Genomic DNA, 576,716 nt, shown 5'->3' with positions numbered 1-576,716 from the left:
TGTTCAGCGGAGACACTTTACTTGAAAGTCGCTAGTCCGGTGTCGGCGATAAATACCGTAGTGCAGTGCTTGAATGTGAAGCAACATTACATCGTAATTCGGAATAGCATAGGCCCTGCGGTATCGTAGTCATGTTAGTATACGTGAGGAATATGTTCCAGTTCTGATATGGTACGTTACATTGTCAGAAAACTTACGTGTGAGCAAAAGAGACAACAATGCTGCAACGATTCAACACTGCATACTTCATACCATAAGATTTGGGAGTGATTTTTCAAGAGGGGAGAAAGGGCAAGGCCTATATGATGGTTCTGCCGTTGAATTACGTTAAAGATCAATGTAATTCTTGTAAAAAAAAGATCTGTGACTGGATAATAACTGAACACTAATGACGGGGTCAACGAATCGGTCAAATGCCGTTCCTGGTGGCATGTCGTATAGTTCCATAACGAACGAACCGTTATGAGCATTCATCACTCTTTGGTGTGGCCGTCTCAGAGGGATGTGCGGAAAACTAGCTGGGCGAAGTCTCACTCAAAGATGGGCGACTTCGTATTGCAGTTTGTCATTGATTTATAATAAAAAGAATCCTGATGCAAAGGAATGTTCTTAATACATTGTTCTGAATTGAATTTTTCAAATTAAAATTCCGTCTTACAATTATCTCAATATTCACCGCACCTAAACAGCTTTGAGCCAGCCAAAACACACACTACATTCTTTAGTTTTTTGGCCAGTCTGTATACCCTAACTTATAGGACAGCTATTTCCAGGCCTCCGTCAGCAAACTGACAAAGTGAGCCTTGTCGGATAAACTCTCCGCCATGTTAGCCCCGACACAGTTCTGGGCTCATTTGAGTAAGAGGTTTCTCGTGTAAATAACGCAGAAAGATTGTCCGGCAGCGGGTTACCTGGCCAAATTATCTTTCGCTGATCCATTCTAGCGAAATGAATAAAGTACTTGGTTTCCGAAAATGCAACCCTCTACAGCTCGGATTGTTAATAGACTGGAGTGCAAATTATACGAGGAAGGAATTTTTTTTTTTTTTTTTTGCTCGATCCACTTTAGAAACTCCTAATTTTACAACGAAAAACTGCGAATGGCAAAATCACCAACCCAGTTTCCTGTGCATGTTTGAAACAGAAGAAAGGAAAAAAACTAAATGTAGTTAACCGCACCTTTGAGGGAATCATATATACTAGCAAGAAAGAGAATACTAGCCTGAGAACTGGAGTATTCGTATTCCTTTTAAAATAGCGTTTTCAAATCTTCAGTGAGTACTTTCTTCAGCTGGATGTAAAATCAGCCACGTAATGCTAATAGCATTAAGTAGTAATTACCAAAAACACATTTCTCAGATTTTACGGTTTTGAATTCCCAACAGGACTAAATCTGTTACCCCTGTGTCGGAGCGGATGCGCTGTCTTCTGTTCAGTCACACTTTCTTCTTTTCCGGCAAAGTTCGCTTCCGTTCGACTCCATTACGGTAATGAAGAAGGCCTTTCTCATCTTTGTGGTGCCTTTCAAGCCTATCATTTTGCCCGAAATGCATCGTGTTTATAATCTGCTAACACTCTTAGTTTCTCAGAACACAGCTTTCGATCGTGGAGTCTATAAGAAGTTAATGCTTCCTCATCGAGATATTGTTATGACCTGCAAATTTACTGATTCTGTCAAAGTCACAGGTGCTTCTCGAATATTGGAAAATTTTCGTTGCAGTAATGTAGGAGATGGTCTATTATCTATTAATTTCAAATAATTGTACTGTAGGAGTAACTATCTATTTTTTTTTTTTTTTGTCCATTCAGTCACCATTCAATATATCAGTTCGAGTTCAGTATATTGTACATTTAGAACTCTCATACACCCTCAAGGTGAGAGTCGAACGGCCGCCTCGGCTTTAGGACACAAGGACGTGGAAAGTGAGACACGAAAGTATAAAGACACCAAAATAAAAATATGAGGAAAACGACAAGGTTATTAGAGATGGAGAACAAGCTCTGATTTCACAAAGATAGTGACAGAATAGGCCACTGCATTTTCAGAGTGATCTTCCCAACATCCCCGGTGACAGGTTTAAGGCGACCACAGAAAATATACATCCTGAGGACAGCCCATTGCGGTAACCGCGATAACACCTCGTTCAATAAAGACAAATATGACGAAATCCTCTTACGTTGTGTGATACAGTTTTAGCTTATCTTTACTACTGTGGTGTTTTCGTATTCGGCTGAGTCGTTGGATAATCGATGCCAGGTATCACACCCAAGTCTCTACTTTTTTTTTTTTTGTGTTATCTTTGTGCATATCACTTGCTTCAGACTTACTTCTCCGATTTCACATGTTTGTTTAGTTTGTAACTAAACTGTTTCGTGGAGAGGAAAGGTTATAAATAGTTCGCAATCATTAGTAACGATCTTTCTCTATAACAATGGTAAGGACAGAAATGTGCGGTCTCTGCAGTGACTTGGAGGACTTCGGAATCGGAGAGTGCTGAGATTAAAATATTAAATCTGGGGAAGGACAAAGTGCAGGCGCATTTGGAAAACTTGAATTCGTATGATGAGTAACTCTTTTAGTAAATAATATACGAAACTTATAACAAGATGAGTTGGTCGTGTGAGTACGACCTCGCAAGCAGAACTCGACTTGTCGTTTCTTTGCGACAGGCGTCGCCAGTGCAAAAGTAGTGTCATGTGTTCCTCAACGAAGTGTGACAAAACCGTTGCTATTCGTGGTCTTCTTCTTCTGCTTCTTATTTTCCCTCTTCATGTTGCTCATGGTGTCGACCATGGTATGTGGGTTGAAGTAATGTTAGTGGTATTTGGTCGCCGAATGCTCTACCTAACGACACCACTCCTCCCGGGACGGAATTCGTGTACCACGTTACCATTTCTTATTACGGCGGCGTATACATCCTCCTAGGACTTAGACCCCAGTTTTTACCACAGTCTCTTCTAAAGCGCATGGGAGCACCTTCTGCCTTAGTACTTCCTCAGTGTGTATATAATTAATGTCGAGAATGCATACAATTGAAAGTACACGATACTAGAAGCAAAAAATTCTCGGTAAACGTGAGCTCTAAAACGCATACCGTATGAGCTATCATCACTTTTCCATCTTCGATACTGTGAAACCAATCTCTTCTTCTACAAGCTCTTTGCTTTCCCTATTTTAGCAGAGGGTAGTATGAACGAAAATGAGAAAAAATTCTCTAGTAAACATGGGCTCTAAAATGCATACCTTAAGGGCTGTGAGCGCTTGTTCAGTAGAAGAGATGTGCTTTACAGGAGCGAAGGTGAGCAAGTGGTCATATCTGTTAAGGTATGCATTTAGAGCCCATGTTTACTTAGACATTTTTATCTTGTTTCGGTCAGTAAAAACCTTTCAAATTATGGAAATCAGAGAGCTTGCAGTACAAGAGATCTTTTTTCACAGTTTCGAATATGAAGAAGTGCTAATAACTCTTAAGCTATGTGTTTCATAGCCCACGTTCATTGAGCCATTTTAATCTAGTGTCGTGTACTGTCAACTGTAAGCGTTTACACCATTAATTATGACATATCACGTATTGTTTATGCCAGCGCCCAAGGTAGTTTCACATCCAGCATAATCTACTGGTAAAGTTTCGTTGTATAAGTTAAGTTTCCAGTACATGTCCTGGATATGCTTTCTCGTGAACGGTATTACAACAGTTTTCTTGAGATGGATCCTTAGACCCATTTTCCTACAGCAATTTTGATCGATGTCCAGAGTTCATGTTGTCATTGTTCTAAAGATACTTGCAATTTTCCCAAGCAGCGTGTTACGTAACCAAGGTCACGCGTTCCCTATATAAGCGGGCAGTGCACGCCAGCGGAACCATTCCGCTGTGAGCTCTATCTGCAACAGCATTGAAGCACTATGCCTCGTCGACGTGTGTATCGTCATCTCCGCCACCGCATGCCAGTGTATAAACACATAATCAGCCTAGAAAATAAACTCGGAGCAAATGGGACTGCGCAATCTGTTATTCTCAATGGACCATTTTTTTTCCGTGGATGTCGAGTTAATTTTTCACTTGATGTCGCAACTGGAGCAGCTGGCAGTGGGTGGTTTACACTCGCAATTGTCCGCTGTGAGAACGCATCGCTACCTGGACTAGAATCTTTTGCCGACCGAGATGTCATCGCTTACAAGACCTGGCACTGTGGAATCGACCCGAAGATCCAAAGTAGACCTAGTTTTGTTTATAGTAATATGCCTTTTACTTTGTGTACACGCTCACGTAGAAAAGTTTCTAATGATGAGAAAGCTCTAATGTGTAACTTTAATCAGTTCATCGGCTGTCCTGAACATCGTGTATCAAGTACGATGTAGCGGAAAAACTTGCAGGCCGCCAGTTTTGTGTGGTATGACATGTTTTAACATGAGGATTAACACATGCGGGTGAAAGGAAAGCAATAAGTTTCTGCAAACACAGGAACAGACGTAATGCTATTAATTACGGGACTGAACTACAATAAACAAAGCGTGAAACATTATTAGTGCCACTGGAGCAACTGGTGACATACTGATCATATGTCCCACGATCATAGGTCGCTCCTCATCGGCCAATCGGAAAGCGCCTAAGGCGTAATGCGCGAGTGGTGTTTACTATACGTTATCAGTATCAAGAGAGCGTGTTTAGAACCTGAATTGTCATTTTATAAATTACGAGTTAGTAACGTGGCTTATCTCAGAATGAAAGGTGAAAAGTGTTCAAGATTAAACACTGTGAACGTGTATCAAAAATTAATGTTGATTTCGATTGTGAATTCTATAAATGTGAGAACCTCAAGTTTCCTTTAAAAAGTCATTTTTAATGTATTACCGTGAACTGTCAACAGTAGGAGAAGGAGGGTCACAATAATATTCAACCAGATGTAACCTACAATTATTCGGTCTTTGCCTTCATGGAAGTTAGATGCCTGTTTTTTGATGGAAAAGTCAGTAAATCGGAAGGGAGGCTTGAAAGTTACTTGAGCTTTTGCACCAGCGCTTAACTTATACTTGGTTTTACATATATTCTTTAAAATATAGCATTTCTTCCCTTTCCGTCTCATTTTCTCAGCGAATGCGTAAAAAGCGCAACGGATCACACGTAAAAAATTCCAAATATGGGATCTAGGATGTATTCTATGATCATAATTAATGTGTAACGTAAAAAGGGTGCATACGATTTGGCGATATTCATTTGTGTTATTTTCTTACTACTACTATTGTGCTGTTTTGTTAATTAGTAATGCTCTCGCAGGACGTGTACACAACCAGGAGTTTATATTTCCCCACAACAGTCATTAGTAGGGTTGCTTACGCCTCCATTTCCGCTTCTGTCTACTTTGACGCATCAGTCGCGGAGTCGGACAAGCTGAAGTACTCTTAGCTTGGCTGCACGCTATCCGATACACCTGACGTCTGACCAAGCGGCTCTGGATGCTAGTGCGATAGATTCTGAGTTTTATCCCCTCAGAGCAGCACGAAAAGTCCAGAAAAAAAAGTTCTAACTCATGAGCAGCGCTGTCGAGTAGCATACATTAGTGCCAGTAGCAGGCGCACACATTCGTCAGTGCGAAAGGTGAAGACCCGGTTTTAAATTACACGTGACTTAAATTCGTGTTACATCACATGTAAAAGGTTTCAAGTTACTGAAACTGTGAGTAGGTGCTGTGTAAAGAATTCCCATTGCTATAAGTTCTTAGAGTCGTACTTAATAAAATATTTTTGAATCGATGATTGAGTTGGGTATGTCCATTGTAACTCTTTTTTTTCCGGCGGCTCTTTCCGCCCCGCCCCTCACCCCAGTTTCATCTCAGTAACTCTAAAAATATTGTTTGCGCCTCGCGTATCCTAAAAATGTAGAGAAATGTGATACCGACGGCACCCAGATACTCCAAGTTACTTTGCGCGCGTCTTGTAGTAGTCTCACTACATTCATCTTTCACATCTATTCGTCAATTTTTTCATCATCAGATAATATTACAGCCATACGATGATCGTGCTCTTTGATTTATTTCCGTGCATTAGATACTTAGGATGTAAATGCGAAGGGAAGGAGGTAGGATGTTGCTTCAATATGTGCTCCGTTTCATCTATCGCGAAGGGGCATAGCATTCTAGTAGCCCTAACAGTGAATGAAATATAATGTTTGTGCAGAATCGGCTTGGCGTAAAACTCTTGTTACTACGACAAGATTCACGTAGAAAATCGGAGAAACTGTGTCTCATATAGTGTCTTATCAACAACTTTTCCTCCCCTGCACCACTCATGAATCGAGCAGGGGGGGGGGGGAGGGGAGGGTCAAAACAACAGGAGTACGTGGTATATTCTCCGCCAAAGAGTTGTGACGTAAGTTGTGCACACCGAAAGTTTTTATTTTATTACGTGATATCTTCCCTTTATTTTTCGCAGGAAATGATAGTAAGTGTGATTATTACCGTCTTCGTTGCCGAGGCTACAACAAGTTGTTGTCGTAAGGTTTCTGCTCACCAAATTTTCATAAATATCGTGGGAAAAATTCCAGCCTCTCCGCAGTGTCTCTTGGAGTGGAGGTGCACCGGATACACGAGAACAGTCCCACTCTAGACGCAACATATGTCCCGCAAAGGAAAATTGACCAGCGGATGTGAATAAAGAAAATCTTTCCGATTGTATTCGAAGTTGAGCCCCCAGGGATTATCCCTGTGAAGAATATCGTACTACATTTACTTTTATAATGAGAGAATTGGAGCAGGAAGAATAAGCAATAGTGGAAAATAAAGCAGTGACTTTGGATAAGCAACTAAATGAAAAGTATGGTGAAATAATTCGTGAGGAATGTGCTTTTGTGGCTCCAACACTGAAACGCGAATACGCAGAGTGGCGTTAATACAGCGGATGTGAAAAGCTATCAGATGTTGAAAAAAATTGGCAGAGACACTGGGCATGGACAGATAGAAAACAGGATGGTTCACAAGTAACTGAATTGCCGGAAGATGAAACGACGGAGAAGAGGCATCAGAATAAATTAGCCATATTTCCAAACAGAAACGATGACAAGAGAAGAGAAAAAGTAGAGAATGCCGAGTTTGTACTGAAAGACTCACCCGTAAAAGAGAGTACATGATGCCAAAGATGAAATGTTTAATCTCACATGCAAAATCAAGTACGTAATGTATCGAACTGTTAACCGTTTGAACTGAAATGATTCAGAAGTAAAATTTTAAATCATTCTACGGTCGGTTGATTAGAATATCAGTATTAGCTGTTTTGTTGAAAAACGAATAACAGAACTATGCATCATTTCTGTTTTCTTCCCTCTTTTGTGTTTTCAGTGTGGATTTCGAATAATTCAACGGTTACACAGAATAAATACACCATTCAAAAGATGTTTTAACATAATGGATGACCTATATCTACAAATTATACTTCTTTCCCCCCTCTTAAACATTATTACCGTATCCATCATGTAATAACACGATAGCTTATTTATTAGCGACAGTCCGCCCCCTTATCTGGGTGACCAGCGCGTCTGATCGCCGTGCAGCGGGCCAGGGTTCGAGCCCCACTCGCGTCAGAGATTATTTCAGCTCGTGGACAGGGTGTTGTGTTGTCCTCGTCATCATTTAATCACCATCGACAGGCACGTCGCCCAGTGTCATGTCAACTGCAAAGACTTGCAGTCCAGCGGCCGAACTTCCCCAGGTGGCAATTCCCAGCCATCAATACCATTCGACAGTTTCATCAGTGACAAATTCAAGAAGTAAATGTCAAGAGCTCATAATTTCAATGACTATTCGATCATGTCCCAGATGCTTTTGTCCAGCGATTCAACGAAAGACGTCACTATCTACATTAGAGTGCAACTTCTCGCTGTAGGACTTCGCATTTTCTTTGCGGATGGTCAGAAAAAGATAGCTAAGTGCGTTCATCTACCATCGATACAGCTTGTACAGAAACATATCATGAACCCGTGACAGGATGAGGAGAAAATATTCTATGGTCTACAACGAAGAGAAAATTTGGAAATTGCAGTAAAGGATCAAGTTGAAAAAAGTTTTGCGCCCGCTCAGTCCGCTCAGTTTATCACAATAAAACTACTGAGTACAATATCACAGATACCCTGAAGCACCAATGAAACTGGTATAGGCATGCGTATTCAAATACAGAGACATGTAAACAGGCAGAATACGGCGCTGCGGTCGGCTACTACACTACTGGCCATTAAAATTGCTACACCACGAAGATGACGTGTTACAGACGCGAAATTTAACCGACAGGAAGAAGATGCTGTGATATGCAAATGATTAGCTTTTCAGAGCATTCACACAAGGCAGGCGCCGGTGGCGACACCTACAACGTGCTGACATGAGGAAAGTTTCCAACCGATTTCTCATACACAAACAGCAGTTAACCGTCGTTGCCTGGTGAAACGTTGTTGTGATGCCTCGTGTAAGGAGGAGAAATGCGTACCATCACGTTTCCGACTTTGATAAAGGTCGGATTGTAGCCTATCGCGATTGCGGTTTATCGTATCGCGACATTGCTGCTCGCGTTGGTCGAGATCCAATGACTGTTAGCAGAATATGGAATCCGTGGGTTCAGGAGGGTAACACTGAACGCTGTGCTGGACCCCAACGGCCTCGTATCACTAGCAGTCGAGATGACTGGCATCTTCTCAGCATGGCTGTAACGTATCGTGCAGCCACGTCTCAATCCCTGAGTCAACAGATTGGGACGTTTGCAAGACAACAACCATCTGCACGAACAGTTCGACGAAGTTTGCAGCAGCATGGACTATCAGCTCGGAGACCATGGCTGCGGTTACCCTTGACGCTGCATCACAGACAGGAGCGCCTACGATGGTGTATTCAACGACGAACCTGGGTGCACGAATGGCAAAACGTCATGTTTTCGGATGAATCCAGTTCTGTTTACAGCATCATGGTGCTCGCATCCGTGTTTGACGACATCGGGGTGAATGCACATTGGAAGCGTGTATTAGTCATTGCCATACTGGCGTATCACCCGGTGTGATGGTATGGGGTGCCACTGGTTACACGTCTCGGTCACCTCTTGTTCGCATTGACGGCACTTTGAACAGTGGACGTTACATTTCAGATGTGTTACGACCCGTGGCTCTACCCTTCATTCGATCCCTGCGAAACCCTAAATTTCCGCTACGGTCGCAGGTTCGAATCCTGCCTCGGGCATGGATGTTTGTGATGTCCTTAGGTTAGTTAGGTTTAACTAGTTCTAAGTTCTAGGGGACTAATGACCTCAGCAGTTGAGTCCCATAGTGCTCAGAGCCATTTGAACCATTTTGAACCCTAAATTTCAGCAGGATAATGCACGATCGCATGTTGCAGGTCCTGTACGGGCCTTTCTGGATACAGAAAATGTTCGACTGATGCCCTGGCCAGCACATTCCCCAGATCTCTCACCAATTGAAAACGACTGGTCAATGGTGGCCGAGCAACTGGCTCGTCACAATACGCCAGTCACTACTCTTGATGAACTGTGGTATCGTGTTGAAGCTGCACGGGGCTGCTGTACTTGTACAGGCCATCCAAGCTCTGTTTGACTCAATGCCCAGGCGTATCAAGGCCGTTATTACGGCCAGAGGTGGTTGTTCTGGGTACTGATTTCTCAGGATCTATGCACCCAAACTGCGTGAAAATGTAATCACAGGTCAGTTCTAGTATAATATATGTGTCCAATGAATACCCGTTTATCATCTGCATTTCTTCTTGGTATAGCAATTTTAATGGCCAGACAACAAGTGTCTGGCGCAGTTGTTACATCGGTTACTGTTGCTACAACGGCAGGTTATCAGATGGTTCAAATGACTCTGAGGACTATGGGACTCCCCTAGAACGTAGGACTACTTAAACCTAACTAACCTAAGGACAGCACACACATCGATGCCCGAGGCAGGATTCGAACCTGCGACGGTAGCGGTCGCGCGGTTCCAGACTGTAGCGCCTAGTACCGCTCGGTCTCCTAGGCCTGCCAGGTTATCAAGATTTAAGTGAGTTTAAACGTGGTGTTACGGTCGGCGCTGGGAACACAGCAACTCCGAGGTAGCGATAAAGTGGGGATTTTTCCGTACGACGATTTCATGAGTGTACCATGAATACCAGGAGTCGGGTAAAACTTCAAATCTCCGATATCGCTGCAGCCGGAAAAAGATCCTGCAAGAACCGGACCAACGACGACTGAAGAGAATCGTTCAACGTAACAGAAGTGCAACCCTTGCGCAAATTGCTGCAGATTTCAGTGCTGGACCATCAACAAGTGTCAGCGCGCGACCCATTCAACGAAACATCATCGATATGGGCTTTCGTATGACTCGAAACAAGTTGCCTGGTCGGACGAATCTCGTTTCAGATTGTATCGAGCGGATGGACGTGTACGGGCATGGTAATAACCTCATGAATCCATGGACCCTGCATGTCAGTAGGGGACTATTCAAAGTGGTGGAGGCTCTGTAATGGTGTGGGGCGTGTGCAGTTGTAGTGATATGGGACCCCATGTATGTCTAGATATGACTCTGACTGGTAACACTTACATAAGCATTCTGTCTGATCACCTGTATCAATTCATGTCCATTGTGTATTCCGACTGACTTGGCCAATTCCAGCAGGACAATGCGACACCCTACAAGTCCAGTATTTCTACAGAGTAGCTCCAGGAATACTATTTCAGTATAAGCATTTCCGCTGGCCTCCAAATTTTTCAGACATGAACGTTATTGAGTATATCTGGTATACCTAGCAACGTGCTGTTGTCCACCCTCTCTTACTCTTACGGCTTCATGGTGTCAGTTCCCTCCAGCACTGCTTCAGACAGTAGTCGTGTCCATGCCACGTCGTGTTGCGGCACTTCTGCGTGCTCGCAAGGCCTACATGATATTAGGCAGGTGTACCAGTATTTTTGGCTCTTCAGTGTAGTAGACTCGCAGAAGAGAGATCACTGTATAAGAAGCATAAAGGAGTAGCACCTTTACAGAAAAGGAAATAGTAAATGAATATGTCCTTAATGTCAAATATAGAGGCAAAATATACATAGAAATGACGTACAAAAAGGACATTCCATTGTGGCATCTGGTCACGGAAACATTTCGCTAACTTATATGCATCGATAAATAAAATTTAATTCCGTGTCAGAGAATGTATAGTATAGCAGAGAATTTGTATCCTTGTACGTCTATGTATGAATCTAAATATCTTGAATTTTACAGGCGTGTTTATTACCTGACAATCAATTCTGGGGAATGACGGCAAATCATTATATCGTCACATCTTCTCGATAGAAAGGCCAACACAGTTTTGAGGTATCCTTTTCTGGTGTTGTCTCTTGTGTTGTGAACTGGTATGTAACACTAGGGGGGCTTGTGGGCTGTGGCGATTTCACAGTTTTGGACATTTCCTTCTCTTGTGTTAACTCTGTATTGTAAGCCCATCTTAAATATGTCGAAGAAATGAAGAAGAATCATGGAGACGATTTCCCAAAGAATATTCAGCCACCCTATCGAATAGGTAACAGACGTCAGACTATGGAAAATTTAGAAGTCACAAAAGAAACGGAACAGTACTCAGCAAAGCGTCTGGCAAGAGTTTTGCAATACAGCATCCTTGTAGACGAACTGCATCTTCTCAGAATTCTTTTAAAGAATCTCTCCCTCCCGTTTTCTCTCTCTACCGCTGAATTAAATGGAATTTCAATCATCAGGCTCCATATCGCACAGTCTTAACTACTTGAATACAGTAAATGACTGGTAGCCAAACATCATCCAATCCTTTCACCTATTACTTCACATTGGTTTCTAATATTATTGTCAGCAACCAGGCATTATATTTTGAAGGGTTATGTGAAGAGGTCACCTCCTATGTATGCTGCAGACTCGCCCGTGAACTTTCTCGTAAAGGTACCGCCATTATATAATCAACAACTTGCGTCCGCCGTGAATAATAACAGACCGGCTCCGATAACAGAGCGCATTAACGCGTCACTTCTGAGATACGGGGATTCTAGCCTGCGTCGGATCGAATCCGCCTCGCGGATTGAACCATAATTGCCCAAGGATTCGAAAACGACCGTGGTGCTACCTGACAAGATGCTGACCCGCACAACAAATGTGCTAGTCGGGTTGCAGCGAGTATTGGGCAGGTATTCAGAAATATGGCAATGCTAAAACGCAGCCTGGGCCACAGCGGCAAACGGAAACATAAGAAGAAGATGTGCGCTTTGTCAAAATAAAACTGTCAAATCATGCCGCAAATGTACATATATTTGCATGACAAATGCTTTGCAGAGTTTCATGCACATTCATCTTATATTTTATGATTACTTAATAATTAAAAACTTGTAATAATAAAGCCTATCAAATTTCAGCTAATAAACATTTATTAGCGTGAAATATGTTTTGTTTTAATTAGTCCTGTTCCATAGTCGTGTGCGACCTTACGTGCCCCTGTGGTCATTGTTGGCCCACTGTAAAAACCTTCTTTCAAAACTGACAACTACAAATTATTGTTACAATTGTTGTCTGTAGTCCCTAGTGAATGATATATGTGAAAATCATACAACTCTGCGTCCGCAGCTCGTGGTCTAGTGGCTAGCGTTGCTGTCTCTGGATCACGTGGTCCCGGGTTCGATTACCGGCCGGGTTGGGAATTTTCTCTGCCCGGGGACTGGGTGTTGGTGTTGTCCTCATCATTCTTGACAGTTGCTAGGTTGCATTGAGTTAAAAATTGGACTGTGTAAAAATTGGGGCTTCGTACGGGCGCTGATGACCGCGCAGTTGAGCGCCACACAAACCAAACATCATCATCATCATCATCATACAACTCTGTGACAAAATTTCTGGGCGTATATGGGTTAACGACGAGGTATGGTGAGCTGTCCGGCCTGGATGTGATTTTTAGGCGGTTCCCCACATCAAACTATGTTAGTTCTGGACTGGTAAGCCAAGTCGCGCCTCAGTTACGCGCTACTCAATCATTTAGAACATGTTCTCACACTTGATCATGGAACTTACTCTAGAAGGTGGCTGCTAAGAATCTTGGGAAGGTGCAGAGATAGCCACAATAGGCGGAATTAGCAACACACGCACTACAGTATGGAGACCATGCTGTACATACCCCCACTACATCTTTGAACTACAATGGAGACAGTGGAAGTACATGAACGTTAAAAACTGGAAGAAACTGAATCTCACAGTTATGATAAACGTAGGAATGGTCGGAGAATGCTGGCAGGCTGTACAGTAGGTCTCAGTTATTTCAATAAGCCGATGTAACAACTTGGATCAGTGGAAGAATGAACCGCGACACCGTTCAGGAGACTTAGTCTGGTTTACTAACGGGTCCAAAACAAACGAAATACTGGTATCGGGTTATACGGAGCACAGCCTAGACTAGAGTGCAGTCTCTCTAGAAAAGCTAGCCACGGTATTCCAGACGAAGATATTTGCCATCAGAGTGTGCGTGGAAGAAAATCAACGTGGCATCGTGGCGCCTACTTTCATTCGGTGAGTTAAGCAACTGTGAAACCTCTACGAACCTCTGTAATGAGATGAAAAATCGTTGCAGAAAGCCATAAATCCCTTGAGGCTAGGGGAAAGCAGTAGCGTAAACCATCTGTAGGTCCCTGGTCACTCGGGGACTACTGGCAGTGACCAAACTGTTAGGCTGGCCAAGACAGAAGTCCAGTAGTTGAACCGAAATCTGTCCTAACCGTCAATCATGCAGTGGTATGACGAAAACTACGTAGATGGATCAGGGGGCAGCACATAGAATATTGATCTATGATCCAGAAACAAAAATATGGAAAGCTATTAATGCTAAAGAATGTTTTAAAAAAAGTCGTGCAATCCTGTGCTTTAAAAGGAAGCAGGTCACACTCATGGTAGGACTAATGACCGGCAATAGGAAACACCTGCACACGATGGGTACAGAAAAAGAAGCTCTTAAGTGCAAACTATGTTGTGTGGGAGATGAAACCGCACCGCACTTAACGTTTCATTGAGAAGCGCAGGAGGCCAAAAGACACAGTATATTTTGGTCGTTGATCTCTGAAGAACCGGCCTCTGTGGCCGAGCGGTTCTAGGCGCTTCAGTCCGGAACCGCGCTGCTGCTACGGTCGCAGGTTCGAATCCTGCCTAGGGCATGGATGTGTGTGATGTCCTGAGGTTAGTTAGATTTTAGTAGTTCTAAGTCTAGGGGACTGATGACCTCAGATATTAAGTCCCATATTGCTTAGAACCATTTTTGGTTTCTGAAGAAATTGTGGCTGATAAAGATCTAGTAAAGGGACTGCTACTACTCGTCAAGCGTACTGGTGAGAGAAACCGGACAATAAAATCAGTTTCAGTGTGGGGAACAGGGGCTAAGACCAGTGCTGTTTTGTCTCCCTACGTAGGGTCAGATGAAATCAAGGCAGATATATCAAAGGGAATTTCTGATGAGTGTATGTTGGAGGAAGTAATACTTTCTTTGACCCCTCTGGAAAAGTGGACTATAACAATTCTGAGAGTTGCCGAACACTTTTCTTACAGTGTCTCCCATTGGAGTTTTTGTTGGCTGTTTGTTATTTCAAGGATGTTCTCAGCCTATTGAAGACATCCACGACGAATCACACTCAGCTCTTCTTTGAAATCTCTCTCTTTCTCATCCCCTCTTTCTCTCTCTCTAAATCTCTCTCTCACTCTCTCTCTCTCTCTCTCTCTCTCTCTCTCTCTCTCTCTCTCTCTCTCTCTCTCTCTCCAGTTAATTCAACTTAATGAAGGTATGAAGGTCCCAGACTGACAAACAGCGCTCCTGAAGAAGAGTCCATCGTGGTTGAGTACTCTCTCAATGTGGCAGCTGCCTTCCCCGTGCCTAGATTTGTACAATCGTTCCACCATAAATAGCTCCTGATAGCTTTTACTTGATGATTGTTACTGATTCCAGTGACTGATCGGCAATCGTCTATTGTAAAGACATTGGATCGTTTGTCTTATTTACGCGCATTTCTGTACATTTATTAATAATTAAGGACAGCTGTCAGAGTTACCACGACTCGTTGATAGTCTGAAACAATTTCTGCACCTTTTAACAATTCTCTGACGACGTGATCTTCCTGTATACTACAGCGTCGTCTGCGAGCGATCTCCGAACACTAGAAACGTTATTTGTTAAGTTACTTAAGTTTACTGTACACGCACTCATTGTACAAATTTACACCGAAAACTTCCACTTACAACGGATCGGTCACGTCTCGCGAAGGACAGAAGCCAACACAGCAAGACAGAGAAAACCTCTGTACCGTGACGGCTGAACACCTCCAACGAGTTCGTTCTGCCTACAATGCCGCGCTGCTTCGTCTTGTGACACACAACACTCGCTTAATCTAGCTGGCACTGCAATTAAATCACCGCACAGCGCTGGGAGCAGCTATTTGTCATGAGATGCAACAGGTGACAGTGTGAATAGAGCCTCCAGCAAAACGAAACGTAAACGTTGATGTTTTTGTAGGCACCCAGTTCCTCCATTCACAAGGCCATCGTTACTTCTGAAAGCGATACTGCGTAAAAGAATGAAACAGCTCTTGTCTTTTATGAAACATCACAATAAAAAAAGCAATTAATTCGTATTCGGACACTGCAATGTAACTAATTGGCTTTTAAAATCATATAATTCCAATCATGTCAGTTTGAAAAAAACGGTAAGAAAATCATGTAAAAATTTCATTAGCTGAATATTAGGATAGTTCTCTTTATTAGAAAAAAAAGGTTTCACTGAGTGAGATCTGACATTCGTTATGACATTTCGTACTGTTGACCTGGGCAAGTCCTTGACTCGCACAGTTAGTATGATGTGTCAACTGCGGAGTCGTATTCCGTCACGCGTCTTGGAGTATTATACTAGATTTAAAAAGAATTGCGTCTTATTATAGAGTGTCATGATTTACAGTCTGTGATCACGACTGTTGCAAATGGTTTGTACTCCAAACAGCAACCGGCCAGCAGCAACTTCGGGGAAACAGTAAGCGGTCACAATTACCGATCCTTTGGCAAGCGGATCTCATTCTCAAATACAGGGTGATACAAAAAGAATACCACAACTTTAAAAATGTGTATTTAATGAAAGAAACATAATATAACCTTCTGTTATACATCATTACAAAGAGTATTTAAAAAGGTTTTTTTTTCACTCAAAAACAAGTTCAGAGATGTTCAATATGGCCCCCTCCAGACACCCGAGCAATATCAACCCGATACTCCAACTCGTTCCACACTCTCTGTAGCATATCAGGCGTAACAGTTTGGATAGCTGCTGTTATTTCTCGTTTCAAATCATCAATGGTGGCTGGGAGAGGTGGCCGAAACACCATATCCTTAACATACCCCCATAAGAAAAAATCGCAGGGGGTAAGATCAGGGCTTCTTGGAGGCCAGTGATGAAGTGCTCTGTCACGGGCTGCCTGGCGGCCGATCCATCGCCTCGGGTAGTTGACGTTCAGGTAGTTACGGACAGATAAGTGCCAATGTGGTGGCGCTCCATCCTGCTGAAATATGAATTGTTGTGCTTCTTGTTCGAGCTGAGGGAACAGCCAATTCTCTAACATCTGCAGATACTGTAGTCCAGTTACAGTAGCACCTTCGAAGAAAAAGGGACCAAAAACTTTATTGGCTGAAATGGCACAGAAAACGTTCACCTTAGGCGAGTCACGTTCATACTGAGTTGTTTCCCGCGGATTCTCAGTGCCCCATATACAGACATTGTGACGGTTGACTTTCCCGTTAGTGTGGAAAGTTGCTTCATCACTAAACACAATCTTTGAAATGAAAGATTCATCTGTTTCCATTTGAGCAAGGATAAAATCACAGCAATCGATTCTTTTAATCTTATCAGCTGCAGACAGTGCTTGAACCAATTGCAGACGATAAGGTTTCATAACTAACCTTTTTCGTAGGACTCTCCATACAGTTGATTGTGGAATTTGCAGCTCTCTGCTAGCTCTGCGAGTCGATTTTCCTGGGCTGCGAACAAATGCTTGCTGGATGCGTGCTACATTTTCATCACTCGTTCTCGGCCGTCCAGAACTTTTCCCTTTGCACAAACACCCATTCTCTGTAAACTGTTTATACCAACGTTTAATACACCACCTATCAGGAGGTTTAACACCATACTTCGTTCGAAATGCACGCTGAACAACTGCCGTCAATTCACTTCTGCCGTACTCAATAACACAAAAAGCTTTCTGTTGAGCGGTCGCCATCTTAGCATCAACTGACGCTGACGCCTAGTCAACAGCGCATCAAGCGAACAAATGTACAACTAAATGAAACTTAATAGCTCCCTTAATTCGCCGACAGATAGTGCTTAGCTCTGCCTTTTGTCGTTGCAGAGTTTTAAATTCCTAAAGTTGTGGTATTCTTTTTGAATCACCCTGTATAACGACTATCCATTCAGCGTGTCCTCATTTTTACAATGCAGCAGAAGACGCTTATTCGTCTGTTGTGTCATCGAGTACATATGTGCTCACGTGGTTATTAGAATGTAACTCTGCTCCAGCGTTATGTGCTCCTGAAATAATGACTTGTGGTGGGAAATAATATAGAACGACATAGGTTGTAGTTGATTCGATTTACGCGCAAAAACTATTTTTTCAGCTCATGGTATTTCAAGAAAATACTGGTTAGGTCGGCCGGGAAGAGGTACTATAGTTTTTAAACATAAATCATTTACTTACTCGATGTTGTGTTATTTGGGACTTCAGTCACGTTGTGTCTCAATGTCTTCTCCGTGCGATGTGAGTACAGCAACTGAACAGAGTTATGGAATACATAACTTAAGTATCCGATGTGTGCAGCCGGTCCGCTTCCAGTATGGTAAATGCTGCTCTCCGACACAGAGCGTCATTTTCATTGTATTTGCGATGACGAGGTGGACAGTGCATGTGTTCATTTCGAGCTCGTTGAGTGCAATTTCGAATAATGTTTTCGCTTGGATGTCGTCTGGGAAACGATCCGCATACAACTGCGCAGCTGTAGCGTAGTTGTTTTGGCATTCACCTAAAATTAACATCATATCAACAATCTCTATAGGAGGATAGTGAGCCATGTTTCGCTAAAGAATAACTTACTTTCGTCAGTTGGTGTTTACGTTTCACAATTTAAAAGTGAAGTGAAGTGAAGTCTGATTGCATTGCACCAGCCTTTATACTGAGCCATAGTTCGCAGTTTGGCCACGGTAGCGCCACAGTCGAGTGAGTAATGCAGTTGTGAAGAGTTCTCTAATGCCATTCTGCCTCCCTCCATCAAAAACTGCGTCAGTTATTTATTTACGGCTATGCGTTTCGCTGCAACAAATAGCAGTATGCAGCATTTTTTCGATTATAATTTGTTTCAAAAGACGAGTCATAACCTGCTTTGCACTTGGTCTGCTGCTGTTGTGAGTTTACAGGCTTGGTTTGGACGTGGATGGAGTAGAGTTGAACCACGACGAATTGAGACGGCTCAGCAAGGCATGTCCATCATGAGTGCAAAAGAAGTAGGCAACAAGAGACGGTAGCAAAACCCATTAGTTGGGGAAGAAGAGCACGCCTATGGCCATGTGACGCTTTTCAGCTGCTGAATATTACATGGAAATACATGAAGTATATTAAAATTCTATATTTTGAAGTCTCACAGAATTTGAGATATCAAATCGTGTACCTTGGTTTCTGGGTTGATTGCAGCATTGCACTTCGCCATATGGCCTCTAGTTCATGAGTAACACAGCTTTCCAACATGGTTCAAATGGTCCTAAGCACTATGGGACTTAACATCTGAGGTCATCAGTCCCCTAGATTCGGAAATACTTAAACCTAACTAACCTAAGGACATCACACAAATCCATGCCCGAGGCAGGATTCGAACCTGCGACCATAGCAGCAACGCGGTTCCGGACTAAAACGCCTAGAGCCGCCAGCTTTTTATAGATTATTATTTAACAATCATTTTAAATGAAACTACTAGCAAACCAATGTAGCTATACTCTTAATCGGTATGTCAGACTGAAGCATATGTTTACAGTAAACACATTCTAGCTTAGTTTGTCTGGAAGTTTAATGGTACCAGAGCAACGACGACTTCAATTAATATGATTCAATCAAATGAACCAGAGCTCAACGTAATCCATAGAAACTAGTAGCGTGTGTTCACTTATGCCTTTAACCTTTTCCTAAATATGTATAATATTATTTCTAAATAACATTTCTGCGCCGAAGTGTGTATTATGTAGGTAGATTGAACAGGTCGTCATATAAAGTGGCCATAATTTACACTGATCAGCCAGAACATGATGACCTCGTACCTAATAGCTGGTATTCCACCTTTGGCATGGATAACAGTGGCGTGGTATGGAAGAAATGAGGCCTTGGAAGCTCTTTGGAGGGAGTTGGAACAACATCTGCAGACACACAAGTCACCTAATTCCCGTACATTCCGGGGAGGGGGGCGAAGAGCTCTGATGCCACGTTCAATCACATCCCAGATGTGTTCAGTCGGGTTCGTATCTGGCGAGTTTGGAGGTCAGTACATCAATTGGAACTCGCCACTGTGTTCCGCGAAGCACTGCATCACACTTCTGGCCTTGTGACATGGCGCATTATCTTGCCTGAAAAACGCTACTGCCGTCTGGAAACATGATCGTTGTGAAGGGGTATACGTGGTCTACAACCAGTGTATGATACTCCTTGGCCGTCACGGTGCCTTGCACGAGATCTACTGGACTCTTCGATGCCCACGTGAATGCACCCCAGAGCATAATGAAGCCGCCGTCAGCTTGTCTTCGTCACGCCGTACAGATGTCAAGGAACTGTTCCCCTGGAAGACGACGGATTCGCGCCCTCCCATCGGCATTACGAAGAAGGTATCATCGCAATTCATCAACCTTGCAACGCTCTGTCACTGCGCCAACGTTCAGTGCCGATGATCACTTGCCCATTTCAGTCGTTGCTGCCGATGTCGTGGTGCTAACATTGGCTCATCTAAGGGTCATGTGCTGCGGAGGCCCATCGTTAGGAGTGTTTGATGCACTGTGTGTTCAGACACAATTGTACTCTGCCCAGTATTAGGTCTAATGTTAGTTCCACCACAGTTCGCTGACTGTCCTGTTTTACCAGCCCGCCCAGCCTACGACGTCCGATGTGAGAGGTGGCCGCCCAACCCCACGAAGTCTGGACGTGGTTTCACCTTGGTTTCGCCACGTGTTGAAGTCACTCACCACAGCACTCCTAGAGCACCCGACTAATCGTGCTGTTTCTGAAACGCACGTGCCGAACATCAGGGCCATCACAATTTGCCGTCGGTCAAACTCAGATAGATCGCGCGCCTTCGCCATTCTACATACGGACAGCACGCTCACTGATACTACATTCACCATGCGTGTGTCTGACCGACCAGTAGTCATTCCTTGACAGGTGACGCCGCTATCGCCTGGATGGGTTTATATCGATAGAAGGTCTACCTGGTGTGTGCTATCTATTAACAGAGTATCACAAGAAGGAACAGAAGATTTTGTACCTTTTTGATACTGCACAGCACAGTTATATATTTCTTTCTTCATTTCTTTTAAAGTAGGCCTAATGCAAGACGACATCGCTCAGTGTGTTTATTGGTAACTGCAACAATATCCATGATTTGGAATTTAGAAGAGTAATCAGCGTGAGAAGAAGCTCATTTTGATATGTTTTACTGTAATGAAATATATTTAATTGTTTATTATCGTCATTTTAACGAAAAGGCTGTAATACGTCATGAATTTGACTAACTTTACCTAGTTTGCGATGTTTGAAATATGCGGCGCTGGAGCGCTTCGTTGTCTTTTGTTGGTCGGCAGGCGATAGAGATTCTGAATAGCGTTTGGCAAGGAATTTGAGTTAGTTTTCTGAGCATCCGTTCAACACGTAGGAAATTGACGTTGATAGAATTTGTGCAGTTGCATGGACTTCGTCGTTGTCGCACTGCTATCGAGTGTTGTGTTTTCCTCTCGCAACTGAAGAACATTAGCTTGCCCTAAGTGATCGTATTTATTGGATTAACTTTTACGAAAAGTAATGCGGCTTAACTATGGAAACTCCACTGTACTATTTCGTCGGGATTTGGGCTTTGTTTTATTACCAGGTTAGCTGAATTTATTGCGGAGTGGGCCAAACAGTCCGCCATTTACGCTACTTAACTGCGTTCGCTGCAACTTTCATTATTTAGTTTGAGGCGGAACGGACAAATTTTTAATTAGATGAGATTATATGTAGTTTTCATTCGAGTGGATCCATAGTGAGAGATCCTCCAGATGTAGAACATGTAAGGAAAACAAGAACCCATAAGTATTATAAAATTCGACATATGAATGTGTGTATGTAGCACATCTCCTCCTAAACCGCTGGACCGATTTCAGCCAAGCCTGGTACACGTATCCCTTCCCGTCATGCAACACTGTGGGTTAAGAACCACCTACCATAGTTCAGGAGATATGACGTCATAAACACTGAGATGCGTGAAAAACTGCCGCATTATGAATGACGTTTAAATTTATTACTTCTTTGCTACTAACTGTGTTCGCAAGATATTTTGAAGACAGTATTCACATATGTCGCTGCATGTGCCTATAGAATTATATCATTGTATGACACACGTCATAAACACTGAGTTGCGTGTAAAAATTCTGCCCCTTGCATGAAGTTTTAATACATTTCTCCTTTACTACTGATAGACGTTCCTGCAGTCCAGTCAACTTAAGGAAATCCGTGACTCCTGGCAGCGCTTTGAACAGCTTTCAACTGCTGTAGGCGAAAACAATAGTCGTCTATAGACCTATGAAGAGGCGTCACCATACAGGCGTTTACAAAATTTCGTTGTAGACGCGCGAAGCAGCTGTACTTATACGTTAGTGCACTATGCATATTTCTTTCCTTCATGATTTCAAAGGTGTTTCCACGAATACATGGAAATGAAATATTTTCGATATTACACTACAAACACAGTTAATTTTTTGTTTCCGTTTCTAACTGAAAATTCGCAAAATGAGTACCCGGGCAGTGCTGGGTTTGTCTGCTAGTGCACACTAAATATTTACAAAGAGAAACAAATATGTTAATGTACCATCCACAGATCGGAAGCGAAATGGTCCTCAAGGATGTAAAATAAGTAAAAAAAATCTTAGACATTTTTTGTTCAAAAGGTAGTAAATAACTTGTTACAGAGCATGTAATTGTTATACATATGATAATCTCAGGCTATCGTAGCCATACATCATCAGATAGAAAAATCTTTTCATAGCACTTACTTACAATGATGGTATTACTGCACTGAATTTGTATCAAAGTCAGATTCACATTATTTGATGTTATTAGTAACATACACACATTAGATGGTTCTACCAAGGAATTCATGGATGGAGTAAAAGACGTTGGCCACCATTAAATCCTTTAGTCTCCTCTTACATTGAACTTTATTAGCTGTTATCCTTTTTTAGGCTACTGGCACTTTATTGAAAAAATGTTATCCTGAGTAATGGACATCTTTCTGGACAAAAGTAAATAACTTCAAAACTTTTTCGAAGATTATTCTTATTTCTGAAACTGATTCCATGAATTGAGCCGTTGGTTTGAAAAACGACTTATACTCGGAGTTTAACGACAAATTTAATTTAGGAACAATTATGTTGGGAAGCGGTAATTAGTACCCCTAGTTCCCTAAACAGGCCTCAGCAGGGTGTTATTGAGTTCACACCACAAATAATTCTTAGTACTCGTTTTTTGGACCCGGAAGACTTAAGCTTAACTTGATGAGTTATCCCATAAAATAATGGCATTATGGAATAAGTAAGCATTGTATGCCAGCCTTTTTAATGTTATATCGCTTGTGTCTGACAACATTCGCATTGAATATAGATTAATAACTTTTTGTAAGTCCATTGCCGTATTTGTGAGAGTTCCACTGAAAATATAGTATTCCATTTTGAATCAAACTCGTCATTCTGTTGACTATATTATTCAGCCATCAGTCTCTTATTTCCTCAAGTTTATTTAAAATGTTTTATCAATTACTTATTTTTATACATTATCCTCTGATTTTATTTATGTGTGATCGGTGCTTGCCTGTAAAACAAGTCGATGAAAGAGCAGCTGCTGTTACTCGGCTAAAAAGCGTAGCAGCATTCGCCTCACACCTGATACACAGAGCCAAACAAGCACCTGAGCAACCGCCTGCACTGTGAAATGCGGCTGTGCTCTGCACTAACGGCAGGAATGTAACAATACAATTGCGCATCTGGGGATGATGATGTGAACCATCGAAACTCTTTTTTGGGTATTAAATAATTCGCTGACAGCCTGTTTTACGTTTTGTTTATATCACATAATAAGTGTGTGTAATGTTATCTAAACAAACGAGAAAATCCATAGAAACTGTAACGAGAACGAGGGGCAGCGGAGGGGGGGAGGGGAGGCAATTATAAGACGTAAAATTATTCCCGCTGCCATACATGACATGTTCACGTAGAGAGTGTTAAGTGCCATAAACATATACAAAAAACATAAAAGCGCTCCTGTCACAGTAACTGTCATCTCCTGTACATTTTAAAGTATACAGAATGAATACTATATGAATATGAATCGTCTTTTTGGGTAACGTATCAGGCTGGTTGTTCTGGACATAAATTGTAAAACTTATAGTCGCACATCTGATCGGAAGGAGGAACACTATCAAGAAAAGTTTTTGTTCTTGGCGATTATCAACATGTTCTGCCAAGCACTAGCGGATAATTTAGCTCATATTATAAATGCTGCTACTCCATGGGGCAGATATCCAAACTTTACAGACAGAATGTGGAGAAAACTGGGAGAAATGAGACTCACTGATGAACTGTAGGCAAATATCACGTGTCAGGCACATATTTTGTGTCAGTATCTGTAAGATCTACTGTAATACAAATTATGTAGCGCCATATATAAGGTTTCCAAAAAAGATAATCCAAATTCATGTAATTCGGTGCTAAATCATCTTACTGTCTCAATGTCCAAACCGGACCAAATATTAAAAATAAGGCATGATAATACTAAATGTATTAAAACAAGGTTTTTTTATATGTATGTTTCAAATTATACTTTGATATTTAGTTCAACATAAATGTTGTATTTTAGAGAACAGCTAACAAATGTGAAACCAGTTTTTCATAAATATTTCGTTAACTGTGTACAATTTCAACCAACGATTTGTGCATGAGAAGAGTGTATGTAAAATTCGTACCAAAACTGCTAACAATGGAGCAGAAGTAACACCGTCTAGAAATCGCAAAGGACATGTTGGACATTGCAAACAGTAATCCCAAGCGTTTGTGGGCACTAACCAGAACGCAAGATACAGTCGTCAAAGTGGGAACATCAGACGCCCCCAAGGCTACAGAAAGCACGACCGATCCGCAGCCATATCAAGATCACACTGGTCATTTATTTGCACTTTGGGGGGGGGGGGGGGGGGGAGTTTTACATGAGTCCACACCTCAAGGCCAAACAATCACAAAGGAACACTACCAGAAGGTTCTTCGTCATCTTCGTGGTGCTTGCGCGCACCTGATGCGGTGCTCATCTGATTAAGACATTCCTCGTCAAATACAGCATCCCTCTGATTGGCCGGGTTCTCTAAACCCCCTGAAGTGGCTACATGTGACGTGTCCCAAGCTTAAAATGACCTTGAAACAACAGGATGTGCGTCGAGACAAGATCGTGCCAGATGCGAAGGCCTTGCTTATTAACATTTCAAAACATACGTTCCAGAAATGTTTCCAAAAATTGTAGGAGCGCTGGGAGAAGTGTGTGCATTACGAAGGAGACTACATTGAAAGGTATTAGAGTCGTGTACCTCTTATCAGTAGATGTATTTCTGCCAACCAAAGGTTCGACACCTTTTTAAAACGCCTCATGTATGTGCCTCAAACTCTGTAGCTGAGAAGTCAGCGCGACTGACTGCCATACGGAGGATCTAGATTCGATTCCCGGTACTACCAGGGATTTTCGCGGCTGCACATGAGTGTCCCACACCACATCTTCACCGAAGAAAGGTTGTTTACTCTGTGACGAAGATTGTTTAATAGTGATTGAACACACCGCGTACTTACAAGGTTTGGACAAAAATATGGAAACAGCGCGAGAAATGCATGCTTGAACATAAATGCAGATGGTAGCCAAACCTGCAAGTTGCGCTGCTATATTTCACCACGAACAGCACCTGGATAATGTCCTCAATATGTGGCAAGTGTCAGTCGTAATGGTTACAGTTGTGACTGCGTAACGTCGGAGCCAAGTGAATGCGAAAGTGGGCAGCATACGCTAAGTCATGCCGCGGACGAAAGCGTGTGTTAGTGATTGTTAAGAGACCGTCATTGAAGAGGATTGTGACGAAGAATAAGAGGACGACTGCTGCAAAAGTCACCACATAACTCGATGTCACACTCGCAAATCCTGTTAAAAGCAAAACAAACACAAAGGAAGTTCCAGAAGCAGGGAATTTCAGGGCGAGCTGGAATTCCAAAACCACTTATCAGTAGTGCAATTTCCCGTAACAGAAAACGTGGTGCAGATGTCACAAAACCTGGACTACGGAGCAATGGAAGGAAGTCATTTGATGTGATGAGTTTTATTTCAGACTGTTCCCAACTTCTGGCCGAGTTTACGTACCAAGAGTAAAACATGTCGGGTGTTCGGTGATGATTTAGGCAGCCATATCGTTGTGTTCCTCGCGCCTCGTGGTTACTCTGCAAGGTCATGTTACTGCCAACCATTATGTTACCACTTTGGCTGATCATTTAACATCGTCGAACCTTAATCGATATTTAATTATTTTACTTGCAATTAATGTGGAAGGCAATTTCGTGTTGTGAACCTACATTTATATTAAAATGAAAAGCAATGGCGGCAACGGTAAAAGAAACTGGGACCTCTTTCATTAAATGACTCAATTCTGAACTTTTGCGGGATGTAATGCAATTTCTTCTGAAAGTATCAATGGTCTACAGTTTTGTCTTGGAGAGCAAATATTTTGGTAGAATGTGTTACTAACCATGAATTTAAATATGTTTCCTTGCGGTAATTAGTAATAAATTGATTATCGGCCTTCGTAATGTTAAAATGATTGCCAGTTCCATCGTATTTCACAAACAAAAGACTACGTCGCACGAAATGAAGCATGCAAACTAAACACACACAAAAAAAGTTTTGCGTCACCTCGGTTCCGAGAGTTCCGGAACCTGTACAGAAAGTCGGAATAGAGATCAACATAAGCATCATTTCCGTCCTTTTTATTGCTCATGATAACCACACATTGCTTGTTGTACCACCATACAGCGAGACCTTCAGAGGTGATGGTCCACATTGCTGTACACACCGGCACCTGTAATACGCAGTAGCACGTCCTCTTGCATTGATGTTTGCCTGTATTCGTCGTGGCGTACAATCCACAAGTTCATCAAACCACTGTTGGTCCAGATTGTCCCACTCCTCAACGGAGGTTCGGCGTAGATCCCTCAGAGTGGTTGGTGGGTCACGTCGTCCATAAACAGCGCTTTTCGATCCATCTCAGTCATGTTCGATAGGGTTCATGTCTGAAGCGCGACAGCGGCGCACGTCGGCCCCACATAATGCCACCCCAAAACAGCAGGGAACCTCCATCTTGCTGCACTCGCTGGACAGCGTGTCTAAGGCGTTCAGCGCGACCGGGTTGCCTCCAAACATGTCTCCGACGATTGCCTGGTTGAAGGCATATGCGGCACTCATCGGTGAAGAGAACGTGATGCTAATCCTGAGCGGTCCATTCGGGATGTTGTTGGGCCCATCTGTACCGCGCTGCATGGTGTATTGGTCGCAAAGATGCATCTCGCCATGGACTTCAGGAGTGAAGTTGCGCATCATGCAGCCTATTGCGCACGGTTTGAGTCGTAAAACGACGTCCTGTGGCTGCACTAAAAGCATTATTCAACATGGTGGCGTTGCTGCCAGGGTTCCTCCGAGCCATAATCCGTAGGAAGCGGTCATCCATTGCAGTAGTAGCCCTTGGGCGGTTTACTTTGCACGCTGTGTACACCCGGTTCGTGGCAGAGCGAGTTCCATAGAACAGCTACTTGCGCTTTACGTAAGGGTTTCCACAGAGGATGCTCCACCTGCACACGTGATTGAACACTTCACTGAAGGTAAGCGTTAACGATTTTATGTACTTGCAACGCCAGTATGTTCACTGCCCTCACAGACTAGTTCCGTTGCACAGTTTTGCTTATTTGTACGTAAAGTTCACTTATTACAGCTTTCTCTGAAAGTACTGACTTTGGCTTTCATTTTGTTACTCATTTGTAATTACATACAGCCTTTTGAGTCAAATTAGGCTGATTTTGAAGGTATGTCTCTCATCTAACGTCCAAAATACACTACTGGCCATTAAAATTGCTACACCAAGAAGAAATGCAGATGATAAACGGGTATTCATTTGACAAATATATTATACTAGAACTGACCTGTGATTACATTTTCACGCAGTTTGGGTGCATAGATCCTGAGAAATCAGTACCCAGAACAACCACCTCTGGCCGTAATAACGGCCTTGATAGGCCTGGGCATTGAGTCAAACAGAGCTTGGATGGCGTGTACAGGTACAGCTGCCCATGCAGCTTCAACACGATACCACAGTTCATCAAGAGTAGTGACTGGCGTATTGTGACGAGCCAGTTGCTCGGCCACCATTGACCAGACGTTTTCAATTGGTGAGAGATCTGGAGAATGTGTTGGCCAGGGCAGCAGTCGAACATTTTCTGTATCCAGAAAGGCCCGTACAGGACCTGCAACATGCGATCGTGCATTATCCTGCTGAAATTTAGGGTTTCGCAGGGATCGAATGAAGGGTAGAGCCACGGGTCGTAACACATCTGAAATGTAACGTCCACTGTTCAAAGTGCCGTCAATGCGAACAAGAGGTGACCGAGACGTGTAATCAGTGGCACCCCATACCATCACGCCGGGTGATACGCTAGTATGGCGATGACGAACACACACTTCCAATGTGCGTTCACCGCTATGTCGCCAAACACGGATGCGACCATCATGATGCTGTAAACAGAACCTGGATTCATCCGAAAAAAATAACGTTTTGCCATTCGTGCGCCCAGGTTCGTCGTTGAGTACACCATCGCAGGCGATCCTGTCTGTGATGCAGTGTCAAGGCTAACCGCAGCCATGGTCTCCGAGCTGATAGTCCATGCTGCTGCAAACGTCGTCGAACTGTTCGTGCAGATGGTTGTTGTCTTGCAAACGTCCCCATCTTTTGACTCAGAGATCGAGACGTGGCTGCACGATCCGTTACAGCCATGCGGATAAGATGCCTGTCATCTCGACTGCTAGTGATACGAGGCCGTTGGGATCCAGCACGGCGTTCCGTATTACCCTCCTGAACCCACCGATTCCATATTCTGCTAACAGTCATTGGATCTCGACCAACGCGAGCAGCAATGTCGCGATACGATAAACCGCATTCGCGATAGGCTACAATCCGACCTTTATCAATGTCGGAATCGTGATGGTACGCATTTCTCCTCCTTACACGAGGCATCACAACATCGTTTCACCAGGCAACGCCGGTCAACTGCTGTTTGTGTATGAGAAATTGGTTGGAAACTTTCCTCATGTCAGCATGTTATAAGTGTCGCCACCGGCGCCAACCTTGTGTGAATGCTCTGAAAAGCTAATCATTTGCATATCACAGCATCCTCCTCCTGTTGGTTAAATTTCGCGTCTGTAGCACGTCATCTTCGTGGTGTAGCAATTTTAATGGCCAGTAGTGTAGCTTGTTTGTTCGCTGTGTGGATAATCGTTTGATGCATCACTTTACATTACTAGTTTAATATATACTTGGAGCATGGCTGTTCGTGAACGTTAATTATACCAGTTTTTGCAATTCCTTTGAAAATTCGCGATGCGAAACTGTGTGGGGCCAGTTGGCAACCACTTTATTTCTTTATTCCAGGGAAAACCCAGTTTGAAGACCATTGCCAATCTTGTACCATGCCGATAAAAAGTACGCAAAAAATAAGTTTAAAGTGCAAAACTAATGTGCAAGGACATCAATAAGTGCCAAAATAAGCATATCTTTCATATGCAAGATAGGTAACCTGAGCCCCTTGCTTGCAAGCTAAAGCACTGGCGCAGGACATCATCGTATAGAAAGTATGTCCTTTAGTATTTATGTACATGAGTACATATACCGTTATTCAAAACTTTCATCTTGAGCTTGTGAGACATGTACTACTGACATGAGTAGTGCATACTTATTTACAAGTATCCACATATTTTGGAGCCAAAGTATAAATGAATAATCTTAAACTTAATACACTATGTACAAATTCTGTTTAGGAAACTACACTACTATTTACAATTTATTACGTTAAATGTCGTCTACAGGTTTTGGCTTTACAAGTAGAATCGAGTTATGGCAAAGTCATTTTTAAGTGTCCTTTAAATGCATTTCAGCTTCTCTTTATAATACGAATATAATTGCTTTGAGACTTTTCTTCACACAAGTAGCTGTACTATGTACATGAAAATAGAATTGAAATATTTACACAGATATATAAAACACACACGTCATATTTATGAAATAAATTTCTTGAGATTATTATGTGGGCATAAACCTCTAATTTTATGGGATAGGATGTTTGCTAGTAAATAACTTTCTTCATGAGAAATGTTCACAGTTTTGTACGAACCAGTGTACTTCAACTGCCACTTCTTGTTCATCTTTTTCAACAAGGAGGGCTTAAAATGAGCTTTTAGTAACACTATGTTCCCTCTTCGGTACCTCTGTACCTAACCCAAAGTTTTATTATATTTATGTTTTCGAAGTTGGGCTTGGTGAGCTAACGAAGCTTCAGCACGGTTTAACTTTTTCGCCCACGCAATTTCTGTTCTAGACACTCGCGGAAGGGGTTTAATCCATTCATTATTTTCATGTGTCTTTAGTATTAGCTTCTGCAGGTTCGAAAGTTGTGTAGGAGTGTGACAACTTGTTAATAAACACACCAGCACTTACATTTAACCCAAAGGGTAGTAAATGAAACTGATAATATCTGCCGTTGAAAATTATTGCGGTATATTTTCTTGATTCCTCGGACAGCAAAATCTGCCAGTAGGAATTTCTTAAGTCTGTCGAAGGTAGATATTGCATACCATAAAGTTTCTGTATTTGTTGTTCTAGGTTTTCTTATCTTGTTTTGACAGGTATTATAATCTTGATTGATTGCTCGTGAATTGAGCACTAAGAACCGCCTGATTTTGCTACAGGTAATAGAGGAATACCATATGGAGATAAGGATGTTTCTGTCGTTCCCCATTCTAGCATTTTCTTGATTTCTTTGTTTACGTCTTCTCTCTTGGTCCAACTTATCGAGTAGGTTGTGTGCCAATACCTTTCATGAGGCTTAACTTGCATGTGATATTCGTATCCTTTTATTATCCCTGGTTTTTCTGAAAAGACTTGTAGATATCTGTACAAGAGATTGCGTAGCTCATTTCTCTGCTGCTCACTTAAATCTTGCCTGGTAATACTGCCTCGCGATCTTGCTTATTGTCAACATTGGCACACTTGGTTACATCAGCTAGAGCAGTGAACTGTCACCTGCCAGTGGAGGTTCTATACCTACTAACTTTATTTTCACTCTCTGGCAAATTTTGCCAATGCGAGTTTTTGTTTTTAGCAAATCCAGAATTATATTTTTTCCATTAACTGTAATATAGCATTTGCTTGCCGAGAAGATGAATTTTGCGTCCTTCTCTTGCAGAAATACTGCACCAATAATACAGTTGGCTGACAAATTCTCAAGCACCAGGAACCTACAATAAAATGGTCCATTTCCTGTCAATATTTCCAGCTGTGTATGCCAACTAATATTCTTCGACCTGGTGTCTATCGCACCAATAATTCTACAATTCTGGACTGGTAATGTGGGAGGTGTACCTTTCCCACATATTTGTTTAAATAAATTTTGAGAAATAACGTTCGCCGGTGCACTGGCGCCAATTATTACTACTGTAGGCACTTTACCTACTTCAGCTTCAAATGCAGCCTGTACCACTGTATTGTTTTCCTCTCTGCAGGAATTTTCCTCAGAAAACAATTCTTTATGTATACCATCACCGTTATTATAACAAATCAGATTGATCTGTTTTTTGCGTATGGCCCTCTACACTATCCCCGACCACTATTCGAGGGCTCGGTGTGATCGAAATTAATTTGTTAACAGGCTGTTTCAAGGTTGATTACTTTCAATCACTTCAATTAGCCTCACAGGTTGGTTTTGTAGCCACCAGTTCACAGTTTTATTACTGTTTTTCTGATTACATTGGTTTGGGTTGTTATTCTGCATCGAATGCTATTGTCCACTGTTTTGGGTGCAGTATTCGACTGTCTATTCGCTTGTTCGTTGTTTGGCCATGTTCGAGGAATTATGTTGTTACCCTGATTATTACTGTGGTTGTCATCCCGATATCCAGGATTAAAACGTTTATCATACCTTCTTTTCTTTCCGAAACGCTGTCGGTTGTTACCTTCCTGTGCATAGTTATTTCTATAATCTTGCTGGGGTGCATTTCGGTCATTTCCATTCCCATTTCCGTTGCCGTTTATGTTCCGGTTTCGGTTCTGACTCCCGTTGCTACTACTATTGTGGTACGCATTGACCTTACTATTAGCATGCCCGTTGTCTTGAGTCCGCGACTTTGTGTACTCATGTTACAAGTTATCGATTCAGCAACCGACATGAACTGCTAAATGTCATTTTCATAAACATGCAACAGCGTTCCCCTTAAATTTGAAGGTAATTTTGTCTTTAAAATTCGTATAACACCGTTTACTGATGTGGGATCATCCCAGAATCTTGTCTTATTGATATATTTCTCAAAGTATTTGCGTAGAGTACCGTGTTTACTGTTGTAAACTCCAAGTGAGTACACTTCTTTTCTTAATCTTTCTTGCTGGCCTGGAGACCAGTACTTCGATTAAAATGCTCTCTCGAATTGCTCATTAAGTTTCGCATTTCTCTATAATTTCTGATGCCCACAGCGCACATTCGCCTTGTACATGTGAGACAACAAATTGTATTCTTTGAGTGGCTGTCCAGGATCTGGGCAATATCCCTCTGAAACTCTTTATGAAAACAACGGGGTGTTGACCTCTTTTCTTGTCTGGAATGTACGTCTGAAATAGAGCAAACTCTCTTGCAACAAGATGTTCATCAAAGTATTTGCCGCCTTCGTATCACACGATGAATTCCCCTCATTCGTGTATGCGTTGTACGATATTTCTCTGTCTATTGCCCCTACTACTGTGCTTCCGCCTGTGCAATTTGCCTTCGTGTTCATCCACGTCATTCTTTCTCTTAGGAAGATCACTTTTTAGCATCGTTTTGGTTCAGTACTACAGTTTTTAATTCCGTTGTGTAATTCAATCATAAGCGCTTCGTTAATCTGTGAATCCTTTTTATGCAACCAGTTCACGGAGTCGCTGTTAATTCTGTCACTTTGTACTGTTAAGTACTCGGTAAACTGTTTGTCATGCAGCCAGGTAACAAATTCTCCATTCCTCTGATCACTTTTCAACGCGATCTGTTGTACAGTATTTTGCAATTCAGATTGCGTGTCTTTTAGTTCACTCACTTCAGAGTTCAACTGCCTTACCCACTCGGGTATGTCTTTGTATGCAAGTTGTAACTCAGAACTTTTTAGTAAAAGTTTCTGTCTTCGAATTTATTTTTCTTATTTCAGCAGACTGCTTTTCGGCTAGCCGCTGAAAGTCTGCACTTAACTTTTCCTCTAACAGTTCACTAATTCACACGGCTTGCTTATTAGCAAAGCATTTGAACTTAACATTGATCTGGTACTGAATTTCGCTGCTCGTTTGTTCGTTCTGTTGTTTCTAAATTGCTTAAAATTCTCATTCATTTTATCTTGAATACGCGCACTAATTTGTTCGGTCTGCTCTCGCGCAGTGTGTATAAAATTTTCATTCATTTGCGCGGTTTGTTTTTCCGCAAGTTGTTCGAAATTTTGCTTTATGAGACCTGTTAGCCTCTCATACAGTTCGGCAAAAGGACCAGGTACAAGAAAGAGTTTGTAACTCATTCTTGGTTTCTAAATCTGCCGGAATATCAGCGTTGCTTGCCGCAGAACTTCTAGCCTCTGGTTCAACATCCGGAGTTTGCTGATCGTCGGTATTTAATTCTGAATCTGTACATTCTGCTCATTCTCATCCTCGCCTGTCGAATTCTTTCCTATTTTTCCCCACATGCATGAGTTATGCTGACAGAAATCTTAAACACAAAACATACGCTTTCTACAAACACTTATCCTACACCCGAAAATCACTTTCAGATTTAATAATTACCAACAAAGCTAAACAATCTAACCACACGTAGCCATTACGCGAATCCAGTAATAAATTCCGCCATCTTGTTGCGCGTAACTTTCGTACACAAATATGTAAAAGTCACTCGAAATAATTTTACAAATTCACACAGGAAAAGAGTTCAGGCCCAAAGTACAATATTTAGTCTTGAACTGTTTTTCCTTCCCTTACAGTTGCGATTTCTTATCGAGTTATTGCTTTTCTTATTTTCCATTTCGTGGTTCACTCTGTTCATGTTTCTCAATTGCGGACTTTAGTTATGCGTTTCATACTTGGAGCAGAAAATATATATAATTACAATTACGAAATTGCAACAGTTATATACACAATAAAAATTTATTATTTATTCCTTGGCAGTCCTCGTCTGAGGTCGCCAATTTAACGTCACCACCCTTTAATTGGGATTTAATTATTTTACTTGCAATTAATGTGAAAGACAATTTCGGCTTTTTAACTGTTTTTATATTAAAATGAAAAGCAATGGCGGCAACGTTAAAAGAAACTGAGGTCTCTTTCATAAAATGAGTGACTTAATTCTGAACTTTTGCAGGATTTAATGCAATTTCTTCTGAAAGTAGCAACGGCCCACAGTTTTGGCTTGGAGAGCAAATCTCTTGGAAAAATTTGTTATTTACAGTGAATTTAAATATGTTTTCTTGTGGAAATTGGTATGAAATTGATTATCGGCCTTCGTAATAATAAAATTATTGCAGGTACTACCGTATTTCACAAACAAAAGACTACTCCGCATGAAATGGCGCACGAAAACTGTAATAACCAAAAGAGAGCTTCCGTATTGAAGAAAACACACAAAATTATGGATCTATAAGGAAGCGCAGGTTTGTAAATGAAATATGATTGCACTTTAACAATATATTTTAAGGAAATAAAAGTCAAGTTACACTATTTTACACAGCAAACATTTGGTGCCTAATATTTAAAACAAAACATTCTCTTCATGAAACGCACGATATTCAGATGTACGCACTTGATATCATGATGACTAATAACAGTTCCAGTTGCAAATACAGGGTGGCGCACGAAATGTGTTACCATTTTGTTGTTGAATATAAACTTTATTGTTAATACAATCTGAAAGGAACATATACTACAATGAAGAGCCGTCCATGGAGATTTGTTCTAACTCAGCACATGCTCAATATGTCCACCATTTCGTTTCCTAACTTCCTTCAAACGAACACTGAAGTTAGTGATTACCCTACGGCACATGTCTTCCGTAATTTCACTGTAAGCTTGAAGAATAAGTCTTCTGTGCTCCATTAAATCACGTGGACGTTTCGGGAAAATTTTCTCCTTTAGGTATCCCTAAAGAAAAAAGTCACATGGATTGAGGTCTGGACTATTGGGGCGGGGGGGGGGGGGGGGGGCAATTTTGTACGTCATTGAAGCGACCCTGGAAGCCTGAGTGAAATGATCCGCATGTCGAAATTCTCGTGTAAAAACTCCAACACAGTGTTTGCAGTATGTGGCCTTGCTCCATCTTACATGAACCACTGCGTGTTGAAGGGCAAGGCAGCAGCAAGAAGCTGTGGAATTTAATGGAACTCAGAAGACTTATTCTTCAAGCTTGCAGTGAAATTACGGAAGACATGTACCGTAGGGTAATCACTAACTTCATTGTTCGTTTGAAGGAAGTTAGGAAACGAAATGGTGGACATATTGAGCATGTGCTGATTTAGAACAAATCTCCATGGACGGCTCTTCATTGTAGTATATGTTCCTTTCAGATTGTATTGACAATAAAGTTTATATTCAGAAACAAAATGGTAACACATTTCGTGGGCCACCCTGTAATTAAGTAACACTCCAAGATCACCTATGATCATTTCATCAAATTCGCAAAATTAAGTGCGTAACATGAAACAAGCTAGCCGAGAGAACGAACACAGCGGTTCTAGGCGCTTGAGTCCGGCACCGCGCGGCTGCTACCGTCGCAAGTTCGAATACTGCTTCGGGCATGGATGTGTGTGATGTCCTTGTTCTAAGTTCTAGGGGATTGATGACCTCAGATGTTAAGTCCCATAGTGCTCAGAGCTATTTTAGAAACGAGCACAATTACAAGAAAGTAAAGAGCAAGCAGAAAAGAGCAGAGCAAAAGAGAGCGGTGCCCTTGTTTCACTGCTATTTGAACTAATTACACGTTATGGTCTTTGTATGATTATCGATATACTATCCAAAGGTGTCTGGCATAGTTATATTACTTGGGTAAATTTGGTATAAAAGTTTGTGACATTTATAATCAAATCCATCCCATGGGCCAACGTTTGTTCCCCAGTGGTGATGCTGTGTTCGAAGATGACATGTCCCCTATTCACACACCTCGCATCATGCAGGACTGCTTTTGCCAGCTCGAGGATGAATTGACGCATTTCACCTGGCCACGAGAGTCACCAGATCTGAATATTATTGAGCCTTTGTGTTCTTCTTTGGAGAGAGGGATGCTTGACCGCTGACCGCCTTCAGCATCGTTATCTGAACTGGCCCCTGTTTTGCCGGAAGAATGGTATAAGATTGATTCAAAAACCATATAGGATCTGTACTTATCCAACCCGAGACGACTGGAAGCTGTTTTCAATGCCAACGGTTTTGCTACTTCGGATTAGGCGTGGTAATGTATTGTGTTTTTGGAGTTTTCATATTTGTGGCCAACATCTGTAAAATGAAGAAAACATAAAAGAATTTTCTTGACAAAGTGCGAATATCTATGTACGAAAAGAAAACTTATAAAATATTTTGGTACACTGAAATGTTTTTAGCGTAATAAGTGTCATTAATAAGTTTTTCCTATTTATTATTTACATCTGCAGCTATTGGACGAGCAAATATAGCTAATTTTGATTTTTGTCAGTTTGTATCAAGCTACTTCATGAATTTCCACACATCATCTCCATAGCTAGTAGAAGTGATAAAAATACAAAAACAACAATTTTCTATGCTCTCACATGATTTTGTATTAATGCTAGTTTATTACAGAAGATTTATGTACGTGCAATTTCTCTCGTTTCTGTAGCTCATGATTCAGTACTGTAAAAAACAGTGAAACAGGAACACAGAAGTTAAAAATTGTGACACTTCGTACGCTGCTGGTCTAAAGGAGAAAGTGACATTGATAGAAGTAAGTATGGTCTTGTGCGCAGTGTTTATGACGTTATATTGTGAGTTGCTAGAACACGTAATTTTTTCTGCCGCCACGAATCGGACACGCTGGAATACTCGAGGGCAGACCAGATGAAGAGGACGACACAAATGCGGCCCTCGGGCTGTGGTTACACGTGTTTGTCGCACACAACGGAGCATCCGTTTCAGGCTTCACTGAGCACTGTATTTCGCCGCGTTTCCATCCGACAGAGAACGGGAGAGGGAAGACAACTGCAGCGCTGCCCGCCCCTACCAGCTACCCGTCTGCCGGCATTACGCCCAGCCGGCTTCCGATTGTCGTTCCAGTTCGGAGCAAACTTCCTAGCGACGCACTCCGCTAATTAAATTCAATATTCGTTAAAAACTGGGATAACTTTTTTACGGTCACTGGTCATCTTTGTGTAAAGTGTTGCTCATTCACACTAAGTACTCAGAGCTGACACTGCCTGTGGATTAACAGTTCACTGCCGCTAAAGAAACTTGCTGACAAAGGACATCCTCCGATTTCAACAAAGTAATCCGCGTAGAAACTCGTGCATCTGTCATCTGCGTTTCCGTGAATTAATGTCGATATTGAAATAGTGCACTTAGTCACTGATCGTATAATTTAAACATCGTAGAATAAATATTTCTCTTGTTTTCGGGCTTTTTCTTTTTTAAGTTTTGCCTTAGTTCTTAGGCTAGACTCCATTACGAATGTAAAATGTTATCAAATACTACCACACGTCTTTGAGTTTGTTTAATTTCCACGGAACTACTAATAGAATTTTGAAGAGTGAAACCCCGTTGAATTTATCTCTTTTACAACTATCACCATAAAGTATTACATCTCCATTTGAAATAGTGATGTTCATAACGTTTTCTTTGTAATTAACGTAGCTACGAAAAGAAACTGTACATCGTTGATGAAGACTTCCTCACGATTCATATGCCTGGGAACAGAATTTCGATATCTTAAACTTCCCGCAAATATATGAGGTGAACACTTCAGCTGAATCACCCTGTCTGTATACATGCTAGCTTATTTTGGGCCTCTCTTTCAGTATATCCTTTCTCGTCTGCTTCACTTCCTACGTGTACTGCGAACCAATCGATTTATGTGCGTTAGTGTTTTCTCCTTTTTTTTTGTATTACTGCTTTTGAGTATACTCCTTTCAGTTTCTGTATTGTATAGCTACTTGTAATCTCAGAACAGATTGCCGTATAGCTTATCTGAAATATATCATTGGTATGGTTAATAATATTGTCCAAAAGTATCTACTAGTATTCTTTCTGGTTTCAAGACCTGAATGTCAGCTGAAAGTCAAACTGTGTTTAGCAAAAGGTCAAAAGAAATGTTCAGTTAAACTGCATATAATCAGGACGAAAAATTCCCTTGAAGTGTAACTTTAATATACAAACGCAACTATAAAGAATTAGGATTCGAACCACCATCTAACGTCCAAGTGTTTTCGATTCTTGAGCTCACTGTTACAGTTAATATATATTGAATACTGAAATACGCATTACATTCTCAGCACATGCATATCAATAAATTCACTAAATACTCGGCTAATGAGTACCGCTCTCAGGAATGAAATTTTGATAAATGTCGATTACCTTATCTGCTTCTCGATGTTTCAGCTCGGGGTCTACGTTGACTTGCCAATATCTGCTGTTACAGGTGATGTGCGGTTGGCTTTTTACATTCCTTCATTTATTACAGAATGTGTGTGTAGTACATTGCTCTCTCTCGATGGTGATTCGTGATATGGTTTGGAATGATCGTGGAAGGAGGGCGATAAGCTAAAGCTGAAGTAGGGCTACGCAGAAGACACGCATGAGATACGGAGAGTCAAATTACAATTTTGGCGTAATTAGGTTTTTTTCACAACGTTCTGTGCCGAGTTGTCGTGACTTTGTGTGCTTCTACACTCCAAATGCATTAAGCAGACGTGTGTGTAATTGACTGTGGAACTGACTGGTATGTTTTCAAAACGAAGAAATAAAAAATGTCTTCAGATGTCAGTTGTTAATAGCGTCTACTTTTCCCGTTGACGTTGCACTGTCAACCATCCTTCCTGTTATCTCTTTTAAGGATGATGTCCATAGACCTTTTACGTTGTCTCGTTCTACTCCTAACCAATGCAACCAATTCGCTATCGAAGTTCATTTTAATTTCGAAAATAAATTGGATAGTGACTATAGGAATATATTTTGAGCTAGTGCCCGCATCTCGTGGTCGTGCGGTAGCATTCTCGCTTCCCACGCCCGGGTTCCCGGGTTCGATTCCCGGCGGGGTCAGGGATTTTCTCTGCCTCGTGATGGCTGGGTGTTGTGTGCTGTCCTTAGGTTAGTTAGGTTTAAGTAGTTCTAAGTTCCAGGGGACTTATGACCACAGCAGTTGAGTCCCATAGTGCTCAGAGCCATTTTGAGCTAGTGAAATTTATTATAATACAGGGTGATTCAAAAAGAATACCACAACTTTAAAAATGTGTATTTAATGAAAGAAACATAATATAACCTTCTGTTATACATCATTACAAAGAGTATTTAAAAAGGTTTTTTTTCACTCGAAAACAAGTTCAGAGATGTTCAATATGGCCCCCTCCAGACACACGAGCAATATCAACCCGATACTCCAACTCGTTCCACACTCTCTGTAGCATATCAGGCGTAACAGTTTGGATAGCTGCTGTTATTTCTCGTTTCAAATCATCAATGGTGGCTGGGAGAGGTGGCCGAAACACCATATCCTTAACATACCCCCATAAAAAAAAATCGCAGGGGGTAAGATCAGGGCTTCTTGGAGGCCAGTGATGAAGTGCTCTGTCACGGGCTGCCTGGCGGCCGATCCATCGCCTCGGGTAGTTGACGTTCAGGTAGTTACGGACAGATAAGTGCCAATGTGGTGGCGCTCCATCCTGCTGAAATATGAATTGTTGTGCTTCTTGTTCGAGCTGAGGGAACAGCCAATTCTCTAACATCTCCAGATACTGTAGTCCAGTTACAGTAGCACCTTCGAAGAAAAAGGGACCAAAAACTTTATTGGCTGAAATGGCACAGAAAACGTTCACCTTAGGTGAGTCACGTTCATACTGAGTTGTTTCCCGCGGATTTCGTTCGAAATGCACGCTGACCAACTGTCGTCGATTCACTTCTGCCGTACTCAGTAACACAAAAAGCTTTCTGTTGAGCGGTCGCCATCTTAGCATCAACTGACGCTGACGCCTAGTCAACAGCGCCTCAAGCAAACAAATGTACAACTAAATGAAACTTTATAGCTCCCTTAATTCGCCGACAGATAGTGCTTAGCTCTGCCTTTTGTCGTTGCAGAGTTTTAAATTCCTAAAGTTGTGGTATTCTTTTTGAATCACCCTGTATAGCGAAATATATGCAGTGTTTAATTTATGTGCTACGTATACGAGACTGACAGTGGTACTTCCGTGATGCAAGGTGCCGGAGTCTCGCAACCAATCGTGAAGCTGAGCCGTCTAGAACAGTGGTAGGCAAGATACACCTCCCAGCTATCATATCATGATGGGTGGTAGGCGGTAGGAGTTTAAAAACATTTTCATAAAATTCTGACAAAGTATCTGGTAAGTAATTATTGTTATATGCTTTAACTTGCTGTAACTCTGCGGCTAGAAAAATTTACTACTAACTGAGATACAAAAGTGGGCGGTAGGTAAAAAAGGTTGACTAGCCCTGGCCTAGAGAGCGTCCAGCGCAGCGGCTAAGAACACGGGACTGACGAGGCAGAGGTCAAACGCTTCATCGTGTGTCAACAAAAGGATAACAACTTTTTCATTGATATTGCTACGTAACATACTACAGGTACTGATTCTCCTCAAAGGATGACAGTCCAACCGTACTGTCAAATGTACGATTGATGATACGGTGCATAAGTTATGTACAAACAATTGCGTTTGTAGTTAATGGAAGTTATATTTATTTAATGCTTGTTGTGTTACTTGTAAAAGTTCACAAGATCGTTGATATAAGCAACGTGACTGCTCCGTGGCTTTTAAGTTAAGTCCCATAGTGCTCAGAGCCATTTGAACCATTTTTCATCTCTGATTATTAAGACTTACAGTGCGTTCACCCTTTGCTTCAGTCACCGAGTAACTTTTTGGGTCTTCCTTTCCTGCAGACGTGACTTAGTTTGTTCCAGCCTTTGACTATATTCATACACTTCATTTCTGTATTCTGAATTTGGCGCTGTCATTAACATCCAAGGATCAAATTTCGATCTCGTACAGAATTGATACGGCTGCCGTTATCTTGCGTAATTTGATACATATCTCCATGCTACAGTTAATATCTTAAATTTGCCACATGTCACTGAGAAAGAACGCAAGCGATTCATGACATCTCCCCCGCAGCCATGTGGGACAATTCATTCACGAGAATTAATATGATAGTGTGTTCAAAACAAAGTTCGTCTCGGAATAATTTTGCTCACACACCATTTCAGTTTTGCTCTCTGATAAATATATGTTGCACATCAGTCGTAATGAATCCTGTGACTGTATTTCAACAGAGGTGGTGACAACATTCTTTAGTTTGGTAAATCGGTATAATTTTAGGAACTGTCGTGTAGGTAAAAATTCAGTAAACCTACGAACAGTCTGGTTAGTGTGTAACACTTTGATTTGATCAGATTGGTTATAAACATTCTCAAATAAAACTGCAAGTGATCGTAATAATTGCTTTGTGAGCTTTAAAGGGAAGTGTTAATCGAATGCAGAAGCCTTAATACCCATACAAGATAAAGGTGATTTGAATTCTACGATTATAAGCCTACCCATGCGTTTATGCGTGTGTACGCGGATAATTTTACCGTCAAGGTAATTTCCGCGTTTGTAATCCTTAGTAAAATGTGCGAAGTTTCAGGAGTTATGCTCTGTTCGACATTATTATTGCGTGCTTTTGCTATTCCTCGGTCAAGTATCAATCTGTATATCATTGTGAGATACCTTAGTTTGGAACATTTGTGGCTGAGCAGTGAGGACATCTGACTGGAAACATGGAGGCATAGTTCTCTTAGTTCCCTAGGCGCAAGGAAGCTCACAGAATAAAATTTCATGTACACCTTAAAAGCCCACAGTACTCGCTGTGGCATACTTCAGACGGTGTAGACCGTAGATAGTGTGACCGTAAGAAGCTACACGGCTGGCGTAAGTCACGGCAGTGAAACGGCGAGTATGTGCCAGTCGGATGTATAGAATCATTAGTTTCACGCCTCGTCAGTCAGAATCATTTCAGACCTTACAAGAATTTCTCCTTTCAGAGAAGGAACATACTCAGTAGATCAAACAACACGGAAACTAGACAGCAGCTGACTGAACACGTTTGGTGTGTTCCGACGAGTCACAACTTTGCCCCAGTTCAATAGTTCAGGCTGGGGAGGGTTCTAGATGTGTTTTCGACTTGAATTCACCCATCCGAATTGCGGTTAATATGATCAAGAATGTTTATTCAAACAGTCTCTGTAGGCAAGTGTTCCCCTTCCTTTACGTATTCACGATAAGAATGCTATGGCCACACACCACTTTCCAAGAAAACAGCAATTTTTAGAAGGCTTCACGCATACGTTCCGGGTACAACGAACACTCAGGCATTCTAACGCAACTCGACCGGCCCGCTAAATCACCCAAATTAATCCCAGAGAACATAGAACTGTTTTGACAGAGGCTGTAGCGTAGCAATCAGTATTCCAGCGATCTGGTGGTATTCCCGCGGTTTGGTAGATCGACGGGATCTGATCATGAATGAGTGGCTTCTTTTGCATATGGCATTTCTGAAGGATTTGTGGACTCTCTTAATCGTTTATCTACGCTACGGGCAGTGTTAGACGGCAGTAGCGTGATGTGCTCTGGGACTGACTAATTTTTCGTGCTCGAAACCAGTCCGCTCAACATTTACCCGTCCTATAAGGTCTTAGGCGAAAGATCATATAGTCATCGACCGGCAAGCCCAAAGTCTTTGACTAACGGCGACTAACTGTTGGTGGCTATGGCCCTAGAGGGAAAGGGGGGGGGGGAGGGGGGGGGGCTTGGATTCCAGTCACGCAAACAGCCTCAACCAGTTCTTATTTCCTTGCATCCTTATCTGGAAGATGAATTAGTCTTACACTGTAGGTAAGTTACTCTCACTTGTGTTCTGTCCACAAGGCTACTCTTCTCTCGATAACAAAATTTCCGTGCGGCTTGGGGAATGAGACATCAGGTCGCGAAGCAAACATGGATATCAGAGCGTTGCGTACTGATTGTGAAGACTAGCCCGATTTAATGTGCAAAATGAAACTAGCAGTCACTTTTGTCGACTGTGAGTCTTCTTTGCAATTTACATAATGAAAGATAGACTATTTCACTGTTACACTAAACTGCTGTAATATGGAAATATCGAGAACTGTTGCCACTACTTGCGTTTCCGAATTGTAATACACAGCTGAACACCGATACGTATTAAACCTTAGCTTTCTCCAATCCTGTGGCTGTTGTTCGTAATTAACTGTAATCGGGGCTGGTTCAAGCCTGCGTTATTACTGCTTGTTACCAATAACGTAATAAACAAAATAATTACAAAAATCTACCCTTCCCAAAAAGAAATAATTATCTGTACATTTAAGCACTGAAAATCACTGTAGCACTTTTGTGGAAAACGTGATCACTAAGCACATGTCCTTGAAACGCGGATTTACAACGCCGTATATCATAAATTTAATCAATTCCACCTTCCAATACCGGCCGTCAGCCTTAATGGTGTGGCGCATAACTTCATACACGCGCAGGCGGAATGAGAACAGAATAGTGGTAATATTGTTGTGTCTTTTTGTATACAAGTTTTGGTGTCATTCTGATCTGTAGCGTAGTCCGTAGCCTAGGTTAGATTGAAGAGAGACTGTCTGGTTGTTAATTCGCAAAGCGCTATCGAAACCTTCAATTAATCCGAAATTCATCCCTCAAAATACAGTAATAAAGATAAAAAAGAAACGTACTTATTCACATGTTCGTGTCGGCTCGAACACACTTTAATTAGGCTTCACAGTCACACAAACCGATATACATCTTACAATAAGTGTAACATAACAATCTCGTAATTTAATTTCGACATTTAGCATTTTTCCCCTAGCAGTTACAGCAGTTAGAGCAAGGCCGCTTCCAAAAAAAATGTTAATTGCCTTAGTTCTGATAAGCACCGTATTGTGTTTTACAAAAGTAGATCAGTTCCTGGAGCTGCTGCACCACATTATAAGCTATATATGGTCGTCTTGTCGTGTTCCCTCCAAGGTAAAAATTTTGCTTATTCTGCTCTCTGTCCTTATTTAGCATTGCAGATCGGCATGACGTCAGACGTGCTCGTAAAAAAGTGTCTGAATTCTGCTCTGCATAACTGACAAGCTGCATTAAAATAAGCGTAGGCTGTTCACATAGCACAAATACGTCTCATCAGCTTTTTTAATACGCACTCTGCATCAGCACGAGCTGTAAAAATAAAATAAAATAAAATCTTCACAGAAATAGATAAAGTCAAACAATGTACATCGAAAAGAATCTACTCTGATCCACAAATATTGAAAGTGCTCATCACAGCACGAGATAATTACTAGTAGTGCATAATGGTACAGCCGCTCAGAGAGAACTCAGGGTTATTTGGCTTCTTTCCGCACTTGCAAATTGTATAGGTGCACTCATCCAGTTAGTTACAGTTTCACAGCCTACCTTCGTCATGACTAACTTTTTCCCATTATTTGCTTCTCACTTTTGCAAATGTGTGTTTCTTCATGGGCTTCCTTGTTATGGAAATGTATTCTACTGCATGTCATGTTAATCAGTGTATCGCCTGGTTTGCTTGTTTCTGCTAGTGCTGGTTCTTGGTCAAAATCTATTTTACGGCAGAATCAGAAGCTGAGTGAGAAATTCACGAACAACTCAGTGAAAGTTCTGCTTCCACACTGTAATTACTACATCAAGTGTTTCCGTTCTCATGATAGCACCCTTCATCCTCTGTTACGACTTTCCTAAACTCATAACAATTCTGTTATAATACACTCAGCAACTGGTCATCAATTAGTGTTTTCTTCTGCGCGCGCTTTTTTCCGTTTAGTATGGCCCGCTGACAGTAGTGCAGTCGCTATTTCAAAAAATGGGTATCACAAACTGCTACGGAAAAGAAAACTGAAAATGAGGAAAGTTACGCTAAGACACATATTGGCTCTGCCCAATTGCTGAAGGTTCAGTGTTGTTGCTGGAGACTTCGTTAGCTGCTTGTATAAGCACGTAAACATAGCTACAAGACTAGGCGGAAAGAAATACATCGTTCAGAAACTCAGTGTCCCCATTGTTAAGCGACAGCAGCGCGTGTTTGTAGCTAATACTGACCCTTATTGAATCTTATAAGCGTTATCTGCAGCGAAGGTTTTGATCACCATTATTTTAGGTTTTGCTTCTTTAGATATCAAGACGCTGTATGGTGAAGACACGTGACGTGCAGTTCTTTTCTCATATAAAGCTGTCTCGATCAGGAACTAAATTAGCTATCTCGACCAGGAACTAAATTCTTAAATTATAGCACACAACGCAAAAGCTGCTTGCATTAGATGCAATACCATCTGCAAGTTTTTGCTGCTTATAGCATCATCGTTATTCATTTCTGGCAGTTGATGATCCGTACCGATCTGCTTGTATGCCTAGACCAAGCTAAGAATGCACATGATGATGAGGGCAGCCCCGTAGCTTTTCGCACTTCAGAGTGAAATTGATGTACACTCCTGGAAATGGAAAAAAGAACACATTGACACCGGTGTGTCAGACCCACCATACTTGCTCCGGACACTGCGAGAGGGCTGTACAAGCAATGATCACACGCACGGCACAGCGGACACACCAGGAACCGCGGTGTTGGCCGTCGAATGGCGCTAGCTGCGCAGCATTTGTGCACCGCCGCCGTCAGTGTCAGCCAGTTTCCGTGGCATACGGAGCTCCATCGCAGTCTTTAACACTGGTAGCATGCTGCGACAGCGTGGACGTGAACCGTATGTGCAGTTGACGGACTTTGAGCAAGGGCGTATAGTGGGCATGCGGGAGGCCGGGTGGATGTACCGCCGAATTGCTCAACACGTGGGGCGTGAGGTCTCCACAGTACATCGATGTTGTCGCCAGTGGTCGGCGGAAGGTGCACGTGCCCGTCGACCTGGGACCGGACCGCAGCGACGCACGGATGCACGCCAAGACCGTAGGATCCTACGCAGTGCCGTAGGGGACCGCACCGCCACTTCCCAGCAAATTAGGGACACTGTTGCTCCTGGGGTATCGGCGAGGACCATTCGGAACCGTCTCCATGAAGCTGGGCTACGGTCCCGCACACCGTTAGGCCGTCTTCCGCTCACACCCCAACATCGTGCAGCCCGCCTCCAGTGGTGTCGCGACAGGCGTGAATGGAGAGACGAATGGAGACGTGTCGTCTTCAGTGATGAGAGTCGCTTCTGCCTTGGTGCCAATGATGGTCGTATGCGTGTTTGGCGCCGTGCAGGTGAGCGCCACAATCAGGACTGCATACGACCGAGGCACACAGGGCCAACACCCGGCATCATGGTGTGGGGAGCGATCTCCTACACTGGCCGTACACCACTGGTGATCGTCGAGGGGACACTGAATAGTGCACGGTACATCCAAACCGTCATCGAACCCATCGTTCTACCATTCCTAGACCGGCAAGGGAACTTGCTGTTCCAACAGGACAATGCACGTCCGCATGTATCCCGTGCCACCCAACGTGCTCTAGAAGGTGTAAGTCAACTACCCTGGCCAGCAAGATCTCCGGATCTGTCCCCCATTGAGCATGTTTGGGACTGGATGAAGCGTCGTCTCACGCGGTCTGTTCGTCCAGCATGAACGCTGGTCCAACTGAGGCGCCAGGTGGAAATGGCATGGCTAGCCGTTCCACAGGACTACATCCAGCATCTCTACGATCGTCTCCATGGGAGAATAGCAGCCTGCATTGCTGCGAAAGGTGGATATACACTGTACTAGTGCCGACATTGTGCATGCTCTGTTGCCTGTGTCTATGTGCCTGTGGTTCTGTCAGTGTGATCATGTGATGTATCTGACCCCAGGAATGTGTCAATAAAGTTTCCCCTTCCTGGGACAATGAATTCACGGTGTTCTTATTTCAATTTCCAGGAGTGTAGATTTTCTTTTACCTACAATGAATGAAAAATATTGAGAGTATAAAATGTTACATTCCCTGTTATTCTACTGTACTTTCTTGGGATCAGTGCTGTAAAAGATTCACCACAAAACCCAATAGATCGTCAAACTATCACTATTTCAGAAGCTGTTTTATAACACGCAGTATTCGTTGATTGACCACCTGTAACACTTTAATCTGTTATTTTACACATGCTATTTAAAGATTTATCCTCTAACTGTCGTTGTAGCGTAGAGGACCTGACATATTTTACAGCTATTGCCGCAGTTAGCAGTACAGTAATTCCTCAATGTTCGCATTACTACGCAGATGTACGTCGACTGTTCAGAGCGGATGCCAGTAGTTTCTGGCGCTGTCTACGGACTAGTGGTAGCTACGCTAAGACAGATACTGGCTCTGCCCGGTTGCTGAAGGTTCAGTGTTGTCATACAAGCTGTTTGAGCGCCAAGCCTCCGAATTAGGGAGAACAGGTAATCCTGCGCCACTGCGTGGCTTCAGCTAACATTCAGAGATAACGACCAAGAACTATATAAGAAATTCGCCATTTTAAGCATTTTCGACATTTGAACAAATGGAGAATGTGAAACTTACTCTGCCACTCCATTCGATAGTCCTCGACGTAGACAATCCCTTCGTGATACTAATTGGTTGGGGGAAATTAGTCTAACGGCATAAAATGATGGATTTAATTTCATGAATTGTTTATTGATAATCCGGCCGGTCTGTATTACTATCAATGGGTTCGGAAATTTGTAGGCAGGTAGAATCTGTGGCTGAAATTATCAAGTCCATTTTATTTTACTATCTTAGTTTGTGATGTGGACTGGCTGGTACAACCGTTGTAGCCGCGCTGTGAACATTTTAAGTCCTCAAAAAGTCTCTGCGTCACAACTTCACCGTAAGAAGGGTTACCAGTACAACAAATTGCCTGCCAAACTGGATTATACCACAGCGACGTCATTCGAACAGTCTGCCGCTATTATAGCACACAAAACATTCAATATCTGCTTCTAGCGGTCTCCCGTGGTAATACAGCACTATCTGATTACCTCTATTTGCAAATTATGAGTCGTCATTACCCCGAAGAGAATGCAACAGGACTGTGTGCCGCCTTTTTTGAGGCAGCTGGGAGCAGTGTGTCAACCGAGCAGGCCTCCTCACGCGAGGCCTGTGGTCACGTGACATCCATGGCGAACAGTACAACACCCTCTACGAAACAAACACACACACACACACAGCTCTGAGAGGACTGAAGACTATGGCCAAATAAACACCACACAAGAGCAACTTCTCGTCTGGCGTCTCTCAGTCCAATGCACCAGCCTGTAGGTGGTGCTAACAAACGCGGACCTCTTCCTGCTTCTGCGCCATTTCTTGCACACGTCGTGTATGTCCACCGATAATGTGGACAGCCATGCTGTCCACATAGGAGTCCTTTCGCCAACAAGCTCAAAACAGTACATGTTGCAAACACTCAAAGAGTTCTACACCAACAATTAGATAGTTATCCTTAGTGCCTCCAATTAGCCCTGTAATACAGTACTCTGCACACTACCTATTGATGTAGCAGTTGCTGCTTACCGAGAGCTACGGCCAGTACCAGAGTCTCTGTATAATTTCGAGGGGTGTGCAATAAGTAATGCAACACGTTTCTTTTCTCAGACAACTTCAGTAGAAAATATGCGGAATTGCTTGTGGGACAGCGTGGAATATTCCCTCTTGGGCCCCTATACTTTCATGAAGTACCGATAGGTGGCAGCGCTGTTTATAGTCCTCAAAATGGCATTTGTAGCGGAGGTGCATTCCAGGCAGAGAGCTGTCAGGTTTTTTTGCGGAAAATCAATAGGCGCCTGCAGAATGACTGTGAAGACCTGGCAGTGAACAAAAGCATGGTGATCCAGTGGTCGAGGCGACTGTCATCATTACAAGGTCGTACAAACCTGTCAGAAATCCCTTGTGCTGCCTGGCCGGACACAGTTATAGCTCCTGCAATGTTGGAACATGTGGACAGTCGCATTGGAGGTGATCGACGGATACACACGAACCTCTCCATAATAACGCAAGGCCTCACACAAGCCTGCACACCCGAGAGGAGCTCACAAAACCTCAGTGGACTGTTCTTCCTCATCCACCCTTCAGCTCGGATCTCGTACCTTTCGACTTCCATCTGTTTGACCCAATGAAGGATACACTCCACAGTCAGCAGTACGTGGATGATGGGAGGGTTATTAATGCAGCAGGACGTTGGCTCTGAAGTCGACCAGCAGATTGGGACCATGCAGCCATACAAGCCCTCGCAGTAAGGTGGCGAAAGGCAACCGTATTGAGCGGAGATTGTTTTGAAAAATAGGGTTTTGTAGCCAAAAGAGTGGGGAATAATATTGTGTATCGGAATCCTGAATAAAACCAAGCTGCTTTCAAATAAAAGTGTGTTGCTTTACTTACTGAACGGCTCTTGTACATTCAGTCGTAGTGACAATATATAAACTACCACGAAACAACGAAGTTAATTACATGTCATTGCATGAAGTTTTGGACATCATGTACCACACATCAGATTGTACCAAAGTTAAGTACATTTTGTAACATACTTTTAATAAATGTCATTTGTTATTTCTTATTGCGTTGCCAGATCTTTGTTGTAGTGTCACTCTCAAAAAAATGGTTCAAATGGCTCTGAGCACTATGGGACTCAACTGCTGTGGTCATAAGTCCCCTAGAACTTAGAACTACTTAAACCTAACTAACCTAAGGACAGCACACAACACCCAGCCATCACGAGGCAGAGAAAATCCCTGACCCCGCCGGGAATCGAACCCGGGAACCCGGGCGTGGGAAGCGAGAACGCTACCGCACGACCACGAGATGCGGGCAGTGTCACTCTATCAGAGTGTTCAGTAATCACAGTGTGCAACGATCACCGTAAAGAACAGTATGTAAAAATTTTCCTACTATCGTGGATATTTGGACTGAATAACGAGCAGCATTCAGATAGTAAATCCACAAGCGTTTTTGTGACGCTTTGTGATCGTCATACAATGGTCCAGCCCTAAAGTTTCTATTTCGGCGATGGGTTGTTCTGGATAGGGAGGCGCTACATTATTGGCGCACAGTGAGGGCTGTATTAATTTTGCCAATAACAAAAACCGATAATCCGATCCCAAACAAGCATACAGACTAGGCCACCATTGTCACAACAACATACACAGGTAAGTAACATTCACCTGACGTCTACCAGCAACACGTCCAGTCACCTGATTACCTATTTACGCACCGCGACTCCACAGTCTCTACTACTTTGTTCAGCTGCCCAAAAGTTCATTTACAGGATGTTTGCATCACTCTAAACGATCTCAGTGGCTTGCGGGCAGCCGAGTGCAGTATCATCTCAACGGATCCTTCTCCCACTGGCCTCTTGAGCCGAGCTCTGAAGCAACTTCTTTGCAATAACAGACAAGGATCCCTGACTGTATTATCGTACAGTAAACTTAACACTTTTGAAATAATAAACAGTTTACTTACTTTTTCCATCTGTTCTGTTTTCATTTGAGTGCCCCTTATAAATCGTGTTGCACTCGAGAACATCAATCTGTCTTCTTCAAGAGTCATTCGAGAATATTTTACGGTATCAATTTATAGAATGAAAGTAAGAAAAAATATCACTTTTTTATTTTTAACGTTCTTGTGCGTGACAGCATTAATAAATGAAATGAGTGTTCGGCGTCATTGGCCGGGATGCGCCTTGCGGGGAAGTCCGGCCGCCTTCGTGCAGGTCTTATTGCATTCGACGCCACATTGGGCGACCTGCGCGCCGGATGGGGATGAAATGATGATGAAGACAGCACAACACCCAGTCCCGGAGCGGAGAAAATCCCCGACCCAGCCATGATTCGAAGCCGGGCCCGTAGGACGGCAATCCGTCATGCTGACCACTCAGTAATCGGGGCGGACACAGCATTAATATTACAATTAAAGACTTCTTTAAGAATTTTCAGCGTTTTAATCGTACTTTGTATGGTGCACGCTGCTGCATCTCTTATAACGCCGCGAACCTGCTGTTAACGTTCTTGTAGGACAGGGGTCGATAAAATGGGAAATGATACACATATTCTAATTACTTAGCTTTATTTGCGTATCAGAAGTTAGACAGTTAACTATTTAAGGGAAAATGATGTTCAAATAGTCTCATTGTTAAATAATTCTTCTTACGGAATAATGGAAACCAGTTCCAATTTCTTAATAACATAAAATAATGGCAACCTGTGCGAACACAAACCTGATTAATATAACATGACGATCGCGGGAAAACTGAGAATAAATTGTGAAAGTACCGGGTGACTGTCGTGAAATTGGTTTGTACAGAATAGAACTATTTAAGGTAATTCTTAGATTTATTGACGGTAATATGTTAGAGCTATTGTGGATTTTGAAAGCGATTAAGCAGCGGGTTGACGGACGGCATCATTGTGTTGCAGATAAGGCCCGCCCACGCGCTGCTAAGACTGCTTAGGCTATGCAGCAAAACTTTCGCTAGGAAGCCCTTACACATCCTTCGTACAGTAACTTGAATATCATTATGCTTTAAATTCTTAGTTATCTAAATTTCATATGCAAATCAATCCAAGTAATTAGAATACGTGCACAAGTAAAATTATAAGTTGACTGAAATTTCCTAAGTCTCATGTGGCAGCGCCTCGGCCTCACCATAGGGTAGCTATCGGTTCACAGCCACTTGCAAAACTACATTTGATTTGCTGTTTGCGGTCCCATCGACGAAACGTCATTTATATACACGAGGGTAAGACAAGGACTTTAAGACTGAACCCTCGGTCACAGATGGTTCAAATGGCTCTAAGCACTATGGGACTTAACATCTGAGGTCATCAGTCCCGTGGACTTAGAACTACACTACTGGCCATTAAAATTGCTACACCAAGAGAAATGCAGATGATAAACGAGTATTCATTGGACAAATATATTATACTAGAACTGACATGTGATTACATTTTCACGCTATTTAGATGCATAGATCCTGAGAAATCAGTACCCAGAACAACCACCTCTGGCTGTAATAACGGACTTGATACACCTGGGCATTGAGTCAAACAGAGCTTGGATGGCCTGTACAGGTACAGCAGCCCATGCAGCTTGAACACGATATCACAGTTCATCAAGAGTAGTGACTGGCGTATTGTGACGAGTCAGTTGCTCGGCCACCATTGACATTTTCAATTGGTGAGAGATCTGGAGAATGTGCTGGCCAGGGCAGCAGTCGAACGTTTCTGTATCCAGAAAGGCCCGTACAGGACCTGCAACCTGCAGTCGTGCATTATCCTGCTGAAATTTAGGGTTTCGCAGGGATCAAATGAACGGTAGAGCCACGGGTCATAACACATCTGAAATGTAACGCCCACTGTTCAAAGTGCCGTCAATGCGAACAAGAGGTGACCGAGACGTGTAACCAATGGCACCCCGTACCATCACGCCGGGTGATACGTCAGTATGGCGATGACGAATACATAGTTCCAATGTGCGTTCATCGCGATGTCGCCAAACACCGATGCGAGCACCATGATGCTGTAAACAGAACCTGGATTCATCCGAAAAAATGACGTTTAGCCATTCGTTAACCCAGGTTCGTCGTTGAGTACACCATCGCAGGCGCTCCTGTGTGTGATCCAGCGTCAAGGGTAACCGCAGCCATGGTCTCCGATCTGATAGTCCATGCTGCTGCAAACGTCGTCGAACTGTTCGTGCAGATGCTTGTTGTCTTGCAAACGTCCCCATCTGTTGACTCAGGGATCGAGACGTGGCTGCACGATCCGTTACAGCCATGCGGATAAGATGCCTGTCATCTCGACTGCTAGTGATACGAGGCCGTTGGGATCCAGCACGGCGTTCCGTGTTACCCTCCTGAACCCACCGATTCCATATCCTGCTGACAGTCATTGGATCTCGACCAACGCGAGCAGCAATGTCGTGATATGGTAAACCGCAATCGCGATAGGCTACAATCCGACCTTTACCAAAGTCGGAAACGTGATGGTACACATTTCTGCTCCTTACACGAGGCATCACAAGAACGTTTCACCAGGCAACGCCGGTCAACTGCTGTTTGTGTATGAGAAATCGGTTGGAACCTTTCCTCATGTCAGCACGTTGTATGTGTCGGCACCGGCGCCAAGCTAGTGTGAATGCTCTGAAAAGCTAATCATTTGCATATCACACCATCTTCTCCTGTCGGTTAAATTTCGCGTCTGTAGCATGTCATGTTCGTGGTGTATCAATTTTAATGGCCAGTAGTGTACTTAAACCTAACCATCCTGAGGACATCACACACATCCATGCCCGAGGCAGGATTCGAACCCGCGACCATATCGATCGCGCGGTTCCAGACTGAAGTGCCTAGAACCGCACGGCCACTCCGGTCGGCTTTTCTAATAACTTTGTGTTTCCTTCCGTACTTTCCACACTTAGTTTAACAGGAAATTCGTCGATGGTGGGACGCGTTGCTCCCGCGCTTACACACTCTCGAATACGTAGCCGCACATCGCAAAGTGAGATGTCGGTGCGCGTCTGGGCAGCCACTAACTCGAGACGTGGTAACAGTGTAGTGGAGAGTGGCGCATCTTGCTGTCGGCTAGCGCAGCTATCGAAGGAGGAAATGTGGAGGAGGGCGGTCTCTGACCCGGCCCCGCCCCCGCGCGGAGCCGCTCCCGCGCCGGTAACCGGCGTGCGGCCGTCAGGTTGATCGATAGCGGAAGACGGGGAGGCGGCGGCGGCGGCGGCGGCGGCACAGTGGCTGGCGGCCAGCGGCCAGCGGCGCGGCTAAATATAGACGCAGCCAGCCAGCCAGCGCCGCCGCCTCCCACACCCGCCGGCCGCGCTCGACTCCCGCCAACGCCAGCACCACCTGCCGTTTGTTTCGTTCCCTCCTCTGTCGGTGTGCTGTCCCAAAGCGTTTATTGCCACATACTCGGAGAGTTGTGGCGCATTTAGTGAAACAGAGAATGGGCGGCGCTTGAAAGTTGTGTTTGAAATTTGTAATTGGTTTGTGTGTGGTTCGTGAATCACTAGAAAAGGCAGGAAACCTGTCCCAAAATCTTCTCTCTTCAGTATGTCACTTGACTCCTGGAACCTCATGACTAGACAAAGAAAAATTTTCCACCTCTATCTGTCGCAAAGAAATGGTGCTAAATCGGGGATCGCCGGCCGGAGTGGCCGTGCGGTTCTGGGCGCTACAGTCTGGAGCCGAGCGACCGCTACGGTCGCAGGTTCGCATCCTGCCTCGGGCATGGATGTGTGTGATGTCCTTAGGTTAGGTAGGTTTAATTAGTTCTAAGTCTAGGCGACTGATGACCTCAGAAGTTAAGTCGCATAGTGCTCAGAGCCATTTGAACCATTTTTTAAATCGGGGATCATATGCTCAAACAGCAGCCTAGACGGAATTTCCGCCAGATGTTTTATTGCCTCTCCGTGACTGTCGAACAATAGGTTTTTTTTTCTTTATTGAGTTTCGATTCCCCCCGAAGGGGGCGGACTGGCAGCAGCTTAGTATGCCGCTCTTCAGCCTACAGAATTTGTTTTAAAAAGATGAAGATAATAAATAATAAAAACAGGCGGTAAAATCGGAGGCTTAAATGGTAACATGGCGGAAAATCGTGGAACTTAAAACATAGAACAAAGGGTTGATAATGCTAATAAAATACATATGAAGCAGACAGGTAAAATAATAGCCAATTAAAAAACACGGTGACAGTCTGGTTTCTGTTCACAAGAGATATAAAATTCACACCCAGCGACAGCATGATTTCTGTTCTCAACACTTTGGAAAGACGAGCAACACTGAACATTCACGTGAACTCTGCACTAAAAAGTTGGCACAAATATGACATACCACAGACGAGGGCAGACAGGGGGAAAATAAAAGGGGGGGAAGGAGAGGAAAAACGAAGGGGTGGAGGGGGAAAGGAGCCGATGGAGGATGAGGACCCATAGGAGGTGGAGGGGGGGGGGGACGCTGGGCAGACGCGACAGGAAATGGGGAAAGGCAGAGGAGGGGAATGGGGAATACAAAGGGACTCGGGCGGGGGGGGGGGGAGGGGGGCAGAAGGGAGGCATGGAGAGGGTAGGCGGGGATAGAACATTAGGAAAGCCTCGGTTATTTTATATGACAAAATACATGTGCCTCTCAGCAGCAGATAAAATGAGACATTACGCGACGTAGACTGCACGACAGCTATTAAAATTGTTATTTTTCTGATTAGTAATAAATCATACAAGCTATGTTTTATAAAAATGATAGGCAAGATCGGTATACTGAATGTTCGGAAATTCCCGTTACTAATTTCTAGGGCTTGTACGAGGGGCGTTTGAAAAGTCCGTGCAAAGTCCGAGATGGCACCACCGGCGCGTATCGAGGTCATGTTTAGTTAGTAGCATCTTTGGAAAGAACGCACGCACACCAAGTTTCAGCGATATTGGTCTATTTATTTGTGTTTGGCATTCGTATGAATCAAGGAAGTCGAGTGATTGTCAAAAAATAGGCGAAAAATAATTTCGGTTGGTGATTAAACATTACTTTATGAAAGGCAAAGCGCCTCAGGAGACTAAAGAGAAGCTTGATAAACATTACGGTGACTCTGCACTTTCGATTAGAACAGTTTATAAGTGGTTTCAAAATTTTCGGAGTGGCCATATGGGCACAAGTGATGCTGAACGTTCTGGACGCCCTGTGGAGTTTACGACTCCAGAAATCATTGATAAAATCCGTGACATGGTGATGGATGACAGAAGAGTTGAGGTGCGTGAGATTGCTAGCGCTGTGGGAATCTCGAATGAACAGGTACATAATATTTTGCATAAACATTTGGACATGAGAAAGCCATGCGCAAGATGGGTTCCGCGACTGCTCACGCTTGACCAAAACCGGAATCGTGTGAAGTATTGCAAGAATGGTTTTCAGTTGTTCAGGAAGAATCCGCAGGACTTTAAGCGTCGTTTCATCTCTGCGGATGAAACATGGGTACATTACTATACTCCTGAGACCAAAGAACAATGTAAACAATAGATTACCAAGAGAGAATCTGCACCAAAAGAGGCGAAGACCATTCCTTCGGTCGGAAAGGTTTTGGCGACTGTCTTTTGGGATTCGCAAGGAATAATCCTCATCGACTATCTGGAAAAGGGTAAAACTATTACGGGTGTATATTATTCATCGTTATTGGACCGTTTGAAAACCGAGCTGCAAGAAAAACGCCGGCGATTGGACCGAAAAAGTTCATTTCCCTCACGACAATGCACCAGCACACACCTCAGCAGTTGTGGTCGCAAAATTAATGGAAACAGGATTCCAACTCGTTTCACATCCTCCCTATTCTCCAGACTTGGCATCCTCGGACTACTGTTTGTTCCCCAATTTGAAGAAATGGCTTGCGGGAAAAAGATTTTATTCAAACGAGGAGGTGATTGCAGCAACTAATAGCTATTTTGCAGACATGGACAATTCCTATTATTCGGAAGGGATTAACAAATTAGAACAGTGTTGGACAAAGTGTATAAGTCTACAAGGAGACCATGTCAAAAAAATGAAATAGGTTTACCCCAAACACGTAAGTAGTTTTTATTTTTGCACCGACTTTTCAAACGCCCCTCGTAGAGGGGAGTGAGTGCATAAAAGTTTGAACAGGAACCCATATCCGGAAACATCATTCAACGACGCTACAGAGCGTCAAAGTTAGAAGTGCCGGCGGCTGTAAATGTTCGTATAAAATAAAGTGTGATTAAGAAGGATAAATATTTCAGTTTGAGGTAATGGGTCTCTGTACCGAAAACGAACGAGTCGAAAGCTATAAACGAAAACCGCTTTGATACTCTGACAGTGGAATACATGTACCGGTACTGTTGTTGCTAAGATTGTAGGATAGGCAGCTTCCAGAGAAGATGTGTTCCTCAGTAGCGAAGATAAACAAGTGCTCATAGCTCCACAGGTGTGCATTTTAGACCTCACGTTTACTGGACATTTTTGCCTTGTTTTGGTCCACACTACCATCTTTGGCAATTGTATACCGTAAATTGTCAAAAATGGTTCAAATGGCTCTGAGCACTATGGGACTCAACTGCTGTGGTCATAAGTCCCCTAGAACTTAGAACTACTTAAACCTAACTAACCTAAGGACATCACACACATCCATGCCCGAGGCAGGATTCGAACCTGCGACCGTAGCAGTCGCACGGTTCCGGACTGCGCGCCTAGAACCGCGAGACCACCGCGGCCGGCCCGTAAATTGTCAGCAACAACAGTACCGGTACATGCATTCCACTGTCAGATATATCAGACCAATTTTCGCTTGTAACTTTCGACTCGTTCGTTTCCGAACCAGGGAACCTTACTTCATTTGTAACATCATCACGGAATCACTCTATATACACACATACATATATGAGTGTCGGCGCCTGTAACTTCGACGCTCTGTAGCATCTTTGCATGACGTTTCAGGGCATGGGTTCCTATTTCAGATATTATGTACTCACTACCCTCTACAAGCCTTAGAAGTTCGTAATGAAATTTCCGAACACTCTATATAAGATTAGATTAAATCAAAATTGTGTTGTAACAGCTATGTACGTTCGTGTAACTTGCGTGTGTTCCGCTACGCAGTGACGTCGTCTAGGCCTACGTGATGGCCCACACACGTGGTAGCGGATCCTAAAAAAGTAATTCGCGATAGGGAACTAATTGTCGGATATAAATATTTATTTTTTATTGGTATGTACAAAGTACATCTAACAGCAACGACTTATCCTCGTGTAACTGTTCGGAGTAACAATCGCCAGTCTCAGTGCATGCATTCGAACATTATCTATTGATGATAAACTGAATTTGAATAAATTCGCAAACAGCTGTTCATTGATTACTTATAACGTTCCTTAGTTCCTAGCTACAATGTTCAACTGTTAAGGCGCTCCCCGACCTTTGGACTTCGCGCCTATCACGTGTCGTCTTCTACCGTTCACTAGCGCCTCCGGTCGTATGGCGTTCCCCGCCAGTATAGTGTGCAGCGGATCGGCCTCCAGTGCTTTACCGTCGCAACAACCAACTACAGGGTATGTAATTGTCGTGTATTGTATATTTGGACATTTAAGTTAGATTAGGTGGTTTATTTATTTGTTCTTCTGGTTTCCTAGGTTTGCCATTATAAGTGGGGTCTCCCACTATCTGATATGTTCAATCTAGAATCGGACTAGCTTGTTATTGGTGAATAGCTTAAATACAGTGCATAACCTTATAAGGACTTTTAATAGTTTTACTTCATCTGAATTCAAGTTGCACACAGATTAAACTCCTCAATTAACTTCTCGCTTCCCGATGTTTAATCTTCCATAATTTTTTTCCTTCTGGGGGTTTTTATCTTCGTGTTAATGTGCTCTTTAATTTGTTACGTTTCTCAGACGCACGCACTGGTGATGGCATCTTATTTTATGTTTCTTGTATTACATTTTAATTATATTTATTGCATTTAACTACTGTTATTTGTCATAGTGCCTCATGACCTGCCCAATGCTCTGCCAAGTATTACTTGTTGACTACTTCCCCCTCTTCATAGGGTTGCATTCTGTGATTACGAACATTGCAGGCGTCTCCGTGTGCTAATTCATTTGCCACTACTGTAGGTAGTTTTCGTTCAGGTTTATTTTTATCGGCTGTTTATTTTTTGATCATGTAAATTGCAACGATGCTTCTGTACAGTATCACCTAAGGATGCTGCTTTAACGCACCAAAACCGCCTTGTGAATAAATCATCAATTAACAGCTGTTTGAGGTTTTATACAAGTTCAGTTAATCATGAGTTTCAACGGTTGTGGCTGCCCATGTTATAAAGTTTTATATTGCCTATTGAAACAACTCTGCGTTTAAAATTTGACCTGTTGACTGCACACTTATTTATAATAGGAGTGTAATTCCTGGTGGTTTTGAAAGGCGTTTGTAAGTTTGTGGGCAGTGATACAATCGGAAGACCTCCATAGTACCTATGCTTGGTGCAGAAATTGACAACTGACCCTCAGCATAAACAAATGTGTACTACTTAAAGAGACGCGAAGACCCGTTATTGTTTGAGTATACAATTGCTGAATAATTACAGGAGAGAATCACATCGAAGAAATATAAGCGAATGCCTATGGTTTGATTAAAAATGGATCGACTATATAAAAGTAATCGTTGTTGTTGTTGTGGTCTTCAGTCCTGAGACTGGTTTGATGCAGCTCTCCATGCTACTCTATCCTGTGCAAACTTCATCTCCCAGTACCTACTGCAACCTACATCCTTCTGAATCTGCTTAGTGTATGCATCTCTTGGTCTCCCCCTACGATTTTTACCCTCCACGCTGCCCTCCAACACTAAATTGGTGATCCCTTGATGCCTCAGAACATGTCCTACCAACCGATCCCTTCTTCTGGTCAAGTTGTGCCACAAACTCCTCTTCTCCCCAATCCTATTCAGTACCTCCTCATTAGTTATGTGATCTACCCATCTAATCTTCAGCATTCTTCTGTAGCACCACATTTCGAAAGCTTCTATTCTCTTCTTGTCCAAACTATTTATCGTCCATGTTTCACTTCCATACATGGCTACACTCCATACAAATACTTTCAGAAAAGACTTCCTGACACTTAAATCTATACTCGATGTTAACAAATTTCTCTTCTTCAGAAACGCTTTCCTTGCCATTGCCAGTCTACATTTTATATCCTCTCTACTTCGACCATCATCAGTTATTTTGCTCCCCAAATAGCAAAACTCCTTTACTACTCTAAGTGTCTCATTTCCTAATCTAATACCTTCAACATCACCCGACTTAATTCGACTACATTCCATTATCCTCGTTTTGCTTTTGTTGATGTTCATCTTATACCCTCCTTTCAAGACACTGTCCATTCCGTTCAACTGGTCTTCCAAGTCCTTTGCTGTCTCTGACAGAATTACAATGTCATCGGCGAACCTCAAAGTTTTTATTTCTTCTCCATGGATTTTAATACCTACTCCGAATTTTTCTTTTGTTTCCTTTACTGCTTGCTCAATATACAGATTGAATAACATCGGGGAGAGGCTACAACCCTGTCTTACTCCCTTCCCAACCACTGCTTCCCTTTCATGCCCCTCGACTCTTATAACTGCCATCTGGTTTCTGTACAAATTGTAAATAGCCTTTCGCTCCCTGTATTTTACCCCTGCCACCTTTAGAATTTGAAAGAGAGTATTCCAGTCAACATTGTCAAAAGCTTTCTCTAAGTCTACAAATGCTAGAAACGTAGGTTTGCCTTTCCTTAATCTTTCTTCTAAGATAAGTCGTAAGGTCAGTATTGCCTCACGTGTTCCAGTAATCGTAGGAAACTCAAATTCCAGACAGATTCATTGAGAGTCCTCAGGAAGCGCAGTCTTCCAGTGAAGTAGCAGCTTACAAAGCCCACGTTCAATCACTATTTTCTTTTACCTAGGTGCTAGTAAAGTGGTATTGTGACATGTAATGCTGCAAGTTTGTTGGATGGTAACTCACTCAAATGCACTGAAGATGGCTATTTATAACTGAAATATGGATATGTAAGAGTAATTAAAAAAAAACTGTGGGATTGCGACTGATTTCTGTGTTCCTATCTCTCCGCTATTTAAGTACTGCTCCTCACTCTGAAGCCCTTACCTGGGTTGAACTGATAAACTAGATCGTTTCATCACAGGATCGTTCAGTACGCTCGAAAGTGGCACGGAGATGCCCATCAAACTCCAGTGGCAAATGCTACAAGAGGCCATGTGCATCATGGTGCGATTTACTATTAGGATCCCGATGGCGTCGTCAAAAGACTGTGAAGATAAAATTAGTGTGATCAGAGTTCGCACGGAGGCCTCCCAACAGGCATTCTTCCCGCGTACTACTGGCGGTTGCAACAGGAAAGGGGGAACAAACGGTGTTACACGAACAACATTCCGCCGCCCACAGTAAGAATGCTTGCCAAAGCATAGATGTAAATTTACAAAAGGAACATAACATATTACAGGCTCTGCCTAAAAGTGCGACGGATCATCTCCAGAATAGATGAGGCACTAATTGTATACTAGACACTGGCTGATGTGCATGAGGGACTGACGAACTACTCGGCTCATATTTGCTCAGCTCTGGCCTACTAACAAAATACGGTGTCAAGTGGTTTCAATAACCTAGGATTACGACAAGGCCGTCGCAGAAGGAAGCTAAAAGTTGGCCCCCAGTATTCCATTGACTTAACGGTCGTTAGAGGTGGAGAGCAGATTCAACAAACATGACGTAGGAAATATGCCGAGGTCTTATTTAAGGGGCTCCGGAAAGGCTCAAAATCATGAAAAGTTCAATATTTACTTTTTTGCGTTTTCTGAATCTGCAGACTATTACCTTTTAATATATATATATAATTTATTCAATTCCGAAGACAACTATTTTTAAATTTTTTTTGAAATGTGTTCTACATGGGCGTGACCCACTGTGGCGCTGTTAAACTGCTGTCAAATGGTGTTATTATTAACGTCCGTGTTCATCAGGTACATTTTAGTGATGTGAGATAAAGTATGTGTTTTGGCTAACCTGTGATGGTTCAATATATATCGCTGGTGTGATTGTCGATTGTTTCATGTTTATTTACTCTGTCGTTATCTCGAAAATATTCGTAATTAATTCTGTTTCTTGAGTCTCTGTTTTGTTGAAGTATAATAATGAGTAAAAGTAAAGTTGTTAGAAATCCTCTGAAGGCTTTTAAGAAAAGGAGAAATGTTGGAAAGCCAAAGGTATGTGTTATTACTGTAAACAATAAAGACGATAACCAAGTGAGTGAACCTAACCTCTCAAGTACACCTGCCCATAGCAGTCAAAGTGGGAAAGAAAATACTTGCTAACTGGTGAAGTGTACACTCATAAGCATAGTCTGCCTCATGCAATAATGGAGGTGATAAAACCTATTTTCAGAGACTTAGCAGCACCTGAACTGTTGAAAAAGTGTATTCACGGAAAAACTCAAACCCCAATGAAAGTGTAAATAGTGTTATATGGTCGAGAATCCCCAAGACTGTATTTGTTGGAATAGAAACACTTCACTTTGGTGTGTATGATGCTGTTGCGACTTTCAATGATGGCAACATTGTAAGGTGCAAGGTATTTAGAAATATGGGAATGAAGATAGGTTCTAACATGGTACGAGCGATGCTTGCTTTAGACAAGGAACGCCTTCAGGCTGCAGACAGGGCTGTAAAGAGTCTAGAAATACAAGCAAGAGTAAACAGGAGGAGGAACAAGAGGAAGCTGGAGGAGGAGTTTGCAGAGGATGAAGATAATCCATCCTATGGACCTGGAATGCACTAAAAAGTTAATCCAATCTTTGTCGCTCGATTCCCAAAACTTTTATTTTCTCATACTAATTACATGTTTTCTAAGGATCTTCCGAACATATTTGTTTCAAACTTTCAGTAAATGTTACACAGTACCTTCTGCATAATTTAACACAGCCTTTTTCCAAAAATCTGTATATTTTTGAATATATAAATAAAAATTGCAAAAAAATGTTGTGAATTTTCATTACAATTGAAAAAAATCATCTTTAATAACTGAACTAAAATTTTGTAAAATCCCTGTGTTAAGTTGTAGCCCATATTCCAATAAATAATCTGTAAAAAGTTCAACTTCCTACCTCAAATACTTTGTGAGGAAAGATGTAATTTATAAGCGTTATTTTAACATTGCAAGTATAGGGCGTTCCGGAGCCCCTTAAAGAACCTACCCAGTACTTATGTAAACATGATTTGGGGAATCAATAGTTTGTCACGAAGGGTTAATTACAGCGGTCAAAAATTTCAACATCACATTATAACTGTCTCTGTATTCTTTTCTTACGTTATTTTACTTTCTTGCTAATGTTCTCCCGCTACTTAACTTTACTTCGGCGACAAGATTGTATTCACAACGCACTTTCTTAGTAACGGATGTGCACAACACTGGATACCTGTAAACGAAAATTCTAATATTGTATACCGATAGTTCATTACTGTTTCAACAATATTTTATATTTTAACGCACCGCTAGATACAAATTATCGTGCAGTTATGATTGAAACATTCTAAACACCTGTGCTCCAGAACAGTGGTTCCCAACTGGGGGAGGGCTGCGGGGAAATGAAATTTTCTGAGGGGTATAAATAGAAGGGCTGGATTGCCATATTATTTTATAAGATCATAACTATTATCACTATTTCATAAGGCTTTGATACTGACTACATATGTCATACATAATTAATTTTTTTGTATACTCTACCATTAACGCGTGACGCAATGCGGTGGTTACAGCCTGTGAAACGAATGTATGAACATCTTCCTCACGTAATCCACCCTCTGCACATACATTTACACCACGCATATATTACAGTAAAATAGACAAGTACGTCACATATGCTTAAGTATCTCAAGAAAATCCCCCCCCCCCCCTACCTGTAAGTAGTTCCCACAGTGGACCACAAACTTCTTTATTGATTTTGTAACAGATGAACGAATTGACAGCACAGTATAACAATAACTATGTAGTGGCTACTACTCTCAGGCGTACATTGTGTATTATGTTGCTGTTGTTATTACTTAGTGGCCGAGTTTGACGCAAAGTATTGGTAGCGTAAAGTCTTCAAATTTATGTCATTTCAGGAATTGCGATTGGCCTACAAACAATAGGTATAGTGTACGTATTTTAACTTCGTTGGGGTCCATGATGTGAGTGAAGCAAGTGTCGCTGAGGAGAGGAGTGGTGCACAGTAAGCATATGTTGTATCAAGTGTCTTTCCACAATATGGATACTTAGCTTTCTTTTCTGAGGAGCAGTACATAGCTCTGGTGATGCACTGAGAATCGCTTCATCTACGAGAGTTGGAACTTAAACAGTGGCCAGTATATTTTCACAACCGATACAAAAGAGTTACCTGTTTCCACCTCTTACTGTCCTTCAAAGTAGTCACCAGTGTTGCGTAGAACCCATTGCCAGCGATGTGGAAGGCGTAGTATACCATTAGAGCCTGTTCTGTTGATAGTGCAAATGGAGCGGTCTAAAGTTATGGTGATTCTCGTGTACGAGTGTGATGGTGTTATCCTAACGCATTACGCTCCTCCTCGGCAGACCGTCAATGCACAGTATTACTGTTCGGTTTTGGAGCATCACCAGCGACCAGCTTTGCGAAAGAAGCGACGACACTTTCCGCGCAACCCACCCATCATTTTGCACGACAATGCGCGGGCGCATAGAGCGCAAGCTGTGGCTGCTCTGTTCGGTCGCTGGGGCTGGGGAGTACTGCGGAATCTGAATCGGCCGAAAGTTTGTGAAACTACCCGTTCACAGTTTAAAAGCGTGCGAAATACTGTCATTGAAGCTACAATCCTCACAGATCCAGCAGCAGGAGAGGTCTCTCCAATGATCTCAACCGATTTACCCATTCATTTAAAACAACTTCAATTCCCAATCAACTTTTTCTTGTCAGCACAGGCATACATTAATGTTTTAAGCACCTTCTTGCTTCCCACTGTTGAAGAGCAATTCGGGGATAGCGATTGCATCTTTCAACACGATCGAGCACCTGTTCATAATGCACAGCCTGTGGCGGGGTGGTTACAAGACAATAACATCCCTGTAATGGACTGGCCTGCACAGAATCCTGACCTGAATCCTATAGAACACCTTTGGGATTTTTGGAATGCAGACTTCGTGCCAGGCCTCGCCGACTGACATCGATACCTCTCCTCAGTGCAGCACTCTGTGAAGAATGGGCTGCCCTTCCCCTAGAAACCTTCCAGCACCTGAATGAACATATGCCTGCGAGAGTGGTACCTGTCATCAAGGCTAAGAATGGGCCAGCTTCAAATTGAATTCCAGCATTACCGATGGAGGGCGCCTCAGCCAGGTGTCCGGATAGTTTTCATCACATGCTGTGTGTTTGACAGAAAACTGTGCTGGTCTTCTCACGATTCGTATCTTTCGGCTCGCTGTCTGCGATCCCTCTACAGCCACCGTGTTCTAGGCGGTACCTCCTGGGGAGCGGACCAAGTGGTCCTCCTCCGCCAATATCGCGCCTTAGTGCGCTGGAATTTGGACTGTGGAAGCATAGTTTATTCCTCAGCATGGCCATCTAATCTTCGGCGTCTAAATTATGTCCACCATCGTGGAATGCGTTTAGTGTTTGGACCTTTTTACACTAGCCCCATGTAGAGCCTTTACGCTGAGACTGCTGAACCTCTGCTGTCCAATCGGCGAGTTGTTCTTCTGAGTTGTTACGCTAGTCATCTGTCATCCATGCCTGCCCATCTGACCCATGCCCTTTTTCGACGCCTTCTTGGATTTGGGGTAGGCAGGCAACCCTTCCTCTCTACTACCACCAGGAGTCCGCTTCCGTCAACTGCTACATTCACTTTCCTTCAAGTTTCCTAAAACTTCCTCGACACTTGGGGGTACGGGGCTACTTTGGCTTCGACCCCGGACCTGCCTTCTCCGTGACCTTTGTCATCTTCCCAAGGATAGTACCCCCCCCTCCCCCCCTGTAGTTTATCGTCGGGCGTTTGGTGCTCTATGCGCACAAATTGAGGATACCATGTTTATTAACACTGACGGCTCCAAGACCACCTTTGCTGTCGGGAGTACCTGTATTATTGACGACACCCCTTTTAGATTTCGGCTTCCCGAGCAGTGTTCAGTTTTTACTGCGGTGCTTTACGCTGTTCTCCAGGCTTTCCAATACATCAGCCGCCATCAGCGGATACAGTGTATTATATGCTCGGATTCACTCAGCTCCCTTCTCAACCTCCAAGCTCTTTATCCCGCCCACCCTCTGGTCCACGAGATTCAGGACGGCCTCCACATGCTCTGCTGCTGGGGGGGAGGGGGGGAGGGAGTAGGAGTATCTCTGTGGCACTCCTCTGGATCTCAGTGCATGTTGGTATACGCGGAAACGAGGCAGCCGATATAGCGGCGCAAAAGCTGCTGTCTCTCTTCCTCGTCCCGCTGTTCACATGGTCCCCTTTGCCGATTTAGAGAGCGTTTTATGTCGTCGTGTTGCTCTTTTATGGCACACACATCGGTCTGCACTTCTGGGATAATAAATTGCCGTACATAAAACCTTTCCCTGGACTTGGACATCTTCCTCCCGGCCTCGTTGTCGGGAGGAGGTAATTTTAACTAGACTACGGATTGGGCACAATATTTTTAGTTATCGACATCTTTGTCCCCACTGCTCTCAATCGTGGATGGTGAGACATCTTTTACTTCAGTGTCCTTATTTTAATCCGGAACGCGCCCGTTCACAGCACTCGCGTAATGTATCTTCGCTTTTGGCATTTGACGCGCGCTCAGCCGATCGCGTCATTGAGTTTATAATTGTTAGTGAGATGACATCGGTCATCTGAAGCTCTTTTCGGGGAAAACATCCTCCCTTTAATAGCACTTTTCTAAGATTTCCTTCCGTTTTTAGTTTCCCTCCTCCTTGAGTGTCGCTCCCACTGCTACTGACTTCAATTCCTGTGTTTCCCCTTCACTAATCTACAGAATGAGCGCTAATGACGGTTGCTGTTTTGCGCCCTAAAAACATAATAAAAAACACACCACACTCTCATTTCTACGTAACCTGGGGCTTTCGCTAGGACAAGGGTCTTTTCGCACGTAGCATTCGTGCACAATAAGAGTTTCTTCTTGTCTAAGAGTATTGTACTGCGTGCTGTAGTATACGACGCGTGTTACTAGGAATTAGCTTTAATATGTTTTGAGAGGTTAAAAAAGGGTAAACATGGATAAAATAATGTTTAGTATATGTCCCTTATATGGTAACACCAAATGTATTTTTGAAAGAGAGAATAAATAAATGAATGAAATTGTCATTTGTCTGTTTTTCCGCTGCAATGATTTTGTATTCGGTGTCCACCCATAGAGATTTTGGTTCTAAGAACCTCTGTGGGAATGCCGCGATGATTTCCTGGAAAAAGCATGACCTTAGACAAGACTGTCAATCTTCATTAGCTAATGCTTTATAGACTGAAAGAGATATTTGGTCGATTGTGTCTTTTCAAGGAACACGACTAATTTACAATATTTACAAGATTGCAAATATCTATGATGTGCGTTAACCTTATTTTCAATAATTACATAATATCCAACGCTTGCGACGTTTCCTTCTTCACTGTAATTCCTCCGCAGACACCACACAAGTTTGAAATTAGTCTGCGTCTATTTGGAGTCTTCTATAAACCTTTGCAATAGTGTTCTCAGTTCAAATAAAGACTTCTTTTCTTCTTTTCCAGTCGGTATGTAAAATTCATCGGTCAAACTGGTGGTCTTTAAGATTTTTTTTCTAAAACATTTTGATGAACTTCCGATACACTTTTATCCGTTAGTTCGGTCTTTCAGTGACGACGTCAGTGCGATGGCGCCTTCCATTGCATTTCTACGTATCTCTTGGCATATGCCCGTTATCGAGCTACTGGTCCACTAGACCATGAAACTTTTGGTTTTCAGGCGTGTTCTCCTGAATACACAGCCAGCTATCGTCCATTGTTTGCAGGGGAAGATGTACTAGAGCTGAAAACATTCTTATGAGACTGTGTTCCTTCATTTTCTTTACAGGCGGGAACAAGGCCACAACACTGAACTTGTTTCCACGAACATTGTTAAAAATAATTACAACCTATGATCTCTGTTTCACGAAACAAACTTATAGCTGATTGGACGATACCATCTTCGAAGCCCATAATAAGACACGCAGGGTTCAAGCCAGGCACGTTGGTTTTAATAGCTTTTTGTTCGTTAGCAACTGGAATAGTGTTTGTTGCCACCAAAGAATTTGCTCCAAACTGCTTACTCCTAACGACCTTTCCTAATAATTCGTCGCTGGTAACGTCAGATAGATCCTTGTATTCTGCTTTTGGAACAACCTGTTTAGCGGTTCTCTACCTCAAGTGGCTTGGCTCCACAGAAATGTCAATACACTCCCTCTCCGCACAAGTGTCACTCTGTACAGTTGTGGCAGACCCCGCCAGGAGTATACCCTATACGTGCCGACAGCTGTTGGAAAAGTTTGTAATCTGCATACAATGAAATATTACTTGAGATACTGCAATTAACGTTTTGGTTTTTTACGAAATCGTTTACACATTTCGGAATAATTTTATAAATGAACTCGGTATCTCTATACAAAATTGTGTGATTACCAGAGCGTTGCCCAATCCACAGACGGCAAATGTGCAGCAGAGATGAGCAGAAGCGATTATGACGTATCCGAAGAAATCAGCTATAAAAACGTCGCTGCGACGCGTGTACTTAATGCACTGTACGTATTGCGCAGTGCTCGGGTCAGGGACTTCGCGATAGAAGTGTGGAGTGAATGGCTGCAGCAGGTGAGACAGAGCGGGCGTCATACGCTCGTACTACTGGCCGCGGACCTAATCACCTCCGTCCTGCACCAGAATCGCCTTCCCTTTCTCTGGGATCCTAGGCCGATGTTGCAGCCTGCAAACAGCTCTGCTGTTCACCAGTTTCTCATGGTAAACGCGACTTCTCCACTACGTCACTCTCTCCAGTTAAGTTACGCAGAGCAGTTAATTATCCTGCTGTCCTAAACGCAGAGATTCTTCAGAACTCATAGAGGCATTTTCCCCTGACAATAAGGTAACATCGATTAAAACTACATGTATTCTCAGTTTATTTGCTATGAAGTTGTTCTGTCTGTCCAGTCCTTCACATTATAGCCTGCAATTTTTACAGTCGGATTTGTCTCTCCATTCGGTTTGACTTACTTACAAAAAGGCCGACAAACAAATTTTGCACAACCGCATGGACAAGTACAGGAATAAAGCATGTAAGTGTGTATTTTAAATTCGAGGATTTGCTCTCAAAAACTAAAACTTTATCACTAAACGAGCCAGATGATATTTGCGTCAGTGTACTTCATCTAAATTACTTGAGTAAATAATATCGTTGCTACATTTTCACCTATCCACACCCACAATTATCCTCCCCCTGCGGGTCCGGGGTAAGAATAGGCCCGAGGTATTCCTGCCTGTCGTAAGAGGCGACTAAAAGGAGTTTAAACTGTTTCGGCCTCCTAGTAGTAGGTCCCCCTTGGGGTTTGACCTCCGTTTTTCAAAATTCTACAGAAGTACGAGCCTTTTGGGGAAGGACGCCTTACGTGGTGTATCACTGGTCCTCAGTGCACTAAGACCTTGGCACTCAGCATTGTAACGGCGTTGTAACCGCACCCACTATTCCTCAAATTGGGCCTAAACGCCTGATGGGTTGCACAAGTTACGCCCATAGTGCGTCCCCATCTGCACCTACGATCATGATGGACTTTCCATGGCACCCGAAATCCAGCACGGTAGCCAGCCCGTTGTGGTGGGGTCGTCATGTACCCTCTAGGTTGTAGCCCCCTGACAACACAGGGATCGTACTGCCGATACCTGAGCTGCACCCTCCCCACGTCGGCCAAGGAGTAGATGCCCGTCTCCTTGGGGCATCGGGACTCCGGGCAACGGTCATCCTGCCAGGTGGCCCTTGCTGAGGCTGGATGGCGCCCGTGGGGAGAGCCCCTGGTCGGAGTGGGTGGTATCGGGGCGGACGTTTCGCAGATGAAACGTCAACATGTATCAGGTCGCTCTGCGGCCGAGTCTTTTAAAAAGAAAGGTACTGTCTCTGGTTCTGGTTCTCCTGCCCTTTCCCCCTTGGCCACTCCCTGGGAGGAAGGACAGGCCCGCCGGCTTGGGGCGAAGTACTTTCCCCGCTATTTAGTCTGTTCTCGGACTGATGGGGGGACGTTCGCCACCTCCAAGCCCATGTTCTTTGTCCAGCACATCGAGGACATCTTCGGGGAAATCGAGGCTCTCAGTAAAATGCGTTCGGGGTCCGTTCTTATAAAGACCGCCTCCGCCACACAGTCGGTGGCGCTCCAGGCGTGCGACCGACTAGGGGACATCCCAGTGTCTCTTGTCCCGCATCTGGCACTGAATAGGACGCAGGGGGTTATTTTTCATCGGGACCTCCTGCTGCAATCTGATGAGGAGCTCAGGTCCAACCTGGAGCGCTGAGGCGTGCATTTCGTCCAGCGAGTTCAGCGCGGCCCCAAAGACCGTCGCATCGACACCGGAGCCTTTATCCTCGCCTTCGAGGGGGACGTTCTCCCGGAGAAGGTAAAGGTGATGTGCTACCGGTGCGACGTGCGACCTTACGTCCCGCCTCCTATGCGCTGCTTTCGGTGTTTGCGCTTTGGGCACATGTCGTCACGGTGTGAGGCTGAGCCCCTTTGTGGCGATTGCGGACGTCCTCTTCGTGAGGAACATACATGCACCCCACCACCTCAGTGCGTCAGTTGTCCTGGCATCCACTCGCCTAGATCTTTAGACTGCCCCGCGTATCAGAAGGAGAAGAAGATTCAAGAATTAAAAACTTTGGATCGTCTCTCTTATTCTGAGGCCAGGAAGAAGTATGACCGCCTCCATCCCGTGACGTTGACAACTTCGTTTGCCTCAGTCGTGTCCACTCCTTCCACAGTATCCTCACCCCTCTCCGGTCCCCCCTCCACCTCCTCACCCCATCCGCGGTCTATGCCTCCTCCTCCCAAATCCCTCCCTTCCAAATCCTCCTCCCTCGCGGCCCCTGCCCCCTCTGCCCCGGGGGCCACCCTTCCTGCTCCTCCCCCTCCCCGCCTGAGAAGCGATCCTCTTCTCAGGCGTCCATCGGGGAAACGTTCCGGACCCCAGCTTCCGAGGTCCGGCGTTCCAAAACGGACCCCGCGCGTGAGGACCTTCTTCGGGTCCAGCCCACCATCCCCGTGCCTCATCGGACTTCCAAGAACGCCTCCAAGAGGAACTCTTTATCCCCCTCTCCACCCCGGCGCGTTTCGTCTGACGCTCCATCCGTGAGTCGCTGCTCCCGGCCGTCCTCAGTTTCGCCGGGACGCTCTGCTGCCAGGCGCTCAGCTGGCCTCTCGTCGGCGAATGATGCTGCCCCTCCTACGCAACCGGGGAAAGCGGCCGCCGCTGGCGACGACTCGATGGAACAGGATGCGCCTCCCGCCGGTTGTAGCGTTGTTCCCTCGACACCTGGCCCTCCGCGGCCGTCGAGGTGACCAGCTCTTCACCCGTTTCGTTCCCCCTCTTTTCTGACTAGCGATGCCTTTGTTACATTGGAACATAAGAGGTATTCGATCTAATCGGGATGAATTACAACTGCTCCTCCGCCTGCACTGTCTGATCGTCCTTGGTCTCCAGGAAACCAAGTTGCGCCCAACTGACCGTATTGCTTTTACCCACTATACCTCGGAGCGGTCTGACCTCCCCCCTGTGGACCCCTGCGGCTCCCACACATTCTCCTCTGGGCGCTGCTCCCCCTCCCCAGCCGGAGAAGTGTCTCACTCCTTCGGCGTCTGCCGGTCAAGGGCGCCTCTCCCGGGATGCCCCTTCCCGGCACTTTCCAGGTCAAAGGTCTGCTGCCGCGCGGCGACCGCGAGAGCCGCGGTCTGTCGGCCCGCAGGTCGCCCGGTCTCTTTATGTTCCTGATCTTGCCGCAGCTGGATCCTTTATGCCACACAGCCCTCCTCGATCTCAGCCTGAAAAGAAGAAGAAACATATGTCCCGGGACAAAGAGCCTCTGGTGTCACCGGAGGTCCCTTCCCCGACTTCACAACCGGATTCTGACCTGTCGTTCATGGATGTCGCCCCCTCCTTGTCGGTGACGGGTGGGGACCCGGCGGTATGACTGGATTTAGTGTGTTCAGCCCTCATTTAAACCATCGTTCTGTGGTTCTCCAATGGAATTGTAATGGCTACTATCGTCACCTTCCGGAATTGAAATCCCTTCTTTCGTCCTACTCTGCAGCTTGTGTGGTTCTCCAGGAATCTCATTTTACTGATGCTCACTCACCGGCCCTCCGTGGGTTCCGTGTTTTCTGTCGAAATCGGGTCGGACCCTTGCGGGCTTCTGGTGGCGTTTGTACGTTGGTCCGTACAGACATTGCTAGCACGTGGATTCCTCTCCAAACTACATTGGAAGCGGTTGCTGTTAGGGTCCACTTAGACTCTGCAGTCACAGTTTGCAATCTTTATCTCCCTCCTGACAGGACTCTTACACCTGCTGCCTTAACCACCCTTCTTCAGCAGCTTCCTCCTCCCTTCCTCCTCCTTGGGGATTTTAATGCTCATCATCCTTTGTGGGGCAGTGCCTTTCCCTCTAGACGAGGTCTTGTTATAGACCAATTTATTGCAGACCACGACCTGTGCCTTCTTAATGATGGCTCCCCTACTCATTTCAGTGCCGGTCATGGTACCTTTTCTGCCATTGATCTTTCTCTTTCTTCTCCCTCTCTCCTCCCTTCATTACACTGGTCGCCACATGACGACCTTTGTGATAGCGACCATTTCCCGTTGATTATCACGCTCCCTTCCCGCTCCCCGATGGACAGGTTACCTCGTTGGTCTTTCCACCACGCCGATTGGCCTCTATACACTGCACAGGTCGAGTTTTCTCCCTCTTTGTCGGGTTGTATTGATGACGTCCTCCGTGACGTGTCTGACGCGATTGTTCGCGCTGCTAACCTTGCTGTCCCGCGCTCATCTGGACCACTTCGTCGCCGGCAAGTCCCGTGGTGGAGTACGGCCATTGCCATTGCCGTCCGTGATCGCCGTCGAGCTTTGCAACATTTTAAGAGGCACCCATCCGTCGCCAGCCTTACTACCTTTAAACGCCTTCGCGCTAAAGCCCGTTATTTAATCAAACAGAGCAAGCGGATATGTTGGGAACGATTCGTTTCTTCCCTTGGTTCCACTGTCCCTCTGTCACGGGTATGGGCTACACTTCGCTCTCTCCAAGGTTGCCATCGGCAGTCCACCCTCCCAGGCCTTCACCTCCCAGATGGCATTTGTACGGACCCATTAGTTCTCGCAGACCATCTTGCGACCCATTTTGCAGTGGCATCAGCGTCAGCCTCCTATCCAGCTGCTTTCCTTCATCAAAAACAGCAGGCTGAAGCTCTCACCTTATGTTTCACCACTTGTGAGTCAGAATCTTACAACGAACCTTTTACTGAATGGGAATTTCTTTCTGCTCTATCTTCTTCTCATGATACGGCCCCTGGCCCAGATTCCATTCATAACCAACTGCTTCAACATCTCAGTGCTCCACAACAGCAACATCTTCTTCGGGTGTTTAACCGTATCTGGCTCCAGGGTGACTTCCCTTCTCAGTGGAGGGATAGCATTGTGGTTCCTGTCCTTAAGCCCGGTAAGAACCCCCTATCTGTTGACAGCTATCGGCCAATTAGTTTGACCAATGTTGTTTGTAAGTACGGATGGTAGCCTGTCGGCTCACTTGGGTCCTCGAATCTCGGGATCTATTGTCCCCTTACCAGTGTGGCTTTCGAGAGGGACGATCTCCAATCGATCATTTACTTCGCTTGGAATCCGCAGTTCGGCAGGCTTTTTCCCAGCGCCGCCATTTGGTTGCAGTGTTTTTTTACCTTCGCAAGGCCTATGACACGGCCTGGCGCCATCACATCTTACTAACCCTTCATCAGTGGGGTCTTCGGGGGCCCACTCCCGATTTTTATCCGCCAGTTCCTGATCCATCGGTCATTCAGAGTTCGAGTTGGTACTGCTTTTAGTTCTCCACGGACCCAGGAGACGGGCATCCCACAGGGTTCTGTCTTGAGTGTCCTTCTTTTCCTCATTGCTATCGATGGACTTGTGGCCTCTGTCGGTCCCTTGGTCGCTCCTGCCCTGTATGTGGATGATTTCTGCATTTGGGTTAGTTCCTCCTCGATGGCATCTGCAGAACGGCAGCTCCAGGTGGCTATACGGCGTGCCTCTGCATGGACCCTCTCACACAGTTTTCAGTTCTCTCCTTTAAAATCGCGGGTGGTCCACTTCTGTCGCCGTACTACGGTCCACCCTGATCCAGAGCTCTATCTCGCTGCACAACGATTGCCTGTGGTTCCACAGTTTCGTTTCCTGGGTCTTCTTTTCGACAACAAGCTCACTTGGCTGCCCCATATCAGACTCCTGAAGGTAGGATGTTTCCGTAAACTCAATGTCCTTCGCTTCCTTGCCCACTCCTCTTGGGGTGCGGACCGTTCCCTCCTCCTCCGTCTTTATCGTGCTCTAGTTATGTCTCGTTTGGACTATGGTTGTCAAGTTTATGGTTCAGCTGCTCCTTCCACACTGCACATGCTGGATCCAGTCCACCATCGTGGTATCTGTATGGCCACCGGTGCCTTCCCTGCTAGCCCTGTTGATAGTCTCCTGGTTGAAGCTGGGATCCCCCCCCCCTTTCTGTTCGGCGGTCCAGCTTCTGGTGTCTTATGCCCTCACTATCCGTTCTTCTCCCACTCATCCTTCCTATTCTATCCTGTTCCCAGACCATGGACGTCGCCCACCCGACTCCCGCCCTCGGGCGGGTTTACCGGTTGGGCTGCGCCTTGCGTCTCTTTACCGTTATTTTCAGCTTCCTTCTTTGTCCTGTCTTCCTCGCTCCCTCCCCTCCACCCCTCCTTGGTTAGTTCCTCTGCCTCGAATTCGGATGGATCTCCGCCGCGGTCCGAAAGATTCCATCCCCCCGGTGATGTTCCGTTCCTTTTTCCGCCAAATGTTATGGGAGTTTCGGGATGTTGTTGTTTTTTACACTGTTGTTGTTGTGGTCTTCAGTCCTGAGACTGGTTTGATGCAGCTCTCCATGCTACTCTATCCTGTGCAAGCTTCTTCATCTCCCAGTACCTACTGCAACCTACATCCTTCTGAATCTGCTTAGTGTATGCATCTCTTGGTCTCCCCCTACGATTTTTACCCTCCACGCTGCCCTCCAATACTAAATTGGTGATCCCTTGATGCCTCAGAACATGTCCTACCAACCGATCCCTTCTTCTGGTCAAGTTGTGCCACAAACTCCTCTTCTCCCCAATCCTGTTCAGTACCTCCTCATTAGTTATGTGATCTACCCATCTAATCTTCAGCATTCTTCTGTAGCACCACATTTCGAAAGCTTCTATTCTCTTCTTGTCCAAACTATTTATCGTCCATGTTTCACTTCCATACATGGCTACACTCCATACAAATACTTTCAGAAAAGACTTCCTGACACTTAAATCTATACTCGATGTTAACAAATTTCTCTTCTTCAGAAACGCTTTCCTTGCCATTGCCAGTCTACATTTTATATCCTCTCTACTGCGACCATCATCAGTTATTTTGCTCCCCAAATAGCAAAACTCCTTTACTACTTTAAGTGTCTCATTTCCTAATCTAATACCCTCAACATCACCCGACTTAATTCGACTACATTCCATTATCCTCGTTTTGCTTTTGTTGATGTTCATCTTATATCCTCCCTTCAAGACACCATCCATTCCATTCAACTGCTCTTCCAAGTCCTTTGCTGTCTCTGACAGAATTACAATGTCATCGGCGAACCTCAAAGTTTTTATTTCTTCTCCATGGATTTTAATACCTACTCCGAATTTTTCTTTTGTTTCCTTTACTGCTTGCTCAATATACAGATTGAATAACATCGGGGAGAGGCTACAACCCTGTCTTACTCCCTTCCCAACCACTGCTTCCCTTTCATGTCCCTCGACTCTTATAACTGCCATCTGGTTTCTGTACAAATTGTAAATAGCCTTTCGCTCCCTGTATTTTACCCCTGCCACCTTTAGAATTTGAAAGAGAGTATTCCAGTCAACATTGTCAAAAGCTTTCTCTAAGTCTACAAATGCTAGAAACGTAGGTTTGCCTTTCCTTAATCTTTCTTCTAAGATAAGTCGAAAGGTCAGTATTGCCTCACGTGTCCCAGTATTTCTACGGAATCCAAACTGATCTTCCCCGAGGTCGGCTTCTACTAGTTTTTCCATTCGTCTGTAAAGAATTCGTGTTAGTATTTTGCAGCTGTGGCTTATTAAACTGATTGTTCGGTAATTTTCACATCTGTCAACACCTGCTTTCTTTGGGATTGGAATTATTATATTCTTCTTGAAGTCTGAGGGTATTTCGCCTGTTTCATACATCTTGCTCACCAGATGGTAGAGTTTTGTCAGGACTGGCTCTCCCAAGGCCGTCAGTAGTTCCAATGGAATGTTGTCTACTCCGGGGGCCTTGTTTCGACTCAGGTCTTTCAGTGCTCTGTCAAACTCTTCACGCAGTATCGTATCTCCCATTTCATCTTCATCTACATCCTCTTCCATTTCCATAATATTGTCCTCAAGTACATCGCCCTTGTATAGACCCTCTATATACTCCTTCCACCTTTCTGCTTTCCCTTCTTTGCTTAGAACTGGGTTTCCATCTGAGCTCTTGATGTTCATACAAGTGGTTCTCTTATCTCCAAAGGTCTCTTTAATTTTCCTGTAGGCAGTATCTATCTTACCCCTAGTAAGATAAGCCTCTACATCCTTACATTTGTCCTCTAGCTATCCCTGCTTAGCCATTTTGCACTTCCTGTCGATCTCATTTTTGAGACGTTTGTATTCCTTTTTGCCTGCTTCATTTACTGCATTTTTATATTTTCTCCTTTCATCAATTAAATTCAATATTTCTTCTGTTACCCAAGGATTTCTACTAGCCCTCGTCTTTTTACCTACTTGATACTCTGCTGCCTTCACTACTTCATCCCTCAAAGCTACCCATTCTTCTTCTACTGTATTTCTTTCCCCCATTCCTGTCAATTGTTCCCTTATGCTCTCCCTGAAACTCTGTACAACCTCTGGTTCTTTCAGTTTATCCAGGTCCCATCTCCTTAAATTCCCAGCTTTTTGCACTTTCTTCAGTTTTAATCTACAGGTCATAACCAATAGATTGTGGTCAGAGTCCACATCTGCCCCTGGAAATGTCTTACAATTTAAAACCTGGTTCCTAAATCTCTGTCTTACCATTATATAATCAATCTGATACCTTTTAGTATCTCCAGGGTTCTTCCATGTATACAACCTTCTATCATGATTCTTAAACCAAGTGTTAGCTATGATTAAATTGTACTCTGTGCAAAATTCTACCAGGCGGCTTCCTCTTTCATTTCTTAGCCCCAATCCATATTCACCTACTATGTTTCCTTCTCTCCCTTTTCCTACACTGGAATTCCAGTCACCCATAACTATTAAATTTTCGTCTCCCTTCACAATCTGAATAATTTCTTTTATTTCATCATACATTTCTTCAATTTCTTCGTCATCTGCAGAGCTAGTTGGCATATAAACTTGTACTACTGTAGTAGGTGTGGGCTTCGTATCTATCTTGGCCACAATAATGCGTTCACTAAGCTGTTTGTAGTAGCTTACCCGCGTTCCTATTTTCCTATTCATTATTAAACCTACTCCTGCATTACCCCTATTTGACTTTGTGTTTATAACCCTGTAGTCACCTGACCAGAAGTCTTGTTCCTCCTGCCACCGAACTTCACTAATTCCCACTATATCTAACTTTAACCTATCCATTTCCCTTTTCAAATTTTCTAACCTACCTGCCCGATTAAGGGACCTGACATTCCACGCTCCGATCCGTAGAACGCCAGTTTTCTTTCTCCTGATAACGACATCCTCTTGAGTAGTCCCCGCCCGGAGATCCGAATGGGGGACTATTTTACCTCCGGAATATTTTACCCAAGAGGACGCCATCATCATTTAATCATACAGTAAAGCTGCATGCCCTCGGGAAAAATTACGGCCGTAGTTTCCCCTTGCTTTCAGCCGTTCGCAGTACCAGCACAGCAAGGCCGTTTTGGTTATTGTTACAAGGCCAGATCAGTCAATCATCCAGACTGTTGCCCTTGCAGCTACTGAAAAGGCTGCTGCCCCTCTTCAGGAACCACACGTTTGTCTGGCCTCTCAACAGATACCCCTCCGTTGTGGTTGTACCTACGGTACGGCTATCTGTATCGATGAGGCATGCAAGCCTCCCCACCAACGGCAAGGTCCATGGTTCATGGGGGGGGGGGGGGTTTACACTGATGGCTCTAAATCTGCTGATCATGTTGGGTATGCCTTCACGTCCTCTGTTGGAACGGAAAATCATCTGCTGCCACCTACATGTGGGGTGTTTACTGCGGAATTGATGGCAATTTCCCGGGCCCTTACCTTTATTAAACAATCCCAACACAACCACGTTTTGTTATGTACGGACTCGATGAGTGGCCTTCTTGCTATTGACCGGTGTTTTTCGCGCCATCCCTTGGTCTCTGCCATCCATGACCATCTCGCTGATATTCACCGTGCTGCTTGTTCCATTGACTTCCTATGGGTCCCTGGCCATGTGGGTATCCCGGGAAATGAGCTCGCTGATCGTTTGGCTAGGGGAGCAGTTACTTACCCCCCGTTTTCTGTAACCCCTCCTGCAGCGGATTTACGGCTTCACATCAAATCTCACTTCTCACAGTCATGGGCCAATTCTTGGGAGGCTACTCCACTGTCTAATAAACTTCGTGCAATTAAGGTGACACCAGGCCCATGGCGTTCTTCCTTTCGCCTCTCCCGAAAGGACTCGACCACACTGTGTCGTCTCCGCATTGGCCATACCAGGCTGACCCATGGTTTTCTTTTGCGTGATGAGCCACCCCCGCTATGTGGTTGTGGAGCCTTCCAGTCAGTGGCCCACATTTTGGTTGAATGCCCCCTTCTTTTGGCTCTGCGTGCTAAGTACAGACTCCCCCACACTTTACCTTTGATGTTGGCTGACGATTCCCGGATGGTCTCTCTGGTTCTTGGTTTCCTCCTGGGGAGTGGTTTTTATTCTCAGTTTTAAGGTTTTTAATCTCTCTCTGGTGTTGGGGCAGGGCGGTGAGTTTTAGGTGTCTCCCACTGTAGGCAGTGTTCAGAGATTCCCGATTCACCTCCCTGACTGGAATCCTCTTTTCTTCCCCTTTTAATCTTTTTTAACCCTTTTTTTAAAGGCTTGGTTGGTCTTTCTATTCCCATACGTACTTTCTGTATTATAGCAGTTGTACCTTTTAAGTCACAGGTGGTCTTGCCTATGCTGCTTCAGCATAGTGTTGGGTTCGTTCTCTTGCCGACTTCCCTCATTTGTTTTTTACCAATGACAACGTGACTGCCCTTTTACGTTTTTCCCTTTTTCCGTTTTATTGTTCTGACTTTTCTGAGATGCCCCGTTAGCAGAATGGAGTATATTTGAAACAAGGGACTGATGACCTTGCTGTTTGGTCCCTTAAACCTCAAACAACCAACCCCCCTGTGGACGGTATTCCAGCTCATGGTGGGGTCATGTTGCTCGTTCGGGACGATGTCTATTACCATCCCCTCCCATTGACCACCCCACTCCAAGCAATAGCTGTCCGTATTACTCTTTCTGCCTTTACTTTTTCTGTTTGTACCGTCTACACTCCATCGTCATCCGCAGTTAGTCGGGCTGACATGATGCACCTGATTGTTCAGCTTCCTCCGCCGTTTTTATTGTTTGGCGACTTCAATGCCCATCATCCCCTTTGGGGCTCTCCTGCATCCTGTCAGAGAGGCTCCCTCTTGGCGGATGTCTTCAACCATCTCAATCTTGTCTGCCGGCCGAAGTGGCCACGCGGTTCTGGCGCTGCAGTCTGGAACCGCGAGACCGCTACGGTCGCAGGTTCGAATCCTGCCTCAGGCATGGATGTGTGTGATGTCCTTAGGTTAGTTAGGTTTAACTAGTTCTAAGTTCTAGGGGACTAATGACCTCAGCAGTTGAGTCCCATAGTGCTAAGAGCCAATCTTGTCTGCCTCAATACTGGCGCCCGGACTTTCCACTCGGACTCTACTCATACCTACTCCCACTTGGACCTCTCGATCTGTTCTACCACTCTTGCCCGTCGGTTCGAGTGGTATGTCCTTTCTGACACCTATTCGAGCGACCACTTGCCCTGTGTCGTTCGTCTTCTGCACCACACCCCATCCTCACGTCCTTTGAGCTGGAACATACCGAAAGCTGACTGGGGACTTTACTCCTCCCTGGCGACCTTTCCGGACCACGATTTTCTCAGTTGGGACAGTCAGGTCGAATACCTCACGGCTGTTATCATCAATGCTGCCGAACATTCCATTCCTCGTACTGCCTCTTCTTCACGTCGCGTTTCCGTCCCCTGGTGGAATGAGGCTTGTCGAGACGCTATCCGTGCTCGACGACGTGCTTTACGCACCTTTCGCCGCCATCCTACGTTGGCGAATTGTATTGGATACAAACGACTCCGAGCGCAATGCCGTAGAGTCATCAAAGACAGCAAAAAAGCTTGTTGGGCCTCTTTCACCAGCTCCTTTAACAGTTTTACTCCCTCTTCTGTCGTCAGGGGTGGCCTGCGCCGGCTGTCGGGCATTAAGGCCCACTCCTTGGTACCTGGCCTGACTTCAGGTGATGAGGTCCTTGTTGATCCTGTGGATATCTCCAACGCCTTCCCGCTTTTTCGCGGAGGTTTCAAGCTCCGCCCATTACCACCCTGCCTTCCTTCCCAGGAAAGAGTCAGAAGAGGCTCGGCGACCTTCCTTCCACTCGCTGAATCTGGAAAATTATAATGCCCCCTTTACTATGCGGGAACTCGAACGTGCACTTGCACTGTCCCGGTCCTCTGCTCTGGGGCCAGATGCCATTCACGTTCAGATGCTGGCACACCTTTCTCCGGCAGGCAAAAGCTTCCTTCTTCGTACCTACAATCGCGTCTGGACCGAAGGTCAAGTCCCCATGCGTTGGCGTGACGCCGTCGTTGTTCCTATACCCAAACCCGGGAAGGATAGACACCTTCCTTCTAGTTACCGCCCCATTTCTCTTACAAGCTGTGTCTGTAAGGTGAAGGAGCGCATGGTTAACGCTCGGTTAGTTTGGATTCTTGAACCTCGACGGCTACTTACCAATGTTCAATGCGGCTTTCGTCGCCACCGCTCCGCTGTTGACCACCTTGTGACCTTGTCAACATTCATCATGAACAAATTTTTGCGAAAGCGCCAAACGGTCGCCGTGTTCTTCGATTTGGAGAAGGCTTATGATACCTGTTGGAGAGGAGGTATCCTCCGCACTATGTACAGGTGGGGTCTACGCGGTCGCCTGCCCCTTTTTATTGATTCCTTTTTAACAGATCGACAGTTTAGGGTACGTGTGGGTTCCGTATTGTCCGACGTCTTCCTCCACGAGAACGGAGTGCCTCAGGGCTCCGTCTTGAGCGTAGGCCTTTTTGCCATAGCGATCAATCCAATTATGGATTGCATTCCACCTAATGTCTCAGGCTCTCTTTTTGTCGATGACTTCGCGATCTACTGCAGTGCCCAGCGAACATGCCTCCTGGAGCGCTGCCTTCAGCGTTGTCTAGACAGCCTATACTCATGGAGTGTGGCAAATGGCTTCCGGTTCTCTGAAGAGAAGATGGTTTGCATCAACTTTTGGCGATATAAAGCGTTCCTTCCGCCATCCTTACATCTCGGTCCCATTGTTCTCCCATTCGTGGAAACAACTAAGTTTCTAGGGCTCACACTGGACAGGAAACTTTGTTGGTCTCTGCACGTCTCTTATTTGGCTGCCCGTTGTACACGTTCCCTTTATGTCCTCAGAGTTCTTAGTGGTTCATCTTGGGGAGCGGATCGCACTGTCCTGCTTCGCTTGTATCGGTCCCTAGTCCGATCAAAGCTGGATTATGGGAGCCTCGTCTACCCGTCTGCTCGGCCATCCCTCTTACGCCGTCTCAACTCCATCCACCATAGGGGGTTACGTCTTGCGACCGGAGCTTTCTACACTAGTCCCGTCGAGAGTCTTTATGCTGAAGCTGCCGAATTACCATTGACCTACCGGCGCGACGTACTGTTTTGTCGGCATGCCTGTCGGCTGTTGTCAATGCCCGACCACCCCTCTTATCAGTCCTTCTTCGCCGATTCTCTCGACCGTCAGTATGGGTTGTATGTGTCTGCCCTGCTGCCCCTTGGAGTCCGCTTTCGTCGCCCGCTTCGACAATTGGATTTTGCCCTCCCTACCACCTTCAGAGAGGGTGAGAGCTCGACACCACCTTGGCTCCAGGCTCCGGTTCATGTTTATCTCGACCTCGTCTCGCTCCCGAAGGAGGGTACTCCGCCTGCAGTGTATTGCTCACGGTTTGTCGAACTTCGTGCGCGACTTGCCAGTCACACCTTTATTTACACTGATGGCTCCAAAACTGACGATGGTGTCGGCTGTGCCATTGTCGTCGGAGCCGTCACCTTTAAATACCGGCTCCTCGACCAGTGTTCCAGGTTTACGGACGAGCTTTTTGCTCTCCATCAGGCCGTTCAGTATACCCGCCGCCACCGCCATTCATCGTATGTACTCTGCTCTGATTCACTCAGTGCTCTTCAGAGCCTTGGAGCTCCATATCCGGTCCATCCCTTGGTGCAACGGATCCAGCAGTCCCTCCATTCTTTCGCTGAGGGTGGCTCTCCTGTCAGCTTTCTGTGGGTTCCCGGCCATGTAGGAGTGCCTAGGAATGAGGCTGCTGATGCTGCAGCCAAGGCTGCAGTCCTCCTGCCTCGGCCAGCCTCCCATTGTGTCCCGTCATCTGACGTTGGCGGGTTGTTTGTAAGAGGCTTGTGTCCTTGTGGTGGGATACTTGGTCCTCACTTCAAGGAAACAAGCTTCGGGCAGTAAAACCGTTCCCAACTGCTTGGACAACCTCCTCCCGACCATCTCGGCGAGAAGAGGTCCTTCTGACCAGGTTGCGGATTGGGCATTGCCGGTTTAGCCACCGCTACCTGCTCTCCGGTGACCCAGCCTCGCAGTGCCCTTGTGGTCATGCATTAACAGTGCGCCATGTTTTATTGTCGTGTCCCCGTTTTAGTCAATCTCGTGTTGTCCAGTCTCTGCCATCTACTTTACAGGATATTTTAGCGGATGACGCTCGAGCAGCTGCTCGTGTTCTTCGTTTCATTACTTTGACTGGATTGTCCAAAGACATCTAACTATTTCACTTATTTTATCTGCATCTTTGTAAGAACTTTCTGGTGTCCTCCCCCCCCCCCCCCCCCACCTTGAGTTTTACTAGATTCTATGTGCTCTAACAATTGTGACTGGGCGCTAATGACCTCAGTAGTTGAGCGCCCTTAAACCCCAAACAAAAAAAAAACAAAAAAAATTTATCTAAACTTAAAGATTAATGGTTTAAAGTGTTGATCACAACGAAATTAGATTGATTTCATTTCTGACTTCTTAATGAAAGATTCTCACCAGTATTTAACTAGATTGATTTCATTTCTGACTTCTTAATGAAAGATTCTCACCAGTATTTAACTGAATATTTGAAAACAGTCACGCAATTCATGAAAATGAAATTTTTGGAACGGTAACAAATTTCTATTGCAGATTCCATAGCAAAATGGAACGATAGCAGCTGAGTTGTAACACCTCTGATTATTCTGTTTTTTCCATCGAGATTTACTAACGCACATGCAGTCGATTTCGGTAGGCTAAGTCCTGTCCTCAGCCACGTTCCAGAGTCCACTAATCATCGAGCTCCCAACCACAGCACCAGCTAAGACCCCAAACCAGCATGGGTCACAGGACCACGACAATCGCCAACCAACAAACCGACCAAAACGTTATCCTCCCCCCTCCCTGACAATCTCTCACTAGAACTGGTGCAATCTCTCACTAGAACTGGTGCAATCTCTCACTAGAACTGGTGCAATCTCTCTGTAGGCCAAAACTTATGTGCGACAGAACGCGCTCCTCGGTTTACCGTTGAGCAAAACGCAACTGTGTAACCGACAAACGTTCCAACTGTTCTTCTGAAGACGAAGCGGTCTGCTATAATGACTCATGAGACATGAGATGCCAACATCTCAGACGAGAGACAACAGTTGGAACTTTTCCCCAGATGCAAAGGTGGTATCGCTGCGTTAACACTGTCGCTACCGACAAGGCCCAATTGGAACTTCCTGGCTACATCATTCACATAGTCAGCTTTAATGGCAAAACACACACTCGTGAACTTGCTTATACGTGTTCGGTGCTTACGTGTCCCGACTCTTCATTTTATTCACTTTTTTACTGGATTTCATTGTTAATAATTAACATGAAGTCAGTGAAGATGGCTGAGAAGCTTTTAGAGCATTTTACTTTTACTTGAAATAACTAGACTACACAGTAAGGACTAGTTGATTAACGTTAATAAATATTGTTCAGATATTAAATCTTCCTGCGATAGTTACACTCATAACAAGTATTGCTATTAATGCACGATTGAACGTGTCGGTTTAATTTAAACTTCTTGTTCTTTGATTGATATACATCTTAAACGGTTGTTGTATTGTATCTGCGTTGTTTCAGCTGCAATGTCTTTTCCAGCGATGTGACTGAAACAAAATTTCAATGATATTAAACTTTTTGAGCAATATTAAATTCAGGCTGAATATTCACTGGTCAGCCAGAACATTATGACCACCTACCTAACAGCCGGTATGTCCACCTTTCGCACGGATAACAGCGGCAACGCATCGTGGCATGGAAGCAATGATGCATTGGTAGTTCGCTGGAGGGAGTTAGCACCACATCTGCACACTCAGGTCACCTAATTCCCGTAAATTCCGGGGAGGAGGGCGATGAGCTCTGACGCCACGTTCAATCACATCCCAGATGTGTTTGATCGGTTTCATATATGGCGAGATGGAGTCCGTCGCATCAATTGGAAGCTCCACTGTGTTCCTCGAACCACTCCATCACACTCCTCGCCTTGTGACCTGACACACTCTCTTGTTGAAAGCGCCACTGCCCTCGTAAACATGATCGTTATGAAGGGGCGTACGTGGTCTGCAACCAGTGGACGATTCTCCTTGGCCTTCACGGTGCCGTGCACGAGCTCCACTGGACACATGGATGGCCACGTGAAGTTACCCAGAGAACAGTGGAGCCACGCCAACTTGTCTCCGTCTCGCAGAACAGATGTCAAGGTGCTGTTCCCATGGAAGACCATGGATTCGCGCTCTCCCATCGGTATGATGAAGAAGGTATCGGGATTCATCATACCATGTAACGCTCTGCCCCACTACGCCAACGTCCAGATGGTGACGTGCCCACTTCAATCGTAGTTGGCGATGTCGTGATGTTAACACTGACACATGCATGGGTCGTCGGCTGCGGAGGCCCATCGTTCGGTGCACTTCATGTTCAGACGCACTTGTACTCTGTCCATCATTAAAGTCGGATGTTAATTCCGCCACAGTTCGCAGCCTGTCCTGTTTTACCAGTCTACCCAGCCTACGACGTTAGACATTTGGTAAGGAGGGATCGCCACCCAACCCCACGACGTGTGGACTTGGTTTCACATTGGTTTCGCCACATGTTGAAGTCATTCATCACAGCACTCCTGGAACACCAGACAAGTCGTACAGTTTCCGAAATGTTCGTGCCGAGACTCCGGGCCATCACAGTCTGCCCTCGGTCAAACTCAGATCGCGCCCCCTTACCCATTCTACACACGGACAACACGCTCACTGACATCGCATGCACCGTGCGCGTGTCTGACTAGTAGCCATTCCTCGCCAGGTGACGCTGCTATCGCCTGGAAGGTTTATATATATATAATAGGCCGGTGGTCGTAATGTTCTGGCTGATCAGTGTATCTGGTGTCTGCTACCCATGAACAGAATATCGCAAGAACGGATAGTTTGTGTACCTTTTTGATATTGTACATTCTTATATATAATTTCTTTCTTTCATTTCTCTTAAAATAATGCGAGATGGCATCATTCATTGTTTTTATCGATAACTACAACAGTATGCGTATTAGAACGATTGGAATTTGGGAGGAGGTGGGAGTGTAGTCAGCGTGAGAAGTCATTCATTTTGGTATGTTTTATTGTAATGAAATCCATTTAATTGTTGATGAGTGTCATTTTAACGAAAAGTTTGTAACACGTCAAGAATTTCACTAACGTGGTCTGGTTTACAAGATTTGATATAGGTGGTGCTGCAGTGCTTCGTTGTCTTTTGTTGGTCGGCAGCCGATGGAGAGGGTCGACCGTGGAGGGTGAATAGCATTTGCCCGGGAGTTGCAGCTCGTTTTCTGAGCGCCCTTTCAACGCTTGGAAAATTCACGGCACTACATTCAACGTGCATGTGTCTGACTAGCAGTCATTCCTCACCAGGTGACAATGCTATCGCCTCAACAGGTTTATATATATATATATATATATATATATATATATATATATATATATATATATATATAGTAGGTCGGTGGTCGTAATGTTCTGGCTGATCAACGTATTTTATATGTTTATTGCTATCATGGCAGGTAAGGCACTGTTTGTCCACGATAACTTGGCGATTTTATTGGTATTCCCAGACGCGGAGAAAATCGGCTCTAGTTGGAAGATACTCATTTCATCTACATCTACATACATACTCCGCAATCCACCAAACTGTGCGTGGCGGAGGGTACCTCGTACCACAACTAGCATCTTCTCTCCCTGTTCCACTCCCAAACAGAACGAGGGAAAAATGACTGCCTATATGCCTCTGTACGAGCCCTAATCTCTCTTATCTTTGTGGTCTTCCCGCGAAGTATAAGTTGGCGGCAGTAAAATTGTACTGCAGTCAGCCTCAAATGCTGGTTCTCTAAATTTCCTCAGTAGCGATTCACGAAAAGAACGCCTGCTTTCCTCCAGAGACTCCCACCCGAGTTCCTGAAGCATTTCCGTAACACTCGCGTGATGAGCAAACCTACGAATGACAAATCTAGCAGCCCACCTCTGAATTGCTTCTATGTCCTCCCTCAATCCGACATGATAGGGATCCCAAACGCTCGAGCAGTACTCAAGAGTAGGTCGTGTTAGTGTTTTATAAGCGGTCTCCTTTACAGATGAACCACATCTTCCCAAAATTCTACCAATGAACCGAAGACGACTATCCGCCTTCCCCACAACTGCCATTACATGCTTGTCCCACTTCATATCGCTCTGCAATGTTACGCCCAAATATTTAATAGACGTGACTGTGTCAAGCGCTGCACTACTAATGGAGTATTCGAACATTACGGGATTCTTTTTCCTATTCATCTGCATTAATTTACATTTATCTATATTTGGAGTTAGCTGCCATTCTTTACACCAATCACAAATTCTGTCCAAGTCATCTTGTATCCTCCTACAGTCACTCAACGACGACACCTTCCGGTACACCACAGCATCATCAGCAAACAGCCACACATTGCTATCCACCCTATCCAAAAGATCATTTATGTAGATAGAAAACAACAGCGGACCTACCACACTTCCCTGGGGCACTCCAGATGATACCCTCACCTCCGATGAACACTCACCATCGAGGACAACGTACTGGGTTCTATTACTTAAGAAGTCTTCGAGCCACTCACATATTTGGTAACCAATCCCATATGCTCGTACCTTAGTTAGGAGTCTGCAGTGGGGCACCGAGTCAAACGCTTAACGGAAGTCAAGGGGTATGGCATCCGTCTATTTCATTTATCTCCGAGCGCTGCTAACCTTAAACTGCCCCTGGACGCGAAATATTAATGTGCACATTGTTAAGGGTAATGGTTCCAGGACTGCGGCAAGCTGATTTCCCCTCACCGCTCCTCTCCCTTCGGCAGTCGCAATGGCAATGCGGGGGCAAGCCATGCCTCCTGCCGTTCCCAACAGCCACTGTCCAAATCGGACCTGTTGTGGAGAAACAGTAGGTAATCTGGCAATAATGTTACAAATAGTCTCAGTGTAGTAGTCCAGGTGGCATTAGATTTATAACTTAGGCCTACCAAACAGAAAAATTTATAAATTTTACGTATCTCTGAATTATATTTTCCATGAAAGGAATAGTTTTTGCAGCCAATAGAGTACGCTCTAATTGGATAAAGTAAACGACGTGTATGATGCTGAGAGATCGCATGAATTGACTGAACGATTACTTCATTCTTTATTAATCATCTTTTTCAATATTTTTCGTTTTTAATTTTTGTGTTACTGAAATTAGGTAATGCTGTATATTAACTAAAAACAAGCATGATCGAGCCTCTGAGCCAGTATTTTTTACTTGGTAAAGGGGGTTTCTTACCCCAACAGACCACCATAATTTTAGTTTTTGTATATCCATCCTTTTGACCGGAGGTGTTGGGGACCATGGCCATTCACTGTTGTAAGAAAATCAAACGCCTACAACCGTCCTTATGATGTTATTTATTGAGTAGCTACCAGGTTCAGCGCTTCAGTGCGCCATCTTCAGACCTTTGTTGACACTGAAGGTGTTATCACGCTCCATATATACGCTGCACCAGTGGCCAACATAATTGGTTTACGCAGACTATCTGTAACTGTGATGTCAGCACTCCAACCATCAAGTTGTGCTGACACCACAGTTACTGATAGTATGCGTAAACCAATTCTGTTGGCCACTGATGATGCAGCGTATATATGGATCTTGAAAACTCCTCCAGCATTGCTAAGACCTGAAGATGGCGCACTGAAGCGCCGAAACTGGTAGCTACTCAATAAATATCATAAGGACGGTTGTAGGCGTTTGATTTTCTTACAACCATCATTTAAGTTTTGTACGGTTTCGCTTAGTCAGTTAAAGCGAATGGCTGAATAATTTCTTAAAAGGGGAGCTCTCCATTGCACCCTCCCTCCCCCCCCCCCTCAGATTTAGTAGTAACATAGCCCAGTGGATATCCCGTCAATAACTGAACAAAGATAAAGCATGAAACTAGGTGTTCTGAACTTTGAAAAAAAAAAAAAAAAGTAAAATCGAAACAGTGAACTGTCAAAGCTCAAGAGTGCAACATCGAGCAAATTTCGGTAGCCACCGCGCCATGGTTATGTGGTCCGATGTTGGAATGTGAAGGGGCAGATCCGTGTTCAGATCTCTCTTGTGCGCCGTCCTTCATTTTTTATTTTTTTCACAAAATTGTGAACTGTCGTCCAGTCATTGCAGTCATTGACGTGACTGTTCGCTGTATTCAAATTTGTGCGTGTCGTGGTGTACCGCCCGTTTGCAACAGCGAGGTGTAAGGAAGGGATATCCAAACGTGCGTACGTCGTATTTGCTCTACGCAAGTCGGCCATAGCAGTTCCGTTTTGGAAGTTTTGATCTTGACTTCCTTTGTTGTATTTCACACCCGTTTATTTGCTGTTTTCATTTCTGCGAGACGTCTATGCGGCATCACGTCTGCCCTGGTTGTTCATCACATTTACCTACGACGATAATATATTCTTACCACATGTTTCATATTCTGTGTTCTAAGCAATGTACAATATGACAGTTGCCAAGACTAAAAAATGAAAACAGACATGTCAATGAGAGGACGGAACGTTCATAATCTTGTGGAAAGAAATGGGTCACTAGGGAGCTTTGAACACGGATCTCCCGTTTGCAGTCCAACACCGTGAGAACACAGCCACTACGCCGTGGTTCTTGCAATTCGCACGATTTTACACATCTTGAGCTTGAACCCCTCACTGTTTCTATTTTGCTTCTTTTTCTCATTTTTACTGTTGTTTGTTGTCATGTTTGATTTGTGATCAGTTTTTGACTGGGTATCCATTGACCCACTTTACCACTTAATCTGAGGGGTGTGCGATGGGGAGTTCCCTTATTTGCAGACCAAATTCCGAACCTTTCCCTAGCGCGTGCAATGTGAATCAGCTCTAATAACCTAGCGTCTACGGGCCGTACGCCTCAGTAATGGCGCTCAAGTCCCCGACCAGCTGACCTGAAATACATTGTTCTTGGTCTCGTTAAACCACGAATATCACTGTAGTTCCCATTCTTGTGTAATCCAGAGTCTAAAGTGATGTCACTGACAGCGGGACGTTCAATTTTAACCTTCCTTCTGCGAGAACGAGGACTGCTGTAAGCTCACTAGACAAAATATTCAAACGTCTTCGCGGATTAAAACTGTGTGCCGGACCTAGACTCGAACTCGGGACCTTTGCCTTTCGTGGGCAAATGCTCTACTAACTGAATTACCGAAGCACAACTCGTGCCCCGGCCTCGCAACTTTACTTCCACCAGTAACACATCTCCTACCTTCAGAACTTCACGGATGTTCTGCTGCAAAACTTGCGGGCTACCACTCGTGGAAGAAAAGTTACTCTAGAGACATGACTTAGCCACAGCCTGGGGAATGTTTCCACAATGAGACTTTCACTCTGCAGCGAAGTCTGCTCTCTTCAGAAATTTCGCAGAAAAGTTTCTGTGAAGTTTGGAAGGTAGGAGATGAGGTACTGGCGGAAATAAGGATGTGAGACGATTCCGTGAGCCGTGTTTGGATAGCTCAGTTGGTAGAGCACTTGCCCGCGAAAGTTTTAGTACCGGCTCGGCACACAGTTTTGATCTGCCACGAAGTTTCATATCAGCACACAGTCCGTTGCAGAGTGGAAAACGTCATTGTAGACAAAATATTAACCACCATTTTAAAAGAAAACATCGGTGAAGTTGGAACGCTGTAGAAGGTGCAAATTGGTACCAGGCGGTGGGAGAGTCTCCATATCTGCCGTAACAATTGCCAGTGAAGCGGTTTGTATCTGCCTGTGAGTGCAGTAAGCTGGGTCAGCGTGGAGACGTGACTGACTGGCAGAAAGGAGGTGTCGTGTTTCGACGTGCTCATGGCCACAACGTGAATGAAGCTTCCCGATTCGTTGGTGCTTCAGTGCGGACTGTCCAACGTGTGCCCCCTGCGGGTTCGGGGGTAAGAATAGGCCCGCGGTATTCCTGCCTGTCGTAAGAGGCGACTAAAAGGAGTCTCAAATGTTTCGGCCTTATGTGTTGGTCCCCTCTCGGGTTTCACCTCCATCTTTCTAAATTATTCCGAAGAGCGAGCCAATTGGGGAAGGGCGCCTTACATGGTGCACTGTATCCGTCGTGCAATTAGACCTTTAGCCGTCTTTCTCGTCGTTGCAATGGTGTCCCGCTCGTTTTCGATCTCTTGGGCGATTACCATGCTGCACACTGCAGTGTTTCTTTTAACTGCGACGACGACCTTGGCAATTTTTGCACCTAAGATCCAGCACGGTAGCCAGTCCGTTGTGGTGGGACCGCCATGTACCCTCTTGGTTGTAGCCCCCTGACAACACAGGGATCGCTCTACTGATGCCTGCGCCGTTAACTCCCCACGTATGCCAAGGAGTAGATGCCCATCTCCTTGGGGCATCAGGACTCCCGGCAATGGCCGTCCTGCCAGGTGGCTATTGCTGCGGCTGGGTGGCGCCCGTGGGGAGGGCCCTTGGTCGGAGTAGGTGGCATCAGGGCGGATGACCCGCAATGAAGCGTGGTACATCATCTCTCGCTGGTGGGCCTCCACCAGCAGTCTCTCAGCGATCGAGGTCTAACCTCAACGGCAGGAAATACAAACCACGATCATTTCCCTCCATGGCCACTCCATGGGAGGAACGTATGGCAAAAGAATGCAGTGGAGACTATTCACCCCGGTTCCTTGTGTGTACGCGAGTTGATGGGGAATCGTTCATGTCGACCAAGCCCCAGTTTTTTGTGGAGCATTTAGAGGACAAGTTCGGGGAGGTGGAGGGCTTGTCCAAGATGCGCTCTGGTTCTGTGCTCATCAAAACGGCATCCTCTGCCCAGTCACGGAGGTTGCTCAATTGTGACAAGTTGGGGGATGTTTCCGTTAGCATCACGCCGCATAAGAGTCTCAACATGGTCCTGGGTATTATATTCCACAGGGATCTTCTTCTGCAGTCCGACGATGAATTACGCGCCAACCTCGAACGACGGGGTGTTCACTTCGTCCGGCGCGTCCATCGGGGTCCGAGGGATAATCAGGTAGCCACCGGTGCCTTCATCTTGGCCTTCGAAGGTGATATATTACCCGAAAAGGTCAAAGTGATGGTTTACCGTTGTGATGTGAAGCCATATATCCCTCCTCCGATGCGGTGTTTTAAATGCTGGAAGTTCGGGCACTTGTCATCTCGCTGTACTTCCAGCATCATGTGTCGGGATTGTGGACGTCCTTCACATCCCGATACTCCATGTGCCCTGCCTCCTATCTGTGTTAACTGCGGAGAACACCATTCCCCCTGCTCGCCGGACTGTCGGATCTTCCAGAAGGAAAGGAAGATAATGGAATATAAGACCCTGGACCGCCTGACCTACACCGAGGCACGGCGGAAGTTTGAACGGGCTACATCCTGTGCCCATGCCGTCCACCTATGCTGCTGCTGCAACACCTGTTCGAACCTCTTCAGTGTCGTCCCCAACAGTTCGGACTCAGCTCTGACAGAATTCACTGGCCCCCTTGGTTGTGGGGGGCACTTCACTCCCTGTTGCTCCTGCTCCATCTACTTCAGGAGCAACACCACTCCAACCACCGGGGACATCTGTTCCCCCTTCACAGCCGGAGAAGCGTGAGCCTTCTTCGGCTCCTCTCGCCCGGAAGGGGCCCCTTGGGGCCCTCCCATCCCAGGCTTTGCCCAGTGCCAAAGCGGACACCCGCAAGTTTGCCAAAAAAACACCGGTCGCTGGTCGTAGGGCGTCGCGGTCGTCTTCAGTCCCTGAGACTGACCCAGTGAGGCCCTCCCAGCCAGAACCACCAAAGGCACAGCGCGCAAAGCAGTCGAAGAAAAAGGCTCCCAAGAATCCTGAAATTGCGGTGGCACCTGTCCCACCGCAACCTTCTCCCTCTGCGTCCGAAGATGAGGTGGAGATTCTGGCATCCGCTGAGGACCTGGATCTCGCCAGTCCCTCGGAAGCAATGGATGGCTGTAGTACAGGTGGTGATTCAGTAGCAGCAGGGGCCCCGGAGGCGTAATCTGCCTCCCCAGTCCCTTCACGCCTTTCCCATCCATGGCCAATACCATCCTCCAGTGGAACTGCAGCGGTTTCTTCCACCATCTAGCTGAACTCCGCCAACTTATCAGCCTTCACCCTTTCTTCTGCATTGCTCTCCAGGAAACTTGGTTTCCAGCAATGCGAACCCCCGCCCTCCGTGGCTATCGGGGTTATTATAAGAACCGAGCAGCTTATGAAAGGGTGTCTGGTGGCGTCTGCATATATGTCCTTCACACTCTGCACAGCGAGTCTGTCCCTCTCCAGACGCCTTTAGAGGCTGTCGCTGTACGCGTGTGGACGCCACAGGCTGTTACCGTCTGCAGTCTTTACATTCCACCGGATAGTGATGTCTCGCAGCATGTCCTGGCTGCACTGGTCGCCCAATTGCCGCCACCTTTCTTGCTATTGGGCGACTTCAACGCCCATAACCCTCTGTGGGGTGGGTCAGTGGCAACAGGTCGAGGCGCCATCGTTGAGCATTTATTGTCGCAGCTCGATCTCTCGCTGTTAAATGATGGTGCCTTCACACACTTCAGTGTGGCGCATGGCACCTACTCCGCCATTGACCTTTCAATCTGTAGCCATAGCCTCTTACCGTCTGTCCAATGGAGTGTGCATGACGACCTGTGTGGTAGTGACCACTTTCCGATCTTTCTGTCACTACCACAGCGTCACTCTTCTGGGCGCCCTAGCAGATGGGCTCTGAATAAGGCTGACTGGGACTTGTTCTCCTCCACTGCCGCTTTTGAACCTCTCTCTACTGATGACATTGATGCGGTGGTTCAATCGGTCACCACCGGCATCGTTACTGCCGCCGAATCTGCCATTCCCCGTCCTTCTGGGTCCCCTCGGCGGAAGGCTGTGCCTTGGTGGTCGCCTGAGATCGCTGGAGCGATTAAAGATCGCCGGCGGGCGCTCCAGCGTCACAAGCGACATCCCTCCATAGACCACCTTATCGCCTTCAAACGGCTGCGTGCGCGGGCCCGCCTCCTTATCCGCCAAGGCAAGAAGGAGTGCTGGGAGCGGTATGTGTCCACCATTGGCCTACATGTCACTCCATCGCAGGTCTGGGCCAAGATTCGACGCGTCTACGGCTATCGGCCACCTGTCAGCGTCCCTGCGCTCTCACTGAATGGAGCAGTTTGTACTGACTCCGACGTCATTGCAAATCGCTTAGCAGAGCATTTTTCTATGAGTTCCGCTTCTGCGAATTACCCCCAGGCCTTCCGCTCCATTAAAGAGCGGATGGAACGTCGGAGCCTTTCGTTTCGCACCAACCACCCAGAATCTTACAATGCTTCATTTAGTGAGTGGGAATTTCGCAGTGCCCTAGCTGCTTGCCCTGATACCGCTCCTGGGCCAGATGGCATCCACTGTCAGATGCTGAAACACCTTTCAGTGGACTGCCAGCGGCGCCTTCTCGATCTTTACAACCGTCTTTGGGTCGAGGGGGAGTTTCCGTCGCAATGGCGGGAAGGCATTGTCATCCCCGTTTTGAAACCTGGAAAGAACCCTCTGGAGGTGGACAGCTACCGTCCCATTAGCCTCACCAACGTTCTTTGCAAGTTGCTTGAACGGATGGTGAGCCGGCGCTTGAATTGGGTACTGGAGTCTCGGGGCCTTCTGGCTCCGTCTCAGGGTGGGTTCCGTAAAGGCCGCTCCGCCACCGACAATCTGGTGAGCCTGGAGTCGGCCATCCGTACTGCCTTTGCCCGCCGTCAGCACCTAGTCGCTGTCTTTTTCGACATGCGGAAGGCGTACGATTCGACATGGCGTCATCACATCCTTTCTACGCTTCATGGATGGGGTCTTCGGGGTCCTCTGCCGATTTTTATCAGCAATTTTCTGTCGTGTCGTACCTTCCGCGTGCAAGTCGCGGCCTCGTATAGTTCGTCCCTCGTCCAGGAGAACGGTGTGCCACAGGGTTCTGTTTTAAGTGTCTGTTTTTAATAGCCATTAACGGGCTTGCTGCGGCCGTGGGAAATTCTGTCTCCGCTTCCCTGTATGCTGACGACTTTTGCCTTTACTACAGCTCTACTGGCATTGCAGCTGTTGAACGTCAGCTACAGGGCGCTATCCGTAAGGCGCAGTCTTGGGCTGTAGCGCATGGGTTTCAGTTTTCGGCAGCCAAGACCTGCGTTATGCATTTCTGCCGGCGACGTACTGTCCACCCGGAGCCGCAGCTTTCTCTTAACGGCGAACTTCTTTCGGTGGTGGAATCACACAGGTTTTTGGGTGTGGTTTTCGATGCCCGGTTGACTTGGCTGCCTCATATTCGGCAGCTCAAACAGGCGTGTTGGCGGCATCTCAATGCACTGCGATGTTTGAGCCACACCCGCTGGGGCGCCGACCGCTCTACCCTGTTGCGGCTCTACCAGGCGTTAATCCAGTCCCGTCTGGATTATGGGTGCCTGGCATATGGCTCAGCATCCCCGTCTGCGTTGCGGGTGCTGGACCCAATTCTCCACAGCGGGATACGCCTTGCCACTGGTGCTTTCCGCACCAGCCCTGTGGACAGCTTACTAGTGGAGGCAGGTGTCCCTCCACTGCGGTTCCGACGCCAACAATTACTGGCTGCTTATGCTGCCCATGTTTTTAGCTTGCCCGGGCATCCAAATTACCGTGTGCTGTTCCCGCAGTCGGTCGTCCATCTGCCAGAGCGTCGGCCCCGGTCGGGTTGTCCGATCGTCGTGCGCGTTAAGGTGCTTCTCTCCGGGCTTGGATTTTTCCCTGTTCCACCTCCTTTCCGGGCCACATTGCGTACACCCCCATGGTGTGTTCCTCACCCTTACCTTCGGCTCGACTTGGCACAGGGCCCGAAGGACTCAGTCCCTCCAGAGGCCTTCCGCCGCCGCTTTTATTCCATCCTGGCCACGTATCAGGGCTCTGGAATTGTTTACACTGACGGTTCGATGGTTGCTGGTCGTGTCGGTTATGCGCTCACTCTAGGGGACCATTCCGAACAACGTTCCTTGGCGGCTGGCTGCAGCGTTTACACTGCTGAGCTGGTCGCCATCTTTCGAGCACTAGAGTATATCCGCTCCTGCTCAGGTGAGTCCTTTGTTATCTGTAGCGACTCCCTGAGCAGTTTACGAGCTCTCGACCAGTGTTTCCCTCGTTCCCGTCTAGTGATGGCTATCCAGGAGTCCCTGTCTACTCTTGACCGTTGCGGCCGCTCTGTGGTCTTTGTTTGGACCCCAGGCCATGTTGGGATCCCCGGGAATGAGAATGTTGACCGCCTGGCGAAAGAGGCCACCAGTCAACCACCTCTGGAGATTGGCCTCCCGGCGACTGATTTGCGGGCACTATTACGCCGCAAAATTTTCGCTTTATGGGACGCTGAATGGCGCAACCTGCCCGTACCGAACAAACTCCGTTGTATCAAGGCGTCGACGACTGTGTGGCGGTCGTCCATTCGGGTCTCCCGCCAGGAGTCTGTTGCCCTCTGCCGGCTGCGCATTGGGCACACTCGGCTGACACACGGCCACTTATTGCGCCGTGAGGACCCACCTCTGTGTCGCTGCGGCTCCGTTTTATCTGTGGTGCACATTTTATTGGAGTGTCCGCTTTTAGCTGTGCTCAGGCAGACGTTCGCACTGCCTGACACGCTCCCTGCCCTTTTACTAGATGACTCTGCCATGGTGGACTTAGTTTTGCGTTTTATTCGGGCAGGGGTTTTTTATAGTTTAATCTGAGTGTTTGTTTTTTAGCGTTGATTCTGGCTTTTAGCCTCTGATTTTAAACTGAGTTTTTAATGTGTTCTTTGTGGTTGGCTTTTCCTCTTTTTTTTCTCTATGGTCGGCCAACCACCGTCACACTCTGTGTGTTTTACTTTGTTTTGCCTGATCTCTGTCGGAGTCTTTTTCGTCCTGTGTCGTCTGACGTCTTTCCTGCTGTTTGTTTTTTCTTCTCTTTGGGCGGTTTTAATTTTTTTTGGAAAAAGGGACCGATGACCATCGCAGTCTGGTCCCTTTAATCCCACAAACCAACCAACCAACCTGTCCAACGTGTGGTGTACCTCTCGCAGCCGTGTAACAAGGCCTAAGAACAGTGACCACCAAAAGATCCTAACCGACAGGGACCCGAGATCGTGACACTTTGTCCATGATAATCTGTTCCAAACCCAACAGGAAATGCTGCTATCATAGAATTCAGTTCCATCTCAACCGCATTCCGAGGGAATATTGTGAAAGGCAGCTGCATTCTTCGGACATCTGGAGTGATTTATCTTGCAAAAGGCGATTGCTCACGGCAGCAGATAGCACGTCTTGAGTGGACCAAACAACACAGAAGATGAACAGCAGCCGATTGGACGTATGTACTGTGGTCCGACAAGACCCGACTTTGCCTCTTTTTTAAATGTTGCAAGGTGCTGAGTGCACCGACGACCCTGTGAGGCGTTCGACTCACTGTGTGGAGGATGTAGTGCAGACCGAGCTCTCATGATTGTTGGGTGTTTCGTTTTTTATACCGTGACCTGGTTCCACTCTCCAGTTTCACAGTGGACATGAAGCGGGAGCTAATGATCAGTGAATTGCTTCAGCTGGATGTGACACACATGAAGAAAATTGTGGACGCTCTTTCCACGCTGTTCGGAGACCGTTACCAAAGCCAGAAGCAGCGTTACGTGGTATTACAGTGCAGTTGTCCTGCGGGGTGATTAATTTTTTTTTTTTTTTGCCAGGTGCGCTTATTAATGTCTGCACAAATCAATTTACTTTGAGGAGAATCTGAGGAAAAGTTCAAGAAGCTGTTACAGATTGAGCAATGCGCCCTTTTTATTCCAGTTTTAAAATTACTGCGGGGACAGCCAATGTAATATCCCTGCAAGGTACGAAAACAGTCAGTCAAGTTCGTTACCAACAATACTGCGCTAACTCTTTTTGTGTGGCTTTAAAAACCTCTGATCCTGTCCCGTCGTGATTAGGGAAATCTGACATATCACTCGGCATCGCCTACAGCATTGCCGATGCTAGACCCGTTACGCCATTGTGGGATCTGACTCGCAACTGCTGCTTTTCGGTATAGCCCTGTGAACAGCCTACTCCCGGAAGATGGGGTCCTTCCACCACAAATCAGGCGCCAATAACTGCCGCTCAGCTTTGTGATACACATTCGCTGCTCTCCTGATCATCCGAACAACCGCGTCCTTTTTCCTGTTAGGAAGATCCACCTGCCACAACAATGGCCAAGGATTGCAGTCTCAATGGCAGTTTACATAGTGTCTCTCTGTTCTGAGCTCCAGTTTCCCAGATTGTCAATTCTTGTCATGGAGCAATCACACTACCTCCCTGGTGTTCACCCTGTGCTTGGATCTATCTCGACATATCCTTTAGTCTGATAGATTCTGTTGACCCATGGTTTTCGCCCAGTTTCTGGCTGTCACTGAAGCATCTCTCAGGTCGGAAGTGGTTTATGCTGACTGCTCTACTGTCGACAGACGAACTGGTTTTGCATACACACATCCAAGGTACAGTGTACTGTGCTCCCTACTGAACAGATGCAGTGTATTCAGTGCAGAATTGAAGGCGGTGTATTTGTGTCACGACAAGATTTGCGTCACTTGATTCTGTATGTCTCCATTCGTTGGTACTATTTTGTAAGAGTCGCTCATGTAAAGGCATTTTTTGAATAATTACTTAATTGCATATAGATGTTTCACTTAGTAGACATGTTTCAAACACACATTTTTATACCTCCCCCAACTAATCAAAATTGTAAGTTATTTCACAGGAGGCCGATTTCAACAGGACTGAAATCGCAATAGTTCAATGACTAAACAATTTTAGTTTCGTGTTGGCTCTTTCGTTGAACATCTTCCCCAGTGAGCGATTTGTATTGAAATTTCACGGGCAAAAAGACAATGAACAATGACGGAAGAAATTCAGAAAGGCGATGGGAGAAAGGGAAGTCATTTAAGAGTCTAATAAATACAATGAGAATCAGTCCCATCGCTATTGGAATGGGCTTTCGTGGCGTGGCAAAATATCTAAGCGAAATTTTCAAACTACTCGTATCTCTAAATGTCGCATACCTGGAGAATTTTTCCTCTGATGCAATTTTACATTGACTTGAAGGCACATTTCAGCATGCAACTGCTTTCTGGATGGAGCAGCCCCTCCACCTTCACTCTTCCCCTCCCCTCACTTCTACTTGGTGCCTATTTCCTGATTTTATTGTTCTTCAACTACACTCTAATTCATCACTTGTCTACTGTGTCCTTTCTTTCTGAGGACTGTTCCCTGCTTGATGCATGTAGGATGAACGGATTGTCGATCTCATAATGTGGTCCCTTTAATCCCATCAGTCCCTATTTGCTATCGCGCATTGTGGTAGTAACCGTTGCCCTAGATCCGCTGGCGTTGAACTCCTTGCAGCTCACCGGATCTAGGTTGGGCTGGCCATCCTGATACACCAGGACTCGGTACAAGTACCGTGGTATCAAACCCAAAATTTTATTTCTCTCCCAGGCTGCGAAATCCTGTGGTTGCGGCTGCCGACGAAACGCACGCGCTACGCGACGGCAATGTAGCCTGGGTGAAGAGTGGACGTGGTTGTGGTGTGTTGCAGGCGGACGGGCGCACGCTGCGCGGCCGCTGCACGCAGAGCGGCGGCGGGGTGGGCCGCAACCTGGCGGACGCGCTCGCCCGCACGGGCCCGCCGCCGCTGCTCGTCTCCGCCGTCGGGGACGACCAGTTTGGACGCTTCCTCCTCGCCGAAACTCTCTCCCATGTTGTGAGTACAACTTATATTCCTCCTCCTGCTTTTTATGTCCGGGATTAGCTATATGTAACTCGATGTATAAATCGTGGATGAAACCATCAATGTACCCTGGAACAGTGTAAGTAGGCTGTTTATGTTTTTATATTGGTAACGCTACGTAGCGCTCTGTATGAACTGACTGTGCTGTGTGCAGTCTGTGGCTGGTTTGCATTGTTGTCTGCCATTGTAGTGTTGGGCAGCTGGATGTTAAAAGCGCGTAGCGTGGCGCAGTTGGAGGTGAGCCGCCAGCAGTGGTGGATGTGGGGAGAGAAATGGCGGAATTTTGAAATTTGTAAGACTGGATGTCATGAACTGCTATATATATTATGACTTTTGAACACTAGTAAGGTAAATACATTGTTTGTTCTTTATCAAAATCATTCATTTGCTAACTATGCCTATCAGTAGTTAGTGCCTTCAGTAGTTTGAATCTTTTATTTAGCTGGCAGTAGTGGCGCTCGTTGTATTGCAGTAGTTCGAGTAACGAAGATTTTTGGTGAGGTAAGTGATTTGTGAAACGTATAGGTTAATGTTAGTCAGGGCCATTCTTTTGTAGGGATTTTTGAAAGTCAGTTTGCGTTGCGCCAAAAAATATTGTGTGTCAGTAATTTTTCAAAGGGAACGTTTCAACAGGAAGATTTACATATTCCAAGAATTCCGGAAAGTGTATGACACAGTGCCATATTGCAAACTGATGGATATGATGAGCAGCGATATGAGACTGTTCGCTGATGAAGCCGTAGTATACTGGAAAGTGCCGTCGTTGCGTGGCTCTAGGACGATACATGATGACTTAGACACTATCTATTTCGTGTAATGAATGGCAGCTTGATCTAAATGTAGGAAAATATAAGTTAATATAGATGAGTACGGAAAACAATCGTGTAATGTTCGAATACTGCATTAATGGTGTGCTGCTTTACACAGTCACGTCAGTTAAATACATAGGAGTAACGTTGCAAAGCTATACGAAATTGAACGAGCACCGAAGGACGTTAATAGGTACGACGAATAGTCCATTTCGGTTTATTGGAAAAATTCCAGGAAAGATGGAGGAGACCGTATATAGAACACGAGTGCGGCCCATTCTTGAATACTACTATAGTGTTTGTGGTCCGCCGGCCGGAGTGGCCGTGCGGTTCTAGGCGCTTCAGTCTGGAGCCGAGCGACCGCTACGGTCGCAGGTTCGAATCCTGCCTTGGGCATGGATGTGAGTGATGTCCTTAGATTAGTTAGGTTTAATTAGTTCTTAGTTCTAGGCGACTGATGACCTCAGAAGTAAAATCGCATAGTGCTCAGAGCCATTTGAACCGTTTTTTTGTTTGTGGTCCCCATTAGGTCAGATTAAATGAAGACATCGAAGCAGTTCCCTGTCACCGGTAGGTTCGATCACCACGCGAGTGTTCGGGAGGTGCTTTGTGAACTCAGATGGGAATCACTGGAGGGAAGACGACATCATTTCCGTGAAACACTACCTGGAATTTTGTGTGTTTACTATCCTGTAAGCACACTGTTCCAAAACGGCACTGAAAAAGTTCGAGATACAAAAAGAATACGTACGGAGGAATAAATTAAGGGCAACATCGCTTCTCCGGAAACTTCACACAAAAACTTGATTACTTAGAACACCTATGCCTATACGTTGTTTTCGCTTTGAGCACCAACAATGAGAGCTTATTTTCCTAGATCACCTGACGACGTCTGAGACCACAGTGGAGTCACAGAATAACTAGGTTCGCATGATATACAGAGCGTGTTAAGGCCACACTTTGTCAGCTGTCTCTTAGCAAATGCATCAGTCGCTATAAATCAGGTGTCAAGTGTTCAATACTGGAACAAATCGAACACTTGCTCTGGTTTTGTTTATTCCCGTTTAGCGGTAGCTTGTATGACACTACGCATCTCTTCAAGCATTTACAGTGTTTCGTCGATTGCTGCAGACAAATCGAGGTGCTTTGAAGGTAGTTAAGTGCCATTTCCAAAAGTGTGGAGTTGAATGCAGCACATCATGCGTACGAGTATCCTCTGTTGAGAGAATAAGAGAGGTAAGTTTTGAAGTCGAGCAGATGCAAAGATCTAGTGGGATATAAACTGAAACGCCAAAGAAACTGGTAGGCATGCGTTTTCAAATACAGAAGTATGTTAACAGGCAGAATACGGCGCTGCGGTCGGCAACGCCTAAATAAGGCAAGTGTCTGGCGCAGTAGTTAGATCGATTACTGCTGCTACGATGGCAGGTTATCAAGATTTAAGTGAGTTTGAACGTGGTGCTATAGTCGGCTCATGAGCGGATGGGACACAGCATCTCCGAGGTAGCGACGAAGTGGGTATTTTCGCGTACGACCATTTCACGAGTGTACCGTGAATATCAGTAATCCGGAAAACATCAAATCTCCGACATCGCTGCGGCTGGAAAAAGATCCTGCAAGAACGGGACCAACAACGACTGAAAAGAATTGTGCAACGTGACAGAAGTGCAACCCTTCTGCAGATTGCTACAGATTTCAATGCTGGGCCATCAAAAAGTGTCAGCGTGCCAACCATTCAACGATACATCATCGATATGGGCTTTAGAAGCCGAAGGCCCACTCGCGTACGACTCGAAGCTTTATCGCCGCTGGAAGGAGGTTTTGCTTGCCAGACTGCGCATCGGGCACAGCCCTTTCATACATAGCTTGCTCCTCCGGGGGGAGGATCCACCTTTCTGTCAAGTTTGTGGCGTGCCGCTTTCAGTTCAGCATATTGTGGCTACGTGTGTCCTGTATACTGATAATAGGGCAGCCCTTGGTCTCGCTGGAAATCTGCCCACCGTCCTCGCAGATACCGATACCAGCAGGCCTCATCCCTAAACTGGTGGGGAAGGGCGGCAGACTTTAGTACGTTATAAACTGCTCTGCATGTGGGGATAGCCTTCGTCCCCTACCATGCGATTTCATGTCGATTTTTCGTCAGGGCGCTGATGACCGTGATGTCGAGCGCCCCCTCAACCCAACTCACCATCCATCATCATCATCATCATCATCATCATCATCATCATCGGAGCTTTACGCCTCGCCTGGGCTCGTCAACACTGAAATTGGACTGTTGATGACTGTAAACATGTTGCTTGGTTGGAAGAGCCTCGTTTCAGATTGTATCGAGCGTATAGACTTGTACTGGTATGGAGATAATCTCATAAATCCGTGGACCCTGCATGTCAGCAGGGGACTGTTCAAGCTGGTGAAGGCTCTATAATGATGTGGGACGAGTGCAGCTGGAGTGATATGGGACCCCTGATACGTCTAGGTCCGACTGTGACAGGTGACACGTACGTAAGCATCCTGTCTGATCACCTGCATCCATTCATGATCATTGTTTATTCCGACGGACTTGGGCAATTTCAGCTGGACTATGCGACACCCCACACGTCCAGAATTGCTACACAGTGGCTCCAGGTACACTCTTATGAGTTTAAAAACTTCCGCTGGCCACCAAACTCCCAAGAAAAGAACATTATTGAGTACATTCGGGATGCCGTGCAACGTCTTGTTCAGAAGAGATCTCCATCACCCTCGTACTGCTACGGATTTACGGACAGCCCTGCAGGATTCGTGGTGTCAGTTCCTCCAGCATCAGTTCCCTTCAGACATTAATAGAGTCTATGCCGCGTCGTGTTGCGGCCCATCTGCGTGCTCGCGGGGCCCTGCACGATATGAGGCAGGTGTATCAGTTTCTTTGGCTCTTCATTGTATAAGTACTGGGTCTGGTTTCAACTACAGTGTGTCCATAACTAAAGTTCCATTTTCAAAGCACTGTGGAAGACAGCCACTGCTCAGAATGAATTTGAACAGCATAATATTGACGCAGGGAGAACGTTATGGAATAAAAAAGTAAAATAACGATAATTTGACCAATAGTTCTCAGTGTAAGGGTCAGAATGTGCACACTAAAAGACACTCGACACCCAGGTGTTCCTCAGTTTCCATTCGAGACGCCCAACATCCTGTCTCCGTGAAGGATCGCGAGCTACTGGAGTAGCCAAGCACAAGTTCCGGACACTCAAGGCTATGAAACAAGACATTGGTCTGATGTCTGCTAAAGGTCTGGAGCAAATAAGAAAATTCGAAAACACAGGTTCTTTTGAAGTGCAGTGGTGCACAGCGAGTAAAGCAGTTGATCCGGCACCTGTCGAAGACGTGGCGACAGGATTACAGGAGGGGCAGAGCGGTGTTGTCCAAACATGCAGCGCAGGGGAGTTCCCCGAACGTTGGACATGACTGTCACCAAGGTGCATAAAATTCTACGAAAAATCCTGCACTGCTATTCGTACAAAATTACCCATCTTCATTAGTTACTCCCTATTGACTTACCAGAAAGATAAACGTTCTCTCTGACATGTCTTGCTGGCACGGAAGTGGACAGTGAATGACCATGGAAAATTCTGTGTCCAGATGAAGCCCATTTCCGTCTCCTGGGACATGTCAGTATGCATAATAGCAGAATATGGACAATGGAAAATTCGCATGCATATCAACCAGTACCGCTACATTCCGCAAATATGATGGTGTGATACGGATTGACGGAATCGTTTATCGTAAGGGCGTATTTTTTCAAGGAAATGAGTCCTATGGGTCCTGTAACCAGTACCGTCAGTGGAAAAGGCCATGAGAGTCTTTTGCACACCATCAGTATTCCAACCTCCAACAGCGTGCATGTGTGAACAGGATCATTTTTATGCAAGATGGCGCTCCTCCACAAATTGCAAAGCCAATTAGGCGGCTGCTGTAGAGGCATCTCGGAAGTGTTAGAATCATTAGCCATCCTTTCCCTACAGCCCGGCGGTCCAGGTCGCCTGATCTTAATCCGTACGACTTCTGGTTTCGGAGTTATATGAAATATGTGTTCAGTGCTCCAATTACGAACGTAGCTGAACTGATAGCACATATTGCGCAACGCGTTCTAAACGTGACCCCAGAGACACTCCGATCTGTTGTGGAACTTGCTGTTTCTTGATTCAACTTCTGGCATAAAACTGTGGGCAGCATACTGAACATGTCTTGCAGCAATCTCACGACAGTTAGAAACGGATGCCATCTTGCTTTTTATGCTGTTTTTGGCGTCAGGGCAGTTGAAGACAGATTTTTCCCATCCGATGTGGTACGACCTTGCCTTGGTGGATGGGCTTACCCAACTAACAGTATCACAATTATTGACTGCCGAGCTTGTGCAGTAACGTACATTGAACAGTACGGATGGTGTAATGTGCAGCTCAAACCATTGCCGTCCATCTGTCCTTTGTTGCATATCCCATTTACGTTAAGACGCTTATATTGCCATCTATTGGTCAAATTTTCGTTTTTTTTTCCTGATGTTCGAATTTGATGTTTTAATCTCTTTCTACAGCAGTTTTGAAACTGAAACTTTAATTATGTATATCCTGTGTATTACCTCTTGGCCAGGAAAGGAAACTCCAAAGTCAAATTGTTCTTAACTCTGGCAGTGCACTTTCATTCAGAGGTGATAAATATAGATTCAGACACAGACTGTGAACTTAAAAATGTTTTTCGATATAGGACTGTAAATAATAATTGTGGGAAAAATCGTAAACAAACTGCATTTAAATGGGGATTAAGAGGTCGAATGGTATTTATTGGTAATAGTTTAGAGATTAATTGCCCTGCCCTGCAATCGAGAAATTTTTGTCCCAGAACACGTGCAACAGATAGTTCTGAGGCTTCCAATAGGTTTACTGTCACAAGGATGGAAAGGCACACTTCAGAATTATTTAATCCAAACTGTTTTACAAGTAGTCAGTGAACAAGCTACTGGATTTTTAAGAACTAGATCTGTGACGAGCCATTGTCGAATTTGAGGCAAGTTGTAATTCTAGGCAACCTCCCTCGAAGCAACCTTAGTTGGAGGTAACGCACATGAAATACAAATAGTTATCTTTAGTGTGCTTTATCCCACCATTCTAGAATATATTTCACATAAAGCTCCCTTACGTAGAGAAGAGCCGAATTGCATCAACAACAGCAGTGCTAGCAGACCGAATGAGGACAGATACTTCACGGATGTGAGATTTTGTAATCTTGCATTTTTTTGTGAGAAATAAATGACTTTTGGATTTATTTTATTATTACCCTATTATGATTTAGAACACATAAGCGAAAAGAGAAAGTGCAACGACCTGCTACAGAGTCGCTGAACATTGACGAAGTAGCACATATTCAGTGTTTTTTAGGCTTTCATATAGATAATCAGCGCGTATGTAAATTGGAAACAGCATTACACATCAGAGTAAACGCAGCCAAAGAAAGTGCCACCTCCTCAAATTTGCACTTAACTTTGACAAAATGTAGTAAAGATCACTTACCTCCATTGACTTCTAGGCGCCTAACTTTTTTTTTCGTACAGTACTCCATTTGTTTTATTTTTATATTTGTTTCGTATCTTTTACAAAGATAGTCGAATTCTTAAGACCTCTATTCTCACTTTGGATCTCGATTAATTACCACAATGTCCAATGGTGAAGATGGCATGTAAGTGCTGTTCTGATGGCGAGCTGATGGTGGTTTTAACTATATTTTCGATGCGCTTAATATCACTTCGTGGGATTTTTGTCTTCAGCCTCTTTTCCCATGGATCTTCTATAATACTCGGGTTTTTAGGTATCAAAAACAGCGCACATTTTGCGGATTGAGGTCGGGGCAATGTGCAAGCCAGTGCGTCTCTAACACTGCGACTGAAATCTTGTAGAGCTCTACCATATGTAAACCATACGTTTCTTCTTATTTTCAGGAGCACCTCCTGTAATAGAGCTTGAAGGTTGTTCTGAATGAAGTCCCTGCAGACAGTTCCTATAATACGTGCTGGAAATGTATGGCCCTAACAGTCACTTGTAATTTGTAAAGGGCCCACGATCCCTTACCCAGAGATAAATACATTTTGCCTCACACAAGTCGATGGTAGGTAGAATGGGTTGTCAAGAGCTGCGAGCGCTGAGTGAGTGAATGTGATGATAGTCTGGGCGTGGCCGACAGGAAGGGAGAGTATACCGTTGTCGGAATCGCGGGAGAAAGTATCCGTGATGTATCGGCTGTGTGTGTTCCCATCGCCGCGCGGTCACCACATTACCAAATCGTGATTAGTGATATTACTGACGGAAGTTCAAGAAGTTTGTGGAGAGACGAAAATTCACGCACCCGCACCGGCCACGCATTGGAGTGCAGTGAAGATTGAGTATGCTAACTATTGTTATACAGTGTGACCAAATACAAAAGTCTGACATCTGTGTAGATTAACCGTAATTAGAAGTGTAAGACGAAAGTAGTGTCTGTCTCAGATTGCATCTACCACAATATCGCTCAAATAGTGTAATATATCTTGACATTGATTATTGCAAAAAACCCTTTCCATTGTGTTTAACATTGTTGAGCAGCAGCATTCTGATTAGAAACAACTCCCAGGATAGCTAAAACCGAGTAGCACTTATCAATTAGGTCCCGGTCACATAAAAATTAGAACTCATGCTGCTATTCGCGTATTAACAATCGATGGAATTTAACCGGGAGTAATTCAAATCCTAGCCTACACATTAATCTTAAACTAATGACTGTGGTGCAATCGGCCCATGTGTGTTGGTTGTGGAAATTGATTATTCCATCTCTTCAAAACGTTGCCTTGCCTGTGAACAAAATTGAAGAGTCAAACAATGGACTGGCAATTTGTGCAATAACTCATTGGTAAAAGTTCTCCCGTGGTGCGTGAGCGGCAGACGTAAGGTCGTGCACACGTTGAAAATTATACGGATACGTGAATTGCTCGTGAAGTATCCTTCGTGCTCAACTTGAAGATGAACCGCATACCAGGGCCACTCGTCTTGCGCTGTTGCCTGGCTCTTAGACACCCCGTAGAGCGTGCTCTTCCTAGTCACGTGTACGAGCAACACGTGATCTTGTCTCTACAACACGGCGATAGACAGCACGAAGGTTGGACAACTCAGCTGTGTTCGGCATGGAAACGCCATCTGATACAGCCGTGCGACTCGTGTCCCTTACCATTCGTGCGGCCGTATATGAAAGTAGTGTCTGCCTGCTCACGAAATGAATGTATTGCCATGTTTGAACGGAGCACTTTCAGTTAACTCACTACCTGTAAGACATACACACAATGGAGACGTTGAAGACGGACGAACGACGAATGTAACAAAAGTCTCCCTACTAACATAAAGCCATCTAGGTTACAATGAGTCGAACGGGTCCCTATATAAATAAAGTTGTTGTGCTGTACCTGGAAAGCTGTTGAGCGTCACCTTTCATTAATAACTCGAAAACGTAGGACATTCGTTTTTATTAACCTTTTCTGCTTGTTTTGGTGTAAGGAGCCATTTCCGAAGCCGGCCGCTGTAGCCGAACGGTTCTAGGTGCTTCAGTCCGGTACCGCGCTGCTGCTACGGTCACAAGTTCGAATCCTGCCTCGGGCATGGATGTGTGTGATGTCCTTTGGTTAGTTAGGTTTAAGTAGTTCTAAGTCTAGGGGACTGATGACCTCACATGTTAAGTCCCATACTGCTTAGAGCCATTTGAATCATTTCCGAAAGTCTGAAAAAGTAGTTAAGAGACATCTTGTGTGTGCAGGGTGTCCCACGTAAGAGTCCTCAGGCACATTTCCCCTCGTGTTTCAGCATAAATTTCCGATTTCATGTTCGCGTTGTGTATCCGGAGTCATCCCAACAATTAATTTACTGCTTGTTACGTCTTTATTGCGACGACCAGTGTTGACAGATAGCATCGGTTTGTTTTCCATTACAAACAAAATCATTTTTAAATCTTAATTTTACCGGTCCATTCGAAAGCGTTCCCAAATTAGTCTATGCGATGTTTGCTTTATCGATGTGTATTAATAAGGACAGCAAAACAGGAAGAATAAACAGCAACCCAACAGTGACTCAGTATCGCTGCGTGGTTGGCGGTAGCAGTCGGCGCCGGCCAGGCCAGCGGTGCCGCTGCTGGAGTACCGACTGTCCTTGGAGTTTTATCGTCTCTATTTATACATATTGATAAAAAGAATATCGGACTCGACTAATCTCTAACAGCTCTGTCGAATGGGAACGTCATTTTCTTTGTAACACGAGTCAAACGAACGCTTACCAACGGCTGCGATGTGACGAGCACACACACGTCACTTTCAGATAGCGTCACAGGGAACGGTGCGAAGCCTCGCCCGTGTAGCGCTTCCACCAGCAGCAACATGCAAGACAGCTGCTCACATGGTTGATGTACAGGATGTTTCACAATTCATGTTACAAACATCTAGGGCCTGTAGAGAGGACTAAGTATATCAAGTTTTTCAAAGGAACGCATGTCCGGAAACGGTTCGTTTCCGTGTTATAAGGAAAACAAAAGCTAATCAGTCGGACGGTAGATGGCTCTCACGTAGTTCGGCTGTTACGGTAGGCTACCCTCGTGATGTCTTCTGTTTCCATCTGTCATTTTTTCGTGCTTCCAGATGATGCGTCAGTTGACATTACGGTGACAATTACTGCAGTAACAGAATGCCTGAGTACAAGTTCGTAGAATATCGATATGTTGTCGATTAACTGTGAAACTCCTTGCAATGGAAGAGAAGCTCAATGTCTGTATCACGATTACTTTCAAAACCGTGTGACTACATCTTATCCCATGCTTGGCAGAGTAGAAAGGCTGCGGGAAAGTGGACAATTCACAAGCGATACAGCAAACTGTGGTGCACCAAGAAGGCGACGCACAGTGGTATTGGAAGAAGAGCTGCTCACCAGGTTGAAGAGAATCCATCGACGAGTATTCGAGCCATTGCACGTGGCTTGTATGCCTCTCACTCGTTTGCCTGGCGTGTTCTGCATGAACAGTAACTCCATCAATATCACGCTCACAAGGTAGGCGCCATGCTCCCGGCGGATTTTGTGTTGCTTCTCAGTTTCTGTACATGGTTTTTAGCCTGTTGTGTGGATTTTACTCGGTTTCCAATCAGAATTTGGTTCTACGACAAAGCGCATTTCAATAGGGAAGGTGTTTTGAACACTCGAAATAACCACATTTCGGATCAAGAAAACCACGGAGATTTCGTAACACCTTCGGCATCAATGACTGGGTATGTATCTGTGATGGTCGTTTGATTGGGCTGTACATCCTTCCTCCCTCCCCACTTACCGAGTACCAGGTACTTGATACTCCGGCAATAAGTGCCGGTGGAGTTTTTGTAATATGTGCCACTGCACGCCCAGCACAAATTGCGGTTCCAGCATGATAGCGCTGCAGTACATTTTGCAGTTCGCGTCTGAAACTGTCTGAACGTAGTCCACGTTGGCAGGCGGATCGTTCGAGGTGGACCACAAGCTTGGCCGCCAAGACCCCAGATTTAACCAGTTGGATCTTTTTTCTTGTGGTGGCCACATGAAGACTCTTGTTTACCGGACCCCTTTCCAGTCTGAGGAAGACCTGGTTGCGTGGATCATGGTGCGGCAGAAGTGATTAAGCACACACCACGCATTTTAGAGTTTATGCGAACTTACTGCGCAGATATACTGTGTGCACCGAACTGGGTGGTCGTCATATCAAACAGCTGTTCTAATATCACAGTAAAAAGGAGTGAAATCTGTACATATTGTTTTCCTTGTAACATGCAAACAAACCGTTTCGAGAGAAGAGTTCAGAGGGAAAACCTGACCCACCAAGTCCTTTCTACAGCATCTAGAAGTGTGTAACATGAATTGTGAAACATCCTGTACTGCGTCTCTGACTAGTCGCAAACAAAATTCCTCAGCAGACCCAGGGTATTTCTTTTCTTTTTAACATTTTGCACATAATACCTATTAAACATCATACACGGAAGAACAGGATGTCGGCAGGGATCTTGAAATACGCAGTGATTTGACTTGCAATGCCAGATTCCGTTCGTTGCTGTGCAAGTAGCTCACGTTCAAAGTGCCCAGTCGTTACTCTTTGAATCAGAGTTCTGTTCCGCCATAGGGCTATTTTTTGTCTCCGTCGCGCTAGGTGGCAACGGCCTTCGTGATACTTCCCTTGTCTTGATGATTACAACACTGACGCCTATTAATTGTAGTCCTTAAGAGAACAGTTGTAGTACGAGGCAACAAAAACTCACGAGCTAAAAAAATTCAAATTTTAAACAAAATTCATCCAAGTTATTTTAAGGGGCATCCGTTTCATAGGCGCGAGAGATTATTATTCCGAGGAGTAAGCGGTTTTAGACCAATCAGTAAATTATTACTATTAATTACAGGATTAATTAATACAAATATCTATTACTAACATTTTTCTGTAATCCTGTTATCTTCTCCCAAGCCTCTCTATTCAGGGCGTCTTCCTTAGCGTACACTGCGATGCTTCATTACTTTGTTCATGCGTTCTTTCAGGAACGATGTGATATGCTGTGTTTACGTCTGCCAGGTGGTTTCCATTAAAAAATTTGTTTGGCCATCGATGATCTGGCATTCTTGAAAAATGCTCATACCACTTCAATAATTTCCCGTCGATTCTATCTATCACTGTTTCATTTGCCCTCATTCTAGCTATTACTTCATTAGCTTTTTCTTGATTCTTGATATTCTAGCTCTCCTTCGTAAATAATCCGATTCCACAGTTATCAGTATTCTTTTGAAGTCAGTAGTTGAAATCCATAGGTTTTGTCCGTTGCATAATTTTTCTTTCAGAAAGTTCGTATTTCAAATACAAGAGAGAGTAAGTAATCGAATAATTTCTCAATTCTTTGGAACGAGTGAAACAGGTAACAAGACGGTTTGGTTTTGTTTTTGTTTTTTTCAAATTACGCATTCAAATGTAAGTGCCAAGCAACACACTAATCATTTTGCTTTTTATTCGAGAACATTAAAACTCACTATTGCTCTGTTTCGAAAACACAGGTCCAAATTAAGTTTAACTGTTCACAGAAGTTGCACACAGAACGGGAAATCAGGTGCAGCAGAAAAAAAAATCATTAAGATGAAACTGAGTAAGAGAGAATAAATGTCTAACGATGAGGTCATAAATTTTGGTCTGGAAGTAAAATTACTATTATGTTGGGAAAATAAGTTCAATTATTCAGCGTAATGGGCTGTAATAAGACGTGTCACAATATTTATTAAAATCCTTTTGTACTTGTGTAATGATCTCAAAGAGTCAAGGATGTATGAAATTACATATTCCAACATACAGGACAAACGAAGAATATCGGAAATCATGTTTCATTTCACCGTAATTTAAGTAAAATAGAACTCAATGCTTTCGGTGGTCTGTGGATAGGAAACTACAGACGCCAGCTACTGAGACGCACTACGCTTTGCTTTACTGCAATTAGAACTCTAAAAAATGTTGTGTCCTGAATTGATATTGTTTTTAATTTACTCAAACAAATGCAGAGAAAAGGTGCCTATTATGGGAGAGCTCGCTAATGTGACACACCTCAATACTGACTAAAGTGCTCAGCTCTATAGGGAAGTCTCAGAACTTAGTTCTCACAGCGCCTTAGGCGTAGAGCAGTGGCAATGAGACAATTACGGATCTGGATATTGTCGAGAATCCTTGATTTTGCAAATGTTGAATTTCAAGTTTTCTTTCTTAGTGTATTTGCTCGTAGAGCTTTAATATCTGAAGTTGAGTAGCTGTTGCAACCACATTCATTAGATTATATCCTTCACAAAGTACTCTTTCAAGCGCTATAATGTACTCGCATTCGAACCGAAGAGAGTAACTATGAGGCTATGTTTCTGGCGTCAAATGGCTTATACCCAATATTGGATACCACCGGTCTTCAAAAATTCGCCAGTGTCGCGTATTAGGAGACACTATCTCATATTAGATTATCTTCAACTTGCCGTCTTAGTAGATGGATTCAGATTCACATTTTTGCTAAGTGGTTTGACAATTTTGCGAACTTTGTGACGCCATCTGGTGATGATGCTGTTGTGCTAATACTTTATTAGTGCCACATCACATTTTTGTGGCAGACATAAGCAAGAGAAAAGCGTGTTCACATATCTGTTTATCATTCCATTCCAACCCCCCAGGGGGTCCACAACTCTTTTGTGGATACGTGCATGCCTTCCTTTTCCGCATCCTTCCCTATCCCCCATCTTCGCCCCCCCTCCCCTCACCTCTAGCTCTTTCCTTCCCTTTCTCCCCCTCTGGGAGTATGGTTTGTGCCTATGTCCGGAGACGGATGCTCGAAACTGTTGCAAATTCTTTGTTTTCTCCACTTGCAAGTCTTCGTCCTTCCTCTGTCCTTCTCTTTTCCTTACCTCTTCTCTTTGCCCTTTTCTCCGCTACGGCGTTTGAGACCCCCCTTCTTACCTTTCCCTTTCTCTTTTTTCCTCCCTGTGCGTGTCTGAAGGCCGACCCACGCATTTCCATGCGTAGCCGGTGACGGGGTAACGTGTAATTCCCCGCCCCGGGTAGACAGGTAGGACACGTACGTACCCCCTGGTAACGGCCAGGCCCAGGGAGGGGTGATTACCCGAGCTGATACCTTCCGAAAGTGCCGATTGGTCCCTCTGTCCGTTTATCGGAAGGTGTGACCTGAGGTGTGAACAATCACCTAAGGCGGGAGTGCCCTCGGAGAGGGCCCCCACAAGGGAGGAGCGCGCCATCGGAGACGCCGGTAATCACGGGGGATTCTTCCGCAATGGTTTCCTCACCTTCCACTATGTCTGCTCACAAACGTAAGTTCACTGAGTCTCAGCCACAGACAGTTCTTCCATCGTTGCCACAGTTCCTTGTTGTTTCTCGGTCTGACGAAGGTCACGACTTCTCCACGGTCAACCCTTTCATTATTCAGAAAGGTGTCGACGCAATTGCAGGTCCTGTAAAGTCTTGTTCCAGATTACGGAATGGCACCTTGTTGTTAGAAACAGTCAGTGCCCTCCAAGCACAAAAATTGCTGCATACTTCACTGCTCCACACCTTCCCTGTCTGGGTTGAACCGCACCGCACTTTAAATTCCTCGCGTGGAGTCGTTTATACACGCTCCCTCGATGGATTGTCTGACGAAGAAATTCAGCACTACCTGTCTGACCAGGGTGTAACGGCTGTTCATAGAGTTATGAAAAGGGTTGACACGAACATCATTCCAACCCGCACTGTCTTCTTGACATTTGACAAAGTTCAACTCCCATCGAAAATCAAAGCAGGCTACGAGATAATTTCCGTTCGCCCTTACCTCCCAAACCCTACGCGTTGCTATCGGTGTCAGCGGTTCAATCACACCAGCCAGTCCTGTTCCAATCCGGCCAAATGTGTTACGTGTGGCAAGAATGCCCATGATGGTGCTTGTCCACCTCCATCCCCTCGCTGCATCAACTGTATGGGTGACCACGCTGCTTCCTCTCGAGATTGCCCCATTTTTAAAGACGAAAAGCTCATCCAGGAAATCAGAGTGAAGGAAAAGGTGTCGACCTTTGTTGCTCGAAAATTATTCGCCAGTCGACAGCCCACCGTGCCTCAAACAAGAAAATACAGCACTGTCCTTGCTTCTCCTCGGCCAACAAAGGAGGCGGCCACGCAGACGTGCGACCTCACCTTTAGTACCACGGTCGTCAGATCGGCCAGCGCAAAGATCGCCCGTTCAACCTCACCACTTTCGCCTGCCCACTCTATGGCTCACCCTTCATCGGGATCTGCTAAATCTCGAGCCCAAAAGTCAGACACCAAGACTTCGAAAAAAGAGCTTACTCGTGAAGATGTTTTACATACCCCAACTTCACAACCATCGGTTCTTCCTTCATCTAAACATATTTCCAAGAAGGCTAATAAGAAACCTAGTTCATCTCCTTCTCCACCAAGGTGTGTCCCATCTACAGCACCACCTGGCGGAAATCGCCCTCGGCCGTCTTCTGTGTCGCCGAGGCGCACTGCTGGCGGCCGATCAACCGGCCGATCGCTGGTGGCAGGAGCTGCTCCTGACCAACCTATGGATCAGGATCTTCTGCCGTCGGCCGAATGCCATTCCATGCTGTCGGTCGCAAGTTCTGAGCAGTTGTTGAGTTGACGGCAACCTTGGTCACATTCCTCCATTTTCTGTTCACCCTATGTCCATTATCCACTGGAATATCCGCGGCATTCGAGCCAATCGGGATGAATTGTCGATCCTCTTACGATCCTACTCGCCGGTCATCTTCTGTCTTCAGGAAACAAAGCTGCGTCCCCATGACTGCTTTGTTCTCCCCCATTTTCAGTCCGTCCGATTTGATCTCCCCTCTGTTGAAGGCACTCCAGCCCATGGAGGACTCATGATTCTTCTCCATGATACTCTCCATTATCACCCAATCCACTTAAACACTTCCTTCCAAGCTGTCGCTGTCCGTCTTTCCCTTTCTGGATATACCTTTTCTCTTTGTACTGTATACATTCCATCGTCCACACCAATGGCACGAGCTGATCTCCTTCATCTTCTTGGTCAGCTTCCACCCCCCTATTTGCTGGTTGGGGACTTCAATGCCCACCACCCGCTTTAGGGATCTCCACATCCTTGTTCACGTGGCTCACTATTGCTAGACGTCTTCCACCAAGCGGATCTAGTTTGCCTCAACACTGGGGTCCCTACATTTTTGTCTGCCTCCACGACAAATTTCTCTCATTTGGACCTTCGGTCGGTACTGTTCCGCTAGCTCGGCGCTTCGAATGGTTCGCCCTTGATGATACACACTCGAGTGACCACTTTCCATGTGTCCTTAGACTGCAGCCTCAACTGCCATATATGCGCCCGCGACACTGGAAGTTTGCCCAAGCCGATTGGACACTTTTTTCGTCTCTAGCGACATTCGATGACAGTCACTTTCCTAACGTCGACGATGAGGTCACACAACTTACCGACGTTATTCTTACAGCTGCGGAACGTTCAATACCACGCACCTCCGAATTGCCCCGGCGTCCCCCAGTTCCTTGGTGAAACGAGGCATGCCGTGACGCAATACGCGAGCGGCGACGTGCTCTTCGCGTTTTCCGCCACCATCCTACTTTGGCCAACTGTATCCGCTATAAGCAGTTCCGTGCGCGATGCCGTCGCGTCATCCGCGATAGCAAGAAGGCAAGCTGGAAATTCTTTACTAGCTCATTTAACAACTTCACTCCCTCCTCGGAAGTTTGGAGTCGAATTCGACGGTTATCTGGCGCGCCTAGTTTCTCCCCGGTCTCTGGGCTCACTGTCGCGCGTGATACGTTAGTGGACCCCGTCGCAATTTCTAACTCCTTGGGTAAACACTTTGCAGCGATTTCGAGCTCTTCAAATTACCCGCCAGCGTTTCTCCCGAAGAAACGTGCAGCGGAAGTGAAACCTCTTGCTTTCTTTTCTCAAAATCGCGAAAGCTATAATACTGCTTTCTCCATGCGGGAACTCCAACATGCACTCTATTCTTCTCGCTCCTCCGCCCCAGGACCGGATGGTATCCACATCCAAATGTTGCTGCATTTATCAACCCATAGTCTGCGTTACCTCCTTCGCATTTATAATCGAATTTGGACCGACAGTACTTTTCCCAGACGATGGGGGGAAGCTATCGTCGTTCCTGTTCCGAAACCTGGAAAGGACAAACATCTCCCCTCTAGCTATCGCCCCATTTCTCTCACGAGTAGTGTATGTAAGGTTTTGGAGCGTATGGTGAATTGCCGTTTAGCTTGGTGGCTGGAGTCCCGCAGTCTTTTAACACCTGCCCAATGCGGTTTCCGAAAGCATCGCTCTGCAGTTGACCATCTTGTTGCTCTCTCCACTTATATCGTGAACAATTTTCTCCGGAAACGCCAAACAGTAGCAATATTTTTTGATCTGGAGAGAGCATATGATACCTGTTGGAGGACAGGCATCCTCCGCACACTGTTCTCTTGGGGCTTTCGAGGTCGGCTGCCCCTTTTTCTTCGCGAATTTATGGCAGAGCGCACATTTAGAGTGCGAGTGAACACTACTCTCTCCCGTACTTTCTCCCAAGAAAACGGGGTACCCCAGGGCTCCGTGCTGAGTGTTGTACTGTTTGCCATTGCCATAAATCCAATTATGGATTGTCTCCTTCCTGATGTCTCGGGCTCCCTCTTTGTGGACGATTTTGCGATCTACTACAGCTCTCAACGGACAAGCCTTCTTGAACGACGTCTTCAAGGATGTCTCGATCGCCTCCACTCTTGGAGCATCGAAACCGACTTCCGTTTTTCTCCCAGTACGACCGTTTGTGTTAATTTTTGGCGACGTAAGGAGTTTCTTCCACCCTCCTTAAATCTAGGACCTGTCAACCTTCCGTTTTCGGACGTCGCTAAATTCTTGGGTCTTATCGGACCGAGTGGTCCTTCTCCGCCTCTATCGCGCCTTAGTGCGCTCGAAATTGGACTATGGAAGCATAGTTTACTCCTCTGCTCGGCCGTCTATTCTTCGTCGTCTCGACTCTATCCACCACCGTGGATTACGTTTAGTGTCTGGAGCTTTTCACACCAGCCCTGTGGAAAGCCTTTATGCTGAGACTGCTGAACCTCCGCTGTCCAATCGGCGAGCAGTCCTTCTGAGTCGTTATGCTAGCCATCTGTCTTCCATGCCTGCTAATCCAGCCCATGACATTTCTTTCGACGCCTCCTTTGATGTAGGGTATGCAGGCCGCCCCTCCTCCCTACTACCACCGGGAGTCCGCTTCCGTCAACCGCTCCATTCTCTTTCCTTCCGCTTTCCTAAAACCTTCTTGACAACTTGGGGTACAGCACCGCCTTGGCTCCGTCCCCGGATCTGCCTGCTCCGTGACCTTTGTCAATTTCCCAAGGATGGTACCCCTTCACTTGTTTATCGTCGGGCATTTGCTGCTCTATGTGCACAAATGAAGGAAGCCACATTTATTTACACTGATGGCTCGAAAACATCGTTAGGTGTAGGGAGTGCCTATATTGTTGGCGACACCCCAAATCAATTTCGGCTTCCCGACCAGTGTTCGGTTTATACTGCGGAGCTTTACGCTGTTCTCCAGGCTGTCCACTACATCCGCCGCAATCAGCGGATACAGTATGTTATCTGTTCAGATTCTCTCAGCTCTCTCCTCAGTCTCCAAGCTCTTTACCCTGTCCACCCTCTGGTCCACCGGATTCAGGACTTTCTGCGCTTGCTCCACCTGGGGGGCGTCTCGGTGGCGTTCCTCTGGCTCCCGGGACACGTTGGTATCTGTGGAAATGAGGCGGCCGATATAGCGGCCAAGGCTGCAGTCTCTCTTCTTCGGCCAGCTATTCAATCGATTCCCTTCGCCGATCTACGGAGCGTTTTATGTCGTCGTGTTGTTCTTTTATGGCACACACATTGGTCGACACTTCCTCTTAATAAATTGCGGGACGTGAAAGCTCTTCCTTGTGCTTGGACCTCTTCCTCCCGAACGCGTCGTCGGGAGAAGGTAATTTTAACTAGACTCCGGATAGGGCACTGTCTTTTTAGCCATCGACATCTTTTAAGCGGCGATCCTCCCCCACTCTGTCCCCACTGCTCTCAGCTGTGGACGGTAAGACACCTTTTAATTGAGTGCCCCTATTTTACTCCGTTACGCGCCCTTCTACAGCTGTCGCCTGATAAATCGTCAATTTTAGCAGATGACACGCGCTCGGCCGATCGCGTTCTTGAGTTTATTAGTGCCAGTGAAATGACGTCAGTCATTTGAAGCTTTTTTGGGGACAACCAACCCCTTTCTGTAGTGGATTTTTAAGCCTTCCTCCTGCTTTTAGTTTCTCCAATTTTTTGAGTTTCGTTCCCATTGCTGCTGGTTTCCATTTTCGGTTTTTACTGTTTCCTAAGTCACTGACCGGGCGCTAATGACCATAGCAGTTTTGCGCCCTAAAACCAAAAACAAAAAAACAAAAAATCTCCATTCCAAGCATAGAGTGCAGCATCTTCTGTGTAATTCCTGGAACCCTTTAACGCATTGTCCCCAAGAAATGGAAACCTGGTAAGCATATAACTCAAGTCAAGTAGTAACCTCGTTTTTCATTACGAGGTAATTTGGAGAGGCCTACCTGAGAGCAGCAACAATGGAAAGTGCTATGAACAGCCTCTGGAAAACGGGACTCTTCCCGTCTAACTGCGTATACTAAAAGACAATGAGTGTACAATACGCCAGGAGTTTGACATGCAAGATGAAAACAACGGAGAAAATCTGAATCGAATGGTATCCGGTCAGCTCCCAAAATCAGAAAGCAACATCAAAAGCTGACAGCTACAGTAAAATTAGTACATTCCGGATCTGTTCAGTAGGTAAATTCGTCTCAATAGAGGGAATGTTTGAAACAATTCAAAGAGAAGAAAGTTACAGTTCAATCAAAGAAGCGTAGCGAAACTTTTGTTCTTGAAAAAGATAAAGAAAAACACAGGAAACAATCTTTCATTCCTTCAAAGTCTGATACAAATTTTAATGACAATGCTGCAGATGTAGGAACTGGAGAAGAAAACAATGAATGCATATTCTGCAGTGATCGTTTCTCTGAAGATTATTGTAGAGAAATTGGCACAGTGAATGGAATACTGTTCTTGGACTTCCCAAGAATATTTACTTGAGACAGAGCTTTTGTATGCGCTGATTGCACTTCTTTTCCATAATAAACGCAGAAAATTTTGGAGAGTTAATAAAGAAGACAATATTACCATTTTTGGGTTTAACTATTCTTATACTGGTTGAACCTGTTTTCTCTGACTGTCTCATATTAGGACACCATTTCTATTTCAATTCATATTGACGTCATCGTCCATTTTTTCAAATTCGGATGTACTAAGCATTAAGTAACACGAATTCTGTAAATAAAATTTAGTACAATGATTTCACGTAGTTTTCCAATTAAAACACACACACACACACACACACACACACACACACACACACACACACACACACACACACACACTTACAACAAATGTTGTAAAATAAAGTGAGACAAGGAAAGTTTCACATCAGACATGAGACTAGGAGGAGGAACACGCCAATGGGCATGGCCTCCTCCGATGAGGCATGGAAGCGGGCAGTCTTTGAAGATATGCCTGACCATTCGCGCAATTCTCCCATGTATCCAACACCCGGTCCCGCATCTTCTCAGGTGTGAGTGGGCTTGCGTCGATCAGTGTAAATTCGTGTGACATTAGTATGCCCACAAAATCCCAGGCGCTGGAACAGGCCAGTCGGTGAGGTCGACGTCAGACTGTTGCGAAAACCATTGCTGAACTATTCGACTTGTGTGAACCGGTGAGTGGTTCTGAATGAACTGGACCACTTCATTGGGATAGCGCATCATACTTGACTCCACAGCACGGTATGCAGATACTGATCCGCGGCGAGATGATCATAAGTTCGATGAAGTATTCCTGCCCCATTTGATGACATCCACCCCCAGCACGAGACACTGATGCGGCCAACACGCGAACGTGGCGACACTCTCTGTGGGTCGTAATGTCCAGTCTCTGACCTGTAGATCATCACCGGACCCTCAATCACTAAGTTAAATATTGACTCATCTGAAAAGCTGACGTAGTGCCAGTCACGATCTACGTTCAGTGCAGCGAAGACAAGCCTTTAAAGTTTGTGACCATCAGAGGACGGCGGCGGGTGGGCGGGTGGGTGGTTGGGGGGGAGGGGGGAGAGGGGGGGAGTCCTGCTGTAAGTCGGCACAGTGTTTCATCGAGTGCGGCGTACCTCGGCTACATTCGTTTTACGCTTTCAACATACATTAAGATGAAAATTCATGGGATAGGGATATGCACATACACAGCTGGCGGTGCACGAGGTATAAAAGGGCAATGCGTAGGCGGAGTAGTAATTTGTACTCAGATGATTCATGTGAGAAAGTTTCCGACGTGATTATGGCTGCACGACGGGTATTAACAGAGACTATGAGCGCGGGACTGTAGTTGGGGCAAGACGCATGGGTCATTTCATTTCGGAAATTGTTAGGAAATTTAGTACTCCGAGATCCACAGTGTCAAGAATGTGCCGAGCATACCGAATTTCAGGCGTTACCTCTCGCCACAGACAAAGCATTGGCTTACGGCCTTCACTTCACGATCGAGAGCAGCGGCGTTTGCGTAGAGTTGTCAGCGCTAACAGGCAAGCAACAATGCGTGAAATAACCACAGAAGTGAATGTAGGACGTACGACGATCGTATTCGTTACAATAGTGCGGCTAAATTTGATGTTAATGGGCTATGGCAGCAGACGGCCGATGAGAGTGCCTTTGCGCCTGCAGCGCATTTCTAGGGCTCGTGGCCATATCGGTTGGACCGTGAACGACTGAGAAAAAAACGTGGCCTGGTCAGATGAGTCCCGATTCCAGCTGGTGAGAGCTTATGGTAGGGTTAGTGTGTGCTGCAGATCCCACGAAGCCATGAACCCAAGTCGTCAACAAGGCACTGTGCAAGTTGTTGGTGACTCCATAATAATGTGGGCTGCGTTACATCGATTATACTGCGTCCTCTGTCCAACTGAACCAGCTGAGACCACTTGCAAGCCATTCTTGGACTTCATGTTCCCAAACGACGATAGAATCTTTATGGATGACAGTGCGCCATGTCACCGGGCCACAATTGTTTGATTAGTGTGAAGAACATTCTGGACAATACGAGCAAATGCTTTGGCCACCTAGATCGCACGACATGAATCCGATCGAACATTTATGGGACATAATCGGGAGGTCAGTTCGTGCACAAAATCCTGCACCGGCAACACTTTCGCAATTATGGACGACTATAGAGGCAGCATTGCTTAATATTTCTGCAGGGGACGTCCAGCGACTTGAGTCCATGCCACCTCTAGCTACAGCACTGCGCCAGGCAAAAGGAGGTCCGAAATGGTATTTGAAGGTATCCCATGAGTATTGTCGCACCAGTGTACCACACAGACAACACAGTGTAAGAAAAGCAAATGGTATCGCGGGAACGCGAGTCATTTATCACTGCAGTGAAACTCCAGAGCCTGAAACTTTTCAACGCTGTTACACTGCTACCCCGTAACTGCACAGATTCGCTTTTTTTTGTTTTTTTTTTTTTTTCAAACAGATAAAAGTAAGTGTTATAATGGATGTATAAAACACTGTGCTGTAATTATACGCAGACAAAAACCTAAAATGTCTGTAAGCAAAATCATTACAATATGAAGGGAACACACACACGTTGCTGTTGCCAGTGTGTATTGCATTACCACTGGTGCGAGCTGTACACAACCGAAGATACCAGAACTTATCAAGGCATGCGAATAGTTTGGTTTCGTCGACTGTACATGATTATCTTCCATGTAACTCTGGATTTGGGGCTATCGATAAAAGTTTCCTCCTCCCCCTCCTCCTCCTCCTCCTCCTCCTCCTCCTACTACTACTACTACTACTACTCCTCCTCCTCCTCCTCCTCCTCCTCCTCCTCCTCTAGAAGTCTCGAAACACTTTTATTTAAATGGACTCGCAACCACTTTATTTAATAAATGACATTTATTTTCTTCGCATGAATGTAAAATAAATTCCTCTATAACTTGACGGTGGACATTATGCGATCTACATAGTTCTCGGTCTATAGCCTTTCAGTTCCAAAAACAGAGCATCACCACTAACTTCTCACATTCTTAATAAACCAGCGATCAGGTTCCGCACTGCGTTATGCTATCCGCTTCTCAACCTCAAACCAAGTAAAATCTCTCCGCTTAAGCATATTTGAAAATATTCGCGCTGTTAGTTCGCAATTAGACACCTTACAGCATGTAAGCCACTGTATTTGGTCTTCGATCCTACAGTAATTTCTTGTTCGTGGAACGAATCTTTCTCGAGTCTAATACCACTGTTAGCAAAACACCTTATGAATAATAATAATCACGTGGCAAATTCCGTTCCAAAAAATTGTATTTGTTTTTTACGCCGCACCAATAAAAGTTAGACGCCTCAAAGAGCCGACGAGGCCTGAAATGTTTCGTATAATCTGAGCTGATACTACCTGAGCAATTACTAGATGTGCGTAATAATATAAAAAGAGACGAAAATAACGCGGTAACATTTTGATAACAGCTACACTAAAATTTGGTTTTAACGATGTTACTAGTCCTACGCCATAACATAGTGTTAGGTTTCCTCAACTGAAGACCAATGTCAAACTAACTGCGCATGTGCTGCGAGCGGAAGACAGTGAGGCAAGGATGTCTGAAATGGGACCACATCTTTCAGCAAACCCAAGCTATGCAGAGGTGTTACTGGAATTGCGAAATACGTTACAGACATACGACGACAAGAGAAGAAAGAGTTCGAAACTCGGCCAAAAAAAAGTAAAAAATTCATCAACTACGACACAAGAGCCGGCTCAGCAACCTACTAAACCGAAATCTGCTGAGAACTAAATTAAGGGTATGAATACGGGAGTTTCAAGAAATAGGATATTCTCTGCTTTTCCGTTATTGCCAGTTATGCCTCGCGGCCATTAAATTTTCAGCAACATAAACACCAACCACGAACGGCCCTACTAGTAAAAGATCCATGTTGTTTAACAATGCTGCAATAGCAGCTGGTACATGCCAATGCTTAAACCTCAGTTTCGCCCAGTAATAAGAGGAATGAAACACGTAAATGAAGCGTGATAACGTAAGTTATACAGGGTATTTCCAAATTAAATGTAAAAAAATGACAGGGTTTGTAGAGCGTGGGCGCTAGGCGTCATTTAACGACGTCGCATGCCGTTAGGAAGGTAGGCATACAACGCGGCACCAGAATCGAAATGGTAGCAGATTTTATGGGCGGGGCGACGACACGGCGTTTCTTCCAGCATTTGCCGGGACACGAACACGTTTCATTTGCCAGAGCAAATGGTGTGTGATAAGATGTCGCACAGTAAGCGGCGCCTGTACACACTGCAGAATCTGGTTCGCCCTGTGTCAGTGTGTCAAGAAACGGGGATTCTCTTGGGTCTTCTACTGTGCGGGGTGGCAGGAAATGGAGCGCTCTTTTTTTGGAGGAAGGGAGAAACATGCACTGTTCTTACGGGGCGGTGGACGGATATGCTCTCTCTGTGCAGTGGTTGCACGTTCATCGATTTTCAAATCGTAGAGCGCCAAATCCACGCACGTTCACCGCCATCCACAAGTCCCCGAGAGCAACACATGCACTTGAGGGAAGTTGTCCACTGACAAGGTATCATAAACAATCATTTTGTTATGTAGGTACGAATAGGCATGGTCGCCAATGAATAGTCCGTACACCACAGTCTGAAGAAGAGGCACTTCTGCAAAACACGCCCTGAACAAGCACGTGGAGTGTTGCACGAGAAATGGGTGTAAGCCATTCCACGGTTGGCGTGTGTGGAATGAAGTTGACTTGCACCCTTACCGCCTACAGGCAGTTCGAGCTCTTAACCCGTATCATATTCCGTGTCACGTTGACTTCTGCCATTGGTTTTTGCGCCTGAATTCCCCACTTTGTAGTTTTTGCGTATGAGGCATCCTTTACGGGTAAAGGTCTGTTAAACAGACACAATCAACGTGTGGGGGCAGGTCGCACTTGCTCATGGTCACCAAGAGCGCATCGCCGTCAACGTTTGGGCTGGTTTGGTAGGCGATAATCTGTTCGGTCTATACATGCTCCTCTGACTACTAAATGACAACAGATTTTTAATTTTCTTAAGGAAAACATTGTCAGAGTTATTGAAACATGTCACACTGAACATGCACCAGCGCATGTGGTACAAACATGATGGCGCATCGGCGCACTTCGCTCATACGCTCTGAAGTCATTTGGATGAGACCTCTGGTGCGAGCTGGATAGGGCGCTGTAACTTAAAAATTTTACATCGGGAAAACAAAGGTCAAATGTTAAATATCCTAAAAGAGGTAAAATTATGCGATCCATCAAGCGCCTTCCCTATCATACCCTACATGGACAAACTGAATTAAGGCACCGTAGCATCTTGGCAAATTTTGAGCGTCTCAGTAAAAGTTTTCACGATGCTCTGTTCTTTCTTTTTCCTCCTTAGCCTTTCCCATTTTCTCTCTCCACCCCCCACCCCTCCCCAATCCCCTCTCTTTCCTTAACCCCGTCACTCCACGCTCTTTTCTTCTCTTAATGCGTTATACGGTCCTCGGTGTTTACCAGGGACACATCTAGATTTCTTACGTCCATGCTTTCAACCACATTTTAAAAAAATTTTAAAAATTGTATATTCTGAGGTCATTAGATCTTTCTGAATCGTGAAAAAACATTGATTTTGGAAATAATTTTATAATTTATATATTAGATTTTAAGGTCGAGGATATTGTTATTAATTTCAGCTAGATCTATTTTTCTTTCCGTAATGTATGTCTCTAGTGGTCGTAATTCCAGTAATTAAACGCCTTTAGTTGATGTTTTTCTTAGGCTAACACCACTGAATAGGCGTTATTAGCGATACGTTTTAACACAGATTAACTGTCACTGTTATATTTTTCATATAAGTTTTAAGATATTGTATACGGACATCCTAACTTTACCTGTTTCATCAGCGCATGCCCGAGCCCTCAGCAGGTTAGCTGTTTACTTTCGCGGTGTTCCGAGAATACGCATATGCTGGAGATGTATTTGTTTCTTTTATGTATATGTTTCCTTTTCTGTTAATAATAAAAAATTAAAAAAAAACAAAAAATAAAAGTTATATTAACTTAATTATGTTGTTAAATTAACTTAATTATGTCATGTATTGAAAAATTTGACTCGTTCCACATCATTACGAAATATCGTATTAATGAGCCATGGAACTAGTATTAATCTAATCTTCCTTGATACACACCATACAGTTTATGGGCTATTGGGTCACTTCGCTGTAAGCTCCCCCGCTCTTCTTTAAAGTAGCCGCTCATTCGGTCTTTATATATGGTTTTCTTAACGTACCGATACTTCGCCTGGGAAGTAATCTGTTTAGGTTCTACTGACCATTTTGGACTAGGATTCCTACATATGACTGATTTTGATTCATTGACGTTACACCATGTAGCCGTTTATTAGTTTGGCCAGACAACGAATGTTGGATTCCATGTTCTGTGCTCTTAGTTCTTATGATTTAGTTACACGAGTACAATTTTCTCTCTTTAATTGTTCTTTATAAGTTCTTTAAATTTTTTCATATTGTGGATATTTTAAAGTCAGTTACTATTTCATGATTCATTGTTGTGCATATAACTCCTAAGTTTGTCGTTTTCAGTGCCAGGATACCGGTTGTGATTTGATAATAAAAAGATTAAACACAGCTGAAGCGGCACCTTAATCCCCAAGATGTTTATTTTAAAGTAATCACAGAAGGAAACTGTGCTACTAGTAGCTATGACGTGGAAAATGAGAACTTGTAATTAATATTTTAGTTTCCCTTAGGATAAACAAAGATTACAAAGACTGTAGCAGAAACTAGAAACGAACGAATTTCCTCCCTAAAAAATTTCGAAGGGTGATAAACAGCTAATTTGCTACAATTCATTGCTGCAAATTCAAATTCTTTCAGGCCGCTTTTGCTTATTAGGAAATGATTTCAAATGCCACTGCCGCATAATTTAATAAAACATACTCCGCAATACGATAAAGTGTAGCACAAAACTTAAAAAATAGTAGCGGCTATCCCTTCTTTTCCCATAGCAAGAAACTACGTCCGAACGATAACTGGATACCCATATACCACTGTTACTGAATGGCATCCACAGCTCAGATTCACGCTACCTTTTACATATAATCACTGAGTATTATCAGTGTTTCAGAGCCTGCACCCCTGTTGTAACTGTCAAAGCTCCCCACTCCCCGCAAAAAAAAAGAAAAAAAAAAGGAAAAAACTTTCTGGTGCACAACCTTCTGCAATTTTTCCTACACGGGTTTACTATTGTATGTAGTCTAATAACAATAAATAATTGAGAAATATTAGTAAATTGAAATATATTGAGGAAAATGTACAACAGAAATTGAATGTATCATTGCTGTAAATATACTCTTACTTTCCAAAGAAACTGAAAGTAAACAAGTATTTTTGTTCTCGTGAATGTGATTTGTAATAATGGTTCAATTGAGTGGGATCAAGATTTTCGTCTTTATTGCTTATTTATTTATTTATTTATTTATTTATTTCTGACCTGTTACTTTTGGTTTGTAGCGCGATTCCAATTCTTTTATCTTTGTTTTCGGTTTATTCTGCTGGAATGTGTCAGTAGTTTTCCGATTAAGTTGTTCTTTTTTGAGGGAAGGTCTGGCATCCCTGTCATCATTTCTAGCTATGTAATTCAAGCCAAAAAGCCAAATATTCGATTCCAGTTATTCTTTCCATCTTTTGTTCGCTTTATTCTAGAGGAAATCGTGTGTGCAATTTTTCGCATGTGTGGTTTTCTCTTGTGGTATGTCTGGTATTCTGTTTTCGTTGGAGCTATGTAAGTCAAACGAAAAATTCGATTCCAGTCTTGCGATTCATGTATTTCTTTGTTCGGTCTGTTCTGGAGAAATTCGTGTGTTTAATTTTTTGATTATCTTGTTGTTTTGTTGGGGAGGGGGGGGGGGCGGTCTGGTATCGCTATCTTCGTTTCCGATTTTGTTTTCTATATAATTTCGTTCCGATTATTCTAAAATAATTCATGTGCCTGAATTTTCGATTTTTTTGGTTGCCCTCGAATTATCTTGCCTTTATTAGCTTCTTTGTTTTAGTTTGTCTTCCCTCCTCTCCCCCCCCCCCCCCCTCGAAAGAAAACACTTAGTCCCGCGGTTGTCCCATAATTTGAGTTTATTATCAGACTGAAATATTCCGCGTGTTTTTTATGTTTTTCAACCGTAAAGACCTATAGTGTGGTCGCCGTTTTGAATGTCCTACTAAAGGTTGTCTTAGTAACTCGTGTAAGCTATGCTCTTTACTTCATATTTGACGCCATCGGACAAAATCAGACTTTGCTCTGTTCCCGACCTTGAATAATACTAAGACTATCCCAAGTGTGTAACTCGACACCGGAAGTCTTTGCCAGTGACCTTGGGATAAGATCGTCATCTTGGCTTGAACTCTCCATGTTTGCCTATTGTCCCTTTAAATCGCGCCCGTTTAAATCCTGTTGTGAGGTAAGTGTCCATTTAAATCAAAAACCAGAAATACGAGGGCTATCCACAAAGTACATTACGTTTTGGAATTAAAAATAAATAAAGTATTGGAATTTTTTTATTATATACAGATGAAAACCACACTTAAATACTACTTTTCTACGTGGTTGTCATTTAAATTAAGGCACTTATCGTAGCGATGGACGAGCTTGGAAATTCCTTCGTCGTAAAATTCGGCCGCCTGCGCCTTCAACCACGTGGTTACCTCTTATTGAAGCTGTGCGTCGTCATCAAAACGCTGCATAGCCAACCACGTCTTCATTGCTGGGAATAAGTGGAAGTCGCTCGGTGCCAGGTCGGGACTGTACGGCGGATGAGGAAACAACTCCCACTTAAATTATTCGAGAACTTCGCGAGTGGCATTTGCCGTGTGGGCCCGGGCGTTGTAGTGAATCAGCAAGATCTTTGAGCCCAACTTTCCCCTCCGCTTGTTTTGTATTGCTCTTCTGAGGTTGTGCAGAGTTTGGCAATACCTTTGAGAGTTTATTGTAGTGCCTCTTTCCAGGAAATCCACAAAAATCTCACCTTTTCTGTCCCAAAAGAAGAGGTAACCACGTGGTTGAAGGCGCAGGCGGTCGAATTTTACGACGAAGGAACTTCCAAGCTCGTCCATCGCTACGATAAGTGCCTTAATTTAAATGGCAACTATGTAGAAAAGTAGTATTTAAGTGTGGCTTTCATCTGTATATAATAAAAAAAATTCCAATACTTTATTTATTTTTAATTCCGAAACGTAATGTACTTTGTGGATAGCCCTCGTACTACCGTACTATCGACAACTAGAACTTTCTGTAGAGACCTGTAACTTCAGTGAGTCGGATAATGTTGAGACGTGCGTATTTCCTCTTTCCATGCTCACCATTTAGGATCAGAGTGAGACTCTTCCAGTTGCAATGAACATCGAGAAGACGACGGGGATCCAAACAACTTCATATTGCTATGTTGTAAATATGCATGTGAAATATTGAAATAAGAGTCATATGGAATTGTTGTATTATTTTCAGCAAAAGCCAAAAAACTGAATTTAAAAAATATGCAACGGTACCCTAATTAAATATACAAATGCGGAAGACTCGTGGGAACACTAAATTCTCAGATTTTGTTAGAGTATTCTTTGACTGCTGAGAATAATAATTATTCCGTGGTGTGCTGGCGGATGGGTCAGAATATCGGAACCATTGTACAAAGAGTCGGGAGTGCATTGGAATTAGACAGAACTATTGCAACCAAACAAGAGTATATTACATTATTTAACATTCAGCAGTAATAAGTGAAATAGTAACCTCACAGGAAGAAGAACCAGACGATCGACTGTCCACCATTTCGACGGATGCCAGGTAAATTAATGTCGTTGTTATTTTACCAATTTACGGACAATTCTGAATCGTACTGTTTAGTTGAATGGTTTCATTATGCTCAGCGGCTGACAGAATAATTCGTCCGCTTTTTATTCAAGAGCGAATTTATTAAACCACCTTTTTAATCCATTGTAGCCGCTGTAGTACTCTGAACAGATTTCCATGAAATTTCCAAGAATGAGTGCCTAACGAAGACGCGGGGTCCAAACGATACATATCGAACGTGCGATCGTAAATCGATCGTGCAACTCTGGTGGCGGGCGTTATGAGTATGTTTACGGTGGTCACTACAGCAATGACAAAAGGAAAGCTTTACAAAAATACTTGTAATTGCAAAGGAGACGAGATACCTCACTCGTCGTCTGTGTTGTACTCATATTAAAGTCCATTCCGGTGATCTGGATGGATAATTTGGAAGAGTCGAACCGTGTATTCTTCCTGATACTCGTTCGTTTTCTGCACTGTTCGTAATGAAATTGTAAAGCTATTTCAGCATCGAAACTGTTCTGACGAAGTTTTACACACTTCGCACCACCACAGTCTACACAGTCCCTTCATTCCTCGTCCGGTAGTACTCCATATTTGGGACAAAAAGTCAAACAATTTTCTATGCTGGATAAAAAAGGAATTAGATTTTTCCATGTGAGAGGATCCACCAAAGAAACATCAAGAACACCAGACGTCCCACTCACTATCGACATAAATCGTCTGGGTTTCCCTAGAAACTCACAAATAATTCGCGTAGGTATGTAATTTAGAGCAACTACGGGAACAACGGGAAACAGATAAATATGACGATCACAAATAATTGATCACAACGCCCGCCACCGGAGTCGCATGATCGATTTACGATCGCACGTTCGATATGTATCGTTTGGACTCCGCGACTTCGATAGGCAATCATTCTTGGAAATTACCGATTTCCAGAATGAATCTTCATCCTGTAGCGGAGCGTGAGCTGATTTGAAACTTCTTGGCAGATTAGAACTGTGTGCCAGATAGGGATTCAAATCCTGGTACCTTAGCCTTTCGCGGGTAAGTGGTATACGGACTGAGCCATCCAATCCTGGTCCAAGACTGGTGGTAAGTCGTGTTTTGGGTAGCTCACTCGGTATAGCACATCCTTTACAAAGGCAAAGGTCTTAAGTTGAGTCCCGGCCCGGCCCACTGTACAAATTGTAGATAATACGCCTCGTGTATTCTATCCGCGACAACTTCAGACTATCAAAAGGCATATTTCAGTCAACAGTGTAAAAAATTTTTTCTAGCTACAAATATTATTCCGTCTTAATATAGGTTGTGGGGTCTGCATTGCTTCGCGCGTCTATTTGTCACCGTAACGCAACTGATCTCTCTGCCCCCCCCTCCCCCCCCCCCCACACACACACCTCCTCCCATTCCGCTTACTGTCAGTCGTTCCATCCTTCAGTAGGTAATTCATGTTAATATTTTACAATCGTGACATACTAAATTGATGAATTATAAGGGGCTAATTTGAGGGCGTTGCTGCAGCGTGTATGCAAAGGAGTGCGACTCCGATGCCCATACATAAGCACCGACATATAGGCAAGAAGTTAGTGTGACGTTCATGTCTCTTCGGCGTGTGTGCATTAAATGTGGAAACCTAAACTATGGCGACGTTGTTAGCAAATGGGTCCAAACAGTACTATGTTCTGTTGTTCTTTTCTCGGCATCAGAAGGACAGCCACCGGTAGACATAGATCGGAGATGAAGAATGTCCGTCGAAAACCACCATCCGGGAAAATTGTGACAATCGATGATACTGCTACACCATAACGCACGTCCCCATATAGCAAATGACAAACGCAGAAGCTGCTCCAACTCCAATGGGGGATACTCGAACACCTGCCCTATAGTCCTGATCTCTCCCCATGCGATTGTCACGCTTTCGGTGCCTTAAAAAAAGGCCTTGAAGGGTTGAAGATTCCTTGTGGGACAAGGATGTGCAGCAGGCAGTTGCGGACGCAGCAGGACACAGTGTTTAGCTAAACTGGTATCTTCAACCTGCTGCTTCGGTGGGATGGTTGCCTTAGTGTTCACGGCAATTTTGCCTGATTGGCATATCGATTCCGGACTGTGCGGATTTCGAACGGAAACTTTCTGATCGTCCCCTTACAATAATACATCTGTTAGCAATTGCCCTCTTTGTTACTGAAATAATTACGTAAGTTAGTTCTTTAAGAATGTAAGAACAACTGATCTAAACAGCATAATATTACAACTTAATAGCTTTTTGGGTGGAGGAGAGGAGGGTAGGAGAATGAGGAGACGTGCAAAATAAAAAACTCGTGTATGATAGTAAAATATCTAAACCCAGACTTCTAAGACGAACATTTCAAACTCATTGTTCATCATATGCTGAAGCAAATACATGGCTGCCACTGTTACTACCCTTCACATGATCACAGCGAAATTCACTGCATAAGGAGTGTAAGCCGATGAAATGTATAGCGAACACTGATGTCTTCGGAGAGGAAACTGTAAAATGTACATTCCAAGACTACTACACGAAATGAATGAGGACAGCTCGGATCGATGCCTTCAGTCCTTCGACTGACTTGAACACATGATTCGCGATAACACGTAAGGAAAATGCATTTTCAGACGAGGCGCAGTTCATTCTGAACAGTAATGTAAATAGCTACAATTCTGCATACAAGATCGCTTGTACAAATGAGTGAGTGTGCCAGCGGTTAATGTGTTGAATGGTTAGCAATCACACGGTTTCATTGGTGCGCATTTGTTTGAGCGCTCCCTTACTAGGTATGACTATTTCGACATTAATTTTGTCTTCCATTATAAACTTGTTAGCAAATAATCAAGACAGGCAACACAGGTCTACTTGTATGTCTCTAGATGTCCGGTGGATTGGTCGAGGTGGTTATTATTAAATACCCTCCAATCTTCATATACCTAATACCTTTCGACTTCTACATGTAATGGAATCTTCAAGGAGAAGTTTATAGGAGGGTGGAATTTTAATAGTGGCAGCTATTTATTTACAGCTCGTACAAAACAAATACGTGTTTCAAAGTTTTACTGACCTTCAAAGTAGTCACCAGCATTGTGTATAACCCGTTTCCAACGATGAGGAAGTCGTAGGAGACTCTCAGCAGCGCCAGTTGTGTTGACAGTTCGAGCGACGCGGTCTGTTGCCCGAGGAATTTGTAGCAGTTCTGAAGCGAATGCCGTGAAGTGTTTCCTTCAGTTTAGAAATCGAGTTGAACTTAGGTGGGCTTAAGTCAGGGGAGTGCAGTAGGTGGTATAGCACTAAGCAGACCCACCAGTCAAACAAATCAGTGACAGCCTGCACTGTACGTGCTTGAGCATTATCCAGCAAAAATTTGGTCATGTCCTGCAGAAAGTGTCATCACTTCTGTCTCTAAGTTGGTAGTAGGTTGTGTCCCAAGAATGAACAGCACAAAGACAGAAGTGACACTTTATGCAGGACCTGACCATCATTTTGCAGGACAATGCTCAAGCGCGTACAGAGCAAGCTGTTACTGATTTGTTTGACTGACGGGACTGTTAAGTGCTTTGCCACCTACTGCACTCCCCTGACTTAAGCCCTCGTAAGTTCAACTCGATTTCTAAACTGAAGGAAACACTTCACGGCATTCGCTTCAGAACTGCTACAAATTCGTCGGGCAATAGACCGCGTCGCTCGAACTGTCAATACAACTGGCACTGATAAGATTATCCTACTACCTCCACATCGCTGGCAACGGGTTATACACAATACTGGTGACTACTTTGAAGGTCAGTAAAACTTTGAAACACGTATCTATTTTGTACGAGCTGTAAATAAGTAGTTGGCACTATTAAAGTTCCAACCCTCGCAAATACATTTGTAGGTGCTACGAGAAAGCGTCGACGTATAACGTTCGCCCATCACAGAGGATATTTTGATAATCGAGCAAGACAAGAATGGTATACACATGCTTTTATTTCAAACATTTTGTCTATCAAGACAAGAGCAAATTTAATTAGTTTTCGCTCTTTTTTTGCTACGTCATACTTAATAATTTCATCAAAATAAGAAGGGACGTTGAATAAGAGTGCTGTGGCTGCTCGTGATATTAAATGTTGCTTGATCGAAAACATTGGCGGTTGCTGATAAGACTCGCGATTGGAATTATACAGAAAAGAGGCGCAGGTAGGACTTAACGCTTCGTGAGTATCGCACGTTTGCTGTGGTACTGTTTTGTAACAGACCAAACAAACATGACGAAGGCAGTGTATTTGTTGCCATGGAACAACGCACTTCGTGATGAAATTTCTTATGAACATCGGCGCGAATTCCGCTGAAATTTGGAGAAAAATCTCATCATAGTTGGCCGTAGAAACGCTGTCAAGTGCAAAACCATAAGAATGGTATGAGATGTTTTGTGTGTATCTTTTTACAATTGTTATCGCCCCTGCAAATTTAGAGAGAGCACAACAATTGTTCTTGAAAACCTCAAATAAAAGTACAGTGTTGCATAGGTTTGTCAGTTGGGAAATGTTAAGACCATCGTTGTGCACGAGCATAGCATTTTTCACTATCTGTGATCTAGCTGGATACATTTCTATACCTTATACCCTGAACCTAAATGAAGCAACATAGCATGGTATCATGGACATTTCCTATCACCCAAGGAAGTTTCATCGGACCCATCTGATGGCAAGACATTGGAAACAGTCTGCTGGAACGTGAAAGGTACCTTAGATGCGGACATTTTCTTGACAAGACACTATATTAATACGGAATATTACTATACATTGCTTAAGGGTGCTTTAAAAGATGTCATTGGGAAGAAAAGGAGGGGAATTCTGCATCAGGATTTATCTCAAAGGTAATGCCTGTTTTTACGTTGCTCAGGTCGTACGGCTACAACAGCAAATGATAATTGTTGAAGCGGGAGCCTTTTCCCCATCCTCCTCACTGTTCAGACCTCCGCCCCCCCCCCCCCCTTAATGACTACTTGTTTGGAGCTCTTAAAAAGCACTAAGGAGAGAGAAATTTCGCAACCTGTAAAGCACAAGATTAGCTATTACCTGATGCATTATGGATATCTCGGTCGGTAACAGCATTGCTCGCGAAAGGCACAGCTATAATTTAATAGGATCTTCCTTCTCGAAATAATCTTACCTACTTACAACACTAACTACAAATATTTCTTAAGATAGTTTATTAACAATGTAAAACTAAAGTGCGCGTCATTTGTTGGCGGCCGAGTTTAGATTCGTTCTGCGCATCTGACGTCACAAAACACAGTCAGCCAATGAACAGAGAACGACGTTGCCAGAACTCGACTGCAGTGCAGAGTATGGACGAGTGTCTTCAGTTGTAGAAACGTTCAGTCATAAATAAAGTAATAGAACAAAAGCAGTGTCTTGATAGCAGACTTTTTTATAGAAAGTTTGGAAAAAGCATTCTTTATACCAATTGCTTCATATTCTATTAATTAATTAAACCAAACAAGCAATAAGACTCCTAATTCAGGCGATAGCAAGGAAATGTGTTTGTATCAATCTCACGAACTGCTTTTTCGCAATAAATAACAGCGGTAATTGTTTATTTCCTATTGTACTTCGACGAAGCGTGAGTAATTCATAGTCATACCAACAGTGTTTGTTAGTATTTTGCGTGATGTGTCCTCATAGCGTTTGCTAGCCAGACAAGCTGCGTTAGCGTAACGGTTAAGGCGTCGGGTTTCTGTGCGAAGGGTTATGAGTTCAAACTTTGTGAGGTGCTTAATATTTTCATTATTTAAAAACAATATCGAAGTGCCTTACTTCACGAATTATATTCGTTTGAATGCAATTTTTTGAAATTTCTGGTGCTTTGTCTCTTCGTTAACCCTTTCGCTGCTGCAGACACGTGCTCCCCGCATTCCGCGCTGTGCGGTGTTTTGTCATCACTGCACTGCTCGCCTGTGCAGACACATTGTGTTTCCACTGCTTTGACACACTTATCAATCGATTTCAGAAAAACTATTTGGCCCAAAAATTTGATTTTTACACGTCTTCTTGACTGATACCTGCCCCCATAAATGACTTAATTTTGTTTCGATGTTCAACGCAGTTATTATGCAGCATTAAATGCAGTAAACCATTGCACGAAATTTTGAAGAGTTTGCAGAGGTAGAAGTCCATAGCGTATACTTTGCGTATGGTCGATTTTAGTTTCCACAATGTTGAGGATGAAATGTGGACAAGATACCTAAATTGCATATAAAATTTACTATATAACAATATCTCATTTAATCTAAGTACCAGCCGGCCGAAGTGGCCGTGCGGTTAAAGGCGCTGCAGTCTGGAACCGCAAGACCGCTACGGTCGCAGGTTCGAATCCTGCCTCGGGCATGGATGTCTGTGATGTCCTTAGGTTAGTTAGGTTTAACTAGTTCTAAGTTCTAGGGGACTAATGACCTCAGCAGTTGAGTCCCATAGTGCTCAGAGCCATTTGAACCAATCTAAGTACCACATAGGTGTCGTATGTAATACTGAGAAATATTCCGTCTTTCGCGACTGTAATAAAAGTTTTATTTACACCGGACGCGTTTGGCTTTATTTTAAAGCACTTCAGTCAATGAAAGGTATGGCACATACACAATGGTACTCATGTTCTCTTTCTTGTTTTTGTTCCACAGTCGCAGTTTTACCAACTGTAATAAGCGACTTATTGAGACCAGACGCGTTTCTCTCTTTTGAAGCATCTTCAGTGGACAGTATTTTGTCTCCTCCATTGCCAAGTCACCTTTCGTAGTTTTGTGCTGCGGTAACGCAATATTCAACGTTTGTGTTGGCTGATCAGTGTTTTAGCAAATAAACGATGTTTGTGTGTGCCACACAAAAAAATTATATTTGACATAGCTCTGAGCACTTCACTGATAGACGGTATATTCAAGTCCTAATGTTTTTGTAAGTCCACAGTTTTGTTTAATGTATTTTGTCTACTTCCTTTTGGTTGATTGAAGTGCTTTAAAATAAAGCCAAACGTGCTCAGTGTAAATAAAACTTTTGTTACAGTCGCGAAAGACGGAATATTTCTCAATATTACATACGACACCTATGTGGTACTTAAATGAGATATTTTTATACAGTAAATTTTATATGAAATTTAGGTATCTTGTCCACATTTCATTCTCAACATTGTGGCAACTAAAATCGACCATACGGAAAGTATACTCTATGGACTTTTCCTCTGCAAACTCTTCAAAATTTCGTGCAATGGTTTACTATATTTAATGCTGCATAATAACTGCGTTGAACATCGAAACAAAACTAAGTCATTTATGGGGGGAAGGTATCAGTCAAGAAGATGTGTAAAAATCAAATTTTTGGGCAAAATAGTTTTTGTGGAATCGAATGATAAGAGTGTCAAAGCAGTCGGAACACGATGTGTCTGCACAGGCGAGCAGTGCTGTGACAAAATCGCGCACAGCGCGGAATGCAGGGAGCACGTCTTTGTAGCAGCGAAAGGGTTAATGCGGCCGTGGTGGCTTTACTTCATGAACTGCGCGCTCCCCCCTAAACGTAAGCTTGCCAACATGCTATACTATGGCGCTGCTTCTATTGGCGTGTGCGTCGTGTGCAACTGGCAACGCAGCAATCTTCCGCGTCTGGGCGGGCATGCGCGAGCCGCCAATATAAAAGAATTGAACTAGCGGGATCCAAACATCACAAGTCGCAGAGAAACAAACACGATTTTAACAGGATCTTCACAACTACTGTGAAAGTAGATTTTTGTGCGAGAACAAGATCAGCATTTAATAGAATTTATTAGGGTACGCTTTTCTGTCATGTGTCTCATATATTATAGGCGCTGAATTAGTTAAGTTCATATTTTTCTCGCAATGATTCTAAGGTTAAAATCTCTTCTCAGACAATTTTAGCACCGGAAAAGTCTATCATGTAGTCGCACTACTCGTTTTTGCAAATCAGTAGGTTCATTAGTGTTCAGAAAAACATTGCACAAAAACTCGTTTTTAATTTCAGAATATTAAGAGTTCTTGAAAACAGAACCGTTACCTTATGTATTTTACCATCAATAATATTAAACTTAGGTAGTCAAATCTAACAAAATGTCGTATGCAAAATATTGGAGAGTTTTGGTGAAGGACAATAATAGCCAACCGGTTGCACACATTTTATTGAATTCACCTAGTTTCGATGCCAACTAACGATATCTTCATCAGAATATGTAACAGTTACCTATAAAAATTTGTAATCAACATAGAAGAATAACAAACATATCAGAACACATCAGAATCCTTAAGTAGCCACTAGAAGTATTAAAAACAGAACAAGTATTACAAACGTAGGTTCACACTGCATGCAGAGATAAGACCATATGAGCTTGAAGTGCTCACATCAAACAAGTGAAATTTATCTTGTGAAACTAACGTTAAAACCGAGCCGCTAGGACTGATATTATGCGGGAAGTATATCGAGGCAGTCGACCGCCACCGTAACCAAACTATAGTTCAATTCTTTTATCTTGGCGGCTCGCGCATGCCCGCCTAGACGCGGGAGATTGCTGCGTTGCCAGTTGCACACGACGCACGCGCCAATAGAAGCAGCGCCATAGTATAGCATAGTTGGCAAGCTTACGTTTAGGGGGGAGCGCGCAGTTCATGAAGTAAAGCCACCACGGCCGCATTAACCCTTTCGCTGCTACAAAGACGTGCTCCCTGCATTCCGCGCTGTGCGCGATTTTGTCACAGCACTGCTCGCCTGTGCAGACACATCGTGTTCCGACTGCTTTGACACTCTTATCATTCGATTCCACAAAAACTATTTTGCCCAAAAATTTGATTTTTACACATCTTCTTGACTGATACCTTCCCCCCATAAATGACTTAGTTTTGTTTCGATGTTCAACGCAGTTATTATGCAGCATTAAATATAGTAAACCATTGCACGAAATTTTGAAGAGTTTGCAGAGGAAAAGTCCATAGAGTATACTTTCCGTATGGTCGATTTTAGTTGCCACAATGTTGAGAATGAAATGTGGACAAGATACCTAAATTTCATATAAAATTTACTGTATAAAAATATCTCGTTTAAGTACCACATAGGTGTCGTATGTAATATTGAGAAATATTCCGTCTTTCGCGACTGTAACAAAAGTTTTATTTACACTGAGCACGTTTGGCTTTATTTTCAAGCACTTCAATCAACCAAAAGGAAGTAGACAAAATACATTAAACAAAACTGTGGACTTACAAAAACATTAGGACTTGAATATACCGTCTATCAGTGAAGTGCTCAGAGCTATGTCAAATATAATTTTGTGTGTGGCACACACAAACAGCATTTATTTGCTAAAACACTGATGAGCCAACACAAACGTTGAATATTGTGCTACCGCAGCACAAAACTACGAAAGGTGACTTGGCAATGGAGGACACAAAATACAGTCCTCTTATGATGCTTCAAAAGAGAGAAACGCGTCTGGTCTAAATAAGTCGCTTATACTGTTGCAGAAGAGGGATATATTTCAATACCATTGGTAAAACTGCGACTGTGGAACAAAAACAAGAAATAGAACATGAATACCATTGTGTATGTGCCATACCTTTCACCGATGGAAGTGCTTTAAAATAAAGCCAAACGCGCCCTGTGTAAATAAAACTTTTATTACAGTCGCGAAAGACGGAATATTTCTCAATATTACATACGACACCTATGTGGTACTTAAATTAAATGAGATATTGTTATACAGTAAATATTATATGAAATTTAGGTATCTTGTCCACATTTCGTTCTCAACATTGTGGCAACTAAAATCGACCATACGGAAAGTATACACTATGGACTTTTACCTCTGCAAACTCTTCAAAATTTCGTGCAATGGTTTACTACATTTAATGCTGCACATCAAAACAAAATTAAGTCATTTATGGGGGGGAAGGTATCAGTCAAGAAGACGTGTAAAAATCAATTTTTTTGGCCAAATAGTTTTTGTGAAATCGAATGATAACTGTGTCAAAGCAGTGGGAACACCATGTGTCTGCACAGGCGAGAAGTGCAGTGATGACAAAATCGCGCACAGCGCGGAATACGGGGAGCACGTGTCTGCAGCAGCGAAAAAGTTAATGAAGAGGCAAAGCACTAGAAATTTCATTCAAACGAATAAAATTCGTGAAGTAAGGCACTCCAATATTGTTTTTAAATAAAGAAAATACGAAGCACCACAGAAGGTTTGAACTCATAACCTTTCACTTTGCAGCCCAACACCTTAACCGTTCCGCTACCTCAGCTCATCAAACAGTGTAACTCCATAACGACTCTAACACCTCACGCAACTACTTATAAACACTGTTGGTATGACTATGATTTACTCACGCTTCGTCAAAGTACAATAGGAAATAAACAATTACCACTGTTCTTTATTGCGAAAAAGCAGTTCGTGAGATGCAACAAACACCTTTCCTTGCTATTGCCTGAATTAGGAGTCTTATTGCTTGTTTGGTTTAATTAATTAGTAGAATATGAAGCAATTGGTATAAAGAATGCTTTTTCCAACTTTCTATAAAAGAAAGTCTGCTATCAAGACATTGCTTTTGTTCTATTACTTTCTTTATGACTGAACGTTTCTAAAACTGAAGACACTCGTCCGTGCTCTGCACTGCAGTCGAGATCTGGCAACGTCGTTCTCTGTTCATTGGCTGACTGTGTTTTGTGACGTCAGATGCGCAGAACGAACCTAAACTCGGCCGCCAAGATATATGACGCGCACTTTAGATCTGACGGCTGTCCGCGGAGTGAGGAACAGTGTGGGGGAATAAGCACCGCCTCCCTATCGAAGGGCTGCCATTCCTATGCTCGCGTTCTGTACTTTGACGAAAACAGAACTGACATAACGGTCAAGATGATCGCTGATTCCTTTTCTTATGGCGAGGTCTCCTTAGAGTCCCTTCATGCAAGAGGATTAGTCTCTTCACTTATTTCAAAATTAGAAAAAAAGCAGTCCACAAAGCAAAGCAAATTGAAGACACAAAGCATTTGGTAGTGGCTACAACAAAATTGTCCGCTGCAGTTAGCAGTGGTAGTTGAGGACCGAACACTACCGGTGTCTTACGTAACCATAGTTCAAAACATCCCCACCTAAAACTGCCCCGATAGTGCGTCCGTTTGTCAACTGCTTGCGCCGGTATGTGGAAACAGGAAACATTAAGCCAGTCATCGGGCTGTTCCAATATATTTACCACCTAAAAAACTTGGCTGATAGGAATAACTATACTGGTTAATTGTTATGTACCTTCCTTTGTTAACAATACCTTCAAGTTAAACACAACAGCAGAGTCACTGCTTTACGAATATTGCTAATAATGACAGTGACGAAATCAGTTTTTTTTTTCTTTCGGTACAATACATAGGTATCACTTCCTACAGAATTCGTCGTCTGCTACAATACAGATATTGATACAAAGTTGCCTTTTTCACTAATAATAATTTGCCAAAAAATCTAATTCACTGATTGACATCTTCGATTACTCTTTACGTAATTCAGGGGTCTGTGAAATCACCTGTGATGATTGCCCAGTTTATTACATAGGTCAGACTGGAAGAGCCATCAGTATCAGATATAAAGAGCATTTATTAGGAAGAGAGGGTACCAGTTAGCGTAATTCGTCCTTTGCGTATCATTTGCTTATTACAGGCCACAAACAGATGTCTAAGTTACTACGTAACATAAAGAAAAGAACTCGAAATTTTTGAGCATATGTCAGTCAATGACTAATACATTCTCAGTGAACAGCTACAGTTGCGAAATAATTTATTTAACGCCTCCAAACAGCCGTTCGCAGCTATTTGATAAACTGTCGTTCTTTGGCTGAACGTCTTTACACGTAGTTCTCAGTCATCATTTGACTCTTTTAATTGTTGCTATTGTAATTCATAGCTGTTGTTCCTACTATGTTAATACCGTTCATTTTGAGCCTTTAACCGTGTCTGCACTGGACAGATGGCATGTATCAATTGCTGTTTTAATTTGCATCATTTCCTGTTATATTTCATGTATTACATGTTTTTATGCTTGTCATTAAGCTTGGGCTCTAGTGCTGCTTAAGGATTTTAATGTGTATTTTATTCTCCTATGTTGATTAAAAATTGGTGATAAGTAATATATTCTGATGAAGATACCCTTAGATGGTATCTATACCATATCAATCCATTAAAATTTGTGCAGTTGGCTGGATGTTTTTAAGCTTCATTGAAACTTAAATTCGGTTGCTACACGTAAGCCATGTTCAAGATTGTAATATTCGATTGCGTTTCTTACGTAATACAGCATTATGGGGGCTAACAACAAATTTTTTCGTAGGACACCTCCGCCGTAGATGTTCGTAGAGATGGTCGAACAGCTTGCTACACTGCAGTTCTTGACAAGCACGGAGAGTGCCACATGGGAATCGGTGACATGAACATCCACGATTTAATTACCCCTTCTTTGGTAAGTACAAACATCCAAATACGTCTTTACTTGTGAAATAGCACACTAAATAAATGTACACCTGTACTCTGTAACTCACTGTTAAGTTCGCATTGGTGTGTGTTTTACTGTACTATGAATTTACAGATTGCTTCTCATTCCGTTCGCATAAGACGCGTGGGAGGAATATATATTCCTTATGGTCCCACCCTCACCCCCCCCCCCCTCGCAAAAAAAAGACCTTACTTGGTGTTGGTGGGGAGGCTTGCGTGCCTCAGCGATCCAGATAACCGTACCGTAGGTGCAACCACAGTGGAGAGGTATCTGTTGAGAGGCCAGACAAACGTGTGGTTCCTGAAAAAGGGCAGCAACCTTTTCAGTAGTTGCAGGGGCAGCAGTCTGGATGATGGACTGATCTGGCCTTGTAACACTAACCAAAACGGCCTTGCTGTGCTGGTACTGCGAACGGCTGAAAGCAACGGGAAACTACAGCCGTAATTTTTCCCGACGGCATGCAGCTTTACTGTATGATTAAATGATGATGGCGTCCTCTTGCGTAAATTATTCTGGAGGTAAAATAGTCCCCCATTCGAATCTCCGGGCGGGGACTACTCAGGAGGACGTTGTTATCAGGAGAAAGACAACTGGCGTTCTACGGATCGGAGCGTGGAATGTCAAATCCCTTAATCGGGCAGGTAGGTTAGAAAATTTAAAAAGGGAAATGGATAGGTTAAAGTTATAGTGGGAATTAGTGAAGTTCGGTTGCAGGAGGAACAAGACTTCTCTTCTGGTCAAGTGAATACAGGGTTAGAAATACAAAATCAAATAGGGGTAATCCAGGAGTAGGTTTAATAATGAATAAAAATTAGGGGTGCGAGTAAGTTACTACGAACAGCATAGTGAACTCATTATTGTAGCCAATATAAACACGAAGACCACGTCTACCACATTAGTACAAGTTTATATGCCAAATAGTTCAGCACATGACGAAGAGATTGAAGAAATGTATGAGAAATAAAGGAAATCATTTAGATAGTGAGGGGAGACGAAAATTAATAGTCATGAGGGACTGGAATTTGATAGTAGGAAAAGGAAGAGAAGGAAGAGTAGTAGATGAATATGGAATGGGGGTAAGGAATGAAAGAGGAAGCCACCTGGTAGAATTTTGCACAGAGCATAACATAATCATAGCTAATACTTTGTTCAAGATTCATGAAAGAAGGTTGTATACACGTAAGAGGCATGGAGATACTGGAAATTGTCAAATAGATTATATAATGGTTAGGCGGAAATTTGGGAGCCAGGTTTTAAATTGTAAGACATTTCCAGGGGCCACAATTTAAGGTTATGAGCAGTAGAGTAAAACTGAAGAATCAACAAAGAGGTAGGAATTTTTTGGAGATGGGACCTGTATAAACTGAAAGAACCACAGGTTATAGAGTGTTTCAGAGAGAGCATTAGGGAACGATTGACAAGAACGGGGGAAAGAAATACAGTAGAAGAATGGGTAGCTTTGAGAGATGAAATAGTGAAGGCAGCAAAGGAGCAAGTAGGTAAAAAGACGAGGGCTAGTAGAAATCCTTGGCTAACAGAAGAGATATTGAATTTAATTGGTGAAAGGAGAAAATATAAAAATGCAGTAAATGAAGTAGGCAAAAAGAAATACAAACGTCTCAAAAATGAGATAGACAGGAGGTTCAAAATGGGTAAGCAGGGATGGCTAGAGGACAAATGTAAGGATGTAGAGGCATATATCACTAGGGGTAAGACAGATACTGCCTACAGAAAAATTAAAGAGACCTTTGGAGAAAAGAGAACCACTTGTATGAATATCAAGAGCTCAGATGGAAACCCAGTTCTAAGCAAAGAAGGGAAAGCAGAAAGATGGAAGGAGTATATAGAGGGTTTATGCAAGGGCGATGTACTGGAGGGCAAAATTATGGAAATGGAAGAGGACATAGATGAAGATGAAATGGGAGACATGATGTTGTGTGATGAGCTTGTCAGAGCACTGAAAGACCTGAGTCGAAACAAGGCCTCGGGAGTAGACAACATTCCATAAGAACTACTGATAGTCTTGGGAAAGTCAGCACTGACAAAACTCAAGAATAATATAATAATTCTAGTTCCAAAGAAGGCAGGTGTTGACAGGTGTGAAAATTACCGAACTATCAATTTAATAAGTCACAGCTTCCAAATACTAACACGAATTCTTGACAGAGTAATGGAAAAACTGGTAGGAGCTGACCACGGGGAAGACCAGTTTGGATTCTGTAGAAATGGTGGAACACGTGAGACAATACTTGACCCTATGAGTTAGAAGATAGATTAAGGAAAGGCAAACATACATTTATAGCATTTGTGGACTTAGAGAAAGCGTTAGACAATATTGACTGGAATACTGTCTTCCAAATTCAAATTCTGAAGGTGACAGGGGTCAAATACAGGGAGCGAAAGGCTATTTACAATTTGTACGGAAACCAGACGGCAGTTGTAAGAGTCGAGGGGCATGAAAGGGAAGCAGTGGCTGGGAAGGGAGTGAGACAGGGATGTAGCCTATCCCCGATGTTACTCAATCCGTATATTGAGTAAGCAGTAAAGGAAACAAAAGAAAAATTTGCAGTAGGAATTAAAATACATGGAGAAGAAATAAAAACTTTGAGGTTTGCCAATGACTTTGTAATATTGTCAGAGACAGCAATGGACCTGAAGAGCAATTAACGGAATGGACAGTGCCTTGAAAGGAGGATATACGACGAACATCAACAAAAGCAAAATGAGAATAATGGAATGTAGTCGAATTAAGTCGGGTGATGCTGAGGGAATTAGATTAGGAAATGAGACACTTAAAGTAGTAAAGGACTTTTGCTATTTGGGGAGCAAAATAACTGATGATGGTCGAAGTAGAGAGGATATTAAAATGTAGACTGGCAATGGCAAGGAAATCGTTTCTGAAGAAGAGAAATTTGTTAACATCGAGTATAGGTTTAAGTGTCCAGAACTCGTTTCTGAAAGTATTTGTATGGAGTGTAGGAATGTATGGAAGTGAAACATGGACGATAAATAGTTCGGACAAAAAGAGAATAGTCTTCCGAAATGTGGTGCTACAGAAGAATGCTAAAGATTATATGGATAGATAACGTAACTAATGAGGTGGTACTGAATAGAATTGGGGAAAAGAGAGATTTGTGGCACAACTTGACTAGAAGAAGGGCTTGGTTGGTAGGACATGTTCTGAGGCATCAAGGGGTCACCAATTTAGTACTGGAGGGCAGCGTGGAGGGTAAAAATGGTAGAGGGAGACCAAGAGATGAATACACTAAGCAGATTCAGAAGGATGTAGGTTGCAATTGGTACTTGGAGATGAAGCAGCTTGCTCAGGATAGGGTAGCATGGAGAGCTGCGTCAAACCAGTCTCTGGACTGAAGACCACAACTAAACATGGTCCCTACGGGAACGAGTAATAGTAGGCTTCATACTATATAGTAAGAGCTGGTTTGTTCATATAGCACATGACGTTAGCAGGATTTAAATTTCACTGACGTAAATTGTAATTTTGGGCGTTTGAAGGATCAGTTCGTTGTTGTTCTACTTTATGAAAACAAATTTTACGTCTCATCTTCGGCACAATAGTTTTAATTAATGTATCCCTCCTCTCTGGGCTGCTGTGCATTATTAAGAAATGCACCATAATACTTTAAACAGACGTTTACTTCGCTAGAAAAGTCTTTCGATACTCCGTACTAAATGTCCCAGGCCACTAAACAAAGCAGTATGGCAACAAGAATATTACCACAGTGTGACAGCTATTTATTTGAAAGGATAGTGATGATAACGTTCACTCAGCGGTGGGTTTTTAAATTCTGTTTTACGTTCCTTCGACTGATTTAAAAGTTAAGCCACAGTGCGTCTTTACAGTGTATTTGCCTATCTTGTTTTAATGATTTCTGCAGAGTTTTCATACTTTAAAATTAAAACAATCCAGGTACACTGGTATTACAGCGATAGGTTTCAGACTGCTACTGCTAAGCACAATGTAGATCCACATTCGCGTTAACATACTGAAAATCGTTGTAAAGTACATGACAGAGTATTTTTACCAGTTATTAGGCCGCCTTCGCCTCCCGTTCACGTATGGAGTGCGGGAAGAATAATTGTTCAAACGCCTTTGTGCCGACAGTAATTACTTATCGCGCACTTCCATTTGGTGCCTGAGTGGAGGACGTTGGGAGTGGTGGCTTGCCGTCGGCAAGCATTGGCTTCTGAGGCCAGCCCCGCCTGCTTCTGCCAGAGTAGCCAGCTTATAGCTTAGAAAAGAAACGAACATGTAATGTATTACCGTGTCGCAGAAGTGACACAAAAGCTGATGACGAGTCACTAGAACGACCGGATACTGCCTCTTCACTCATTTCCGTGCATATTATTAACAATCACTACGCACAACAGCGCACACGGATCAACACTATACAGTATTCACAACGGTTGCTTATTGTTACGGCGCACAGTGCTGTTACAGGGTGTTTCAAAAATGACCGGTATATTTGAAACGGCAATAAAAACTAAACGAGCAGCGATAGAAATACACCGTTTGTTGCAATATGCTTGGGACAACAGTACATTTTCAGGCAGACAAACTTCCGAAATTACAGTAGTTACAAGTTTCAACAACAGATGGCGCTGCGGTCTGGGAAACTCTATAGTACGATATTTTCCACATATCCACCATGCGTAGCAATAATATGGCGTAGTCTCTGAATGAAATTACCCGAAACCTTTGACAACGTGTCTGGCGGAATGGCTTCACATGCAGATGAGATGTACTGCTTCAGCTGTTCAATTGTTTCTGGATTCTGGCGGTACACCTGGTTTTTCAAGTGTCCCCACAGAAAGAAGTCACAGGGGTTCATGTCTGGCGAATAGGGAGACCAATCCACGCCGCCTCAGGTATGTTTCGGATAGCCCAAAGCAATCACACGATCATCGAAATATTCATTCAGGAAATTAAAGACGTCGGCCGTGCGATGTGGCCGGGCACCATCTTGCATAAACCACGAGGTGTTCGCAGTGTCGTCTAAGGCAGTTTGTACCGCCACAAATTCAGGAAGAATGTCCAGATAGCGTGATGCAGTAATCGTTTCGGATCTGAAAAATGGGCCAATGATTCCTTTGGAAGAAATGGCGGCCCAGACCAGTACTTTTTGAGGATGCAGGGACGATGGGACTGCAACATGGGGCTTTTCGGTTCCCCATATGCGCCAGTTCTGTTTATTGACGAAGCCGTCCAGGTAAAAATAAGCTTCGTCAGTAAACCAAATGCTGCCCACATGCATATCGCCGTCATCAATCCTGTGCACTATATCGTTAGCGAATGTCTCTCGTGCAGCAATGGTAGCGGCGCTGAGGGGTTGCCGCGTTTGATTTTTGTATGGATAGAGGTGTAAACTCTGGCGCATGAGACGATACGTGGACGTTGGCGTCATTTGGACCGCAGCTGCAACACGGCGAACGGAAACCCGAGGCCGCTGTTGGGTCACCTGCTACACTAGCTGCGCGTTGCCCTCTGTGGTTGCCGTACGCGGTCGCCCTACCTTTCCAGCACGTTCATCCGTCACATTCCCAGTCCGTTGAAATTTTTCAAACAGATCCTTTATTGTATCGCTTTTCGGTCCTTTGGTTACATTAAACCTCCGTTGAAAACTTCGTCTTGTTGCAACAACACTGTGTTCTAGGCGGTGGAATTCCAACACCAGAAAAATCCTCTGTTCTAAGGAATAAACCATGTTGTCTACAGCACACTTGCACATTGTGAACAGCACACGCTTGCAGCAGAAAGACGACGTACAGAATGGAGCACCCACAGACTGCGTTGTCTTCTATATGTTTCACATCACGTGCAGCGCCATCTGTTGTTGAAAATTGTAACTACTGTAATTTCGAAAGTTTGTCCGCCTGAAAATGTACTGTTGTCCCAAGCATATTGCAACAAACGGTGTATTTCTATCGCTGCTCGTTTAGTTTTTATTGCCGTTTCAAATATACCGGTAATTTTTGAAACACCCTGTATGTAGCTAAAGTTAGTGACAAGGGTGAACATTCTCTGGCGGTACGAAGTCAACAGACTTCATTGATCACAAAGGAGCCAAGTAAAAGTGTGCGAACAGTAGTCTAACATTGGGTTGTGAAATATTCTCAGATTCATCATTTAAATATTTACTATTGAAAACAGTCTTGATCACGATTTATTTATCAAGGTGACCGGTTTCGACCACTACTGTGGTCATCTTCAGACCTACAAGTTGTATACAAAGCTCTAATTAGAGGGCTACATACATTAAAGAAAATACATAAAGTTATAAAGCTATAAAACGTTGAATTACCATTGAGTAGGAACCTCTTTCTGTTGGAGAATCACTACTGGAGAAACCAGTGCACGTCTTACTATATATAATGGAGGCTCCACCCACTTCTGACTGCATGATGTCATTACTAACCAATGAGTTATAAGTCGAATTAAAATTTAAAATTTCTTAGTTAAAAAAACATTGTCAAGAATTAGAAATAAATACACACTAAACTTAGCTTATTAAACAGCTATTGTCAATTAAGAAGCGATAAAAATATTTAAATATGTAGGAAAATGAACTTCAGTTTGGCAGTGCATGGGTTGCCGTCTCAAGGCCTGTCAGTGAACCATTTGGAACCACTGGTTGCCATGGTGAAGTTGGACGCCGTTTCAAAGATGAGGCAGCAGGCTTTTTTCACTGAAGTTGTTGTAAAGTCGATAGTCGAACTAATGGTTGCCATGGTGAGGACAAACGCCAGTGCAAAGATGTGGCAGCAGGCTTCTTTCCAACGAAGTTGTTACGAAGTGGAATGGCAAAGACTGTCGCGTTAGACAATGTATTATTGAGCAGCAACATGTCTTTATTGAAACGATTTTTAAAGAGTAAGCTACAACAATCTGTAGCTGACATGTATACTACATGCTGCACAAATACGATACAAAGTAGTTGTCCGTATATATGAAATATTATCTATGAAGTTGATATGTAGATTACATGTGCTTTTTTTTTTAAAGGTATTGCTATTCCTCAAGTTATATGCCAGTCTTATAAGCAAATAAAAATGAAAGAATTTAAAATTATAAAATTATGAGCCAGGGTCAAAAATAAAAGAATGTGAATTAGCAATATGCAGTCTAAAAGCATATAAGCAAAAATTCTAAAACAGATAGTCAGTCATAAAATGTTTAGTAAAATACAATTACAATGTAAAGATAAAATATTTGCTAAAAGTCTTAATAATTTTAAAAAAATTTAAAAAACCTTTTAAAACAAAGGACAGAATAGTAAACATTCTAAAGCAGATCATCGAATAGCTCAAATAAATGTTTGTCTTTGAACTGAAGTTGTTCGTTTAAAACAGATAATGGATTACTTTTGTGAAGTGAAAAAATTTCAATTTCTTCTAAGGTATTTAGCAGTGGTCCTTTTGGCACAGTATGTAATATTTTCAAATTGCTAGAAATGCAACCCTCAGAATGATTGTATCCATCAAGATGTTGACCAAATATTGATTTGGTACGTGCAGTACCAGTAGTATGTTCTTTGAAACGTGTTAAAAAGTTACAGCCAGTTTGGCCAAAGTACTGTTTCTCACAGTCATTACATATTATTTTGTAAATGCCTGACTTTTGGTATATATTTGAGTCTCCAATTGTGTGTTTCAGTTTCATCTGTAGGGGGTTATTAGTTTTAAATGCTATTGTCACGCTTGTGTTCTTAAATGATTTATTTATTTTATCTGAGATAGGTCCCATGTATGTCATTTGTGTAAATCTCTTCTTGGAATTTATAACGGCATCATTTGTTTCTTGTAATTTTTGATATAACAGATCAACCTTATGGGAATTATAATTGTTAGCAACTGCTATCTGTTTTAATGTATCAATTTCCTTTTGGACTGCATCATGTTGGAGAGGTAATTTCAGTATCCTATGTATCATAGTTTTAAAAAATGCCGTTTTGTATCTTGATGGATGGCAGGATGTAGCATTTATTATTACGTCGGTTGATGTGGGTTTTCTATAAATAGAAATATTATGTTTTCCATTCTGATTTGTAATTGTGAGGTCCAGGAAATTAATACTATTATTACTTTCGTGTTCTACTGTAAATACAAGTTTTGGGTGTAAATTATTTAAGTTGTTAGTGAAAGCATCAATTTCTTCCTTAGAGCCATTATATAATAGCAGTGTGTCATCAACATATCTTTTGTAGTATATACTTTTATTTGTTATTTCTGGATTATTTTTGAAAAATTGGATTTCAACGTAGTTGACGAAGATATCTGCTATAGTGCTAGTCAGGGAATTCCCCATTGCAAGCCCATCTTCCTGTATGTATATTTTATTATTAAATGAAAAATAATTAAAATCTAGATTAATTCTTAACAGTTCGATAAATTCTACTATTTCTTTGGGGCTCATGATTTTTGTGGTGCGTTAAGTTATCATTAATAATAGAGATAGTATATTCGTGTAAAGATTTGTGATGTCCAACGATGCGAACCTTGCGTTTTTTGGAATATCCACATCATAAATTAACTTAGTTAATTCGAAACTGTTTTTAATACTATAATTTTCTTCATAAACGTAGAAGGATTTTAAGATTTGATTAAGCTTTTTGTTCAGGTTGTAAGAGGGACTGTTTTTACAAGAAACAAATGATGCCGTTATAAATTCCAAGAAGAGATTTACACAAATGACGTACATGGGACCTATCTCAGATAAAATAAATAAATTATTTAAGTGCACAAGCGTGACAATAACATTTAAAACTAATAACCCCCTACAGATGAAACTGAAACACACAATTGGAGATTCAAATATATACCAAAAGTCAGGCGTTTACAAAATAATATGTAATGACTGTGAGAAACAGTATATTGGCCAAACTGGCCGTAACTTTTTAACGTGTTTCAAAGAACATACTACTGGTACTGCACGTACCAAATCAATATTTGGTCAACATCTTGATGGATACAATCATTCTGAGGGTTGCATTTCTAGCAATTTGAAAATATTACATACTGTGCCAAAAGGACCACTGCTAAATACCTTAGAAGAAATTGAAATTTTTTCACTTCACAAAAGTAATCCATTATCTGTTTTAAACGAACAACTTCAGTTCAAAGACAAACATTTATTTGAGCTATTCGATGATCTGCTTTAGAATGTTTACTATTCTGTCCTTTGTTTTAAAAGGTTTTTTAAATTTTTTTAAAATTATTAAGACTTTTAGCAAATATTTTATCTTTACATTGTAATTGTATTTTACTAAACATTATTTTATGATAGACTATCTGTTTTAGAATTTTTGCTTATATGCGTTTAGGCTGCATATTGCTAATTCACATTCTTTTATTTTTGACCCTGGCTCATAATTTTATAATTTTAAATTCTTTCATTTTTATTTGCTTATAAGACTGGCATATAACTTGAGGAACAGCAATGCCTTTAAAAAAATTGGCACATGTAATCTACATATCAACTTCATAGATAATATTTCATATATACGGGCAACTACTTTGTATCGTATTTGTGCAGCATGTAGTATACATGTCAGCTACAGATTATTGTAGCTTACTCTTTAATAATCGTTTCAATAAAGACATGTTGCTGCTCAATAATACGTCGTCTGACGCGACAGTCTTCGCCATTCCACTTCGCAACAACTTCGTTGGAAAGAAGCCTGCTGCCACATCTTTGCACTGGCGTTTGTCCTCACCATGGCAACCACTAGTTCGACTATCGACTTTACAACAACTTCAGTGAAAAAAGCCTGCTGCCTCATCTTTGAAACGGCGTCCAACTTCACCATGGTAACCAGTGGTTCCAAATGGTTCACTGACAGGCCTTGAGAGGGCAACCCATGCACTGCCAAACTGAAGTTCATTTTCCTACATATTTAAATATTTTTATCGCTTCTTAATTGACAGTAGCTGTTTAATAAGCTAAGTTTAGTGTGTATTTGTTTCTAATTCTTGACAATGTTTTTTTTAACTAAGAAATTTTAAATTGTAATTCGACTTATAAATCATTGGTTAGTAATGACATCATGCAGTCAGAAGTGGGTGGAGCCTCCATTATATATAGTAAGACGTGCACTGGTTTCTCCAGTAGTGATTGTCCAACAGAAAGAGGTTCCTACTCAATGGCAATTCAACGTTTTATAGCTTTATAACTTTATGTATTTTCTTTAATGTATGTAGCCCTCTAATTAGAGCTTTGTATACAACTTGTAGGTCTGAAGATGCCCACAGTAGTGGTCGAAACCGGTCACCTTGATAAATAAATCGTGATCAAGACTGTTTTTAATAGTAAATATTTATAAGACATTGATCACTGCTGTTCCCGTAATGCATTCAAAAGTAATTCATCATTTAAAGCTGCTTCTCGATACTTATTAAATTGACTTTCTGTGGATAGTTTGAGTCTACCTTAATAACAACGCTTTTCCAACCAGTGTGCCGCGATGTTTTCCGTATGTTTTCCGTATGTTTGGAAATTTTGTTCTATCCAGAGTATTAAAATTATTGAGATTATTATGTTACACATTTTACTTTTTAAAGTGGGCTGTAATAATTTATAATCAATTTAGAGACAATCTGTAAAAGCCGTTGTACACAACAGTGGGCAATAATAGTTCTGCTTTGCAATGAATTTTCGTAAAAACCTGTTACACTGACTTCCTTACTATTACCACATGACATACACTACTGGCCATTAAAATTGATACACCAAGAGGGAAAGCAGACGATAAACGGGTATTCATTCGACAAATACATTATACTAGAACTGACATGTGATCACTTTTTCACGCAATTTGGTTGCATAGATCCTGAGAAATCAGTACCCAGAACAACCACCTCTGGCCGTAATAACGGCCTTGATACGCCTGGGCATTGAGTCAAACAAAGCTTAGATGGCATGTACAGGTACAGCTGTTCATGCAGCTTCAACACGATACCACAGTTCATCAAGAGTAGTGACTGGCGTATTGTGACGAGCCAGTTGCTCGGCCACCATTGACCAGACGGTTTCAGTTGGTGATAGATCTGGAGAATGTGCTGGCCAGGGCAGCAGTCGAACATTTTCTGTATCCAGAAAGGCCCGTACAGGACCTGCAACATGCGGTCGTGCATTATCCTGCTGAAGTGTAGGGTTTCGCATGGATCGAATGAAGGTTAGAGCCACGGGTCGTAACACATCTGAAATGAAACGTCCACTGTCCAAAGTGCCGTCAATGCGAACAAGAGGTGACGAGGCGTGTAACCAATGGCACCCTGTTGTGTTAGCAGAAGAGCTAACACCGTGTTACGAATGGAGGCCGAAATGCACACGTTTTGGCTCACGCAGGCTGGCGTGAAGAGGGAAGAATTATACTGACATGAGGTCTGGAACATGACAAGGAATGAGAATTCAGAAAGCGGACATAATTAGTTTGATACTTAACTTTAATCCATTAATGATGAACGTCGCTCTTGATGGTACATGATTCACAATATTATCTGTTCAGATTACAGTAACTGAATATGGAGCCTTGCTAGGTCGTAGCAAATGACGTAGCTGAAGGCTATGCTAAACTGTCGCCTCGGCAAATGAGAGCGTATGTAGACAGTGAACCATCGCTAGCAAAGTCGGCTGTACAACTGGGGCGAGTGCTAGGGAGTCTCTAGACGAGACCTGCCATGTGGCGGCGCTCGGTCTGCAATCACTGATAGTGGCGATACGCGGGTCCGATGTATACTAACCCACCGCGGCCGATTTAAAGGCTACCACCTAGCAAGTGCGGTGACACCACACGCCCCATACCATCACGCCGGGTGATACGACAGTATGGCGATGACGAATACACGCTTCCAATGTGCGTTCACCGCGATGTCGCCAAACACGGATGCGACCATCATGATGCTGTAAACAGAACCTGGATTCATCCGAAAAAAAGACGTTTCGTGCACCCAGGTTCGTCGTTGAGTGCACCATAGCAGGCGCTCCTGTCTGTGATGCAGCGTCAAGGTTAACCGCAGCCATGGTCTCCGAGCTGATAGTCCATGCTGCTGCAAACGTCATCGAACTGTTCGTGCAGATGGTTGTTGTCTTGGAAACGCCCCCATCTGTTGACTCAGGGATCGAGACGTGGCTGCACGAAACGTTACAGCCATGCGGATAAGATGCTTGTCATCTCGACTGCTAGTGATACGAGGCCGTTGGGATCCAGCACGGCGTTCCGTATTACCCTCCTGAACCCACGGATTCCATATTCTGCTAACAGTCATTGGATCCCGACCAACGCGAGCAGTAATGTCGCGATACGATAAACCGCAATCGTGATAGGCTACAATCCGACCTTTATCAAAGTCGGAAACATGATGGTACGCATTTCTCCTCCTTACACGAGGCATCAGAACAACGTTTCACAAGGCAACGCCGGTCAACTGTTGTTTGTGTATGAGAAATTAGTTGGAAACTTTCCTCATGTCAGCACGTAGGTGTCGCCACCGGCGCCAACCTTGTGTGAATGCTCTGGAAAGCTAATCATTTGCATGTTACAGCATTTTCTTCCTGTCGGTTAAATTTCGCGTCGTAGCGCGTCGTCTTCGTGGTGTAGCAATTTTAATGACCAGTAGTGTATAATAAGTAAAAAGCAAGCTGAACAACCTTACGGACATGAGGCGACGCTAGTCCATGGCCTACAAATAATGTGAGCAAAAATAGTGATTCTCACAGCATTTAATAGAACACTAGTTGCGTCATAAATACAGTGGTGAATATTTCCAACATGTTTAGTCTATTCAGAGCCAGATCATCCGCTTTTCTCGATCGCTTGCATTTACAATTAGGGTAACTGAAATTGTCAATATTACATGTTTGCCTCAAACTTCCTCATCGTAAGGTCATCGTTAAAGAACTGCTTTCGTAAATTTCAACAGTACAGTTCGTCCTGACAGCGTTAAGCCATGTCCCACCATTCGTTCCCCCTGTAACGCTATTCCTACTTGACTGGAACATATAAGTGTTCGTTCGGAGAAATTGGAGGCAAACAACCGTGACATGTTTCAAGAAAAAGAATATTTGTTTATCAAGGATGACGAAAATTCGTAATGGGAAGCTCTTGCAAAAAATGGACGATCTAGGTTCATATTCCGCGTTTGGCACACATTGTTAGTTGTCATACTGGAATCATTGCATTGCATGTTCAGCCTAATAAACATTTGCAGTATCGTTTTAGATGGTATGGTTATGAGTATAAAGGAGAAGCTCATATGTTTCATACGTGGAGCTGTTTTATCAAATAAATTGCTGCTGCTGGCTGCTTGACCAACGACGTAGTTTGACAAGACGCTTCTTTTTGGAAGAATATGCCAACTTGTATGTTAATCCCGATCGGTTTACGTACCTTGTCTAAGAAACTGGATTGTGCCCCGGAGACAAGCAAATACCTAAGAGAGCGCTGAAACACGCAAATTGCAGAGATGTAGAATCTTACATCTTCCTCTATACACTTTTTACAAATGGCGTTCTGTGCGTGTTTTACGCTGACATGATGACTAATCGTTAAAGTATGAGTGGCGTAATAGCGCTGTAATGTAATTTTTTTTTTATTCCTGTTGTCAGAGTAAAGCGTAGCTGACGTGGAAACGATTATTAAGCCAACCCACGCGTAGATGGCTCTGGGTAACCATCTCCAAACCACGTTGAGACTTGACACTCTGAAAGACATGGACATGAAGCATTCGCCTCCATGATTTAATAGTCTTTACATGTTACTGCTTAGTCCTCTTAAAAAGTTTCCTTACTAGCCTCTGCTTGCGCTAACGTACGCTAACGTACGCTTGTGTGGGCGCGCCTTACTCAGAGGTAAGCTGATTCGAATCCTGGTGGTGGATGAAATTTTCACTGCCAATATTTAGCCGGCAATGGGAGGAGAGATAGTGGCGTAAAGCTCCTGATCACATAACTTTTCGCCAGTGCCCCCTCTGCTGTCTCTCACAAAGTGAGGGCATGTGATACTACTGATAATGATATGTCCATCTGCTTCCTTGGTGCTCCCGGAGAGTAGTAGGCCAAGTCCTGGCACTGGGTTTTCACCCTCTTCCTCCTATTGGTATCATCATCATCATCATCATCATCTGAGTAAAATAATATAACAAAAATAGTAGTTTGCAATGCTGAACAGTGCTCTGCAGTTCAGTGCCCGTCCCTATGCGACTTTATGTCAGCACTATGTCCAATACTTCGTTACCGCTCTATAAACAAATTCTTCGAGTTTTCTGAATAGGTTTTCATCTTACATTTAGCGTCCTTCTTCATTCGGTTGACGCTCGCGACTGTGAAATAAGCCACCAAAATTCAATTTCCCAGTATCCTGCCAGTGAATCGCAGCACGTGATGTACGTTACCCACAACTGACCCTATGTGATCATCCCACTTAATACAGTCACGTTTTGCTACTGACACCGACCTTAATTAATCAGTTGTATAATTAACTGCTATAGTAACTGTAGATACTCTATTGCTCATCATACTTATTCGGAACCCTGCCTTAGTTTTTGTTGGAATGCCGCCCTAAAATGTTCTAAATAAGCTGGAGAGTTTATATTGTCAGATAGCCAATGGTCTTGTGTTCTGCAAAGGCCCAAGAACCTGGACGTGAAGCTGCTCAGATGATACTGGACTTGAGCCTTAAGGTGGTCTTTGATCTTAATGAAGTCATTTCTGCCAGTTGGTGATGGTCACAGAGTACCCTGTGTCTGTCTAGCTTGAGAGGTACGTTGTTGATGGCCACCATGAGTGATAGCGAGCCCACAGAATGGGGAAGCACAGATTGGATGTAGGGTATGTCTGCAGAAACGTCTGCCCTATCATCTACCCCTGTCTATGTGTGCATAGTCGGCATTCATTTTGAGCGCTGCTTGGCACAGTTCATCCCTATGTCCAGATTCGCCACAAGATGTGCAGTTAACGCATCGGTAGTGACACTGGTGTCTCTGGTGGCTAATGAAACACTGGCTGCAGGAGGGAAATTGTTGAGGGCGGAGAGTGGCCGCTGAGGATTGGCCTGTATTTTGTGAATCTGACCTGGGTGGGGGGCGTGACTGCGACTGAGAACAGCACATTGGGTGAGTGGCAAACACATGGGAAGTGTCTTGCAGGGTATCACCTGTGATGCCATGAGCTAAGATCAAGCCTCTGGCCATCCTGATTTAGGTTTTCCATGATTTCCCTAAATCGCTTCAGGCAAATGCTGGGATGGTTCCTTTGACAGGGCACGGCCGACTTCCTTCCCTAATCCAATGAGACCGATGGCCTCGTTATTTGGTCTCTTCCCCCAAATCAATCCAATCCAATGAGCTAAGAAATCCTGTTCCATACATGCAACGTAATTCGCCCACAGCTCAACCTTTTTGCCGAATGGCCAGAACAGCAAGGGGCCGTCCAGAAACTCTTGACCATGGTGCTGATCCAGGATAGGTGGTTGGGGAGCTCCTGAATGATATAAAGATGGCCACCAATCAATTAATGAGGATTCTGTGGGTGCGCTGCGCCTGTTGATGCAGTAAAAATACATGGACAGAGATATGCACAAGTTCTGTCATGCTGGAAGCAATGTATCAGTAAGTGAATTCGAAAGTGGACTACCGCATTAGAAAACGTTGTCTACCTATTTTGGAGCGCACACATAACATACTCGAAAAAAGTATCTCGTCTCCTAGAGAAAAATATCCAGGTTTACAGTGGAGGTGAAGTTAATTGCACCACAAAAAAAAGTCTTCTACAATTGGAGTTAATTTAAACAGAAATAAAAATTGCAGAGAACACTTCTTGAATATGCAACAACAAAATATCTGAGGCAGAAGGGCCGTTAGTGTCACAGCCCACACACCAGTATTCCTGCACGAAGTATGCCACAGACTCTGGGAAGGATGCTCCAAAGCTGAAGTCCCAAGAGGATGAGTAAAAGTGGAAGCCCAGTGTATCTGATTACAAAAACTATACAAATGTTAGATTCCAGTCACTGGTCATGGTGTCAGGGACCGCGTCTCAGTAGAGGTCGTGCTGGCAGCTGCTGCATGTGGACTGAGACATCATCGTGATGGTGGCTCCTGAGTGAGCTCCTGATTGTTAGAATGCTTTTGCCATCGGCGTCTGGCCCAGGGAGCTCACTCAGAATGAACTAGATCACCGTGGCCCAAATGCCAGTCTAAATACTGCCCATGCTCCAGGAGACTGCTGGTACAATTTTTGGTTATTGAGTGCAGATCGCCATGGACGGCAAGATTCAGCATGTACAAGAGATATGCTCTGCGGATTTCCTCACGCAAAGAACTCCACACTCTGAGGCATGCGCTAAATGTGTGCCACAGAACCTGAGTTTAGTATTAAACTTTTTAAAATCTCCCATAGATAACTAGATGTCAATGAATCAAACGCCAGACTTTGAAGTTGGAGCACATCATTTAGTTAGCAAAGAACCTACAGACACAGCCTTCCATAGGAAAAGTAAAGTTAACTGTATTGTGGGATGCAGCAAAATCTTTACTGGAAGATTATCAATGATACTTCTTGCAGTGCTCAATACCGTGATGTTCTAGGCAAGAAGCTGAAGCCTGCAATTGGCATGGAACAAAGTGGCCTGTTGTTACAAAATAAGTTACTGTTACACAATAATGCGTTCCTACATATTGTATGCCATACCATTGTCACAGGTTTCGAGATATCAGAATGTCATTCCTACACAGCATTTTCTCTTTCCTCGTGGCACAGTCCTTCTCCTCTCATCTTCGTCCCTCCCTCTCTGACCCTCACCTTCTTCGTCCCCCCCCCCCCCCCCCTTCCCCACAAAGAGGACTCTAAACGCTTTTGCTAGTTGGGTAAATGTTTGGTGAACATGTAGCTCCTAACTCTTGCCCCCAAGGGGCTCGTCACTCTGTGGCGGGTTCGTGCTTGGCTGACTACGAAACGTAAACGTAATGAGGCTAACGGTTCAAAGGTCCTTCCCTCTGCACAACGTTTCCTTGTGGTTTCACATACTGAAGGAGGTCAGTCGCTCACCACGGTAAATCCGTTTATTATTCAGAAAGGTGTAGATGCAATTGCCGGCCCCGTGAAAGCCTGCTCTCATTTACGGAATGGCACTTTGCTTTTGGAGACTACTTCTGATTCTCAAGCACAAATTACTGCTAGCCCCCCTCGCTTCCCCATGGCTTCCCTGTTCGTTTCGAGGCCCATAGAACTTTGCATTCTTCCCGTGGTGTAATTTACACTAGACTACTCGACCGTCTAACCGAAGCCAAAACCCAATCTTACGTCTCTGATCAGGGTGTCATTTCCGTCAAACCGTGAGATGAAGAAGGCATATTCCTCCTTAGTGCTCAGTCGCACTCTTTTTCTCACCTTTGATAGAGTGGTGCTTCCATCCAAGATCAAAGCAGCCTATGAAATTATCACAGAAGAGGAATTCGTGGCACAACTTGACTAGAAGAAGGGCTCGGTTGATAGTACATGTTCTGAGGCATCAAGGGAGCACCAATATAGTATTGGAGGACAGCGTGGAGGGTAAAAATCGTAGAGGGAGACAAAGAGATGAATACACATAACAGATTCAGGAGGATGTAGGTTGCAGTAGGTACTTGGAGATGAAACAGCTTGCACAGGATAGGGTAGTATCGAGAACTGCGTCAAACCAGTCTCTGGACCTGAAGACCACTGCCACATGGTCCCTATGGGAACGATTAATAGTAGGCTTCATACTATATAGTAAGAGTTGGTTTATTCATATAGCCCGGCCAGCCTCCGTGTTGCTGGTGTGCACCACTAACCCTTTTTCAGCATTAGACTCCACAGACCGACAGCACAAACAAGCTGATGCTTCTGTGGACCCCATGGAGCAGGATCCTCCTGCTTCTGTGCCCTGTAGCAGCTGCCTAGGTGACACCCCTACATCTCTTCCTCATCATGACTCTCCTTCAATGGTAAGTTCGCGGCCTTCAGTGACACAAAAAGGATTTACAGCTGCTTTTAGCATCGCAGCATCCTATTGTACTCTGCCTTCAGGAAATGAAATTGTGTCCTCACGATCGTTTTGGGCTTTCACATTTCTTCCCGGTTCGTTTTGACCTTCCCCCTGAGATCGGCATTCCATCTCATGGGGGCGTCATGCTGCTCATATGGGATGACGTTCGTAGTCAACGCATCTCCCTGACTACCCATCTTCAAGCTATTGCAGGTCGCCTTTTCCTTCTCCACCTGACTTTTTCCCTCTGTACCATTTATATCCCTCCATTTGACGTCATCAGGGCAGACTTCCTTCAGCTTATTGGGCAGCTACCTATCCCATTTCTGCTACACGGTGACTTAACGGCACTTCATCCCCTTTGAAGTTCTCCCGGAACCTGTCAGAGAGGTGTCCTTCTGGCTGATCTTCGTAGTGAACTCAACCGCTTCTGCACTGGAGCACCCACTTTTCTTTCCAACTCCTCGCACACGTATTCCCATTTGTACCTATCCTCCTGAACTGCGCAGCTTGCCCATTGTCTTGAGTGGTCCGTTCATTGTGATGCCTACTCGAGTGACCATTTCCTACGTGCTATCCGTTTGCTCACCCCTACCCCACCTGTGTGCACACCAAAATGGCAGCTCACTAAGGCTGACTGGCGGCTTTACTCCTCCCTGGCGACCTTCGAAGAACAAGATTACGCCAGTTGCGATAACCAGGTAGAATATCTCACACACGTTATCCTTACTGCTGTAGAACGTTCCATTCCTCGCACTTTCCCTTTACCATGCTGCGTCCCAGTCCGTTGGTGGACTGAGGTGTACCGCAACGCAATTCGCACCTGGAGATGTGCTCTCCACGTTTTTAACCGTCATCCTACGATGGCAAACTGCATTCATTGTAAAAATATGCGTGCACAGTGTCGTCGTGTTCTTCGGGGTAGCAAAAAAGGTAGCTGGATTTCATTCACCAGTTCTTTCAACAGTTCCACCGTTTCCTCTGTCATGTGGTCCAACTTCCGACGGCTCTCTGTGACCAAGATCCATTCGCCAATTTCCGCCCTGACAGTACTAGACGATGTTATCAAGGACCCTATTGCTATCACCAACGCCTTAGGCCGTCATTCTGCGGAAGTTTCGAACTCTTCCCATTATCACCCTGCCTTCCTCCATTGTCAACGAGTGGAGGAGGCTCGGGTGCTACCCTTCTCTTCTCAGAATAGTGGTTGCTATAGTGCCGCATTTACTATGAGGGAGCTAGATCATGCTCTCAGTTCATCCTGATACTCCACCCCAGGGCCAGACGCTGTCCACATTCAGATGTTGCACCACCTTTGCCTTGCGGGCATACACTTTCTGCTTAACACATACAACCGCATCTGGGCAGAGGGTAGATTTCCCGAACATTGCCATGAAGCCACCGTCATACCCATACCTAATCCCTGTAAGGACAAAAATTTCCTTCTAGCTACTGCCCCATGTTTCTCACCAGCTTCGTTTGCAAAGTGATGGAACATATCATTCATGCCCAGCTGGTATGATGGCTCGAGTCTCGCAATTTACTAACGAATGCACAGTGTGGATTTCGAACACGGTGTTCTGCAATTGATCATCTCGTTGCTTTGTCCACCCATGTCATGAATGGTTTTCTGTGGAAATCCCAGACTGTGGCCGTGTTTTTCGATTTGAAGAAGGCCTATGACACCTACTGGAGAACTGGTATCCTCTGTACTCTTTACACGTGGTGCTTCTCTGGCCGCCTGCCCTGTTTCATTCAGAAATTTTTAAAAGACCGAGTTTTCAAGATGTGTGTGGGTTCTGCCTTGTCGGACACCTTTATCCAGGAAAACGGTTTGCCTCAGGGTTCCGTCCTGAGCGTTGTCCTCTTTGCCATCGCCATTAACCCTATAATGGTCTGTCTCCCGCCGGGCATCTCCAGCTCCCTTCTTGTTGACAATTTTGCATCTATTGCAGTTCTCCATGGTCCAGTCTCACTGACTGGCGTCTTCAGCGATGTCTTGATCGTCCTTACTCCTGGAGCATCGACAATGGCTTTCGTTTTTCCACTGACAAAACCATCTGTATGAATTTCTGGCGGCGCAAACGGTTTCTCCCACCATCTTTACATCTTGGGCCTGTTGCCCTTCCGTTCGTTGGAACTACGAAATTCCTGGGGCTCATGCTCGATATAAAAATCTCTTTGTCCCTCCCATGTGTCTTACCTAACAGCCCACTGTACATCGTTCCTCAATGTTCTTAGTGTCCTCAATGGTACTTCCTGGGGTGCGGATCGAATCACTGTCCCTTCATTTGTACTGGCCCCTTGTTCACTCGAAACTCGACTAAGGGTGCATTGGTTGTGTGTCTGCACATCCACCCCTCTTACGCTGTCTCAACACTACCCACCATCATGGTGCCCGTTTGGTCACTGCCACCTTTTACACTAGTCCGGTTGAGAATCTGTATGCTGAAGCTGCTGAACTACCACTGTCCTGCTGCTGTGACTTTCTCCTCAGCAGGTATGCATGCCATTTGCCTGCCATGCGTGGCCACCCATCTTATGCCACCTCCTTCAGTGATTCCTTTGATCACGATTAGGGAGTGCATCCCTCTTGTGTTACCTCCTGGAGTCTCCTTTCGGCACTTGCTACGGCAGCTTAACTTCACAGTACCTGCAAATTTCCCAGTGGGTGTGAACCCTTCACCACCTTGGCTTCATGTAGCAGACCATGTTAACCATGGCCTTCATTCGCTTCCTAAGGACAGTACTCCAGCCTCTCTCTATCGCCTTCAGTTTCATGATCTTCACAGGGAACTTCGTGATAGTACTTTTGTGTACACTGATGGCTGTTGGACTGACCATGGTGTTGGGTGTGCCTTTGTCATTGGTGCTCATGTCTTTCAATATCAGCTTCCGGCACACAGCTCAATATTTACAGCCAAGCTCTTTGCCCTATGTCAGACCACTGAGTACATCCGGTGACACAGACTTCTCAATTGTGTCCTCTGCTCAGACTCACTCAGTGCCCTTCAAAGTCTTATGTGCACTGTACACCTTAGTGCAACGGGTTCAGAAAAATTGTCACTTTCCCACTCTCAGTGGAGCCACTGTGATGTGTATGTGGGTTCCTGGTCATGTCGGTCTGCCAGGAAATGAGGCTGCTGACACTGCTGCCAATGTTACAGTGATTGTACCTTAGCCCGCCGGTACCTACATTCCCTCCAGTTATTTCTGTGTTGCTGTCTGTCATGAGGTGGTGTGCCTTTGACACCGCCAGTGGTCTTCCCTTCACAGGAATAAGCTCCGGCTTATTAGGCCTCTCCCAGCGGCTTGGACGACCACCTCTGGGCCCTCCTGTTGGGAGGAGGTCATTTTAACTAGGCTGCTTATAGTGTACTGCCTTTTAAGCCATAGTCATTTGATAAGTGGCGCTACCCCACCACTTTGTACACATTGTGCCCAAGTTCTGTCCACCACATCCTTACAGGATGCCCATTTTTTTAACCGTTTACATTCCCACTTGGGTTTGCCATCTGAGTTATCAGCTATTTTGGCAAATGACGCATGGGCTGTCGACCATGTTTTAGTTTTTATCCACCAAAGCAATATGGCAAAGGCCATTTAATTTTTAGCTTTGGACTTCCATTTCTGTATGGTCTCTTTTTTAGCCCTTTCTCCACATCCCTGGTTTTAGCTGTCTTCTCTTATGTCAATTGGGACTGACTTATAGTTGTTTTTTAACTCAACTGTCTTCGTGTTCTATAGTTTTGACTCGAGCTCGTATGACCCCAGTTGTTTTTCGTGTCATAAAGCAAAACAAAACCAAAACCATACCTAACTCTTACAATATTATTTTCACATCTATACTGCAAGGCTAATCTCTGACTGTCCAGTACCACTCCCCTGCAAGACCAGTGTTAGAATAGGATTATGGTAACTCCTGCCTGTTGTAATTGGTCATCAGTGTCTCAACTTAGGCAACGTTCAGTGTTGATGACACAACTACAATTTGGAAATTTCTTTTTGGTTTATACTGTGTAATAACTATCAAATTTTCTGGCTTTTTTCAGTCCTCTAATTCTTACAGCTGTATGACTCACCTTGGAAAGGGTTTCTTACATGGTGCTCACATAGTCCACAGTTCATGACAATCTTCTGTATACCGTATTCATCATGACATAATATATGCACCAAAATCCTATGTAGCAATCAGTGTGGCATGAAGGGCTTGTCATATACCCTCTGCCATGGCCTGCTGACAATGCAGGCATCATTCTGTTGATGCCTTCCATAGCATGGAGTAGACGTGCATCTTCCCTGGGGATGTTGTAGCATTGCTGTACATAGGAACATCCTACACTTTTGGAATAAACACAGGTCACTTCTTTCTGGGAACAAGCTTAGGGAGATTAACCCTCTACCTGTGACTTCAGTGACTTACTCATCCCTCACACTGCAAGGAGATAATTTAGACTGCTTACAGGGCACTGTCTTTTCCTTTATTGTCATCTGTTTGATGGTGAACCCACACCACTTTGCTGTCACTTAAATGACTGATGGTGTGTCACTTACCAACACAGTGTCAGTTTTTTTAACTCTTTACACTTCAATGTGTGTTTACCCAAAGTTTTGGCAGATACAGCACAGGCTGTAGTTTGTGTTCTGCTCTTCACTCATTATAGCAACATGGCAAAGGAGATCTAATTTTTGACTTTGGGCACCAATTGTCCTAGGAACCCTCAGTAAATGGCCTCTTAACAAAGAAGAATTAATGTAATGGTTCATTTCACCTTTTCACTGTGTTTCTTTGTAACTAGCATTCCAGGCTCACAGTCTTCATTCATTATAGTTTTACACACCTACTTTGCCATGTTGACTTCTGTGTGTCAACTTAGTTCAAAAACAAAGCAGTGCTTTCATTAGTAAACAGCCCATTTTAAATCATGATTGGACACTTATGGTCTCAGCTGTTTTGCATTGTAAAACCTCAACAAACAACTGACAACATTAATAACCAGGGACCACTCTGCCCCAGGTGACCAGGCTTGTGGCTTCGATGGTGCTTACGATGGGGGGGGGATAGCTTTCAAGCAGAGTGGCATCAGGGCAGGTTTGCAAATCAAACTCATTCAAACAAATGGCTGTACTGACCCAGCCATTTTAGCTGACAAAGGTAGCAGTAAAATCAAGAAATTTATAACACCACACCGTTCCATCCTCTCATCAACTGTGGGATGAGTAACAGCTGTAAAGAAAATGAACTAGATAGTTTACTCAGTATCCAGTATGCTCTAAAACTGATAAATAATCCTTTACAGCAACTAAATTGTTATTCTGTTGTTATTCATTGTGGAACATATTGAGGACAAGTTTGTAAAAGCCACTGTGTTTCAGTGATTAGTATTCTTTCCTCATATACATGCACATTCTGTCAGAATTTTCTTTACTGTATTTAAGCCTCAAGATTCATTTTTATTGATGGCACAAAGCACTTTCTTACCACTTATATGGAGAGCACATGTTAAATATTCTAGCCGGTCAGAATCATTTTCACATTGTCACACAGCAAAAACTAGAGGAATATCCCATCAGTAACTTATTTTCCTAGTACTTTCATCATATATTGCCTTCTGTTCCATATACAAATCATTATTGTTAAATTTCTGTCTTACAAGTGAACATCAGTAATATAGAAGATGGTTTACTATCTCTTTGTACATTATTAGAATTGTACATATTGATTTTTACGTACATTTTTTCATGTAAAATTTCAAATTTTACCATCAAATATTTGCATAAATAGATACTTTACATAGGTGTGATATTACAAACTATCATGTACTCTGTGTTTGACACTATTCTAGCAGCTAACCATTTAACAACAAGCATGCCTTAGGCATGTAAAGTCTGTGTTACATACTGCAATACTTTATACTAACAATGCATTTGACTCCTTTCAGAACTGACTTATAATCCAGACGTTACATATTTTTCTTTTTAAATAGTTTTGTGGATTGATATTTACAAGATGTCAACTACACCATGAAAGTCTACTTATAAAGTTTCCAGAATCAGTATTCAGTAGGAATCTAAGTATGTTCTATAGCCCCTGTGTATCACTTTCATAGGGACCTAAAAGACAAGGTTAGACTAATTGACTGACACACACACACACACACACACACACACACACACACACACACACACACACACACACACCCTGTGTGCATTGAAGCATTCATTCTTCCTGTTTTCCATACACAAACGGAATGTGAAGGGAACCCGATGTGTAGTACAATGGGATGTACCCTCTGCCATAAACTTTACAATGATTTGTGGAATGTGGCTGTAGATGTAGTTGGGGGACTCCTCAAGAATGCATGAATCTCTGCATCATAAATGTGAACTCCTTTGGAAAGTGAATATTGAGAACATCTTCATGGCAAATGACAGAGCCGCTAAGGCGTTACACAGATTAGACATGTCCACACAAACTGTAACATAGTTGTGATGCTCACATAGGATTTTATAAAAAGTTATTTTAAAAGCTGAATCAAGAGCACTCTGCCTCTTAATTGTAACAAATTGAGAAAAGTTCTAGACTTCTTGGTAATCCAGTGGGGGTTTGGCAAAGAACTGCAATGCTGTCCATTACAGATACTACTAAATCTGCTTTCACACAGGCTCATCACAGAAAGGATTTGATTTACTTGCCTTTGTGAGGCAACAATGTATAATCCATTTTATTGTTAACATGTATGGTCATGAGCAGAAGGTAATACTAAATCCAGTTGTTCCAAAAGAAGTAGCTGTTAGAATTCCTTCGTTGGAACAAAAGTGCCAATTGCCCTTATCAGTTATGGTTTTATACTGCAAGTAGGCTGCTTCCTGGGGTGGTATTGAGCTGCTGTCAGCCATGTTTCCTTGGTTGGTCTGTAGACTTCCATTGTATGTTAAATAAGTAACTGAGAACCTCATCCACAAATCCTTCCACACGAATAATGCCATATGCCGATGTGGAATTTTTCCCCTTAATCTTGAAGAATTGCTTTCCAATTACCACAATGTGTTTTTATGCTCTATAATCAGTTATGTCCTTACACATATTATTTTCTTTTATTTTCAAGACTATAATCACTGGTTTACTGGTACAATTAACAATTTTGGCTGTGATCTACAGCCATTCTCAGATTATTATTGTAGCACAAGAAGCCGCCTCATTCCGTCATGGCAATGCATACATCTCTTCTTTCAGGAAATACTAAGTTTATTCAAAAACAAAAGTACAAAATTCCTTACATTAACTTAAATACAGTTCCAAGGACAGTGCACCAAAGACCATCAGTGACCAGCAATTGCAGCACAGTGTGTTGTCCAAAACAGTTTAGACCAAGTAACTTCGATTGGAAGGTGTTTGTGTATTGTGCTGCATAAAATAAACGATATGTGTTGAGATTCTGTGTGTCTGTGTATCACTGAGTCATTCCTTGTCGATGCCACATATGAAACTATGCTCATTAGTGACCTCAACTGTGAAAATGCCACAATTGCAGTGAAAATCCATGTCTACTCCAGTTATATCAGGTATTAGAGATGTTCTGTACCCACAGTACTCTCAACAATAGAGGGTGTGCAGATCAATTCAGGATGCAAGTGCTAACATTGCTGTGCAGATCAAACTGACTGGGACACAACAATAGTTTGATTTAGGTGTGTACACCTTCCATGTCTTCTGTATCTACTGTGTTGCTACACAGACTTTTGAACAGCTGCTCCGTACTCAAAACCATTGTGAAACACAGACACCATGTGCAGCAAAACTACCAATTTAGTGTTTGTGAGGACAAATAACATTCTAACTGTGCATCCTGTACCTACTGCATCTACCGTGCCACAATTACAAGCTTTAGACACAACCATATCACAGCAACAACCCAGGCTAATAGTACGGCCACATTCGGTTAGACAACTACACCATGTCTCCTAACAAATGCTATGATAATGTGTTACTATGCTGCCATCAGAGGGCACACAGTGACTAGTAGCAGTGCAACCTAAAATCCATCTGTTCAGACCAAACCAAGTGACTATATGGTTCACAATGACAGAGTATGTTTTATGATGTCAGGAACTGTGGATCATAACTCCACATTTATCGTGCTAATACGTCATCTCACTGAGCATGCAAAGTTAACCAATAACCTAATACTCAGCCCACCCGCCAATAACAAATACAGCACAGTGAAGGCAGCACCCTGGCAATTCTTTTCTCACTCACCAGAGCAACAGTTGTGGCAAGTGATACATATGGAACATTTATCAGACAGCAAGCCCCCCCTCAACTGAAGAACTGCTATAATCATTAGTGGATACCACCCTGATGCCAGATCCCACCTTCTGGACGCTATGGATTGTGAAGCTCCCTCGGCAACTGCAGCTGACAATGTTCGCCCATGAAAATGATTCATTGGACCGGAAACGGGCCCAGAGCAAGCCCACCTCTCTCTTCCTATCCAACTAGCCAGTGTAGTGAATGAAGCTGACACAGTTAAACAATGAATGAAGCTGATGTCACGACCCTCAGCCCAAACACTGGCAGTTAGACTACACAGGGCATGAGACCACCAACTGATAACACCAGGCCAGCTGATATTACCATGTCACTGCCTCCTCACCGCTGTTACACATGTTTTGGTTGTGATACTGTAATATATCAACATCAGTGATCACCTCTTGTGAGCCGATATAAGCGCACCAGGCAACCCAGCACTGACAAGTCGTCTCTTCTCCACAATGACAATACACACTGGAGGCATTATGTACATGGGATATATTGATTAATACATATTTCCCAATCAACACAGGCTAAGGAGGACATGCACTACCATGACACACTCAAACCATGCTACAAGGCCTCAGGTTTACAACTCAGCAAACAAGACCAACGTCCACATGCAAGGCAAAGCAGAACATACCATACAAATTATGGACAAGTTGTGTTGTCCTTGAATGCTCCATGTGCTAACATGGCAGAGCGGGTCCTGATGGTGGATTTCCTCAAAGTTCCATCTCTCCCTTGATCTTGACTGGATCACACTGTTGTATCACATCACACATACTGCCAGCACAAAATCCAACAACTTTATGCAACTACTGATGAAACGTATCAAGATGTGCCATCTCCACCGTCTAGGCACATCTCTTTGCGTTCTGGAATAGCTCATGTCCCCTGCATTACAACGACGATGATAGATTACACCAGAAAATACACAAGAAGTTGCTCTCCCTTGTGTACATGTGCGAGCAGCTATGACACAACATATGTCACAGCTACTGTGAATGATGCATCCATGTCCCCAAAGGGCAAACATGACCCTCCACTAAAGGCTGAGGTTGCCGTGCAGCCTGACCCTCTCCAGTGCAACAAATACATGCTGCATGCTGCAGCAACAACTCCTGACCTGCTACAGCGACGACAAACACATGCTACAATGGCCACAAACGATGCAGCTGCACCTCCAACAGACATCCACACCCTTTGGCTACACACGGAGGTAGCCATGCCACCTTAATCACTACACAGGCAAATCTCTCTGATCAGTAAAGCATGTCTCATGCCTGTTGTGTCTTCCCAAGACCTTTCTGACCACAGTGATGCACTGTGAGTTCTACTTTATCAGTGGTGGTTAAACGTAATATGATTCACTCCATAAATATGACAACAGATCCCCCTGTTCAGCAAAAAACAAGCCACCTTACCCAGGCTCTCCTGCAAGCAGCTAAGGTGACAGTGAATAACATGTTGCACATGGGCATTGTACAGCCATCAGACAGTGCTTGGGAATCTCCAGTTAAATTAGTCACTAAGACAGTCAGTTCTGTCCAGCAATGTGGAGACTATAGAATAAAACACTTAACTCATGCAAGATTTGTGACGGTTACCCTGTACCAGACATACAGCACTTTACTCATGTGCTCACAGGGGCAAAGGTTTTTCCTGTGATTGATTGTACAAAGGCATACTACCAGATCCTTATGCATCCAGATGATGTTAAAATGGCCATTGTCATGCTATTTGGCTTATTTTAATTTCTGGTAATGCCGTACTGCCTCAAAAATGTGACCTAGGCCTGGCAATGGTTCATGGATGGGTATTGTTTAAACTGAGCTGCTGCTGTGCGTATTTATATGACATTCTGATTTTTTACCACGAGCATCAAAACAAAAAATTTCAATTCAGACACACATTCTCACAGCCCTCTAAGACTCAGGGGTGACCATAAACAAAGACAACTCACAATTATGTCAGTTTTTTCAGATATAAACTCAATGTGGAGGGGATTAAGCCCACATCAGACTGCACTCACTCAGCTCGACAGGTGCTGACACCTCACATGTATCATGACCTTAGAGACTTTAGATGACTCTTGGGAATCCTTAATTTTTATAGATGACACCTTCCACATGCTGCACGGGCTCAACTGCCAATGACAAATGCTTTGTCGGGCCCGCACATGCAAGGTAAATGTAAACTATTATGGTTGTCAGAAATGCAAGCAGATTTTTCCCATGCAAAGGAGTGCCTTTCAGATGCAGTTGCTATTTGACACCTGATACCAGACATACAGCTTACAATTATGACAGACGCAAGCAACACAACTGTAGGTGCTCTCCTTCAGCAGGAATTACCTGTGATCACAACATCTGTGATTTTTCTCCAGAAAACCTACAGCCTCACAGAAAAAAATGGTTGTCTTTTGTCTGCAAACTAATCGCAGTTTGAGGCTGTTTGCTTTTTTGTGAGGATATTGAGGGCTTTCACTTGATTAATAATCTATACATATCGTAAACTTCTAGGGGATGCCATTTGACATCATCATCTACAGTCAACCCAAGTCACTTTTGACACCTTGATCTTTTAGCACAGTGTCTACAGATGTCCACCTCCATGGGGCAGATACTATCATAGATTACTTGTCATGAGTCAGCACCATCTCCCTCACTCTCAACTTCAGCGAAGTTGCAGAACAACAGGAACATAATCAGATGATTGGTAAATTTCTCAATGATGCATCAACTAAACTCAGGGTTGAATGCAGACAGATCCCGGGGATAGATGGAACTGTCCTCTGTGATGTGTCACAACAATGTATTTGGCTTATTATACCTTTGTCAATGTGATGCACGATTTTTGACACACATCAAATCTCAGCCATCCAGGCATGTGGCTGACAACTTGGATGATGCTGAGTGTTTTGTTTGGCCAGATGTTGAGCACAGTTGTCCTGAATTGACAAGGGCATGCGTAGATTGTCAATGCAGGAAAGTGGGCCAGCACTCGCAGACTCACCTCTGCAGGTTCAAAAGTCCACATGGGGGGTTCATACATGTACACCTCACTCTAGTGTAGGCCATACAAACTGGAGCACTGCTTAAGTGCCCTGGTTCCATGCCAAGCGGCACTGGTGCTTTTCCACCCCCTCCCCTCATTCCTACCATGTAGTGGTTGTAACAGCACATGTGTGACACAGCACTCACTCTCACATCGTCTTCAGAGCAGTAAAGTATCCGTTGGGAATCATATCAAATTGGACACTGTTAATCTGCCTTGCGAGTGTTCAGCATGAGCAGAATAGGTTTGGATTTAGGTGTGCCATTTTTAATGCTCTGCAGGAAGGTTTGTATTTGTTTGTGAAGTGTGATGGGAAAGCACTGTGCTTAATATGCCACTCTACCATAGATATCACTATGAAAATAACAATTCCTTAACACACGAGGGGATTGTTGGAACAGATGTAAGTGAACTGATTACTAAATGAAAATCAGAACTCCCACAATCTGGAAAGGTAAACCTTGAAGAAAAATAAAAATATACCTTTGTGTAATTGTACTCATATCTATAGAAACTTCCAGTATTTCAATGTAGATAGTGTTGATAAACTAAATTATGAGACTGTTCTGTTTGGTAAGATTTTAAAGTTAATTATCGCTGTTGTCCCCCAGACATCTGAGATGAATTGCACATTGGAAAGCACAGTTGGAGCAAGCTACAGTGTTGCACTGAAAACTTCAAAAAGTGGAAGACCTTTTACAGATGGACAATTTGTAATAGAGTATTTTGTAGTGTGTTTGGAGGTAATATGCCCATCTGTAGTGGCCAAATTTGAGGCTTTATGCATGTCTGAACATACAATTTCTCGAAAAGAGTGCAAGAAATCCGTTCAGAATTAAAGGAGCAGTTACAGAATAAATTTTGTAACTTTGTAGAGTACTCAATTGCCCTAGATGAGATCACTGACAATCACAGGATAGCTCAACATGTGATTTTTGTAAGGGGTGTCGAAAAAGATTTCACTGTTACCAAGAAACTGTTGGATGTTATTTCTTTGAAAAGTACCACAGTGTGGAAGATATTTTCTTGCCTGTAAAGGTGGTTGTGAACTATATGCATTCGTTACTCGAGCACCTGTAGAGGACTGCAATTGGTGGGGCCCTTGCAATGTTGTCCAGAGGGGGTAGGTTTTATAGGGTCTATGAACAAAGTGTGCGAAAGTGAGCTTCCCCTAATTTTGACAATACACTGCCTTTTATATCATGAACAGCTATATGCAAAAGTTTTCCACAAATTAGGCCCATCATGGATAACTTCACAAAAAATGTGAATTTTTGTAGAAAGCAAGGATGGTATCGTCGAGAATTCAAAGGATTTATGGAGCATCTTGAATCAATCGACAAAGACATTCCTTTTTGTTATGCTGCATGATGGTTCAGTTGCTCAAAAGTACTCTAAATCGTTTTTGATCTGAGACAAGAAATAGCCCTGTGCACTGATGTGTAGTTTTCTCCACAGTCAGACTTGCATGATGAGCAATGTATTGCTGACTTCACTTTCATGAAAGACATCATGGTGTATTTACATGATTTACATATCTCATTGCAAGATAAAAATAAATCAGTTGGTACTATGTGTGACCTTATTGAAAGTTTCAAATTGAGCTTTTGCTTTTTAAAAGTCAGCTTCAAGGAGGAAATTTGGACAGTTTTCCCCTCCCCGAAGTTCTCGAATTTAGGTACTTCTAAACACTTCAGTGAGTTCGCAAAGGCCCTATGGTCATTGCATAAAGAACTTGAAGAAATAAAACCTGCTCTCAAAAGTTTTTATGATGCTTTTTCCGGTGCACCCAGGATTTGCCCCCATCATATCTCTGGCAAGTTTAGCTGATAAAACTACAATGTGACTCAATTTCAACAGACCACTATTACCATCACAGTGGTTTCATTTTCAATAACTTATGTCTTGACCACACTTTTATTTTTCAACAGCTTTACGCATTTCAACTTTCCATCATTTTCAAAGGCTACAAAATAAAACACGAAACTGATATCAGAAGATAAGAAAATATGATGCATTTTGCCATTGATAAGAGACATATTACAATGACTATAACATGACTTTCTAGCTTACCAATATTGTGTCAGTCATACAAAATCATTAGAATTGTTGGATCACGTCAACATGCCTGATCCTGAGACAGGTGCAAACTGCTACCAAAGGAAAATTTTGCAAGCCAAGTGGACTAAACTGCTAGGAGGCAGGGCTGGGTACATGGTACACACTGCAATTTGTTTCTGTTTACAGCTACAATTTTCAGTGTTGCAACGTATACCAAAGGTAGATAAAGAATGTTGTAAATTAGTGCAAAATGAGGAGTGCAATAAAACTATTCTTTCTGTCTATATACAAAATTGGCATTATTATTATTATTATTAATTTCAATACTGGTACTCTAATGCTTTCTTGGATGACAAGAGGCAGTGTGGTGTTGGGATGCAAGACTCGTGCCTCTCTTCCAGTTGACTTACACATTGTGCACATAGCTGGTCCTCTACGCTACGTCGCTCCCTTCATTTAATTCTTCTCTGAAGACTGTATCAGGTTAAGGGGAATATTATTAACCAGCTCTATATTCTTGCAATAAATTATGTACTCATTGGCTTTTGTCAGTTAAACAACAATATATTTTCGACTCTCATCCCAAAGTAATAATTATTATGTACAAACTTCAGCAAGCCAACTGGTTCCAAGATAAATGTTAGAATCTACTACTATTCATTCATACAGTTACATACGTTCTGCCACATGTAGAGCAAAGACATAAAGTAAGAATTTCGATATAACACTCTCTTCATCTGTCTCTTTAATGATCCTCATGACACCACACACCATGGAACTTATCCAGATACTCTTTGACATTTTGACATAACTTATAGGGCGCTGCTTGTAACCACTTGTCAGGGCCGCTCGTCAGACACAGCTCCTGGCTCATCGTGGCAGCTGTCTTCCTGCACACACACACAGACGTGTGGTGCAGTAAAAAGGCTCTCTCTCCCTTGCCATTAAAATATCAGGTATTCGAGATGGTGGAGAGCCAAGTGTTTCTAGAATTTACCCTGAAATTCTCGAGGCACTACAGTATGCCACATGATGCCCACTGATTTGCCCAGCCACATTCACCAAACAACATGACTCTTGCCTCACCAAGCACTGCCACAACACATTCCTGTCCTACCACTGCACAAAAGAGCTGAGTCTGCCTCCCTCACCTTCCCCCACCTCAACAGCACTACAGTGGAGTGCCAGTGCTTTTGCCGATGCCGGTCAGTTCTTGCGAAGCACCTGATTTGGCATGACCTACTCTAGTGAGACACTTACTAGAATCAAAATTATATAAGTGCATACTTTGATGATTGACCATATAACCCACTGATTGGAGGCTGTGCTGCTTTCTGATGTTGCAGTAGGATCTACATTCAGCACTTTCATGATGAACTGGATCACCCAGTTTGGCTGCCCTGACACCATTACGGCATATTAGGGACATTAATTCGATTCTTCTAGTCTTAACACATTACACAACATAAGCAGAATTGCTCACCATCAGTCCACAGCTTATCACCCTCCATCCCCCCCCCCCAACCCAAAGCAATGACCTGTTGGAATGGTGGCATCGAGCAATGGAAACTGAACTCATGTGCCATGGGGGTGAATGGAGGAAGTTTGTCCCGTTGGTGCTCCTTGGAGTCCACTCCGTATACAGTGATGCATCACTAGCAGAGATTCTATATATGGAGACAGTTACGCTGCCAGTGGCATTTGTGCTGCTTACATCCATACCCAGCTCATCAGACTCACCAGATATGGTACAAAGAGCATAATATTAGAGGTGATACTGTAATGACAGCACTGCAGCCACCTTATGATGGACCATTTCAAGTGCTGCAACTGCACAGCCACATGTTTGATATAAACTTAATGAAAAGATGATAACAATGTCTATCAACAGACAAAAGGCCACAAGAACCCTTGACTCCTTGGATGACACAAGTAATCTGCAGCAAGATGTCTCGGGTGACATGCCTGCCACTAGCGCTCTGATGGCACAACCAGGAGATATCACCACAGATGTTAGAGATGTTGCAGTGGCCAACAAGTCAGTGACTCTGGCAGATGAGGAACTGCCATTAGCCCCCCACAACATTGCACTACAGCTGCCCGTTATGCCTTCCACTGCAACGCACTTCCTCTTGCCTTAGCACTGTCTCCAATCAACAATCACCAACAAGATTCATCAGCACACTCTTACCGACACCATCTGCAGCACTCTGGACCATGAATGTGCCAGCCATGGTGAAGCCGGTCATGTGATCTCACACAGCAGCCCATTGAGAAGCAATCTGATCATGTTTCATGATAGTGCCAGTCATGCAAATGTGCACAGGACCTGCAGCTAGAAGTGCCACGCATTGGTTGTCGACAAAGCCTCCTCCCTACTTCAGCATTCTGCAGTCTGGGAGGAAGGCAGGCAGCACCCCAAACATTATCACTGACCATTGATGGCAGTGCAGAATGAAGTGTCTGCACCCAAACTGGATAGTTCAGACAGAGTGACTGTGATTGTAAAATGTTTGTGTATTGTGCTCTGAAGAATAAATGTTACTTGTTGAGATGTGACCAATGATTTGCACTCATATGACTAGTGCCTGATCTAGATACTCCTAACAGAAGAAGCAGTATCCATAAGGAAGCCAACAAAATAAATGCTCAGTAAGACTATCTAGACACACTACAGGCCGCGAGGTTCTCTCCAGCCAGTTAGCATTTGAACCCTCAAAGCCATATGCCTGTTCCTGATTTAAAATTCCACTCCTCACCCCATTGAGGGGGGGGGGGGGAGGTGGTCTTCATAGGTGGAGTGAAGACTTGAGAATGGATGTATCAGTGGATTGTTAGATTGTGTTCATAATTTTAATCCACTCTTCCTGGGAGCTCACTCAATGTTCAGTCAATCAGTGGGCTGTAGAGTGTCCAGATAGTCTTACTGAGTATTTATTTTGTTGGCTCCCTTACAGATGCTGCTGCTTCAGTTAGGTGTATCCAGATCAGGTATCAGTCACCTGACTGCAAATCATTGATCACTTTCTACTGAGCAGTGCTGGTGAGTGCTCAAGTGCCTACTGAGACAATGGTGGCTGAGACTCACCCAATAGCAATGTTGAATGCGCATGCTCTTCCATCTTCTTCAGAAGCTATATTTGTAGTTTTGTATGAAGTTCCCAACTGCTTTGCATAAGGTGCATGTGATAAGAGAGCACCAAGCAAATCCTGTGGATTAAACTTCCCATGAAAGAGTAATGGATGTCCAAACTCTGTGAAGGAGGGTGGGGGCCCCAGGTTTAGAAAACATATAGTCATCATTGATTAATACAACCACACTGATGTCATTTTTGTGGAAGATGTAGCCTCTCTTCACAGGAATTCCTGTGTTGAAAACCCCAATTCTCTCAGATAAAATGTGAACACATTTAGCTCCCACTGGAGTATGGTAGCCATGTAACACAGGAGTTTGATCCAACCTCTTTCTGATTTTACCACACGAGTGAGTTGGCTCTAATATTTTGAGGGATTGTTCCAGTACCTTTCCTTAAGAGTTCTACACCAATTTTATCTGTTAGTGTTCTGTTACTACTCTGACAAGACCAGATAATGAGGGGATAAGGATATCCGAAGGTCATACCAGGCCCATGCCCAGCCTGCGTTGAGGATGGGGAGTTGCACTTACCATCCAGCAGTAATTTATCAAGGTGGATCAGGTTTACAAGATCCTCACTGTTTCAAATTCACCAGCACATCATATTGCTACTAACTTCACTACAGAACAAATTTCCTCAAGAGCAAGAAGGCCATTTGACTTCCAAAACATGAGCTACAGTCACTTGGTATGAAGCAGGGTCAGTCACAACTCCAGGGCTGGAACTGACTGCCATACTACTTATTGAATTTAATAAGCATTTTATGACATTTTAAATGAGCACAACTACTACATAGCTGTATTCACAGATGGATCTAAACAGCAGGATTCCCTTCATTGCTCTGTTATTTCCCCCATGTTCAAAGATCCAGCTACCTAAAGAGTTCATTGTGTTCAGTGCAAAATTATATGCCATCTTGAGTGCATTGGAACAGATTAGATGTGTTGAGACTACACAGAATAGAAGAGGTCCTTCGCATATAATACAGTCTTATGATGAATGGCTTCTTGCTCCAGTGTGTTGCTTGTGGCATACATATCACATTACACCACATTTTGGAGGATTGTTTTATATTCAGACATGAGGGCGCAGCTAATTCATCTGCAGATTTTGCCCTTTCCTTTAGAAGGCAAAGAGTTGAAGATGGAATATATGATTTTGTTACGTAAGTCTTCAAGACTTTAATATTTGCACCAAAGATGAAATTGATTTGCTGTAATAAATGATTTCAAACCTCTTGTGACCAAGGTTGCCATTTTTCTTGATTGCAATATTAATGTTGCTGTTGTCAAACACATTGTTACCAGTGGAATCCAACCTCACGATTTACAATTTAATTTTCTTAGCTAACTCATTTTTTTAATACTCTTAAAACAACTTGACATCTATATATTATTCTCAACAAATATGTTACATTGTGTTTATTTTCAGATACTGAAGAGTGAACAGAAACTCAGAGAGAGTTGCATGATATTAATGGATGGTAACATTCCTCAGGAGACAGTTGATCTAATATTGAAGCTTGCTGAGGACGGTGACATACCAGGTACAGTTTTTTTATTACTTACAAATATTTTATTTGTGCTATAATATATAGAACAAATAACTTGCCACCCTCTTAATGACATAACAGTTTGAATTACAAATTACAGGTTTTTTTCTTAGGAAGTTTTAGTACCATGCAACTAACACATTATACAACAAACAGAGAATAGCGAGAAAAGTCTGAAACTCAAAATTAGAAGGCACTAAGAGTTTCCAACAAATGCATGAATTAGAATCATGTATGTGTTGGCTTGGATTCAAGGCATCAAAAAATAAACCTTATTAGCCTAAACATAATTCGATTACGAAATAGAAACAACACTCCCAACAAAATAAAGGCAGACTTACCAAAAGTGCACAATCAAAATCTACTTGCTGGCATGTTCTTTACAAGGTTGTCTAGACATCGCTGCCAACACCTATCCTGATATTGGATGGTGGTGCTCTTGAGGTCATTCAGTGCATAAGAAGGTTTGTGCAACAACGTACAGCAAGTTTCAACTAATCACAAGCATGTTCAATGGTGTTCATGTCGGGCCATTCCATTCAATTGATTCTTGCCTCCTGGAGGAAGGCATTTATAAGATGGGTTTAGATTAGACATCTGGCCTTATCTCTTTGAAAGATGAACTCTTGGCCAAAATGGTGATGTAGTGCTGGAAATAGGTTGGATGATCTGTCATAGTGCACAGTCCTCAAATTACCCTTAATAACAATGAGGGGCTTTCGACATCCTTACATGACCCTGGCCAAAACCATGACTGACCTGTCTCCCTGCTGAACCCATCGTGCTACATACCTGACACATGGATTAGTAAAGGTCCACCTCCACACTCTTCTACAGCCATCAAACACATCCTAGATTCATCAACGAAGAGAACCTGACACCAGTGATCCATGTCTTCCCTTGCACACTTTCTTAGTAAACCACAGAGTTGAAGGGTTTTTGTTTTATTATAATAAAATCTAGATGCCAAATTGATTGTCTGGGGATTGTTGCATACTGTCTGAGTCAACACAGCAGTCCAAAATGGCAGCATTAAATTCTGTTGCATTCTCCCTGAGGAACTTACAGGGTGACAAGTATATAGGTATACTTTAAAAAAAGGCAAATTAGTTACAAACCATGGCATGCACTCACTTTATTCAACTATTCCACTATAGATATTTGGATTTAGATTATGACATGTTTGATATACCTGCCATCATTGGCGATAATGTGGTGCAGATGAGCTGGGCTGGGTTGTTTGGGGGAAGGAGACCAGACAGCGAGGTCATCAGTCTCATCGGATTAGAGAAGGATGGGGAAGGAAGTCGGCCATGCCCTTTCAAAGGAACCATACCGGCATTTGCCTGGAGCGATTTAGGGACATCACGGAAAACCTAAATCAGGATGGCCAGATGCGGGATTGAACCATCGTCCTCCCGAATGAGAGTCCAGTGTCTAACCACTGCGCCACCTCAGTGCATATGAATAGCGAAATTCTGCATGACCCGCTGAAGTGGTGGAACATTGATCCTGTCGATAACCTCCTGAATGGCTGTTTTCAGCTCAGCAATGATTTTTGGGTTATCACTGTACACCTTGTCTTTGTACAGCCCCACAAAAAGGAGTTGCATGTGTTCAGATCTGGAGAATATGGGGGCCAATTGAGGCCATGCCGGTGGCCTCTGAGTGCCCCAGACCTAGGATACAGTCCCAAAAGTGTTCCTCCAGGACATCAAAAACTCTCATGTTTGGGGTCAAGCTCTATCTTGCATGAAACATGTCTTGTCAAAAAAAGGGTCACTTCGGATGACGGGGATGAAATCATTTTCCAAAACCTTCACATACTGCTCAGTAGTCACCATGCCGTCAAGGAATAACGCACTGATTACTCCGTGACTGGACATTGCACACCACATAGTCACCCACCGAGAATGAAGAGATCACAAAATGCACCAATTTTGCTTATTGACAAACCCACCCAAATGAAAGTGGGGTTCGTCGCTAAACCAAATAACAATGTACATATTGATTCCCATTGTGCCCCATGACCACCTGTGCAGTTTGAACATCTTAATGCAGACCAGACAGAAGTTAAAACGATTTTATTTCAAATAGTTCAATATTGTCACCCTGTATGAGGTACTTGTCATCAGTTGGTGTTAATGCACATACATGGCCACTGTGAGGAAGATGTTCTCTGTTTTCTCTCTCATGATAATGGCTGAATGTTCAAATGGCATTACTGTGGTGTGCACCAATTCAGCACGCCACTTCTGGCAACACTTGTTGTTCTAAAATGGAAACGTCCACAAGCTTGAAATAACTTCTAAGGTATGTTAACGGACTGCCAGTGTACACAAGCTGCATTGTCCATTTCTCGGTTGAACACATGGCATGTTCTATTGAACTGCACAGAGAATGCAGGTTTACTTTAGTTTATTTGCATGTTCTATTCTCAACAGTTCACCACAATGTGGAATATGTTAGTAGATTCGCAGATTAACACATGTTCCTCTGAGGAAACATGGCTGCTTGACTTTCATTTACATAACTAGACTGTTTGTTTAAGCTTAATCTATAACTAAATTTTATAAATGCAACCCAACCACATACATACCATCAGTTCAGAAATTCATGTATGGAGCAGGAGTAGTTTTAAAGCATAAAAATTTTAAATTTCTCTGTAAAATCTTCATTATCTGCCAGCATTTTTAAATCATATTGAAGGTGGTCAAATACTCCAAATGGCTCTGAGCACTATGGGACTTAACTTCTGAGGTCATCAGTCCCCTAGAACTTAGAACTACTTAAACCTAACTAACCTAAGGACATCACACACATCCATGCCCGACGTAGGATTCGAACCTGCGACCGTAGCAGTCCCGCGGTTCCGGACTGAAGCGCCTAGAACCTCACGGCCACCGCGGTCGGTCTCGAATACTCTTACGGTTACATACTTCATTGTTTCTGTGCAAAAGTAAGCTTAAATGGTTAATAGTGGATGGTATTTTTGTTCCTGTTATTGCTAGTGTGCTGCTATTGCTTTTCAAGTAGTGCCCGACTGTTCACACCAAACTTAATATGAGAGTAAATGTATTGTGAGGCTGTTGTTAGCATGCTAAATTTTTAAAAATTTGCCTACACGGAGTTAAAGGCTGGACACCAGATATTGTCATTACAGCATGTTACAGTGTAATTCTTTATCTTGGTATATAGAATTTCCCCTATATTTATTTTCTACATGCTGTAAAAGAATGGAAGTATTCAAAGTAAGCTAATTTTCTAAGGATTTCATTGCCATTCAGCAATTACACATAAAGTAAATGCTGCTGAACTCAAGTGTTTGAGGACATCCATAAAATGTGATTTCCAGTTTGTTTTGATAGCAAAGATCAGAGTGCTCCATCTTGCTGGAAAATTATCCATGGTTGATATTGTTCTAACTTTGGGGCTATGAACTGTTGCAATACGTTTAAGTAAGTGTTAGTGGTAATGGATTTTTCATGAAGAAAAATGGTGAAAAAAGCTTGTTATGCAGGAGGCTGCACCAAAAATTTACTTTTTCGCTGTCTTGCTGTAAATGTACAGTAGCATGTGGACACTCTGAACCCCATTTACAGACATTATGCCTATTTACCATTCCACTGACATGAAAGGTGAATTCATCGGTAAAGCATATGCAATTTAAATGATCGTTACACCATCAATCCTGTTGACAATCTCAGTTGCAAATTCAGCACGTGTTAGCAAATCGTTTGGTTGAAAGGCCTACACAACTTTCGCTTTGTAAGCATGCAACCTAAGCCTTTCATGATGAATCTTCACCACACTTGCTTGGGGTATTTGAAGTTCACGTGATGCTTGACAAGTTGATTTAGACGGACCCCGTTGAAATGATTGCTGAACATGATCAACAGTTGCATCACTCACACGAGGCATGCCACTTCGAGGACAATCTTCAACGCTGCCTATTTCGTTAAACTTTGCATACCAGCGCTTTATTGATTTAACGTCAGGAGGGCTGCACCCATAAGAAGCCCAAAATTCACACTGAACACTGATGGGTGATTTTGTCTCGTGAAACCAAAGCACACATTGTGCTTTCTCCTGCTTTGATTCCATTTTGCCAGCAACTAACGTGACCTAACAGACCACGTTGGTGTTATGGAGCACTAGCACCATCTATTGGTCACAACAACTAGCAATACTAACCTGTGTAATGACACCAAATATAGCTTATTATGTCAAACGGCTATTCTGTTATACATTTCTATAATCTGGGAAAGACTTCGTGCTCATTCTGTATATGGTTGAATGCAAGAGCGGCATTAAAACATGCTTTTAATATTTTGATTGAAATTAGAATTTATGCTTTTAAGAAAGTTAATTACTTTCTGATTTCACTTAAGTTGGAGTGAGCTCAAAATGACTAAATGCTTTTGGTGCTGACTGTTGCATAAACAGAAGTGCTTTTTCTTTTGAACTGACTGCACTAAGTTTATCAGTTACTTTCAGAAAGTGGTTGTTAAACAGATGGATTGTATATTTGATGCCATGAGCCATTTGGTCATATCTTTAATTGTTAGATTATTCTGTTCCCTGGTGAAATTTCTCAGTTCCCTCTAATCAGTCCATAACATTTTTTGAACAGTTTGTTATAATTGTGGTATAACTGATTTAAAGGCCTACTTTCAGGCTTTGCTCTGTCACATTATTTCACTTGTAGTTGACTGTATGTTCACTGGAGACTAGCAGTACAGTGTCATTTGCAAGCCAAAAGTTTATCAGATGTTCCATTGAACAGTGTTACTTCTTTGTTTTCCCAGTTTAAGGAGCAGAAACCTTTGTAGAACTGCTGGAGATGTGGTATATCCTTGCCTGACTTCTTTTCTAAATTCTTTATTTCTCCCTGTCTTCATGATGTTTGATGCAAGCTGCAGCATTTAAATACTCTGACGTGCCACAGAAACTGGTAGGCATGCATATTCAAATACAAAGATGTAAACAGGCAGAATATGGCACTGAGTCGGCAACACCTATATAACAGAACAGTGTCTAGTGCAGTTGTCAGATTGGTTATTGCTGCTACAATAGCAGGTTATCAAGATTTAAATGAGTCTGAACGTGGTGCTATAGTTGGTGCACGAGCGATGGGACACAGTATCTCCGAGGTAGTGATGAAGTGGGGATTTTCCAGTATGACCATTCCAGGAGTATACTGTGAATATCAGGAATTCAGTAAAACATCAAATCTCTGATTTCCCTGCAGCCGGAAAAAGACCCTGCAAGAACAGGACCAATGACAACTGAAGAGAATGTTCAATATGACTGAAGTGCAACCCTTCCACAAATTGCTGCAGATTTCAATGCTGGGCCATCAAAAAGTACTAGTGTGCAAATCATTCAATGAAACATAATCAATATGGGCTTTTGGAGCCAAAGGCCCACTAGTGTACCCTTGATGACTGCACGACACAAAGCTTTATGCCTTGTCTGGACCCATCAACACTGACATTGGACTGTTGATTGACTGGAACATGCTGCCCATTCAGGCGGGTCTCATTTCAGATTGTATCAAGCAGATGGACGTGTACAGCTATGGAGACAACCTCATGAATCCATTGACCCTGCATGTCAGCAGGGGACTGTTATAAGCTGGTGGAGGCTATGGAATGGTGTGGGGTGTGTTCAGTTGGAGTGATATGGGATTCCTGATACATCTAGATACGACTTTGACAGGTGACATGTACATGAGCATCCTGTCTGATCACCTACATCCATTCATGTCCATTGTGCATTCTGATGGACGTGGAAAATTCCAGGAGAACAATGCGACACCCCATATGTCCAGAATTGCTACAGAGTGGCTCCAGGAACACCCTTGTGAATTTAAACACTTCTGCTGGTCACCAAACTCCCCAGACATGAACATTATTGAGCATATCTGGGATGCCTTGCAACATGCTGTTCAGAAGAAACCTCCACCCCCTCGTACTCTTATAGATTTACGGACAGCCCTGCAGGATTAATGGTGTCAGTTCTCTCCAGAATTACTTCAGACATTAGTCAAGTCCATGCTTGCGGCACTTCTGTATGTTCCTGGGGGTCCTACATGATATTAGGCAGATATAGCAGTTTCTTTGGCTCTTCAATGTATGTTTCCTTCAGTATAAATAACATACTGATTTTTTGCCTTATTTCCCAGGGGGTTTTGGTAAAGATATTGTCAGAATTGATTGAAAAAATTTCCCTAAATCTAAGAAACTTGGTCCACATTATACCACCTGATAGCTGCTGTTATAATCTGTAATTTCATTTGTTAATCACAAGTAGTGAGTTACATTTATTTGCCTGTTCAAAATGTATTTTTTAAGCAGTTGTCGATTAAATTTGTGGACAACTTCCGAACTGTGGAGTGGAGAGTGATGGACTTCTTTTTGTCTTGTATGTCTCTCTTCTTGTGAAGAATAATTATAATTTTATATAACATGCTTCTTGGACGTAGGGATGACACTGTAGTGTATACAAAAGTGTCATCGTGTGGATGTAGGGGCATGCAGGATGATTTGGACAGAATTTCTATTTTCTGTGATGAATGGCAGCTTGCTCTAAATGTGGAAAAATGTACGTTAATGCAGCTGAGCAGGAAAAGCAGTCCAGTAATGTTCAAATATATTATCGGTGTGCTTCTTGACACAGTTAAGTTGATAATAAAGCAATGGTTTAAAGATGACGACGATATTGACAAACACAGATGAGCTTTATGTGGCACCTGGAAGAGCAAGGCATCCTATCCTGGGGGAAGTTAATAAAGAGGTTCCATTGCTCATGTAGTGTCACAAGAATTGTCCATCCCATAATCAACAGTATGGCAAGTTCTGCAGTCTGTATTACACTGGTACCTGTGCAGCATCCACATGGAGCAGCAACTGAAACCTCATGACCTGCGGCAATGTTCTGAATTCTCTCTTCAGATCTGACAGAGATCGAAGTTGATGGCAAGTGGCTGGGCAGTATTCTGTAGAGTGATGAGGCATATTTTACACAAAAGAGTGCAGTGAGTACACAGAACTGCTGAATTTGGGGTACTGTTAAACTTTCTGTTGTGCACAAGTGCCACTGCACTCATCATGTGTGACTGTGCACTGTGGATTCACAACAACCTTTATTCTCAGTCCATTCTTCATTGGAGAGAAGACACCTAGAGAGCTTGTCAGGTGTACCGCAATGTCTGCACGCTGTCAAAGCCTCCTTCTATATCATTTGATTCATGCTTCTGAAGAGTTCAACTGTGTGGAAACCACTGTTTTTGTGCAAGATGAGGCAACACCTCATGTCACTCACAGATCTGCTTAACACCACCTCCCATGAATGTGTTGTCTCCAGAGGTTTGCCAGATGCAAGGCCTGCAGAATTAGCTGATCTGAATCCTTGTGGCTTTTGACTCTGTGAATATCTAAAAAGAACATTTACCAGGGACACACTCGGTCGCTACCTGGCCTGAAGACCAGTACAGGAACAGGTTGGTCAGATGCTGCTGGAACTGCTTCAAGAAACTGTTGATCATGCCATTTTACAGATGCAGCATCTTGTCCATGTTCCAGTGTTCATATTGAACAAATTGTGGAAGTGACAGTTAATAATAAAATCAATATCATGCCTTTCCCACTTGTTTGATCTTTTCTGCCCACATCCCAAATCCAATGCAACTCAACGTATAGCATGTTACATCAGACAAAATGGCAGAAAGAATAAAAACTAGTGCAAATAACATAACAAAATAGAAATGAAAAACATATCTGAGAAATTTACTTATGCATATCATCCAATCAAAGAAAGATCCAGTGGCTCAACGATAAGTAACAGTCTTACCATTTTTTACTATTTGGAGTGAGTCACCCTTAAACATAGACAAAAAATATAAATGCATAATGTGTTCTACTTTCATATCCGCGTTACTTTTTTAAAAAAATGTTTCTATGTATATCGCAGTATCACCATTTGGTTTTAAAACATAGTTGTTGGGGTTTTATTTCTGCTCGTCTGTCATTTAGTCCAACTTCCCCAACCTCTAATGGAATCAACCACCTGACTGACCACCTGAAATCATAGTATTAATCCATCACACAGATACAAGCTAAGAAATAACTTCTGTTCCACCAGTGTGTCCTGGTCACTCTGGGTCCTAACATGATTCCTGGTGTGCAGGTTTTATATATTTCTGTGGATATACATTTCAATTACGACAAGTTACGCAACATTTCTCAAAATAGTAATATTTTAGGGAAAATTTGCAGTGAGTGTGTAAATTCCTAGGTATATGCATAGATAGCAAACCACTATGGACACAACAAATTGACAATGTATGTGCAAGGCTAGCATCTAGCCTATATGTTATAAGAAAAATAGCTCCATATGTCAATACCCAAACAATGAGGATGATGTATTTTGGTTTAATACATCCATTTATAGCATATGGTCTTTCATTGTGGGGTGGGGCTTCCACAACTCATGTAGACCAAGTATTTAAACTACAGAAAAGAGCCTTGAGAATATTAGGTAAAAAAGATGCTAGCACATCTTGTAAGGGATTGTTTATAGAATTTAAAATTCTGACCATCTATTCTATGTATATGTTTGAAGCAATAGTATTAACTGTAGAAGATAAGAAATATACATGTTGTAATGTAGAAATTCGTGATCACAATGCTAGACAAGTACAAAATTACCATATGATACACAGAAAACTGAAAAAAACTGCAAAGAGTCCATATATTAATGGAGCAAAATACTTCAATGCACTGCCAAATGAACTGAAGGTAATAACTGGAGAGACATTCAGAAAACATCTAAAATCGTGGCTCATTGAGCAGTGCTTCTATAGCCTACTGTAGAAACTAAAATCTAAAGTATTATTATGTCAAATAATTTGGACTACATTTACTGTTATAAAGTAAAATTAGATTGTAGACTATTGTATTGTACTACCAATTGCTATGCATGTAATTACATGTTTCATGCAAATAAATTACAAACATTATTCATAATTATACTACGTGAACTTAATGCATTTTTTAAGATGCTACTTTGTTTTTAAAGCACAAGTTTAAGGATTGTGTAAGCTACCTGCTTTGTGGGTAGTCTACAGTTTCTAAGGATTATTCCAGTGAATCTGTCGGTATTTTGTGGACTTGACTGTGTCCAGTGATTGTTTGGCAATTGTGTATTCAATAATACCCATTTATGTGCACTATGTTATACAGGATGAGTCAGGAGGAAAGGTACATGCTTTGAGGGGTGATAGTATTAGTGATTCTCAACAAAAACTTCATATGGACATATACCCTATTCCGAATGGTTTCTGAGATAGATCACATTTAATATCAGTTTTGTACGTTTTTCTTGAATAACTCGAAAACTGCACCCTTCAACAAAAATGTGTTGCAGTGCAAAATTAAACTATATTAAATTTCCTACAATAAAGGTCCTGTTCATTTTTTTCTCTAGAAGTAATGGTTTGTGTGAAGAGAGTGCGAGAATGTTGGAAAAACTTGCTCGACGTGCATGTGCTGTAGCTTACAAAGTTTTTGTAGGCCAATTTGAGGTAGTTTCCCAGCTTGATAGACCATAAGTGTCCCATATCAAATTGTCCTCTCAATTTTCTACCTCAAACTGGCATATGAAAACTACATAAGCTACAGTGCATGTGCATTGAGCAAGTTTTTCAACATTCTCGTGCTCTCTTCACACACACACACACACACACACACACACACACACACACACACACACACACACACACACACACACCATTAGTTCTAGAGAAAAAAATTAATAGGCCCTTTTTGTAGGAAATTTAATATAGCTTAATTTTGTACTGTGACACATTTCTGCTGGAGGATGCAGATTTCGAGTTATTCAAGAAAAATGTACAAAAGTGATATTAAATGTGTTCTATCTCAGAAGCCATTCGGAATAGGGCATACATCCATACGATGTTTTTTGTTCAGAGTCACTAATACCATCATCCCTCAAAGCATGTACCTCTCCTCCTGACTCACCCTGTATATTAGGGTGATTCGGCTAAGATGCTCACCTCCAATATTTCCAGGACTGCTTTTCCATGTGTGCTAATTCTGCTTTCACCCAGGTAAAGTGTGGGGAAGTCCTCACTAAATGGTATATAGTCTATTTTCGTAGTTATATAATTATAAAGATATTACTGTGAACTTCATTTTATCAAATGGAACTGTAATAAGTTCTGCTGTGAGGACCATTGTTCTAAAAGAAACTAATTCAACAGGTTCCATTCTTCAAAATCCAATTAGGAGTTTCAGAGAAATTACAATATTTAGAACTTTTACCTATTATGAACATGAAACTGATTGCTTTGTTACATGGAAGTTGGATTTCACAACCAATAAAGAAATATGTAATGTCAGATGAGGAGGAACAGTATTGTACCCTTGGCAATATCAGTACAGAAGGGGCACAGAGAAAATGAAGATTTCTTTCTGTCTGTACCATTCATGACTGTTGAGTCCTGGAAAAAATAAATGTCTTGCGCGAACCAAGAGAAACTAGAACTTCTACTTCCTGTGAAGACAGCAAAAGAAACATGAAGAGAACTGCTAATATGCATGCACAGTGATATTGCCAGAGATGGTGTTAAACAGCAATTACAACTCAGCAACTGAGCAAAAAAAAAAAAAAAAATTGCTACTGGAAGGACACTACAATGCTAAGTAGAGAGGACGAGTGAGTCTGCCACTCAGTCCTGATGCGACATCAGGATGATAGACACTTTCTTCAAAGAATTATCTACCCTCATGGAACTACCTTTCCAAATCGTGGGAATGCTGAATGTAAGGAATATGAGTTATTGGGTCACCTTCTTGGGTGTACCAGCTCTCGTACAGGAAGTTCTACTTGAAATACATAGATCTATGTGGTACCAGCATGATGGGTGCCTGGCTCATTACTCTTTGTCAACTATTTCCTGGTCACTGTACAGCAAACTCAGCACATTATCAGATGGTCTGCATGTTCACATGGTTTGATGGACTTTCTTCACTGTGATAAACTCAAAGATGAAGTCAATTCACAATTTCAGACCACTCAAAGGGGATTTGAAACATTGCATTGTTGCAGCATATGCAATGATATCAAAGGAATTTTTCAGTCTGTCCAGAGGTCCTTGTACCAGCAACTGCAAATATGTATTGCAGTAGATGGTGGGCATTTCGAAAAACTGATAAACTGAATCGAATTTTAAGTATTTATGTCTATGTCCTTCTGTGATTTCCATTTTTTTGTTGTTGATGATACAGTTTTGCTATGTAAAGGTGTGTTTACAACTGTGCACCTTGTGGCTAGCAGCCATGTGGCTGTGCTTGTTCTGCTCGCGATTAGAGGCCCATGTCTCCTCATCTAATATGGGGAAACTCCCATGTGCACAGTTCAGAGGGATGCACAGCTTTGCAACAGGTTGTGTGCCTCCTTGTTCTTCATGCTATGGCTGCATGTGCCTAGTGAACACAGGAAGTCACACTGGTGTAACTACAGCTTTAGTGTTTATCTTGACGAACTTTCTCAGGGTTCAGCATATAATAATGGCCTAGGGAACAAAATGAATACTGTGAATGTATACAGTATTTCAGCTGCAATAGGCTCCACAGGCAGATCAAATGTTGTGAATTATAACAATCTGCTGCACTGGCTGTAATGGATCAGATTAAAATATCAATGATCACCACTACGCGGCACAGTTCAAACTCTGTAGCCATTTTTGAGAGAGTCTGAAATATGTGCAAGGTGTATACAGTTAAAATACAGATCTGTCATTACTTGTTCAGTCAACTGTACAGCCAATGGTTGTTCTGATTTATGTATTTTAACTATGTCACATCTGTATGTATTTCAGACTTGCTTGAAATGGCTACAAAGCTGAAGCTGAAGCTGCACAGTACTGGTGGTCACAAAATAAAATGATATTTTAATTCACAGCACCCAGTGTGGCAAACTGTCATCATTCTGATTATACACACTTTATGCAACTGGAGCTGCTGTTTAGTAAAAAAAATAATCATTTGTTTCTTTTTATGTTACTTTCCCCCCAAGATTCAATCTTCATTATTGAAACACCATCTCCAGGTCCTTCCTCTCATTATATCTCAAAGGACTTCTTGTGGATTTCATTCTAGAATGTCATTATTTTCATCTCTCCAACTACACAAACATATAAAAAATAAATATTGGAAACCTTGTTTTAGTATCCCCACCAGCGGACATTGTCTGATGCAGTGAGCTGGCATGTTTAACAGACCGGCATAGTGCAGAACACTTTCATGGAGGGTACACACAAAGCATGGAACATGCGGGGCCACTGACTCAGGTGTTTAGCTGCTCGCAGCAATAGGTCTGACCCGGCAGTTCTTTCACTGGCTTCAACTACTCTAGAGCAGTCCCTCACCTCACACCATGCCCTGTTTTCTGCATGCTAATGAGATTTCTACATGTTTGTTTTTATCTCCATGCTTCATCTCTATGTGATGTTCAGACTCTGCTCCCATATAGTTTTGTTCCCTCTTGCAGGGTTCAGCTCCTAGCTTCTTGTCAAGCCACTGTCCATTTGTAAAATTTGCATTCAAGTCAACAGTGATGGTTTGCAGCATTGTCACACCATGTACAGATACTAAAGTGGTGATGGTGGACATTCTTACACATGTTCGAACACGGAAACAGCAGGTGCAGGAACTGCTCAAACAGAATTTCTCTGTACTCATTTTGACACCAGGCCAGGTGCTGGCAGAGGTGGTTTCTACATCGCTGTTGTTTGCTGGTTTCAGTGAGGCTACAGGAAGCTGGGAAAATTACCTATGCCAAATGCTTATCATTGATCTAGTTGATAATGCTGTCTTGTTATTGTCCAGCAGTGTGGAATTATATGGAGTTGTACAGGATTTGAAGCTAGCTATGTACCATGTGAAACTTAAGTTCATCAAGTTAATAGTTGATGCAGTATTTTTGCCATCAAACCCATGTGTTGGCCAAACGGTTACAGTTTAACCAGCACCACAAGTACCCCGGGCAGTTGTATGTGATGTGAATCACCAACCAGCAAGGTCTCTTACACAAGTGTTGGTTTGAGTGTTCCATTGTGCTACCTCGTATGTCAAACATTAATTAGAGATGTGATCATCCAATTAGACTGCTGAATGGCATTAACTTACAACAGCAGTAAGGGGTTCAGACAACTGGGAGGGGGGGGGGGGGGGGGGTACACCCATATGGTAAACAGCCCTCAGTGTCCCATTGGATGAGCCAGGCAGCCTTGCCGTTCACTGAGCCATGTGTTGATATGCCGTTCATAAGTCAAGTGCAGTGACAACATGATGCTGCCATTCACTGCTCTTACTGGGCTTTGCTGGAATGTGTCAACTGAACTGTTGTAATCCCTGCTCCTGACGTCGTTTAGATTCTGTGTGTTGTTCTCCTTCGGCAGAGACCATGTGTGGGGTCGCCACAAAACAGGCCATTTGGCAACAGTTTGTGACCATCGGCAAGTCACGGGATGGTCAACAGTGCTTTCAGTGAACTTGGAGGATGTCTCTGACACACTGAAAGCTTCACCCCAGTGTATTCTGCTGTTGCTGGTAATGGATGGTCAACTGATTTCATTTTAGGTAGACACGGGAGCAATAGTCAGTCTGTTTAACTTAGATAGCATTGCGCTAATCTGTGCTGCAGTGGCCGCTACATCATGCTGTGTCTTACACTAAACAGTGTATTTCTTTGATGGAGCAATTCTCCTTGACACCTTAACATGATGTGGAATGGCAGCTTAAATTGTTAGTGATAAATGCATGACTTGCGCAAAATATTTTTGGGTTACGTATCTCTTCTGATTTTGGCTTCCAGATAGTTGAAAAAGCACATTTAGTGTTTCAATCGGTTCTATTTCCAGATTAGGACTTTTTACTATGGTTGTATAACCAGCTTCTTAAGAATGCCTTGTTTTGGGCAGAAAATTTTGAGGCACATGTCTCACTTAAGCTGTCAGTGATACACAAATTTTGTCACCTCCACCCTATTCTCTTCACCATGTACAATAAAATCAAAGCTGAGCTGCAGCATTCACAGCATCTCTGCATCGTTTCCCCTGTTTCATCGAGTCAGTGGGCCTTTGGTGGTGATTCAGAAACCACCTGGTGCCTTGCCCCTAGGTGGTGGTTTTAAACAGTCAGTCAATGTGCAATGTATTGCAGACTTGTATCCAATTCCGTGTCTGGATGAGTTGCAGGCGAAGTTGTTGGGGGCAAGAATTTTTCACACATTAGCTTGCACAACATATATTTGCAGTTGCCATTGGATGCACCTTCTCAGAATTTCTTGATACTGAACATTCTCTTTTGGCATTCGCCTTTTGGAATCTCATCTGTGCTGGGAATTCATCAATGATTTGGAGCTGTTGGTTTAGGACATTCCATATTGTACAAACTATCTCGATGGCATCCTCGTAATGGACTCTTAGCATGAGGAACATTTATGAAATCTGTAGGCAGTTTTGAGCCATCTTCTGGGAAATGACCTTTGTTGCAAGCTGGAAAAATGCACCCTCGGAGGAGTTGTTGGCAAAGTTGCCAGGGGCAAGTATTTTTCGTGCATCAACTTGCGTGACTCGTACTTGTGGTTGCTATTGGACACAGCTTCTCAGAATTTCTTAGTGTTCAATATCACCTTTGGGCTTTGCCACTTTAATTGCTTACCTTTTGGACCCAATTTTTTTGAAAATAATGTCAGCCATCCAGATGGGTTGACCCAAGTGCAATTGCCTTCAGGTGGACATTACATTTCTTCTAATTTCACTAATAAAGTAGTAATACTGGTACTTTCCTTTATATGCTCTACTCTTCCTACTTTTTTGGTATTTTTATTCTTAGCTTAAAAAATAATGGTTTCATTTTTACATTTTAATTTTGCATTTCCTGTAATTTAAAAGTATGTGTAGTGTAGTACCCATTATTATTGTTAGAGGGCAACATCATTTACAGCTAACAAAACGTTGTGACTGTTGAACATACTGCGTAAATCTGTACGCCAGACACATTAGCACTCTTGCACATGGTGCCACCATGAGCCCACAGTTACCGTTAGATTTGTTTTGGTGGGCTACACACACACACACACACACACACACACACACACACACACACACACAGAGAGAGAGAGAGAGAGAGAGAGAGAGAGAGAGAGAGAGAGAGAGAGAGAGACAATGGTTGAACAGTTACATGACAATTGCATAGCAATTACAGAAATACATATTCACAGCCTTCCATATGCATAAATTGTATGCATTTGTGGTGTTAAAAAGAGTGAAGTAATTAATGTTTTCTATAAACTTTGAAGTCAAAACACGAAACACAATACTCATTGTTTTTTAGCATGAGAAACAAATGTTTTAGCATGTTTATTCTTAGCTTTTACATGAAGCATAAAACGCTAAAGAATCTAACCTCTTTTATTGAAGTTAAGTTGAAGGTTAAGGAGTACAATGGGCATTTTCTTTGGGCCTGGTGTGATACTTCTGATTCTGAATGTAGTGTGCTGTGCAAGAAAAATGTGGACTTCAGTTTCATAAGAGCCCCCAAAAGACTGACAGATCACAGAGATCTGATCACTTCATATATCACACATGCATGTGCAAATCGCAGCCATTGGTTGCTGATCACGGTTCCCATTGAAATCTCAGGCAATCTGATGGATTGCTTGTGACTCATACACACAATATGGCTGCCTGGGTAGTTAGCAGCAGTGTGTGGCAACATGGCACATGGCTGTGACTTTCTCTGTTTATTATGTGTGTTTGTGCAGTTTTGCTTAGTTTTGGCGTGCCTAAGTTAAGGAAGAAATTTACATTAAAATTTATAGTTATCGAGGGACCATCAACTACCCCAAGAAGTGACGTGGAAACTGAATTTGCCATTTATATTTAGAAGTAATACAAAATACACCTCAGATTTTGCAGTGATTAACATTTTGAAGCTTGGGCTATACAAATAGAATTGATGAAAGGTCATAGTAATAGTGCAATACAGTGGGCTCCATCTTATGGTCTTGAGTGATTCACGTAATTATTACACATTATTAAAGTTTTTAACTTCTAAACAGAATGCCATATGTACCTCCCATAATATTAAGAGAACGTTTAGGTCAGATCTTATACACAGTTACACTCAAGTCCTGTGTCATTTAATATAATCAAATTCTCTCATACAATTTATAACAAGAGTTCGGTAATCAGTAGCGTCGCTGTTGACATCTCCGTAGACACATTGAGTAAATTGTGTAAGTACTTGCAGTGAAACTATAAGACTAATGAGTAAAAGGAAACTGAGGTCTAATAAATGTAAAACAAATTGTATTGGCATGCTGGAAAGATGTACACAACCCAGTTAGCACCAGTGAAAAATATAATAAAATTTGTAAAGTAAACTACAGTTCCCAAGAAATTCCTTTATGGGCTCCACACGAGTGATGGATTTCAGTGACCTGTTGCATGCAATATTGCCTGCAATTGGTCACTCACCTTGACACACCAATTTCAATCGGTATTATGAATGCCACTGGGTTGAGAAATTCTGCTATGGAAAATGAACTGCTGTGTTTAGTGGTAGTTGCAGTTGATTTCTGTATCCTCATGAATACTTGAAACAATTAATTTGAAATAATGAGAAGTATAACTTACTGAACTAGTTTTGAAATGCTTGCCTTGGGAACTGTAGGTTACTTTACAGAATATATTACAGTATCCACTGGACACCAAGGAGGTTGTGTACATATTCCCAGTGTGCTAGAAAGTTCTCAATTCTTTTTTATTCATTACTGTAGTCTTATAGTTCTGTAGCAAGGATTCACATAACTCATTTGCGATAGTGACATGTTTGAGGGAGACTCAGATTATATGAAGTGACAAGGGACCCAAGTATAGCTGTGTAATATATTTGCTCTGAACATTTAAATTACAGTATCCTCTTAACCCATTATATCCCTACTCACAGGGGTTAATAATCACATAATGAATGTTAATTTATGTAATGAATGTTAATTTATGACGGTGGCCTTAAATTCATAACATTTTAACTGATGATATATCATACGATGGGCAGTAACGGGTAAAATTATTGAGGTGTGATATATTATACGATGGGCAGTTACACAAGTAATATGTTGAATTTTTTACGATAAACATTTATTACACGAATAAATGAAGAAAAGGTACAATGATAATTTCCAGGTATTTTAATGTTCATTTTATTTATATTTTAAGGTTACATTATTTATTTATACATAAAGTATGTATGGCAAATTCATATATATGAGTCAACAAAATAACCGTACTTTATTACGTGAATAAAGTAAGACATTGTAATAATAAAGGACAAATGACAAATTTCATGAGATATCCATTAGATGTAGCTAAACACCACCATTTGAAACCATAGCGAATTGGCTTGCCTCTTACAAACTGCTTCACAAAGTGGTGGCCATAATAAGGTTCTGTGGCCTGATCCAAGGAGAAGTTTCACACTAGAGGCTCTGTGATGTCTTGAAATTTCTTATTTACATGTGAAATTAATGGCTGAACCTTATAAACTTCTTTTTCAATGCTGTCATTATTATTGACATGGAAGAAACTATGAATTTTGTTAAGTGTTTCTGGAGATAGAATTCGAAACGACAACATTGTGTCAGGTCTGATCTCCCAGTATGTAGGTCTATGCATGACCTCACAATATCCAGATAACAGCAAAATAGCGACGTGTTTGTAGATGCCATTATGACTTATTTGTATTTTGTGACCCTTCTGAGCAGCATATTTTACTGTCTCTCTCATCAGAATGTCAACCAAATCAGCATCAAAAACTTTACGAAAAAGATCTATTGTGGTTTGATGTGCAGAGATGTTCTATTATATCAGATGTAGGCTCAGAAGATAGCTCAAATTTTTGTGAAGATCTAGTCTTTCTTGTATCCAGTGTCCTGCTTTCCTAACTCGGGGCTGCGATCATGATTTGGAACAGTAGGGATTTTCCTCTTGAGTGGATAAAGATGTAACATTTTCAACAAAGCCATCAGTATTTACTGATTTTATCTCTGTAGTTTGTCCCAGAGCCTTCTCTCTAAACCGGGAACAGTGGCAGGTTGTCCTTCTGCATCACTACCTGCATCATCTTTACCATGTCCTCACCATCATTTGACGGAACAAGTACAAATTCAGGCTCCTGACATGTATCAAATATGTCAGACAAAGTTTCATTATCTTCTTCTGTCAAGAACAGGAAATCCCTCTTCTTTTCCAAATTATATCTGAAATAAATCGGACCAACTGTGAGAGAATGGCCCCTTACTGACCACCGTATGATATTTCATACATAAAGATATAAGCCAGTACCACAACAAAGCAGATAAAGTACTATTTTCCAATGTGTGCTTATATATTGTAGTTAAGTATTCAAATTACTAATCTGTAATAATATGAGCGAAAATATGAACCTGCAACTCATAATTTTATAATTACTTACCGCCTGTCCATGACAAGAAGCAGCAGATTCAATAGCACTAGAACAAATGCTTTCCACCAGGAAATAAACAATCCTGATCTCCACTCCTGCTGTCAGTTTCAACAATGGACTTTCAAACTAACAGTAAAACATAAAAGAAATATATCAGTTGTTGACAAAGAGCTTCTGAAAACAAATATGCCTGAGAAGAGCAAGTGTATGATGGGGATATAATGGGTTGTCATTCTGTTTATACATAAAAAGTTTTAATAAGCATGCAATTACTTCATAAATAACTCATAAAGATCAGATAGAGCCCATTTTATCACAACTACTGCTACGAACTTCCCATCAATTCTACTTCTATAGCACAAGCTTAAAAATGCTTGTCACTGCAAAGTTGGAGAGTTACGTGTTACTTCTCATCATAAATGGCTACTCCAGTCTCCAATTAACTCTGCAGAATATTTCATGGTCTCTGAATAACTGTAAATTCTAATGTAAAGCTCTTATTCAGTGTAGGCAAAATGAAACATAACTGCACAACCATGCTTAATAACTAGAGAAAGGAGTCGCAGCCATATTGCCACAAATCACTGTTAATCATACACACAGCCATACTGCAAGCATGACTCACATGTGATCCATAAAGATGGCCATTCCCAGACAAATAAGATCTATGAAATGATCTGTCACCTTTCAACAGATAATTGTGATCTGCTGCTGGTGTGCAGGGGCTCTTCAATCGTTCTGAAATGGCAATGCATAAAAAGAATACTGAGGATGTAATGACAGGAAGTCAGCTTGTTAATAACAGCCTTGCTGGTCCAATAGGGGTAATGCAACAAAAGTTGAACTTCTTTGGACCATGAAAGTGATGTGCAATAACTTTAGCTTTAAGTCTGTTGACAACTCGAAGGAACTACTCATGGCAGTGTTCCCCGATAGCACCATTTCTGGAAAAATGTCATTATCTGCGTCAAAATTATCCTATTTGGTATTGGATACCATTGGGCCATGTTTCAATGGACTGTTGTTAGATGGCCAACAAAAATTAGGTCCTTACACTTTTGTACATGCTGAATTAATAAAAAGAGAAATAAAAAATAAGTTTGATATTACAGGAACTGGTGACTTATCAGTGAAGAACTTACAGTTTGTCACTCGAACATTTACCTGATGTCTCATGCTACAGCAAAATAAATTTCAAAGAATATTATGCAAACTGTTGATAGTCAATTGCTCATTAGAGATTTAATCATGTTGGGTAGTTATGGACCAAATTTAAATAAAGCACTTGGTAGAATTACTAGTTAGCAAAAGCAGCTTTTAAACTATACAGAACTAACTGATATTGGCACTTGCACTTTACATATTGATCATCATGATTTTGGGAAATGGATAGCAGTTTATTTTTTAAAAACTATTCTCTAATAAGAATAGACAAATTAAAGAAAATTCAGGATGATCTCCTGCTTCTAAAGCTGAAATTTCTCATATATGCAATGTAGATAGTTAACACTCATTCTGTGCATTGAAAGAATTTCGTCAGAGCTTCTTCAAAAATACTTGACTGAGACGTTAAAGAGAGGAATATAGAAGATAACTCAAGATTTTATAGAATTAATTGATGTATAAAAAGTAATTATGACAAAGTTTTACTTCAATTACACTTTCTTAAAGTTGTGGGGGAAGTTCTGCAACCATATCTTCTGTTTTTCAGTGTGAAGAATCTTTAATTACATAACAAGATGACATCATGGACAAAGATTCTTCTTGAGTGCTTTGTTCACATCAAAGAATTACAAAATAGGGATTGTTGCACAGAAACTCCTTGATAATAAAATTGAAATTACTGATGATGAAATGGATATTGTTAAGTGCAGAAGTCAGTTCTTCTCAGTGTGAGATAATTTTATGAAAAAATGACACACCATATTCTCCAAAAATTGCCAGTTAACAATGTAATCATGCAAGAGAGTAAAAGTTGTATCTGTTGGAATCATTTCTGAGGAGTGAGAAATACTTCACTGGCAAAAAACACTAGGTGATTTGTATATTATAAAGGAATTGATGATAACATGAAGTAGCTGAGGATTGATCATTATTGGCAAAAAAAAAAAAAATTTCCATAAAGGGTTCTGTATGTAGTGATATGTTCTCAAATCTGAAGAGATCAATGAAAGCAGCATTAGTATGATCACATAGTAATGCAGATCCAGAAAGAGGATTTTCTAATGTTAAGTTTTCCCACAGACACCAGAACACAACTTTCTTAGAATTGAATAGGTGCAATTGAATCTGTCAAAGATGGATTGAAACAATACAATTATGAAATATGCAAAGTTCCTATAATATAAGAATTTTTGAAAAAGAGGTCATACAGCTCATCATTGTTACTTAGTTAGACTGGAGGTAGAAAAACAACTGCACAAAGATAGTGTGAGGAGGGGATAGAAGAATATGAAAACAGGAAGAAAAAAGAAGAAATAAAAGCAAATATTTTAAAAAAATAAAAAGAAACATTCATGAACAAGAAAAAAATTGGAAGGGGAGGAAACACCAAATCGGAATTACATGCCTGCAACTTACCTTTATCTGAGGCAAATGAGAAAATTGAAAAACATGCCCTGAAAGTCAGTGATATGTATGGTGTGAGAATCGGACAGTGTTACAAGCAACACAAAATAAACTGACACAACAGTTGCTCCTGAAATTATATGTGAAAAACAGACACGAATTAAAATGGAGAAAAAAAATTAGGCAACTTTTGTAAAGGATCCACTGCCAAAAAGATAAAGGAATTGAATGCAAATGTTTTGTTTATTTGATGCTAGCAAAAAAAAGTTTATTCTGAAAGTTTTTAAGTTTCTCTCTCTCTATTTCTGTGTGCTTTTCAGTGATTCTTAATGATTTACATTCTACCAGAACTTTCCTATTGTATTACGACAAATTTATTTACAAAAAAATTATTGGGAAGAGGTAGTTTGTATAACCAGTTCCTTAAACAGGCGTATGTAGGATGTTCTTGAGTTAATGCCTCAGTTAATTCATATTGCACATTAATGGACTCTGAAAACTGTAGCTTGGCTTTCAGTTGCCCTAAAAAGATAATCCCGGGTGGCGTTACGGAATGAAAGTAGGCCAAGTTTTTTTTTTTTTTTTAAGTCACGATCATCTATTCTCACAGCAAGTAAGATTTTTTTAGGCTTGTCCGAAATGAATTTATTATCAAGTTGTAATCTCAAGTATCTGCTTTTCATGTTTTAGGCACATACAGGTGTTAAATGTTCTGGACTGCATATAGTGTGCCTTTTCAATGTCTTCAGGATAATAAATTGGCGAAAGACTATTTATTGACATCCACAAAAATTAAACTGACCTTTAAAGATTCTACTTGCTTTGTTGTTATTTACTGCAATATTTTAATCACCTGAAAACAAAACAAACTTTATATCTTGTAAAGTTACTGAAGACATGTCATTCATGGGAAAAAGTAAAGGGCTCAAAGTGTTACTGATATTTCAATACAGGAGTCTGCTTTATTGGTTGCCTTTGTTTCCTGTAACATAAACAATTTGAAACAATTTGTGACACTTCTTGTTACAAAGTAATAATCTAATTTTGTTAAATGGATATTGTTTTTTATAGTCACTTTCCTCTGACAGACCACAGAATATACCTGTAGTCTGTAATTTATCACTGAATTAACTACATTCTTGCAGTGTGTGTAAATAGCCTTCTTAATATCAAAATCCTTTCAATTCCTTTGTTACCATCTCTGAAATTTTTGAAAATCAGAAATTAGGATTCACTTTGGTGGCACTACTTTAATCTTCTTTCTTATAGAGAGGCTTAACTGAGCATACTTCAGCTAATCAGGAAATGTGCCAGTAATACATGACTGTTTACATAAATAACTTTGTTACCAAACTAGGGAATACATAATTTTTGTGCAATCAACACTTACTTCTGAGGAGAGGTATTCATGAGCAGAAATACGCAAGAGAATGAAAGATACTGAGCTTACCTGTTTCTGAAGCTCAGTGATGTTATCACCCACTTACATGGTGGTTGCTGTTCTTTGTGTTATACAGAATTGGGTAATAGGTGTAAATATCATCTCACAGATATGAGTCTGTCCATGTATTCTGTTACAATCTCAATTTTCTGTGCATACATGTGCGGTCTCACACACACACACACACACACACACACACACACACACACACAGAGAGAGAGAGAGAGAGAGAGAGAGAGAGAGAGAGAGAGAGAGATGTGACTGGTAAATCATAAGTGTTAAAGTGGATGTGCCAGATTGTGAATCACTTACTCATTTAATGGAAAATCTGCCCTTACATTCTCCAACAGGGTTTCAACTGCCTCTTGTGCCCTGAAATGAGAAATGTCCTACCCATTATATGTCCTACCCCTCTCACAGAGGTATCCCTACACAACCCCTGCTCCTAACCCCCTTGCCTCATGGTTCATATCCCTGTAATAGACCTAGATGCAGGACCTGTTCCGTACATCCTCCCACCACCACCACCACCACCACCACCACCACCACCACCTACTCCCATCGAAGACAGGGTTACCTATGAAACCAGTCACATCATCTGCAAGCTGCAACCACTGTGCTGCATTCTACATGGACATGACAACCAACAAGCTATCCGTCCGCATAAATGCCCAAGAAACAGCTGGACCGCCCTGTTGCTGTGAGCACACCAACCAACACAACATTCTTCATTTGAATGACTGCTCCACAGCCTGTGCCATCTGGATCCTTCTCACCAACACCAGCTTTTCTGAATTTCACAGGTGGGAACTCTCCCTGCAATATATCCTACGTTCCCATAACCATCCTGGCCTCAAAATTTGTTAGTCATAGTTCTTACCCATGCAACCCCTTCCCTGTTCCCATTCTAGCACTAAACAGCTCTCTATTCCACCATCAGACCCAGTCTTTTCCTTTTCATAATATTGTTACTTACTCATTTAAAATTGGTGGAAAATAGTGCTTTAGATTTAGATCTGTTCTATTAGCACAAAACATAATGTACATTGTTCAGATGCCCTTTACTGAAATATATATACAGTAAACTAACTCAGGAGTTCCTCACTACTCAATGAAAAAAGTACTGTGTTAAACGAAAATGTTTTAGACAGAAACAAATCAAGATCAGCAATCTCTCTTATTAGGAGATATAAAATGATGGGATAGTTAGTTTCAATTAGCACAATTTATTGGGCTCGAGATAGCCAAGTTATCCTCAACGTTAAGAGAAGCACTTGATACAGCTTTGATGTGCAAGTCTGCAGAGGAGTAGCAGATCATGTAAAACGTCTGCCTGGCTACTAGCCCAGCTAACCAATTTCATTGTATTCAGAGATTCCCTGCCTCATGGGATTTGCCTGTAGTATGTGCTATGCACGATTTCTCAGACGTATATGTGGGAACCTAAAGATTCATCAAACTTAATCAGACATTTTATCTCTTACACAATGATGACTGTTTTGACAAAGAATATAAGCTCCAAATTGGGTTACTTCAGGGATTAGATTCATATGTAATTGCAGGTATTGGTAAGGTAGTACAAAGTTTATATATCTCCACGAAATACATGGTTGTATTGAAAAATATACATTCTACACAGTAACAGTTAGAATTTGAGTTTTAAACTGTCAAAAAAATCTAGTTCCTTAATCATATACTAAATATTGAGTCAAATGCTAACTGAAAATACATGAACATATTAAAAACTTGCACTTTGTTTCTGTTTCTTGGTAATAATTGTGACTCCATAAAACTGAATTATTTAATGACAGCCGTAGGTAAAATGACAGAAGGAACAAAGAACACAATCTTTGTTTCTGACTGATTGTATTCAACTAACATTATACTTTTTATTTATATAAAACACACAAATTTAAAATACTTCATGTATAATTTATAATAGTCAGCCTCAACATTAAAAGAATAAAACATTTGGACGGATTGTTATGAAAGAAAATGGCATGTTCCAGTGGATATATACCATAGAATAAATGCACAATGTTTTCATTGTAGTGTACACAAAAATTGAAATCTTAGTAATGGAACAGTTTTTAACAAAATTTATAGTTCCCACAGTTTTGAATTAGCTAGAATATATACTGCATATATGTCATATTTTGTGCAACTGTGTAATATTTGCACAATTCCAGCAACCTGAACATTTAATTACTGGTTAAATGCAATCAAGCAATTCCTTATCATATTTTACAGTGCAGTAAAAGCTGTTAGCATACTTCGACCTCTAATGACATGGTCATCAGTTTCAAGCCAATTCCCAACATTTCTCTCATGTTAACATTCTACAAAATCATAACAGATGTAAGAATGCTGAACTGTCTGTTGCATATTGCATGAAACTTTTTATATGTTGATTAACTGGGGATATCCATGTCAGTCCAAGGAAATATGGGATTTCTTGCAATTACACATTTGGGATATTTAGGCCATTACATTTGCTCTTCAGTATGTTCAGTGGACTTTCGTATCTTAACTAGAGAAAATTAGCAACTCGCTTGCTACACGAAATCTCTGAAGCCCAAAAATAGAGGCATAAAATACCATAGTACCACCTAATATGTAAATAAAGGGAATAGGTTCATAAGAGCAGCAAAACAAAAAATCTTTTGGAGTTACATTGTAATGTAGGACGGCTAACAACACGCACATCTACCAAGTTCACTCTACATTAATTGGCAAATTTTGAGGTGCTAAGTTTTCCCCTGCACATGAACCTGTTTTCTGTGATAACTTTTAACAATTATGTGACCACTGGAAACATTGTCATATCTTTCAATAATATCTCTACAGAAAGTAGACTTTGGTACATTACCTTTTGACTTAAAAATACAATCATAATAATTCACTTTCCAACTATGACAACAATACAAGTAAAATCAGTACATTAATAGCAATGTATTCAAATTCTAACATTAAATCTAACTTGCACACAATATTAACAACAGTGCATTATTATTCAGCTCACTTTTGCCGTCTTTTTAACCATTCTCACTTTTTATTAGCACCTCGAGTACTGAAATTTAACATGAGATCCACCACCAGCAACGTATGTATGTGATAAATCCTGTGAATACTGCTGCCTTTTTAACATATTGTTGCAAATATCTCTCTCTACTCATTTTGCATTATTTGTGATAATTGATCAGATATTATCACACTTAATTGTTATTTTGTTGAGATACATGTCACAAAAAAGATTGCTTGTACTGCACTAGGCCAAAACTATTTTGTGTTGCACCTTATGCACAAATAGAAAAAGAAAGACACAAACAACATTCGTTTTCCTCTGCAGTTAGTGTTAATAAAATTTCTTATGCTAAAATGTGATATAAAATATAAGACTAAAGCTATGAATTACCTGTGTTTACATCTTGTTACTGCCTGTAAGCACATTAAAATGCAATATATAGTGAGATTCAACTTTATTCTTAAAACTAACTTACATATGGGAAGAAAAAAAAAGTAAATGTGCTCCCGTGTGCTACTTTGTGCGTAACAGATGATTATTCACAGGCAATTATACAGAAAAATACTTATTTGTTGTGTGTTCTAAAATTAAACGCAAATGTGATACTTAAAATATTGTTAAGATAATCAATCAGAATAACTGGAAGTGTAAGATATACCGAAGACATAAAATTCTGTAATTTTCACATACAGTTCATTAGATACCACATAAATTCCTCCTGGGAATATACAGATTGCACATCTAATGCTCAGTACTCTCTGCCACTGATTTCCAGCAAACATGGCAAGAAAGTACGACTGTCACTTTTCCATCTTGTTTTCATACAAAACCATTACGGCCAGGATTAGGGTGCATCTGTGCAACCAAATTCTGACTTTCTTTGCGCATTATCCAGTTCTTACGAGCATCCTGAAAAAAGAAGAAGAAGACACAAAATTTGAAAATTTTATGCCATTTCATTCAGAACATACAGGTAAAGACAGCCAAGTAAAAGGCTATTTAGAATATAATTATAGGATGGTGAAGGAATATTTTGTTACATACAAAAGAAAAATAAATGCCTTTTTTTTTTTTTTTTTTTTTTTTACAGACACAGAGATCAGATAGCATTTAATTACCTTCCTAAGATAGAGGTCCCAGTACAAAATTTAAAAAATAGTATTCTTCAACTTTTAGAACTGCTGTTTCCTTCTTTTGGTGAATAAAATGGAAATAGTTACCAATTATGTGTGGAACAGAACACTCCAAAGCCAGTTTTTAGGATGTAAGGAGGAAATACTTTATCTAGACTTCCCCGCAGTGTGCTGGGCCCACAGTTCTGATCGTCAAACAAATTGTATGTATGCATTTTTCAAACTGATTTCAAAACATACCTTCATTTTCAATGGAACAGAATTCACTTACAATTGTAAAATGAGCATAAACATGTCACATTACAGCCACATACTATTGACAAACATGAAAACAATAGAAGGCCCTCGAAAAATGGTAAAGTTGATCCCTTATACATAAATGAAAAATCACTGATGACCAAACAAAAACTCCAGAAGTGAGGCACAGTACAAGAATCACCCTTTCACTTCCTCTTAATTTGTCTTTACTTCTCCCTTTTCATCTCAGAACTGAAGTTAACACAGTACTTACCTTTAACCCCCTGCCCCCCCCCCCCTCCTCTCTCTCAAGACAACCCCCAACACACACACACACACACACACACACACACACACACACACACACACACACACACCTCCTGTCACTTATAACAGGTCCCTCTTATCCTGAAACTAGAGTCCTTCGGAAGTTTCTTCTGCTTTACTTGAAGACAAAAACAGGCCAACTGTTCTGTTTCCAGGCAATTTAAGGAGTTTTCTGTGCTGGTAACTGCATGAGAGATCCAACACGTGTTAGTTTCTTGAACACACAAAACATGGCAGCAGCAGATTTTCATTATCATATCTGTTATGTTTACGGATATTCTGTACTGAGTGAGTTGTGATAAGTAGAGATGAATGTTTACAACAGGAGGTGAGAATGTTCATAAAGTACAACAAAGCCAAAGTGGTGGAAGAGCTGGTGGAAAAGGTGACAGAAGAAACATTTTCCAGTTACAACATTTACAGTGCGATTTCAGATTAACAGTGTAAGTGTAGACCAGATATGGCTTGAATTGAAAATAGTAGTATTGACAGCAACTGAAAGATTTATACCAAATAAATCAGCAAATAATGGAGCTGATCCCCCTTTGTACACAAAACAGGTCAGAACACTGTTGCAGAAATAACAAAAACATGCATGCCAAATTTAATCGAATGCAAAATCCCCAAGGTTGCCGATCTTCTACAGCAGCTCAAAATTTAGCATGGACTTCAATGTGAGATGCTTATAATAGCTTCCACAACAAAAGTATAGACGCCTTCTCTGCACGATAGCAATGGAAACATTATCGATGACAGTGCGGCTAAAGCAGAGTTACTTAACACAGCCTTCCGACATTCTTCTACCAAAGAAGATGAAGTAAATATTCCAGAATTCAAATCGAGAACAGCTGCCAACATGAGAAACTTAGAAGTAGGTATCCTTGAAGTAGTGAAACAACTTAAATCACTTAATCAAGGCAAGTCTTCTGGTCCAAACTGTATACCAATTAGATTCCTTTCAGAGTATGCTCCATACTTAATCGTATGCAACCACTGTTTCACACCTTCTGCTGTTCCTTATCTATATAAATGATTTGGGAGAGAATCTTAGTAGCCGTCTTACGTTGCTTGCAGATAATGCTGTTTTTTATTGTCCAGTAAAGTCATAAGAAGATCAAAACCAATTCCAAAACAATTTAGATCAGATGGTGCAAAAATTGGCAACTGACTCTAAATGATGAAAAGTGTGAGTCATCTGCATCAGTGCTAAAAAGAATCTGTTGAATTTCAGTTACGCAATAAACCGACCAAATCTAAAAGCTGTAAATTCCACTAAATGCCAATGAATTACAAATATGAACTACATAAATTGCAAAGAAAACACAGAAAATATTGTGAGGGAGGTGAACCAAAGACTGCATTCCATTGGCGGAACACTTGGAAGATACAATGGATCTACCAAAGAGACTGCCTGCACTACACTTTTGTCAGTCATCTTCTGGAGTACTGCTGTGTGGTGTGCGACCCTTACCAGATAGGGTTAGGGGAATACACAGAGAAAGTAAAAAGAGCAGCGTGTTTTGTATTACAGAGAAATCAGGGAGAGTGTGTCATGGACAAAAAAAAGGATTTGGGGTGATCATTAAAACAAAGGCATTTTTCGTTGCAGCAAGATCTTCTCATGAAGTTTCACTCACCAACTTTCTCCTCTGAATGGGAAAATATTTTATTGATGCTGGCCCACATAGGAGGAAATAATCACCATAATAAAATAAGGGAAATCAGATCTCGCGTTTAAATATGTAGGTGTTCATTTTTTTCTGCATGCTGTTATTGTGTGGAATAATAGAGAATTATTGTGAAGGTGTTCTGTTGAACCCTCTGTTAGACACTTACATGTGATTTGCAGAGTATCCATGTACATGTAGGTGAACTTGACAAATTAATATACATGAAATTTTGGTGGTTGGTGGTGCTTATGAAGGAGAAAAAAAAAAAAGAGAGAGAGATGAAGAAAGAGACTGAAAGTGAGTAAAGCATGATACACCCTCCATCAACATCTCCACATGCCACAACAATGACAGTGAATTACTGAGCAATATCACCTCTGAGACATAGGTGTGGCATTCAGGCTGTGAAACCAAATGTAAAAGTCTAAAGTGAAGTTGAGTGAGACAACATTTTGGGATATATAAAACATACTGGGTGTTTTCAGACAGGCATGGAGTGTTGGCAGACAAATTTATGCCCCAGGCTCCACATTAAATGTGTGTTCTGTAACACACTGCAACGACTTTGTATGATAATCAACAATTAAGGAGATGATGTATAAAGATTGTTTTGCTATATAATAATGTGTGGCTACAGACTGTGACACATCAATCAATCAATCTTGCCTCGTGAACAATTATTTCATTTCCAACTATAACCCTGAATTCAGTGCCTGTGTCTTTCATGTCTTTCTAAATCTGGAACCTTATCTTGCTTGTGTTCCTTTAACAATAATAATATGAGAGGTACTGCCAACAGCTGGTCCCCATATTTTGTAGCGAATTCCTGGCTGCAAAAACATTCCATATTGTAAAATTGTCAAAAACGGAGGCAATTACATAGAAAATTTGTTGTCAGTACACATTTACATCTGCAACAAACATTACAATTATTTGTCTCTCTGTGTGTGTGTGTGGGGGGGGGGGGGGTGGGTTGTTTTCATGCACTTTGCACAGCACATGTTTTTCATGGTCACATGTCACACAACAATCTATGCATAATGTCAATGGCAGGCATTTTTTAATTTTATTTCTTAGTAAAGTATGGTTTCTGTATTACTTTGAGCAAGTGTGGTAAATTCATTACACACACAATGTTACTCAAAAACCATCTCTTGATGCCGGATGATAACTTAGAGTAGTAAGAAAGAATGAATGGTTACTAACAGAACCAATCAGTCCTGGTCTAATGTCTTTTGTAATATGTAATAAACATCTTTACATAGAATAATTAGTTTTTTACAGTGGTGCTTGCTACCATTAACACACAATCACAAAAGTGAGACAAGCTACTAACTATATTCGCGAAGGCTAAGGAAATAGGCCAACTATATATAGTCGTCAGGAAGAAAAACCTGAAAATTTCAGACATCATGGCCAAACACAAATCAGAATCTTTCCCCTCGGCTCTGAATGTGTGTGCAGTAAATTCACTTTAGTACTTTCTCAATGTAGAGAATGGTATATTGTACTTTTCCTATTTACCGTATTTACTCGAATCTAAGCCGCACTCGAATCTAAGCTGCACCTGAAAAATGAGACTCGAAATGAAAAAAAAATTTTCCCGAATCGAAGCCGCACCTGAAATTTGAGACTCGAAATTCAAGGGGAGAGAAGTTTTAGGCCGCACCTCCAAATTGAAGCAAAGTTGGTCCATTGTAATATGAGACACAATTTAGGTCGAATGAATGACAATACAGCTACAGTAGTTTGGTTCGAGTCGTAAGCTTAGCAGTTAAGCTTTACCAGGTAGCCATTGCTATGCGTCAGGTGCTCCGTCCGTTTTTATACGGGTACTCTTCCTTTTTCGCGTACTTCGTTTACGACCTGTCACCACTCGCGGCATGGATTGCTTTTGTGCACGCTACTGCCGCTTACAATTAAAAAAGAGAGAGAGAGGAATTGTCTCATTAGCGAAACAATGGCAAGAGACTGCTATTTGTTGTTACTTACACTGCTGCTTTCTTTGATAATGATCAACAAGAACCAAATAATAGACAGCGTATGATAAATGATGTTCTGAATGAGAGTTTAGCGAAAAATTTTCTCCGTTTGAAAATCTTTGCAGATACCTCTTTACTACATTACATTCTGCACTGAAATTAGAGTAATCTTAGATTTAAAAATCTAGTCAATTGCCGTGCTTCATTTCTGGCTGTATTGCTATTAGGCATAAGAATAATATGAATATAAACATGACACGATATGTATATTCTTCCGCGTTTGCTGTTGTCTCATCTAGTTTCGTAGTTTATTAGGCAGACAGGATTTAAATGAGTTAGCAGCAAACACAAAAGAATACATGGCAAAATCTTTATATTCGTATTATTCTTATGGTGGAGAGAATACTGCAAGCGATTAACAATTCATAAAAGTTCCTATAAGGAACCATGTCTTCTCACAGGTAGGAAAATTTCAGAACGTAGAGTTGGCCATATTGACAAACATCCCAAACAGTATTGTCAGTCGGATTTTCGTAGTACATTGAAATGCTGCTACATTCGAAGATGGACAATACGGAATTTGTATTTACTTCGTTGAATAATGTATGAATATGCAGTGGTCGAAACTCGAGGCGGAGAAAAAAAAAAAAAAAAGGTGAAGACGAGCTTTTATTTACTGACGCAGAGGGTTTGGCGCCAGTATTTATCTTTGTGCCTGCAAAGCATGCCTGTGTAGTGCTATATATATTTGACGGCAGAAGTTAGTTGTGGCGGCACCTACCAACATTTTTCAGAACTTCCGCTTACTTTGCACTCGATTCTAAGCTGCAGGGGGATTTTTGGATTACAAAAACCGGAAAAAAAGTGCGGCTTAGATTCGAGTAAGTACGGTAAATGCAGGATATTACTGGAAACTGGTCAGCTAAAACTGACAGTAATAGGGAAAGCACATTGAAAATACAGATTTTCCCCCGACCCTCTCACTCAAGATTGATGCACAGAAAGAAACTGTTTTAATGACCTCTCTGACTGACTGGCTGGCTGGCTGGCTGGCTGAATGAATGAATGTGGAGTTCTTTAATATTACTTGTTCAATACATGCACATTTAATTTTTAAGAGCTTGGCAGTTTACAGAAGTTTACCAGAAATGTAATGAGAAAATGAATTTAGCCAACTATAGAAATCTGCAAGGCAGTGCATTAAGTGAAAATACTATGTCATTCTGCATTTCCTTACAGCCGTCTAGCATAAAAGCATTTTCAGCGGACAACCAGAAGGCTGTAGGCCTTCTTTGATCAATCATTTTCGTACACTGAGAGTGAGTCACCCTGTAACACTGCTTTGAGATAGAGGCTGAGAAATTGGCCTACATGTCTTGAGATACTTAAGAACATCTCAGTTCATTTCTCATAAAACATGTTTCATGGGATACTCGAGAATGTTTCTGAAATCGCAATTCCATTGTATTCTGAGATTCTGAGGACAGATTGGGCTGAGTCATGTATAGAGGTGTGGCCTTCTACTCTCAGTGAATAGCATACAGGCAACCTGTTGGCCTGTAATGGAAAATATGCAATCAATATATAAGTCATTTGAGCAGTTTCACTTGTTTGACAGAAGTAGGAAAGAGCCATCTGAACACAGTGCAGTGTATATTGATGGCAATGAACTGGGAAACATTTCATGGATATTCTAGAAAATAAAGTGCAATGTCTTTTTACCATATGTGTTAGTTTAAATAAACAGAATATAATGGTCATCAGTCACATTCTGAAGGCAGTAAGGCATAGTACCTCTTCTTCATATTTAGTGTAGGAACCATAAACAACAGTATGCAACTCATCTTCATATTTTTGTGTGTATGTTAGAGATAAAACCATAACATTGTATTGCAGTAGCCCTATGTAATTACTTTCTCTGCTCTGTCTGCATGTGCACTAGTTGTAAAATATATTTAGGCTTCTAAATATTCCAGCTTTCGGACCTGTTCATGATAAGAATTAATGCGTAAACAATACTGTGCAGCACAAATGGTAAATCTTGCATTATTTATTTTACATATGATGTAATTAAAATAATTAGAAATGAAACCACATTTTAAAAGCACAAGTATCCTGACACTAAGAATATATCTGAAAAATTAGGAAATTTGGCATGAAAGCAATTTGATGTTGAAAGTTGTGCATGGATGATTTAATGCAACTGTAATGACATACAGAGAGGACTGGAAATTCAAAATCATCACAAAAATACACATAACACAGCATACATTGTTATTTTAAGCACAACTGTAAATGGGTGTTGGTCTTTTGTGCAAGTACTCTCTGGAACCATTATTATATAATTTGCCAGTTTCACTGTCTCCACTGCTGGTATTATGCCCTAGTTTCTGGAAATTGCTTCATTACATTGCTTTTATTTTGAATATGACTGCTTTTTGCACACGGTTCTAAGATGTTCAACAAACTGTCTCCAGCTTTGTGTTGGACTGTAGCACAGAACCAGAACTGCATAATTTTTTCAGCATAATACCACTCTCCTGTCTGAAGATGAAATTGTTTTCATCTACACTTAAACTTCACAAATTACCGTAAAGTACATGGCAGAGGTGCATTTCACACACTACTGTTTCCAATCTACAACTAATTTTTCATAAATGAACATATTTGCTTTCAGTGTATCAGTATGCCAGGTTACCCTTATTCCTTCAATGAAATTAATGTGCAATTCCAACCCACTATGTTACACAGCCCCAATCAAGTATTCACTCATGTTCGTACTTAGCAGTCTGAAATACTGTACATGTATGGGGTGCAGCTCTATTTGTTTTGGTGTAAAGTTAAAAACATATGGAAAATTAGCAAGCTGATTAAATACTTTTATTAAGAGTTGAGTAAACTATGTTCTTGTGTTACTCAAAATCAAGCAATGGAAAGTCCAGGATGGAATGACAGTATTATAAAAGTATAGATTGCTACTCTCCATATGGAGGACACATTGAGTTGCAGTGTGTGTGTGTGTGTGTGTGTGTGTGTGTGTGTGTGTGTGTGTGTGTGTGTGTGTGTTTTTTCTTTTTTTCTACATCACAAGAAAGCCTTTTGCCGGAAGCTAAAATGTCTCGCAGTCTTTTTGTTGTGTCTGTCTGCAACTCAGTATCTCTTCTACATGGTGAGTAGCCATCTATCCTTTTCGTAATATTGCTCTTCTTATTTACTTTATTCAATCTTATTGATGATAGATGGAAGAGGAAATACACTTTTATCCAACAGAATCTGTTTTGCTGTTCGAGGCTTTCCCAACACAATAAATTCGTGAAATGTTTATGGGCACTGTGTAGAATGGTATTAAAAAGAAAACGAGCTGGAGGCATAACCAGTACCTGTATGTTAGAAGTATTGACCCTGGCTATTGAGACACTTGCCACACTGTGACACAAGGCCATGAATAGCTGTCACATAAAATTCGCAGGGGTGTGATGTGAACTAGTTCTGCATATACAGCTGGACGTTGTCGTCTGGGTGAATCGTTTGCCCTTCACAGCCTTTTTAAGGGGACCACAAATGGCACAGTCACAGGGAGAGATTCACAAGAGTGAATGCCCAGCATTACTCGCAAACCTTGACCACCCTTCACCGAGCGATCAAATCAAAACGACCAGGCAATCTCACCCATATCGCGGCCCCAGGAATTTTATGACACAGCCATTCACTGTCTTATGTCACAGTGGGACAAGTGTTTCAACAGCCAGGGTCAATACTTCTAACATATAGGTACTGGTTTCTCTAATTATGCCTCTGGCTCGTTTCTTTTTGAACATCCCTTATATCTAAACTGCACATTAAAATAATAGAGGGAAACATTCCACATGGGAAAAATATATCTAAAACAAAGATGATGTGACTTACCAAACGAAAGCGCTGGCAGGTCGATACACACACAAACAAACACAAACGTACACACAAAATTCAAGCTTTCGTAACAAACTGTTACCTCATCAGGAAAGAGGGATCCTTCTTTCCTGATGAGGCAACAGTTTGTTGCAAAAGCTTGAATTTTGTGTGTATGTTTGTGTGTCTATCGACCTGCCAGCGCTTTCGTTTGGTAAACTGCACATTATTTTTAAAAGGCAATTGCTCCTCATATTCAGGTGTAACCTGTCAATTTATGTGCCGTTCACCAAAAAAGTGCAGTTGCCAAGGGGCAGGGCTAAAACATCTTCATAGGGGACATCCAAGAGCCCCACTACTGGAGAAACAGGCCACGGACTCACATGAACAGTACAGTACAGTAAAGCCGTGGCTACAAGCCACATACTCCCCAGTATACTTGTGCGGCCAAGACGTAGGTGCCCTGCTTAACTGTCCTGATTTTGATTCCCCATCTGTGTTAACACACTGCCTTAGTGCAGCCAGTGTTGGTTCCCGTGTTTCACTGAGTCGAAATCTGGTCTCTCTGTTAATTAAGTTGTTAGCTACATATATTTCAACTTCTTCTTCAATGACTGAGTCCCAGTACACGGAGGTGGATTACAGCATTTTTCTCTCTCAGTAGTTCATGCTGTGTCTTGTACTGAGGCAGTATTCAGCAACAGCAGATTTTTCTGGCTGATCCAATCTGGTATGACATCTATGTTCATCACATCTGTCTTTAATAGTGTGATACGTCTCACCAATGAAAGATTCATGTTTCTGATCTTAGATCTAGGTCTTCTTTAATGGTACTCAGCCTCATTTGCACTCAATATAAGGTAGAAAACCATCCTCATGGAGACTTCCGCTTCTTCTGGCTGCTCTTGAGGTTTAGTGTGTGCTGATCAAAATGCATTGTGAATTTGCTTGTCTGAACACATGTTCTGGAGGAGCTATGAGCAGAGATGGCTAAGCTCTACTGATACACTCTCAGGATCTGAGATAGTCCTAGTCCTGTGAATGCAAGCCCACACTGTTCTTTGCAGTGGTTTTTCACAGATCATAGCTCACAGTGTCAGTGTATGTTTACAAAACATACTGTGACCCAAAGAGCCCTCTCTTTTCTGCGAACCATGACATTTAGAAATGAGAGGTCTCTCCCTCCCTCCCTCCCTCTCTCCCCCTCCCTCCCTCTCTCCCCCTCCCTCCATCCCTCCCCCCATTTCTATGGTGAAACAGACGATCAAATGGGGGAGAGTTCAAATGTTCGTCCCATGCGGTCATACCGCAAGGGTATCATCTACACATCTCCAAAAAGCATTTATCTTCTGGATGTCCTGGTTTGTAGAAAAGAAGACAGCTTCCTGGATTACAGTGTTTCATAAAACGGCACTCACCATCCCATATCTATGACTTATAAGCTGTCACCATCCATTCCAACATGCCTTATTTCCTTTCACAAAAAAACTTAAAATGAAGCACAAATTTTTGATACCAAGCAACATTTACAAAATGAAGACAGAACGAAGACCTTTGGAATGGTAATCGGTTTTGGTTCTCCTTAAAATATAACAGGGACAAAATTGGCTATGTAAAGAACCTGTCTGTAAATCAAGCCATACTACTGTGTGATAAATCTCACAAGTATGTACAGGATAGTCACTAATAGAGTTGTGATTGACAACTGCTTCAGACTTCAGATAATTTATGTGATACCATATTTAAAAACTCACCAAGTACACAAACAATGCTGAAAATCCATGACAAAACATTGATAACACAGCAAATCCGTAAGACCAAGATAGGTAGTTGAAATTAGGGTACATTATCCAGTCACGGCGCCAACATTCCCCGCCAAATATAGTTACAGCCAAGAACAAGAAAGCAGCTGAAACGAAAAAGAAATATTCAAAAATGAGTAAGTTAATGTTAATAGAAAATTGGCATTTAGAATGTGTGCACAATGACACATTTATTAGATAAACCTATAGTGAATATCAAAGATAAAGTTAAGCATTTGAGTAACTGATAAGAGAAATGATTTAGCGGCAAAGAGAAGAGATTATACTGTAAAATAGCAACATCAAAATAATTCTCTCCAATTCAACATGCGCACTCACGTCATTCACTCATATAGTATATTCTGCACAGTGACTGAGAGATCACAGCATCACCACCTTTCAAATCACATAGTGAGTGGAAATGTCTGCCTCTGCCAGTAACTGTTACCTATTTCTAATCATCCTAAAAACAGGAGAACTCGTGTTACCAAGTTTCCTGTGAAATATTTACAATTAATAGTATTTCAGTGTAAAAGATATCTAAATCAAATGCTTTCAGCCACATCACATGAAGTGGTTAAAATGCCAAGAACTTTCAACCAAGCACTCCCTGGCCACTGTCAAGTGGAATGGTATTCCACAGGGAGTGGTAGGTTGAAAGCTTGTGGCATTTTAACCAGATGGAAACTGAGAAATTTTGATTCAGTGTTACTGCTGTCAGTTTAACAATAAATGATATCTCATAGAATAAACCAAGAAACCCTTATTTCACAACAGAAGAGCTACAGTTCTGCAAAAGAAATAAATTACCTGTGATAGCATTGCACAAGAAAGCAATTCCTGATAAAAACCACTCATATGTCAAGACAAATTCCAGTGGCCAACGGACAAGTTCCAGAGCAATGATGCTTTGAGATGTAAATGACAACATCAGTGCTAATGTTACGAAAGCCTGAACAACCATAAGCCAACCTGTAAATTGTTTCATATATCAGAAAAAATGGTGCAAAAGAAGCATCCACACTACTGATTTTGAAGTAAAGCCAAATGTTACCCACCTGGAAGCAGCCATTCTCTAATAACATAATATTCTTGACTGAATACGTAGTGGCATCCATCAAACAGTTTAGGAAACTGATAATACGGGTAACGGAATTGTTCAAAGCAGTACTCCCACAATCCCATGTGCTTAAAATTACTAAATGTTTCCTGATATGACTGTATCCAATATGGGCTGCAATCAGAAACAATCAAACGAGCATGATCAACAAATTTACAAAAAAGAGCAGTCACAAAAGTAATTAAATGAGCTTTCTCAAATAACGGAAGTGTTAAATGGCAATGTGACTTTTATATTATTGAAATGCCCCAAAATTAAAGTTGTGGATCAGTTCCATCAAACTCAAATTTCTAACTACATGACACAAACATTTTTTGAATAATGTATCTGACAGCTGTTGACAACCTTTAGTGTGAACCACTATTTATACTATCAGTTATTTACAAATCATGTTTTTATAGTTCCAGCATTAAGCATATGAACTGCTGATCAGGGGAGATTTTCACAACCTACAGTTGTAACAATTACATGTCTAAGTTTAATCTCTAACAATTTAGTGTGTTTTGTATAAACTCTATTTGGAATACAGTCAATTTTAGTATTAACAGTTTTAAAAAAATTGAGTACCTCAAATGTAATACAGAAACTACTACTTCAGTTCATGAAGCAACACAGTTATCTACTTGAAAGTATTAAAGAGCTAAATAAATAGTGCTAATAAGGGAAGTCACACAAACTGTAAGCAAGGTGTTATTGGAAATAACTCTGAACACAAATTGGAGATAAAAAATAAAGTGATCAGAACCTGTAAATAAGCCATCAAACTGGACACAATGATGTTAAATATCACAACTTGGGTGTTTCATCTTCAATTACGCTCTACTATGTCGAAAATCTTCATTAGTCGCTACTATCAGTAACTGATTTCAGACAACAGAAATTCAGTGACATCAGAATGGTTTGTTTAATTTTTTGTCTGATGAAGGTTTTTCTAAACTGAGGTTTCCAAGATGAGTGATACTATTAACCATTCAGTTTTAATCATCATTACATTCCTTAGAGCCCAAAACAAAACCCTTTTTAAACTCTGATCTTGAAGATTTGCATCGCTTTAAGATGGTTATGTTTATGGCTGTGCTCAGCTCAGTCTTTTTTTTTCCCCAATTTATTTATATGAAATGACACCATTATATATAAAAACTGATCCACATACTAAATTACAGACCACACTTTATTTGCAGTATACTATTTTCTTCTACATAAATTCCCAATGAACATTATAACATAAAAAGCCACCATAGAAAAAGGTACATTGTATCAGCATGATAAGACGCCCAATTATTGTATCTATAAACAAAAGGCCAAAAATGTCTTTATTAGCAATACGAGCTCAAAACGTAGAAACACAACAGCAATAATATAAAATGAAGAGCTTAAGAGCTACAATGAAATTAGCAGACAGCCACCTCTGACTGTATCAACTAATTACAGAGCTGCTACAGCACAAGAAGCACTAAACACACAAATCAGTGGTGGCGATGGCAACATTCATTTGCTCGAGACATGTGAATGTAATGACAACAGCCATCTATACCTATCTTATATGAAGATAGTAACTGTTCTTGAAAGAACAGATACCATTGATGACCGTGCAGCTTCTGTAGAATAAATGATAACTAACTGAAACCCTCAGCTGCCGACAGGTGTTGTTGATATACTTCGATGGGGACAGCTGAAAATGTGTGTCCCGGCCGGGACTTCAACCTGGGACAGGAATCGTCACCTTAGTGTGCACAAGCAATGTGTGGATGAGCAAATATCTATTAGAAACATTACGTATGTAGATTGTGGACAGTTGGGAATGTGGGTCTCACAACAAGCATGCAAGGGATAAGTTCCTGCAGTTGCGCTATTTATCTGTGTCCTCGGTGGCTCAGATGGACATAGCATCTGCCATGTAAGCGGGAGGTCCCAGTTTCGAGTCCCGGTTGGGGCACACATTTACAGCTGTCCCCATCGAGGTATATCAACAACACCTGTCGGCAGCTGAGGGTTTCAATTAGCTACCATATACCTATCTTAGTCAACAGCTTATACTGTGATACTGGCCCCAACAGTATTAACACAAAAAGATAACGTCACAAACACTCAGGAAAGGTTTTAGATAAAATGTGCTAACTCCCTCCTTACACACAATAAAATATTTTAACTCTTCTTTTTACAAGGACCTTGAGCAAACGAATGCATACGGTGAGTCAATGGGATCTAGGGAACAGAGGACGCACTCAAGACTGTGCCATAGTCATGCTTGAGGAAGATGCTTTCTGAACACAGTACAACTTAATACAAAACATACAATGGCACAGCAAGTAATATTCCCATACCAATACATTCAACATTCATGACTGAGCTGATGCACTGTAAAGATTATTCAGGGTTAAACATCTCACTGCTTACGCAATGATAAGCAACAATACTGAATTTAAAGCCGCTAGGCTGTCTCAACTTAACAATGAAAACGTGGCACAATGTCAGTTAGGCCTACAGTAATAAGAAATGTCATAAGAATGTCAAGATTTTACCAACTGAATACAAAGGGTTTTCTCTTATACCAGCTATGCTAAGCAATACCTCACATAGTAAAATTGTTTTAGACAGTTAACTGGCACGATATACAGTCTAAGGATTATAGGGAATGACAGGGAGCAGAAAATCACAAGCTATCAGACGTTAACCGATCCCTGAAATGGGAAACCAAATGGCAATATGTGTTGACGGAACACACATAAACCATCTTAGTTTGTCTAATAAATGTAAATGTCGTGTGACTAGGGCCTCCCGTCAGGTAGACTGTTCGTCGGGTGAAAGTCTTTCAATTTGATGCCACTTCGGCAAATTGTGCGTCAATGGGGATGAAATGATGATAATAGGACAGCACAACACCCAGTCCCCGAGCAGAGAAAATCTCCGACCCAGCCAGGAATAGAACCTGGGCCCTTAGGACTGACATTCTGTCGCGCAAACCACTCAGCTACTGGGGGCGGACAGTTTTGCTAGTGACTTTGTACTTCTCATATCAAATAAAATTTTACATTTCCAAAAGTCTGTAATATGAATTAATGACAAGTAATACGAATTCCAGAATTTCCTGTGGAAACTTGTTCAAAGAAGTAGGTATTCATATTTATCCTCGTGCCCATAAGTTTAGTTACTAATAAAAATGTACTTTCAGAAGACTCTAATAAATTTACTTGCAGCCAACTCCTCCTCAACTAGTCATGAATATCTTAACAGACCCAACTGGCTTATAAATTACACATTTATTCATTTATTAACGATGTCTTAGTACAGTAGTCTAATAATTCTTTTATGTATATACAGCCTTTTGCCCACAGCTGTGCCTATGTTTTTGACACACATACTGAACACACAACCTCACCCTCTCTGTGTTCACCCTTCCTCCCACTGTCTATTTGTTGACCTCGTCCCCTCTCTCTCTCTCTCTCTCTCTCTCTCTCTCTCTCTCTGCGCCCTCCCACCTGCCCCTCCCTCTCTCCCCCTCCCGGTCCCCCCCCCCCCCGGTCCATCTTTTCCATGCCCTCACTCTTTTCACCTACCTCAAAAATCTCCTCCTACTATGCCTTCTATGCCCATTTCCTCATCCCCCTTGCTTTGTCAATCACTTTCTCTCTCCATCTCAACAGTTCAATGATGCAGGCCAATACTACTCCCACAACAAATCTGTCACACGGGGAAGGCTGGAAAACAGTTCCTTGTCCCTGACATGTAGGCATCTCTGCAAATCAGGTTGATTTGGCAGGCTGATAAATATCCCACATAACATGCCTGTCATGCAATGCAGCCTTATGCAAGGAACCCGTGTCTTCATTGTTACTGGAGCTAGGAGGCTATGAAACCCACAGTGCTGATACTCATGAGGCCTGTTGTTTCTGTGGCAAATTTTGTTGAAACCAATCCAGGGGTTTGGAGAAGATCCCCCGACACACCACACCACACCACACCACACCACACCACACACACACACACACACACACACACACACATCAAAGTTGGTGTCGCCCCACTCCCCCAGACACCTTTGATGTTAGTTCAATAAGAATCTGCAAAATTAACACTAAATTTAAGCATCAAATTTTTGTGTAAAATATGTATGTTATGTAGTGTTTTGTCTTATTTTTTCCACACCCAGAAGGACAAACTCACTTTGTGCCAACCAAACAACATGATACCCAATGTAATCTGCAATTCCTTTAAAAATCACTGAATTATTCTTTCATGGATACTGTGTACCTTTTACCAATGGAAAATGTACATTTACTACGTTAAATTCTAAAGTCTTTCCTGACTGCACTGATATATACTTTATTGGTTTAGAATGGAAAAAAGATTCCTGTATACTAAATTTTAGTGTTACCATTCTGTATGCTGCCATGCCCAAGTTAATTCGATTAGAGAAAACCTTTGATATTTTGCAAAATCAGAAAATTTTTGCTTTCACTCCTTGTTTGGGAGATACTGTATATATTGGTAAAACTGCTAGTGCCCGGTATCTGTAAATTATCATATTTGCTCCATTTATGTTGGCTTTGGTGAAGTGTTATGTTCACGTCCGACTGAATATATGTTGCATAAGTGGTAAAGATTTTTATAGGTTTAGATATTCATTAATGTGCAACAAATGCTAACAGTGCCATACATCAAGAAATTCTATAAAAAAAATTCAGCAGGAACAAGTTAACAAACAGAACAGTTCATGTCGGATAGTAACACACATCAACTCTTCAGAGATTGCGACTTGGCCATATCCACTGTACATTGCTCATTATGGATGACTTAACAGCAAACATGAGAAAGATTACATTAAGATGCAATGTCAATAATTTTTGAAGCATTAATATTCTGCTAAGCAAATTCAGAAGCAGAAACATTAGCTGGCTCTAGCACTTATCTTTTTGTTACCAGTTACCAGGGCAGGAGACAGCTAGTGTGTGAAGCATGGGACAGAGAGACAGAGCACACTGGTGCTGCCGCAATGTGTTATCTGTCTCTCTGCATAAACACTTCGTGCTGCTGCCTTCTTACATGAACCTGGCTATAAACATTTCCCACTAATGTTGTTCAGTTGCTTCCAGCAAGTCTACTTTGTCACACTGTTTGCATTTTGTCACTTTCGTATAATCAATTATGAAACTATATCACAAAACACCCATAATTACACAAACAGTAATGAACTAAGCATAGAATCATATTGTTAGGCAGACAAAATTTCTTTCGTGTCATTATATATTCATTTATGTAAAACATATTTTATCTCCCTAGCAACATAATGGTACAAAAACGGGAAATACGGAAGCGTCCGATCCCGCCCATCTGCTTTGACCCATGACATCACAAATATGGCGGAAACAAAAACAAACACACACACTTTCCACAAGAAGCCTAATGACACTAACGGGACAAGCGCGGGAAATGGGGTGTTTTGGGTGGGGGGCAAACTAAATATAAACAAATTTAGACGCCTTGCATAGCTACAACGTGTAAGTGAAGACAGCCATGCATGAATACCCACCCACCTCCCCAGGGGTCGTAACCCCTGCAACCCATAGAAGATCAAGATGCTTCAGTAGCTGATTAGTGTTTTTTTGTCTTTTTAAAAAAAAAAATCTCACGGGGTAGAACGAACAGATCAGAAAGATAAATATAATAAACTAAAACAGAAATTGGAGGAAACAGATAATTAAAATAAGTAATAAGTATTTTTAAATTTAAAAAAAAAAATCTCACGAGATAGAACGAACAGATCAGAAAAGTAAATAAAATAAGATAAAACAGAACTGGAGACAGCCACACTCAAACCAAACTCCACGCCGTCATGACGTCACACACGACAACACCCTTACGTCACGGGTCAAAGCCAATGCGTGGGATCGGACGCTTCTGTCCACCCCAAAAACGAATTTAATACTTATTTTCGCAAACTATGTGGGCATAAATGTAATTAACATACCTTCACTAACAAAAGAGGATTGAAGTTGAAGGAATGCGGGAGGATGAATATAATATGCTTCAGGAACTTTCGGAGCACAATTTAATACAACTCAGGTCTTCATTCTCAATGTACTTATTACTCAACAATTGTCTTTAAAAAACTTGAAACTATACGTATCTAACACTTACATGTTATTGAAGTTTCAACAAAATTCTACAGAAGTAAAAATTTTAATAAGGGAAAATATTCTTAAAATGGAAAAACAATATTTTTTGATTAATATAATTAAGGTGCAGTGTTAATTATGTCCAGTAACTCAGCCACCATGCAATACTTAATGTAAAAATTTGGTGTCCTTAAAAGTCTGTTATGGGACTGTATGGTTCCAGAAAGTGAATTTTAGAAAGTCTTGTGCATCAATTTCTCATTTTTTTTAATCAATATCAGTACATCCCCAATCATTCAAAATACTTGCACATTGTTTAGAAAGTATTCTACATTAACTGAGATAAAAGGTGTAAACCATATACAAAAGAAATTGTGCATGAATGAAACACCATTCTTAAGTGCCAGCAAAACATATGTCTCTATACTGAAGAACCTACTTATGATCCACATCAGTTTTAACATCCTACCATTATTAGACTTCCACTTTGAATATATTTTTCTGAGCAATCCTTTTTAGAATTTCTCTTACCTTGCAAATGCCATAAGAAGCATCATACCAGCTATGAATGTCAGCATTCCACCAAACACCAGAGCATCTGAAACATAATATGCTTATTGTCAAAAGTACTGTCATATGTGGTATCAAGTGAAATATGTGACTCGATTGAGGACTTATTGGTAGGGAGGACACATCATGTTACCTTCGATGAAGAATCATTATCAGATGTAGAAGTTACTTCAGGTATGCCCCAGGGAAGTTTGTTGGGACCTTTGCTGTTCATATTGTATGTCAATGGTCTTGCAGACAATAATAATAGTTACCTCAGATTTTTTGCAGATAATGAATTTAGATATCATGAAGTACTGTGTGAAAGAGGCTTTATAAATATTCAGTCAGATCTTGATAGGATTTGAAAGTGGTGCAAAGATTGGCAAATTGTATATCTGGTTCTCGGGCGAGACGTCAGATGTCATAGTGAAAACTACGACATCCGACGTCTCGCCCGAGAACCATATATACAACATGTCCGGCGGGAAAGCCTCAAGCAACACATTGGCAAATTGCTTTAAATGTTCACAAATGTAAAATTGTGCACTTCACAAAACGAAGAAAAGTAGTATATTATTATTATAATAATATTATTATTAATGAGTCACTATTGGAATTGGCTGACTTGAACAAATTCCTGGATGTAACACTTTGTACGGGTATGAAATTGAATGATCACATGGGCTCGGTTGCGGGTAATGCAGGTTGTAGACTTCGGTTTATTGGTAGACTACTGGGGAAGTGCAATTAGTTTACAAAGGATATCCCTTACAAATAACTCATGCAAGTGGTTGTAGAATACTGCTCAAGTTTGTGGGACCTGTACCATATAGGACTAACAGGGATATTGAATGTATACAGCAAAAGGAGCATGAATGGTCAAAGGTTTGTTAAATCCATGGAAAAGTGTCACAGAGATGCTTATGGGACAGAACTGGAAGACTCTCAAAGAGAGATGTAAACTATCGTGAGAATGTCTATTAATAGTATTTCGAACACTGGCATTAACTGATGACCCCGGGAATATACCACAACCCCTACATAAGAATAATTACTGCACGCACAGAGGCATTCAATCAATCATTCTTTCCACGCTCCATATGCGAGTGGAACGGGAAGACACCCTAATAACTGGTACAGTGGAATGTACCCTCTGCCATGCACTTCCCTGTGGTTTACAAAATACCGACGCAGATACTGCTTGTCTGATAGTAAAAATCAGGAACATTTCACGCCACAACAATAAGGCAGGTGATTCTGTAACGCAATATCTGTCAGTCAGAAACTTCGACTGAAGAAAAAAAGAAATGTAATCGTTATTTCCGACTATAGGTAACCTTTGGCTAGTGAAAGTGTACCCATATTTTCCCAGAAATCCCAGGTATGGCACTTCAGTATCAAATCCTTTTACTTGTGTGTAACGAACTGAAGCTGCTATGTGACACTGCATAACATCAGAAATTACATGCATCCTGCATTTAATGATGTTGTGCATTAAGAAAATACAATGGGCCTATCTAACTTTTTAAAGGAACATTATGCATTACAACCAGATTTATCGATCGTATCCAGCTACTTTTCATTTCAATGGGAGCATTATCGGATGCTCCATAGTATCCTACAATTACATTGCTATAATTTCATACGAATAAAAATCGCGCATAATTACAACAAGATTGGAGAAGTAAACAAAGAATGTGGTTCAATTTCCCTTCGTTTTTCGCCTTGCCCAAAATTAACAGAATGGTCAGAAACAGAACATCATACTTACTTGATGCCTTTGGGTAATCTTGTTTTCCAGCTGTCATTTTTACAAATTTTCTTTAAGCTTTCAATCAAAACATTCGAAGTCCTGTTTTCTGTAAACACACTCGATATTGTTTTCAATCTACAGCGCTTGCGCCATTTTATCTTTGACGTCATACGTTTCTTAAGGATGACATTTGAAGACCACGCCTATTTTAAAACATTTTGTGCTAGGTGCAACGGCGGAATGAATGAATTTTTATTTGATAATAGTTAATTTATTACATGCATGCGATATGAGTTACGTGAAAGCTGTACAATATTATGTGACAATGTTGGTTCAATATACACATGTTGACCAATTAGTATATTTCCTTTGCGTTTGCAAATGCCAATGAACGCTTCACAGAATATTCGCCAATTTTCACTTATAATTTTGTTAACTGTGAATAGTGTCATTTTAGTTTTTACAAAAGAGTTCTTTAACATTTTCAGTAAATGAATCGCGTTGATGTATAGACTTACAACGTAAAGAAAATGAAAACAATTCCCAGGAACCATTTAGATTCCCAGTCGTAGCCAATAATTAAATTTTGCTTGGACGCCAAGAAAAGAAGGTTTTACTCATTTCACTCTGGCCGTGATGTCATGTCAAGTCGTTCCACAATGCATTTCAAACGACAGGATTCATAGGGGCCGTCACGTCACGGTTTCTCGGCAAGAAAGTCTCTACGGTGTCGTTGTCTGCTAATACTGGACTCTATCAAGTTGCGATAATGGAATTCGTGCTTTTATTTTATAGTTGCGCTTTGTTTCGTTGGAAAATTGCAAATGTTCCACAAGGAGTTCAGATATCTGAAAGCGAAACATTATTTGGGATTTACAAAACAGAACCGAGCTGATGCCACATCTGTATTTTATCGACGTAAACTGATAGAGCAATTTCAATTAATTAACATTTTAAGTGAAAGTCACCTCCAATGAAAGAGAAAAATACCGGTGTAGTTACCTTATATTTGCCATTTCCTTGTATTAAATTGCATTATATATACCAAATTCTAATACATTAGATTAAGCTGACGTGCTCTTTATTATAAGCTAAGTGGAAGTCGACATTGTCTGCATTGTAGTCAAATGGGACGAAATAAAGATAGGACAATGCCTTTGGTGATAACTGATGTATCAGATATCGATGGAAGTTCATCACGATTGCACCACTTTCTGCATAGTATTGCACAGAAAGAATATAAGAAACAGACCGCCACCCCCTTTACTCATAAAGTACCTGCACGTTGGTAGCCACCTGACCTGTCATGAAAACTCCCCATGCAAGCCATGGAGTATGTACTCGTCACTGCTGGCGCACAAGAACTCTGGGCAATGGTGTATTACAAGTACCCAACATCTCTCAATAGTTACCAGCTGATTAGGGTGACCAACGTATGATGTAAACTGCTTGAAAGGATGGTTCCCTGCATATTATGCTATAGTACCCTTGAATCTCGGGATCTTTCATCCACCTTTTGGGGTCGTTTCTGGAAGGGATGCTCCTTAACCAATCATCTACTTAGTTTAAAAACAGCATCTGACAGGATTTTTATTATCACCATCATCTTGTCAGTCTATTTTGACCTGCATGGTGTCATTACATTTTTCTCATCCTCCATTATTGGGGCTTTTAGGATAGGTACTTCACTTTGTTCCCCATGGATCCAAGAGAATAGCATCCCACAGTGCTCTGTGTTGGTTGTCACTCTTTTCCTCATCACCATTAATAGGTTAGTGACCTTTGTTGGGCCGCTGGTCACCCCTGCATTGTATGTTGACAATTTTTGTATTTGCTACTGCTCTCACTAGATAACCTTTGCTGACTGGCAGCCCCAATGTAGCACATAATGGGCCCCTGCAAGGGTTATGTCCTGTGGTCTATAACCCTATCCTACAAAAACACAGGTCATGCATTTCTTGTATCATATCACGATCCATCCCGACCCAGAACTCTACTTAGGTACCTAGCACTTGGCCTTTGTAGCATAGTTCTGTTTCTTGGACCTCCTTTGTGATAAAAATGTGACCTGGCTGCCCCAAATTCGTCACCTGAAGATTAGCTGCATGTGGACGCTAACTCTGCTTCCATGCCCCCACATCTTGGGGTGCAGATCATTCTACTCTTATCTGCGGTTACCAGACGCTGACTTAGTCCCAACTGGACTACCATTGCCAGGGTTATGACTCAACTGCTTCTTGAGCTTTAAAACTGTTGACCCAGTACACCACTGTGCCATGCATCTCACCACAAATACCTTCTGTGCTGGTCTCGTAAACTGTCTCTTTGCTGAAGCAATCTTCTCCCTTCAGATTCGATGGTACTAGATCTTGGTCTCCTATGCAATCACCATTCAACGATTCCCTGATGATGCACGTATCTCATTCTCTCTACATGCAAGGAGCGTCGTAGTCCTGATACGGGCCATTTTCTCTGCCAAGATCTCCATCTCCTCTCTCTGAATTATGCTCCCCATGTTCAGTTGCACACTTCCCCTTAGTTGATACCTAGGCTGTGAATTAGGATTGATCTATTTCAAGGTCCTAGTGTATTGGTCACCTCCATGACTTTTTAGCATCTGTTATGTCCAGTTCTTCAAGAGCTCCAGGGTGCTACCATCTTTTGCACTGATGGCACTGAAACTGTGGATCTGATGGGATATGCATTTACATCTTCTGCTGGTATGGAATTCCATTCACTGCCGGGAACATGTAGTGTGTTTGCAGCAGAGATGACAGCTGTTAGCAGAGCCCTCTATTTCATTAAACTGGCCTTTCTTGACTGTGTTTTAATATGCCTGACTCAATGAACAGTCTCCACACTAGTGATTGATGCCATTCTAGTCACTCTTTAGTCTCTGCTATTCACGAGTTTCTTGCACGTATCTCATTGTGATGCCTGCTCAGTTGTCTTTCCCTGGGTCCCAAGTCATGTGGGTATCTCGTGGAATGAAATGGTGAACTATTTGGCTCAAGGAGCACTTATTCACTCTCTGTTCACTTTGCCAACCCTAGGTACAGATTTGCAGATCCACACGAGATCTCTGCTCATTTGGGAATGGGGCATAATCTAGTGGTCTACTGCCCCAGCTACTAAACTCTGTACAATCAAAGAGATTACTGCAGCATGGTGCTCTCCTTCCACTTGTCCCAGAAGGAGTCCATAGTCATATGTCATCTCTACATTGGTCATACCAGGTTAACCCACAGTTTTCTTGTGTGTAATGAGCCTCCCACACATTGTGGTTGTGGAGTCTTGCAGACATCATATCTTGGTGGAGTGCCCCCTCCCTTTGACCCTCCATGCTAAGTATGGACTTCTGGACTCATTGCCTCTAATATTGGCGGTCAATTAACTGGTTCTGTTTTCTCCTTGAAAATGATTATTATTCTCAGTTGTACGGTTTTGATCTGCTTCTGGAACAGGGCTAGGTTGGTTCGGGATGGGAATTCTCCCGCTGTATGCTAAGTCTGGGGGCTCCCTGACCATCAGGCTACTCTTTCATCCCTGTTTAACTCTGTTTTAATCACTTTTAGATTTGATTTGGCCCCTTTGTGCCACACCCAATTTTCTATTCTGAGTATCAAACTTTGTTGATTAGTGGGCACTCTTGACTGTAATGGATCAGGGGTGAGGGTTGGGCAACTGTGGCTGGAACGTTTCTTGTCACATGCAGAGCCCAGAGGACACCTACCTGCTGACTTCCTTACTTCCCGTATCTTGTTTTTATTATGGATGGTCCAAAAGATGTCCATTACAATTTTAATCTTCTTGCAGTGGATGTCACTACTTCTGGGTGCACCAATCTTGGATGTAGGGATTCATGAAAATAGTCAATTACTGATAATATAATGTGAATGGACAGATAAGAAAAAAACTACTCACCAAGTAGTAGCAGGGGAACACGGACACAAAAGGATTTAACTTTTGCAAGCTTTCAGACCCAGCGGCTCCTTCTTCTGGTGGAAGAGTTGAAGTGGGAGGAAGAAGTGTGAAGGAAAATGACTGGAGAGGTTTAGGGAAAGGGGCACAGTCCAGAAAAGTCACCCAAAACCCCTGGTTTGGGATGATTTACCAGACGGGATGAGAAGAAAGACTGATCATTGGGGACTCCCCACTTACAGAATTCTGAGCTGCAGTACAGATACTTCTATGTACTGCAGTATATCTGTGGTGGTGGATGTTTTATATAAAAGTATAAAATGTGCTACTTGATGTATGTATTAATTATATGTATGACATCATATCATTGTTATAAATGCACAACAACATGACACTGTCCAAGGCTGTAAAGTTAATATGGACAAATAAAGATCTAATTTCAGTTTCACATGGGTGTGTCAACAGCCATTCCAGAGACTGATGCGACAATCATCCAACACAAAAAATCTTATTGCAGAGCATGTAAGATTAACTATTGCCTACTTACTTGGATGTAGGAATCTCCTGTTCCCATCCGTACAATTTCTGTTTTATCATGTAGGGAAGCATAAGTTTCCCTGAAAATTTTCCATTTCTGTCTGTCAATTTCCACAAATTTAGAATGGCCACTATTGGACATGGGTTCTGATGCATGTAGAGCTTCTGGAAAAGCAACTGTCTTAATACAGTACAATTTCATTTCATTTTGCATGAAATTCTTCTTTTGTTTTAATATTTCATTGTTATTTTATATATCTTTTGGAAATTTGTGGCCCCACTGTCCACTTCTAAGGACAGTGATCATTCCAACATAATCAGAGAGTGCCTGTGAAACAGTTCTACATTTCATCTCTCTTGGCAAATATTCTTGTATATTGTTTTGAGACCTCACTTTGACAATTTCTTATGAGCTTCATTACTGTCAGTAGTAACAATGGCTGCTATCTACGTGAAGGTTGAACACTTACCATCCATTACATATCCAGAATTTCCTTTGTTTATACCTTTGACATTTTTTCCTTATTGCTCAGTGATTTAATCCAAAATTAACTTAAAATTCTGAAATATGCCTTTTTCCCTCTTATGACAGAAAAACACATTATAAGACGAAGATTTCACTTTATATGATGTATTGTCTGGCAGATAAGTTATTTGGTCCACTGTTTAGTTGTTGTCACACACAGCCTTTCTGTCCACAGAAGTACATAATTTTTTAAAGATCACACATTTCATGATTGTGTTGGAACATCACTGAATCTTTAATGTCACAACCAGTTTCCATATTTTTTGCACACACTACACACTTCTTATAACCACCCTCGACACTCACCAAGTATTTGGTCTAGTTGCTGTCCTGATTAAATTAGGTCATATGAAAAATTAACCAGCACAAAAGAACTGAAACTTCCTGGCAGATTACAACTGTGTGCCGGACTGAGACTCGAACTTGGGACCTTTGCCTTTCGCGGGCAAGTGCTCTACCACCTGAGCTACCCAAGCACTACTCTCGCCCCGTCCTCACAGCTTTACTTCTGCCAGTATATCGTCTCCTACCTTCCAAACTTTACAGAAGCTCTCCTGCGAACCCTGCAGAACTAGCACTCCTGAAAGAAAGGATATTGCGGAGACATGGCTTAGCCACAGCCTGGTGGATGTCTCCAGAATGAGATTTTCACTCGGGGCGTGAGTCGTGCTTGGGTAGCTCAGTTGGTAGAGCACTTGCCCGCGAAAGGCAAAGGTGCCAAGTTTGAGTCTCGGTCCGGCACACAGTTTTAATCTGCCAGGAAGTTTCATATCAGCGCACACTCCTCAGCAGAGTGAAAATCTCATTCACAAAAGAAGCTAAATGGATCTGATTTATTTTTCTTATTCTGTGGTTGTGGTGTACCAATGTGTATTTCCTGTCTTGTACTGTCTTCATTTCTCAGATCTTTTTATGAGGTATCCCTGCAGTAATACAGTCCTCCACAACAGATTTGTTGTTTTTCAGTTATTGAATAGCTTTGAAGGGCTTTTTTATATAGTAAGTTTTGCAGTTATCTATGATGTTACTGTGAAAGGTTCCATTTTCTGTGGGAAGATGGCATTTAACAATTACATAAATTTTCATAGAGAGACTTCTATAACTTGCTTCCCTCTGTGTATTAGTTTGTAGATCTCCCATATTTCAAATATTCAAAGGTTGCTGCATTGACTGGGATGATTTGATTTGTTCCTCTGAAGCTGCATTCCATCATTTATGTTAGTATGTTCTCCATGTCTGCCTTCAAGTAATTGGATTACTGGAAATCTGAATTACTCCTGTTACCACTGCACTCACTCTGCACTTAAAGCACATTTCCTACTATGAACATGATGGCCTATGCAATCGTTTTTGTGGCCACAAAAGTATGTATATGTTCTTACCCAAAGAAAAAAAAATATGAATCCAATCAGTAATGGCACGGAAAACTTCTATAAAATGCTGTGTCACATAAGAATACATTTGCAAACAATAAGTGTGTAAGATAAGAACTCTCACAAAAGGCCTGATTTTCATGTTTTTGTTCTCTGCTTTTATACATCCTCCACTACAGTTTTTTCTTGGCTCTTACGTACTTTAAAATTGCACAGTGTTCTTGAGATATTGCTTGTAATCCCCTTTGAGTTCCCAGTAGTCTACAACTTCCTGCAGGTAATTTCGGTATAATCGTTTCTCTGACTTAATTTTGATAGGCCAGCTACCATTTCTTCCATGCTTAGTTATACGCTATCACTGGTTCACTGTTGGTAACACCCACAAGTTAGAATTTAGATTGTTGTTCCACCACATTATCCTTCACCTAATACTTTAGGTTTAGGACAGATTTTCAGCACTAACTCATGCTTCATCTGTTTCCAAAGTTTCTACTTGATTGAGAAGTAGCGGCTCTGGTCTCGCAAACTGGCATACGGCCAGGAGAGTGGTGTGCTGACCACATGCCTTTCCATATCGGCACCCAGTGACGCTTATGGGCTGAGGATGACACGGAAGCTGGTCGGTACCGTTCGGCCTTCCAAGGCCTGTTCAGACGGAGTTTAATTCAGTTTAGTCTCATCTTGTTTGCTGTTCGTTCCTAAAATCAACATGACTTGATGCTTTGGCAATCCATCTATACATCAACAGTCATATGGAGAAACACTGCTGCTGTTGAGTCTTTCAACAGCAGCAGCATCTCTCCTGAAGGTGGGATACTGATGTGTTATTGAAATATCAAGTGATGTTGATTTTAGGATTCAGCAATAAACCCAAGGAAACTACCAAAATTATTATGCTCAGAAAGCCTAAGAAATCACATTGTTTTATATTTTCTGTCAGTCTTGTCTCAGTTGCTGCAGTTGGCTATGTCAAATTGGTATTTAGGTCTCAAAATAGCTGGGCTATGTCAAATTGGTATTTAGGTCTCAAAAATAGCTGGGTCACTTAACTATTTTGGCAGAAGTGTATCCACACACATTTTTTCTTCCTTCATTATATTTTTTCATAAAATACAGATAAAGTCTTCATCAAGAATAGTTGTTGGTCGTGTTGCAGGCATTAAAAATGCAATAAAGTTATATTTGAGGAATTTGCCTTGACCTGAGCACAGTTTTCTTCTCTATTTCTCACAGATGCTACAATACTGTTGCAATCAGTGGATTGGATTGGTTTATCTTTATTTACAGAAAAGAAAGTAAAATTGTACAAATTAGGATCACACTCATGGTCACCAACATACCTTAGAAACACATTGAACTGCACGTTTTTTGCCTCCTTTATTACACATGATCTTTTAATACAGGTTGTCATCTGGAAATAAATTTGTTTTATTTTTAAATTGGGCTATTTTCTGTGAAATGCAAAAACTGAGGCCTAATGTCCATTATAGGCCAAAGCTTTTTCACTTCACTGAATGCGTGTTAATGAAAAACCCCTTATTATTTGCAGATACATGTTTTGTAACTTTCTTGCAGTAAAATTATGATAAACTCACTAAGAATGGTGCAACAACAACAAAACATGTTTGGAATATTCAAGTGGACATGGTGTTTTACTCAAGGTGGAATCTACAAATATATTTTTCATTGTTTAAACAAACACAGACTACTGAGCTACTTGAACACTTATTGACATCATGTTACTAATACTGTAAGTAAATATTATCAGTGCCTAGGTAACACTTCCCAATAACTGTTTCATTTCTCCAAACATCTGTCTGTCATTCAGAGAAAGGTGGAAAAGAGTTGAAACCAGGAAATCACATTGCTTAGGACTAATTTTTTTTTTTTTATTATTTCTATGTGAGGAATAGGGATGATGATCATCAAATTGTAAAAATAGTTTCCGTAACAATAACATGAGCTAATGGACTCGTCTCCTTTTACAGATGTAAAGATTAAATGTTGTGCAGAAAATATTAAGTAGTCCAGAAAAAGGTTGTATATGAACACATTTATTACATACAAAATACAGTTTATAAAATTGACATGATTACTTAAACTCAGTAGTGAAAGCATACTTACAAATTAAAATACTGGGAAAGATTTCTCTACAAAAATGGCTACGAGTGTGCATTTGTTGAGCACAAAGATCAGCATAAGTGTTGCATTAAGATCTTGATCTTGACAGTTTGTAACTGAAGTAGAAGTGAAAAATACCATGCATATTTGGTCTATACTATAATGCTCATAAGAATGAGGATTTTTTAAAATAATTAAACTGTCCACCACACTTGCAAGCAGCTTATAATGAAGTGTCTGCAACAGGCACAAATGAGGTGCAGTCAGGTCACCTCAGGTACACAAAAATGACATCGAAAAACCCATGATGGTATAATTGGTGATACATCTTGGATTTATAAAATATACATTATACAAAGACCGATCACATGGAATAGTCCTAATGGTTCAAACTTGTTACCTCACCGATTACCTGCAGCAGTAAATTCATAACTGTTCAGTACTTGAGGCACTTACTAACATGTCATACATTCTAAACATGTGAAGCATGAAGTGACAGGACCGATTACCTCACTGTTTGGTCCCCTCCCCCAAATAAACAACCAATCATGAAGTGCAATGTGAAGATGTGAAGAGATTCACAGTTGGCACTCTCATTAAAATTGTAAGGAAGTAGTATCTTAAATCCTTGAAAGTTATATCTCAAGATGGTCTCTTAATCCCTTAATACTGAGTGTTGTGAGTTCACGTCATACTAGTGTGATGCTAATAAATGCAAGGTTAACAGTTTCTCAGTGCTAGGTCTACAGCTAAAGCTACCAGGATTTATGACATATACTGCCACTTTGTGTGTGTCAAGAACTCCTGGAGTGACATGATTTATTTTTTTCCTTGCATACAAAAATTTCTTCAGGTAGTAAGGAATATAATGTCTGACTGTATAGTTTCTATGCAAAAGCCTTCTCCCCATTTCACAGCCAATGGTTGTATCAGAAGAACACATTAGCATTGTTGCCATCATGTTCGGAATGAAAATAGACTTTAAGGATAGGATATGATACTGATAAGATTATACAGAACCTTTTAAAATGGACTAATTGAAAATGGTATAATAGCCACTATGGAAGGGATGATATGCACCATGACAATAAATTAGTTCTTCCAGTTCAAAGAGTAGAAAATCCCCTCTTGGTTAGAACACAAAAGTTGTTGATTAAGCACACACAAATTGACACAGATCCACTGTCTAGAGAATCGGCAGTTCATTTCCTAGAAAGTTAAAGCAGTAAATGGGGTAGCAAGACAAAATACACAGGGAATCTTAAATTTAATTTAATTTAGTTTTGAGCCCACTGCAAACATGCTGAAAGTACTTTTTCTCCATTAATCACATTAGCTGAAAGTCTAGAACACTGATTTATTCCAACATTCCCTTCTTTGTTAAAGTTTTGTAATAAATTCTTCTAGATATTTAGTTCTTCAAATAATGGAAAATCCCGGACAGAATGTAACAACATTATGAAAAGGATAGTTGTAACCACCATACAGCGGATATACAGATAGGCACAACAAAAAGACTTGTCACAAATAAGGCTTTTAGCCAACAAGGCCTTTGTCAAAAATAGACACACACACACACACACACACACACACACACACACACACACACACACAAAAAAAAAAACATTTTTATTAAGACCAGTCGGTTAAGTAGGCTTCAAAATTATTATTGCATTAGGTGTTTGACATTATGAAAAGATCATCCTTACACAAAATTGTATTTCTTATATCACCTTGTAGACGAGAAATAATTTGAGATAAATTCACTAATGTGCGTTAGAGACTGATTAAATTTCAAACCAAGCAATATACCACAAAAGTTTAAATTTATGTACACCTGATACATGGAGAACCTATTACCATACAAATAATTCATGAAATTCTCCATACAGCAGCAAACTTTCAGTGCCATTTATTACAAATGAGATTTTGTTTATAAAGTTAATACTGTCAGGATACTGAGAATCATTATCTTCAGGGTTGATGAAACACACAGAGAATGCAGATCACTTTTAAAATTATAATTCTTTGTACTTGTTGGGACATATTCATAATTACCTTTGATAAGATGGCTCATCTGAAATGTAAAGTTAGTGGTCCCTTATATAACTTAACACTTTATATGAATACACAAAAACAACTAGTATATAATCTTTCATATATTTCACCAAAATAGAACTAATTAAAAATGGACGGAACTGCCTGAGATATTTTTCCCAATGTGATTACAAACTTTTAAGCCTTAGACTCGTGCTCCATTTCAAATCTTGACTGAGATTCCTGTATGTGTTTTCTCTTCTTGCGTTGAATGTTTGCCTCTACCAGAAATAAGGTTCCTGAGACAAAAGCTGCTACAACACCTACAACTGCCAGTCCAAATGCCCAACCAAGGAAATTATTTTCCTGACCAGGCATCCAATCATTACGATTACCAAGTGAAGCAAACACAATTACAGCTATTCCACCATTTATACCTGCAATTGTAAAAATAGCTAATATAGTGTACAATGATTCCATTCTAAGAGACAGTAATAAATATTTACACTACACTATATGACCAAAAACAATAAAATAATACTAACAAACTTTAATGTTAAAATAACAAACTAAAAACTCAGAAATTAAACAGCTTTAACTTACAGCTCTGTAAATGTTAATAAGAGTATGGATAACTGATTGCATAAACAAAAATTTTGAAATTTAATGACCCCTTGTTTTACCCAGTAGTTTCCCATGTCTTCTTTCAACATTTTGCCTCTTTGTACCATTATGATCACAAAATGGATAATGTTACTAAATTTCAATAGCAATAAGCTAGTTCTTTTTGCTGATGATACAAGTACAGTAATCACACCCAACAACAAAGAATCAGCCGAGGAAATTCTAAATAATCTTTACGAAAATTAATAGGCTAAGTGGTTCTCTGCAAATGGACTCTCACTAAGTTTTGAGAAAACACATTTTATACAATTCTGTACAGTAAATGGCATAACATCATTGATAAATATAAACTATGAACAGAAGTCTGTTGCTAAGGCAGATTATTCAAAATTTTTGGGTGTGTGCATTCATGGGAAATTGAATTGGAAGAAAGACATCGATTATCTGCTGAAATGGTTATGTTCAGCTACTTATGCTATTATGGTTATTGCAAATTTTGGAGATAGGCATAGTAGGCTAATTTACTGATATGTTTATTTTCATTCACTCCTTTCATATAGCATCATATTTTGGGGCAATTCGTCATTAAGAGAGAAAGTATTCATTGTACAAAAGCATGTAATCAGAATAATAGCTGGAGCCCACCCAAGATCACCTTCACAATACATATATTCACTTATGAAATTTGTAATTAATAACCTATCCCAATTCAAAAATAGCAGTGAAGTGCATAGCTACAACACTAGAAGAAAGGGTGATCTTCACTATTCTGGGTTAAATATCACTTTGGCAGAGAAAGGGGTGAATTATGCTGCCACAAAAATATTTGGTCACTTGCCAAATAGTACAGATGTAAAGTAGTGACTTTAAAAAGGAAAAATTAATTATTTTGTGTAAAGAAAACTTACACATTCCACATCATTATGAAATGTCGTATTCATGATCTATGGAACCAGGATTATGTACGTATGTATAGACTGCAAGCTGCACTGTAAGTTTACATACATCCATGTTCAATGAGATGATGAAAATTACAACATAATCAAAATATTCTTACCTGCTGCCATTAACAGTGCTCCTATGGCAATTATTAATAAAATATAACGTGTCTGCTCTGGTCCCCAACACAGGAAATAAAGTAACACCAAAAAGAAAGCAGCCAAAATACATAGGAAACAGAGTGTAAAGAAAAACTGTGTCGCGATCATGAAACCTGCAACAAAAATAAGCTCCATTACAAACATAATTTTAATTAACCTAGATGACAATCATTTTTTAGATGAGGCAGTTATACTTATGTATTAAATGGCGCAAGTATGTACGAGGGCAAATCAAATGAAAACCTTAAATTTGTAATAACAAATCAAAATTTCGCGCCATTATCCTGTAAGTTGGTAAGCATGCTACAAACAGCATGCACAATGGCGTGTAGGTGGCAGCATAGTGCAGATGCACACATACCATCGCAGTATCAGTATAAATATGGCCTCCCCACTTGTGACTTGCACCAGGGAAGAACAGTGTTCTGTTATTCGGTTTTTGTGTAGTGAAGGTGTGAAACCTATTGAAATTCATTGACAAATGAAGGCTGAGTACAGTGATTCATGTCTGTACCATTTGGCAGCAAGTCTATGAATGGAGTAGGAAGTTCGCAAATGGTGTGACTTCAGTGGAAGATGCTCCTCAGCCAGGTCAGGCACAAGGAGTTGTGACTCCACAGTGAAGCAAAACTGCCAAGTGACACTGAATGACATTGCAGCATGTTTACAGATTAGTCATGGGTCAGCACACCACATTGTGTATGATGTGCTCCAGTTTCACTAAGTGTCTGCAAGATGGGTGTCACAGCAGCAGACTCCTGAAATGAGAGAATGATGTGTTGATGCTTGTAAAGAACTTCTTCAGTGCTTTGAACGAGAAGCTGATGGCTTCCTTGCAAGAATTTTAACTGGGGACAAAACCTGGGTTCACTTCCACCAACAGGAAACTAAGAGAGCAAGCAAGGAATGGCGCCATTCCTCATCACCAAAACCAAAGCAGTTTCGAACAGAACCATCAGCAGAGGAGGTTATGCTGACACTCTTTCGGGACGGAAAAGGTGGCATTTTGGAGCATTACATGCCTAGAGGGACCACTGTCACTACTGCATCATACACAGATCTCCTAAAAATTATCTGCGGCCTGCAATCAAATCAAAGCGACATGGATTGCTGTCAGCAGGTGTCCTTTTGCAACATGACAATGCAAGGCCCCACACTGCCCGTACAACAGTTGCAACAATCACAGACCTGCATTTTGAGTGTCTTCCTCATCCACCATACTCACCAGACCTTGCCTCAAGTGATTTCCATATGTCTGGGCCATTCAAAGACACAATGGGAGAAAAGAAGTTCCGTTCTGATGAAGAGGTACGCCACGCTGTGCACGAGTGGTTGTGCGGACTACCAAAAGAATTTTTTTCTGAAGGAATTTATGCACTTTGTAGCGCTGGAGGACTTGCATTGAGTGTGGGGGAGATTGTTGAAAAGCGATACGGCTTTGTACCACTTCTGCACAATAAACAATATTTAAAAAAATATTTAAGGTTTTCATTTGACTCACCCTCGTACTTATGGAAAGTCCAGGTTGGAATATCAACAATATTAGGAAAAGGACAGATTGCTACTCACCAAGGAGATGAAATGCTGAGCTGCAGACACACACAATGAAAATATACTGTTACACACTTAACTTGCATTTAACTCTTCAGAAAACATATAATGTTCACATAAGCAAGCACACCTCATCACACATGACCGCTATTTCTGGCAGTTTGGACTGGCATTCCGGAATCAGAAAAGGATTGCAGGACTGTGGTAGCACGAAATGCTGTCAAGTGGCTTCTCCAGAACTGGAATCTGGGAACTGGACCCACACATTTTTCAGGATTCAGCAGTCTGTCCGAGCTGCTGGAGGTGTGCGCTTCTGGTGCGCTCGATTCTGTGAATGTGTTTTTTCTTTGATGAAGAAGACTAAATGTGTAACAGTCTTTCTGTTGTGCCTGTCTGCAGCTCAATGTACCATCTTCACATGAGTAGCGATCTATCCTTTTTCTAATATTGTTGTTCTTATGAAAATGACGAACTTAGATGTTACTAGACAATATTTTATTTCAGGCAAGTCAAAACTAGAAATCGCCATATTTTCTTAGCTAAACATTAAGCTTATTAGACAAGAAGCTGTCAGGCACAGTATTCATGACTAGTAATTGACAAACTTGCATTAACAAAATTAATGGAGGAAGAAACCTGTTCCATCAATTATATTAAATGCTTGCTTTTATATCTTATTGCTAGCTTAAATTTTTGAATTTAGATTATCAGATAATTAGCAGGAGGAGTGGTTACTACATTATGATTTCATTTAATTTTGAATTTACATGGACTTTAAATTTCTTGCTTTGTCTGATGGGAGCTGGCACGGTACCTTTGTACCGTAATACAGGCCACTTACTGTGAACCATTGATAAGAAGTTCAGATGACATGGAAATTATTTTTATAGTCTTACGGTTGTGCAGATTACATTTATTCTGAAGCTATAACTTAATAAAACAGTTAAGATTACAAATAATTGGGAGAATGAAATTATTCGCAATCTTGACTGTTTTATTAAGTGATAAATTGTAATATTAATTAAAATTAATAAATTATATGTAATTTTTAGTAGACTGATTTTTTATCTCCAACCAGATGGCTTTCAGTGGAAAAATTATCAGTATTGCTATGTAAATTTCTGAATACCTCTAACTTTGCCTTCACAGTCATTATGTCAGATGTAAATTTCAACAAATAAAACATCCGTTGATTCATGCTGGCACAAGGGCGGTTAGAATTTTGAAACAAAGGCTCTACATGATGCTCACTGCCCTTCTTGTAGCATCTCCCACTGGATTTTCAATGAAAATTTTATGCTGATTAAACAACCCATTACGATGTCCATAGCTTGACTTCGAATCTTAAAATTTTTTCCATTATTACAACAGTTGACAGTCACAGATCAAGAAGCAATATTCAAACAAGGTTTTTGCAAGTACCTCCTTTGTGTGCAAATTAAACTTCTTGAGTTTTCTTCCAATAAATTTCACTCTAGCAAAGGCATTCCCACAGCTAGATTATGTGGTTGTTTTCACCTTAAATTTCTCATCACAGACGCTCTTAGCTACTTTACAGTTGTAATGGATCAAATATGTAGTCAAACAACTCTGAGAATGACATATTGGGTGCTGCTAGTTAGGACATCTTCAATCTAAACACATGTCCCTCCTTACTGGCATACAAGTTAGTATAAAAGTGTGTGCAGTTTTGTAAAACATGCAACACTGTTCATCACTGAGCTTCACTAGCCCCTCAGTCCTTATTATGCACTCCCTCCCCTTGTTCTGACACCGTGTAAGGTAACTGTGTTATTCCAGCAACTCTTGCTGTCTACAATGTGTTGCTCTCTACTTTTACTTATATAGCCTGTGCTATTAAGAAATTTTTTCCCCTTTCCTCCTGTTTTGTTGGGCAGTGTGTTCACTACAGCAGCAGGTTTGGCCATCTGGTAGCCAGTGTCATCAGCCTGGGTGGTATGTGGTGAATATTGAACTGGCTGACTGCAGCAACTTTTTGTAGAACAGGTATGCCACGAATCTGTCCTGCATCCAAGGGACATCTGGTAGCTGATGGTGCTCTTCTGTGCCAAATTCACTGGGGAGATGCATTGCAAGCTTCATAACCCAATTCTGCATCCTCTCAAGGTGGTTCACATGACTCGGCAGCATTCCCCAAACTACATCCATGCACTGAGCACAGGCCCGATAAGGGCCACGTGCTCCATTGAGCTTTGTAGCAGTTTAGCTCACAGAGTAAATGTAAAATGTCTTAAAATCTGCGACCGATTTATAGATTCAGAGTTGTGTAGCCAAATTTTTTACCAGCCCTTCTACACAGGAGTAATATCTATGGTGTGAGCATGGCACACTGAGATTGCTCTTTCCCCTTAACTAATGAGATATTCTTCCAGAAGATTCCACATTTTGAAACATATGTACCACTACAACAGAGGACACCAAACAGTAAGATAATCATGACTGTATGCCAGTCATCAGATGCCTTTATGGAAATATTAACACAACTGCCTCTCAAATGTTAGGACACTTGGCAATTTGTGTTGAACTATTCCGAGTACAGTAAGGTGAACTCATCATATACTGGTTTTCCTCATTTTATGAGCAAAAATACTTTCACATTTGTCTAGTCTCTCACTAAGCACTGTTTTATGTAAATGAAGCCTTACTCTGAGAACTGATGCCAAGGTAATCTTACTGAACTGAATTTAACTAGTTGCTAGTATCTGCTCCTGGGTGGCCCACTGTAAACTTTAGCCTGTCCTACCTGACAAAACATTAGCTAAGAGCTTTAGAAGATATTTTCTTTGGTGTTGAATGGCTAATTATCCATCAAATCTTCATTTATCTTCTCAGTCTGCTGCTAATTTGAAACATTGAAAAAACTGTTGCATCTTGTGTTAGAATTTTTCCGTTAGCCTGGTAACTCAGTATGGCAAGATTGCTTGGGAGTCCCTCAAGAGACATTCAGCTGCCTATCTTCAAGTACTTTCAACTAGATACCACTCCAGCAGAAAGGTATACTGCAAAGCAAAAACGTTTCTCTCATCAAATTTTAGAACAATGATGGTTACTATTGTGATAGCGCCCCTGTAGAAAACTTTGTTGTAGTGATAGCTGATCCGCACCATGGTATAATGTCTAGATCAGGGCAGTGACTAATCTCCAACATACTGCCCATTGCAACAATACTAATCTTTAAAGTAGATCTACTGCTGTGCTGGGTTGGAAGGTGACAAACTACGAAAAATACAGGGGAGAGGGGGTGGTGGGGGTCCTCTGGCGCGAAATTACTTTGAAAGATCACCACAAACCTCGACACTTGTAACTGCTATCAAGCTGTATCCGACAAAAGTAAGCTCCATGAAATGGTAAATGTTTTCAAACATGTGACTCCTCAAACCGTGTTATTTCGTGCCATTATTCCTAAAGCTGATGTGGAAACTTAAAGTAAAATTACCTGGTACGAGGAATCCTTGTATCTCATCATAACCAGTTGTGAATGGGTCATATATCCATCTGCATCCAACAAAAAATCTTCTCATGAACTCATCATCTGGTTGCGGTAAGGAACGAAAACAGTGAGACCACAGCCCCAACTGGTTCAACTTCGCACCGGTTATTCTATAATCGCTAACAAGCCAACTTGGTGCACAAAATGCCACAGCAACACAGACAAGCGCAATTACAAAAACACCAATTGCACAAGAGCCTGATAGCGTACGCCTCATCTTGACGTTGTGATACACGGTACGCCTGTAAACAATTCAAAATATGTTTTGTTATTCGAATTACTTTGAAGACGCTTCGTTAAAGAAAAATGAGTCACAGTACATTTTTCCGTTTACTTAACACTTCTACAAAATAATGGCTTAATATCTCTACATTCAGGATCGGCATTCAATCAGCCCTCCACACTCACGCCCCAATGACTGTCAAAGATAACCTACTCTATTAACTATGTTAGTTTATTATCACCAGTACCTATGACGCGTTCCTCTACGATGATTATTTTTGCTACCTGCAGAGTACGAATTTTTTAATTTGTAGCCAGCCTATGAATAAGCGAAACCATAAATGTGAACTTGCAACATAAGCCTCGAAATATCATTCAGAAAGGCTGATGGCTTCTTTTCTCACAGTTTACATTACTTTCCTTGTACAGAACTGTCTCATGTATGCGCCTAAGTCTCATGTATGCAACTGACGACGCCCTGCATGTCAACAGGCTTGAAGAAAGTAGAAACGAAGTGCTGCTACTGACAACTTCTTGTCAACGGATATTCTTTTTTGTACACATATACACTTTCATACTAATACATTATGTATAATCCATTAAATTGTTGCAGATACTTATATTACTATATAAAAACGAGAATCTGCACAGATAAGCGTAGTAACTCTAATTTATCAGCCACAATGTACACGACTCGTCGAAATGTAAGTTGGCAACGCTGGCAATCTTAGAAAAGCTTGGAAGTTGTAAGGGGGTGTGGTGTTCGTGGGAATGGGAACTTTTAACAATTATTTTGAAACAGCTGTCCTTGCATTGTGTTCTTAACGAGGTAGAAGGGCAAAAAGACAAGTCGTTTGCGACACACGTTACCGTACCTCACAACTAACCTGTAAACACACTCGACTGAAAGAGAGGCAAATGAGACTCTGAAGCTTTAGTATTCGGTTTGTGTCACTCATACTGTAGATAACAATGCTTGATTAGCTTATATCCGAAAAATTACGCGATTTGCTAGCGGAATGTCTGTCTCGGGAAGTTGGCTCTTCATTTCTAGCAGTCGTTGCCCCTTTAATATCTAATTAACAAAACGCTGTGAAGTTATATCAGTGGCTGTTTTTGTTGTTCCTGGGTCATTCCATGTTAAAGGGACCAATATTAGAAAGTGTCCCCAATCGACCATCACCAAATCTAACTAATTTTGGTGTGAATACTCTATATGGTCTTCAAGGGTTATATACCAAATTTCAGTTCTAGCAAACATCAGGTCACTCGCCTTAACATTCACAGACAACTTTTTATGCTGAATCACACCACGGAAAAAATTTGGGATTTAGTCACATCTAACTATATATACAAGCTGGCAAAAAAATTCGTCTCGCTATTGTGAGAGGCAAAGTTTGACCGACCAATGCTACGTTTCATATGAATCAATCGCACCAAAACTTAGAGTGTTTTTCCTACCTATGATGTCTATGTATGGATCAAATTTAATTAATGTTGAATGACTAGATGAAAACATATGCATCTGCGAAGTTGGCCAAAATTTTTTATGTGCAAATGTTAGGGTATTTTTGGGTAACAACATCTCAACTGTTCCTTGTTCAATCCTTTTTTTCTTGCCACAGCTGTAAAGAGCATACTTTAAGCTTACAAAACTGTATTGTGTAATTTCTGGGTCTTGCATATTGATGAGTGAGAATACCTATCAAAAGTAGGGAAATGGATTATTGATAAATACATAAAATTAATACAACTTGAACTTGTAAATAAAAAATGTGTAATTATAGCCCCTTTTAATAGTATAAGATTAGATTGTAGTTTAGGGAATGCAACTATGCTAATAAGAAGTGTTCATACATTATTTTACAGTATAGAATATAAATATAATAAAACCTCAGAAAATGCTCTTAAGATTATAAAATCTACATGATCATACTGGAATGCTATGTTGCTTTAGAAAATTTTAACCCTACAATGCATGGTGGTGCATGTATGCATTGTCACTCAGTTTCTAACAACAGCATAAAGTAGCAATAGTTTTTTTTGAGGCTCTATCCTCGTAGCAGTGATATATTGGTGAATCACCACTTTGAATTGTCACTTTCATTATTAGCAATTTTCACAGTGTTAGTCTTCTGTGTGGGATAAAGTTTGATGTTGACATTGTACAATCTTAGTGTTGAGTATTGAGTTTTTGAATAATCAATAATCATTATTGTATAAGGGGCGTCCAGAAAGAAATGAGCCGGAGGCATAATTACAGAAACCGATACCTGTATGTTTGAAGTATTGACCCTGGCTGTTGAGATATTTGTCCTACTGAGACACAAGGTGATGAATGGCTGTCTCATAAAATTCCTGAGGCTACGATGTGAACCAGTTCTGCACACACAGCTGGACGCCGTCATCTGAGGTGAATCATTTGTCCGTCAGAGCCTTTTTAAGGGAACCAAAAATTGCTGGGAGAGAGGTCCGTACTGTATGGAGGGTGGCTGAGAACCTCCCATTTGACTTTCTGGACCCAACAGGTGGGATTATCTGGCAATTTTGATTTGATCGCTTGGCGAAGGATGGTCAAGGTTTGTGAGTAACACTAGGCATTCACTGTTGTCCCGTGCTGTAGGAAGTGAATCAGAAGGGGGCCATCTTGGTCAAAGAAGAACGTCAACATAACCTTTCCTGCACTCGTGAGGACAATGTCCAGCCATACGTGTGGAACTGGTTCACATTGCAGGCCTGGGAATTTTATGAGACAGCCATTCACCACCTTGTGTCACAGTGGGACAAGTGTCTCAACAGCCAGGGTCATTACGTCAAACATATAGGTACTGGTTTCTGTAATTATACCTCCAGCTCGTTTCTTTTTGAACACCCCTTATAGCTAAAGGTAAGCACTAAAACAGTATGTTTTGATGTCGAATTTGTATATTTTATATAAGAACAAGTCTGAATCTTCTATGCTTCAAACCTCGATATTCATGAGTTTTCAGAATTGCTTGTTATAGATTAATAAACTACTGTATTAAATGAATCAAGAAAGCCTTGCACCCAGCTACTTTGGTGCATCAAGTGGAGCTGATTGTCATTAAGTCATCACCATTCTATTATGACAAAAGTCAACTACAATCAGTTAAGGAAATGTCACCAATGTTCAAGGAGCTTCTACCTTGTAGGTCTGGGCTTGATTTTACTGAAGGTGCCCAAATTTATCCATACCATAATGCTTTGTTGACGACAAAATTTCAGTTCCTGAAGAAAACTTTCTGCAACCCATTTGGTAAAGAAATATGCATAACCACAAAGGCTTTTAACAACAGTAACCATTGCAATGTCTAATAGGTTGAAGTTACTGACGAAGTTTTTAAACATGCTCAGAAAATTTGTACAAAATGTAGATACAAAGTGGCCAAGAAAGAATCATCCAACCAAGATAAGCCCATCCACTGAAGACATGGATGTTGTTAATGCTTGCTTTATTGCTAATACTTCATTATCATTGCTTGGAGAGTCACCATTAGAGCTTCAATGGATCAGGAAAACAGATTCAATAGGATACATGAAGCACAAAGTTCTGAAGGACCAAGGCAGCATCGAGTTAGGGGGCGCAGTGGTTAACACAGTGGTCTTGCATTTGTAGGATGATGGTTCAAATCCGCATCCGGCCATTGTGGTTTAGGTTTTCCGTGATTTCCCTAAATCACTTGAGGCAAATGCTGAGATGTTTCCTCTGAAAGGGCATGGTTGACTCCCTTGCCTAATTCGATGGGACCGATGACCTCACTGTTTGGTCCCCTCCCCCAAATCAACCAACCCACCCAAGGCAGCATTACTAAGGTAATTGTCACAGCTGCTGTTGAGAGCCAAGTAAATATTGCTCAAATACGAATGGAAGAGAGCCAAAAATGTAAAGATATGGACATCTTAATTGAAAAACTTCAGGCTTCAAGAAATTGTAGTAAAGTTCAAATATGGCCCTGGCCCCAAATAGCTGAACTATTGAAAAAAATGGCTAAAGAATTTGCTGTTTCAACTAAAATGGTGAAGAAGTCTAAGAAACCATAGATGGAAGATCAGAATTTGGCAACACCCGCAAACCGAAAAAGAAGAAAGCTCAATGATGAAGTAAAACAAAATGTTCTCACTTTCTTTGGAGATGAGTTTTCTCATTTATGCCCAGGCTAAAAGGAAGGTGTTGCAGTAAGAATAAATGGGAAAAAGATTCACAAGCAGGAGCACCTGTTCCTTTTTAATCTGAAAGAAATGGTCATTGCTCATTGTAAGCAATATGGTTGAAGATGCTTTTAAAGATTGACCGTGAAAAAAACAATGTCATACAAGCAATGTGTCTGTACTTAAAGAGAGACATTGGAGACATGCCAGATAACTGTTGAAGCTGTCATGGAGGCACTGATTGTGGAACTTACCGGTTTATGAAGCCATCACTTTGTGACATAACACTGAAGTTTATACCTTAAGCAGCTAAAAAGAAATCTTGCAGAAAATGGATTAATTATATTGTCACATGGAAGAAGGTGTAATTAGGTGAATGATGAACACTAACTTCACTGAACGAAGGTTTATTCAGCACTTCCACATACAAGAGCACGGAGCGAATTGCCTCTGGCCAGAACACATACGGTATTTATACAGTTACAGAATATTCCAGTACAATGATTCTTGACATTTGTGGATACTTCTAGATTGTACTCAAACCTAATATAGGAATTAAAATTTTGCAGTTTCAGGTGAGTTTTGAACTCGCAACCCTCCGTGCAACAGTCTAGTCATAACCACTACACTACGGTGACTGTGCTACTTAGCTTTTTCTGTGACACTGCTCCCTCCTTAAGAGAACAGCTTCTCGGTATTACGTCGTCCTAGCCCGGGAATGAGTCGTGGGTTATGCATACTCAGACTCCCGATGACTGATGTTCGCCCTGGTGGTGATCTTCTTAGAACTTCCTTTGCTGCTACGCTCTTCGACACCTTTTCGTTGCCTGTCGCTGGAGCTTCGAATTTACCCTGGGTTGCAGGATCCTTATAGGGCTTCATTCGAAGGATGTGAACCGTATATCTGATCTTTCGTCGTCTTGTGTCGGGGTTGAAATGTTCAACTTCATAAGTAACATTGTCGCCTCATGCCCGTGCACCAGGAAAAATGGTGTAAATCCTGTGGTGTCTTGTTTGGCGGTGTTGTAGGCAAACGTCATGAAAGGTAGCACCTCATCCCAGTTGCTCTGTTCAACATTGACGAACACTGATAGCATGTCGGCCAAGGTCTTATTAAGGCGTTCAGTAAGCCCGTTTGCAGATGGTAGGCAGTCGTCATGTGATGAGTAATGTTGCACCGACGGTTTATCTCTATCACAAGATTCGACTGAAAAGCTTTCCCTCAATCCGTAATTAACGACCTTGGGGCACCGTGTTTTAATACAATGTTGTCCACGATGAATTTGGCTACCTCGAATGCTTCGGATGTTTTCATGGCTTTTGTAACGGCATACCATGTCAGATAATCAGTACAAACAATAATCCATTTATTGCCACTGGCAGATGTTGGAAACGTCGGAGGAGGTCAATGCCAACACGATGGAAAGGCGTTTTGGCTCGTGAAATTGGTATGAGTTGGCCAGGTGGTTTGTGAGGAACTGCCTTTCTCCTCTGGCACTCTCGACAGTGTGACACATAGTGACACACTCCTAAATAAACTTGGCCATAAGAATCTCTTGTGGATCCTGTCGTATGTCTTAATAAATCCTAAATGTCCGGCCTCAGGTGTATCATGGAATTTCTGTAGAGCATTGAAGCACACGTGTTTAGGAATCACTGGTAGCCACCTCTTCCCAAACAGATCAAACTTTTTCTTGCAAAGTAATCCATTAACTACCTTAAATTGCCCTTCGCATCCTCTGACCGATTTAAGGCAAGCATAATTTGAGATATCTTGGCATGCTTCTTCTGCTCAGCAGAGAGATCCTGAAGTGCAGTGAGACAGACACTATCTTCATCAAAGTCTTGATGGTCTTGCACAGGATTTCTTGAGAGCCAGTCGGCATCTTGGTGTTCTCTTCCACTTTTGTACACTGTGGTAATGTCATACTCTTGAAGGCTTATTGCCCATCTGGCGAGTCGTCCTGTTGGATCCTTAAGAACTGTCACCCAATTAAGTGAGTGATGGTCTGTAACAACTGTGAATGGCCTTCCATAGAGATACTATTGAAATTTGCACATGGCCCAGATCACAGCAAGACATTCTCTTTCTTTGAGTAGTTTCTCTCAGCTTTTGTAAGTGTCCTAGAAGCATAGCCTATACCCTGCTCTTTTCTATCTGAAATCTGCACCAGAACAGCCCTGATCCTATACCCACTGGCATCTGTGTGTAGTTCGTAGGTGCTCTCTCATCATACAGACCAAGTACAGGGTCAGTCGTCAGCTTTTCACAGCACATCGAGAGAATCTTGTTGAGGACCACCCCAGATAAATTTAGCATCGGCTTTTAACAACTCTTGGAGTGGCTTGGCTTTGATACAAAAGTCTTTGATAAAATGATGGTAATAAGAACATAATCTGAGGAAGCTTCTCACATCTCCAATATTTTTAGAAATGGGAAATTCCGTTATAGATTTCTAGGTCTGACCACATACATTCTTTTGACACAAAGTGTCCAAGTATTTTGATTTCTTTTGCTCCAAAGAGACACTTTCTTGGATTAAGTTTCAGTCCTCCTTGTTGGAGACACTTAAGAATGGCCCTCAGTCTTTTTATGTGTACATCAAATGTCTCTGAGAACACTATAATGTCATCTAAATAACAAAGACACATCATCCACTTCAGGTGATTTAGAAGATTATCCATAATCTGTTCATAAGTTGCTGGTGCATTACACAAACCAAACGGCATTCCCTTTAACTCACACAGGCCCTCAGGGGTGATGATTGCAGTTTTCTCATGATCAGCCTCATCTACTTCTATTTGCCAGTATCCCAAGTACATGTCCATGGTTGAGAAAAACGTAGCCCCCTTCAGACAATCGAGGGTATCGTCAGTTTGTGGAAGATGGTAAATGTCCTTTTTAGTTATCTTATTAAGCTTCCTCTAGTCAACACAAAAGCGCCAACTGCCGTCCTTCTGACGAGAACCACTGGTGTCGGCCATGGGCTCTGTGAAGGCTGAATGATATCATTAATCATCATTTTCTCTACCTCATCACTAATTATTCAGTGTTCCATTGCTGACACACGGTATGCTCTCTGGCTTATTGGTTGATGGTCTCTAGTGCTAATCCGGTGCTTCACCACCAATTTGTCTCATTTGCTCTTTGCCTGCGGATTGAAGCATACAGAGAACTCTTGAAGAATGGCAAGTAGCTTCTTCTGTTGTTCCTTAGTGAGATCTGGTGATAGTCAAGATAGAAGATCTTGTCTTGTAGTGGTATCGCTAATTTCGCCCACTGACTCGGTGTGGGAGGTTTCCATGATGCTCAGCTGTTCTGCAATTAACGGCTCTGCGTTTGCTATGCACATGCATCTTCGAAGGATCTGCGGTTCTCAGTAACAGTTAACTGTCCACAATTCACCAAATCCGTTCTTAAACGAGATGACCGAGGCTGGGATGGCCAAGTTATTTTTCAGTGGTATGCTTCTCTTACATTCCACTACAAGGTCCATGGGTTGGTGCATGGCTTGATACATGACAGTTACCTTTCTAGTACTGACTACAGGAATGATCACTTCATCCAGCACACATAGTCTCCATACACTCAGATGTGCATCTTCCTGTCCACAGTATTTCATCTCGTCTAGCATAATCTTTGAGCGAACACAATCTGTAATTGCCTGAGAAGCTTTCAAAAAGTCCCATCCAAGAATGACGTTATGACTACACTCTTGTAAGACAATGAATTCTAAGGGCTGTGTACGTCCACTTACACCCAAATCTTCCTGTAGGTTTTACCTACTTCCCATTAGCCACCTTCAGCAGGGATGTCTTGTTGTCAACGAGTACGGTTTTCCGCAACTGGCAACGATACTTCTCCGAAATGACCGAATATGATGCTCTAGAGTCCACAAGAGCTTGGGTTGGTCGGCCACCCACAAGGATATCGACAGTTTCCTATCATTTTTGTTGTGAACAACGGCGGAGGATTTTTCTCTTCGGCAGCCTCACCTCCAAGGAAGGTCGCACCCTTCAGTTTTCCAGGTTGCATCGGCTAGGTGATCGGCTGGAGCTTCTAAATGGCAATGGAGACCTTGATCAGCGTGTTGGGGAGCATCGTCTCCAGCGGCTAGCTTGCAGCGATGGTGACCTACGTCGCCTGACCCACATCTTCTTGTTCATCTTCATCGTCCTGGAGATGACGTCAGCTTAGATCAGTCTGCTGTGTTCTGATGCGGGCATCATCGAATATCCACCACCTTTCTTGACAATATCGCACCACATGTTGTGGTCGTCTGCAGTGGAAACATATTGGTTGGTTATCCTGGGTCCTCCAGACGTCAGTCTTCCTCGGTGCCCAAACAGGTTCCTCATGCACATGTAGGCATGTAACTTCACCTGGGTCTCGACTTTTTTACCATCTTAAAGGGAAATGAAGGAAGAGAGATAGGGTTCAATGTCTGTTCGACTTCCTCCCTTACGACCTCTTGGAGCATCTCAGTTTTTTACTCGCCGTGCAATCCAAGTGCCTTCTGAACTTCCTCTCTCACTATCTGATGAACACTTGTGAAATCAGATTCTTCCTCCATCAGAGACATCGATATGACTTTTGGAAGCTGTTCAAACTTCTTATGTGTAATTCTTTTTTAATGCATTGTCTCGATATACTGGCACCATTTTATGAAGTCTGCTGTCGAAACCTTCAGTAGTAGGGTTTGATACATGTCCTCAGCAACACCCTTCATGAGATGTGCAACCTTATATTCTTCCTTCATTCTAGGATCCACTATTTTACACAGCTCTAAGACGTCTTGAATGTAGGATGCTGTCGTTTCTCCTGGATGCTGTGCCCTGTACTTTAATTAATCTTCATCCTTGCTCTTCTGCCATTGCGTGTCACCAAAATACTTGCACAGTTCCACCTGGAATACTTCCCAGCTTGTGAACTTCTCCTCGTTATTCTCATACCATTGCTTGGCAGTGTCCTCCAAGTAGAAAAATACGTTAGCCAAACACATGGTGTCATCCCAATTGTTAAATTTAGCTATACACACCTTCAGCCACTTGTTGGGATCTTGGTCATCATCATCAGAGAACCCAGAAGGATGTCTCATGTAGTGGCACACAGTTGATGTCATCATAACATCCTCATCTTCTTCTGTCTTTGAGAGATTGTGATCTGTTGAGTATGGCTCAAACTCGGGTTTCTCCGCACGTCAATGGCAGCTCTGTCGTGGCCTGATGGGAGCCACTGTGCCGTTGATAATGTGTAATATCAAAAGTTCCAATACCCAGCGTCTCCTCCAGAATAATGTCATGTAGAAGAAGGTGTAAGTAGATGAATGACGATCACTAACTTCACTGAATGAAGGTTTATTCAGCGCTTGCACATACAAGATCGCAGAGCAAACTGCCTCCGGCCAGAACACATATGGCATATATACAGTTACAGAACATTTCAGTACAATGATTCTTGATATTTGTGGATACTTCTAAAATGTACTCGAACCAAATATAGAAATTAAAATTTTACAGTTCTGGTGAGTTTTAAACTCGCGACCCTCTATGCAATAGTGTAGTATCATAACCACTACATCACAGCTTCTTCTGCACCAATATTAATGGATTTTTCTGAGACTTATTCATTTGTTGTTCAGAATGCTGTGCAAGGATTTCATTGGGAGAGCGGGGTGTATACGACCAGGGACAACCGGGAGATTCAGGAAAAACCCGGGAATTTTTCCATCCGGGAGAAAACCGGGAAAAAACCCGGGAATTATTTAGAATTTCGGGAATTTTTCATTGTTTTAGTCTTCAGTTAAATTTTTGTGATTTTGATTGGTAAGAACCACTACTCTAACAAAGAATATTATTGTATCCTGCTACTGCAGAATGATACTGCAGCAACAAAACATGAGCGGGAGCAAAAAAAAAAAAAAAAAAAAAAACTTAAGTTGCAAAGGAAATGTGCCGTATACAACAACAAAACAGTGCTCATACAAGCGTCTGCCAAGAGTAAAGTGTGTCAAAGGCTTTAGGAACACTATGCAATGCTTTATAACAACAAATTGCCTCCGATGAGCTTGACGTGAAAACTGTTTAAATTAGATTCGTTTGAGCAGTTGCGGACGGGCTCTTGCGCATGCGCAGTTGAGTCCGTATGAGTAGTATCTTCTCCCGCTTCTGGTTACGGAAGTGTGGCTGGGCGCCACTATTTAATATTGCCCCGGTTCGGAAATATTGTAGATCCAGGGCTGGTGCACAGAGCAATCAGAGTTGTGGTGGGGGGTGGGTCTCCACGTGACCTGTGTTAACGTTCAGTGATTTTGTTGTTTCCTCTTCGTTTATTGCTCTCACGTTAAATGATAACAAAACGGATATTTGTGGCTGGGAGCTATCGAATGAATTAAAATACGTTCGCATAATTATGGCAGGCTAATACATGTTAATAGTTTCAGATTTTATTTCCACCCTTGACAGTCAAGCATTAATCGCCTTACAGAACAATGAAGTTATTTTTGCTGGTTTGCTAAAGAGATTTGGCTTTCATTAATCCTTTCTACTGAGGCAGTCAATTTATTTGAAACCAAGTGTTTAATTTCACACTATTGGCTAGTTTCAACTGTTCGCTGCATTTCAGGTGCACGTATGGCATTATGCTATAATAAAGAACCAAACATGAGTACTGGTACTCCAAGAAAATTTTCATACGGATGTGCATTTTAAGCCGAATTATGAACTTTAGTATGGTTCACGAAATCCCAATGCTCTTGAAGTATGCTTTGATGTCTTGTTTCTTTTATGACATAATGTAAGATCTTTTAATGTTTTACACGTACGAACATATGGGCTTCCTGCGTCATCATAGCTGCGCAAACGCGGTGACGCTTGTTATCTGGCACACTCTTGCAACTGCTGAAACGAACCTATTTCTAACAGGTCGCGGGGAAATATTGCGAATGGTGGTTTGAAAAGAGTTACATACAAAGGAGATTTCCTTTTACATAAGACGAGCTATGTGCGAGAATGTACGATGAATTTCTTAAATCACAAAGCGTTTGACTCTCATTTAAAAATCAATTCTTTGAGGATGACCATTTAGAAGTATTTCGAGTCCAGAAGATCAGACATTTGCGTCGTTATTAAAAATTTTACTGGCACATTTGTGTCTGTATCTTAAAGTGCAACAAGCGCAAAAAGATCAACATTATATGTGGAAACTTAGCTTCTCTTCAAACTTATTAATCTTCGAGACCAATATTATATGTGAATGCTAAGTATATTAATTTAAACCATTCACTTTTATTTGTGTATTCACGCTACTTAAGTGATCTTGCTATTGGCTGACTACATCACGTGTCCTGTCCTATTGCTGTCATCAGTTGGAGAGATCACGTGAATGAGCTATGACGCTTACGAAAGCGCATCGCAATCTCAATTTCAATGCTTCAGAAAGTGGCACGCGTTATTTGGTGGAATTAAAATTTATACCTTCGTAATGCGAAAATATAAAAATGCAGTAAATGAAGCAGGCAAAAAGGAATACAAACGTCTCAAAAACGAGATCGACAGGAAGTGCAAAATGGCTAAGCAGGGATGGCTAGAGGACAAATGTAAGGATGTAGAGGCTTATCTTACTAGGGGTAAGATAGATACTGCCTACAGGAAAATTAAAGAGACCTTTGGAGATAAGAGAACCACTTGTATGAACATCAAGAGCTCAGATGGAAACCCAGTTCTAAGCAAAGAAGGAAAAGCAGAAAGGTGGAAGGAGTATATAGAGGGTCTATACAAGGGCGATGTACTTGAGGACAATATTATGGAAATGGAAGAGGATGTAGATGAAGATGAAACGGGAGATACGATACTGCGTGAAGAGTTTGACAGAGCACTGAAAGACCTGAATCGAAACAAGGCCCCCGGAGTAGACAACATTCCATTAGAACTACTGGCGGCCTTGGGAGAGCCAGTCCTGACAAAACTCTACCATCTGGTGAGCAAGATGTATGAGACAGGCGAAATACCCACAGACTTCAAGAAGAATATAATAATTCCAATCCCAAAGAAAGCAGGTGTTGACAGATGTGAAAATTACCGAACTATCAGTTGAGAGGATATAAAATGTAGACTAGCAATGGCAAGGAAATCGTTTCTGAAGAAGAGAAATTTGTTAACATCGAGTATAGATTTAAGTGTCAGGAAGTCATTTCTGAAAGTATTTCTATGGAGTGTAGCCATGTATGGAAGTGAAACATGGACGGTAAATAGTTTGGACAAGAAGAGAATAGAAGCTTTCGAAATGTGGTGCTACAGAAGAATGCTGAAGATTAGATGGGTAGATCACATAACTAATGAGGAGGTACTAAATAGGATTGGGGAGAAAAGGAGTTTGTGGCACAACTTGACCAGAAGAAGGGATCGGTTGGTAGGACATGTTCTGAGGCATCAAGGGATCACCAATTTAGTATTGCAGGGCAATGTGGAGGGTAAAAATTATAGGGGGAGAAGAGATGAATACACTAAGCAGATTCAGAAGGATGTAGGTTGCAGTAGGTACTGGGAGATGAAGAAGCTTGCACAGGATAGAGTAGCATGGAGAGCTGCATCAAACCAGTCTCAGGACTGAAGACCACAACAACAACAACAATGCGAAAATATGCAGCGTACATGTTGCTGCACATCAATGGTCTTTCAAAACGTCTTTTTCCCCCTGAGTTTCGTTTTCTAAAGTGCCGGGAAATTCTACGTCGGTATATAAAACCATAAACACTCAAAGGATTGATGACTTTTACAGTGCCGAGGAAGAGTATAGTGTCACTTAACACGGAAAAAGTGTATTTTCATCTGGGAGAAAGTGTATTTTTTAACTGGGAAACCCGGGAAAAATCTGGGAATTTTTTTTGCTTGTCCACGTATACACCCTGGAGAATAGCCGGGCCACATTACATTCATTTCTTATCTATTTTGGTGGCAAAGGAAGTCAGAGTATTAGGTTTTGTATGATCAGTGACTGTCTCCATCATGATACCATCGCTGAACATTCCTTTCAAATAAAGTTAATAGCACATTTAAAGACAAAGATTAAAAAGATTAAGGATATCTATTTCTTTAGTGATGGTTCAACTGCTCAGTATAAGAATTTCAAAAATTTCATCAATTATGTCTGCATGAAAAGGATTTTAGAATCACTGTTGAATGGAATTTTGTTGGAACAAGCCACGGTAAAAGGCATAAAGTTTTTTTTTTTTTTTGTACCAAAAGAAGATTTTGAAAAAATTCAGCTTGATCAAGAAACAGGGTTTGCCATGAGACGTAAAATATTTGGAACAAGAGAAAATCATCAATTTAAGCCAATTAATTGTAATCAACTCAGAGTAAACAGTGTTTCCAATGATGCTACAGCTTTCACAGTTAATGCCTCCAAAGTAGATGAAGAAATTCCAGCAATCTCAATTGCAAGTTTACAACCAGGACCATATGTTGCATGAATGCATGACAATTTTTGTTGGGTTGGGAACATGTGAAGTTTCGCATGAACAAGAATATGTCCTCATCAGCTTTATGCACCCACATGGTTCTGTTCGTTCCTTGCACTGGTCAACTGTTAAAGACACCTGCTGGATTCCTGAACAACATTTAGAGATGGCCGAGGGGGACCCCTGGTCCCCTTGACATGAAATGACCCTCCTGTATTGTCAGATGCTCCCAAGTTCATTACCTGTTGCACATAGGAACAGTTTGTTATGTAATTCACAGTTTTGACTCCCAGTCTATCAAATGATCTTAGTAGTAGTTGATATGACAGTTACAGAACATTCCTAGTTTACTGTTGGTGTAAATAAATGCTACACAAAACTCTTCACGAAGCAGACCAGTCTATTTAGAGAAAAAGGAACAGTGTCATGCTCATGCTCTCCCAAATATTCCCAATTGAAATTCCAGTTGCCCCACTACCAACTCACCTGGTATTTGGCTGTGAAGTACCTGCCACCACAGTGGATCATTTACTTGAACAGCCCACTCCCAATTGAAGGTTAGGGAATGCAAAGTATAGCATTTCCATAGTTAAACTTCCAGTTTCAAAACACTGTACAAAGAGAACCACTGCTCAGAGCGTTTTCAGCACTAAACCAAAGCGTCAACACACAGATCCATTTCTAGGTGGAAAAGAAGTGGAAGAAGCAACTTAGCTAAGTTTTTAGACAATAGACAGTGGGCTAAACTGGAAGCAGCAGACTCAGGTATAAAGTTAAGTCAAGCATTGCCAAGAGACTCACAAAACCTCAAAACTGAGATAATGACACCTGCTCCACTGAAAAGTTTCTAATAGAAAAAAAAATTATACAGTGTGGCTGAGTATATGGGCAGACATGAGCAAAGTTCATCCTGTTAGTGATTAATGTTTTGTGTTGCATTAAGAGAAAATAAAATTACAAATTATTGTTAGAAAGTTAATTAAAATTAAAACTACTTATGTACAATATAAAATTCACAAAAATGTATTTTTTAACTCTGATGTTACTGTAAATCATTTAGCATTTTGTGTATATTGTGCAAGTTGTTATAAGCTTTTACTGTGTAACTTGTTATTTGTGTATTGTCTAGAGTGAAAAATAATACATATCCTATGTTACAAGTACATACCTGTACAAAAGGTAATTTCTAGGACCAATAAAAATTGTAATCACAATCGCAATTTTTAACAGTATATTATTAATCAGGGGAAACTTATGGAATGAAAAGAAATTTACAGAGAGATGGTGCTGAAAGCATCTTAAAGTAAATGAGGTTGGCTACATGTGGCAGATGAATTGCAATATGATGGCTATGGTTTGAGTTGCATGTTACACATCCATAATGTTCAATGTAACAAAAGAGTGACCTGCAATCTCTCCTTAAAACCTCAGGTCCCTCACAAGGACGAACACTTCAATACATAGAACAACTTACCCCACCCAAACCATGCCCCATCATCACCTTTTACCTTCTTCCTAAGATCCACAAACACAATCATCCTGGTCATCCTATAGTTTCTGGCTTCAAAGCACCCACCAAATGTGTATCTGCCATAGTTGATCAGCACCTGAAATCCATAGTACAAGTACTTCCCTCCTATGTTAAAGGCACCAAACATTTCCTAGATAATCTGAAATCCTTGCTCGTCGCCCTCCCACCACACACCTTGTTTGTCACCATTGATGCTGCCTCCCTCTATACCAACATACCTGACTTACATGGTCTGTCTGCTGCTGAACACTTCTACAGTCAGCACCCACCTGATTCCAAACCTATGACATACTTCCTGCTCATATTAATCAACTTTGTACATACCAAGTACTACTTCATGTTTGAGGGGCAGACATACAGACAGATCAAGGGTATGGACATGGGAATCAGGATGACTCCTTCCTACGCCAACATTTTCATGGGACACTTGGATGGGGCTTTTGTGGGATCCATAAGCATTCAGCCTCTGATTTGTTTGAATACATTGACGACAACTTGATGACAACTTTGCATTATCGACTCATTGTGAGGCTCACCTGTTAAAATTCCTGGAACCTCAGAATACATTCTCCCAATTAAATTTCACGTGGTCCTATTCTGAATCCCATGCCTTGATATTGATCCCATCCTCACCAAAGACCAACTACACCCTTCTATCTACATTAAACCTACTAACAACAACATGACTTAACAGTTTGACAGTTGCCATCCTTTCCATGTCCAATGTTGCCTCCCATACAGCCTTGGCATTCGAGGCAAACATATTCGTTCAGCTGCAGACTTTACAGAAAGACACCACAATTCTCACCTCAGCTATCACTGGGCGTAATTACCATGTCAGCCTAGTCATCACATCCAGTCACGGTACTGCTGATCCATTCAAAAAAACAACTTCAGAGCACACCACTTGTTGCTCAGTATTATCCTGGTCTTGGATGTATTAATCAGCTACTTGGACAAGGCCATGACGTCCTAAAAGCATGCTCTAAAGTGAGATCCATTCTGTTTGAGATTTTGCCCACCACATCTAGCATAACGTTTTGTCACCCTCCCAATCTTCACAATATCCTTATTCAGACCCTATGCTGCTCCTGCATACTATGGTTCCTACCCCTCTGACCATCCCTGCTGCAAGATTTGCCCATGAACTATCCTACCACCACCTATACTAGCCCTCAGAAAGTTAAAATATAAAGGGGGAGAGCAACCTTCGAAACAATACATCATATACCAGCTGTTATGTAAACACTGCTTGGCCTTTTACATTTTCAGTTGAGATGAATGAGCATAGGCAGAGGGTACACACCAGCAGCACACATTATTCTGTTGCAGAGCATGCTCTACAACATGACATTTGTGATCTCAGTGCCTGCTTCACCACATGGATCTGGATGCTTATCCCAGACACGAGTTTCTCAGAACTTGGCAGGTGGGAACTAGAGCTACAATATGTCCTGGGTTCCTGCCACCTACCCAGCCTTAATTTACGTTAATTTCTTCTGTCTTGGAATTTTTTCACAGTAACTACTCCTTTCTTCACTCCACTTTAGTTTTCTATTTCTTTCATTTTCTGACCTGTCTATTTTTTGCCATTCCCTCCCACCTATCTTACATACAATGCACTTAGCTTTTCACTCTTATTAGCTCGTGTATGATATTTTAGCAGTAATCCCTGTCTCGCATATTACCCTGCTTCCACCTTTAAGCTCTCAGGTTTTTAAATCTGTTCTGGTGCTGTCCCCAACAGTCTGTCTTTCCCCTCTCATCCTTTGTGGTCTTCCTGTTGGAATGCCCTTTTTTTAACAATGTACATTCCAGCTTGGGTTTTCCATCTGATTTATCAGCCGTTTTAGTGAATGACGTGCAGGCTGTTGACCACATTTTACTTGTTATCCGCTGAAGAATATGGCATAGGCCATTTAATTTTTGGTTTTGGACATCCATTTCTGCATGGTGTTTTTTTAGCCCTTTTTTTTCTATGTGCCTGTTTTTAGCTGTCTCCTATTCTGTCCATTGGGACTGACATATAGTTGTTTAACTCCTCTCTGTGTTTGTATTCTATAGTTTTGACTTGGGCGCAGATGACCTCAGTTTTGTTTTTGCACCCTAACGCAAAACAAGCCAAACCAGTCCCGTGCGGTAAGTCTCCCCTGACTTGCAGTCCTGGATGACTTTTCTGAAATCTACCCCTTCTCCTGAACCTCAGCAATCCTTTTCCTTCACCCCTTTTCCTTCTCCTTCGATCTTTCTTCCAGAAGAAGGCACTACTGGCTCCAAAAGCTTGTGTAAGTATAACCTCCTTTTATGTGTGTGTTTTCCTGCTGCCACTAGGTAAGCAGATTTTTATCTATCTGATTACAATGTACTGTTCATTGTGCATGACTGCACAAATTTGGTGGTAAACAATTGTGGCACTGTTAGTTAGGTAAGTCCATTCACTACGGCAAGGTCGTACCATATCATATGGGAAAAATCAGTTTTTAATTGTCCTGGGACCATTTCCGAAATGACTGTCCAGCATCTGCATCACTGAATGTACAATGTGCACAGGAACACCATCCTGCATAAAAGTGATCATACCCACATATCCATCCTGTTGAAGGATTGGAATGATGTTGGTGTGCAAAAGACTCAAAGCGTTTACCAGATCTTTGCACACGTCTTGGCCTAGGAGCGTGTGGCCTTGGTGTTCTTTGCAGCAGTCTTAGACTGTTCAGATTGTCTGACGGATGTAGGATTTGCCACAACTACATGGAATATTATATATGCCTGCTTTCTTGAGGCCAAATCCATCCAGACGTGTATAATATTCCACGTGGTTGCGGCAAATCCTACATTGGTCAAACAATCTGAACAGTCAAAGACTGCTGCAATGAACACCAATGCCACACTTACCTAGGCCAGCCCAACAATTCAGCACTGGCAGAACACTGCATGGAAACTGAACACTACATGAAATACGAAGAGACCAAAATTCTGGCCCTTACCAACTTCTACTGTGACAGCATCTTCAAGGAGGCCATTGAAGTTCATGTAATGGACAGTCTCATAAACCGAGACACGGTTTTTCAACTCAGCAACGCATGTAAACCATTACTTATCTCAATCAAGGAGTCATGCCTCAAGTGGACACAAGATCCTTCCACGATGGCTGCGGGGACACTCCACGGGATTCTGCATCTTCCACCACATGGCACGACACCGGGGATGGCGTAGACTTGGGTCGGCGGCCACAATCTAAGCACCGGTGCTCGCAATCGGAATGTCGGCGGCCGCAGTCGGACCATCGGTGCAGGGAATTGAAGCCCGACTGATGGACATAAATAACACTGACAATGAGCAGACAGACTATTCCATCAGAACCATCTGATGATAGTGGAAAGGTTATTCACCAAAATATTGTGGAACTTCAGTGATCGCATACGGCTGGACACCTGAGAGTCTTGGAAACAAAAACTATACCTTTCTTGTTTCTAACCTCTTTCAGACCTTCCTTATTTGTCCCGAGGCACTCTACACAATAGTGTCTGACATAAATCGATAAGCCAAAACATTAAGGCTGCCTGTTTAATAGCATATTAATAAACTTCTAATATGCAATACACCAGTGATTCTGCATGGCATGGATCCAACAAGCCCTTAGCAAGTTTCTGGATGTGTGTGGCATCAGATGGCTTATTACAGGTCACACAATTCCTCTTAATTACAGGTTGGTGGTCTACAGGCATGGAAATGACATCTGATAGTGTCCAAGATATGCCATTGGGTTCAGATCAAGCAAATTTGTTGGCCAACATATCAACATGAGTTGACTGTCATGCTCCTCAAACCTCATAGCATGATTCTGACCTTGTGACATGGACAGTTGTCTTGATGGAAGATGCCATCACCATTACAGAAGACATCACGTATGAAGGGATGTAAGTGACCGGTAATAATGTTTGCGTAATCCAAATTATCAAGATGTCTTAGATTATTCCACAGGTCCCATGTAAACCCAGGTGAATGTATCCCATAGCATAATACTGCTCCCAATGCCTACATCCATAATGTGGTGCATGATTATTTGCATGGATGAGGGTATATCCAAACAGGACCATCATCCTGGTGCATAAAAAAAAATGATTATCCTACCAGGCAAAATGTTTTCATTGATTCGTGGTCCAATCTTGATGATCCTGTGCCCATTGCAATTAAAATTGATGATGTCATTTGGTCAATATGGGGACATGTATGGGTCATCTGCTGCAGATCCCCATTTGAACAATGTGCACTGAACAGTGTAGTCTGAAACAGCTGTGCCTGCACTAGCATTGTACTCTATCATCAAATCTGCTGCAGATTGTTGTCTGTCCTGCTTTTCTGAGTGGGACAGCCTCCAACCTCCACATTCCATGATGATATGTGGGTGTCCACCACCATGTCGCCTACTCGAGGTTTCATTGTCCTTCAACCACTTTCTGTAGGTGCTCTCCTGACAGTAGCCCACTAACTGCTATTTTCTGTTTCTCAGATGCTCATTTCCACTTTGTCAAAGTCGCTTATTTCAGTACTAAACTAAACTCCATCCAAACAGGTTTTGGAAGGCCCAGGGGTACCGACTAGCCGCTGTGTCATCCTCAGCCCACAGGCATCACTGGTGTGGATATGGAGGGGCATGTGGTTAGCAAATCGGTCTCCCAGCCATATGTCAGTTTACGAGACTGGATCCGCTACTTCTCAATCAAGTAGCTCCTCAGTTTGCCTGACAAAGGCTGAGTGCACCCCACATGCCAACAGTGCTCAGCAGACCAGATGGTCACCCATCCAAGTGCTAGTGCAGCCCAACAGTACTTCAGTGATCTGAAGGGAACCAGCGTAACCACTGCGGCAATGCCGTTGGCACTTACATCAGTGGAGTTCCTCCTTTGTGGTCCATATCATCGCTAAAATGATTCCCCATTTGTAACTGCTCCATTTACATACTTTCCCTACTGCATCACAAGCCTGTAGTGCCACCAGGTGGAATTCAGGCTCATTGTGGGCAGGGGTCAAAATGTTTTGGTTCGTCAGTGTAGATTGTTTGTCATAAAGACCTCTAGTCAGGTTATTTGCCACTTCCATCTTGCTGATCCTAAATATAAAGACTTATGTGTGGTTCAGAACATCATTCTAGCTACATAAATATTTCTGCAGGTTTACTTTGTGTGTGATCTACTTCTAAGTCACTGCACTCTTACTTGATGTTAGTTATAAACTTTATTTTCTCCCAGGACTACTTTTGAGTTCAGCACTTTGTTTTGTGGTTGTTTCTTGGAACTGCAAAAGTTCACAAGAACATCTGCAAAGTGTATGCAGTCAATTCTCTTCTCTTTATGCTCCAGTACTCCCCAATGACCCCATTTGTAAGGCTACCACTATGTTGTTCTCTATGGCACCTGCAGAATACTTTCTCTGGCATATAGTTGGAAAATAAGGATGAGATCCTGCCTCTTGTGTAATACCCATCATGATCCTTATCAGATAGGATAGATGTAGGACACTGAAAAAGCTCATTTTGTATTATCCTGATGTGGAGGGGGGGGGGGGGGAGGAGGAGGAAAGTGTCATGGACATGATATGCAAGTTGGGGTGGCAATCATTAGAACAAAAGCATTTTTCATTGGAGTGAGATCTTTTCACAAAATTTCAGTCACTAACTTTCTCCTCTAAATGCAAAAATATTTTGATGATGACACCCCTACATAGGGAGAAATGATCATCATAATAAAATAATAGAAATCAGAGCTCACATGGCAAGATTTAAATGTTTATTTTTCCCCCACACTGTTTGCGAATGAAGTGACAGAGAAATACACTGCTGGCCACCGTAAATGCAAAACCAAGAAAGACAAGAGGTAGCACAACAAAATTTATTTTGTAGATAACATGTTGACCAAGTATCAAATGATTATGTTTACAGACGTCTGTGACATGTGGTTCCCGCCAGAATCAGTAGCCAGAGTAGCCGCCATTGTTGGAGATCACCGCTGCCACATGTCTCGGCATTGAGTCAAAGAGACGTTGGATGTGTTCCTGGGGTACAGCAGCCCAAGCAGCTTCCACACGTTGCCAAAGATCATCTGGTGTGGCAGCTGGGGATGTAATCTGGGTCACTCATTGAGCAACCATGGACCACATGTTTTCTATCGGTGAAAGATCCGGAGAGCGAGCCAGCCAGGGAAGCAATTCAATCTGGTTATTGACGAAGAACCTTTGGACAATGCGTACCACGTGTGGTCGTGCATTATCTTGTTGAAATATGGCTGTGGCCGAGCCCTGAAGGTAAGGAAGGACAACTGGCTCCAGCACCTCGGATATGTAGCGCCGGCTATTTAAAGTACCGGCAATGCGTACTAGAGGCGTGCGAGAGTAATATCCAATACCGCCCCATACCATAATACCCGGTGCAAGACCAGTGTGGCGGTGCATAATGCAGCCGTCCAGCATCCTCTCTCCACGGTGTCTCCACACTCGAATCCGACCATCGTGGTGCTGCAGACAGAAGCGTGCCTTGTCAGTAAAGACATCATTCCATTCTGCCGTCCACATCTGTCTGTTATCACACCATTGGCGACGGAGACGTCTGTGGTTCTGCGTCAATGGTAGACGAAGCAATGGACGTCTTGCGGATGGACCACTCTGCTGTAAACGGCGTCGAATGGTACGCGCAGACACTGGATGATGCGTTACAGACGCGATGTGCTGTGCTATGGTTCGGGATGTCACTGAGCGATCCGTCACTGCCATGCGCACAATTTGCCTATCAGCACATGCAGTGGTGCACCGAGGTGAATGCGATCGACCACATCGGTCCGTCGTACCCTCGTGCATCCAACGGTCACATATCCGCATTACAGTTGTTTGGTTTCATCCAACACGACTAGTGATTTCTCTGTATGATAATCCACAATCTCGGTAAGCCACTATCCTTCCTCTGTCGAACTCGGATACTTGATCAAAAGATGTTCGCTGTTGCCTACGAGGCATAACTGATCGTCTTTTGAAACAACCACAAGGTAAACACATGTGCCGAACATACACTCGTCAAAATCGCCAAGCCTTAAATGGCGCTATGAGGTGGCGCCACAGGCGCGCGTGATGTGCGTCTGCGCTGAAATTCTAATCAGTTGCATATCTCATCGCTGCAAACTCATGGTGTAAATTTCACTTGATTCGGATGCTTCCTTCAGGGTGTTGCATTTACGGTGGCCAGCAGTGTAGTTCGAAGGTGGTTGTGAATTGCTGAGTAATCGTGCAGATGTAGACGATTCTGAAGCCATCTAAAATCTCTATAAAGTTCACTTTGGAGATGATGTCAGTCTAAGTATGTTGTATAACATGGGGTATAACATGATTCTGCAGCATGGAATTTATTAATCAGTTTCACGTAATTTTGGTCTGCTGAATAATAATATTTTTGTTGAATTGGCTGTACTGTTTGAGATAAAGGCAATCCATTTATACCAGAAATTAAATTATAAAAAAAGAGGAGAACATTTTTTTAAAACATTTATTTTAAAGTTACCAGTTGATTTCAAACAAACAAACAAACAAACAAACAAAGTGCTATAAATGATAGAAAGAATAATAAAATTAATCATAACAACAAAACCATATTAATATGTTCTTATTAATAAGAATAAAGAAAACCATATTGTATGGGATTTTCTTCAGTGTTTTTCGTCGGACAGTCTCCCTGCGAGTTCCAGCAGTAGTCTGCCATCATATGGTGATCAAAATGGCCTTGATATCTTTCCTCCATAATCCCGATGTCCTTGTGGAACCATTACCCTTGTTCTTCACTGTAATTGCCCAAGTTGTCAAAAAAAGTCCTGACTAAATCTGGAATAAACTGTTTTGTAAGCCCAAGTATAATATGTAGTGGCGGAAGAATTATTTTTTCCCAACTGACCAATGATTCATGAACAATGTTGTGTTTTCCTATAGTCAGGTTCATTCTTGGTGGCCAGTCTTCCCTGCCTGCTCCAGTGTTCATTTTTCATGTGACTGTCCCACAGACAAAGAAAACATGGGTATTTAGTGTATCCACTTGGATGAGCCAATAAAAAATTCACCATTTGTAAATCTACACACACTGACCACTGATGACAAAATGAGTTTAACATTTTGATATTCTTCCTTAAGAGTAGTTGAATGAGCTATCATGATTCTAGCTAATTTATTCCTGTTATGGAGTAACACACATTTAAAACTTTTTTTGATCTATCTAGGAAAAGTCAGCAGTCGGTTGGTTGGTATACTGGAAGACCCATTAAATTTAAAAGCCCAGAAATATCACTACAATATATGATATCATTCATCTTGTTAAAATATGGAAGAATGTCATGCTCTCTGGCTTGATAGGATGTCACTGACATGCCAGGGTGAAGGCGATGTTTTTCTTTCAGTCTTGATGCTAGAAGCTCAGCAGATTTCTTAAATAAGTTTAAATCTTAAATCAAGTTGTTTAGCATGCCCTGAGAAAAGCCTACCAGTGTAAGACTGCATTCTTTGAATTCACTTTCACTATTGCTTGTACTCTGACTTCTAACATTTTGACATTATCACAGTGTATTGGCAAAAATTCACTGTACAAGATTGGTAGCTTAGCGCATTGTACATTTTGGGAAACCCAAGAGCACTTTTTGTATTGATTCATACCTCTTACATTCACAGTGCAAAAGTAGCAATCATAAAGGTGCTTTCTTGGCTCTGTCCAAGTCATCGGCATTCCAAACAGAAACCCTTTTCATCCTCCATGACTCCAATATTGAAGTGCCTCTACCCAAGTTTTACAAATGTTGTGTGGGGCCCAACATTTATCTTATTGTCCAAGTTGTTTTCCAAAGATTTCCTGATAGCTTTGTTTTACAAAATTGTTTATATTTCATCATTGCTTTTCTTGACAATATTTAGCACATATGTAGTGGGAATAGTCAAGACTTCTGTAAAGAACTCATACTTTCTTAAACAAGAATGTCCAAGTAGTATAGTTTGTTGAATGAAGTAACTGTCACAGTATGACATTTGTAGAAAAAAAATTAGTGAATGAGTAACACAAGAAGCTTACCTGCACAAAAATAATGACTGAATGGCAAACGGCAAAATTCACCTGTGAAATGTCTGATAGTCGTGGCACTCCCTGTGAGAAGCAGAGATAGTTAATGTAGTTTGCCAAATGTATATAAGGTGTCATTTGCCAGATTCCTGTCTTAGTTACAAAGAAAGAGGCACTAGACCCTCTGGAGTTACAGGTCATATTGAGTACAGTTACCTTACTTCAAAAACGACACGTTAATGAGGATAAATTAGCAAAAAACATCTATTTTTATAGAATGGTTTATCATGAGATCCAGGATCTATTCAAATAAAATAAATTATAGACTAATTACATCACCATACCTATCTAAATAGACTCCATAAACTTATGCAGCACAGTTTTTTTCCTCCCTGTGTGATTGCTCATTTGTTGTCTATGGCTATTTCTTTCAGTATTTGGAATAGCGTGTTTTGATCCATAGAGTTGTAGGCCCTCTTGAAATTAACAAAGGTTGTCAACAATTTCTTGTTACTGAGCTTCTGGTATTTCCTGAGATTCCGAAAAAGAATTAAATGTTAATAACTTGTGCAGTTCAAATGGTCTGAGTTGTGTTATTCTTCCACTTGGCTCTGAATGCCCAACAAGAAACTATCGTAAATTATCAGTGTGAGTGAGATGTCATGACATTTGCCCATATCAGATTTGTTACATTTTTGATGTAGTGGGTTACAAGCTGATCCTTAAATTGGTTATAGAATTCTATTGAAACTCTAGCTATGGCTGTGTAGTCTGTGAAATTATTATCAAAATTCTTATAATTTTGTTGGGTGTACTCATCCAACTGCTTTTTTTCTGCTTCTGCCACAAGCACAGTGTTCCTTCATGTCCACTTAACTTGGTGTTTACACCAAGAATGGCCAATACTAACATTATGTTTCAGAACCTTTATTCTATATCATGTCATAATTATTATGTTACATTGACATACCTCAAAAATACTGACATGCTTACAACACTGACGTACATCTTACTTAAGCAGTTACATGCTTCTTGCACAAACTCTCATAAGACATTGACATAAAATGCCAACGTGGATGCCCCTTTATATATGCTTCCAAGCAATCCATGGTATTGTTATAAAGGGTTTTTTAATAAAATTACTATTAAAACTGTTGCCTCAAAATTAATGACATATATCAACAGTAGCACTGGCTCTTACAGAGCAAATACATATATGGTTTTTCAGCATTTAACATTTTAGAAGTGTGCAAATACTCAAAATATGAAATATTAACAATACTTTCACCATTTTTATAAAATTCAAAAGGTACATGGTTCAGAAAATGTTCTTACCAATTACAGGACCTATACACTTAAATAAAATTATAATTTAGTAACCAGTTTCATTGTAATAATTCCACAAGCACAGATCCACCTTTTGTTTACATGAGTGATTCCTGTTTATTTGAAATTGGATTGAAAAATACATGTTTTAAATGGGTTTCAACAGACTGTTATGTCTCAACAACCCCCAAAAGGATCTGTGCAACTAAAAATTGAACAAAGCCTTTTCTGGCATATCTATGTAACAGTACTCATTTTACAATCAACTGGATGGATTAGCAATTTACGTATGATATGAGATCAGATTTCTACTTAATCTCCAAAATGAAGTGCACACACACATCACAATGAACTTTAAACTATGTTTTCTATTAAATATGTAAGATTATCATAAATTATTTTGTATCAATTACAAATATCAAAAACAATGAGTTTTTGTCATCTAAAAAGTAGGGATAAAATGTCTGCTGTATTTTAGTAAGTTTGGCAGCTTTTCTTTTGTTGTTATGCATTGTTTAAACCTAATGTTTTCTTGTCAATTTTTCTAATACATGTTTACTGTACTGTTAAAATAAAATAGTGTGTATGTACAGCAGTTTGCCGCAGTTTACTATACTTAGACTAACATTTTTCATGTTCACATTAACCGAATGTTCGGATTACCAGGACTCTGCTGTATAGTCATTGGACACTACATTTTTTCTTCTTTTTTTGTGAAGTGCACTGTTTCACGTTTGTGAACATTTAAAGTACATTGCCAATTTTTGCACCAGTTTGAAATCCTATCCTGAATACTTATGCAACTTCTTTCAGGCAGTACTTCTTCATAGATAACTAAATCATCTGCAAAAAAACCCGAATTTGCTATTAATATTGTCTGCAAGGTCATTGATATACAACATAAACAGCAAGGGTGCCAACACACTTCCCTGGAGCACACCTGAATTTACTTCTATATCTGACAGTGACTCTCCTTGGAAGAAAACATGCTGCAGTCTCCCAACCAAAACGTCCTCAAGGCAGTCACAAATTTCATTTTATAGCCAATACGAACGTACTTTAGATGACAAGTGTAGGTGTGGTACTGAGTTAAATGCTTTTTGGAAATCAAAAAATACAGAATCTATGTGAATGCTTTGATCCAAAGCTTTCAGTATGTTGTGTGAGAAATGTCTGAGTTGGGTTTAACATGATTGAGGTTTTTGGAATTCACACTTGTTGGCCTTGAGGAGGTTATTCTGGATAGTGCTCACAGGCTCTTCTCCCCAGCCAGTCAAAAACATGCTCAATATGATTGAAACCAGGGCTTCCAGCAGGCCAACCCATAGCATGAATCACTGTTTCATCCAAGAACTCTTGCACAATTTTTGCGACATGTGGACATGCATTGTCATGCACTAGTGTAAAATCATCAACAATAAATGAAGTGAAAGGCACACTCATGCTCCAGAAGGATTTCCTCCACATACCGATGTGTGGTAATGCTCACATGCTCCACAAAGACCAAATCTGTCCATTATATTAATTTCTGCTCTCACCATCACAGAACCATACTGAAAAGGCATCCTGGATCAGAATGTAAAAGAGGAATACATTTCCCCGGACCTTCTCCAGACCTTCTCACTTCCGTCAGGTGATCGGAGGCCAAATCACAATTCATCAATGAATGGCACTTGATCCCACTGTTGTTCTGTCTAGGCAAGATGTTCCCTTGCAAATAGTAGTAGAGCTGCGCTATGCTCTGTGGTGAGTTCTGGACCTGTAGCAGGTCTTCTGAATTGGATATTGGCTTCTTCCAGTCTTCTTCAAATGGTTCTCTTGCTAATATTGATCCCTAAAACCTGGTGGAGTTGATTTTGTGCTTCAATAGTGGTGGTGTGACAGTTGCAGAGAACTTGAACTTGTAAGACGCAGTCATCTGTCTCCAATGTTGCTCTTCTTGGGACTGTACCTGGTCTCCTTGCAAAGCCTCAAGTTTTGCTGTATCTTTGTACACTTCTGGAAATTGTGGAATCATGCTACAGCTGTCTTCCACCAAAGCAACAGCTTTCACAGCTTGTTCAGGGTATAACGGCATGTTTACTCCAGAAAGCTGATTATGACAATCACTGAAAGGCCCTACAAACACATGTGAATGAAAGGGGAACGATTCAGAGCACAACAATAAGTGCAACAACAGCGAGAAAACATTATTCCCTCACATTTGGTGATGGGTTTTCCAGTTTTTGCGAGAAACAACAATTGAGGCTAGTGCAATAAACAATCAACTCTTCGTTGTTTGCTCGCAAAGCAACGCCAATAGTGTACCCCATTTCAAGAAATTGGTTGAAGTGCCTCACCCTGATTAAATAGACATTTACACAATGATTACACATCATTTATTGGGTGTTGTGTTTTTCATGCCAGTCATTGTACTATAAACTTCCATCTCAAGATTATAACTTCATCAAGTTAAGCACTGACATGAGATTAACGTTGCCAACAACACTTCTTGCATACCCAAGAGTAACTTTTTGCTATCACCCATACTAAAAAATAGAGTTTCTGAGGTGGGAGACCCCCAATCATATAAACCTGTTCCCTGGTTTCACATACTCAGGTGACTATAATGTACAACATGATCAGTGCTTGGTGCACATACCGCATTTTTGAGTGTCAAATTCTAGGCGCAGCTCAAGACATAAAGTCATGCAGGAGACCTGCGACCATGATGTAAACTTGAGAGGACTTATGTCAGTAGGTCATTAGAAATCAACTGGTCACGTCTTGTTCAAAAAATTTAATGCTGACATGTCTGCCAAACAAAAGTACAGAGTCATAAGCAAAGCAATAATTCACAAAAGTCAATAAGAGAAAAGATACAGAATATTCAAATGTTCATGAAATGGTAACTCTTCTTGTATCACTTTCAGCCACTTTTCAGAGTACTTCCAGTGACAAAAGAACTGGAGTCAGTTGATTGGTAGATAATGAAGTCATGCATCTTTTTTAGCTATAAAATAATCGATTACTTTTGTACTGGCTGGCTTTGCTGCTGTTGCTCATTATTTTTTGCCCCTTCTGGGCTTAATTCCTCATTGTGGCTAGTACTTATCGAACTGCTACTTGGGATGTAGTTGTCTTAGGCTCAGTTTCAATTTCTTCTAACTCTGTAATCATTATTCCATTCTCTTTGTGTTCTGTGAGATGGGATGAACAATTAGTTCGCTTTCTGCTTCAAACTGTTTCAGAAGTGCCTTAGTCAAAGCTGGCATTCTTAGCATTTACAATTCTTGTGAGTTGGTTTGATAGGCCTGTATGCCTCCTTTCTCCACAGTATCCTGCTTGAACATGCTCAATACTTAGTCCCATTTTTCATCTGTTCATTCCTGCAATGTGAACATAAGCCTTGCTCCCAAATATTTAAAGATGATTAAGACCAGGTTTTTTTGTTTGTCCACTCTTCATCCAGAGACTGTTTTCGAGCGCCTTACTTGGAGATCAGTTAATCAGTAGACTGTAGTGGAGACTGCTCTGCTCAGAATTTATTCACTGCTCAGTCTTCATAGACTAGTTTTAGCTGGACTTATTTTGCATATGAACACACACTGCTGAATGGATGGAGATTGTCATTTTAGCACTAATTCTTTACATATGTAGTTAATTTGGGCCTACATGTAGTCTTTGTTCTCTCTGCTCATGTTTTTCTATTGCAGGCAAATTAGTATTTAGAAAAACCATTTTATCGGTATTTATACTGTTCTAAAGTGAAACATGCTGCTGCTAATATTCACTTGCAACTGATCTGCTTTTTTCTTTTTTTTATTTATATTCAGAGGAAATATGTATTTTGGCCACAGCAATTTACAGATAGTATCAGATTGGAAAGAGCACACTCATTAACAAAAATGATTAAAACATTAACTTCTAGTATGAGATACAATGTGGACTGGCCTTCCATAGCCACGCCATAGCAACACAAAACAAGTTTCAACAGGCAATACTTAGATTCTAAATTCCCACAACAGGTACCTGACATACCTATTTTGTAATCATTTTTCTCTCATTTGTAATATCATGGTAGCTTTAGCTACAGTTTCATTGACCACCTTCAGTGATATCATCCCAAGTCAAATCAGGAGTTAAGAATGGACAGTAGCAATGCAATACTATAGACAATATAACTTCTTGAGAACAAGCCTGCAGTTTCTAAGACTCAAAGGCCATGAAAGGGAGGTAGTAATTGAGAATAGAATGAGGTGGTGTTGTGACATACATCACATGTTATTCAGTCTGTACATAGGGTAAACTGAGAAGAAATAAAAACTCTAACAACACATGTTAATGATGCTGAAATTCAGTCAGAAATGACCAATCAGTTGGAAAAACCATTGGATGGAGTGGGTATAATCCAGTAAATGTTATAAGATGAACATCAACAAAAATAAAACAATGGTAATAGAGTGTAGTCAAATTACCTTACATGATGCTGAGCACATTAGATTAGGAAATGAGATGCTGAAAATAACTGACAAGTTTTGCTGCCTGGGCAGCAAAAGAACTGCAGATGGTAACAGTAAAGAGGATCTGAAATGTATAGTCTCAGGCATAAAACCTGGCCGCCACAGAGGCTAAGACAGAGTCTTTCACTTAAGGTGGCCAATACGTATGACTGCCCCTCAGAATTAAAAGTTCAGATATATGCATGATCTGGCAACACTGTAGAATCTGGAAGTGTTTTCTTCTTCTCAAGCTGTAACAGCACCGTGTTGCCTTGTGGTAAACATCACACAGTCCAGACACAATGGTGAGTTCAAGTCTACTCCTTCCTCTGTTTTTTAGTCTGCCATAGTAACAGAACAGTTACAGATCTGAACTGCAGAAAGATGAGAACTAAAAGCCAAAGCAGCCTTCGTTTTGCAACCAACTACATTGCCCCAGAGCTGAGGCATTCCTCTCTACCTTACTACACCATTGGTGGCAAGGACAGATAAACTGCAATGTAAATGTGAGATCAGTTGCAGTTTCCACTTGGAACAATGTTTCTGGACTCAAAACCGTAAACTGATAACCTCACAATGCACCTTAAGTGAACTCAGATTATTCAATGGAAATGACACAAAAAATAAAGTGAATTTAGGAGGATAATTCTGAGGCATCCAGGAAGTAACTTGTTGGTCACAGACTTGCCAAACATACTGTGTTGTTTATACTGGTAGCAGGAAGGATGCCAGCCAATGTGTTCCTTGAGCAGGCTGGGAAGTCACTACATCTTGTGTCTCAAGTAAGCAGCTCCCAAGGTCTGGAATACCCAAAGTAATATCAATGAGTCTTATTCGCATTTTTGCAGCTAGGTTTAGGGACTAGAGCATAGTTACTAATAACACTCAGACGCACAGACTGGAACTTAAATGTCATTAATCAATACCTGTCACAATTATTTGTGCTTTTCAGTCTTAAGTATACTGGAGACTAAAAAGCTTATTCACCAGACGTGATTGAAATTTTTGGAGCATCTCCAGTGGTCACACTGAAAACTTTGACTTGGCAATAGACTTTGAAAATATTTTTCTTGAGATCATTGTCATTGGCAGTATCCCCAAATGATAGGCACACAAATGAAGAGAGAACAATGCAGCATTGATTGTGAAACATCCACAGGAGACTTCTAAGCTCCAAATCGAGAAAGGCTACTGTGCAGGAGACCCCATTCAATGACAAACTGTGGGCTCAAAACACCATTGAAATTGAATGTGTGCAGTCGAGTTTGATGCCATCTACTGCTAACACCAAAGGAGAAGCAGTTGTTATCAGAATGTAGCACAAGGAACACTAACAGTAATGTCTAGAATAAGTCATCCTTAAGCAAAACTGTCATTCAGTCTATGAATGCTGAAAGAACAGGTTATCGTCTACTAATTATGATTATAATATATCTGTTGCTGATGCTTTGTCAAAGCAAACAGTGCCTATGTTGAACAGAACCCAAAGTAACAGGGTCACCAAGCTGACTTTGTTATTAATTTAGCCCCTGACATTTTCATATGAACGATGCCTCCAGGCTACCACAATATTCATATGAGAATTATCAAGCTGTACTGCAATGGCACACATGGACAGTCAGTTCTAGAATTTGCAGAGGCTATCCTAACACTGCAGACCATAATGCCAAACTACTACTATGTAGGATTATAGCCCAGACTTAATTTCTGCCTGTGAAAGAATTGCTCAACAGTGGATGAAAAGCATGAACCCCTCTGTCCCGCACACATAATGCAGACCCATTACATGCCAATTAATTGCAGCAAAATGCCCAATGCTTGCATCTTTCTGCAAACAACTTATTGCCAGAGGCTGCCACCCAGTTGTGGAGGCTATAAAGAAGTGTTACAGTCTACTACGATATCATTCTTGCCCAATCCCTAACCGTCACCAAAGCAGCACACCACAAATGTACATTTAATTATTCATAACAAAAATCAACACATTCCATTAACAATACCAAAATAATCATTAAATGGCAGTGTAGGAGAACTCATTAACATTGGTGGTAAATAGAACTGCCATTCGACATAAAGCAAGGAAAAAGACTACCCCATTTGAAAAGGAATAAGCGATGGCATACCATAGCTTACATTCAATTCATAATACTGTTAATATTAATAAAAATTTATTTGCAGCTTCACTCAGTTGTCAGTTTCCTCCTTTTCTGCAAGGGGTTTAGTGTTGCTCCACATATTGAGCAGCATATGTGCCTGCTTAGTGCTCATGAGATAGGTGTGTCATATATTAGATTGAGCTGATTTACAGGTGTTTCGCTTCAGATGTTAGAGGTTTTTGGTTTCATTCTCTGCTTGTTCTTTCTGGAAACTTGAGGTGGTGTAACAGGGCAGGTATTCCTCATCACGCATCAGTGCATAGTGTACACTAGCTTGTGGAGCAATATGAAATAGGTAGAGATTAATCAGAGTTGTCGCCTGTAAGAGGCAATGCCACCAACATACAGTCTGTACGAGATAGAGTTCGTCGTCACCAGTAACATTCAAACCATTTGGACAGCATAATGCCACCACATTACTGAGCACCTGTGCCATTTGTTCACACACTTGTTACTAGCTTGTACTCACTATGATTACAATAAAATTGCTGCTGATACTTTGCCAAGGGAAGTGAAGTGCCTTACAAATGAGAATTTCTACTTTCAGTATGCCCAAGACAGAGAAAATCCAAGATAAGAATAAGTGTTTAAGCAGACTGAGCGAGCAAATGGCACAGTGTCAATATATTTTCTCAAGTTCTTGCAGTTTGATCTTGATTACGTTCCTGATAGTTTTGCACTGACAGGATATTTTAGCTATCATAATATTTGTATGGGAATTATTGAAGTGTTAATTCCCATACCACAGTTAGTAAAATGACTTAAGACTCATTCTGCTGAAAAACATATCTCCAATTCCTTACACAGTAAACTGTGACTGGGAGGAATGCAAGAAAGGAAAAGCTGTTGGATGAAAGAATATAGAGTCACCTGCTTTATGAAACGTTTCCAGTATGGACTACAACATGAATCTGGCTATACTTCTAAACCTTAAAAGTTTTGTTTTCTCCCTTCATACTGACACAGGTGCTCTTATATGAGAGGAGGAAATTAATTATACACTTCTCAGAAAAATGATTTAGCAGGTTACTGCTATCAATTGCAGGAAAGCTCCTTAGTTACCTTTTGTGTAAGGTGTAAATTTTTGTTATCTGATACTACTACATGAGAAGGCTTTTTTGGATCAAAAGAGAATGGGCAGTCTATTACTGGGTAATATTTAGATGGCTAATGACATGATACAAGTTCCACTTGCTCCACTGGATCTGTGAATAAGTCAAGTTGACAACTGAAAGAACATGCAGATAATGATTTCTGCATACTGCATTAAGGGCCATGATATTGTCTTCCTGTTACAGTGTCAGTCGATCAGCCAATACAGCATACCATGGCAGCATTGTCACTGTTTACTGCTGTGTGTCATGAAGCCACTAAGAGGTCTGTCAGAAAATTCGGGAACTTTGACCACAAAATTTTTCATTGCTTACCTTTTATTTATGGTGCATGGTTTCCTTGGAAATACTCTCCTCCACAATTGATACATCGCTCCCAATGCCATGTCCACTTCTGGAAGCAGTCTTAGTACGCCTCATGCTGGATCATGCAAAGTGCCAGCTGTGAACTTTCTTTTATCTTGCCTGTCAATGCAGATCTTCATACTTTCAACTTAGGAAATAAAGTCAACAGGGGCCACATTTGGAGAGTATGAAGGATGAGGCAGCACAGTGATTTCATTTTTTGTGCAGTAGTCACACACCAACAGGGATGAATGTCAGGCGCGTTATTGTGATGCAAGAGACATGAATTGTCTCGCCACCACATTACAGTCCGTTTTCTTCTCTCATTTTCTCGCAAGCTTCCCAAAACCTCACAATAGTACTGTCTAATACCGTTTGTCCCTGTAGCACGAATTCGTGATGAACTAATGCTTCAAAGTCAAAGAAAACTATCAGCATGGCTTTGACATTTGACCTGACCTAACAAGCTTTTTTTTGGTCTTGGAGAACATATCCTGGCTCATTGCGAAGATTGAATCTTGGTCTCAACATCATAACTGTAGACCCACATCTCATCACCAGTTATGATTCTCATAAGGAACAGCTCATTCTCATTTGCGCAATCCAAAAGCTCTTCACAGATTGCGAGGCGATCTTTCTGGTCTTCACTCATGAGCCATGGTACAAACTTGATGGCAACACGATGCATTCCAAAATGCTGTGTCAGGATTTCATGACATGATCTGACTGCAATGTTACATTCTTCTGCAATCTCTCAGTCAGTCTGTCTTCAATTGGCATCCGCAATTTCACTGATGTTCCTGACAGGAGCATTGTGGGTAGACATTGAAGTGCCTCCTGAACAAGGGCTCTTTAACTTCCGTGTGACCATTTTTAAACCACATGAACCATTCATAACACTGAGTATGGCTAAAGCATTCATCACCGTAGGCTTCTTGTATCATTAGGTGTGTCTCTAAAAGTTTTCTTCATATTCACGTAAACTCCAATGCAGACGCGTTGATCCTCTAATTCTGCTATCCTGAAATTTGTAAACTGTGTGACATAATGTTCTACTCAATACAGCACTGAACTATAACTAACAGACATACAACAATGAAACTTTGGGCAGTTACACTTTGAGCAGAGGCATGTGCAGTGATGCCAACCACATTTCACTCCAACACACCACTGTCGCAAAATTATGAATGTTCTGGAATTTTCTGAACAAACGTTGTATGGCACTGATCATGCTTAGTGCCACGATTGTGTAGTGTCATGGTTTGTCATCCTTTTGATTTCTGTTGCATTGAATTAGAGCATGCTGTGCTCATACACAACTTCTGAGTCTTGCCTATTGAATATATATGTCACTTGTGGTTCATCACAATTATAAGTTGTCGATACTTATGAAAAATCATTCATGCCACAAATACCTTCTTGAAACAAAAAAATCCTTTTCTGACATGTTTCACCAAAAGCACACACACACACACACACACACACACACACACACACACACACACTACAAAGTCTTCGAACTGCCTCTGCACCCATCTTAAACCCAAAGTGAAAATAGGTCACAATTTTTCCACTACCCCAACTATTTTACAACATTTAAACAATGGTCATTAGTTTAAGTAAGCAAAATACAATATGTAACTACCAGATAAATACTGTACCAGAATTTAAAATAAGAAAATAACAATAGATGAAGGCCAGATTCACATGGTTCAACTGTGCCCAGTGACTGGTAGCAAACGGCGTGTAACCAGTGTAAGGCCAGGAAATCTTGAGAGTTAACTGTTCTAATCCTGACACAGCCACAAGCTGTTTTTGTAGAATTGTTTCTGGAAGTTTTTGTTATTACTGGAGCATTAGAAAGTGAAGAGAGTTATCTATGAGGTTCCATCGGACCAGTAACTTCCACAGACTGCCGTGTTCTAAAAAAAGCAGGAGAAGGAGTGATTGCATTGTGTGATGTTTACCACTAGACCACAAGCTGATACAGCACTGTTATAGCTCGAGAAGCAGACAACACTTCTTCCGGACACTTCTACACCCAAAGTGCTACTAGATTGTGCATACACCAGACTTTAAATTCTGAGGGGTGGCTGGTTTTATTGGCCACCTTAAGTGAATGACTTGAACTTAGTCTCCGCAGTGTCGCAAGTGGCCAGGTTTGATGCCTAAGACTGTACCATGACAAAGCAAGAAAAGTTTTTCTAAAAAAGAAAAATATGTTAACAGTGAACGAGATTTAAGTGTTGTGAACTCTTTCTTGAAAGTATTTGTTTAGGATGTACTTTCCTCTGGAAGTAAAACTTGCAAAATAAACACTATAGACAAAATGAGAACAGAAGCTTTTGAAATGTGGTGCTGCACAAGAACTCTGAAGATTAGATGGATAGATTGAGTAACTTATGGTGCAATTTGACTGACAGGCTGGATAAATTGATAGGACATATCCTAAAGCACCAAGAAATAATTAATTTAGGAATTTGGTGGTGGTGGCGGCAGTAAAAATTGTAGAGGGACACAAAGCATTCAATACAGAAAGCAGATTCAAATAGATATAGGGTGCAGTAATTATGCATATATGAAGAGATTTGCACAAGATACAATGGCATGGAGATCTGTTTCAAAGCAGTGTTCACATTGACACCTGCAACACAATAGCAAATGAACAGGCTGGAGATATAAGTAAGAAGAACTGAGGTACACAAAGAAAACGAAACAGACACAAATGCTTCAGAGTACTGCAAATGCAGAAACTGACAATCCAAGAAAGCCTCAGAAAAAAATCACTAGATAAAAGAGGAGGAAAGGAATCCTGAGAACTGCAAAGCCTCTCTCACAATGATCCAGGTTTACAAAAATCCAGAATGTACTTCTTTTCTTAAGACACGCTGCTTGGGCACAAATGTGTAACTACCATGCTGGTCAGTTTGAGAGATCTAGTCTGTATAACACTGCTGAACAGCTACATAAACTGCACCATTTAATAATCTAATTGTCATGGCCCACTTTTTGTTAATTTCATCTCGTGTAAAACTGCGAATAACCAGTACATAGAGAAGATTTAGGCAGGAAAACACAAGAATGAGAAATAAATTCCACTCAAATGTACCTGTATCACTACTACTGTGGCCTAATACATTCAGGTATTATAGTGCAGTGCTCTGATAGGGAATTAAAATAGTTATCAGTGATCACAAATCAATTTCATAAACAAACAATTTGTAATCTTTTCTCAACATACATATTTAATTTCAAATACAACAGTGGTATATACATGACAGTACAAAAATATCAAACAGTATTTTAAGATGTACATATGTGTACTATATAAAATAAAATATTAATTTACTCATTTAAGCAGTCAGCTGCTATCAGATCTAACATTTTTACAAATACGTGCAGCTGTTAAAAATAATGATTTGTCTGCTATGTGACACTACTTACTTTCAAACATGAAATTACAGTAAACATGCATGGAAAGCCTAGGACCCAATAATGGTAAAAATATGGAAGAGAATAACTATGAGCTGGCTTGTATATTCAGACTAAAGTAATAAATACAATAAGCTGCCCCGTGTTCATCATTTCACGGTCCAGAACTTAGTGGCGAAAGCATAATCAACATGTTTCCTGTGTGAATGGTGGGTGCAGTTACTGTGGATCTGAAAGAAGAGAAAAACTGTTGGAGTGGGAGAGAGCTAATACAGGGGTAGAAGAGGAAAGAAAAATGGCGCGAGGGAGGGGGGGGGGGGGAGGGTTCTAGCAATACTAACTTTCATCATTAGAGTGAAACATGTAGTTTTTCACAATGAGTGAACAGCAAATGGTTCTGCCATTATTTAAAGACAGTCTGCTACTACAGCTAGAGATTCTATCTGAATTTTTAACACTGAAAATCAGTATCCACTGCCAAAGTAAAAACGATGTACAAAATAAATGTATTAAACTTGTAAAAATCTTCGAAGTTATCTTTTACATAGACTTACTATATAAATTCTGTAAAAAAAGAATTGAGATTTATTAGAAGTAAATGATATATATCCTGTACATACCATCAATTTTCTGAACCATACAAAGACACATTGAACATTACTTGCACAAGACTGATAAAGCAATATTACTTTGCTGATTTTCTTTATTTCAAAGAGGGGATTGGATGAAAGTTAAGAAATGGGTAAAAGTGCACTTAGTGAGAACACTTCAACGTTTTTGCCCCTGTGTTTATATACAATTCACTTAATAATACTGTTACAAGAAAAAGCTTGCTTGAAGGCAATGCTATTACTGAAAAATATTATAGGAAAATGAGTACACAATTGTGTTGTACACATCTTTTATAGAAACTACAAATGTTTACCTTCTATACTTAACTGATACTGAAATGGACGGAATATGTTTCATACAAAGCTCAGACAACAACTTACGTCACAACATATATTCATTGCCCCCATTATTTTATACCAATCAAAGTGGAGAAGAGATTTCACACAGGGACTGTACTTCAATTTTATGTTAATATAAATGGCTGCTGCATTGTAATCTTCAAAACTGCATAAAATAAAAAATAATTGGTGTCTGTTTTCCAAAAAGCAGATTCATTAAAGAATAGAGTCACTATTTTTACAGAAGCTGCATTTATCAAAGTTTACAGACATTATACTTAACGGAACAGGCAGCAGCAAATTCATATTAATTACACTGAAATTAGTTTTTGATGAAATATACAATGGTGGTGAAGTATACTGAAACTGTGCTTACTCATTAAGGTCTTGTACTACTGGAAAATAAAAAAAAGGCATGCCAGTAAACTCAATGTGTTCTTCACAGAATTTATACACACATTGATGATGGCAACCTCATCTGCCACACTAAAACTTAAGACCTTCTCTGCAGCCATATTACTTTCTTTCACTCTTCGGTCTATATAATTCACTGCAGTCAAGTCATCAACTTTGTATATCACTTTGTTAGAAAATTTTGCAGTGATTTTAAGAAATTTTGCAGTGATTTTAAGTGCTAATGTAGTCTTCTTTTGTCAATTTGTTTTTGATCCCAAAAAATGTATGAACTAATCAGAGATCACTGTTATTACTTAGCTACCATTTCTTTCTTTCATACATGTACATTTATTCTATTTTTAGTATTTTAATACAAGTTAATCTGTTTAAAAGCTATCTTAATATGGACTTGTAGATCCAATCTCAACAGTAAGAAAAGTAGTTATATGTAAAATCTGAAACACTCCTGTTAAAAAGTCCTGCAAATATGATTCCCAAACACAAAAATTAAAATGAGATGTGCACCAACTTCTGAACAGTACCCTGAGTAGAATTCTTCTTATACAACTTTGACAATAAAGTGTACACAACAGCGTGTACATTACAGACATCATACATGTTTGTGCGTATGTAATATTATATAATATATGTATATTTTTTTTCTACTAGTGATGTATAATTATTAGACCACAAGTAGTGTAAATTACATAACCAATAGTGAACAAAATATTGGTTATGTTTTCTAGATCAACATAAAGCCCACTGCTGGTTTTGGTTTGACTGATGCCAGCTTTTTGATGATAAAAGAAAAAAAATTGTTTAAAAAATTTGCTGCTTAATGTAGTCCAGCTACATTAGTGTCATAGACATTTTATGCTTTGAGATGCTTTCAAATTACTGTGTGGGCAGCTTTCCTTGGTTCCATGTGATACGCAGACTGTGCAGCCTCTCGTTCCCGCTTCTGTCTTTTGCGATGGACACGTCCTTCTACAAGAAATAATATTCCTGATAAATATAGGAATACTACACCAAGCACAGCCAGAGCGTAAGACCATGAGATTTCATTGTGTTCCCAATTTGGTAACCAGTCACGACCATCTCCTCTTGCCCCAAATATTATTACTGCCAGTGTACCAGAGATAGCTGAAAATAATTAAGTTAACACTGTTAAAATGGTAACTGACAAACTGAAAATATTAGCATCTTTCTTAGATTACGTTTTAGAGTCACCAAGACCACTTATCACAGCTAATTCAGTACCTTAATGAATAACATTTGAAACTGTGTGAAAAGTGTGTATGGACCGTAACATATAGCTAATTACTATCTAATTTGAAACTATCTAAATTGAAATGAAAGATGCACAGTACATGACAGTTGTTTCTCTTCTTTTGAGCAAATGAAGGAAAAAAAGGAGAAATATATTGAAAGCAGTGAAACACTGCAGAAAATAACACAAATTAAAGGTACTATGCCTGAAGGAAGTGAGACTGCTGAGCAAAAAGTCAACTCTTCATATTCCACTGAACTATTCATGAACTAATTTCCTTTATTTATCAGTATGGTAATCATCCAGGTTTTGTTTTTCTCAGTTAACAGTGTTCCAGGATGTCATACACGAGGGGAGTAAACAATGTTCTGAATTGGAAGGAGAACCAATAAGTCAAAGCAACATCACATCCAGACAATACTGGATTTCCTTCAATAGAGCAGGGACTAAAGTAACTATGAAACAAATTTGCAAGTTTCTTTTGTAAATGGAAGTACTGGGTTTCACATACTACTCAGATTTGGTATGCCCACAGTGATAATGGACATTTCCAACACTATGAAGTGGCGGGAGTAAGTCTCATCTGCATTAACAACTACTTAAAAAATAGGACTTCCTGTACATGTACAAGATCATAGTCAGTTTATACAGCACAACAGAAATATTCACAGAAAATTATTTTGTTCATTCACATATAATACAAAAGTTTTTAAATTGGAACTACGATAAAGATGGAAGCTGAAGAATTAATTAAGTAACAATTGTATATTAATTAACATAAAATTCAATTTTATGTTTCTTGTTCAATTATTTTTACTTCAAATTAAAAAGCCCAAATATTCTAAACTTCAAGCTGGGGTAACAAAGCAAAAACTACTCAATACTCCATTACGTTAGTATTCACAGGAAGATTACATGAAAGATGAACTGATAATCAATGCAGGATGTCATTTATCATTAATTTCATTATGTACAGACTGCTACTCACTAGCAGTATAAATTTTTTAAAGCAAGTGCCCATGCTCTCATTAGTTGTGATTTAATTTTTGATGCATCTCCTGTACATCAATCTTATGATCCAGAAATGCATGTAAAGACACACATCAATAAATTTCAGATTAAAAATAAGGCACACAAAATGACTCATTTTTCTAAAATGATCTAAATAATGCCGAGGAATTTGTTAGTGCTTGCTTTTGGGCATCTTGCAAAAAAAGATTTCTAATAGTTCATCAAATTAAATATACAGTAGCATACTACTCCTCTTGGTATGGCTACAGCATTGGTGATTAGTCAATAGAACATTGTACACATTATTATTATTATTATTATTATTATTATTATTATTATTCTTTCCTTTCTCAGACGTTATGTCTGGTTAAAAATGGAAAGTGACGCGGACCATGATCAAGCGTGACTTCCTTTTAACTGTATGGTGTATGTTACATTGCATTTAGGAACTTTCGGGTAATTGAACATGTATCAATAATTACAGACTTCTGTAGTTGTATATATATGTTTGGATGTAGCTGTATTGCGTTGATGCACTGGTGGATATTGTGTGGTATGACTCCTGTAGTTGATAGTATAATTGGTATAATGTCAACTTTATCCTGATGCCACATGTCCTTGACTTCCTCAGCCAGTTGGATGTATTTTTCAATTTTTTCTCCTGTTTTCTTCTGCATGTTTGTTTTATTGGGTATGGATATTTCGATTAGTTGTGTTAATTTCTTCTTTTTATTGGTGAGTATGATGTCAGGTTTGTTATGTGGTGTTGTTTTATCTGTTATAATGGTTCTGTTCCAGTATAATTTGTATTCATCATTCTCCAGTACATTTTGTGGTGCATACTTGTATGTGGGAACGTGTTGTTTTATTAGTTTGTTGTATGGCAAGTTGTTGATGTATTATTTTTGCTACATTGTCATGTCTTCTGGTGTATTCTGTATTTGCTAGTATTGTACAACCGCTTGTGATGTGATCTACTGTTTCTATTTGTTGTTTGCAAAGTCTGCATTTATCTGCTGTGGCATTGGGATCTTTAATAATATGTTTGTTGTTGTGGTCTTCAGTCCTGAGACTGGTTTGATGCAGCTCTCCATGCTACTCTATCCTGTGCAAGCTTCTTCATCTCCCAGTACCTACTGCAACCTACATCCTTCTGAATCTGCTTAGTGTATTCATCTCTTGGTCTCCCTCTACGATTTTTACCCTCCACGCTGCCCTCCACTGCTACATTTGTGATCCCTTGATGCCTCAAAACATGTCCTACCAACCGATCCCTTCTTCTAGTCAAGTTGTGCCACAAACTCCTCTTCTCCCCAATCCTATTCAATACCTCCTCATTAGTTACGTGATCTACCCACCTTATCTTCAGCATTCTTCTGTAGCACCACGTTTCGAAAGCTTCTATTCTCTTCTTGTCCAAACTGGTTATCCTCCATGTTTCACTTCCATACATGGCTACACTCCATACAAACACTTTCAGAAACGACTTCCTGACACTTAAATCTATACTCGATGTTAACAAATTTCTCTTCTTCAGAAACGATTTCCTTGCCATTGCCAGTCTACATTTTATATCCTCTCTACTTCGACCATCATCAGTTATTTTACTCCCTAAATAGCAAACTCCTTTACTACTTTAAGTGTCTCATTTCCTAATCTAATCCCCTCAGCATCACCCAATTTAATTTGACTACATTCCATTATCCTCGTTTTGCTTTTGTTGATGTTCATCTTATATCCTCCTTTCAAGACACTGTCCATTCCGTTCAACTACTCTTCCAAGTCCTTTGCTGTCTCTGACAGAATTACAATGTCATCGGCGAACCTCAAAGTTTTTACTTCTTCTCCATGAATTTTAACACCTACTCCGAATTTTTCTTTTGTTTCCTTTACTGCTTGCTCAATATACAGATTGAATAACATCGGGGAGAGGCTACAACCCTGTCTCACTCCTTTCCCAACCACTGCTTCCCTTTCATGCCCCTCGACTCTTATAACTGCCATCTGGTTTCTGTACAAATTGTAAATAGCCTTTCGCTCCCTGTATTTTACCCCTGCCACCTTCAGAATTTGAAAGAGAGTATTCCAGTTAACGTTGTCAAAAGCTTTCTCTAAGTCTACAAATGCTAGAAACGTAGGTTTGCCTTTTCTTAATCTTTCTTCTAAGATAAGTCGTAAGGTTAGTATTGCCTCACGTGTTCCAACATTTCTACGGAATCCAAACTGATCTTCCCCAAGGTCCGCTTCTACCAGTTTTTCCATTCGTCTGTAAAGAATTCGCATTTGTTATTAATAATATGCTGGCTGTAATATCTGGTGTTTATTGTTTGATCCTGTATTGCAATCGTGAATCCTTCTGTCTCACTGTATATATTGCCTTTTCTTAGCCATGTGTTGGATGCGTCTTGATCGATATGTGGCTGTGTTAGATGATACGGGTGCTTTCCATGTAGTGTTTTCTTTCTCCAATTTACTTTCTTCGTATCTGTTGATGTTATGTGATCTAAAGGGTTGTAGAAAAGGTTATGAAATTGCAATTTGCTAGTTTCTGCTCGTTCTATAAAGAATTTCCTTAAATTGTCTACCTGTCCATAGTGTAGGTTTTTTATGTCGATAAATCCTCTCCCTCCTTCCTTTCTGGTTAATGTGAATCTTTCTGTTGCTGAATGTATGTGATGTATTCTGTATTTGTGGCATTGTGATCGTGTAAGTGTATTGAGTGCTTCTAGATCTGTGTTACTCCATTTCACTACTCCAAATGAGTAGGTCAATATTGGTATAGCATAAGTATTTATAGCTTTTGTCTTGTTTCTTGCTGTCAATTCTGTTTTCAGTATTTTTGTTAGTCTTTGTCTATATTTTTCTTTTAGTTCTTCTTTAATATTTGTATCCAATATGTAATCTTCTTGTTTAGTGTGTTTTCCCTTGACTATGCTATTTTTCTTACATTTTTCAGTTCCAAAAGCCATATTTATATCATTGCTGAATACTTCTGTTATCTTTAGTAATTGGTTGAGTTGTTGATTTGTTGTTGCCAGTAGTTTTAGATCATCCATTTATAGCAAATGTATGATTTTGTGTTGGTATGTTACAGTAATATTATATCAATAATTTGTACTATTTAGCATGTTGGATAGTGGATTCAGAGCAAGGCAGAACCAGGGTGAGTCTCCTTGGTATATTCCACGCTTAATCTGTATTGGCTGTGATGTGATATTATTTGAATTTGTTTGGATATTAAGTGTGGTTTTCCAATTTTTCATTACTATGTTTGGGAACTGTATCAATTTAGGAACTACTTTGTATATTTCCAATATTTGTAGTAACCATGAGTGGGGTACACTATCAAAAGCTTTTTGGTAATCAATGTATGCGTAGTGTAGCGACCTTTGTTTAGTTTTAGCTTGATATGTCTGTAATGGGCTGACAAGGCAGCCAGTCCACAGAGACGGATAGCCGAGAGGGCACACGTACACACATGCCGACTGGCGCGAAGTCTGGAACAGGATACGTGATGAATGTGATAAAGAAAAGAACGTAGCTACTAGAACACTTAACTTTTATATCGTCCTTTGGTATACAGCATTCTTGATGATACAAGTGAGACTCTTTAGATTCATGAAGTAACTAATGGCGCCTTGCTAGGTCGTAGCCATGGACTTAGCTGAAGGCTATTCTAACTGTCTCTCGCCAAATGAGAGAAAGGCTTCGTCAGTGTAGTCGCTAGCAACGTCGTCGTACAACTGGGGCGAGTGCTAGTCAGTCTCTCGAGACCTGCCTTGTGGTGGCGCTCGGTCTGCGATCCTGACAGTGGCGACACGCGGGTCCGACGTGTACTAATGGACCGCGGCCGATTTAAGCTACCACCTAGCAAGTGTGGTGTCTGGCGGTGACACCACAATGTCACCTCTGCATCTATTATCAGTTGCTCTTTACATCCTCGTGCTCCTTTGCAGCAGCCTTTTTGTTCTTCATTTATAATTTTGTTCTGTGTTGTATGTGTCATTAATTTCGGTATTAATATTTTGTATATTGTTGGGAGGCATGTTATGGGGTGATATTTTGCTGGGTTTGCTGTGTCTGCTTGATCTTTAGGTTTCAGATAAGTTATTCCTTGTGTAAGTGTATCAGGGAATGTGTATGGGTCTGCACTGTAACTGTTAAATAATTTAAGATATGAATATAACAGAGGGAAACAATCCACGTGGAAAAAATATATCTAAAAAGAAAGATGATGAGACTTACCAAACAAAAGCGCTGGCAGGTCGATAGACACACAAACAAACACAAATATACACACAAAATTCAAGCTTTCGCAACAAACTGTTGCCTCATCAGGAAAGAGGGAAGGAGAGGGAAAGACGAAAGGATGTGGGTTTTAAGGGAGAGGGTAAGGAGTCATTCCAATCCCGGGAGCGGAAAGACTTACCTTAGGGGGAAACATGTCTGCTTGTGTCTGTATGTGTGGATGGATACGTGTGTGTGTGCGAGTGTATACCTGTCCTTTTTTCCCCCTAAGGTAAGTCTTTCCGCTCCCGGGATTGGAATGACTCCTTACCCTCTCCCTTAAAACCCACATCCTTTCGTCTTTCCCTCTCCTTCCCTCTTTCCTGATGAGGCAACACTTTGTTGCGAAAGCTTGAATTTTGTGTGTATATTTGTGTTTGTTTGTGTGTCTATCGACCTGCCAGCGCTTTTGTTTGGTAAGTCTCATCATCTTTCTTTTTAGATATGTTAAATAATTTAGTTAGATGTGAATGTGTTGAGGTGAACTTCTTTAGCCAGAAATTTGCTATTTTATCTTTTCCAGGGGCTTTCCAATTGTGCGTAGAATTGATTGCTCGGGTGACTTCATGTTGCAAAATTATCACTTCAGGCATTTGTGGTCTCATCTTGTATGTGTCTGTTTCTGCTTGTATCCATCGTGCATGTCTATTATGTTGTACCGGGTTTGACCATATGTTGCTCCAGAAGTGTTCCATGTCTGTTACGTTTGGTGGATTGTCTATTGTAATGTGTGTGTTATCTATAGTCTGGTAAAATTTCTTTTGGTTTGTGTTGAATGTTTGGTTTTGTTTCCTTCTATTTTCACTTTTTTTGTATCTTCTAAGTCGTTTGGCCAATGCTTGTAATTTCTGCTTCTTTTCATCTAATTGCTCTATCGCTTCTTGTTGTGAGATTTTACATAACCTTTTTTCGTTTTTTGTCTGATATTTCATTTCTTATAAATTGTGTTAGCTGTCCAATGTCTTTTCTGTTTTTCTATTCTGATCTGTAGCCTGTGTTGCCATGCTGGTTTTGTGGTTTCTTCTGTGTGTTGGTTGGGTCTGATCTCTGCCTAGTGTGTATATTTAGTGTAGTGAGTGTTCCTATATAAACCAGTAGTTGTAACTCTTCCATAGTTGTATTTTCATTTATTTTGTTGTGTATGATTGGTTTGATAGTTGTTATTGTTGTTTCGACTTGTGGGTTATTTGGTGGTCTATGCAAGAATGGTCCAATGTCTGTATTTGTGTCTTTGTATTCTATATATGTCAGCTGAAATTTTTCTTCTATATCTAACAAGTGTGTCACTTCGTTTTCTATTTCTGCTTGTTCTGGTGGCTGTCTTAAGATTTCGTTTTCCTCTGATTGTTTAATTGATGCGTGTTGTTCTTTGTTTGTTTGCTCTGGGATGTTTGAGTCCATTACTGTATTTTCTTCTTTTTCTGATTGCACATTATTTTGTTCCAGTATTTGTTGTACTTGTTGTTTGATGTTTTCTATTTCTGACTGGGGTATCCTGTTATTTTTGATTATTGCACGGATCTGATCAGCTAGTCGTCGTTCTGTTAAAGAATTTAATTCTGGGTATCTGGTAATAAATGCTGTGTATACTTGTTATCTGTATCCAGTTGTGTTGGTTCCTAAATTTGTTGCTTGGTAATAACAGAATATGAGGTGTCTGTTAACTTCATCTGACCATCTCATCCTCTGTCTTTGTTTTTCTTCTTAAGTGGTTGCAGGAAGCATATCGTGCAAAACACCTCTATTTGAATTTAAATCATTTTCCATGTGGCTAGCAGTGTCATTACCATTGTGGACGGGCATAGGGTTCAAGCGTCATCCTCGACCAAGACAGCGCTTGTCCGAGGCTTCATTAGTTCTGTCCTGAACCAACTAATCGCACTGAAAGAGGGGTTAGCCCTATTAGTGGTTTGTTCTTTCCGTCGCCTTTTACGACTGGCAGAACATACTGTTATTATTATTATTATTATTATTTCTATTATTATTATTATTTTCATCTACGGTTGCAGGAATGGAGTACCCAATATGCAGATAATAGAGCCACATTTGAATTCAGATATGTTGTCCCCCCCCCCCCCCCCAAAAAAAAATATATATATATACAATGGCAACATATGCATTAAAACAATGGTTGTCACACCATCAGTTTAAACAACAGAGCTTGAGTGCTGGTTAAAGCTGCCATTTACTGTAGTTCTGTACTTAAAGAGGCTACTGAAAGCATCAATAACCTAAATGAGAAGGAAAAATCATTCAATATAGATGGTGATTGGGTGCTTCCTTTATGCTGATTTTTGCTGTGCAAGATAGACTAACAGTGCACTTATCTACGGCATTGGTACATCTGTTACATGAAAGTAAAGACCATAGTGTCCACCACTGCCACCAGTAAAATATTAGGAAAACAAAAGCATGCATGTCAGCATAAAACTTCAGAAAATCATCCTGTAAATTACTATCTGAGGCAACAAAAATTTTAAATCACTGCCTGGGCCTGTTTAAATACAAATTTTCTTTGCAGACTATGACTTAAATCAATGTAGAGAGAGTGACTGGCAGTTTGATTACAAGGAGGGAAAAAATTTAAAAAGTAATTATGGTTCCAGCTAAACTATTTACTATGCCATAATTTCCAATACTAAAATTATAGTTTAGGACTGTAGGAATGCAGTCTTTAGCAACACATGAACACTGATAACAAATAGTAAGAATCACTTACCTGCAAGAATCATGTCAGAACCAATCACAAACAGCAGCAGCACAAATCTGTCATGATCTTTGCTGCAACAAGTATAAAGGGCCACTAGGAAACTTGCAATAAGCAACAATGTAAAACTCAGTGTGAAGAAAAACTGTGTAGCAACAAAGAATCCTGTAAGCAAGAAAGAAACCAAAATTTCATGTGATGCCAACACATTTGATTCACACTTCAGTAACCTCAGTTTAGACACACTAAAAAAGATAGTTTTAAGCAGCAAAAGTAAACATTTTCCCTTACTAAGTTAGATTAAAATACATTTTGTAGTAAAAAGTTACATAAATAGAATTTAATGATTACATAAAATAAGTAAAGAACTAACCGTGATTTCCATTTAGGACATTAGCATTGTAAAGAAGTACTTTTCCCTTTAAGTGCACATGTGCATCAGAGCACCACATAGCTTTTATTTATTACTGCAGATGAATTCTTATATTGAGTAAAATTAGAAGCAAAGGAAGTACTTTTTAAATTTTAAATGACGAGAGTATTTATGCATTTGGTGTTATTAGATAGTGGTGTGAATATTTATGATCAGGGAGTATAAGAATGGACATTATGTATAACAAGTTGTTTGAAAAGATTATGGCACGAGGTTGAGGAGGAGATACAGATTAAGACTCTAGATTCTAATTGTTCTTTTCTGTGCAGTGAAGACATTTTTCATGTTGGTATGCATTACTGAATGAAAATAACTGAAATATGCAGACTTTCAGGTACTGCAAACACCAAAATGGGAGATCATTCTTAAAGCAAATGATACGCCTATCTACATGAAAACTCAACATTAGTAAGGAATACACTTGCATTATTATATGTTCATAATGGATAATAATTACCGTTTCTGCCTTCTTGTGGTTTGCATGGAAGTGAATGACACCTATATTTCTTAGATTAGCCATAAGTGAGCTGACTGCAAACAAGCCACAACTTACTCAAGTTAGCCATTTGCATCAGATTTTTATTTCATAACAGATGTATTATCTATTGCAATGACTGCATTGCCAGCAAACATTGTGAAATTACATTTTTTGCTAATGGGCAGTAATTTCTGAAAGCATTTCTTGTGGAGAAATATAGTGCTCTTGCTAAAACTGATTAAAAACAGTCTTTACCATAACAAAATAATGGTTATCTATTTCAGTCAGAATGTGACCATCTTCAGACCATTTATACCATGATGGTAGGTGGATAGTAGACGTTTGTGAAATCATAGCAGCTCATCATTCACTGCCACCGTCTACCATCATGGTATAAATGCTCTGAAGATGGTCACATTCCGGTAGCCAAGTTGTAAATAAATATTTTACTGTGGTCAGACTGTTTTAATCCATTTTTTAAAGATCATTTACAGGTTTTAGGAATAGCAAGGGTGAAAGTGCAGAACCATGATAGGCACAATGCTGTATTATGCCCCACTCAGAGGACACCACGTCTTGGGATGTGCCATTTGAGACGTTACTAACTTTTGCCTTCAAGGGATGACGCTAACCAATTATCTACAGGATCTCTGTCAGACCTTACTCAGAAATATTTTGTGATCTACACAATGAAACGGAATTTTAGAGCTCATGCAAGACACCAACTGGCAATTTCTTAGTGTTTACACTGTTTCGAGAGTCTAACACATCAATTATGAATGAGAAGATTGTTTGATTTACAGAATCCTGTTTGCCAAAACGAAACTGTCTTAGTGGATAATTTTTAGGTTTCTTAACTTTTTCAACAATTAAGACATGATGTTATTTAAAGCATGACTGGGTGATAGTTTGACACACTGCCAACATCATCAGTTTTGTAAAGAAGCCTAACAGCATTCTTTCCTGAACATCATCTTTTTGCAGGAGGATATTGCAAAGGGCCAAAGATTTACATATTTCATTTCAGTAGGCCTTCACCAGCTTTCTGAAAATATCTACACCAGTAGAGCTTTTACGTTTCAACACATGTATTTTGTCAACAGTTACAAGGATACATTTATATGATTGAATTGTTCATGGAAATTAAGTTTCAGCACATTTGTAGTGTTATCTGCAAAACCACTGCAACCTAACTGCAATGACAGTTAAAAAGTTGTTGTTGTTGTCTTCAGTCCTGACAATGGTTTGATGCAGCTCTCCATGCTACTCTATCCTGAGCAAGCTTTTTCATCTCCCAGTACTTACTGCAACCTAAATCCTTCTGAATCTGCTTAATGTATTCATCTCTTGGTCTCCCTCTACGATTTTTACCCTCCACACTGCCCTCCAATACTAAATTGGTGATCCCTTGATGCCTCAGAACATGTCCTACCAACTGGTCCCTTCTTCTTGTCAAGTTGTGCCACAAACTACTCTTCTCCCCAATCCTATTCAATACTTCCTCAATAGTTACGTGATCTACCCACCTTATCTTCAGCATTCTTCTGTAGCACCACATTTCAAAAGCTTCTATTCTCTTCTTGTACAAACTATTTATCGTCCATGTTTCACTTCCATACACGGCTACACTCCATACAAATACTTTCAGAAACGACTTTCTGACACTTAAATCTATACTAAATGTTAACAAATTCCTCTTCTTCAGAAACGCTTTCCTTGCCATTGCCAGTCTACATTTTATATCCTCTCTACTTCGACCATCATCAGTTATTTTGCTCCCCAAATAGCAAAACTCATCTACTACTTTAAGTGTCTCATTTCCTAATCTAATTCCCTCAGCATCACCCAACTTAATTACACTACATTCCATTATCCTCATTTTGCTTTTGTTGATGTTCATCTTATATCCTCCTTTCAAGACACTGTCCATTCCGTTCAACTGCTCTTCTAAGTCCTTTGCTGTCTCAGACAGAATTACAATGTCATCGGCGAACCTCAACGTTTTTATTTCTTCTCCACGGACTTTAATACCTACTCCGAATTTTTCTTTTGTTTCCTTTATTGCTTGCTCAATATACAGATTGAATAACATCGGGGATAGGCTACAACCCTGTCTCACTCCCTTCCCAACCACTGCTTCCCTTTCATGCCCCTCGACTCTTATAACTACCATATGGTTTCTGTACAAATTGTAAATAGCCTTTCGCTCCCTGTATTTTACCCCTGCCACCTTTAGAATTTGAAAGAGAGTATTCCAGTCAACATTGTCAAAAGCTTTCTCTAAGCCTACAAATGCTAGAAATGTAGGTTTGCCTTTCCTTAATCTATTTTCGAAGATAAGTCGTAGGGTCAGTATTGCCTCACGTGTTCCAACTTTTCTGCGGAATCCAAACTGATCTTCGCCAAGGTCGGCTTCTACCAGTTTCCATTCGACTGTAAAAAATTCGCTTTAGTATTTTGCAGCCGTGACTTATTAAACTGATAGTTCAGTGATTTTCACATCTGTCAACACCTGCTTTCTTTGGGATTGGGATGATTGTATTATTCTTGAAGTCTGAGGGAATTTCGCCTGCCTCATACATCTTGCTCACCAGATGGTAGAGTTTTGTCAGGACTGGCTCTCCCAAGGCCGTCAGTAGTTCCAATGGAATGTTGTCTACTCCCGGGGCCTTGTTTCGACTAAGGTCTTTCAGTGCTCTGTCAAACTCTTCACGCAGTATCATATCTCCCATTTCATCTTCATCCTCTTCCATAATATTGTCCTCAAGTATGTTGCCCTTGTATAGACCCTCTACATACTCCTTCCACCTTTCTGCTTTCCCTTCTTTGCTTAGAACTGGGTTTCCATTCGAGCTCTTGATATTCTTACAAGTGGCTCTCTTTTCTCCAAAGGTCCCTTTAATTTTCCTGTAGGCAGTATCTATCTTACCCCTAGTGAGATAAGCCTCTACATCCTTACATTTGTCCTCTAGCCATCCCTGCTCAGCCATTTTGCACTTCATGTCGATCTCATTTTTGAGACGTTTGTATTCCCTTTTGCCGCTTCATTTACTGCATTGTTGTATTTTCTCCTTTCATCAATTAAATTCTATATTTCTTCTGTTACCCAAGGATTTCTACTAGCCCTCGTCTTTTTACCTACTTGATCCTCTGTTGCCTTCACTACTTCATCCCTCAGAGCTACCTATTCTTCTTCTACTATATTTCTTTCCCCCATTCCTGTCAATTGTTCCCTTATGCTCTCCCTGAAACTCTGTACAACCCCTGGTTTAGTCAGTTTATCCAGGTTCCATCTCCTGAAACTCCCACCTTTTTGCAGTTTATTCAGTTTTAATCTACAGTTCATAACCAATAGATTGTGGTCAGAGTCCACATCTGCCCCTGGAAATGTCTTACAATTCAAAACCTGGTTCCTAAATCTCTGTCTTACCATTATATAATCTGATACCTTTTAGTACCTCCAGGGTTCTTCCATGTATACAACCCTCTTTCATGATTCTTCAACCAAGTGTTAGCTATGATTAATTTATGCTCTGTGCAAAATTCTACCAGACGGCTTCCTCTTTCATTTCTCTCCCCCAATCCATATTCACCCACTATGTTTCCTTCTCTCCCTTTTCCTTCTCTCGATTTCCAGTCACCCATGACCATTAAATTTCGTCTCCCTTCACTACCTGAATAATTTCTTTTATCTCATCATAAATTTCATCAATTTCTTCGTTATCTGCAGAGCTAGTTGGCATATAAACTTGTACTACTGTAGTAGGCATGGGCTTCGTGTCTATCTTGGCCACAATAATGCGTTCACTATGCTTTTGGTAGTAGCTTACCCGCACTCCTATTTTTTTATTCATTATTAAACCAACTTCTGCATTACCCCTATTTGATTTTGTATTTATAACCCTGTATTCGCCTGACCAAAAGTCTTGTTCCTCCTGCCACTGAACTTCAGTAATTCCCACTATATCTAACTTCAACCTATCCATTTCCCTTTTTAAATTTTCTAACCTAACTGCTCGATTAAGGGATCTGACATTCCACGCTCCGATCCATAGAACGCCAGTTTTCTTTCTCCTGATAACGCCATCATCATTAAATCATACAGTAAAGCTGCATGCCCTCGGGAAAAATTACGGCTGTAGTGTCCCCTTGCTTTCAGCCGTTTGCAGTACCAGCACAGCAAGGCCGTTTTGGTTAGTGTTGCAAGGCCAGATCAGTCAATCATCCAGACTGTTGCCCCTGCAACTACTGAAAAGGCTGCTGCCCCTCTTCAGGAACCACACATTTGTTTGGTTTCTCAACAGATACCCCTCCGTTGTGGTTGCACCTACGGTACAGCCATCTGTATCGCTGAGGCACGCAAGCCTCCCCTCTAACGGCAAGGTCCATGGTTCATGGGGGTAGGAGTTAAAAAGTACTCGATAAAAAATTCCCGCAACTTCTTTCTTGTCAGCTATTTCTGAATTGTTACTACTTGAGACAGTGTTTTTCACGTACCTGGAGGAAGTAGTCCCAGTTTCTCTCAATTTTCAGTATGACTTTCAAGTCTGCTGCTGGACTGCATTTTGTATTCCACAATTACTGCTGACAATTGCTACCTGCCAGCAGTAGCAAGCAGCAACCACTTAACAATGGCAATATTGTGGAATATACTAAATGTGATCCAGCAGCAGACTCAAGAAACAGATATTGAATATGTTGGGGAAATCGGAACAGTCGCATTTTCATTTCATTACCTGAATTCGTTGTTTCTGTTATGTATATAGTTCTAAAATTCTACTTAGTCTGGCTAGGATTCTGCAACACTACTCCAACAATTTTAGCTGTGCAAGTTTAGGAGAATTACAATTTTCATGTTTTTATTGTTTCTTCTATTATTAATATTATCATCATAATGTTCTGACGTAACAGTAAAAAAAAAAAAAAAAAAAAAAAAAAAAAAAAAAAAAAAAAAAAAAACTGTAATATTGTAACGTATCTGGAAGCATTAAGTGTCACCTTCACACCTCGTGTGTGTGTGTGTGTGTGTGTGTGTGTGTGTGAGAGAGAGAGAGAGAGAGAGTTGCGTTTGCATGAGCGTGTCTGTGTGTGCGTGTGTGCGTCGTCTATTGTTGACGAAGGCCTTACTCGCCAAAAGCTTTATTTGTGACAGTCTTTTTGTTGTGCCTATCTGCGACTCAGCATCTCTGTTATATGGTGAGTAGCAACTTTCCTTTTCATAATACTGTTAATTTCCATCCTGGATTTTCTATTGTTTGTTAATTATATTAAGACTGACAGAATGAACATGATTTATTGCTATAGTTGCCAAATTGGAATCAGTTTCTGATGTCTTCAAACACACATTTCAATGTGTAAGTGCATTCAAAATTTCTATGCATATGTTTTCTGCCCTCCCCCCCCCCATGAACCATGGACCTTGCCGTTGGTGGGGAGGCTTGCGTGCCTCAGCGATACAGATAGCCGTACCGTAGGTGCAACCACAACGGAGGGGTATCTGTTGAGAGGCCAGACAAACATGTGGTTCCTGAAGAGGGGCAGCAGCCTTTTCAGTAGTTGCAACGGTAACAGTCTGGATGATTGACTGATCTGGCCTTGTAACACTAACCAAAACGGCCTTGCTGTGCTGGTACTGCGAACGGCTGAAAGCAAGGGGAAATTACGGCCGTAATTTTTCCCGAGGACATGCAGCTTTACTGTATGGTTAAATGATGATGGCGTCCTCTTGGGTAAAATATTCTGGAGGTAAAATAGTCCCCCATTCAGATCTCCGGGCGGGGACTACTCAAGAGGACGTCGTTATCAGGAGAAAGAAAACTGGCGTTCTACGGATCGGGGCGTGGAATGTCAGATCCCTTAATTGGGCAGGTAGGTTAGAAAATTTAAAAAGGGAAATGGATAGGTTAAAGTTAGATATAGTGGGAATTAGTGAAGTTCGGTGAAAGGAGGAACAAGCCTTCGGGTCAGGTGACTAAAGGGTTATAAACGCAAAATCAAATAGGGGTAATGCAAGAGTAGGTTTAATAATGAATAGGAAAATAAGAATGCGGGTAAGCTACTACAAACAGCATAGTGAACGCATTATTGTGGCCAAGATAGATACGAAGCCCACGCCTACTACAGTAGTACAAGTTTATATGCCAACTAGCTCTGCAGATAACGAAGAAATTGAAGAAATAAAAGAAATTATTCAGATTGTGAAGGGAGACGTAAATTTAATAGTCATGGGTGACTGGAATTCGTCAGTAGGAAAAGGGAGAGAAGGAAACGTAGTAGGTGAATATGGATTGGGGGTAAGAAATGAAAGAGGAAGCCGCCTGGTAGAATTTTGCACAGAGCACAACTTAATCATAGCTAACACTTGGTTCAAGAATCATAAAAGAAGGTGGTATACATGGAAGAACCCTGGAGATACTGACACTGACAGGTTTCAGATAGATTTTATAATGGTAAGACAGAGATTTAGGAACCAGGTTTTAAATTGTAAGACATTTCCAGGGGCAGATGTGGAGTCTGACCACAATCTATTGGTTATGACCTGTAGATTAAAATTGAAGAAACTGCAAAAAGGTGGGAATTTAAGGAGATGGGACCTGGATAAACTGACTACACCAGAGGTTGTACAGAGTTTCAGGGAACAATTGACAGGAATGGGGGAAAGAAATACAGTAGAAGAAGAATGGGTAGCTTTGAGGGATGAAGCAGTGAAGGTAGCAGAGGATCAAGTAGGTAAAAAGATGAGGGCTAGTAGAAATCCTTGGGTAACAGAAGAAATATTGCATTTAATTGATGAAAGGAGAAAATATAAAAATGCAGTAAATGAAGCAGGCAAAAGGGCTAAGCAGGGATGGCTAGAGGACAAATGTAAGGATGTAGAGGCTTATCTCACTAGGGGTAAGATAGATACAGCCTACAGGAAAATTAAAGAGACCTTTGGAGAAAAGAGAGCCACTTGTATGAATATCAATAGCTCAGATGGAAACCCAGTTCTAAGCAAAGAAGTGAAAGCAGAAAGGTGGAAGGAGTATGTAGAGGGGTCTATACAAGGGCAACATACTTGAGGACATATTATGGAAGAGGATGTAAATGAAGATGAAATGGGAGATATGATACTGCGTGAAGAGTTTGACCAAGCACTGAAAGACCTGAGTCGAAACAAGGCCCCGGGAGTAGACAACATTCCATTAGAACTACTGACAGCCTTGGGAGAGTCAGTCCTGACGAAACTCTACCATCTGGTGAGCAAGATGTATGAAACAGGCGAAATACCCTCAGACTTCAAGAAGAATATAATAATTCCAATCCCAAAGAAAGCAGGTGTTGACAAATGTGAAAATTACTGAACTATCAGTTTAATAAGTCACGGCTGCAAAATACTAACGCGGGTTCTTTACAGACGAATGGAAAAACTAGTAGAAGCTGACCTCGGGGAAGATCAGTTTGGATTCCGTAGAAATGTTGGAACACGTGAGGCAATACTGACCCTACGACTTATCTTAGAAGCTAGATTAAATAAGGGCAAACCTACGTTTCTAGCATTTGTAGACTTAGAGAAAGCTTTTGACAATGTTGACTGGAACACTCACTTTCAAATTCTGAAGGTGGCAGGGGTGAAATACAGGGAGCGAAAAGCTATTTACAATTTGTACAGAAACCAGAGGGCAGTTATAAGAGTCGAGGGTCATGAAAGAGAAGCAGTGGTTGGGAAGGGAGTGAGACAGGGTTGTAGCCTATCCCCGATGTTATTCAATCTGTATATTGAGCAAGCAATAAAGGAAACAATAGAAAAATTCGGAGTACGTATTAAAATCCATGGAGAAGAAATAAAAACTTTGACAGAATTACAATGTCATCGGCTAACCTCAGAGACAGCAAAGGACTTGGAAGAGCAGTTGAACGGAATGGATAGTGTCTTTAAAGGAGGATATAAGATGAACATCAACAAAAGCAAAACGAGGATAATGGAATGTAGTCTAATTAAGTCTGGTGATGCTGAGGGAATTAGATCAGGAAATGAGACACTTAAAGTATTAGATGAGTTTTGCTATTTGGGGAGCAAAATAACTGATGATGGTCGAAGTAGAGAGGATATAAAATGTAGACTGGCAATGGCAAGGAAAGCGTTTCTGAAGAAGAGAAATTTGTTAACATCGAGTATAGATTTAAGTGTCAGGAAGTCATTTTTGAAAGTATTTGTATGGAGTGTAGCCACGTATGGAAGTGAAACATGGACGATAAATAGTTTGGACAAGAAGAGAATAGAAGCTTTTGAATTGTGGTGCTACAGAAGAATGCTGAAGATTAGATGGGTAGATCACATAACTAATGAGGAAGTATTGAATAGGATTGGGGAGAAGAGTAGTTTGTGGCACAACTTGACAAGAAGAAGGGACCGGTTGGTAGGACATGTTCTGAGGCATCAAGGGATCACCAATTTAGTATTGGAGGGCAGTGTGGAGGGTAAAAATCGTAGAGGGAGACCAAGAGATGAATACACTAAGCAGATTCAGAAGGATGTAGGTTGCAGTAGGTACTGGGATATGAAGAAGCTTGCACGGGATAGAGTAGCATGGAGAGCTGCATCAAACCAGTCTCAGGACTGAAGACCACAACAACAACAGGCCATAATATTGTGTCCCATTTCAGGTTACTGTTTTAAGTTTTGGCATGTCACGTGAAATCTCCAATGCAGTAGATAGTTATGACTTATTGTCTGTCCTTCAGTTCTCATATACTTCAAATTTGTAATATGTTACACTGTTCAAAACACAAATGAAAATAAACAAAAGAAGAAAGTATAAATTAAACCAATCTGCAAAAATAATGATGAATGCAAGTCAGAGATCGTCCTCAATGCATCCAATACTGACAACCTGCAGAGTTGTTATTCACTTACATTGAGGTGCCAATAGTCATGCAATACCTCCAAATATCATGTTGGGCCACCTTTTGTGTGGCATAGTGCAGCTACTCGACATGGCATGGACGCTACCTCTATAGCTATCCATAATTGCAGAAGTGTTGCCAGTGCAGGATTTTGGGCACTTAACTGAACTCGATTATGTCCCATAAATGATTTATGGGATTTATGTTGGCTGATCTGGATGGCAAATGTTTCTCTCAAACTGTCCAGAATGTTCCTCAAACCAACTGTGAACAACTGTGGCCTGGTGACACGGCACTGTCGTCCATAACAATCCCATTGTTGTCTGGGAACATAACATACATGAATGGCATTAAATTATCTCCAAGTAGCTGAACATCCAGAGTAACCAGTCCATTCCATGTAAACACAGCCTACACCATTATGCAGCCACCACCAATTTGCACAGTGCCTTGTTAAAAACTTGGGATGATGGGTTAGTGAGGTCTGCGCCACACTTGAACCATACATTATCTCATACCAACTAAAATCGGAACTCATCTAACCAGGACATGGTTTTGCAATAATCCAGGGTCCACCCAATATAATCATGAGCCCAGGCCAGGCACTGCAGGTGATGTCTTGCTGTTAGCAAAGGCACTCATATTGGTTGTCTGCTGTCATAGCCCCATTAATGCCTAATTTTGCCACACTCTCATAACAGTCACCGTACACCCAACATTGATTTCTGTGGTTACTTCATGCAGTGATGCTTGCCTGTTAGCACTAACAACTCTATGCAACACCAATGCTCTTGGTCATTAAGTGAAGGCTGTGGGCCACTGCACTGTCTGTGGTGAGAGGGAATACCTGAAATTTGGGATTCTCGACGCTCTGCGGAGCTCGGAATATTGAATCCCCCCCCCAATCTCCAAAATTGAAAGTTCCATGTGTCGCACTTCAACTACTATTCCACGTTCAAACTCGCCAATTCCTATCATATGGCCCAAATCAGGTGATAAACATTTTAACATTAATCACCTTATTACACGACAGCTCCTCCAATGCACTGCCCTTTTACACCTTGTGTACGCGATACTACCACCATCTGTATAGGTGCATATTGCTGTCTCGCCACTTTTGTAACTTCTGTGTATTGTAAACTTTCTTTGTCACATTGGATGCTTTGTTTTGAAAAGCAGCCTATTTAGTTTATCAAAAGCACTAAAGAATTAAAATTATCTATTCTTTATTTCTTTTGCTGCACAATAACTACCATGAATAGAAAAATTCATCACCTAATATTAAATTCTTCCATTCACTGTTGAAGTTTAGCTGTACTAGAAACTAACAGTATAATGACATCGTCAAAATGAAGATCTGTCGGAAATGTTCCGTTAACAGGTACAGTAAACTTAAGAATACCATATGTTTAAGAATCCGAAAACTTCCTCTAGTATTGCTGAGGATAATTTTGGTGATGTGAAATCTCCTTACCCAACTATATTTCATTTCTTAATTTTTCACTATGTTGTCGAAGTGTGTAGAAACTATTCATTACCATACAAAACTTTTGATCATGACTTCCTAACTGTACACCAGGCACTCTAGGTCATTTTGACTCTTGAACAAAGCTCCGGACTCCAAAGGAATCCCTGTCAGATTCTATACTGAATCTGTGACTGAGTTGGCACCTCTTCTCACTATGATCTATCATAGATCCATCTACCAAAAAACCGTGCCCAGTTCTCGGAAAAAGGAACAGGTCATACTCGCCTACTAGAAGATTAGTAGAAGTGATCCACGAAACTACCGCCCAATACCCTTGACATTGATTGGTTGTAGAATCCTAGAACATGTTCCGAGTTCAAACATAGTGAGATATCTTGAACAGAATGACCACCTCAATGTCAACCAGCATGGTTTTCGAAAACATCGATCATGTGAAACCCAACTCACACTTACCTCACGTGACATACTGAAAGCTTCGGATCAAGGCAAACAGGTAAATGCAGTGTTTCTTGATTTACAAAAAGCACTCGACTCAGTACCACACCTATGCTTATTGCCAAAAGTACAAAAATATGGGGTATCCAGTGAAATTTGTGACTGATTGATGACTTTTTGGTAGGGTGGACACAGCATGTTATCTTGGATGGAGAGTCATCACCAGATGCAGAAGTAACTTCGGGTGTGCCCCAGGGAAGTGTGTTGGGGTTCTCGCTGTTCATGCTGTATGTTAATTACCTGGCTGACATCATTAATAGTAAAATCAGGCTTTTTGTAGATGATGGCAGTTATCTATGAAGGAGTACTATCTGAGAGAAGCTGCATAAATATTCAGTTAGCTCTTGATAAGCTTTCAGCATGATGCACAGAACGGCAATTTGCTCTAAATGTTCAGAAATTTAAAATTTTGCACTTCAGAAAACAAAAAAAAAATGTATCTTATCACTATAATATCAATGAGTCACTGTTAAATCAGCCATCTCATAGAAGTACCTGGGTGTGAACCTTGTAGGGATAAGAAATGGAATGATCACATAGGTACAGTCGTGGGTAAAGCAGGTGGTAGTTTTCGTGTTTTATTATTATTATTATTTCTTTTTTTGAGAATACTGGGGAAGTGCAAGCAGTCTACAAAAGACACCGCTTACAAATCACTCATGCGATCCATCCTAGAATATTGCTCAAGCGTGTGGGACCTGTACCAGTTAAGACTAACATAGAGAGAAGGGCAGCACGAATGGGAGAGTGTTACAGAGATACTGAGGGAACTGAAATGACAGAGTCTTCAAGACAGAAATAAACTATCCCATGAAAGTCCATTAACAAAGTTTCAAGAACTGGCTTAAAATTGTTACTCACACAGCGATCATGAGGATAAGATTATAATAATTACTTCATGCACAGAGTGATTCAAACAAACATTCTTCTCATGCTCCATACGTGAATGGAACTGGAAGAAACTCTAATAACTGGTACAATGGGATGTACCCTCTGCCATGCTCCTCATAGTGGTTCGTTGAGTATAGATGTAGATGCTACATTATCAACAGCCAAGTTCTTCCTTTGCTTGATTAAAATCCAATATTTTTCCTACAAGTTAGTGATAATACTTGTGAATTACATTATGTACCCTTCTGTCTCCTTTCGTGTGTGTAAAAGAGGTTACAGTATTGTTCCAATTCTCAGACATTTCTTTCCCTCCACAGATATCCTGTAAACAATTTTGCAAGTTCCTTTGCATTACCATGCCTCCACCTTTAACTATTTCTACTGCAACACCATTATATACAGGCAACTTTCATTTTTTTTTTTTTTCATACCTTGGCAGTATTTGTACAACATACCTGGTTTTCATTATTAACTACCAGTGTTTCTTGTTATTCTCTTAAACTATATAAACACTTTAAAAAATCATGGAATGATTGCACAATTCTATCTATATTGTTAGTTATATCTAAAAACAAAGATGATGAGACTTACCAAACAAAAGCGCTGGCAGGTCGATAGACACACAAGCAAACACAAACATACACACAAAATTCTGGCTTTCGCAACCAACGGTTGCTTCGTTAGGAAAGAGGGAAGGAGAGGGAAAGACGAAAGGATGTGGGTTTTAAGGGAGAGGGTAAGGAGTCATTCCAATCCCGGGAGCGGAAAGACTTGGTTTGCTGGAAAGGTTGTGAAGGGTGAGTGAGTTGCCTTTCCGGAGGTGGGAAACCAGGAGATTGGATAGTTTTTTAAGGTGGAGGGTGGCATGCTGTTCTAATTTGCGGTTGGCCTGTAGGAAGATGCTCTGAACAGCCGGTGTGGATGTGGGAGAGGAAAGATTGAGGACTTTTATTAAGGATAGGAGTTGACGGGTGCGCTCATTGGCTGAGTTGATGTGTAGGTGAAGGATTAGGTGAGTGAGGGCAATGGATTGTTCAGTTTGGAACTGGTATAGGGACTGATGGAAAGAAGGGTTGCAGCCAGAAATGGGAACTTTAAGTGTGAGGCCTTTGGGGGTAATGCCAAATGTCAGACAAGCCTGAGAAAATAAAATATGGGAGTGCAATCTGGCTCGGGCGAAGGCATGTTTGTGGAGGGAATGTAAATAAAACTTAATGGGGTCGTTGTGGGGGTGTTGTGAGGGTGACATGGTATTAGAAGGTGGAAAGTGTAACATGAGGCTGAAATGAAAATTAAAATAAAAGTATTGGGGAGAGATAAAGGTGAACTAGAAAGCAACTGGAGATCTGGTGTGAAAAAAGGCGAAAAAGTGTTGGTTAAAGCTGGGCTATGTTGATCCTGTGGTGAACTTGGGTTGGTAGACAACGATGTGCATAAAGGTTAGGTGGTTGTGTTGCCGCTAAAACACGTTAAAGGGTGGAGAAATTCGGGAAAAGTTCGAAAAAACTACGTATAAATGTATTAAAAGGAGTGGTTTTGTGGTGTGTGCGCGAGTGTATACCCGTCCTTTTTTCCCCCTAAGGTAAGTCTTTCCGCTCCCGGGATTGGAATGACTCCTTACCCTCTCCCTTAAAACCCACATCCTTTCGTCTTTCCCTCTCCTTCCCTCTTTCCTGACGAAGCAACCGTTGGTTGCGAAAGCTAGAATTTTGTGTGTATGTTTGTGTGTCTATCGACCTGCCAGCGCTTTTGTTTGGTAAGTCTGATCATATTTGTTTCTAGATATATTTTTCCCACGTGGAATGTTTCCCTCTATTATATTTATATTGTTAGTTACTGTGCCACCTGCCATCTCACAGCTGAAATGTGATGTCTGCCATAAATGAACTTATGTTTTCAATTGGTTCTCTTATTAAATTTTTGTAGTATCATCTCTCATAGTCTTCAAGATCCTTCCAAATAGTTTTGTTTAATTCAATACATTCTATCATGTTCCTGTAGTTTTTTCCTCGATACTATGCCTTCTCTTTAATAACTGCCTACTCCATTTGATAGTTTATTTTTTAAAAAGTGCAATTGTTTTTGGTTTTTGTTAAATAACTGCGGTTTTTGGCCATGCCTATATAACATTTGTTTTTGAGATGTTGAACTTTTTGAATAACTTGGTCTAGCATGTTAAATTACCATTATAAGCAACCAAAATAAGTAATCATATGGCACTGTCACCTGGAAATTTGTACTTCGTTTCTGAGCATCTCTGGCACTTCTCAATCCCAAAGGACGAGTGTTTTGTCATTAGGGCAACTGTTCATTGCCAATCACTGTGGGGAGTGCATGTAACTTGTATTGTAGTATTATGTTTATGAGTATCAGACAAGAGCACATCTGAGTAAATGTCCTCAACCAATGGACATATGATGTTGCATGCCCTACTTACATGAGACAAGATATGTTTGGGGTTTTATTAATGACACTGATACACAGCCTGATGTAATGGCAAGGTATCAACTCTCCTCTCACTGTTGGCCAGTTCTGGTGATAGAAGTTTCTTTCACCATCAAGACTGAAGTAAGATACATCTAGGTTGATCATCATCACAGTAATGTCTATCTGTGATCTAAATAAAGAGAGTACATACCAAAAAATTTTGGCCAGAAGATGCACAGTACATAACAGTGGCTCTAACAACAAGAATTCAAACTTCAAATCATGTTGTACTGGTGAAGGTGTCTGCAGACACACTTTCAGAAACATGTCACCAATTTAATTTAAAAAAATCTTACCAGTACTACAAACAAAATTTCCATATCTTAACATAAAATAGTACTTGTAGGCTTGATTGCAAAGTTAAAGTACCTGGCAAAAGCAGGTCATGAATAATGTAGTACTCTTCTTCAAAGACCCACCAACAGCCATAAAATTTTGGGTCATACCAATGATGTATTTCTTCTAAGCCATTGAAGCATACTTGCCAAAGCCCTGCAACAAAGAATGAATGGTATCTGATTTAGAATCAAATTATAATGACATGCTTCACAAGTATGGCACATATAAAAATTGAAATTAATACCACAAAACCTTACATTGAAGGAAATCAACTTTTTACTATATTCCTTATGTTATCCTGAAGCCTCCCCCCCCCCCCCCCCCCCAAATTATATTGTAACTCTTTTGCTGAATCACTACTGTATAAGCCATATAAAACTTACATTCCAATGTACAAAGTATAGCTTAACATTAAGAAATATCAATATTTTGTTGTTGTAACAACTGGATTGCTAAATGTTGATTACCAGCCATACAGCTTATATGCAGTTGAAAATTCTTCTTCTTAGTCTCTGAAAATAAACCAGAAAGATGAGTAAGTTTGAAGAACTACTCCAGACTAATGGTTAGACTCAAGAAAGGGAAAAAAATATATGATGGAAGAAGAAACCTCAGGGCTCATGTTATCCATAGGTGCCATGCTGATCAGGATGTTTTCTCTACTGCACATAGATTAGCATTTTATCAGTTCAGTTAGTTAAATTGAAAACGCTTGATATTGTGGAGAGTTTATTACATGTTTTCTACCATTTAAGAGAAAAAGTATTCGTTGCACAAAAGTGTGCAATCACAATAAAACTGGAGCCCACTTATTTGTCTTCACGAATTACCTTATACATAAATTGTATGCACAGCAATCGGGTGGATTATTCTGTTTCTCACGGTTAGTGCTCAACGGAGGAACAAGAAGTTTCATTTGTGGCTAACTTTGTAGTCGTGAATTTTTAAATTTTCCCGGCGAATTGACTGTTCAAACAAGTTTTGGGCTTGAAGATCACCTTGTGGACATTTATTTAAGGAACTCGGGCTATTCACAGCACCTTCACAATACATATATTCAGTTATGAAATTTGTTGTTATTAAGTCATCCCAATTCAAAAATAATACCAAAGTGCCCAGCTACAACACCAGAAGAAAACATGATCCTCACTACTCAAGGTTAAATCTGACTTTGGAAAAGAAAGGGGTGAATTATGCTGCCACAAAAAGCTTTGATCATTTACCAAATACCATTAAAAGTCTGACATAGCCAACCAGCATTTAAAAGCAAATGAAAAGAACTTCTCTAATGGCAACGCCAACAACTCAATAGATGAATTTTTAGATATGTAGTAGTGTAAAGAAAACTTATGTTAAACTGACAAATTCCACATAATTACAAAATGTCCTATTCATGATCTATGGAACAATTATTAATGTCATGTCATGTATATAGTGCAAATTATAGTTACATTGAAATACGAGAGCTTAGTTTAAACTGCCACCACCAAAGTGATTATGTTCATAATTCTGAAGCAGCTGCCACATGTCAGTTTTTCAAATACACTGGACGTCCCAGAGTGTTGGTTAGGTTGAGATATTATGGAGCTACCTTCGAGTGTTGCCTCCTCAGTCACTATGCCTCATTAACTTTTCTACAGCAGTTTTCACATGTTCCTGACTACAACATTTATTTCTTAAAAATAAAATAAAATGGCATCCTGATGTTAACCAGCAAGCAGGTCATAAAAGGCTATCTTCAGTTCATAGGTACTAGTCATGTCATCTGCTTACCATTCTCTCATTGATTACTTTCCTTCCAACCATCATCCCCCCCCACCGTGTATGGTTGCTGTCAACATTACTACACAAAACATGTAACAACATTGCCCATATCATAAACTTTTACAAAGGCCTTAGCACAGAAACCATCATAGATATAGAGTGGGTAAATAAAACATCTTTGGCTGTCAGGAGGGCTTTGCATGAAGTCTTAAGTGATTATCACAGGAGAATCTTTTCAAAAGACCTCCCACAATAACAGAAGAAATTGCAATTGTATGTAAAGGATGTGAGTGGTGTCAACATTACTGTCCAGGTGCTCATGGAAGATACACGAACTGAAACTGGGAGTGGCAAAGCCACAGCAGAAATGCGGCCAAGATGCTAAACAGAATTTACAACTGAGTTAGCCAGTCACTGCTTGTTACTGATATCCTCATCATCTGCAAAAAGTCTGAAATTGTAAAGCTAATTTCATAAATAATGCAGAGGTTGCAACACTGCGGAGTGAATGATCTGTTGATTTGTTGGTTATGTGAGCTGTAGGGCACAGCTTGGGGAAAAAAGTTTTGTTTCCGCCACCATTATTGTGTGTGTGTGTGTGTGGGGGGGGGGGGGGGGGGGGGGGGTGACGACGATGAAGGCCTTAATGGGCCGAAAGCTATATTGTGAGGGTCTTTCCGTTGTGTTTACATGTGACTCAGCATCTCTGCCAAATGGTAAATAGCAACTTTTCTTCTCATAATATTGTTAAAATTACAATCTGATTTAGAAGGTTAAGCTTTTTTTTCATTAATAACTATTGATGAAACTGGGATTAAAGAGTTTGAGTTGGAGCTGAAACGAAAGTCGAATGAATGGTGGGCTCAGTCTCCCAACAACTACAAAATTTTTTGTTGAGATCTATCATCAACAGGTGATCTTCCTTTATGTTATTATGGAAACATGATATCAAAGGGTCACAGGAGAGTATTATCTAGATTCCATTTAAAAACTGAAAAGAAAAATGCACATCTAATTCAACCTCAGTTGCTGGAGGATGGGCTGCTCACTCTCCATGACAATGCTCATCTACTTGTCTCTAATGTAGTAACTGCAATGAGTCTACCAAATTCTGACATGACCAAAGGTGAAACAATCCACTGAGGATGCCATTATTCATCACAGGATGAGTTTACTGCTGCCACTGCCCACGCCATTCATCTGATGAACAAAGATGGCTTTTTAAATAGAGTTCTGAAACTTCGTCAACCTTGGGACATGGACACTGACAAGCAGGGAGACAATACAGAAGGATGTAATGAAATCTTACAAAAATAAGAAAATGTGGAAATGAAAAGTTAGTTACATTATTTATGAAATGAGCTTTTTATTATTAGTATTACTCCAAAAACAATACATTATGATATACAGGGAGGCTGATAGATTTGCAATTCTGTATAGCATCTGACAAAGATTCCACTGGTCCATGAAGTTTTGTTTAAATTTAGCGAGTTAGCTATTTCCTAGTGCCAGTAGCAGCAATATCTGTATCATTCATCTCGGCACTGCTGTGAGAGTTAAATAACGCCATTTCTCCTAGATCTTCCTTTGTTAAGTAACATTTGATATAGCTTAGCAGCATTTCTACTGTTACTGTTCTACAATAATTTCAGTTCATGTGTCAGTTACCAGTGTCTGGGTATTATCTGTGGTGCAAATGACAGCCTTTACAAATGACCAGATTATGCTACTCTAGTTACCAAGGGTTGCATACACTGTCCTTTTGACAGCTAATTATGTTTCATTCATTATCTCTCTATCTATAGACCTACACATCACCTTACACCTGTCACACAATTGCCATTGTTTCTGTAGAAGTTTTTTCATTGTGACTGTGTATAATGGACGATGTTTACTATCGTGAACTGTTCTACTCAGTACATACATATCCAGTGCTTTGTCAACAACCTTCTAAACTTGAGCCACAGTTCCTTTACATGCCCCTGCCATGAGCTAAATGTTTAGAGCTTCTTTTCTAGAAACAACTCGTCTGCCTCTTCATCTAGTTTATTAAACATGTAAATCTTACTACTATTTTTATTTTCCCCCTATGCCTTGGTAATCACTGTTGCTAGAACTGCCTTACTGTTACTGATAGCAGTTTCACTGTGGATATCCTCCAATGGGTCAGGGCCATTTGTTGCCATTATAGCTCATGTATTTTCGTTGCCTCATCTGCCAGTTACAAACTCTAATTCTCCCAATTGGTTGTGAAATGATTAGTCATCCAATGTCGATAGTGTGATTGGGGAACATTAAACTTTTGTAGCAACCAGTTTTGAGCAGAAGCCACTTCTTATCAAAGATAGGCACATACAGAGAACATGCACCAGGCTCCAGTGCTAATTTACTTATTACACCAAATTATGTACTTCCTGCGAAACTTTTTTCCGCACTGTCATATCCCAAAGTATTTTCAAGTTAATTAATTAATTAATTTTCATTCAGTGGAATGTTATTTCTAAAATAGGAACAGAGATGTTTTACCCGTCCGATGAGGCTTACTGTCTGCCAAGGCAGACAATAATTGTTCTCAATCTGAGAAAGGATAGAATCACTGCTTGGCAAGACTGAGGATCATGAAAGTTGTTTATAACTGAAAGTACGCTGCACAATTAATTCATCAAACATGTCAATACCTCTGTAATACAGGTGCCTTTTGGGGCATATATAATACAAAATATTTTTGTTTATGACATATCACAGCAATACAGTCAAGTAGTCTTTAACGAAAAAAATATGTAATTCACCTGCTAATACAAAACTTAACGATTTCTCCACTGGCAAAGAATTTGGCGATTTCAACTGAGTTAAAACACATGTATCTCGAGCTGAATTTACGAAAGTACGTGCACCTGGTAACTTAAAGCGAAGCATCCTCCATACAACTGTATATCACATCGCTTAAGTTACAGAAGGGCATGGTTTAAAATACATTTACGGTTCAAAATTGCTGTCAGTCTAGCATAAATCCGCTTGACTGCACCAAATGGCTAAGATATTGTTGAAACTAATAAACGAAAAAAGGGTTATTCTCCGCGGCTGACACAATATTCCATGCATTATTAACGATATGAAATAACAAGACTAAATGTATTTTAATTTACACCAGACATGCAGCCACGCCTAAGTGTAGTGTAATTGTCCTCTGTTTACCTATTCTTATGAACTTCGGGTTTTGCAATTTTCCGTCCGTTTCCAGCCAATAAGGAGTCACAAATGATATGAATATAAACAAAAATGCAAGAATACTGAACGCCACTGCTGTTTTTCCTGTCTTCGTCTTCCCCATGACTGTTATTGTTTGCAACTAGACTGTTGATTCATAAATTCGAGACGGCAGCTCCGCCATCTACTGGTGAATTTCCAGAGTTCTGAAATAGCGGGACTTTCGAAAGATTGCTGCACACGCCGCACCCTATTCATAGCACTGCCAAAGCATAGAAAAAGCATAGGCAGCCATTTTTAAAGCGAGAAATTAATTTGGGACAGCATATTAGCAACGGGTTAGACGAAATTTTTTTTTTACATACCTGCAGCCGAGTGAGAAAAGCGCATTCCTTTCCAATTTCTATCGTTTCTTAGTTGCTTAAAAATTTGTGGAGATATTTCCTGTCCATGCAATTAAATGAAAGGCAGTTTGCTTTTCGCCATACGCGTTTCGTTTCCTTTATTTATGAAGCATCTTGAGTAGCGATTTCTAGTGTTACTAGCCCATGTGTGTGGTCCTGGAGATGTGTTTACTCGGTTCCCATACTACAGATTAGAGATGGGTCAACACGAGTTACCAAGCCGGACTGAGGGGATTTAAAGTCAACCCGAGTTAGGTTGTTGTTCAGTGGTCCCAACGCACCCTCCAAACTCTCTTTGTCCAGTTCACCACTTGGTGTAACCAGTGGTTCCTTCGTCTCAACCCCTCCAAGAACCAGGCAATCATCATAGGCCACACTGCCCACTGCTTCCATCTCCATGATTTCTACCTAACCATTTATAGTCATCCCATCCAGCTCACCCCCACCCTGAGATACCTTGGCCTCAACCTTGGCCGTCACCTCACCTGGACCCCTCATCTCCTGACCATCCGGCAGAAAGTCCATACCCGCTCATGCCACCCGAAACTCCTGTCCGACTGGACATGGGGACTGCGTCCTTCCTCTATCCTCCACGCCTACAAATCCCTCATCTGTCCTGTACTCTATTATGCCAGCTTTTCCTGGATCTCCGCCACCCCCCCCCCCTCCCCCGCTTTTATAAGGTCATTCAAATCTTTGAATGCCATGTGCTCCACCTTGACTTCTGTGTCCACTTCTGCCCCCACACAGCTCCTGTACGACCTCATCCCCTTCCCCCACTTCCTCCTTTTCCTCCAGCATATTCTGCATCCTTTACACTGCCCGTGGGGTTGATCCCCCCACCCCCTGGTGTCGTCCTTCATCTCCCCCCGCTGGTTGCCATGCCTCTATCACTGTGTCCTCCTCCTCTCTCCATCTCAACACCCTCCATGTCTTTCGTCAGGGCAATTTGCAGCACATCACCCTCCCGGATGATGAATTTCGCCATGACGTCTACCCTTCCTACCAACCACAGCCTGGCGTTATTCACCCCCCCCCCCTCACCAGGGCCTCCCCTTCCCCCTCCCCTCCTTCCCCCAGAGCGGTTTTTCCTTCCCCCCACCCTCCCTCCCCTCTGCGCTCTCTCCTTGGCTGCTTTCCTCTCCCGTCCTTTCCTCTCCAGTCCCCTTTGGCACGCCCATACCCCATCTCCCCTTCTCTCCTCCCGCTCTAGCACTGCCCCTTCCCCCCCTTTCTTCCCTTCTTCCTCATATCCCTGCCCCTGGCAGATCCTCCCAGTTTATTTTTCGTCGTCATTGTGCTACGTCAGTGTTGTGTTCAGTGCCATTCTACAGTGATGTCGAGTGCTGTGGTTTTAATCGTGTGCTGGACAATACATAGTTTTGCTGTCTGTGATTGTTCTGGGCTACTCTGCCCATCACGTGACTGTGTTATTCATTGTGCAACTTTTGTGTTTCAGTCATACTTTGCCCTCTGTCTTTTTAATCCTTACATTGTGTGGTTTTTCATGAACAATACTTTTCTTAAATTTTTATCTCCATTTTTAAAGTCACACCCTTTTGTATGCTCTCTTCCATTATGTTCCCCATTTTTATGTGTCTGTTCCTCCATATGTCCTCCTTTATGTTGTTTTAAACACCTTCCTGTTACATCAGCACCTATGCTGCTGCCAGCCCACCCCAGATGGGGAACTGAAATCCAATTTAATAAAAAAGAAATAAAATTTTTTGCTAACTCCAGTTCTGTAAACACGATGCGCGGCACCAATGACATTTCCTTGAAAGGCTGGTGTTCCCACTGTCGCTGCGATCAGACCCAAATTGATGCTATGCCTACAGAATGGGATGTCACTCACTGTGATGTTTAAAAGTGCAGTATCCTGTTATGATTTGTTTGGTCGAAATTTGTGAAGCGTTTGATGAGTTATTTTCAAGGGAGTTAAGATCACCAGATTGCCATCTAGATCTCATGGGAAATTCAAAGTGGCTCATGCGTGTATTCAAATTTCAACCCATACTGTGGCAGTCATTAATCTTAGCAATACCAATGCATTTTCCATAAAGAGGATTACCAGGGGCTTTATGTCCAACTTAAAAAAAGTTATAAAAAATCGTGAATTGTCTTGACTTATAGTAACAACATAAAATGGCTGTGTGTGTGTGTGTTTTTTTTTATTTATTTATTTTTTTTTAACCTCCGATTGGCTGTAAATAAAACAAAAATGTACAGAAAATAATAATTTTATTACCAAAAGTACAGTAAAGTCTTAACTTATTTTTCTACATAATCACCAAAGTGATGAGGCACTTGTCATACCGTGACACAAGCTTTTCGATGCCTTCCTCGAAGAATGTTGCCACCAGTGAGGACAGGTAAGTCTTGACAGCACCCTGAAGTTCTTCGTTAGTAGTGAAGCGCTGCCCACCTAACCATGACTTCAGTTCTCGGAACAGGTGGTAATCACTTGGTGCTAGGTCCAGGCTGTACGGTGGATGTTCAAAAACTTCCCATTTAAACTTTTTGAGGAGGTCTTTTGTCATGTTGGCACTGTGTGGTCGGGCTTGTCATGGATCAAAACAACGCCAGACAAAAGCATTCCTCTGCATTTGTTTTGAATCGCTCTGTGGTTTGTTACTTTAATTGTGGACACCAGTGTAGGTTCAAGTGGACAGTAGTAGAATCAAATAGGAATGGCAGAATTACAGCTCATAGTATATTGAAGATACCAGCACTTCGACATGATCTCAGAGGACAATCACAGGTTGACCAGTTCACCACTTGTAGCTATATTTTCAGTGCTGATATGCTGAACAAAACACTCACATGGACAAATGAAAAGCTTGAAAAGATTTGGGGAAGATACACAAATACAGAGAGAACAGAAGTCACCTTGTACAATGTGTGAAATGAAGAGTTTTGTCAGCCTTTTAAACTGCACTGGTGTATTCCAATTGAACAACAAAGACAAAAGTTCTCTCTTTTGTACTGATGGGACTGGTTGCGATATTTTCCATACCACTATGCCATCAGCAAGATTCGCTGCAATTCTCAACTGCTGGTGATTTGACAACCCTGATTACAGAAAGTTGTGTAAGATTCCTGATTCAACAGCTGCTATAATGAACATTCTACATAAATTCAATGAAAATTCATAGTGGTCCTATATTCTTGGAGCTATTGCTACAGTTGATGAAATGCTAGTCAGCTTTATAGGATGCTGCAAGTTCAAAATGTACACTCCTGGAAATGGAAAAAAGAACACATTGACACCGGTGTGTCAGACCCACCATACTTGCTCTGGACACTGCGAGAGGGCTGTACAAGCAATGATCACACGCACGGCACAGCGGACACACCAGGAACCGCGGTGTTGGCCGTCGAATGGCGCTAGCTGCGCAGCATTTGTGCACCGCCGCCGTCAGTGTCAGCCAGTTTGCCGTGGCATACGGAGCTCCATCGCAGTCTTTAACACTGGTAGCATGCCGCGACAGCGTGGACGTGAACCGTATGTGCAGTTGACGGACTTTGAGCGAGGGCGTATAGTGGGCATGCGGGAGGCCGGGTGGACGTACCGCCGAATTGCTCAACACGTGGGGCGTGAGGTCTCCACAGTACATCGATGTTGTCGCCAGTGGTCGGCGGAAGGTGCACGTGCCCGTCGACCTGGGACCGGACCGCAGCGACGCACGGATGCACGCCAAGACCGTAGGATCCTACGCAGTGCCGTAGGGGACCGCACCGCCACTTCCCAGCAAATTAGGGACACTGTTGCTCCTGGGGTATCGGCGAGGACCATTCGCAACCGTCTCCATGAAGCTGGGCTACGGTCCCGCACACTGTTAGGCCGTCTTCCGCTCACGCCCCAACATCGTGCAGCCCGCCTCCAGTGGTGTCATGACAGGCGTGAATGGAGGGACGAATGGAGACGTGTCGTCTTCAGCGATGAGAGTCGCTTCTGCCTTGGTGCCAATGATGGTCGTATGCGTGTTTGGCGCCGTGCAGGTGAGCGCCACAATCAGGACTGCATACGACCGAGGCACACAGGGCCAACACCCGGCATCATGGTGTGGGGAGCGATCTCCTACACTGGCCGTACACCACTGGTGATTGTCGAGGGGACACTGAATAGTGCACGGTACATCCAAACCGTCATCGAACCCATCGTTCTACCATTCCTAGACCGGCAAGGGAACTTGCTGTTCCAACAGGACAATGCACGTCCGCATGTATCCCGTGCCACCCAACGTGCTCTAGAAGGTGTAAGTCAACTACCCTGGCCAGCAAGATCTCCAGATCTGTCCCCCATTGAGCATGTTTGGGACTGGATGAAGCGTCGTCTCACGCGGTCTGCACGTCCAGCACGAACGCTGGTCCAACTGAGGCGCCAGGTGGAAATGGCATGGCAAGCCGTTCCACAGGACTACATCCAGCATCTCTACGATTGTCTCCATGGGAGAATAGCAGCCTGCATTGCTGCGAAAGGTGGATATACACTGTACTAGTGCCGACATTGTGCATGCTCTGTTGCCTGTGTCTATGTGCCTGTGGTTCTGTCAGTGTGATCATGTGATGTATCTGACCCCAGGAATGTGTCAATAAAGTTTCCCCTTCCTGGGACAATGAATTCACGGTGTTCTTATTTCAATTTCCAGGAGTGTATATTCAATCTAAACTGGCGAAATATGGCCTGAAACTGCAATGCCTTGCAGATTCCAGAAGTAATTATGTCTTCAACACCTATCTCTACTGTGGAAAAGATGCCGATGAGGCAGGACTTTCTGCAGATGAGAAGAAATATGCTGTTCCCACCCAAGGTATCTTCAGATTGTGCAAGCCAATAGCACATAGCAACCAAAAAATTACTACTGATAGTTGGGATGTGTCAGTTGAACTTGCAGATTTACTGTGGAAAAATGCTTTGATTATAGTGGGAACAATGAGAAAGAACTGAAAGGAAATTCTGGCCTTCCTGTGGGTGTAAATTTGGAACAATGGTGTATGCATTTTACTCACACTGATTTCCCACATGCCTAAGAAAGAGCAGTAATTCTTTTATCAACAATGCATCACCTCCATAAAAGATGATGTGGAAAATGAAAAATCTGTAATTATAGCCCACTATAACAACACAAAGAATGTTGTTGATACTGTAGAGGAAAAGAGTGCTAAATATTGTTTAAGGCGCTGTACACAGTGCTGGCCCATGTCCATTTTCCATATTCTTGATAGGAGTGTTACCAGTTCATTGTACTTGGTGGAATGAACTTCACAAGAGCTTTTGCGAAAGAATCGATCAAACCTTCATTGGGCAGAGCAGTACAAGAATTGAGACTTTCTATTGGTCAAGTTCTAGAAGCTGAGGTACATCTCCCTGAAGACCTGAAAAAGAAGGACAAACTACATAGGGATGGAAAGAAGACATGTTGCATTTGTCAACCAAAAAGAAGAGGAATATCAGCTATTTATGTTGCAAGTGCAAGGTCCGAATTTGTTTGGAATCCACAAGTGTGTCCACAGTGCACGTTAGGTGACACGAAATGTGGCCACTTTCGGTAATGCAGATTTTTTTTGTGAGTAATTTACTGTCAAGAATTTTAACACTGATGGCACTTGTTGAACATTAACATGCAACAACCAAGTTTGAAGTTGGGAACTACACTTAAATATTTTGATGTGTCCACCACTGTAAATTTTGAAGAGAATTTAGATTGCGATATGAATAGGTCTTTTCCACAACATCAAAACAATATTTTGTAAATATGTTATCGTTTATGTATAATCAAAGAATAAATATATAGCACTAAATGTAGAAAAGTAGCTGTAGACAGTGGTTTTTATTCATTTCTCCCCACCACCTGAATGCAGTCCATGGGACCAGACAATTGTAGTAGCATGAGATGTACTCACAACTGTGATTAAGAGTTAAATGGATAATTGATCATACACTGAATAGATTAAGTTAGCTCCCATTTTAACCATAATATATCATAGGTCCCCTGAACATAATGAGACATCTTGAACAAAAATGACCTCCATGCCAACCAGCATGGGTTTTGAAAACATTCATCATGCAAAGCCCAACTTGTGCTTTTTTCACATGACATTGAAGGATCAAGGCAGTCAGGTTGATGCAGTATCTACTGACATCTGGAAAGCATGTGACTTGTTACCATAGCTATGCTTCTTATAGAATATGAGGTTGTTTGGGGTATCAAGCAAAATTTTTGACTGGGTTGAGAATTTTTTGGCAAGGAGGATACAAAATGTTGCCTTGGGTAGGAGATTCAATGACAGATGTCAAAGTAACTAGAGACCTGCCCCCAGGGAAGTGTGTTGGACTCTTGCTTATTATGTTGTATTTCAATGACCTTACAGATAACATTAATAGTAACTACAGACTTTTCACAAATTTTGCAGCTGTCTGATAAAAGCTGGACAAATATTCAGTGAGATCTTGGTCAGATTTCAAAGTGGTGAAATAATTGGCTGCTTTAAGTGTCCAGAAATGTAAAATTATGTATTTCAGAAAATTAAATATAGTATTATTTGATTAAATGGTTTCCTGTGACTACAATATCAGTAATTGAAAATCAGAATCAGTCAACTTACACAAATACCATGCTTTCTTGGGATATGGAATGGAATGACCACATAGGCTCAGTCATAGAGAAGACAGGTGTCAGACTTTGGTTCATTGTCAGGATAATGGTAAAACGCAGTCAGTATATAAATGAAACTACTTACAAATTTCTTGTTGCCCCAGCTTAGAATATTGCTCAATTTGTGGAACTCATACCCGATAGGACTAACAGGGGATATTGAATCTATGCTAAGAAGGAACTCGTAATTGGTCACAGATTTTTTTGCTTCACGAAAGAGCATCATGGAAATGTTGAAAACCTGAATTGACATACTTCTGAAAATAGACACAAACTATCTCACAAAATCCTACTTACAAAATTCCAGGAATGTGTATTAAAAGAAGAATGGTGACAATGTTCCATACACTGGCCCCGGGCCATAAGAATTGTTTAACCAGTATAAACTTTGCTACAGCAACATGCAATCATGTATGGTGCTCACCATGCTTCCTTTGTCTTAAATTGTGACCAAGGAGTGCCCTATATGTGGCTGGCAGATGGAACCACGTCTTACTGTTAAAGCTTTTTAAAATTCTCCATGTTTTGGAGGATACACTCCCAGCATAGAGAAGAAAATCAACTGATTTACATCAGCCTTGGTTCAAATGGCTCTGAGCACTATGGGAATTAAACTTCTGAGGTCATCAGTCCCCTAGAACTTAGAACTACGTAAGCCTAACTAACCTAAGGACATCACACACATCCATGCCCGAGGCAGGATTCGAACCTGCGACCGTAGCGGTTGCGCGTTTCCAGACTGTAGCGCCTAGAGCCGCTCGGCCACTTTGGCCGGCACATCAGCCTTCCTGTGCCTCTTGTGATGGTCCACAGTTCAGGCCACAGCATATCTTCTTATCATGGTAATCATTCTACTTCAACATAGATTTCAAGTATTCACTTTCTTCTGACAAAATCTCAGGACCAGAGATTGCATACACTTCTCATGCCAATCTCCTAAGGGACCCCCTGCAGTGATGCTCTTAATGGCAGCTCATTTCATGCAGATACAGGTTCATGGGCTTACAGTAAATGCTGTGTCCTGTAGTACCATCATTACTTTTATAAACTAAAACAACCAAGAAAGGGAGCATTCCACTTCTTTCCACTTCTGTCATAAACTTAATGGTGGGATGAAGAGTACTAAAGTGTTCCAGAAAGTGATTAAAGGCTGGCCAGACAGAATCCGACCTGCCGCTGAGATGGACGGCGCAGCGGGAGGCCGGGCCAGTCAGCAGCCAGGGACGCCACACAGGCAATGGCTGGCCGCACCGACTCTTGATGCGTCAGCTGTTAACACTGTGGAAAGGGCCAAACCCTATTAGTAAGCTTGATTGTGTAACGAGATTGTCTTGGCGTTAGATGATTTGGAAGCTTCACGCAAGACACAATATCTTTGTGTGTGCAGAAATGAGTAGCTCGCAGTAGCGATACGAAATGGCACCAAGAAGAGGAAATGTTGGATGCATGACATTAATAGCAAGAGAGAAAGCTTAGGAGAATACTGTCTGTGTATTGATCTAGAGTCTGACGAATATAGGTTCTTCAAATATTTTCTTATGTCGCGAGAATGTTTCAAGGAACTGCATCGCCTGATAAAAAGGTAGCACCGAGAAGTACACAACGAACTGAAGAAAGCCAATTGATACAAGGCACAGACTAGCCATTTGTTTGAGGTACGTTTTACCATTTGTGGCCTCTTTGTGCTTCAAACAGAAGTCGTATAATTTATTCCATTTCAATTTTGCTGTATCATGTGAAAGGTTTGGCGGAGTAAAATGCTATCCCACAACGTAGTTATCAGTGGAGTGATAAATTTATCTGAAGTGTTTACGATAGTAACATCTAGTTCTGTATGTCCCTCTAGAGAGAACTTTCTACTTAATATATTGTTTTGTTTCATTGTATTCATAACATTGTCATTGAATTTAAACAAACATATCTTTGGTCGTTAGCTTACCTATTCATTCTGTCAGCATAATTTATTTTAATCTTTTCCAAATACTTGACTCCAGGCGAGAGTCACCAGACCATAGCTTTTTCATTTCGGTTAGGACGTTCAACAGTCTCAGAAATTGTGAAACAAGTGTGCCAGGCAATATGGACTGTTCTACAACCCAAGTATTTACCTACTCCTACAACAGAGATGTGGAATAAATCTGAAGAAGGATTTCTAGAACTTTGGGGGTTTCCGAACTGCCTTGTAAGCATAGACGGGAAGCATATCAGGTTAAAATGCCCGAAGGATAGTGGATCCCAGTTCTTCTGTTACAAACAATTCTTTTCGCTGGTTCTCCTGGCGATCGTTGATCCATACTACGAGTTTACAGTAGTTGATATTGGAAATTGTGGACGTCACAGTGACAACAATATTCTGAGAATTCAGCTTTCTGTCATGAGTATATTGAGGGCAAAAGTATTCTACCTCCAAATCAGGATCACGTGTATCATACAAAAAGTTGTATTGTCTCACCTCCTCTATAAGTCTTTCTGTGTTCATGATGCATGCACTACGAGCTGCAAGACAAAAACCACCTCACGCCGCTGCTTCCAGTGTGACCACAGAGCAGTTGAATGCGCCAATAGAGGCAGGCAGCCACTCCGGCTTGCGGCGAATCTGTAATCTGTGACAACCCGGCGGTGGCCAGTGCGGCAGGCCGTATGCCTGTGCATCAGAGCCGCACTCTGTGAGACCGCCGCCATACAATAACGAAAGATTCAACAGTGCGGCCTGCCGGCTGCGGTTCAAGGCCACAGGCCAGACGGTCAGGCCGCATTCTGTCTGGCCAGGCCTTAAGAGCAACCACTCCATGGAGCCAACCATTAAAATTTAATTAATATAACTATAAATACAGGTTGGTTTCAAAACTGCCATTTTCAGATCTCTGTCGTCAAAATCTTCCATAATTAAGTTCTTAGTAATGGGTGATAGTTGTTCCCATGACCTGTGCTTAGTGCTGAAATTCTAAAATTTTAGCCATGCAAGAGCCCCCCCCCCCCCCCCCCCCCCCCCTTCAGAGCCATAAAAAATAGTGTCTCAGTTTTTACAAAATACTGTTCTTAAAAAAAAATTGTTATTTAGTACTAGCTGCTCCCAGCCAAAGATTCCTGTGGCTCAGTCTGGTTAAACAGAAAAGAAAGAAAAGAGAAAGCACACATTTATAATATACAGGGTGGTCCATTGATCGTGACTGGGCCAAATATCTCACTAAATAAGCTTCAAATGAAAAAACTACAAAGAATGAAACTTGTCTAGCTTGAAGGGGGAAACCAGATGGCGCTGCCATAGGTCAAACAGATATCAACTGCGTTTTTTTAAATAGGAACCCCCATTTTTTTATTAGATATTCGTGTAGTACGTAAATAAATGTGAATGTTTTAGTTGGATCACTTTTTTCGCTTTGTGATAGATGGCGCTATAATAGTCACAAAAATATGGCTCACAATTTTAGACGAACCGCTGGTAACAGATTTTTTAAATTAAAATACAGAACATAGGTACGTTTGAACCACCTGTCATGAAATGTGCTATACAATACCGCTTCAACCGCACACAAGCTGTGTGCCAGACATCCATCACGTTGGAAGTACATCGCCATTCTGTCATGCAGTGAAACATCTCGTAGTAACATCGGCAGAACATTACGTAGGAAATCAGAATAAATTGCACCATTTACATTGCCGTAGATAAAATGGGAGCCAATTATCCTTCCTCCCATAATGCCGCACTGTACATTAACCTGCCAAGGTCGCTGATGTTCCACTTGTCGCAGCCATCGTGGAATTTCCGTTGCCCGGGTGCAATCAATGTTGATGTAGTATTCTCAACACTGACATTTTTGAGATTCCTGATTCTCACGCAGTTTGTCTGCTACTGATGTGCAGATTAGCCATGACAGCAACTAAAACACTTACTTGGGCATCATCATTTGTTGCAGGTCATGGTTGACGCTTCACATGAGGCTGAACACTTCCTGTTTCCTTAAATAACATAACTATCCAGCGAACAGTCCAGACACTTGGATGATGTCATTCAGGATACCGAGCAGCATACATAGCACATGCCCGTTGGGCATTTTGATCACAATAGCCATACATCAACACGATATCGACCTTTTCTGCAATTGGTAAACGGTCCATTTTAACACGGGTAATGTATCGCAAAGCAAATACCGTCCACACTGGCAGAATGTTACGTGATACCATGTACTTATACATTTGTGACTATTACAGCGCCATCTATCACAAAGCGAAAAAAGTGGTCCGACTAAAACATTCATATTTCTTTACATACTACATGAATATGTAATAAAAAATGGGGGTTCCTATTTCAAAAAAATGCAATTGATATCCGTTTGAGCTATGGTAGTGCCATCTAGCAGGCCAACCATAGCGCCATCTGGTTTCCCCCTTCAAGCTAGACACGTTTCGTGCTTTGTAGTTCTTTCATTTGACGCTTATTTCGTGAGATATTTGGCCCGGTCATGATCAATGGACCACCCTGTATATGGAAATTGGATATATATCCAATATATATCCTAACCACCTTCCCATCCCTGTCTCTGTCTATCACCTTGAATGCAACATTGTTTTGGAGATACCATATGGTGCTCCAATAGGGATGTAAGAACACACTTGTACTTCAGTACAATACATGGACAGGATCCAAAAAACAAGCAGTATATCATTTCCAAGGCTGGTATATTCAGGAAACCAATGGACTCCATGACAGCATCAATTCAGCTGCACATCAGGTGTCTACCAGTGTCTTCCAGAGACACAAGTCAGGACCCAACAACAGTATTTGACCAAGTTGCTAAAAACAAGTGGGATAACATATTATGTGTTTGCAAAAGTGTACTTTTACATAGATGGCACAGCCCAGCAGTGTTTCAAGAACAATGGAGAAAAGCTCAATATCAGGGACAAATTCTTGGATGAACTGAAGAAATGATTTAGTGATAGTCAGCGGAAAATCTGCTTAATAGAATAACAACTGAAGAACATGGCTGAGCGTCATGAGGGAATGACTTTGACTTAAATACAGAATGTTTTGGTCCTATGCCAAATTGTGAATATGTTCAGGACAAAAGCCAACAAAATCTCACAATTCATGAAAGGGATTCTGGAAGACGTACTAAGCTCTTCTTGTAAATAATGCCACAACAACCCAGGAACTAAGTGATACCAGTACCTCCAGGAAATGTAACAGAAAAAGAGGCAGACAAAAGAAGTATGACCAACTCCCTTGCAGCTGCGCGGGGTAGCCGTGCAGTCTGAGGCATCTTGCCATGGGTCATGCAGCTGCCCCCATCAGAGGTTCGAGTCTTCCCTCAGGCTAGGGAGTGTGTGTTTTCCTTAGCTTTAGTTAGTTTAAGTTAGATTAAGTAGTGTGGAAGCCTAGGGACCGCTGACCTCAGCAGTTTGGTTCCGTAGGAACTTACCACAAATTTTCCAACTCCCTTGTGGCAGTTGGGGAAGACCACCATGACTTCATCTGTCTCATATGCCAGGTAATAAGAAAAGAGATACAGCAGTTGGTTGCAGCCAGAAATGCCAGACCACGTAAGCAAGAGATAGCAGCCATAATTATAATCACATATGTCAGGAAGTAATAGGGAATGTTTGAGAAGATTTGTATTGCTGTTTAGCACAATCTTCCCCACCAGTCTAACACAACCTTAATAATGAACTTGGGAATTATGCCACAGCTGTCAAAAAACACCCAGCATCACACCAATGTAGGTACAACCAATTCCTCCACCAAGTATAACATTCCACTGAAGGATAGAGGACAGAGGGCAACATGCTCGTAGTCTCTACTGTGGATGCCTTAGACACATTGCACTCTACAGTCAAGAAAGATGATGTTTCTGATGACTATTACTCCCATGATGTCAACCGTAACAACTGTTTTATTCATGCCAGTCAACTGCAGACAGTTACAATCTACCTGTGGGGTGAAGCCAATAGCTGTATCCTGGATTAGGTCACTCCCAAACATTCTGAAGACACTCCACATTGGAATACAGAGGTAACAGCCATTCACCTAACTGCAACAATTATGAAAAATAAATGAGTTGACCATTTATGGAAGTGATGTTGCCACAGATGAAAAATCTTCCAAGGACAACTGACAAAGATGTCAGGAAATCTCATTAACATCAACATCAGCAGCCAGCCTGTCCAGTCATTTGTCATTTTGTGCTTCTTTTCTGTAATGCCAATAGTTATTGTCATGAGGTAAAGGAGATTACATTCTGTGACACAAAAGCAGTTATGCTGAGATCCTGAAACTACAGCTGTAAGCAAATTGGCCTTGAAGGCCCAACAGTACCGATCAACCGAGTCCACAGGCATCACTGGATGCCAATACGGAGGGGCATGTGGTCAGCACACTGCTCTCCTGGCTGTTTTCAGTTTTTATTACTCGAGTCATTACTTTCCAATGAATAGGTCCTCAGTTGGCCTCACAAGGGCTGAGTGCACCCCGCTTGCGAACAGCACTTGGCAGGCCAGATGGTCACCCATCAGAGTGCTAGCCAAGCCCAATAGTACTTAACTTTGGTGATGTTAATTTAACAGAATGTAGTCATAATGCTACTTTTTGATGGGACTTCTTGCAGGCATCACAGGTGGATCCCACTGTTATCGAGATGAGTTCTTGTCGTCAATCTAGATGTTCATTCAAACTATGAAACTTTTGTTAACTGTGAAAATTTATTCAGACTTACAAAAGAAATCTATGTATCAGTGATGATTATGAGCACTGCAGGAGGACAAGAAGAACTTTGAATCACTAATTGTCACAGACAGGCACAACATGTCCCTTAGTACATGTGTAGGAACAGCCCAACTAGCCCAGCAAGCGTAGCTTAGGGCCACTGATGAAGAATCATGCTCCATTACCACTTAGACAAAACAGTGGAGGCATCTACTATCACACTACCAATAGGATTTGGCACGACCAGGGAATGATGACTATTAGTGTTAGCCATTCTGCGTCAATTTTTGAATAATTTTAGATCCGGGGGAAGGGGGGTGGGGAGAAAAGACAGATCAAAAAGCCCTTGGTAAAATACTGTATCAACACGGGGGATCATCCCCCAATTAGCCAGTGCTTGTGTAGGGGGTTGCTGGTTGAATGACAAATAATCAGAAGGAAGTGGAACAGATGCTTCAAGATGAATCACTGAATCTTCAATGTGTCCTTGGACCTCTCCTTTATTCCTTGAGGAGGAAAACACATGGACATTCTGTTTTGACTAACAACAACTGAACAGAAAATTAAAAAAGATGTCTGCCCATTGTTGGGCATTGACAACACCCCAATCTGCTTGAAAGGAGCAAAGTATTTCTCAAACTTGGGCTGCTGTCAAATTGAACTTGATGAGGCTAACTGGGTAAAGGCTGCCTTCATAACATCAGACAGCCTCTATGTACTGAAAATTATGCCATTTTGACTATGCAGTGCTCCAGCCAGCTTCAAACATATGATGGCCAACTTGGTTTAATATCTTAAAAGGATAACATGTCTCTGCTATCTGCATGACATTTGAAAAAATGAGAAAGTTTCTGAAGGACATCTAAGCTACCTGACAACTATGCTGAAGTGTGTTCAGACTACAGGCCTCCAACTGAATCTGTAAAAGCACCTCTTTGTCATCCAGAAATAAACCTCTTGTGGCACATATTTAACAACGATGGAATCTGGCTCGATCCAGAGAAGAGAAGAGCAGTCACAGATTTTCCAACTCCTCAACACATTTGTGATGTGAGAAATTTCTCAGGATGTCCTTGTACTGCTGCCTTTTCATAAAGGACTTCTGTACCAAGGAACATCCCTTGCAATAATGTCTGTAGGGAAACTCCAAATTATCATGGAACTCTCTCTCTCTCTCTCTCTCTCTCTCTCTCTCTCTCTCTCTCTCTCTCTCTCTCTGTCAGCTGTCAGCCTACCCTCACTCCAGCCCCATCCCCCGTCCCGTACCATCTTCTCTGACATATTTCTCCATACAAAATATCTCTTCCCAGCTGGACTGCAGTGCTGGGACTATATATCTTGTCATGTATGTTTTTGTTGGCTAGATTTGAAGAGCAACATGAACTGAAAGCTCAGCAAAGCTGTCAGTCTCATTTATCTGCCTGTTGATCCCTCAACATCTTGAATATAAAGTGAGTGCTTATCTTTATTCCTATTATTTATATTCCACTCAGGACTTCACAGGACTTTGTAGTTCCATATTTAAAATTTCTGTATAAGTTCATGAACTTCAACTCTGAACTGTAGCATTGTGTTCAAAGACTTGTGAAATTTAAGCATGGGTTCATGACATTTGAGAAGTTACCCTCAGGCAGTGTGTTGTACAGGGTCCTTGATCTGTGATGTGGTGGTCCACCTTGCACAAGATCTGGAGGTCCACACTGTGTGGTGCTTTCCCCCTCACTCCCAGGTGGATTTTCCAAATTGTGAGGTCCTGCACACTTCATGGCAAAGGAGGACATCTTTGATCAGTGTGTCACAGCTGTATGACCCTCTCCCATCATTTCCCATGAAGAGTATCAGGACACTGTATGTGCACTGCAGTTTGTAATTGCACTGGATGACCCTCTAATGCAGAAGTTAGTTCTCACACTCCACATTTATGATGAGGACATCAGTTTTCAGGTGGACACCAGGGTCACCATATCTTTGATCAATCTGACAATGTATTCACAACTGGGCTCAACTGAATTGTCTCCTCCGTCATGGCATTTTGTGGTGTATTGGGTTAGTTCTGACCCCCTTTGTGGGCAGTTCTTTCTCATGGCAGCATACAAACATGTTACATGGCTCATTACATTCATTCGTTCTCAACCACTCATCGGCTATTAATATTTTTGGCTTCAATGTTTTACATTGTCTGGGTTTTCTACCTCCAATGAAGTCAAGGTTTTACCCACTGCAGTTCCTTTCCAGGATCTGGACAATTTGTGTACTATTTAAGCCAGATCTGGAGTGTGCCTTCCATTGTCAGGCACACATCAGCCTTCTGCGGGATGCCATACCTCATTTTTACCATGTTGGACATATCCCAGTAGCCTTAAACACTGTGGTGAAGCAGGAGCTGAACTGTCTCTAGGCTGCTGGAGTATCAAGCCTGTGCTACCTACTGCATGGGTCACCTTCCTCCTCATACTCAGGAAGGCCAATGGTTCTCTTTGATCATGTGGGGATTTCAAGGCTACAATCAAGGCTCAATCACTGATTAAAACTTATCCTATACCCTGGACAGAAGATCTCCTTACCAGATTTGTTGGTCTGGAATACTACTCAAATATTGACCTTGCTGATGCTTACCTTCAGTTGCCTTTAGATGAGGAATCACAGAAACTGTTTTCTTCAACATGCCCTTTGAATTATGTAATACCTGTAACACCTGATAAAGCACATTCTAGCCTGTGTGGGTTGTCTTGATGATTTAATTATTAAAGGACTATCCCATCAAGAGCATTTTCAAAATATCCAAATCCTCTTTACCATCCTGCAGGACACAAGTCTGTGTTGTCGTCTGGAGAAGTGTAAATTTTTTCAACTAAAAATAAAGTATTTGGGGCACTGGTTCACCATAGATGGAATCAGGCCTACTGATCAAAATGTTGTCACTGTCAGTTCTCTGAAGAACCTAATCAAACTACAGATGTTTTTGGGCAAAGTCAACTATCACTCCAAGTCCTACCCCCTGGCAGCCAACATTTCACAACCCTTCAATCACTCTGGTAAGAAAAGAGTGCCTCATGACTGGACCCCTAATTGTGACCAGGATTTTACAATTTTAAAAACTATGCTGAAATCTGCCCCTTGTCTCAGGGCACCACCTCCTGGACATCTGTTAGTTGTGGTGGCCATGCACCTGCCTATGGCACCAAGGCAGTTGTGCTACACAGGAATGAGGATGACCCTGAACAGCTAACTGCTTATGCATCTAAGATGTTGGCCCCTGCAAAACGCAACTACTTGCAGACCAAAAAGTAGGCATTGGTGACAGCGTTCTCTTAAAACATTTCATATTTACTTTTCTGGGGTAAATTATTCTTTCATTGTGGATCACAAGACCCTTGGTTACATTATTCAGGCCTTGTTCAAACCTCCCAGAGTGAACAGTTCAACTCTTACAGTGCTGTTACTGTTCCTAAGTGCTAACAATTATATCATCTGGGTTAAGCCTACAGCACAACATTCTAATGCCGACAAGTTCATTTACTTGTTGGATCAGACTCTGATTTTGAACAACAGGAGATCCTCTGCTTCCACATACATACTGTGTGGTAATATGCATTGGATGGTTTCCCCACTACAGTCACCGCAACCCCACACAGCAGCAGGTTCTCCAATACATGACCCATGGCTGCTCAACCTACCCTGTCTGCCTGCTGGTGACAGCTAAAACCCTGGAAACTAATTTCTCACAGGCTCTCCAATGTCAGTGCTGCTTTTCTGTTGGATACTGAGACTGACATGCTTCAGTTGATCATTCCTGATGAAATCCAAATTGCAGCAATGGGTCCTGTGCTTGCTCCACCAGGGCCATTGGGGGATTTCCTACATGAAGGCTTTAGCTCACTGCCATGTATGTTGGCAGGGTATCAGTAGTGATGTCAAGCAAAAGGTCCATGGCTGCATGGTGTGGGCCTGGCACCAAGTAGCACCCCCTTAGTTATCTGCACCCTCACCTACACCCCGTTGTTTACGGACTGCATCCACTTTGATTTTGTAGGCTTATTTCTGGGATCGATGTGGTTGCTCATTATGGATGACTGTTCCAAATACCCACATATCGTGCGCATGACATCCACCATAACTGATGCCACTCTCACTGCCTTGGCCTAGGTTTTGGCCATAAAAGGGTTACCACACACTTTGGTTTCGGATAATGCCCCCCCCCCCCCCCCCCCCCAATTCCCAGCATCTGCTTTCAAACAGCTCTGTGAGGCTAAAGGCACAGGACATATTCTTGGCCCTCTTTTCCATCCTTCCTCAACTGGTGAAGCAGAATATCTCACTTGGACCTTTAAGCAATAAATGAAGAAAGCTGTTGAATCCTCCACCAGCACCTCATCCCTCACCCTGTTTTTGAGCACCTATCACACCACACAGACTCAGTTGTAGAGTTGCTGAGCTGTTTCATGGCAGCAATGACAGATATTGCTTCATCTTCTCATGCTGCCCCTCCTGCACTCCACTCTCAGCCCGCCCGGCATTACACACATGGCACAACTATTTGGTCCCACTCTTATGGCCGGCCTGTGGCTTGGATGTTGGCAACCACAACCAGCTCTGGCCTCAAGCACAAACAGAACACCCACCACTGCCCCTTCCCCCACCCTCTCCACCTTCCAGTGACCATGAGGTCCCTAGGGCCAGCACCACTGGCAACTGTTGGCAACCCCCCATAGGCACTCCAGCACTGCATTCTGCTTCAATGGGAATTGGAGGAAACCTCTGATGCCCTCAACTCCAATGACATCACCGTGGACACAAGCGACCACCATACCTTTCACCCTCTGGCAATTGATAGGTCCATACCTTCTTTCTGCCTCCTGTGGCACTGTCTGGTGCACTTCCATCCGCACTTGACTGTTTCAGGGAGGGGGGAAGAGATCTGGTATTGGACTCCATAGAAATTGAACGCCTGTCAGAGAAGATAGACCTCAATAGCCATTAGAGGGCACAGCAGCTGTGCTGGGCTCACACGGCAAGTGCATCACCATCTCACCTTGTGAGTGCACTGGCCAATACCATTCCATATAGTTGGTATTTAGGCAGCCGCACAGTGCACAGCCAATCAGTTCAGTGCTCGCCCTTGATACCTATGGGTCAGTCTTTGCTGTACTAGAACTGTTGGATAATTACCTTGCATGTTAGCCGGTGGTTGCATCCTGGATTTGTCTTTTTGCTGCTCTTCATCTTGTTGTCATCATTGTGGCCACTTCTTTGCATAGCACTTCATTGTCATAGGATGGTTTGTCCTTATCCTGGTCTGTTTTGTTCTTAGTCAGTCTGTTACATTTCATTCTCTGTGCCATTGGTTTGGGTTACTTTTCCACAGGTGGCACCCCTTCCTTGTGGCTCCCTCCATTCCTGCATTCACTGATGTGCACACCAATATCCGGCTAACACAAGTTTTGTAATTGAATCCTTACTTAATACTGTGAATGTAATGACAGATTGAGTCATAAGCTTGATCATTAATCCACTAAGTTCAGCATACCACATTACCGTTCAAAGTTTCATTGCAGTGTTGACTGGCACAAATGTAATCGCATTTGCGGTTGAGATCTTACAAGTCAGTGACCAAAGTGAAGTCGGACTCTCCCAGCTATTTATGATTTTGATGGAACTCAAGCCTGGAGGCAACCACATGGTCTCACTGTCAATAGTAATTAGTCAGCAGCAGAGTACAGATCTCCAGAAATGAGAGTGCAGCAGAGTCTGACAGAGCTGCAACTTTCAGAGCAGAACGAACATTTCTAATGACGTCCACGATGAAAACAATGATCACTGCAATGAATCAGCTGTGACTTGAAAGGCCAATTAATGCTGTCTCAGTTGATGCATTTGATCGAAGATGTATGGAGGTGTCAGAACAAAGAGGTGCTGAGGCCTGGTGTAACTGGGCCTTGGGTGCTCTTAGTTTGTTCACCAGAAGTTGAAGCAATTTGTGTAACAAGTCTAACTGGAGCTGCTACTGCTTAACTGTTGCTGTTGTCCGAGCAATGAGACAATTACACACCCTAATACTAAGAAACTTCCTTTTTCATTGTTGCCAGTTCTACATCCACTGTGGCTGGATATCGGTGCACACATCAGTGACTGGAGGAATGGAAGGAGCCACCAGATGGGAGAGCCACCTATGGAAGAGTAACCCAAACCAGTGGTACAGAGAGTGAAATGCAACAGACTACAGACAAGACAACAGACAAGGACATGGACAATCAACCTTATGACAACAAGGCACTATGCAAAGCAGTCACCACAGTGATGATGGCAACATCAAGAACAGTGGAAAGACAAATCTAAGATTTAACCAGAGAGAGTAGGTAGATGACAAGCAAGATAGTTATCCATTAATTCTAGTACAGCGAAGATCAGTCCATAGTATCAAGTGCGAGCACTGAACTGACTAACTTTGTGGAAAGATATTGGCAGGCACATTCATGTATCAAGATGGTGGCACACTTGCCATGTGAGCGCAGTATGGTTTTGGTGACCTCTATCAGCTATCCAGGTCAATCTTCTTTGGTGGACATTCAACCTCTGAAGCACACGATACCCAATCAATAAAAAATTTTAGTTATTGAACAGTATTCAGTTTATGTTAAGGACATTTGTTCATTCACCAACCATACTCCTGCCTGTAATTTAAAAAAGATTAACAATAATAACAGAGTATTGCAACAAGCATGTGACCATCCCTAGATACATACAAAACTAACAAACTTTAAAAATTAGTCACATGCTTATTTAAGCCCTTGAATAGACACAGTGTGCAAAACGGGATATGCAATGTAGAACATACAAGAGTTATCCACCCAACATATACATGAAATATGAAAAGAATGCTGATGAATATTTGTCAGTCAGTTTGCAGAGAACATAGATTCAGTAAAAAGTATGCAGATTTTGAATGGCAAGATTTTAACACTAAATTGCTGAAGTATTTGTAACAAAGTACCTGAACCTCTGATGCTATTGGAAAGCTGTTGCACTCATGTTATACTTGGAACAAAGAGCTGGACGAAATCCAAAGTAGGAAGCTCCAAAATATTTAATCAAGCATGAAACATATTGTTTTTATGTGAATCAAATGCACCAACAAAAGTAATAATACCTGAATTTTAGAAATTAAAATCATGAAGAACAACAATGGATGTATGGTATACATGAACTGTCAAGAGAACAATAGTTTTTAAGCAAACCACTGTTACGTGACATAGTATTATTAAAAAAGAATGCCTAGTTTTATTACCTACACAACATGCAAACATGTTGTAAAATATAGGTGTTACTCATTTTATTCACACCAAGAAAGATGGCACAGTGGTTTACACACTGGACTCACAGTTGTCTGGCCATCCTGATTTAGGTTTTCCATAATTTCCCTAAATTGCTCCAGCCATGTGCCAGGATGGTTTCTTTGAAAGGGCACAGCTGATTTCCTTACCCCTCCTTACCACAATCTGAGCTTCTGCTCTGTCTCCAATGACCTCGATGTCGATGAGACATTAAACCAAATCTTCCTTCCTTCATCATTACTCACTAATGTCATTATTACTGCTATCCTCAGAGGAATCTACATCAGAAACAGATTCAGTTCTACTTCCCCATCATTCTCTATGTTGTTCCAGAGTACATCACCTTCACTTGCATCTGGAGTATTTTAAATACAGCATATCTTGAATGATTTTACGATCACTGGTGCTTCAGTGCTTTTCCAGGCAGTCTCAACCCAGTGTGCAGTAATGTGGGGTGCAGCATGCTTAATTTTTCCTGTTGGAGCCAGTTAACAGTTTGGTTTGCAAAACCATTTTCTGTTTTGTTCCTAGACATAATCTTTAAAAGGCTGATTTATACCAATGCCCTAGGGTTGTAATACAAAAGTCATTGCTCCAGAAATAACAAAAAGGTCACTGACTAGTCTGTGGTTCTTCTTTTTTATGCTGTCAGTGAGATGACCATGAAATGCATCAAGACAAAGCATTGATGATAGTTTGGAATGCCCACCAGGACAGAGTTCCCATATGTTCAGAGCCAGTCAAGCATTAGAGTTTGTCACCCAACCCTTCTCTTGATTTTAAACAATGACTTCATCTGGAAACAGCTTTTCATTTTTACTAGGCTTGACACTTGTTTTCTGCTTGAAGATTAAGAAAGGGTGAAGTTTGCACCCATCTGCAGTGACTGATAGCATTATAGTTATGTGTTTTTTTCATACCCTGATGTTTTGATGGTAACTTCTTTTGCCCCATTCTCATCAGTTGTGTAATTAGATGGCATATCAAGCCAAACTGGCATCTCATCACCATTGCCTGTCTGGTCTTTCAAAAAATTCTTCTCTTTCCAAAGTGTGTTGGCATACCGCTGAAATTCTTGGAAGTTTTTTCTCAAAATCATGTGGAAGCTTTTGGCATACTGTTGCATGGTGTTGTAGAGATAAACCTATCCATTTCATAAAGTGATCAATCCATCCATGGCTAACATTAAACTCCTGCCTCAGTATGTTAATAACTGCATCCACCTCATTTGCTTTGTTTCTTATGGTATCACTAGTTAAAGGTTGTCCATTCTTCCTCCTCTCATGAATGAATTCCCAAATCTTTACTTCAACATCAGGATGTCTTCCTGTGTGGGGGTCACTGAATTTATTTTAGTAGTCGTGGTTGCAAATGTCAACTTCTGTTTCTTCCACAAGTGATTGTTACTCTGAGCTCACTGAACTCTTGTCCCACCCTCCTGTTACCATATTTTTCAATGTAAAAAATTATTTTACACTTGAAAGTAGCATCATACGTTGTTGTTGGTGTTGTTGTTGGTTATTTTTTTTTTTTTTTTTTTTTTTTCCCCCTTGCCTTCCATTTTGTGACTACCTGATGCAAACACACTATGCAGTAATTGGCCAACAATAATGTAACAGAGCTGAGAATTACGACAGTGCATTGTGACATAAGGAACAATACTTAAGTTTCAATGATGTTGGTAGTGAACAACAGATTCTAAAGTGAGCAACAGATTCAAGTGTACTCAAACATAATACATCACTGAACCGATATGCACCCCAATTTTCGATAATGCATATGGATTAAAAAAAGAGTGCTTTAGATTTACATGAATATGGATCAGGAAGAAGGGTTAGGCTGCAAAGGAGGGAGAGTATTAATTGCAATTGACAAAAATGTTATGTTATGAAGGTCAAAATTGAGCCTGTTGGTGAAGTTATATGGACTTGAGGAACAAGCCCAAGTGAATTCAAATTAATCATTGGGTGTATTTACTGGCCACCTAATTCTGCTGCAACGGTTGTAGAATCATTCAAAGTAAGTCTTCACTCATTATCCCAGAAATACCCTGATCATGCAATGTTAGTTGGAGGTAACTTTAACAGTCAAGATGTCCTTGTAGCCACAATGGCTACTAAAGTTATTTAATCCATCACAAAAGCAAGGAGAATTTTTATGCTGGAAAGAGCAGATAAACAGTTATTAAAATCCTGCTTAAATAATGCATGAATATCATTTAGTTCCAGTGTGATGAATGTAGAGGGACTATTGGCAAACTATAAATTCCAGAATGAGATTTTCACTCTGAAGCAGTGTGTGTGCTGAGATGAAACTTCCTGACAGATTAAAACTGTGTGCCAGACCGAGACTTGAACTCGGGACCTTTGCCTTTCACGGGCAAGTGCTCTACCAACTGAGTTCAATTTTAATTTGTCAGGAAGTTTCAAACATAAATTGATTGTAAATCACACTGGGGAGAAGTATGTGCTGAGTAAGCAGTTAAGGACAGAAAAAGCCCGCTGTGCTTTAATAACAAAATTAAGAAAATATTGAGAAAATGGAGATTGTTGCATCCTTGTTTTGAAATGTCAACAGGTGAAAGTTACCAGAAATTATTGCATCTATAAAAAGATCAATGTGTTACAGCATTTAACTTATACTGTCATTAATTAGCAAAAGATATTGCTGAGAAATCTAGATAGCTGTGGTCCTATATAAAATCATTGAGTGTGTCAAAGGCATCTACATCTATTAAGTCACTTGTAAACCAATCTGGTGTCACAATAGAAGGCAGCAAAAAGAAAACTGAAATTCTAATTTTGCATTTAGAAAAATTCTTCACACAGGAAGATCGTATAGGCCGACCATCATTTGACCAATGTTCAGGCTTCTATGTGGAGTGCATAGAAACAGGCATCTATGATGTTTAGAAGCAACTGAAAAAGCTGAAAACAAATCACCCAATCTGAATGGAATCTCAAATCTGTTTTACAGAGAAAATTAACCCCTCTCCATACTTAGCTTGCATTTATTGTGAATCTCTGTCCCAGCAGAAAGTTCCAGATGACTGGACGAAATGCGTGGGGTGGGGGGTTGTTGTTTGGGGGAGGACACCAAACAGCGAGGTCATTGGTCTCATCGGATTAGGGAAGGATGGGGAAGGAAATCAGCCATGCCCTTTCAAAGGAACCGTCCCGGCATTTGCCTGGAGTGATTTAGGGAAATCACGGAAAACCTAAATCAGGATGGCCGGGCACGGGATTGAACTGTCGTCCTCCCGAGAAATGCATGTAACTCCCCTATATATAAGGGGCAAAAGAACAGATGCAAAATTACAGTCCAACATCCTTAACATCAGTTTGCTGCTGAGTTCTTGTGCTTATTCAAATTTTGAATATAATAAATTTTCTTGAGAGAGAAAAGCTTCTATCTTCAAATTAACACAGATTTAGAAAGCATCACTTGGGCAAAACTCAACTTGCCCTTTTCTCGCGCACTGTCATACTGTAGACTGTTAACAATGGTCCAGCATATTAGATCCTCATATACAGGGTGTACATTATACATATGTCATTTTGAAGAGAAACCATGAACGTTTTTTTTTTCATGTATACCACTACAGTGTAGTTGGTAATTTGCCGATAGTCAGCGCTAGTCACAAACATGGTGAGTTCAGGTGCGGAACGAGCTTTCTGTGTGTTGGAGTTCGACAAAAACAAGTGTTCTACAGTTGTTCAACGAATGTTTAGAATCAAGTATGGTAAGAAGCCACCAACAAGGAAGGCCATTTACCACTGGCACAACAAATTCATTACGATGGGTTGCTTGTGCTCGGCAAAGAGAAGTGGATGTCCCAGTGTGAGTGAAGTGAATGTGGAGCACGTACAAGAAACATTCATAAAGAGTCCAAAGAAATTGGTGTGTCGTCCATCCCATGAACTCAAAATGGCTCCAATGACATTGTGGAAAGTCTTAAGACAGAATGTGTCTATGAAACTATTCAAATTGGAGCTAGTGCAGAACCTCAATGATGGTGACAAAGACAAGCATTTTGAGTTTTGTTCACAGTTGATGCAATTTAATGAGGGTGGGGATGGCCTTGTTGATCCCTTAATCTTTAGTGACAAAGCCACTTTTCACACTAATGGGAAAGTGATCAGGCATAATTGTCGAATCTGGGGTACAAAGCATCCACATGAATGCATTGAATTTGAGCATGATTCCCCAAAAGTAAATGTTTTTTGTGCCTTGTCATGTCAAAAACTGTAAGGGCCATTCTTCTTTGCCGAGAGCACTGTCAATGGATATTCCTATTTGGACATGTTGCAGCAATTGCTGATGCCTCAAATGCAATCGGACACACTGTTCATCTTTCAGCAGGATGGGGCTCCATTGCATTTTCATCGTGAAGTTCATGGGTAACTGAGCATGGAGCTGCCGCGTTGATGGATCAGCCATGCTACAGAAGGGAACAGCTGTTTCTTGTAATGGCCTCCCGATCACCAGATCTCCCTCTGTGTGATGTTTTTCTGTGGAGACACCTTAAAGATCTGGTGTATGTACCGCCTCTACTGTGTGATGTAGCTGAGCTCTGAGAGAGAATATGGGAAGTGACTGCCACAGTCAACAATGCCATGCTGGGATGGGTATGGCAAGAATTTGATTACCGTATTAACATCTGCCAGGTCACTCATGGTTCGCATATTGAATGTGTGTACAAAAAACTTTCAGAGTTTCTCTTAAAAATGCAATATGTATGACATCTGCACATCTGCACAATATTTAGTTCTTGTGTAATAAATAATTGAAAGTGTTTTCGGACTTTATGTACACCCTGTATGTGAGTGGAATTAAGAACACACCAGGGAAGTGTGACAGGACCATATTTGATCTCTATATACATAAACAATGAGATGGATAGGGTGAGCAGTGATCTGTGACTGTCAACATCCAAAACTTTTTTGTATAAACTGGTGATGTTTTCTTCCATTTTTTCTGCTAAGGCTTTCTGTTCAACTCTGACATCATTAACATTCTTCGATTGTCCTCCTGATTCACTTACTAGCTCATTTTCCAAAACAATTAATTTATTTTCTAAAACATCAGCTCATACATTCACACTTCAACCCCTCTGACAACCCATTTTTTAGCTCTGAAACTTGATTAATAAATTGGTCCATTTGATATTGTACCCTAAACATTTTACTATTGTTTTCAGTTTTCAGGTCATTTAATTGTCCTTGTAGTGAAGTAAATTTGCTATCATTATCTGATTTCAATTAACTTGTCATTAACTGCATTAAATTTGCTATTATTATCTGTTCTTATTTCAGTTAACTGATCATTGTCTGCACTAAATTTGCTATTGTTATCCATCTTCATTTCCTCTAGTTTTGGCAGAATTATCTGCAAAATAAAAGTTTTTATGTTTCTTTACTGACTACGATTTCACTCACCTCAGACATGTCATGGCTGGGTCCTACAGCTTTCACTTCTGCATCACTCCCAGCCTCATCTCTATTCATTATGGTGACAAGTCCTCAAGTCCACAAACAACTTAACTTCACAAATAGTTTGTACTTATCTTTCTTTTTTGATGTTTCTTGTTGTAGTTGTAAAGTCCTCTTTCATTCGATCCTTGCCATTATTGTTGGTAGTACCTAGTCACTGTTGATAGTGTTTACTTTGTTGGGGAGCCCTCGGTCTTCTTTCTTCATGTGATCAGAATTACATTCGTACATAAACTGCAAACACCACTTGTAATCTACCCCTCACTTACATCATTTGTTGCTTGTCACTGTCTTTATGGTTAAGTCTTTTAATAAGTTTTGAGAGGTGTAAGATTTATAATAAACTTTTTACTTACCTTCTTTTCTCATAGTTGGTTCCAGTTCTTCACATCTAGTGGCTGATTCTTGAAGCTGAAATTTTTGACGTTATAGGTTCTCATGGTTCCAAGTGACATAATAAGTTTTGAAGTAAACCTTTTCTCACATTTTTCTGTATCTCACTGTCTTTTGAATTTTCACATTAACAAAGCTAAAATTACATTGTTATTTCAAATTACAAAAACATGTCCGATCACATCATCTACTACTTCACTCTGCAGTAATAATATTCCAAAGGATTTACAAATTTTCTTGACAAATTAATTTCTGTTAATTTATAGTATTACTTTATAAATGATTCCAGAATTATAAATAATAATCAGTGCCAAATTGCATAGTTAAAAACAGAAATTTTAAGTGTGCCAGATATTTTGTAATTTCCAATATTTCTAAAAAAATAATGTCAACTGTACATTCAGAGCTAGTGCATATTGATTGTAACAGAGAAAACAAAGCAATTTCTTTTTACAGAGTTTAGGCTGAAATATAATACATCATGTACAAAATCATATGAAATTCTTTTTAGAAAAACAGCAGAAAGAATATTAATTTATTCAAAATTCTAAGGTATTTCTGGTACTGATTACTTCTGTTGAGAAAAAGTAACGCTAGAGGAGGGTGTCCCTTTACAATTGACAACCCACGTAGGTTGAGTCATTTTCTCCAATACTACTGTCAATGACATATTCCATTGTCCTCAGCAGCAACTGTAGCCTGAAATGGACCAGTCAGCAAATGAACAAGATGCCACAGGGATGATAAACCTGGAACTTAAGATGCTGTTGAAGCCACTGTCAGGGCAACCTGTATGATGCTCCCCATTGCTCCCAACAGTAAAAATGCAGGTCTGGTCATTTCTAATTTAGTATTGTTACTGGATTTGGACATCAGTACTGAGATGAATGAACCAGCATTGATTGTTCAGAGTTGTATGGTTTCACAGCTGTAATGAGGATGGTGAGGACACCTAATCCACTGCAAGACCATCTGACAGCTTAGGCAATGAGGATAGTGCACATGTGTTCCTTTACCAGTCGTGCTGATGTATCTGAAGCTTTCTAGTTGCTGACATTGCTATTTACACACAGTAACTGATTTGTTCTAGGTTATTTTTCATAGTTTCATATTCTGCTTTTGTTTGCATGCTGTTGGCAATTCTTGGCTTCATGTTTGAATTCCTCTTGGTTTTTGCTTTCATATTTGTGTATGGTTAATTGCCATCCACTCAATCTTTCTGGCCAGTTGCCGTTTTCCAGAGAAAATACCTGGTGATACTTCTTCATCTTGGTATGTGTTACAAAATCATCAAAGCAATTCAGATGTGTGCTGCTAGGCTTGTTACTAGTAAGTTCAATCAAGATGTGGAGTGTTACTCAACTTAAATGGGAATCCCTGGGAGCAAGGTGATGGTCTTTTCCTGAATCGTTATTGAGAAAGTTTCAAGAACTGGTATTTGGAACAGACTGCATTCTACTGCCGCCAACACACACATCTTGTGAGGACCATGAACACAAAATAGGAGAAATCAGGGCTTGTATAGAGGCACATAAATAGTCATTTTTCCCTCACTACATTTGTGAGTGGAACAGGAAAGGAATGGGCACAGTGGTACAAGGTACCCACTGCCTTACACCACTGTCCTGCTGAGTATATATGTAGATGAATATACAGAAGAAGTTGAGAATGCTAAATCTTGGCGTTGTAATGTTAATGATAAATATGGTTGAGAACAACATGCAACAGACCTACTGAAATGACTGAGCTGGGTAGCGCAGTGGTTAGCCCACTGGACTCGCATTTGGGAGGACAATGGTTCAAACCTGTCTCTGGCCATCCTGATTTAGGTTTTACTTGATTTCCCTAAATCATTTCAGGCAAATTCTGGGATGGTTGCTTTGAAAGGGCATGGCCAATTTCCTTCCCAATCCTTCCCTAATGTGAGCTTGTGCTCAGTCTCTAATGACCTTGTTGTCAATGGGACATTAAGCACTAATCTCCTCCTCCTCCACGTACTGAAACACTGCAATAAATTTTTATTCATAATGTGAATGTAGTCAGTGAAATGGTAAGGAGCTATGTTGGCAAGTGTTTAAGTACCGGATCAAATAATTTGATACAGTTTTGATAAGTTTATTTAACAACAAGATCAAACATAAAAACAATAAAAGTTTTAGTTCTCTTAATGTTCCAGGCGGACACTTCAGTAAAGCAATTTACACCCTATTAACTTTCCTGCTCATGTAAATACTCAGAATAAAATATGAAAAAGAAGTGCAATGATTAGCCTCCTTAAACACAACATGATAAAGAAACACAGAAGTGCCCTCACAGTGACCATGTGTTAAAATACAATTTTAAAACTATTACAATTGGTAGCTCATATTAGTTAGCAACCATCATAAGCCAAATTAAAATAGCTTTTGACAACTAGTCATGACAGCAGTCAGATTAAATTACCAAAACAGAGAATATCAGAATTTCATTATGTGCTTCAGGTAGCCAACTACGTTTCAAATGTGTTGCCAAAACTTAGCAAGAAACTTTTGAACAGAAACCTTCAGGAAACAAGCCTCTCTGCTGAGTTACCTTTAAGATTCCTTACATTTTTAAGGCTCATAAACAGTAAGAGGCTGCCTGAAACAAACCAAAAGTCTTTAAGCTTTTAAATACTGTTTTGACAAGCACACAGAATTAAAACTGAATCTAAACACACAAAGCAGATCAAATATTTATTCAGCCAGTAAAACAGAAAATAAGAAGTAGACCAAAAATAGATTACATAAGGACAATGTCTGTTCACCAAACTATAGGATGCATACAGACGAAGCAATCCTCTGCCATATTTGAGGCACAACTTTATAAAAATCTAATGAGAAGAAATCTCTTGCTTATTAGAGGCCACCCACACAACACTACAGCAAAACTTGTCTGAATAACTAGGATGGCAGAACCTTATGGCAGAACACAGGTATTTTCCTAAAATCCCCTCCCTGGCATCTAACCGGTGTAAAGCAGATTCTCGCTGCAGTTTCCACATTGTTTCTCACTGCAGTTTCCACATTGTTTCTTGATGATACTAAAACTGCCATAGGTCTTCTGCCGACTAGGCAGGGACTCAGATTCCAGCCTGTGACATGCTGCTGCCCAAGAAGGAAGAAACAGCCACTCCAACAGTGAGGCTGCACTGTTAATGGTCAACCCATCCCACTCGATTCTCCAAACTGACCCAGCTGAAGCCAGTACTTTGGTCAGTACATGGAGCCATCAGCAAAACGTTGGCTGCAACTCCCAGTACTGCATTGGATGCTCAACCAACCTCCTTGCCATAGCTCATGCACAGGCCTTCATCCTTGTGAAGCACTATGTTGCTGTCCCTTAGTGGTATACCAATGCCTCCTCTTATAGTCATCTTCTTGTTTGTTCTTGTTTGTCCCAGCTTCTTGAGATCTCTTGATGAAGAGACACGATATGCTAAGTTCTGTAGTGATACAATGAAGTTACGCAACAGTTGGTGATTAAACCTTTGGAACCGCTAATTTATTGGCATTTATGGAAAGAAAAACGCTCTCATACTCTCATGCAGTCAAACGTAACATTTTGTGTGTGTAATGGGACTTACTGCATCGCAAATCATTCTGATAAATTAAGATGCATTAAAGTGTTGCTAGGCAATGTAATCAACATGGTGATCTGTGTGTCAATTGAATCTGAACCTCAATATTTTAAATAAACTTTTTTTTTGGTCAAAATCAGTACTTGTCTCAAAATTAACTTCCAACTCAGTGCATTAAGTCCAAGTGCATTTGTAACTATTGTGTGTGATTTATAGGACAGCTCAATTACCCACTGGCATGCAATGTATTTTAAATCCGGCGTGCAAGTTTCAGTTTTCCTTAATGGGCTAAATGACTCTTCTGCAATAACATGATCTCACGTAAAGTCTAACTGGATTTGTGTCCAGATGAGGCAAAATCATAAAAAATAAAATTCGTCACACAGGTCAACGAACTGTACATGCGCACTTTTGCATTTTGTCCCAGAATAAAAGCCGCACATAAATTCATACATTTTTCATGCATACAAAAATCAAAACACCTTTATATGAAGCAAATAAATCATGGCATGCAATTACTAATGAAACATTTCCAATTCAGAATAAACTTCAAGGACTTGTATTTCATAATCAATAAAATTTATCGCTTGAGAGAAACTATTAGTTTGCTAAAATGGATTCAAATTACAGTCAGCTCATGTAGTTACCAGGCAAGGGAACAAAGACATCACTCTAGAACAGTATGTATTGATAAAGGATCTCATGTGGCTTAGTCAGATCTAAGAGATGTTACAATAAAAACAGCTGGTATATTTTTATTTATTTAATTCCATTACGTTGTGCTGAAGCTTATTCTTATGAGTTACCATAAAATATGATAACATTATCCAAATATATTTAATACAAACTATTTGTGATGTTAATTCAAGAGTGTGCTGCAGAAGTATATTAAAAAGAACTCTGTGTGTTAACTATTGCCTCTCAGCATATTTACCACTGTTGAAACTAAAAGAATGGTGTGTACCATGGTGTAATTTACTGTTGCAAGAATGTTCATTACTAGAAATCAACTAACATATTGTTTCCTGTTACATACATCTCACAAGAACACAATGAAGATGAAATTGGAAAGATTGCCATTCATATGGAGGCTTACCAGCAGTTGTTCTTCCTGCACCCCATTTGTAGCTGAATATGAAAGAGGCTAAATAACAGTGGTACATGAAATACACTTTGCCACATCCATAAGATGGAGTATGGGTGTAAACGTAAATGTAAAACTAAAAACTCTGGCGAAGTGATTACCAAGTGCGTCCAACAGGAGAAACGAGGTCTCATTCTGTTCTTAAAAACCAAACTCCCGAACAGGCCATGAAGGCCCAAAGGGACTGACTGTTCACCGTGGTGTCCTCAGCTCATAGGTGTCACTGGATGCAGATACAGAGGGGCATGTGGTAAGCACACCGCTCTCCCAGCCATATGTCTGTTTACGAGACTGGAACTGCTACTTCTCGATCAGATAGCGCCTCAGTTTGCCTCACAAGGGCTGAGTGCACCCCACTTGCCAACAGGACTCAGCAGACCGTATGGTCACTCATCCAAGTGCTAGCCCAGCCCTACTGTTCTTAACTTAGGTGAACTGATGGGAATCACTATTACCACTGTGGCGAGGCCGTTGGCAGACGTAAATATACTGAATAAAATTCGTCATATTCTCATTTTGCAGACCAACAGTGCCATGTTGTTGAATAAGAGAAACAAACATTTTCAGTAGCTTCCTTCCAATCACAAAACATTTAGCTACTTATTTATTTATTCAAATGAATTTACACACATTGAAATAAATAAGTTAAGAACCAGGTGATGACTGTTTGCTCTTCAGCTTCAAAACCATTGCATATTGCGGGGAGGGCGGGGGGGGGGGGAGGGGGGGGGGAGTTATTCATAGCTCAACACTGAGTTAGGCTCTTAGTGTAGATACCATGGTTTGTGCGATTCTTGTTGATATTGCACCATTGTCTTCTGGGAGAAAGAAAATCCTGGCTCTGTCATGAGATTGGAGTTTGTGGCATTTTGATCTTGCCAAAGTGAGGTCTAGTGATCATTCAAGTTGAATTCATTGAGTTGGTTGGTGACTGCTACAGGTGGATGTGTTGACTTCATCTCAGTCACGGCCATTTAAGAAAATCTTAACATAAATGGGAAGGGATGGGCAGCATTACATTTCTTAAACTCCAGTTTGAGAGCTGCCAGTCACCTAGTCTGAGGAGGTTCAGTATTACCTAGTAATGGTAGCCACTGTAACAGAGGTGTTCTATGTAACAGTTCCAGTTATGGTTCACATTGCCTGGTTGAGCTGTGTGTTAACAAGCTTAGTATGGAAGCTATTGATCCAGACAGCAGCAAAGTGTTCTGTCGTTGAGTGTATGAGGGCTATTGTGCCAATTCTTCAAGTTTCAGCAGTAACACCCCATGACGTATTGGCCAGCTTCTGAATCCAGCTGGGTCTAGTTTTGACTTTTGCTGATAATTTTCCCAGGTGGTGTTTGAAGCTGAGTGTTCTGTTGAGAGTTTCAACAAGGTATGTAGGGTGTGGATTATGTTTCAATTTGACTTTATCATAGTGAACTAAATGTGCTCTTTGAGCTTCTCTGTTGTCAAGATGAAATGATTTGATTTCATTTTTCTTTACAATCAGCTGGAGCCCCCATTGTTTGAAATGTTTACTAAATATGCAAAGGTCTTCTGCCAGTACACCCTCAGTTTGAGCAAATCTTGAATGTCAGGTACTGACGGCAGGGCAGTATCATATGCATATGAATTTCTGAGATTTTTTTGATGGTATATCTGAGATGTGTATATTAAACATTAGAGGAGCTAGTACTGATCCAAGTGGTAGACCACTTTGTGGGCTAAGATAAATACTTGACTTCTCACTGAGGTGTACTGTCACTGAGCATCTAACTGAGTAGATGAAGGAATAAGGTAGTAACCTCTTTCTAAACTCTGTCATAGGCTGGACTAAATAAATGCAGCAGATGTTTTGAGTTGTTGTTGGAATCCTCTCTCTATGTAGGTTGTTAACGAGGTCCAGATTGCAACAGCATCTTCCTGGTATCAAACCAGCTTGGTCTATTAATCTGCTATTGTTTACAAATATGTTATTCAAACAAAATATTCTTTCAAGAATCTTTTAGCAAGTGCTTAAAAGTGCAGTTGGTTTGGTCTATAGCTTCCTGATAATGTAATGTATTTCCCAGGCTTAGGGATAGCACCAACCCCGCTTCTTGTGAAAGCTTTTGGTGACTTGTATATTCATAGGCTATCATTGCACAGATTTAAAAACCAATGTCACATGTCTGGAAACACCCAGTGACATGCAACAGCTGTAAGACCTCCCACTGCAAACTCCCAGGAATGACCACCCTGGGGGCTGAACCACCCTTGAAGAGGAGGAGGATCCTGTCTAATACCAATGGACAATGGTACAAGCCAAAGTAGTTATAAGCATATTGGAAGCACAGCCCAGAGGATGAGACGACCAACCTTTCTGCACAAGGCAGATGATCTGCTGGAGGATGGGGTCAGTCGCAGTGTCCTTGAAGAGGTGGGTACTAATGATTAGAAAGATGTCTACTGCTTGGTGGGAGGTGACATCCAAACGAAAATACACAAGCTCCTTCAAATCAATCTTGGGGTCCGTACCAATGGGCAGCCTGGATAAGGTGTCTGCATTGGCATGACACCCACTGGGGCAAAAATGGATGTCATGATAGTATTTGGAGAGGAAAAAAGCCTGCTGCTGCAACCTGTGAGCCACCTTGATGGACCGACTGAATGTTGTTGTAGTGGTCTTCAGTCCTGAGACTGGTTTGATGCAGCTCTCCATGCTACTCTATCCTGTGCAAGCTTCTTCATCTCCCAGTTCCTACTGCAGCCTACATCCTTTTGAATCTGCTTAGTGCATTCATTTCTTGGTCTGCCTCTACGATTTTTACCCTCCATGCTGCCCTCCAATACTAAATTGGTGATCCCTTGATGTCTCAGAACATGTCCTACCAACCAATCCCTTCTTCTAGTCAAGTTGTGCCACAAGCTCCTCTTCTCCCCAATTCTGTTCAATACCTCCTCATTAGTTAAGTGATCTACCCATCTAATCTTCAGCATTCTTCTGTAGCACCACATTTCGAAAGCTTCTATTCTCTTCTTGTCTAAACTATTTATCATCCACGTTTCACTTCCATACATGGCTACACTCCATACAAATACTTTCAGAAATGACTTCCTGACACTTAAATCTATACTCGATGTTAACAAATTTCTCTTCTTCAGAAACGCTTTTCCTAATCTAATTCTCTCAGCATCACCCGACTTAATTCGACTACATTCCATTATCCTCGTTTTGCTTTTGTTGATGTTCATCTTATACCCTCCATTCAAGACACTGTCCATTCCATTCAACTGCTCTTCCAGGTCCTTTGCTGTCTCTGACAGAATTACAATGTCATCAGCGAACCTCAATGTTTTTATTTCTTCTCCATGGATTTTAATACCTACCCTGAACTTTTCTTTTGTTTCCTTTATTGCTTGCTCAATATACAGATTAAATATCATCGGGGACAGGCTACAACCCTGTCTCACTCCCTTCCCAACCACTGCTTCCCTTTCATACCCCTCGACTCTTATAACTGCCATCTGCTTTCTGTACATATTGTAAATAGCCTTTTGCTCCCTGTATTTTACCCCTGCCACCTTCAGAATTTGAAAGAGAGTATTCCAATCAACATTGTCAAAAGCTTTCTTTAAATGTACAAATGCTAGAAACGTAGGTTTGCCCTTCTTTAATCTAGCTTCTAAGATAAGTTGTAGGGTCAGTATTGCCTCACGTGTTCCAACATTTCTACGGAATCCAAACTGATCTTCCCCGAGGTCGGCTTCTACTAGTTTTTCCATTCGTCTGTAAAGAATTCGCGTTAGTACTTTGCAGCTGTGACTTATTAAACTGATAGTTCGGTAATTTTCACATTTGTCAACACCTGCTTTCTTTGGGATTGGAATTATTATATTCTTCTTGAAGTCTGAGGGTATTTCGCCTGTTTCATACATCTTGCTCACCAGATTGTAGAGTTTCGTCAGGACTGTCTCTCCCAAGGCTGTCAGTAGTTCTAATGGAATGTTGTCTACTCCCGGGGCCTTGTTTCGACTCGGGTCTTTCAGTGCTTGGTCAAACTCTTCACGCAGTATCATATCTCCCATTTCATCTTCATCTACATCCTCTTCATTTCCATAATTTTGCCCTCCAGTACATTGCTCTTGTATAAACCCTCTACATACTCCTTCCACCTTCCTGCTTTCCCTTCTTTGCTTAGAACTGTATTTCCATCAAAGGTCTTGATATTCATGCAAGTGGTTCTCCTTTCTCCAAAGGTCTCTTTAATTTTCCTGTAGGAAGTATCTATCTTACCCCTAGTGAGATAAGCCTCTACATCTTACATTTGTCCTCTAACCATCCCTGCTTAGCCATTTTGCACTTCCTGTCGATATCATTTTTGAGGCGTTTGTAGTCCTTTTTTCGTGCTTCATTTACTGCATTTTTATATTTCTCCTTTCATCAATTAAATTCAATATTTCTTCTGTTATCCAAGGGTTTCTACTAGCTCTCATCTTTTTACCTATTTGACCCTCTGCTGCCTTCACCATTTCATCCCTCAAAGCTACCCATTCTTGTTCTACTGTATTTCTTTCCCCCATTCCTGTCAATTGTTCCCTTATGCTCTCCCTGAAACTCTGTACAACCTCTGTTTTTTTCAGTTTATTCAGGTCCCATCTCCTTAAATTCCCACCTTTTTGCAGTTTATTCAGTTTTAATCTACAGTTCATAACCAATAGATTGTGGTCAGAGTCCACATCTGCCCCTGGAAATGTCTTACAATTCAAAACCTGGTTCCTAAATCTCTGTCTTACCATTATATAATCTGATACCTTTTAGTTTCTTCAGGGTTCTTCCATGTATACAACCTTCTTTCATGATTCTTTAACCAAGTGTTAGCTGTGATTAACTTATGCCCTGTGCAAAATTCTGCCAGGAGGCTTCCTCTTTCATTTCTTATCCCCAATCCATATTCACCTACTATGTTTCCTTCTCTCCCTTTTCCTACTCTCGAATTCCAGTCACCCATGACTATTAAATTTTTGTCTCCCTTCACTACCTGAATAATTTCTTTTATCTCATCATACAGTTCATCAATTTCTTCGTCATCTGCAGAGCTAGTAAGCATATAAACTTGTACTACTGTAGTAGGCGTGGGCTTCGTGTCTATCTTTGTCACAATAATGCGTTCATTAAGCTGTTTGTAGTAGCTTACCCACATTCCTATTTACCTATTCATTATTAAACCTACTCCTGCATTACCCCTATTTGATTTTGTGTTTATAACGCTGTAGTCACCTGACCAGAAGTCTTGTTCCTCCTGCCATCGAACTTCACTAATTCCCACTATATCTAAATTTAACCTATCCATTCAAGATCCGAATGGGGGACTATTTTACCTCTGAAATATTTTACCCAAGAGGACGCCATTATCATTAAATCATACAGTAAAGCTGCAGGCCCTCGGGAAAAATTACGGCTGTAGTTTCCCCTTGCTTTCAGCCGTTTGCAGTACCAGAACAGCAAGGCCACTTTGGTTAGTGTTACAAGGCCAGATCAGTCAATCATCCTGACTGTTGCCCCTGCAACTACTGAAATGGCTGCTGCCCCTCTTCAGGAACCTGTCACGAACCCGCTCTACTGTGCAGGAAAAGTTATCTCCATAAGGACACCGTTATGATGTGGCTAACGGCTGTATAGTACTTTAGTAGAGCTGGCCATGATGTCTCCATTGTTGATGCTGCTGAATCTGCGTTGTCCATGTGGCTTCTCGTTCTCTAGGCGATGATTCCTTTGCTGCTCTGGGTCCAAGAAAAGGTGCGGGTTTTTTAATTATTACTGGACTATCGAAAAATGACGCAGTATTCCACAGTTTCTTTGTATCAAGAACACATTTATTGCCAAAACTATATACACAACAATACTCAACCGCGGCCAACACTCAAGTGGCCGAATACCCGTTGTAGATCACAGTCATAATCTACAAAGAACATACAATTCCAATATCGATTATTGATCGCAACACCTAACTTAGTATTATCTTAAGCAAAAGCTTTTTTAACATGACTTTATTGTATAATAAAATAAAATGATGTCTATTTGTCAGTTCCATTACAATAGCCCCCCCAAGAATTTTGTAAGTATGAAAATGCGAACAAAATTCTGACACCAGAATAATGGAACTGCCAAGAATATGATTTTAAATAAATTAAAATTTTTAATAGGACTGTTTCCTTTTAATTATGCTAATACTGAAATTGTTATATTAAGTAAAGGAAAACATACAATTTTTAACCTTAGAGTAAATGAAATACAAAAGAAGATTCACAATTTTCACTTAGAAGAGTCCATAATGTTGTAGCACTTCACATGAAACCATTGAAAGACTGTAACTTTTAACTGCAGGCTTCTTTTATTTTCTTTTGTTGCCCACTTTTCACACTACTCACAGTCTGTCCCACATTGTCCATCTGCACATAGGTGATGTCCGTTAAAAGGTCTGATTTCTGCTTGTCCTGCAGTGCGTCTGTTTCTAAAGCTTAGCTGTTTGTATCGCTTCATTGACTATAATGCCATGTTATCTAAAAATCACATACAGAGATCACCTTTTGGTTACATAATGTTTATATGTAAGTACATGGTTAGGATACATAGTTACCCTTCTGGTAATGTTTATCTAGTGGGAGAAGTTTACAGTATTTGTCTGAGTAATACTACACAGATATGAACTGGTCCAAAAAAAAAGATTCTTTAAATACTAATAAATTCAATAAACATGTAATACAAATGCATTAACATATTGGGTGTAAAATATCTTATCACAAAGACATTACTCCAAGGATAAAAAATTAAATTGTTTTCAAAAGTAAAGTTACAGGCAGTTTGTTACAAGGGTTCATATTCACAGTAAAAGCGCAAAGGTAGAATCATGGATGAAAGTTTTGGATGGTATGTATCTATCAAAATTAAAAAATATTACTATGTGTTTGCAGTGGTTGAGAGAGAAATATACAGTAATTCATGTGGTTTACTGAAAATGATTGTCTCCTTGTAGAGTTGGATATTTCAAGCACTTAAGTGTGTAGTAATTAGGACTCTGCCTTTAAGATTAAAAAAATTTAATTGTTGCAAGACAGATTTAGTGCTGATTAGTGGTTTGCATTTTAAATGATGTCTCAACAAGTGTGGTGTGAGATTCACACAAACTAAAATTACACAAATTGTCAAACATCAATCAAATTGCATAAACATACAGAAATATCAAAAACTAACATGGGTAGCACATTACACAGAAAATTCATTGCAAACACTTCATACAGTGAATACATATTAAACAAATAAACTTTTTCAAGGGCACAAAACTGTATCAAATCCAGACACTTTTTTATATACACAATTTCAAAATTTCCAGTGAAAAACTTTTGTTGAGTCACCTTTTAACTTTCTCAGACTAGTCTTATCCCTTCTGTTTATACAATTTCAATGAAACAATATTCCCTAGCCCGAGAACTTTCCTGGATTTAGGATACACCAACCGGTATGCATTTGGGTGTGGATGCTCTACAATCTCGAATGGACCTCCTCATGTGATTTTACTAAAACATCATCTCCTACTTTAAACTTGGTTGCTTTGATCTTGCCATCATGTCGTCTTTTTCTAATTTCCCCCCGTTTTATCATTGTTTCTTTGACTATGGCTTCACGTTCATGCATAGTCATCATTGTGCATGGTGGAAATTCTACAAGTTCAGTGATAATGTTGTCTGGTTTTAGATGAAACATAATTTCATAAGGTGAAAATCCTGTTCATAACATCTTCAAAGTCTCGTACATGGTCGTACCATGTAGGATGTTTATGACTGCAATATGTACGACATAAAAGTCCAATCTCGTGCATATACCACTCAGCTGGGTTTGACGATGGATTATATACAGATATTTGAACATGTTTGATTCCCGACTTATCAACAAAGGCTTTCCAAACTTTTGACAAAAACTGAGAACCGTTATCTGACTAGATTGCTTTTGGTTTCCCAACATTTAAGAAATAGTCTTTTTCAACTTTTGTAACTATCTCTTTACCTGTGGCTTTTCTGACAGGATACAACTTGATTAGTTTAGAAAATACATCCACCATGACAAAAATGTAGCAGTGGCCACTCCTACTCCTTGGAAGCGGCCCATAGAAATCAACAGCAACTAAGTCTAGAGGTTGTGCAGGAATAATGTTTTGCATTTCACCTTGACATTTTCTGTTACTTACTTTGACTCGTTGGCACTTATCACAAGATGACAATTCTTTTCTAACTTTCTTGGCCATATTGTAGACGTACATGTTTTCTTGTAATTTCTGCATACACTTCTGTATGCCACAATGACCATAGCTCTCATGAGTATACCTAATTAACCTCTCAGCTTCCTCCTCAGGCCAGTATAGTTTCCAATTGTCTGAGTCTTCATCAGTTCTCCTAAACAGAGTACCTTTAAACACCTTATAGTACTTGTCTAATTTTTCATAGTTCTTTTTCCCTAAACAGCTCTTTACTAATTTCCAGTTTGCATCATGGTTCTGGCTCCTCCTGATTTTATCACACAATGATCTAACAACTTTTTCATCTGTGACCCCTTTAATATACCTCATTTTAAACTGTTTTTCTTCATTCTGATCAAAAATTTCTGTTTCCCCTCCTACTGGTAGCCTTGATAGAGCATCCGCAACTATGTTGTCAGTGCCTTTAATATACTTAATTTCAAAGTTGAATTGTTGTAAATACAACGCCCATCTTGTAAGCCTATCATGATAGAGCTTGCATTCCTGTATATAGCTTAAGGCTTTATGGTCAGAGTACACTATTACCTTATGTCCAAGTAAATAGGTCCTGAATTTTGAAAATGACCACTGTATGGCTAATAGCTCTTTTTCTGTTACTGTATAGTTCTTTTCATGCTTCAGTAACATTCTGCTTGCAAATGCAATTATAGCATGAAATGTCTCCCCATTGGCTTCTTTTACTTGAAATAATTCAGCACCTATCCCGTAATCACTGCTGTCAGTATGTAAACAGAAAGGTAAATTGAAATCTGGTCTGTGTAACAGGTTCTGGTTATTCAGTTCCTTTTTTATTATGTCGAAAGCCTCTTGACAATCTTTACTCCATATCCAAACAGTGTCCTTCTTTAACTAGTTACTTAGACAGGGTGTGTTTAAGCTTTGTTTACTTACAAATTTTCTGTAGAAGCCACATAGCCCATAAAATGATTTCAGTTGTTTTCTGTTACGGGGTATAGGAAACTCTGCAATAGCTTTAATTTTGTCTGGATCAGCCAAAATTCCTTTTTCTGTTATGACATGTCCCAAAAATTTTAACTCTAGCACTGCAAATTTGCATTTTTCCAGTTTCAGTGTCATTCCCCATCTTCTAAGTTTCTCACATGCCTGTCTTAAAAGCCCAACATGCTCATTCCAATCTTGTCCAGTTACTAAAATGTCATCTACATAAATCACTAATTTGGATACAAGTTCCTGCCCAAGCACATGGTCTAAAGCTCTAATGAATTCTGCTACCAATGAGTTCAAGCCAAAAGGGACTACACAATACTGATAGCAACGACCATTGTAAAGAAAAGCAGTGTATTTCCTAGATTTGGGTGCCAGGGGTACTTGGTGAAAGCCTGAGGTTAAGTCTAGACTTGACATTAATTTTATGTCCTTGAACTTGTGCAACAGCTCGTCAATGCTTTCAGGGTGGTCTGTTTCCCTGTATAAGATCTTGTTTAAAGGCCTGGAGTCAAGAACTATTCTCACTCCCCCATCCCTCTTTGACACAACTACCAGTGGGTTATTATAAGCACTGATACTCCTTTCAATAATGCCACACACTTCCATCTTATGTAATTCTTTCTCAACTGCTGTACGTTTTGCTATGGGCGCACCATATGGTTTTATGAAAAATGGGTCATATGGTCTTACTAGCAAAGTACATTCGTAACCCCTAACTTTCCCAGGAATGTTGCTAAAGACGTCACTGTATTCCCATAACAAAGACTCTAGTTCCTGTTTTTGCTCATCATTTAGACCGCTAGCTTCTGAAATCTTAGTGTTTACCAGAGGGTTGAAATCTACTTCACTTAAATCTAGCTCTGTTATGTGTTCGTCAACATATCTTTTCTCCTTTACAAGATTTATAGTGTTAAATTTATCATTACACAAAACTGTATTTGATCTGACAAACTTGGTGGAGATACACATTTGGTATTGTTATGATAAGTTTTTGTCCTCCCCAGTCAAATCTTGCATCTACACTCCGAATCCATGACATCCCGAGAATACAGTCCTCACTGAGGCCTGGTATAATTAGACATCTATGTGTAAATGTGACTCCCTCAATAGTAAAAGATAACAAAGTTTGTCTTTTCACAGTTTTACTATGTTTTCCTGTAGCCCCTCTTATTTTCACCCCAATGACTGGCATTTCAATGTAATCTTTCTCGCACTTCAGCTTTTGGCTTAGAATTTCAGATATTCCTGACACCTGACTCTCTGTGTCTATAAGGCACTTTCCTTCCCAGGTACCAACTTTTGCTCTAATGCTCTATATCATCACCTTTTTCAGGCAGAACATATTCATACAATAAATCATTTTGAATTTGACTGAAACAATGAATTTCTGACTTACAAATACCTATATTACTGTCACCTTTATTATCTACGGTCATTACATTAACACACACATCATTAGCACTGTCGCTTGCATTGATAATTTCATTGATCCAAATATTTTCACCCATATAACATTGTTCAACAATAATATGTTTAGTGTTTTGCCACCAATCAGGATATAATATTTGACACATATTAAGAACTATTTTTCTAAAATTGCTATCATTTTTAATTGCAACACTATTTAGCCACATATTATAAAGAAATAATTCACCTTTGTTCATTGCAAATGGTAGCCTACTTGCACAGTCAGTTTTACTGTTCAGGGAATCTTTATCAACTGCCCAGGTTCCTTCATAAGATGTTGGATTACAGAGCCTTTTGGCTGTGACACTGGCATTAACACCACTTAAACTGTTAATAACATCCTTGGGTACATCTAAAACATGCATATCAATTTCTCACACAACACCTAATGCCTCCATTTCCTCTTTCACCCAAACAAAATATTTTTCACCATCATCACGTTCATTAAATCTTCATTTTCCCAAATACTACAATCATCAACCTCTCTCTCCCGAAAACTTAAAACGTTGCTTTCACACCCAAGTGTACTTAATTCTTTGCTCGTTAAATCAGTGTCAACAATTTGCTCACCTGGTTCCTTCATCAGTGCATCAATTCCTAAATCATTTAAATAATTAACCTGCTGGTCCTCTGACAAACTAAAAGCTTCTGCCCATTCATAAAATTCAACTAAGTCAATTATTTTCTCTGGCTCTTTATTACAACCAATGTGTTTATTGTTAATAGGTATTGTGTTTAGAGGGTAGTACACATTCATAAGATAACTACTCATTACTTGAGACGTATCTCTTGGTGCAACATAGTCACTGTTATTGGCCCATCTATTATCTATGCTTTTCGCCCCTACCTTGTGGACCGACAATGGAGCGCATGCTAGTTTTTTACTTCATGACTTCCCATAGCATTTTGACTCCTGGTGTCGCTATGTTCACGCCAATTCCTGTTTTCAAAATCCCTGTAATTACTTCTGTTCCAATTGTTCCCAGATTGTCCTCTTGAATGGAAATTATAGTTTTCCCTTGAATGGAAATTATTATTAATATTGTGACTATTTTGTTCCCTATGATGAAAACTATGGTTGTTGGGCCTACTGTTTTCCCTCCTGTTTGAATTAGTGTTTCCCCAACTATGATCTCCACCTCTTTGTGCGTGATTGAAATAGTTTTTTGGTTTCCCCACTTTATCTATAATCCTGTCAAGCTTGTCCACATAGTTTAGAAATTGTTCAATGTTGACATCTGGTCCATACACTAGGTCCCATTGCCCATCTGTTGGCAACCTTCTCTTTAAAGCATCTATCTGTGTGAGCTCATCAAAGGGTTTACTCAATTGTACAAGTTTCTTCAGTTGATTCTTACAAAACTGTTTCATAGTCCCCTGTGTTTCTCTATAATTTGGCCCATTCAGGAACTCGCTCTTTATACTGGCTTGTTCAGTTTCAGACCAGAACCGTTTTAAGAACTCCATTTCAAATTCTGCATAAGACAAAATTTTGATTGGCCCATGACAAAGATTCCCCCTCCAAAATTTTTTTAACAAACTTAATTTTGAAACTTTCACTCATATTGGGCAAAAAATTCTCTCTACAACTCTGCAGAAAGTCAACAGGATGCAAACTACACTCATTAGAAAAGTTTTTAACTGGAATATTGAATAATAAGGTAAATGTGTTCATAGAAAATTTTTTGCTAGCTACATCATTGCTAAATATTTCAAACTTTTGGTTTAACTCTGATACTGTACTTTTTAATTCACTAACATCTGTCTTAGTTTCAATCTCGTGGAGTTTTACTGTGTTACTGACTGTTTCCACTGTATCATTCACAACATTTAGTTTCAAGTCTACTCTACTTTCAAGATCTACTGCCATAGCTTTTACATTTACACAAACTGTATCTATTTGACTATTAACATTAACAAAACACTTTGCATTTTTCTCTCTGTCTGTGACCAGTTCATTTTTTACAGACTGAATTTTGTTACTCAGACTAGATTTTACTTCTCCCACTTTAGATTCTACCGCCAAAATCTTTGTTTCTGCCTTGCTAAGTTTCTTGTCTATCTTTGATATACCGTTGCAAAGTTTATTACCCCAAAGTAAGACATTATCAAATTTTTTGTTCATAGCTCCTTCTAGACGCGACACTTTCTGATTTATAACCCGAAAACTGTCCGCGACCGTCCGATTCATGTTTTGCAATTGATCTTCATTAGCTTTTAAGCGGGCTGTAACAGTTTGATTTAAAGCTAACGATTGTTCCATCATTTTTAACAGTGATTTAATGTCCGATGTCTCACGTTCTGATGAATTAAGACTTTGATCCGCTTCTTTGACTGACTCATCTTCCGTTTTTATCGGCGTGTCTACGTGCCCAAAGACTAACAAATTTTCACAATCCTGCTCGGATTCAGCACCACTTTCCTCTTTCACAATGGTCATTTTCATGAAATTTCACACACAAAATAATAAAAGGAATAAACAGCACTACACAAATGTACTTATCTTTTCAGTCTGGGTCCTCACTCGTGTGGTCAGTCCACTTTACTGCTTTGTTTCGTCTCCCTTGACTTCCATGTATAGCACTTCTTCGTACCATGTGGTCATTAGACTTCTGCAAAACAGATTTCGTCAATCCAGTACATATAAATGTCCTAATCCCGGACGAGCCCCCAGTTGTCACGAACCCGCTCTACTGTGCAGGAAAAGTTATCTCCATAAGGACACCATTACGGTGTGGCTAATGGCTGTATAGTACTTTAGTAGAGCTGGCCATGATGTCTCCTTTGTTGATGCTGCTGAGTCTGCGTTGTCCATGTGGCTTCTTGTTGTCTAGGCGATGATTCCTTTGCTGCTCTGGGTCCAAGAAAAGGTGCAGGTTTTTTAATTATTACTGGACTATCGAAAAATGACGCAGTATTCCACAGTTTCTTTGTATCAAAAACACATTTATTGCCAAAACTATATACACAACTACACTCAACCGCAGCCAACACTCAAGTGGCCGAAAACCCGTTGTAGACCAAAGATCACGGTCATAAGCTACAAAGAACATACAATTCCAATATCGATTATTGATCGCAACACCTAACTTAGTATTATCTTAAGCAAAAGCTTTTTTAACACGACTTTAGTGTATAATAAAATAAAATGTCTATTTGTCAGTTACATTACAAACCACATGTTTGTCTGGCCTCTCAACAGATACCCCTCTGTTGTGGTGGCACCTACGGTACGGCTATCTGTATCGTTCAGGCACGCAAGCCTCCCCACCAATGGCACCATGGCTATCTGTATCGTTGAGGCACGCAAGCCTCCTCACCAACGGCAAGGTCCATGGTTCATGGGGGGACAGACTGAATAATGATGCTAATAGCTTGTGGTCCACAGTGAGTTGGAATTTTCTGTCGTACAAGAAAATGTGAAATTTAGTGACCACATACACAATGGCCAGAGCTTCCTTCTCAGCATGAGAGTAATGGACTTGTGTGGACTGAGAGTTTTGGATGCAAATGCAAGTGGATGCTCCAAACCCTCTGCATTCCAATGCAGGGAGTGTTCCCACATCATACTGTGGGGCATATGTAGCCAAAACCAGTGGTTTATTAGGATCAAAAGTAGCAAGACACGGTGCTGACCTGAGGTGGTACTGCAGCGTAGAAAATAGCTGGTCACATGCAAAAGGCCAGACAAAGGAAGCACCCTTACAGAGAAGGTAGAAAGAGTGCTCAATTATGGATGCCTCAGGAATGAACTGATGCTGAGAGACAGTTTTACCCAAGAAAGCCTGCAGTTTATGCGATGACAAGGGATGCAGCAGGTCTGTAATGGCCTTGACCAGACTCTTCATGGGTTGGACACCCTGCCATGATACTGTGTCACCCAGGTACTCGAGAGGGTTGAAAAAATTTATTTCTGTAGATTGCAATGCCCGAAGTTTTCCAAAAAGCGCCCAGAGATCGTGCAAGTGGTCACTCATAGTATGTCTGGTGATGACAATGTCACCCAGGTAGTGGAAACAGTGCAGAATAGTGGATGTGGCCTGTCCCAGTTAGTGTTGAAAAGTTATAGGAGCACTTACCTTGCCAAACATTAATCATTGGTAATGATTTAGACTGAAAGGTGTACTAGGAACCATGATGTGCTTGGGCTCCTTATCCAAAGCTAACTGGCGATATTCCTCAAAAAGATCAACTTTGGAGAAGAATTGACCCCCTGCTAAGCATGTGGACAATTCTTCCAGATGTGGCAATGGGTATGTGAAATTTGAAATGGTTTTATTCATCTCATAACATACACAATTTCAGATTACATGTCTGATGTACAGGAGACATGTCAAGGTTACTATTTGCTTATTTAAAATTTTGTCACTCTTACACTAATACTTTGTGGAGAATTTACTTACTTAAAATTTGTCAAACTTACAGTATTTACATCTGCTATAACTATCATAAATTTTTATTCCATTTTAGGGATCCAGCTCAAAGTATCACTTTGTCCTTCATGAAATCTTCCACAGAGTAGTAGCATTGTTCAATTAGAAAATCATGTAACTGGCTTTTTAAGATATTTATCTTCATATTCGTTATGCCACACCCTTTTATTGTGTTGAGAATTTTCATGTGTTAACTACAGACTATGAATTCATGGTGCCCTTAAAATCAATGCAAAGTTGAAGTTTACCAGAGAGTTTTTTGTGATAACAAGGGGTATGGCTCATTAACTAGAGAAAATGGGAACCACAACCCCAAGATATGTGAGGTGGTCCAGCTCCGCCTTGATTGTATGTGGAGGGCTATGAAAATCTGCAAAGCTTTAAAGTCTGTGGTGCTCCCTGAGCATTTTGCAAAAATATTCTGAAATTTGGAGCACAGAGATTCCACTAATTGATAAGGATATTGGCAGACACCAACTGTATGTAGTCCATGGCTCAAAAGCCAAAGGCCTGAAAGGCATCAGACTGAAAAGGTTTACTGAACTAGCAATGTGAACAACAATAAAGGTAATAGGCTGAGTTACTGATCTATAAAAGGTAGAGCCAGCTGTGAACTGACCAAGCAAAGGGATTTACTGTTTACCATATCTCCATACGAGTCCGTTTACCAGAAGAGCAGAGGTCCGAATATGTTTAGGCATTGAGCAGGGAATCTGCCACACCAGTATCCATGCGCAGGCACAGCTTTCATGAGAGAACCAAAACCATGATAAAAAGCTTGCTGCACCTGATTAAGAATTGGTCCTGATGACATTTCCTAGGTATCCATATCCATGTTCTCTGATACTCCATCCTATGCCATTGAGTGGCTGACTACCACAATGTGAGCTTTTTTTTTTTACTTACAATGGCCCAATGCTGGGGGCACACTGATGTGTCATACTGCGAATAACAAGATGCTCATGATGGTAATGGGGAGCAGCAGCTGGAATGCAGGAGCCACCAGATGAGCCAGCTTGCGCTGGCACATCATCCTCCCTGGATGCAATGGATGCAGCTGGTCTACCCTGCACTTCTGTGACATCGCTCCATGCTTCCAGCTGCCAACCAGCAGCATGTGAGAGGCAATGGGCAACAACTCATCAAGAGAAGGGTTTTCTAATTGGAGTACCCACTGCTGGTCTTTCTTATTCAGGGAGCAGTGGATTGTAACATCGTGAACCATGTCATCCACATTCAGCTCTTTTTGACTTGGATATGATTAAGTGAAACTTGCAGTTAGGCCATGGAGAGTCACATTACAGGCACAATAAGACTGATGGGGTGTTTCTTGCATTGTTGGAATTCACCCCTTGAGGCCATGATGTGCATATGGCAGTAATAATAGAAAGACGACAATGAGCATAAATTGTGAAAAGACAAAGAAGAAGATTCCCGTAATGAGGCCAACTGCTACAACATGTGATACAAGATGGGAGAAGTCCATGACAAAAACAGTTCACAACATACCTCCACATCTGTAATGTGAAAGGCATGGAAATGTTACTGTAAGCAGTGATTGTACATTTTCCAATCTGCTGCCACCTCCTCAAACAGTGGAAATGGATGGGAAGCCTAGCCAGTGAGGAAGGGGGAGGGGGGAAGCAATGTTGGTATGACCTGTTGCATGACCATAAGAAGTTCCATCTGTTGTTGTACCAACGTTTGAAGCAGAGCTTCAATGTCACAATGAGAAAAATGTCACAAAACAATGCAAAAAGCAACTGCACTCCAAAATACTGAACGTGAAAAATGGTCCTACTCATTGCCATTGTGTTCTGACTACAGGAACACACAGTTCATAACAATCACAACACTTTATTACTTCAAGAATACTGGTAGAGGAAAACACTTGCTGTGGAGTGGCTGCACTACTATTCCGAGACACACTTGCTGAATGTCAACATATGACTGAGAGTGAGACTGGCCAGGCCCAACTCATTGAGCCATCAGCTGGCCAGTAGAGTGTACTATGGAGAGGCTGTGTGCACATCTGAGACTGGAGACCTCTGCTGGTGCTAGCATCTTATGACTTCTGTGGCACACCGTACAGTTGTGTGCCTGGATCATAGGTGTGCAATCCTACACAGGTCACTACAAACTCCATGCTGTTCGGCTTTCTTGTTTAAAGTGTAGTCTCTCCAGTGTTTCTTTCCATGTAATTTTTCTTGAATTATTAAGGACTTATAGCAGTTGTTTGTCCAGTTCCTGGTCCCTTGCACTTCATAAGAATGATACAGTTTTTAGTACTGTTCATTCTAACAAGGAATATAAGATTATTTTACTGCCTGGGGGGATATGTTATTTGATGAGCCAATTGCTAAGGTGGGAAATATTTTGTAGCCCTCTATATTTGGTCAAATCCATCTGATGTCATTTTCCAGTTCCAGTTAGCCTTTCTAAAACTCTGGGTAGGGGAAGGGAACAGCTGATGGGAATGGTTATACCTAGTGTGATAACAACTGGTCAGTGTTGAGGTTTGTGAAGTTGTCCTCTATATCTCTACTAGCAGTATTTACTTGAGTTCCTATGCTTAACATAAAAAAGAAATTGTAGTTTATTACTCTCTGCCCAGTCTACTAAGGTTACACCTTGTCTGTTGTTCTTGCTGTTGTTGTTGTTGTTGTTGTTTACACGGAGTTGGTGCATAGGTCAAAATCTCTTATACATATACAATATTTGTGGAAAATGGGAAATTGGACCACTGTGCATTTAGGGTTTATGAATATTAACAATTACCATTTATTCAACTGTTACAGCAAGAACAAAAATATCTTGTGCAGAAGATGAACGTATTATTGAGACATTATCAATGCCTTTTCTAGTGCAAGCCACTTATAAAATATTGTTCTAAGAAGATTAAAAAGGATTTATTGGTGGTTCACTCCTATCCCAACTCCTGTAACACTGACAAATTGATTGAAAAGCAATTGTTGTAAATAATGATAATATCACACAAAATGAGTTCTGTGGAATATCTGACTTCTGCACATTATCAGAAACTTAATACTATTTGTGTGAGGAAGCACAATAAAAGTGTTTCAACATTGCTTGCCCACAGTAGCCTATGAATTGTCTGACAAATTACATTTACATGTTTGTGATAAGTTTTTATTAGTTTATACATGGAAAATGTGTTTCCAATTTTTTAAGTATTCCACATCCTTTAGGACCATTTCACTTAGGCTCTGTGGTACCTAGCTGAATGTATTGGTAGACTGAATGTGAAACATACAGGAATAAAGATCCACCACATTCAGAATCAGTCTTAGAAAACTATAAAGGTGTTTTTAAGCTGTGTTTTTAGGATTCAGAATATGGCCACAACAGTGATGTGCAAGCATTTCAGAATAGTATCTTTTAACAATATTTGCAGCAGGGACACCTTAATTTTCCAATATGTAAGTTTCCTTTGTATATCATCGTAGATGAGGCATTCAACTTTCTTCAAAAATGCCTTGAAACTATTTTCACAGAATCAGATGACACGAAGTCAAGAATACTGCACACCTTTTCGTCAAACTGATGAAAATCAGTAGACTGCACATTTAGTATGTTAGCATCTCAATCCAGAGCTACAAATATGGCAATGTGTTGCAACTCTTCCAAAGCTGATGTTATTAAAGCTATTTGTGTTTTACACAATGTTGTCTGAACATGTTATGGAACATTTTCAGGATCTAAGTGTACGAATACAAGATGAAAATTAAATTACAACCAAAAGAGACAACTACACAATATACTAAATATTTTTGCATGTTTTCATTTAATGGTGTTCCATCCCATCACATATAGGTACTGCATTCACCTAACACTTTCAAACATGAATTATGGTGCAAAAACCTGTAGTAGCAACTATTTCACAAGACAATGATTTAGGTACTTCACCTGCTACTAATATTATAAAATCTGTTACTGTGAAAAAAAAAAAATTGAAACGTTAAACTCTAAATCACCTTGCATTCCAATAGTTAAAATAAATGGCAACAGTAGTGCCACTCGTAGCTACAGACAGACATGATGCAGACCAAGAAGGGGCATGAAACAGAACCTCATCTCTTAATTATTTAGGAATAAAGGATACGACTCCCTGAAAGGCAGAAATGCTACTTCTTTGAAGGTACACAAACAAGTACATGTGTGTGTGTGTGTGTGTGTGTGTGTGTGTGTGTGTGGGGGGGGGGGGGGGGGGGTGTCATGTGCGCATGTTTTTCCTACAAGCTTGGAAAAGGAAATACATTCTGAAAGCTAGCCAAGCTCTGTACCTTCTGTTTGTGTACCTATCAACAACACATCACTCAACCAGAACTTTCTGTATGTTAACAGCACCGCATCTCTCCAACTCATACCTGCCACATCATGCCATGCCACTTATGTCAGCAATGTGCCTGAAGCTTAGTGGGAGAAACATTAACATGTTCTATTTCACTCTTCCTCCTTAGGAGAAGAGGCATAAGCTTGTGGGGATGTAACTCGATGGAGTTGCCCAGAACAGTATCACTGCCCTGAGGTAGCTCATCTAACCTCTCTGGACCTGCAGTTAGTTCTCTTTGATCGATGTTTGTGACAGCATTCTTTGTACCTTGCAGGACAATAAAATATACTGTATGATACCCTAAAATGTGAGGAAATCAATGGAAAATATATTTACATAAAAAATTCTGCAACACTCTTCCATTTTATTTAGTTCAAACAAACTGTGAGGACCTGATGTTAGATTTTCAGCTTCAAGAATCACACCCCTAGACAAGAGGAACTGGATCCATCTCAACATGACAAACTAAGTAAACTTTGAAGTTTATTGAAATCTTTGCTCCACACAAATCGTGATAAGAGACTTAAGCTAAGTTACTTGAAAAGGGTATTGTTTAATATGGACAATAAATGGAAGGAGGAAGGAGGGGAGAGATTACAAGTGGGGGCATTGACCATGATTAATTGGCTAATAATGAAGTTTTGTATGTTGCAGAAATTGTTGTATTTTGTTGATTTTTGAAATTTATGTACAAATAAATTTTTGACCACTGGGATCAAAACTGAAGGTTGCCCAACAAGGAATTTTTTTTTTTATACAAACAGTGATGACGTATTGCCAATAAAGATGGAATGGATCTAATGAAAGTGAGGATGACTTGACAAATACAACATCAAAAAGGAAAGATAGTACGAACTATTTGTGAAGTTAAGTTGTGTTGTGGACTCATGTGCTTGTTAATTAATGAACAGGGAAGAAAGCAAAAGTGAGGTAGAAATGGAAGCTGCAGGATCCAGTAAGGACATGTTTGAGCCGAGTAAAATTGTAGACAGTAAAGAAACAGTAAAGACTGATGTTTTTCAGGTAATTTTGGCAAAACTAGAGGAAATGAAGACGGATAACAATATCAAATTTAGTGCAGTTAATGAAATGCTAAATGATTTGCAGACTACTTCGGGGAGATTACAAAGCTCTTAGGGAGCACTCTTATACACATTATGCAGCACTGGTGATTTTGTTATTCTGTTGAGTCTCTGTTTATTATGAAACTTCAGAAGAACTGTTTATTTATTTATAGTAAGTGTTATGTACTTTTTTTGACACATTCTTCATTCCCATGAGTCGCCTACCTTATGGGCATAAAAATTTACATGGTACCTAATGTAATATGACATGAAAAAGAAAGAGAAGGAATTAAATACATAGCTGCTGAATAGGGAGGGAAAATGTTGTGTAGCATATTTTAAGATGATAATCAGTTATTTCAAGGTCCATATTGAAATATCATTTGTCAGTATCTAGTGTGGTGGAAATGTTATATTGGTCTCCTAATCAATGGGTGCAAAGACTGGCCTCTTTTTATTTCTGTTTCATACTGGGCATGATTTGTTTGTAGATCAAATAAATACTTATGAATCATGAACATATTTCTTTTAGATCTATAATCAACACTGAAGGAAATGAAATGAGTATCTGTTTTAGGTGATCTGTGAGATATGATGAGCGACTGACTGAATGAATGAATGAATGAATGGAATCACTCTGCTAATTTTGTGTTAACAGTATTGAACTGAGGCATGTTACATGAATTTCTCTTGTTCTGATTTTCTCACTTCTTCAGAGTAGATTCTGTGTTGGAATAATAATTATTTGAAGTAGATTACATGTCATGTGTGATATGTGTGTGCCTATAAAAATGCCAGCTTTTGTGGTTCCAAAACAGTTAACACCTTCACCATAAAAGTTGTATTTTTATATGAGTGTTCATCAGCATAAGTATCTGAAATTATTATGAAGAGTGTACTTTCTGCATTTGTTTGCTATGTCATTGACATAATCACCCTCACTGTGACTGTTGTGGAACCAACAAATAACTTTCAGACATCACCCATACAGCCAGTTGTGTACTGATTTTTTAACCTTTAAATGGGCAATAGCATGAAACTGTTAAAAAAATTATTATCAGTTACATTCAGTTAACCTGAAATTAAGTCCATGATCTAAGAAAATTAAAATACATTCATCAGTATGAAAGGAGAGTTGATAACACACATAATATTTATTCATGTACTACATTGTAATGTAAACAATAAAAAATCATGTTTCCTATTCTCATTTGTCCTTCTGCTATAAAATTATATGGGAGCTTAAATACTTTTCTGTCTTCTGTTGCTCAAAGAGTTTCAGTATTTGTGCTAAAAGAGTTTCAGTATTTGTTGGTGATGCATTGCCCTTGGTCACTAATATCTTGGTTAATGTATGTACTTTTATATGTGCCTATTAACATTTCTAAAATTTCATCTTCAGAATTTACATTACTAGTCACCAATTCTGTGTTGTCATTGTACAGTTTCCAAAAGGGAATTTTCCTTTTTATACAATTAGCCATCATTCAATTGTTTATTGGATTTACTTGTCTAATAATGTACTTGACTTTTTGAGTAATTTTTACAGTTCTGTCGCCTAACTGAAATGGGAACATCTTTTTTTCCAGTTTGGTTTGAACCTACAGATGTCTCAAAGTCCATAAAACCATTCAGAAGCAGCTTATGGAAGTCACTATATGCATTTTCACCCAACTTAAATGAGCTGAAAATGATGGCTAGAGAAGCAGGTATGATCTCTCCGTCCCTCCCTCCCTCCCTCTCCCTCCCCCCTCCCTCTCTAAATTACTTTTGTTACTAGAATATTCCCAGATACTAATGGATGTGACTGTTTCCAGTAATTTTCAGAGTACTGCGTAATCAAATGGTATGTCATTTACACCTATTTATGCACAATATGTTGTATTTCATCATGTTGGGCATGAACTGCCAATCCCATTATCAAGCACTGATCCTTTGTAAGTTTTCCTACTTTTTGTTATATTTTTCTTGAGGTTTTTGTATACATGTTTCATATAATTATTGGTGGAATTTAAAAATTTGCTACTGGGACTGTGCACTGTTTTAGCCATTTAGTAGTGTATATCGCATGAATTCCTGTCCCTACTACCTACTCTTACCTTTTGGACCCTCCAGGCTACAGCTGATAAGCTGAAATATCTCCCTAACACAACTACATCTTTTGGACCCTCCAGGCTACAGCTGATAAGCTGAAATCTCTCCCTAACACAACTACATCAGATAATTTATTCATGACTGTCTTCAATAACTTTCTGATATGTTGCATCACTGTGGTTCCTGAGATTGGTAGGAGGGGAGGGGGGGGGGGGGTCTGTAGAATCACCTAGTTACCTTGGTTGAACCATCTTTCACATTATTTACCTTGTTTCATATCCAGAATATGTACTAACTGTACAAGAGTTATTGTATTATTTACAGATATAAACATGCATCCACCATCAGTGTCCAACCTATCTTTATTACATTCCACTCAGAATTTAAAGGTTTGGAGAGCACTTATACTAGGAATAGATTTACAAAGCAGACACTGCAAAAGGAAAAAGTAACAGTTTTGTAAACACCTTCCTATAGTCCTTCAATCCAGTTTCCCCTAGAAAAATATATAAATGTGGAATTTTCATTTCTCATTTGATAGATCAGTCTCTCATTAATTTCGTATGACATTGAGTGTGGCAGCTGCAGATAGACAGTGCTGTGGTAACCAGCACTTGAGATGGGGGCAAGATGGGTAAGGAATATGTAGTGAAGAAATGTATAGAAGTCACATGATCTGGGTGGATCATTCTGTATATAGTTCAGGTGCCCACTAGGAAATGATTTTTCAACATCCAGTCCCTAAGTGTGTGAAATGAGTAGTCAACAATTATTTATTTAGGGTACTGATATGCAGAATTATTTCTCCAATTCTGTGTGGAATTACTACACAATGAGTGTGCTATGCAGCTTGTATCATGGCTGGTATGTAGAATTAACAATGTCTTTGGAAGGTATAATTATGAAGTATGAATGTACACCATTGTACTTTAGAAACTAGAAGTATGTACAACATACAGCTTCACAAAAACGTGGGATAAAATTTTGCAAATGAAAGAAACTTTCTCTGTTGCTATCTTTGTAGTGAACTTGAAAATGTTCCATCTTTGTCTCTCACATTGTAAATTTTTTGTTCACAACATATACAAGATGATGGCATTGTAAACCAAAACTGATTGCTGATGAGGTATTCTTATAAAACTAAAATATTGTTATCAAAATTTAAATCATATTTTTTATGATGCAGCAAACTGTTGTGCTTTTTATGAGAACAGAGCTTGCCTGTTTTGGTCACTTTCTTGTTTTATATTCTACACATATAATATCAGTTTGTGTGAATGGATTAGGATCTGTCATAAATTTTAATTTTGTTGGCTTCATGGCCAAATGTTGGATATCTGTATCTGCTAAGAATAATTTGTTCTTTATTTTGAAATTCTGAGACTGAAGCCCATCAAGTAAAGTAAAAGAATTTAATTTAAATTGTATGTTTCACATATAACTGCGCAACAATGTTTCACCATACAGAATGCCTGTTCCTTATTTCTGCTTTACATTGTAGGATTTCCAGTGAACATGAGCCTGAGCATTCAAAAATCTTCCCCAGAGGAAGTTCTTGAAGAAGTGACAAGACTTGGTAACTATTTAGTGAATGAAAGTATCAGCGCCACTGCTGTTGTCACTCTGGGAAATATTGGACTAGCTGTAAGTACCCTCCTTATTGATACTTAATTAGGTTATTGGATGGATGATCTTGTTTTACATCAGTCTGCTACCTTCATGTTTCCTGTTGCCTGTACTTTTCAGGCCATAACAACTTGTTTGGTCAGCCTGATGCATATCTGGTATTTCTTGTGGTTTTTCCTTCATGATTCAAGCCTGTGACTTCTGCAGCACACATAAGTTCTGAATCATGAAAAATGTTACAATATTTCAAGAATTTTAATATTGTAACATTTCTTGTTTCATTGACAAGTGCGTATTTCTTTGACATCATTGATCACAAAATATTGCTTATAAAAACTGAACAGTATGGACTTAAAAAAAAAATTGAATCCTTCCCAAGCAGCTGTATACAGAAGGTCAATGTGACATACGCCTTAGTTAAATAACTGAAATCCTATTTGATAGTAAACCTGTTAAGCAAGATGTGCCTCAGGGCTCAATACTGGGACCTCTGCAATTTGTCCTGCATATCACTGACTTGAGCCAGAATGTAGATGCCCACAGAACCATCATGTTTGCAGATGACACAACTGTAATTCTCAAAGAGGACAACACAGGGGCACCACAGAGAATAGTGAACTTGGCTACTGAATAATTCAGTGACTGGCGTACATAAGACGTACCATTAATGCTAAGGAGACGGTGTAACGATTCATTGATGAATGAATGCAAAATTTTCATGCTTCAGAAAATTTATTCACATTAATTGACAATAATTAACATCCGAACTGCACACTCGTCATGTAAACAAAACGCAGAGAGACTTCACTGATCACTTAGACTTCCAAAAGTAACTTTAAAAACTGACTGTTGCAGCATCACTGCATTGCTTTAAGTAGAATTTTAACAATAGCTTCCGAAATAAAGCATTATTAATTTTGTACAATTTTGATGTTACAATTAAAATTTACAAAATGTGAAGAAACTGATGTTACAGCCAAATAAGGTATAAAATACAATATTGAATGACAAACTTTTATAGTAATATCTTTAGTTTTCCATAAGAAAATCATTCTGATCTTTAGTTACTCTAATGTTTCTCATATTGTTTTAGTTATATAATTAATTACAGTTTGGATTTGGTTACTGAAATGTAATGGTAGTACATAGCTAGTGCTTTACCCAATTAAATACATAGAATGCACAAATAAGGCCTCAAATTCTGGAAATTGGAAAACTGTGAGATGTAAACAATTGGAGAGTTAATTAGAAATGTAATTACAAACAAAGAATATTAATTACAGAGGAAGACATAAAAATAAATAGCAAATGAAAATACATCGCTTGGTAATAACTTTTAAGCTGTTTCTCAAGTTAGTCAGGTCTAAGGTTACTGAATTTTTAGATTACCAAATGGTTAATTAGAAGCGTTGATTTTTTATGTTTAAGATCTGTGCAGTCTCCAGCTATTTATTTCTGAGGACTTATTACTTCAATTTCTTGATTAGTTACTTAATTTAGTATATGTACATAATTTTATCAATGACAACGATCCACCGATAATTACGACAACACACGTCCTTCCAGAACATTCCACACACCTTTGCAATAAGTATCAATTTTTTTATCAAATAGGACAAAATGATATACATAAAGACACACATACAAGGCCTTAGGAAGCACTGAATTGTCTGATAGCTATCCGGACGCATATAAAAAAAGGTGGTACCGAACATTTCATATGAGTCCTGGGGGAGGCTGTATCGTTATACATCTCTCCAGCCATTCTTACAAGTATTACTTGTATGAATGACTTAAATACATACACATAGTCCAAAAGAAATCAAAAAAGTTTTCTGTTCTTAGATGTTACTCCAGTCACTGGTTCACATTGCATCTCTTAAGGAATTGGCAGCTCACAATCATCAGTTCTTTTGTGCTGTCCATCTTGTGCCTGCAACCCCTCTTTTTCAGTATGTCTTTACGCTGCAATAGCACAGTCCACTATCAGTTTCACAGTTTTTTTACATTTTCACTTCCAGGTCAGGTAAGGATCTTGGATACAGTTCTCTAGGTAGGAACAGGGATGAACTCATTACTCAATGCACTCATGTAGGTTACAATTAAAGTCAATTAAGCACCTTTAAACTGTAAAGATTTAGCTATATACAAATTAAAGTCAATGAACCAAAATTAATTATACATGTATCCTTTCTTTTTGATTAATATTTCAGTATATTCTACTATACAGTAGATTATTTGACCCATCACCCCTTCCAGATCTCATTTAACTCTTTATCATATCAAACAAACTCACAGACTGCTCCTCATCACACCATCTTGTAATAACAAACTTTTCACAAAATGTCTTTTGTCACAGTTCAACTTGTCCATTTAGTAACACATGTACATCTTTACCATTGTCCATTTGTTCATCTCATTAGCAAATTCATAAAATCGTGATAATGCCTGTAATTCTCAAAGAAGCACCCACAATTCAAATATATGCTCTACAGAGTATAACTACAATCACTGTAATTGAAAGGTGCAATAGTGCATACAATAACCCGTTGGTGGTAGTTTCCAAATGTGATGGTGGAGTAAGACTTGTGCTCGATTCAAGACATTTAAACAAATACCTTGAGAGGGAAACTGATCAACCTGAGAACATAGATGAGTTATTACATAAGGTTGAACATATGAAGTACATGTCTAGTTTAGACTTAAAGCTGGTTTCCATCAGCTACCACTGGAGATTCAGTCTAGAAATATACAGCATTTTTGTAAGGAGTCGGTTGGTAGGACATGTTCTGAGGCATCTAGGGATCACCAATTTAGTATTGGAGGGCATCGTGGAGGGTAAAAATCGTAGAGGGAGACAAAAAGATGAAGACACTAACCAGATTCAGAAGGATGTAGGCTGCAGTACGTACTGGGATATGAAGAAGCTTGCACAGGATAGAGTAGCATGGAGAGCTGCATCAAACCAGTCTCAGGACTGAAGACCACAACAACAACAACCCATCTCAAAAAGAAAAGCTGTGAAGGAAGAACTACAAAAGACGGAAGAGTGGGAAGTATTCACATTTCTAATTTGTCAATCACTATATTCCCATTCCCATTTCTATAGTTGATCCATCTATTATCACTTCTATTGCAACCACTACTATTATTCTGAATTTCATTGTCACTCCTTCCTTGATTCATGCTTTGATTCCACCCCCCAGATGGTTGATCACCAAATCTGCCATTACTTAACCTCCCATTTCTCTCAAAGGCTCTATCCAACTTATGGACATACCGCAAGAACTGATCTACTGAATCATCTGGTCTATAAATCAACTCCTACTGTACTCTTTTCGATAATCTCCTATTTAAGGCACTATTTGTATTAGTTCATCAAAAGATTTATCTAAGTGTACTAATTTCCTCAATTGGTATTCACAAAAACCCTTCAAGCTACCTTCACCTTCCCTGCACATTCGACCATTCAGAAACTCACTCTTAATGTCATCATATGACATGGTACAATTAACATTCTGATTGGTCCATGAGATTGCTTCTCCATCCAAAAATCGCTTAATGAATTTAATTCTAACATTGTCTGTCATGTCATAACTAAAAATATTTTTGACAATTCTGTAAAAAATCAACAGGATGCAATTTACCCTCTCCTAGAAAGCATTTTAAAGGTATGTCACCCCTACACAATTAATATTGCTAACAAAATTTCTTTGAGCTACACCCTCTTGTAGATCTACAACATTACTTTTACACAAATCTATTTTTTCATCATACTTAGTTCTACATTACTTATTTGATTGGAAATGTCTAAGTTTTAGCTCAGAGTTCCTTTTGTAAGCTTCTACTTTCTCTTCCAACAGTCTCCTAGTCTGAACAACCTCTACTTTAAGTTGAGAATTTTCTACTTCTACATGTTTATCTAGTTTTCAATCTCTCCTCATTTTTGGACAACTCTTCTGTGAAATTAGTTTTTAATATCTCTAACCTTCCTTCTACTGCTCCTACACAAGTATTTAGTTCACCCTGTTCTGTCTCAACAGTAATTCTTAGTGCTGCCACACCCTCCTGGATTTCCCTAATCTATTTAGTGATTTCAGTAACAGTATTCTTTAATTCCACCATTTGTTCACTGAACTGCTAACTTAACTGTAGACCATGTTGACCAATATCCTTAATCTGTCCCATTTGCTCCTTTGCTTCTTGCCTAATCTGTCCCATGTGTTCCTTCACTTCTTTCATATGCTGCATTAATAACATTAACAAATCAGCTCCGCCTACTCTTCCCTGTGCAATTGGAGTACTTGTGGCGACATTTTCACTGGAACCCTCTCCACCAAAGCTTCAATCTACACTTTAATTACTATTGGAAAATAGTTCACTGATACTTGCTCCTAGATCCGAAGTGTTTTTTACAGATTCACTACTAACTCCTTTTTTCTCACTCACTTTTACATAGTCTTTATCAGCCATAGTAAATTATAAAATATAAAACTTCCCACAGAAATGTTTGTCACTTTCACAAAACACTAATTAAGAAAATAAACTGTTACTCATCTGATGAATGATGGTGCTGTCTAAGAATTTGGTCCTTTTATTATTATTATTTATTTCTTTTCTCAGACGTTATGTCTGGTCAAAAATGGAAAGTGACGCAGACCTTCATCAAGCGTAACTTCCTTTTAACTGTATGGTATATGTTACATTGCATTTACGAACTTTCGGGTAATTGAACATGTATCAATAATTACAGACTTCTGTAGTTGTATATATATGTTTGGATGTAGCTGTATTGCGTTGATGCACTGGTGGATATTGTGTGGTATGACTCCTGTAGTTGATAGTATAATTGGTATAATGTCAACTTTATCCTGATGCCACATGTCCTTGACTTCCTCAGCCAGATGGATGTATTTTTCAATTTTTTCTCCTGTTTTCTTCTGCATGTTTGTTTTATTGGGTATGGATATTTCGATTAGTTGTGTTAATTTCTTCTTTTTATTGGTGAGTATGATGTCAGGTTTGTTATGTGGTGGTGTTTTATCTGTTATAATGGTTCTGTTCCAGTATAATTTGTATTCATCATTCTCCAATACATTTTGTGGTGCATACTTGTGTGTGAAGGAGAAAATATAAAAATGCAGTAAATGAAGCAGGCAAAAAGGAATACAAACGTCTCAAAAATGAGATCGACAGGAAGTGCAAAATGGCTAAGCAGGGATGGCTAGAGGACAAATGTAAGGATGTAGAGGCTTGTCTCACTAGGGGTAAGATAGATATTGCCTACAGGAAAATTAAAGAGACCTTTGGAGAGAAGAGAACCACTTGTATGAATATCAAGAGCTCAGATGGAAACCCAGTTCTAAGCAAAGAAGGGAAAGCAGAAAGGTGGAAGGAGTATATAGAGGGTTTATACAAGGGCGATGTACTTGAGGACAATATTATGGAAATGGAAGAGGATGTAGATGAAGATGAAATGGGAGATAAGACACTGCGTGAAGAGTTTGACAGAGCACTGAAAGACCTGAATCGAAACAAGGCCCCGGGAGCAGACAATATTCCATTAGAAATACTGATGGCCTTGGAAGAGCCAGTCATGACAAAACTCTACCATCTGGTGAGCAAGATGTATGAGACAGGCAAAATACCCTCAGACTTCAAGAAGAATATAATAATTCCAATCCCAAAGAAAGCAGGTGTTGACAAATGTGAAAATTACCGAACTATCAGTTTAATAAGTCACAGCTGCAAAATACTAACGTGAATTCTTTACAGACGAATGGAAAAACTGGTAGAAGCGGACCTCGGGGAAGATCAGTTTGGATTCCGTAGAAATGTTGGAACACGTGAGGCAATACTAATCTTACAACTTATCTTAGAAGAAAGATTAAGAAAAGGAAAATCTACGTTTCTAGCATTTGTAGACTTAGAGAAAGCTTTTGACAACGTTAACTGGAATACTCTCTTTCAAATTCTGAAGGTGGCAGGGGTAAAATACAAGGAGCGAAAGGCTATTTACAATTTGTACAGAAACCAGATGGCAGTTATAAGAGTCGAGGGGCATGAAAGGGAAGCAGTGGTTGGGAAAGGAGTGAGACAGGGTTGTAGCCTCTCCCTGATGTTATTAAATCTGTAAATTGAGCAAGCAGTAAAGGAAACAAAAGAAAATTCGGAGTAGGTATTAAAATTCATGGAGAAGAAATAAAAACTTTGAGGTTTGCCGATGACATTGTAATTCTGTCAGAGACAGCAAAGGACTTGGAAGAGCAGTTGAACGGAATGGGCAGTGTCTTGAAAGGAGGATATAAGATGAACATCAACAAAAGCAAAACGAAGATAATGGATTGTAGTCAAATTAAATCAGGTGATGCTGAGGGGATTAGATTAGGAAATGAGACACTTAAAGTAGTAAAGGAGTTTTGCTATTTAGGGAGTAAAATAACTGATGATGGTCGAAGTAGAGAGGATATAAAATGTAGACTGGCAATGGAAAGGAAATCGTTTCTGAAGAAGAGAAATTTGTTAACATCTAGTATAGATTTAAGTGTCAGGAAGTCGTTTCTGAAAGTATTTGTATGGAGTGTAGCCATGTATGGAAGTGAAACATGGACGATAACCAGTTTGGACAAGAAGAGAATAGAATCTTTCGAAATGTGGTGCTACAGAAGAATGCTGAAGATAAGGTGGGTAGATCACATAACTAATGAGGAGGTATTGAATAGGATTGGGGAGAAGAGAAGTTTGTGGCACAACTTGACTAGAAGAAGGGATCGGTTGGTAGGACATGTTTTGAGGCATCAAGGTATCACAAATTTAGCATTGGAGGGCAGGGTGGAGGGTAAAAATCATAGAGGGAGACCAAGAGATGAATACACTAAGCAGATTCAGAAGGATGTAGGTTGCAGTAGGTACTAGGAGATGATGAAGCTTGCACAGGATAGAGTAGCATGGAGAGCTGCATCAAACCAGTCTCAGGACTGAAGACCACAACAAAAACAACAACTACTTGTGTGTGGGAACGTGTTGTTTTATAAGTTTATGTTGTAAGGCAAGCTGTTGATGTATTATTTATGCTACATTGTCATGTCTTCTGGGGTATTCTGTATTTGCCAGTATTGTACATCTGCTTGTGATGTGATCTATTGTTTATATTTGTTGTTTGCAAAGTCTGCATTTATCTGTTGTGGTATTGGGATCTTTAATAATATGCTTGTTGTAATATCTGGTGTTTATTGTTTGATCCTGTATTGCAATCATGAATCCTTCCTTCTCACTGTATATATTGCCTTTTCTTAGCCATGTGTTGGATGCATCTTGATCGATGTGTGGCTGTGTTAGATGATAGAGGTGCTTGCCATGTAGTGTTTTCTTTGTTTTCTTTTTCCAATTTACTTTCTTCGTATCTGTTGATGTTATGTGATCTAAAGGGTTGTAGGGGTGGTTATGAAATTACAGTGGTGTAGCCGATGTATTTATATGAGTGATTGCTTTGTGTATTTTGCTAGTTTCTGCTCGTTCTAGAAAGAATTTTCTTAAATTGTCTACCTGTCCATAGGGGGTTGGGTTGTTTGGGAAGGGGACCAGACAGCGAGGTCATCGGTCTCATCAGATTAGGGAAGGACTGGGAAGGAAGTCGGCCGTGCCCTTTCAAAGGAACCATCCCGGCATTTGCCTGGAGCGATTTAGGGAAATTACGGAAAACCTAAATCAGGATGGCCGGACACGGGATTGAACCATCGTCCTCCCGAATGCGAGTCCAGTGTTTAACCACTATGCCACCTCGCTCGGTACCTGTCCATAATGTAGGTTTTTTTATGTCGATAAATCCCCTTCCTCCTTCCTTTCTGCTTAATGTGAATCTTTCTGTTGCTGAATGTATGTGATGTATTCTGTATTTGTGGCATTGTGATCGTGTAAGTGTATTGAGTGCTTCTAGGTCTGTGTTACTCCATTTCACTACTCCAAATGAGTAGGTCAATATTGGTATAGCATAAGTATTTATAGCTTTTGTCCTGTTTCTTGCTGTCAATTCTGTTTTCAGTATTATTGTTAGTCTTTGTCTATATTTTTCTTTCAGTTCTTCTTTAATATTTGTATTATCTATTCCTATTTTTTTGTCTATATCCTAGATATTTATAGGCATCTGTTTTTTCCATCGCTTCTATGCAGTCGCTGTGGTTATCCAGTATGTAATCTTCTTCTTTAGTGTGTTTTCCCTTGACTATACTATTTTTCTTACATTTGTCTGTTCCAAAAGCCATATTTATCATTGGTGAATACTCCTGTTATCTTTAGTAATTGGTTGAGTTGTTGATTTGTTGCTGCCAGTAATATTACATTATCCATGTATAGCAAATGTGTAATTTTGTGTGGGTATGTTCCAGTGATATTGTATCCATAATTTGTATTATTTAGCATGTTGGATAGTGGGTTCAGAGCAAGGCAGAACCAGAAAGGACTTAATGAGTCTCCTTGGTATATTCCACGCTTAATCTGTTTTGGCTGTGATGTGATATTATTTGAATTTGTTTGGATATTAAGTGTGTTTTTCCAATTTTTCATTACTATGTTTAGGAACTGTATCAATTTAGGATCTACTTTGTATATTTCCAATATTTGTAGTAACCATGATGTATGCGTAGTGTAGCGACCTTTGTTTAGTTTTAGCTTGATATGTCACCTCTGCATCTATTATCAGTTGCTCTTTACGTCCTCGTGCTCCTTTGCAACAGCCTTTTTGTTCTTCATTTATAATTTTGTTCTGTGTTGTATGTGTCATTAGTTTCGGTGTAATGACTGAAGTTAATATTTTGTATATTGTTGGTAGGCATGTTATGGGGTGATATTTACCTGGGTTTGCTGTGTCTGCTTGATCTTTAGGTTTCAGATAAGTTATTCCTTGTGTAAGTGTATCAGGGAATGTGTATGGGTCTGCACTGTAACTGTTAAATAATTTAGTTAGATGTGAATGTGTTGAGGTGAACTTCTTTAGCCAGAAATTTGCTATTTTATCTTTTCCAGGGGCTTTCCAGTTGTGCGTAGAATTAATTGCTTGGGTGACTTCATGTTGCAAAATGATCACTTCAGGCATTTGTGGTATCATATTGTATGTGTCTGTTTCTGCTTGTATCCACCGTGCATGCCTGTTATGTTGTACCGGGTTTGACCATATGTTGCTCCAGAAGTGTTCCATGTCTGTTACGTTTGGTGGATTGTCTATTTTAATGTGTGTGTTATTGTCTGGTAAAATTTCTTTTGGTTTGTGTTGAATGTTTGGTTTTGTTTCCTTCTATTTTCACTTTTTTCATATCTTCTAAGTCGTTTGGCCAATGCTTGTAATTTCTGCTTCTTTTCATCTAATTGCTCTATCGCTTCTTGTTGTGAGATTTTACCTAACCTTTTTCGTTTTTTTCTGACATTTCGTTTCTTATAAATTGTGTTAGCTGTCCGATGTCTTTTCTCAGTTTTTCTATTCTGATCTGTAGCCTGTGTTGCCATGCTGGTTTTGTGGGTTTCTTCTGTGTGTTGGTTGGTTGTGATCTCTGCCTAGTGTGTATATTTAGTGTAGTGAGTGCTCCTATATAAACCAGTAGTTGTAACTCTTCCATAGTTGTGTTTTCATTTATTTTGTTGTGTATGATTGTGTTGATAGTTTTTATTGTTGTTTCGACTTGTGGGTTATTTGGTGGTCTATGCAAGAATGGTCTAATGTCTGTATTAGTGTCTTTGTATTCTATATATGTCAGCTGAAATTTTTCTTCTATATCTACAATATGTGTCACTTCGTGTTCTATTTGTGCTTGTTCTGGTGGAAGTCTTAAGATTTCGTTTTCCTCTGATTGTTTAATTGATGCGTGTTGTTCTTTGTTTGTTTGCTCTGGGATGTTTGAGTCCATTACTGTATTTTCTTCTTCTTCTGATTGCACATTATTTTGTTCCAGTATTTGTTGTACTTGTTGTTTGATGTTTTATAATTCTGACTGGGGTATCCTGTTATTTTTGATTATTACACGGATCTGATCAGCTAGTCGTTGTTCTGTTAAAAATTTTAATTCTGGGTATCTGGTAATAAATGTTGTGTGTACTTGTGATCTGTATCCAGTTGTGTTGGTTCCTAGGTTTGTTGCTTGGTAATAACAGAACATTAGGTGTCGATTAACTTCATCTGACCATCTCATCTTCTGTCTTTGTTTTCCTTCTAGGGTGGTTGCAGGAAGCATATCCTGCAAAACACCTCTATTTGGATTTAAATCATTTTCCAGTTGGCTAGCTGTGTCGTTATCATTGTGGGCGGGCATAGGGTTCAAGCGTCGTCCCCGACCATGACGGCGCTTGTCCGAGGCTTCTTTAGTTCTGTCCTGAACCAACTAATCACACTAAAAGGGGGGTTAGCCCTATTAGTGATTTTTCTTTTCGTCGCCTTTTACGACTGGCAGAACATACCGGAGACCTATTCTTTTCCCGGGCCTCCATGAGGTTTATTATTATTATTATTATTATTATTATTATTATTATTATTATTATTATTACTATCATCATCCACACCAACACTTCCCATGTAGCAACATCCATTTGTTCTGTGTGTCGATAACACAAAATTTTTTCAAGACAATTTATGTTTGGCATTTGTCTTATGTTTACCTGGAGCAGTCACTTGTTAAACATATTTCCACATTTCAAACATTGATCCCAGCTCAACTCCACCAAATGTAACGATTCACGTAGAATTTTACTTAACTTAGGTTTCTTCTGCCTGGTCCATTGATGAATGGATGCAAAATTTTCATACTTCACAAAATTTATTCACATTAATTGACATCTGAACTGAGCTCTCTTCATGTAAGCAAAACACAGACTGACTTCACTGATCTCTTTGGCTTCCAAAAGTAACTTCAAAAACTCACTTGTTGCAACATCGCTGTATATAGAATTTTACAATAGCTTCCGAAATAAAGCATTATTAATTTTGTACAATTTTGATGTTACAATTAAAATTTACAAAATGTGAAGAAACTGATGTTACAGCCAAATAAGGTATAAAATACAATATTGAATGACAAACTTTTATAGTAATATCTTTAGTTTTCCATAAGAAAATCATTCTGATCTTTAGTTACTCTAATGTTTCTCATATTGTTTTAGTTATATAATTAATTACAGTTTGGATTTGGTTACTATAATGTAATGGTAGTGCATAGCCCGTGCTTTATCTGATTAAATACATAGAATGCACAAATAAGGCCTCAAATTCTGGAAATTGGAAAACTGTGAGGTGTAAACAATTGAGAAGTTAATTAGAAATGTAATCAGAAAAATATTAATTACAGAGGAAGACATAAAAATAAATAACAAATGAAAATACATTACTTGGTAATAACTTTTAAGCTGTTTCTCAAGATAGTCAGGTCTAAGGTTACTGGATTTTTAGATTACCATTTTGTTAATTAGAAGCATTGATTTTTTTATGCTAACATCTCTGCAGTATCTAGTTATTTATTTCTAAGGACTTATTACTTCAATTTCTTGATTAGTTACTTAATTTAGCATATGTACATAATTTTATCAATGACAACAATCCACCCATAATTGCAACAACACACATCTTTCCAGAACATTCCACATGCCTTTGCAATGAGTATCAAGTTTTTTTTTATCAAATAGGAGAGAATGATACACCTTCTATATTTGGATCAATTTTCAGTGGGTGCAGGCTGAGTATTATTGTTAGGCTTTTTACTGTTAGCTGCGTGCATCTCAATGAAGATTCTGTGTCCTTCGACAAGGACATGCATCACTTTTGGGACTTGGAATTGATAGGGGTAAAAGAACAAGAAGAACAATGACTCTCATCAAAACATGACACCAATTTGCAGAACTTCCATGATATGTTCCAGATGGTGGAAGGCAGAAGGGTAATTTCATTACTAAGAAAGAAAGATATGATCCCTTCTTCAAATCATTGCAATGCAGAAAGACATTTTACATCATTACAAAGAAAATTTTCAAGTAATGTTCATTTTCCTGAGTCACAGATGTTAATTTATACTGAGTATGAGTATGCAGAAAGGATCAGTATGATTCTACCTTCTTCATCATGCACTGAATAGTGAAAGACTGGAAATTACAAAATGGAAAATTGTATTTCATGTTTCATTATGAGGAAATGATTTTCATCACTTAATGACACTATATTCAGGACTGAATTTTGTACCTGAAATACTGTCAACTTTAATTCATTTCAGGATATATCAAAAAACCATTGCTGGAGATGGCACTCAAGCTTTCTTACAACTGCCATTGAATGAAAAGGATAGAGATTCAAAGTGTTTGTTTGGTTTCATGTCAAGAAGAGAGATAAGATGCAATTTGGCAAACTTCAAATGATGCCATTTATATATTTACACATGTACCATTTGTTCTCACATGCAGCCCTTTTCTCCTATTTGCAGTGAATTGGCTACATAGTTTAAAGGTTCTGATTCTATTGCAGAAGAACTTACAGATAAAAGCACTTTCATGGATGACTTTGCCGCCAGCTGTGAGGATGACAATATGGTCACAACTGTATACTATCAGGTGATAGGTGTGTTGCAAAAATTAAAACTTCCAATGAAAAAATGGTCTACAAATTCTAACATACTAAAAAGTGTATGGAAAACAGAAGGGCAATCAGTTAAAGAACATACCACAGTCTTGGCATTGACTGAGATATGGTATCAGATTCAATCCTCTTCAGTCACCATCTTGTTACCAATAAATTACATGATGGACCCACAACTAAATGTCACTTACTGCACAGGAAAGCAAAATATTGTGATCCTCTTGGCTCCTTTTCACAGATATCCATAATGGGAGAAATCCTCTTTCAAGATAATGGAAATTTTGGGCATCACAGTTCATTCATCTGCAGTCATTCAGAGTACTCAGATGGATAGGCTTGCACTGTCAAAAACCACTAATTCACATTTTTCTGATACCTCAGAAAGGACATACAGAGCAATGCTGTACATTTGCACATTCTACATCAAAAATGTAGTTGTCTGTTTGTTTGTGAGTAGAAACAGTTTCTCCTATCAAAAGGGTAATGCTTTAATGGCTTGAATGACTACTTGCCCTACTGGGTTCATGCCTTCTGACATATTTCTGTCAGGCTACTGGGTTTGATATCACAAACACAGTAACGTGGAGTGATTCCTGGGTGGCACTTGGCTGGATATGAAGCAAATCCAAATCGCTGGAATACGTTTGTTGGCAGTAGAGTATCTGAAATCCATGAAATTTTAACACCATTGCAGTGGAGACACTACCCTACCACAACAATCTGGCAGATTTGCCATCACATGGAACTTGAATAGGTAGATTACAATCTTCCATGCTATGGCAATATGGGCCTTCATAGCTAACTCAGAAACATGAAACTTGGCCTCAACAACAAATCTCGTGTGACCCATTACCAGAGACATGAAAGATATACAAACAAGCCTTAGCTATTAATGCATGGGCATATCCCATTGACACATCAAAATACAGTTCTTATTGGAAACTGTTGCACATAATAGCATGGATTCTCAGTTGCATCCGTAATGTTACATTTCCAGAAAAGATAGAGTAAATTCTCTATCCATAATGTAGAATCAGCAAAACAAAGTTGGATACAGATGGCCCAACAGGAAAGCTTTCCACCAGAATACCACACACTTAAAAACAAGACCAAGTTTCCATCGAAATCAAAAATAGAATTTTACAACCTGTTTCTTCAGGGTGGACTCATGTGGCTTGGAGGATGACTTTACTTTGTGGACTTGAATACTCTACTCTTACAAGACTCTAATCCTTTACGAAGTTAACTTATTCAAAAACTACACATACGCTTACATCACCTAGGAACTGCTGTAGTATTAGCTGAATTATGGAATGAACTTTGGATTTTAAGGGGAAAACAAAAAGTAAAAGGAGTCATACAGATGTGTCTCCTTCGTAAGATAGCCAGGAGGCAAGAGAGAACCTCCTCTACCATCTGACTGCATTAAATTCACTAAGCCATTTGCAGCAACAGGCTTAGATTTTGCACACTCCTCATCAAACTTGGCAACTTCTCACAAAAATGTTGTGTGTTACTATTTACATGTGCTATAACAATAGCTCTCCACCTTGAACTTGCATCAGATATGAGCGCAAATAAATTTTTGATTGCCTTCAGGAGATTTACTGCAAGACGAGGACTACCAAATACTATTTATTTGGATAACACAAAAATGTTTCAAGCAGCAAACACAGAACTGAAACACAACAATCATTTCTTTGAAGACACAAGGGTCAGCCAGCACTTGATTCACTGAGGTGTTTCTTGGATGTTTATTTTGACATGGGCAGCTTGGTGAGGAGACTGGAGGGAATGCATGGCAAGGACTGCAAAATGTTACCTCCAGAAGATTCTAGGAAAATCCTTAGTAGATAAAGAAACACTTAGGACTTTATTACTAGAAATAGAAGCTGTCATCAACTCATGATCAATCATACGTGGGGAATCAGATGCACTGACACCATGACATTTCTTAACAGGAGAACAGTTAACTACAGTACCCACAGGTCCTGAGCCAAGTATACAAAAGGATCTGCAAAGAGAAGCAAAGCTATGAGAAAAATTGCAAAGTGATTTTATGAAAAGATGGGAGAAAGAATATTTGTCAGAATTAAGAAACTTTCATGAAGTACAGTGCCCTAGCAAGAAACTGGTTAAATGTAGATTGGGAGGCATTGTTCTCTTATAGGAGCATAAGCAGCCAACTAACCTCGTCTGCACAGTGGGGCCTGCTGTTTCTCTTCAGCTAAGTAATGTAGATTTATGACTGGGTACTACGGTGCTATAGTTTTATACTTGACACGGCCAAATTTTGGCATGCAAAAGTTTAGTGTCAATAGCTTCTGAAGGAGGTCAATTTATTTTGGCTGGAACCTAGGTAAAGATTGGTTTTTATTTGCAACTGAGGCTGGCATATTATATGTTTGAAAAACAGTTTGTTAAGAACAGATTGATTTGTACTTACAGTGATTTTTCGGCTTATTTCTTGCATACATCGGGAAATGCTGTCTGCTTGCACATAGCTGGATTATTTAATTTTTGTGCTAGCTGAAGGTGAATTTCATATAATTCTTCATTTAATGTGTGTTTCTTTGTGTATAGTGATTTAATTTCGTATTTCAGCCAGGCATTTGTAGCTGCCTGTCTGGAAAGTTTGCTGCTTTCGAACTGTTAAATAATCCGGCAGTGTGGTAGCAGATGGCATTTCTCGATTTAAGTAAGAAATCAGCCAAAAAATCACCATAAGTAGAAATCAACCTATTCTTAATGAACTGTTTTTCAATCTAAAAAGCAAATCAAAATGCAAATAACTTACAGACGACTGATGATGCTTTACCTCAACAAAGCGAAATGCATCTGGTGAAAAATTACACATTTTTGTAGTTTAAACAAGAGAACAAAAATACCCACAAGAATTATAAAGCAACTAGAGACACTATGGCCACACAAATGAAGAATTTAGGGTAGATTTGATGTAACTACTATAGGCAGCTGTGGAGCAGCAATGAATTTAAGGGGGGGGGGGGGGGGGGAGTGATAATTATTCTTGCCGCTAGGTGAGGTGTAAAGGAGAGGTGAGGTGTAAAGGATATGAGACAATGTGGTTCATAATGGTACTACTAATCTTCATTGGGGTGAAAGCATTATGGAACCAGTACCCAGAAGGGAGTTCTGTTTGCCAAGCAAGAGGACGTAATAATCACCGATCATCACTGGATGATACAAGTGGTATTCATCACATGGGAGATGTGTAAGAAGGCATGAAAATTGGAAGAAGTGTTTGACAAATTTTGTCAGGGAAAAGGTACAGGATACTCAGAGGATGTGTTGGGGTATGTGAGAAAGTACATGGAGTGGGTGAGAAATTAAGAAGTGAGATGACCCGGGTACTGGGGGTTATTCCTTATATGCGAAGGAAGAGGGGTTGGATGGATGCTGGAGGTCACCTTATGAAAACAATATTTGGCACTGCTGATGAGGAGGACATTCAAAGCGTGAATGACACAGTAAAAGAGGTTATGCAGTGGGCAACAGGGAAAAAAGTCATGAGTGATTGTCATCCTATGCAGACTGCAAGTTTAGAGGAGGACATATTGAATAACACCCGACTCCTATGACAACTGATTGGAGAAGTAATGTGGAATGCCAAAGCTACAGAAAGGCATTTAATCAAAATACCATGGAACTACAAACCAAAGTAAAATTCTTAGATAGGGAAGTAATAATGACAAAATGATTGCAGTGCATAGAGGATAGTGTTTTGGAAACATGAGGGAAAGTAACAACTACAGGAGGCTATGCAACAGGCTGTTAAGAGATCATCTAGGGGTAGGCTTGTTACCAGAGCAGTATTTAGAGGGTCTAAGGAAGGTACAGAAGGAACTAACACTGGAGTTGGGGTTGGTTTTAGAAACCAAGCCCAAAAACTTACCTTTTTATTTCAAGGCACCCACAGGATCAGTGAGAACTAATGGAGTGAAAATTTACGTCTCCATTTCTATACAAGCAGCAGGGAAACAAGTACATTACGAGTGATACATAGTTCATGTAAATCCTGTCAAGTGGGGTATACTGAAGAAATCTGTTAGAGTAAAAACACAGCAGCTATTATTAATTGCAGAAGACAAGTCCAGATATGTAGGAAGTAGTTACAAAAATGCTACTGAGGGGAAACTGTGGTCTGTCTGAATACAGTAGTTAGAGAGGGGCAGGATTCCTGTGCAGTGAAATTGCTAGTGGGGCAGAAGGAGGTAAGAGAATGCAATAAAGAAGTGATTGAGCCAGAATTGTACTTTCAGCAGGTTAAGGCACATCAGTTGTACTCTACCTTTGACAAGATAGTAGTAGTGGCTAGTTGTTTTGAGCAGGGGAAGCTCACAAAGAGGCTAGAATTAAATGGGATTGGTTTGTTATTAAATGGAACAGCATGCGAGATAATGGGTCTTACTTTCCATCTGCCCACACTGATGTCAGGGATAACTTATTTGAATATTTCGCAACCTCATCTGTGTTGGCCAGAGGGACCCACAGAAGTGTTACCTGCTTCAAATCTAATTAGTTTAAATCAAACTCTGGGATGGACTTAATGCAGTCTATGACCATGCTTCTGAACCAGCAGGAGTGATGAGTCTCCCTGGAAGCCTTCTTGCAGCATGAAAATTTATATCAGGAAAATCAGTACCAGAAAGAGATAATATTGGCTATTGTCACACCAACCATCACAGTGGCACTTGTTCTGCTGAACATAGTCATTGTTTTGGTACTAGAAGACAAAGAAAAAGACTGGGTTTGGACTCGGCCATCATTCAGATTCCAGTTGCTTGGATGCACTGAGCATAAAAGCAGCAGGACGACGAACACACAAGGGGGTAGTATTAAGGATAATTGGTTCATTACAGCTTGTAAGTTTTGAATTAAAAGTTACTAGTCATCATACAAGAAGACTAGTAATGAAATAAGTTCCATAGTGTTTGAGTTAAGGACCAGGGCAAGGGGCCCTTTAGAAAAGTGTAAGATTAAGTGATAGGGTTAAGGAAACCAATTGTTAGAATATTTCTTGAGAGGCAAAACGGGCACAGAAGCTTTCTTCCCTCCTGGGCTGCAATTCCTTCACCACACCCCTCCTTCTCCATCCTCACTTCTTCCCCAATGTCACCTCCTTTCCCTCTTTGTGTTCTGATTGATGTCAACCTGGCTATCCACCTAGTACCCTCCATTCCTTGCAGTTTTGTTCCTCTTGCCTGTTCTCTTTCATCCTTTTTGGTGTTTTGGTTCCTCCTTGGGGTTTGACCTCCACATTTAAATTTTATGTCCTTTGTGTGAGCCATTTGGGGAAGAACTCCCTCCCTAGAGCCTATGTCATGGATTTCTTTCCCCACTTCCTTCACCTCTTCCTTCCCTACATAGGCCCCCTCCATCCTTCTTGGTCGCCAACACCTGTAGCCAGTCCATGTGGCATGGCTGTCATGTGGGCACAAGTTGAGCATATGTGCAAACTGTCGCTTCATGGCAGATTGCTTGAAGGTTCTTCGGGTTGGCAGGTAGGTAAATTTCAATCCAGAAATGTTAGAACTGTTCAAGAATTTGGTCGATGAAAGATAATTGCAGATTTGATATCAGAGGAGAAAGCCATTCCCATGGTCGCAGACAGTGAGCCTACTGTCGAGATGCAGGTTGGAGGAGTGCCCCCACCCCCTCCCCACTGTGCTGATAACTACAGATCACACTACTGATACCTGAGATGTTGCCCCCATTGTATGCCAAGGAGTGGTTGGTTGTCATCCTGGAACATTGGAACACCTGACTACAGCTGCCGTGCCAGACAGTCCTTGCTGTGGGTGGGTGGCATCCAAGGGGGGAGTCACTAATCAAAGTGGATGGTATCAGCGACGATGCTTGGCACATGAAGTGTATCAAGCTGCAAAAGTCTGGCAATTCTCAAGCAGCCATCTCCTCAATGGGTAAAGGTTCATTGAATGGTGCTTTGTATGGCCCTGAAGCCTTTCCTCCCCTGGCTACACCCAGGTAGGAGGGTCAGGCTCACTGTATTGGGATGAAACACTTTACCTGCTACCTGGTCTGTACTAGGATGGATGAGAGCACAGTCACTGCCACAAAACCATTGTTTTTTGTGGAGAATATTAAGGACACATTTGGTGAAGTGGAGTCTCTCAGTAAGTTTCTTTTGCCACTCAATCTACAGCGCTTCATGCTTGTGATTGTCTTGGTGATGTCCCAGTCTATTACCCCCTCACCAGTCTCTCAATGTGGTCCAGGGAGTGTTTTTTCATAGGGACCTTAATCATGCAAACTGATGAGGAACTCTGAACAAATCTGGAGTGCAGTGTTCATTTTGTTCAATGTATGAAGAAAGGTCGTAAAGACAACCACACTGATACTGGCACCATTATTCTGGTTTTTGAGGGAGGTAACCTTTCAGAGTACGTCAAAATTATGGCTTACCGATGTGATATGACTCCATACATCCTGCCACCCATGAAGCGCTTTTGGTGTTTGTGTTTTGGACATAGGTCTTCCCGCTGTATGCCAGACCCTCTGTATGGTGACTGTGGACACCACTCCATGAGGGAAGCTCCTATAGTCCACCATCTGTGTGTGTACTTTTTAAGACGACCATTCTCCATGCTCTCCAGCTTACCCAGGTTACAAGAGAGAAAAGAAGACCCAAGAATGCAAGTCTCTGGATCATATGTCTTATTCTGAGGCTCGCTAAAAATGCGATTCACTCCACCCAGTGTCGATATCATCTACTTTTGCCTCTGTGACATCCTATCCCCCTCCTACCTCTTCCTTATCCCAGCTCCAACCCCCTCTCCCCTCCCCCACTCCTGCAGTTCCCACTCCCTTTCCTCCATGTGCTGCTCTCCCTCTCCTTCCACAGAAGTGGCCCCCCTTTTCAGTGCCTGCCAGTGATGGGGCTCCCTCTTTGGACCCTTTCCCCCTGGCGTTTCTCAGGTCAGAAGCCTGATACCACAACTCAGCACCACAAGGTTGCCTGCTCTATTTTGGTTTCAGATCTTTCAGAAGGCTCCTATCTCTTTGTGCCCTGCCCTCCTTAACCTTTAAAAGAAAAAAACATAAGTGGCAGGACAAGGTCCCCATAGTGTTCCTGAAGGTGCCATCTCCCCCCTCACAACCTGAATCTGACATCTTATTTAAGGATGTCTTCCTCCTTGTTGGTGACAACCACTGACCTGGTGATGTGACCTTACCTTGGCTTCTTTATGTCTAGCCTGGACTCTCGTCGCATGATAATGCTGTGGAATTGCAGTGGATAGTACTGTCACCTACCAGAAATACAACAACTTGTTTCCTCTTATTCTGCAACCTGTCTTGCTCTTCAAGAAATACACTTCTGTGATGACCACCCTCCAACATTTCGTGGCTATTGGATGTTCTGTCAGAACTGTGCTGGCTCCAGGATAGCATCTGGAGGGGGGGGGGGGGGGGGGGAGACTGCATTTTGGTTGACACTTATGTCATTAGTGACTGCATCCCACTTCATACCAACCTGGCAGCAATAGCAGTATGAGTGCAAACGAGCCCACCAATCGCCATTTGCAGTGTCTGCCTCCCTCCAGGTAGGCCACTTCCTTATGCTGAACTGCCTACCTTCATACAGCAATTCTCGCCACTGTATCTCCTCTTCAGGGACTTCACTGCACACCACCCCCCTGTGGTGGAGTGCCACTTTGATGGGTAGGGGCCTTCTAATTGACCAACGTATTACAGACTTTGATTTGTGTCTCATCAATGACAGTTCCCCTACCCACTTCAGTGACACTCATGGTACCTTTTCTGCCATTGATCTCACCACCCCCAGCCCTGCTGTTATGGCTTCCCTACAGTGGTCACCCCATAACAATCTTTGTGACTTCAACCACTTTCTAGTGACTCTTATCATTTCCCTGCCACTCCCAGGCAGATAGGCCCCCATGTTGGGAATTCTGCAGAGCCAGTTGGCCCTTATATATATGCCTGCTGTGCACTTCGATCTCTCTGACTGCATTGATGTAGTTGTGCGAGGCATCTGTGCCACTATTCTTCATGCTGCTGGCTCTGCTATGCACCTATCCATAGACCCCCCTCATTGTCGACCAGTACCATGGTGAAACAAGGACATAGAAGTCACTATCCAGGACTGCCAATGGGTGCTGCAATGATTTAAATGACACCCTTCACAGACTAACATTATCACTTTTAAGCATCTCTATGCAAAGGTTTGCCAGCTTATTTGGCAGAGTAAAAGGAATTCTGGGATCAATGTATTTGGGACATATGCCTCTTCACATGTTTGGTCCAAGCTGCATAGCCTTCTGGATGGTCAGTGACAATGAACAGTCCAGGGTCCTACCCTAAAGGGTGTTCTGTGTGCTGATCAATTGGTCCTTACAGAACACCTTATGACACACTTTGCAACATCAGCTTCCTCTTCCTATCCTGCTATCTTTCTGTGACAGAACCAGGCCTGGACTCCATCCACAACCAGATGATCCAACACTTGGATATTACCCAGAGGCAACATCTACTCAGGGTCTTCATTTACATTGGTCTCATGGATATCTTCCCATCACAATGGTGAGACAGCATAATTATCCCCTTTCTTATGCCTGGGAAGAACCCAGCATCTCTTGAAAGCTACCTACTGATTAGCCTGACCAACATTCTTTGTAAACTGCTCAAGAGGATGGTTTGCTTCCAATTAGGTTCAGTACTCTGATCTTGGGGCCTTTTGTCTCCTTATCAGTGTTGCTTCTGGGGAGGACAATCTACAACTGACCATTTTCTAAGATTGGAAACAGCAATCTGACAGCCTTTTACTAACTGCCCTCACCTTGTCACAGTCTCTTCTTTGACCTACGTAAGGCATATGATGCGGCTTGGCACAGTCACATTTTAGTTACTCTTAAGATTTTTGTCCATGAGTTTTTATCCAACTGGCTCTTCCGGGTTAGAGTTGGCACTTCATTCAGCACTCCTCGACTCCAGGAGAAACAGTATCCCACAGGGTTCTGTATTAAGTGTCACACTCTACCTCATTGCTGTTAGTGGGCTTGTAGCCTCTGTTGGGCCTCTGGTTACCCTGGCACTGTATGTCAACAATTTTTGCATGTGGTGCAGCTCCCAATCAGTATCATCTGCTGAACACTAGCTCTAAGGTACCATTTGATGGTCCTCTGCATGGTCCCTTTCCCATGGCTTCCAGTTTCCTCCCTCCAAAACCTGGGTTGTACGTTTTAGCCGTTGACCCACTGTACACCCTGATCCATAACTTTATTTAGGTGACCAGCACATGGATATTGTAGTGAAATCCTATTTCTTGGGCCTTCTTTATGATAAAAAGCTGCTGTGGCTGCCCCATATTCGCTACATGAAGACTACACGCATGAGGAAGCTTAATGCCCTCTGCTTCCTGGCCTACACATCTTGGGGTGTAGACTGTGTTACTCTTCTCCATTTGTACCATGATCTGGTTTTGCCTACACTAGATTATTGTTGTCAGGACTATGGCTCAGTGGGTACTTCCACTCTGGAACTACTTGACCTTCTTCATCATTATTCGATGCTTCTAGCAAATTGTGCCTTTCGCACTAGTCCTGTTGACAGTCTCATTGCAGAAGTGGGGACTCCCCCTCTACAAATACGATGGAGCAAAGAGTTCCAGGTTCTAAAATGATAGATCAGGCTGGATATGCTTTTACATCTTCTATTGGCATCTTCTATTGGCATGGACCCCCCCAATGACCCATGGACCTTGCCGTTGGTGGGGAGGCTTGCGTGCGTCAGCGATACAGATGGCCGTACTGTAGATGCAACCACAACGGAGGGGTATCTGTTGAGAGGCAAGACAAACGTGTGGTTCCTGAAGAGGGGCAGCAGCCTTTTCAGTAGTTACAGGGGCAACAGTCTGGATGATTGACTGATCTGGCCTTGTAACACTAACCAAAATGGCCTTGCTGTGCTGGAACTGCGAATGGCTGAAAGCAAGGAGAAACTACGGCCATAATTTTTCCCGAGGGCATGCAGCCTTACTGTATGGTTAAATGATGATGGCATCCTTTTGGGTAAAATATTCCGGAGGTAAAATAGTCCCCCATTTGGATGTCCGGGCGGGGACTACTCAGGAGGACGTCGTTATCAGGAGAAAGAAAACTGGCATTCTACGGATTGGAGCGTGGAATGTCAGATCCCTTAATCAGGCAGGTAGGTTAGAAAATTTAAAAAGGGAAATGAATAGGTTAAATTTAGATATAGTGGGAATTAGTGAAGTTCGGTGGCAGGAGGAACAAGACTTCTGGTCAGTTGAATACAGGGTTATAAATACAAAATCAAATAGGCGTAATGCAAGAGTAGGTTTAAGAATGAATAAAAAAAATAGGAGTTTGGGTAAGCTACTACAAACAGCATAGTGAATGCATTATTGTGGCCAAGATAGACACGAAGCCCATGCCTACTACTGTAGTACAAGTTTATATGCTTACTAGCTCTGCAGATGATGAAGAAATTGATGAAATGTATGATGAGATAAAAGAAATTATTCAGGTAGTGAAGGGAGACGAAAATTTAATAGTCATGGGTGACTGGAATTCGAGAGTAGGAAAAGGGAGAGAAGGAAACATAGTAGGTGAATATGGATTGGGGGGTAAGAAATGAAAGAGGAAGCCGTCTGGTAGAATTTTGCACAGAGCATAAATTAATCATAGCTAACACTTGGTTGAAGAATCAAGAAAGAAGGTTGTATACATGCAAGAACCCTGGAGATACTAAAAGGTATCAGATTATATAATGGTAAGACAGAGATTTAGGAACCAGGTTTTAAATTGTAAGACATTTCCAGGGGCAGTTGTGGACTCTGACCACAATCTATTGGTTACGAACTGTAAATTGAAACTGAAGAAACTGCAAAAAGGTGGGAATTTAAGGAGATGGGACCTTGATAAACTGACTAAACCAGAGGTTGTTCAGAGTTTCAGGGAGAGCATAAGGGAACAACTGACAGCAATGGGGGAAAGAAATACAGTAGAACAAGAATGGGTAGCTTTGAGGGATGAAATGGTGAAGGCAGAAGAGGGTCAAATAGGTAAAAAGATGAGAGCTAGTAGAAATCCTTGGGTAACAGAAGAAATATTGAATTTAATTGATGAAAGGAGAAAATATAAAAATGCAGTAATTGAAGCAGGCAAAAAGGAATACAAACGCCTAAAAAATGAGATCAACAGGAAGTGCAAAACTGCTAAGCAGGGATGGCTAGAGGACAAATGTAAGGATGTAGAGGCTTATCTCACTAGGGATAAGATAGATACAGCCTACAGGAAAATTAAAGAGACCTTTGGAGAAAAGAGAACCACTTGTACGAATATCAAGAGCTCAGGTGTAAACACAGTTCTAAGCAAAGAAGGGAAAGCAGAAAGGTGGAAGGAGTATATTGAGGGTCTATACAAGGGCAACGTACTTGAGGACAATATTATGGAAATGGAAGAGGATGTAGATGAAGATGAAATGGGAGATACGATACTGCATGAAGAGTGCGACAGAACACTGAAAGACCTGAGTTGAAACAAGGCCCCAGGAGTCGACAACATTCCATTAGAACTACTGACAGCCTTGGGAGAGCCAGCCCTGACAAAACTCTACCATCTGAGAAAGCAAGATGTGTGAGACAGGCAAAATACCCTCAGACTTCAAGAAGAATATAATAATTCCAATCCCAAAGAAAGCAGGTGTTGACAGATGTGAAAATTACTGAACTATCAGTTATTAAGTCACAGCTGCAAACTACTAACACAAATTCTTTACAGACGAATGGAAAAACTGGTAGAAGTCGATCTCGGGGAAGATCAGTTTGGATTCCGTAGAAATGTTAGAACACGTGAGGCAATACTGACCTTATGACTTATCTTAGAAGAAAGATTAAGGAAAGGCAAACCTACATTTCTAGCATTTGTAGACTTAGAGAAAGCTTTGACAATGTTGACTGGAATACTCTCTTTCAAATTCTGAAGGTGGCAGGGATAAAATACATGGAGGCTATTTACAATTTGTACAGAAACCAGATGGCAGTTATAAGAGTCAAGGGGTATGAAAGGGAAGCAGTGGTTGGGAAGGGAGTGAGACAGGGTTGTAGCCTGTCCCCGATGATATTTAATCTGTATATTGATCAAGCAATAAAGGAAACAAAAGAAAAGTTCAGAGTAGGTATTAAAATCCATGGAGAAGAAATAAAAATGTTGAGGTTTGACGATGACATTGTAATTCTGTCAGAGACAGCAAAGGACCTGGAAGAGCAGTTGAATGGAATGGACAGTGTCTTGAATGGAGGGTATAAGATGAACATCAACAAAAGCAAAACGAGGATAATGGAATGTAGTCGAATTAAGTCGCGTGATGCTGAGGGAATTAGATTAGGAAATGAGACACTTAAAGTAGTAAAGGAGTTTTGCTATTTGAGGAGCAAAATAATTGATGATTGTCGAAGTAGAGAGGATATAAAATGTAGACTGGCAATGGCAAGGAAATCGTTTCTGAAGAAGAGAAATTTGTTAACATCGAGTATAGATTTAAGTGTCAGGAAGTCGTTTCTGAAAGTATTTGTATGGAGTGTAGCCATGTATGGAAGTGAAACATGAACGATAACCAGTTTGGACAAGAAGAGAATAGAAGCTTTCGAAATGTGGTGCTACAGAAGAATGCTGAAGATAAGGTGGGTAGATTACGTAACTAATGAGGAGGTATTGAATAGAATAGGGGAGAAGAGGATTTTGTGGCACAACTTGACAAGGAGGGAGGACCGGTTGGTTGGGCATGATCTGAGGCATCAAGGGATCACAAATTTAGCATTGGAGGGCAGCGTGGAGGGTAAAAATCGTAGAGGGAGACCAAGAGATGAATACACTAAGCAGATTCAGAAGGATGTAGGTTTCAGTAAGTACTGGGAGATGAAGCAGCTTACACAGAATAGAGTAGCATGGAGAGCTGCATCAAACCAGTCTCAGAACTGAAGACCACAACAACAACAACATTGGCATAGAACACCATTTAATGCCACAATCATGTAGTATGTTCGCAGCACAAGTGCTAACCATTAAGAGGGGCCTCCATTTTGTTATTCAGACTTTGCTCTACATTGTTATAACATGTATCAACTCAATGAGCTGCATTCAAGCTATAGAGCAATGCTACTCTCATCACCCTTTGGTCTCTGCTATCCATGACCTCTCTGCCCTTTTCACAATGCTGCCTACACAGTTGCCTTTCTCTTGGTCCCAAGTTACATGGGAATCCCAGGGAATAAACTGGCTGACCATTTGGATAAGAGGCAGACCATTTGGATAAGAGGCAGATACGTACCCCACATGGTTCCAGGTGCAGATATGTGGATCCACATTAAATATCTCTTCACCCAAATGTGGACTGACATCTGATGCACTACTGTACTCATTAATAAACTTAATGAACACTGCACAATCACTATTTAGTGTTCTTCTTTCCACTCCTCCTGGAAGGAGACCATTGCCTTATGCTGTCTACACATCAGTCACTGTAGGCTTGCTCATTGTTTTGTCTTTCATAACGAACCACCCCAACAATGTAGTTGTGGAGCCAGACTGATAGTATCCCATATATTGTTGGAATGTCTCCTCCTTTTGTCCCTTCATACTAAGTATAGTATTCCAGATTCCTTGTCTTTAATATTAGCAGACAATTCACAGGTGGTTGAATTGTTCCTCAGTTTCTTCATGAAAGTGGTTTTTATTTTAAGTTATAAGGTTTTGCTTTCCTCCTGGAACAGGTACAGGGTGGTTGTGGTTGGGAACTGGCTTTGTGTTTTCTGGGTCTGGGAACCATGATAACTCCTCTTTACAAAGACCACACTTTGCTATCTATGTTTTATCCCGTTTTTAGATTTGACCTCCCCTTTTGTGCTTTGTATTGTGTGTGATTTTAGTTTCCTCACTTTATAGTTTGATCCCTCTGACTGGATGTGCCCACTTTTAGCGGACATCTCTATCTTACACACACTATTTTTGAAATGTGGGACTGATGACCTTGCTGTTTGGGCCCATGACACCATCAATAAACCAGTCAATCAATCAATCAATCAATCAATTCTGCATTCCGAAGCAAAACATGGCCAATGGGCATTGTGAAGCAGAGCCAGCTGGGTATGGTACAATAGTCAACACTGCAATGTTATAGCAGGAGGATGGAAGACTTCCTCACTTGCCACCACAGAACTGTTTAGAGTACATGCCTTAAGCCCTATATGAACATAGATTAGATTAGATTAGATTAATACTTGTTCCATGGATCATGAATACAACACTTCGTAATGATGTGGAACGTGTCAGGTTAATAAAAGATGTCTGTACAAGATATTACATTACTCAAATATTGCATGACACTAATGTTTAAGGTTTTTTTCCTTAATTTATATCTAAAAATTCAGCCAATGAGTAGAAGGAGTTGTCATCTAGAAATCCTTTTAATTCATTTTTAAATGTTGGTTGGCTATCTGTCAGACTTTTGATGCTGTTTGGTAGGTGACCAAAGACTTTTGTGGCAGCATAATTTACCCCTTTCTGTGCCAAAGTCAGATTTAACCCTGCATAGTGAAGATCATCCTTTCTCCTGGTGTTATAGCTATGCACACTGCTATTACTTTTGAACTGGGTTGGATTATTAACAACAAATTTCATAAGTGAATATATATTCTGTGAGGTTACTGTGAGGATCCCTAGATCCTTAAATAGATGTCTGCAGGATGTCCGTGGGTGGGCTCCAGCTATTACTCTGATAACACATTTTTGAGCAATGAATACTTTTCTACTCAACGATGAATTACCCCAGAATATGATGCCATACGAAAGCAGTGAATGAAAGTAGGCATAGTAAGCTAATTTACTGAGATTCTTATCACCAAAATTTGCAATAACCCTAATAGCATACGTAGCTGAACTCAGATGTTTCAGCAGACCATCAATGTGTTGCTTCCAGTTTAACCTCTCATCAATGGACACACCTAAAAATTTTGAAAATTCTACCTTAGCTACAGACTTCTGTTCAAAGTCTATATTTATTACTGGAGTTGTGCCATTTACTGTACGGAACTGTATATACTGTGTTTTATCAAAATTTAAAGAGTGTCAGTTTGCTGAGAACCACTTAATAATTTTGTGAAAAACGTCATTTACAATTACATCACTTAGTTCTTGGTTTTTGGATGTTATTACTATACTTGTATCATCAGCAAAAAGAACTAACTTTGCATCTTCATCAATGTAGAATGGTAAGTCATTAATGTAAATCAAGAACAGTAAAGGACCTAAGACCAAACCCTGTGGGACCCCGTACTTGATAGCCCCCCAGTTTGAGGAATCAGCTGTTGTTTTAACATTACATGAACCACTTATTTCAACTATCTGCATTCTTCCAGTTAAGTATGAATTAAACCATTTGTGCACTGCCCCCCTCAAACCATAATGATTTAGCTTATCTAAAAGAATTCCATGATTTACACAATCAAAGGCCTTTGAGAGATCACAAAAAATACCAGTGGGTCATGTCCGGTTATTCAGAGCATTTAATATTTGATCAGTGAAAGCGTATATAGCATTTTCTATTGAAAAGCCTTTCTGAAAACCAAACTGACATTTTGTTAGTACTTTATTTTTACAAATATGGGAGGCTACTCTTGAATACATTACTTTCTCAAAAATTTTTGATAGAGCTGAAGAGAGATTGGGCGATAGTTGTTGACATCCGACTTATCCCCCTTTTTATGCAATGGTTTTACAATGGCATATTTCAGTCTATCGGGGAATTTGCATGCCAATACCACAAGTGGACATCCACTGAGGGGGAGGAATGTTCTCAGGTGTAACTAAAGGAAAAGAGGTAAAACAAACCCCAAAATGTAATTTTTCAATTTAGGTGTAGAAAAAATACCTTTGAAATCACAATATACAAAAAAAAAGTGATTCATGTAAAATATGAAATGTAATTGACGTTCTTGAAAACTGTGTAATCAACTTTTACAATAATTTGAAATTTTGCATAACTGAAAAATGAAAAGTTTGTTGAACATAAATTACAGAAGGTTTCATGCCACATCCATTCATGTGTAATAAAGTTTTTTAGAAAAGTAAGCTGTCTACACAATGTGCTGTCATAATACGTTCAACATACCTAATTAAATTTTCTAAACATTCATTATTAACATTATAATCATTTGGTTTGCTTATTTTTGTTTTATATTTTAAACTGTTATTTTGCATTTTAAATCCCTTTTTACATGATTTGTTTATTAGTTTAACATTTCACATATGTGTATTTTGTTAAATGAAAATAATACACAACTCATTTTTAAGACACAAAATCTGTACAACAGTGATTATCTAGAGAAATAAATGAAACTTCTTCATGTAATACACACTATGGACAACACAATATAAAACAAAATTCAGTAGGATTCACAGATTGTGGCAGGTGATCCTCTAAATATCCTGGTTTGTATTATGCATATTCCAGGACACAGGAAAACCTTGGCAAATAGAAGTGGTTACATACTATTGACTGCAGTTTGATTACAATTTTCAGATTTTGTTCTGCTGATGATTGGGTATGATACCAGTCTCTACTTGAGAAACAATATAATCAAACTGCAATCAGTAGTATATAATTGATTCTCTTCGCAAAGGTTCTCCAATGTATTGAAATATGACTGATACAAGTCAGCATATTTAGAAGATCTCCTGTCAAATTTCAAATCCTGCTGAATTTTGTAATATATTGTGTTGTTCGTCATGTGTATCACGTTAAGAAGTTTTGTTTATTTTATTTCATGGTGTTACATTTTAAGCATTTCTTTCCAGATAATCATTATTGTACTGGTCCTGTATCATAATAATGAGTTATTGTTATTTTCTATTAACAAAATACATGTGTGTAAAATGGTAAACTAAAAACGAAAAACATCAATTTAAACTAAAAAACATATAAAGCTGTAGTAGCCACCAGAAAGATCACAGGAGGCGCACATTGGCACGGCGCGTCATGGGCGGTAGTTGCCGCAAGTAGAGTCCCGTCCACCAGAGGGCACGCGAGAATTCGGACGCGACCTCTGCCGGCGTAACAACAAGAACAACAACAACAACTCCGGCAGCATGGGCCGTGCCCAGTCAGTCAACATCGGGCATGCCTAGGACACAGTCCCGGTCTACGCTAAGTGAAGTGCGACGTAAACGTGAACGGTGTTACTACAAAAGCAATTTAAAATGTAAAATAACAGTTGAAAACATACAACAATAATATGTAAGCAAAGAATTGGAATCATAATAAACATTTAGATATTTTGAATAATCAGGTTAAAAATGGTGTTTCAGAAACCAGTTTTATTGCACATGGATGGATGTAACATGAAAGCTTCTTTAACTTATTTTAAACCAAAAGGTTTTATTTTTCAAAATTGATTAATAGTGGTGAGGTATTTTGCAAAATTTCATAGTATTACATAACTTGATTATATAGTTTCCAAGATATTAATTACAATTCAGTTTTTATATGAAACATACTTCTTATATGTTGATGAAGGTTTCTCGGGGTCTCCAGCCGGGTGGTAGCATTGATATCTTGCGACATTTCGGGAAGTGTCATACTTGCACAGTTCCACCTGGAATACTTCTCACCTTGTGAACTTCTCCTTGTTATTCTCATACCATTGCTTGGCAGTGCCCTCCAAGTAGAAAAATACATTAGCCAAACACACGGTGTCATCCCAATTGTTAAATTTGGCTGTATGCTCATATACCTTCAGCCACTTGTTTGGACCTTCACCATCGTCACCAGAGAACCCAGAAGGATGTCTCATGTAGTGGCACACAGTTGATGTCATCATAACGCCCTCTTCTTCTTCTTCTTCTTCTTCTTCTTCTTCTGTCTTTGATAGATTGTGATCTGTTGAATATGGCTCGAAGTCGGGCTTCTCGCCACATAAATGGCGACTCTGTTATGACATGATGGGAGCCACTGTGTCATTGATAATGTGTGGTATCAAGAGTTCCATACCCAGCATCTCCACCAGAATAATGTTGTCATGTAGAAGAAGGTGTAAGTAGATGAATGATGAACACTAACTTCACTTAACGAAGGTTTATTCAGCACTTACAAGAGAGCAGAGTGAACTCCCTCCAGCTAGAACATATGCAGTATATATACAGCTGCAGAACATTTGAGTACAATGATTCTTGCCGTTTGTGGATACTTCTAGAATGTACTCGAACCAAATAAAGAAATTAAAATTCAGGTGAGTTTTGAACTCACAACCCTCAATGCCACAGTCTAATATCATAAGCACTACTCTATGGTAACTGTGCTACTCAGCTTCTTCTGTGAGAATATCATAGCTTCATTGGGATCATTTTGTTTCCTTGTGAATGGTGACTGTTGTCTTTTCTGATGAATCACATTATATGCTCCAGCAGACAGATTGCCGATGGTGTATATGATGTGAAATGTCTGAAAGCAAGAAAGAAGGGAGTTTTAAGGTCTGGGAAATGTTTTTGTTGCATTAGCTAGGTGATCTCATCATTCTGGAAAGCACAGTGGATCAACATAAGCATGCCTCTATGGGAGTCAGCATGGCCCCACATCCCTGTTGGTACCTTTCAGAACATCACGGACTGTTTTTCCTGCACATATCACTGTGGTCCATGTTGCTAAATGTGGCTATTTAGGATTTTGACAAGTGGTCACCTTAATGTGATCCAACAGTGTAATAAGAATGTGAACTCCTTTGCCAAATGTAAAAGATGATAACTTTGTGTACATTTATGTGCAGTCACAATTCTATATTTTTAATAACAAGGTAATGAGAGGTGCCTGTTCCATGTTAAATGGTTGGATTAAAAGTGCTTCATTTATCATGGGGAGTTCTTCCCCTCTGGAACTGTAGTTCAGTATTGCTTCATGTGATGTTTTGTCATGCTTGCTGCATACAAAACTATCCGAATCCATTTTTGGACAATTAAAGTCTCTCCAATAATGATAACACATTTGGGAATTGCATGTCCCAGCAATCTGGGTTTTGTCTAATGTTTCAAGTTACCGTTTTTTGGGGAGGCGGGGTTGCGGGGGGGGGGGGGGGGGGGGGGGGGGGAAGTGATAGAAGGATAGAAGTTTATACTCACACTTCATACTGAATATTGGCGTAATAATTTTGCATATGGCTTCAGTTTCAGTCTAAGTGCATTCTAGGTTCTTGTCACTTCCATTTCCCATCACCCTATCTTATCAAAATTCTGTTAAATATACCCCAACAATCTCACTGCTGCCAAATTAGGGTGTTAGCCAGCTTTATGTACCTAATATTAAATGCAAGGTTCACTGTCTTTCATGAATGCTTAAAACTCTGGAACTTCGTTGTGAATGCCCTGGCAGTTCGTTACTAGGATTTTAATAGTTTCACCCGTAAATGGTCATGGTGCAGAGGGGGTTCTTACAGTAACATTCTGGGTTCTCCTATGGCTCTTGTCATGTAGACCTGATGGAGTGTTCTGAACCCTGTGGCACAAGTGTAAGAAATAGCACCCTGGCTTGTCACAGAACCATCAAAATTTCTGGCTGAAGCCTTTCACATGGTTCAAAACTACAGACTGAGAGTTCAGTTGAAATTCTGTGACCAAATGAAAGGTTATCCAATTTTGTTTGACTACAGTACCATCTATAAGGGCATTGAAAAAGAGTTCAGATAAAACTTGCCTAGGTTTTAGCATTGCTGATAATATGCAACTGAAAGAAGGGATTTTTCACTTAAATAACTGAAGGTGATTATATTTTCACTCGCACTGCAGTTCCTTTTCATATGAAACTATTATTGTCACATTGTGGACTCCATTGTCTGCACAAAGTTTTAATTGAAACACTTTTTTTGTGGAATGGACACTTCTTGTGATATTATTTTGCAAAGATTAGAGTGGGACACCCTATGTATGGTTTATTTATGTTAAGAAATTTACCACCAAGTGCAGATAAAGACACTCTGTTGCAGATAATTCGTAGAGGTACGCCAGATGAACCGTTTTATGCACAAGGAAAATGGCTGAAACAAACTGGTGACATCAGTGCCCGCCTCTACCCAGCAAAAAAAGTAACAAACTTGGTGAATGTCATGGGAGCTGGTGACTGGTAAGCATCATCTCAAAAATAAAAGTGAAATAACCTACTATGTGCTATTTATGTTGTGACAAGTGTTATTAATTATATGGTAAGCAGTAGCATTGATTGTGAAGCCACGTGACAAGTAGTAATATACTGTAAACATTAAGCTACCCAGTAGGAGATAACAGCTTTTAGTGTAATATAGGAGATGGCAGCTTTTTTCATAGTTCAAGCATGACTAGCATGAAGTTGTAAAGTGATAGTTGATACAGTCAAAACAAGGCACTGACTATTACGTACTGCTGATTGGACCCTAAGCACATAACAAACTGATATCTTTTTTTTCCATTGTCTTAGGGTGTTTAATCCATGTCAATGGAAACTGGTATTCACCATTTTAAAGTTTATAGATTATTTCTAGTTGATGATGTAGAGTTGTTTTCCCTCTTTAAACTGGAACTTTGAGCTATTTTTAGGATTCCATAACTCAATAAGTAAAAACTGAACACTTAGAGGAACGTTTTGTTGTCTGTCTGACAGTTACGACATTTTTTCCCAGGAACAGGTAGAGGTATCAAGTTAAATTTATATCACATACTAAGGTCTATGGTCCCTTGGTTGCATGAAAAATTTAAGCTTCTATGGCAATGCAATCAAGAGATAAGCCACTCACAAACTCATTCATCGAAACCTATATGGGACTTCCTGTTGACCTATAACATTTGACAAGAAGCAAGGTTTCACTGTACAAGTGAAGGAAAAAATCCAAAATTGTTACTTCATTATTGTATCAAATAAAAATAATACTTTATTGCCATTTGTTGTCTGCCTTTCTATCTGTCCGTCTGTTAAGACCGCTTTTCCTCAGGAATGGGTAGAAGGCCAGCCGCGGTGGTCTCACGGTTAAGTCGCTCAGTCCGGAACCGCGCGCCTGCTACAGTCGCGGGTTCGAATCCTGCCTCGGGCATGGATGTGTGTGATGTCCTTAGGTTAGTTAGGTTTAAGTAGTTCTAAGTTCTAGGGGACTGATGACCACAGATGTTAAGTCCCATAGTGCTCAGAGCCAATGGGTAGAGGTATCAAGTTGAAATTCATCTCAAATACTAATGTCTATGACCCCTTGGCAGTGCAAAAAATTTAAGCTTCTAAGTCAAGGCAATCAAAAGGTATGACCTCATATGTCACATATTTTGATACAAACTCACTATTCAAAAACTATAGGTGTACTTTCTCTTTCCTTTCTCTTCTTCCCTGTGTTTATTCACCACCTTCCAGACCGCATCACTTCCAAGCCACACTGTGTCAATGATTGTCTGCACACAACACAGACGTTGTGACCATGTGGATTGTTCATGCAGCATTTGAAGTCTCAGATTCTTTCCTCTGATAGTTATATTTATTCCTATTGATACCATCCTGATGTGCTTTAGTGTTTTGTTTCCCACACATGCCCATGTCACACCAGCTGTTGATCCTAGACCTAACCCATACACTCTTCCTCTCTTCACTTATCACAACACACACACACACTCCCATACCTTGTTGTTCCTTTTCTCCCATGTTTCTGTACGTTTTTACTGGATGTGTGCATATTTTTACATGGTTTCACATGTTTGTGCATATTTTTGCTTATCTGTGGGTGTTTCTGCATGTCTTTTTGTATTATTTATGCATTTTTATGTTTCACTTATCCAGCTCCTCTCACAACCATCAATACCTATTTTGCTCATTTCTGCATCATTCCCATTTCTTTTACACCATTCATGCCACAATGGACCCTTGCTCCAACTTTCTGCACCAGTTCAGAAAAGTATTCCTTTCCCTGTCTAAAATTCAGCCCCACATCCTATTTCTCAAATGCTGCCTATACCATGGAATCCCCTCAGACAGTGTAACTGTTCAGATTCCTTTCTTTGCACACCGCCCCCCCCTCCCACCCCCCCACCCCCCACCCCGCCCCCCCCCCCTCCTTTCACACAAACCTATGCATTTCCGATTCCAAAAATCCTTGGTCCTGGTGTTGCTAAAACACATCTCAATGGCACAAGCATCCCAGAACCACTTCTGGTTCCTCCACAACACAAGATACTACTACTCTGCAAACTCTACTCCATACATCAAATCTCTGAAATTGAGTCCCTTGCTCTTCAGCATATGAAGTAGCATTCCAGACACTGCTTCCATAAGTTATCCAACCTGCTGACATCCAACTGCCACCTTGGGGTACCACTATCCAACCCCTATCAGTTTTCCTCCTCATTGACTCCTCATAGCAGCTAAACTCTACCAAGCTAAGCTTTTCAAATTGCTGTATCCCCCAAAACTCCCTACCAACCCTCCACCAAATCCAGAGCCAAAACATTACTGTAACACTGTTGTTAACCTTTCCATGAAAACCCTCAGTTCCACAGAAGTTTCAGTCCTATCCAAAGGCCTCACCTTTAGCCCTACACTCGAATTTAACCATGGTGGACTTGTCCAAGACCTACTCTCTTCCTCCCACTCCCTACAATGGAAGCACTTCTGTGCCACCAATCCCTCCAACCAAAACTACCCTAATTCCAAAATTATGCCCTGCCTCTTCCAGTTCATACCACCATCCAAATATGTTCCTCCCCCACTCCCACGTAACAAGTCCTAGTCACCTTCTAGGAATTCCTTACTTCCAACTTAGACTCACCATTCTTCCCCAGTTCCCCAAGACACCAACCTCTCAGTAGAAGAAAGAACAGCCATGCACAGCCTCAGAACAAATCCTGATCTAATCATCCTATCTGCAGACAAATGTTGCACCACTGTTATGTAGCACAGTGACTACCGGCCAGAAGGCCTCTGCCAATTATCTGACTCTTCTACCTATAAACTCTGCCAGAGTGGTCCCATCCCAGAAGTCCAACACAACCTTCAATCTCTGCTTAAGGCCCTTACCAGAACATCTCTACTGAATCTATTTCTCTTCTCACACCTACGACACCCCACACTCCCATCTTTTTACATGCTCCCCAAAATCCACAGACACAACAATCCTGAACACTCCATTGTGGCTGGTTATTGCACTGAAAGAATTTTGGCCCTCATTGAACACCACCTCTGACCAATTGCCCATAATCTAACAGCCCATGTCGAAGACACCAACCACTTCCTTCACTGACTCTCTGCCATTCCCACCCATTTACCTCCTGGATCCTTACTCTCACTGTTGACGTCATCTCTCTATACACCAACATCCCTCATGCCCATGGTCTTACCACTATTGAACACTACCTTACCTGACATCCTACACACCAAACCCAATAACTCATTCCTCATACTCCTTACTCACTTTATTCTAACCCACAACTATTTCTCCTTTAAAAGGAAGGCATATAAACAAATCCATGGCACAGCCATGGGCACCTGCATGGTACTCAGCTATGTTAACCTTGTTATGGTCCATCTAGAGGAGGCCTTCCTAGCCTCCCAAAACACCAAACCCCTCGTCTGGTTCAGCTTCATTGATGATATGTTCATGATTTGAACTCAGGGCCAAGACACCCAGCTCTGTTCCTCCAAAACCGCAACACCTTCTCTCCCATTCACTTCACATGATCCTCCTCAATCCAGTGTGCTGCCTTCCTAGATGTTGACCTCTTCCTCTCTGATGACTTCATCCACACCTCTGTCCACATTAAAACTACCAACAGTACCTGCATTGTGACAGCTGTCATCCCTTTCATACCAAACAATCTCTCCAATACAGCCTGGCCATCTGTGGACAGTGTACCTGCAGTGACAAAAACTCCCTTGCTCAGTATGCTGAGCTCACCAAGTTCTTAACAGAACAGCACTATCCCCCAGACCTAGTCAGCAAACAGGTCTCCCATGCCATGCCTCTCACACCCGCAAGAACCAGCCACAAAGGAGTGTCCCCTTCATCACCCAGTACCATCCCAGACTGGAACAATTGAACCACACCGTTCGCCAGGGCTCTGATTACCCATCATCATGTCCTGAAATAAGGGACATCCTACCAAAGACACTTCCCACTCCTCCTAAAGTGGTGTCCTGTCACCCAGACATTCTCCACATCATCGTAGTCCATTCCTATACCAATCCCAATATCAACCCTTGGCACAAGGGTCATATCTCTGTGGAAGACCAAGTTGCAAAATCTGCCAAATCCACACACCAAGCACTTTCTGTTCCATTCCAGTCAGGTTTATTCTATCCTGTCAGGGACTGGGCCACCTGTGAAAGCAGCCATGTGACTCTCTGCTGCAATCACTGCACAGCTTTTTATATTTGTATGACTACCAGCCAGTTGTCCACCAGGATGGATGGCCACCACCAAACTGTGGCCAAGAGCAAAGTAGACCACCCTGTGGCACAAAATTCAGCTGAACATAACATACTAGATTTTAGTGGCCGCTTTGCTACCCAAACCATCTGGATCCTTCCCTCCTCCACCATCATTTCTGAATTGTGTAAACACCATATTCTCCAGTCCCGTAATTGTCCTGGCTCAACCTATGGTAACGGACTGTATCCACACCCTCCACCTGACAGTTTCTTCCCTTTGTCCTATCATGTCCTCCCCATTCTCATCTCCCACCCTGTTTATTTGCCGCCCTCTGCTTATACACCCTCCCATCTTTCCCTGCTCCCTTTCTCCCCATCCCCCTGACCCACAACCTCCTGATGCTGAACATGTTGGCATTCTAGTTCCTGCACACTCCACCACACAGTGTTTGTCTGTCTCCCCACCCATACATTACTTTCCCTTCCCCTTTCCCTTCCCCTTCCCCTTCCCCTTCCCCTTCCCCTTCCCCTTCCCCAGCTCCTCCAGATTGCTCAGATTGCTGCTTGCATCCCACATGATAGTTGGATTCTGGCTGGAGATGCTAGCGTTGATGGTCGTGTGTGTGTGTGTGTGTGTGTGTGTGTGTGTGTGTGTGTGTGTGTGCTCTGTCAAACTGTGGATATTTCAGTCTTTGTTTAACTTTGCTTTCACCTTTAAACGATGTGAGGAGTTGCCAGATACATCGCATGGTTCAGATTCCATGCTAAACTGTAGGTCTCCTTTCACTGGTTGGACATCTGGGGTAGGTTGGAGACATGCAAGTTGCTGAAGTGGTGTCCAATAGAAAGACTTGCTCCAGACCACTGCGCCACATGAGATAATAATTGTTGTTGTTGGTATTACTATTATTATTATCTCTATACATAATTACTTTTGTGTAGAAACCTCAGAGCACAAGCTCTACTTGCACTTGTTTTTTGTTATATTCAGTGTTAAATTATTACATCTACATAATTGTGAGGATACTTGAGCATTTCATTTCCCAGCTCAGCTGTATTCTGGAGGTTGTATATGTAAGTATAATGTTGCTGTCATCAACTAAACAAATGTTTTCTCAGATTTTGTCTGAAAAAAATCTAACGAGATAGGCAAGCACAACTGATGTTTTGATTTTCATTACTGCAGTATTTTTCTGATTTATTTCTTGAAACATATTATCCTGTGTTTGCAGGTGACAAAATGCTTGGATCAGAATTTGTAGGACAATCCTTTAATGCTTGTCACTGTTATCATCTCCATACCATATAGTCATTTTGATCAGCACAATTTTAAATTGTTTTAAGAAGATAAAAGCACTGTTAAATCTAGAGCTGAATACAACATATTGAAAATTTGAAGTAACCTGTACTATTTTTAAGATTCATTTTATTTCTTTTACTTAAACTTACCCTCATTTTAAGAGCTACTGTGATCTTGAAATGTTCTGCAATAAAATTTATCAGGTGAGAATACTTTTAACCCTATACTTTGACTAATATATTAATTCAGTGCCTCAGTTATGCTCCACTTAATTCAGTGGATAAGCACAGTAATAGACTATGACTAGTGTAGTACTTCACTGCTTCAGTTTTTCCAACAGGACTTTATAGGTTAGTTCAGATTAATCTTGAACTTTGGCCAATGTAATAATCCTACTCCCCAGTTTCATAGAGTAGTGATAGACTTCCCACATAGTCTTGTGTAACATGTTTTCATTGTCTGTGATATTGTTGCACTCATTTACAGCTTGGCTGCTGGTTTCATCAGAGGCATGTTGCTAGGGCTGTCAGAGGAGAGGTGTGCTGCTGTGGGACTAGCATGTGCCTCTGCTGCCCTTAATTATGACTGTGCTGTGCCAGTTCGCCTTCTTTCTGAGAATGCTATCAGACAGACCACTGCTGCCGAATTTCTATCACTGTATTAAGTATAATGTGTAGATAGTGTTTACCAAGTTGGAATTATCATGAATGTGAGAATGATGGCAGAGGGATGGAATTGGTGATATTTTTATCTGGTTTGCAATTTAACTGTAAATAAATCTACATTTTTTTATATTCTCTTAATTGGGAGGCAGAACTTTGTCATATTCATATCCTTAAAACACAGAATTGTAAGTGCTATAATTTATTGCTGTATGGTTTTCCTGTAAAACATGAAATGACTACAGCAGTATGTGTGTATGATTGTAACAATGTAGCAGTTTAACTGCACAAGATACCCAAGCCACAAAATGTGATGATGGTTTTTGGAGAGAACTGAAACCAGTCATAATAAATAGAAGAAAATCTTTATGATGCAGACAATGAATAAAGTGTTTTAAATTATTAGGCTTATGGATCCTAAGGCAGTATATCAAAGATTAAAACTTATAAAAAGTAATTTAGAAGTAATTCCCAGAATTATCAATATGAATAGTTTATTAAACAATGGAAAATCCAGGATGGAATGTAACAATATTATGGAAAGGAAAGTTGCTACTAACCATATAGCGGAGATGCTGAGTCACACACACACACACACACACACACACTCTCTCTCTCTCTCTCTCTCTCTCTCTCTCTCTCTCTGTGTCTGTGTCTGGCTTCTATTGTTGATAAAGACTTTAATGGCCAAAACCTTTATTTGTGACAGTCTTTTTGTTGTTCCTATCATGACTCAACATCACTATATGGTGAATAGTTTATTAGCATTACTCATTATTTGTTAGTGTATTTTGCAGAGAGCCTATAATGACTGAACCTGCTTGTTATTAACTTGACTTATTCCACATCCCAGAGTGGTCTCCTTCACAATGGAGTTTACAAAATATGTATGAATTAGTGAATTAATGTGGCATGCACACACTAATAAGTATACTGCTACTCTTTTGCCATTGTGCCATTTTATGCTAGGCCATTTTGGCACACAGTTACAAAAACAGCAGTGAGATGCTTTTAGCTTACAGTGACATAAACTGCTCCAAAAATGCAGAATTTTATTTTAACATCTCCATACGCAGACGCAATATTTGTGATTGCAAGGATTCTCATATTTTAACTAGTTTTTACATGGAAAAGAGAAGCAAAAATGAGATACCACACCAGCTTTATGTATAAAAGTAAAAAAAAATTTTCCAAAAAGAAAAAAGTAACAGGTTACTAACTTGCATTGCTGACTAATGACTATTAAAGCAGAGTGGATTAAGTCTAAATATGATCCACCTTTATGTCAAAAGCTAATGCTCAAGGTCTTCATAAATTTCTTTGTGTGAGTTGTTTGAGAGTGTTTACTTTCCTGTCCTGCTAAAACTATATCATTGATTTAAATCAAAACACAGTTATTACTTTTGACCATTACATTATTGTTGTACAGATAGCTGAATACAAATTCTGTAAAACTAATGCCGTTTCTAGCATCGCCTTATTCATAATTTTCCGCAAATATGAAGCATATCACATGAACAGAAAAATGTATTAAGTATTCCAGTCTTAAGTGAGGGGCATTGGAATAATGTACAGAACTATCTCATCAATGAACGAATTTTGTTGTTGTATGTGATAACTTTATTATTTATCAGAAAACTCCACAGGCATCAGCACAAACTCCACAAACACTCATCATATAATCTTATCTTGCTCTGTTTGTTCATGAGATTGTGAAGGCTGTATATAGTGAAGCTGAAATTGATACCAGGTTTCTTGAATCTGCACTATCATAATCAAAGAAAATACATTCTTGCTGAATACTGAGAGTTATGCAACTGATGACATCCTAGCCAATGTAATTCAGTATGTTGTCTTTCATGGGAAGATATTTACAGAAGTGAAAGTAGCATCTAGCATAAAAGGGGATCCATTAGTGGTACCTAGATTTCCTTTGCTACAAGTGGAAGAATGGTAGTGATTGATTATCTTGCTAGGTGCCTCAGCTACACACTACTTTCATTTATTTGATCTACTGTCAAGAAAGCATCATTTATCCCAGAAAGATGTTTGCTTGCATACATTGTTTTACATGTTCAGCACTTTCTGCAGTTGTGAAATGACAACAACATGCCAACATCAAATTTTGTCAAAAACTGTTCGGTGGGAACTGATGTGGTGTTATGAGTCTGATGCAGAATGAAGCGCACTTGAACTAATGGAAGATTACTTCAGCACCAGAAATGAAGTAAGCAAAACAGGTGAAAACCAACATGAAAGCAACATTGGTTTATTTTTGCAATGTATAAGGAATAATTTACCATTAATTTGTTCACAAAAGAAACCACAGTTAACCAGAATTACCATCCCCAATTGAAAAATTAATTGTGTGAAGAACTGAAGGAAAAAAAACAGCCAGCTTTGTGACAATCTGAGGATTGAATCCTCAACCAATTTGCCCCCAGTCACACAACATTATCAACAAGTTTTAAGACAAAAACAAAATACAAAGATTTTGCACCCAAGTTGCTAACTGTATCTGATCCTGTGGCTCTTTCTCGATTACTAGATAGGAAAGGGACATGCAAGGGAAGTGTTCACAAAAAACTGGAACATAATGCATGAGAACTAGAACTCCAGCTGACAGCTACAGGCTCCCAATATAAAATGATCTAAATTTCATTAGCTAATTAGAGAGAGTACATATAATACTTAGTAGAAATAACTGGTCAGTGGCTGTATGTGGACATTTCAGTGTTCTGTCTTGGACACCTCTCATCAAGAACTCCTAGAATTACTCATGTCCAACTTCAGTTTGATACCCACAGTAACAACAAGAGTGGGGCATAGTACAACAGCAATTGATAATTTGTTTCTAAATCTAATGTATTTCATGAAATAGATGTGAGCCACATCATAAAAGGCTTATATGAAATTGATGATCAAATGACAGCAATAAAGCAGCCTATCAGTCAGGTTTAACTAAGGCTTTTTTATCTGCACAGGTAGGACAATGCTGCAAAGCCATCATGTCCACACAAACATCACTATTCTAGCCAGTAGTGGTGCTCAACACAGAAGCCAGTGAGCTTGACACCAGAAGAGAAGCAGGGGAGAAGAGAGTCCAAACACTGTGTAGAGACTGGCACAGAGAAAAGCACAAAACACGACCAGTGTGAATGACTGAAATAACTAGCACGCAGGACCAAGAACATGGTGCGATGTGAAAGTGATGGCATAAGAATTGACACATTCAGCCTATCACCACTGGCAAACAAACACATGGGAGAGTGGTTCTGCCCATACAATGCTCTGCACATTCCATCCATGATAGCTTTCCTTACTACTCTGCTGCAAGACTCACACCAGCTTATCTGCATCAATATGTACATCCGCTCATGAGGATACTAAATTTCTCCCACTGAAAAGTCCACATAGGACCAAAAATGGCCTGGTTTTTGCTCTGACTTCTGCTGCAAAACTAGAAAGGGTGTGAGATTCCCTGGCAGCAGATCTACAGTTGAAGTAGGCAGTGCTATCGCAGCTGACTCCACCAAAATAGTGGAAGACTGCAGAGGCTGGTGTGATGGCTGGTCCCACCTGCATTATTGGGGATGACGACTCATACATGTGTCAGTGGAGAAAGGAGGGTGCAGATTCAAAATCTATGGCATCAGTATCAGGAGCCGTAGGATAGGTTGCAGCCTATTCCATGGATGAAAGCAGTATGGGAGAGAGCATTGTGATAGCCTCCAATAAGGAAAATGCCATGACTGACCCTGTCGACCACCTCGCACAGGAGGTTACATTGTGGGTCCAAAGGTCATAGATGCATCTGATATGAATGATGGGCCAGCTGCTCCAGACTAACATCCACCACAAACAAAAGCCAACCATCAAAACACAAAATAGGTGAAGCTTTTGCGGCCAGTTGTTGACTAATTGCCTGCTGGTGAAACATGAGGAAAATTATTAAACATTGGTTGAAGATCTTGAGACAAAGGCCAACAGATAGTATGTAACCTTCCAGATATCAAACACGTAAGGAAATAAAATCTGTTGAAAAAAGGCTGTAGTTATTTCTGATGAACTCCCTAGAAAACGAAGTAAAATATTTAAAATTAAAATACAAGTTCTCTTACCTTACTTTGCAGTTTTATAAAAGTCTCATAATGACAACTGATTTTATATGTGAAGTACACTGTTGTTAGTATTTGCCATTTGATAAATACAAATAATTATATATTGTGGAACATCTAAAATAACAAACATGTATGATACTTCATATTAATGTTGTGATATCTACATCTACATCTACATTTATACTCCGCAAGCCACCCAACAGTGTGTGGCGGAGGGCACTTTACGTGCCACTGTCATTACCTCCCTTTCCTGTTCCAGTCGCGTATGGTTCGCGGGAAGAACGACTGTCTGAAAGCCTCCGTGGGCGCTCTAATCTCTCTAATTTTACATTCGTGATCTCCTCGGGAGGTATAAGTAGGGGGAAGCAATATATTCGATACCTCATCCAGAAACACACCCTCTCGAAACCTATTGAGCAAGCTACACCGCGATGCAGACCACCTCTCTTGCAGAGTCTGCCACATGAGTTTGTTAAACATCTCCGTAACGCTATCACGGTTACCAAATAACCCTGTGACGAAATGTACCGCTCTTCTTTGGGTCTTCTCTATCTCCTCCGTCAACCCGATCTGGTACGGATCCCACACTGATGAGCAATACTCAAGTATAGGTCGAACGAGTGTTTTGTAAGCCACCTCCTTTGTTGATGGACTACATTTTCTAAGGACTTTCCCAATGAATCTCAACCTGGTACCCACCTTACCAACAATTAATTTTATATGATCATTCCACTTCAAATCGTTCCGCACGCATACTCCCAGATATTTTACAGAAGTAACTGCTACCAGTGTTTGTTCCGCTATCATATAATCATACAATAAAGGATCCTTCTTTCTATGTATTCGCAATACATTACATTTGTCTATGTTAAGGGTCAGTTGCCACTCCCTGCACCAAGTGCCTATCCGCTGCAGATCTTCCTGCATTTCGCTACAATTTTCTAATGCTGCAACTTCTCTGTATACTACAGCATCATCCGCAAAAAGCCACATGGAACTTCAGACACTATCTACTAGGTCATTTATATATATTGTGAAAAGCAATGGTCCCATAACACTCCCCTGTGGCACGCCAGAGGTTACTTTAACGTCTGTAGACGTCTCTCCATTGATAACAACATGCTGTGTTCTGTTTGCTAAAAACTCTTCAATCCAGCCACACAGCTGGTCTGATATTCCGTAGGCTCTTACTTTGTTTATCAGGCGACAGTGCGGAACTGTATCGAATGCCTTCCGGAAGTCAGGAAAAATAGCATCTACCTGGGAGCCTGTATCTAATATTTTCTGGGTCTCATGAACAAATAAAGCGAGTTGGGTCTCCAATCAAAAGAAAGCAGGTGTTGACAGATGTGAAAATTACCGAATTATCAGTTTAATAAGTCATGGCTGCAAAATATTAACGTGAATTCCTTACAGACAAATGGAAAAACTAGTAGAAGCTGACCTCGCCGAAGATCAGTTTGGATTCCATAGAAATATTGGAACACATGAGACAATACTGACCCTACGACTTATCTTAGAAGCTAGATTAAGGAAAGGCAAACCTACGTTTATAGCATTTGTAGACCTAAAGAAAGCTTTTGACAATGTTGACTGGAATACTCTCTTTCAAATTCTGAAGGTGGCAGGGGTAAAATACAGGGAGCGAAAGGCTATTTACAATTTGTACAGAAACCAGATGGCAGTTATAAGAGTCGAGGGGCATGAAAGGGAAGCAGTGGTTGTAGCCTATCCCCAATGTTATTCAATCTGTATATTGAGCAAGCAGTAAAGGAAAGAAAAGAAAAATTCAGAGTATACATTAAAATCCATGGAGAAGAAATAAAAACTTTGAGGTTCACCAATGACATTGTAATTCTGTCAGAGACAGCAAAGGACTTGGAAGAGCAGTTGAACGGAATGGATAGTGTCTTGAAAGGAGGTTATAAGATGAACATCAACAAAAGCAAAACAAGGATAATGGAATGTAGTCGAATTAAGTCAGTTGATGCTGAGGGAATTAGATTAGGAAATGAGACACTTAAAGTAGTAGATGAGTTTTGCTATTTGGGGAGCAAAATAACTGATAATGGTCGAAGTAGAGAGGATATAAAATGTAGACTGGCAATGGCAAGGAAAGCATTTCTGAAGAAGAGAAATTTGTTAACATCGAGTATAAATTTAAGTGTCAGGAAGTCATTTCTGAAAGTATTTGTATGGAGTGTAGCCATGTATGGAAGTGAAACATGGATGATAAATAGTTTGGACAAGAATAGAATAGAAGCTTTCGAAATGTGGTGCTACAGAATAATGCTGAAGATTAGATGGGTAGATCACATAACTAATGTGGAGGTATTGAATAGGATTGGGGAGAAGAGGAGTTTGTGGCACAACTTGACTAGAAGAAGGGATCGGTTGGTAGGACATGTTCTGAGGCATCAAGGGATCACCAATTTAGTATTGGAGGGCACCGTGGAGGGTAAAAATCGTAGAGGGAGACCAAGAGATGAATACACTAAGCACATTCAGAGGGATGTAGGTTTCAGTAGGTACTGGGAGATGAGAAGCTTGCACAGGATAGAGTAGCATGGAGAGCTGCATCAAACCAGTCCCAGGACTGAAGACCACAACAACAACAACAACATGTATTTTATGTTTAAATTTTACATTGTATGTAGTAACCACATTCCATTCTTTACATATAATCCTTAATTCTATATTGTACATAGATTTTTCCTGTATTTGCGTATGTAACAGGCTCAAAATAGCACTGTCGCACATCATCTAGTATATCAGAGATGTTTGCACTATACAGTTTGCCTATTACCAATGCAGCATAAGAGGGGCATTACAAGACTACAAGATTGGCATTGCTCCTGACTGACAGAACAAGATAAATGCCAGTGGCATGCATCAGACAGAAATTCATTTCATCTTACACCCCCAAACTTGTGCCATACTACTACAGAGGAGAGCAGCTATGAAGGCAGGTCAAGGTTGGTTGCACAGAAGCATGCAAAGTGTACCATGTGACTCACATCCATTCGTGCATCAGAGATGTTGTGTTCATAAAGCTTACTGTTTATTTCAGTCATAATGTTCCATACTGAGTGGTTATTTTGCCATATAGTGTTAATTATGAGTGATGGAAAGTAATTGCACCAAGCACTGCACAAGGAGGCAAGAGGAATAGTGTTTCATATGAATCAGTACTTTAAGAGACACTCTCCCACTGTATCCACGCTGGCACAAGGCACGTGTCATGCCACTGTCAAATGCCAGGAGCAGGCAGCTGAGGCATGTGGTACTGGTCTGAGGCTTGTTAAGAGGATATCCAATGAAGGTAGAGCATTTATGCAAACCTGCAGCTGAGTTGTTTTCAAATCACCAGGCAAGCAACACAACCACAAATAAGTGGGTGAGGTAGAAAATTTTGCAAAAACGTTTTGTGGCACATAGTATTTAGCACAAATGTTGAAGGTGAATATCGGATAGCAGAAAAATTTGTTTTACATATGAAAAAGCCAAAGCAAATGGGCCATGTTGAAAATACTGAAAGACATGGGGTTCAGATACCACAAAATGAACAAAGGGGGGAAACTAATAATGGAATGAAGAGATACTGTAGAGAACAGAGCAGGAGATGAGACAAGTTGGCATGTTTCAAATTTATTATGTAGATGAACTTTTCATCAATCAAAACTATGCTAGGGCTATGTGCTGGAAGATGAGCACTGGATACAATAGTTTAATAGTTCTAATTGGTAAGAGCAATGCAATTAGAGTGCTTAATGTTGGATCAGCAGAAATTGACTTTATCGCCAGAGTAAACTGATTTTTAAGGTGTTAAAGGCTAAGAATTCTGAAGATTACCATTCTGAAATAATGTACAGTGTCCTCAAATGGTGGTTTAAAGAACAATTGTTGCCAAACATCCTTGTGTGCTTGATTATTGTCATGGATAATACAAACATCCACTTTGTGCAAGCGAACAACGCTCCAACTAAGTGTTCAAAAAAGCTGACATTATTTCATCGTTGTCATCTATGGAATACCTTATAGTTCATCACATACCATAGTGGCATTGCTGGTTCTTCTAAATGCCCACTAGCCTGCATACAGAACTTGGGTCAGAAAAAACTGCAAAGCATTATGGAGATCGTATTGTTGTATTACCCCCATGCCATTGCCATTACAACCACACAGAGCTGGTATGGGCTCAGGTGAAAGCAAATATTGTACAAAATAACAGTGCATTTAAAACTGCAGATACTGAGAGATTTACACGAATGAGGAAACAGACAGCAAGCATCTCGACATCTGCATAGGCAGCTTGTGTAAAACATGCAGTAAAACTGCAGGGTGAAGAAATTACTACAGAGAAATTGCCTGGAACACTAGTATGAGATCTTTCATTAAAAATATTGCTGAAAGTGAGTCATCTGTGGTAGACAGCAGAGACGGTGATATGGCTTTCTTATTGTGGAATAAGTAAAGTATTAATTACTGCAGCTTATGACTTGGTTTGTATGACTCCAGCTGCATTTCAAATTATTAATAGTTCAAGTATTCATCTTTTGCCTCATAATAATGCAGTTTTCTTCATAAAGCATATTTTATTCAATTAAAAACATATATCATAACACTGTAGTAGGTTGTACAATGAAATAAAATTATCTTTTAGTTACCTGTTAAAAGATTTCTTTCTGATATCCAAAAGATCACACATTTCTAAAGCTTTAAATATACTCAATCTCTGTAGATGCCTAATATAAGCAAAACAAAAATTAATTTTATTAACAAAACAAAACGTTATTTCATTATCGTTCAAAAGACAAAACATTGAACATTGACAGTATTTAGAAACATTGCACACTGACAGTATTCAATACTCTAGTATACGATGATCCTACTTTGTTATTAATAGATTCCCTTGTTGGATGATTTGGTTGATCACAGTACATGAAGGATTATGCTTTGTACTTCACTTGTATTTATTTTAGTTTTCATTTCTGTGATTTTATGTGCATACAATGAATTTATATAAATGGATTGCTTTTGTGGTCATGGCTGAGCCTACTCTAATTTCTGTTAAAGGTGTATGACAGAAAAGTGGGAGAATGTTATTCATTTTGTGGTAACTTCTTTATAGCCATAGATTCTAAGTACAAACCATAGCAGCAGAGGTTGATGTTGCAACAGCAGCAGTCTGATCAGCTGCAACAACAGTAAAACAGATTTTTGGGGGCCAACAGTTACATGAGCAATTCCAATAATTATTCCAACAACCAGAGAAACAGCATGGAGAGATGTTGCAACACTTACAACAGCAAAACACAACAGTTTCAGCCTCAATTCCACTACTGTATCTCACTTGTCTTGGTGAGGTCAATGAGATTTGGGAGGTCCATTTCTGGCATTTTGTTCTTCACTAAGGTACGTCTCATTTTGCTATCTCTCAACAGTGAACTACAACAAGTGAAGCAGAAACTGTACCTACTTTTAGACTTCTGTCTGTCAAATTCTGATGGACCCTGCTGTTTACTGACTGAAAAGTACAGTCACCAAATGCATGTTGTAATAGCTAAATTGAACTTCAAACAAACAGAATTGCTTATTGTCAAGACCACTGTGGTTTTTGTTACAAGCAGTGTACTGTTTCCTCCTCAGACTCTTTTAATTCATGATGACTTATATTGGCTTTGGGATATCTTGATTCTAGCCTTGACATATATTGAAAATTGCAAAATCATTTGAAGCAGTGTCACCTGTACAGCAACCAGAATGAACTGAACTTGGTAAAACGGCTTGTAATCAAGGTAGCCAGCTAACAGTTCTCAGTAATCATATGCTTCAGCCATGTGCATTTAGGGAACTTGTGATACAGTGGTTAGAAACTGGTGACACATCCACCATCACAATAGTAGACACAGTATCTACTAGCTCCACCCCATCACTGGATTCTAATTCCCACAATTCTAAGGTGTGATAATCACATCCACACTATGACAGCAGACATGGATGATGTTACTGTTCCATTGTGAAGCCACTTGTTTCTCCTACAGTAACAAAGTACTTGTGTGCAACACTACAGTATGGCATCACCCCACTTCACGCCAATATGCACTTTCTCCCAGCAGTTGACAGAATTCTGAGTAAGCTGATGGCTAACCCGAACATCAACTGCAATAGATTTAAAGTAGATACAGGCATCACCATGTCTCCAATGAACACATATGCCTACAGACAGCTTTGCTCTCCACTGATTCAGAGTCTCAGCAGTGGGTGCTCTCTGAAGTCAGCAGACGATTACACTATAGAACAAGTCAGATTGCAACTCCCAAAGTTTCCCCCTAAGGTAAGTCTTTCTGCTCCCAGGATTGGAATGACTCCTTACCCTCTCCCTTAAAACCAACATCCTTTCGTCTTTCCCTCTCCTTCCCTCTTCCCTGATGAGGCAACAGTTTGTTGTGAAAGCTTGAATTTTGTGTGTATGTTTGTGTTTGTTTGTGTGTGTATCGACCTGCCAGTGCTTTCGTTTGGTAAGTCACAACACCTTTGTGTTTTGGATATATTTTTCCCACGTGGAATGTCTCTCTCTCTCTCTCTCTCTCTCTCTCTCTCTCTATATATATATATATATATATATATATATATATATATATATATATATATATATATATATATATATATATATATATATATAATAGAGGGAAACATTCCACATGGGAAAAATATATACACCCTGCACCCCTACCTTCTTCCTAAAATTCACAAACCCAATCATCCCGGCCGTCCCATTGTAGCTGGCTACCAAGCCCCCACAGAACGTATCTCTGCCTACATAGATCAACACCTTCAACCCATCACATGCAGTCTCCCATCCTTCATCAAAGACACCAACCACTTTCTCAAACGCCTGGAATCCCTACCCAGTCTGTTACCCCCGGAAACCATCCTTGTAACCATTGATGCCACTTCCTTATACACAAATATTCCGCACGTCCAGGGCCTCGCTGCGATGAAGCACTTCCTTTCACGCCGATCACCTGCCACCCTACCAAAAACCTCTTTCCTCATTACCTTAGCCAACTTCACCCTGACCCACAACTTCTTCACTTTCGAAGGCCAGACATACCAACAATTAAAGGGAACAGCCATGGGCACCAGGATGGCCCCCTCGTACGCCAACCTATTCATGGGTCGCTTAGAGGAAGCCTTCCTGGTTACCAAGGCCTGCCAACCCAAAGTTTGGTACAGATTTATTGATGACATCTTCATGATCTGGACTCACAGTGAAGAAGAACTCCAGAATTTCCTCTCCAACCTCAACTCCTTTGGTTCCATCAGATTCACCTCATCCTACTCTAAATCCACTTTCCTTGACATTGACCTCCATATGTCCAATGGCCAGCTTCACACGTCCGTCCACATCAAACCCACCAACAAGCAACAGTACCTCCATTATGGCAGCTGCCACCCATTCCACATCAAACGGTTCCTTCCCTACAGCCTAGGTCTTCGTGGCAAATGAATCTGCTCCAGTCCGGAATCCCTGAACCATTACACCAACAACCTGAAAACAGCTTTCGCATCCCGCAACTACCCTACCGACCTGGTACAGAAGCAAATAACCAGAGCCACTTCCTCATCCCTTCAAACCCAGAACTTCCCACAGAAGAACCCCAAAAGTGCCCCACTTTTGACAGGATACTTTCCGGGACTGGATCAGCCTCTGAATGTGGCTCTCCAGCAGGGATACGACTTCCTCAAATCCTGCCCTAAAATGAGATCCATCCTTCATGAAATCCTCCCCACTCCACCAAGAGTGTCTTTCCGCCGTCCACCTAACCTTCGTAACCTCTTAGTTCATCCCTATGAAATCCCCAAACCACCTTCCCTACCCTCTGGCTCCTACCCTTGTAACTGCCCCCGGTGTAAAACCTGTCCCATGCACCCTCCCACCACCACCTACTCCAGTCCTGTAACCTGGAAGGTGTACACGATCAAAGGCAGAGCCGCGTGTGAAAGCACCCACGTGATTTACCAACTGACCTGCCTACACTGTGAAGCTTTCGATGTGAGAATGACCAGCAACAAACTGTCCATTCACATGAATGGACACAGGCAGACAGTGTTTGTTGGTAAATGAGGATCACCCTGTGGCTAAACATGCCTTGGTGCACGGCCAGCACATCTTGGCACAGTGTTACACCGTCCGGGTTATCTGGATACTTCCCACTAACACCAACCTGTCAGAACTGCGGAGAAGGGAACTTACCCTTCAGTATATCCTCTCTTCTCGTTATCCGCCAGGCCTCAACCTCCGCTAATTTCAAGTTGCCGCCGCTCATACCTCACCTGTCTTTCAACAACATCTTTGCCTCTTTACTTCTGCCTTGACTGACATCTCTGCCCAAACTCTTTGCCTTTACAAATGTCTGCTTGTGTCTGTGTATGTGCGGATGGATATGTGTGTGTGTGTGTGTGTGAGTGTATACCTGTCCTTTTTTCCCCCTAAGGTAAGTCTTTCCACTCCCGGGATTGGAATGACTCCTTACCCTCTCCCTTATAACCCACATCCTTTCGTCTTTCCATCTCCTTCCCTCTTTCCTGATGAAGCAACCGTTTGTTGCGAAAGCTTGAATTTATTGTGTGTGTTTGTGTTTGTTTGCGTGTCTATCGACCTGCCAGCACTTTTGTTTGGTAAGTCTCATTATATATATATATATATATATATATATATATATATATATATATATATATATATATATATATATACAACATCTTTGCCTCTTTACTTCTGCCTTGACTGACATCTCTGCCCAAACTCTTTGCTTTTACAAATGTCTGCTTGTGTCTGTGTATGTGCGGATGGATGTGTGTGTGTGTGTGTGTGTGTGTGTGTGTGTGTGTGTGTGTGTGTGTGTGTGTGTGTGTGAGTGTATACCTGTCCTTTTTTCCCCCTATATATATATATATATATATATATATATATATATATATATATAGAAAGATGATGAGACTTACCAAACAAAAGCACTGGCAGGTCGATAGACACACAAACAAACACAAATATACACACAAAATTCAAGCTTTCGCAACAAACTGTTGCCTCATCAGGAAAGATGTTGCCTGATGAGGCAACAGTTTGTTGCGAAAGCTTGAATTTTGTGTGTATATTTGTGTTTGTTTGTGTGTCTATCGACCTGCCAGCGCTTTTGTTTGGTAAGTCTCATCATCTTTCTTTTTAGATATATTGTTTCCACGTGGAATGTTTCCCTCTGTTATATATATATATATATATATATATATATATATAGAGAGAGAGAGAGAGAGAGAGAGAGAGAGAGAGAGAGAGAGTGAGAGACTTACATAAAACCTCCTTCTCTCTTGAATTGCAGACATCATGTTCATGGTCCATGGGTTGGTTCATCAGTGGCGCTAATACTCTGGCATCATGGGTGACAGAGGCAGCAGCTCTAATATTTAAAATATTTATAAAAATAGGGTTCAAATGGGATAGTAATGTGTGGAACATGACTTTAAACAATATAGGTGCATAGCCTATCCTACCAAATCTCTTCTCTAATCCCCTATTGGTGAATCCTGGAACCTGGGAAACCCTGTGCAACACTGGGTACTATATATATAAGGTTATGAGTAGACCATTGGTTGAATATCAGTGTAAAACATGGATGCTAATCAGGACTGAAGAACAACAACTCATAATATTTGCTGAACGAAGAACACTATAGAAAATTTTGGAGGGATCCAATATAATGATGATACTCTGATACTAAGGACCAGAAGTGAGTTGGATTGTCTTATACAAGAGCTGATATCGTAAGGCGAATTAAAAGTAAAAGAATAGCCTGGCTGGGGCATTTGCTAAGGATGGAGGACACAAGAACTACAATGATGGTTATCCAGTGGAAGCTAACAGGAGGAAGATTTAAATGAAGACTGCCATAGGAATCAGAGGATTGAGAAGGAAAGTAAATGAAAGGGCAGAATGAAAAGAAACTGGTGAGGAGGCAAATCCATCATGTAGGGTTGCAAAGCCACACCAAAGCCACAAGGGGGTGGGGGTGGGGGAACCACACACACACACACACACACACACACACACACACACACACACACACGTGAAAGAGAGATGGAGCAATGTGTAAAAACAAAACTTGGCCTCTCCTAATCATCATTATTAGTGTCTGAGCTAGTGTCACCAATTCTATACATCTATTAATATTTTGGCACCAATGTTCAATGATGGTGAAGTTGAGAATGGTATGGGTGGCACAACATTAATCAGTCCTATAACAATAATGACACTGGATAAATGCATACAAACACACACTAACACAGACATGTATGTAAAATTCTGCACCCAAGATGGTGTAGCCAAATGTCTATGCATGTATTAATGTTTGGATGCCAGTGTTACAATGCCAGCAAAGCCAAGAATGACATTGGCATAACAATATTAACATTAACTGATCCTGAGGCAGAAAGGGTGATTAGGGGGAACTGAAATGTGAAAAATATGCACACACATGTATATTGTATAGAGAAAGAGACATACCATTATCTTCAGGATTGTGGGATGGTGTGGTTAAACCAACCACATATCAGACTCCAGAGATGGTCCATCCAAACACACAGCAGTTGCCTCACATCATCATTCCTCAGTCCAATACAAGGGAGTGGTGGTGGGGGAGATTTCAAATAGCAGTGGTGCATCTTCTACTATGTATCCTAGTCAGTAACTGTTATGTTCCAAGAAGCCAAATATTTCATCCTTGCTGCTAATGATAAATGAATGGAAGATAGCCAAAGGATCTGTGACCATAGGAACCTGGACAGGCAAGCAAGAGATCAGGTGACACAAGTGCACTTAAATGTAATTTACTCAACTTCTGCAAAAGTAATAAACGCTATAGAGCACTGATGTATAACTGTCATTTTATAGTACACTATACACACAGATGAGAAACACTAAACAGACAAAACAGCTGGCTCAAACACATTCCATGCACCAGGTTTGCAGCAATTTCCTGTCGACATACTCCAGCTTGTCTGCTTGGATGTGATTCAAACCCACAGATTTGAGCAATATTTCACTCAAACCTCCAAGTTCAACTTCCAGGTTTGTGCACATCTCATCTATGTAGAAATCTTGTGTTCACATGCAGTGAGCTGTTTGCCCAGATGTGATATGTGCAGACATTTGTGCAGAGAGACCGTTGTGTGGATGGGCCTCTAGGAAAGTGGGCTACGTCTGTCATCTTGCTTTATAGGATAATAGCTGTAAAACAAAGTGTAGAGCTACAAATAAAGAGATGATGAATGAAATGCATTTGCCTGTCAAGAGAACAATAGGTGATGCCCTCAGTGACTACTGTAGCAGAATATTGGCAAGTGATCTTTCAAAGAACACAAATTCTGATCATATGTAAAGGCTGTTAGTGACACCAAAATTAGTGTTCAGTCCATAATGAATGAGACAGGAACTGAAATTGAAGGGAGCAAATCAAAAGCTGAAACACTTAACTCCATTTTCAAATGTTCCTTTACAAAGGAGAATTGCCCAAATTTAATCATCATACCACTGAAAATATTAATGAAATATGTATTAGTGATGTTGGTGTTGAGAAACAGCTGAAACCATTAAAATTGAATGAAGCTCCAGGCCTGTATGGAATTCCTGTCAGATTCTATACTGAATTTAGGGCCAAGTTAGCCCCCTCTTCTCACTATAATCTATCATAGATCCCTCCAACGAAGAAAACCATGCCCAGTTCTTGTAAAAAGGCACAGTTCACACCCATCTACATGAAGGGTTGTAGAAGTGGCCCACAAAAATACTGTACAATTTCTTTGACATTGATTTGTTGTAGAAACGTAGAACATATTCTGAACTCACACATAGTGAGGTAACTTGAACAGAATGACTTCCTCAACACCAAGCAGCATGGTTTTCGAAAACATCAATCACGTGAAACCCGACTTGCACTTTTCTCACACAACATACTGGAAGCTTTGGATCAAGGCAACCAGGTAGATGCAGTGTTTCTTGAATCCCAAAAAGCATTTGACTCAGTACCACACCTATGCTTATTATCAAAAGTATGATAATATACAGTCTCAAGTGAGCTTTATAACTGGATTGAGGACTTTTTGTTAGGGAGGACTCAGCATGTTATCTAGGATGAAGAGTCATCATCAGATGTAGAAGTAACTTCAGGTGTTCCCCAGGAAAGTGTGTTGGGACCCTTGCTGTTCATATTGTATATTAATGACCTTGCAGACAATTTTAATAGTAAAATCAGGCTTTTGGCAGATGATGCAGTAGTATAAAATGAAGTGCTATCTGACAGAAGCTGCATAAATATTCAGTCAGATTTTGATAAGATTTCGACATCGTGTAGAGATTGGCAGCTTGTTCTAAATGTTCAGAAATGTAAAATTTTGCACTTCCCATAACTAAAAAAAAGGTACTGCCCTGTGACTATAATATCAATGAGTCACTGTTGGAATCAGCCAACTCATACAAATATCTGGGTGTAACATTTTGTAGGGATATGAAATGGAATGATCACATGGGTTCAGTTGTGGGTAAAGCAGGTGGTAGACTTCAGTTTATTGGTAGAATACTGGGGAAGTGCAAGCAGTCTGCAAAAGAGATTGCTTACAAATCACTTGTGCAACCAGTTCTAGAATATTGTTCAAGTTGGTGGGACCTATACCAGGTAGGACTAACAGGGGCTATTGAACGTATACAGAAAAGGACAGCACAAATGGTCACAGATTTTTTTAATATGTGGGAGTGTTACAGAGATACAGAAGGAACTGAACTGGAAGACTCTTGAAGACAAATGTAAACTATCCCATAAAAGTTATTAACAAAGTTTCAAGAACTGGCTTTAAATGATTACTGTAGTGATATACTACAACCCCCTACATATCACTCACACAGGAATCATGAGGATAAGATTAGAATAATTACTGCATGCACAGAGGAATTCAAACAATCATTCTTCCCACACTCGTGGGAATGGAGCAGGAAGAAACCCTAATAACTGGTACAGTGGGATGTACCCTCTGCCATTCACATCATGATGGTTTGCAGAGTATAGATGTAGATGACTGTGTTATTTTATATATAGAGACAGTGACCTATATTTGAATTTTCTGCCATGAATTCCCCATCAATTTTTGAATGTCCCATCCTTCTATATACATAGGGCAATTGCCCTGTTTCTTAAGGGTTGGGGAAGGGGTAGGTGAAAAACGGGCAGGAGGTCCTGTGGTAGTGATGGGAGAGCAACAATGCAGGCTGTGCCAGAACTTCCTAGCTGTACTACTCAGGTATATAGGAAATTTCATAGACACAAATTACAGAATACCTACTTCACACAAATCATCATCATGCTTGGAAGTAATATTTATTCTAAAGACTGAAATTGGTCTTCATCCAAAATTGGAACAAATTTTAATTATAGCTGTAATACAATATTAACAACATAAAAAAATGCACTAGACTATTGTAACAGGTGTTAAAAGAAAAGTCTTCACAATGTTTACTTGTACTCATTATAATACAACACAAATTGTAAGTAAAAGTTGATACAGCCTGTAAATTCATGGATGAGAAGCAGGAATTGGCTGCCAATGAATCTCTTAGGCTCCTTTCAACTTACACAGGGTGTTTCAAAAATACCTCTACAAACTTTGAGGACAGGTTATAAAGGCACATTTGCATGCCGAGCGTGAGTTTCCGCGGAAACGCGAAATATTAATTAAATAAATAATCAGTGACTAATAAATAAAGCCTATGGCACACAACTGCAGCGCTGTGTCGCTGATAAAGACAAAAGAATAATTACGTTACTCTTATGTCTGTTTAAGAGAAGAGAGAGCTCAGGTAGAAGTGGTGCGAGAAGCACGTATTTTATTTTATTGTCTGGCACACCGCCATATTTTCATGTTATAGAAGAATACTGCGAGTTGCAACCACACTAGGCACTCGATTCTGTAATGAATTTATATTTATAAAAGTAAGTAGGATTATGAACTGTAGGCTATTTCATTGAATATATCTGATTTAACTAACTGTGTAACTTTTTATGTTTAGTAGACAATCACCTCTGTACGACGTATTGGCATGGCTGGCAAATCATTGTAATATTGAGATTAGACCATGAGTCTGTACCTACCGCAGCAGTCTTTAGAAACGATTTAATTACGAAGTCCAATTATTTCAGTTTTCTTTCACGGTCAACTACGAGTTACATTGCCTTTTCCAAATAGCCATTGTCAAGCGTCTCATACCGAATAATTAAATGTCCACGTTCCAGATAAGCAAATACCAATTACAACCAATCATCTTACATACAGAATAATTAATCATTAATATTTAATTCCATTTTATTTTTATTTATTTTATAAGGTTCCACACACCAAAAGAAGAAACAAAAGTTCAAGTATAGTCATATGCCGAAAAACCCTTCATTTTCAAGTTGGTAATGAAAGCTGACATTCAACAACTCTCCAGGTACAACCCAACAAGCTTCACCTATCTGTGCACCCATTTGACTCACTGTATCCTAGATAGTGTAGCTGGCAGGGAGAGTTGTTCACATTTGTCATTCATCTGTCTTAAACATGTCCACTGCATACCTGCGCTACAGGTAGTGAATTAACTGAAAGTGTTCTGTTTGAACATGGCAAGATATTTATTTTGTGAGCAGCCAGATTTGATTTTTATGTATGGTCATGTGAATGATAATAGACATGAGGCTGCATGGCTGTATCAGATTGTGTTTCCAGACTGAAGATTGTGAAGTTGCCCTATCTTAATCATGTGTATCATGTTACTGAGACAGGATTCATAGCAGTGCAGACTATTGATCAAGGAAGGTCACATGTTGCTTGTAGGCCTGAACTCAAAAAGAGCATTATATGGGCTGTTGAAGAGGAGGCAGATGTCAGCCCAAGACAAGTGGCCCTGGCATGTGGTACATCTGTGAGTCCAGCATGTGGATATTCTCAAGCAACTCGTGTATCTACATGATCTTCAGCATGTGCAGAGCATTTTGCCTACTGATCACCACCATGGGAGAATGTTTGCTAATGATTTGTTGCGCAAACTGCCAATTCATTGTTTCTCTCTTCAGCTCTGTTGACAGATGAAGCAAAGTTTGGAAAACCTGCAAACACAAATTTCTGCAACCAACACATTTCACCTGATTGCAGTCCTCATCTTTGAAACCTATCATTACGGATAAAGGGATGTAAGGTGAAATGTGAGGGACCATGTACCGTCATGTGTCATTTCCTGTTACTATCTTATTGACATAAATACCTTTGAAAAAGGTAGGCCTTTGGCAACCACAATTTCAGTTAATTACAACACAGATTGAGTAAGATATCAGATCTCAATAACAGGGCAATAAAGACAGGAAGGCCTTGATTAATAAGAGTTTCAGGTAACCCAAATTGTGAAACAAATCTTAATTTAATGAAAAGGGGACAGACAGGCCTTCAATTAAAATTAAAATCAAATTATCAAATGGAAAACAGGGAGGCGGCCTATAATAACAGCTTCAGTTAAGTGAAATCACCAAATAGAAAACAGGGAGGCCTTCTTTAATAACAGCTTCAGTTTAGTAAAATTTTCAAATAGAAAACAGGCAGGCCCCCTTTAATAACAGTTCAGTTAAGTAAACAAGAGTTTGAATTGCCTCTTCACAAGGGGTGCACAAGAAGGCTTATATGCAAGGAGCATAAGACTACATCAAATAGGAAGGCTAAGAAAGGTTACAACAAGACAGGCCTTCCAAGGCTATTTTTGTTAGGTACAAACTGGAAAAAGAAATATTAAAATGGCAAGGTTAATTACATGCAAATGGCAATAACTAGCCAAACAGTATACCCTGTTCACTGCAAGACAACAACAGCGACAGCAAAATGCCCGAAAGAAAACTAGGTTACCAAACCCAATTACATATCCTCAGAAATTGCAAATTTGAGACACAGGCACCTCCAAAGTCAATATAATTAACAGGGTGATGATGTCTGCAATACCTAAAGGTATCTTGAAACTGGCACCCATTCATATTACAAGAGAAGGGTACTTATCTGGTATTCAAAAATGTTGGCAGGGAGGTCAGCTAAAACCTAACCATCTAGGTACAACCTCAAGCAAAGATGTTAGTGGCCTCTAACCAGAGTGACATCACACCACACATTGAGCCAGTGGCACCAGGAGTTCAAAAGGTGATGCCGGCAACCCAGCCAAGGCTCAATCCTACAGTACAGGCAAGACATAAGCATCAGTTTAAGATTAATGTGTAAACTGGAGTTGTAGTCTGGTGGGGCCATACATTCTTCCAGCACATCTTATAGAAGCTGTCTACAGGAGCTGCATTCAGAAGAAACATGTTATCAGTCCGGCTCAGGAAACACCATTGGCTCACACAGTTTAAGATAGCCTGTTAACAAACAAGCAAGGCCAGTGTCAACTCAGGAAAGGCAAACAGCCACAATTCAAGGAAATAGATCAGCTATGAAACCAGTGATCGCAACACACCTGTAGGTATCAATAAGAAAATAACAGTTCAGAATTCACAATACAAAACTGAACTGAAGTTCATGAATCAAAGCTGAAGCTTGCTGGTTCCAAAGGGGACCAAAATTCAACACAGTGCAACTGGCTTCAACTCTCTCATTAGTGTGCCACATCCCAGAGCTGGTTGGCCAGGCTACGCATGAAGGTGGCATTCAAAGTCAACAACTGATTCAAACTGGCCCACAAATATGCCCATCAACCACTTGCTGGACTCCATGCCCAAGACGCTTGTGCAAGTGCTCACATACTGGCTGGATGGACCTCTCACACTGTCCTCACTCCATTACCACTTGACACTGCACAACACGCCCAGTCCCGACAACAACCTCAAGCAAAGATGTTAGTGGCCTCTAACCAGAGTGACATCACACAACACATCGAGCCAGTGGCACCAGGAGTTCAAAAGGTGATGCGGCAACCCAGCCAAGGCTCAATCCTACAGTACAGGCAAGACATAAGCATCACTTTAAGATTAATGTGTAAACTGGAGTTGTAGTCTGGTGGGGCCATACATTCTTCCAGCACATCTTATAGAAGCTGTCTACAGGGGCTGCATTCAGAACCCCTTCCAAGATCTGCTAGAAGATGTGCTCCCTGCAAATAACAAGAAACTTGTGGTTTACGCTTGTTTCAGTCTCACATGTCTGAGATTCTTTGGCCAAGGTCTACCATGATGGATGGATAGGTAGAGGAGGACCATTTTCATGACCTCCATGTTTCACCGACGTTACTCCTTGGTATTATATCATTGGAGGCACCCTGATTAACTGGTTTAGGCATCGGATGACCAGGTGCAGAAGTTCATCAAAATGTCATGAAAATCTGTGAAACCATTTGAATTCATCAGGGCGTCTTTTCAGGGGTGTGACAGTCCGTGACTTGGTGAGTTATGTGTTCAGAAGCAAGAGATCTAATGAGTTTGTGTGATGATGAGCTCCAAACACTAAGAGAGAGAGAGAGAGAGAGAGAGAGAGAGAGAGAGAGAGAGAGAGAGTGTGTGTGTGTGTGTGTGTGTGTGTGTGTGTGTGTGTGTGTGTGTGTGTGTGTGTGTGTCACAGTCACGCCAGCATAGCTCCTGGATTGGTGAGAAGCAGAATACCACTGTGCTAGGGGTGGGGAGATAAGTGCGTAGGATATTCATTTCAGGTCATGACGAGATGTAGTTGAAATCCCTGTGGAGAATGTGAGGGAGTTGCTTCAGTCCTGGGTGGCACTGAGTCTTGAGAGGAGTGCTCCTTTGATGTTGGACAATGGGTATGCAAGAGGTGGCAGGCAACTGGAGAGACAAGGCATGGGACACTGTTTATGGGCAAGGTTATAATTCCAGTCTGTGGAGACCTCAGTGTGACCCTTGGCATATTTGGAGAGGGACTACATATCACTGCAGATACAATGATCATGAGTGGGTAGGCTGTATGGAAGGGTCTTCGTGTTATGTGGAGGTATTGTTGGGGTTGGCAAGTTTGATGTGGACAGAGGTCCTGATCTATCAAACATTGAGATGGCCGTCAACATTGAGAAGGTGGCTTGTTTGGTTGAAGAGGACCTTGTGAAGCGAATGGGGGAGAAGTAGTAGTTCTGGAGGAATGTCGATAGTGTGTCCTCACCCTTGATCCAGATCATGATGATGTCGTCAGTGAATCTGATCCAGGTGAGGGGTCTGCAATTCTGGGTGGTTATGAAGAATTCCTGTAGATGGCCCTTGAGAAGGTTGGTGTAGAATATTGCCATAAAGGTGTCCATTGCTGTACCTGGATTTTTTGTAGGTAATGGCTTCAAAGGAGAAGTAATTGTGGATGAGGATATAGTTGGTCGTGGTGACCAGGAAAGAAGTTGTATGTTTGAAGTCAGTCATTGGGAAAATCAGTGTTTCACAATGGAAAACAAAGGGTATTAGGGATATTAGTATAGAGGAAGATTGTATTGACAGTAATGAGCAGTGTGCCAGCTGGTAAAGAAACAGTAACTGTGGAGGGTTGGCAGAGGAAATAGTTGGTGCCTACATATAAGAGGGTAAGAGGGGAAGTTAACAATAGGTGTTGGTCCACAAGAGCAGGAAGTGTCTCACTGTCACTGGGGGCACAGTAACCAACAACACTGGGACATCCTCGGTGGTTGAATTTATGGACTTAATGAAGCAAGTAGGAGGTAGGAGCGTGGGGAATGATAGGGGTAGAGAGAGAGAGAGAGAGAGAGAGATGCAGGGGAAAGGTTGCTTGATGGACATAAAAATTGAAGGAGGGATTAAGGTCCTAATGGATTTCTGGAATGGGGTCACTGTGGCAGGGTCTGTAGATGGATCTCTCAGATAGGGTCCCTGTGCCTGGTAATCCCTGCAGTTAATAACCACAGTGGTGGTGTCTTTGTTGGCAGATGGGGTATAAGATTGGGATCAGATTGTAGTGTGTGGAGTGCAGTTCTTTCTGTAGATGTAAGGTTTGTTTCCATGTTGAGGGATTTGGGGAATGATTCTGAGGCAGGGTTCAAGGTTATGATATTCTGAAAATTTAACAAGGGGTGATTTGGTGGCAGTGGGGATTGGTCATAGTTGGATGGAGGAGTGAACTAAGTCAGGCAGGGTTCAGTATTCGTTTTGGTTTGAATCAGTGTGATAGGGTTGGTGACAAAAAAGTTCTTCCACTGTAGGATCTTGGAGGAGAGGAGGTCTTTAACAAGTCCAGCATGACTGTATTTGGGAGTGAGGCAAAAGGTAAGGCCTTTGGAAAGGACTGGAATTCTGTGGGACTGAGGTTTTTGGAGGAGATGATCTGGGTTCTGTGTACTGGTGGGGTGGGAGCTTCTGATGGTGTGGTAAATGTAGAAGGGCTGGATGGCGGAGTCTTTTGGCTATAAGTGGATGTGGGCAAAGTTTCATGTAGGTTCTTATAAAGGAGTTGGATAGTGGTAGTCCAAGGCAGAAATAGGAGGTGAACTAGGCAGAGAGTTTTTTGAGGTGGTATTGCACTTGCTGCTCTAGTTCCTGATGGGAAAGAATTTCAGCCTAGGAAATGAGATACAGGAATTTGAGACTGCAGAAGAAGAGAATTTTATGGCTGGAGAGAAGGTATTGCATGGGTGTTTGGGCCTGATTATTTGGTGGGGGCTATGTACTGATGAAATTTGTACAGATAAAAGTCATTATGGAAGGAGGGGTTGCAGCCAGATATGGGTAATTTCATGGTCATGCAATGAGTTAGGCAGGAACATCCTCTAGCATTACTTTTCATCAACAATAGTTGTCAATACCAGTTTTATTTTTCGAGTTTTGGACAGGTCAGTATTATCTCAGCTGCTTTTCTGAAAACTTTCATGTAATTTTATACACAATATGTTGTATTTCAAGCTAAAATTTATGAAAAGGAATTACTTTATTTTCGATGTTTCAGTCAATAAATACTATCTCTGAATGTACAATCACAATTATTTTTTCTACAAACATTTGAAATTACAAATTATTTGGCACACTTAGTTTCTATTATTAATTACCACAATCTAGTACTAGTTACTATGTTTAGTTCTGGATTCATGTATGAAATAATAATTGAAATGAATAGAAATTCATTTGTAAAGAAAAATTGTAAACCCTTTGGAATATTATTTCTGCTGAGTGAAGCAATAGTATGCATGCCTCTGATGTGATTGGATGTACACTCCTGGAAATGGAAAAAAGAACACATTGACACCGGTGTGTCAGACCCACCATACTTGCTCCGGACACTGCGAGAGGGCTGTACAAGCAATGATCACACGCACGGCACAGCGGACACACCAGGAACCGCGGTGTTGGCCGTCGAATGGCGCTAGCTGCGCAGCATTTGTGCACCGCCGCCGTCAGTGTCAGCCAGTTTGCCGTGGCATACGGAGCTCCCTCGCAATCTTTAACACTGGTAGCATGCCGTGACAGCGTGGACGTGAACCGTATGTGCAGTTGACGGACTTTGAGCGAGGGCGTATAGTGGGCATGCGGGAGGCTGGGTGGATGTACCGCCGAATTGCTCACCACGTGGGGCGTGAGGTCTCCACAGTACATCGATGTTGTCGCCAGTGGTCGGCGGAAGGTGCACGTGCCCGTCGACCTGGGACCGGACCGCAGCGACGCACGGATGCACGCCAAGACCGTAGGATCCTACGCAGTGCCGTAGGGGACCGCACCGCAACTTCCCAGCAAATTAGGGACACTGTTGCTCCTGGGGTATCGGCGAGGACCATTCGCAACCGTCTCCATGAAGCTGGGCTACGGTCCCGCACACCGTTAGGCCGTCTTCCGCTCACGCCCCAACATCGTGCAGCCCGCCTCCAGTGGTGTCGCGACAGGCGTGAATGGAGGGACGAATGGAGACGTGTCGTCTTCAGCGATGAGAGTCGCTTCTGCCTTGGTGTCAATGATGGTCGTATGCGTGTTTGGCGCCGTGCAGGTGAGCGCCACAATCAGGACTGCATACGACCTAGGCACACAGGGCCAACACCCGGCATCATGGTGTGGGGAGCGATCTCCTACACTGGCCGTACACCACTGGTGATTGTCGAGGGGACACTGAATAGTGCACGGTACATCCAAACCGTCATCGAACCCATCGTTCTACCATTCCTAGACCGGCAAGGGAACTTGCTGTTCCAACAGGACAATGCACGTCCGCATGTATCCCGTGCCACCCAACGTGCTCTAGAAGGTGTAAGTCAACTACCCTGGCCAGCAAGATCTCCGGATCTGTCCCCCATTGAGCATGTTTGGGACTGGATGAAGCGTTGTCTCACGCGGTCTGCACGTCCAGCACGAACGCTGGTCCAACTGAGGCGCCAGGTGGAAATGGCATGGCAAGCCGTTCCACAGGACTACATCCAGCATCTCTACGATCGTCTCCATGGGAGAATAGCAGCCTGCATTGCTGCGAAAGGTGGATATACACTGTACTAGTGCCGACATTGTGCATGCTCTGTTGCCTGTGTCTTTGTGCCTGTGGTTCTGTCAGTGTGATCATGTGATGTATCTGACCCCAGGAATGTGTCAATAAAGTTTCCCCTTCCTGGGACAATGAATTCACGGTGTTCTTATTTCGATTTCCAGGAGTGTATTTTTGTATTTTGGGCAAACAGTGTAATTTCAGCTTTGTTAGTGTGAAAATTCAAAAGACTGTATGATATTCTGAAATGTGACAAAATATATTAACATAACAACAACAATTCTGCAACAACAATCTTCAAATTTATTTAGATCAATTCAACTGCGAGGACCTAAAATGTGAGAATTTCTGACCCCTAGACAAGAAGAACTGGTGCCAACTCTACACGAAAAGCTAAGTAAACTAGAAAGATTATTGTAATCTTCACTCCTTTCAAATTTTTCATAAAAGACTTTGCTTATTGTGGACAATAGCTGGAATTAGGAAGAAGGGGGGGAGGGGGGGGGAGATTACAAGTGATACTGGGTTTGGCTAGGTATTAGGAAAGTTTTCTGTATTGGTGCAGATGGAAGGAGCAGGGATCCATAGTGGAGAATAAATACCATGCAAAAATACACAGGAAAACTCACAAAGTGATGAAATTGATGAAGTTGAGGAGAAAATGTAAAACCTCATGGAGTAGGAGTGATATTGCAAGATAAAAATAAACTAAAAATGTCACAAAAACACAGTGGGATCAAAGAGAAAAATAAATAAAAAGATGATAATAGTGAGATGCATGTTGGTGGTTGGTTATGTTTGAAGAAAGGAGGTAGCATGTATAATTGGACTAGGTGAGGTCAGTATGTGCCATTCTAAAATTGGGAAATGGGAGGGGATTTGGGGTTTGGATAGGTGTGCAGTTCGCCAAGTAAGTGTTGCACAGTAAGGTACATAAAATAACATGAGAAAATATATGAGGGTGAAAGTGGAAGTGCTGTCAATTTGGTCTCTGCAACTCAATGCCTCTTCTATGTAGTGAGTAGCAATCTACAGTATTGTTTTAATTTTATTGTTATTTCCACTGTTCTATTCCTGTTTTGGTGTAAGGAACCTGTCCCCAATGCTTGTAAAAGAAATTTTAAAACATTTTGTATGTGGTCAGCACACATTTTTTTTTAAACTGCTTGCCTTTTACTGAACACATTTCTTACTGAACAATGGACACCATTTTGGACCAATACTGGCTGTCTTTACTCTGAATATCCATTTTGTGAACTCAGATGGCTTGTGTAAAGGGGTACACTAGAGTAGGTTAGCAGGATGAATGTGAACACAGATAAACAACAGGCGATGCATCACTTCTGGTGAGCATGCTTAGCGAAACATCTAGACAGGCATTGAGAAAAGTTGCAGGATGTTGGTGGTTTGCTGTCATGTCATCAATACAGGCTTGTGATCTGATAAGACTGCAACTGATAACCAGTAGGTTACCGAAGTTAGTTTCACATGACCTTGGTTGTGAGCATCGGTTTACACATCCAGTTTCAAGTTACACAATTGGGCCCTTTAGCACCCTCACTTCCTTCCCCCCCCTCCCCCCACCCCCCACCCCCCCACCCCACCCACCCCCCCCGGAACTTATCAAAGTCACCCATCACCCAGGGGAATCCCCACACTTCTTAGGCAGCTATCATGTGACATAAAATTGGCAGGAAATACCTCCCTACCTCTCCCAGGCAGTGGGAGCACAATAAAATGGTGGGGAACCCAATGGACCAATAGGAATCAAGCTTCCCTCATCATCATCCTTTATAATTAACTCAACAGTGTGCAGGCTCTTCTTTTCATGTCTGCACATCATGAGGAGAGGTTCAAGTTTGCTATAAACAAAAATACTGTTGTGAAAAACAATGATTTAACAAATTAACTTTATGGTTTATTATCAACTACTTACTTATTTTTGCAATACAGTTTTTACAATAATTTTTGTTGTTGAGCAATACATATTTCTTTCTTTTATTTTCGAATCTGTTTCTGATGACACACCCCTCAGTGGAATTTTTGCAAAGCTATTTTTTCTTACATACAATAATTTGCAAAGCTCACTGTAAACAATTTTTTGTTTATGTGTTTTACACAGCCATTTTTCTCTTACATATATGCACAGTGGTTTTACTTGCAAAGTTACTTTTTTCTGATGTCTTATGACTATCAGGTACACTTATTTACACTAAAGCTAGTATAGAGAAGAGGAACTCAGGTACTAAATTTCCCATTTTCTTTCTATTTGTACGCTGCTGGAAAAAGTTAGAACACCTGGAAAGATGATGTCAATTTTGATCCAATGATGCCATGCCATATGCCACCTGGAAGGGGCGGGGGGAGGGGGGGGGGGAATTACTGTACTGATAAAGGTTTCATGTCATCTGCCAACATGCGTCATAGTAGCATGGCTACCAGATTGCCATCACTATGTATCCTTCAATGGGAATGCTCACAGTCAGAAGGCTTAGTGTGGTTTAAATGTGTGAAGCAAGCAGGCAACCATGACACGGAGATGCACTCATGCTTCCAACAGCCAACTTATTGAGTTTTGAAGGGAGTCAAATTGTGGCCTTCTGAGTGGTAGGATGGCCTTTTTGGAGAATTGCTATAAAAGTCGGACATGTTACATCAGTTTTGCAACAAAATCGTATTAGTTGGCACGTCTTACACCCATAGACGAGGTTCAGGACATCCATGCACCACAGATGCCTACCAGGATTGTCACATTGTAAGGACAGTAGTGGTAGATCACACAACTACCACAGTGGAGATAAAAGGGCTTTTGAGCCCAGGCAGGTCAAAATGAACCATCAGCAATGGGACTAAGGGCACACAATCCTTTTTATCCTGTCTTTCACTCATACCACAAGATCAATATGCACAAGTCAACTGGTACCATCAGATAACCACTTGGAAGATGTACGGGCACGCTGTGGTCTTCAGTGATGAAAGATACTGCCTGCACACAAGTGAAGGTCATTTGTGCATACAATGTATACCTGATGAGTGCTGCCTTGTAGAGTGCATTTGTCTAAGACAAAGTGATTGCATATTAGGTGTTATGGTCTGGGGTGCAATAAGCTACAATTCTCATTCACTTTTGGCATTTCTGGAGGGGATGCTTAAAGTGCTTGGTATGTGCAGAATCGTGATACACCCATTCTTTTGCTGTTATTGTAAGAGGGAAATGATGATGTTCCAACAGGATTATGCTTGCCCACTCACTGCCCATGAAACTCAACATGCTCTTCAACATATACAGCAACTGCCCTGGCCACCATGATCTCAAGACTTGTCTCCAATCGAGCACGTGTGGGATCTATTGGGATGAGAACTGATTTGTGCGACTCATCAACCAACAACTCTTACAGAACTAGGTGCACTGGTTGAGCAGGTGTGGCACAACACATCCCAGGGCAGCATTCACCATTGTATGATTGGGATACCAGAGTCAGTACCTGCATTGACCCCCCCCCCTCCCCCCCTCCCCCCCCCTCCCCCCCTGCCGTGGAGGCTACACCACATTTTGATTTGATTTGATTTTGGCAGGTATGCTAAAACAGCTTTGGCCTAACCTGACACTGCCCACACCAAAACCGCGTTTATTCTGTAGTATTGATCCCTACATATCCAACCAATGCCCTTAAATAGTGCAAGGAGTCCCTTTACCAGTTTTTTGTTAGACACAATTTCTTCAGGTCTAGTTATCCCAAAAATTCTGTGTCTCTTGCTCTCCAATGCCATGCATTCAAAGATTAGGTGTGCTGAAGTTTCTTCACTCTCATCACAGATCCTATATTTAGGGTTCTGTTATACTCACTCTATGTAGGTGTTTTTTTGAAATTCCCATGGCCAATCATCAGTCCAACCATGAGTTTTATCTCTTTCCTGTTCAAGCCCAGGATTACAGAGCTTCTTTTAAAACACAGCTTTGGCATCATTACCTTACCATGTATTTGTTTATAGATCTTGGTCCAGTATTCTATGTGCTGTCTTCTAAGTCAGTTCCATAGTTCTAGTTTGATCATAGCCTTGGTGATTGTCAGGACAGATTCAGGTTCAATGAATGGAGTCTTTGCCCCCATCCCGACCAATGTATCAGCTTGTTCGTTGCCACTGATCCCTGAGTGGCCACTAGGTTTACCCTATTGCTCCCCTCTAGCTCCACCAGAGCCCTGTGACATTCTGCAACAATCTTAGATCTTGTTGCAGGAGCTGCCAATGATTTTAGGGCTTCCTGGTTGTCTGAATAGATGTTGATGCTATGGTCCTTGTAGCACCTATACATATACTCCTCCACACATGCTCCAACTGCAGTAATTTCAGCTTGGAATACTAAGGCCAGTTTTCCTAGATAGATGATGCCCTCCAGTCTTGGCTGAACCCCTTACACCCCACCCCCAGCACCTTGGCCTGATTTTGACCCATCACTGAACCAGATACAGTGTCAAACTGTTTTTTCCCACTGCTCCCTAATACCAATTATTATATTGTAAGGCTTGTTGAAGCAGTTGGGAGTTATTGTCAGAATTTCCCCAGCCATTCCCATATTTACCTCACTCACTATTTTAGTGTGTGATTCTGGAGATCCCAATGAGATCCAGTTGCTACACCACATACTAACGTGGGTGTTTCAGCATGGGTCTATACCTGGTACCTCAGAACCATTCATGCTATTGGTCTGTAAATGTTAATTTTTCATGTACTCCATATGCACAGCAGCAACAGTAAATCTGAATGAACTGGAAACCTCTTCTGGCAGTGTATACACACAGTTACCACTCTTTCATACAATATTTATATTTTCTTTCTGATCATTCTACAGACAGTACTTACATTTTCTTTCCAGTCATTCTATGTACAGTACTTACATTTCTTTCAGTATATAATTTAATCAACACTTTTCTCTATATACAGTACACATATGAGAAATGGGGACTAGCAGCAGCAGTTTAATAAACCTGCCCAACACCCCCCCCCCCCCCAACCCGCCAGTCCCAGCTCTCTCACACACACACACACACACACTAACTAGGACAGCTATGACAGGTGGTTAATTCAACTTTCTGCGCACACTCAAACATACTCACACCAACTATTTAAAATTATGTACACAGCCACAGGCTCAATCACTCTAGTGAATAGTGTGAGTATGGAAGGGTGCTGATCCTGTCCCTGCAAATGAACATTTGTTACTGTGTTGGGACAGACCTACTCTCAGCTTCGGTGCTATAGTTACCTCATGGCCTCTCAACTGAAAAACTACTTGATGCACCAAATCTGGAGTAGCACCAATTCTCTCAGTCAGGTAGCTCTTGTAACCCTGAATTTGAGGCAGCATGATGCACACCCTTAGTTTGCCTTTTGGTGGCACCCGCATCTACACAGTATATGTACATTTTCATCCTGAGCCCTACAAACTCCACAGTCTGTAAAACATTCACCTCATCTTTCATCAGGCCAATAATCATCTTGTTTCATGATATTATTCCAAAAAGGTTTATCAGCCGCATATCCAGACTTGTTGAATTCTTTGTCACTGTGTCTAATTACTTCACATGGACTGCACTGCACCCTTTCACCCACAAGGTGAGACTAGCTGTATCCATATAACGTAACTTGGGATCAGTGAAGTTTGGCTTTGCAAACTCATAGTGAAAGTGGTACATGTGGTGTTTGGAGAGGTCTAGGACACACATACCAAAATAGACAGGCTTTGCAAACTCACCAAAACCTTCGCCATCCACATAGCAACTAGTCCTTCATTGAAGATGGTGATCTGTTTAAAATTCAGTCTAGTGATATAATCTCTTTCACCATAACGCCCATCCAAACAGTAAACTAAATGAATTTTGTGGCATACTCTAATATTTCCAATTGTTTTTCTGAAAACTGAATCGTTCATTAACTTGTAAATTTTTTTTCCTTCAAAATCACACCTCAACAAGGGCCTTAAGTTAGGTTTTAACATCAATGTATCCCTTCAGCCAGCAAGCTTCCTGAAGGAGAATCTGCAGTGGCAATAACAAGTTCCATCCTCTACCTGACACATTGCTGGAGGTTTCTGTAGTGGAGAATATATCACTGTTTGTTCCCCAGCACTTTCAACAGATTTGAGATTGAACCATTTCACAGGACTAGGTGCTCTGGACACACAGATGCTGTGTGCATCACACAAATGGGTGGGATATTCAAGTTCTCCCTCCAGAAAATATCCCTCACTGGCATCCTCAGACACATCTTGGATCTATTCGTTCAGTCTGGCTACTTCCCTTCTGGACATCCATCGGAACCTTCCAAATGGTAGACTTTGTTTCATGGTGTAACTATAGAGATTATTTATGTGCAGGTAAAGGATGCAACTTAAATTGTCAGATGGCCTATACTGCCCCTCACTCATTCATGGGTTGCTTGTCTTCCCACACCTGTTCATGCTCTGGCAAAGCTGTCATGAACTCTGCATTTGAAGAAGAGCAGCATGTCAACATCAGAAAGGTTCCGTACTGACACATGTTCTTCTTAACACAGCATCCCATAAAATTCCTCGTGCGGTGAAGTAGAAGACAGGACCCAGAGAGTTTGTGCCCGGGCATACAGCGCAGAACTTACTAAATGTGTGTGAGCAGATGTACATTACTTTTAATGTGTAATCTAGCATATTCACCTTAATTGGGGATGTCAAACTCTTATCAAACATTCAAGATGTGTTCATACTTTGAATGTGTTATGGCAGTGATAGTTATTTTACTGGTGAGTGTGGTTATGTCAGGTAATGTGGTTGCATGGAGTCCGTAAGATAACAGGTGGCAGTGTTGCATCGTAACACATTATCATACCTGTGACACTGTCTGTAGAATATGTATCCTGAGGGGAATTTTACTGAGAATTTTCTGACACATGGAGAGAAAACTGATTTGGAAATAAAGAGCCAAGACAAGTCAGCCCATGAAGAAACAGTTAAGGTTCTGCATTAATCCCTATAAAATTTGACTGAATGCTTTGAATGAAAAATTGAAAATTATTATTAAAAAAAAAGACATCTACGCTATACTCTGCAAACCATCATGATGTGCAAGGCAGAGGATGTGTCCCACTGTAGCAGCTATTATGGTTTCTTCTTGTTCCATTCACATATAGAGTGTGGTTAGAAAGATTGACTGAATGCCTCTGTGTGTACAGCAATTATTCTAATCTTATCCTGATGCTCCCTAAGTGAGTGGTACATAGAGGCTTGTAGTACATTCCTAGAGTAATCATTTAAAGCCAGTTTTTAAAACTTTGATAATAGATTTTCTCAAGATAGTTTACATCTCTCTTCAAGAGTCTTTCAGTTCAGTTCCTTCTATATCTTTGTAACACACTCCCATAGATTAAAAAAAATCTGTGACCATTTGTGCTGTCCTTTTCTGTATACGTTCAATAACCCCTGTTAGTCCTACCTGGTATAGGTAGGTTGTAAGCAATCTCTTTTGCAGACTGCTTGCACTTCCCCAGTATTCTACCAATAAACTGAAGTCTACCACCTGCTTTACCCACAACTGAACCCATGTGATCATCCCATTTCATATCCCTACAAAATGTTACACCCAGATATTTGTATGAGTTGGCTGATTCCAACAGTGACTCATTGATACTATAGTTACAGGATAGTACCTTTTTTTTAGTTATGGGAAGTGCAAAATTTTACATTTCTGAACATTTAGAACAAGTTGCCAATCTCTACACCATGTCGAAATCTTATCAAAATCTGACTGAATATTTATGCAGCTCCTGTCAGATAGTACTTCATTTTAGACAACTGCATCATCTGCAAAAGGCCTGACTTTACTATTAAAATTGTCTGCAAGGTCATTAATATACAACATGAACAGCAAGGGTCCCAACACACTTCTCTGGGGCACACACAAAATTACTTCTACATCTGAAGATGACTCTCCAGCCAAGATAACATACTGTGTCATCCCTACTAAAAAGTCACAAATTTCATTTGATACCCCATATGTTCATACTTTTGACAACATGCATAGGTGCAGTACTGAGTCAAATGCTTTTAGGAAGTGAAGAAACACTGTATCTGCGTAGTTGCCTCGATATAAAGCCTTCAGTATGTCATGTGAGAAAAGTGTGGGTTGGATTTCACATGATCAGCGTTTTTGAGAACTGTGTTTAAGGGCATCACCCATTGCTGAAAGCAAGGGGAAACTACGGCCGTAATTTTTCCCGAGGGCATGCAACTTTACTGTATGGTTAAATAATGATGGCGTTCTCTTGGGTAAAATATTCTGGAGGTAAAATAGTCCCCCATTCGGATCTCCGGGTGGGGACTACTCGAGAGGATGTCATTATCAGGAGAAAGAAAACTGGCGTTCTACAGATCGGAGCGTGGAATGTCAGATCCCTTAATCGGGCAGGTAGGTTAGAAAATTTAAAAAGGGAAATGGATAGGTTAAAGTTAGATATAGTGGGAATTAGTGAAGTTCGGTGGCAGGAGGAACAAGACTTCTGGTTAGGTGACTACAGGGTTATAAACACAAAATCAAATAGGGGTAATGCAGGAGTAGGTTTAATAATGAATAGGAAAATAGGAATGTGGGTAAGCTACTACAAACAGCATAGTGAACGCATTATTGTGGCCAAGATAGATACGAAGCCCACGCTACCACAGTAGTACAAGTTTATATGCCAACTAGCTCTGCAGATGATGAAGAAATTGAAAAAATGTATGATGAAATAAAAGAAATTATTCAGGTAGTGAAGGGAGATGAAAATTTAATAGTTATGGGTGACTGGAATTCGTCAGTAGGAAAAGGGAGAGAAGGAAACGTAGTAGGTGAAGAAGCCTGGAGATACTGACAGGTTTCAGATAGATTATACAATGGTAAGACAGAGATTTAGGAACCAGGTTTTAAATTGTAAGACATTTCCAGGGGCTGATGTGGACTCTGACCACAATCTATTGGTTATGTACTGTAGATTAAAACTGAAGAAACTGCAAAAATGTGGGAATTTAAGGAGATGGGACCCAGATAAACTGAAAGAACCAGAGGTTGTACAGTGTTTCAGGGAGAGCATGAGGGAACAATTGACAGGAATGGGGGAAAGAAATACAGTAGAAGAAGAATGGGTAGCTTTGAGGGATGAAGTGGTGAAGGCAGCAGAGGAGCAAGTAGGTAAAAAGATGAGGGCTAGTAGAAATCCTTGGGTAACAGAAGAAATATTGAATTTAATTGATGAAAGGAGAAAATATAAAAATGCAGTAAATGAAGCAGGCAAAAAGGAATACAAACGTCTCAAAAATGAGATCGACAGGAAGTGCAAAATGGCTAAGCAGGGATGGCTAGAGGACAAATGTAAGGATGTAGAGGCTTATCTCACAAGGGGTAAGATAGATACTGCCTGCAGGGAAATTAAAGAGACCTTTGGAGAAAAGAGAGCCACTTGTATGAATATCAAGAGCTCAGATGTAAACACAGATCTAAGCAAAGAAGGGAAAGCAGAAAGGTGGAAGGAGTATATAGAGGGTCTATACAAGGGCAATGTTCTTGAGGACAATATAATACAAATGGAAGAGGATGTAGATGAAGATGAAATGGGAGGTATGATACTGTGTGAAGAGTTTGACAGAGCACTGAAAGACCTGAGTCGCAACAAAGCTCTGGGAGCAGACAACATTCCATTAGAACTACTGACAGCCTTGGGAGAGCCAGTCCAGACAAAACTCTACCATCTGGTGAGCATGATGTATGAGACAGGCGAAATACCCTCAGACTTCAAGAAGGATATAATAATTCCAATCCCAAAGAAAGTATGTGTTGACAGATGTGAAAATTACCAAACTATCAGTTTAATAAGCCACAGCTGCAAAATACTAACACGAATTCTTTACAGACGAATGGAAAAACTAGTAGAAGCCGACCTCAGGGAAGATCAGTTTGGATTCCGTAGAAATATTGGAACACGTGAGGCAATACTGACCCTACGACATATCTTAGAAGCTAGATTAAGGAAAGGCAAACCTATGTACCTAGCATTTGTAGACTTAGAGAAAGCTTTTGACAATGTTGACTGGAATACTCTCTTTCAAATTTTGAAGGTGGCAGGGGTAAAATACAGGGAGCGAAAAGCTATTTACAATTTGTACAGAAACCAGATGGCAGTTATAAGAGTCGAGGGGTATGAAAGGGAAGCAGTGGTTGGGAAGGGAGTGAGACAGGGTTGTAGCCTCTCCCCGATGTTGTTCAATCCGTATATTGAGCAAGTAGTAAAGGAAACAAAAGATAAATTCGAAACAAAAGAAAAATTCGGGATCCATGGAGAAGAAATAAAAACTTTGAGGTTCGCCGATGACATTGTAATTCTGTCAGAGACGGCAAAGACCTTGGAAGAGTAGTTGAACGGAATGGATAGTGTCTTGAAAGGAGGATATAAGATGAATATCAACAAAAACAAAACGAGGATAATGGAATGTAGTTGAATTAAGTCGGGTGATGCTGAGGGTATTAGATTAGGAAATGAGACGCTTAAAGTAGTAAAGGAGTTTTGCTACTTGGGGAGCAAAATAACTAATGATGGTCGAAGTAGAGAGGATATAAAATGTAGGCTGGCAATGGCAAGGAAAGCGTTTCTGAAGATGAGAAATTTGTTAACATCGAGTATAGATTTAAGTGTCAGGAAGTCGTTTCTGAGAGTATTTGTATGGAGTGTAGCCATGTATGGAAGTGAAACATGGACGATAAATAGTTTGGACAAGAAGAGAATAGAAGCTTTCGAAATGTGGTGCTACAGAAGAATGCTGAAGATTAGATGGATAGATCACATAACTAATGTGGAGGTATTGAATAGATTTGGGGAGAAGAGTAGTTTGTGGCACAACTTGACTAGAAGAAGGGATCGGTTGGTAGGGAATGTTCTAAGGCATCAAATGATCACCAGTTTAGTATTGGAGGACAGAGTGGAGGGTAAAAATCGTAGAGGGAGACCAAGAGATGAATACACTAAACAGATACAGAAGGATGTAGGTTGCAGTAGGTACTGGGAGATGAAGAAGCTTGCACAGGATGGAGTAGCATGGAGAGCTGCATCAAACCAGTCTCAGGACTGAAGACCACAGCAACAACAACCCATTGCTCTCTTGACAGTGAAACATTTTCATTCCGCATCTCTCTATCTAAAGCCCTATGCTTTGTTTTACACCTATTATGCAGTAATCTCCATTTTTTAGAAGTTACTTTACAGTGACCGTACATGTTCATCCAGTGCATGGTCAACTATTCGTTAAAACTTGAGCCAGAGTTCTTCTACATGCTCCGGCCTGTGCTGAAAACTTCAAGTTCCTCAATTGTTGCCATTAGGTTGTTTTCAGAGAATGCATTTAGTAAAGATCCACATGATGTCTTATCACGCCCACCACTAACAAAGCTGTAATTTTCCCAATAATTGTTGGATGATTAAAGTCTCCACCGATGACTACAGTGTGATTAGGGAACTTACATACAAGTGAACTGAGGTTGTCTCTAAAGTTTTCTGTTACATCTGGAGATGAGTCTGGTGGACAATAGAAGGATCCAGTTATCATTTTATGCCCACCTTTGATACTGCACCATGCCCAAACACTCTCACACGCAGCTTCAATTTCTACCTCAGTGGATTTGAGTTTTTCGTCTACTGCAACAAATACTCCACCTCAATTTCCCATTTGCCTATCCTTTCAATATACACTTAAATTTTCCCCAAAACTTTCACCGCTATTAATTTCAGGTTTCAACCAGCTTTCTTTACCTAGTATTATGTAAGCTTCGCTGCCTTTCATGAGTGCTTCAAACTCTTGCACTTTGTTACGAATGCTTCGGCAGTTTTCCATTAGGATTTTAATGCTGAAACCTGTGGGACGCATTTCTTTCGATCTTACACTGATATTTCTGGGTTTCCTACTGCTATCATTATCTGAACTAGGTGGACAGTCACCTAATCTAAAGAAAAAACAAAAAACAAAAAACAAAAAACCTTGTATTCACCCCACACAGTCAGCTATCTGAGTAGCAGCCTCTTATATGTCGTGCACACCTGAACTATTTAGGGAAACCCTACGGTTTTCAACCCTATGGTGCAAGTCCAGGAAGTCACAGCCTTGCTTGTCACAGAACCTTAGAAGTCTCAGGTTCAGTTCATCCACTGGACTCATAACCAAAGGGCCATGATCAGTTCTGGGGACTGCAGCGATTTGTGAACTTCATTGAAACTCCACATGCAAGGCTGTTCTTCTCAACCTTCTCCGTCAGTTGCTGGAATGGCCTAAGAATGACCTCGGAGCGCAGTCAACAGGCATCATATGTTCCAATGAGTGCCACTATCTGCGTTTCGTTGCACTCTGTTCCCTCACTGGCTGCTGGAATAGCCTCTTCAAGATGCTGAATGGAGCCCCCAGGCATACACAATAAGAGCACCTGGTGTCCTTTCCTGTCCTTTGCTGCTGTTTCCCTAAGGGATACTATAATTCGCTGTACGTTTCAACTGCCAACAATTAATAGACCCCTATCCATTTGTGTTGGGTTCCCAAAAAACAGGTGAAGGGATCCCAGTGGCTCAGTTTCAGTTTCAGTGAAAGACAGCACCATAAACATGTTGTTTAGGGAGATTGGTACAACACCCGGAGTCCTCCCTGGTTCCCGTCCACTTTGTACAGGATGCCTCGAACTATGCTTGACATGACACTCACAGTCAAATGGAGTGGTAATGACAGACTTTGTACTTTCTGCTGAGCAGGCAGTATCCACAGGAGAGGATAGTACCTGAGATACTCTCTGGTATAGGTATCACAGGTTCATGACTCTTGGGAGCTCTTCCATCACACTGATTCACAGCACCTGCCAATTGTTTGACAGTAGTGAGGATGATTTCCAATGAACATCAACCAACTCGTCCTGTGTTTGAGAACAGCATTCGCAGTGGGGCTGCATTTTGGCTGGCGCAGTGTACAAACATTAGAAAAAGTTTTGCAACGCCTCAGTTCCAAGAGTTCCAGAACCTGTACAGAAAATTGTAATAGAGATCAACATAAACATCATTTCTGCCCTTTTTATTGCTCATGAAAACCACACATTGCATGTTCTAGAGCGAGACCTTCAGATATGGTGGTCCAGATTGCTGTACACACCATTTCCTCTAATACCCAGTAGCACATCCTCTTTCATTGATGCTTGCCTGTATTGACCATGGGATACTATCCACAAGTTCATCAAGGCATTGTTGATCCAGATTGTCCCACTCCCCAATGATGATTCGGCATAGATCCCTCAGAGCGGTTGGTGGATCACATCGTCCATAAACAGCCCTTTTTAATCTATTCCAGGCATGTTCAATAGATTTCATGTCTGGGGAACATGCGGCCACTCTAGTCGAGCGATGTCATTATCCTGAAGGAAGTCATTCACAAGATGTGCACTATGTGGGTGTGAATTGTTGTCCAGGAATGTGTATGCCTCGTTAGTATGCTGCTGATATGGTTGCACTATTGGTTGGAGTATGGCATTCATGTATCGTACAGCCATTACGGCGCCTTTCATGACGACTAGCAGCATACATTGGCCCCACATAATGCCACCCCAAAACAGCAGGGAACCTCCACCTTGCTGCACTCGCTGGACAGTGTATCTAAGGCGTTCAGCATGACTCGGTTGCCTCCAAACACATCTCTGATGACTGTCTAGTTGAATACACATGCAACACTCTTCAGTAAAGAGAAAGTGATGCCAACCCTGAGATGGTCCATTCGGCAATATGGCGCCGGTCAGTAAGGACATAGTTCATTCAGCTCCGCTAAAAATTAGAATTTTATTAAACATTAAGTGTGTGAAATGCAAGAAAACTGTGCGAAACGGCATCCTTTGTGATAAATGTGATCTGTGGAACCATTTTAAATGTGCTAACGTCGACGAACAGAGCCTGCCCAAAGGTAATACTGAGTGGTTCTGTCCTCCATGCTGCAACGACGCTAGCTTGGACAATGTTGCAACAAAAGACTACGATTCATGTGATGCTATTCTTCAGCAATTGAAAGAAGAAAACGAATTACTGTGTGAAGAAATTAGACGACTCAAAGAATGCTGTGAGCAGAGTGACCAGGAACTATGTAAAAGGTTGGTTAATAGTGTGTCATTAGAAATAGGTTATAGGCCTAATATCGACGCCAACTGGCCGCCGCTTAGAAACAGGCCTGATACTATAGTTCAATTCTTTTATCTTGGCGGTTCGCGCATGCCCGTCCAGACGCGGGAGATTGCTGCGTTGCCAGTTGTATGCGCCAAGAGAAGCAGCACCATAGTATAGTTCGCAAACTGACGTTTAGGGGGGAGCCCGCAGTTTATGAAGTAAAGCCACCACAGCCGCATTAACCCTTTCGCTGCTACAGAGATGTGCTCCCCGCATTCCGCGATGTGCGCGATTTTGTCATCATTGCACTGTTCACCTGTGCAGACACATGATGTTTCGACTGCTTTGACACGCTTTATCATTCGATTTCACAAATACTATTTGGCCCAAAAATTTGATTTTTACACATCTTTTTGACTGATACCCCAGATCACGTAAGAAACAGATTGCCCGATCGCATTGTATGGCAGGCAATCCTTTTCAGGGAACGGCCACCAGGCGGCAACAGCGTCACACCCTTACTTGTGGAATCAACCACTAGATGGCACTCCGTTCTGTGAAATATGTGGCAACATCGGCCGCACGCGTGCAGCTTTCCACTATTTGGCGTCTGTGAAGTACAGCTGTTTCTGACATACCGGTGGTTGTGGATTGAGTCGTCATGCTGAGGGCCTGCGAGTATATCAACTGTGGAAGGAGTAGACGAACAAATCCTGAACTAAAAATGTTCAGATTTCCCGTCAAAGATAAAGAAAGGTTACGCGAGTGGATTTTAAATTCAAGTAAATCAATAAATTAGTTACGAGTAAGAATTGATAAAGAACCCTAAGCATTCGATCCTATCCAAATTTTGTCGATCTTATATTCTGATATAACGTGGCAGCCCATCCTGTACAATAATCATATCACATAATTTTTAAATGAAATCTTTGCTGCGATTTGGACTTTTTTAAACTGTTTATTCACTTCACTATCGTAATTTTGGCTGTAGAGACATTTTTGTGTGCAATGTGAAAACTGAAACCAATATAAGATATGGATAACAAAATGCAAAGCGTAGTGTGGTAACATTTGGTAAACAATTTAAGAAGCATTACCTTACAAGACCTTTCCCTTGGTACTTTAAATGGCTCTAGAGCTGAAATCGCAACAGTGGAATAAATGAACAATAGCCATCATCTGACTGCTAGGTCATCGGTCCCTCTAAATCCTGGTATATACTAGAGCGAACGAAGTGAACGAGTGTAAAACCTCGTTTACACTGCTGCAAATAAGTATTCATAGATAATTCACCAATGTTCACTGCCATTCGTTTATACGTGTGAACAAGCGTTTATACTGGAATGAAGGGAAGAGAATAGAAGAGAACGAGCATATAATGCAAACTATAGAAGCTGTCTATTTTAATTTTTTTTTATCTGTGCGATAATAATTCTCACACAGCTTTCACTCGAAAACAACACTACTTATAGGAACAGGTCTGCTCGAGTGCGGATATCCCTAGTAGTAACTGCGTTGCAAATAAAAGCGTACATCTGTTGCGAATATTTGCGGGTTATCTTTAAACTGTACAAAGTAAATTTTTAACATAATTATGGTTTGCCGTCTGTGGCACTTCAAAGTTGACACTGCCAAAATATGCTCCAAAAACACGCTTTCATTTGTATATTACCGCGTTTGCAGCCCCCTTTCAACAACAATCCAAAAGTCATCGTTTTGTGCCACTCTTATATCATTTACGGTAAGTTATATGCAAAGTAAAAGAATTTAAATTTGAAATGACTGTCACTGAAATATGTCAAGCCTTAATTCGCATCACAACCGAGTGTGGAAATAAGCAAACAAAAATTCAGGCCAGGCACAAGTCTCTGTGGATGCGGTGCACATACGGACGGCGGCATTTTTCCTGTCCGCGCAGACTTCTAGTTACAGCTACAATGTAAATCTTTGATATTGATATAAGATTATTTTGCTCGCTGGTTTTGACAAAGCAAACAAATGGCGTAGTAAAATAATTATGTCGGTAATGTCAGGACGCGAAACCCACTGCTCAGTGCAATATTTGTCAGTAAATTAACGGATTATACTTCAAAGACGTTGAGAAGATTTTGAAAATTTTCTAATGTTAACCTGCACGTGGAGATCTTTTTTACCGCCTTAATCCGTATCGGAAGAGCTGTATAACAAAGAGGAAATAGACGGCATGGAAAGCGAGTGTAAAACCTATGCGACTGCAATACAGTCTGCATTTAAACAGAGAAATATTTGTGTGTTACTTTACATTTATTTCATTTAGCTTATGATTGTGAGAAGTATCCCTACAGTAGAAATAAACTTGGTTTGTAGAATTACAGGAGCTAATCTACATTCTTCGATTGAAAATTCGGGAAAAACCATAGCCGATCGTAGTCTACAGTCAGCTGTGTGACGAATGCAATTCGCGCGCAGCGCTCTAGCTGAACACAAATCAGCGTCATTCACGACACCGAAGATACAACGTTGCCAATTCCGCGACATGGACAGGTCAGTTAGCATTGTAGCGTCGCCTGCGACATCTGTTGACCGACGGGAAAACTATTTTTACGGTTGCCTGTTCCGCCGTAAGGACGGTCAATCTGTTTCTTATGTGATCTGGGCTGATACCTTCTCCCCATAAATGACTTAATTTTGTTTCGAAGTTCAACGCAGTTATTGTGCAGCATTAGATGTAGTAAACCATTGCACGAAATTTTGAAGAGTTTGCAGAGGTAAGAGTCCATAGCGTATAGTTGCCATTAGAAATTTCAAAAAATTACATACAAACGAATAAAATTCATGAAGTGAGACAATTCGATATTGTTTTTAAATAAAGAAAATATTAAGCACTGAATAAGGCTTGAACTCATAACCTTTCACTTTGCGGCCATACACTTTAATCATTACACTAACGCAGCTCGACATTCAATCCTCTTCCAGAGAATTTTAAAATGTAACGCAAAATACCGACAAACACTGTTGGTATGAGTATGAATTACTCACGTTTCGTCGAAGTACAATAGGAAATAAATAATTACCGCTGTTCTTTATTGCGAAAAAGCGGTTGGTGAGAATGATACAAATACCTTTCCTTGCTATTGCTTGAATTAGGATGCTTATTGATTGTTTGCTTTAATTAATTAATAGAATATGAAGCAATTGGTATAAAGAATGCTTTTTCCAAACTTTCTATAAAATAAAGTCTGCTATCAAGACACTGCTTTTGTTCAATTACTTTATTTATTACTGAACGTTTCTAAAACTGAAGACACTCGTCCGTGGTCTGCACTGCCGTCGAGTTCTGGCAACATCCTTCTCTGTTCATTGGCTGACTGTGTTTTGTGACGTCAGATGCGCAGAACTAAACTAAACTCGGCCACCGTCATAAATGACGCGCACTTTAGTCAGGTAGAACAGTGGAATATTGTGCCTTTAAAAAACAGCACAAAATCTGTTAATATCCAGACAAACCCGAAACGTGATCTAACCCTTTCAAATAAATATGGTATTTTGGAAGGTATCGATGGGGCAGAGAGTATAACCTTAGTCTGCATCCAAACCAATTCAAGGTATAAACTACAATTGAAGCCAACATCAAAGACTACTAAACAAGTCCCCAGAAAGTTTGTACCTAGGCCTAGAAGATCCGTAAACATTCAAATTCACGCTGATAGTCAAGGTAGAAATGTGTACTCTGGAATAAGGGAGAAAAGCAGGGGCATCCTTCAAAGAAGCCACCCAAAGTGCTGAGGGAAATGTCAAGTCAGACCTCGATGTTTCTGTCCTACTGGCGGGAACAAACTACAGGCTGCAAGATCTTGGGAGGGCCAAACTTATCTGTGTTTTTTCTGTTCCAACACGGTATGATCTACCTTTATGGTCAGCCATCAATCAAGAGGTGAAGCAGACTAACCAGGAAATGTTTAAGATGTGTAAATGCTTTAGGAATGTCACTTTCTTTGATCTCAGCAACATTGGTAGGAGGTTTCATACATCTCATGGCTTTCACCTAAATAGGTTAGGTAAAAGATTTGTCTCAGATGTTATTGTAGACATAGTAGAAAAGTTTTGTCTGAATCAAGCTAAGTACCATGATGCAATAGCCTTAGAATACAATGTTAACCACTCTGTACACTCTGATAATACTTTTTTAGTCTAACCAAGCCCATTGATTTAGCAATGAATAGTAATATCACTGCTGATTCTCATTCCTCACATAATAACCACAGTCTCAGAATTTGCTGTCTCAATGTGCAAGGGCTGAGTAATAAATCTCTAATATTGAATGAATTTGCCTTAGAAAATCAGTTTGATGTGATTTGTGTTAATGAGCATTGGTGTAAGTATGATTAAATTTGCTTTATTCAATTTGATGACTTTAAGCTGATTAGTAACTTCTGCAGGGATAAGTGTATACACGGTGGTACTGCAGCCTACGTTAAAAACTCTTTGCTGGGTTATAGTAGCAAGCTAGATGTGAGTTTTCTGTGTAAGGAATTTGATTTTGAGGTGTCAGGAATATGTATAAATGACATAAAGTTAGTAGTTTTATCTGTGTACAGATCCCCACATGGTGATCCCTCTTTGTTTGTTGAAAAATTGGAGGAATTATTAAAGTTTTTTAATGGTAACAAGTGGAAAAATTATGAGATACTAATTGAGGGGGGGGGGGGACCTAAATGCTGACTTTGATGTCACAGAAGATAAACCCAGTGTACGAAAATTTAAAAATTTACTTAGGCAATTTAACTTTGTCTACCACAATACCAAACCAACCAGAGGCTTGGCCTGTCTTGATAACATCCTAACAAACTACTTATGATCAACTTTTTCAAGTGGTGTTGTCAACTTTCCCTTTTCTGATCATGATGGTGTATTTCTCACTTTTGAAAATTCTTTTGTAACTCACAATACATCTCATATGTCCAAATTAGTTGTAACAAGACCTGTAGATGACACAAAATTGTTTAATTTTAGATCCCAGCTTAGTTCCTTCAATTGGTTTGATATGTTTGCTAAAATAGAACATTTGTCAGCTGATTATGTTTTTGAGAAATTTTTTTCAATATTCAATAATTTGTTTGAAATGACTATTCCGCAAAGAACTTGTAAAATTAAAGTGACCGCCAGTGAGTCTAACATCAAAAAGAGAAATAAAGAGTGGTTTACTCCCGAATTAGCCAATTCAAAGAATAAAGTTATGTTGTTTTTCGATCTAAATAAAAAGATGAATACTCAGCAACCCAAATTTTTCTTTACAGAAACTAAGAAAAAATATAGGGCAGCTATTATTGAAACAAAAAAAAAACATAACACTATAAGTACCGAGGCATCAAAAAATAAATGTAAAAAAGCTTGGACTATAATAAACTCAGTCACCAAAAATAACAAACGAAAAGAGGTAGCTGTCTCAACAAATGATTTTAACAATTTCTGTATACTGGTACAGTCAGTTAGGGATATTCAGAAAAATATCATTAAACCCACGGAAACTGCTGCTCAAATAATGGAAAATTGTAATTTGGGGTTTTAGGCATGACAGACATAATTTTGTGTTCTCTGAAGTGACACAGCAGGAGGTTTTAAATATTGTAAATAAGTTTAAGTCTTCGAGCAGTGCCAATATATATGGCATATCCTCTAAGATATTCAAAAATGTTATTGAATGCATTGTCGGCCCTCTAACTTATGTTATAAACAAGTGTCTGACACAGGGAATTTTCCCCAATGTACTAAAGTTATGTAGAGTTGTTCCTATGTATAAGAATGGAGATGGAAAATGTCCATCTAGTTACTGCCCCATATCCCTCACTCCTATTTTTCTAAAGTATTAGAAACTGTTATGTATAACTAAATGTGTAACTTTCTAGATAATAATTGTATTATTTCCAATGAGCAATTTGGTTTTAGGAAAAATAGATCGACTACTCATGCTATTGATTCGCTCGTTAAAAAGGTTCTCCAGGTATTCAAAGATAAGGAGTTTGCTCTGGTCACCTTTTGTGATCTGAGTAAAGCATTTGATTGTGTGAACCGCAAGTTACTTCTGCATAAATTAGAGATTTTAGGTTTTCAAAACAGTGGCTTGGGTATTCTTAGGTCTTTTTTGGAGAACCGTAAACAGATTGTTTGTATTAATGAAGATAGATCCAATGTAGCCGATGTCCTTTGTGGTGTGCCTCGGGGCTCTGTGCTTTTTCTGATTATGATTAATGATTTACCATTTAATGTAAGTTCCCATTCAGTCTTATATGCTGACGATACAACCTTTATCAACAATGACTCTGACATTCAAGTACTATCAGTGAAGGATCAAAATGGTTCAGAGCAAACGGTTTTTTATTAAATGAAAATAAAACACAAGTCATGTTTTTCAGCTTAAGAGATACATTATTTTTGAATGTTTCAAATAATGTTAAATTTCTTGGTATATATTTAGAAAGTAAACTTAATTGGAATTACCATATTAACTATATATCTGCTAGGCTTCTAGAGTAATCTATTTGTTGAGAAGGCTAAAAGGTTGTGTATCAGATCAGTATATTAGATCAGCATATTTTGCCTTCTTTCAGAGCATTATTTCTTATGGTTACTATTATGGGGAAACTGTAGCCATGTACATGATATTCTTCTATTGCAAAAAAAAAATTGTAAGAATTATCACTGATTCCGGTAGACTAGATTCCTGCAAGCCATTGTTTGTGAAACTTAAAGTTATGACTGTTGTTAATATATATATATATATATATATATATATATATATATATATACTGTTGTTCTACATACCACTAACAATTCACCAAACCAGCAATTAAGAGAAAATATACATTCGTATAATACGAGAAACAGGAAACACATTGATGTACCTTTTCAACATGTAATAGGTTCCAAATGTTGCAATAAATTTTCTCTTTGTAAATTCGATTGTCCTATTGAAAAGATCAAGCCAAAACTGTATGAGTGGCTGTTCGAGCATCCTTTTTATTCCCTTGATGAATTTCTTGTTTGCAGTCAAAAACAAATAACATTATAAACTTTGGCTGCTCCCGATATACTATATTATTTCATTAGCAGTTCTGGTTACCTATTTGTTAGTAGCTAGTAATAATATTAATTATTTCATTAGCAGTTCTACTTACCTATTTGTTAGTAGCTAGTAATAAGCATTAATCTGTTTTTCTCTGCACAGATGCAAATGGCAGTTATTATACTCTGATGTAATATTTCTTTGTATATAATATGTTTTCCTGTCTTGGTATTATGTATTCTGACTTTTTCCTGTGTTTTGTAATGGTACACTCTGATTGATTTGGTTGTACTACCTCACTTTATATGTTGTATCTACTGTCTATTGACTATTTATAAAATTATTGTAATATTGTACTTACAACTTCTGCATATAATTTTGTTTACACTTTGTAATTTGACGTTGTCTATTGCTTCTGTAAGCTTAACGACAATAAAATATTATTATTATTATTATTATTATTATTATATCATGTTGTTGGGCCCATTTGTACTGCACTGCATGGTGTTGTGGTTGCAAAGATGGACCTCGCCATGGACATCAGGAGTGAAGTTGTGCATCATGCAGCCTAATGCACACAGTTTGAGTTGTAACACGACATCCTGTGACTGCACGAAAAGTATTATTCAACATGGTGGCATTGCTGTCAGGGGTCCTCTGACCCATGAACTGTAGGTAGCGGTCATCTACTGCAGTAGTAGCCCTTGGACAGCTGAGCGAGGTATGTCATCGACAGTTCCTGTCTCTCTGTATTTCCTCCATGTCCGAACTACATTGCTTTGGTTCACTCCGAGAAGCCTGGACACTTCTCTTGTTGAGAGCCCTTCTGCCACAAAATAACAATGCGGACACGATCAAACTGCAGTATTGACCGCCTAGGCATGGTTGAACTATAGGCAACATGAGTCCTGTACCTCCTTCCTGGTGGAATGACTGGAACTGATCGGCTGTCAGTCCCCCTCCATCTAATAGGTCCTGCTCATGCATGGTTGTTTACATCTTTGGGCAGGTTTAATGACATCTCTGAACAGTCAATGGGACTGTGACTGTGATACAATTTCCACTGTCAACGTCTCTCCTCAGGGGTCCTGGGAAATGGAGTGATGCAAAACTTTTTTTGATCTGTGTATTACAAGGCAGTGAACAATTAAGCCCGCTGATTATCTTTTGATATGTTGTGCTAAAAAGTTGCTTATTCCCTATAAGAACTGAAGCCAGTATGCAGAAAGAGTTTTCTATTAAGGCAACACAAAAACCTGTTGTAAAAATTACTATTTTCCTAAAACGTTTGGTGTTAGTTACAGTTATTAGCAATCTGGAAAACAGAGGTAATTTACGATAAATGCAGATACGGCTACTTCTCGTAAAAGGATAACTAGTTGTAACACGATATGTTTTAAAAAATCTGCTACGGGTAACTAAATCACAACGCCGATTTGCTACAGATTGCTCATAGATTAGGCAAAGGACAATAATAGATTCCAAAAAGTCTAAAAAACGGGCATTTATTTGCGTTGATATACAATGAAATTCGCAGGTGAAGTATTCTTTGGCTGAACAGTAAACCAAAAACACTGATTTGCCACGAAATAAATACATATCCAAAACACTCGAACCAGTAACTTACGACAATACAGTTGTATCCCTCCGCACTCTACCAATGCTATTTCTGTGACTTCTGCGATTTCTGCTGCTTCTACTACTTCTGCGATTTCTGTGACTCCTGCACCACATAAAAAAGTTACACTTGCCCGCATAGAGAATTGCATCTCAACAAAACTGTCGTTAGTAACTGTTTTATATTTGTTCTTCCATTGGCTTTAATTTTTTACTAAAGAAACAATTGTGAAAATATTAATAGTTTATTAAATATGTAAGTACCGTAATAGTTCATGTTTAGAAAACGAATGCTAACATATTGTTATGTTGACAGGTACCCGAACTACATTTCAGTTATTTAGTATAGCGATAATTCAAAATACCATTTTCAACAGATCTGGAGAAATTGCCACTGCATCTTTAGACCATCTTCGTCAGACGAGAGGTTAGTTTCTAAGTATTTCAATAAACGTAATTACTTACGTGAGATAGTTCTTGCAAATGTGAAACATCCCCCGTTGAGTGGATTTCGTTACAGGAAATACTAGCAATACTACTCTGTTAATTATATTGCTTGTAATTAGTGACAGCAAAAATGTTTAATAATCCTTGTGATTTTGCAGACGCGGTTCCGACTCTGATTACTGGTTGCTTTACGTATCGATCCATATCAAGGCTCTTGAGAGAGAATCGTGAAGATTCAAGACAACTCTTAGAGGATTTGCAGTTTAAAAGTGCCATAATTATGAAATAAGTGTGCAGAATGAGTGATTGAACTGTGTTTCATTGAAGTTATTATGCGTTTTTAAAGGAACGATAAATAAATGTTTAATAAGGTGAGTGAATAATGAAAATCTCTTTTTCACCATGATAAGTCGTCCGTTACTCGCAAATTTTCCGCCATTTAACTATTGGTAAAGACTTGCTGGAGAGTGACATGTCCCCCCCCCCCCCACACACACACACACACAAACACAAACACATACACTTTCCTCGCAACCTTGGTGTGGTGACGCTGACCTGTAACATAACCTGAGGTCTAGAGTATGCGTTTTGAGGCTGTCGATATGAAAGCAGGAAATACGGATCTTCCAGGTACATCAGGAATAGTTTAAGTGCAGTACTTGAAGGTAACACAGGAAAAGTTTACTTGTGTAGGTGGTTGTAGTGTCGACAAAGAGTTCTTGTGTGTGCCGTTGGCAAGTAGAACACCAGGTGTAAATTTTTTTTCCAGAGTCTTGAAATGTGGTGGAACAAAAGTGTGGCTTTCATATGACTCAATAATATTGTTTTCATTTCATTATACTCATACAGATGTCTGAGTTCTGCTGTGTTAACATTGTAATGTCCTGTAGGAATGTGGAGTGTTAACCACAACTGTTAATGTTGAAAGCAGAAGCAAACTCATTTTTTAGGTTACTTGTCTCTAAATGATATTTTCAGGAGAAAAAGGCATTGTTGCTTCTTATTGATATAATACATTCAGAGTCACAACTTTGTTTGACCAACCATAACTGGTGCTGTATGTGGATGTCATCATATAATACGCACACACAGTACATCGATCTCGTGTATGGCTCTGAGCACTATGGGACTTAACATCGGAGGTCATCAGTCCCCTAGAACTTAGAACTACTTCAGGCGCTCCGGAAAGGCTCAAAATCATGAAAAGTTCAATTTTTACTTTTTTGCGTTTTCTGAATCTGCAGACTATTACCTTTTAATAGATATATAATTTATTCAATTCCGAAGACTACAACTATTTTTAAATTTTTTTTAAAAAATGTGTTATACATGGGCGTGACCTACTGTGGCGCTGTTAAACTGCTGTCAAATGGTGTTACTATTAACGTCCGTGTTCATCAGGTACATTTTAGTGATGCGAGATAAAGTATGTGTTGTGGCTATCTCGAAAATATTCGTAATTAATTCTGTTTCTTGAGTCTCTGTTTTGTTGAAGTATAATAATGAGTAAAAGTAAAGTTATTAGAAATCCTCTGAAGGCTTTTAAGAAAAGGAGAAATGTTGGAAAGCCAAAGGTATGTGTTATTACTGTAAACAATAAAGACGATGAAAATCCCCAACGTAGCTTGTGTCCCAAAGAAGAAGACAGTTGGTGTAAATACGTATAACAAAGGATTGCTAACTGGTGAAGTGTACACTCATAAGCATAGACTGCCTCATGCAATAATGGAGGTGATAAAACCTATTTTCAGAGACTTAGCAGCACCTGAACTGTTGAAAAAGTGTATTCACGGAAAAACTCAAAACCCCAATGAAAGTGTAAATAGTGTTATATGGTCGAGAATCCTCAAGACTGTATTTGTTGGAATAGAAACACTTCACTTTGGTGTGTATGATGCTGTTGCGACTTTCAATGATGGCAACATTGTAAGGTGCAAGGTATTTCGAAATATGGGAATGAAGATAGGTTCTAACATGGTACGAGCGATGCTTGCTTTAGACAAGGAACGCCTTCGGGCTGCAGACAGGGCTATAAAGAGTCTAGAAATACAAGCAAGAGTAAACAGGAGGAGGAACAAGAGGAAGCTGGAGGAGGAGTTTGCAGAGGATGAAGATAATCCATCCTATGGAACTGGAAAGCACTAAAAAGTTAATCCAATCTTTGTCGCTCGATTCCCAAATCGTTTCTCATACCAATTACATGTTTTCTAAGGATCTTCCAAACATATTTGTTTCAAACTTTCAGTAAATGTTACACAGTACCTTCTGCATAATTTAACACAGCCTTTTTCCAAAAAACTGTATATTTTTGAATATATAAATAAAAAATTGCAAAAAAATGTTGTGAATTTTCATTACAATTGAAAAAAAATCATCTTTAATAACTGAACAAAATTTTGTAAAATCCCTGTGTTAAGTTGTAGCCCATATTCCAATAAATAATCTGTAAAAAGTTCAACTTCCTACCTCAAATACTTTGTGAGGAAAGATGTAATTTATAAGCGTTATTTTAACATTGCAAGTATAGGGCGTTCCGGAGCCCCTTAAACCTAACTAACCTAAGGACATCACACACATCCATGCCCGAGGCAGGATTCGAACCTGCGACCGTAGGGGTCACGTGGTTCCGGAGTGTAGCGCCTAGAACCGCTCGGCCACTCCGGCCGGCCGATCTCGTGAAGCACAAGGTTTTATAACGAAGTACGAACGTCGGTTAACAGATGGCACTAGGCAAAGAATGTTAACTGCGCTTTTTAGTTGCTACTTGCGACAGACGTGCGTCTCGCTGCCCCCGGGGAATCGCTTCGTGACGTCATCAGAAAGGCTACAAGCATGACAGCGCTGCCTGGTGACTAGACCTATAAACTCTGTTGACGTAAGTGACGTCACACGTTGGCCACAGCGTTTATACAGACTTGCCTTCAGCTGTTGTTTTGGATTTTGGAATGTCAAATCAATCCAGATTGTTTGCATGAAGCTTCCGTTAACTGAATTAAATGTAGAAAGAAGGTTTAAATGCGAATAATCTGGATTATGGTGACATAATAATCCACAGTGTAGTCAAAGTTACATATTAGAGTCATACATGATTTATTGAAGCCAACTGATTACAAATTATTGGTCGAAAGGCAGAGTGATTTATAGCACAACACATATTACACATTGAGGACACTGTGTCTAAATGTTTTTAACGTGTGAACTGCAGCTTACTAATGTAGGCTAACTACCACAGACGTTTGCAGCACGAATTTGTCTTTGAACCCATACCAGCAGTAGCAAATGCGAAAAACGAATCAAATATGGTAAAGGGTGCGTAGTGGAACGCCCATTGCATTTTCCCAGTTTGTGTACGATATCTGTACGTAATATGCATCAAAACACGTCGGATGCTTGTTCATTTTCTAATATACGTGTTATGGGGACGACCTAGTAGTTTTATTTTTTTATTATTATGAGAAATGCGTTAAATGTGGAAAGTGCATTTAAATATGCCGCAAACAAATATTAGGCAAAGTCACATGTCTGTCTGTTACCCCACAACCTTTATTTCTCATTCGCTGTGTTCCACAACTGTCAACGAAATTATCTCTTTTCAACCTAATGTAGACCTCAGACTATGCTACAAATAAACTTATTACTCCAGCCAAGGTTTCTAGGGAAAAGAGAGGGGGCGAAATCCAGTATAGTGCTCTAGCCCAGATATGTGCTCTTGTCCAGTGTGTGTTACCGATATGCTTAAATTTTGATCGTTGTTTTTTTGTAAACAAACAGCTACACGCCAATCACATCTTCCTGTATGTAGTTTCTCAAAAATCCAGTCTATGTGATCTTTCGATATGGTTGGACCGCTAGATGACGCTGCCGTAGGTCAAACGGATATCAACTGCGTTTTTTAAAATAAGAATCCCCATATTTTATTACATATTCGTGCAGTACATAAAGAAATATGAATGTTTTAGTTGGACCATTTTTTTCACTTTGTGATAGATGGCGCTGTAATAGTCACAAACATATGGCTCACAATTTTAGACGAACAGTTGCTAACAGGTAGGTTTTTTTTTGTTAAATTAAAATACAGAACATAGGTACGTTTGAACATTTTATTGCGGTTGTTCCAATGTGAACTTATCATTTCTGAGAACACATGCTGTTACAGCTTGATTACCTGTAAATACCACATTAATGCAATAAATGCTTAAAATGACGTACGTCAACCTCAATGCATTTGGCAATAGGTGTAACGACATTCCTCTCAACAGCGAGTAGTTCGCCTTCCGCAATGTTCGCACGTGCATTGACAATGCGCAAACGCGTGTTGTCAGGCGTTGTTGGTGGATCAACATAGCAAATATCCTTCAACTTTCCCCATAGAAAGAAATCCAGGGACGTCAGATCATGTGAACGTGCGGGCTAATGTATGCTGCTTCGACGACCAATCCACCTGTCATAAAATATGCTATTCAATACCGCTTCAACCACACATGAGCTATGTGCCGGACATCCATCATGTTGTAAGTACATCACCATTCTGTCATGCAGTGAAACATCTTGTAGTAACATCGGTAGAACATTACGTAGGGAATCAGCATACAGCGCACCATTTAGATTGCCATCGATAAAATGGGGGCCAGTTATCCATCCTCCCACAATGCTGCACCATACATTAACCCGCCCAGGTCGCTAATGTTCCACTTGTCGCAGCCATATTGCATTTTCCGTTGCCCAATAGTGCATATTATGCCGGTTTATGCTACCGCTGTTGGTGAATGACGCTTCATCGCTAAATAGAACGTGTGCAAAAAATCTGTCATCGTCCCGTAATTTCTCTTGTGCCCAGTGGCAGAACTGTACACAATGTTCAAGTCGCCACCTATAATTCCTGCCGCATAGAAATATGGTACGGATGCAATTGATGTTGATGTAGCATTCTCAACATCGACGTTTTTGAGATTCCCCATTATCGCGCAATTTGTCTGCTACTGATGTGCGGATTAGCAGTGACAGCAGCTAAAACACCTACTTGGGTATCATCATTTGTTGCAGGTCGTGGTTGACGTTTCACATGTGGCTAAACACTTCCTGTTTCCTTAAATAACGTAATTATCCGGCAAACGGTCCGGGCACTTGGATGATGTCGTCCAGGACACATATATATATATATATATATATATATATATATATATATATATATAATGTGCCTGAAAAGTGTTTTGGAGACATGTGCCCAAGAGATATGCAGACACTTTGATCTAATGCTTAAAACACAAAAAATTTTGCGAACTTCCTAGGTAAGAATACAGATATCCTGTATGAAAATATTATATCTGGATTTTCACAAGTTTTTGTGTTTTTACATTTTTTTCAATAGATTTTCATATTCCAAATGTAAACGTAAAAGTGTATGTATGATCTTATTGCTTACACAACCAGGTGTAGCTTGCTATTTTTTTCATGCCATCCAGCTTTGATACAAAGCCCCAACCAGAAATACTATACTTATTCCTCCAAATTTCCACACCAAATGCCAAAAACTATACTAAAATACATACATATGTACATGGATTGCCGTGGATGTAGGGTGTTGACATTATACTGTTGTAAACCACAGAAGTCGCTACTCCCTCACCCCACCGAAACTGGAGGTATGTTTGGGCAGTGTCATACCTAATGCTGGAGGACCCAAGTTTCCCATGCTAGCCTTCATCATACATTGGTGTATCCATAAAAAACACATCTGGAAATTATTTCACAGATGGATCCACTCAGTCACTACCCTGCACTTTGTGCAGCTGGATCAAGCCCAAACAATACTTCCAGACATAGTTTGAGTGGAGCCACCTTTCAGACGCTGCCCCAGAACATACGTGGGTAGATCCACACCTAACATTATCTCAGCTTTTTTTGTGCAGATGAATCCATTCCAAACATTATACCAGACTTGGATCCAGCCAGAACAGTAACCACAGATGATGCGCATTGTGGGTCCACTATTAACAATATCCCAAATCTAATGCAGTCAGATCCACCTTTTGCAGCTCTCACCCATTCTGTGAGGTTTGGAAGTTGGGTAAGGGATAGTGGTGAGGTACTGTTCATGCTTTTGGAGCCCAGTAACACCCACAGGCCTTCCACATGCCATATTTCCTCCTAACAAGGTGCAGTAGCAAAGCATATGATATATAAGATCATCTTATAAAGCCTGCTTGCATCATCTTGCCAAATTCTGTTTTTGCTTCTGCAAACCACTCAGGCATTATCCTTCTCAGTCACTGGGAAAGTATTTGGTGCGTGACAGTCTTGATGTGGTGCAGTACGGTATACAATTGTTCTGCCCTCTACTTGTAACCTCTTTCCTTGTTTCAGTTTCAACTGAATGATCATGCAGTGCTTACATTTCTGCCAATGGCGCCTGTTATGTCATCCCTACACCTAACTTGTGCTGTTCTCAGCTATAACCCCAATCTGTGGCGGTGGATGAAATCTGCACCTAGAGTTGGCTCATGCACATCATCCAGTACAAACCTCCATTGGAAAACCTTGTTGAAATCTATGCTCACTGTCACCTCCTATTCACCGCACCATATGTGACAATGGTCAAGTTGTTAGTGGCAATTAGGTGGAGTTTTGCGCACTGAACCTCCTTCCAGTTTTGATCACATGGAAGAGTGCTAATATCTGTGCCAGAGTCAACCAGCTAACATCGATTTACCTTTCTGTCTGCCATGTACTAGTTGCATGACAACAGTAGTGAGCAATCTTGTTTGGATGTGGACTTAATGGCCTTCTCTTTTTACATACTCTGGTGCTCTTGTGAAGCTATACAGCCTGCTACAAGCTGTTGGAGAGATTTGGGAATGTGCAAGGAAATGTGCATCTCGTGGTTCGCATGCTCAACCTTCAGTGATACCAAAATACTCGACCATCTAGCCCATCTGGTCCTTGCTTCTGCTGGCCAGACAAATGACCCTCCACTTCCTCTCTCTGCAATTTTCTTGTTTATTCGATTCTGGTTCCAATAATTGTTTTTGTATCATGTCCAACTGTAAATGTTGTGTGTAGACTGTGGAGCTGCTCAACAGTGGACTTCCTTGGCTCCTATTGTATTGCCACAGATTCCTCTGTGTTTCAGTTGTCAGCTACCTGTATTATCGCTGAGGTGCTTGCCTGCTCCACAATCATGTCCATCTTGTCAGCGACTGACATTACAGAACTAATGTTGCAGACACAACAAGTGACTACCGCCATTTTCACTGACTGCAGCAGCTGCATGAACCACACATGCTGAAACATCTTATTTGACATTGCTGCCCCCTCTACAATACTCTGTAGATGCCACCAGAATTAAGAAAGCATCCTTTCAGCAATATATTCGAACCATAGGCCCTGTGGCATCCATCAGACTAAAGATCTGACCATGTGCTGAACCAACATGTCCCACAAGTGCTGATATAAATCGTCTGTAGGTGCTGCGTGGGGTAGCCACGCAGTCTAGGGACCTTGCCACGGTTCACGTGTGCCCCCATCGGATGTTCGAGTCCTTTTTAGGGCATGGGTGTGTGCTGTCCTTAGCGTAAGCTAATTTAGATTAAACAGTATGTAAGCCTAGGACTGATGACCTGAGCAGTTTGGTGCCATAGTAACTTACTACAAATTTCCAAAATTTCCATTCATACCTGCTCTGTCACCCAGGCTATTAACTGCCACAGCAAACTTTGTGTACTCGATTGTGACATTGTACTGCATAAAACCTCACTCTAACATTGCAAACGACAGTTTGAGTTTTTTTGGTAGGAACTACGGCACCTGTGTTTCCATCATTGGACTGACAGCTATGTTCAGTGTCACAGTTCCTTCATCTTCCATCTGCTTTCTGATGCAGCTTCCGATCATTACATGATGTGTTTTGTGTATCCAGGTCCATAAACTGCCTCTCTAGTTCTTCTTGAAAGTGTGAAAGTTATTTTTCCATCTGGTCTAGTCCAAACTCATAACGCAAGGTCATCATCATGCTCTACGCTGTGCTTGAATTTACTGTTTCCTTGTGTGCTTTGGGGGTCGCCATTATATAAATATTGCTCATGGTGTAGTCGGCAGATAGGGAAACTCCGCAGAATCCCGAGCAATAACTATTTATTTTCTTGATTATGTGAAAACTGCCACTTAACGACCGATAAACACAGAACTGTAAACACAAAACTGACAAAAATATTAAAGCAACGAAAAGACAGGGAAACACAACTCAGTTGGTTGGCCTGAGAATAACTAAGTTTCTTAATTCACGCTCTGGAGCTGCTGCTTCCCACAAGGTTAAGGTTGCAGTGTATGACACCCCACAGTACAAAACTGCACTTTCAGCTTGAATACATACATCACAGTGATAGCCACAACATAATAATTGTAAATTTAAGATTTTTTTGGCAGCCCTGTATAAAAAGTTTGTGGATTTAATAGCTGTAGTGACTGACCGCACTCAGAAAACTCCAACAGATTACGACTGGGCACTTTTATTATATTTTACATAATTACACCAGACACAGGAAAAACATTCCAGACGACAACAACTCAAATGTCACACCAGAGTCAAAAGCACACACTGTCCCAAAGAACACTGAGTCCAAAGACAATTTACTCTACACTTGGCAGGCGGCAGTTATTGGTGGTCAATGGTCCAATGGTCGCCACAGAGCCTCCCCCCCCCCCCCAATCCCAGGAGTGCGGAGCACTGGAAGGTGGACATGGGTGTCTTCCTGTGTAGTGGTGTTGTGGGACATCAGTTGATAGAGGTGTATGCAAAGTGTCCATGCTGGCTGTGCAGGGTGGACTTCAGATGGTATAGTCTGCCATCCAATGGGGAGGACAGAGTGGTTGACCTGCACATGTGACTTGGACTGGCACGGAAGATGTCGGTTTTGTGGTACAGGTGGAGAGGGGGATGCAAATCTTGAGTGTCCCATCGATGCTGCAGGTTTCAACTATGACAGCCATATCCACCCTGTTTGGGATAGGGACTGTGCACGGAATGGTGATCTGTGATGTGGGTGCAGACTCAAGTGAAGTGTCCCCTACACAGAGGACGAAATTGAATCCCTTGCGGAGATGCGAGGAAAGCTTGTTGCATGAACACCCAGAGGCATTGATTGAGATGCAAATTTCATCGACAGTGGATGTAGGCGGGACAGAGGGAGGAATAATGTAGTTCAGGGGAAGCACTGGAACACTTTGTGGGGGCATTGGGTGCCAACACTTGCAATAGGGTAATGTCACACGCAGCATGTGATTGTGCCTGAGGTTGTGGATCATCACACGCAGTGCCTGAGTGAAGCAAGCGTACAATTTCGTCACATGCAACTACTGAGATGCCCAAAGGTGTAGGCTTGGTGCACATGCAATCAGGGTGGGGTGCAAGTGAATGGACGGTATGTATGAGATCGGGGCCATCACATGACGGTGAAGCACTCGACTCAAAAGGCTGCGGTAGAGGTTCCTTGATCATCCAGGCCGGTTTCACACACTGAAGAGAGACTGTTTGCCAATGGCCATTGATGAGAATGTCCAAAGTATTGTCCGTGCAAGCCAATACTCGGTGTGGCCCAGAGTAAGGTGGCTGTAATTCCGATTTGACTGTGTCATCCCGTAACATAACGAACTCACAAGAGTCCACAGCTGAATGCAGAAAAAACCCAAGGACACGTGTGTGGTCATGGAGGGGGCATGCAGATCGTGGCTATGTGTGATCAGACTCGCTCGACTAGAGCAGGAAGATCAGATAGGTCAACAGTTGCTTTGTCATTGAAGAACTCTGTGGGGAGAACTAGGGTCTCGCCATACAGGAGCGCTGCAAGTGAAGCCTGGAGGTCTGTCCTATAAGCCATCCATATTCCTAACATAACCCATGGAAGGGTGTCAGACCACTCACCCCTGTGGCACATGAGGGCTGCTTTCAGAGCCCTGTGCCCATGCTCGACCAGTCCGTTGCTCTGTGGTGGCAAGCTGTAATGTGGAATCTATCCACCCCACTGAGCAAAAAATGTTTTTTAAACAGCAGGGATTCAAACTGCCTACCCTGGTCAGTGGTGATGGATGTAGGGCAGACAAATAAAGCTATCCAGGAGGATATAAATGCTCATGCTACGGAATCCACTGTAATGTCCTGCAGGGGTATCGCCTGCACCCACTGGGTGACACAGACAATGACAGCAGGATGTACCTGAAACCACCAGACACGGGTAACAGTCCTACAAGGTCCAGATGCACAGGTCGGAAGCAGTGTACAGGGATGTCAAATTTACCTAGAGGGGTTAGTGTGTGCCTGCCGACTTTTCTGTGTTGGCACTGTATATAAGCAAGAGCCAAAGTACGCAATCCCTCTTCACACTCGGCCACACAAAGCTTTCTGTAACAAGGCACATAATAGCCTTAGCACTAGTATGTGAAAGGTTATGTAACAAAGTGAATACTTGGCAATGCAGCGTGGACAGAACAATAGGTGGGGCGATGCCCATGGACGTGTCACACCATAGTGGCCTGACTGAGCCCGCTAGGTTGCAGGTATGATCTGGAGGGATGTAGAGGGTCCTGTCAGAGGTTGTGCAATTCGATATCATTGTCCTGTAAGCGGGACAGTTCATTGCAATTAATGGGGTTCGAAATTGCGTTGATGTGTTTAATTGGCCACCACATTTCCTGAACCTTGGATGTAATTAATATCTGTTGTGTATTGGCAAAATCCATCTGCTGAAACCTACATGGAGGATGATGAACAGCGAGGTTACATTTACATCAACATATATACTCCGCTAGCCACCAAGTGGTGTGTGGCAGAGGGCACAATTCGCGCCAAAGTCATATTTCCCCCTCCCCACCTCCATTCCACTCGCGGATGGCACGAGGGATAAACGACTGTCTGAACGCCTCAGTACGAGATCTAATTTCCCTTATCTTTGAATGGTGATCATTGCGCGATTTGAAAGTTGGTGGCAATAATATATGCTCTACATCCTCGGCGAAGATAGAATGTCGGAATTTAATGAGTAGCCCCTTCCGTTTAGCGCGTCGTCTATCTGCAAGTGTATCCCACGTAAGACTTTCTACGAGATTTGTAATGCTCTCGCGATGGCTAAATGTATCAGTCACGAATGTTGCCGCTCTTCTTTGGACCTTCTCAATCTCTTGAATCAGACCCAACTGGTAAGGGTGCCATACGGACGAACAATACTCTAAGACTGGACGAACTAACGTATTGTAAGCAATTTCCTTTGTTGAAGGACTGCATTGCTTCAGGATTCTACCGGTAAACAGCAATCTAGAGTTCGCCTTACATGTTACTTGTGTAATCTGATCATTGCATTTGAGATCATTTCAAATATTCACACCCAGATACTTGACGGATGTTACCATTTCCAAAGACTGGGCATTTATTTTGTAGTCGCACATTAATGGGGATTTTCGCCTTGTTATATGCAGTAGGTTACACTTAGTAACATTGAGAGATAACTGCCAGTCATTACACCACACATTTATTTTTTGCAAATCCTCATTGATTTGTTCACAACTTCGTGTGATACTACTTTCCTGTGGACTACAGCATCATCAGAAAACAGTCTAATGCAGCTGTCAATACCATCAACCAGATCGTTTATGTAAATCGTAAAAAGCAGCGGACCCATCACACTGCCCTGGGGCACACCTGAAGTTATGCTTCTTTCTGCTGAAGTTACCCCATTCAGGCTACATACTGCTCTCTGTCTGTTAGAAAACTTTCTGTCCAACCTCATATGTCATCGGATAGACCGTAAGCGCGCACTTTTTGGAGCAAGCGACAGTGCGGAACTGAGTCGAGCGCCTTTCGAAAGTCGAGAAATATGGCATCAACCTGGGAGCCGGTATGTAGATCCTGTTGTTTGTCATGCACAAAGAGGGCCAGCTGTGTCTTGCATGACCGCTGTTTCCTAAAACCGTGCTGGTTTCTGCGGATGAGCTTCTTAGACTATAGAAAGGTCATTATGTCTGAACACAAAATATGTTCCATGATTCTACAACAAATCGATGTCAGTGAAACTGGCTGGTTATTATGTGCATCCGATTTTCTACCCTTTTTCTGTTGTTCCAATGATCTCTGACAAATGATGGATAAGAATGGTGCTATATTTGTTGCATAGTCAACATATAACCTTACAGGGATACCGTCTGGGCCAGATGCCTTCCTGGCGTTTAAGGATCTTAATTGGTTTACAATCACAGATACACTCAACACTATGTCAGCCATCCTTGCGTTTTTTCGATAGTTGAAAGGGGGAATGGTGCTGCAGTTCTCTACAGATCACATCTGCGAGGGGGCCATGATCTGTGAAAACTGTTATGTTCCTTCCTTTGATGTCTGTGCAGAAATATTGTACAGCTTCATACAACATTAGCAACTCTCTGTCAAATTCTGACCATTTATGTTGAGCCGTAGATAGTTTTTTGGGAAAAAACTGAAGTGGCTGAGGCGTGTCACCAACTTGCTGTTGGAGGATTACACTGATTGCAAAATTGCTTGCATCCACTGTAATAGAAATGCGGGTGTCTGGCAAAGGGTGGGCAAGAGTGACAGCATGTGCAAACGCTGATTTAAGAGCTTCAAAAGCTCTCACCATATTGTCAGACTAATGTACCCAGCAGTTTCTAGAGGTTTGTTTACTGGCCAATGCGTCAGCCATAGGGGCTTGAATGGCTGCCACCATCATTAGGTTACAACGGTAGAAATTGGTGGTTCCTGAAAACTGGTGTAATTCGCGAAACTACACTGAGAGATGTAGATCACGAATGCAGTCAACCCACTCCCGAGGAGACAGCAGAAAATTAGTCATGCATCGAAGTTGTGATTTATTGTTATCGATCTTGACTCCGTTGCATGTCAGTAGGTCCTTTACCATGGCGAGGTGGAGTTTGTGTTCTCTGTCAGAGGAGGAAAAAATGAGTATATCATCAAGGTATGTATAACAATATGAACAGGTAAACCTTAGTTAGTCTATAAAATGGGCCGCATTTTTGAGACCATAAGGCATGTAACAAAATTCATAGAGGCCGAAGGCTGTGATCAGTGTTGTCGTTGGTATCTCACTTTGTTCCATGGGTATCTGTAAATATGCCTTGCAGCAATCCAAGACACTGAAGATACATGCTCTGGTAAGTACCATTCACTGATGAGAGCTCGGATTGAAACTGGGTGAATGAACCTGCAAGGCTGTCTACCAGCGAAGAGCACTAAATGAGAGCCGTGTTGAAATCGTTGGGAAGGTGGAGCCAAGAAGGCGGCTGAACAAACAATATGAGTAGACGAGACATGGTGCAATAATGTGGTCGACTGGGATCTAGAGACAGACCGAAGTGAAAAAGGAAGTCAGTGCCTAATACTAGGTCTTCTACATCAGCCACGTAAAAGGACCAAGTGAAACATTTGCCAGGTATGAGTTCGACAGGTAGCTCGACAAAATCATCAACACGAAGTGGCGATTTATTTGCTGCTTCAAGAAACAGTTTGGCTGGTGTCATGTCTGTTGCAGTTAATGATGGAGGAATGACACTAACCTCTGCTCCGTTGTCGACGTGTGAACCTAAATCCAAGGTGTACAGACGACCTCATGAGGTGGAGGATCTGACAGAATGCAACATCTGTGGACGCCCTTCCATATGCCCGCGAGCAGTGGTGCCTACTGCAGCCAAGTGTGGCATTTCAGATGTGCAGGGTGGGTGGAAGTTGTGAGCGACATCCCCGTGAGTGGAGTGGAACCAGCCTATGCATGTGTCAGATGTACTCATTCTGCCAGCTGAAGTGCCAAGTGATAGGAAGGCGGGAAGAGTGGGCACTAGCCCAGTTGCGGTTGGGAGAGGCTGAACCACTGGTGACTTCCGGTTTTGGCCACTAGGACGCAGCTGTTCTGTGTGTTGTCTGCGATACGCATGTGCCCAGCTTCTACCACCTGATGGTGGAAGTACAGTCACAATATTACCAACCTCGGCAGTATTAGGTGCTGTGCTACGCAAAGGGAGGTGGCGGCACTGGATGATGGTGTGTGTCTGGTCTGCCAGCCGTAGTTTATTCTCGAGTGACATTGCGGTATGGGGAAGCAAATGTAATTGTAGTTCCTGTGGCAGCTTCACCAACCACAATGCCCAGGGCACTAAGTTCGGCAAGATCTTGGTAGTGACCTGCGCATGCAAGCGTCGCCACAGTTGGTACGGTGTTCCGTTACCTAAAGTCTCATAATAAATAATGTTGTGAATAGTATCAACTGGTGGACGAGAAAGGCGTTCGATGAGTAGTGCATGTGCAGAGGCACATTTGTTGCTCTTGGGTGGGTTCAGCAACAAGTCACTGATAATAACAGGGTGGTAATGCAGGTGGATCACTAAACTTGAGTGCTGTCATCCATAATGCTATGTATGTCCCACATGTTGTCCAACAAGGTAACCACGTCATTGGGTTGTCCGGTTCTAATGACGGCAGCTTCAGAAAATGACCTAGGGCCAGTGCTTGCAGGGGTGTGGGAAATGCACGAATCATGTGGGGATTCTGCACAGTGTTCACTGAATGCGAACTGTGCCTCAGTATGGTATGTTGAACGTCTGGTAGCTGTGCAGGCGAGATGTGGTGTCCAGTCCTTGTAGGAAGGAAATCAGTATGGCCACCCAATGAGCACGGCGCGGCAGGCATCGAAGGATCGACGATCGATGCAGACGAAATATGGAGCAGAGGCGCGAAATTGCGATTGAGCGCAGAGTGACAGGGCGGAACCATGGCAGGCGTGTCGCCTGAGGTGGGCGTGGGGTAGCCGGATAGGCGTATATGTGGCCTGGCAAGGTTGACACAAGTGTCCCTTCAACTGGCGTGCAAGGGGACACATTAAATAGCGGACTGCTCTGAAGAGAGGGCAGCCATACATGGGGACCCTGAAACTGGACATCCACGTGATCCATGTTGGAGAGCAGTAGAAACTTGGGTGGGGGAATGCGGAATCTTGTGCTGGAGAAGCATCCTGTCGACTGAAGAACGCCGTAGAAGGCATCTACACTGGTATGTACAGCGCCTGGTGTGGAGTGTCGGTGGAGGTTAGGGTTGTCTGGCCTGTAAAAAGCAAACCTGGAGACATGAACATAGCTGGTGTAAAGCGCTGCGCTTCACAGTGGGAGGTCCATTCCCAGTCACGGTGTCTCGCACTACCGTAAAAACTGAAGGTTGCGTCTGTGTCTATTGGAGCAAAACCGGTGATACACAGTGAGCATATGCAACGTATTTTCACGACTCAGGGCTCAGCAACGTGGTTTTTCTAGCTATAGCGACTGACCATGCTCAGAAAACTCCAACAGATTAAGATCAGGCACTTTTATTACAGCTTGTATAATTACACCAGACACAGGAAAAACATTCTGATCAATAACAACTCAAACATCTACACCAGAGTCAAAAACACACAACATTCCAAAGAATACTGAGTCCAAAGAGAAGTTACTCTGCACTTGGCAGGCAGCAGTTACTGGCAGACGGTGGTCGCCACAGGTTAATTTGGTATCATCACAAACTAACAACACAGCATACTATTCAATGATTGTAACTACAGTTAGCAAGAGTTACATCTTGGATCCCATCTGCATTTTTTGTAGTTTATCTATGATATATGTAGTCTACATAAAATGCATCAAAATACTTCTCAAAGACTTATCCAAAATCTGATTTATATTTTCTGAATTAACCTTGTGGTCTTAGATTTTATAGTGAATACACATTTGTTGATTGCTGCAAGTCACAGCTAAATTATCACTTTTCACCCTAACCTAGACCTCAGGCTAGACTTAAGTCTGTCACGAAAATCATGATTTTTGAGGTGGGGTTGGAATTTCACTCTTAGGCCACAGAAATCATGGACGTCAGTTCCTTACACACAACAGCATAAATTCCAATAAACACGTTCATTTTGTGAAAAATGTGGCCAAAGGAAAACTGGAAAACATTCATCCTCTCTCTTCATTTCGAAATGAGAGTCTTCAAAGTGAAGCTTAAATAAATCGTATTTTTTATATCCTATAGAAAAATACAATATTCTAACTGCAATCATTTTAACCGATCAACTTACTTATCTCACAGAACTTGAAATGTATAGCATGTTTTCACTTCCCTCTCCAACAACTGAGTAACCTTTTCACATTCTGATTTTAGTCTCTTAGAAATCAGAATAGCGTGGTACCTTTTGCTGAGTTACTATTATAGTTTGGTACAGTGCACTGAAATCTTAATGAGAACAACAAACAGAAATGTCGCTACCTTCATAAATACTACTCACAACTCCTTCAAATGAGTGTGCTAACTTCCGTGAACTGCGTCACTTCTTGTGTTTTGCTGCAGCAACAGTCTTGTAGATGTAGAAAAAATTTGGGTGGGGCCCAAGGAAGTGTGCCCCAGGGAAGAATTTCGGGCCCTTGCTGTCAATGTTGCATATTAATGGCCTTGCAGACAAACTAGTAGTAACTTCAAACTTTTCCCAAATGATGTAGTTATCTATGATGAAGTAGGGATACTTACTGACTAATGGAAGCTATTTATGTATTTTATTGGACCTTGATAAGATTTCAAAGTGACACAAACATTGGTAACTTGCTTTAAATGTTCAGAAATGTATTTAAAAAGAAAAGAAGTGTCCTGTGACTTTAATTTCATTGTCATGGAAAGGATAGATTACTACTCACATTGTATTGGAGATGCTGAGTAGCAGACAGGCATAAAAAAGGGACTGCTCTGTTTGCGACTCAACATCTCCACTATATGGTAAGTAGCATTCTATCCTTTTCATAATCTCATTATTCCATTCTGGATTTTCCATTGGTTAATTTCATTGAGTTGCTGGTGGAATCCGTCATCCCATACAAGTACCTGTTTGTAACAGTTTAAAGGCATATAAAATGGAATGATCACATGGTCTCAGTTCTCAGTCATAAGTAAAGCAGGTGGCAGATTGTGATTCATTGGTAGAATATTAGGGAAACGCGATCATTTGACAAAGGACATACAAAACATTTGTGTAACCCATCCTGGAATATTGCTCAGGTGTGTAGTATCCAGATCGATTAGGACTATCAGGGAATATTGAAAGGATATACAGAAGGGCAGCACGAATGGTTAAAGATTTGTTCAACCAATGAGAGAGTGTCATGAAGAATTGGACTGACAGAAACTTGACGACAGACACAATGAAAAACTTATTTAAAATGTTTCTGGAACCTGAGTGATCTAGAAATATATTACAAACTCCTATGTATCGCTTCCATAGGGATCACAAAAACAAAATTGGACGTGTTAAGTCAGATCAGGGTAATTGTAAAAACTTTCAACTTATCTTGGACGTATTTTAATCCATACTGTCGCCAACAGCAGTCATCATCAAATGTGAAAATTAGCCTTATTTATATATCTTTCTTTAGAAGGGTTTACAGTACACATTTTTTACTAATTTCAGCCTTTCACTGGTGTTTTAAATTTCCTCTACATGTTTATATTTACGCCCACTCAGAAACGGTAATTGTAAACACCAAAATTAATTGTAAGGCTTAGCTGTAAAATTGAAATATTTATTACTAAACAATATGGGACTAGACTTCGTTAAACTGTTTTTTCATCAATTTAAATACATGTTTACAATCACCCCAATGTTCACTTTCTGTAGGCTCAAAAAATGGCTCTGAGCACTGTGGGACTTAACTGCTGAGGTCATCAGTCCCCTAGAACTCAGAACTACTTAAACCTAACTAACCTAATGACATCACGCACATCCATGCCCGAGGCAGGATTCGAACCTGCGACTGTAGTGGTCTTGCGGTTCTGGACTGTAGCGTCTAGAACCGCTCGGCCACCCCGGCCGGCTCACTTTCTGTAGGATGACAACTGAAAAAAAAAACATGAAGAAATTAGGTAAAGTGTAGTATTGGAGCGTATTGATACTGTGTGAGCTGGTACCTCGAAGATTCCTGCTGATGCTGCTAGCAACAATTTGAACATAACCATGAAGAAGCTTCAGGCCACCAACCAATAAAAACTACCAGGATGGTGTTACAAGCAATGGTCACCTGGGCACAAGTCTTCTAGTAAAGATTACTTCTGGTAACAATCTGCAAATTATCAATAGTTGGCCGGCCGGTGTGGCCGAGCGGTTCTAGGAGTTTCAGTCTTGAACCACGTGACCGCTACGGTCGCAGGTTCGAATCCTGCTTCGGGCATGGATGTGTGTGATGTCCTTAGGTTAGTTAGGTTTAAGTAGTTCTAAGTTCTAGGGGACTGATGATGGTTGGTTGGTTGTTTCAGGGAAGGAGACCAGACAGCGAGGGCATCGGTCTCATCGGTTTAGGGAAGGACGGGGAAGGAAGTCGGCCATGCCCTTTGAAAGGAACCATCCCGGCATTTGCCTGGAGCGATTTAGGGAAATCACGGAAAACCTAAATCAGGATGGCCGGACGCGGGATTGAACCATCGTCCTCCCGAATGCGAGTCCAGTGTCTAACTACTGCGCCACCTCGCTAGGGACTGATGACCTAAGATGTTAAGTCCCATAGTGCTCAGAGCCATTTCAACCATTTTTGTCAATAGTTAGCTCTAATGGCAAACATTCAGTGTACTTAGACATACACTACAGTCATGCCTCTGCTTATAGCTAAGCACAGCTGCCACAGTGGTGCATTTCTTCACCCACAAGTAGAGTGCAATATACACTGACCAGCATGAGAAATGCAACACTCAATGAATGATGTGTAATTACCTATTTAACCAAAGTGAAGCATTTCAAACAATTTTTGCAAACAAAAATGAAGTGTTGATTGTTTATTGCACTAGCGGCAATTGTTGTTTCCCCCGCAACCTGGAAAATGCATAACTGAATGTGAGTGAATAATGTTTTCCCACTCTTGTAGCGCTTATTGTTGTACCCTGAATTATTCTCCTTACAGTCACATGTGTTTGTAGGATGTTTCTGTGATTGTCATTATCAGCTTTCTGAGGTAAACATGCCATTAAGTCTGAACAAGCTGCAAAAGCTGTTGCTCTGTTGGAAGACAGCTGCAGCATGCATTATGTTGCAGAAGTCTTGACTACAAAAATTGGTTCAAATGGCTCTGAGCACTATGGGACTCAACATCTGAGGTCATCAGTCCCCTAGAACTTAGAACTACTTGAACCTAGCTAACCTAAGAACATCACACACATCCATGCCCGAGGCAGGATTCGAACCTGCGACCTGTGAAGACATCATTATTTTGCGTTAGATATGTATATTTATCTTGTTTTTTTCCCCCCATCTGTTCATATATCTTTGATGTTGTAGCACATTTTTTTTTCTTTTGTCCTGTAATATAGAGATAAAAGTTGTTTTCAGGATGTAATATGTAACTGGAAATTATTTCTTTTTTGTAAGTAGATAAATATGTTTAGAGTTTATTGATTGTGGAAAGCTTTAATTTTTTTGTGTTTATCGTTTACTGTAATAAGTTTGGTAGAAAATAGTTGTGTGAAGATATATGTAATTTACTTGATGTTGTATAAACTGTGGGCGAGAGTATTGAGAAAGAGAGAGAGAGCAATATCGATAGTCGATCCAACAAAGTGGTGTGCGTTATTGGGTAGCTAGAGAGGCGGACACATGTTTTACTGTGGGAGTTGTGACTTTTACGAACTGGTGAAGATTGAGTTTAGTGGCAAGTGATGTACATTTTGAATGACTGTTTTATACCAGTACGTGATATGATAAACTGGGCGAAGTAAATACTGAGACTGTGCCATGAGACGAAGTAACTATGACAATGCAACCGAGAATAGGCGGTATTGTAGCTCTGTGTCTGTGAATTGAACTGCACTTGTATTTTGACTGTGTTTTCGTACACTCAAGTACTGTGAACTTACATATTTATTCACGTTTCGATGAACTGTCGGACGCCTATAATCAGTGTCAGTCGTTCTGAACTTCATGCAAACTGTCTATTGTGTGTGAGTACATTCCCGCCCAGGATGGTTTTTCGCGATCGCGGCAGTCATAATACGAATTGACTTTCTATAGAATTCGCCGTCGGCAAGTTTTATAAACTGTGTGTGACATAAGTAAACTTAAATTGTGTGTGCCAGACACATTAATACTGTGCACATACGGACATCTGTAACAACAATTACATCGACCAACCTGTGGCCTGCAAAACGCCACTGTAATCAGATTTGCAGCTTAATGAATACCACCGCCCGCCCGGTTATGACGAAGAATCATCAGCTGCAATCAAACGACCGTGGGAGCAGATCTCAGCGTTTCACCAGGACCAACCAGCTGCCGCCGATATCGCGACCATCGTCACAACACACAAGATAAGATTTAAAAGCAGCGCTCTCCTCTCAAAGACTCAAAATTGTTGCAAACAATTTTAATTTCCTTTTGGCTGACATACAGGTAACATTTGTCTTCTTTAGAATAAAAGTGTTCCCCACGAAGTGGTGTGTTCTATGTAGACATTGTTGACTTTCATTAGCAGTAGCCATTTCCCTTTTAATTATTTCCATTTTTATTTATTTTTACATTTTAAATCCGCTGCCGCCGGATGTGTATTTTTTTATAGCTTTTGGAGGGTATGTGTCTAAATTCGCGTGCCGTAGCATTTACCAGAAGTATTGTAATGCTTTGCTACTTGGACAAGGGCGCCCGCCATTAATTTCTTAAACGTCGACCAATGACAGTGAAGCTCGCTTGCTATTGGTGCTAACATTCTATTGTGGGTAATTCAAAGGTGGGTAGCTGTCAAACCACACGGGTTGTGATTACTTTGAATGAGAGTCGTGTAAAATTGTGGGTTCATCACTCAACTTTGGTATTCTTTTGTTTATTGATGTTAGAAACCAATGTTTTTGACAATGTCCTTAAATCTTATTTAATGTGGTTATTCTATGCTAAACTGGGATAAATGCACGGTCAGATATTGTGTTGGGAAGTAAAATTTGGAGAAACGTCTATTTAGATACGACTTGATTTGGACTGCATTAGTTAACACGGTACTTTTCGGGTATTTTGGCGATACTTAGTGACAGGGTAGAATCGCAGTCGTCACATATGGCGACCGAGGAGTGACAGGATAGGGTGTTTTGAAGCTGTCTTAAAGAATTGCAATCTTCGGATCTCAGTTTCAAAAATTTTGATAATTGGTGGGAGTGGTTTGTTGGTGTTAGTATCAGAAAATATACAAGATGACTATTAAAGAGGATGAGCGTGTAGCCAGTTTTAAAGTGTGGGATGACGAGCAAGGGGAAAATAAAGAACATGAAATTGCTATGGAAAAGGTGGAAAAGGATACAGAATTAAGACAGAACCAGAGGTTGATAAAGATGTAGATGGAACAGGAGGGGTAAAAAGTATGTTTGCTTTACTGTTAGCAGAAATGAGAGGAATGAAAGAGGGCCATATAGGTTTAAGAGAAGATATAGAGGGTATAAATAAGAAAATGGAAGCTGTTAGCAAATCACAAAAGGATATGGGAGAAGAACTAAAGAATTTAGATAGGAAATTTTAACAAAGGTTTGAGGATTTTAAAAGGGAACTAGATGATGGGATAGAAAAGAGGATTTCAAATATAAAGTTGGATATAGGCAAAGATTTTAACAAATTTAAAGATGATGTTAAAGAAACATTTAAAGAAACTGAATTCGAGCTGATGGAAAAGCAAAAGAGTTTTAGGGAGGAGGTAAATGGAAGGGTAGATTGCTTGGATAAGAATATTGTAGCACAGGCTGAAGTGTGTGATAAAAGACAGACAGAAGTGAAAGAATATTGTGACAGAATTTTACAGGAACATAGTAAGAAAGCTCAAGTAGAAGTGGGAAGAATCAGGGAGTCCACTTCTGTGATGGAGAAAAGAGTAGGAACTTGGGAAAGAAAAATAGAAGATATGAATTGTACAGCTCCATCTGTGGTAGTACATATGAGAGATGGTAGTACTTTTAATAATATAGTATTTGATCCTAAAGGCAACGTCCATCCAGTGGCTTTTGTGAATAGTTTATGAAGTCGGTTTACTGTAGAGTGGATTGAGAAAGATAAATTAAGGAGGGCAAGTGCATGTTTAAAGGGTGAAAGTTTAGATTAGGGAGCAGATGCACCAGATAGATATGAAACTTTTGAGGATTTTGTGTCAGCTTTTCTAGCAGAGTACTGGTCTAAAGAAAAACAGAGTGATGTAATTGAGGCTTTTAAGAAGGCACTATGGTATGATAACTGAAATAGGGAGAGCATGAGAGAATATTGTGAAAGATGGATCAATAGGTTGAAGCATTTGGACAGTACTTGGAGAGATTGAGATACAACAGAAGTATTGATGGGGAAGTTACCTCCTAATAGGAGATGTGGATTAATAGGGCATAATAATAATCTAAAAGATTTTCTGAATAGGGTGCGAGATGTGGATAGATGGCAGACAAATTGTTCTTTTAATGTAAATAGAGATTCTTGGAGGTACCAAGAAAACAGGGAACAGACCAGTAGAGTGAATCAGGTAAATGTGAGAGGTAGGGGAGAAAGAGGTTGAGGGAATTTTAGGGGTAATGGTAGAGGTTATGATAGGAGAGGAAGTTTTAATACGGGAAACGGTACACCGCAACAGTAAGGGCCCATGCTGGGGCGGGTCAAGTATCAGGGCCTACCAATGATGCCAGTTGCCACAATGATGTCAGATGTTTTGTGATGTGCAGCAATAATAACAGTAATCATGGTGATAGGGGGTGTGAAAGTCAGAACTTAGTAATTGAAGAGGTAGGGCCCAAAATTAAGGGTGGGAATAATATAGAATCGGGGGGTTCATGTATGGAGATATTTTCTCATATGTATGATAGTGTTACAGAATATGAAAAGGAGCAAATAGACAGGGAGAAGGAGAATGAAGTGATACAAATGGAAAGTATTGAAAGTGAGGAGGAAGAGACAAGTAATGGTAGTAGTGACAGTGAAGGGGGAGAAGAAGAGGTACCAGAGGATATGTTTCTTTTCCAGAGTAATTTGCATAGGAGTAAAGGGGAAGAGAACGGGCTAGTTTCTGAAGCTATTGAGGGAGAGATTTCTACCGATTCCTTGAACCATGGTGTAGATGCTGGGAGGAAAAAATTAATGTGTTTATTATTGGCAAGGATAAGGATGTGGCAAGGAGGGAGAGAGTTTATGTGCAATTAGAAGGGAGTCAAGAGAAGAGGTAAGCTCAGAGATAGGTTGTAGAAAATGGGAATATGATAATATTGAAAGAGTTTTGTTACATGAAGGTCAATCTAAGGGGGATATTAAAGCTGGACAACCTTTTGTGAAAATGAAAACCTATGGTAGGGAACAAAAGACTCTTTTGGATACAGGTAGTGAATAAGTGCTGTATCAGAGGAAGTCTATAACTGTATAGGGGAAGGTAATGAGGTAATGGACATACCTGTGTTGGGGTTAAAAATAATGGGTGCTGCGGGCAAGTTGAGCAAAGCGGTCAAGTGACAGATCATCTTAGAATTTGAACTTGGCGGCATAAGCTTAGTACATAATTTTTTTTTGTTCCTGGGCTCAGTTTGGAAATTATCCTGGGCTTAGACTGGTTGACAGAGTGTAAAGCAGGAGTAAATTGTGGGGACGGTTTTGTCACTTTTTATAATGAAGGATTAGAAACAAGTGTGAAATTTGATGGAATGATAGTGGGTAGCATGATTTAGTTGCTCAGTTGAAAAAGAGAGTGATGACAGTAGGAGTCAATATGAGAGATTTAGAGTTGAACATGGATTATAGGGGTAGCAGAGAGGAGAGAGATAATAGAAGAATTGAAGAACCAGATCGACAAGGTAGAAGGGTTAAGTAAACAACAGAAAGAAGAGTTAAGGGAAGTATTATGGATAAATAGAGAGGTATTTTCAGACAGATCTGGTAAAGTTAAGAACTTTGGGTGTAAATTAGATGTGAAACCGCATGAACCCTTTGCAAGAATGCCGTTTTCTATGCCATTTGCGTTGAGGGAAACTGTACATATAGAGATTGAGAGAATGGTAGACTGAGGAGTTATAGAAAGAAGCAAGAGTGAATACAATAGTCCCATAATAGTGGTGGGCAAGAAAGATGGTAGTGTAAGAGTGGTTATTGATGCTAGAGCTTTGAACGACATAGTGAGTAGAGAGACCGATCGCCCCGAAAATATGGACGGGTTTATTACAGAAGTATTATAATATGAATGACATGACTAGCCTCAATCACACGGCCGGGTACTGGCAGGTTCCACTTGCGGAGGAGTATGGGAAATATACGGCCTTTTTGGTAAATGGGAGATGTTACCAATATACTGCAGTACCCTTCGGTTTGAATATTAGTGTGTCCGTATTCATTCGAACATTAGACCAAGTCTTGGGACCAGAGTTGAGTTCTAGAATAACTGTGTACGTAGATGATTTGTTGATTGCCACCGAGTCATGGGAGGAACATTGTAGTTTATTGGATGATGTGTTTCAGGCTTTGAGAAAAGGGGGCATGACCCTTAGACTTAAGAAATATGAGTTTGTGAGAAAGGTAATAAAATTTTTAGGTAGAATCTTGTCCACTACGGGTATCAAAGTTGACCCTGAGAAGATCAAAGCTGTTAAAGAATGCCCATCTCCGAAGAATCGAAAACAATTGAAGTCCTTTCTCGGTTAATGTAACTTTTATAGAAATTTTGTATCAGGACAAGTATTTAAACAATCCAAGTTTAAATAAGTTATTGAGTCCTTAAGTGCCATTTGTTTGGACCAGTAAGTGAGTGTCAGGAAGCTTTTACGCAGCTTAAGGGAGCTCTAAAAGAGGATAGAATTTTGCATCATCCTGACCTTACTAGACCTTTTTGTTTGGGGACTGATTCTAGTGGATATGGTATTGGAGTAGAATTATTTCAGGATTTTGGAGAAGGTGGGAAGGAAGATCATAGAACAATTGCATTTGCGAGCAGGTCATTAACTAAGTATGAAAAGAATTATAGTGTGACAGAAAAAGAAGCTTTGGGAATAATCTGGGGATTTAGAAAATTTAGGGATTATCTGTGGGGAAATAAAACCATCATATATGCTGATAATAGGGCTTTGATATTTTTCAAGAAATTTAGGTTGATGCATACTAGGTTGACAAGATGGGTAGTGTTCATGCAACAGTTTGAATTTGAAATGAAGTATGTTAAGGGTACTCAAAATAAAGTTGCAGATGCATTATCCAGATTACCTTTCGGGGAAATGGGGAAATAGGACAGGATATAGATGAAGAGCATGTGAAATTATTCTATATTAAGGGAGTTCAATAGGAAAATAAAATAGGAAATATATGTAAATACAAGAGAAGGTATCAAAACCATGATGAAATATGGAAAATGATTAAGAGAGAGTTAGATATGCCAAATGGTAATGATAAACTGCCGAAATACTATAAAGTGCATGGTGGAATCTTGTTCAGGCGAACTAATGAAAGTTCAGAGGATTGGAAGGTGTGTTGGCCTAGTGACTGCATTGATGAAATAATTGACTACATTCATTTGAGTTTTGGGCATATAGGTACAAGGAAATGTATACAGAAATTAAGAGAATGTGTGGCCTTTGACAACATGGTAAAAATAATAAATAACAGGATTAGGACATGTGATAAGTGTCAGAGAGCCAAGTTTACAAATCAGACATGCCGGCTTCCTATGCAGAATGTGAAACCTAATGATTTGATGGAGTTATTAGCTGTCGATTTCTATGGCCCTTTGCCAAAGAAAAAGGAGGTTTTGCATACATTTTTGTGTTATTGGAAGTATTTTCTACATTTATTAGGTTGTACCCTTTGTGTAAAGCCACTGGTAGGGCGATTCTGACTAAACTTGAAAAGGACTATTTTGTAAAATTTGGTAAGCCAAAAGCAATACTTTCTGACAACAGATCCCAGTTTACTAGTAAGCATTGGAAGGCAGGTCTTACTGACCAGGGAATAGCGGTAATATATACGTCAACTTACCAACCAGCCGGAAACCCGGCGGAGTGCTATATGAGGGAAATAGGAAGGTTAAGCCGTACGGTACATATTGTAGTAATAATCACAGTTCCTGGGGAGATGTTGTGGAAAATATTGAGGATGTAATGAACACAGTGCCTCATGATGTAACTGGGTTTACTCCATATGAGATTATGAAGGGAGAAAGATCCTTGAGTTTTGTAGAGGAGAAGTTGTCGTTTCCACTGAGGGATGAGTTAAGTTGGGATGAGAAGAAGAAAAGACTGCGAGAATTAGTGGAAAAGAGGTTAGAGGATAGAAGGAGATGGAATGATAAAAAATTAAAGAAGGTTGAAATTAAGGTGGGATACTTGGTATTGGTGAAGACTTATGAAAAATCTAAGGAGATTAACAATGAGATGTCAAAGTTTTTTGATGTGTTTAAAGGTCCGTTTAAGATAATGGGTGTACCGCATCCGAATGCTTATTATCTGGTGTATCCAAACTCAGAAAAGAAGTTTGGTCTGAAGAATATAGTAGATTTGAAACCATATAAACCCAGGGCATGAGGTTTGGGTGATGAACCCCTTTCCCCCTTTTCTTTTTTTTTAATCTGAACTAGAATTTAATGAACTGAGGGACATGTCTAAGGAGTATAGGATTATATTAGTCGCTATAGGCAATCGAATTTGAGTTGTAGAATCAATTATTTGAGTACATTAAAATACACAACATAATGACAGACTCGATAATTTAGAGCCATAAATTTTGTATGGAAACATGACTTGTTACAAAGACTCAAAAGTATGTGATAAAAAGTGATGTATACAGGGAGGAATGGACTAACGAGATTAGTCTTCAGTTATATTGTATAAGTTTGTAGTAATTATTTGTTTATATGAGATTTTTTAAAAATTGTTACTACTCATACATTTCTTAGTGCTGGATTAAGAATATAAAATTATCATTCATTTAATTGGTTTGCTTAATTGAAATCATTATTCTGTAGGAATTTTGTTGAATATTGTTTTCATGACTGTCAGGTAGATTATATGTTATTAAATAATATAAGAAATTACTGAGGTAATATTTGCAAATAGAAGCTTTGGATAAGTCAAGTAAACATATACCAGAATATTATCTAGTTTTATGAGGTCAGTTGTCTCATATTTGTCATGGACATTTTATCTTGAGAGGTTTACGGGAACATCTCATGATAAAATGGGAGGCACTTGTGAAGACATCGTTATTTTGCGATAGATATATATATTCATCTTGTTTCCCCCCCCCCCCATCTGTTCATATATCTTTGATATTGTAGCGCATTTTTTTTCTTTTGTCCTGTAATATAGAGATAAAAGTTGTTTTCTAGATGTAATACGTAACTGGAAATTATTTCTTTTTTGTAAGTAGATAAATATGTTTAAAGTTTATTGATTGTGGAAAGCTTTAATTTTTTTGTGTTTATCGTTTACTGTAATAAGTTTGGTAGAAAATAGTTGTGTGAAGATATATGTAATTTACTTGATGTTGTATAAACTGTGGGCGAGAGTATTGAGAAAGAGAGAGAGAGCAATATCGATAGTTGATCCAACAAAGTGGTGTGTATTGTTGGGTAGCTAGAGAGGCGGACACATATTTTACTGTGGGAGTTGTGACTTTCATGAACTGGTGAAGATTGAGTTTAGTGGCAAGTGATGTACGTTTTGAATGACTGTTTTATACCAATACGTGATATGATAATAGTGAGTGTAGAAACTGGGCGAGGTAAAAACTGAGACTGTGCCATGAGACGAAGTAACTATGACAATGCAACCGAGAATAGGCGGTATTGTAGCTCTATGTCTGTGAATTGAACTGCACTTGTATTTTGACTGTGTTTTCGTACACTCAAGTACTGTGAACTTACATATTTATTCGCGTTTCGATGAACTGTCAGACGCCTATAATCTGTAACAGTCGTTCTGAACTTCATGCGAACTGTCTATTGTGTGTGAGTACATTCCCGCCCAGGATGGTTTTTCGCGATTGCGGCAGTCATAATACGAATTGACTTTCTATAGAATTCGCCGTTGGCAAGTTTAATAAACTGTGTGTGGCATAAGTAAACTTAAATTGTGTGTGCCAGACACATTAATACTGTGCACATACGGACATCTGTAACAACAATTACATCGACCAACCTGTGGCCTGCAAAACGCCACTGTAATCAGATTTGCAGCTTAATGACGAAAAATCATCAGCTGCAATCAAACGACCGTGGGAGCAGATCTCAGCGTTTCACCAGGACCAGCCAGCTGCCGCCGATATCGCGACCATCGTCACAACACACAAGATAAGATTTAAAAACAGCGCTCTCCTCTCAAAGACTCAAAACTGTTGCAAACAATTTTAATTTCCTTTTGGCTGACATACAGGTAACATTTGTCTTCTTTAGAATAAAAGTGTTCCCCACGAAGTGGTGTGTTCTATGTAGACCTTGTTGACTTTCATTAGCAGTATCCATTTCCCTTTTAATTATTTCCATTTTTATTTATTTTTACATTTTAAATCCGCTGCCGCTGCATGTGTATTTTATTTTATAACTTTTGGACCAATGACAGTGAAGCTCGCTTCCTATTGGTGCTAACATTCTACAGTGGGTAATTCAAAGATGGGTAGCTGTCAAACCACATGGGTTGTGATTACTTTGAATGAGAGTCGTTTAAAATTGTGGGTTCATCACTCAACTTTGGTATTCTTTTGTTTATTGACGTTAGAAACAAATTTTTTTGTCAATGTCCTTAAATCTTATTTAATATGGTTATTCTATGCTAAACTGGGATAAATGCACGGTCAGATATTGTGTTGGGAAGTAAAATTTGGAGAAACGTCTATTTAGATACGACTTGATTTGGACTGCATTAGTTAACACGGTACTTTTCGGGTATTTTGGCGATACTTAGTGACAGGGTAGAATCGCAGTCGTCACAGACTGTAGCGGTCTCGCAGTTCCAGACTGAAGCACCTAGAACCACTCGGCCACACCAGCCTGCTGAGGACTACACTTTGCACAATTTCTGGAACTTTACAAAGGCACAGGGAAACTGGAGACTTTGCAAGGAAATTACATACAGGCCCAGGAAGAGCAACATCAAAGAGAGATGACCGCTTCTTGCAACTTCAAGCTCTCTGCAACCATCGCACCATGTCTATTGAAGCACGAATTTGACTCCACCAGGTTTGAGATGTCAATGTTAGTGTGAGAACCATCTGAAGAAGGCTGGAAGAAGCCAATATTCAGTCCACAAGACCTGCTACTGGTGCAGAACTCATCAGAGAGCATTACACAGCTCGAACCCTCACAAGGGAACATCTTGGCTGGATAGTACAACAATAATCAAGTATTTTTCGCCAGTGAGTCGCGGTTTGGCTTGCAATCACCTGACTGAAGAGAGAGGGTCTGCAGAAGGCCAGAGGAAAGGTATCCCCCTTTCACATTCTCATCCAGGTCAACTTTTGATAGCAGTTCCGTAATGGTGTGGACAGGAATCAATACAGCTGCAAGGATGGATTTGGAGCTTTACTGGACATTGGTATGTGGAGGAAATCCATCTGGATCATTTTGTTCCTTTTGATCCATTTGTTGGAGATGATTTTACACTAATGCACGACAATGTGTACCCACATGTTGCGAGAATTGTGAAAGATTTCTTGGATGAGCAGATATTCATTCTCTGTATTGGCCTTCTTGAAGCCCTGATTTGAAACCTATTGAGCACGTTTGGCACCAGTTGGGGAGAAGAGCCTGTCAGCACTATCCAGAGACCCTACAGAACCTATCAAATGTCCTCCTAGAAGAATGGGATATGATTCATCAACAAGACATTATCACAATAATCAGGAACATGCCTGAAATGTTGAACGCCATCATTTGTGCAAGAGGTGGCAATACACACTTTTGAAGATGTGAACAGAGGTATTCTCAATCCTCTCCATGGTCTGTGAAGTAAAGTATGAAGTGTATATATAACATGAAAATGAACAGACATTACCTTTATGAGCTTACTCAAAACTTCCTTGAACATCTGTATCTCTGGCTTAATTTGTTAAATTTGTTTATAATGGTCTTTCTTTTCTCATCGTTGGACACTCGTATGGGACTGTGTTACAATATTCCATCATAAGATAATGGACTAGTATCAGCAAAGTGTCACAAATTTAAAATAACGTTCAGTTTTTTGTTATAAATTGAAGTGTTGCGTTTTTCATGCTGGTCAGTGTATTTATTTAAAGTGCATTTGTGTCAATTAATCTTTTGCCTGCATGACCAGGTTCCTAGGGTGACAAATCCTTTAGCCATCTTCCACCCATTTATCTTTAGCCATGAGGACACAACATTTGGCTCATCGGAACATGACTGTTATCAAGTCATACCGTAACATAAGGTTTATTATTAAATGCTTTTACGAAGTCGAAAATATCTGAGGAAATATAGAGTTGTCATAAAAACCCTAAATTTCGTAATAACACATGTGAAAATTTTAACTGTATCAATAAATATTCTTGTAAAAACGCACAGTTTGTGTTTTTCAGGGAAATGTATAAACCTCTAGGTCCTTACTCATCTTAAAAAAAATTCTGTTGTAATGGGAAATTTTATTTTGAAGTTATGAGATTGACAGCAAGAATTACTGCAGTTTCTCTTTTCATAGAAAGTTGTCCACAGCATGTATTTCATCCAGTGCTACCACTGGTGCTGCAGAAAACTATATCCTTTTTTTCATTACTTGGAATTTGACTAGAACCTGGTCTCCTAACTTTTTAACATAAGAAGTATAAAAGAGGGAGTCTTTTCTCTTTCTTTGTTTTTAAGCGATATAGCTCTTTTTCAGTTCTGAACATCCTGTCTGCATGAAATCCCTACATCTGTGGTAAAAGGCTTTTGCTATATATTTTTTTGTTTCTGAATTGTCTTTGGAACTTCAACTAAATAAATTTGTCTGTCAGGAACAAACTTCGGCCTGTTGTTGAGGATCAGTGTCAATCACTCTATTGGTTATGATGTACTGCTAGTCCAAGAAGCCATGCAACAAATCATTGTACCCTTCTTTCATATTTTCATGTAAGACAATAACTGCAATTTTATCACCCTGGAAATATTTATTTAAATCTGTGACTATCTGTAAAATATAGGCCAAAAATAAATGAAATAATTTTAAAAAATTGTCGTTGAGGGATCGGTGATTTTTTCTTTTATTTTTCCTGTAGGTATTTGGAATCAAAATAGAGACAGAAAGTATTCCATTGTTCTAAAATTCTCACTATAACGGCCCAGAAACATAGCCATCTTGTCTGTGAAAGATGCAATGATTTATGAATTTTGATATAAAAAGTTTTGAAATTGATATTGTTGTGCTTGTCTCTCAGCACTAGCTTTAAAATTGTTATGAATGTCCTAGCTACGTCTTTACAATGTCTGGGAAGATATTTACAAACTTCACTGGCACAAATGTGAAGTCAGTGACATATACATATTAGAGTAATTAGTCTAGGTTACTTTTCAGTTAACTGAGTAGCACAGAGTTTCTTGACCCCATCACAGAATTACAACCATGAGAATCGAATCCTATAATATTGTTTTCAGAAACATTGTAATCATAAAATGAAAGCATTAGATCAGACTAAACGTTTCTACTTGTTGAACCTTTGTTTACCTTATAATATTCACACTGCCTAAAAATTTCACAAAGATTCCAAAATTTACTTTCAATTTTATTTTCGTCTTCATTTCATTATCTAACAATGACATGCAACATTTTAACAGATCCTATCTCTGTTGGCTCATCAACACTGCATTTTGTATTTCTCAAGTTTTCTGTGAGATTCTTCTTATGGCTCTCTCCTATGCCATATTTTACAAAAAAATGGCTCTGAGCACTATGGGACTTAACATCTGAGGTCACCAGTCCCCTAGACTTAGAACTACATAAACCTAACTAACCTAAGGACATCACACACATCCATGCCCGAGGTAGGATTCGAACCTGCGACAGTAGCGGTCGCGCGGTTCCAGACTGAAGCGCCTAGAACCGCTCAGTCACTCCGGCCGGCACATACTTTAAAATCTGTGATATTTTGTACAACGCAAATGTATACCACCGACGATTTTAGAATCAGCAAAGCACTCTTAACTACACCCTACAGGTGACTACAACACTGAAAGGAAGATTGTGTTCTGCCAGGAATCTTGCAAATTTAATTTCAGCAATGTGAGCCTCACTATTTGAAGACGCATCAGTTGTTGTTGATTTCACAAATGCACTTAAAATTGCCTGGCTTTTAGATGATACCACCTGCTCTTTCTTGGCATAATTTACACTTTTATAATGTTCTTAACATATTCCAATCCAGACAAAAAAGTTACATTATGGATTCTACATTTAGCCCCATCAGAGTTCGATTCATCAGCGTACAAGCAACCGTTAAATTTAGGATTAGTTTCCCAGACTTTTCTATACTTTTGTTTTCGCCTCTTACATTTAAATACGTCAGCTGTAGATTTCTTGGGAGTACTAGGACCGCTATCATTGTCGTCTGTTCCCATTCCCACAACTTTGCGCTTAACACCTGATAAATCGCTGAGTCATCGTCTGAGCCAACAAGTGGACTGTAACCCTTTTTGAATCTACAGTGCGTTTAAAATTAGTTGCGACTTGTGACGTTTAGTTGAAAAGAGCGGGACGTGACGCCGTTGCCTTGGTAACACCAATGGCGAGTTGGCTTTCCCTACCACGCCGCCAGCGGTTCTGCTGGTAAAGCGCCGCTGTTGCCGCACCATGAACAAACAGTACCTCGTGATGTCACACATTAGATGCATCAATTTTTGTCAGCTCGCATCAAGAGTCATCTTTTCTGGTGTTAAAGTGTTCTGTAGTTGTCAGGTATTGTGAATAAGTGTTTTGCTTTGGCGTTGCATTAATGACACAGTGCAGTACATTTGGATTCGTGATTTGCAATAAGACTGTCGTTCAAGAATGCTTTCATCGGCTGGGAAGATAAAGTTCTGCTGCCAAACGTTTCTCGGAATTCGACAATAATAATGGACGAAACGCCATGCCAGTCTGTTATGGTGCATAAACCTGCAGCAATGCAGTGGGGGAAAGCGGATATTTTTCTCTGGGTACAAAGAAATGTCATACGAGATAAAGTCAAACTTAGCATGTATAAAGTGAAGTTAATGGAACTTGTACTACTGTTGTTGTTGTTGTGGTCTTCAGTCCTGAAACTGGTTTGATGCAGCTCTCCATGCTACTCTATCCTGTGCAAGCTTCTTCATCTCCCAGTACCTACTGCTACCTAAATCCTTTTGAATCTCCTCAGTGTATTCATCTCTTGGTCTCCCTCTACGATTTTCAGTCTTCACGCTGCCCTCCAATACTAAATTGGTGATCCCTTGCTGTCTCAGAACATGTCCTACCAACCGATCCCTTCTTCTAGTCAAGTTGTACCACAAATTCCTCTTTTCCCCAATTCTATTCAGTACCTCCTCATTAGTTATGTGATCTACTACTATACAAGCCCAAATTTCACGCTACCAGGTCGACGAACATACTAAAGGTAAAGTGCATAGTTTAATCAGGCCTTCTCCTTATTATGCTCATTTACATCCGACTGAGAATATATGGGCCTAGGCGAAAAGTAATGTGGTGGTGTGCTGACAAAAGGAACCACTTCAAATTTTACACAACAGGACTTGATTTGAGTTGTCAATCATACCAAGAACGTAGCTGAGGAGACTCTGATTCAGAAACTGTGACGCGGTTTGAGGAATACGTAGCTTCTGTTGTTGCCATGTTAAAAACGGCTTCTTTTGTCGAAACACAGCAGAGTTTAGAAAAATTCATCTCACTAACATTCTAATGAAGCTGAGCTTGAGACAGAATCCTTAAATAGTGTATTATTAAACTAGCAACTGCATGTGATTGGGTCAACAATTTATGAAATGGCCCATTCTCAGTAGTATAAAAATAAACGTGTAACTTCTTCGCTTATATTGCTACAAAACCCAATGTAGTTCTCGTTTCACTGGCCATCGATTGTCCTCAATAATTACATTATTTCATTCAGAAAATCTGTAGTCGCTTTAACATCTCAGTAGATACGAAAATTTCGCAAATTAATCATATGGAAAAACACTCTCATCTTTGCGCGCCATCTCGTTTCGATATCTCACACCATGTACGAGATACGAAATGACATTATGAATATTTCATTCTATCTTTTTTTTTTAATATCACGAGTTCATGAGGGAGATAGCATACATTCCATTTTCTCGAGATTGGAAACTGACAATGATATCTCTCCAAGTTTAAAGAACGATTCAATATTTAATATGCAGTAACATGTAACCTAACATGCACCAAACACATATTCATAGCGACACCCATTTTTAACTTCACACTAAGCATTAACTTCTATTAAATGAAATGATAGGCTTCTCATCATGAAGCTGACAATCATTAAACATTAAGATGTGCGAGAATGAGAGTTTATTACCGATTGGTTTCTTTAAAAAGCGTTCGAGAAAGATCGTATCACGCAATCAATCGAATCTGCCATTATATTCTGGTCACCTGCTGATATGCCTAGCACATGCTGTCAATTATGCTTCATTCCACTCGCTCCGCACTTAACTGTCCTAAGTCGCAACTAATTGTAAACGCACAATATGTGTGAGCGTTGCGCAGGATGCAAAGCAGTCAATACGCTGAATTATCCATGAGATTCATCTCGGGGAATAACTTATGTTGACATATGCAGCGTAACGAAATTGGGGAATCCCAAGGCTAGACAGATTGGCATGTGGGCTGGTGAAAATCATGTTTGTGAAATAAATTGTCAAAAATTAAATAAACCATGAAAATTAAAATAATGAAAACGATAAAATCTCAACAATAAAAGGGTTTCAAAAGATCGTACAATAGGCGCGCGATCCGAAGGGTGCATCGTATGTTCGTCCACTATCATTTAACCTACATGTACAGTCCAGATCGTACGGTTGGCAACGCTGATGTCAGCCAACATACACACGCTAATTTTTCTTCAATCCAAGTCTTTCTGCCGGCAGTATTAAATTTGTGTTTACATTTACCCTCGGTTTACAATTAACCTGTTATACCCTACAGCACAGACAGAGGCATTTAAGCTATCGTTATTGTCGGGATCTCTATGTGAATGGAAAAGGAGAAAGCTCTAATAATTGGTATAATGGAACGTACAACATGACATGCACCTCACAGTGGATTTTAGAGTATAAATGTAGATGTTGACGTAGACGTGGATGTAGAAGTATTTGCAATTTTTGCTGCCTGTGGAAACACTGTGTGCTTTCTGTACAATATGATCATGTTGTGTTCTATCGACGACTTGGGTATGCCGATATCTCGATACAATGCATCGACATTTTCTAACCTCAACTTGCAAGAGTTGTATTAAGATATTCATCCCTAATATGGGAAAGAGGACAGAGATAGAACGTTTGTTGAATACATAATTAGGGCTTTTCTTGAAGGTGGTGATTGTATGCATGTGTGGATATAAATTTTGTGGACAGTTTTCAGGAGTGATCAGCCGCTCGCAAAAAAGTAACTGCGAGGCTTGCGGCAGACGACAGTATTATGGCAGATAGTGGCAAGGGACCTCACAGCAAAGAAGAACTTAAAAAGCGTTTGACACCAATGCAGTATTATGTTACTCAAGAAAAAGGAACTGAAAGGTATAGCTGCAACAGTTGTGACGAGATATGCACTACGCTCAGGCAGTTTAACGTTGCCCGCAACCTATTTTGTTCATATTACTCCATAAAATGTAATTAAAATTTGAATCCACATTCACATTATTCGTAGTATACTAACACTTTGTGTTGTTTATATTATACGAGCGTACTGTAGAGTCGGTGAATGTCATTGTTGTAACCACACAACACCAGCGTTATTTTCTTTAGTCTGACATTTTTAATAATAGAGAGAAACTAGAAACTTGTTTATACCAACGCTGAGAATGAAATTGGCTTTTTAAAGTCGGTTGCGTACTACGAATGCAATGAAACCTCTTGAAAGTAAAGACGCGCTGCTTGCTGTGAAATGGGAGTGACACAAGGGCGCCTTACATAATGAAATTCTGGAGATTACTTTTCACATTTAGACTTGTGTTGGTGCAATGGTAACCTCAAATTCAACGCCCATATTTCGTGCCACGGAAGTGTCTGAGGCTATGAGTAAGAACTGCTTATAGTCAATACTGAGCAGCCTACATTGTTTTGCTAAATAAGAAAAAAATGTTGTGGAAGTCAGCAAAACGACGTACAGTATGAGTTAGGGCACTATATCAACAATGGACTTCAAATTGGTAAGATTGTTGCATTCATCATTAGATAGTGTCATGGCAAAGGAATTTTAATCGATTTTCCATCATCAAATACAGAACACGGCTTACATGTAATGGAAAGATAGCTGTAGGCTACGAAAATAGTGTTGAGGAAATAGTTGTTGTACGGTGATTAGTTTATGAAGTTAATAAGAATGTGTAGCAGTGGACTACAAGGGATACCGCAAAGGAATGTCTGTTGCTTTGTGAATTTGTAACTGTACCTCCTGTCAGAGAAATTTTCTCATTAGTGTTTCCCTATTTGCTAGCAAACTGTGAGTTGCAGTGATTTTAATTAACAGCAAAATATATAGAAGCTTAATATTAATCATTTTTACAGCACTAAAGCTATTTGGTTTGAGTATTGTAATGTTTTCCAAACCTTGTCTTGTGGTCGTGGATTATGATACCCTTAGGCCTATGTGTTGGTTGAAGTATTACAGGAGACCAAAGGGAATAGACTTACAAATGGATGCAGTGTTATTGCCTACAAATAATGCTCCTTACTTTTGTCTTTTAAACTTTTTTGTTTCACTGGGAAAATAATATTTGTGTTTCGAAAATATTTTATGATTTTTAAATTTGAGTCCATAGCCTATGTTATTGTGATTACAGATGTTCTGTTTTTTCTCATCATTTTACTGATTTCACAATTTCTCATTGAACAGTCAGGTTGCAGTGTGCTAGTGACAGTATTTTCTTCAACATCCTAATGCATTTTAGTGCCTCATAGTATGCGATTATGCATCTGTTGATAACGAGTCACGTTGTTGAAATGTAATCCTATATAGACACTGCTACCTGGCAGTATAATCGAGAAGTCATCAATTATGGATGGTTGGTGAGGTTACAAATTTTTGTACTAACTGAAACTCCTTACAGGGCATTTACTGGCAAGTACAATAAAACTACAGATGCTGGAACATACAGCTGTGTTGTTTGCAATGAGGACCTATTTTCATCAGATACAAAATTTGAATCTGGCTGTGGGTGGCCAGCATTTAATGATGTTATAAACCAAGGCAAAGTTAAGCTTACTAAGGACACATCTCATGGTATGTTTGTGTTATATGTTTACTTCTTGTGCAGTGTATGAATTAACAGTATATTAATTTTATAGCTGAATTAATCATAATAATATACAGTGCTTATCAAAAAGATGCTCACAAAAACATAATTTGTGAATTACTCTTGACATATGATATATGACTTCTGATGCTTTTCTGCCTTGATCAGGTACTCAAGAAAAGTGGTAAACAGAAGGGGAAGAACTTTTTTCTTTGCCTTAAAACAGAGTTTTAGGATACAGATTTTATTAATGTTTTAGTATGGGCTATGTAAAAGTAATAAAAAGCTAGTTTTAGGAACTTTGGTCTCCAGTTGCATAAAATGGATCAAAATCCCAGTCAGTATTAAATTGTAACCAACCAGTGGTCTTTGATAGCATTGTTCCTATATGTGGCTATGTTATCATACTTGTGTAATTTCAATGACAAGTGGGGTCTGAGTGGAATGGACGTGAATGAAAACACAGTTACATCATAGTTGACTAAAAACAAGTGACATGATCAAGCACAGCTACATAAATAAGGGTCTGTCAACTACAGAACGCTCAGTAGCTGCCACTTGGTGATGACTGGGAAACACTTGGTTGACAGTTCATGAAGTTTGAACCATTTGAGCTGCTTGTAAGCTAGTGATTTTTCAAAAAATTCCCTTGCCGCAAGGCTGTACTTGAGGGAAGAAAAGGCTGCCTTTTGTACACAGAAACAGTCAATTTCGTTAAGTAAGCAAAAGATGGTTTTGAATTAATTTTACATGGAACAGTTCATTATGTAGAATGATTGTCAAGTTGTAGAGACTCTTACACCAGTCAGATAATTCTTTACATGTAGTCAGATTTTTTAAGTTCCATCGAAGTTTTCACTTGTCTGTCAGTTTGCTGACACTATAGTGATATTTCGCATATGGAACAGCATTGATTATCTAATACTGATAAACTGGAATATTGGTTAAGTAGTAGTATTCCGATTAGGAAATTCAAATTGCACAATGTGCCATGTGCAAGTTCTGCTGGTGCTGGTCTGGCCGTTTCAGCAGTCCCCTCCCTCCCTTGTCCTTTCCTCCTCCAACCACCGTTGTAGCTGTTCTGTGTTGATGTCTGAACCTTTGCTTGTAACAGAGTGAGCTGCTGTTGTTGACTAATGGTAAACAGGTTGACTGGTGTGTTAGAAACATATAGATGAGTTGAAGAAAGGTATTAGTGGACCAAGCTTAGCTTGACAGTAGGTTGTCGTAAATGGAATAATAACTAGGCCTATATTAAAAAGAGTAGCGATGCCATTACAAAATTTGTGAACATACTTGGCAATGAAGATTTAAGTGTACACAAAAAATCTATGGAAGTGATAGAAGAGCACAATTTACACACAGAACTAAGTTAGTAATTGGTTTGTTCTGGTGAGTCCATCATTAGAACTGCAGAGCAACGCCAGACAGGTGCTTTGTATCTAAACTGGCTGGGCTGATTAAATCGTCTTTAGGACTTGAAGAATGAGACCAGGAAATTCTTCAAGACTGTCTTGAATGAATATAACGTTTTGGACCCCAGCTGTTGAGTATCAACAAGTGATGAAATAATTGCTCTTGTCTGTGCCAATTGCTCCCTTTAAAATGTTTGATATTTGGTGGCAAAAACCTCAAATCTGATGCAGAAACAAATTTTCGACTTTTAGGTGACTGTAAGCCTAATGTAATGGCCATTTTGGACTTTTCAAACTGGGCTGTGTAGTCCACTGTGTTTCTTCTGAGAGGTGTGATACAAAATACAAATGTACAGTTTTGTGTTTGATTGTTACTTTTTGTTTCATGCTCCTATGAACACCAGTAATTTACTCATAAAATCAGTTATCCTAGTATCCCCATCCCCAGCTGCTTGAGGCAACCAGTGCTTTACTGTATTGTAATTAACAGACTGTCTTGTTAGCGGACATAGTCAGCTAATTAAAGCCAATGGCTAAATTGGAGTGCTAACAGAAGATAATGACTGCAGTAGCTCTCTAGCCTATGGAAATTACTTACTAACATTGCTAAAATATCAGACACCAAAGAGAAGAACCCTAAACAAAAAACTTGAAAAATTTTCCTTCAGGTAATCGTTTAGTAAAGTCATTACTTGAAATTATTGTGTTAAGGTATTTGGAAAAGTGTAGCTAAAAATGAGATGAAAGGGGTATGAAAACTCGAGTTAACTTTATCTACATCTGTATTCCATCACACGTTGTGTAGAGTGTGGTTGAAGGTACATTCTGAACCAGTATCTTTCTCTGTCCTTTCTATTAGACTTACATACAGAGGTTATGTGGGAACTACATTGTAATATAATGTTATTGTTGTTATGTGCAGTGGAGGAGATAATATTTACTGTGGGCTCTTATGATATGCCCACAGTCAATGTTTTGAGAATAAGCCTGTCTGTAATACCACATTATCTTTACCAAAGTGTCCCTCTGGAATTTGTGGAGCATATCCTTTACACTTTCGTTCTGACGAAACAAACTATTAATAAATGACACATTTCATCACTATTTCTTTGTGATGTTCCTAGCTAGACTGACAGGACTGTATTAAGGAATTGGTTGAATAAGTTTTGTTAAATTGATAGCGGTCAGATCAGATATTTGTGAAACATGTTGAAGAAACAAGAAGTAAAGTCCTCCATTGTGCACTGGTGGCTTATGGACTGCAATTTTTCTCTTGGGAAGAAGACACAATGACTAATAAAAAAAGGCTTCAACATTTTCACGGTATTCTGCTTTACTGTCATGAAGGTTTAATAATAAAAAAAAGAACCAAGCTGCATTGCATCTTCCAGTAGTTGAAATTTGGCACCTAAGTTTCTTAATAGTTCCAGTACATGTTTGATAAATCAGTGTGGTCATATGAAATTGGTGTTTCAGTTGTATCCAAGCTATTTTTAGGCCCTAAAGTTGTGCAAAATATTGGATTGAATACATTCAATACCTTGAGAAAAGATGACTCAGCATGTAGAAAATTGCTGATCAAACAGACAAGAAATTTTTTAACAACTGTAGCTTAGATTTCGAAGTTAGCTTAACCACAGCGCCATATTATAGTTAACTGTTCAGTATTTTATTGTGCCACTTACAAATGTTTTTGTTGTTGGACTTCACAACACATATGTATAGCTAGTACATCACTTTATCGGGAATAATTGCACTACAGGCTTGGAATAGATAGTTGTTGGGATGCAAACAGCATCTGGAATTCCAAATTACTTACTTAAATCTTTTACGTACATCATTGCTTTCATTCTCACACACAAACCTTTTCATCTGGTTCATCTGATGATTGAGAAGCTCCAATATAATGCATTAATGTAAAAAATCCAGAAAAATTTACCCATACATTCTACCGTTTTTTTTCTTCTTTTTTTTTCTTTTTAGATAGTTCTAAAAATATCAGTCATTTTTCTGTATCCACAGTCATTCCATGGAAAGGTACCACACACTTCTCTTGACATCCATGTGGGGTGGGGGTGTGTCATATTGCATGGTGTTACTTGAAAACTTTTGTGAACATGGATAAAGTATCCTAACCTGAAATCTTGCTCCCTCACATAGCATAGATCATTATTTGAAGAATGATGTAAAAGTAAAGATAACAACTTGCCAAATCGAAGAGGAGTTGAGTAATTGACATGCACGTAAACAAGACTGGAAATTTTGCTTGTTTTTGAGCAAATCGTATTTTGAGTTGTGCTTGTGTATGTACCCACATACATATGCACCCACACACACTTGTGTAGCTGCATCATGCCGGCAGTGTGTGTACACATTACCTTCACTCATAAGTTATTTACATTCTGCCACAAGTTTCTGTGACCATATTTAAAAAATGAGAATCTCTTGCATGCAAGGCAAGTGATGTGTGCTCTTGTAAGTAAATGACTTTCTTTTGCTATTGTTTGTTGTAACGTAACAGCAGCTCAATCTTTGTGAATGACAGAATGATTGTGGCTTTTTTGAAGAAACTGTGCTGATATTGGTGGACTGCCAAGCATATGGAAAACATACGGACAGCTGTGCTCAAACCAGGCGACAGTAGTGATATGGAGATTTACCATAATGTAACCTTAGGAAGTTAATTGTTTGGAGACCATTGACAGTGCTGCTTATATTGAGACCATGGACGTGCATTGCTGCTCTAATCTCAATGGGAATATTTTCAGCAAGATAATATGCCAGCTCGTAAGTCTCGTACGCTAGTGAAATTATATGCATATTATACTTTGAATTGAGGATATTTGTAATAGAGTTGGAATAAAATTCACAGGTGAAGTGGTCTAAAAGTAACAGAAATTGCATAATGCTGAAACATTGTAGGTTTATCCTAGTGGGTTCATTAATTACTTGATTCCCAGAGGACAGTCATTATTTTTCTAAGACATTTCTGATTAACATAAAAGAATTGACATGTAGTTCCCTTTCATTGATGTACATACTGTTTTCATAAGCACTGTATGTGATATGCACCTTTTTGCCAGTATATATATCTTAAAGTAGTACAATTAGATTATTTTTAACACTGTTATGACAACTATTATGATTATGTATGGTCATAGTCCTGCATGTTCCTTGCTATGTAAACAAATTTTATTATAACTTACTGGTGTGCAAGAACCTTTTTAGTGGTTATATTTGTGGTGTTGACATAACTGATCAGTATACCATAGAACTGCCAAGTAATTCTTCACACTTATTGCCACAGTTGACAAACAACTTGCTTTGTGATGCTACTGACCAAAGTTGGTAAAGAGTGTATACACATGAGAATGTTTTAATACTTGTCACTTCACAGATGGGATTCTTAATGGGTGCTGGCATAGAAGCTGTATGTGATTATAGAATTGGAGGAGAAAATGCATGTTAGAGAGGAATGTAAACTGAAGATATTGGAGGTGGTGGTTTCTTATTTTGTCTTTTTTCAGATTTCATGGTCTGTTACGCACTTAACTTTCCCTGGGTTGTTTTTGTACATCTGCGGGCTGTAAGGTATTGAAAGGGTGACATTTAATTGAAGAACTGTGACTATTTGGTATTTTTCATCTTTCCATTGTTTTAGTTCTGTCAAGGACCTGAAAGGAACTCCTGAGCTACTTACCTGGATACTCATCTAAATTAGAAGAAATTTTTTGTCCATACTTTTGAAACTGCATACTGTCAAATTACACCCTAGTCATTTTGTGATACTCTGAAAATCTAATTCCATCAAACAATAGAAAATCCAGGATCTAATAGATGCAAGAAGCAGCATGACACATCACCACTACATGTCCACTGGCTTAAATTGAAGTAGATCTTAGGTTGATTTTGTTTTGAATGAAATGCATTTTTTTCCACATTGCTTCATTTTTAGAAATCATCAAAAGAACCTGAGTTTTAGATTTTGTGTAAAATATGCTGTTTGTTCAGCATTTTGTGTTGTTTCATTTGAAGCTGTAATTGTACTATCTTTTGATCGATGTTATGTATGTCATACTTAATGTCATCTTGCGGAATTTTCTGGAGCTGTTAACACGAAACAATACTTACAGATTCCTCTGGTTGGTGCAGACTGAGCAGATGTTCTAAGTGTGATTAGAAACATTCAGACTGCTCTTTCCACAGTTATTGTTGATGCATCATTATTATCCTTCATTCTGTACTTTTTTTATTCCGTAGCGTAAAAGACCATTATGCCTTAGTGTGGGTAAATAAGATTTTGTATTGTGTTTGCAAAAATGAACATGGGAACAAAGGCAGATGTTATCTGTATTTTGGTACATAGCCTGTTTTTTTTTTTTTTTTTTTTTTGAAGAATGCTCTAGGACCTTGTAGATCAGACACCCTCAGCCTTTGTCATAACCTTCTAGACTTAAGTTTATAAAAAATATGGAACGCCCCCCAGGATATTGGCACATGAACTATTTATCAGTAAATGCATTGTGAATTACACAGCTTTGCATGGACAGTCACGTTCCTCTCTCTGTACATGGAAAAAAAAAGAAAAATGACAAATTTGGTAATACAGGGATTGGAAGGAATATACATCAACTAATAGAAAAGTGAATACTTTTACTAATATCTTGATTCCTATTCATTATTGAGTTTAATGTTTCTGCACATCATGTATGGAAACAAAACGCTGTGTCCCTCTCCTCGCTTCCCCTTTTCACTATCTGCCCTCTCCACCCTTCTCAGCCGCATATTCTGTACAACCTTGATTAATGTGCTTTAATATCAATTTGGATGGACGATGATATTACTGACAAGGTTGAAGAAATATTGGTAATGTTTATCAGATTTTCACATATTTATGAAAAAATTGTTAGAAAATATTTCAATATCGAGCATCAAATTGTGGAAAAAATAAATTTACTCTTAGGATTCCTACAGGAGATGTACAATAGTCACAGCACAATAGTCACACTTTCTGCATCAATACACTTTCTCTAAAGTTACCTAACAGAACTTTCACTGTTCTTCCTAGAACTCCTATTTAAGTTACTTGAGCATCTCTGTTACACTTCTGTATGGGCTATATATACCTGTTAAGATTCTAGCAGCACTTCTCTGAATTGGTTTGATGTTTGTTGTCTACCTAGTTCATGACTCCAAATGCTGGAACTGTACACTAGAACTGGTAGCACGAGCGTCTTTTATACAGTTTCCTTGCAGATGTGTTCATTTTCCCAGAATATTTCCAAGAAATCTGTTGTCTCCAGAATGAAATTTTCTCTCTGCAGGAGAATGTTCACTGATATGGAACTTCCTGGCAGATTAAAACTGTATGCTAGACCAAGGCTGAACTTGGGACCTTGCCTTGTGTGGGCAAGTGCTCTACCAACTGAGTGACTCAAGTGCAACTTGCGACCCATATTCACAGCTTTACTTCCTCCAGATTCAGAATTCTAGTCTCAATCCAGGACTCAGTTTTCATCTTTCAGGAGGTTTCAAATCTGTCTTTATTGACGTTTACTAATACTGAATTTCACATGCTAGTCAAATGTCATATTGCTTCTGAGTATTACTCCTAAATACTTGTACAATACGATGTGCTCAAGACTTTGATCACTAATCTAGTAATCAGGTATCAGGTTCTTTCTCTTTATTGTAGACATTACCGTACATTTTTTGTCAATGAGAGCTTTAGTTTTGTGTTTTTTAATACTCCGCCAGATTTTTAAAAATTTGTTGTTAGTGTTAATCTGTAAATTGGGGTTCAGATGTACCACTCAGCCCTAAATCATCCTTTCCTTATTGAGAAGAAAAAAGAGCTTTCTTCAAACTTCAGAGCCAAAAAATTCTTTGGATGGTGTAAGCCACACAAGTCTTCGTAAATCAGAAATACCTGAAAGATTTAGTTACTATTGATAATTGGAGGATTGATGTAGCTGTGTATGTAGTGAAAAAATTCTAAAAGCTGAGCATAGTGGAGAATTACCACGTTCTGTTGGGCACAATATATGCAAAGTGTCATACTCATTCTACATTCACCTGCATTCTGCAATATTTCTTGGGTCTTATGGCATGGAATTTCAGTAATTTTGTGTCAACAGCACAGGCATGCAGAACGGATGCTGATTAATCAGTGTTATCAAGTAAAGTGGACTGGACCTCCAAGAGACCTTTTCAACCAAATTCATTTTAGCCTATTGTATAATATTTATTACAGTTCAATATTGAGCAGCACACTTATGAAATAGTTTTTGTACCATGATGATCCTAGAAATTTCTGTTTGGCTGCTCATTTATCTTTGTTTTGGTTGGGATTATTTTCAGTACTCCATGTATTTTTAAGTTTTCTACATTGTACACTTAGTTTCAATAGGTGAGATTTATGCTGCAAATGATGATCCTATTATTATTACTGTTAATGCAATGCTGTAAAAGTTATCAGCAGGCACTACAATAACAAATGTACAGGATCCCTGTGTCTTATCTGCAGTGGCTGATACAGAGATCACAGCAGCGTACAACTTGAAACACAATTCTTAAACACCTGTCCATGAAATTTTTTTACTTCATTTTGTGAGGGTGAGGACAGAGGTGTGTGTGTGTGTGTGTGTGTGTGTGTGTGTGTGTGTGTGTGTGTGCAACTTTTAACCCCTGCGGAGTCATAAGTGCTACAGTAATGTAGTAGAATGAATTGGAATCCATATTTAGTTTCCTTTATTGAGTGCTCACACTGTTATACTGCAAGAGATGGTGCAGTAGTACAAGTGATAGACTTGGGGGTTTCAGATATCTGTCCACTCTTCTTGGTACATATCCCCTTAAAACTCATCAGGCAAAAGCTTGGATCAATCCTTCGACAAAGTTCTGATAATTGTTCTCCCTTGTTCTTTTCCAACTGAGCATCTCTATTGACTGTATACAGCTAAGAAATGAATAAATGTTTTTTATAATTTATTGGAACTGAAACTGCTTATTTACGGAGGACTTGAAATTACTCCATTAGTCAATTTTGCCTAAGTATCATGTTACTTACTATAAATGAAACAGTTTCAGTGTCACCGGGGCTGCTGATTGACAGTTAAATATTACAGAGAAAAATACATAACTGGCTGATCAGACACAACAAAGTTTTGTTTTCAAAACAGGCAGTGTTGCTAATCTTTGTTGGCAATTGGTCTTCAGCAATGTTTGTCTAATTAGAACGCATGTTTGTGGTTTACCCTGCGTGTCCCCTTTAAATGTGTGTGTTTTAAATGATGCCTCACCTTTGTGCATAACCTGGTGCATGCATTTTCCTTTTGTTTCTTTTTAGTTACTGAAACAAACCACTAGTTGCAAGTTGACTTACTTCCCTATAACTGAGATTTCATGCCACTACACTTATCAAAATAACATGGAGTATCTTTCTGTATAATAGCACACAGAATAAACTGCATGTGCAACTAACTTAACATGCAATCAAAATTTCAGTGCCAAATATTTATTGACCAGATACATATTAAATTCTGCTGAGAAATACTGTATAATATTACTCCCATGTAAAATCTTTATCTTTTTGAAAATTGCATCCTGGTCAGATTGGTTATTACCGAAAGAAAAGTAATTTTACTTACAGTCTGTGTAATGTCTTCCCAGTTTTGGTTGCCCTTTGAGCAAACTGTAACTGGTGGTTGGGTTTTCTAACCTTCTTCTGTCTGTGCTTGTTTTCTGCCTGCCTGCCTATACCTCCCTCCGAACTGCAAACCACTACAGTTGGGGGCAACCTTCTGTTATTGGTCGCAAACCCAGGCATGGTGCGTACTGAGGTGACCTGTGCCAACTGTGGAGCTCATCTGGGCCATGTGTTCAACGATGGACCAAAGCCCACGGGAAGAAGATTCTGCATCAACAGTGCTGCACTTAATTTTCGACCACTGCATCAACCAGAGCAGTGAGCTTTGTCTTTCAGCATAGGACAGAAGATGTTTAAAAACCTTATTTCAGAATTTGAGTGATAAGAAAATGAATTTTGATTATGTCTGTGCAGGCACTAGTATGCTTTTGAAATTGATTTCATTGGTTTCACTGTTGACATAAATTGATGTAAATGTAACTGAAACAGTGAATATTCTTTATAGTAAATTATTGGTAATGTGAATCTCTAACCTACCATTCATTTGACATTTATTTTGTATGGCATTTGACACAAGCTTTGGTGTTGTGAATGTTTTACAGTATTTTTGGAGCATATATTTTGGATGTCGTATTACATATGCAATGGATGTTTTAAGTGCCTGGCGCTTTGTTACCTGTGACTTTGCGGAAAGTGCACATTTTTTATTCAAAGGTTGGTTGCAGAAAATCTTGTATTGTGCAGGAAAGTCTTTTTCCAAAACCTATTGCCTTTGTACTGGAGTACTGCAAATAAGTACAAACAGACATAACCTTATTGAGATATTGCAAACACCTTTCTCAAAGTAAAATGTTAATCTTGGAACAGTTATTTTCAATGCCTTATGTGTCTGTTACTATATTTTATGAAGGAATTAATGTTATTTTTATTATGATTTTTCCTGAAATCAGATACTTGACACTGTACTGATCAAACTGTTTTTCACTGTGATATAACCAGAGTTAAGAGGCCTATTTTAGATAGCTCACAGTAAGCAAATGATTCCATTTTCGTTTTTGAATAAAATTGCTCTCAAAGATAAATGGTTTGACTGCCGTTGATATAAAGAAAGAAATATATATACATGGTTCTTACACTATAACTGTTAACTCCGTTAACTGTGTTGTTAATACACCATTAATTAAAAAGTGTGCATTACGTATGGAAAAGGTTGTTCTGTGATCTTACTCAGTTGTGACTAGTGTGAACCATAATAAACTTAGAGACTTTTTCTTTGTTGTATGTGTTACTAGCTGATCTCTTACTGGGCATGCTCAGTGTTTGATATGATAATGTGTAACTGCATAGCCCCTAACCCTTACGTAAATACACACACTGCTCCATCAGTGTTCTACTAACCTCAGTTTAGCGTAATTTTTGTTGTTTTGCTTGATTTGCTTCATTTTCCCAGCATTTGCTATGCTTTGTATTTATATTGTGCAGAATTTTTGACTCAATATTTGATTCTTTTTTTGCTTCATCTAAAATATTCTTGACACTTTCTTACACAGTTTAATTCCTGCATTGTGTGATAATATCATATTTGTATGTACTGTTTGGTTACTTTTTATAAGCTTGACAGTACGGTATTATTTTCTTGTCTAACATCCTCTTTTCATCTCTGTTTTTGTATGTCATTTCTGTCCAGTTTCTTAAGAAAATCTTAATAGTGCAGTGAACTTCAAGAGAAATGTAAACAGAAATTAGTAGTGCATTCTGTTAGAATTGTGTTGACTGTATTTATTAATTATATCTTTTTTTACATGAGGTGTTTGACAAGCACATGCTGTAATACATTAAGGGAGCAAACACTGTTTTTCCCTTCCCCTACCAGTATGGTTAACCAGTCTGTGATCTAAGTGTCTTTCCATCAGATATTTTATTTGCTGCACTTTTTCTTGCAATTCCTAAGTGAAATGTTAAGTGCTTCGCTCTTCATAAACTATTATATAATTTTTCACGTTTCCTTTATTTATGAGCATCATAACACAATTTTTTCATGTATGTTTTATTGGCTACCATTCTACATATCAATCAGTCAGCAATGGGTACAACTCCTATTTCTCCCAGAAGTGAAACATGCTGGATATTTTCATGGCTATAATTTTTTTTTTTGGAAATGGGCATTAAATGTAATTGCCATGTATGCTCTTGTGTGAAATCACTGCCATGTGACACTTCAATGTAGTGAATATCAAAGTAAATCTGACTGAGCTTTGCAGCTTTACAGGGGAGTAATTATGCTTAGTACCTGCAAAAACTGTTTTATGTATGGCTATAAACCATTATGCTAGATTCACAATTACTGAGTGTATATATTTGGATAATGTAAAGAAATGATGTATTTTGAAGCCTCTATTGTCAAATGAAGGGAAATGTTTGCATTGCTACAGCAGTTGAGCATATACAAGCACATGGTTGAATTGTCTGGAGTTAATATTGTCATTTTTATGTGGAGATTACTTAGTTCTTTTTAAAAAAAGTCTCTTGCAGCAAACTTAGTGTTTTTGCTATATAATATATGGATGGTTAACAGCTGTTGGGGCATAATCCACATTTATATGGAGATATTTACTTCCAAAGTTTCAGCCTTACAGAAAAATCAATATGGGTGATAATAAACATTCTTTCTTGTATTGCAAAAATAAAAGAATCTCAAATGTTCCACTATTTTTGTTTTTAGATAAATGAACTACTTAAACCATTTTAATAATAACTGCAAAAGGTTAGATATGTTTCGTCCTATAAAACTTCTTGAACAACATTTTTTTGCAGTTGGTAAGTCACTAAAACACTTTACAGGAAACAAAATTGATTTATTCAGATCCATCTGTGTGCTCACCATAATGTTGTTTTCAGCTATAAGTTTTTATAAATCAATCATGGTGTATTGGAGGTATACACTGAAGAGATATCGAATATCATCTTTTCTTTCACAGTAACTCTGCTTTCTCAGTAAAGCAATGGTATAGAATCCGTTTTGAGTGCTTGGTGGTTTTTCTTTACTAGACTTCACAAATTTACACCTATGAATGGAGAAATTTCCTCCAAAATATATGCAGTAAAAAGGCTCTTTAGTTAATCCTTTTACAGTTTTAGTCAACCAATACCGAGACGGTTCATTTTGTCTGTATTTACTCATGTATTCTTTCTGTTTCTAATAAGTGCTCTACTCACTTTGTTGAGCACAAAATGTGGTTTCTGTGTCATAGATATGCAGTCATGTGGATTGCATACATGTTGGTTGTGAATATTTTCTCTTCATATTACACCAAAATCTGTTACATAAGTTGACATACCATGACTAGGAGGCAAATGATAGTAGCAATGACACTTTCCTCTTATATTCCCTCCACACGAATTGCTGTACAAATTATTGTGTGTCCTGTGTTTCTAACTTCATCAAGAATCTCAAGTTATATACTCAGAACTGACATTTATAATAAGCCATACATATCGTTAGCACTGGGGATGGCAAAGTTTCCTGCAAGTCAAACATGAATACTTGACAAATACCATTAATTGATTTTGCTTCCAGGACATTCCTTTACTTTGCTTCCTAGACCTATCCTGGTTTTGCTTCTTCATTACGTCTGCTTTGATACTATTCTGCTATTCAAGGTCTTCTTTTTATGTGATTTTTGACAGTTAATTCTGTTAGCAATCATGTTTATCACGTTACTGACAAGTATCATGCACCAGGTGATGGAATCACAGAACCTATTACAAACAGTATAATCAACCCCCTTTTTCATCTTATAGGAGTTAAGTTCTTGTTGTGCTGAGGTGATAAATTTACTTTAGTGTAACTCCTACTTGTCTGTGACACTTTTATTCAATCTGTTCTGAAGATATTTTTCTTTGCGCAATCCATTTTGAAATTGCTAGCAAATATTTTCTCTCAATTTTCTCATGTGATATCTTACCACCACAGTTTGTAGGACAACTGCAGAATTTTGTTGAACAAGATTTAGCTGGAACAAGCTTACCAATTGTCACTGTCTACAGTTCACCACTCTGAAACTTCAGTTCTCTCACATACTTTTTCTAAATGGTCAGATTTGATACTTGTTTGTCTCTCTTATTTTTTCTAGGATGAATTACTTCATCTTGTGATGGTCTGCTGCCTCCTAATGGGTCATAATCCCTGTCTGTCTCTGAATAATCAGTATTGGTGTCACCAGAGTTCAAACTTGTATCTGAAAATACCAAACATAACATGAAAAAGCACACGCCAAACATGCTTAATCCATATATTTAGTTACATCTTAATCTGTTTATTGCAAGCATATGCAATTTTCAAGTGGCAGGCTTGAACTGTACCTTTTGCAAAGTGTGGGCTCGTCTCCTCTTGGGTTTTGCCACCTCATTGGTGGGATCTCCAGCTAGTTCAGTATTCTCTTGCATAGTATCTCCCATTTTACTTTCAAGTTCAGGTGTTTGTTGTATGGGTTAGGCATCAGTGGTGTACTAAGAGACAGTTGCATTTTAGTTTCAGAACTGCTTCATAATGAACACAGATCTCAGTGCCTTGTACGTCATTAGGCATTTCTGATAGTGACAGAATTGGCATTTCCCCACACGTTGCACATTGATGTCATAAATTGGAGTTTAGTGGGTTAGCTATCTGTGGCTTTAGCTGTCCATATTTTATATCAGAGACTGTTGTGAAAAATACTCAGAAATACTTAGTTTTTAACAGATCTCAGTGTTTATTTTAGAAAAGATGTTCCTTCCTCGCACATCTTGATACTTCTGAAAATCCTGTATTTTATGATACTGTATTGTTATGTACTTAATAAATTAATTCAGAAAATCAGATTATAGTTTAGCCCTCCCTGAGAAAAAAATGCCTGTTTTAGCCCCATGGGATTATAAGCATTAAAGTTACGTTGACATTAGGGAGTGAGACTAAGAATTTTAATGAAATAAGTGAATGTTTACAAATACTAGGTTGCTTTCCATGTCCATTCCTCCTCCGCCTCCTCTTCCTCCTCCTCCTCACAGTTTTTGAAGTTGATTATAGTCTTATAACAACGTTCCTGGCAGTTGAGTTTCTCTTTAAGTTATGCTGTGCTATTTTAAAGGCATTTTTGAGAGGTACACAAATAACTAAGAACTTTACGGTGCAGTGTAAATTCTAGCTCTGACAAGTTAATCAAATGTAAATTTGAATTTTAATGTGCATTTATTATTTGAATACTGATACGTTCTTCATAAGTTGTACAGTTTGATTTGAAACATTTCTAATGTAAGATTTTAAATAGTATTAACATGTACCAACATTACTATGGTTAAAATTATCTCTTATATGAAATAAAACTGCTTTCTGTGCAAGTTGTACCTGTTACAAGAAAACAATAAGTTACTTCAGTTAAAATATTGCGCCTAAGAGTGTTTTTTTTTTTGACTGATTATATTATGTGCAGTAAATATATGGAAGAACAATATCTGGAGCAACATTTTCCTTCTGCTTATTTAATGTGTGTATAAATCTAAATGTGAATTCATTTTTTCCTGTTGTGTTAATTGATGTATAACATGTAGTGCAGATTCTGAAATGTTAACTCAGGAGATGATGACATTCGCTTGTTAAGTGGTGTTTTGCTTGTGTCAGTCGGTTTGCGAGGCACTAAAGAAAGTAACATATTTTTGTAAGAATGATGTACTACAGTTTTAACACATAACAAACTAGTCAGTAATGAGATATAAGAATTATCTAAATAAAAACTTTGTTACTAAAGTTTGTATGATTACTGAGTGTTGTGAAATGTTTGTGTGAGTTTATATTATCTAGAAATGAGCAAATTAGTGGACTGCTCTGTGGTGACTGCTTGTTCCAAGAATGCGTAATTCATTCCATGCTGTATCTATCAGAACTGGTGTTGGAGGAGGCAAATTAATCAATGTGTACATCTAGGAATATAATTAGTCTGTAGCTTGCATGTCCCTAATTCCACAGACAAGGTGTCACAGTTTGTGCTAGGATATGAACTGTCAGTCTAGATGTCTTCTGCATGTGCAGATGTTTGAATGAGAAGGCCTTTGTGATGATGAAAATGAGCTTGGGTGGCTTGTTTTCTCTGTGGGCATCCAACTGTTAATCAGATGTGATGTCCAGTTGATGATATGATTGTTCTAAGTATGTATTGTGACTTTCGTCTCCACCAAAGTTATGTTTGTGAAGGATGTCATGGTGCACCATTGTTTGCATGCCACGTTCAACTGGGTGTTGCCTAGTAACTGGCTGGGGTAAGTGGCTGGCAGATCAGTCAGTCCTAAAACATCCTATAGCATATTTTGGCATTCAATCCAACCTCCTTTGTGACAACTGGTTTCTGCAATGTGAATTTTCGTTCTCCATTAATATGATGGTGTTGTTGCCCATCCCGCTTTGATATTCAGTTTGATTTTCGCTGCACTGCTGATAAGAAATCTTCCGCCCATAAGAATAACACAGGCGGAAGTTGCGCAACGTTTGATTTTCCAGCAACACGAGCTAAGTAAATATATATAGCGGTGCCGGAGGTGCTCAGCCAGCGCTGAATACTCTTAAGTCCGTTCTGTTGTGGTACAAGAAAATTGAATGTTGCAACCAACAAAAGTAATAGGTCCTTGTAGTAACTCCTGTTGACCAGTCTCATTTGGTGTAATTGAAAATGTATCCACTGTCTTGTACACTGGCATTCTGCTCCTCCTCACGTATCTTCTGCGACGGTAAGGCATGGCTGTGTGCTTTGTGCGGCTGCCTCGAGTCGAATGAGCCTGCAGCTGCATCGGGAGCGGAAGCGCTGATAAGACGTCACGCGCGCCTTATCGTGACGTCACTTCCGCTGAGAACTTTGATTTTCCAGCAACACGGGCCTAGTAATACTAGGGCCCGTGTTGCGCTCTCTCTCACACACTCCACAGCGCTCTCTCTCGCACACTCGCTGCCTTGCTCAGCGGCTAAGTCCCACTCAAGGTCACGCGCCACACACAGAAACACAACTGCAATACACACAGCCATTAATATGATGGACTAGCTGGAGATAATCAGTGATATATATACAAGGTCTGTTCAAAAAATCCCGGAACTTTGTCAACAGAATTTTTCCATGCTTACCTTTTATTTATTGTGCATGGTCTCCTTCGAAATATTCTCCTCCACAATTGATGCACTGCTCCCAGTGCTGTTTCAACTTCCAGAAGCAGTCGTGGTATGCTTCTTGCTGGATTGCACAAAGCACCGTGTTTGAATTTTCTTTTATCTTGTCTGTTGTTACAAATCTTCATCCTTTCAGTGGGGTTTTCAACTTTGCCAGGTATGGAGAGTACAGAGGATGAGACAGCTCACTGATTTCGTTTTTTGTGCAATAGTCATGCACCAACAGGGATGAATGTGTGGATGCGTTATCGTGATGCATGAACCATGAATTGCCTTACCACATTTCAGACCATTTCCTTCTCACATTCCCTCACAGGCATCACAACATGTCCTGATAGTACCACCGATTAACAGTTTGTCCTTGTGGCACGAATTCATGACAAACTAATTCTTCAAGGTCGAAGAAAACTATCAGTATGGCTTTGACACTTGACTTGGCCTGATGAGCTTTTTCGATCTTGGAGAACCTTTCCCGAATCTTTGTGAAGATTGAACATTGGTCTCAACATCATAAATGAAGACCCACGTCTTGTCACCGGTTATGATTCTTTTAAGGAACGTCTCGTTATCATTTGTGTGACCTAAAGGTTCTTCACAGATTGCTAGGTGAAGGTCTTTCTGGTCTTGATTTACGAGCTGTGGATCAATTGGGCAGCAACATGATGCATTCCAAGCTGCTGTGTCAGGATTTCATGACATGATCCAACTGAAATGTTACATTCTTCTGCAATCTCTTGGACAGTCAGTCTTTTATTGGCACGCACCATTTCATTGATGTTCCTTACTTGAGCATTGTTGGTGGCCGTTGAAGGGCATCCTGAATGGGGGTCGTCTTTAACTTCTATCTGGTCATTTTTAAACTGTGTGAACCATTCATAACACTGAGTATGGCTTAAGCACTCATCACCTTAGTCTTCATGCTTCATTTGGTGTGTGCCTGTAAAGGTTTTCTTGAATTTCACACAAAATTTAATGCAGACGCATTGCTCCTCTAACTCTGCCATCTCGAAATTCGCAAACTATGCGACACAATGTTCTACTCAATACAGTGCTGAACAATAACTAACAGGCATACAACAATGAAACTCCCCCCTGCGGGTCCGGGGGTTAGAATAGGCCCGAGGTATTCCTGCCTGTCGTAAGAGTCGACTAAAAGGAGTCCCTCCCCCTCAAGGGGGTAGTTGGCGCCTCCGTCCGGAGATGGACGGTTCCACGACCTATAATTGTGGTCATTTTGGTTTTTCACTTCTTCTCGTTTCTTCCTTCCTTTGGTTGGTTCCTTTCTTTGTTCTTCTCCATCTCACTGTCTTCTTTACTCTTCTTCTTGCCTTCTTTTCCTTGCCTTCTTCTCCTTGCCTTCTCTGGTGTCCGCCTCGGCGTTTGAGACAGTCTGTCCTCTCTCTCTTCTTTTTCCTCTTCTTCCTTCCTCCCTGTGCGCGCCTGAAGGCCGACCCACGCGTTCGCACGCGTAGCCGGTGACGGGGTAACGCGTAATTCACCGCCCTGGGTAGACAAGTAAGGCACGCACGTACCCCCTGGTAAAGGCCAGGCCCAGGGAGGGGTGATTGCCTGAGCTGATACCTTCTGACCATGCCGATTGGTCCCTCCGTCTGTTTCTCGGGAGGGGTGACCTGAGGTGTAAACATTCACCTAAGGGAGGAGTGCCCTCTGAGAGGGTCCCCACAAGGAAGGAGCACGCCATCAAAGATGCTGGCAATCATGGGGGATTCCTCCGCAATGGATTTCTCTTCTTCTCTCTCGACTTCTGCCCACAAATGGAAACTTGACCAGCCACCAGTGACAAAAGCACTACGGCCTGCCCCACAGTTCCTTGTCGTTTCTCGATCTGAGGACGGAAAGGATTTTTCCTCTGTCAACCCTTTCGTTATCGAGAAGGGTGTAGATGCCATAGCCGGAACTGTTAAGTCTTGTACCAGGTTGCGTAATGGTACCATGTTACTAGAAACTGAGAGCGCCTTTCAGGCACAGAAACTGCTTCGAGCCACACTCCTGTACATGTTCCCTGTCCGGGTGGAGGCTCACCGAACTTAGAATTCGTCTCGTGGTGTGGTCTATACTAGATCACTCGACGGATTGACTGACGAGGAGATTCAGTCTTTCCTCGCTAAGCAGGGCGTGACGGCTGTCCATCGGGTCATGAAAAAGGTCAACAATGACCTTGTACTGACCGGGACACTTTTCTTGACCTTTGATAGTGTTCAGCTGCCATCGCGCATCAAAGCGGGCTACGAGGTTATTTCTGTTCGCCCCTATGTCCCGACACCTACGCGCTGCTACCAGTGTCAGCGTTTTAATCACACTCGCCAGTCTTGTTCCAATGCGGCTAAATGTGTCACTTGTGGCAGGGATGCCCATGAGGGTGACTGTCCACCTCCGTCTCCTCGTTATGTGAACTGTCAGGGTGACCATGCAGCGTCCTCCCGCGACTGTCCCATCTATAAGGAAGAACGCTGTATCCAAGAAATTCGGGTCAAGGAGAAAGTGTCCACCTCGGCTGCTCGCAAGCTATTCGCTAGTAGGAAGCCCACGCTGCTCCCAGCGGGGAAATACAGTACTGTCCTCGCCTCTCCTCGGACTACCAGGGAGGTGGCAACCCAGACATGCGATCTGACCTTCAGCAACACGGTCGTCCGTTTGGCCAGTGCTAAGATCGCGCGGTCGACGTCTCCTTTTCCTCCCGTCACCCCACAGACACAAGCCCCTTCATCAGCTTCTGCAAAGACGAAGACCCAGAAGTCAGATGAACGCGCCTTCAAGAAGGAACCGTCCCGTGCAGACTTCCTACATACCTCGAACTCCCAGCCATCGACCAGTACTTCCACCAAACGACCTTCCAAGAAGGCTCATAGGAAGCACAGTTCTCCTTCTCCGCCACGGCGCATTTCTTCTCCTGCGCCACCCAGCGGTTGCCGCCCCAGGCCGTCATCAGTTTCGCCTGGCCGCACTGCTGGTAGCCGAACATCTGGCCGTTCACCGGCGGAGGAAGCTCCTCCTCCCAGCCATCTTACCAAGATGGCCGATGAACCTATAGAACCAATGGACGATGACTGTCCGCCTACTGATAGCGGCGGCAGTGCTCGCTCGAAGCCAGGCCCTCAGCGGCCTTCGAGGTGACTCCTTCTTTCATCTTCCTTTTCTTCTTACGATGGCACTTATTCACTGGAATATTCGCTCCAACCGAGAGGACTTGAAGTTGCTGCTCCGCTTGCATCGTCCGCTCGTCGTAGCCCTCCAGGAAACGAAGCTACGCCCATGCGATCAAATTGCCTTGGCACACTACACCTCTGTGCGTTTTGACCTACCCCCTGTGGTAGGTATTCCGGCTCATGGAGGGGTTATGTTGCTGGTCCGGGATGATATTTACTATGATACCATCACATTGCACACCGGCCTGCAGGCAATTGCCATCCGAATTACTCTCCCCACTTATACATTTTCCATTTGTACCGTTTGCACTCCATCGTCGTCTGCTGTTACCAGGGCAGACACGATGCAAATTATTGCTCAGCTACCTGCACCATTTTTGTTAACTGGAGACTTCAGTGCCCACCATCCCCTTTGGGGCTCTCCAGCATCCTGCCTGAGGGGCTCCCTGTTAGCAGACCTTTTCAACCAGCTCAATCTTGTCTGCCTCAATACTGGCGCCCCTACTTTTCTTTCGGACACATCTCACACCTATTCCCATTTAGACCTCTCTGTACTACCCAACTTGCACGCCGGTTTGAGTGGTATGCACTTTCTGATACATATTCAAGCGACCACTTCCCGTGTGTTATCCATCTCCTGCTTCATACCCCCTCTCCGTGCTCAGCTAGCTGGAACATCTCCAAAGCAGACTGGGGGCTCTTCTCTTCCAGGGCGACCTTTCAGGATCAAACCTTCATAAGCTGCGATCGTCAGGTCGCACACCTCACGGAAGTCATTCTCACTGCTGCTGAATATTCTATCCCTCACCCTACTTCTTCTCCACGTCGTGTACCGGTCCCCTGGTGGACCGCAGCATGTAGACGCTTTACGTGCTCGTCGACGTGCTTTACGCACCTTTAAACGCCACCCTACAGTGGCGAATTGTATCAATTATAAACGATTACGTGCACAGTGTCGTTGTATTATTAAAGAAAGCAAGAAAGCCAGCTGGGCTGCTTTCACAAGCACCTTCAACAGTTTTACTCCTTCTGTTGTCTGGGGTAGCCTGCGCCGGCTATCTGGCACTAAGGTCCACTCACCAGTTTCTGGCTTGACGGTCGCGAATGACGTCCTTGTGGCCCCTGAGGATGTCTCCAATGCCTTCGGCCGCTTTTTCGCAGAGGTTTCGAGCTCCGCTCATTACCACCCTGCCTTCCTCCCCCGTAAACAGGCAGAGGAGGCTAGGCCACCTAACTTCCGCTCCTCGAATTGTGAAAGTTATAATGCCCCATTCACCATCCGGGAACTCGAAAACGCACTTGCCCGGTCACGGTCCTCCGCTCCAGGGCCTGATTCTATTCATATTCAGATGCTGAAGAACCTTTCTCTTGCGGGTAAAGGTTTCCTTCTTCGTACTTATAATCGCATCTGGATTGAGGGACATGTTCCCGCATGCTGGTGCGAGTCTATTGTTGTACCGATTCCTAAGCCGGGGAAGGACAAGCACTTGCCTTCCAGTTACCGACCCATCTCGCTTACCAGCTCTCTCTGTAAGGTGATGGAGCGAATGGTTAACTCTCGTTTGGTTTGGCTGCTCGAATCTCGACGCCTACTTACCAATGTACAATGTGGATTTCGTAGGCGCCGCTCTGCTGTTGACCATCTGGTTACCTTGTCAACCTTCATTATGAATAACTTCTTGCGGAAGCGCCCGACCGCGGCTGTGTTCTTTGATTTGGAGAAGGCTTACGACACCTGTGGAGGGTGGGCATTCTCCGCACCATGCATACATGGGGCCTTTGCGGTCGCCTCCCTCTTTTTATTCGTTCCTTTTTAATGGATAGACAGTTCAGGGTACGTGTGGGTTCTGTCCTGTCAGACACCTTTCGTCAGGAGAATGGGGTGCCACAGGGCTCAGTTTTGAGCGTCGCTCTCGTCGCCATAGCGATCAATCCAATAATGGATTGCCTCCCAGCTGATGTATCAGGCTCCCTTTTCGTGGACGATTTTACCATCTATTGCAGCGCGCAGCGTACATGTTTCCTGGAGCACTGTCTTCAGCGTTCTCTTGACCGTCTTTAATCCTGGAGTGTCGCCAATGGCTTCCGTTTTTCTGCCGAGAAGACAGTCTGTATTAACTTCTGGTGCTACAAAGAGTTTCTCCCAACGTCCTTACGACTCGGTCCCGTTGCTCTCCCATTCTTGGAGACAACAAAATTTTTAGGTCTTACATTTGACAGGAAACTTAGCTGGTCTCCACATGTGTCATATTTGGCTGCCCGTTGTACCCGTTCTCTAAATGTCCTCCGTGTTCTCAGTGGTATGTCGTGGGGAGCGGATCGAACAGTCCTACTTCGCCTAAATCGATCGTCCGCTCCAAGCTGGATTATGGGAGCTTCGTATACTACTCTGCACGGCCATCCATCTTACGCCGCCTCAACTCCATACAACATCGGGGTTTACGTCTTGCGATCGGAGCGTTTTATACTAGTCCCGTCGAGAGTCTTCATGCTGAAGCTGGTGAATTGCCACTCACCTACCGGCGCGTTATACTGCTTTGTCGGTATGCCTGTCGGCTACTGTCAATGCCCTACCACCCATCTTATCGTTCATTTTTTGACGACTCTCTCGACCGTCAATACAGGTTGTATGTCTCTGCCCTGCTACCCCCTGGAGTTCGCTTTCGTCGCCTCCTCGAACACCTTGATTTTTCACTCTCTGCAACCTTTCGAGTGGGCGAGAGCCACATGCCACCTTGGCTCCAGGCTCAGGTTCGCATTCACCTTGACCTCAGCTCGCTCCCAAAGGAGGTTACCCCCGGTTCGGTATACCACACCCGTTTTGTCGAACTTTGTTCGACGTTCATTAATATGACCTTCATTTATACAGATGGCTCTAAGACCAATGACGGGGTCAGGTGTTCTTTTATTGTCGGGGCACAAAGTTTCGAATACTGGCTCCATGGCCATTGTTCGGTCTTCACAGCTGAGCTCTTTGCCCTCTACCAGGCTGTTTTTTACATCTGCCGCCACCGACATTCTGCTTATGTCATCTGCTCCGATTCCCTGAGCGCACTCCAGAGCCTCAGTGATCCGTATCCGGTTCACCCTTTTGTGCACCGGATCCAACGCTATCTTCAGCAGCTGGTGGACGACGGTTCTCCGGTTAGCTTTATGTGGGTTCCTGGCCATGTCGGTATCCCTGGGAACGAAGCTGCAGATGCCGCGGCCAAGGCTGCGGTCCTCCAGCCTCGGACAACTTCTTGTTGTGTCCCTTCATCAGATTGTAGCAGGGTCATTTGTCAGCGCATTTTATCGCTGTGGCATGCCGATTGGCCTACACATACGGACAACAAGCTTCGGGCCTTGAAACCTCTTCCCGCAGCTTGGACGTCCTCCTCACGCCCTTCTCGGCGGGAGGAGGTTGTTTTGGCCCGGTTACGAATTGGACACTGCCGGTTCAGCCATCGCCATCTGCTGACGGCTGCACCGGCGCCGTTCTGCCCATGTGGGCAATTGCTGACAGTCCGCCACATTTTAACGTCCTGTCCGGATTTTAACACACTGCGTCTTGATCTTGGCCTGCCATGTACTCTAGATGCCATTTTAGCAGATGACCAACGAGCAGCTGCTCGCGTTCTTCGTTTTATCAACTTGACAAACCTCTCTAAGGACATTTGATCATGCTGTTTTTTTAATCCTATGCCTGTCAGTCTGTCTTTTATCGTGTTTTCCCTTTTAGTTGCTGTTTTACACTTGTGCCTCGCGGTGCATTCCTAACGTAGTCTGGGCGCTAATGACCATTGAAGTTGTGTGCCCTAAAACCACAAAAAAACAATGAAACTTCCAACAGCTACACATTAAACACAGGCCTGTGCAGGGATGCCAGCAACATTTCGCTCCAATGTACCATTGTGAATGTTCCAGAATGTTTTGAACAGATCTCGTACTATATGGGGTGTCTGTTCTTTCAGACATGTCTGAAAGAACAGGCATCTCATGTGATCCAGCCACCATACAAATACTATTCAAAGGTCTTCATTGACATTAGCCAAATCTGGGCATTGAAATGAATCAGTGACAACAGGTGAAAATTTGTGCCGGCCTGGCTCTCAAACCCAGATCTCCCACTTGTGTTAAGTTACCTCAACTTGAACATTATTACCATACCCCTATCTCCAGAATGAACACATTCATGTCACTTGTGGACACGTGATAGAGTAAAGAAAGTTAAAATATGTCATAGTTAACAATAAAATTGGTTGAATCTGTAGTTGATGCAATTGTAGATTTTAGTCGCTTTCACACTTAAAAGGTGTTGGTAGCTTAGCTTTGGTGAACATGTGTCATGGAAATGATGGCACTTGTCAGTTTTCCTGTGCAGCTGCCAGTAATTCTGAAAGTGAAATGCACAAACTGCCAGTAAGTTACAAGGTCTTATATATTCATTCCTCATTCAAACGCATGAATGTCAGAAATTTTGCCACTCTGCAAGGTAGAATTGAAACCTGTCTGTCACAGCTGGCAACAGAATATAGTGCTCGATAGAGCTTGGAATGTTTTTCAGCACATAATTGATTATGTAGCTAACAATAAACCACTGTGCTAGATGGCTTGTGGTTGTCATTTGTGAATAAATAAGGTTGTTACTGAGTCAGTGGGCACCAAAATATATGTCGAATCGAGGAAAAATGTAAGCATGTCCCAGGCAAGTGTCTCCCTCGTTGATTTACTGCTTGCTGTGGAAGTATCAGCCTGTTAAGAGAAAGACTTTTGGTATGTAAACACGCATGTAGTGGGAATATTATTCTGTAGGAGACATTATTCTTGGGTGGCATTTTCTATTGTAAGACATAGTAACATATTATGAAAGAGGTAGCCTGTAACAGGAAAAATTGTAGGACTGACTGGGGATTGAACTTCAGACAAGTTTTAGTCTGGCTTATACCCTCTGAGCCACACACATTATGTATGTTAAGAAAAACTTAATGTTAAAAAATTTGCCAATGTTTAAATTATACTTAATTTCAATGAAACAAAATAATCTTAACCAGTTACCAATGTAAAGAAATGTGATTTTATATTGTAGTGTTGCAAAAATGAATACTTGTGCTCATTCAAAGAAGGAAGCGTGATGTTACGAACCAGAGATCATTTTATCTGACACCCATTATAAGAAATATTGGAGAATAAGTTACAGTTATTGCAGTACTTTGTATACAAAATAGTTATTGTCCTGCAAATGAAGTTACACCAATACTGATGTAGCATAGATTTGACAGCAAGGTGTTATAGTTGGACTCAACAATGTTATAAATGAATGTTAACAGTCATTGTAAGATAATACTCTTAAATGCCTAATTATCTACCTTCTCCTGGGCACAGTGTTCTCAGACCAATCACTGACAAATTTGAAATGCATTATGTCCACATTCGTATAAAAATGTACACATAAGCAAATTTCAATAGCTTTGATAAAGAAAAAATTATAGAATTTTACCTTTTTTTGGTAGATATACATATACAATTTTCGGCACCTTTAACTATCTATGTCTGTCTCAGCTTAAACAAAACATCAAAACATTTGAAAATTTTGCTGTGTATATTTGTTGCACCCTGAGAAATGCATAGGCCAAATGCCAATGTATATAACAGATGTCCTGAGAAAAGTCAAACAATGGATAATCCAGGATTGAGTATGACAGTATTATGAAAAGGTTGGTTGCTACTCATCGTACAGCAGATGCCGAATCACAGATGGGCACAGCAAGAAGACTGTGAGAAAGTAAGCTTTCAGCCAACAAGGCCTTCATTGGAAATAGACAACATACACACACATGACCACAGTCTCTGGTTGTTGAGGCCAGACTGTGAGCAGCAGTATATGATGGGAGAAGCAATGGGTGGTAAGGAGGAGGTTGGGGTGGGGAGGAATAGCAGGGTAAGGGTGGGAGATGATAAAGTGCTTCTGGGAGCATACAGGGATGGTGTGGAGAGAGGATAGGGCAGCCAGGTGCAGTTGGGAGGTTAGACGGAGAGTGGTCCGGGGGGGGGGGGGGGCATAGCGGAAAATGGGGGAAGTAAAAAGACTATGGCTGCATTGGTGGAAGAGAGGGCTGTGTCGTGCTATAATGGGAACAGGGAAGTGGCTTACGGGTAAGGACAATGACAAATGAAGGTTGAGGCCAGGAAGGTAATGGGAACATGGGTTATTTTGCAGTTCAGAAAAGCTGGTAGAAGGACCCAGATGCCACAAGCTGTGAAGCAGTCACTGAAATGAAGAACGTAGTGATGTGTGGTGTGCTCAGAAAATAGGTGGTCCAGCTGTTTATTGGCCACAGTTTGTTGGTGGCCATTCATGTGGACTTGTTTGTCATGCCCAGTAGCATGCGGCACAGTGGTTGCAGCTTAGCTTGTAAATCGCATGACTGGTTTCACAGGTAGCTCTGCCTTTGACGGGGTAGGTGATGCTTGTGACCGAACTGGAGTAAGCGGTGGTGGGAAGATGTATGGGACAGGTCTTGTATCTAGGTCTATTGCAGGGGTATGAACCATGTGGCCAGGGTTTGGGAACAGGGGCTGTGTAGGGTTGGGCGAGGATATTTTGTAGGTTCAGTGGGAAGTGGTATATCACTGAGGGAGTGGTGGGAAGGATAGTGAGTAGGACATTCCTCATTTCAGGGCACGACGAGAAATAGTAGAAACCATAGTAAAGAATGTGATTATCTTGCTCCAGTCCTGGGTGATACTGAGTCATGAGGGGAATGCTCTGTCACAAGGGGAATGCTCCTCTGTGGCCAGATGGTGGGACTTCGGGAGGTGGTGGGCGGGAAGGCGCAGGAGATCTGTTTTTGTACGAGTTTGGTGATCAGAAAGCTTGCTTTCTGACAGTCTTTTTGCGGTGCCTATCTAAGACTGAGCATCTCCACTTTATGGTGAGTAGCAACTGTCCTGTCCTGAGAAATGGATAGATAAGTCACAAAATGGAGTTTCTGGGAAAATGACTTTAAAGATTAAACTTACAATTTTATTCTATTACACATTCTCAGAATGCTCCTTGAGATCCTCTTTATCCTGCAGACATGCCTTGTAACTTGTTTGCTTTTGTCTATTTTCCGTTGCTAGATCCTGATTAGGAATTTCACCACTAGACTTACGTGCACCCTGAGGGGGGGGGGACACAGCATTTCCAGATAAGCACATTCTGAGACTATTTTGAATCCTGAGTTTTGCTTGCCACACTTGTTTAGTTGAAGTTAGGATTAAGAAAGTGTGGTGGCAGGAAAAAGGAAGGAATTCTTATCAGGTTAGTACGGGGTAATAAAGACAAAATAAAATAGTGTTTCTGTAGGAGGTGGTACTATAATGAATAAGAAAATAGGAATGCAGGGAAGATAGTATGAACAGTATAGTGAATGCATTACAGTAACCAAGATGTATACAAATCCAATTCCAACAGTTGTGATCCAAATTTATATGCCTACATGCTATGCAGATGATGAGACTGATTGTAATGAGATTATATGTTATCCAAATTGTTGAGGGAGATGAAGATTTAATCGTGGGATTGGAATTGGATATTAAGAAAAGTAGATAGAAGAAAAATATCAGAACATGGAGTGAGGGTTGGGGGGGGGGGGGTGTTGGAAGGGAGGGATGAAAGGGGAAGCTGCCTGATAGATTTTGCACAAGGTATAATTGCAGTGATTAGAACACTCTGTTGAAGAATCGTGAATGAGGGTTGTATATGCGGAAGAGACCTGGAGACACCAGAAGGTATCAGGTAGGTTATTTAATGGTAAGGCAGATTTATAAACTGCATATTAAAACAGAAAAAAAAACATTTTCAGAGTAAGATGTGGGATCTGACCATAATTTACTGGTTATGAACTGCAGGTTAAAACTGCAGAAGTAGCAGAAATGTAAAAAGTTACAGGGACTGGGATAAACTGGCAATTGTTGAGAGTTTTTAAAGGAAGCATTAGACAATGATTAAGTGAAACAGTGAAAGATGAAATAGGGAAAGCAGTAGAGGATGATATAAGTAAAAGATAATGCCTAGCAGAAACGGGGAAAAAAATAGATGATTAAAAAAACAAAGTGAAATGCAAGTGTCTAGAAAATGAAGTTGACAATAAGTGAAAAGTGTCTAAACTGGAATGGTTAGAGAATTAATAAAAGGCAGTAGAAAGCATGCATGACAAAAGGAAAGGTAGTTGTTGCTTGTAAGAATAGTAGACGTGGAGAAAAGAGAAACAGCTGTATGAATATCAAGAACTCAGATGGCAAGCCAGTACTAAATAAGGGGAAAGGTTGGAGGAATGTTTTCAAGTGATATGAACTTGACCATGTTACAGAAAAGGAAGCCAAGAAGATGAGATGTGAGAATGGTACTGGAAGAAGGTGATGGAGCACTAAAATGTAAGTTGAAGCTAGGGCCCTGGAATAGACCATTTCCCTCAGAATTATTGAAATCCATGAGAAAGCCAACCATAATAAAACTATTCCACATGGTGTGCGCCCTGTATAAGATAGAATATCATGACTTCAAGAAGAATGAACTAATACATGTTTTTCAAGGGCAGGAGCTGACAGACGGGAATTTTAAAGAACTACCCATATAATATGTTATGGTTTCCAAGTACGTGCATGAATTATTTATCACTGAATGGAGACTCGTTGAATGTGAGCTCTACAAAGAACAGTTTGGATTCTGGAGAATGGAGAAATGCGGCAATACTGACCCTCCAGAAAAAAAATGAACAAACAAGATCTTATGTGGACAGCATTTGCAGACTTAGAGGAAGTGTTTGTTTGACAATGTTGACTGGAACACACTCTTCGAAATTCTGATGGCAACAGGAATAAAATATAGGGAGTGAATGGTTGTGATGTCTTTAACTATGTTTGGCAGAAAATCACAGAGTGAAATACAGTATATTGGAGTAAAAATAACTTATTGCTCCTTTCTTTATTGCAACCAAAAGTTACACCGTAACAGTAACAACAAAACAAAAAACACACATAATTTTGTCACAGAACGTGACTGCACACAGAATAAATATCTGGTGCACTCACACAATGACAACTGAAAATGAAGCCGCTAAAAAAGCTCAATACAACAAGCTCACTGCTGTCAACAGGTTATCTGTAACTTGAACAGACTGCAGTTGTAAGAATTGAGTTTAATAGGGAAGCTGTAGGTGAGACGGGCGTGAGACATGATGTAGTGTATCCCTAATGTTATTCTGTCTGTACACTGAGCAAGCTGTATAGGAACCAAGAAGTAGTTACAAAAGGTAATTTAAGGCAATGAAAAAAAAAATAACTTTAGAGTTTTGATATAGAGATATTGTAATTCTGTCAAAGGGCTTCAAAGGGTAGATGAATGAAATGGTTAGGGATGTGAAAAGAGGTTAGAAGATAAACATCAACCAAAGTAAAAGTAGGATAATTGAACATAGTTGAATTACAAAGGATGTCCAGAAAGTAAGATCCATTGGTGTTTTCTTCCCCATAGTACCTCGACAACTGCAGTCTACTGCATACGCGGTAGTTGCTTTGAGTCAAAGTGAGGAAGATGACACCATTTTGTGTTTTCTATATGTGGTTTATACTGTATAATGTTCATTCACAATGGCAAAGCAGATAGAAAATCCAGTCATTTGTTGGAGTAGGTGTCCAATTCGTTTTCTGACTGTGAAGAACACTATGCCAGTTGACTTTCATCAACCGATTTGTGAGTTTATGAAAGAAAACGAAACGATTGATTCAGTTGTAAGGAGATGAGTGTGACAGTTCAGTGAATGATGTGATTCAGTGCATGATGAAGAACAGTAGACTTCTATGTTTGGTGAGTGAGGATTTAATTTGTGCAGTTGAAAAAGTTGTAACGGAAAACTGTAAGTTTTTGTAAGAACTTTCCACAAATTTTAAGATCAGATCTTCATGAAGTTGTTTTTGAAAAAACTGAATTTTCGAAAACTTTGTGCACATTGGGTGATTATAATTGTTGAAGAGCAGCACAAAAAATGATGTCCAGCCAGTGCACTTCACTTTTCAATGTTCAACGCATTACAGCAAAGATGTAGGTGATTTTCCAAGTAAGATAGTGACTGTGGACGAGTCTCAGGTTTCCTTATGAATCCCTCAGTCGAAATGACAATGGAATGGAGGCAAACTGAGCCTCCAATAAAAACTAAAGTGAAGAACAAAAGCAATGCTAATCTTTACCCTTCAGAAAGTTATGTGCACAGGCACAGTATTCTACTGGTGCCCCTTTTTTTTTTATTGTGAGATGAAACAATCCAACTGAGTCACAATAAGGTGTGGATATTTGAACCATGTACATTTCATGATATTGATGAACAAAAATATTTATTGAATGCATGCAAAATATACATTAATACTGAATGTGCACCACAGATAAGCTAGTGAAACAGACATGTCCAAAGAGCACTAGCATATACGCACTGTGTGTGTGTGTGTGTGTGTGTGTGTGTGTGTGTGTGTGTGTGTGTGTGTGTGTGTGTGTGTGTCCCCTCGGCTCCCTCACCAGTAAAGCAGATATCTGGGAATGTAGGGGATTTTGTTGTGCATTTGACAATTAGCCTTTATACGAACTTCTGATGGTTGTTGTTGAAATGGGAAAGTTGTCCAGGCCAGGTGATGACTGTGAAGAAGGTGATGCTGCCATCTGTGGATTGGCGGCATTGTTCGACACAGGCAATGCCCAGTGGGAGCAGTGTTGAGTTGAAAGGTTGTCTGTGGGTAAGAGGTCGGGTAGTTGTACCCATTCTGGTGATACCTTAATTGGTTTATTGTTGAAGAGAATTTGTACTGTATGCTAACTGCATACTATAACTCGATATGATTCAGAGTAAGGCAGTTGCGATGGTTTGTGAACTGCGTCAGTCCTCAACAGGTGCACACTTTCATAAGTGTCTATGAATAAAAATATTGGTGTCTGCAGTGGGGTGCCGGCATTGGACGAAACTTGAGAATGAAATATTTCACCTGTTGTAGGAGGAATGGCAGGTCCTTTGCAGAAGGGCTCTTGTTATTGCAGAAAAAACTGACGGGGGCTATAGTGTTTCACCATAGACAAACTCCACTGAAGATATGCTGTTACCCAGTTTGACTGCTTTGTGGAGGCCAAGTAGCGCCAGTGGCAATGCTATCAACCAGGAAGTGGCACATAAGTGTTGCGTTGTGTCCTGTGCCGCATCTCTTCTGTCCCTTTGCTGCTGTAGTGATAAATGGTTGTGTGGTGGTGGTGGTGGTGGTGGAAATCAGACAACCTAACCCAAGTTCATGTAATAATGCTATCTCAAACTGTCAATCTTGATCTGTTGTGACATGCAGTGGGCATCATAACAAGTGATCCAATCCGTCAGGAAAGTTTTAGATGACGTATCCATGGGAATGTCTGTAATTGGAGTAGTTTGCAAAATGTGTGTTGATCGATTGCTATAAAAGACATATTGGAAACGTACTGCTAGAGGTAGCAGGCTCACTAATCCATGTGTACAAGGGAAAAATGCACTGTGGGTTCAGAAAAAGTGTCCAGTTGGTTATGTACATGGCAACCGATGTTTGCCTTTTGACACACCATACACACTATAAATCAAATGCAACAGTCATTTGTGAAATTTGTCTGCACGTATCTGTCTTTAACTGTTTCAAATACTAAGGTTACAGATGATGAGGCTGTGTACTGAATTGAATATTTACTTGTGGAAAACAGCAGGCACAAATGGTCTGGATGGTTGTTTGGGGATATCACACAGTAATAGAGATTTTGATTCCTTGACAGGCATTTTCTTGAGCTGTAAATCTGTGTTTTCACTTGCTACAAGTTCTTGCAGGATATTGTGCTGAGCCTTAAAAAATAGTTGGAAATTATGTTGTCAGCTCCTTCCATGTGCTTAACTTTGTAGTGAACTGGCTAAGAATTCCATATATTGGAACTGCCTGGCATAGAGGAAGCAAAAATGATGGGCTTGTGGTTCTTATAAATAACAAATCGCCCTGCTTCCGTGTAAGGGCAGAAATGCTGTATAGCTTCATAAATTGAGAGTAACTCTCTGTCATAAGCTCTCAACTTGCTTTGGGTGGTAATTAGATTCTATGAGAGCACAAAGCTTTTGCCATGACCAGTTGACTTCTTGATGCAGTGCTGCACTGATTGGTAGCTGGCTGACATTGACATTGACAATGACTGTGAGCGGAGCTGCATGTACAGGTTGCACCAACAGCAGAGCCTTTCGTAAGGTGGCCTTAGTTTGAAGGCTCATAGTACTTCTGTAGTCCATGTTAGGAAATGGTGGCCAGTGCTGTTTTGGCCTGCCAAAGCTGCTGTCAGTGGTGCCTGTGTAGCCACTGCTTGAGGAAAATGTCACCTATAGAAATTCACCATCCCTAAAAATCTTGGTGACTGTTGGAAGTAAGACATGTTCTGTATTGGAGTGGCAAAGGCATTCTGCAGAAACCATGTTTCTCAAAAAGTGCATGCATTTGTGTGTATTCACAATTAATCTGTAGGCAGAAAGTCTACTAAGAACCATTTGCAAATCTTCTTCATATTCAGTAACTGTTTTGGAGAACATAGTACCTTGTCCAAGTAGGCAGAATAAAGAACAAGTCCATGTAATCCTGTTTGTGTAGTGGTTTTTGGACCTAAAGCCATTAATTTGAATAACCCAAAACATGAATAATGGCTGTCTGCTGAATGCCCTGTGTGTGTGGGGGGGGGGGGGGGGCATTGGAATTTGTAAAGTTTTTTCAGGTCTATAAGACTGAAAACTGTCACCCCAGTGAGTTCACTCGGAAAATCTTTGCTACTGAGTACATGACAGCAGTGGGACAAGGTATTGGCCTTTAATGCATGGTAATCACTGCATATTCTCCATGTTCCATATCTCTTTTTAATAAGATGCCCGCACACAGTGCATATGTGACAGTGGTTTTTGGACATGTCTGTTTCAGTGATTCACTTGTGGTGTTGAGTTGGGTTGTTTGGGGAAGAGACCAAACAGCAAGGTCATCGGTCTCATCGGATTAGGGAAGGACGGGAAAGGAAGTTGGCCAAGCCTTTTGAAAGGAACCATCCCAGCATTTGCCAGGAGCAAGTTAGGGAAGTCACAGAAAACCGAAATTAGGATGGCCGGACGCGGGATTGAACCGTTGCCCTCCTGAATGCGAGTCCAGTGTGCTAACCACTGTGCCACTTCGCTCGGTGACTCACTTGTGGTGCACACTCAGTATTAACATATTTTCTTTCATGTATTCAGTAAATATTTTTTCTTCATTAGCTTAATTAATTGCATGTTTGTCGCTTATTTTGATTGAAATATCTAAACTGTATTGCAACACAGTTTCATTGCATTGCATCACATGGTAAAAAAATAAAAAAAAAATGCACCAATAGAATGTGATGTGTATCCTAAAGGACTGTGTGCATGACTTTTTTAGAGGGTGCAAGATTTGCTTCACTTTAGTTTTTACTGGTGGTGCAGTTAGCCTTCATTCATTGTCATTTCAATTGACAGGTTTCATAAGGGACCTGAGACTCATCCACAGCCACTGTCTTACTTAGAAAATCTTTGTTGTAATGTATCGAAAAGTCAAGTGCACTGGCCAGGCACTGTTTTCTGGGTTGCTCTTTAACTGTTCTGATTTTCAAAACAACTTCATGATGAAGTGATCTCGTTTTCTTTTGATACTTTTTCAACTGCTGGATGCTGCGGGAACTGCGAATTATTTCTGCATATTACAGTTCCCTCTTTTCTGTGGCATGTTCATCATTTAGTTCAGATTTCACGACACTACAGCTATGTTCGAAAATTGCAGTATCATCATGAACATTTTCTGAAACAATGTATGCTAACCTGAGTGAGTCTACCTCCTCTTTCAGATGTAATATGTTGGAAGGGGTCATTTTGTTAGCTTTGTTGTTGCTAAACTGCAACTACTGCCAGTGTGAAGTGAGGTTTCTGTCACTGGCCCTGGTAACTTTGCCTAGCTGCTCTGTTGTTATTTCAGTTCCCATTCGGAATTGTAGCATGTGTAATTTCTGTACCACGATGATGTAGGAAATCACTAAAGCATCGTGGCAAATTTTGTGAAGGTTGTATGAAAGGTAAATATAATTGGGTAGTTTTTGGTAACCGAGCTGATATATCAGCTAGCTCAGGTGAATTAGTTTTGGCGATGTCTGTGATCCAGTGGAAGAGGGAAGAAAATGATATAGCTAGTTATTGATATTTTCTTGTTTTTAAGAATGATTATTTTGGTTTCACAGTGGCATATCTTCTAAAGCAAAAAGATTTAAGTTAAACGGAAGTTGCCATTATTTACTGAGATGGTGAAAACAACTCAAATAAATGTTAAAGAAATGTGAACTGATGGTGACAAGGAGTTTCATAACTGTGATGTAAGAAGATATGCTGAATCAGTTGGGTTGAATCATTCCCCGAAAGTGCCACAAATCACAGTAAAGAAGTTTCTGAATGTGAGGTCAGGATAATCTGTGAGATGGTACATGTGTGGCTTCAATCAGCCAGGCATTATCCAAAAGAATTGTGGTGGTGAAGCTGTATGTGCTGCAACTTGTGCTGTACTCTGAACTGAACTGGGCCATCAAGGATTAAAGGAAAAATTCCAGTCAAATTATTTTTGAGAAAGGAACCATGTGTGATCATTTTGAAAGTATTTCAAACAGAATGTTTTTTTCTGGATTACAGCACAGGAATGGAAGAAATGTGATTCCAAATGTTGGAAATGTTCTGTAGTTGGCTATGATTACTGTGGCTATCATGTATACCTTCCTGACAGGCATTCAGTTGTCTGCCAAAATCTAAAATTCAGGAATGAAACATTACAGTTATTGAGAGTGGTGTTACAAAGTTAGTTGACATCTCAACTACAGATCATTTTAAAAGTGCAGCAACATCTAATTTGAATGATGAGGAAATCTTAGGAGATACTGTTACAGGACTATATCATCGTGCTCATGCTGAAGGGATTGAAGATATGAATGAAACCTCATTAAATGGAACTAAAAATTTAGATGGATGTCAAGAACAGAGAAATGAGGTATTAACAAGATAAACCCAAACAACTGGTGGTGGTGGTGGTGGTGGTGGTGGTGGTGGTGGTGGTGGTGGTGGTGAGAGACGTTCCAAAGGCCTCTGATGAATCAGTGAAGTTTCCAGAAGCAGAAAGTTAGAAATCTGCTGTGGATGATTTTTATCTGCTGGTTGACTTACGAGCCAGAAGAAAAGTTATTGGTAACTGATGGGTGTTTGCAACAAAATTGAATAATAACAATAACATCTTACACTGCAAGGCAAAGTTAGCTGCAAAAGGGTTTAGTCAGAGACCAGGTGTTGAACTTTCTGAAACATTTACACACACTGGTTGGATTTGATACAATGAGAGTTCTTTCGTCTGTTACTATTCAACAAAATTTGGTCAGTAAACAATTCTGTGTTAAAATGGCATTTCAGAATTGTGAATTGGGGGAAGAAATTTACTTGCAATGGACACAAGGCTATGATGTGAGTCCAGGTTGTGTGTGCAGATTACTTCTTTCGTTTATGTATTGAAGTAAGCAGAAAAATGTGTTTGTACAAAATAATTATTAGAAGAGTTTGATATTGTGGTAGGCAAAGAGGATTGCTATCTTGGTCTCACAATCCAGAGATGTGATAATGGTGGGAAGATTTATCAGACTGCACATATGAAAAGATTGTTGGTGAGACACAGCATGATGGATGAAAATCCATTATCATTACCACGTGAATCTGTGTGGATATTGGGTAATTCACTGCATCCTACTGATACAGATAGCTATTGAGGAATTATTGGTAGTCTAATATGTTTAACCTCAGGTACATATTCACATCTAATTTGTTCTGCTAGTGTTGCTTCAAGAGTATGTGATTTACCTATTTAAGTGCACCTTAAAGTGGCTAAACAAACTTGTTGCTACCTGAAAGGTACAATTGATGATGGAAATCAGTTTAGAAAAACAATTAGATCTGGGAACTTCTTGAAGGAATTTGAAATTATTGAATAAAGTTCAATTTCTACTTTACCTTTTGATAATTAAAGTGTTATTAAATATATAAACTGTACAGGATTCTGTGAATGATTTGATGCCAAGTTATTAGTATGTGTGACAGTCAGTGAAAAGATCAATATAGAATATATCAGCAGAACATCAGGCAGCAGACGTTTTTAATTGAGGGTGTATCAGTGTAGATGTAATCAAGGAATGAAAACTTCAGTTGGTATAAAAGTAATTTATACAAATAATTATACAAAAGACTCGAAACTGATTCAGTAATAAAGTGTGAATTTTGCGGGAGGGTGTTAAAGACTTCATAACTTAGACTTTCATATTTTTATTACATATACAATGATATCTGTGTTGCAGTCTAAGTTTGCCTTTGTTTGATGTTCTTAGGTTGGTTGTTAACTTCCTGTTGCCATGAGAGATGTGTGTATTTAGAGCTCAGATAAATCGTTGTTTAAGCACTATATTTGTTAGGTTTATTATTTCTAATAAAAAGTAGACAATGATAAAGAGCACAAGAAATGTGGTACCTCATGGTTCATGACGCAGGTGGCAATGTTCTATGGGGAAGCCATACAGAAACTTATTCCTTGCTGTACCAAGTGCCTAGAAAATGTTAGTAACTATGTAGAAAGATGGTTTAAGATTTGTGTGTGTGTGTTTTTAATTTAATTTTTTTCTCCAATAAATACACTGTGCAAAATTAAGGGCCACGTTTTTGAAACCACTTCATTTTCCCCCATTGTGACAGGAGTGTCAAGTTTGGCTCAAAGGTGCCTACAAACGTCCCCTATTAAGCCCGTATTACACGATGTGCCTATACTGTAGACCTATGCACCAACGCCCCTAACGTGCATACCTGTAACTACAGACTGGTTCACTTCCGACCTATTACACCATCCACGCGAGATATATATATAGCGCGCATGCGCAACAGCAGACTGTTGCGCGAAAAGAAAATGATGTCTTTTGTCCTGATGTTTTGTAAAGTCGTTCGTTCTACCGCGCACAACTAAAGGGCGACTGTATGATATACTGAAGCGTCATACGTTCAAATTATTTGTGAACTCGATGTTCCTATTTATAAAGAAATTGTTTTCTACCATTATGTATAAGTAATAGTTTTTCTCTAATGTAGGTTAGCACTGTTCTGAATTACAGACGCAACAGTTTTATATTACGAAACTTGATTACACAGGTATATGTACAGGGTGGCGCAGATGGATCGGGTGGTTTTAAAATACTTGTCAAACTGTCAATTGTAAAGGTATTGGATTGAAATAAAGTGCAAAACGTGTAGTTACAATGGAAGTTTATTAACAAAAAAATAGTAATGTTAGTTTTTAAAAATTACATCCATCAAATGCCCTCCTTCTCGAGCGACGCATTCTTGGAGTCGGTCCTTAACGTTCCGCATTGCCCGCTCAAGCACATCACCAGGAATTGATGTGATTTCGGTGTGAATTGCTGCCTTCAACTCCTGAATGGTCCGGGGTTTGTTCATGTAGACCCTTGCTTTTAAATAGCCCCATAAGAAAAAGTCACATACCGTGAGGTCCGGCGAGCGAGGGGGCCAATGGACATCTCCATTACGGGAAATCAAACGGCCAGGGAACAGAGCGCGTACAGCTTGCATTGATATCCTAGCGGTATGTGCAGTTGCCCCGTCTTGTTGGAACCACATATTGCCCATGTCGTAATTGTTCTCTTCAAGTTGTGGGAGAAGAAAATCTTCAATCATGTTCACATAACGCTGCGAATTAACAGTAACCGCCTGCTCCCTTTCATTTTCAAAAAAGTAAGGACCAATTATCCCTACCTTAGAAACCCCACACCAAACCGTCACTTTGTCACTATGGAGAGGCCGTTGGTGTAGATCTCTTGGGTTAGTGTCGGCCCAGTAACGGCAATTTTGCTTGTTTACGTATCCGTTAATGTGAAAGTGAGCCTCGTCAGACATCATGATAATCAGGTTTACATCTTCCAATAACTCCAACATCTGTTGGCTAAACTGAAGCCTTTGAAGATGGTCTGTTGGGAGAATCTTCTGTACCAACAGGATTTTATAGGGGTGGAATTTCAGTTCTTCGTTAAGAATCCTTTGAAGGCTCCGACGTGACATTCCAAGAGCTTGAGCACGACGTCTCGTTGATCGACGTGGGCTCGCAGTGACATCGCGTCTCACACGCTCCATGTTCTCAGGCGTTGTTATTGTTGGCGGTGTAGGCGTCCATTTTGGAGCACATGAACCAGTAGTGCGGAAATTATGCACCCAACTCAATATCGTATCTCGCTTAGGAACACTACCGCGAGGTGGGATGTTGAAACGCTGGCGAAAGGCACGCGTCACAGCAACAATTGACTCGTTATTGCGTATGAACTCTTCCACTGCGAAAACACGATGCTCAACGGACCACGTAGCCATCGCGACTGACTGCCAGCCTGCAACTGAAACTTCCCGTCCCCCCCCACCACAGGACGAAGTCGCCGAACACCTGGCTCCCCCCCTCCAGACGTACAGTCCACTTCAAAACCACCCGATCCATCTGCGCCACCCTGTATATCGAAATTTACATTTATACAGCATATTGCACATGGAGGATCCACTTGTTTTTGGAGCTATTGCCCTGGCAGTGACAGTAAATCTTCGGATTAGGGCAGAATGGCGACGAAAACGAAAAGTCAAACGTTGTTAGGTTCGACCCTGGGTGACAAGAAGGATGGGAGGCAGGGAAATATATTTCGGAACTTCGATAGGATGGACATGACCTGTTTCGAGAAGCTGCTGTCTGTGATAGAAAGTGGAAACAGTGACACAGTCATGAGGGAGGCTATCTCACCTTCTAGAGAGTAAGAATTATATGGTTATGTTTTGTGATCATACCAGCCTAGATCACTAATAAAATACCGGTGAACGCCCTGTTATGTTGCTGGCTGGTGGTAACATTACGTTTCCTGGCGAATGGGGAATCTTTTTAGAGTCCGGCTTTTAGCCACAGAATAGCACCACAGCCCACCATTTCAAAAGTTGTTGTGGATGTATGCACTGCAATTTGCAACACATTAAATGACCAATACTTAGGCGATCTTGTGTTATTTTTCCAAGTTTGGACTATACTCAGAATTTTGCAGTCCTCGTTTGTCGCACTGGGGCAAACTGCAAGGACTTTCTTCCTTTCACTACCAGTTTCTCTTTTCTGGCATGTTGAAATAAAGCAAGAGGTGCAATTAAATCAAACCTGAACTTTCGCAAACTAAGGCATTACGATACAAATCGAAAAATCACTGTATAACGTTATATGCATATTCCTCAGAAAGAAACGATTTCCGACTACCTTATTATGATACAGTGGGTCATACATACACCTTTCCTCGCTGTATGCCTGATTTCAGACGCTTAATCCCTCTCTGCTCCATTTCATTTCTAGAATACGAAGCTATCAATAGAAAAAATCCTTTCAGAAACAGCTAGTATATAAGAGTCTACTGCAAAAAAAAGCTTCTTTTCTGCATTTGTGAAACCTGTTTACTGAAAAAAATGCAGAAGATCCCCAACGCGAAAAATCCCCAACACAAACGTCTGAAATTAGCCACTAGACGCCTAACAGTAATCAAACAACAAGCAGAAAGCACCGTGGTACACCCTTCTGAGCATGCGCGAATTGTCGCTGCCTACTGCGCATGCGCAGATTGACGGCAGTGTAGAACTGCTCTCTATTCCTGCGTGCAGATAATGTGTCTGCTAATTTTCTTAGTTTCATCCGTTCTACCGCTAGATGGCTGTCGCGATAGACCAGTACCGTTTGCGGCGGATCGTCGTGTAATAACGGTTTAACGGTGCAGGGATGTGGCACCCGTGGTGTCACCGTCGGGCTCGGCGATGCTTCAAACAGCAAGATTTTACAAGTGGAAAAAAGGCCAACACTCAGAATTCATATGAAGTACAAGGGCAGCAGAGGGGGTGGGGGGGCGGAGAGGTTTACTATCACAATGGCACTAAATTACACACAATTCTGCCCAATGCTACCGTGGATATGTCACGTGTTGGGAAGATTGTCAACCCTCCCCCACCATCCCTCCTCCTTAATTCCATTTCACCCCCTTCTCTTGACGTCTCTGCGAGGGAGGTCAGAACTGCAATGCCCATTGTTGAAATCATGTAGTTTTCTAATGGATACCACAGGAAATCACTTCAGGCACACTGTCACTCAGAATCAACGCAAAAAGGCCCGGGAGGTGGCATAAAGGGCATTAGTGAAACCACCCCTGCCCTTGGGGAGTTCATTTACACATGTTTCAGTCTTAATACGACAGTCTGCTGTGCAGTATGCAACAGGATGACCTTCTTGACAACCTTTCACACTGCTGACACCTCCTGGATGTTTAGAACACTTCTCTGAGGACATCGTGAGGTTGCAGCCTCGTTGAACATGATCTGATCACTTTGTAGTGTAATGTAACCAAAATTTTTGCTCCAATGTAGTATGGAATGGATGGGGACTGATCGAAACGATTCGAGAAATTTGAAAGTGATTCAAAGCAGTAAAGGGTGTTCATACTGTTTCAGATCTCCTGTTTTGCACTCTTGTGTGGTGTGATCACTGTGCGATGGGGTGGGGGATGGAGGTGCGGTGCAATATTGACATGTGCATGAATAAAACAGCAAAGGGTCCCTTGTAGGACTCATGATTTGCCAACTCCCTTGGTGTCGCTTGCACACATTTGAAGGCACTTTCAAAATGTACCTGACAGAGACAACGCTTAGTTGATTCCTAGGCATCTGCAGGCAGGCAACTCCTTCAACATCATGCAGCTGAATGGCACTACACTGGTGTTCTAGCACCTCCTTGTGGATATATGGAATCCCTGCACAAGTATATTCTTAAAGTGCTCAAGAAAGGTGCCCAGGTGGCACTTCGGGTGTTGCTGAACTGGAGGTTCTTAGAGGGGATTTTTCTCTTTTATTATTGCACTTATCAGTGTCGCATCTTCTTACTCTCACGCCACAGAGGGCGCGAAACAGGAGAGCTGAAAAAGCATGAGTACCATTTGCCACTTCAAATCACATCCAGATTTCGTGAAAGGTTTGGAATCGTATGTAGTGGTTCCACTGTATAAGGGTGAAGAAAAACTGCTGCACTTGGCATTCAGCATGTGATTTCTCAGCGCATTTCAAGACTAAAATGTATCTAGGAAAATTTGGTCCCACTGACATGTTTAATAGAAATGCAGTTTAAAAAACGAGGCTCTGGAAACGCTGTAGCTGCGTGTATGGTGGCCAAAAACAGCATCAGCTCTGCACTGTGCCAGAGCAGTCCCATTACCTCAGAGAGACGAGGCAATGCTGAGGGGAGCAGACATACAGACTTGCTGATGTTTGAGCCGCTTTTGTGCCGAACTTTTTCTTTCTTCTTTTTTCCAATTAAAGCATCAAATTGTATACAGTTTACACCTCCACAATGCGGTATGTTGTGTATTTCTTTCTATTACTGTTATCTTTATTTAAACATTGAGACAGAACATGAACTACTTACAGACGTAAACGATCATTTTGTTGTGATTAGACAGCTTGTGTCCATTACTTACGGACAAAGATTAGCAGTTTCCCAAAAGCATTGCTCTAGGCGTTGATAAACTTTCTTATAGGCATGATGCCTTTGAGGATACTATGCAGCACGTGTGAGCAGCAGCAGCAGCAGCAGCAGCAGCTGCTGCTGCTGCTGCTGCTGCTGCTGCTTTGTTACCAGATGCACACAGCACAAAAGCATATTGACATATTCATTGTTTGTGTACTCCTTCGGGAAGCCAGCCTACATGAACTTGACAGGATCAGTTGTGCACTGTGTGGATAGTAGACATATGCATGTGATTTGTGGATCACAGTATCATGTGATAAGCTGCTATCATGTGAAAAATAAGATGTCCTGCTTATAAATTACGAGAACCAAGGAACAGACATCTAACAAGTTAAAATAACCTGACGAGAATTCGAACCACAGCTGCTTGGTGGATGTGGGTTTGATGTCCCAGCTGTCTACTCAGTCAGCTATATTGGCTGATACAGTAGTGTGGTGTGATACACATTGTGCTGCACGATGTTACAGTGTTGCCAGCTCCTCATTTTCATGCATGTATTATCAAAATGCATCAAATCTGATTTTGCTAGATAAACTTTTGTCTTAAATCTGGATGAGAAATCACATGCGAACCAAGTGTAGCACTTTTTCTCCACCCATTATACCAGAGCAAAAATTGTGGTTGTGCTACACCCCAAAGGGATAACATTATGATCACTGTCGTTGCAGCTTTGTGATTTCCTTAGATAAAGGTTGAATCGTCTGAGGGTCTTAGCAGTATTAAAAGTTGTCAAGGAGGTCATTCCATTGCACGCTGCACAGCAAACTGTTGTTTTCGGCCATGAAATGTGTAAATGAACACCCCAAGGGTGATTTTTTTTGACACTCTTTATCTCACCTTGTGAGGCGCCTTTAAGTCGATTCCGAGCATCCGATCTTCAGGAATCCACCTGATTTCAATGCAGGGCATCATGCTTCTGACCTCCATTGCAGAGGTGTCAATACAAGGGGTGAGATGTAAAGGGAGGGGGAAGGGAGGAGGGGGAGAGGTGACGACCGTCGCATTGTGTGAAGTGTCCGCAGTGACACTGGGCAGAACTGTGGCGAAATTTGGTGCCAGTGTGAAATGTTTAACCCACCTTAAACCTCGTATGAACGTTTGTGCTCTGGTCCATTTTTCCTGTATGTGCTACATGAAACCAGTATCCTGGAAAACAGGGAAAACTCAGAGAATTTTTGCACGTTGCCTAAAAACCCTGGAAAAGGCATGGTATCAGATTTTGGGCAAAAAGCATGGTATCTGATTTTGGGCACAGGCATGTGCTTGCCTTCTGCTTGTCTTGATGCAGTGCTGCATTCCCTCTTCACTCGCAGCTCAGTGCTGTGAGACCACCATCTTTCGCGGTTTTGGCACCCTCAACCTCTCCACTCGCTCAGTCCAATGCAGTGGCCATCCAGCCAGGCTAGTGTGGCTGAGCCCAGACAAACTGTGCAGAGATTTCTTGTTGTTGATATTGAATGGTTTGGTCACCTGTTGCTGCAGCATGGCCACATTTCCATAGTTTCTTATGCAATTCGCATCTGTTCAAATGTAAGTATTGCCTTTCTTGCTAACATGATGTAATTACAAAGATGTGTGCTTTTGGGGAGTTTGTGGCCTATTCGAATCTATTTATTCTGAACCAGGGTACTAGGGCATGATAGGTTTGCATGTATTACATTGTTTTGGATATATACCGAAAAATTACTGTTGTACATGCAAACAGTCATCGATTTGATTGTGTTGTGTATGAATAAAATTGATTATGGCTCCATAGTGGTGGGCATAAAATATTGTAATTAGAACACTAACATTGAGCTTTGGTGTGCGATTTTTGGCTTAGTTAACATTGAGGTAAAGCCTGCAAGAGGAACAGTTCAATGCAGATGACAAGAGGGTCAGTGGAGACTATGGGAATGGGAGGGTGGGGAATGGTGGGTGGAGTGACTCTTTGTGTGATTTCTATCCTCTGTGGCCAGCATTTCCTGTGCAGCTGTGTGTTTTATGAGAAGAAAATGGTAGTGCTATAACCCGATTTCCCAGAAACTTTGCTCAGTGAGAGAGGGGTCAAAATAAGCAAACACTTATCTTTGCTCATCCGTAGATATTTGACCATTTCTGAGAAAACGACAGGCAAAATTTTTAGATAGTTTGTGTGCCTTTTACTGAGAAAACAGTGCATCTGAAACAACGGCACATTGGCTAGCATTGCGATTTCACAGTTTAGCATCCCGTGTTCAAAACCCAATTATTGCTTTTATTTTTATTTTTCATTTATCTACCCATGTCTGTAGAAGATAAGTAGATGAATGTTTTCTGATGTATATTGAAATAACGTTGCACTTGTTACTCTGTTAGTAGTATGACTGGTGAATGACTTAAGAAAAAGCAATAAAGAAATGGAAACATTATTCAAAATTGTTTTTGATGAAATTCCTGTTGAGTATCTTGATTGATAGTCAATAACAAGTGTCAGTTTTTGGGAGAGTGATCCGTTATGCATGGTTTGCCACAAATGTACTGCCAACGCTTGAAGTCTTGAGCAATATTAACGATGTTTCTTTCCCGAGTGTGATTCATATGAAGAAATATCTCTGTGACAAACCTACCTTCGTGAGATGCTTGTGGTGTTCAGAATTTGTGTGTTTCAAATGTTTTTAAGATCTTTATCATCCGAGGAATGCATCAAATCTTCCTAAATAATAAATATAAGAATTAAGAACTGATGTAAGACTAGTTGTACAAAATGTTCGTCAGCTGTGGAAAATGCCTGAAACTACGACATGTTATGAGGAAATAGAAAAACGCATAGCAGTGGAGTTTGACATGTGAAATTACATGCCATGCGGCTCTAACTCCATGACTAGAACACAGTCTCTTCCACACACACCATCTGTCAAGAAAATGTTTACACAGGGACAGCAGTACATCACAAAGCCCTGTCACTAACTTTGAAAAACCGCTGTTATGTAACTGAAGACTCGATTTATGTCCAAGATGAGAAAGGGGAGTGGAATACTTTGCATACAACTACGAAGGGCGTGTGAAAAGTCCGAGAGAGGGGCACCACTGGCGAGTATCGAGGTCATTTTTAGTTAGTAGCATCTTTGATTAGAACGCACAGCAAGTTTCAGCCATATTGGCCTATTTCTTTGTGTTTGGCATTTGTGTGAATCAAGGAAGTCGAGTGATTGTCAAAAAGTGGACGAAAAAGAATTTCATGTGGTGATTAAACATTTCTTTATGAAAGGCAAAACGCCTCAGGGGACTAAAGAGAAGCTTGATAAACATTACGGTGACTCTGCAACTTCGATTAGAACAGTTTACAAGTGGTTTCAGAATTTTAGGAGTGGCAATTTGGGCACAAGTGATAGTGAACATTCTGGACGCCCTGTGGAGGTTATGACTTCAGATATCATTGATAAAATCCATGATATGGTGATGGATGACAGAAGAGTCAAGGTGTGTGAAATTGCTAGTACTATGGGCATCTAGAATGAATGAGTACATAATATTTTGCATAAACATTTGGACATGAGAAAGCTATCTGCAAGATGGGTTCTGCGATTGCTCACGCTTGACCAAAAACGGAATCGTGTGAAGTGTTGCAAGGATGGTTTGCAGCTGTTCAGGAAGAATCTGCAGGACTTTAAGTGTCGTTTCGTCACTGTGGATGAAACATGGATACATGACTATACTCCTGAGACCAAACAGCAATCTAAACAAGAATCTGCACCAAAAAAGGCAAAGACAATTCCTTCTGCTGGAAAGGTTATGGTGACTGTTTTTTGGGATTTACAAGGGATAATCGTCATCGACTACTTGGAAAAGGGTAAAACTATTACTGGTTTATATTATTCATTGTTATTGGACCGTTTGAAAACCGAGCTGCAAGAAAAATGCCGGCCAGCACCAGCACACACCTCAGCAGTTGTGGTCGCAGAATTATTGGAAATAGGATTCCAACTCGTTTCACATCCCGCCTAGTCTCAAGACTTGGCTGCCTCGGACTATTTGTTCCCCAATTTGAAGAAATGGCTGGCGGGACAAAGATTTTATTCAGTCAAGGTGGTGATTGCAGCAACTGATAGCTATTTTGCAGACTTGGACAATTCCTCTTATTCGGAAGGGATCACCAAATTAGAACAGCGTTGGACGAAGTGTATAAGTCTAAAAGGAGACTGTGTCGAAAAATAAAAAAGGTTTACCCCAAACACGTATGTAGTTTTTATTTTTGCACGGACTTTTCAAACGCCCCTCGAACATTTATCTAGAGGAGGGTGCTGAAACAGGTTTTCCATCAGTTTGGTGGACATGATTCATCGCACATGTTGCAAGTCCTGTGCTGACTGTGGTATGGTGATGTCTGCTATTAACAAAGACAGGTAGATAGCGCTCTAAGTCACATACAGTCGTATCTTAGTCGAACACAGATTATACCACACAACTGATATACCCTGAGAGAACAACGGAAAAAATGGTTAGATGTGTTATAAATGACCTGCCGCAACACCCCCCTCTCTCTAGAATGCATCATCACTCTGCCATTAAATCAATGCTAGTTACAAACCTCCTCAACCGATTACGTCATCTACTTTGTATCATTCTATGACGCAGTTCCATGTCAATTTAGAGGCAAATGGTTCCCTTTTACAGGGAAGCACCAGAGACAGTAGTCAACTTGCACGTATCCCCATTACCTCAGCAGAATGTTGCTAAGAACGAAGCATGCAGCAACTGTTTCGTAAGGCATTTGTTAAATGACATCCTATGGTTGTGATTCGTGGAGAGTAGAAATAAGCACATTGTAAATACTGTTTGTTAGGGTTTAACACATCTAAACAGTCATGCAGAGGGTCAAACATGTGATCCATTCTGCAGTTGTACGTTGCAGGCACCAAGCTGGTAATACAATGCTCTTTAGCAGAAAACACTTAACACTTCATAAAAATCTGTATGGTCGTTGCTGATAACTTTGGGGTGACACCTGGGCTTTGTGCTCCAACATATATAAATTTATTGCTCTACATTTGCTGTCCATTCATGTTAAACAATCTATTCCATTCGTCTTATCGCTGTCCCCTCGTTCCCAGTGCTACCACGCCAACTTTTTCTCGTATTTCTCTTGCCATTATATCCTCGCTCCCATGAACAAGAAATTTCCTGTGCCAAGCAGAAATGTAAGTATTCCCTCATTCTCTCTCAATTTCTCCACTTTTTGGCTTGTTTTGTCCCATTTTATTTGCATTTTTCGCCAATTTCCGTAATTTTACCGATTTTATGTCACTTCTGTTCATGTCATGACATCACTTCTCGCCACAGTTTTTAAAATTGCTTGTAAATGTTGTACAGTTGTCAACACCTAGACCAACATCGCTGTTTTTCTGTATGTGTCTGGCTGTTTCAGTTTCACATGGGAGGCCCCCAGACCATACTCTGAACCTACCGCCAGTGAATCCACCTTCAAACACCACACCAGACAGTGAGTGGATTTGCCTGCGAACCATATCCTGGCCGTAACTGGAGGTGGATCCCATTCCGAATGATATCCTGGATATAACGCGTTGTAGATCCAGCCTCGATCCCAATCCCTGGTGTAACATGTGGTGGATTCACCTAGGAGCTCTATCGTGAACCTACCCGGAACCTACCCTGTGGCATGGACTCTCATCCCCCCTCCTGTAAAACCGATAAAGGCACAACCACATGTGCAGAAAAATACCGCAGTTGAGCTAGGTGCCGACAATTTTACTACATTTAGTGGCATTTTTAGAGTAAATGGCAGCAAGTGATGTCCTGCTCACACGAGCGGAATTGACATAAAATAGGTCAAATTACGGAAATTGGTGGAAAATACATATAAATTGAGGGAAAATATGCACGAAATTTTTTGCACATGGGAACGAGGATGCGACGGCAAGAGGAGTACGAGAAAAAGTTGACATGGAAGCACAGGGAACCAGGATAGATGACCACCAAATGTAGAGTAATAAATTTACATATGTCGAAGCACAAGCCCAGATGTGACCCCAAAGTTATTGGTAACGACATTATAGATTTTTATGGAGTGTCTTTAGGTAAAGAGCAGTGTATTGTCAGCTGGGGGACTGCAGTATATAAATACAGAATGGGTCACTTGTTTGATACTGTGCAAGACTGTTTGTATGTGTTAAAACCCTAACAAACAGCATGTACAATGTGCTCCTCTGTACTCTCCGCCAATCACAACCATGTGGTGTCAGTTAACAAATACCTTAGAGAACAGTTGCTGAATGCTTTGTTTTTAACATCATTGTGCTGTATGTCTATTGAGGTAAAAGGGATACAGACAAGTTGACTGATGTCTTTGATGCTTCCCTGCAAAGAAGAACAATTTCCCTCTTAATTGACATGGAACTACGTTATAGAATGATAGGAAGTAGATGATGTAATCGGTTGAGGGGGTTGTAAACTAGTTACGATTTAATGGTAGACTGATGATCCATTCTAGAGAGAGGGAAATGTTGTGGAAGGTCATTTATCACACATATAACCATTTTTTCCGCTGTTCTTTCCGGGTGTGTCGGTTACGCAATGTAACCAACCCGTAGACGACTGTGAGTTCTGTGTGTGAATTAGTGTTACCCACCTGTCTTTGTTAACAGCAAACATTTCGATACCACAGTCAGCTGAGAACTTCCAATGCATTTCCACTAAACTGACTGAAAATCTGTTTCGTCATCATCCTCTAGATGAATGAAGAGGTTTGCGAAGTACTCCATCCCCCTACCACACCTTTGACGTAAGTTGAGTCTCCAGCTTCATAACTGTGGTGATTCTAAGTTAGTGAGATGTCATTGTTTCATCATTGTCCGCTGATGAAGATCATTTTATAGGACTGACTCGAGCATAACATATATTCCAAATCGTTACTGAATGTGAACGGCACGCACAGTATACCACTCGAAAGCTATATAGTACATGGATCACAAAGAATCTATGATTTTCTCCCCACTGGTGAGAGTTTCATCGTGTTAGAGCTTCTCACAGTAGTGACTGGAATAGAAAACTGCAGAATGAATGAATGTCCTGTGTTGGAAATATATTTCCTGCATTGGTTTATTAACAGCGTTTCATTCCACGTGACTAATATATCGGAAGCCACATTGCTTTAACATTACATCATCCTTAAGTGTAGAACTGTGTAGCCAAACACTACAACAATTCTACAGAATTGATAGCACAATTGATTTACTAAAATGTTCATATTCCTTCAGTCTGGAGCTCCATTTCGCTTGAATCATATATTTCTTCTTCTTTATTGCCTATTTTATCACCACAATACTCTCAAATGTATATACACTCCTGGAAATTGAAATAAGAACACCGTGAATTCATTGTCCCAGGAAGGGCAAACTTTATTGACACATTCCTGGGGTCAGATACATAACATGATCACACTGACAGAACCACAGGCACATAGACACAGGCAACAGAGCATGCACAATGTCGGCACTAGTACAGTGTATATCCACCTTTCGCAGCAATGCAGGCTGCTATTCTCCCATGGAGACGATCGTAGAGATGCTGAATGTAGTCCTGTGGAACGGCTTGCCATGCCATTTCCACCTGGCGCCTCAGTTGGACCAGCGTTCGTGCTGGACGTGCAGACCGCGTGAGACGACGCTTCATCCAGTCCCAAACATGCTCAATGGGGGACAGATCCGGAGATCTTGCTGGCCAGGGTAGTTGACTTACACCTTCTAGAGCACGTTGGGTGGCACGGGATACATGCGGACGTGCATTGTCCTGTTGGAACAGCAAGTTCCCTTGCCGGTCTAGGAATGGTAGAACGATGGGTTCGATGACGGTTTGGATGTACCGTACACTATTCAGTGTCCCCTCGACGATCACCGGTGGTGTACGGCCAGTGTAGGAGATCGCTCCCCACACCATGATGCCGGGTGTTGGCCCTGTGTGCCTCGGTCGTATGCAGTCCTGATTGTGGCGCTCACCTGCACGGCGCCAAACACGCATACGACCATCATTGGCACCAAGGCAGAAGCGACTCTCATCGCTGAAGACGACACGTCTCCATTCGTCCCTCCATTCACGCCTGTCGCGACACCACTGGAGGCGGGCTGCACGATGTTGGGGCGTGAGCGGAAGACGACCTAACGGTGTGCGGGACCGTAGCCCAGCTTCATGGAGACGGTTGCGAATGGTCCTCGCCGATACCCCAGGAGCAACAGTGTCCCTAATTTGCTGGGAAGTGGCGGTGCGGTCCCCTACGGCACTGCGTAGGATCCTACGGTCTTGGCGTGCATCCGTGCGTCGCTGCGGTCCGGTCCCAGGTCGACGGGCACGTGCACCTTCCGCCGACCACTGGCGACAACATCGATGTACTGTGGAGACCTCACGCCCCACGTGTTGAGCAATTCGGCGGTACGTCCACCCGGCCTCCCGCATGCCCACTATACGCCCTCGCTCAAAGTCCGTCAACTGCACATACGGTTCACGTCCACGCTGTCGCGGCATGCTACCAGTGTTAAGACTGCGATGGAGCTCCGTATGCCGCGGCAAACTGGCTGACACTGACGGCGGCGGTGCACAAATGCTGCGCAGCTAGCGCCATTCGACGGCCAACACCGCGGTTCCTGGTGTGTCCGCTGTGCCGTGCGTGTGATCATTGCTTGTACAGCCCTCTCGCAGTGTCCGGAGCAAGTATGGTGGGTCTGACACACCGGTGTCAATGTGTTCTTTTTTCCATTTCCAGGAGTGTATATACTATATACCAATTAGGAATGCTAAACTCTTCAGCCTGGAGGCATCTGTAGAGATTGTGTGCATTGGGTGGGTGACGTGATTAGGTTTGGTACAAAACAGTCTACGTATATCACTAGCGTCGGTCAGTACGAGTTTGTAAAACGTGTAATATTCTTTGCAAAAGCAAAAGATCGATGTGTATTGATTGCGTGGTTCTCAGCTCGTTCTGATCTTTCACGCGATGTCAGAGGTAGTGGATATAGTACTTTCCTACTCCTGCTCAGTTCCAAATTAAATCGGAGATAATGTTGGAGGGAGGGTTGGTTTAAGAATTGGGCGAGTTACCAGATGCATAGGGAGATGGTTGGTTGGTTGGTTTGGGGAAGGAGACCAGACAGCGCGGTCATCGGTCTGATCGGAGTAGGGAAGGATGGGGAAGGAAGTCGGCCGTGCCCTTTCAGAGGAACCATCCCGACATTTGCCTGGAGTGATTTAGGGAAATCATGGAAAACCTAAATCAGGATGGCCGGACGCGGGATTGAACCGTCGTCCTCCCGAATGCGAGTCCAGTGTCTTACCACTGCGCCACCTCGCTCGGTGCATAGGGAGAGGTCATCTAGAATTTTGCTCAGGATCCTTACCAAAAAGGTTCAAAGAAATGGTAGCTTGTTTCAGAATAGCCTCCGACTTTTTCCTATGAATGTGAGAATACTTTGTTTCTACGCAGGGCGAGATGGCAGATCGTAATAAAATCCTATCGAATTTATAAAGTGTTTCGGCTAAGGAATGCAGTCTGCACCTTCTCTCTGCTGATGGCTACTTCCTACATTAATAAACTGTAATGTAGGCAATGTAACAGGGTTTGCAACACGTCCACTTGTATCTGATGTCGCAAAGTAATGGAGGGGTGATTAGCAATGCTCAGATATTGAGAACCATGCTGTAATGTCATTGGCTGATAACATCACGAGACCCCCTCGATGAGACGTTTTGTTGACGTGACAAGTCGTCGAGAGTAGTGGTTGGGATCGAGTAATTGAGTAAATTACAGAATACCTGATAAAATTGTGAATATTGATGGGAAATAGGTAAAACTGATGAAAATACGACAAAAAATGTGGAGGGATGAAGAGGCACATTCGCCTGGGTGAATGAAAATCATCCCATTCCTCCATGGTGGGATTGACAACTTATGGTGCATGCTATCCATGCCATATGGGTTAAAGTCCTGCAGCATACCCCTTGTTCCACACGTCATTATGCATTGTAAGCTGTAAAAACAGAAGATGCAGTATGCAAAGATTTGGGGATCAGAATGACTACCACCTAGGCCACTGAAACAGTAAGCACGTACCTGAGTGCAATATGCACCACCAATATGAGAAATAGTGCTCTGGGTCTCTTTTAAAACAGAACACCTAGACATCTGTTACCCCATCATTGTGGAAGAAAAGATTTAATGTAGAGGTCGTCACTTTCAGGTAGCTGTTTTGAAATGCTCCAAAATGTCGCAGACTCATCCAGTTTCCGTATATTGAGATGTCTTTCACATTTTTGTCAATAAGAAACACCACCTTATTCTTTAATTTCAACCATTATGTGTGATATGGGAGCAGTGTAGTTTTTATCCCATGTGATATTCATCTTTCTGTGAGAGTCAATGGATCGAAACGTGTTAATGTCGGTTTACTGCCTGACACATCCCAAAGTCATGGTTACTGAAGAAAATGTTCGAATGTGTGCACAGCAGTAGTCATACGCTGGTTCGATGTGTTAGAGGAAAAAAAAACAATGTATCAAACTGCTTATGAAACAACACCACAAGAACCCTCTCTTCTGATTTATAGTCTGTGGGAGACGGTCTTCCTCCATTACAGGTGACAATGCTTCACACACGGCTGTGCAAGATACGTCCATTTCTGGCCACCTGCTCCACTGGACCTATATGTGTGTGTTTAATTAGGATCACCACATATGTTCGATGTCAAAATGCAGACGGTATTTATTTTCGATATATCGGAAGAGAGGGATGTGGTAATATCTTATTGATTTATCTACTGGGTGACGCTAGGGAAGCTTTTAATAGTTTGTAGTTTTACTCCGTTGGGTATTATAAAAATAACAAGAGGGGAGACAGAGAGAGAGAGAGAGAGAGAGAGAGAGAGAGAGAGAGACTATGCATGCAACGAAGTCTCTGACACCATTACACTGTCGTATTTCTATCCTAGTAATCATAGGATTTCGATAAAGGAGATCAGGTCATGTACAGGATGATATTTGTAAACCGTCATTCGATATGGAAGAATTGTAGGTATTATGCTCCTGAATTTCTTTGTGCAGTTCCCAAATACTCTGCATGGTTGTGAATTTTCTCCTGTACATTAGTGTGCTATTTTTCTCGTAATTCTCTACCTAGTCAGTGATGGCTGGAGTAGTAGACAGCTTTGTAACTAATGGAACAGTGGTGTTGGAACGTGATGGGATTTCGAGAGACTTAGCAGGGGTCTGTGACTTGGTGTGAGATATCTCTTACCCATGGAAACGATGTGGATTCAAATTCTCAACATCGAAGACAGGAAGACTCATGAGAATACTGCAGGTAAGCGATACTCTAACAATGGGTGAGTTGAGAGCTGAGCTCTGTACTGCTTCTTCTAACTGTTGTGGGTAAACATTTTACAACCTCTCACATACGTCTCATGAGAGACTGCAATGAGAAAATTAAGGCCTAATACGAAGATTTTTACCGAGAGACAGTCAGCAGTGGAAGTCCATCTTTTGTTTTCTCGGTAAATACGAGGCAACTTTCTTCCGTGAGGATTGTGTGCCTATAAATACACTCCTGGAAATTGAAATAAGAACACCGTGAATTCATTGTCCCAGGAAGGGGAAACTTTATTGACACATTCCTGGGGTCAGATACATCACATGATCACACTGACAGAACCACAGGCACATAGACACAGGCAACAGAGCATGCACAATGTCGGCACTAGTACAGTGTATATCCACCTTTAGCAGCAATGCAGGCTGCTATTCTCCCATGGAGACGATCGTAGAGATGCTGGATGTAGTCCTGTGGAACGGCTTGCCATGCCATTTCCACCTGGCGCCTCAGTTGGACCAGCGTTCGTGCTGGACGTGCAGACCGCGTGAGACGACGCTTCATTCAGTCCCAAACATGCTCAATGGGGGACAGATCCGGAGATCTTCCTGGGCAGGGTAGTTGACTTACACCTTCTAGAGCACGTTGGGTGGCACGGGTTACATGCGGACGTGCATTGTCCTGTTGGAACAGCAAGTTCCCTTGCCGGTCTAGGAATGGTAGAACGATGGGTTCGATGACGGTTTGGATGTACCGTACACTATTCAGTGTCCCCTCGACGATCACCGGTGGTGTACGGCCAGTGTAGGAGATCGCTCCCCACACCATGATGCCGGGTGTTGGCCCTGTGTGCCTCGGTCGTATGCAGTCCTGATTGTGGCGCTCACCTGCACGGCGCCAAACACGCATACGACCATCATTGGCACCAAGGCAGAAGCGACTCTCATCGCTGAAGACGACACGTCTCCATTCGTCCCTCCATTCACGCCTGTCGCGACGCCACTGGAGGCGGGCTGCACGATGTTGGGGCGTGAGCGGAAGACGGCCTAACGGTGTGCGGGACCGTAGCCCAGCTTCATGGAGACGGTTGCGAATGGTCCTCGCCGATACCCCAGGAGCAACAGTGTCCCTAATTTGCTGGGAAGTGGCGGTGCGGTCCCCTACGGCACTGCGTAGGATCCTACGGTCTTGGCGTGCATCCGTGCGTCGCTGCGGTCCGGTCCCAGGTCGACGGGCACGTGCACCTTCCGCCGACCACTGGCGACAACATCGATGTACTGTGGAGACCTCACGCCCCACGTGTTGAGCAATTCGGCGGTACGTCCACCCGGCCTCCCGCATGCCCACTATACGCCCTCGCTCAAAGTCCGTCAACTGCACATACGGTTCACGTCCACGCTGTCGCGGCATGCTACCAGTGTTAAGACTGCGATGGAGCTCCGTATGCCGCGGCAAACTGGCTGACACTGACGGCGGCGGTGCACAAATGCTGCGCAGCTAGCGCCATTCGACGGCCAACACCGCGGTTCCTGGTGTGTCCGCTGTGCCGTGCGTGTGATCATTGCTTGTACAGCCCTCTCGCAGTGTCCGGAGCAAGTATGGTGGGTCTGACACACCGGTGTCAATGTGTTCTTTTTTCCATTTCCAGGAGTGTAGATGGGAGTACATCTTAACAGGTAGCCCAAATTTACATTTATGTCTGTGTGCCTACTTCGCAAGCTATCGTATGGTGTTTGGTGGAGGGCACTCTGTACCACTACTAGTCATTCCCTTTCCTGTAGCCGGCCGAAGTGGCCGTGCGGTTAAAGGCGCTGCAGTCTGGAACCGCAAGACCGCTACGGTCGCAGGTTCGAATCCTGCCTCGGGCATGGATGTTTGTGATGTCCTTAGGTTAGTTAGGTTTAACTAGTTCTAAGTTCTAGGGGACTAATGACCTCAGCAGTTGAGTCCCATAGTGCTCAGAGCCATTTGAACCATTTGAACCTTTCCTGTTCCACTTGCAGACCGAGCGAGGGAAAAAGGCTGCCTATATGCCTCCTTATGAGCGCTAATTTCCCGTACCTTCTCTTCGTGATTCTTATGCTAAGTGTATGTTGGCAGTGGTAGAATCCTTCTGCAGTCCGCTTCAATAGTGTTCTGCGGAAAGAACTTCTTCCCTTCTGATATTCAAATTTGTTCTACCTGACGAGTGTAATCCGACAGCTGGGAAAATATTATTCACCATGCAAAGTGACTCTCATCATCAGTTTAATTAATTGGCCAATGAATTTGAAATCTATTACATACCACTGGGCGAGTGGAAGAGAGGGTTAGAGTACCATGGATATGTTCTGGAACTGGAGTCTCAATGAGCCGTTTTTGGTTGCGGCGAGATCTTGTAACGAAATTTCAATCTCCTACCTACACAGGGAGAGAGAACTGTTGTAATAAAAGCAGCTACATTATCGAATTTGTAATGTGATACTTAGTATGAACCTGATATTTACAACTTCTCTGTGCTTCTTTCTTAAGAGGCTTCATATGTGAGGAAGCATTTGGTTACATTAAGAGAGTTTGAAAGTGAGGAAGCACCCTGTGACAGACATAGAGCATGTTCATAGTGCTCCGTCATGAGCCAAAACTGAGTTTAATATTCTAGTCCTGTGATGCAGGACGTAATAGATACTAAACTGATTAGACTAGATTTCTTTACCTGATGAGAAAATACTTAGTGAAAATATAGCCTACGCCACACTCTTACAGGATTTTCACAAGTAGTGATACTTCAGCAATGTTAATACACGTGTGTGCCCTGATTTCTTCTGTATTCGAAAACAACTCGTATAAAAGTGAGTAATCTACATTTCGCTTGAGAAATTCGAGCTGTATGGTCGACAACGTCCCTGTCTTGGATTGGGAAAAGTGGAATTTTTTGAAATGGGGGTCTACAACAGGGTGCAATTGGTTAGAACAACTACTGTATATGTTCAAGCCACTGCTGTTTATCTCACAGTGTGCCAGCTTATCCTTGTGCTACCTACTGGTGCAAAGATAAGATTGTGGCTACTGGCTAGTTGGCTGTTGCTCGCATGCGTGGGGACTAGTCCCGGCGGCGGCCCATAGATAGTTGAATAGTGAACTTAACCAGTGTGCTGTAGAGCAGAAAGAGAAACGAATGTGTGTGTTGCATGAGAAGACTCAATATGGCCCCCTCATGTAAATTGTTCAGTTGATGGCTGGGTGGCCACAATGATACTCTGTCTGACCCATGAGAGTCTGGTATGGCAGGCATACAAAAGTAGTTGGATTAAGTTCATATGGCCCCACTATGTATTGCTGCCAAATTTATTCAAGATGGCGGATCCAAGATGGCGGCCATAGATGTGTCAATGTTGCAGTGACGTCATTCAAGTTCAAATTTCGGCGGGAAAATAGGTCAACTGGGCTACCTCAACTAACCCAACCCCCTCCATTCCTCTTCGTTCCCCACCCCTCCTCTCCCCTATATGGAAATTGGCGGGAAAAGGACTCCGTCTGTGCTGGGCTGCTGGTTAGGACAGATGTAAATCTTTATTTTGTAAGAATTGTCTATTTACACAATAGATAGAAGTTCCATCCGGTGTGTTAATCATGATGTTTGGAGTTCAATTGGTCTAGTTCACAACACCACCAGCAGAGGGTGTTGGCGGCCCTGCCCTTCTCCCTATACTTGAAGTAATCCAAGTTGGCGATCTGGGGAAGATGGATGGAAAATGATTCAGTCTGTGTCTAGTTGCTGGACTGGGAGGAAGGACATAATTGTTTACTTTGTTCAATATATGAGATGTCTGTACTGGACATTTCGCAACTTCTGATGATAAATGTATGTACTGTAACTGTAGACCATTTGATAAAAGTCCAGACAGTCTTCTGAAGCACAAGAGGCAAGGCGTTCCCCCCAGAGTTTCTGCTAACAGCTGGAAGAGAGGCCGTATGCCAGCTTATGGCACGGCCATGCGGTGGCCCCATGAGTGGTCGCATACTTTCTGTTGCATTGGAAATACCCACAGCCTTCCTCGTTCCCATACCGAGTGCACAGATACCCTTTGACATTGAACACGAACTGCTTCGGGAGTTATTAAATCTGGTGTGTAAGTAAATTGTGGAATATTGTCAAACACATTACTTGAAGATGTCACAGGAACCAAATGTGCCCCTGCACACACACACACACACACAGAGAGAGAGAGAGGGAGAGAGAGAGAGAGAGAGAGAGAGAGAGAGCTATGCAGACGACACAAGAATATTTAAACAATTACACATTTTATTCTGACGAATGCCACCACTGCGCTTGAACATGGGCTCTGAAAAAAAAAAGATGGCGACACACTTGTGAAACCATCCCTGAGACACTTTGCGTGCTTTTGTAGGAAATACCCTTGTCTGTGAGCAAGAGCTGCTTCAGGAGTTGCTAGATCCAACTGATTGTCTCTAAATACACTTTCAAAAAAGATCACTGCACAGTAGTTTGCTTCAGTTTTGTGGTGTATACTGGCACACTTGAACATGGACTCTACAAAATCGATACAATCTTGAGAAACCTCCCTGAGACACTTCATATGCTTTTATCGGAAACAGATCCTGAAATTGATATGAGCTGCAATATCTAATTTTACATGCCAAAACGATGGTATTTGGAAGTCGAAATAAATATCTCTGTAACTCTAAACAGGGCGCTCACCACTTTTCGAGTTTTAGCTGCTTGTTTGAGTACACTGCCTGAGAGAGAGAGAGAGAGAGAGAGAGAGAGAGAGAGAGAGAGAGAGAGAGAGAAATTTCTGAGTCCTACAGCTGTTGTGGTGTTAATCACTTTTCTAAATGGGTGAGTGGGCTTAGTTTATATTTGCTGCCGCTGGAGTCAGGGACGTTATTTTACTCACTTATCGAAGCACACACTGGTGTCCAAGCATAGACAGGAAAATCAGAGCAATTACACAAACAGTATTCGAAGCACAGTCCTACAAACAAGAAAAATGACTGGAATTTTCGGTGCGTTTTTGATGTCCTACAGCTGCTGGTCTGGAGATGCTCTACAGCCACAATGATGAGTAAGGGATAGCCTCCCACCTGTCTGAACCAGAGGAGGATGGTCTGCTTGGATAGGTCTTAAGAACAATCGAACAAAGTAGACATCATGCGTATATCAAATGTCACAGAACTTTCCATAGATACCTTATCCCCAACTTGTTCAAACCAGTGTGTTGAGGCTCCCATGCCACACACAAAGGATGTCTTGTGACTCTGTGACGTAATGGAAGTTCTTGTGAATGGAGCAGTCTGATTGGTTCTTACTGAATTTACCTGCCAAACTGCTGCTGGTGTGAGGGCACTGACCGCCATTTTCTGCAGACAGACAAATTACGAGATTTTCAGTGGTAAAACTATTTTGTACAGATCGAAAAAAATCATACAGCGGTCATGTTGCACTGACAGTTAAACCCTGCAAAAGTGGTCTACAGGTCATGAAATATGGAAACTCTTGCTAATGACACTTCCTCAATTACACTGCTCTGCGACTGTCGAGGAAAGCTTGAATACTTCATCGTGAAACCAATCTCTAACCAGGCTGTACCACCAGATACCATAGTGATGTGGTAAACACAATTCGTATCCTGCACAATACAAAATCATCACTTTTATATCCTGCATATAGCTATCGACCACCATACACTCATTGATATACCACGAAGTCAGAAAGATCGCCAAAAAACAGGAAGTACATGCATCGTATATAGTCTTTGCAGTGCTAGATATAACCCGCGAGGTCAGTTTGTCATTCGACGCCACCAGCGGTCACGAGTCTATTGCCCCCATACACACTTGCCTGATACTCGATGAGGGCGCCCACAGCGGACCTTGGTCACTCTCTGAACTGATGTACAAAGGGTTGGCTGGTTCCCCTCAGCACAAAGGCGTTACTGTTTCTGGCCCCGACCTCCTTGCTAGCTTGCTGCCATGCTTTCTACACCCATCTGGGATTACAAGAAATACGCAGTTTCGGGTGGTTTGCCAGAATGTATCATATCATTTACGTGGTAGTTCTCGTTATCAAGGGCATAGCAGTATGCTAACGATTGCTTGCACAATATAATTCCGAAGGTAAAGAGTGGAAATTATCTCTCTAGAAACCTGAAACTTTAGCGAGGTGCAGCGAGGTGGAACATGCTGCAAATCACTGAGTAACTGGGACCTTACCTCGTCTGCAAAGGTATTTACGTGAAAAGTTGAAAAAATGGACGAAATTGGTAGTTCCACTCGTACCCGTATTTTTATTACGAATACCGATGTCAATTATATAGCATTCCAAATCATCCTTCTACTTCACAAAGTCAATTAAGGTGTTTCCCATGCATAGAAAGCCAGCAAACGTCTCTTCCACCCGTCTTTCACCATCTAGATGCACACAACACACATCATAATCGATGTTCTCTCAACCAGATAAAGGAGGGAAATGTGTAGAAGTAGTCAACTGGACAATTTACATGGGAAGGAATAATTGTCCAGCGCAGCACACGCCCATATTGAATCTTCTCAAATTTCCACGGAGAACACACGCGATCATGAAGACTGCCGAACACATACTGAGCATTAGTTCGATATTCAGCCACCTAAAGGGCGACACGGTTAGATCAGCTACACTCCTGTACCCCAGCCGGCTTCTACACTTCGGACAGCTCGAGCCGTAAGCCGGAAGTATCCATTGTTCCGGCTACAGACCAACGCCGCCAAGAGCCTCGCACCCCAGGCAGAATCGTCCTAGGAAACCAGCCACATATATTTTATCTCTGTAATGACAAATATTACGATTGCAGCCTCAATCTGATAACATACGACAATGAGCGAAGTATCGAAAATACTCCCTCCTGACGACGGTTGCTCTGGAAATATGAAAATCTGTAGCATTCTTATGACTGGACGTAATTTTCCCCTTACGGCAACTGAAATTTTCCATGTGAAATCCATAACTCCCCTTACGACAGGACATTGTTATTTTCTTTGAACATATCGGAACACTGACCACACTGCAAATACTTTATAAGCCTGCAGAACGGCGAATCTGTCACACACACCCCCACTAACTATAATACTTCGCCAGTAACTGAATGCTGGTGGCATCAAACAATACTGAGCGGAAATCGGCGATGGATGTGCATGCCTCATTTTTTTTTCTTGCGAGTGATACCAGTGTGTCTTAGGAAGAGAGAGTAATGGTCTTCTAAGCTACCAACTGTTAAAATGCACGATCGCAATGCCTATGTTACTGTCACAAGCGGTCTTGGTTCTACTGGCACACACAAGTATCGCTAACGGTATCCATGGTAAAAACTATATAAGCTTTATAAATCGAGATATGGCATTACCTCCGAATGAAGTGGTGTTCTACACAAATATCGCGGCATTGAATATAAACGGTGATTGCCGGGGTGTGTATTATCAGGCCGAAAGTGCGGGTGCATATCGCCGGCGGTGTAAGCTCGTGAAAAAGTCACCGAATTTAAAAAGAGGTTCGTCTAAGGAACGTGGTATGAAGACGGTATTTGCAACTTTCTCATGCCGCAGCTAGATATTTTTCCAGTATTTGTAATGCATTCTATCTCAATGCCATGTCACAGGTCGTGCGATATATCCACTGGTTTATAGGCGAGGGATTACGATGGTTGACTGAGAATGATCACACACGGTAGATGGTGTGTTATGCGCCGAATCACTTTAAAAAAAAAAATGCAACGCTAGATTGAGGTCGTAAGAACTTTACAAAATACGGTGGTTTTTCAGATTTATAACGTTATGCTTTGTGCTAGAAATGCTGTCTGCGACTTTGGAATCAAGTCTTTCCATTCAACCACATACCTGCCTTGGATCCTAAGGAGATGTCTTTTAATGGTTATAGCGAATAGTGAATCATATTCGTGGCACTTTCGTATCTTGAAACGAGCCACCTTTTTCGAACCTATCTGCCAGAGTAAGACACCAATGTAGTTTCTTAGACCGTCGGTCCACATCTAACTGCTCCTCAGTCTCTATCCCAGCCTCCATGCAGCTTTGTCCGTGCATTCGGAGAGCGCTATATCTAAAACTTTGTAGCTCAGCCACCTTATAACACAACTCTGTGGATGATCATACATTTTCTACGTATTTTGTGAAGTCTGTTATATTAGTTGTGCTGAGTATTATTTTTGTAAATATGTTGTCAAGTTACAAATGCTATTTGTTATTGAAGAAAGAGACTGCACATGAAATGTTAAATTTTGTAAGTAGACTCGCTGGTCTAGTCAGGGGAAAGCTATTATCAAAGAGTGTAATAAATTGTAAATGCATTATTGCTGGCCATGCGAGGGCTCCAAAAAGTAGCAGTTAGGAGTCGCGAGGATACGATTGGTGTCGTTGGTTGTGTGTATTCGCCGGAGTGGCTATGAGTGCGGAGATAAAAAGTCTTTTTCCGAAGTACGAGCAGTGAAAACCGAAATAGTTGGTTTGGCGGATGTTTAATATGGGCATGCTGTGTGTATGGAATTTATTGGGCACAGTACAAATGCAGCAAGAGTAATTCACATAACATCAAGAGTACTGTGGACCCTTGTCCCTGTGGACGTTGGTACGGGAAGATGATCAAACTGTGCCCTAGTTTACCGCTAAATGAATCCGCTCGACAAACCAACGGCATCATGAAGTAGGATCTAGACTTTTTATAACTAGAAGTGTAAGAGGCTGACCAGCATAGTTGGAATTTTTTTTGTTTAAATAACATTGTTCTCGTACATATTGTCACGTAAACAATTTTCCTAAGTCATTATCCAAGTCGTATCCATCCTATCCGTTTGTATGAACCGAGATGATCAGAAAATGAAGTGAACATTAATTAATTAGATTATAGAAACATAATTTTTCCAACTTTTGGGTAGTTACATAATAATGAAATCTAACGGTATCCATGGTAAAAACTATACAAGCTTTATAAATCGAGATATGGCATTACCTCCGAATGAAGTGGTGTTCTACACAAATATCGCGGCATTGAATATAAACGGTGATTGCCGGGGTGTGTATTATCAGGCCGAAAGTGCAGGGGTCCCATATCACTCCAGCTGCACATGCCCCACACCATTGCAGAGCCTCCACCAGCTTGAACAGTCCTCTGCTGATCTGCAAGTTCATGGATTCATGAGGTTGTCCCCATACCCGTAAACGTCTATCATTTGCTAAAAATAGAGTAAATTTCATAATAAAAAAATTGATGATAAATCTTTACATAACTTGGACACTGAATTTCATGGCCAAAGCACAATTATAATTTGTAGCTTCTGGCATAATTTATAACTTTGTTACGAAGAAATATCAGAGTAAGTGCTAGGTAAATGACGGTCCTTACCAGTGAGTAAATTCAAACAACCTTTCTGCTTGCTACAATTACGACAGTCAGTATTACGGTGAGCAAAGTAATGAAAAGTTTCTGTCCACAGCCAGTGAACAATCTTACTTTAACTGATATTTGAAACTTAATATAATATGTTATATGTGTTTGCTATTTGGTTCTTATTTGACTACTGTGACGTGTGTGGTGTGAAGTGCTTGGAAGTGTGTGTCAGGAACCGTAACTGCGTTATGACGGCAATAACTATTCCTATGTAAGATTGCTTACAAGAACAAAGTTCAGTTTCAATTTAACTACTCTTGGTCCGGTGAGGAACTGGCGACCATTGGTTCTTTTCATTAATGACATACTTTGAAAACCTTGTTTCAAATTTTCCACTAACTACAGTTAATTAGAAAACTAGTTTACATAATAAAAATATATAGTTAACCGAACTTTGTTTCTAATCGTCATTGCTAAAATACTGAGCAGTGGCGATTCGGTTATAACTTCATGTACTTCTCTCGGTTTTGCATTATTCTTTGCAGTAGATACCTTTTCCCCACAGATTAGGGACTTCAGGTACACGGTCATATAGAAAAGTCTAATTAGCCGGAGAGGTAGAAGGTTTATAAACTGTTTACAATGCGTAAGGCCAGCGCCAAACGAAGCTTTCTTCTGCAACACGAGGTGGTAGTAGAAAAAGACAGTACAAGCAGTTATGGGACCTGGGGGAAGGACGAGGAGTTTGTTGGTACAGTGCAGTGCGATGCATTTGCAAATTACATAGAGGTACCGCAGTCCGAAGGAGATCTACATCCCTCAGAGTGCATTCATGCCTGTCATCTAAACATTCTCTCCATCATCGTTTTATTGTACCATCCTACAGAGGAGAAAAAACTACGAACTATAAAAAATCCGCTAACGTCATCCGACAGGGAACACCATAAGATTTTACCGCGTCCCTCTCTTCCGATATACACTGAAGAGCCAAAGAAACTGGTACACTTGCCTAATACCCCGCAACCACGCAGAAGTGCCGCAACGCGACAGGGCATGGACTCGACTAATGTCTGAAGTACTATTGGAGGGAATTGACACCATGAATCCATCAGAGCTGTCCGTAAATGCGTAAGAGTACGAGGGGGTGGAGATCTCTTCTGAAGAGACGATGCAAGGCATCCCATATGTGCTCAATAATGTTCATCTCTGAAGAGTTTGGTGGCCAACGGAAGTGTTTAAACTCAGAAGAGTGTTCCTGGAGCCACTCTGTAGCAATTCTGGACGTGCAGGGTGTCGCATTGTCCTGCTGGAATCGCCCATTGAAATGCGCAGTGGACAGGATCATACAGGATGCTTACGTACGTATCACCTGTCAGCATCGTATCTAGATGTATCAGGGGTCCCATATCACTCCAGCTGCACATGCCCCACACCATTGCAGAGCCTCCACCAGCTTGAACAGTCCTCTGCTGATCTGCAAGTTCATGGATTCATGAGGTTGTCCCCATACCCGTAAACGTCTATCTGCATGATACGATTTGAAACGAGACTCATCCGACCAGGCAACATGTTTCCAGTCATCAACAGTCCAATGTCGGTGTTGACAGCCCAGGCGAGGTGTAAAGCTTTGTGTTGTGCAGTCATCAAGGGTACACGAGTGAGGCTTTTGCTCCAAAAGCCCATATCGATGATATTTCGTTGACTGATTTGCACGCTGACACTTGTTGATCGTCCAACAATGAAATCTGCAGCAATTTGCGGAAGGGTTGCATTTCTGTCACGTTGAACGATTCTCTTCAGTCATCGTTGGTTCTGTTGTTGCAGGATCGTTTTCCAGCCGCAGCAATGTCGGAGATTTGATGTTTTACCGGATTCGTTATATTCACCGTACACTCTTGTAATGGTCATATGGGGAAAACCCCCACTTCATCGCTACGCCGTGTCCTACAGCCCGTGTGCCGAATATAACACCACGTTCAAACTCACTTAAATCTTGATAACCTGCCATTGTAGAAGCAGTAACCGATCTAACAACTGTGCCATACACTTGTCTTATATAGGCGTTACTGGCTGCAGCACCGTATTCTGCCTGTTTACATATCTCTGTATTTGCGTATGCATGCTGAGCCGTGCGTGGCTCGTGTTCCCGCCGTCATGTATTTTACACCCTGTTTTTAACGTACTTCCACCTCACTACGTTAATTTAAATTACTACTGTCACTGAGTTGCTGCTTTGTCTGACCTAGAGCGGCGTTAGCAGCGCGTATCGATACATCCCCTCTTGTAGTATCTTTGCTTGACTGCTATTACTTCCCGGTCTTGTCTGTCGTGAGGTAGTTCGGGTCGCGAGTTCGGCCGGCCAGTGAGTTGGAACGTGCAAGGAGTGCGGTTCGGACCTGTCAGTCGGTTGGAACGCGTCTGGAGGGCAGTCCGGACCTGCCAGTCGGCGAGTTGCAATGCGCCACTAGTTCAGTTGGGTTGGGGCAGCAGTGAGGTCTGCGTCAACATGGCTCGCCCGACCATTGCCGCCACGCATCACCTGAGCCGGGCCATGGTCGTGGTGGATCGTCGGTCGTCCTACCGGACGACGCGTTTTGGCTCGCCGATCGTTCATGAGTCGGCTGTGTGTGTGTGTGTGTGTGTGTGTGTGTGTGTGGGTGGGTGGGTGGGTGGGTGGGCGGCCGGGCGCGCGCGCGCGCATCTACTCCCGATTTGTCTTCGTGTGTGCTTAGGTACTGTTGGGTATCGTTAAGGTCTTCGTGCAGTGTTTGTCAGGTTGTGTGTGTAGTTGGCGTTATTTCCACTGACGACCATTTTAGATGTTGTCGGCATTCTGAGAGCAGTCGGTCGGTTGTTGCGGACGAGGGAAGTTATCTCCGCGGGGTGCAGTCGGCTGGGGCCGTTGGCAGCCCTTGTGCAGTATCGGAGCGTGTGTGGAGCTGTCTGATCGCTACGAGCTTCGTGGTTCACCGACCCAGGACGTCAAAGATGAGTAGTGGTTTCAACTACCCAAGCCACGTCCATTGATGTTGTGGTGGTTCGTTTCGGTGGTTTGCTGTTAGGGAGGTTTTCCTGTGAGCAACACCGAGTGTTTCTACTGCTGAAATTTAGCCGCCATGCGGTGCAATTAACTATTTTGGTTGACTACAATTCGAGTGCACCAGAGGAATTTTCTGCCTCGTGGCCGTTAGTGTTCCCGGTTACCTGCCCTAGCCACTAACGTAATTTCAGGCACCGTCCTTTCCTCACCTGTTGTCGCTGTCCTACATCGCGTGTAATTTTGACAGCTTAACATACTCGATTGTGGGTTATCACGTTTGTAATCTTTTCTGTTTGAGTTCTCATGTACTGATTGACGGGAAGCAAGTCGTTGTTTCAGTCGGTCCGTGGCTGTCTCCTGGTTGGGTTCCGACGGATGAAGTGTAGTTGGGCTCACCACCTGTCTCTCCTAAGTGAACGAGGGCAGACCGACCTTCCTGGAGGCTTCTGAGTGCCACCGGTGTTTAATTATCTGTTTTCAGCTACTTAAAATTTAAGGATTATGCTTATTTTTTTCTTTTTCTTAAAAATTTTGTAAAATTCATTCTTAAATTTATCTTTCAAGCTTAAACATTGCGGCCTTCTGCCTTTAAAAGATTATGGTAATGTATTTTAAAATTTTGAAACTTAATTGTGGCCTGTAGCCATTGGTATTGCAACTTGCAATGTTTGTTCTATCTGCTTTGCCTTGAGGCTTTCCACTTAGCCGTGATACGTTTTTTTTTATTTTGCATCTTTAATTGCGTTTTTTATCTTGTTGATTTTTAAGATTACTTGTTTTTAAACATTCTGGCCTTCTGCCTTTAAAAGCATATGGTAATATAATGTAAAATTTTGAAATTTAATTGTGGCCTTCAGCCATTTGTATTGCACCTTGCATATGTTTGTTCTGTCTACTTTGCTGTGATGTTTTTTTAAATTATTTAATTGCTATCTTAATTGGATTTGTATCTTGGTGATTTGTTAAGATTTCTTGTTTGGAGGCCTTCAGCCGTGAAAGAGTTGCATTTGGTAAAGGTCCGGCTATGTGCCACTTTGGTTGTAAAAGTTATTAAATTACAATAAATTACAATTAGAGGGTGAAACTGACCTCTACCCATTTGGCCCTTTCCACAATCCTATTACCTGTTCTGCCCAGCGGGTTTAGCGGGCGTCTCACATGCCTGTACCAGTTTCTTTGTCACAAATATCGTCTGCATGCTGACATCGAGCATATGTGGCGATCCTATTAAAAATACAGGTACTGATCGATGCCACCTGCACATACCAGTGTAAAGTTTCATTGCCCGTACTGTGGGAGTAGCATATCCCACAGACTATCAGTCGCAAGAGAGGGTCTCTGTGTCCCTGCGTTGTTGTTTGATACATAGTTTTTTTCTGCTGTAACACATCCAAACAGCATATGACTACAACTCAAGTTTTTACATGGCCATACATTTTGTTTTTTCCACCACGACTTCAAGGTCTGTGTCAGGTTGTAAACTGACAGTAACATTTTTTTATCCACTGGTTCTGACTGAAAGCTGGACATAGCATGGTGTAAATTATGCTGCTGCTCCCATAACACACATACACAGGATGATTTTAAATAAAAGATAGTCACGACATATGGAAACTGGAAGAGTTTCAGAGCATTATGGATCGTTTCCAGATGGCTGTCCGAAGGTGATTGACGACCTCCACATTTAAACTCATCTTTCACAGTGATTGGATAGCTGGTGACTTGGTTTTCTGTTTTGATTTATTCCTCATATTTTAGTCACGTCTGCAATCACTGTTTCGTTGCAAGCTATTCTCTGAAGTTGTTGCCCCTCCACTAAACAAGTGATGTCAGTCAATCATCGTGTGGTAATCACAGTTGGGATGGAAGAGACTCCGTTGGTCTAATGTAATAAACATCACATTTGACAGTGCAATCAGTCTTAGAAATTTTACCAGCTCTTCCATAATTTCAACGCCTACCAATGACACAGCAGCATGCTTCCCAGTTTCGTCACTAAACCACCCCTCCACTATTTTGCGAGTACCATATACTAGATTGCGAATGGAGACAGATGACTACATCCACTTATTGTTAATTCTTGAAAAAATATGTGTGTGTGTGTGTGTGTGTGTGTGTGTGTACGAAAGTATACCAGACAGTGTCCCACATATTTCTAGCACTTCGATCATAGGACGTAATTTACGATTGCGATTGCCCCCCTTTTCCTATACGGGTGTGTTCGTCAGGATAGAAGTCAGGAGCGGAGGGCGTTGTAAAATGAAAATTAATTGAGTGGAATGGACCCAGTTTATTCTTGTAATGATGGTACAGTGGTGCCTACGTAGGGCTGAGCAGCCCCAAGAGGGGTTGCCGTCTGCTCATCAGAGAGGCAGAGGCTAGAGGAGCGACTACTCGGGGCCGAGGTCAGAAGCTAAGAGAGCGCGGAGCTGTTTCCAAGCCGCCCTCGCCGCTCCCGGCCGCGTCCCCACGTGATCACACGATTAGTCTCTGATTGGAGGATTGATTCCGCCAACGCGCCTTGCTAGTAGCGTACCCCCGTCAGCGCAACCAACCCGTGGGACTTGAGTCTGACCGAGGAGCACGTGGCAGGAATGTGCCGACCATGGTCTTCCGGCCAGCACCTTCCACCACAGTATGCCCAAGCCGGCTACGGCCGAACATTATGCATTGAAAATTTATTTAAATAAAATTTTGTCGGCAATGATCCCTCTTGGGGGGTCTCCTCCCTGCACAGGTGGCAGTCATAGAGCATTCTCGCATTCTTAGGATAAAGTTAGAGATTGAAAGATAACACAATGTCTTTTATCAATCCTCCATGCAACACTCTCACCAATTTAATCTACAGCTGACCAGAAGGTGACCGCTACATTCCACGTCTTGTGAAGGAGCAGAGAGCAGAGTCCGTAACTGCTGTTCTGCACTGTTCTTATAGCACCCATCCAAGATCACAAAATCTCTCCAGATGCTCGCATGTCGAGGAGGTTAGCACTCCTTACCTGTGTATGGTAGATATGAAAGTGCTGTGATGATATAACAGACGGTTAAGATGAAGTAAACGTGTAATTTTTATGCATGATTGAGCTCCAGACAGACGGATTTTAAAGCATTTTACGTAAATCAACTGTGCTATCAGTTGATTTATCCATTTTGCCTCAACACACAATTCTTTACATCGCCATCTTGCTCGCAAAGTACCTTTTCTAATTTGTCTGGGATCAGTACCAAGAAGGTATTGGTAAGAAAGAGAACATATGCACCCCTAAGGCTTCCATTGATATACCACAAAAATCATCCCCAGCTGGTAAAACTACTGCATCGGCTTCGCCATCTTCACAGATAGCTTCATCTAATTTATCCAATACAGAATCATCTTCATTAGTTTCACCTACTTTACTATAATTGTTGCTAGTGACTAGTGCGTCATTAGAATTCGTCATACATTCCATCTCCACCATGTTCAGATCCGTCTCTGCCTCTCTTTCGATCACAGAACCTTTCAACAAACATAGATTCATTCCATCATTCACTACCCTTTCACCAAATAAATTCTCCAGCGCCACACCATCATCATCGAATCTCTCAACACATTTTACGAAATTACTTGTGCCCTCTTTATAGTTGCGACCCTTAAAATTATTTCCCATTTTCTTTTTATTTCTCATATCCTCCATCTCCAACATTCGTGGCTTATTTGCCGAATTTCGACACCAACAGAATTTTTAAAATAACTTGTCCATTTCAACGCCGAACCTGAGATGCGGTGATGTCTAATTTCCCGACCTCGTACCGAGTGAGGTGGCGCAGTGGTTAGCACACTGGACTCGCATTCGGGAGGACGACGGTTCAATCCCGTCTCCGGCCATCCTGATTTAGGTTTTCCGTGATTTCCCTAAAATCGCTTCAGGCAAATGCCGGGATGGTTCCTTTGAAAGGGCACGGCCGATTTCCTTCCCCATCCTTCCCTCACCCGAGCTTGCGCTCCGTCTCTAATGACCTCGTTGTCGACGGGACGTTAAACACTAATATCCTCCTCCTCCTCCTCCCGACCTCGTATTCTGGTGTAGCATTTCGTGAGGCCCTGTTCCTGAAAACTCCTTTCCTGGTTTTAATTTCCATTTCCCCTCTGAAAATTATTATTACGGCGGTAATTATTTATGTCATGGTCACTGTAATTTCCGTTCTGGTACTCATTTCACGTTCTACTATTCCCATCATGTGACTTAAATTTCAGCGCCTGTTCAAGTTTTTCAATGAAACCTAAAAACACTCGTCAATGCAATTTGTCGAACTATGGACAAGATCCCATCGTAAAAATACCAGTAGTCGTCTCTTGAACGTTGTAATCTCCGTCAACTCTCCCAGGGGACAATTTATAGGCCTCAACTTAGCCGGCTTAATCTCACAAAAATCCCTCATCGATCCACTTCCATGTTTGAAACTTGATCCGTTTAGGAACTCATTCCGAAATAGTGTTTGTTTCGCTTCACGCCTGAATTTGTTCGGGAAACAAATCTCAAACACTCCACAGGTAGTGAAAGAAGCACTCTTTAAATTTGCCCATGACTGTGCATTGTCCTCAAGATGTCTTTTAGCGAAATTAATTTTTGTCTCTTCCGGCATTGTTCTCACAAAACCATCTCGACATGCAACAATGAAATTAACTGGGCGATATTCCCCATCATTTCAAAAACACCTTATCATTCCTGAATTACCCCATGGAACATCCATCACAGCAGTAACCGGATTCGCTGCTAAAGCATTTAATTCTACCCATTCACCTTTGATCTGCTGTTTCCACTGCATAACTTCCTTACTAATCTCGGCCTCCAACTGTTGCCTATTTTTCAACATCTCTTTTTCACACTCTACCACACTAGCAGACTTAGTGGCCACATCCTCAAGTGCATTTTGTCTCAGCACACAATTCTTAATATCGCTATCCAGCTCGTAAAGTACCTTTTCCAATTTGTCCCCGAAATCATTTTCCACAGTGTCGACTGTGGTGTTGACCAAGCGAACCTCCTCAGTAATTTTGTCTACATCTGTCCTTACAGGTTCTAATATTGAATCAATCATATCTTCTATATCAGATTTAATTTTCTTCGCTTCAGCTTTTACGCTTTCAGCTACACTTGTCTCTGCTGAAGCTTTCTGTGCTTTTATTGAATCTATTTCTGTACTCGGTACCCCCGTTTTAGAGTTCAAGTTTGTTAGTATTTCTCTCAGCCGTGCCATTGAATTATCCTCAGTTACATCTCCCTTATCTGATTTCGGACAGTCTGCCCCACTAATATCGTCTCTATCACAATATTATCTGAACCACACACTTTGGGTGACTGCTGAATCACTGGAAGCTCCGTTACTGACGGTTAGGCTACAGGTTCACACATATTACGGTTATCGGCGGCAGGACTCATCGGTCGTGCTGGCTGCTTCTCCTGAACTACTGCTGCCCGAAGTGCCGATGCCGACGACCTCGAATTCGTCGCGGGCAATCTACGTTGCCGTGACCGCCACTGCAGACGCGAACCCAGCATGCCTTTGCGTAGGTTTCTTCTTCTTTCTTGAAGTTCCTCCGCTAACTTCCCCACACATACCTCTGCTATCGACCCTCACGCACGCAACTGTTGCGAAATTTTATGCTCTGAGATCATACGCAAACAGCGAATTGTGCAATACGTTTGGGACGTGGATCACAGAATATTGTAAAGTGTTACAATTACAGTTACAATTCTAAACGAATTAGATTCATATCGCGGACGAGAAAACCCCAACTGCGACGTTACCTAACGGTACAGCTGGGTAGTTGGTCTTCTAAATAGGAGTCCATACAAGCAAACCAGCTACCTCTTTACCTGTGGTTTCATTCGTACCTTCGGCATTTGGGCTATCCATGGCTCTGTTTAAAAATAATAACTCGATGCAGTCATAGAGTCGCGCCGCGCACGTCTGCTTTCATGACGTGCAGTTACCTCGCTGCTAGTGATAACCTGTACCTCTGACCCTGCAGTCAAATAGTTTATGCACTGGCCAGAATTGCAAAAAAAATGGTTCAAATGTCTCTGAGCACTATAGGACTTAACTTCTGAGGTCATCAGTCCCCTAGAACTTAGAACTACTTAAACCTAACTAACCTAAGGACATCACACACATCCATGCCCGAGGCAGGATTCGAACCTGCGACCGTAGCGGTCACGCGGTTCCAGACTGCAGCGCCCAGAATTGCAAGTTAATAAAATACACAGAAACACAAAATAAAAGTTTAATAAATAATTGAATTACAAGAGTTCTATTCTAACGTCTGTAATTGATGAAGAGCACAGATTATTATGTTGAATAATTTTTATCCAAGAAAGGACATCGCAGATAAACAGGAAGGTATCCTACGGTATTCAGTTAAGATACAGACACAGAATATCCTTTTCAGATGCAGTAGAGTTACGTTGAGAGCGTCAAGAGAACGGTAGCAAACGTCCCAAACTAAATAGTCATCAAAGATTCGCGAAAATTAAGTTCATCTCGTGAATACGATACACGAGAGATTCACCAATTCGAAACAGTTCAGAATTGAACACGATGATTCACAAATTAACATACGCAATACAAAGAGTAAGAGTAGTAACTCATACTCTGTCTATGCGCAGTTTTGTATTGCCAGCGGAAAGAGTTAAAGAATCCTACTTTGAGGCAAACTTAGACCTCTCGAATTATTAAGTTCCATCAGAAGTATGATAGCGGCCGTTCACTGCCCAGAATCAAACAACTCAGCGATCGAAGCACTCTCCTTACCACAGGTATGTCTGCCTTCTTCCAGCATTTGACATAAAGTGTGCAGAGTCGCTCCCTTGAGCTCTTCACTCGAACTAAAAATACATCGTCCTTAAGCTCTACCGACCTGATTTGATTCATACTGAGCAATTCCCGGACTAAACTAATATATTACAACAATGTGTAAATAAAAGAATGACGTAAACATTCGGTTACTCTCATATCATTTAGAATAAATATAATAAGCCAGCACTCTATCGTAAGTGCTCACGGTAAATAACAGCAGATTGTCCTTAAGTATTGCCTGAAACACTCGTTTATGCCCGCTTGACAGGAACGTCTTTTGATCTCTTTTTAATGTGATTGGCCTTTTTTAAATTAGCACAGTTTTTAATAGCACTTACGATCAACATTTACATGTCGTTACTGGCAAAACAGTAAACTGTTCTTAAAAAAATACACAAATATGACAAAATATGAGGTATTCATGTTGTATTCGTTTGCTGTGTAATTGTGGAGAATGCGATGTTCTGACAAACATTTGCGGAACAAAAAATATAAAAGACGTAATTAATCAAGAAATAAAATAGATACAGATATGTAGATTTCGGAAATGATAGGTACAGTGCAATGCTATTATCGGAGATAACTTTTGTTGAAATTGCGTGAACCAATTAAATGTTGTTATTCAGAGGGTCATTGTGATAATGTTTTTCCGCCGTGAGATTTTGCCTTCTGTAGTTTTCAAGATTTTGACATATTGATGTGTCTCTGGATACGCGTCATTTTTCTGAGACGGCAAATGTATTCATATCTGCATTAATATTTGATGTGAGTTATTGTCGAATCTCAAAGGACCCTCCAGGGCAGCGTCCACCTGTGCAACAAATTCGCCGTACCGCTTACCAATTGTAGACGACCGACTAGCTCGCCTACTTACGCATAACGGCACTGTGCAAGTTGGAGCTGGCTCCATAATAGTGTGGGCTGTGTTTACATGGAATTGACTGCGTCCTCGGTTATGTTCAGCTACTTGGAGACCATTTGCAGCCATTCATGGACTTCGTATTCCCATACAGCGATGAAATTTGATGACAAGGCGCCAGGTCACTAGCCCACAATAGTTCGCGATTGGTTTGAAGAACATTCTGAACAACTTGAGCGAATGATTTTGCAACCCAGATCGCCCGGCATGAATCCCATGAAAAATTTATTGGACATAATTGAGAGGTCAATTCGTGTAAAAAATCCTGCACCGGCAACACTTTCGCAATTATGGACGGCCTTAGAGGCAGCATGATTCAATATTTCTGCACCGACTTCCAACGAATTGTTGAGTCAGTACCACGTCGAACTGCTGCACTATGCCAGGCAAAAGGAGGTCCGACACGAAATTAGGAGGTATATCCCGCACGACTTTAGTCAAAAGGTTCAAATGGCTCTGAGCACTATGGGACTTAACACCTGAGGTCATCAGTCCCCTAGACTTAGAATTACTTAAACCTAACTAATCTAAGGACAGCACACACGTCCAGGCCCGAGGCAGGATTCGAATCTGCGACCGCAGCAGCTGCGCGGTTCCGGACTGAAGCGCCTAGAACCGCTCGGCCACAGTGGCGACTTTTGTCACCTCACTATATGACACACACACACACACACACACACACACACACACACACACACAGCTCAATGTGCTGCTTCAAGTTTATGCATTCGAGGATGCGCCACAAGTTTATGCATTCGAGGTTGCGACAGAACAGACAACTGTGTAGCAAAAAGAATGCTGTAATTCCATTACTCCGCCAGCACACTCATCTTATTAATCGCTGAATGTGCAACGTCTACGCAGGCGTTCCGTCGAATCGATCCTGCTCGATGGTGCCTCCTGATTCCCTATGATGTGCAGTCTTCTGTAGTGCTCAACTTTCTCCCTTGCAGCACTGCGCAGCCTTCCTCCTCTCGCCTCGCGCCCTCTGCCATCGCGCTCTTACAACGCCTGCGCCGCCACCGGTCTAGCCACGGGGCCGTTCAGCTTCCGCGAATGGTAGCGTATTGCGAGAGCACAAACATCCTGATACAAATAACTTCTCATGCTGTGGTTTATGCATGTGCTGTTTTAGTAGTTTCTGTGGAAAGATAATGGAAAAGAATACTCTAAAACTTTAAACACAGTCTTAAAAAAGTGTCACACAAGGGTTCAGTGATGCATGTAGGATCAAGAGAAGTTAGAGCCTGCACACCAAAGACAATAAAAATGCGTGAAAGGCATCTCATTAGCAGAGAAAAAACACAGATACAAACCTAGAGAGAAACAAATCCAACAGGGACCATATTAGAAATGTAGATTGTACTAATTTATGTAAGAAGAGGGACGTGTAACAAGTTCAAGTAAGCAACACGCAAAAATGAATGTCACACAGATTTGAACGAAAGGTGTAAATACTTATCAAAGGTACTTATGCAAGCGCAGAAGATGTTGGAGATACGGAGAAAGCAAAAGAAAAGAAATCTCAACTGGTACGAGGTAACTATTAAAGAGAAGATATGAGGTTCAAGAAAATGATAATAGAAACATAACTAAATATGCTGAATTAAACAAAACCTTTGCTAAACGATTTCGAGAGGATGTAGTGAGACAAAATGAAATTTGGCAATAGAACCCGTTAAAAAACAATAATATTGTGAAGAAAAGAAACAGGAAATGACAATGTTAGCGAGAAAATTGAAAAAGCTCTCCAAAACTCCCTTACGTATTAGCAGAAAGCCAGACACGAACCAGAAGCGGATATTTGATCGCGATAATAATACTTGTGGTTTTTTTACTAGATATGATTAAAGTTGGAGGCAAAGACAAGCAAAATTTTTTACAGAAAGTTTACGTAAAAATAAAGTTCTCCAAAACCTAGAAAAAAATTTGTAATTGCTCTGTTGTACAAGAACAGAGACGAAACGCGGCTCCATATCAGTAATATGCACTGAAGCTCTAAAGAAACTGGTATAGGCATGCGTATTCAAATACAGATGTATGTTAACAGGCAAAATACTGCGCTGCGGTCATCAACTTCTATATAAGACAACAAGTGTCTGGCGCAGTTGCTAGACAATGGCAGTTTATCAAGATTTAATGAGTTTGAACGCGGTGTTATAATCGGCGCACGAGCGATGGGACACAGCATCTCCGAGGTAGAGATGAAGTGGGGATTTTACCGTACGACCATTTCACGAATGTATCATGAATATCAGGAATCCGGTAAAACATTAAATCTCCGACATCGTTGGGACCGGAAAAAGATCCTGGAAGAACGGGACCAACGATGACCGAAGAGAATCGTTTAACGTGACAGAAGTGCCACCCTTCCGCAAATTGCTGCAGATTTCAGTGCTGGGCCATCAACAACTGTCAGTGTGCAAACCATTCAACGAAATCTCATCGACATGGGCATTCGGAGCCAAAGGCCCACTCGTGTACCCTTGATGACTGCACGACACAAAGCTTTACGCCTCGCCTGGGCCCGTCAACAGCGACATTGGACTCTTGATGACTGGAAACATATTGCCTGGTCGGACGAGTCTCGTTTCAAATTGTATAGAGCGGATGGACGTGTACGGGTATCGAGGCACTCTCATGAATTCATGGATCCTGCATGTCAGCAGGGGACTATTCAAGCTGGTGGAGACTCTGTAATGGTGTTGGACGTATGCAATTTAAAGGAATTTAAAGTTATCTTCAACTTGCACAGAAACCAAATTGGGCTTTAGAGAAATTTATCAGGAATAAAATTAAGGGAACGCAAAATTATCTGCAACTTGTATGGAAACCAGATTTCAGTTGTAAGAATTAAAAACTTGAAAGTGGCAGTAGTTAAGGTGAGAGTGAGAGAGAGTTCTAGTAGCAGCTGTCATGTTGAACTTGGGTAGGCATCTACCAGCTATGGATAATTAGTCATCACGATTAGAAGCAAAGAACCGAGTGACCTCTGTGCGGAAACTGAAATAGCTTACATCACACCTAGCGGTGAAGTTTTCCCCTTGAAGCCTTGCTGTGAAGTCTTCTGCTCCAGGAGGATCTCTCGTCTAATGTGTGTAAAATTTTTATGTGCATATCCATACATGTGACTGGCCAGTCGGAACCTTCGTCTCACCAGTTAAATTATTTAGTAAGATGTTTGTTTACTGTTCAGGAACGAATTTCTTCCGCGCTAAAAGACAAACACACGCTCCAAGAAAGTACCTCACTGTAAACATTCCTGCGTTGTATTGAGTTATGTTTAATTTCTTGTATGTCCTAGCTCTGTGTCCTATTGAGTTGGCCATTTGTTGCCGGCCGCGGTGGCCGAGCGGTTCCAGGCGCATCAGTTCGGAACCGCGCGGCTGCTACGGTCACAGGTTCAAATCCTGCCTCGGGCATGGATGTGTGTGATGTCCTTAGGTTAGTTAGGTTTAAGTAGTTCTAAGTCTAGGGGACTGATGACCTCAGATGTTAAGTCCCATAGTGCTCAGAGCCATTTGAACCATTTGGCCATTTGTCAGTTGTCTTCGATGAGTGCACTTACTGAGCAAATATCACCTTGACTGTAGCACAGCAACACGTAATAGGTCCGTGTCCTGTCTTGTCCATTGTTCAGTATCTGGAGATAGTGTCCGGGAGCGACGTTGTCCAGCGACTTTCTCCCTATCGATGACGATGGCTCCTGTCGGGCGAAGACCTCCACTGACCAACACGGTATTGGTTACTCCTGAATAGTAATTCATTACTTTTTAGCCGAGATACTTACTCACATGTACATAGGAAAGATATTAAACTTATCCTTCTTGCAGCAGAAACTATATCACATAATTGAGAAATATTCGTTTAGAGTAATTATTCTAAGAACGTTGTTTCCTGTTAGCTTTTGTAGTTCATGTGTTGCATCTGTGCTTTGCCTGATACATAAAGTTAGTAGCTCTGTCCTGGTTCCAGATGACCCTGAACATTAAATCTGTTTGCTGCTCTCGATGCGAGTAATAGTGATTAACTTCTCTGCAGTAATGAACAATTTGCGTGGGAGTGTTTTGAGAACACATACAGGGTGTCCCCCCCCCCCCCCCCCCAAATAAAAGTATAGGCTACACTCTTTTACAGCTCGTAACTCCAATACTTCTTTTTTCTTCTTCTGGCGTGACGGCTAGGAAAATATCTGAAGGCGGGCTGAACCAGAGCAAAGGAAGTTCATTCTTAAAAGCTAGTGGAAGACTAACAACATAAGTGAAGTGCAGAGATAATTCGGAATGAAGTTTGAACGGCTTACAATTACTCGCCTGTGAGATAACGTTGAGGAAGGATTGTCCAGAATGTCCACAAGACTCATTCCGGAAGAACATGATCACCAACCGGCGCTACAAGAGATAGGGAAGTCATCGAAAGGTCTCAGCAATCTACTGTGCGGCAAGCGGCTCGTGAGACAGTAATTCTAGAAAGCGCGATCAATTCTAAAAAGCGTGATCAATGGAAATGTTTTATTCCTAGATTACTCCAAGCTCTGAATGAGAGTGATTGTGACCAGAGGATTGAATTTTGTGAATGGTGTCAAGCAAGATGCGCACAGGACAAACAGTTCCTATACAGGGTGGTTTGGAGTGATGAGGCCACTTTTAAGTTAAATGTTTCAATTAATCGTCACAGTTGTACCTTCTGGGCAACTGTGAATGCCGATGTTACAGTGGAACACTATGTGAACCTATCAGAAGTTACAGTGTTGTGTGGTTTATGAGAATTTTGTTTGATTCGACCTTACTTTTTTGAGCATACTTTGACTAGTGAAAATTACCTGAACTTACTACAGGAATACACCATGCTACACATCGAAGAGAAGTTTCAGGATGGAGAATAATTATAGGTTTTTTTTATTTGTAGCTCACTGGTGCTGTTTGAGTTTACATAATGTCATTTACTCATTTGGAGATAGTGAGTGGAGCTGTGGACGCTAGAAAATGAGGTGCCTAGTGGAGAAATGGAGAAATCGGAATATTTCCGACACATTCTTGCGTTTGAGAGGGACGACAGCAACGGAGGCAGCCAGAAACATTTGCGTCGTTTCTTGGCATAATGGTGTTGGACAGAGCGCGGCAAGAAAATGGTTTTCCCGTTTTAAGGAGGATCGTTTTGACATTAGTGACTCTCCAAGTTCAGCAAGACTTTTGTGGTTTGATGAAGATCGTTTAAACGCATTAATCCACAATGATCCACGTCAGTGTACTCGAGAACTGGCAAATGTGATGGATTGTGATCATTCCAGCGTCGTGCGATATTTGCATGCAACGGAGAAAATTCACCAAAATCGGGTGTATTGGTATCCATTGCTCTAAGCCAAAGTCACAAAAATCAGCGTCTGGCCGCATGTGCATTTCTGCTTGCTCATCATCGATTGACTCGTGAAGACAGACCATTTGTAAGCCGTATCGTTACTGTTCACGAGAAATGGTATTTTTATGCTAGCACAAGAAGAAGAAAGGAATGGTTGAGCCCAAACAAAGCAGCAACTTCCCGTACAGAGACTTGCGCACATCAACAAAAGAATGTAATGCATCTGGTGGAACAGCGATGGTATGGTGTACGACGAATTGCTTCCCCGAGGTGTAACCATCACTGCTGACATTTATCGACAACAACTGAGACGTAGCTGCAATCCAAGAACAACGACCAGGAAGACTGCGTAAAGTGACGCTACTCCACGATAACGCCTGGCCGCATTCCGCTAGACTGACAAAACGTACTATACAGAAGTTTGGTTGGGAAATCATTCCGCACCCACCCTGTTCACCTGATCTTGTGCCCTCTGATTATCATCTTTTCCTCTCTCTATCGGACAGCTTTCAAGGAACTTCCTCTCTGGATGAAAATACGCCCCGGACGTGGTTCAGCGAGTTATTCGTCTCACCACCAGTGTGACTTCTACAGTGGCAGAATGTTGTAAATAGTGAAGGAGAATATATTATTCCAGAATGAGATTTTTCACTCTGCAGCGGAGTGTTCGCTGATATCAAACTTCCTGGCAGATTAAAACTGTGTGCCCGACCGAGACTCGAACTCGGGACCTTTGCCTTTCGCGGGCAAGTGCTCTACCGTCTGAGCCACCGAAGCACGACTCACGCCCGGTACTCACAGCTTTACTTCTACCAGTATCTCGTCTCCTACCTTCCAAACTTTACAGAAGCTCTTCTGCGAACCTTGCAGAACTAGCACTCCTGAAAGAAAGGATGCTGCGGAGACATGGCTTAGCCACAGCCTGGGGGATGTTTCCAGAATGAGATTTTCACTCTGCAGCGGAGTGTTCGCGGATATGAAACTTCCTGGCAGATTAAAACTGTGTGCCCGACCGAGACTCGAACTCGGGACCTTTGCCTTTCGCGGGCAAGTGCTCTACCATCTGAGCCACCGAAGCACGACTCACGCCCGGTACTCACAGCTTTACTTCTGCCAGTATCTCGTCTCCTACCTTCCAAACTTTACAGAAGCTCTTCTGCGAACCTTGCAGAACTAACACTCCTGAAAGAAAGGAAACTGCGGAGACATGGCTTAGCCACAGCCTGGGGGATGTTTCCAGAATGAGATTATTGATGCCTAAAGTCTCTGTTATGTTTATCTGTTGTGTTTATTAAACCTATGGAAAAACGCTTCGAACTTGCGCACCAACCCAATTGTTCCAGCAGGATGGAGTACCTCATCACTACCATCGCAACGTAAGAGCCTGACGTGACGAACACCTACTGGACAGATGAGCTGGACGAAGAGGCAGTACCAAGTACCCTCCACAGTGTCCAGGTTTTACCCTTATGGATTTTTTTCTATGGAGCATATGAAGCACAATGTTTATAGCATAAGACCAGCTACAGTCAATGAGTTGAAAGCATCCATTGCAAACGAATGTGCCAAAATACCAATTGCAACGGTTAGGAACGTTTTGGATTCCATCGATCAGCATTATTAGCGGTGTGTGGACCATAATGGTCAACAGTTTGAACACTTTCAATAAATGGCTGGCTTCTACATTGGTTTACATTATTTTTATTTTTTTTTTTTCGTTTCATAAGAAGTATTATAATTACAGTCGTAAAAAGAGTGTACACATTTTTTGGACACCCTGCATTTCGTTTTGGCCTAGGTATATGTCGCATGATGAAGTTTCTGCGTGGGTGGCCCTCTAAACGTCACATTTGTGGTGCACGTGTCGGCAAGAGACTGTTCGCCGATCATATTTCCCGTTGCGGCCTACCAAAAACTCATTACGCAACACCAGAGCAACCTAAAATTTATCTCCACGAGGCATGCTTAAAAGCGACGAATCTCATGTGTAGAAAGCGATGCATGTGAAGCAACTGAAGCAATAAGATTAAATCATTGAATACCAATAACTGGGTCTGATTACTTACGTAACAAATATATTATAAATATTTATTTATTTGTTACACAACTCCTGTAAACTGTAAATCTATACAAGAAAAAGAGTTGTAAAGAAAGAAGATTGTTGAAAGGTGTTTAATAGTGTAGTGAATACAAAGGTATAACAGACAGCATGTGACGGGGATGCACTGACACACGAAAGCAACCGCTAAGTTCTTGTTGGGTGTCTGCGGAAATCCTAACTTGAAACGCGATAGGTGGACAATGCGCACGTACTTAGAACAGCACCGTTTCCCATTGGAGAGACGTTACTGTGAAATGCTTATGACCGAGTACTCTACGGCAGAGCACTTGCCCGCGAAAGGCAAAGGTCCCGAGTTCGAGTGTCGGTCCGGCACACAGTTTTAATCTGCCAAGAAGTTTAATATCAGCGCACACTCCGCTGCAGAGTGAAAATCTCATTCATTGTAGTATAGTAGGACAGCCTTGAGCACAAGCATGACATGTGCGTGAGTGTCTGATTCATGTGTGTTGAATGGATTAGGTCTATATGCGGTTGATGTTGATGCAGTAGTGTGTATGTGCTAACATAATTTGTGATGGTAGCCACAGAATATATTTTATATCTGCAGTGTAATACTGTATTGTAATTTTCAAGTCTTGTTGGTTGTTGTGTTAACCTTTTCCTGTGCGTGTGCAATACTGTGTTATCCAATCACAAGTTTATTCCATTGTAACCAGCGCTGTGATCGGCGTTGAGTGATTGCTCTTCCTGTGGACTATCGTCTGTAAATTTTACGAGATTTAGGTCAGAAAAATTAGTCAATATGGAGTCGAGTAACTAGCTTGAATCCAATGTGTACGTTGCCGAAGCGTCCACAGATCGTTCCTGTAGGAGAAATGTCTAATCGAAGTTTGTTGGATCAGATAGTCGCGGTGCTGGCGAACATAACGGACCAATTAGCAGAATTCAAATAGAAAAGCTGTAGGAGTAGAGAGCCAGGTTCAGTTTTCGAGAATAGAATCTGAATTACTGGCAGTGCAACCACAAGATTGATGAGCTGATCGCAGAAGTGAGGCGTGATTTTGGGGCAGAAGCTGATGAAATCCGGCCAGAAAGTAAATAATAGTTGGAGTGAGGCTTAATGTGTTCGCTTCAGAAAGGTTACGGGTGTGAGGGCAGATCTCAGTTTGAAAATAGCGGAGATCGACACTCACACTGACTTGAAAAAATAGTCATTCAGTCAGGCGCATCTAGAATTAAAACACTACAGGACAACACACAAACAAGGACATCAACCGTCGAACATTAAATGTCGTTATTTCGACAGTGAAGTAGCTCTTGTACTTAGACCTCATAGACATACTTACCTGCAATGTTCCCCATGCAAAGGCTCGACATACCACTGCGCAAGTTTGGCCGAAATCGGAGCATTCACCAAAAGACATATCTGGAAACATAGATAGATGTGTTTGCGAAAGATGATGTCAAATGTAATGTGCTACTCGTGGCACCTCAAACATTAGATCAAGAGGAGGCAGTATGGTACGATGTTACCATGGGCGTATGTAACACATATGAATTCTTCTGCACGAAATTCCTGGCTATGTACTAGAACAATGACTCTCAGGCGACCGCAAAAATTAAAACATATCGAGAGAAGTATGTGCCATAATCGCTACAGTCGATAGAAACGTACACTCTGATTTACAAATGCAGACAAACAAATTATTACAATTTCAGAAAAATTGAATGATTTATTCGAGAGAAAGAGATTCACAAATTGAGCAAGTCAGTAAGGCGTTGGTCCACCTCTGGCCGAGGTATGGGTTGACAAGCAAGAAGAAAACCAGTAGAAATTCTCGACGTGTGCGGGAAGGCATTATCTTGCTGAAATGTAAGCACGGGATGGCTTGTCATGAAGGACAACAGAACGGAACGTAGAATATAGTCAACGTACCGCTGTGCTGTAAGAGTGGTGCGTATGACAACTAAAGGGGTCCTACTATGCAAAGAAGTGACATCCCAGACCATCACTCCTAGTTGTCGGGTCCTATGGCGGGCGACAATCAGGCTGGTATCCCACCACTGTGCGGGTCGTCTCCAGACACGTCTTCGGCCTGGAATCTCACTGACTGGAACAGAATTACTTTCAGTGAAGGGTCCTGCTTCGAACTGAGCCCAATGAAGACGTGTCTAGAGACGCTCTGGAAAGCGGTGGGATACCAACACGACCGTTGCCCGACATTCAGGAGTAATGGTCTGGGATGCCATCCCCTTTCATTGTAGGACCCCTTTGGTTGTCATCCACAGCCCGCTTACAGTAGAGCAATACATCGACGATATCATACGCCCCGTTTTGTGGCACTTCATGGCAAGCCATCCTGGACTTACATTTCAGCAAGATTATGCCTGCCTGTACACGCCGAGAGTTTCTATTAGTTATTTTCGTGTTTGCCATAACCTAGCTTGGCCAACAAGGTAGATCTCTTCCAAACTGACAAGATTTGCAGCATTATGAGCAGGGGCCTCCAACCATCTCGGGATTTTCACGATCTAACGCACCAGTTGGACAGAATTTAGCTCGATATTCCTTAGGAGGACATCCAACAAATCTATCAATCAGTGCCAAGCTGAATAACTGCTTGCGTTAGGGCTAGAGGTAGGCTAGAGGTACACGAAATATCTATTGAAGTTCTCAATATGTGAAGCACTTTCTCTTGAATAAATCATCGAATTTGTGTGGACTTGTAATCGTTTGTTTGTCTGTACTTGTACATCATATTTACTGATCTCTGCCCCGTTTGGATAAGTCCTTTGCCCTGCGTCGTTTGGCTTCTTTTTGTCCTAGAGTGTAAGCATGTCGCGTATTTTGATGTCGTTGCGGGTTGTTTGGATGATAAAATGACGGACGAGGAGTGGTGTGCAGCAGACACTCATTGCGGTGCCGTGGAAGGAGCAATTTCTGGAGTTTGTGAGGTTCCTCGAAGTGAAAGAACAGGCCAAAAAGAGTACGACCCCAACAGTGACGAGACGCATCCGCAGAATACGGGAGATAGGAGAAGTGACTAGGGTCTACTTTGGGATCAACATGGGCTTGATCAGGACCCCTGTAAAACAGCGGATCAAGGACACTGCGGTAATCATGTTCGGACGACATGAAACCAGAAATGGACCAAGAACGCTTTATTCCTAAGGAGGAGATGCAAGAGTTAAAAGAAAGGTAAAACTAGGGACAACGACATTTCCAAAGGGCGCCTCATCCAACGGGAATAATCACATACCTTTGGATCTGAAAGCATCCGAAAATTGCCGTGTACTCTCTGACACTCAGGCCAAATAATATTGGCTGCTCAGTAGTAACTTCCTCCCATACATTCTCTGTAGTGGTAGTGGAGCGTGATTCTTCGTCAACGGCGTAAAGCTGTCTTTCCTGGACTGTCTCTAGTGATGAGTTGTGGCTGCTGCTAGTGACTGTTAGTGATCCAAAGTTCTTCTTGACCACCTACAACGCATATGATCGTCGCTTGCATGCAGATTTCTTTCGTGAAACTGTGCAGTTTTTTGCTGTCGACAAAAGCTTCACAGTTTGACTGTGCATCTAGAGGTACGACTGGAACTTATGTCACTAATAATTGCTTGTGATGACTACAGGAAGTCCCATATGTAGAGGGATGGGGTGGATGACATCTACAGTGGCAGGACTGAATGAGGTGAAGGGTTTTCGTCAGGAAGATGATTGATGATTGTTCAGAGACACATTATCATTTTTCATAAATTTTGTTGAAAAATAAGCAACACTCGTAGCAGCGCTCTGTGATGGCAATACCCTCCAGGGCATGTTCTCAAGACAGCGGCTGGAAGACACTGACATAGCAGACGGCAGTGGCCTCCTGTGGCGCCAGCAGCTCAGGAGGAATACTGATGTGCGAAGTATGTGGCAGAGCATGCGCCGTCTGTGCACAGCTCACCGGCCAAGGGCAGGTCTCACTGAAGAGTACGGCACTCTGCTGTGGTCGTTACAGCACCTGCCCTTGTACAGCGACAGTATGCCCGCTCAGGTGAGGCGGTTGAGTTGCTGCACAGCCTTGGTCACTTGCAGCCGCCCCTAGCAGCTGCAAGGCTCTAACACCACAGCACTGTACTTGGAGCCAGCAGTAGGTCCGCAGCTAGTGGAGGCCAAGTCTCGGGTGGTTGCTTGTAAAACAATGACACCTCGTAGACGGGCGTGCCTGTTAGACTGTAATATATATATATATATGTCCCGCCACAAATTACTCTTCTGCGCCACCCTTTTCCGCTTTGAGAAGCACTTGGCAACCTACGTCCTCAATAATTTGCTGGATTTAAGCCAGTTTCTGTCTTCCCGCACAGTTTTACTCTCTACAGCTTAGAGATGGGGGATCCGCTCCTGAACTGATTCATAGAGTTGAATCTTTCAAAGGAGTGAACAATCAGTGATTCAGAAAAAAAGAACGGTAGCTCCAAACGTTTCCCACAGCAGAGAGAGACAGAGAGAGAGAGAGAGAGAGAGAGAGAGAGAGTCGGAGCAGATCAGCGGAGCCTCTGCTGGTCAGAGTACACTGCACGCCACACAACACAGCCAGCGCCGGCCTCTGCCATGCTTCTGCCTTGGCTGCCTGCATTGTGCAGTGCCCCACTGGATTTTGTGTTTCACATATGCCGTGGAGTTTTGCTATTTAGGGAGTAAAATAACTGATGATGGTCGAAGTAGAGAGGATATAAAATGTAGACTGGCAATGGCAAGGAAATCGTTTCTGAAGAAGAGAAATTTGTTAACATCGAGTATAGATTTAAGTGTCTGGAAGTCGTTTCTGAAAGTATTTGTATGGAGTGTAGCCATGTATGGAAGTGAAACGTGGACGATAACCAGTTTGGACAAGAAGAGAATAGAAGCTTTCGAAATGTGGTGCTACAGAAGAATGCTGAAGATAAGGTGGGTAGATCACGTAACTAATGAGGAGGTATTGAATAGGATTGGGGAGAAGAGAAGTTTGTGGCACAACTTGACTAGAAGAAGGGATCGGTTGGTAGGACATATTTTGAGGCATCAAAGGATCACAAATTTAGCATTGGAGGGCAGGGTGGAGGGTAAAAATCGTAGAGGGAGACCAAGAGATCAATACACTAAGCAGATTCAGAAGGATGTAGGTTGCAGTAGGTACTGGGAGATGAAGAAGCTTGCACAGGATAGAGTAGCATGGAGAGCTGCATCAAACCAGTCTCAGGACTGAAGACCACAACAACAACAACAACAATATGCCGTGCCGTCTCTGTGCTTACTCTGCCGCGTGCAGTGTCTGGCGCACCTTAACTTAGCATCGCACTCCGTCGGCGATCGTCTCAGTCGCACGTCCTGCCCTCTGGGCAGTTGATGTGAGCAACAGGACAGAGAGCCTCCTAGCGGAGAACATAAGAACTACTTGCAACAACCTGCTCGCAAGAGAACGGACGATTTGTCTCGGAGCGGGTGACTGGTGGCCGTTCACCGCTCCTCCCACCCTCGGAACTCGCCCGCTCAACGCTTACCCCACCGTTCTCGACTCTAGCCAGAGCGTTGAGCAAAGCAACTCAGGTGTCACTCTGGTCTCTGTGGTCTTAGCTCACGCAGTAATACAGCTCGCGGCTCGACATGCTTGACTCAGCGCCTCTGCATCGGAGTTCGTCTCTACTGGATATTGTTCTTTGTAGTAATACCGGTATGTATATTACATAATTATGTTATGTATACATCATTTGTTTTCATTTTATTTTTATTTGTTTAAACTGATCAGATTAGGTTCCTGACGACTCCTGTTACAATAGGATTTTTTATTATGGGCACTCGAATTTACGCTTTAATTACGAGCGAACCGATAAATGTATCGCAAAATGTGATACACCAATATTTTCCTTGTTTTATTCTGCGTAGGGCTATATGCAGGGCTTTGGTCTTACAGTCAAATTTATATATTTTTTTCTTATTGTAGTACGGATTTTGCGATCTTAGGCTTCTTTGGAA

The 576,716-nt window shown here is 41.2% G+C and overlaps 5 protein-coding genes across 7 annotated transcripts; 2 read left to right on the top strand and 3 right to left on the bottom strand.

Annotated features, from left to right (window-relative positions):
• Positions 1–98,471: 98,471 nt before the first annotated feature.
• LOC126235311 (uncharacterized) lies at positions 98,472–404,556 on the top strand. Its single transcript, XM_049944033.1, has 8 exons — positions 98,472–98,522; positions 99,172–99,336; positions 141,135–141,263; positions 177,323–177,437; positions 363,178–363,297; positions 365,184–365,326; positions 397,957–398,093; positions 404,131–404,556. The coding sequence occupies exons 1-8, from the start codon at positions 98,472–98,474 to the stop codon at positions 404,306–404,308; spliced, it is 1,038 nt and encodes a 345-aa protein (XP_049799990.1). The 3' UTR covers positions 404,309–404,556.
• Positions 202,669–223,790, bottom strand: LOC126236983 (uncharacterized). Its single transcript, XM_049946704.1, has 6 exons — positions 223,633–223,790; positions 221,841–221,907; positions 215,132–215,307; positions 214,884–215,045; positions 214,026–214,180; positions 202,669–203,943 (listed from the first exon to the last, which is right to left on the bottom strand). Exons 1-6 carry the CDS (start codon positions 223,667–223,669, stop codon positions 203,854–203,856), a joined length of 687 nt encoding a protein of 228 aa, XP_049802661.1. The 5' UTR covers positions 223,670–223,790; the 3' UTR covers positions 202,669–203,853.
• LOC126236981 (uncharacterized) lies at positions 232,010–241,751 on the bottom strand. 3 transcript variants are annotated; one of them, XM_049946703.1, is made up of 4 exons: positions 241,386–241,751; positions 240,862–241,157; positions 235,811–235,966; positions 232,010–234,566 (listed from the first exon to the last, which is right to left on the bottom strand). In XM_049946703.1, the coding sequence occupies exons 2-4, from the start codon at positions 241,130–241,132 to the stop codon at positions 234,328–234,330; spliced, it is 666 nt and encodes a 221-aa protein (XP_049802660.1). In that variant the 5' UTR covers positions 241,133–241,157; positions 241,386–241,751; the 3' UTR covers positions 232,010–234,327. The 3 variants fall into 3 exon arrangements, with proteins under 3 accessions (XP_049802660.1, XP_049802658.1, XP_049802659.1); XM_049946701.1 differs by lacking the exon at positions 241,386–241,751 and adding an exon at positions 241,236–241,342; XM_049946702.1 differs by lacking the exon at positions 241,386–241,751 and adding an exon at positions 241,287–241,307.
• Positions 278,073–309,496, bottom strand: LOC126236984 (uncharacterized). The gene is made up of 4 exons (XM_049946705.1): positions 309,309–309,496; positions 304,380–304,502; positions 288,864–289,016; positions 278,073–280,719 (listed from the first exon to the last, which is right to left on the bottom strand). Exons 1-4 carry the CDS (start codon positions 309,442–309,444, stop codon positions 280,466–280,468), a joined length of 666 nt encoding a protein of 221 aa, XP_049802662.1. The 5' UTR covers positions 309,445–309,496; the 3' UTR covers positions 278,073–280,465.
• An 84,089-nt stretch (positions 404,557–488,645) lies between the features above and the next one.
• On the top strand, positions 488,646–505,532 carry LOC126236980 (methionine-R-sulfoxide reductase B1-like). Its single transcript, XM_049946700.1, has 3 exons — positions 488,646–488,969; positions 490,502–490,674; positions 499,891–505,532. The coding sequence occupies exons 1-3, from the start codon at positions 488,872–488,874 to the stop codon at positions 500,070–500,072; spliced, it is 453 nt and encodes a 150-aa protein (XP_049802657.1). The 5' UTR covers positions 488,646–488,871; the 3' UTR covers positions 500,073–505,532.
• The last annotated feature ends 71,184 nt before the right edge of the window (positions 505,533–576,716 follow it).

Source organism: Schistocerca nitens, chromosome 2, assembly GCF_023898315.1.
Source record: "Schistocerca nitens isolate TAMUIC-IGC-003100 chromosome 2, iqSchNite1.1, whole genome shotgun sequence".
NCBI classification, from domain to species: Eukaryota; Metazoa; Arthropoda; class Insecta; order Orthoptera; family Acrididae; genus Schistocerca; species Schistocerca nitens.
Note: the sequence above shows the minus strand (reverse complement) of the source record. Positions and strands in the feature narration are given on the sequence as shown.

What these genes read in the sequence shown, in the direction of transcription:
- LOC126236980 (XM_049946700.1), top strand. Translation starts at nt 488,872, where the DNA reads ATGGCAGATAGTGGCAAGGGACCTCACAGCAAAGAAGAACTTAAAAAG. An exon ending in CAAGAAAAAGGAACTGAAAG is followed by an intron (nt 488,970 to 490,501) that starts GTATAGCTGCAA and finishes AACTCCTTACAG; the next exon opens with GGCATTTACTGGCAAGTACA. An exon ending in TACTAAGGACACATCTCATG is followed by an intron (nt 490,675 to 499,890) that starts GTATGTTTGTGT and finishes AAACCACTACAG; the next exon opens with TTGGGGGCAACCTTCTGTTA.
- LOC126236981 (XM_049946701.1), bottom strand. An exon ending in ACAAGGATTCCTCGTACCAG is followed by an intron (nt 235,967 to 240,861) that starts GTAATTTTACTT and finishes TTTTTGTTGCAG; the next exon opens with GTTTCATGATCGCGACACAG. An exon ending in AGCACTGTTAATGGCAGCAG is followed by an intron (nt 234,567 to 235,810) that starts GTAAGAATATTT and finishes TTACAATTGCAG; the next exon opens with GTATAAATGGTGGAATAGCT.
- LOC126236984 (XM_049946705.1), bottom strand. Translation starts at nt 309,444, where the DNA reads ATGGGGAAGACGAAGACAGGAAAAACAGCAGTGGCGTTCAGTATTCTT. An exon ending in CCCGAAGTTCATAAGAATAG is followed by an intron (nt 304,503 to 309,308) that starts GTAAACAGAGGA and finishes TCTTTGTTGCAG; the next exon opens with GGCTTTGGCAAGTATGCTTC. An exon ending in TCATGACCTGCTTTTGCCAG is followed by an intron (nt 289,017 to 304,379) that starts GTACTTTAACTT and finishes TCTTGCTTACAG; the next exon opens with GATTCTTTGTTGCTACACAG.
- LOC126236983 (XM_049946704.1), bottom strand. Translation starts at nt 223,669, where the DNA reads ATGACAGCTGGAAAACAAGATTACCCAAAGGCATCAA. An exon ending in CTTCTTATGGCATTTGCAAG is followed by an intron (nt 215,308 to 221,840) that starts GTAAGAGAAATT and finishes TTCTGATTGCAG; the next exon opens with CCCATATTGGATACAGTCAT. An exon ending in CAGCATTGTTTGTGTACTTG is followed by an intron (nt 203,944 to 214,025) that starts GTGAGTTTTTAA and finishes TTCTTTTTTCAG; the next exon opens with GATGCTCGTAAGAACTGGAT.
- LOC126235311 (XM_049944033.1), top strand. Translation starts at nt 98,472, where the DNA reads ATGACGGAAGAAATTCAGAAAGGCGATGGGAGAAAGGGAAGTCATTTA. An exon ending in ATTTAATTACCCCTTCTTTG is followed by an intron (nt 141,264 to 177,322) that starts GTAAGTACAAAC and finishes GTTTATTTTCAG; the next exon opens with ATACTGAAGAGTGAACAGAA. An exon ending in TGAGGACGGTGACATACCAG is followed by an intron (nt 177,438 to 363,177) that starts GTACAGTTTTTT and finishes CTTTTTTTCCAG; the next exon opens with TTTGGTTTGAACCTACAGAT.